We start from the raw sequence: 576,716 nt of genomic DNA, 5'->3' as shown, positions 1-576,716 counted from the left end.
CTTTGCCAGTCGTCAACGCAATTGATCTGACAACTTAGACATGTTGATTGCCTTTGACTCTTCCTCAACAGGGTTTTTATTAAGTTTTGCATCTTGAGAAAATGTTACTTTCTGATTAGGTATAGGGATGGAACCAAATCTTCGGGAAATTAATGAATCCACATAATTTCTCAAAGTGTTTCTCAGGGAAATCTGAGAGGTAACAGAGTGTTGAGGAGAAAGCATGGGTTTCAGTGCTGGGCAAAACTGGCTGCTAATCTTTTCTCGGCCCCTTTCTAGCCGTGTGATTGAGGGTACATTCCTCAGTCTCTCTGAGTCTCTTTCTTCATCTGGAAATCAAGAATCGTCACACCTGCTGGGACTTCCCTGGAGGTCCAGCGGTTAAGACTCTGCAATTCCACTGCAGGGAGCACGGGTTCGATCCCTGGGCAGGGAACTGAGATCCTGTGTACCGCATGGTGTGGCCAAAAAAAAAGAAAAAAAAGGAATCATCACATCTGCCTCCCTGAGATTCTGCCCCTGTGGATGGGATCGCCTGGCATAGAGTGGGTGCTCAGAGAATGTTCTCACTCTCTCTGTTTCTCCTTCCTCTTTCCAAGGGCACGGCCTTGATGATGTCAAGAACATTTTGTAAATATTACAAATAAGATGTGTCACTGTGATTATTACTTATTAAAATCACTTTGCTTCCTGACTTAGGTGATTCATCTCAACCAAAAGAAAGATTTGAGCAAAACAATAACTGCCTCATTTCAGCAGCCTGTTCTGTGTTGGTCATGATGTCAGTCTACACTGGCATCAATTTCAGGTAATTACTGAGTTTTCTGAAGCTTTTTGTTTGCATATTTGTCTGAGGGCAGTTAAAGTGTGACTTAGGTAATATGATTGTATTCTCAGGAATTCACAGAGATCAAAACACAGGTCTGAAAAGGTGCCAGAAGGAATAAGAAGTTCCCAACGTGTAAGAATAGAAAAGCACAAGAAAGTAAAAACAAAGTCGGCATCTTGTATAAATAAGGAACTTAGAAAGCCTCTCTTTTCTGGGCTCTTTTGACCCATCAGATGCTAATGAAACAGGGTATTAATAATCTGTCACAGATTTTGTCTTGCTCCTTTTTTTCCGCATTTTTATCGACATCAAATATTTTTAGTGTACGTAGGTGTTAAATAGTTTTGATGTGATTGTCATTTGGCCAGAAGGTATTTGAGTATCACTCTGTGCTCAGCTTTTTGTCGTTGTTGTTCATGCTCTCCAGCAGTTTGGAATCTAGTATGGAATCTCACAAGGAAGATGACACAGAGCAAGTGTGAGAATGCACACAGAAACTACACTACACATTTGTTTGTGTTTTTCATGCATGCCATGGTTTGACTAAGGTGGAAACATGGGATAATCAGAAAAGGTTTACTAGAGAGGATGCTGGTGCATAGAATCTTGTCCCAATGATGATGGCCACTTTCTGACTCTGTGATCTTGGGCAAGCTGCTTTACTTCCCTGTGCCTCAGTTTCTTCAACCCTGAATAGTGATTGGTGGTGCCTTCTTTAGAGGGTATTTGTAAGGATTAAATGAGTCAGTATCTGTAAAGCACTTGCTGTGGTCCAGAGCTTCCCAACCTGTACGCAGAGTATACAGACTTCAAATGGTTGAGAGACCTATTGGTCCAGGCACCTGGCTATGAGCTTCCCCATCTGTTTCCCCAGTGTGCCTAAAACATTGCATTTTCTATGATGTCCATGAGACAACAAAGCCTGAGGGCACTGTTAGGTCAGGTTCTCTGCCCCTGAGGATGTGGGTGTCCTGGCAGATGAATGCATTGGTGCAGCAAGACAAGGCCACCATTAACAGTCTGTACTTGGTCTATTGACATCAGAGGTTTTTGAACTTTTACTTGATCTGTTGGGAGCAAAAGTATTTGATGCTTGGGAGCACAGCCAAGACCTAAAACAACTGAAGTGATTTGTGCCTCTTCTATTACAAGAGTTGGAATGTGTTTTGAATTGAAAATGTGAAAAATGATTCTTGAGCGTAAACATTTGTACTAGAGGCTAGATTCCTACCCCTTCCTTCCATTTCTCAGATAAATTAAAAGCTGTCACTCCTTAGGAAGTGTGATTTTGTGGAACAGATGACTCCCTGCCGCTGCCCTGACTGTCACATGACCAGTGGCGCTAGGGATGTAGGGCTTTGGATTGGATGAACTCAGTTAAACAAGAAGACAGCCTGGTGCTCCTTGTGGAAGGTGGGTCTGGGCACATATGTTTCCTCAGACTAATCTTGCTGCCTTTGTGTATGTTTGACAATTTCCATAATTAAAAGTTTTAAACGTTTGCTCAGATAAATAAAAAAACTTTATCTAGCATAAAGAATGATATTGAATTATGATTAACTGTGTTATTTATAGACTTAAATTTTCTAAACAACCAGAAAGTCTCTGTTTCTTGTTGTCTGATTTCTCTCCTTTCTGTCATTTTGAGAATAGAGTTCATGAAAAGCAATAGATCATAAGTTAAGGTTCATTGGTACCAATTAATAATTGATAATAATAATAACAGCAGCAGTGAACACATATACTTATACTTATGATAAGATGGGCATGCTTTTAACCACTTGGCATGTATTATAGAGTTCTCACCATAACCCAACGAGGCAGGTATTTTTTTATCCCCATTTTATGGATGAGGAGACTGAGGCACAGAGAGTAACGTGCTCAAGGTCACCCAGCCTGTATGTGGCAGAACCAGGATTCAAACCCAGGTCATCTGGCCCCATAGTTCATGCTCTTTGACTATATAGGGTTGCACCAAAATTTAGCTTTGGCCTCAGTATTTGGCCAAAATCTTCCTTTGACTTTGGTTTTGGAAGGGGAGCCAAATGCTCACTGTAACACTGTTTCTGGCATCCTGGACCTTGTGTGTGTGATTGCAAGGGCTGCCACCATAACTAATCAGCTTAATGTCAGGATTATAAATAAGAAGATAATCAGGATATTGCCTTAGTGTTGATAAATTCCCTTTCAAAATATAGTTAAGTATTTTAGGTGCTCCTTGGAGAAAATATCTCCTACGTGATCTTTATTCCAAAATTCTGCCAGTCAGCTGAAGAATAAATGCATAATTATTATCGCAAGAAAATGCTACAGTAATGGTGATTTTGAGAGATGTTCATTTTATGTGTAAAAACAGTTATTAAGAATATTCAACACAGGACTTCCCTGGTGGCACAGTGGTTAAGAATCCACTTGCCAGTACAGGGGACATGGGTTCAAGCCCTCGTCCGGGAAGATCCCACAGGCCGCGACAACTAAGCCCGTGAGCCACAACTACTGAACCTGCGCTTTAGAGCCTGCAAGCCACAACTACTGAGCCCACATGCCACAACTACTGAAGCCCGCGCACCTAGAGTCTGTGCTCTGCAGCAAGAGAAGTCATTGCAATGAGAGGCCCATGCACTGCAATTAAAAGTAGCCGCTGCTCGCCGCAACTAGAGAAAGCCCGCACACAGCGATGAAGACCCAATGCAGCCAAAAATAAATAAATTAATTAATTAATTTAAAAAAAATTTTTTAATTAAAAAAATTTTTAAATGGTACAAATGACAGACGTAAAAAAAAAAAACTTATTAAAAAAAAAAAATTAAACCCAGTAATTCCACTCCTGGGTATATATTCAAAGAAAACCAAAAACACTAATTTGAAAAGATACTTGCACCCTAATGTTCATAGCAGCATTATTTACAATTACCAAGACATGGAAACAACCTAAGTGTCCATCAACAGATGAATGGATAGAGAAGCTGTGGTATATATATATATATATACAATGAAATACTACTCAGCCATAAAAAAGAATGGAATTTTGCCATTTGCAGCAACATGGATGGACCTGGAGGGTATTATGCTAAGTGAAATAAGTCAGAGAGAAAGACAAATACTGTATGACATGGCTTATATGTGGAATCTAAAAAATCAACAAAGTAGTAACTATAACATAAAAGAAGCAAACTCACAGATATAGAGAACAAACTAGTGGTAACCAGTGGGGAGGGGGGAGGAGCAATAAAAAGGTGGGAGAGTGGGAGGTACAAACTATTAGGTGTAAGATGGGCTCAAGGATGTATTGTATAACATGGGGAATAGAGCCAATATTTTGTAATAACTGTAAATGAAAAGTAACTTTAAAAATTGTATAAAAATTTAAAAAAATTTTTAAAGAATATTCAAAAAGATTAATAAATAGCAACATAGGTTGACATTTAATAAGAATAGTGAGAGTGTGTTTGCTGGATAACTTTAAAAAGAACATTGTGCCAACAAAGGTTTATAGAAATGTAAATAATTGTATAAGGCAGAGTAAAAGAGGTTTGATTATATCATAACTCTAATGGTTGTGGAATTACTTAGTGACTTGCATTCATAACATTAAGCAAAACATTCAAGGGCTCTATTTAATGTATAGTTTAATCCATTTAGGTGATGGGTCTTTTGAGAAAAGCCTCATTTGGAAAGTTTTCATGTTTTGTAGGATAAATTAAAAGCAGAACATCAAAGTTTCACAAAGAGAAAAAGTCTCCAAACTCATGTATAATATATTAATGATAATTGATCATCTATCCGGACATAGTACAGAATATAAAAAGTGTGAATGAGTGGAGAAGATGTTAGAGAAAAGTTTACTCTTCCACTGTTAGATGAAAATGCACACCTATTTAATATTTTAACTGTGCCTACAGGAGAGATATAGCTCACAGAGCTGAGAACATTTTTCCATAGTAGAATGTTAAACCTTTAAAATTTAACAATCTAATTTTAAAAGTTCTAAGTCTTGAATATTTGAAATAAAATTTCAGATATTCTATTATATCGTAGAAGTTTATTTTATAATTATTTATCTTAGGCCAAACATTGGCCTTAATAGTTGAAATTCAATATTTGGCCCAACTCTGCATTCACTGAACCTCTAGTAGCCAAAGTTCTATACAATAGGAATGAAATTAAGTGTTATCTTTAAAATGATAAAATCCAGCAGAGAATTACAAGACAGTAGTTATAGAAGAAAAAGTAGTCATTCAAATATGGGATAGGAAAGCACTTAACTAGATCCAAGAAAGGAAGATAAAGAGCATGGGATCAGGGGTGACCTCAAGCTGAGTGACAGTTGGCATTAAAAACAAGTTTGTTCTCTCTGAACCTTGTAAATCAACTATACTTCAATCAAACTAAAAACAAAAACAGCAACCACTGCACTGGTATGATTTGGAGGGTAAATCCTTCTCTGTGTTTTGCATCCGTCAAACATTTATGAAATGTTATACCCAGCAAGAGCTGACATGACATGTCAGACCCTATACAGGATAGACCCTAAACAAGGTGTAGAATTTATCATAAAAATAAGTTTTTTAGTGATGAGTTAAATATGCTGGAATTGTTTCATCAATAAAACAGTTGATCAAGAGGCATCTTGATTACTTTTTCAGAAATGCGAAGGATTTTTAATGGAAGGATGCAAATATATGTTCTCCATGTCTATGGCTGTCTGAAAAAGAGGAAAGACTTTTAAATAAAATCACACTTCTTAAGGAAGATTTTAAAGATGTGAAGCCTCCATAAACTTATCAATCCAAAGATAGTTAGTGAGGTCAGATTATTTGTCAAGCACTGTATTAGGCGCTGGGGGCAAATGGGCAAGTGGACATAAACCCTGACGACAAGATGGGGAGGACCCTGCCCAGGCCTGGGGCTCGGGCCTCTGTGCTTATCTCAAGCATATTGAAGTATTGGGGGCCTGAAAAATTGTACTGACTACTAAATATAGGAGAAAAAACCCTGAAAGAGAGTAATATTTAAATGTCTCTGAAATGTAACACGATGTCAACCTTGTTGGTTTATAATTCGTAAACATCTTGTCACATTAAAAAGCTATCTGTAGACTACCTATCTTCCCTCTTGCACAAATGTCCAAGTTTGCATGATGATTGCTGAGGAAGTCACAGCTAATCATAAATGAGTTGTTTGGAGCATAATAATTTCAAAAGCAAAATTACAAAATTGTTTCAAATATTTCATGGACAGAAGCCCAGTTAACACAGGGCTCAGGTGCTCTTTACTATGTCTGAGACAATGTGGGGTAGGGTCCCCACCTGTAAGAGTCCCTAGGTCTAAGTCCTGGAACGGACAAGAGACTTGTTTTGTTTCTCTGATTACAGAAGTGCACACTCTTTACATACGTCAAAAGATCCTAGAAGGTACGCAATTGTAAATTTCAGATAATACCCCACTTAGAGACAACCCTTATAACATTTTGATTCAAAATGCCTTCCAATTTTTTCTATGCCTCAATACACATAAATAGATTTTTAAACAGTTTGATTGAGATATAATTAACATGCCAGTTAATTCACCCATTAAAAGTATACAATTCAGTGGTTTCTAGTATATTCAGCGAGTGGTGCAACCATCACCACAATCAATTTTAGACCATTTTTATCATCCCCCAAAGAAACCCTGTACCCATTAACAGTCACACCACATTTCACTCCAAACCACTCCCAGCCTAGCCCTAGGCAACCACTAATCTACTTTCTATTTCTATGGATTTACCTGTTCTGGACATTTCATATAAATGGAATTAGACAACGTGTGCCTGGCTTCTGTGCCTGGCTTCTTTCATGAAGCATAATGCTTTCAAGTTTCATCCACGTTGTAGCATGTACCAGTACTTCATTCTTTTTATGGTAAATAATATTCCACTGTATCTGGATAGACCATATTTTATTTATCCATTCACCAGTTGATGGACATTTGGGTTATTTTCACTTTTTGGATCTTACGAATAATGCTTCTGTGAAATTTGTATACAAGTTTTGGTGTGGACATACATTTTTGTTTTTCTTGGGTGTATACCTAGGAATGGATTTTCTGGGTCAGATAGTGACTCTATGTTTAATCTTTTGAGGAAATGCCAACCCATTTTTCAAAGCAACTGCACCATTTTACATTCCCACCAGCAGAGTCTGAGGAGTCCAATTTCTGCACGTTCTCACCTCACCAACACTTAGCATTTTTGATCACAGCCATCCTAGTGGGTGAGAAGTGGTACATAAGTAGGTTTGTAAGAAGGAAGAGGAGGAAGAGAAAAGAGACGAGATCATTTAATATGCATTTTTATTACTTTTTAAAGTAACATTTAATGGTAGATATCACTCCAAGTCAATAAATAAAATAATTTTAAATACCTGCATGGTATGCCATTGAATGGTAGTCCAATGACTTAATTCAGGGGTCCCCAAGCCCCAGTCTACGGCCTGTTAGGAACCGGGCCACACAGCAGGCGGTGAGCAGCGGGCAAGCGAGTGAAGCTTCACCTGCCGTTCCCCATCGCTCGCATTACTGCCTGAACCACCCCCCCAACTCCACCCCCGCCCCTGGGTGTGGAAAAATTGTCTTCCAAGAAACCGGTCCCTGGTGCCAAAAAGGTTGGGGACCGCTGACTTAATTAGCCCCTCTTGTTGGATATTGTACTTGCTTTCACTTTTTGCTATTATACACAGCCCTGCAGTGGCTAACCTTACACTTCTGTGTGTGTCTTTGTACATTTGTCCTTTTATGGCTCCTTAGGTTAAAACACTGACCTTTCTAAGATCTTTGATAGGTATTGGCAAATATCTTTCTAGAAAGATTCCACCAACATATCCCCCACACATATCTTTATCCATAGTGGTTCCTATATTAAATTTTAAAAAATATAATAGTATAAAAAATCTCATTTTAATTCAAATATCTTTTGTAGTCCATCAGTCATAAAAAAAATTGTCTAGTCATAGTCTATTTTTCTATTGGAGAATTTATCTTTTTTTGTTGATTTGTAAGACCTCTTTATATAATTTAACCTGTGGTGTTTTTGGTTTTTTTTTTTTTGCAGAAAATATGTTTGTCATCAGTCTTTTAACCTTGATTATGGTATTTTTGCATTCAGAAATATAAATATTATGCATTAAAATCTCAGGATTTTGAAAATTATGGTTTCTTGCTCTGGTACAGAATGTTCTCCCTCGTCCCTACAGTACAACAATATTTACTTATGCTTTCATCAAATACTTTAATGTATTTTTTCAACATTAACGTTTTAACCCATTTAAAAATTTATTTTTGTATAAGATGTGAGGTAGGGATCTAGCTTTTTTTTTTTTTCTTTTTCCCAAATCATAAGTCAGTTGTCCCCAAACTGTTAAATAATCTTTTTAAGATGATTTTATATGCCATCTTTTGTCATAGACTCAATCCCACATTGACTTGGGTCTGTTTCTAAATTTACTTTTCTCTTGTCTAAATTTACTTGTCACTTGTTATTTTAGTGACTATAGCTTAATAATGGGTTTAAAATTTTTTAGAGCAAATTGCCCTTTAATACCACTTTTCCAAAAAAAAAAAAAAGTTTTGGCTATTCTTCATACAACTGTCCCAAACAAATTTAATGATCATTTAGTTGAGTTGACTTGTGTTACATTTATAGTTTAACTTGGGGAAGAACTGATCGCGGTATTAGTCCAGATCTCTGCAGGAAACAAGTGGCTCACTCAAATTGGGTAATTTTAGCAAATGTATATACGAAGTCCTGGGATATTTACTGGGGCGAGGAACTGAGACAGGGGTGAGATGTAGGGACCAGGGGCACCCTGAGAAAGGGTGGCCATATGGGGAGGTCACCTGGCAGGAGCTGTGGCCTTTGGTCACTGCCTGCTGCTGGAGCCCCCCACTGACCAAACCCAGGCGAAGCCAGAGGTCAGAGGATCTGAGAGCAGGATGGGGAAGGATGGGGAGTAGGCCTAAGGGGCAAGGGCAAGATGACCAGAAGAGCATCCTCGCCATGTCAGGTCATTTGTACTCAAAGTTGAGATGGGAAAGTTAAACACACACACACACACACACACACACACACACACACAAGACTTAGTCATGGTAAGGGAGATTCCACTCCCAGGGACCCCCCCTCCCCAAATTTTACTAAATGTTCCCAGTTTTTTTTGGGCAGGGGGCCCTTCCTGTGTGAGATCCCTTTTCTCTCCCTAATCATGCCTACCTTCCTCACTCAGGGTTGCCAGATTTTGCAAATAAAAATACAGGACACCCAATTAAGTGTGAACTCAGATAAACTACGTGTCATTTTTTAGGACAAGCATGTCCCTTGCAACCTCTTATGTGGCGGCCCTCCCCCTCCCGGACGGGGCTCACAGGAGCAGGTATCACGTCCCAGACCTAGAACAGAATCCAGCTCCCACGGGGCCCTCAGGTGATGAGAATCACTAACAAAGTTTGAAAGTCGTTCTTGTGGTCACATTTATTTAGAAAGCAGGGGGAGGGAGTATTTTAAATTTATTTTAATGCTGTCTTTAAATTTTTCTTTGGTAGTCCAGGGAGAAGATGGGGAGGGAGGTGGTGTGCGGATGGAAACAATCTCTCCAGGAAGCCTGAAGCCACCTGGGACCTCGCCCTGCTTCCCACAGCCATGGTGACATCCGCCCGGCTGAGCCCCTGCCCGGCTCCCTGCCGTGGCCTTTCTCACGCAGCTTCCATCCCAGAGGCTTCTGCGGCTAAGTGAGGGTTCACAGTGGCCTGGAATTGTCCCAGTTACATTTGCTGAGTTGTTTCAGCAAAAAATCAAGAGGAGAGAGTCAAATGTGTGGATAACTCTGGACATGCCTCTCACCCGTGTTCTTTAAAGACCATAACTGTGGATGATTTTGGTTTCCACTGAAGCCCATGCAGGAAAAGGCTGGATCAAAGAATTCCTGAGAGTTCTTCCTCCTCTGTGATGGTTGAGTCTGTGAAGGGCTCACTAAGCCAGGAATTTTGAGCGTAATGTCTGATGAGCCTCAGTCCAGCCTTCTGTGGCCAAGACAATTTTCTTTCCTCTGGATCCGTGAATAGCCAGCATGTGTCTTCATTTCAAAAGGGAACAGAGAAGAACTTGGGAATTAAGGAGAAAAAGGCATCGCACCTGGACAAACAACTCAAAGCAGATGGTCCATATAACAAAGATCGGTCATGCTATGTTCCTAGAGAAACGCTCACACATTGCTCAGAGACTGATGATGAACAGTTTACCATCTCCCCCGGGAACTGGATGAGAGGAAATTGGTTCAAAATGCAACAGGAAGTTTACATTATAGTAGAAAAAAAAAAAAAAACACCCACAGTAAGTCGTCCTTGATAATATTATTGTGTCTCTAGGAGGATATACGTGTTCTGGTACTTGTTCACTGTACCAGAACAATGATACAGAGATTCTCGCACATACATCTTGTGTGGGCTCAAATCCCAGTGCTTTGAAATTTAAATAGACCAAAACCTCGCTGAAACCTGTGTATAAATTAGCATCTCAGATGAAAACTTAAATGATGACAGATGTCTGAATGTCTGCCTGAGCAAATAGGGCTTCGGCATTCTGCCCATGTTTGGTGTCGCTTCTTGAAAAGGCTACTTTGGCATTTATTACACATGACATCACTTTCTCTTTTATGAGCTGAAATGATGAAATATCAAGAGAAGGAAATAAAGATGTAGGACTGGGGGCTGGGAGACGTTTAGCTACGAGGACCTCCCTTACGACAGTGACATAAGGAGGCTGATGAACCCAGCCCTTGCCTTGTTTGGACAGTGACCAGGCCATGAGAGTTGTTTTTGAAGCAACTAGAAATAGAATCAATTGCTGTTTGCTGTGATATCAAAAACATATGTCTTGGGCTGGGAAAAGAGAGAACGAGGAAGTAGCAAATGATTAGGGAGTATGTTTGAATCTGTGTTGAGCTTTGGAACATTTACAGAAATAAATATATATTCTAAAAGCAATGTCATACTAAAATAATAAACACTGTGTAAGTACTGGGAAAAACAACTGATAATCATAGTAAACATAAACAAAATAAGGTAATACAGGAAAGAAGAATATAAACCAGTCAAGGCAAAGAGAATGCAACAGGATCCTTGAGTGCTAGATTCACTTATACATTGTAAGCAGTGCTTGGCACAGAATAACTACTCAGTATATACTGAGTGGATGTTACCATTAATTGTTTTATATGTTATGCTTTCAATTAGTAGACCAGAAGACAGGTTAAGATTTTGCATGTTTTTTTGGTGATTTCTCTTTTATTTCTAATATTTTCAAATCCCAACACTTAATGTTTTATGTCACAACTCAGAAAAATACCATCATCCTTAGTCATTATTCAGAAAAATGTTAGTTTTAGGTGGCTTTATGTCCCATATTAAGTGTTTTCTTAACATACAACCCTTTGCATAGAAATTGAGATGTTGTTTACATGATAAAGTCCTTTGCTGCTGACTTTTGGGACTCTAATTATCCACAATCAGACAGAGAATGTACTCTCCATCGCTGGAGAGGGACTAAGTTTCTTTATACATTATTTAGATGCTTTTAAGACTCTGGATACATTATAAATAAATGCATTTTCTCTAACAAAAAATAAATAAATAAAAATGTCATACTTTTAAAAATCCTTTCTATGAGAAACATGAAAATACAAAGCCACCCAGAATGGGCCTTTCAGCAGAGCCTCGTAAGTGATCATAAGGGCTGACATTGGGGTGCACCCAACGAGGGACCCCAAACAGCCCTAGGGTCTTGATCTTGTCCTTTTAATCTCACCTATTGTCACTCCAAACATGTGAGATGAGCACGAAAAGTTCTTTTGTTGTAATTGAACAACCTAGAAATAAGGAAAAACCAATTAATTGATTAGGTATCTATTAGTATGTTCCTGCTGCTGTGCATCCAGCCACGAGACAGGATTAGTGCTGGCTTTCAAGGAAATGTGATAAAGCTGGAAGCTAAAACAAATATCCGTGAAAAACATCAGACCCTTCACTTTGATATAAAGCAGAAACTAACACACCATTGTAAAACAATTATACTCCAATAAAGATGTTAAAAAAAAAAAATCAGACCCAAGAGAGCATTCTTGAGTTACAGGAAAGCAGGGCTGCAAATGTCGCTGAATAGAAGGCCCACAGCCTGGGGGCAGTGAGCCCAGACAGAAGGCCCCTGCAGTAATCCTCAGAGAGGTTATGGGAGCTAGAGCCACTGAAGGAGAAGAGGAACAGGAAAGGAAGAAAGAATAAGACGTGGTGACAACTTGGACCAAAGGAAGAAGGTGAGAGAGGAGCTGGAGCCCGGAGCCAATGGCCTTGGGGAAAATAGGGTTGGCTGCAGGGGAGGAGGAGAGATTTGCAGTTGGGGGTATCCACGAGGTGTCCTGGGCCAAGCAATTGTAAATACAGGATTGGCCAGTTGACCAAGCTGGAGATAAGGATTTAGGAGTCATCGTCCTGGAGATGCAAAGTTGAAGTCCGGAGAACGGAGGGGCACAGTCAAGGAGTGAGAGTGTAAAGGAACCCCCGGATTTCCTCCCCTCCCCTTCTTCTCTGTTCTCCTCTTTCTTTCTTTCTTGTCTGTCCCCTTCCCAATTTTTTTTTTATTCTTTTACCTCTCCCTTTCCCACTTGCATCCCTCTCCCTCCCCCTCTTACATATTTCATGGGTGTTATTTGGTTTTTATAAGATCTTGCTATTTGTGTACTGCTATTTCAGTGCATGTATTTCCAGTAACTTTTTATTTTGGAATAATCTAAAATTTCCTGAAAATCTGCAGGAATAGTACAAGGAAATCCTGTATACCCTTTGCCCAGGTTCACTCATTGTTTACACTTTGCTCCGTAGGCTGTGTCATTCTCTCTCTCCCTCCACACACACACAAACACACACGCACACAAACACACACGCGCCCCTAGATGCATATTTTTTCTGAACCGTTTGACAGTAAGGAGGAGGCACTGTGCCTCTACATCCTTGTACACCACCACACCACAGTGACCAAAATCAGGATATTTAACATAAAGAGAAAGCCAGGATGCAATCCACACTCCATATTCGAATTCCATCAGCTGTCCCAGTATTTTCCCTGTAGCTCCTCTCCCGGGTCTGGGGAGCGTTAGTCATCCCTTCTCTTCCGCCCACACCTTGTGCACCTGGGCCTCTTATCTCCCAGGTCTTGGTGAAGAGTCACCCTCGGATGCTTCTCCTGAAGCGGGTCCTGAGCCCTTCCCACGGCACTTTGCTCCCTGGCTTCATCAGGTTATCTCTTGGTCCACATCCTCCTTTATTCTCTCTCCCCTCTGCTAGCGAGGGACGCAGCCTAGGGGGCGGGCGGGCTGGTCTCCTTGGGTGGCCTCCTGGGACTGCGTGGCCTCCTGGGACTGCGTGACCTCAGGCAGCTTAGCCCCAGCTCGTCCATTTGTGAAACAAGGATGGTGACTGCACCCATTTCACTGGGGTTTCTGGGGAACAGACGGGTCCATTATGAGAATTAAGTGAGTCCAAATATGTGATGGTGCCTGGCACACACTAAGTGCTCGGGAAATAGGAGCCGTTCTCCGCCGCCGCCTTCATCATCACCATCCTTGTCACTGTTTAGGAGAGCGCTCGGCACAAAGCAGGTACCCAATAACATATTTGTTGGACTACTGGGTTTAGGCAGAGGTGGTGGCAGGGCGGGGTGGGGGGGAATAGAGGAGGGTGCCAAGAAAGCACGAGGAGATGGACCCATCATTTCATCAAGCCCCTAAGTTCTGCAAACGTCACCATCGGGAGGTGCGTGGGCATCAATGGCGGAAGAATCAATTAAACACGAGGAGATGGCATGCACTTTAAGCGGGCTTTGTGTGTATAAAGGTGTTCGGGTGCAGGTCCCATAGCGGGACTGGTGCAGCAGGGCTGTGTGTCCAAGGCAGCACCTTCTGGGTTGAACCACAGATTATTAGGGACAGATCCATCCTTGTCATCATCATCACAGCTTCGTGAAATGAGCACAAACTAGCTAATGGGCAGGTAGGATTATCCCCACTTTGCAGGTAAGCAGAGATGGGTAATAGATGGGAGACCTACGATTCAGCCAAGGGTCTGGGAAGGTGACAGCAGAGTCTGTAGGGAGGGGAAGTGAGAAAGATCTTCCCCTCAAACTGGGAGCAAAAAGGGAGAAGCAGCAATTCACTGGGGTTACTGGACCATGACTGGGAGACCCCTCTGTGGGGGTTCAACTGCCCTGTCTTATTTGAGTTTTCTGAGATGATGGGGAGGGGTACTGGGGCCGAATAAAAAGCCCCGCCCCCCCCCCCCCCCCCCATCGTAGGAGCTGGGAGGATTTTGTTAGAAAGAAAATTAGAGGTGACTAGGATTGACCTGATGGGACGTTAGGCTCTGTGTCTCCCAAGGGCTTTCTGTGACTTGGGAGCAGGCGGGGGGAGGGCGTGGGGAAGAGCTCGGTGAATAGCAGGGGTCCCTGGTGCTGAGGGGCGAGGTGCCCAGGGAGGTGGTGCAGCCCAGGCTTCGGGGTGGAGAGAGGGTCCGGGTGCCCAGGACGGCCTCCCACGCGCTGAGTCAGCGCCCCTTGTTGACTCAGGAGGGAGTTCATGCCCTCGGTAAACTAGGAGTGGTCATGACCTAGGAGGGAGGGGGGAGGGAGGTCCAAGGCCAGAACCTTTAGACATGTCCACGTGCAGGAGGGAGGGAGAAGAAACGCAGCCAAGTGAAAGCACAGGGAAGATGGGCCCGAGAAGCAGGAGGTGAACCAGAGGCTGCTGTGCTCAGAGCCCCCGAGGGGAGGGGGTCGTCTCCAGGGGGTGATCCCGGGAGGTGGGGGGAGGGGAGGTCAGGGGGCCCTTGGGGACTCCAGATGTTTTGTTTACCCATCTGTTATCAAGGGATGAAGGCCTGACCTGGAGGGAGGAGGTGGTCGGCACTAGTTAACACGTAAAACAAGGGAAAGGCAAGCTGTGTCTGAATCACAACCAGATTTTTCTCTTGAGCCCTCGCCTGCCAGTCACCAGCCCTCACCTCTCACCTGATGACAGAGGAGTGGGCGCGTGGATGGGGCCGCCCCCGCCCCAGGCCTGACTTCACGGGGTGTTGCTGGATTCCGCAGACCGTCCCGCCTAGAAGTTACACTCTGGGTAATCGTGAATGTCACTGGGGCCCCGGAGATGGAATCATCACGTGGACTTCTGAGACTTGACAGTTGTAGCTGATCTGATGTGGGTGAGGGTGAGGAAAAGCCCACACCCACATCTTCTTCCTTTGGCGGGTGTTTGTTTTGATCCCACCTTGGCGGAGACACGGGGAAATGCAGCCTATTTCCTTCTAGCATCCCTTTTTGATTTTGAGATGTCTTAGCTCCTATCAGCACCCACTGGAGATGGGGAGCTAAAAGGCTTTTTATTTTTATTTATTTATTTATTTTTATTTATTTATTTATGGCTGCATTGGGTCTTTGTTGCTGTGCGCGGGCTTCCTCTAGTTGCGGCGAGCGGGGACCACTCCTCGCTGCGGCACGCGGGCCCCTCACCGTGGTGGCCTCTCTAAGTGTAGCTGTATTTCACTTTCTACAGTTACATAGCATATATTTCATGCCAGACTTTTCAAGTTGTGGTACTAGCAGTGTGTCAGAAAACTCTCTAGGCAAAAAATAAACTTGGTGGATTTACTCTCTAGTTAATCATTTAAAGCCTTATTTTTATGTTAAAGTAAATAGGATGCAAAATTTCCTTAAATTATTAATGTAAATCATGAGGCCTCAATCAATGTCATATTTGCTGTGAGCCACTTAGGGCTCTAGTTTGTAGGGAAACTTGAGAAGTACCAAGGCTTGTCTCTGTTTTATGAGCTGAAAGTGAACTTTGGAGAAGCTTGATGACTGAGGACAGAGGGGCCCTAGCTGCACACAGCACCTCTGTTGGGAAGGGTGGGGCTGCACTTGACCTTGAGGGGGACTGGAGGATCTCTGGGGCCAAGTCCTTGGAGAGCTCTCAAGAGCCGGGGTCCGCAGGGCCTGGGAGATGACAGTAATGTTCAGCCAGAGAAGGCGGGGAGAAGGGGTCCCTTCATTTTGTCTCGGATTCTTCGATGAGCGCTGGGAGGAACAGAAGTGCCCTGAGAGTGACTGAGATTGCTGCCTACCTCGCCCCGTAGAGCAGAATGTGGCAGCTTTGGTACCAGATTCACTCCTGCCCCGCCCCAGAGCCCCTGAGAGGAGTCAACAAGGGCGCCCCAAGTTTTAACTGATTTATACTTGAAATGTATAAAAGAATTCTTTTATGATGAAAAATTGCAAACGTACACAAGAATAGACTAGTACTCACCCAACTCAAGGATAATGTTGTTTCAGCTGTAGCCCCCTTTACTTCCTCCTCCTCCGTGATTTTTTTTTTAATAAAGTTATTTATTTTATTTTATTTTTGGCTGCGTTGGGTCTTCGTTGCTGCGCGTGGGCTTTCTCTAGTTGCGGTGAGCGGGGGCTACTCTTTGTTGCAGTGCGCGGGCGCTACTCTTTGTTGCAGTGCGCGGGCTTCTCATTGCGGGGGCTTCTCTTGTTGTGGAGCAGGGGCTCTAGGTGCGCGGGCTTCAGTAGTTGTGGCACGTGGGCTTCAGTAGTTGTGGCACGCGGGCTCAGTAGTTGTGGCCCACGGGCTTAGCTGCTCCACGGCATGTGGGATCTTCCCGGACCAGGGATCGAACCCATGTCCCCTGCACTGGCAGGCAGATTCCCAACCACTGCACCACCAGGGAAGTCCCATATGATTATTTTTTATATATAAACTTTTTAACGAAGTCTGATGTTAAAGAAAAGTGCACAAATCATACGTCTACAGCTCGATGAACTTTTGCACCCTCTCGCATCATTTCTAAGCCACTTCGTCGTATTATTTCATCACCTGTTTCATCCTTAAAGACTTATTATTGTGGGAAAAAGCTCTACCCTGAGATTTACCATCATAATCATTTTTAAGTCGACAGTTCAGTAGTGTTAAGCACATTTGCACCATGCGCAACAGAGCTCAGAGAACTTTTTCACCTTGCAACACTGAAACTCTATTTCAAATCCTTTTTAACAAGCGTCATGGGAGAGCCAAGCTGTCTAATCTGTCTGAAAAAAACGTGTGCATTCTTCTTATGTCACAGTACCTGGCAAGGAAGGCAGGGAAGGGACTCACGGGTTGTGATTTTATATACCTGACACCAGCGAGGCTCTGTAAACAGGAGGCCAGGCGCGTGCGCTGCCCTGGCAGGCATGCTCCCTGGATGCACAATGATTACGGGGTGGACGGCACGTATGAAGGGAGGTGAGGTCAAGGCTCTGCAGCCTGGTGACCGTCACCTTTGCTCCTGGGGGAGTGACTTGTGACTTGGTCTCACGGCAGTCAGCAGCATGCTATGGTCTGCAAAGAATGGAGGGAGAAGTTGATTAATGTGTTTCTAAAGGAAGCAGAGGAGAGCTCAGAGCTTTAGCCGTTTTCCCACTGAACTGAAGGGTCTTTGACTCCCACCCCCCAACCTCATCCGGGCTTAGCGGTGGGAACGGCTACAGCGAGGCAGACTGTAATTCCTCAACCCAATTCTATCATTCTTATTTACATTCGATGTCCCCTCTTTCAAGAATATTTTTTTGACATTTGCCTTCTGGCAAAGCTGGGACCAGTGCGTGGGAGTTGCGGGGAGGTGGACTTGGCTGAAAGCAAGGAAGAGTTTTCTTAGTCAGAGCCGTCCAAAAACGGAACGGCCTGACTCAGAAGGCAGCATGCCCTCAGCCTGGATGAGGTCCCGAAGAAGTCCCTTCAGGAGAGCGCTCCCTCTGCGGTGACAGTCGTGTGCAGAAATCAAGGACAGCCACCCCTCTCTGAGCACCTACAATGTGCCCGGCGCTGCTCTCAGCACGTTTGTGTGCACTTCCTCCTGTCAGCAGCAAACGGCCCTACGAGTCCACCCATTGTACAGATGGGCAAACTGAGGCACACAGAGGCTTAGTGACCTGCCCAAGCTGACGCAGCTGCTAAGTGAGGGAGGTGGGATCAAGAGCCAGGCCGTCTGACCCCATCACCACTCCCGCTTGTAACTCTGTGAACCGTGACCTGGATCTGCTCCTCAGGTGTCCTGGGGGTGAGGGTCCCAGGCCCCAGCTGGGTGACCAGCTGTTGTCTGCTGAAAGGAGCTGAGACGGCAATTGACTCAGCACGCAGCGTCGGGTTAGAAGTCCGAAGGGCTGCCGTATTCCAGAGTCCACAAGTAGCAGGGGCTGGGTTTGCTCAGGACAGCGGGTAAGTGACAGGTGGACTCCAGGGCCCAGGCCTCCCAGTCCGGCCGTCCAGTTAGCAATGCCCTCCTGGACCCCCAAGTCTGTGAGCTAGCTTCTTGCCCCGTTGCTTCAAGTTTATCCTCTGGTTTCAGGAATCCATCCCAGACATTCCCCACCCCCAGGCCGAGTCCTTGCCTTGGTCATCTGCCCAGGACATGATCTCTCTGATAAAGCCTCAGGGGGAGTGGCAAGAAGGCCAGCCTTGGAATCTGGGCATGAAGCCCAATTCCCACCCCCCGGGGTAGTTGCTTACACTTCTAACCCGCATCTTCCTCGGGTGGGAATAAGATGCCTGTTTCATAAGATCTGTGGTGAAGATCACAGTGTGCTCACTCAGGAAGTGGCCGAGAATGTGGCAGCCTCTGTGGACGATGGTCATCTTCACCTTTTCCCTCTACCGACTGAGGGTCCCCTCCTGAGCGCAGCCCTTGGCACTCAGCCCCTAAGGGTGGCTTCTCCAAAAGGACACAGGTCCATAAAGTCTGAGGGAGAAGACTCTTTGGTATGAGTGTGCCCTGTCGTGGGTGTAGGGAGCCTGGCTGCTGAACGAGCTGTAGCTGGGTTGAGCTGAATGGCGCCTTTGAACAATACTTAGAGTCAGAAAACTTGGTGCCTCTTAGCTCCAGGGCCTGCTGCTTGTAAAATGAGAAATAACTACAATATCCCTAAAACTCCTTCTAGCTGTAAAATGTTCTGATTCATGACCAAGGGAAGGAGGAAAATGTGTATGTGATATAAAGTAAAAATGCTTTCTGCAGTGGGCCAAGAAAGAGAACAGAAGTAACTAGCCTCCCAATTCAGCCCCATGCTATTGAAAATTGAGGCTCCTGCGCGATGCACCCCCTCGTTTCCTTCTACTCTGATTTCACTACGGTCCCCCAATGGGACATTTCCTAACGCCCTGACAACAGATTCTGATCAGGTGAATTGGCTGTTACTTTACACCGTGCAGGCTTCCCGGGGGCCTGGCAATCTTAAGCATTTATGAGACAATTAACTACAAGTGAATACTTCTCAAGCATTATCCATGCTTGTGTTTTCCCTGCAGTACTGTAAAGGGGGTTAAGATAATTTTTCTGATTTTGCACTTGGGACAACGGAGGTACAGAAAGGTTTAGTCGTTTTTCCAGAATGTATCAATAGGCAGAGAAACTTTGGTCCTGGAATTGGCTAGATCCTTGCTAGCTTGCAAGCTTTGGGATCTTTACCAATCACATATTTGAAGAGAATAGAGTTTCTTCTTGCTTTCCCTCAGATATTTGCCCCAAACTGCTGCACCTGCTGTACAATTGGAAAAGATTTCCGAGATCTGACGTTAAAAGCTCTGTCTTCTCTCTGCCTTTCAAGACATCTCAGACTTGTGGCCAAACCTTCATGCAGAATAAAGGAGGAATTTCCTTCATTGCTAATTTCACTATCTTAGGAAATAGTTTGGGCCAGAAGGAATAACAGTATGAGTGTTTTTAACCATTTTAAGCATCTGTTGTTATGACACAATCTTTAAAGCCTTTGTTAATTTTTCTGATAACTATCTCCCCCTTACATTCTTTCCCACATGTCTGATCCTTTTCCTGGGCCAGCCCGACAATCCAAAATAACAGGATTTCTGATATCCCAACCATTGACTATCCCAAAAGACAATGAGTTTTAGAACACTGGGCTCTGGCGTGGAACCGGGCAAAGAGCTGCCGCATGCTTACCATGAAGGACAATTCATCAAGGAAGGACACCAGATAGAAAGGTTGGTACCACGATTTCACCCAAACCTTTTTCCAACAATACAAATCAATGCAGCCTTGAGCGTAGGAAATACTTGCTACGAGAGAGAAATCTCACAAGCAAAAACTGCAGGTCCCCCTGTGTTTGCTAACTTTCCCAAATGTTAAAACTTACCAACACATTTAATGAGGTGATAATACTGTTTCTTGGAATCTATGTCCCACTCGAGGGAAAAGTAAAAGTAATTTTAGGGAATTTCAAATTTGAGTCCCTTTTGGGTGGAAAACTGTCACAGATTTGGGCAGAAAAAAGGGACTTGGCTGTCAAATGTGGGTTCTCCACATCTGTTTGGATGAACTAAGCAGCCCAGGAAATCCACTGCCTGGATGCAGTAGGATTGCAGTGTTCTGAAGATCTCCTTGCTGGGAAATTTGACAGTACCTAGGACAAGGAGCATGGTGGGTATTTTCTGGGTTACTTTGGACTTACGTGATGATCTGGAAGGGGAGACTTCAGCCACCAATCTGGAACTTTCTTATATCTTTTCTAAGCATATTTCCGTGGTCTTTTGGAGAATGTTAACCATGAAGGCTCCCGTGGGCACAAACCTCACACGACTCTCTATCAGTAGCCCATGGTGGGCCCTGGGCTCCACACCATGTTGGCTAATTTAGGATATGATGCTAAATTAAGCCTCATGTTTTTAATCCATTTCCCAATAATACAAACATTTTTTTAATTTTATTTTTTTATTAAAGTATAGTTGATTTACAATGTTGTGTTAGCTTCAGGTGTACAGCAAAGTGATTCAGTTGTATGTGTGTGTGTGTATATATATATATATATATATATATATATATATATATATATATATATATATATATATATATATATATATAATTTTTTCAGATTCTTTTCCCTTACAGGTTATTACAAGATAGTGAATATAGCTCCCTGTGCTCTACAGTAGGTCTTTGTTGGTTATCTATTTTATATATGGTAGTGTGTACCTGTTAATCCCAAACTCCTAATTTATCCCTCCCTGCCCTTTCCCCTTTAGTAACCACAAGTTTGTTTTCTATGTCTGTGGGTCTCTTTCTGTCTCAATAATACAAAATTTTTAAAGAGCGAAAATTATGGCACATCGTCACAGAGAGGATTTCAGTAATTTTGTACGTGGCCTTCCTTATTCTACCCTGCCCAACAGCAAAAGGGATGTTTACTAACCTCTCCTTTCACCGTCCACCAAGCCCAGGATCCGAGATGCTGTGCAGTTTCTCATGCACTACGTCTGGATCTTAGAACAGCACTTGCAACATGGATTCTGTTCACGCATCCCGACAGAAAACATGGTTTTCTGTTGCCAATAATTGTAAAAATTTTTTGTTGCCAGGAAACCAGAGGATTCTGTACCTCCCACTCTGGGTTTTCAGAGCAGGAAATGGGCCTTGTCGTGTGCTTGGAACCATGAGATGCCTTTAGATCTAGAAAAGATCTTGAAGATGGCGTTGCCTAATCTCTTTTCACAGGTGGGAAGTCAGGCTTGGGGCAGGCGACACTGGGCCTCTGGCTGTGGTGGCCAAGCCCACAGGCCTACAAAGACCCTGGCAAGTGGGACAAGTGAGCCAGCTCACCCCAGCACCCCACGCGGCTCTGGATGAGAGGGAGCCCTCTTCCTTGTAACACACAAAACACACAAAACTCTAAAATACGGGAAACTGAATGCATTGGCCAGGCCAACCCTTCTAGCCGAGGTGAGATGACACTGGTGGCAGGGATTTACAGCCTGAGGCGGGGCCGCTGCATCCTTTGTGGGGTCCCGGGGCAGAGTGACAATGCAGGACTCCTTGCTCAAAAAGCCAGAGAAAAGCTTTGTCCTTTTTCCCATGGAGTCTCTCTTGACCTCTCGTGGTGTTTTTCATTTGCTATTTGATGGGGTACCTCCTTGGGTCGAGGGTGAGCACAGACCTCTCTGGGCGTACAGACCACCACCCACCAGGTGCCTGGGAACCCTGTGACTCCTCTTGCCTGGGGCCAGGCCCCTCTGGGGGCAGAGGGTATCATCAGTGGTCACCGGACAGGGGCAGAGAAGGGGACCTGTGTCCCCCAGGACACCAGGGACTAGGGCCGCAGGCAGCCAAGGACCCACAGTAAGGGGACCGTATGATCGTGCGTATGGCTCCAAGCCCCAAACACACGCTCTGTCATCCCACTGAACTTCACTTACGAACCATAAGGTCAGGGATAAAATTATTAAGTTCAAGACTGAGATTGCAGAGCATGAAACCCCAAGCGTGGGTCTCCTTTGAGTACAGGATCCCGTGTGTCTGCACCGCCACGTACCCAGGAAGCAGAGTCTGGCCAGAGGTGAGCAGGCTGGGACCTCTGCAGTGGCCCTGGGGTGACAGAGGCCCAGGTCGTGCAGGGATGCAAGCTTGAGCCTTTCTTATCTGTGGCCTTTACCTACAACCTTTCCTGGAAGGGCAGGGGGTGGGGCTCCAGCTCCCGACCAGCATGACACCGGAGATGGAAGATTTGGGGGTGGACTCTATCTCAGCTGGTGTCTGAAAGAATTCTCAGGTTAGCGGGAGAATAATACAGTTTTTCAAAGCCCATTTCGCCCTTAGAAGGAACATTCTTCTGCGAGGTATGGAAACAGGGCTGCCGAGGACCCCTTCCCTATTCATCTGAATCCTCCATTTGAGAAAGACGAGTTTTGCCAATTAAGGTGGCATCTTCTGATGGCACAGATCTTCCCTTCTGAGTCTCACTTGATTCAGACCTCCCTGCTGTTTGCTGGGCGCAGTTGGTGTTAACACTCATTTTATGGAGCCGTGGGCTTTAACCCTCAGCGACCCCAAGGGGCAAGACTCAGGCCCTAGGACGGGGAGCCCCACATCTAAAAGCCGTGCCTGCCACTAAACGCTCCCCAGGAAGGAATCTTGTGTTTATTCATTCATTAAGCATTGTGGAGTGCCAGGCACTGTTGTAGGTACTTTACAAAAATAGGGAGTTATTTTGCCCTGATTACAACCCTGTTATAATTTCTGGTCTTCGGACCCAGAGAGAGAGGTTCAGTGATGCCCAGGGAGGTTAAACAGAGAGCTCAGTGACTGGGGAGCCGGGAGCCAGCCCCACGCTGTCCAGCTCCAGACCCTTAGCCTCTGGCCTCCACTCCACTGCCTGGTATTCACGTCCGGGGGGCTCCAGACCCCCACCACGGAGGCAGGTGGTGCAGGCAGGGCTGTCTCTTTATCACCTTAGTTGCCACATGAACAAAAGCTCGCGGGTCACGGAGCAGAGCCGGATGCAGTGATGATGAGTTTAGGAGATGCTGAGGTACACCAGCTGCAGGAGGTAGAGGGCTACGGTGCCCACCTGCCGCCTTCCGGGCTTCTCGTGGCAAACTGATGTTTGTTTGGTGAGCATCTCAGGGACCCTTCAGAGCCTGTGTTGCACCCCCTTGCCTTTGGTGGATGTGAGGTTCTTACTGGGGACCTTGAGGAATCTGAGTTTCCCTCTTCCGGGTGAGTAACTATGACTTTGTAAATAACACCTGGGGGGTGTCCACTGCTCAGCGTCGCTTTGGGCTATGGGCCTTGGAACAGCGACTACCATAGGCTGGCAGAGGGGATCCTGCCTAAGGATGGAGCGGGGGGGCTGGGGGTTAGAGGAACCCTCTGAGAACCTCTGCCCAGTGAGGCAGGCTGATCCCATCTCGCCACTCATGAGCCCCGTGGCCAGGCGCCCAGAGGTGGGTGGAAGGACCAGGTGGCTCCTCTCTGGAACATCAAAAACCCCTGCAAACCATGTGCTTTGTGTCCAGGGACAATTGCCAAGTTCTTGCCCTTGAAATAATTTTCCAGGTCTTTCTACTAGAAAAAGTTTTAATTTGGAGATTGAGGGAGGGAGGAAACAAGAAGACCAGGAAGGAATCGCCAAGTTAGAATAAAGCTCCAAGGTCTCTGAAAATCAGAGAGGAACTTTGTCACAGGGCCCTGTTCTAAGGACAGAGGCCCCCATTTCCGCAAAAGGAATAATCAGAACCCCAGCTGAATCCACGGAGTTTGGTCTGGCACGTCTGGACAGCTGAGCACTGTCACGTGCGCCCCGTGGACCCCTCGCTCCAGCTCTGAGAAAACAGCATAGTGTTTATGTGGTTGTTCTCCACATGCCCAGTGCCAGGGCGGCCCCCAGACGTGGGGGACACGCCGACTTGGCACCAAACAAGGGCTGCGCTCTCCGCCAACCTCTCCTCTTTAGCTCTGCTCAGGCTCAGTGGCCGAGGGAACTCTGAGTCATCCACCTTCTCAACCACGACATATTTCTGGGAATGTGAAGGGTGCTCAGCGACATGGCATTCCTTAGCTCCTAGTAGGAAGGCAACTCCCCACTTCCTCTCTCATCATTGCATCATCTTTCCCAACAGGACGGGGCAGAGTTACTTGAAACTTACTTGAAACTTACATGCCTTTAGGAAAGAAGGGCAGGAGTCCACATCCGAGCCCCACCCTTCTCTTTATAGTACAGCCCGGTTATCCTGCCCTAGGGGGAGAGTGGGCAAGTGTCATGAGCAACTGTTCTCTTGCCTCTGCAGGGATAAGAAAGACATACGTGTTGTACATTCTGTGCTCATCTCGTCATCATGAAAACACAGTACCGTGACAGTCAAGGCACACGTACACAGCATCCATGACGCATCAGTTCGGGTGATGGGTATCGCAGTTTTTAAAAACTCTATGCACTTGTCATCTCAGAATAAGTCACGGGAAAGGTACATGATCTCTGTGAGCCTTTGGCCTGTGGGTAAACTTTTGTACATTGGAATCCCAAGAGAATGTTATTTATTAACAATGCGGTTAACAAACAAACATTGGGGGTTTGTGGAGGGGAGCTGGGGTGGAGGCGGTGGACACAGAGATGACAAGAAGGGTATCTGCTTCCTGAAGGGCACAGAGTCCTGGTGGGGAATGGACACTCCAGGACGCGCAGTGGAGGACAGTGGGAGGTGCACCAAGGGTGGGGCTCAGGGGAGGAGGTCTTGAATGTCCTGGGGGAGGGCTGAGAGGACCAGCTGCAGGAGGGGTGTTTGAGCCAGGCTGGGAGAACTGCTGGGTTACTGGTGTCCATCCAGGTGGTGGGACCATCACAAACAAGGGTGGGAAAGTGCAGGGGAGACAGACAGGAGGTCAACGCAGAGATGGAGAGGCAGAAACCAGGGTGGGTGGGCGGGTGCAGGTGGAGGAGAGACCAGGCTGGAAACAGACACGGGCCATGAGAACTGTGCAAGGACAATTCAGGTTTTAGTTTGTAGGCGGTCGTGAGCCGTCGAGAGTCTTGAGTGGATGACAAGCTCCAGGCACGCCATGGGAAGACCATGCGGGCAGCACAGTGAAATTTGGCCTGGGAAAGGCTGAAGGTGGGAGGCCGTGTTTGTGCCATAGGTGGGCTGGGACTGCGCTTGACGGATAAGCAAAGGCCAGAGAGCGTGAGACACGACAATAACCGTTAACAGGGCGCATCAAAGCTCGCCCCTTGGAGACGCTCAGCACTTAGTGTCTCCCTTTACCATCAGAACTACGTCCCTAAGTGGTAGGTCTGCTATTCCCCCATCTTACAGATGAAGAAACAGAGGCTCAGAGAAGAGAGGCAACTACTCCTGGGCATGCAGCGTGTAAACAGCAGGGCCAGCATTTCCACTGAGGTCGGTCTGACTCCAGCCATGCCCCGTGTTGTGGAATGACACAATTGCTTGGAACCAGTTAACTGTGGGAGGCGGAGGGAGGTCTTCCGGTGACTCCTGCCTGGGTGCCTCTGAGGACAGATGACAGTGGGTAAGATGGGGCAGGCAGATGGGGAGGAGGAACTTGTAACTAGTCCGACTAGGGATCAAAAGAAAACTTGATACCAGCAAAATACCATGGGTGCTATTAACAGTCTGGGATCAGGGCTATAGGCCCGGGGCTCAGGTAAAAGATGAGACCAGAGGTGTCCACTTGATACAAGGGAAGATGTTTGTTTTTATCACCGGGGTAGGAAAGCAAAGTGCAAGCAGAATTAAAGAAGCCCGGCTTGAGAGCTTGTAATGTGCCAGGCACTGAGCTACACGTTGCCACGCATCCTGACAACCTGTGCCATCCTCTTATTGTCATCTTCAGTTACAGGTGAGAAAAGAGAAGCTTGGAGATATTAAGCAATCACCTGCGGCCACCCTGTCAGTAATGGTAAACCTGGCTCTCAAGCCAAAGTCTGACTCCCAAGGTCATCCACCTAGACAAATATGGGACAAAGTCACCTAACAGGGGTTATCAAGTAGCATACTGGAATCATAGGCTCCCCACATTTCCTGTATTTGCTTGTCTGCATTCTGTCTATAGTTAATATGCACTATTTTTGTAACAGGAAAAAAAAAGTTTTATAAAAGCAAAAAGGTGGATGTGTAATTGGATAGACTTTTTGGAAGACAATTTTCCAACCTCCATCAAAAGCTGAAAATTTGGCATATTCATTGATGTAACAATTCTATTCTTAGAAGATAATCAAACAAGCAAGTAGAGATGTATGTATAAAGCTGTAGATTAGAAACAACTTGGAAATACCTTAAATATCCTCTTTTTAACATTTATTTTATTTTCATTATTTATTTACTTCTGGCTGCGTTAGGTCTTTGTTGCTGTGCGTGGGCTTTCTCTAGTTGTGGCGAACAGGGGCTACTCTTCCTTGCGGTGTGCGGGCTTCTCATTGCGGTGGCTTCTTTTGTTGCGGAGCACAGGCTCTAGGCGCACGGGCTTCAGTAGTTGTGGCACGTGGGCTCAGTAGCTCTGCGGCACGTGGGATCTTCCCGGACCAGGGCTGGAACCCGTGTCCCCTGCTTTGGCAGGAGGATTCTTAACCACTGTGCCACCAGGGAAGTCCCTACCTTAAATATCCTAATAAAGGGTTGAGAAATTTTGGCTCAGCCATACAGCTGAATTCAATACTAGGTAGCATCAGAAAGGATCACATAGATTGAGATGGGTGTGTAAAGATTATCCATGATATATTAACACACGAAGAAAATACACTAAAAAACATTATCTACCAATTGGTTTTATTTTGGTAAAAAATAACATTATATGAATACATTCATTAAACAATTCAGCTTTTTAGAAAAGTAGTGCTGCAAATAATTATTTAGTTCCACCTTTGATAAACGTTCATCAGAAGAGGCTGTACTGAGTGTGTGTGATGGGGAGGAAACCCAGCGAGGTTAGCAGGTAGCCCTTGAAGAGTGAGTAAGAGTTGTAAGGATATCCATCAAAATGCTTTGTGACTTTAATTTTTCTTTTTCTTTTAATTTTTCTTTTAGATTGGAGTGGAGTTGATTTACAATGTTGTGTTAGTTTCAGGTGTCCAGCAAAGTGATTCAGTTATACATCTCCACATAGCTATTCTTTTTCAGATTCTTTTCCCATGTGGGCTATTACAGAATATTGAGTTAATTTTTGTTTTTAATTATCTGTATTTTCTAGTTTTTTTTCCCTACAGGAGAAAAATGGATTACTTGGGGAGAAATATTTACTTTTAAATAATTTTTAAAACGGGAAGGAAAGAAACAGAGGTAGAAGAAGAGATGAAGGATGTGTGGCTTCAGGGACTGATGGAAGAGATGCCTTCCAGAAGGTGGTCAGCAGTAGCAGCTGCCTCTGAAAGGTCCAAGGGGATGAAGACCAAGAGGAGGAAAGGAGGGAGCCACGCATGACCTCCCCCATCTTACGGAAAACGTATATTTATTGTTATTTATCTCCAGCCACCTTCCTCTCTCAGCCCAGACCTACATTTTCCGTTGCCTCCTTATTCCATAGGTGGTTCAAACTTAGCATCAGAACTGCCTACTCCTTCCACCCCTTCACTCCAGCCCCCAGACAGTCAGACAGGCAGAGAGACAGACCCCAGACTCACTCACTTGCACTCTCCTTCTTGGGCTCACCACCATCCACCCAAACTGTCATTCTAGATTCCTCCCTCCCTCTCCCTGCACATTTAAATGATCCTTTAAATATCTCTTTGACTAAGTTCTCCTCTCTAACCTTGAGGGTGCAGCCTTAGTCAAACCTTCCTCATCTCTTGTCTACACTGATTCACCTACCCCTTAATCCATCCTCCTCACCTTCATCAATTCTAAATGCCATCAGACCATTTGACTCATACCTGACACCCTACTCCCATTCTTGCCAGAATAAATCTAACTTCTTTAAAATATTGCAGATAATGAAGCAATAATCATCTGTGTGCATACAACTTGGTTTTTTTCATTCAAATTATTTCCTTGGGATAAATCCCCAGGGTTAAAGGGTTTGGGATGTCATTATGTATCAACACATCTACCCTTCTGAAATTGAGCACTAATGCACCCCACCCCCGGCATTTTTCTCCAACAAAAATGATTTTAGGGTTTGTAGAAAAAAATCTTAATTTTTGCGCCCTGACTCTGCCTGTATTTTTTTTTTCTCTGTTAAGTCAGGTGTTACCTTTTAATTAAAAAAAAATTATTTGCATTTTAAAGCATGATGTACGTAAGCACCTTCCTCCCTCCAGTTTTTTTGTTGATTTTGATTTTGCTTTTACACCCATATTGCTTCAGGTTATAGAAAGTTTTCTCTAACTGGCAGGCATTTCACAAGTTTTGCAATGTGGCAATTTCTCCCCAGTGAACTCTTTTTAAAAAGTAGGGCAGAGGTGGAGGGGAGGCTGGGCTTACTTTCTTCAAGGTGCACCAAGTTAATAGTTTAAAAAAAAATTGGGGGGGCGGTCATCTGTATTCTAGTGGGTAACTGATTCTCACTAGCTTAGTGGGCTGTTTTCTCTTTTTGATAAAGAAAAATGTAGTAGGTGTGGTCCCTGGACCAGGAGACGTGGATGATCTCCTTTGATTTGACTGTAGACTTTTCTGGCAAACTTTAAACTGCTTGGGATTGTCACCAGGATAAAATGACAATTGAATGAGTGACTGGGCCATTCTTTCTCTCCCTCTGTGGAACTATCCAGGAATCCTAAGCAAGGATGTCAGGGCCATGGGTGCTTATACATGCTGGACTGATTTAAATGATTGCTTTGGGGCTAGTGGACAGATTTCAGAACTTGGATCATCAATATAAACTATCAAATAAAACTTACCATCTCTAGGTCAAATATACATTTTTGGTGACATAGCTTTTCTTCAAATCAGGAGTAGTCTGTGAAATGCTGTTTTAAAAATGTCTTTATCACAGAAACAGACTCACAGACACGGTTACCAAGGGGGAAAGGAAGGGGTATAAATTAGGAGTATAGGATTAACAGATACACACCACTATATATAAAATTGATAAACAACAAGGACCCACTGTGTAGCACAGGGAACTATATTCACTATCTTGCAATAACCTGTAATGGAAAAGAATCTGAAAAAGAATTTATATCTATCTATGTATAGATATAGGTATATCTGAATCACTTTGCTGTACACCTGAAACTAACACAATATTGTAAATCAACTATAGTTCAATTAAAAAATAAATACCTTTATCAAACCGTCTCTGCTCTCCAAGCCACTGACCTGCTTTCTCATCCTCACAGACAACCCAGACATCACAAAGGAATGCCTCTCCCTTCTGTGGCAAACAAACCTACCCACGCTTGGACCCATCCTACTTTCCTTGCTCTCTGCTTGATAAAGGTTCCTGGCCCCGAGCCTTTGCACAAGCTATTGACTCTGCCCACATGTTCTCCACCCTCAGCCCACCCCTTCCTTCCGGTGTCAGCTCCTGCAGTGTTTCCTCAAAGCCTCCCTTGACCGCTCTTGGTGAGTCAAAGCCCCTCTTGTATGTCCTCCTGGCACTGTGTTACACCTCTCCTCATAGGTGGCATTTTTGGTGTATTTGTACCATTATTTGTTCATTGTCTGTCTTTCTAATGGGCTTGAGCCTGAGGGAGACAGGGCCAATGTCCATGATCATCTCCCAAAGAGTGAAAAGGCCAAGTTGACTAGCCCAGCCACGAGTGTGATCCGCCAAGTCAAAGACGAGATGCAGCCTTAGAGCTCCCGGGAGGGGTGACATCACACTGATCGCCATAAAGACCCTGTGCTGTGGGCCCTTTATTCCAGAGGAGGTAATGAATAAGTATTAACACCATAGGAGGTGAGGACAGGGAAGCTCTCTAGGGAGAAGCATTTTCAGCAAGACCCATGGGCTACCTACAAAGCAGATCCATCACTTCTTGCCTCTGATGCTGTCACCCTGGCCAAAGCCTCCATCACGTGTTTGGGGGACCACTCAAACATCTTCCCCCCGTGTGACCCGTCTCCACTCCGGCTCTACAAAATCCACGTTCCACACAGCAGCTGGGATAACTGTCCAACAATCTAGATAGAATTACATCACTGGCCTGCTCACAGCTGGACGTGGATTGCAGTCCCATTAGAACAGGTCCCACCCCCCGGTCTGTGCATCCCTATGCCACCTGGCGCTGACCTGGTTCTCCTGTCTCTCTCTCCTCACCCGCTCTGCTCTGACCACTCTGGCTGCTTTGGGGAACCTCAGATACTCCACCCAGAGCTTGTTCTCTCTGCTGGGAAAGCCCCCCATGGCTGCCCCTCTCTCTTCCAGGTCTCCGTTTAATTGTCATCTCCTCGGAGAGGACTTCCCTGCCCTCAGGCACACAATTCTCATCTTGTCTTATTTTATTTTCTTCCCAGCTCTTATCTCTGTCTGAGTTACTGTTGTTTATTTTCTTGTGGATGTGTCTTTTCCTCCTAGCCTCCCCAGTAACCGGAGAGGATCTGGGACCAGGAGGCACTCAGCATAGAGTGGGAGAATGAACACGCTCTGAATTATCACCAACGAAAAAGTCATAGTTAAGGTGGAGGAGGAACACAGCATGTTAGGATGGGGAAGGGTTCTGGAGAGCATCCCTGAGGTAGGCATCCGGACTCTGCCTGACCTCCTGCAGGCACCAAGAGCTAATTCTCGTTCAGGGGACAAAGGGGGATAAACAAAAATAGCCAATGAGATGACGCATTATGTTATTTCCACGAGTTTATTTACTAATCCCACTCTGATTCACCACTTAGCATAACATTTATTAAGCACATACTCAGCGGGGGAGGCAGACATGGAAACAAAATAACCTAAGCCGGTGCCGCAAGTGAGAAGACTTCAGTAGAGCAGGTCTCAGGAGGTCTTTCTTAGCTGTCTCAGTATGCAGGTCTCAGGAGGTCTTTCCTAGCTGTCTCAGTGCGGGGAAAGTACTGTGAAGATGAAAAGATAATGGGTGGGGTGGGGTGGGATGAACTGGGAGATTGGGATTGACATATACACACTATTATGTATAAAATAGATAACTAATGAGAACCTACTGTATAGCACAGGGAACTCTACTCAGTGCTCTGTGGTGACCTAAATGGAACGGAAATCCAAAAAAGAGGGGAGATACGTATACGTAGGGCTGATTCACTTTGCTGTGCAGTAGAAACTAACACAATATTGTAAAGCAACTGTACTCCAATAAAAAAAAAAGATTAAAAGATAATGTAAGAAAATGGCCATATAATGCCTGCCCCATAGTAAGTGCCTAACACATCTTTGCTTGGGTTCTCCCACAGAGCAGACAGATGGCAATTATTGCTACTAGGGCAGGTGATTGTCGGGGGCAGGCACAAGACCACCCTGCTAGAAACACATTTCCCAGCCTCCCTTGCAGCTAGCCATGCCATGTCACCAAGTTCTGGCTGACGTGAGCCCCCGTCAGGTGTGCAACGTCCTGGTAGGGATTTAAAACACCAGGTCACCAGGCTTGACCCCCCATTTCCCTTCCCCGTTTCTGGCCTGACAGGCTTGGCGAGGACGTAGCTTCCACCATAGCAGTTCGTACAAGGCCCGCAACATGACAGGAATGAGAAGGGTGAGCCGCGGGAGAAGGGCCTCCTCGCCAGCCCACACGGACCGGGCTCTCACGGGAGAGGGAAGAGAAGCATCTCTCCCAGTTAAGCCTTTGCATTCGGGGGCCTCTTTGCTACAGCGGCTTTGCCTTCACCTCCCTAACACAAGAATGATGGGGAAGACTTCACTCGAGGCACTAACACTGAACTGGACATCGGAGGATAAATAGGAATTTATCAATGGAGGAGTGGGGTAAAGTGTAAATTCCAGAAAGAGGGAGCCACACTGAATGCAGAGGTCCGGAGGCAAGAAAGTCCTTGGCTGATTCTAGCCCAGTGTTTCTCCATTAGACTCGCCTGCTGGTTGAATACAGATTCCTGGGACTCCCTCCACCCCATCCCGACTCCACCATCAGACCTTTTGAATCAGCATCCACAGGGGATGGGGCCAAGGAGTCTGAATTTCTACCTCTTGCCTTGGGTCCACTCTCGTGACCAGCAAATCTGGGAAAACTGGCCTGAGGCACCGTAACTGGCTTCTGGGATCTTGGACCCCATAAGGAATTTGAACCTTAACACAAAGCCCATTGTTTCTTTTCTTTTGGGGGAGAGGTCACAAATTCTTTTAAAAATGTGATGAAACGTATAAGCCTTTTCCCAGAAAATGCTCCCCTCCCCACCCCAACATTTGAATACCTTTTCAGGGACCCAAGAGTCTGCTTTTTGGAACCCCATGGGAAAACCTTGGGGGCAGTGATTTCAATCAAGAGAGACCTTGGATTGCATCAAGGCAGCTCTCATAGTGGCGTAGAGATGAAGGGTGGGCGAGGGGCCCCAGGCGGGAAGCCCAGCCAACAGGCAAGTGAGGATGGAGGTCTGACCCAGGTGCAGGTCACAGGAACAGAGGAGGTGGATGAGAGAAAGTCAGAATGAGGAGGCCAGGGCGTGTGACCAAGAACTGGGCAAGAGGCTGGAGGGGGCAGAATTCAGAGGGAGGTTTCCCCTTGGAGAGTCCTGCAGAGAGGGGCATGGGGGGGTGGTGCAGGGACCATGACCCAGTTCTTTGGCACGTCCAGTTTTACAGCAAATGGAAGGACTTCGAGGGATCAGGTAGTGGTTTCTGGAAAGCAGTGGACATCCAGGTAGAAGTTTAGAAGGGGGCCCAGGCTAAGATTCAGTGCTCGCTGAGGATGGGTGACAGCTGATGCTGTGAGAGTCCATGGTCTCCTCCAGGGAGAGGCTGTAATGAGACAGGAGGCAAGACCCTGGAGAGACGCACCTATGAGGGCAGGGAGGAGAGGAGCCCAGGAAAGGGGAGAATCAGAGGAGGGAGAGACAGAGACAGACAGAGAGAACAGGGGCAGAAGGGTCAAGCGGATGAATGCCAGGCCATTGGATTGGGCAGCTCAGAGTACACTGGGCATTATTTGGAGATAAGGAGACATGCTGTCTGCAATTTACCTGCAAATGATTTAGAAAAAAAATACATACACATAGAAAGAGAGAGAATGGTAAAGCGAAAGTGCCAAATGTTCCCAAGTGGAAAAGCTGGGCGAAGGTTTTGGGGAGATTTTTTGTGATGTTCTGGCAACTCTAAGTTTGAAATAAAATCCCCTTGTTTTAAAAAGAATACTTTGCGGAGAGTGCGAGACGCTAGCCGGACAGCGGTGGGTTAGCCCGCGCAGACTAAGCTTTGGAGAAGTTTGAGGCTGAAGAAAAGGAAAAGGAGGGCGCTGATCATTTGAAGGGTGGCATTTTTAAACGATGGGGATCTGGGAGGAGGAAAAGGTGCTCGAGAATATTTTAGGGCTGAAACTACAGTCTCAGAGGAGGGAGAGGGGAAGGAGGGGGAGGGGGACACAGGAATGAGGGGGAGGGGCTGAACGGGGTTGAAAAATGTGGGCTCGAGCCAGGGTCAGCCTTGGAGTGGAAGTGGGGGCCCTTTGGAAACTGGGGCCATTTACCCCCGTGGGAGTGAGGTGGGCCCCCCCTCAAGTCGGCCACCGGAAGCGATTGCCCTTTTAAGGCGCGGGCAGCCGGCGGTGAGTCACGCGGGCCCGCCCCGTGGGCGTGCGCCGCCCGCCCCGCCCCCGCCGCCAGCGCGCCCCGCCCCGCCCCCGCTCCCTCCGCCCCCCCCGCCCCGCCCCCACGCCAAAGGGGCCCCGGCGGTCGCGGCGCAGGAAGTGGGCTCCCGGCTCCGCTTCATTCCTTTCCCCTGAGCCAGGCGTCTTCGCGCCTTTATCAAAGTTATTTTTACGCGTTGAGAAATTTTCAAGTGAGCACTTGTGCGGTGGCACCTTCTCCTTGTCGCGGTTGGGCCTTGAAGAAATTCCCCGGCTTATTTATAGCCCGTGTTTATTTTTACTCAAGTCCTGAACTTGAGCCTCTGGAAGTAGTCTGAGCTGAGCGGCGGCAGATCGGGAGGGAATCCTGGCTTTGCGACCACGGATCCAGTAACTGGGTCTGTTCTGTGACCTGGGGGAGCCCCCGCGGGGCCGAGAAGAGGGACAGACCCCAGTTCAGTGCCGGGCTAGGGGCGCTGCCGGAGACCCCGTGCAGGCAAAAAGCGGCCTTGGCCATCCAGCCCCTCCCGCAGTGCACTTTAATCTCAACCCCCCACTCCAGGTGCAAAATCAGACCGCCCTCGTCCGCCCTTACTGGTTGTTCCCTTCTGAGATCGGATCAGTGGCCTCAGACTTTTGAGGAAAGTGATGACTTAGGTTTTGCTTGACCCTGAAGCTCAGACTTACGCACCCTCTTAGTCTCTTGGGGGCTCCATGCGGTGACGTGGAGCCCTTCACAGAAACAGGTAAGTTTCCTAAGCGGTAGGGAGTTACCCCTAGCAGGGTGGGGTGGGGTCCTTGAGGAGCTTTTCCCTCTCCACCCTCATATTTGCTGGGCCTGCTCTCAGCCAAGGAAAGAGCCACTTTAGGAATGGAAACAAGTCGAGGTGTGACATAAAGAATGGGTTTCAAAGCCGCCACACGCGGGCCCCCTCGCATGTATTAACACAGTGAAATTTCCCAGAGGTTGTCCAGAGAGGGTGTGGATTTACAGTCCTGGAAGACAATTTTGACAAAAACTCCGGATTTGGCCTTGAACGTTCGGATTCCCTATGTGACTGGCTTGCTCGAGCCTGATGGAGCCCGCCTTTCAGGGTAATCTTTGGGGCTCATAATTCAGCGCTGAATAGACCCCATCTTGGTTCTTTTACATTCGCCTGGAGCAGTTAGACTTTCCATTATCTCTCATGAGTCAGGGCCTGTTGAATTTATTTTACATTTATTTTAATACAGCCCGGAGTTGGCTGAGGTCATCCTCATTCAGCTCCAGACTGTAAAACGCCATTAGTCCAGCAGTTCAATGTAAAAGAAAGGAACAGAGGATAGTGCTCTTTTGTTTGATTTTGCTTTTACTCTTCCCAGAAAATGGGTCTGTGGGTGGGAGCCCAGGGATAACAGACCCCTGGTCTGAGGCAGCGATTCTGCAGCTCCTAGTGACCGCTGGGGGCCCCTGCTTCCGGACCGGCAGCCTGGGAGCTGCCTGACTGTGTTTTGTTTGCAGGTAGATGGATGGACGTGCAGAGGGCAGGGAAACCATTAAAAGAGAGGGTTGAAGCAGAAGACTTTCTGCCTAAACTGGCCTCCTGGTGGGAGGGCTCCTGCTAAGACCACCCTCAGCCTGGATGCGTTTAAACCCTCGTGGTTCTGAAGCTTCGTAGCCGCCGCTGGCATGTTGTTAGTATTAGGTGTTTCATCTTTTAATTTCTACCCTGTAGGAGGGGAATGCCTACTTCAGTCAGCTGGATGCTGACCAAAAACGTCCACCTTGTCCGGGCACTTGGTCCTGACCTAAGGTGCTGACCCATCCTAAAGCAGGTAGACAAACACCCGTTCTAAAATCTGATTTGAACTTTGGGTTATTGAAAACGGTGCTTTCTTCTCTTGATTTTATTCCTTTATGCTTCATTAGTTTAAAGAGTTGTTTATTGAAAAGTTATGAAAATTATGAAGCTCCTAAGAGCCCAAAGACAAAAAGTCTTTTGAATGTTGCAGTAGGTATAACTCTCTACTTTAGCTCTCCAGTTTTCTGTGATTTCGGCCTGATTTGCTTATGTATGTACCGGCATACTTTTTATTGTCTTGCACGTTATTGTGATTAGCAGGTACTGCGGTTTTTACAAATTGGAGGTTGTGGCAGCCTTGTGTCGAGCACGTCTGTCAGCACCATTTTTCTAGCAGCATTTGCTCACTTCTTGTCTCTGTGTCACATTTTGGTAGTTCTCTCAGTATTTCAAACTTTGTCATTATTATTTTATTTATTATGATGGTCCGTGATCAGTGATCTTTGATGTTACTTATGCAAAAAGATTATAACTCCCTGAAGTCTCAGATGATGGTTAACATTTTTTTTAACAAGAAAGTAATCAAGGTATATACATTGTTTTTTTAGACCTCATGCTATTGCACACTTAATAGATGACAGTAAACATCACTTTATATGCGCTGGGAAGCCAAAAAATTTGTGTGACTTGCTTTATTGGGATTTCACTTTATTGCAGTGGTCTAGAATGAAACCTACAATATCTCTGAGATATGCCTGTGATGAAATTAATTTCATTTTCCTCTTTTTATGCTTCAGGAGATGGGAAGAGTACGTTTAATGTGATTTCAAAAACATTGGGCTTTTGGAAGGAAACATTCTAAATAAGCATTGCTCTTCGTGGTCCTAGACATGAACGAATGCCGGTCTCAGTATCCATTAAAATTCATCAACAACGGGACCGCAGAAGGTGGCCGGATCTGGAGTTGATGCTTTCCGTCCAGAACAGACAAGACTGGCTGTGCAGAGGTGTCATGGGCACCTGGAAGGTCCCCTCTATTCACGGGGGTTCTAAAACCGAGCTTCTCAGGAAACCTAGAAATAAGATATTTTTTCCTCCTAAATGATTTTTAATAATGGCAGTCACATCAACCATAATTTATTTCAACCTCACTAGTTGCAAGTATGTAATAATTTACATACCTGTTGTAAAGGAAGTTTTGCTGAGCAAGAAAGATCAGAGGGAAAACATCTAATTTATGTAACAGAAAAACATGTTTGTCTTGATTTTAGAAGCCCTCATTTGTATATTATTAATTTAATTTTGATTTAAATGATCCTTCTCTGTTCCCTAAATAAATCTGCCAGTGTCTTCAGGGGGCAAGATTCTATTTTCTCTCACTTTGGGTTTCTATAGTTTTGAGGGTAATATAACTAAATTTCTTTTAAAATATTGAAGGGGATCAAAATACGTCATCCAAAAACACACCACTTTGGCATAAGGATTATTTTGAGCTGAAGGCAATTGAGAAAAAGCAGACACAGGAAAGGCAATCTGCCATCCCCGTATCTGCCTAAAAGTAGGTCATAAATTTCTCTGGTGAAGATGTTCTCCCCTCTCTCATACCAGGAAGGGAAGAGCAACCTTTATCACTGGAGATGGAGATGTCACCAGGATGACTCCGCATAAATAAAACCCTGCTTTATCTTCCATTAGTTTCTCCAATATATTTACCTTCCCATGATTTACCACTCCTAGAAACCAAAACCCTTGTCCTCTGTCTTTTCACTTCTCAAAAAATTTTTTCCCTTTGTTAAAATGGTATATAAGCCCCCTGAGTTTAACCACTTCATTTCTTTTCTATGAAGTCCTCCATGTGTGTTAAAATTAAAATATTAACCCATACACATAAAAATTAAAAATATTAACATCAAATAAAATTTGTATGCCTTTTCTCCTGTTAATCTGGCTTTTGTCCGTCTAATTTGCAGATCCCAGCTACAGAACCTAAGAGGGAAGAGGAAAGAGGAAAGAGTTTTTTCTTCCCCAACAGTATTCTCTAATTAGACTAATTAAAATAGGTGATCCTATAATTCAATCTGATCTGTATGATTTTATGATATGGATAATTAGTTTTGAGGAAGAAACATCCAATTTATCACCATAACATGGAACCATTTGAAAATTCTTTCCAGATTTATTTGTGTCCCTCCCAGACACCCCAAGAATATCCATTTCCTGAGTCTGGAGACAAAGCAGATAAGAGATCCTGACTGCAGAGATTTGAAATTTAAAACAACACAAATGTGAATATGCTCTTCTTCCATTTGCCAGGCAATTCACCACCTGGCTGGTCTCACTGGCTGTGCTAATTGGTCATGAGAAGGAAGTGGCTAATGGCTTCCTTGGAATGAGTGTGGGCGTGCTGGAGATGACCCAGAGCCTGAGAAATAAATGCAGTTTAGCTTAGCAGTAAGCCAGGGAGAGCCCTCATTGTCACCTTCGTCATCACCATCACCTCTGTCATCCTCCTTCTCTTCCTCCTCCTCCCCATCATCGTCATCCACTCATCATACCTGCCCCTGTACACAGTGCCCAGCACCAAAGCAAGCACTTCACAAGCATCATCTCACAGTCAGTTCACAAGCATCATCTTCACAAGCATCATCTCACAGTCACGGAGGATCAGAATCTTTCTTGGGATTCCATTCCTATCCAAAACATCATGATGACAGTTCCAGGGACAGACAGTGAGAAGTGTGCATCTTCCTGTCTTGAGCAGCAAACGCAAGCTGGTTACTGGGTCCAAAGAGAAGACAAACCAGTTCAGGACCAGGTTTAGCTTCTTAGAAAGAAGAGTTCCCAGGAATAACTGAATCATTCATTCCACAAAGATCTGGAGTGCCTGTAAAGAACGGGGACTGTGCTAGGTGCTGGGGTTACAGGGATGAACGAGGCAGAGGTGGTCCCGACCTCAGTCTTCCATTCCTAAACAGAACCAGTAGGAACAGAAGAAGCAGGCAGTCAAAGATTCTGATCCTCTCAAACCCAGGACAAGATCAAAGAGAGCAGACGACTGTGACGTCGAAGAGAGAAGAAAGCCTAGCTGCTCCCTGAGACGGGAGAAACCACGTCTTCTGGAGAAGCAGGGCCCAGGAAGGTCTCTGCGAGAGAGATGAGTCACGGGGGTGGGGTACTCCCAGCCAGTGGGAGCGGCCGGGCCGACTGGACCTGGAGATGTTCTGTCTCCCCGGAGCGACCACCCATCCACGTGCCCACCTGCTGCAGTGTCCACCCAGGGGCCACTGGTCCGGGCGGCACCTTCAGGAGACTGTGGGGTCCTGGGCCCGACGCTGGAGGAAGCAGAGGAGGGTTTCCCCAGCTTCCTCCTGCTGACATGAGAACAGTTGAAAGAAGATGAGGGAGATGAGTGATTGCTTATTCGGGTTTTGACTTCCTGGATCTTGCTCATCTTAAGATACCAGGAAAAAGAGGCTCTTAGCTAGAAGTGAGCACACGGGGCAGGGGCAAGAATGTGTTTGCCTGAGGACTGGCTGCATCCCGAGCAAGCTTGGAGCTGAATATTTCGGAGGAGGGAGAAAAACTCCAAGGCATCAATGACTTGGGTTGCTGTGGAGGACGGTGGGGTGACGTAGAAAGAACTGGAGGCACATATATACAATGGAATATTACTCGGCCATGAAAAGAAACGAAATTGAGTTATTTGTAGTGAGGTGGATGGACCTAGAGTCTGTCATACAGAGTGAAGTAAGTCACAAAGAGAAAAACAAATACCGTATGCTAACACATATATATGGAATCTAAAAAAAAAAAAAAAAAAGTTCTGAAGAACCTAGGAGCAGGACGGGAATAAAGACGCAGACATAGAGAATGGACTTGAGGACACGGGGAGGGGGAAGGGTAAGCTGGGACGAAGTGAGAGAGTGGCACTGACATATACACACTACCAAATGTAAAATAGATAGCTAATGGGAAGCAGTCACATAGCACAGGGAGATCAGCTCGGTGCTTTGTGTCCACCTAGAGGGGCGGGATAGGGAGGGTGGGAGGGAGAGAGACGCAAGAGGGAGGAGATATGGGGATATATGTATATGTATGGCTGATTCACTTTGTTTTAAAGCAGAAACTAACACACCATTGTAGAGCAATTATACTCCAATAAAGATGTTTAAAAAAAAAAGAAAAAGAACTGGAGGGCAGGAAGTGCCCAGTGATTCACCTGGGGAACAGTTAGGACAGGCAGAAATAATACTCGTGGCCCAGAAGTAGGATCTCACAGAAGTAGGCTATGCAAGAGTGCACCCCATCCTAAAGGGTGAGACCTGGCCATAAGTCTGAGGGATGCGGGGTGAAGAGAGAGGGAAGGTAAGAGAAGGCCAGAAGGTAGCTGTTGTCATAGCATGTTGTGGGCCACCTGGACCCAGGAGAAATCCCATCCTGGTTCAGACAGAACTCCCCGTGGGCAGAGAGCAGCATCTAGGAGTGACATCTGAAGGAAGCCTCTTTGTGTAAATCAGTTTCTTTTTTTTTAATTTAATTTTTATTTTATATTGGAGTATAGTCGATTTAAAACATTGTGTTAGTTTCAGGTGTACAGCAAAGTGATTCAGTTATACATATACTTATATCCATTCTTTTTCAGATTCTTGTCGCATATAGGTTATTACAGAATATTGAGTAGAGTTCTCTGTGCTATACAGTAGGTCCTTGTTGGTGATCTATTTTATATACAGTAGTGTGTATATGTTAATCCCAAGCTCCGAATTTATCCCTCCCCCTGCCTCATGTTTCCCCTTTGGTAACCATAAGTTTGTTTTTTTGTTTTTTTTTTTAAACATTAGCTTTTTTTTTTTTTTAAACTTTGGGTTTATTTATTTATTTATGGCTGTGTTGGGTCTTCGTTTCTGTGCGAGGGCTTTCTCTAGTTGCGGCGAGCGGGGGCCACTCTTCATCGCGGTGCGCAGGCCTCTCACTGTCGCGGGCTCTCTTGTTGCGGAGCACAGGCTCCAGACGCGCAGGCTCAGTAATTGTGGCTCACGGGCCCAGTTGCTCCGCGGCATGTGGGATCTTCCCAGACCAGGGCTCGAACCCATGTCCCCTGCATTGGCAGGCAGACTCTCAACCACTGCGCCACCAGGGAAGCCCCATAAGTTTGTTTTTGAAGTCTGTGAGTCGTAGATCAGATTCTTTCACAAACCAAAGTTTGTTGAGTATCAGCCATTAGCCAGGTACTGGACAGGTACTTGTTCACACAGTGGTGAACAAGACAGATATCAGAGTCCCTGCCCTCCTGGACCTGACCTCTCAATGGCAGGAAGCAAGCAAAAACCGAAACCAAAATCAACAAATAAACAGACTAGTAAATACAATAATTGCAACTCTGAAGAAATAAGAGCTAAGATGGAGAGTAACTAAGGGGGACCTACAGAGGGAAGGGTAATCAGAGGAAGCCTCCTGGAGGCTGTGAAATTCAACCTGAGACCTATAGGAAGAGAAGAAGCTAGTTAAGCAAAGAGGAGATGAAATAGCAGGTGCAAAGGTCCTGGGGCAGGAAAGAGTTGGATATATTCAAAGGCTGGAAAGAACAGGGTAGGAGTAGTATTGGTTGAGCTTGGTGAGAAGGGAAAGGAGGCTATGGGGATTGCAGTAAAAATGGATTGTGGGGCCTTCTGACAAACTCTTGACTTGCCTTATTAACAATTTCATGTCTCAAAGCAACCACCCCCAGGAATGGCTACCATATGGAGGGGATGTTAGACAAGCAGAAATGATAGAAACCTGGAAGTAAGCAACTGTGTGACCTTAGGGTTCATGATATTCGTGAAGGATAATGTAGTCAGGTGTGTGTTCTGATCTTTAGTGTGGGAGATTTCAAAAGACTTTGAGGAGCCTTATGATTCTAACACGTGCATCTCAAAAGGGGAGATCAGAAAAGTTGGAAACTCTAGCTGTGTAATTAAAAATGACTTTCTTACTAATGAGGGAGAAATCGGCGTGAGGGTAGACATCATTCCACAGCAGAGCTGAGATTTTTAAGGGACAGGTACCTAAAAATGGAAGGTTACCTAATGATGGACAAATACAAGAGACTGATATGGACCTCTAAGAAAAATCTCAGGAATCTAAGCACAATAGAAAGGGAAACTTAAAAACAATGAGGGCAGCCATTTGCAGCAACATGGATGGACCTAGAGATGATCATACTAAATGAAGTAAATCAGAAAGAGAAAGACAAATACCATATGATATCACTTATATGTGGAATCTAAAATATGACACAAATGAACCTATCTACAAAACAGAAACAGACACACAGACATAGAGAACAGACTCGTGGTTGCCAAGGGGAGAAGGGGTGGGAGAGGGATGGAGTGAGAGTTTGGGGTTAGCAGATGCAAACTATTACATACAGAATGGATAAACAACAAGGTCCTACTGTATAGCACAGGGAACTATATTCAATATCCTGTGATAAAGCATAAGGGAAAAGAACATTAAAAAATGTATGTAGATGTATAACTGAATCACTTTGCTGTACAGCAGAAATTACCACAACATTGCAAATCAACTATACTTCAATTAAAAAATAAATAAATAAATAAAAACGATGACGGCAAGATTCCTGGGGGATACAGCTGACAAAAGTGCAACATGTCTGGGAGCCGCAGGGAAGTGGAATTCCTCACCTCCTATATTGTTTCTACATCTATGTCAAGGGGATATCTTCAGCCCAAGAAAGAGGAAAACTACCAGATGAGGAGGGCAGCCAGGATGGAACTCTGGGAGGGCAGGGGTTCCTGCTTGCTTTGCCATCTGCGGTATCCCCTGCAGAGCTGGCTCCAGGTAGGCACTATTCTTATTTGTTGAGTGAATGAATGCATGCATGCAGGCAGGCAGGCAGGCATGAATGAATGACAATGCAGGTGTTATGGTGCTGCAGTGGTCAAGACATATGCAAACGATCCAGGCTGGGGCTCACAGGCTCTCCCCAAAGAGGACTTTGCCCCTTTCTTTGACTTCCCAACACCTATTTGACTACCCCTGCATTGGTGGAGGCCCCTGTATAGGCAGGTGAGGGGATGAGACCTCCTCTCTGGTGCTGGGACACGTATCTGAGATCCGTGCTCGGTCGATCGCACGCTCTCGTGGAAGCAGGGGCTGTTGAGAGAGGTGGCCAGCAGAGGTTCTGTAGGTCGTGGCATCGTTTGCGCACAGTACCTATGGGCAGACGTGGCGTGGGCTCTCTTCCCTGCGGCCAGAGCCCCTACCCTATCCCTGCCTGGTTTGTCTTTCAAACTTTTTGCTTTGAGATAAGTATAGATCCACAGCAAGTTACATGATTTTAGAAAGGTCCTGGGTCTGCTTCTCCCGCTGTGGTTACACCTCCCATCATGACAGCAGGACGCCGGGACCCGGAAGTTGACCTGGTACAGAGTGTGCATAGCCCTGGCTGCTTTAAAGTCCGGTTCTAAGCCTTCCTACTGGTTGCTGCTCCATCCTGTATCCTTTCAATATGTTGTCTTTCTGTCAGTTAAATTAACCAGTCAGTTTTGCCATCTGTAGCTAAGAATCTGACTGGTCCACTACCTCCGAAAGGTTAACACAAGAGTGGTAGTCTGGAGACCGCAGAGCTCGTTGAAGAATGGAAAGGAGGCTGTGTGTCTAGACCCAGGATGCTTGATGGGGCGTCGGGGAGGCTAAGCCAGACAAGGAGCTGGAAAAGGAGCTGGTGAGGAACAGGTCTGGACTTTGTTGTGAGCGGTGGGAGATGGGGGGATGACAAGATCAAAGGGACCTCTGGCTGCAGAGTGGGGGAGGGGAGGGTTTGGAAGGAGTGGAATTGTGAATTGATAATAAATGGTCCAGAGAAGTCAAGGGGGCGGGGCAGTGGAAGGAGGAGAGTTTAAGAACCATTCGGCAGTGGATCTGGCAGGTCTGGAATCTGGTTGGGAGGAGAAGGAAAAGGAGGAGGAGAGGGTGGAGGAGGGAGAAACCAATCAGAAGATGACAAAGCTTTGAGTCACAGCCTAAAACTTTTGCCTTCACTGCAGATTAAGTGAATTGCACAGCTTCAAGGACGGGGAGAGCAGCTCCCTCAGGGACTTCTGGCTCCCGGCTCTGGCTCTCTCTCAGCAGCATCGTGCTGGTTTGGAGGGGTCCTGGTGTGGCTTGCAGCGTGACATGGTGGCTTGCTGATGAAACGCAGTTTTCCCTCCCATGTGACTGTAAAACTTTGCTTTGGATGAGCACCTCCACCGGCTCTGTGTGTGTGTGTCCCTGGGGCCGGGGGTTTGGCGGGGACTGTTGGAGTTTCCCAGGGCTGATAATCATCGCCTTTCCCTTCATCTGAGTTTATCATAATAACGGTGGTGATAGCTAACATTTCTGCAGAACTTCTCCTGTGCCAGGCACTCTTCCAAGTGCTTCACACCTTTTAACTTAATAATGTTCCCTATTCTAGGAGGCAGGCACTGGGATGGTTCCCATTTTTCAGTGTGATTGAGAAATAGGGGAGTCAGGAGATGGGGACCACAGTGTCATTTTATTACTGAACCAAGGGGACATCAGAACACGGCTAGGCCTTGCTGGGTTTCCTGGCCTAGTGGACTTGCCAATTCTCCCCTGAGTTAGAAAGTCGCCAGTACCAAGGAGCAGAGCTCAGCTGGCATGGAGAGGGGCCTCGTCCCTTCTCCCAAACACACTAGTCAGGGGAGCCGTCCCTCTCTTGAGGAGGGGCAAGTGGGGCAGAGAGAGGTCCAGGATCCTCACATGGAGATGCCTCCCCAAACACTTGCCAACATGGCACAAACATGTTGCTGGAAGGAGGGTGTCCCAGGGTCCGAAGCTACAAAGACAACAGGCCTGAGGGTCAAACAAAACCTTCAGAGCAGTTAGGGTGGAGAGTTGGGGACAGAAATGCCAGTTGTTAAAGAAGCCAAATGGATAAGACTTGGTTTGTCTCTTGAGATGTGTGGGCGATGGTGGCCCCTGGGGTCGTTAGGTTGTTTCACTGAGATCCAGGTTATACAAGGAGACACAGACTGGGGAGAGAGGTCATGAGATCAGTTTTGAATAATTAGAGATGTCTGGCCCTGTCAGCCACCAGGGGAGAGACACTGGCTGGAAATGCACATTTGAATAATCAGCATGTTCATTCAGCCAATATTTATCAAGCACCTAATATGTGCCACAAGCTTTCCTAGGTGCTGGGAATGTCATGGGAGAAAGATAACCAGATTCCTCCCTCATGGAGTTTAGAATGGGTTGGGGGAGGGGGGAAGGGAGGACACAGACATATAACAAAAATGTGTATAAGTAAATATGTGATGACAGATTATTCTAGGTGCTATGAGGCAGCAACTGGGGGCTCCGGGCAGTGTCTAGTGGAGAAGCAGGAGAAAACCGTGCTGAGAGGAGGGGAAGAACACACCAGGCGGAGAAGAGGCTCAGACAGCATATGCAAAGTTCCTGTGGCAGAGGGAAGTTGGTCTGCCCAGGGAGCCACAATAAGACCAGAGTGGCAGACAGTTGTGATCACAGAGGAGAGACACAGCAGAGGGTGTTGAAGAGGCAGGGAAGGCAGATCACGTTTGGATTTTATTCTGTGTCCCATGGGAAGTCATCAGAAAGTTTTAGGCAAGGAAGGAAAGGAGGTTCCTGAAATAGCTCAGGTGAGAAAGCCTGGTGTCTTGTACTGGAATGATGGCAGTGGAGACAGAGATGGGAGGCATCTGAGAAATCTTTTGGAGATCGAATCAATAAGCCTTGGTGCTGAGTTGGATCGGGGGTAGGGGGTGAGGGAGAAGGAAGGAAGCAGCAGGACCCCCAGGTTTCTGTCTGAGCAGCTGGGGCAGGTGTGCTGCTCACTGAGAGAGGAGCAGGTGGGAGCGGTGGAGTTTGGGAGGTGGTGGGACATCGAGGGGAGAGGTCAAAGGGCTGATTGAAGATGTGGGTGGACCAGATGTCAGGACCATCGGTATAAGTCTGGAAAACATTAGCTTACTGACCGTAGTTAAGGTTGCGGGGATGAGGAAAGGAAGGGAACTTTTAGGGTGATTAGAGGAGAGAGCCCAGGACCCAGCCCTGGGGACGCCACTATTTTAGAGAGTAGGTGGAGGGGTCTTTGGTCAAGGGCAGCAGGGGTAGTTGAAACAATGAGAGTCTGAGGGTGAGGGCTGGGTGTAGCTGTGGTGGTGGTGATTGTCCTGGAGAAAAGGGTAGGATGCTTCTAAATATTTGAGGAGCGACCACGTGTAAGGGTGTAGACTCATTTTGTCTACACTTGCAGTATGGTCTTTGGCTTAACATAAGGGAAAATTGCCCAAATCCAAAGCTGTGCAGAGATGGCCAAAATGATCTAGAGGGAATTCATCTTCAGATGGGCAGTTGGAGATGATCTTCCAATCTGCATTTTATTATTCTAGTTCTAGCTTACATCTGAAACAAGGGGAAAAAGAACAATTTGCTTTTTTTCAAAGTTAGTCTTTTTATTAAAACGTAAGTCACGGGGGCTTCCCTGGTGGCGCAGTGGTTGAGAATCCGCCTGCCAATGCAGGGGACACGGGTTCGAGCTCTGGTCTGGGAGGATCCCACATGCTGCGGAGCAACTAAGCCCGTGAGCCACAGCTACTGAGCCTGCACGTCTGGAGCCCGTGCTCCGCAACGGGAGAGGCCGCGACAGTGAGAGGCCCGCGCACCGCGATGAAGAGTGGCCCCCGCTCGCCGCAACTAGAGAAAGCCCTTGCACAGAAATGAAGACCCAACACAGCCAAAAATAAATAAATAAATTAAAAAAAAAAAAATAAGTCACTAAATCAGTCATTTGACACATATTTGGTGAGCTCCTGCAGTGTGCTGGACACTGGGACACTGTGGTCAATGCCCAGGCAGAACTGCCCCACCCTCGGGGAGTTTGAGGATGGACACCCTTAGTTCCTTGTATATGAGCATATTTACCTTTTACCCAGAAAGTGCAAGTCAGTGATCATGTCCACATTTTCCTGTTGGTCATTGGAGGGTAGCAAAAGATCATCGTTGAAAAGAGGAATGAATCCATTTTACAACTGATTTAACAACTCTTGACACATTAAGTCAAGAGGTGAAACATAGGGTCTCCAGCATTTAGAAAATTATTAGAAAGTTGAGTTGATGTGTAACTGTTCCAGACCCTCATCAGTAAAACTTCCCCTTTCATCAAAAGAAAAAAACATTCCATAGATTTGCCACTGATATAACCCACAATGGTGAAGGTGGTTAGATCAGACCTTTCAGAACTGAGTCATTTACTGTACAGATGCTTCATTCTTTCCTCCCAGGCGCCTCTTGGAAGCCACATCTGTGCCAAAGGAAGCAGCATAAACAAAACCAAAGGTATATGATGCAAGTAATAGTTCATGTTGTTTGCACCTTTCTTGAAAGGCCTCACTCCTATTCCCTCTTTATGACTTTTCCCCCTTAGAAAGGGCCACACGTTAGTTCTCAGCCTTTGTTATTCCTTCAAATATTTACAGAGGGCTCTGGATGAATGGGGAGTGGGAGAGGGGCTGGAGGAGGGGGACCTCAGAGGGTGGAAAGGGTCAGGCAGGAACAGAAAACCAGCCAGCTAAATTGATCAGAGAGGGAGGTTGGGGGAAGGATGAGGGAAAATCATAAATTGGAAGGAAAAGCTGAACAGGCAGGGGTGGTAGAGAATGGAGGGGGGTGGGCAGGCAGGGATAAGCTGCCAAAAGAGCAGCAGCTAAAGGGTATTCTCTTCAGGGCCCCACCTTTGAAATAGATCTGCTCCAATTGGTTTGTTGTTGTAAATTCTAATGCCACAAGGGTCAAGGGTCAAATTCCAGAGGTGGGGGGAGTCTGATTGGCTGAGCTTTTGCCACACCCTCTGGGAAGGTGGGGCAGGTTGGTGGACACCATATTATGGAGGACAAGTAATCCCTCCAAAGAAAATCAGTTACATTCTAGTGGGGGAGACGTGATGCATTCACGGTAAAGAAGGAAGAGAGGAGCCGTGATAAAGAATAACGCCTGCTTTTAATGGGGAGGTGAGACGTTGGGGACGAAGCTGAGCTTGCAGAGAGATGGGGGGTGGTGTGTCCAGCAGAGAAGGCAGCAAATTCAAAGCCATGAACTGAGACAGAGCAGACCTGAGGGAGGTGGTGGTTGAGCTTCTTTTTATTTCAGTGCATTGAGAAACCATAAAAGAATCTTTAAAAAGAAAGTAACATGATCTGATTTTCACTTGAAAAGAGTGCCCTGGCTGGAGGGTAGAGAATATATTTGAGCATTAGGCATACTTTGTAGGTGTTCAATCAGCACTGCGTTGTGGATGAGAGTGGGGCATGGAACATGTAGGGAAGGGAAAACTTGTCCTCTACCCTCTTAGGTTCTACAACTAGAGTATGTGAATTAAACTGACAAAAGACAGATTCATAGGAAAAAAATTGAAAACCCAAAGAAGTGGCTAGACTTGGGGGCTTATGTACCATTTTAACAAAGGACATTATATTGTGGAGAAGTGTCAAGACAAAGGAACCCTTGTTCTTTCTAGGGACAGAAAATTGTGGGGAGGTAAGTCTATGGGGGGAACTAGTGGCAGATAAAGGTTATTTAGGAAGGTTTGTTTGTGCAGACTCACTTCAGTATACTGTCCTCATCTCTGGTGATAAGTGTTGGCCTAGCATGGGAGAAGGGTGGGGGACACCTTGGCAAGGGGAGTTTATGCCCTGCTTTAGGCAGATAGTGGGGGCACAGAGAACCCTTCCTGTGGCTGCTTTTTCTTAGTTGGCTTCAGCCCAAAATAAACCTTATGCCAGGGTATCTGTTTTGGGGTGGCATATTTTGATCCCCTTTAAAGGTATGGGGCTAGGATCAAAGAGGCTGAGGGGTAGGAGGAGATCAGTTATTATAGGAAGGAGGAAACAAATATTACAGATTCAGGAGGAACAGAGTGGGAGTCTAAGAGTCCTTTGGCAAAAGGAAGAGCAAGCAGATACCATGGAGCCAAGTCCAAGACCCAGGGTGTCCTTGAAGGTGGGAAGGACACCACAGGTACCAGGCACCCAAGTAGGCAGGCCATGGAGGAGGAAGGAGCAGAAGGTACTGTGAATCTAGATAAACAATCAGGTCCAAAGTCTGCAGAGGCTAAAACAGACCAAGAGGAACCAATGGGTCCATGGGAAAACTGCCAGAAGGCTGGCTGTCTGCCCTCTGTGCCCCTGGTTTGTCTTCTTGCCCAGGAGGGAAGTAGATGCAAAGAGCCATGTGTCCTGGAGGGTCTTGATTGAAGCAAATACAGTCTTCCTAGGTCTCCTTCAGTGAAGGGCAGGGTGATTCAGGGAAAGGGTTTTGGGGATTAGACAATGGAGTTCACAACTAGAACTTTTCCTACTTATCCTACAGGCATACCTGCACAAAGGCACAAAGATGTATGTCCAAGGATGTTCATTAAGGCATTATTTGTAATAGCAAACAGACAAATAAACAAATAAGGAAACAGCCTAAATGTATATCAATAGGAAAGTGGTTAAATAAATCAAGGGTATCCATACAACTGAATACTGGGCAGCCATTACAAAGAATGAAGGCAGTCTATGTGTACTGATATAGAATAATGTCCAAGATATTTTATTTGAAAAAAGCAAACTGTAGAACAGTATGTACAATGTAATCTATTTGTGTGAAAACACAGAGACACAGGAATATTTTTGGAAGGAAAGACAAAATCTTAACAATGGTTGTGTCTGAAGAAAAAGGCTAGGGCTGAGAATGGGCATTTCTACTTTTCATCTATTTAATTTCTGTTTCTATGGGTATATCTTACTTCTATAATAAAAATAGTAATTAATAAACACTATTTTTAAAAACTGAGGTAAAGACTCACAGTTCATTGGAAATACAAAGAATCTTCCATAATTGGATTGGGAGTGGGGGGCATTTGTTGAGAACCTATAGCAATTATTACACATATTATATGAGAAACAATGTCAGGCATGAGTCAGCAATGCCCACTGTTACCACCTTCATTCAACCATATGATGGATCCAGATCCTAACCTGTGCACTAAGAACAGAAAAAGAAGTGCAAGGTGGAAGGTGGAAAGAAAAAAAACAAAATTGTCAAAATTCAGAGATAATCTGATCATCTGCATAGAAATCCAAGAGAATTTTGGAGCTAATACTTTGTTTGGAATGAAGAGAGTTTATCTTGATTGCTGGATGTCAGATTAATATATAAAACCCAAGTGTATTCCTATTCACCAGCAACAATATAATTTTTAAACTACCATTTATAGGAGCAAGAAAAATTATATGATCAAGGAATAAATATAACAAAAGATGTGTAACACTCTTATAAAGAAAATTATAATATAAAATGTTAAATTATAAAATGTGAATTTTATAAATTATGCAATTTATAAAATTGTTTAAAATGTATGTATTGAAAGATATAAAAGGAAAGCTATATGCCATCTTCATGGATAGAAATATTCAATACCTCATAAAGATGTTAGTATACCATATTAATATATAAATCCAATACAATACCAGTGAAGCCCCAAAAGGATTTTTGAGAAATTGACAAGCTTATCCTGGAGTTTAGATGGAAGAACAAACAGCCAAAATTATTTAAGATCATTTTGAAGAAACAGGGCAAGGTGGGAATTTTGTGGGTTTGCCCTTCTAAATGTCAGGACTTATTATAAATTTACAGGAATTAAGAAGTGAGGTATTGGCCCAGAAAGAAACAAGCAGACTAAAGGGACAGAGCTCAAAGATAAACCCACAGGCATATGGGTATTTTTCATGTGATAGAAATGGCATTGTCGTGACAGGGTCCAGGACATGCTACTCCAAAATACAGCACCTTGGCATACCGAATATTTTTAAATGAAGGGATTTGAGAAATGACAGGTACACGAAGGACTCTGACCTTCTCCTGAAGCAGGTCATAAGACCCTCATGTGAGAGGTGCCCTCCCATGCCTGGAGGAAAGGAGCATCTTCAGCTTCAAAGATGGAAGGATGCTGAGAGGAATCTGAAAGAATAGGCTTTGCTAAGTTCCCCTCAGTTCACTACGCTGAGTTCATACCCCTTTGCCCTATCATATTTTCCCACAACTTTCCACTGTTCATCAAACCTAGTATAAAAACACTGAGGTTTAACTGTTTCTTCAGGTCTTCCTTTCCTTATGAAGTCTCCTGTGTCTCATGAAACGTGTATTAAATAAATTTTGTATGCTTTTCTCCTGTTAAGCTTTTGTTACAGAGCCCAAGTTGAGAACACAGAAGGATAGAAGGAAAAAGATACTCTTCCTCCCCTACAGTAGATTAGCAATAAAATATTTGATTGTGAATAAAAACAACATTCACAGATAGACAATATGAAAAGACAGAGGACTAGGTTTTAGGATGAAGGAACATGATAAAACCCCAGAAAAATAACTAAATGAAGTGGAGATAGGCAACCTTCCAGAAAAAGAATTCAGAGCAATGATACTGAAGATGATCCAGGACCTTGGAAAAAGAATGGAGGCAAAGATTGAGAAGATGCAAGAAATGTTCAACAAAGACCTAGAAGAATTAAAGAACAAACAGAGATGAACAATACAATAACTGAAACGAAAAATACACTAGAAGGAATCAATAGCAGAATAACTGAGGCAGAAGAACGGATAGTGACCTGGAAGACAGAATGGTGGAAATCACTGCCACAGAATAGAATAAAGAAAAAAGAATGAAAAGAAATGAAGACAGCCTAAGAGACCTCTGGGACAACATTAAACACACCAACATTCACATTATAGGGGTCCCAGAAGGAGAAGAGAGAGAGAAAGGACCAGAGAAAATATTTGAAGAGATTATAGTCGAAAACTTCCCTAACATGGGAAAGGAAATAGCCACCCAAGTCCAGGAAGCGCAGAGAGTCCCATACAGGATAAACCCAAGGAGAAACATGCTGAGACACATAGTAATCAAACTGACAAAAATTAAAGACAAAGAAAAATTATTAAAAGCAACAAGGGAAAAATGACAAATAATACACAAGGGAACTCCCATAAGGTTAACAGCTGATTTCTCAGCAGAAACTCTACAAGCCAGAAGGGAGTGGCATGATATATTTAAAGTGATGAAAGGGAAGAACCTACAACCAGGATTACTCTGCCCGGCAAGGATCTCATTCAGATTCGATGGAGAAATCTAAAGCTGTACAGACAAGCAAAAGTTAAGAAAATTCAGCACCACCAAACCAGCTCTACAACAAATGCTAAAGGAACTTTCTAAGTGGGAAACACAAGAGAAGAAAAGGACCTACAAAAACAAACCCAAAACAATTAAGAAAAGGGTAATAGGAACATACATATCAATAATTACCTTAGATGTGAATGGATTAAATGCTCCAACCAAAAGACATAGGCTGGCTGAATGGATACAAAAACAAGACCCATATATATGCCATCTACAAGAGACACACTTCAGACCTAGGGACACATACAGACTGAAAGTGAGGGGATGGAAAAAATCCATGCAAATGGAAATCAAAAGAAAGCTGGAGTAGCAATACTCATATCAGATAAAATAGACTTTAAAATAAAGAATGTTACAGGAGACAAGGAGGACAATACATAATGATTAAGGGATCAATCCAAGAAGAAGATATAACAATTATAAATATATATGCACCCAACATAGGAGCACCTCAATACGTAAGGCAAATGCTAACAGCTATCAAAGAGGAAATCGACAGTAGCACAATAATAGTGGGGGACTTTAACATCTCACTTACACCAATGGACAGGTCATCCAGAGAGAAAATTAATAAGGAAAAAAAACTTTAAATGACACTATAGACCAGATAGATTTAACTGATATTTATAGGACATTCCATCCAAAAACAGCAGATTACACTTTCTTCTCAAGTGCACACAAAACACTCTCCAGGATAGATCACATTGTGGGTCACAAATCAAGCCTCAGTAAATTTAAGAAAATTGAAATCATATCAAGCATCTTTTCTGACCACAACGCTATGAGATTAGAAATAAATTACAGGGGAAAAAACGTAAAAAACAGAAACACATGGAGGCTAAATAATACATTACTAAATAACCAAGAGACCACTGAAGAAATCAAAGAGGAAATAAAAAAATACCTAGAGACAAATGACAATGAAAACACGATGATCCAAAACCTAAGGGATGCAGCAAAAGCAGTTCTAAGCAGGAAGTTTATAGCAATACAAGCCTACCTCAAGAAACAAGAAAAATCTCAAATAAACAATCTAACCTTACACCTAAAGGAACTAGAGAAAGAAGAACAAACAAAACCCAAAGTTAGCAGAAGGAAAGAAATCATAAAGATCAGAGCAGAAATAAATGAATAGAAACAAAGAAAACAATAGCAAAGATCAATAAAACTAAAAGCTGGTTCTTTGAGAAGATAAACAAAATTGATAAACCATTAGCCAGACTCATCAAGAAAAAGAGGGAGAGGACTCAAATCAATAAAATTAGAAATGAAAAAGGAGAAGTTACAACAGACACCACAGAAATACAAAGCATCCTAAGAGACTGCTATAAGCAACTCTATGCCAATAAAATGGACAACCTGGAAGAAATGGACAAATTCTTAGAAAGGTATAACCTTCCAAGACTGAACCAGGAAGAAATGAAAATGTGAACAGACCAATCACAAGTAATGAAATTGAAACTGTGATTAAAAATCTCCCAACAGGGACTTCTCTGGTGGTGCAGTGGTTAAGAATCCACCTGCCAATGCAGGGGACACATATTCGAGCCCCGGTCCAGGAGGATCCCACAAGCGGCAGAGCAACTAAGCCCATGTGCCACAACTACTGAAGCCCACATGCCTAGAGCCCATGCTCCGCAACAAGAGAAGCCACTGAAATGAGAAACCCGCCCACCGCAACGAAGAGTAGCCCCGACTCGCTGCAACTAGAGAAAGCCCACGTGTAGCAAAAAAGACCCAATGCAGCCAAAAATAAATAAATAAGTAAATGAATTAATTTTTAAAAAAAAAATCTTCCAACAAACAAAAATCCAGGACCAGATGGCTTCACAGGAGAATTCTATCAAACATTTAGAGAAGAGCTAACACCCATCCTTCTCAAACTCTTCCAAAAAATTGCAGAGGAAGGAACACTCCTAAACTCATTCTATGAGGCCACCATCACCCTGATACCAAAACCAGGCAAAGATACTACAAAAAAAGAAAATTACAGACCAATACCACTGATGAATATAGATGCAAAAATCCTCAACAAAATACTGGCAAACAGAATCCAACAACACATTAAAAGGGTCATACACCATGATCAAGTGGGATTTATCCCAGAGATGCAAGGATTCTTCAATATACACAAATCAATCAATGTGATATACCATATTAACAAATGGAAGAATAAAAACCATATGATCATCTCAATAGATGCAGAAAAAGCTTTTGACAAAATTCAACATGCATTTATGATAAAAACCCTCCAGAAAGTGGGCATAGAGGGAACTTACCTCAACATAATAAAGGCTATATATGACAAACCCACAGCAAACATCATTCTCAATGGTGAAAAACTGAAAACATTTCCACTACAATCAGGAACAGGACAAGGATGTCCACTCATTACTATTATTCAACATAGTTTTGGAAGTCCTAGCCACGGCAATCAGAGAAGAAAAAGAAATAAAAGGAATAGAAAATGGAAAAGAAGAAGTAAAACTGTCACTGTTTGCAGATGACATGATACTATACATAGATAATCCTAAAGATGCCACCAGAAAACTACTAGAGCTAATCAATGAATTTGGTAAACTTGCAGGATACAAAATTAATGCACAGAAATCTTTTGCATTCCTATACACTAACAACGAAAGATCAGAAAGAGAAATTAAGGAAACAATCCCATTCACCATTGCAAAAAAAGAATAAAATACCTAGGAATAAACCTACCTAAGGAGGTAAAAGACCTGTACTCAGAAAACTATAAGACACTGATGAAAGAAATCAAAGATGACACAGACAGATGGAGAGATATACCATGTTCTTGGATTGGAAGAATCAATATTGTGAAAATGACTATAGTATTTACAGCAATCTACAGATTCAATTCAATCCGTATCAAATTACCAATGGCATTTTTTACAGAACTAGAACAAAAAAATCTTAATATTAGTATAGAGACACAAAAGACCCTGAATAGCCAAAGCAATCTTGAGGGAAAAAAACGGAGCTGGAGGAATCAGACTCCCTGACTTCAGACTATACTACAAAGCTAAAGTAATCAAGACAATATGGTACTGGTACAAAAACAGAAATATAGATCAATGGAACAGGAGAGAAAGCCCAGAGATAAACCCATGCACCTATGGTCAACTAATCTATGACAAAGGAGGCAAGGATATACAATGGAGAAAAGACAGTCTCTTCAATAAGTGGTGCTGGGAAAACTGGACAGCTACACGTAAAAGAATGAAATTAGAACACTCCCTAACACCATACACAAAAATAAACTCAAAATGGATTAGAGACCTAAACGTAAGACCGGACACTATAAAACTATTAGTGGAAAACATAGGAAGAACACTCATTGACATAAATCACAGCAAGATCTTTGTTGACCTACCTCCTAGAGTAATGGAAATAAAAACAAAAATAAACAAATGGGACCTAATGAAACTTAAAAGCTTTTGCACAGCAAAGGAAACTATAAACAAGACAAAAAGACAACCCTCAGAATGGGAGAAAATATTTGCCAACGAATCAACGGACAAAGGATTAATCTCCAAAATATATAAACAGCTTATGCAGCTCAATATTAAAAAAACAAACAACCCAATCAGAAAATTGGCAGAAGACCTAAATAGACATTTCTCCAAAGAAGACATACAGATGGCCAAGAGGCACATGAAAAGATGCTCAACATCACTAATTCTTACAGAAATGCAAATCAAAACTACAATGAGGTATCACTTCACCCGGTTAGAATGGGCATCATCAGAAAATCTACAAACGACAAATGCTGGAGAGGGTGTGGAGAAAAGGGAACCCTCTTGCACTGTTGGTGGGAATGTAAATTGATACAGCCACTATGGAGAACAGTATGGAGGTTCCTTAAAACACTAAAAATAGAATTACCATATGACCCAGCAATCCCACTACTGGGCATATACCCAGAGAAAACCATAATTCAAAAATACACATGTGGGCTTTCCTGGTGGCTCAGTGGTTAAGAATCTGCCTGCCAATGCAGGGGACATGGGTTCGAGCCCTGGTCCAGGAAGATCCCACATGCCCTGGAGCAACTAAGCCCGTGCACCACAACTACTGAGCCTATGCTCTAGACCCCGTGAGCCACAACTACTGAGCCTGTGTGCCACAACTACTGAAGCCTGCGTGCCTAGAGCCCGTGCTCTGCAGCAAGAGAAGCCACCGTGGTGAGAAGCCTGCGCACCACAACGAAGAGTAGCCCCCACTCGCCACAACTAGAGAAAGCCCGTGTGCATCAATGAAGACCCAATGCAGTCAAAAAAAAAAAAAAAAAAAGACATATACACCCCAATGTTCATTGCAGCACTATTTACAATAGCCAGGTCATGGAAGCAACCTAAATGCCCATCGACAGATGAATGGATAAAGAAGATGTGGTGCATATATATACAATGGAATATTACTCAGCCATAAAAAGGAATGAAACTGGGTGATTTGTAGAGATGTGGATGGACCTAGAGACTGTCATACAGAGTGAAGTAAGTCAGAAAGAGAAAAACAAATATTGTACATTAACGCATATATGTGGAATCTAGAAAAATGGTATAGATGAACCGGTTTGCAGGACAGAAATAGAGACACAGATGTAGAGAACAAATATCTGGACATCAAGGGGGGAAAGCAGCGGGAGTAGGGGGTGGGATGAATTAAGAGATTGGGATTGACATATATACACTAATATGTATAAAATAGATAACTAATAAGAACCTGCTGCATAAAAAAATTAAAAAATATATTTGATTGTATCAATTGTCAGTTATTGGAGCTGAACAACTGATTGTGCATACAGAAAAAGTAAATTAGATCCCCAATTCATACCAAACACAAAAGTAAATTCCATATGACTTAAATATAAAAAGCAAAATTTGGGACTTCCCTGGTGGTGCAGTGGTTAAGACTCCAAGCTCCCAATGCAGGGGACCCAGGTTCTATCCCTAGTCAGGGAACATGCATGCTGCAACTAAGAGTTTGTATGCCACAAGTAAGGAGCCTCTGAGCTGCAACTAAGGAGCTGGCGAGCCTCAACAAAGGAGACTGCTGGCCACAACTAAGGAGCCCACTGGCTGCAACTAAGGAGCACACGTGCCACAACTAAGGAGCCGGGGAGCTGCAACTAAGGAGCCCGCCTGCCACAACTAAGACCCGGCATGACCAAACAAACAAATAAATAAATAAATTTTAAAAAGCAAAATTTGAAACAGAAGATTAGGAAAATAATTACATTAAGAAAGGATTTCTTGGGCTTCCCTAGTGGCTCAGTGGCTAAGAATCCACCTGCCAATTCAGGGGACACGGGTTTGAGCCCTGGTCCGGGAAGATTCCACATGCCGCAGAGCAACTAAGCCCGTGCGCCACAACTGCTGAGCCTGCACTCTAGAGCCCATGAGCCACAACTACTGAAGCCCGTGCACCTAGAGCCTGTGCTCTGCAACAAGAGAAGCCACCACGATGAGAAGCCGGCGCACCACAACGAAGAGTAGCCCCCGCTCACCGCAACTAGAGAAAGCCCGCGCACAGCAACTAAGGCCCAGCGCAGCCAAAAATAAATAAATAAATAAATTTTAAAAAAAAAAAAGAAAAGAAAGGATTTCTTAACCAAGACTCAGAAAAGTACAAACTATAAATTAAAAGATTGATAGTTCATTAAAATTAGAAACTCCTTTCCATCAAACAACAACAGAAAGAAATGGGCAATACAAACCCCAGACCGGGAAAAGATAAATGTAGTCTGTAATCAACAGATGATTACCCTTTGGGATTTACAAAGAACTCCTACAAGTAACGAGGTAAAATAGAACCCAGAAGAGACATGGGTAAAGGCTATGAACAGGGCATTCACAAAGTGGAAACCTAAATGACCAATAAATAAGAAAAAGTGCTCCACTTCAAAATAATAGAGAAATGCAGATTAAAGCCATACTGAGGTATCATTTTATACCCATCAGATGGGAGAAATGAAAAGGTTTGACAATAATTGACATGGAAAGGACACAAACAATCTGGACTTCATAAGTGTGAACTCCATATACAACTACTTCGGAGAAACAGTTGGCAATACACAGTCAAGTGGAAGATGTGCATTCCTTTTAAAAGAGCAGTTCTATGTTCTGGAGATCCTCTCCTGCATGTGCATAAGGAAGATAGCACAACAATATTCAATCCAGCTGCATTTGTATTACCAAGCTTGAAATAATCTAAATCTGCAGCAAATCAGACCATGGACCAAATCTGGTCTGTTGCCTGTTTTTGTAAATAAAGATTTATTAGAACACAGCCATGGTCATTTGCTTTCATATTGTCCAAGGCTGCTTTCTGGCTACAATAGCAGAGGCAAGTAGTTATGACAGAGAATTTGGCCCCCAAAACCTAAAATATTTATAATCTGACTCTCTACAGAAAAAGTTTGCTGACCCCTGATCTAAACACACATCAAGGGAAGATAGATTAATAAATGTGGGTGTATTTTAAAAATAGATACTATAAAGCAGTGAAAATAGTAAACCATAGCTACATGTGTGAACATGACTAAATCTCAAAAAAAATTGTAAAAAGCAAACTACAAAATGGTACATACAGTATGATGCTATGTGTATAAAATTTGCATACATGTACAAAATATGCATGTTCGTGGGTATGTGTGCTTGTAGTAATAGAATTTAAATGCTCATGGAAACACTAAATTCAGTAAAGTAGTTCTCACTGGGGAGAGAGGGACCAGGACCAGGGATCAAGGACAGGGTACACATGGAGCTTCAATAGTGTCTGTAATATTTTATTCTTTAAATGATACAACATGCAAAGATGGTAAGGTGGTTTCAAAGCTGGGTGGTAAGTACATGCATGTTCGTATAATTTTTCCTATGCTTTTCAGTAGGCTGGAACTATTTCATGATGGAAAAAACCAAAGCTCTAATGCCAGGTCTCCCATCTGGCTATGCCACCTTGAACAAGTCACCTCCTCTTTCTAGGTCTCTTTTCTCCTTTTTAAAATTGAGGGGTACCTTAGAGGGTCTTCCGTGTGCCTTCCAGTTCTAAAATTCAATGACTCATCAACTGATGAACAGATAAACCAAGTGTGGTATACCCACACCATGGAATATTATTTGGCAATAAAAGGAATGAAGTACTGACACATGTTACAATGTGGATGAACCTTGAAAACATTTTGCTAAGTGAAAGAGGCCAGAAACAAAGAACCACATACTGTATGATTCAATTTATATGAAATGTCCAGAATAGGCAAATCCATAAAGACAGAAAGTAGATGAACAGTTGCCAAGGGCGGGGGGAGGGGGAGGATCGGAAGGAGATGGCTAAAACATTCAGGTTTCTCTTCAGGGTGATGAAAACCTTCTAAAAATGATTGTGGTGATGGTTGCACAACTCTGTGAATACACTAAAAGCCATAGAATTATACACTAAAAGCCATAGAATTGTACACTTTAAATAGGTGAAGTGTACGGTATGTGAGTTACATCTCAATAAATCTGTAAAAATAAAAAAATAAAAGGTTCCATTTTCCAAAAATCCATCCTCTGAATATCCGCTTTGCAGCTGCAGTGAACCTCTAACCAATGTAATAGCCGACACTAATTTCCAAGCTGAGTTAGCTTTTTAGAAAAGTTAGGGACACCCTATTAATAAACTGGGGTGTTGCTGATAAACTTCTGCCACAGGTGAGACAACCTTTTCAGTTGCACAGATTTGGATATTGGGGAGAGAAGTGGGATTCCAATGTCCCTGGGGCAATGTGATTAGGGGAACGAGGAAGTGGGGGGTCCTACGAGTCGAGTCCAAGTGCACGTCAGCAGCCCTTGACCACCGAAGGTAGAAGAAATAAAACTCTGACTCTGCTGGCTGACATCGCCACCCCAAAAATAAATAAAATGAAAACCCCGGGAGCAAATGGGGTGTTGAGATTTCTCGTGGTTTCAATCTAGTCCTCACACGAGGATACAGTAGCTTTGGTTGCTTCATAACCAAAGTGAGTGAGTTTGTTTCCAACTGTAAAAATGATTTGGTGCCGTATATCAATTTTATGGCCTTTCCCTGGGTGTAAAAACTGGAAAATGCCTGAGGAAAATCTCTGTCTGAAATAGAAGCACTCCCCACACACCTTCCTGCCTCCAGGGGTGAGAGCTGGTGGAGAGCTAGCAAATAATCACATTATTTCTGCAATAAAGCCTGATACATCCATAATAAAAGTTAATGATTATGCACATACTTTCCGATGTTTCCAAAGAGTCTAGACTAAAAACACTAAAAGAAATCTTTGTATGTTCACTCTTGCGAATTCCATGGGAGTAGGATTTTGAATTAGCTTCAATAACAGCCTAAGGCTACTCTAGTATATATATATTTTCTTTTGTCATCCAAACAGCCCTGCTTAGGAAAGCTCTGTTAGGACTCTCAGAATAGGTCTAGGCTGTAAACTGTGTTTCAAAACGTTAAAAAGCTATAGTATTAAAACATAAACGCCAAAGGCAAAACACCTTAAACTGAGAAAAGAACTTTTTTTTCCTTTGCAGGGTTGGAAGCTTTCATCTCTTTCTCTAAACACTATAAATGCATCCTTTTTTATTCCTTCCCCAGTGGGAGGGGAATGAAACAGAAAGTTGGTGGTAAGTAGTTATATTCTGATATAATTGTAGAATTTTAGAATTAGGAAGGCACTCAAGAATTCTCTAGTTTAACTTTTATTTCATAGAGGAGGAAACAAAAGTGCAGAAAGGTCAAATGACTTGGCCAAGTCATCGGCTTCCGGACCCTGGAGAGTTTAATACATCAAGGCTGATGGATGACTTTATGCATTTCAGATTGTGCACTCTCGTAGTTAGAAGATCACTCTGATACGTGTGTATTCATCCAACAAGCACTTACTGAGCACCTACTATGTGCCAGACAGGGGCCTGTAACATGATCCCAGCTCTAACAATAGCTGCCCTCCTAGAGCTGACCTCTTGTGGGAAGAGTAAGGCAGATGGGCAATGGGCAAGCAAGACCATGGAATAAAGAAGATGCCATGCGGGTTCTAAGAAAGGGAGAGAGGGACAAAGGAGCAGAATGGAAAGCAGAGTGAAGGGGGAGGAGGGGAGCAGACCAGGAGATCAGGAGTTTTCTGCAGGCATCCAGGTGAGTCAACAGTGGTCCAGGTGAGGATGGTCATGGTGTGGATGGAGAGCATAGCCCGGATTCAGGCCTCCTCGTGCTCTGTCAGGCTTCTCTGACCAGCAACCAAAGGAGGAGATATATTTGATATCAGGACCGGACTACAGAACAGAAACAAGTATTTTACTAAAATAGTCTTATAGAAGTGCTAGATTCCAGTATTTTCTATTCTGTTCCATCTTGTTTTTTATTTTTTTTTATTTATTTATTTTGGGGGGCCTTGCTCCATGACATGCGGGATCTTAGTTCCCCAAACAGGGATTGAACCCACGCCCTCAGTAGTGAAAGCGAGGGAGTCCTAACCGTTGGACCACCAGGGAATTCTCCTCTTGGTTTTTAAAATGCAGGTAGCAGCCCACTAAATTGGTATAATGGCCCACTATTGGGACACAACTGACAGCTAGAAAAATACTGCCCTCGGCAAATCCATTCGAAGCCCCCAAGCCTCCCTCCCTGCCCATCAGGCTGCAGAGGACCTGTGGGGCCCCAGACCAATGGAGGCCCTTGCTACTCATGTCTAAATATTTAAATGCTATAAATCAATGAACTACAGTAAAGGAAGTAAAGCACGTAGACCTACCCTGGACTTTTGTGGGGCCAGGAAATACAAATGGAGCCTCTGGCCCTGGCCCAGCTCTCTGTGCAGCCTGCCTTGGGCTCCACCCCACACCACCTGAGGCTTCTGGGACCATATGTTCTCTGCTGCAACTACTCAGGTCTGCAGCTGTAGACAATACATAATGACAGGGAGCAGCTATGCTCCAATAAAACTGTATCTACAAATGCAGTCTGCAGGCTGGCTTTGGCCTGCAAGCCATAGTTATCAGTCCTGAACTTGTTGCTTTGGTTTCCCTCACAGAAAAAGTGGGAAGAATATCATTGATCTTATAGGCTGTTCTGAGGACTAGTCACTGAAGCAAATACAACACCTGACCAGTAAGTATTAGGTCCTGTGAACTACTATTACCTTTACAAATATGTTATTTATTTTAGAAAATTGCAGTAAAATAGACATAACAAAAGTTACCACTTTAACCATTTTTAAGTGTGCAGTTTAGTAGCCTTAAGTACATTGACATTGTCATGCAGCCATCACCACCGTGTGGACACCCAGTTTTCCTAGTACCATTCGTTGGAAAGACTGTCTTTTCGTTCATGGACTGGCCTTGGCACCCCGTTGAAAATCACTGGACTGTATATGTGTGGGTTTATTTCTGAACCATCTGTTCTATTCCATTGGTCTATATGTCTTGTCTTTATGATGGTACCATACTATTTTGATTCCTGTAGCTTTGTAGGAAGTTTTGAAATGAGGAAGTGTGAGGCCTCCAACTTTGTTCTTCTTTTTTGAGATTGTTTTGGCTATTCTGAGTCCATTGAGGTTCCATATGAATTTTAAGATGAATTTTCTATTACTGCAAAAAACATTGTTAGGATTTTGATAGAGATTGCATTGAATCTGTAGATGTTACTATTACTTTTTTTAAAGTTTGCCAAATGGGCATATTGAAATGGTATTTTGCTATATTTTAATATGCATTTCTTTTACTGCAAATAAAACTGGCCATTTGCATCTCTCCTTACTGAATTGCCAGCTATCCTTTGCCCACTTTTTCTATTAGAGTTTTACTATCATGTATATAGAGGGTATTAAGAATATCAACACTTCTTTTGTTACATAAAATCATCGAAAATTCACTGGGCACCCCTTTAGATGAGGCCCTGTGTTGGATGTTGGCCTTTGTGGTGAGGTGGGAAAAAAGGCCACAATCCCTGCACCCGTGGGGCAGGAAGGTAAATAGACAGTAGTGAAAGAATTACCCAAATACATAGTTACAAATTGGGATAAGGACCAGAGTGCTACGAAGGGGATCTGATCTAATCTAGGGTTCAGGGAAGTCTTTTCTCAGGAAGTGACATTGTAACTGCAATTCAAAAGATGAGTAGGAAATAGCTAAAGATGGTGTGTGGAGTTGGAGAGCATTCCTGGCAAAGATATTAGCATGTGCAAAGGCCCTGAAGCCAAAGGAGCTGGTGTGTACAAGGACATGAGAGAAGGTGGTTTGAGCTGAAATGTGAAGGATGAGACATCAAGGGAAGTGGGAGTCTGGCCTGAAGACTAGACAGATCCAGGTTAAGGTGAGGCATCGTGACAGTTGGTCAGAAACAATTTCCCCTTTCTAGACTCTGGGTTTATAGCTATGAATGACAGCCACCTGAGGCGTAGGCTCTCAGCTTATGGTTTTCTTCTCCTAAGTTCTGCCATTTTCTTGGATGAATTCACCTTCCATCACCCTGGTGGTTTCCTTGATTGGTTCATCCGTTCATCCATTCATTTATTCCACAAATATTCACTGAGGACCTGTGATGTGCAGGCTAATAAATAAGCCAATCTCAGATACTGATAAATTCTTAGAGGTGAATTAAGAGGGAAGAAAGTGGAGAGTCAACTGGGCAGACCCTGTGGTGCAGCCGGTGTGGCTGGAGCTCTGGGCGGGCACCATGGGGCTGGAAAGAGGGGAGGTGCTGCAGAGCCCCCAAGGTGGAGATGGGAACTTTTTCTTCATTTTCCAGGGCAAAGGGAAGTCACAGATGATTTTCAGCCAGGAAGTGGTTCCATCAGGTTTATGGTTGGGAAAGTTCCCTGGCTTGGCTGGAGACGATGGAGCCAGGGCAGCAGAGTGGACCCCAGAGGTGCTGAGAGGCCATTTCTGTGGTCCAGAGGGTACTTGAGCATGTCCTGAGAAAGAGCGGAGGCAGTGAACACGGAGTGACGTGGATGGATGGCTCCAAGGTGTTCAGGAAGGATGATCCACAGGACCTAGTGAAGGGTGGGTCAGGGGATGGGGTCGGGGGTGGAGGGGAGCCCAGGATGTAGTCCCAGGTCCTGGAGGGTAGATCTGGAGAGGATGCTACTTAATGAGAAATGGAACCCCAGAATGTCCCCGCTGGCAGGGAGGACCTTGAGTTTGGTCTTGGTGAGTTAGTGCTTGGAGGCTCCTGTGCAAATAGCAAGTTGGAGAAGGCGGAGAAGGGGCAGTATGTGGATTTGAGATATTTCCAGCAGGGGAAACAATAAGGTCTTTAGATCCATTGAACACTGGGAGTCAGAGAGGCAGAAGTGACAAGGATGGACCAGGGTCTCCAGCTTTACCACCTGGAAAGATGGTGGTGGCATTTGTGGCAAATATCTTTCCTTGTTTACCTTTGGCTTTTTACTTTTGTTTGGGGTGGGGTTAATTTAGCTCACCGTAGGAGAGTGGTTTGCCTGTACATTTTATGAACGTTAAAGTGAAATGCATGTAGGTCACAGAAATTTGGGGCCACGCTAAACTGATATCCTAAAAATAAAGTCCTCAGTACCTCCAAGAAATAATACAAATCCATGCATTAACCTAAGTTAGTTCTTCTTACATCAGGAGAACGTGAGTTTGCTTATGATAAACTCCCAGACCAACGTCTCCCGAAAATCATTGAATTCCAGGAGCGATTAAGAAAAGTCTCAGATTGTAAATTGACACTGTTACCTGAAAGCTGCACACACCTGCTGAATCACTTTTTAAACGCTCACAAAAATAACAGTTTTTCTTGTTCCCAGTACAGCTTGGAGCCACAAAAATTAATTACATCACCTGCGAAATCAGTCCTGTGTTTTGCATCCAAAGGTCACTGTTCAGACGGAGAAATGGTTTAGTGCTTTCAAACACAGGGCTCAGCACATAAATATTTATCACAGGAGGACAGGAACTCGTTGTACACGCGTGTTTACCTTATCAGGCAGTTACCTGGGGCAACGAGTCGTCTGTCTGCTTCCTGTTCCACTTTCTTTTGCCCAAGACCTTGAGCAATTGTTTATTTGACAGAGTGTTCTCTCCCATTCCCTTTCTTCTGGGAATAAAGGCACAGGATGCTAAACAAATACATCTCCTGGTCCACCAATACCTGACTTCCGGAGAAGAGAGGGTTCTAGGTGTTTGCTAGAAAGATCCAGCAACAGTTATGAAAGAGGAAACCGCGGTTACACCCAGCAGAGAACAGAAAGCATGCATTTCCCGATCCCTGACTTGCTTGTTTTGGTTAGCGTTTCTAATGCTTTCCATGGACTTTATGAAATGTTCAAGCTTTTGATAGTGAGGATGATGTAACAGAAATATGGGCAAACAACAGCCACGGACATGATCTGTGGCAAAAGCAGAGCCTTCTATTTTATTACTGTTTTCTATGTTTATAAGATGAGAATGTTAGAGAAACATTGGCCAAGTTGGCTTGAATCTGGCCACATATTTGTTTTGGCCACTCTGAGCTTTCTCATTTCACAAGTTCTCATACTAACTAGCCCAGGCCATTGTTACGTAAGAAAGCCCAGCTGGGCCGGGTGCCAACAAGTCAACTCAGCATTTTTCCACATCCCCTCGGTGGTCCCGAGGAATGGATTTGTGAAACTTCGGACTTAGACTAAAAAAACTCATATGCAGGGAACCTCTGACAACAAGCTATTTTTCAAGTGTTGATTTTCACAGCCTCCAATACCCTGGTTCTCACTAATCAATCATTAGACACCTGGTGTGGATTTATCAGAATCTATTTCAAGTCTATTCGTCTCTTCTACCTGCTGAGCTACTAATTCTGAAGGTTTATTAGCAAATCTGCATTGTTGTATTTTAATTTGCATTTAATTTTGCATATATATTAATTTCCATTTAATTCAACTGGCCACTGTATCTCTCCTTTCTGAATTGCCTGTGGTCCTTCACCTTTTTCTGTTGGAGTTTTAATATTACCTACATAAAGGATATTAAGCATATCAACACTTCTTTGTTATGTAAAATTAGTAACTATCCATTGGGCACTTCTCTGGTCCTGGGCGCCGTGCATGGATTCTTCTATTTGTTCTAAATGAACTTCCGAGCTTCATGAGCTAATCCTTCCAACTAATTTCCCCTAATTTGGTAAATAAACTCTGTTAATATTTAACGACCGCATGAGGACAGGGATTGATCTATCTTGTGCATTTTTAATTCTAGCACCTAGATGTGCCTGGACCAAGTAGGCATTTCATAAATATTTGCCTAACGGATAGAAAATCCATGGAGAAATTAGTTTTCCCCGAACCATCCTCTTACTAGGCAAAACAAAACGAAGCAAAACAAAAAACCAAAAAACTAACCTTTTTATTCTACCCTCAACATCAGCCTCTCCTTCTTGTGATTATTTTAATGGTTCTTCTTCAAGATATTTTCTTGACATACAATAGTTAAAATGCATATGGCATCCTAGGTGGTACACAAAAGTATGGACATATTTTCAGCTTTGCTTCTAAAATCCTGTCTAATGTATTTTATGGGTTTTTGGCCACAGCAATCTATTGGCCAGTGTCTTCAATGGAAGAGTCCACTGTAACTCCCTGAAAACTGATATAATGGAGCTTATTATCCTATAATTATCATTTGTGTTATGATGCCAAGTTTCCCTGATTCATTAACTTGTACTTGTCCTCCCTGAAATGAGTTTTCAGGGCTACGCAAACCCTAAGTCATAGGCGATGCATCACAACTGTGGAATGAACTGAGGAATTCCGGGAGGGTCCCTCTTGCTCCAGAACCTCTCCCACATCCAGGTTCAACCACCCCTGAGTTCCACCCGTGTTCATCCATTTCCTATTTATTGGGCGCTGACTCTGTGTCAGATATTATGTGAGGCACCAGCAGCAGAGATTTGTGCCTGGGGCTAATGATTTCTGGTCATTCTCTTTTAAAAAGTAGGTTTGACTGGGATAGACATCACATTAAGCATGGATGCCTTGGTGTGAATTGATTTATGAGATCCCTCAAGTTCACCTAGCCCGGAAGGGGTGGAGTTGAGATTCCCACCCAGGCAGTCTGGCTCCATGTATTCCAGAAGTGTCACCCAACCACGTCATCATTTGAGGGAGGATACACATTTACTGTAACGATCCTGTCATTCCCAAACATGTTTGGAATTAACCTCTTGGAATCTGATGAGAAATTGAAGGACTCAGGGGACTTCCCTGGCGGTCCAGTGGTTAAGACTCCGTGCTTCCAGTGCAGAGGGCTTGGGTTCAATCCCTGGTTAGGGAACGAAGATCCTGCATGCTGTGCAGTGAGGAAAGAAAGAAAGAGAGAAAGAGAGAGAGAAAGAAAGAAAGAAAGAGAGAAAGAGAGAGAGAAAGAGAGAAAGAAAGAAAGAAAGAAAGAAAGAAAGAAAGAAAGAAAGAAAGAAAGAAAGAAAGAAAGAAAGAAAGAAAGAAAGAAAGAAAGAAATTAATTGAGGGACTCAGAATCTAATTCCAGCTCTAATAGTAAGCAGCTAAGATATTATAATTGAATCACTTCAATTCTCCAGTCCCTGTTTTCTCATTAGTAAAACGAGGAGATCAGACCTTTCAGCTCTAACAATCTGTGGTCCTATCTCAACCACAGCATCTCCTTTTGTTATGAGCTTGACTTCTGTGCTCTTCTCTGTAAAATGGGGAGATGTAGACTTCCTTGGCCTATCTTGCTGGGTTGTTGGGCAGATGACATGAGATAAAAGCTGTGAAGTCATTGAAAATGATAAAGCACGAACTGGATGTAGGTTACAGTCTTGTGACTGTATGTCCTCCAATTTTCAGGCCACTGATACTTTCTCTAGCCTGCAACTCAATTTGAAGTTCAATGAATAAAAATGTACGGAGCATCAACGCTGGGCCTACACTGTTCCAGGCTCTGGAAAAGGAGCAGGCACATGGATCCAGCGCTCAAGGAGCTTAACTTACATTCAAGGGAGAGGTGGACACAAAGACGAGACAACGGAATACACACATTCATCTAAGATGAGAGAAGCACTGCCAAGGAAGCCGGCTAAAGGCTGAGCCGAAGATGAAAAGGTCACCCAGGAGAGCTTGATCCTTTGGAGGAAGGGCTGTCTAGTCTGAGATCTGAAAGCTGCTACTAGAGATAGAATCGTAAGTCCCCCGCAAGATATGTCAAAGGCCTAACCCCTGGTACCTGTGAATGTGACCTTATTTGGAAATAGGGTTGTGGCAGAAACAGTTAGTTAAGATGAGGTCAAACTGGAGTAGGGTGAGCCCTCACACGGTATGACTGGTGTCCTTAGAAAAGAGACAAACGCAGAGAAAAATGCCATGTGGAGACGGAGGCAGAGGCCAAAGTGATGCAGCTAACAGCCAAGGAATGCTGGCAACACCAGAAGCTGCAACAGACAAGGAAGGAAACTCCTCTTCAGGTTTCTAAAGGAATGCAACTCAATCAACATCTTGATTTTGGACTTCTTGCTTCCAGAACTCCAAGAGAAGAAATTGCTGTTTGAAGTCACTCAGTTTTCAGGCATTTGTTACAGCAGCCCTAGGAAACAAATGCCAATGCAAAGGAGCCAGGCACACAGAGGATGCGGGCAGAGGGTCCCAGGGCTGAGGAAACAGCATCTGCAATGGCTCTGACGAGGCAAAGACCTTGGCAAACGCAAGGAACCGAGACAAAGCTTACGAGGTCCAGCCCCACCAGGAACAAGTTCTACCAGGGCACGTGTCTGGGTGTCTGTGATGGTGATGGGAACTGGTGGGGCGTACTCAGCTGCAGAATGGTAGAACCTGCCTGGTAAAAAGGGATGGAGGGAGCGGGAGCCCGGGACCTCGTCAGGAGGTGGTGGCCCCTGCCCTGGGATGGGGGCAGTGAGAGCATGGCAATGCAAGGTTCTGAAGTAAATGTCAGAGAAAAAGCCGAGTAGACTGGGAGTGCATCAGGTGTGGGTGTGCTGAAAGAAGAGGAAACACAAGTATGTTTACATTCTAGAGAAATGCTTTAACGAAGTTAGGTTTTGGGCTGGGGGATGGTGATGCTCTTCATGAGAAGGTGAACACTGGGGAGGAAAAGGTTTGGGTGCGGTGGAGACACAGCAAGCTTGCTGAGCTGGTGACTTGCCTCAGTCTTTCCTCTTACTCATCAAACTTGACTTCACACGACTTGGCCAATTCCAAAATTCAAGCCCCCTCGTCCTCCTCAAAAGATTTGTAAGGGGCTTCCCTGGTGGCGCAGTGGTTAAGAAGCCACCTGCCAATTCAGGAGACACCGGTTTGAGCCCTGGTTCGGGAAGATCCCACATGCCGCGGAGCAACTAAGCCCGTGCGCCACAACTACTGAGCCTGCATGCCACAATTACTGAAGCCCGCGCACCTGGAGCCCGTGCTCCGCAACAAGAGAAGCCACCGCAATAAGCCCGCAACGAAGAGTAGCCCCCGCTCGCCACAACTAGAGAAAAGCCCGCACGCAGCAACGAAGACCCAATGCAGCCAAAATTAATTAATTAATTAATTAATTAATTAAAGAGTTGTAGGAACCCCTTCTGTAGATTATCAGGAGAACCTCTCATCCCTAAAAGGAGTTTCAATGACGTCCTTTCAAAGGGTGTGATCATTTGACTAATCCTACTGCTTTGAAAAGGAAAACACCCTTGGAATACATAAGTTCTGGTGTGTTTGTAAAAACAGTCAATCTCATTTCTTCGTAGCCTGACCTTGTGAGCCCAGATTTAGAAAAGATCGTGTCAGCGCACGTCGTAAAGATGCCTCACTTCATTATCAAAGGCTGTTTGCTTATAAATAAATAAGAAATGTATTTTCCCATTCCCATTTAATGAGGAACTTTATAAGCTAACCATGAGCTAAGAGTCTTGTGATTGAAACAACCTGTAGCTGGAAATTCATAACCGAGGTGCAGATGGCTGTTTCAGCTCGTGACTCGGTTTTTCTCAGACTTGGGATAATGTTCGTGATCATAGAAAGAGGGACTAGCTTATAGTGGTAGCTATTTTTATAAGAAATGCTTTGTAAGATAAGGCTGGGGGAAATGATTACAAATACAGTGTTTGGGATGGCAATAAAAAGGTAGAGGCAACACAACATTGTAAATCAACTATACTTCAATAAAAAAATAAAAATAAAATAAAATAGATAGACAACAAGGACCTACTGCATAGCACAGAGAACTATACTCAATATTTTGTAATAATCTATAAGGGAAAAGAATCTGAAAAAGAATATATATATATACGTATATATGTGTATATATATATATATATATATATATATATATATATATATATATATATAAAAAACTGAATCACTTTGCTGTACGCCTGAAACTAACACAACATTGTAAATCAACTATACTTTCATTAAAAAAAATAAAAAAAAAAAAAGGTAGGGGCAGCCAGTTCAAAGATAGAACTTTTCTTTTTCTTTTTGTCCGCACTGCGCAGCTTCCGGGATCTCAGTTCCCCGACCAGGGATTGAACACAGGCCACAGCAGTGAAAGCCCGGAATCCTAACCACTAGGCCACCAGGGAATTCCCAATATATTTTAAAACCACACAAACAATCATGTCTGTCCCAGGTCCCCTTTTCTTCTGGCTTTCCTGGGGTGATGTCATCAGCCCTGGGGCTTTACTTATTATCCACATAGCCTGATGACCCCTCAGCTGTCTGGTCAGAGCTTGGTCCTGCTCAGGAGCTTCAGGCTGGGTCCCCCCACTTCCTGTTAGTTCCCTGCAGTCAAGGCTCCGGAATCAGACATGCCTCCACAGAACTCTCAGTTTCCCACGCACACCTCCTCTTCCCGAGTTCCTCCTGAGCAGAAGTGGCACGACCTCCCCACCAGGGCAGCATCAAGCTGCAGTGGCTCTGGTCCTGATCTTCTCACACATGCCCCGTCCCCGTTCCCATCGCCATCCCCATCCTCGTCTCCATCGCCCAGGCTGCCGTCATCTGTCACCTGCCTCGTTGCCAAGTCTCCTGCCTTCCAATCCATTGTCCACACCACAGCCAGGATCATCTTTCAAGAATGCAGATCTATTTATATCACATCCCTTAAAAGAAAGAAAACAGACCTTTGATGTCTCCCCATTTATTACTCCAAAGGTGAAGCCCTTAAATTGACACTCTGGTCTAAGTGAAGTGTCCTCCTCACCCTTCAGGGATACTTCCTCCTCCAGTCTTCCCTGACCTTGGGGCTGAGTTGAGTGGATGTGGTGCCAGGTGACTCTTCTGTAGGAGCACATGTTTTATAATGCATGGAGATTGCTGATTTACGATGTGAAGCTTACCCACGCACACAGGTGCACAGAAACGTCCATTTCCCTATTCCTTTTCAATCAAAGTCCACTCCAAGCCTCTGTCCTGCCAGACAAGCGGGAAAGTCCATGTTGTTCATTCTTGGAGCTCCTGCCCCTCTCTCTGTCCCAGCCTGGTGCCCTAGCCAGATGAAACACTGGCAGCAGTCCCTCCCATCCAAGGGCCACACTTGGTAACTCAGGACACCCTCGCCCAGCCCACTCTGCTCCTGGCCATTCCTGGACATGGGCATCGTGGCCCAGACAGGTGCCCTGGTGCCCAAACTGCCCCCAGGAGTAGGGCACAGGGGCACTCTCCTCATGGAGTTGATCTCCATCCACTTACCAGTCTCAGGGACTCTTCCCAACCAGGGACAGCCAGCTCTGTCTCCCCAAGGATTTTAGGTTTTTCCAGAACACAAGGAGGGGGTGGCTTCCGGATAACTTGTACTCACCTGTCCCTCCCCCCACCCTGGGAGGACTCTTGGGAAGGGAGAGGGGAGAGTACAGTGAACCCAGCACAAATCGGTACCCAGTGATCATCCTGGAGTCCATCTCTTTGCTCAGCAGTGGCTCTAAGATGGGCTGTGTCCCTCTTGTTGAATTGCCTCCCCCAGTGCCTGGTAATCAGAGGCAGACCAGGGATAAAGTGTCAATCCAGACCTACCAGATGTGCAAAAATCAAGAATTCTGATGGGGCCAAGTGTAAGCGAGGACACGGAGAATCAGGAGTGCTGAGACACTGTAGCGGGTTTGTAAACGGGGCAACCACTTCGGGGAACGGATCAGAAAGATCTAGTAAAGTTCAAAAGCCCATTCCAGCCATCATCAAAAAGTCTACCAATAATAAATGCTGGAGAGGATGTGGAGAAAAAGGAACCCTCCTACACTGTTGTTGGGAATGTAAATTGGTGCAGCCACTATGGAAAATAGTATGGAGGTTCCTTAAAAAAACTAAAAATAGAGCTGCCATATGATCCAGCAATCCCACCCCTGGGCATATAACCAGAAAAGATGAAAACTCTAACTTGAAAGGATACATGCACCCCAATGTTCATAGCAGCACTATTTACAATAGCCAAGACATGGAAGCAACCTAAGTGTCCATCGACAGATGGATAAAGAAGATGTGGTGTATATATAGACAATGAAATATTACTCAGCCATAAAAAAGAATGAAATAATGCCATTTGCAGCAACACGGATGGACTTAGAGATGATCATACTAAGTGAAGTAAGTTAGACAGAGAAATACAAATATTATATGACAGCACTTACATGCCAAATCTAAAAAATGATACAAATGAACTTATATACAAAACAGAAATAGACCCACAGACATAGAAAACAAACTTATGGTTACCAAAGGGGAAAGGAGGTGGAGAGGGCTAAATTAGGAGTTTGGGATTAGCAGATACAAACTACTATATATAAAATAGATAAACAACAAGGGCCCACTGTATAGCACAGGGAACTCTACTCAATATCTTGTAATAACCTATAAGGGAAAAGAATCTGAAAAAGAATAGATATATATACATATATATGTAAAACTGAATCACTGTGCTGTACACCTGAAACTAACACAACATTGCAAATCACTCTACTACAAACAAAAAACAAACAAAACCATAAGTTTGTTTTCTATGTCTGTGAGTCTATTTCTATTTTGTGTATAAGTTCATTTGTATCATTTTTTTAGATTCCACATGTAAGTGGTATCATATGATATTTGTCTTTGTCTGACTTAATATGATAATCTCTAGGTCCATCCATGTTGCTGCAAATGGCTTTATTTCATTCTTTAGGGTGCTATAAATACACTTTAAAATTATTTATTTATTTATTTTTGGCTGCGTTGGGTCTTCGTTGCTGCACACGGGCTCTCTCTAGTTGCCGCGAGCAGGGGCTACTCTTCGTTGCGGTGCGCGGGCTTCTCATTGTGGTGGCTTCTCTTGTTGGGAGCACCTGCTCTAGGCGCGAGGACTCAGTAGTTGTGGCACCCTGGCTTAGTTGCTCCGTGACATGTGGGATCTTCCCAGACCAGGGCTCTAACCCGTGTCCCCTGCATTGGCAGGCAGATTCTTAACCACTGCGCCCCCAGGGAAGCCCCTATAAATACACTTTAAAGCACATCTCGGGACTTCCCTGCAGTTCAGTGGTTAAGACTCCGCACTTCCACTGCAGGGGGCCCGGGTTTGATCCCTGGTCTGGGAACAAAGATCCCACATGCTACGCTGCGTGGCCAAAAAACAAAAAAAGTAAGGAGACTAATGACAGTAAAACACACTTCTTCGTTTGAATGTATCTAATGGAATCTAAATGGATTGATTAGATATAGTTAACAATCCACTATAAAAAGAATACATGAAGAAACTCTTGTTTAACAGTCAGACTTTTTCAGTTACTTGGGGTCAATGCAATGAAAGATGCCCACCAAGTCATCACTTTAAATCTCTTCTACCACGTATGTAGTGACTTTCAAAAAGAATCAGATGCTATATCTGAAAAGCTAGGGATAGAAATAATGAAAATGGGAAGGACCCTTGATCTACTAGAGCTGTAAAAGCAATGTGGATATGGTAGCAAACCTTGAATGTTAATCTTTATCAACTGAGAAATGGAAGTAAAACAATTTGGAAAATGAAAAATTATTTAGATGTTTGACTTTAATGAATGATACCATGAAAGAGACCTCAATTCTTTCTTAGCTTTATAAAAAAGAAATGCTTCAGTTAGTAGAGCTGACATTAATGCAATGAATGATAAAGTCATTGAACTCATAAAATGAAAATAAACAATCTATGAAAGAGAAGAGAGAGATATTACAGGAACAAGAAAGTGGTATATAACCATTTGAAAAAAGCTTAACAATTTCAAGATTAGGACTATTAGCCCTTTATTTTTTATTTATTTTTTTAAAGTTTTTTTTTTTTTTTTTTTTTTGTGGACCATTTTTTTTAAGTCTTTATTGAATTTGTTACAATATTGCTACTCCCCGACCAGGGATTGAACCCGCAGCCCCTGCATTGGAAGGCGAAGTCTTAACCACTGAACCACCAATTTATTTATTAACTCTTTAAATAAATTGTATGAAAATGTGTTTGTTATTTGAGGACAAAATGTGAAAACATTTTAAAACTTTTACGTTATTCCAAGTTATCGAATCCTGAAAATTGGCCAAATGAGGTTTCCAGAGTTTGTGGACTGAAGATAATGAAAAAAATTAATTAATTAAGCCAATTAATTAAATATAAGGTGTCAATAAACAATGTTTATGACTTACTTGATAATAAAGATGTTGAATTTTTAAAAAATCTCAGGCAGTATAAAAACAACTAGAAACAAAATTAATGTAATTGCTGTTTTGCTCAGTAGAAACTGAGAGAAGATTCAGCATCTTGACCAATATCACTGATGTTAAGAGAAAAATCTCTAGTTATAGAGATGATAGATAACCTAACAGGTATCCATTTAATGGAGAGGGCCTTGGAAGAATTTGATTTTGTTAAAAAATACTAAAAATCATCTTAAATACTAAATCATCTGTATGAACAGATAATAGATAAACACATGTCAAAAATTTTACTTAACTCATTAATTGACGAAGGAGCCAGTAGGACGTTACAATCAGCTCAAAGGAAAATTCAGAGAACACTCACTGTATAGACAATCAGGAATGCTGAAATAAATAGATGTGCAGATTGACGCAAAGCAGGTCAATATCCCCAGGGCAACAGTTTATTGTATCTCCATTGAGCAATATTTGTTTGCATTTCTATGGACAAAGAACAATTGTGTTACTATTGGTCTCTATAACTTACGCAGCTGTGAACTAGCTCAAAAACAAAGGTGCATCTAAGCCAGAAGGAGTGGGAACATCCACCACTTTTTTTTTTGCCCATTTCAAAATTTCTCACAATTTTTCTTGACAATGTCATTCCCTAATGTCATTCCCACAGCTCAGACGTGCTGGTAGTGATATATAGCTAGTGACACCCATACCCAAAAAACAACCAAAATTATACCCACAATGTCTAAAGATCAACAAATAATTTAGACATTACTAGATCCATTTGATGAATGACATGCTACAACATATCACTTTATAATCAATTTTATAAAAATATGTAATTTCATTTATTTAGAAATTTTAAATGCATATTTAAAATTCTTATATAGTATGTATATTTACATATTTTATAAAATGTCATATTTGTTTTATATTATAATTCTATTTATTTCTATGACTATGACATTATCAAATATTTTAAATATTACTCCTGCCTACACACGCACGGATACACACATTCACACATGTGAGAACTGAATACAGTGCAGAGAAGTGCTGATGAAATCCTCCAGGGATAAGGAACCAATCCATCAAAAAAAACCCCATCAGTTCTACTTTCAAAACATATTCATCTCCCTTCCCTTCTCTCCATCTCTGCTCACTACCCACATGCAGCATTTCTCTCCTGGGCAGCCTTCCTTGCTTTCTCCACTACAGTCCATTCCCTGCACTGCAGCCGGGGTGATCTTTAACAAAGCAAATCAGATGTCATGGTTCCCCTGCATGTATCATTCAGTGGTTCCCTTTACACCTAGGATACAGTCTAAACGCCCACCCTTAGCCAATAAAACTGTACAAACAGTAGGCTGCCTCTGATTTTCCATCCATTTAAAATTATAAACCTTCTCCCCTACCCCTGCACTCCACGCTACCCGCACTTTATTCTTTCCATCTCATGTATCGCGTTATATACTATATTATGCTACATAATATAAGATTTGATCTCTCTATTATTTAAGTAGTTAATTACTTGTCTTTTTTTTTTGGCTGCACCGCACACCTTGCAGAATGTTAGTTCCCCGACCAGGGATTGAACCCGGGCCCAGGGCAGTGAAGGTGCCGAGTCCTAACCACTGGACCACCAAGGAATTCCCCTATTTGACTTTCTTTGCCATAAAGTTTCATGAGGTCAGGGATATTTGACCATTTTATTCAATGCTGTGTGTCCCAAGGCAAAGCCTGGCACATGGTTGGAGAACAATAAATATGTGTGAGTGAATGAATGAATGAAGTCCCCTCACTCACCAGAACTGTGAAGGGTTTGAGATGTTAAGCCTGCCACAGTTTCACGGACGCTGGCAGAGGACACGAGACATGCAGGTCAGAGACAAAGGACTTTGTCACTCACAGCACAGCAGGCAGCAGAGTTTCATGTTTGCCTTGGTCTCTGTTGCTCCTCAAGTCCCAGGCAGACGACACGGAGCAGTCCTGGTGGACATCGCCTGATCAGCGGGTTTGGGGCACGGTTGAGGCACCCTGACTTTAGGGAACCCAGATCTGTTATAATGGGCACAAACACACCTGCTCTATCTCTGCCCCGGGGGTGACATTATCTTTATCATGTTAGACAGTAAACAACCCTGCCCTTTACCCCAAAGGGACACACCATCTCTGTCTTCCAAGGGTGTTGACTAAACAAACATCCTTGCAAAGAGAATCCAGGGCAAAGGCTGCCCCTGTTCCCAAGACATGCAGAAATGCAGGACATCTATGGAAATGGTCTCCCAACTGCACTCATGTCATTATCTGTCATATCATCCTGCGTTGGGTTTTTTTTTTTTGAGGGGGGCGGGCAGGGCGGTCTTTGCAGCACTTGTCACTCTTTACAAAGACCTTGTTCTTTTATGTATTTGTTCATTGCCAATCTACTGCACCAACTCCCCACTAGAGCATAAATTCCTTGAGCGCAGTGACCTTCTCTGTGTTGCGCAGAGTTGGCCCCCTGGCCCCCTGGGAAAGGGCTTGTGGAGTGGGGAAACAGACAACACATATATATATGAGATAATCTACAAGGGAAAAACAAACAAAATACTTTCAGATCAAGATGGCGAGAACTATGACAAAGGGTGTCTGGTGTGGATGGGGGTGAAGATGTTGATAGAAGTTGATGGTCTGAACGGAGGGGAGGACAATGTGGAGAACGGGCTTGCTGAGAAAAGATGGAAGCAGAGACATCAGTTAGGAGGCTATTGTAATGGACAGAGCAAGGAAGAAGGGAGAGATGAACGGAAGATGAATTTCCAGTGTTGGCAGCTGAGAAAGCCAGAGAAACTAGGTCAGGAGGAAAGGCACGGACTTGGAAAGTCTTACAGAAAGTAAATGCAGAATTCCCTGGTGGTCCAGTGGTTAGGACCCCATGCTTTCACTGCCGAGGGGGCGGGTTCGATCCCTGCCTGGTTGGGGAACTAAGATTCCACAAGCCACAAGGCGCGGCCAAATAAATAAATTTTTAAAAACCCAACAAAACAAACCAAAAAAGAAAGTAAATGCACCTGCAGGAAAAGGTAAGGAGTGAGATAGATGCCTGGCCCCACCCAGGCAGGCAGGTCCAGCCCCTCAGAGTGCCTCACACTTCGACTGGTTAGTACCGGGTACTTTACATGCACTAACTCATCCCTTGAGGGAATGAGGAAACTGAGGCTAAGTAGCTTCTCCAGGGCCCCATGCGGTGGATCCAGTGAGTTTCCACCATCTGGCCTGGAGCCTACACTCTTCACCCAGCACACAACACCACAAGTTACGGTGAAGTTCTCTGGACTGGGAATTTACAAGTCCAAACCATAATCCAATAGAACTTGGAAAAGGGTATTCAGCTTGTTTCCAAGAAAACACCTGGTCTCTTCTCCTGCCCATCAGGAGGTCATTTACTGCTTCCAGGGCCATGACTCCAGGATGAGGTACTGAATGTCACACCTGTGAAGAAGGAGAACAGGGCTCTGGCCAGCTAAGCAGGTGCAAGACCCTGGTGGCTTTTGGAATTCCAGTGTCCAAAGGTCAAGGGTTCCGAGGAAGTAGCCACTGCTGTGCATGGTGCCCTGTTCCAGCCAAGCTCTCCATCATCACTGTAAGCTGGTGCCACTGGGAAACAAGACAGGCAGGTGCCACATAGCTCCCTGAAAGGTGACAGAGCACAGGGCACTGGGCCCATGCTGGTATATCTGATCCCCGTTCCTGGGAAGAGGGGGCATCACCTCTGCCCTTGCCCAAGAAGTGGCGGCCAGTAGTCAGTACTGACCACTACTCCACTTTGATTGGGAGAGACCTGGGGCCCTGAGCAACTCAGCTAAAGCCACCTTCTCTGCCCCCTCCAAGCCCAAGAGCCATGTCACCTCTCCCCCACTCATGCAGGAATCCAGGCAGAGAAGCAGGCTCCTGTTCTCTCTGTGTAGAGGGTTTTATACAAGCAACCCCTACTCCCCAATCCATGCCCCTCCAAAAACCGACTCATTTTTATGAGGCCAATTGCAATGTATGCACCTTATTGGAATATCCTGCTTCCGTTGAACCAATGGCCAAATATGAGCTCTGATAATACAGGGAATTCTTGTTAGTTTGGTGGGGGGGGTTGACAATGAGTGTCTTTTTTTTTTTTAGGAATCTTTATCTTTTAGAGATACAGACTGAAAATTTTACTGATGAAATCATATCTGCAATCTGCTTCACAGTAATTATAGGGGATGGGGGAGTATTGTCGAAGCTGCAAGATGGGTATATGGGTTCATGACACTCTTATTTTTATATGTGTTTGTCGTTTTTCATAATAAAAAATTTTAAATCATGTCAACAGATTTTAAAACAAGTTTACAATGCAGTTTCCCCATGTTCGCCCTTAATTTCTATCAGTTTCTCTCGCTGAGCTTGGTCAGCGTGTTTCCCTTCCACGTTCGCCCTTCTGAGGATGGTTTTGCGGGAGTCCGTTGCTATGATCGGCCTTTGCATGCAGCTGTTAACCTGCCAGTAGCTTTTCTTCTTCGGTAAGAATAGTCTTCTCAAATTGCCCCCAACTAATCAGAGAAAAGACAGCGATTTTCCTTTCTGGCCTTCCTTCACTCTTTTTCCAACATGAGAAAGAAGCCAAAAATGAGAAGAATTATAGTGTGTCACCACACAAAATAAGGAAGGTCTGTGTGCTGGCTTTTCTATTCAGAAGGGAGGGATTTTCTCCTCTATTCTTAAAAAGGAAACAGCATGTCTGTCTTCTAACAAATATTATCTGCTGCTGGGCACTGCTTACTATTTACACCCATTGCAGGCACTCTGCTGTTTCCCCTAGAAACTACCTATTATCTCAGATATAAACAAGATTAGAAATCAGTGTCCACTGGACCTCTAAAGAACCATGGATCCTTCTAGCAAAAACCTTTTTTAAAGATTTAAGCAGAAAACTTAGAGTTACTGCCTTTACTAAAATCTCTAAAAAGATACTCATCACAAAAATTAACGTCTTAAAACACTTCCATGACAACTGTTGTAAAATCAGGAACCAAACATGACAGTCGCCACTTGCCTCAGACAAATGTGAATAAGGATCCTGTGGATGACATTTATGTTTCTCTGGGGATGGGGAGCCGTGTGATGTTACGATAATGGCTTCAACATGGATGTGAATTTGTGTTTCCCATTCTCCCTTGAGAACATTTTTTGTTTGTTTCACAGTTTATGAATAGTCTCATTGTGGAGATTAGGAAATGTTTAACATATGATCAGTCATGAAAACTTTGATTATTTCAAGAAGGGGGAAATATTTATAAACTCATAGATTAAACAGTAGAAATTGAAAAATGCAAAGCATATTGACTGCCAGAATCACATAATAGGAGTGAATGTTCCCAAACTCCTAACTGCAAAACTCAGATGAAATACTCAGTGCGGTAGAAACTCTTCTCTTCTGGGGCTATTATTCTTTGCATTCTGATGAAATTAGTTTTCTGGAGGACAACTGGAATAGGAATAAATCTGTCCCTTTCCCTTTTCTCTCATTGAATCTTGCTTCTGGTGGAGTCAGCCTGCTTTCACCACGTTCCCCAGCTCCTCACAGAAGGGGAGATGGGCTGAGCTTCAGAAGCTCGGATCAATGCACCATGGGGACAGCCTGCCATAAAAGTGTCTTCTCTCATTTTCAAGGTAAACAAATGTTATTGCCACCAGGAAATAGACCACATGAAAAGAATTGTCGGGAACCTGGAAGAGCTGCCCAGGCAGTAATTCTTTTCAGTTTCCAAGTTCATTACCCTTGTTAACCCAACTCAGTGGGACAGAACGAAAGGCTTCTCAAAAGCCCCATAAACAGGAGTCAAATGTATTTCAAATCTGTGACTATAAAGTAATGAAGCTGATTTTTCTTCCTGCTCACAACGCATTTCAGTTTTTCTCTTCTGATCAGTTTGCCTTGTAATCGAATCTTTGTATCCTGTGTTACAAAGGACTCTTTATCTTGAACTCATTCATGGTTTGGGGGATGGATGAACGGCCGTAACCCCCAATTCCCCAGTTTAGACAGTAACTGTAGGAGGTAGCAGGTGTCACAGATAACTTGGTGAGAAACATGAGTGTCTGATGGTGGAAGATGAAATCCTGTGAAGGTGCCAGGGTCTGTGAAATTTCTGGGGGTCCGGTGGTCTGGAGTGTGCCAGGACTTGCCCTCCAAAGTGAAGGTGTTACCTAGTCCAAGCTAGTACTGCTTGTTGCACGGCAGGCCAATAAATCAAGAGACAAGGTGTTGGGGCAAGGAATGGTGACTTTATTTGGAAAGCCATCAGACTGAGAAGACGGTGGACTCGTGTCCCAAAGAACAATCTTCCCTGAGTTAGAATTCAGGCTTCTTTTATACTAAAAGGGGAGGGGGGAAAGTCAAACATTTCCTGGTTCCGGTCAGATTCTGGAGGGGATGTGTTAATTTCTTCCTTCCTGGAGCCATTCACAGGTCAGGATGTTCCTGTGAGCTAAACAAATGTATTTTAGCTTAATGCCCATTACATAGGAGGCAGGGTTCTCAGAGATGGACCATTGTGTATAATTTAAGCTTATAAGCAACATCCATTTAGTGATTAACTTGTAGCAAAAGCAATAGAAGAAAAAGGTTAAAGTAAAAGAAACAGATCCAATATGGAGTCAGATTTGTTCTTCCCTATTACAAAGGGACATCAAGTGAGAAAGAGGCACATGTTTTGAAGATCGCTGGGTTTTGGAGACCATGTATGGCACATTTAGACAGCCTGTTCTTGCCAGTTTACTGCATGATCCAAAAAGCCATCAGTTTGGAGAGGGCCAAAGAGCCAGAGAAGGCACTTCAGTTGGGGCAGGCTATGGTGTGGTGGCTCTGACCCTCAGAGCCTATGGCCCAGCCTCACACCATCGGGAGTTGCCGGTCTTACCGTGTACACCAGCCCCCAAAGCACTGGCTTTATAGGATGCTGTGATGGTTAATATTGTGTCAACTTAACTGGGCCACAAGGTGCCCAGATGTTTGGTCAAACAGTAGTCTGGATGTGGCCATGGGGGTGTTTCTGGATGAGATTAACATTGGAATCTGTAGACTGAATACAGTGGATTGCTCTCCCCCATGTGGTGAGCCCATCCAATCAGGTGAAGGCCTGAATAGAACAAAAAGGCTGACCCTCTTATGAGTAAGGGGGGACTCCTCCTGCCTGACTGCCTTGATCTGGGACATCAGTCTTTCTCCTGCCTTTGGACTCAAACTGAAACATTGGCTCTTTCTGGGTCTCAAGCCTGCTAGCATTCAAACTGAAACTATGCCATCAACTCTCTTGTGGTCTCCAACATCCTGACTGTAGATCTAGGGACTTATCAGCCTCCATAATCATGTGACTCAATCCCTTATAATAAATCTCTATGTACATATATATATATATACATTCTACTGGTTCTGTTTCTCTGCAGAATACTGACTAATACAGATCCTGAAATGACCCTCTGAAAGCTCAATTATGGCACCGAGTGGGAGTCAAGAGCTTGTGAAGGTGAGAGCTGTCCAGGAGGTAGGACGTCCGGCCTCCACCCAGAGGTCCATGCTTGGTGCCCTTCTCCCTGTGGCAGAAATACATATGTCTGGGGACCCAGGGGTGGAGGTGAGAGTGATTCAACCCCTCTATTTCTTTCTTTACTTCACAGTTACATATAGCATATGTTTGTGGTGGCTGAATTTACTTTTTAACCTATAGTCTGCATCATATCCACATGGAATTAACCAGAGGAAGAACAGGCTTTCCTCCAGATCCTGAACTTGAAGCCAGATGTATTTGTGTACGAGTTATTGGGTGTTGGATCATAAAGAGGCTCATTTTCATTTGCATATATAATAGTTGTGTTTTATTTCAGGCTGTTCTGGAATTATTTGCAGATAAAGCATAATGCACTGTTGTTGGGCAGAAAGGGGTAGATTGGGATGACTGTCTTGTAACTTTTGCTTGCCTGACACTCATCCTTCTGGCCCCTGATACAGTGTGTCATTATTGGTTGGGAACCTGTCCCTCTCCTGTTGGATGTGATCTTGAGAAAACTGCCCATGAAAATGCTCTTCCCTCCCCTGACAAGGGCTGGGTTTGTGACACCAGTTAGATTGATCAAATATTCTCTCTCTCTGAAATTAGAGTCCTTAGCAGAATGACACAAATATTTCAAACGGCCGGAGCTGGGTTATCCCAGAGGGGACAGCCTGATGAAATTGTTACTTTGTTCTTGTTCCCTTAATCCCTGTTCTTGTTCCTTCTAAGCCTGGTTCTTCACTTCTACTTTGATCCTTTGAGCTACTCCATCTCCTTCTCATCAATTCCATTCTCGCTTAAACTTGCCAGAGCTGTTGTCTTGGCTGGTTGAGCACAGGGCAGCCTATAGGGTCACCCTGGGAGGGTGTGTGGTGAGAAGGGAAAAGAGGACTCGAGGAAGGTGGAGACGGAGGCCAAGGGAGAGATGACGACCAGCGGGAGACTCTGGGGGGACAGCCAGAACCTGCGGGGAGGCCAAGGATGGATAAGTGCCCACTGGGTCTGTGGATGGTTTCACTGTGACCTTGGTGAGAGCTCTTTCAGCCTAGTGGTGGGGAAGCTTGGTTGCACTGGGTTGAGGAGTGAGTGGAAGTGAAGTGAAGGGCAGACAGTGAGCACAGACAATATCTTTTTTTTTTTTTTTGAGAATTAAGTTTTAAGAATTAAGTTCCTCCTTTATTTATTTATTTTTTGAAGTACAGTTGATTTGCAATGCTGTGTTAGTTTCAGGTGTACAGCAGAGTGATTCAGTTATACATATATATATGAATATGTATATCCTTTTTCAGATTCATTTCCTTTATAAGTTAGTACAAAATATTGAGTATAGTTCGCTATGCTATAGGTCCTTCTTCATTATCTATTTTATATGTAGGAGTGTGTATATATGTTAATTCCAAACCCCTAATTTAACCGTCGCCCCACCCTTTCCCCGTTGGTAACCATGAGTTTGTCTTCTATGTCTGTGGGTCTATTTCTGTATTATATACAAGTTCATTTGTATCATTTTTTTTAGATTCCACATCTAAGCAACATCATATGATATCTGTCTTTGTCTGGCTTATTTCACTTAGTATGATAATCTCTAGGTCCATCCATGTTACTGCAAATGGCATTATTTCATTCTTTTTTATGGCTACGTAATATTCCATTGTGTGTGTGTGTGTGTGTGTGTGTATACCACATCTTCTTTATCCATTCATCTGTTGATGGACACTTAGGTGGCTTCCATGTCTTGGCAACAATATCTTAGCTAAGATAGAGGTTGGGCTGCTTTCACAAAGATGACAGCCACTCAGACAGGACGGGAGGTTTATTCCTCATGTCAAAGCCCAGGACCCATCAGGTGGGAGGCTCCGTTCCACAAAGTCATCCAGTGGCTCCTCCTACCACTGTCTCTGTCCCCCCACCACCCTGGCCGTCATCTGTGTCCATCTGATCAAAGGCAGCTCACACCCTCAGGTCCACGGTCCAGTCCTCAGGGAGGGGAATGAGGAGGCAAGAGCCAGCCATTCCTCTGAGACACACATCAGAGCTGCCCATACCACCACGTGCAGACCCCAGGCTGGAGCTCAGTGGCATGGTCACCCCTGCTGGCGAGAGAGAGGCTGGCCATGTAGACACCAGCGTGTGGTCAGCCAAAGCCAAGGGGGATTATTTCCAAAAGAAAAGGGGGGACTGGATGACAGGGAGCCAGTAGCAGTCACTGACCCAGCCACGTGTGCCACGCAGTTGAACTGTGAGGGAAGGAGATGGGAAAGTAGCTGGAGGAGTGCTGGGTCCCAGGGCCAGGAGACGTTGAATACACAAGTAGAGATGGCAATAGAGGGAGATCTTGGAGAGGAAGGGGCTGTAGATCAGTGCACAGATGGAGAACTTGGCCTTGGAGAGGATAAGGGACGGAGGAAAGAGTGGAGGAATGCAAGGAGGTTTGTGGGCGTGGTGGCTGGCAGCCCAGGGCATCTGTTGGCTGCCATTTTCTGCATAAAATAGGAACCCAAGTCTCCTGCTAAAAATCTAGAGGGAAGGAGAGCGGCTTGGTGTTTGACAGAGGGGAGACAAAAATGGTCCTTGTGGGAGGACTGACTAGGCGAGCACAGCGAGATCATCGGCAGGACTCAGAGTGTGGGTGAGGTTGACGACCCACCGTAACCCTGGTCTTGGTGACTGGGAGATTTCACCAAGGGTGCAAAGCAACTTGGCACAGTTTCTGAGAAAGCAGGTAGTTGGGTTCCTCCAGCCAAAGTCCATATGAGAACGAAATGGGGATGACTTTCTTGAATGACGACACAACCACTTCAGTGTGTCTCCCAGAGCAAGGTACAGAAAAAAAAATTTTTTTTTAACCTTTATTTTCTTTTTTTTAATAAATTTATTTACTTATTTATTTTTGTCTGTGTTGGGTCTGCGTTGCTGTGCGCAGGCTTTCTCTAGTTGCGGTGAGCGGGGGCCATTCCTCGTTGCGGTGCACGGGCTTCTCATTGCGGTGGCTTCTCTTGTTGCGGAGCACGGGCTCTATGCGTGTGGGTTTCAGTAGTTGTTGCACATGGGCTCAGTAGTTGTGGCTGTCGAGCTCTAGAGCACAGGCTCGGTAGTTGTGGCACATTGGCTTAGTTGCTCCGCGGCACGTGGGATCTTCCCGGACCAGGGCTCGAGCCCGTGTCACCTGTGTTGGCAGGCGGATTCTTAACCACTGCGCCATGAGGGAAGTCCCTAAGCTTTACTTTCTATGTCAAACTGGAGTTTGTCAGGCAGAGGAGAGAGGAAGGGATTTTCTAACAGAGAGAAAATGTGTGCAAGCCTCTGATCAAGAGAGAGCCAGCCTTAAAAGTCTTAAGCAGGCATGTCACAAAAGAATATATCCAAATGACCAATAAACATGTCATTCCTATAAGGCACACAAGCAGACATAACTAATTTATACTGTTAGAAGTCAGAATAGTGTCACCCATGGGACAGTATCATAAAGGTCCTAAAGGGGGCTCTGAAGTGTTGGTAATGTTGTTCTGTGTCTTGATCTGGATACTGGTTATGAGGGTGTGTTGATTTTGTGAAAAATTCATCAAGCTGTACACTTACAATATATTACACTGTCTTATATTTGGAAAAAAAGGTTTATTTTCTTTGTTTTTTCTAACATAGGTCTGGGGAAGAGTACTGGTGAGAATCATTACTTCCACAAAGTCAAACTTCTATTTTTTTATTACTTATTTCTTTTTTATTACTTTTATTTATTTTTTTATTGAAGTATAGTTGAGTTACAATGTTATGTTAATTTCTGCTGTACAGCAAAGTGACTCTGTTACACATATATGTATTCTTTTTCATCTTCTTTTCCATTACGGTTTATCACAGGATATTGAATATAGTTCCCTGTGCCATACAGTAAGACCTTGTTGTTTACCCATCCTATATATAATAGTTTGCATCTGCTAATCCCACACTCCCAATCCTTCCTCCCACACCCTCCTCCCCATTGGCAACCACAAGTCTGTTCTTTATGTACTTAGACCTTTTAAACAAATGTATGAATTTCCCTGAATAACAGGCATCATTCATTAATGCGTGACAGGAAGAAGTTCTTTGTTACGTTGAGAAAGATGTTGGGACATGAGCAATGACCTCCTGCCTGGGGGAGACGGGGAAGGCTGGCTGCCCCGCTGTGTGGGGCGACAAAGGAAGGATGTGTCGCTGTCCTGGGTCATCAGTAATTGGTGAGCGTCATGGGTAAAGAGTTTTATGGTCCGTAATAGTTTTCTGTAAATGAAAAGCGCTCCTCCTCACTGGGCAATTTAGTTATATCTGAGTTAATCCAGGAAAGTCTTATTCATATGAACTACGACACATATGAGTCAAGGGCTAAGTGGCACCCAGAGACTTAACGAGGCTCTGTTATCCTTTCAGTCCTGGGACAGCCGCCCCCAGGGCTGTTTTGAGGTTGGTGGTGCTCTGTGTTGGCCATTTCTGGATGAAGCTTTTAGGGTCACTGGTGGTAGGACGGGGGTGGGTGAGGGACTTCCATAGGCTTTTCTCCTCTCAGATTTAGCCATGTTTATCAGCTACATGTCAAGTACAGCCAGAAGGCTTTATGAACATCTTGTTTACTCATTGGGTTTCCATGAGGAACCAGGTTCCTGAGAAGTGATCATTACAATAAAAACAACAACAACGACGATGACGACATTTTTCCTCTAAGTGACGCCCCCAGTTAGGTCTTCTGCAATTTTCCACAAGGTGACTAGTAAGGGAGAAGAAAACCTTTCTCCTGCTTTTAAATGGATTCTGGAGTCCACATACGTTCATGAATTTAAGCATGTATTTTGTAGCCTTTTCCCTGAAAGGCTCAGAGCTGCAAAAATTGTTATCTTTTGATAACATGATAGAACATAAATTGTTCAAGGTTAAACCTCATGGGCGAATGATCCTCTGCTGGTCCCAGGGGCAACAGATGCTGCTGGGCATCCCCAAGAGACTTACACAGGCAGTGTCTTTGCTGATTTGCCATTTGCTGATACTAAGAGCACCTTGCATTTATAGAGTAACTTCACATTTCAACACAGGGCCACCACACCGTGGGATATTTGTGTCAGGGGAAGAAAATAACTTTTGCCATTTTATTGTGGATGAAATGACTCCCAGCCATTTATTTCCTGGGGAGAATTAGGCAGATTGCACGAAGTCTCTGAGTAGAGAACAGAAAATGTGTGTTAATATAATGTGGCGTAAGCTGTTTGCTGGACATTATTTATTTCACTGCCTGCATTAATGGTACAAATGAGTCATAAATACTATCGAGATATGTGTAGGTTTTTAAACATTAACCTAGGATCTGAAAGTAAGAATAACCAGGAGTTTAGGATAAACTTACAGGGTAAGAGGTTCTATTTTATTTTATTTTTACATAAAAAATGAAAATTTTATTAGCTGAAAAATACTTTTAAAAGTTAATTGCATATGTTTACATATTCAAGAGATAATACTATGCAAAACAAATTAAAGGGTAAGTGAAGTAAGCCAAGGTGGCCAGTTGAGGGTTGCTCACCACCCCTGGATTCCAGGAAGCAGCAAGGAGGAAATTGAACATTGGTTTCTGGCAGATTTGGAACATGATCTCATTAGAAATGTGAAATGTGTGTTTCTTTTTTTTTTTTTTACCATCTTTATTGGAGTATAATTGCTTTCCAATGGTGTGTTAGTTTCTGCTTTATAACAAAGTGAATCAGCTATACATATACATACATCCCCATATCTCTTCCCTCTTGCGTCTCCCTCCCTCCCACCCTCCCTATCCCACCCTTCTAGGTGGTCACAAAGCACCGAGCTGATCTCCCTGTGCTATGCAGCTGCTTCCCACTAGCTATCAGTTTTACATTTGGTAGTGTATACATGTACATGCCACTAAGAGGTTCTATTTTAAATGTATATAAATGTCACTGAGTCCTCTGTTTAGGTGGGTCTCTAATTATTGTTAAAACGATAAACTCGTTTAGGAGGAAAATAGCATGCTAATAAAAACATAGATCCCATGTTTCAAGAGAAGTTCTCTGTCAAGATAGACTTTCATCCTTTCATTTTATCCTTCATTCATTTATAATCAGGTCTTTGCTGGTAGTCTGAATGTCTCACCCCTGATAGACACACACACAGAAGCGAATACCTACAAGAACAAAGAAAACTGAGTTAAATGTGCCTTATTCCCTGGTCATAATGAAATTTGCAGATCTTCATCCATTATGATAATGGGCCATTCCTATCAAAATAAGGATCCATTATTTTCACTAGATCCACTATTTTGAAGATTTGCACCAAAATACATTTTAAAAAGTACCTACTTGCATCAGACACTTCTGGCCCCCACTTCAAATCCTCTCTTCCTCCCCACTTACTCTAGTTAGTTCTGAGCAGACTCCTATCCGCTTTGCCCAGGGCAGGGGGTAGGGATCGGGGGGAGGACCACACTTGTCTCAAGCCCAGGTGGGGCCCCTCTGGTAACAGGTGTTGCAGGGGGACGAGTCACCATTGACTCCTGCCCAGCCCAGAATTGTGGGGAGATAGAGCCTGGGGTCTACCCTTAACCAACGGTGGAGAGGAGCTGGTGGATATATTCCTCCCCCATCTTCCCTCAGGAGGACAGTCCTGAGAGTGGTTTCATAAGGCTCCTGAGAGGGTCCCACCAAATGGAGCCACCTGGACAACTCAATAATGCATCCTTGAACTGGCTTTCCTCCCTTTTGTGTCTGCCTCTCTGACCCTCACTTCTGCTTCCTGGGCTTACACTCCCAGGTAAACTACCTTCACACAAGCCTTTCTCAGAACCCAGCTTAAGAGCGACTTGAGTTTATTTCAAGAAAAATCCCCCATTTAATGATTACTTATATCAACATTTAAATTTCCTACCCATAGAAATTAAATTTTAATATTTCATGACAGTTTTATCAATGAAGCTTTACTGTCTCATAATGACACCTGCTGGAATTGTGTTGGTGATGATTAAATGGTGTGTCTACCTATGAACCTTAGGGGCAGGGTAGGACAGTGGAAGGGAAATGGACTTTGAGTTTCCAGTCAAGCCCCACTTCTTGCTAAATGTGTGTCCTTGGGCAAATCACTTAACCTCTCTGAGCCTCATTTGTGAAATGACGTTACAATACAACTAGAAATTAATAACAAATAAAAAATGAAAAGACCTTTCACCTAGAAATTTTAAAACTTCTGATATCTCAAGTCAACGAAGAAATGTAAAATGAAATTGCAGAACGCCTTGAAATAACAATGGTGAAAACACATCAAAATGTCTATGATAGCAAGCTAAAATTGTAACATTTAAAACCTGTATCAGTAAAAATAAAGAGATGAAAATGAATGAGTTAAACACCCAACAGAAAATAGAAGACAGACATACAAGAGAGGACAAAAGTTTATCTTTTGAAAATTCAAAGAAAATTGACAACCCTGTGGAAAGCTTGCAAATTCCTACAAAAAAATATAACTTGTCAAAACTGATTGGAGAAGAAATAGAAAACCCAATCTTCCCTAAATTAGTTTATAGCACACTCCCAATGAGAATATTATCATGTTTTTTCCTAGGACTGGACTTGTTAATTATAAAGGCCATTTGGAAGAATAAACAAGCAAAATAGCCAGGAAAATCTGCCCCCCGTCCCCCAAAAGAAGTACAATGATGAAGGGTTGGCTAGCACAAGCAGATATGAAAACACATTCTAAATCTTCTATAATTAAAACATTGTGGTATCACTGCATATATAGACAGACAAACCAATAGAAAATCAGAAATAAACCCAACTGAGTACAGAAATTTTATATAGATTAAGGTGACATCACAAATCAGTAGAAAAATTTAAATATGTGATATTGAGATATCCAGAAGGCATATGAAAAAATATTAAATTGAGCCTATTCTTATACCATACGCCAGAATATATTCCAAAGGGATCACAGATTTAGATGCAAAATGAAGAAAACATGGGGGAATTCTTTCATAAGCTTGGAGTTATAACCAAGAAACTTTCCTAACTATGACAGAAATCCCAGAAGCAGTAAGGAAAAGGACTGACTAATGTGTTTACATAAAAATATAAAATTTGCATAGCCCAACGCACCATAAAGTAAGAAAAAACACAAACAACAAAGTGGGGAAAACATTTACAATTTTTACTGCATAAAAGAGGATTAATATATTAGGTTAAACCATCTGAAATTGCTGGTATTAGACAATTTTTGACCTAACAAAATAGCAATTTCATATGGTTCAGCTTAATAACTAGTATATAAAGAATTTCTAAAAAAAAATAAAATGGGCAATACCTCCATAGAATAATAAACCAGAGATATGAATGCACTATTTGAGAAATAAAAATGCAAGTGGTTTTTGCCATAGGACAAGGTGCTAAAGCACATCAAAAGAATCTATCCCAAAGATACATTGCAAAAATGCCCAAAATATATGTGCAAAGGCAATTTAGTTCAGCACTGTGTGTAATAGCAGAAGACTGGAAACAACCCAAATCTCTTGATATTGAAAGAATAAGTTCTCCAACTTTTATTTCCCGGGATTATCTTGGATATTCTTGGATCTTTGCATTTCTATATACATTTTTGAATCTGTTTTTCAATACACACACACACACACACACAAGTCCTGCTGAGATCTGTGTTGGGATTACATTGAATCTGCAGGTCAGTTTGGCAGAATTGAAATCTTTATTGCGTACTTAATCCGTGAACATTTAGTTAGATCTTTTTAAATTAATCTCAGTAGGGTTTTGTAGTTTTCTGTGTAGAGATCACGAACACCTTTTGTTAGATTTATTCCTGTGCTTTTGATGTTCTTGGAAACAATTATCAGTATATTTAAAATTCTTTTCTACCCAACCAATCATGAGGTCTGTGAATATGATATTCTATTTCCTGCTTTTGAATCTTTATATCTTTTTTTTTTCGATTTACTGAACTGGCTAGGACCTACAATATTTGCTATAAGTTTTTTTACATATCATTTATAATATTAAAGAAGTTTCCTCCTATTACTAATTTGCTGAAAATGTTCATTATGAATGGGTATTAAATTTTATCAAATGATTTTCCTGCATATATTGAGACGATCGTATAAGTTTTCTTATTCTGATAAGGTAGTAAACTTGAATAGCAAGCTAACCCTGCAATTCTGAAATAAGCCCAATCTGATCATGATATACTAATCTGTATATGTAATCACTGAAATTGGTTTTAGTTTAGGATTGTCACTTGGCATTTTATAAAAAATAGTCACAAGAGAGATTTTTCTTTCTTTTAACACCTTTGTCAGGTTGCAGCACTGAGTTCATGTTGACCTCACAGTGAGTTGGGAAATGTTCCTTCTTTTTCTGTTGGTGTTTTATCTTCCCTAAATATTCAAAAGAATTCACTGATAAGCCACCTGGGCCTGGAGTTTTTTTGTGGAAAGATTTAAGATTATGGATCCTATTTCTTTAATAGCCATAGGACTAAATATATTTAAGGTATGTTGCATTTTTCTAGGAATTTTTATCTTAATTTTCAAGTTTATTGGCATAAAGTTATATATTTGATTCATCTTTTTAACTTCTGTAGGAACTGCAGTGATGTTCTGTGCTTCCTTTCTGACGTTGGTTACTTTCTCTCTTTTTTCTCCGTAACTCTTCCCAGGTTCATCTTTTCAAAGAATCAGGTTGAGCTTTGCAGATACTTTCGTTTTCTAGTTCCTTCATGTTTGCCCTTGTATTTATTATTTCTGTCCTTTTACTTTCTTTGGGCTCAAGTTTCCATTCTTTTTCTAATTTTTTTAGTTGAATATTCAGCTCATTGATTTCCAGCCTGTCTTCTTTATGTTTCATGTGAGTGGAGGACCTCTTCGGCATCTCATAAGTTTGGATAGATGGAATTTCCATTTTCATTCAGTTCAAAATATTTTCTGTTTTGCTTCTAAAAAGTTTTCTTCTTTGACTCTATTTAGAAGCATATTATTTAATTTCCAACTTTGGGGAGGAATTTTCTATTTATCTTTTGCTATTAATTTCTAGCTTAATTCCGCTATTTGCGGAGAACGTCCTCTGTACAATTGAATTCTCTGAAATGGGTTGACTTGCCTTAAGGTCCAGCATTTGGTCCATTTTTGTCAGTGCTCCACGTGCACTTAAAAGAGATGTGGATTCTGCAGTGGGAGACAGTCCTAAAAATACCAATTAAATCAAATTTGTTAATTATGTTAATAAAATCTTCTATATCCTTAATGATTGTTTTATCTTCTTGTCTATTAGTTATTGAGACAGGTATGTTAAAATCTCTCACTGTAAAAGTGGATTTATTTATTTCTCCTTGTAATTCTGTCCATTTTTGCCCTATTTTGAGACTGTGGTATTACGCATTTTAGATATAGCGTTCTTTTATCTTCCTGACAGAATGACCTTTTTTTCATTATGAGATGTTCCTCTGTATCTGTAACAATTCTCCTTGACATAAAGTCTACCCTGCCTATTATTAAGATTGGGATATCAGCTTTCCTTGGTTCGTTTTTTTCATGGTATATGTTTTTCCATCCATTTTACTTTCAACTTTTCTATAACATTATATGTAAGGTGTGTCTCTTGTTAGCAGCATATAGTTGAGATTTTTCATCCAGTTTGATAATCTTTTAATTAATGATATTCTCTTAATTGGTATATCTAGTGTCTTTACATTTGACTTGGTTACTAATAGAGTCGGGCTTAATTTTTCCCCCTTTTGTTTCCTTCTTTTGGATTAGATATTTTTTATTATTTCATTTCTTTCCCCAGTGGGGTTGGTTATACATTCTTTTACTGTTCTTTTGTTGGTTACCCTAGTGATTACATCCTGTGACCTTGATTTATTAAAGTCTAGTATAAATTGTACCTTTATCCCTTCTCAGATAGTGCAAGGGGAAAGACTGTCCCCCTTACCCTCCTGGGTTTGATAGCTGAGTCTATGAAATAAAATGACAGCAGGAGAAAAGGTATATACATTTATTGATTTTTAATATTACCTAATATGATTAGGTATACACATATACTAATTTTAATTAACAATTAATTTTATATTAATTCAATATAGTAAACTAATATCATACCCAAACTGAGGTGAGATTTGAGAACTTACATACCATCTTAATAGGGGACAGGGACAGGGGGAGGTAGGCCTCTCAGGTGAGAATGACTGCTTTTCAGGAAAGATGAAGGGGCCCTTAGAAGAACAGATGGGAGGAAGGATAGTTGGTGACAAACTTTGTCTGGGTGTGGCGTCAATTTCTAGCTTCCTCTCCTGTGATGAGTCCATCTTCCTGGTTCATGAAACTCCCGGGGAGGGAAAGGGGGTTTAAGACAGTTGAGTTCCTGGGACTTCCCTGGTGGCTCAGTGGTTAAGAATCCACCTGCCAGTGCAGGGGACATGGGTTCAAGCCTTGGTCTGGGAAGATCCCATATGCCGCAGAACAGTAAGCCTGTGTGCCACAACTACTGAAGCCCACGCACTTAGAGCCCGTGCTCCGCAACAAGAGAAGCCACCGCAATGAGACGCCTGCACACCACAACGAAGAGTAGCCCCCGTTCGCCACAACTAGAGAAAGCCCGCGCGCAGCAACGAAGACCCAATGCAGCCAAAACTAAATTAATTAATTAATAAATTAATTAATTAAAATTAAAAGTAGAGTAGGGACTTCCTGGTTGTCCAGTGGTTAAGATTCTGCGCTCCCAATGCAGGGGGCCTAGGTTCAATCCCTGGTTAAGGAATTAGATTCCGCACGCCTGCCACAACTGAAGATCCTGCACGCAACGAAGATCCAGTATGCCGCAACTAAGACCCAGTGCAGCCAAATAAATAAGTAAATAAATAAATATTGTTTTTTAAAAAAAGACAACTGAGTTCCTTTCGGACGTCTGTGTTTAGACAGATAAGGGGGGTTCAGAGAAGACCTCTCCCTGTATTTACTGTTTTTTAAATGCTTTCAGCTCAAAATAATCAAGATACCAAAGTGGTATATTTGGGGGTGGCATGTCCTGGACTCCTTAACTAAATGATGTACAAGATGGAATTTAATAGAAATTATTATTTTGCATCTAATTTCTTATTCTGAGTTTCTGGAAAGCAGGAGATGGGAGAGATGCTGTGCTGAGGAACCTTCATTTTCTCTTACGATGCTCATTTGTTTGGAGGATCTGTTACTTCGTGGTGCCCCAGAGCTGTCCTCTTCTGTGTCCACGTGTCTCCCCAGATGTCTCCTGCTGTCCCAGGGGAGCCTGTCCCCGTGTGGCTCTGTTGTATCTATCAACGCAGGCCTGGCATCTTAGCCACCTTACATCTGGCGAATTTCATCAGAAGTGTCACTTTATTTGGAATTTTTATAAACTTGTTTTGTTCATAGCTTCCGACTCACCATGTATTCCATCCTCCTCCACAGGGCAAATGGAAATGAAGCCTTTTATGAAGTTTCCCTTTTTTAAAACTGGAAAATTGGCAGCAAATGTGGCTTAGGAGTGAGTCGGAAAGTCTGTCAGGCTGGCAATGTGACCCTTTGGAAGATGAGGGACGTTTACGAGTTTTTTTATAGAAAAGGTCAGGGCCAGGGCTGCGTTTACTTGGCTCTGTGTTGGAATTATGACCCTTTGATCAGATAAAATCTCATCACAGACCATTCTCACTGGTTTTCCTGCAAGGAACAGCACTCAGATGGGAAGGTGTGAAGCTCCATGAGACAAGCCAGCATTCCAGGGGCAAGTGAATTGAATCCCATCATGATTTGGTTACCTTCCTTTCCTCAAAACACTTTACCTCCAAAGTAAATGTTTCCCCGAATGGTCCCTTTCCAGAAGGATCCAGTGTTGGAACATCACAATATTCCTAGGGAGTTTGGGGACAGCTGACAAAGTAGGTAGGATGGATTTGACTCATCTAAGTCCCACACGGTGAAGCTGGAGAGAGAGGGACCGTAAAAGTTGGCCAGAGTGAAGCAAGGATGGAGGGAAAACCCTTTCCTTACTTAGAGCTGGTTTCTTGGTGCCAGGGCAAAAGAGTAAGGGCACTACATGAGTTCAAGCCCGGCTCGTTTGCTCAGTCTATGACAGGCACAGTTCTGGATCTGGGGACATAGAGATGCTCGTGGTCCCCTCCTTAAGTTCAAGGGGCTCCTGGCCCAGGAAGACGGACAGAGCATATGGGAGACCAGCTCTGTGGGGCTGAATAACTGGGCAGAGGGCGGGACCGAAGAGAGGTTCTAAGGGTGAAAGCTGAGCTGAGCAGGGGATGGGCTCCAGGGAGGGGAGAGGGGGCACCTACAAAGACCTGCAAACATCAGTAGTGACCGTGGCGGGGGGGAGTGGTTCTCAAACTGTGTCAGGTGATGCCACCATTTTAAATGTCTATACTTTACAAAGAGGCAAGAATATCTATAATGCCACTTTAAAAATTTTTTTTATTTTTAGTTTTTCGCTGCGTTGGGTCTTCAATGCTGTGTGCAGGCTTTCTCTAGTTGCGGCGAGCAAGGGCTACTGTTCGTTGCGGTGCACAGCCTTCTCACTGCGGTGTCTTCTCTTGTTGCAGAGCACGGGCTCTAGGCGTGCGGGCTTCAGTAGTTGCAGCACACAGGCTCAGTAGTTGTGGCGTGTGGGCTTCAGTAGTTGCAGCACGTGGGCTCAGTAGTTGTGGCTCGCGGGCTCTAGAGAGCAGTCTCAGTAGTTGTGGTGCATGGGCTTAGTTGCTCCGCAGCATGTGGGATCTTCTCGGACCAGGGATCGAACCCGTGTCCCCTGCATTGGCAGGCGGATTCTTAACCACTGCGCCACCAGGGAAGTCCCTATGATGCCACTTTCTGAATGGGTGACGGAGTTCAGAGGTGAGGTGTCCTCCCAAGTATGGTCAGGCGTCCTCCCAAGTATGGTCAGGCATAGTCTCTGATGGTTACATGCCATGATGCTCTCAGGGAGCTGAGACTGACGGGCATTCTGGCCAGGCTGGAAGCAGGAAGGGTCTCCTCCCAGCCTCCTTCACTCACATACCCTGGGCACCCACCCTGCGTGGTCTGGGTTCTGGAACTTTCCTCATAACAACAGCTGGTGGGGTTTGTTTTCTGAATGGGGTGGGGTGGGGTCGTGCTACAATCTCTCCAGCAGAGGCAGCCCAGGGCTCAGCAGGGCCAGCAGCAGACAAAGGGCAGGACGCACTTGGACTTCATTTCCTTCACATTTTTTACCTCATAGGGCAAGACAATGTGATTTTTCAAGTCCTTTGGACTTTAGCTTGCAAGGGAAATTAACCCTTGCACTTCACTGACTCCCCAGAAATGTGACAATGGGAAAGGGGTTGGTATTCAGATGTGGAGCCTCTCTATTTTGCTGGCTTGGACCTTTAAGTTGCCATTTAATCTCATGCAGGGCCTCTGATCAGCCATACTGAAGACATTGCTGGAAATAATTAAGATGGAGAGATAGAAGAAGACGTGTTTTCTCAGCCAAGGATTCAAAGTGCCCTTGGCATTAGCTTCAGATACTCTTTTTACCCATTTCAGCGTCTGCGGAGGCCAAATCGACTGGAGTAGATCTTAGGACTCTATAGCAGTCCTGAGGCCCCCCAACAAGAGCAAAGAATGGTATTTGGGGGTGGGGAGTGGGGTCTTAGGACAGCCCTGCAGGCCAAGGAGCGAGTTCTCTGATGAGTACATTTGGAGAAGGAACAGACGTGCTCAGCTGAGCCCCGCTTTCTCTGGAGCAGTGTGTAACAAATAGCTGATTATTCACATAGTGATCAAAAACTACCAACATGGCGGAAAGCAAGTTCATCTAACTGTCTTCATGACTTGAAGTGTGGTAGAGCTCTGACTCTCTCTTCCCTCTAACGCCCTTTCAGATTTGAAATGAACACTGTGAGCTGGCTAACGGTGGGGACTCAGTACCTACTTACTGATTGAGTCACAAGGAGATCTCTGAACCTTCCAAGAAATGTATCCTAACCATCCAGATTAATGAGATGGTTCCAGGAATAGTTGTTCTCATTATTGATGACTAGACTGATGACAGCCCAGAAGGAGGTCTCCAGTGACATAACGCAGGACTCAGACATCTAAGATCCCTTTAACCCCTCCAAAAATGTATTCTCTTAAAAGTGTGTTATGTTAGGTTTGATAGTCGATAGGTCACAAATAACCCCAAAGCTCAGGGGTCAAACACGACTATGAAAAAATCCAGTGAAGGTGGCTCTCCTCCAATCCTCCACTAGTAACTCAGGGATCTTGTCTGTTCCCATCTCCCATCTCTGCCATCTAGAAGTTCTTTGTTAATAGCCCCTGAGGGGGCTTCCCTGGTGGTGAAGTGGTTAAGAACCTGCCTGCCAATGCAGGGGACACGGGTTCAAGCCCTGGTCCAGGAAGATCTCACATGCCATGGAGCAACTAAGCCCGTGCACCACAGCTACTGAACCTGCACTCTAGAGCCTGCGAGCCACAACTACTGAGCCTATGTGCTGCAACTACTGAAGCCCGCACGGCCTAGGGCCCGTGCTCTGCAACAAGAGAAGTCACCGCAATGAGAAGCCTGCGCACCGCAACGAAGAGTAGCCCCCGCTCACCACAACTAGAGAAAGCCTGCGTGCAGCAACGAAGACCCAATGCAACCAAATATAACTAATAAATTAATTAATTTTAAAAAAATAAAAATAAAAATCTTTACTTTGAAAAAAAAAAAATAACCCCTGAGAATGAGAGAGAAAGGGTGCAGGGAGCTCACACCTGCTCTTAAATGCTTTGAACTGATAGTAACCAATAGCTTCCACTCATATTCCCATTGGCCAGGACTCAGTCACATGACCCCACCCTACCCCAAGGGATGCTGGGAAATATAGTCTTTCTGGGTCCCCAGTAAGAAGAAATGGCGTGGTGAATGTTTTCTAACATTCTCTAGGTCCTGTGTACATTGAAAACAATTGTCTTCATTGTATTTAATTGTATTAAGACCTATCAGGAGACATACAAAACTCCGTAAAATCAACTCACTTTTGACTAAGACAAATAACTTTGCTCAAGATGAAACCTGGATCTTCTGTGGATGAAAGTTTTCCTCTAGCCAGTTCTCTGCTTTTACAATTGCTTATTTCTAAGTCTGACCCAAAGCAAGAGGTTTGGTCCAGCGCAGGTAGAGGCCAATGACTCAAGACTGTTTTTAGATGACCACAAGCAACAAATGGGGCCACTATGATTTGTACATTTGCATGTGTGAACGTCTTGGTGGCTAAAGGATGGGGAACACATGTTTCCAAGGAGTTCTCCAGCACCTGAAAGAAGCAGAATGTTTGCAATAATTAACTGCCTTATAAAAGTTGAAAGCTGTATAAAGCAAAAAAATAAGTTCTTTAAATTTTAATACTCATTTTAAATGTCTAAACAAGTACCCAGCAATTGTAAAACCCCATGCTTAATAAAAACACGCCTCTGCAGGAGAAGCATTTGTTCCTTGGCGGGATTATGCTGATTCAACATTCATAAACTCAGCCCCGGAGAGTGGTTTGCTTCCCTGTGCCCTGGTGCTGCCTGGAGTTGAAGCTGAAGAAGACCAATGATGGAAACCGGGTTGACATAGTAAACAGAGCCCATGCAAGCCTTTAAGAGACGCCTGAGTGTAAGATGTGTATATTCTTTTAAAATCGTTCAATGTGAGCAATGGTGAGATTTCACTGGTCTGCAGAATCATGTGACTCATGCTAAAGGGTAGTCACATTTATGAGATCAGGAAGCTACCATTCTATCTCCAAGCACAGTTCATAGAAGGAAATAGCCAGTGGCAAATGGAGCAAGAGATTTGTGTAAACCAGTAGAAAGATTTTGTAGCAAAATATTTTTCATAACTTATAAAGAGCCAGGAGCTGCAGGTACCCACGCAGGAGAAAATGAGGTTGGAGGTATGACCTGGCCACACCAAAATGGGTGGATGTCATCCTGAGCTCGGAATGCAGAAGTCAATCCGTTGGGATGGTAAGTCTGGTTCTTGTGATTATGCAGATAGAGACCCATCCAGTTTCAGGAGAGGAACCCAGCAGGTATGGTACCCTGTGGCACTCTCAGGGGATGCCCTGGCCCCTCGTGAGAAATCTTCAGGACAATGGTACACAGAGGAGGTAGGCATTGCAAGCACCAAGTGGTATAAATTTCCACAGTTAATTGGGAGAAAACTTTTAAGCAGAGAAGCAGCAAAGCACATAGAACCCTCTGAGCTCTGGGTATGCCCTGGATAGGTGAGCTTAGGGCAGGTATAATAGGACTGGGAGCCTCATGGAAGGGGCTCCGAGACAGGGACCCTGTCCCATTGGCACTCAGATATTCACAGGGAATGGGGTAGGGAAATTAGGAGATTTTGTGACAACGGACCTTTCTGGTTGAAGAAATGACCTTGTAGGGAATTCCCTGGCAGTCCAGTGGTTAGGACTCGGTACTTAAAGTGCCATGGCCCAGGGTTCAATCTCTGGTCGGGGAACTAAGGTCTTACAAGACACACGGTGTGGGAAAAAAAAAAAAAATCTGTTTTATTCCTTCTCTATATTATAATTAGGCCATTATGCTGACTGATTGAAGTTAGTTACTTTACCTGTGAATGTCATCAGGAGAATGAAGGGGCATTGGGTCTGTTTGGGCTGAGAATTTGAGAATCCCTGGTGTCAAGGAACAAACAAGGAGCTCTAGAGGGAGAAGATAATTAGGAGACCTTTTGCTGGGCTTGCTATCTAAAAACCTAGTGATCTTGGGCAAGTTACTTCTTCTCTCCAGACCTGGGTTCCTCGTTTTTGACGTGCTGAGGCTGTACAACATCATCTTGTAGAAACTTCCCATTTGGGACTTTGTGATACACAAGTGGAGTTGTCTGCAATCCCCAAAGCCATTGGCTGTGATTGAAATACAATTAAAAATAGATCTGGGGGCTTCCCTGGTGGCGCAGTGGTTGAGAATCTGCCTGCCAATGCAGGGGACACGGGTTCGAGCCCTGGTCTGGGAAGATCCCACATGCCTCGGAGCGACTAGGCCCGTGAGCCACAATTACTGAGCCTGCGCATCTGGAGCCTGTGCTCCGCAACAAGAGAGGCCGCGATAGTGAGAGGCCCGCGCACCGCGATGAAGAGTGGCCCCCACTTGCCGCAACTAGAGAAAGCCCTGGCACAGAAACGAAGACCCAACACAGCCATAAATAAATAAATAAATAAATAATAGATCTGGAAGTCACTTTTAAAAGCAATTTAAAATCTTAAATATGATATACAAGACCTCTTGAAACATATGACTGAAAACTTTACATTCTCAGTTTTTCAACAAACACCTTGAATGCTGTTTTCCAAGAGAGAATTCTTATAACAAATAAGCAGAGTGTCTGAAGACTGATTACATCTCTAGGATTCCCTGGAGATGCCAATTCCAGTTGTTTCCAAAACAAAGAATCCTCTCTGCTCTCCTGCCCTGAAAGATGACTCCACCCCAGTTCCTCAAAGTGGTTAGCAGAAGTCCTTACGACCTTCAGAAGCCTCTCTCACCAGCCTCTGGAATTTTCTGTGTGGAAAGGAGTCAGCAAATTGCTTTATGAACTTCTCCAGTGATGCTTCTTAGAGGAAGCAACAGGACGTGGCCCAGTTTCACTGGTGAGACTGAAGCAGGAGGTAGATGGGCCCCAGGCTGAGCAGCTGGCGTTTGCCCCTTGTGGACCAGATACTCCAAGATAAAGACAACAGCAGGAGAGAAGAGAAGCTGAGCCCCGCCTGGATAAGAGAGAAAGAGACCACGTACTCCTCATTCTCGGAGTCAAGGAGCCCTTCCCAACTACACATGCGCAGAAAGGCTCCTTGGAGGTCAAAAGGGAGGGGGAACCAGACCACAGTAGGTGATGTCAACCTACCCATAGGGTTCTTTGCTAGAGTCCATCTTGGCTAAGAGATGCGTGCACACACAGGGGAGGACCCTGAGATAAACCAAATACAGACTCAGAACCAGGCAAAGCAAGATGATCTGTCAAAGGAAGAAATGCCCCGTATAAGTGATTCAAACTACCACGAGGGCTCGACTCTCTCTCTAAGCCCACCCATGCGTCTATCCACACGTACCCTTTTTCCTCCTAATAAATACTTTACTTGTTTCATTACTTCCCGTCTCTTTGTGGGAATTCATTTCTACAAAGCTGACAGGCCAGGGGTCTTATCACTGGCCACTGGTCTTATCACTGGTTCCCTGGTGGTCTAGTGGCTAGGATTCAGCGCTCTCACTGCCGCGGCCTGACTTCAGTCTCTGGCCAGGGAACCGAAATGCTGCTTCAAGGCCACTCGAGATCAAGACCGGCAGCAGATACAGTCTTGGCTAGTTTGGGGCTTGAGCTGTCCCAGGCTGAGCGGGGTCATCACCGTCCTCTGGCTGCCCAGAGGCAGACCTCAAGGGTATTGAGTTGGCTGCTTCCACAATGTCGGCCCTCGAGTAAAGAATCTTGAGTAAAGAATCTTGAATCAAGAATTTTACTTGAACGAGACAACTGCTGCTGATCAGGTGCCTCCTGAATGGGTAAGGCTGATCCACTGAGCCTCGTGAAAAAACAAGTTTAATGGAGTAAAAAAAATCTCTTTAAGAACAAGAACAACGTGGGCTGTGTTGAGGCCATAAGCGGAATTTCGCTCAGCAGGGAGCAACCGTTTTCACCAGAGAAAGGATTATGGGGCTCTTGAGGGAGGTTTCCAAGAAACAGAAAAAGAGTCCCAATTCAAGTTGGGTAAATAATGAGGTGTCTGTCTGTTGGCAGCTGAAATGTTGGGCCCAAGTGTAGCTGTAAATATGGGCGGGATGAATGCACTGTAAGAGGTGGATTCATTGAAGGGGAAAGCAAAGCAGTTTAATTGATACCAAGCGACTCACAAACAGGGGGAACATCATGGTGGGAGGGCGGAGTAGAGATTTGTGGAGGTGGGAGGGTCCCAGTGCACCCCAGTTGGTCAAGTTTAAATGAAGACAAAGCCCTTTGCATCCAAACCCTGATTGCGGATACAATGCTACAGCGACTGATGCTCGGAGAGTTGTAACTTCTGTTCCGCTGAGGTTCAAAAGCACCTGACTGATGTTGTTGGGAAAATGAGAAGTCGGGAGACAATACTTTAAATTGTGAAAAAAAAAAAATGAAGAGCCCAAAGTTATCCAGAAATCTTTCAGTTCTACTGCCTTGTAAATTATTGAGGGAGTTCCTTCCTGGACCACAAGAACTATTTAATAGGACCCTTCCAAGCTCGTAATTACTTCAAAGATCTTTCTTTAGTCACAAAACGTCTTGGGACTCGGTTCTAAATCACAGCTCGTTGTTAAAACGTCCCACTGATGCGTGAACACAGTAATCCAAGGGAGGAGACACTGTGCTTCACTCCTCTTCATCACACAGAAAGAACACTGAGTACATGCGCTGGATGTTTTGTTTTAAAGGACTGTGCTGGGTTTTTTGCTCTGGAAACTTATTTTTATTACAAAAGGAGCACATGCTCATTGTAAAACAACCACCCAAAGAGTACTGAAGTGGCTGAATTAAAAGGTTAATGTTGCCTGGTCCACCCCAATACCACTGCCCAAGGGTGTATCGTAGACAGTATTGTAGTTCAGTGTAGATCATTCCAGACCCTTTCTTTGCATATACAAACTCCGGGAACATGTACCTCTTTTTCCTCTAAGTTTCTGGATAGAAAATTAAGAGCAACATTTAAGCATTCCTTTCTCTTGAGCTGTTTTTGACAGCTAAGTGATCGTTTGAACCGTGATCTAAACCAGAAGGCTTTCTCTCAGGAAATCATCCTGCTAAATGCCAGGTGCGAGAGTCAGAGCCACATTTTTTTTGCCTTTTGGGGGAAGTCTAAAAGGAAATATGGGGGAGCAATATCACTTAAAACTAGAAGGACAGAAGGGACGAACCCTAACCCTAACCCTAACCCTAACCCTAACCCTAACCCTAACCCTAACCCTAACCCTAACCATCCAAAACTCACAGGAGCTTGGCTTCTCAACGTATGGTCACAGTTCCATCTGCCCAGAAGCACCAGGATGCTTGTTAAACTTGCCAACCCAGATGTACTGAATCAGAATCTCTGGGGGAACAGTAACAAGCATTTTTAAAAAGCACGCCAATTGGACCCGAGTCACACCAAAGGGTGAAAACTGTTGTCCAGGAGAACAGAAGAAAGAAGAAGAAAAAAGCCCTGTCTCTGTTCCCTGGGGCTTATTTCAGGCCACCCAGTGGCAAAGAAAACATCAAGGCCCAAAGATGGGAACGGGGACCCAAGGGGTCTCATAGCCTTGGCCAGCCAACGTGCAAGCTGAAATCAAATGCAAGGGTGAGGCCTCCTATGCAGAGGAGTTGAGGATTTCCAAAGCTAGAATAAGTACTTTTTGATGTTCTAAATCAATCCCTATCAGTTCACAAGTGGGGAGTGTTGAGAAGCGAAAATGTGCTAAGTATCATGGGGGGCCAACAGACTTATTTAGGGACAAAAGACAAACATAAGTGACACAATATTGAACAGTGTAAGCCACTGTACAATTAGGAGCTAAATAATGTGACCTAGACAAGCAAGTTCAGAGGAGACAGATGAAGGTTAGAGAAGTAAGGCAAAACTTCAGGAATTGGTAGGATTTGAATACATCACTGGGAAAGGCAGTGAACCAGGAAAAGAGCAGCATATATTCACAGACAAGTGTGGGTCCGGGGTTATGGGATCAGATTACATCAGTTGAAGAGGGCAGTGAATCTGATTGGACAGAGGGAAGGTGATGGAGGACCCAGAAAATTAGGCAGAAAGTTTGGGTTTCATGATGTGAGAAATGGCCATAGATACTTTCATTAGATGTTTAGGAAGTGTTAGTCCATCTGTGCTGCAAGGACAGATCATCTTGCACTGATGGACACCCCTGTAGAAGCAACTAATACTTACCTCCCAAATCTCTGTGGGTTCCTAAGTGTGATCTAAGTTTTCCTTGGTGATTCACCAAGCAAGGAGCAGAGCTGGAGAAAAAAATCAAGGATTTTGGTTTTGGACTTGATAAGTTTGAGGTGCCTGTTAGATATCTAAGTGGAGAATTCAAGTGGGCAGTTGGATATAAATGTCTAAAGAATGGGGAGATATCAAAAGGGGGAGAAGATAGGGTAGAGATAGTATTTAACTGGTGATTAGTGCATCAAGGGACCCTCTCAGTTTGCCCTGCTCCACTTCCACTGGTTAGCAGCAGAATGCTACCTGAAAGTATATCTGTTCCCTCGTTCAAAACCCATCTCCAAATACCAAAATCCAAATCTCTGAACATGGCTAAGCCCCAGGTCCCTGTCACTAACTCTCAGCCATATTTTTTTACTTAGTTGTCTTGTCAAAATGTTTAACTCAATGATAATGAAAATATTATGTGTCAGAATTCGTGGGATGCATCTGAAGTCATGCTTAGAGAAATGCTTATATTAGGAGAGGAACAGCCAAAACATCAACAACCTAATTATTAATCTCAAGTTAGTAAACAAATAGCAAATTAAACCCAAAGAAAGTTGAAGGGAGGAAATAATACAGATAAAAGCAAAAATTAATGAATTAGGAAGTAAGCATACGGACTTCCCTGGTGGTGCAGTGGATAAGACTCTGCGCTCCCAATGCAGGGGGCCCGGGTTCAATCCCTGCTCAGGGAACTAGATCCCACATGCATGCCGCAACTAAGAGTTTACATGCCACAACTAAGGAGCCCTCGTGCTGCAACTAAGGAGCCATTGAGCTGCAACTATGGAGCCTGCCTGCTGCAACCTGCCTGTTGCAACTAAGGAGCCCACGAGTCACAACTAAGGAGCCTGCCTCCCACAACTAAGACCCGGTGCAGCCAAATAAATAAATATTAAAACAAAAAAAGAAAGTAAGCATAGAGAGGATCAACAAAGTGGGTTCTTTGAAGAGACTAATTGATAAACCCCTGGCAAGACTAAGAAAAAAGAAAGACTAAATAATTCATATCAGGAACGAAAAATGGGACTGTATTAGTCTGCTGGGGCTGTCACAATGTAGTACCACTGACAAGGTGGCTTAAACAACGGAAATTTATTTTCTCAGTCATGGAGGCTAGAAGTCCAAGATCAAGGTGTCAGCAGGGTTGGTTCCAGGGCAACATCTATTCCAGGCCTCTCCCTTTGGCATGTAGATGGCCATATTCTCCCTGTGTCTTCACATGGTCTTCCTTCTGTGGGTGTCTCTGTTCTAATCTTTTCTTCTTATAAGGAAACCAGTCATATTGGATTAAGGACCACCCATATGACCTCATTTTACCTTAATTACCTCTTTTAAAGGCCCTATCTCTAGAGACAGTCACATTCTGAGATATTAGGGATTAGGACTTCAAAATATGAACTTGGGGAGGGAGGGGGAGACACAATTCAGCCCATAACAGGGACATTACTACAGATCTTATAGACATCAAAAAGGTCATAATAGGATATTATAAACAAACTTGTGCCAAAAAAGTTTTAATTAAGATGAAGTGGACAATTTCCTTGGAAAACACATATTCCCAAACAATCACAAAAAGAAATGGAAAATCCGAATAGCCTACAATTATTAAGAAATTGAATTCACAATTTTAAATTTTTCCACAAAGAAAATTCCAGGCCCAGCTGGCTCACTGGTGAGTTCATCTAAATAGTTAACAAGAATATAATGCCACTATTACCCAAATTCTTCCTGGAAATAGAAAAAAAAAAAGGAGAGAGAAGCACTCTTTAATCCATTTTATGAGGTCAGCATGACATTGAAAGCAAAACCTGATAAGACATTTTTAAAAGGGAAACTTACAGATTAATCTCTCTTAAGCAAAATATTAGCAAGGCAGGGACTTCCCTGGTGGTCTAGTGGTAAAGAATCCATCTTCCAATGCAGGGTACATGGGTTCGATCCCTGGTAGGGGAACTAAGATCCCACATGCTGTGGGGCAACTAAGCCCACATGCCACAACTAGAGCCTGTGTGCCACAACTACAGAGCCCACACGCTCTGGAGCCCATGCACCACAACTAGAAAGAAGCCCATGCACCACAACGAAGAGCCTGCATGCTGCAACTAAGACCTGATGCAGACAAAAATAATAAATAAATAAATAAATATTTTTAAAAAGATCTGTAAGTCCTGTATATCATGAAACATTAATGAGAGAAAGTTTAAAAGACCTAAATAAATGGATATATATATGTATATGTATGTGTGTATATATATATAGGTATATCAAATATTCATAGATTGGATATTGCAAATATTTCAATCCTTCCAGATCAGTCTATCATTTTAAAATCCCAAAGTTTAAAAATCCCAGAGTTTTAAAAATAAATATATATTATGGATATTGAAAGACTGATTCTTAAACATGCACAATAAATGTCCATGAACAGTCAGAAAAATTTTAAGGAAGCACAAAGTTGGAGAACTTACTCTACCAGATGTAGACTTACCATAAAGCTATGTGCACATATAGGCTAATGGACCAATTGAACAGAATACAGTCCAGGAACAGACCCCACATATGGTACTTTATTTGTGCCAAAGATGGCACTGTAGAATAGTAAGGAAAGGACATTCTTCAATAAATGGTGTTCAGTCAAGCAGATATTCATATGAAAAAAATTAAGCTTGGCACTTACCTTATACTAAAAATGAAGTCAATTCTTGATAAATTGTAGGCCTATACACAGAAGGTCAAAAATAAAATTTCTAGACGATAACATAGGAGAATATATTCATAACCTTAGGTAAGGAAAGATTTCTTAAGTTTTCGAAGTCCTAGCCACGGCAATCAGAGAAGAAAAAGGAATAAAAGGAATCCAAATTGGAAAAGAAGAAGTAAAACTGTCACTGTTTGCAGACGACATGATACTATACATAGAAAATCCTAAAGATACCACCAGAAAACCACTAGAGCTAATCAATGAATTTAGTAAAGTTGCAGGATAGAAATTAATACACAGAAATCTCTTGCATTCCTATACACTAACAACAAAGGGTTGGAAAGAGAAATTAAGGAAACAATCCCATTTACCATTGCAACAAAGAATAAAATACCTCAGAATAAACCTACCTATGGAGGCAAAAGACCTGTATGCAGAAAACTATAAGATACTGATGAAAGAAATCAAAGATGACACAAACAGATGGAGAGATATACCACGTTCTTGGATTGGAAGAATCAATATTGTGAAAATGACTATACTACCCAAAACAATCTATAGATTCAATGTAATCCCTATCAAATTACCAATGGCATTTTTCACAGAACTAGAACAAAAAATTGCACAATTTGTATGGAAACACAAAAGACCCTGAATAGCCAAAACAATCTTGAGAAAGAAAAACGGAGCTGGAGGAATCTGGCTCCCTGAGTTCAGACTATATGACAAAGCTACAGTAATCAAGACAGTATGGTACTGGCACAAAAACAGAAATATAGATCAATGGAACAGGATAGAAAGCCCAGAGATAAACCCACACACCTATAGTCACCTAATCTCCTGACAAAGGAGGCAAGAATATACAATGGAGAAAAGACAGTCTCTTCAATAAGTGGTGTTGGGAAAACTGGACAGCTACATGTAAAAGAATGAAATTAGAACACTCTCTAACACCATACACAAAAATAAATTCAAAATGGATTAAAGACCTAAATGTAAGGCCAGACACTATAAAACTCTTAGAGGAAAACATAGGCAGAACACTCTTTGACATAAACCACAGCAAGATCTTTTTTGACTCACATCCTAGAGTAATGAAAACAAAAATAAACAAATGGTCCCTCATGAAACTTAAAAGCTTTTGCACAGCAAAGGAAACCATAAACAAGATGAAAAGACAACCCTCAGAATGGGAGAACATATTTGCAAACAAAACAACTGACAAAGGATTAATCTCCAAAATATACAAACAGCTCATGCAGCGCAAACAACCCAATCAGAAAATGGGCAGAAGACCTAAATAGACATTTCTCCAAAGAAGACATACAGATGGGCAAGAGGCACATGAAAAAATGCTCTACATCACTAATTATTAGAGAATTGTGAATCAAAACAATACAATGAGGTATCACCTCACACTGGTCAGAATGGCCATCATCAAAAAATCTTCAAACAATAAATGCTGGAGAGGGTGTGGAGAAAAGGGAACCCTCTTGCACTGTAGGTGGGAATGTAAATTGATACAGCCACTGTGGGGAACAGTATGGAGGTTCCTTAAAAAACTAAAAATAGAACTACCATACGACCCAGCAATCCCACTACTGGGCATATACCCAGAGAAAACCATAATTTAAAAAGACACATACTCCCCAATGTTCACCGCAGCCCTATTTACAATAGCCAGGACATGGAAGCAACCTAAGTGTCCATCAACAGAGGAATGAATAAAGAAGAAGTGGTACATATATACAATGGAATATTATTCAGCCATAAAAAGGAACGAAACTGGGACATTTGTAGAGACGTGGATGGACCTAGAGACTGTCATACAGAGTGAAGTAAGTCAGAACGAGAAAAACAAATATTGTATATTAACGCATATATGTGGAATCTAGAAAAATGGTATAGATGATCTTATTTGCAAAACAGAAATAGAGACACAGACTTAGAGAACAAAAAACATATGGATAACAAGGGGGAAAGGGGGTAGGATGAACTGGGAGATTGGGATTGACATATACACACTACTATGTATAAAATAGATAACTAATGTGAACCTACTGTATAGCACAGGGAACTCTACTCAGTGCTCTGTGGTGACCTACATGGGAAGGAAATCCAAAAGAAGGGGACATATGTATACATATAGCTGATTCACTTTGTTGTACAGTAGAAACTAACACAACATGGTAAAGCAACTATACTCCAATAAAAATTAATTAAAAAATAAAATAAAAAATAAAATTTCTAGAAGATAACATAGGAGAATATGTTCATAACCTTAGGTAAGGAAAGATTTCTTACATAGGACACCAAAAAAAAAAAGAAAAAAAAAGAAAGAAAGAAAGAAATTGATTATTTGAACATCTTACAGGAAAAACCCAAACGAACTTTTTGGCCAACCCAACACATTAAAATTAAGAATTTGCAAAAGGTTTAAATATAAATACAAAACAAATTCTTATAAATCAGCTTATAACCCAATAGAAATATGGGGGAAAATGTTTGATCAGGTACTTTACAGAGGAGATACTGAGATGACTAATGAACATATGAAGAGATGCTCGGCCTCATTAGTCACAGGGAAATGTAAATTAAAACCACCATTGTACACCAGACGGCTAAAAGTAAAAGACAAACAATACCAAATTGTGCTAAGTATGTAAGCAATACACACTGCCGTTAGGAGTGCACATTTGTACACCTTTTGGAAAACTGTTGAGATTATCTACTAAAGGTCAACATATATTTACCATTTCTGAATATATACCCAAAAGAAATGCATGCATATGTATACCAAAAACATGTAATACCGTGTCCGAGTAGCATTATTATAATAACCCTAAAATAGAAACAGCCCACATGTCTGTCAACAGAAGGATGGATTAATACCTTAGGATGTATCCACACATTACAACGCTGAAAATGAACCAGAGCCACGTGGACAACTTTCAAAATCAAAATGATCAACAACAACAACAACAACAACAAAAACCCAGACACAAAAGAACACATACTTCTGATCTTATTTACACAAAGTTTTTTTTAAAAGGCTGAACTAGGGAATTCCCTGGCGGTCTAGTGGTTAGGACTCGGTGCTCTCATTGCTGGAACCCCAGGTTCGATCCCGCTTCTGAGAACTAAGATCCCGCAAGCCGAGCGTCTCAGCCAAAAACAGAAGAAAAGAAAGAAGAAAAGGCTGAACTAAACCCTAGAATTTAAGGATGCATGTTGCTGTACAGAAGGACTCGGGGTTGCCAGTCTGTAAACAGTGTCCTGCCCAGCAGGAAAGAAGGAGTTTGCACCAGAGTGTCACTAAACCCACTACTTAGTTCAGCTGCCTTTTTCCTTTCTTTTGTAGTAAGACTTTCCAGACGAAGGAAACAGTGCATTGATTTAAATCCTGGTACAAGCCCTGCATCTTGCTGCATACCGTCACTCTGAGTAGCACAGCTGTGTATGTCCTAGGTTCACCAGGGTTCGCTTGTAGCTGTAGTAGATGGTTCCCACCATGCTGACAGTTTCCCACCTCAAGCTGCTGAGATTTCTCCAGCACCTTGAGAGTCTGCATCTCCTCCAAAAGGTGCAGCTACAGTGCAGGGTAGCTAAGACCCTCAGTGGCACCCCTCCACCAGAAGGGACTGGAAGTTGGTAAATAAATGCCTCAGCGATCCATCCTACAGCAGGACAATGATAAAGCTTGTCCCATTTGGCTTCTCAGGGCGCCCCAATATGACTGAGCCCCAGTTGCCCACACTGGTGACCTGGTCATTCATGTGTTTGTTATTAGCTTTTCTCCCTTCCCCATCTTATTCTCCTTACTCCTGCTTCCTGGAATCACCTCCTGCCAGCTTGGGCAGGAGACGGGGGAGCAAACTAAGACGTGGGCATGTCTGTTACACCTATTTTTTTAAATGCCTGAAAGCAATGAACATAAAAGTCAGAAAAGTGGTTACCTCTTGGCAGAGATTGAGCGCAGAAGAGCTTGGTGGTAGAGGCAGCACGAGACGGATTTCTAGGGAGCTGGCAAATATTCTGTCTAGACCTGACTGTGGTTCCACGTATGTGATAAATCATTGAGCTGTTCGTTTTGTTTTTTGCACTTTTCTGTGTTATATTTCGTAATACCGAAGTTTAATAATTCATGGACATGAAGATAAAAGATTAAAATCATTTGAAAACTTAATAGGTCTTAAATGTATTAGTTGTATAAATAATGGTTAAGTGTTAGAAAGTCCCGTTTAGTAGATTCAGAATTTTGACACATAAGTAAAGCACAAAAGCCACTGGAAACTTTCAATATCCCAGTGAGCATAATCCAGGAGTTTCCACTCTCAAGACCTGCCCAAAGGTTGGCTTGCACTTCTCATGAATGTTGGGTGTTCACTGCTCTCTCAGGGGGACAGCAAATCAAAGTGGAGCTTGGCAGACACTGGCCAGCAGCCCAAGCCTGGGGTTCCTGATCACCTGGCGGCTTCGAGAAAGAGGGTCTCAGGCGCCCCCGGGGAGGCTTCTTTCACCAGGGTCCAGGAGCTGTCTCAATAGGGCTGCCAGATGGAGCACATCAAAATACAGGATGCCAAATATTGCCTGGAACGTACTGATACATAAGAATTATTTGATGTTTAACTGAAATTTGAATTTAATTGGGCGTCCTGCATTTTCTCAGGTGACCCTGTGTCCCCGTGAGGCTGTATCCCAGCCCACGGATGAGGAGTCCACAGCCATCCTGGGTGCCACCGCCTTGATTCTAGAACCTGAGTCCAACATCCTTCACCTCTAGCACAGCCTGACATCCAGACACTGGGTTCTTGCTCTGGCTCAGCTCAGATTCTAGCCACAACCCCTTTGTCCCAGCCTTTGGATGGCCCAGAGTCCAGGGTTTGGTGCCATAGGCTCCCTACAAGGAGGGCATATGTTCGGAAATAGTCTGACAGAGTTCCCAGGCCCGTCCATAACATTTCGTTTTACCCCATAACATACCTGTGCAGACACAAGAGTAACCACACAACTTCTACTGATCCCATCCTGTGTAGATCAGATAAATATGTCTGAGTGTCTACCACGTGTTTGGCCCTCTGCCCGCCAAGTTCTGCAGGAGGATGCAAAAGGAGTTGGATTATCCCGCCCTCCTGGAATTTGCAATGCAGACTCTGTGCATGTGTGTATGTGTGTATGTGTGTGTGTGTGAGTGTGTGTAGGGCACGTCAGATCCACAGAAGCTTCCCTGAAGAGTGAAAAGCAGTGCTGACTGAAGGACACCAGGAATCCATTAACTCTGCATAAATGAAGGGACGGCACCTTTCTCTACAACACTTGTGGAAGCACACGCTTTCACCAGCACGCACGTGCACACACACACACACACACACACGCACTCCTGCAGCTCTGGTACTGCCCAGTCCTTCTGAACTGGGAGCCAAAAGGCAGCCTAACGGGCAAACGGTTGATGGATGGGCAGGGGCGGCTGGAGGAGACAGAGGCCGCAGAGAGGCTGAGAAAGGAGGGTGGAGCCCGGGCTGTGAGGTCTCGTGCTGGTTCTGACGATGCTGCCCCCCCCACCCCCCGCCCCAGCCTGACCTGCGGAAAGCAGGCGCTCCACAAACACTCGCTGGGTGAACCTGTGAATGACCCCAAGCCTGACTGCGAACACTGCAGCCCTCACGTGCTGCCGGAGGCTTGGGCCCCAGGGTCGCTCAGTCCTGGGTTCGAGTCCCGGTTCAAGTCCAGCTCCAACCGTGACGCTCACCAAGCCTCAGGCTTCCGGATCCAAAACACATGGCAGGGGTATTGCCCACATCCTAAAGGTAGGATGACTAAATGAGGTTTAAAGTACGTAAAAGCCTTAACACAAGGCCTGGCACAAGATCTGTTATTAAAAATGTTATTCATAAAATTTTAAAAAAAACATGCAGCTGTGCGCTTTGCAGAAAAAGTGTGTTTACAAAGTTAAAAAAAAAAAAAAAAGAATTCAGCCGTAGAACCATGAGTCCTTGCAAGGGCGGAAAATGCTTTAAAAGCACCATCTCTCCTTCCCTTTGTGCCAGAGAAACACTAGACATCCCTCTGGCTCCCCCGCCGGCCCTCCCAGGCGCGGGCCGAGAAGGTGGGGCTCTCCCACCACCTTGTGGACGCTCCGGAATGGCAGGTGACCGCCGCTGCTGCGGGGACTCGCCTGGGGTCACCTCCCACCCTCCCCCTCCCCTTCCCTCTCTAGCATTGGGGTCCCAGCCGTTGCCTGAGCTGTCCCCATCACGCTCAGGGTGCAAAGGAACCGGCGTCCAGTTATTTATCTGTGGCTGATCTGGGCTTTCTCATGAGCCATCACCGACTGCGGGCGTGGAGGGCGTGACGGGGAGGCACAAACTTTGATCAAACCTGATATAAAATTGAGTTCAGTCGGATCCTTTGCACCGTCCCTTTGGGTCTGACTTGGTCTCTTTAAGATAACAGCCTCTGGGGCCTTGGTCCTCCTGTCCCTCTAGGGTGCGGCCGGGGGCAGGGCGGGGCTCGTGTGACCTCCCGGCCACAGGCTGGTCACCGTGTGCACTGCGGGGGCCAAGGGGATTTGGTGGACCCCTGATTTCCAGGTTCTGCTGTGAAGTGGGCGGGACCCCGCCTGGCCCTGTAGAGCCCTCTGCATCTCTCTGCTGGCCCCCAGCCGCCCCCCGCCCCCTGCCCCCCACCGTCCTCACTGCCCTTCCCCACTGAGGTGGAGTGTCGCCCCCTTCAGGTCATCCCCCCCAAGGGGCCATTGCAGCTTTCAGTCCTGAGTAGGACCCACTCCTGCCCTCCCCCAACAGACTGCTACCAGGGTTGGGGGAGGGCTGATTCTTTACCCCCAGGGGTCCTCTCCACGCGGCTCCCCATCGGCTTGGCCCCCTCCCAGCCTACTGCCTCTGCCTTCCTTCCACAGTGCCCAGGGACGGGGGGTGGGCTTCGCTTGTGTTCCCTGCATGCCCTGTCGCCCTCTTTCCACTCTGGACTCCTGTCTAGACCCACTGATAAGACGGGGAATCTCGTCCACAGAGAGGGAGAAACACCGAGGTCCAGTCTGGCCTTGGAGGGTTAAGAAAGGAAACTTCTGACCTTGTAAGGTTAAAAGAGGTGAAAGGAATTTTTTAAGTCCTTTCTTTCTCAACAACACCTCGATTTCAAGCCTTTTCTCGGGCTGCAGAATCCTATTTTGAATATCAGAAAGGAGGTATTAACTTTTGTTTTCTTAGCATCCTCAGCTGTCCCCTCCCTCCCCTCTCCTCCCCTCCTCCAAGCTGATAAACGCTAAACAAGAAGCTGACACAGCACCCCGCACACCCACTTCCTCCAGGTCCTTCAGCCTCCCTTGCGGTTGGGTGTGACTGTGTCACTGAGTCCCGGCCAATGGAATGAGTGGGATGTGGGCCTCTTGCTAGCCTGGCTCAGGCAGAGCCCAGATGGAAGGAGCCTGGGTCCCTGAATGACCGTTTGGAGGTCCCCTGTGCATCAGAAACACCCCTTTGGACTTCACATGAGCCAAAAATAAGCATCCATTGTGTTAAGCTCTTGGGATGTTGAGGTTTATAAGTTACAGCTGTGAGCTCTGAGCTAACAAAATAGCAGGTCATTGTGTGTAAAGGCAAAATAGAAAAACACATTGGTATTTTTTTCAAACTGTTACTCCTGTTTAGAGATATGATAAGATGGAAGCAGTTCTCTGATGGCTCATCCTCCTCCCCCTGACCAGTGACCGAGGAGGCTTCATTCCTCCGTGCTACGTGCTACGTCTCTCCCTGTTGATGTCATTGGCCGCAGTTTGGCATCCTGTGTGCAAGTGATTCTCGAAAGACCGTCTCTGATCTCCAGACCCACCTCCAGGGGCCTCCGTGCCTCAAAGGTCCCTCGAACCCATTCTGTATCAAAGCCACCCTGTGACTCGCCCCAGCACCCCGAATGCTCTCCTCTCCTTTGCCTGGGTGCTCAAGCTGGAAACTTCTCGACACCTCCCTCCCTCCTCCCCGTACCCCCCACCTTCAACCTGTCACCAAGCCCTGTTGGTTTTACCTGCAAACGCCTAGGCAATCCACCACCTCTGTCTCTCCACCATCGCTCACATCCTCTCCCGCCTGGGCAGTTCTCTAAGATCCTCCCTGGTGCGCCCACCTGGGCCCCCTGATCCCTTCCAATCCACTTTTCCACTCTGAGCTACATGATCTTTGCAAAATATGTATATGATTTATGTCACCCACTCCGCTGCACTGGACCCATCTAAGCTTCTCCTTATTCTTAGAAAATGACACAGTCCACGAGGCCCACAGCCTGAGCCCAAGCTGCCTCTCCAGCCCACCTCCACTCACCTCGGCATCCCAGCCCCACTGGCTCACCCTGCCCCCTCCTGTCACAGGAGCTCTGCACATGCTGCCCCCTCTACTCAGCGTTAGCACACGTGTCCAGTGTCATTTCCTCAAGGACCCCTGGCCCTCCCATCAAAGTCACATCCCCTTATTATAAACTTTCCTAGAGCCACACGTCTTCCCCCAGTAGCACTTTGTGCTTTGTAATTTCACTACAGACTGTACTGTATAATTACTTGCTCCATCATTGATTCAATCCAGCTCCTACCCCAGGGCCTTTGCACTTGCTCGTCCCTCTGCCTGGCATGACCTTCCCCCAGACCAGCACAGCTAACGCCCTCACCTCGTCCAAGTCTTTCTTCAAATGTCACCTTCTGGGTGGGGACTCATCAACAACCCTATTCAAACTGCAGTGCCCCCCCAACCCCCAGCCACACACTCCCTAAGCCCCGTCTCTGGGGATGACTGTCTTCTGACTTACCATTTATTTATGTTATTTGTCTTGTTCAATGTGTCTCTCCCTCTCTACAATGTCACGCCACAGGGCCAGGAACTTTTGCCTGTTTGTTCACTGTTGTATCCCCAGTCCCTAGGGTAGAGCTGGGACAGAGTAGCACCTGATACATCGGTTAAGGGAATAAGTGAATGCAGTATAATATTTCTAGACAGGGCCAACTTATTCTGTACAGTGGGCAGTGTCCAGAGCACACAATGCTTTTAGGGATCCTCAAATATGGGTTCATTTCTTTTAAAATCAGAAGGGGGGGGGAAAAAAAAAGAACTCTTAGGCCAAAGGAAATGTTTTAATATACAGTATTAATATATTAATATATTCATCTTTAAACTAACACAGCTGTAAAATAAAATTATATATATAATAATATAAAATTATTATATATAATTATAATATATAATATACAATTTTAATATATATTATATATATTTAATATATATAATTATATATATATATATATTTTTTTTTTTTTTTTTTTTTTTTTTTTTAATGGAGAAAGGGACCCACCAAGGCCAGAACGCCTCAGCCCGCGGAAGTCATAGCGGGCCTGTTTCTGGAGCTTTCCTTGCAGACTCTGCCGGCCTTTAAACTTCGGGAGGATGAGCGGCTGGCGAGGGGTGGGGGCCCTGCGCGGGGTCCAGCGCCTCCGCGGCGGACTGCAGGGCGGTGCCGCTTTAAGGATGCTCTGCGGGTACCGGCCGTAGGCGGCGAGGATGAAGCCTGGCGAGGATGCAGCCTGTGACGTCACGGCCCCGCCCCGCGGGGTGATGCTGCAGGAGCAGCGGCGGGCCGGGGGCGGCCGGGCCGGGACCCGAGCTGCGAACGGGGCAGGCAGGACCCCGGCCTCGGAAAGGGATGCCTCCTGGCTGGACCCACAGGTACCTCCATTTCCTCCTGTGCCCTCCGCACAGCTTCCCGGCTCTGTGCTGGGAGCGTCGCGGCTTAGGCCCCAGGGTAATCAGAGTGCCAGGATTGGGACTGGAGGTTGGCACCGAGACCTTTGTTCCTCTTGGATGTCTAATTAATTGAACTGTCAGTGGAGCCCACGTCTCGCCCCCCGAGTGCAGAACTCTCCCGCCCTGAGAAGGGTAGCAGTTGGGTGACAGATTTATTTCACATTTGCAAGGAAAGAGATCAAACACTGGAATTTGCCCCAGGCTTAAACTCTGCTTATTGGTGCCGGAGGCCTGTTCCCAGGTCACCTGGGCAGGTGTCATCAGCTTCCGGTTCACCTCCCGCCGGAGGCTTAACGAATGCTCTGGATGGCTGGGGCCCTGGTATAATCTCTCTCAGCATCCCAGGATTAAGTTTATGAGGAGCACCAAGGATTTCTGCTTTCTTGTCAAGGGTAATATGCTGAGGCTGAAATGGGAGGGTTATAGCACTTCGGTTCATTCTGTCCTCGACAAGTTGTTTGTGGGGTTATCATAATGTTTTTGTTTTTCAGCTTTTATAGGGAAGTAGAACCAGGTGCTGATGAAAGTTCAATGCGTGCCTCACCAGTGGTTTGGGGATCAATTGGCTGTCATGTAGGGGCCAGATTGCCACAGATCAAAAGTGAGAAGTGGGCGACATACAATTGAGCAACTAGCTGATTAAATACATCCCCTGAAGTCCATAGAGCCCTTTACTGGTCTGGGAAGATTTCCTTAAAGTATTAACTTTGAGAATTGGTAGAAGGAATAGCGGGGAAGGGCTGTGGCCCCATGTCACCCCACAGTTGGAAGCCTGGTTTCACGTAGAGAAATGAGGAAATGATTTGAGGTCAGAGTGGGGTGATTTTAAGCACTCGAATTACATGGACATTGTTTATTTTTATTAATCAATTGCTGCTTAGTCATCCCATAACACAATTTGAGGGATTCATTCCTTGAAACATCCTCTGTATTCTAGAAGCCCAGTGGACCCAGCATATAACCTGTGGGGTCCAGGAATATGTGCACATTTTTGGGGGGCTGAGTAAATGGTAATACAGTGTGATCGAGATGGTCTGATGAATATTTGTATTAGTGTATTAAAATTCTATTTTATTAGTTTACATTTTACTTTCTTTTTTTATAACATTCAAAAGTGAATTTTAAATAGTCCTTAGAATAAACTTTCGTGGACAGCTTTTAATATATGTATTTTTAAATAAAAGTGGTAATCCTGATCCCCCAAACTTGAAGGGGAAGCCTTAGTGAAGACTCTGTTCAAGCCCAGGTTTAATTCCGGTTTAGATGTGTGTCGGGGGGCGTGTAGGATGGGGGCGGTGAGGGTCTCACTCTTGCTAGGACAGGCTGCAGGCTGTGCTTTAAAGCTGGAGGTGGTGGGCAGGTGATGGTGAAGTTGTCACATCACAGGTAGAGACATGGACTCTTTACATAGTCCATTTTAAGTGGGTCAAAAATCCTTCCTTTTCAAAAATATACTTCCGCCTGATGCTGTGTAAGGGTAAAATTCTTCCAAACAGGGCCCGTGGTTCTTCATTCTAAAATGAAAGGGAAGGTTTCTAGCGCGTGTTCACTTAAGTTCACTTTATGGGGGTAAAATGCCAATAGGAAAGAGAGGCGTCGTGTGCCTGAAGGGGCAGGTAGAGAGGCACAGAGGGAGCTAGCTACAGAGGCAGGTGCGGGGCTGTGACCAGACAGGTGAAGTCAGGTTAAGCTCTCTGACACACCTGGGCTAAGGTCTTCCTTCTGACTTCTAAGGAGACAGTCTTATTATGCGGTGTTCCAGCGGGTCCTCTATTTCTATGATCTTAATGAATGAAGCTCCAGGGACAGCTAACAACCACCTGGGTTTTTGAAGGCAAGACCAGCCAATTTTTCTCGAGTATTTACTATGTACAAGGGCCTGAGTGAGACCTGTGAGGAACATAAACAAGATGCTTAGCTTAAAATTTTTTTTTAATTTTTTAAAATCTTGACTTAATCTTCATAAGTGGATTATGTTTTTAATGAAGTATTACTTGTCTGCATAGTTCTTAGGTACCTCTGCTCTTGTTGTAGAGGAGAGCATGGGATTTTTTTAAGGTCATAAGATAAACCTTTTCTAGAAGTGAGAGCAGAATGATTTGCTGGTTTTGTCATTCCCTGTCATCTTGGTGTGAAATCTACCTCTTACCAAGTCTTCCTGGTCAACTAATCCCTTCTTGATGGGTTCATCTCTCATCACCACATCGTCACTGTGCCCAACTGGTGCACAGAGCTCCTTTGCATGGGTGGTTCCCACTGCTTAGCATGTCTTTCCTCCACTGTTTCACCTAACTTGAGGGCAAGAACTATGTCTTTCTTTTATCTCTATAAATTCAGTGTCTTGGTATTCAGTACTCAGCCAAATGGGAGGATGGGTGGGTAGGTGGGCAAGTGGAAGGATGGATGGATGGATGGATGGATGGATGGATGGATGGATGGATATTTGAAAGAGTGGATGGGTAGACAGGTAGGTTGGGTAGATTAGAGGATGGGTGGTGGATATGTATATGGATGGGTGGGTGGGTGGGAAGATGGGTAGATGGATGGATGGATGGATGGATGGATGGATGGATGGATGGATGGGTGGATGGATGGATGGATGGGTGGATGCATGGATGGATGGATGGATTGGTGGATGGATAGCTTGTTGTGTTAACATGATGTTCTGAATCCTGCTGGGACGTCTCTAGAATAAATCATTTCTACCACTGGTGTCTTCTGAAGAGAAGGAAGACAATCCCCGAGTGGGTGGGGTAGTGAGGGAGTTTGGGATGCACATCTGGAGTGATAAGGAATTTCAGAGTGATTCATAAAGAAGTTATCAACTAGCAAGAGTGTGATGGAGGGTGTACAGTAAGTTAGAGTCAGAAATAAGGGCCTCATTTCTAAAGCTTAAAAACTAATTTTGAAAGAAAGCCTCTACTATTTATCTTGGTAAATAACAAGTGTTCTTGTAAGGAAACCTATCAATGTTGGGAATGTCATCTCAGGTTTAGGGCCTACTTCCCAGGTAGGACTCCAAAGGAAACTTAGGCGATTGCTTTTTTGTGATACAGATGGGGTGAGCTGTGTCAGAGAGGTCAAACCCAATGCAGAACTTCCCCTCTCATGTTCTTATCTGTCTCTTTCCCTCTGATCTTAGTAGCTTTCCTCTCCCTGTGCTTAGTAAAATTGACATTGGCTAAAATGCACAGGTCAACATGCTAGAATCTATTCCTTTAATGTTTACAATCTAGATTAATTTCTAAGCAGTGAAAACAGTTGGATGCCCAAGGGCAGGTCTCCGAGTGGCACACATTGTAAACCCCAGGGAGGTGGGGGACGGAGGGGGCGGGAGTGTCTGTGAATTAGCCCACACGCCTGCTAATTCCCTACCCAGGGCGAGGGCATAGCGAAAATTCCTCAAAAAAATAATTTGAGGATGGAGGAAAATCTATTTCTCACCCTTCCGGATTCTTTCTGTCCCTCACTTTTTTTTTTTTTTTTTTTTTTGGTAAACTGTATCCCTATTCAGCGTGCTGCCTATAACAAGCAGGATTCAGAGAGTCGGTTTATTTCTTTAAAGAGAGCATTTCAAACACTATGAAAGTCTCAGTTCTCCTGACTCGACTGAAAATTCATTTGTCCAGCTGATGTAAAAGGAAAAGACTTGCGTTAAACTCATTCAGCTGCTTTTAGGCTTGGCTCCTCTGGCTTAGGGTGGAGAGTAAACCCAGGTATTAGGGAGGGTGTGACTCTCCATCCCGAGAAGGAAGGGCTGTCCCCTCACCACCTGCAAGCGCTCAGGGTGCCCGTGAGTCCTGTCTCCCCCCAGGGTGCCTGGTCTTCCCCCTCTGCTCCCCTGGGGCCTGCAGGGAAGGGCTAAATTAGCCCTGGAAATGGGCCGCAGGTCCTAAGATAGCCCGGCATCCTTTGTGGCCTGAGGGCAGCCACGGGGTGCTTGGTGGCTCCCGCTTCTTGGGGTTCTTTGCTGGACCTTCCCGGCGGAGCCTGCTTGGGGAACCGTCCCCTTGAGTTTCAGCGCAGGGACCTGAAGGACTTGATCCTCTCTCTGGCTCTGGTCTCCTCGGGCAGGTGGGCTGCCCCGATGCGGAAGTGAGGCCCAGGAACACCGTGCATACAGCAGGCTCCACTCCGGGGGCTCTGCGTCGGCTCTAAGGGTGCCCCGAGTGAGCTCACCTTTCCCACGTGGGCGGGTGAGCAGGGCCGCGGGGGATGGAGGGACAGAGCCACCGGGACAAATGAGCTCGCGTGGTGGAGGCCCCGCGGGTGACGGCTGCCCCCGAACGGGCTTTCCCCACAGGACCACCCACCGGCGCCCCCTGTGATGATCCCCCCGGTGAGCAGCGCCCCTCCGGGAGAGGCCCTCTTCCCCTCCTTGACCCCTCAGGACTTCTGGAGGCCCCCGATCGCCGGCTACTCGGGGTCCATGACCCGGCACATCAGCCACCGGGCCAACAACTTCAAACGACACCCCAAGAGGAGGAAGTGCATCCGGCCGTCGCCGCCCCCGCCCCCCAACACCCCGTGTCCAATCGAGCTGGTGGACTTCGGGGACCTGCACCCCCAGAGGTCCTTCCGGGAGCTGCTCTTCAACGGCTGCGTCCTCTTCGGCATCGAGTTCAGCTATGCCATGGAGACGGCGTACGTGACCCCGGTGCTCCTGCAGATGGGCCTTCCCGACCAGCTCTACAGCCTCGTGTGGTTCGTCAGCCCCATCCTCGGTGAGCCCCCGCTCGGCCCGCTGGTGATGGCCTCCGAAACCTCCCCAGAAGCTTCCAGAAACCTCAGTGGAGGCAGCTTGAGGGTCCCCAGGGGACAAGGGAGGGGCCAGAGTAAGTCCCCCAGTGGTGTGGGGCTGTAGCAGAACACAGGTATGGCTGGTCAGACCCCGTATTTTAAGTGACTTTATCTAAACCAGATAAAGGACCAGACTTCAGCGGACCCCAAGGATTCCACCATCCCGTGCCAGGCTGTGTCATCAGAGGAGCTAAGCAGTACAGCTGGGGGTGGTTTGGGTCTGGGAGGTCCTGGCCTTTCTTGGATTCCCAAGAAGGTCATGGCCGCTTCGTGCCTTGTAGGGGCCTAAGTAGAAAATTGAAGGAGAAGCCGGGCGATTCCCAGAGTCTGTTTAGCTTTTGTTTTCTAGCACAGGGCTCTGTTGCTGACTCTGAGTTTCATCATCTTATTCTTTTGACGCCCTGGGGACGTTGGAGTGCAGGTGTTTCAGGAATCTGATGAAGCTGCTTCAGAGCTGGTCCCCAGGTACCATGGGGACCCCAGCAGTGACCACTGACCTGCTCTGTTTCAGGATTCCTACTGCAGCCACTGTTGGGTGCTTGGAGTGACCGATGTACCTCAAGGTTTGGAAGGAGACGCCCTTTCATTCTTGTCCTGGCTATAGGTCTGTTGTTTTGGAATTGAAATAAAACGGAAAAAAAGAAAAAAGGCCCCAGCTGCTTCCTCTTAGGAAAATCTAAAAGAGTGTTGACCAAAACAGTTATCCAGATCGTGTCACTGGTGTGGTGGTGGGGAGCACCCTGTAATCCAGTCTGGGTTAACTGGAAAATATCTCATTTTGATCACTTTTTAAAAATGAGTTAATAAGGGAGTTCCTTGGTGGCCTAGTGGTTAGGATTCCGGGCTTTCACTGCCATGGGCCTGGCTCAATCCCTGGTTGGGGAGCTGAGATCCCGCAAGCTGCATAGCACGGCCAAAAAAAAAAAAAGTTAATAAAGTCTATATCATTCCTGCTATGCTTGATGAAATAAAAACCCTGATATCACCAAGTGCTTAAGGATTGATTAAAAAGGAGTTCTTGGGCCCCTAGAGATGCCAGCCTGAAGTGGTGGCCGCCGGGGCCGGCAGGGCTGCGCTGCCCCAGTGACTTTGTTCTCCATCCCCAGGCGCGTTGCTGGGCCTCTCACTCTTGCTCAACGGCAGGGACATCGGGACGGCGCTGGCTGACACGGCCCACGACCACAAGTGGGGCATCCTCCTCACGGTGTGCGGCGTGGCGCTGATGGACTTCAGCGCGGACTCGGCCGACAGCCCCAGCCATGCGTACATGATGGACGTGTGCAGCCCCGCCGATCAGGACCGGGGCCTGACCATCCACGCCCTCCTGGCAGGTAAGGCTCTGTGCAACGGGGACAAAATTCAAAGACGTGGGCGAGCACAAAAGTGCTTGAAAGTGCGTGTCTCAAACGACATATATCAACAGTACACATATTAGATACTATAATATCTATATTTTAATCTATATTTCTTTTTTTATTGAAGTATAGTTGATGTACAATGCTGTGTTAGTTTCAGGTGTACAACAAAGTGGTTCAGTTATATATATATTCTCTTTCAGATTCTTTTCCCTTATAGGTTACTACAATATATTGAGTATAGTTCCCTGTGCTATACAGTAGGTCCTTGTTGTTTATCTATTTTATATATAGGAGTGTGTACATGTCAATCGAAAACTCCTAATTTAGCCCTCCCCCCTCCTTCCCCTTCAGTAGCCATAAGTTTGTTTTCTATGTCAGTGGGTCTACTTCTGTTTTGTAAATAAGTTTGTTTGTATCATTTTGTTTTTTAAGATTCCACATACAAGCGATATCATATGATATTTGTCTTTGTCTGGCTTACTTCACTTTGTGTGATCATCTCTAGGTCCATCCATGTTGCTGTAAATGGCATTATTTCATTCTTTTTTATGGAAGATATCGTTGATATATATGCATATATGTGTGTATATAGCTCTGTATGTGTGTATATAACCGTGTGTAAATAGTGTTATACATCGTTGATTCTCGTTATTCAGGTAGTTGTGTCGTTCAAAGGCGTCACGAGCTCTGAATTAGCCAACCTCGAATCATGGCCCATGCAGACATACAGGGTTAGGTTCCTGCGAACCTCTGGCCGCATCATTTTTGTCAACGGATCAATACATAACCTTGTTCTATGTGTTTCTGTTTAAAGACATCTTATTTAGCATATATCACGGATTCATTAACATTGAACTCACGGCCAGCAGCACTATGACTCGTGCCCGAACGAAGCTCGTCTAACTCACATATTTTCCCCATAAGACACATTGCGGGCTCCAGGCACTTGGGAACCCTAGACAGCAGTAGCGCTACACTTGCGGGCTGTCAAGTAAACAGCATGTCACCCAAAAAAAGCACAAAAATGCAAATATGTAGCACCCACATAGACTATGAAAAGGATGGTTGTTGACAGTGTGAGAGTTGAAACAAGAAGGCAGAACATCACTGTGGAAAGTCTTAGCCGGGACCATGTGTGTCGGGTGACTCTTTCACTGCTCTGGGAATTCCCTGGTGGTCCAATGGTTAGGACTTGGCGCTTTCACTGCTGTGGCCCGGGTTCAATCCCTGGTCGGGGAACTAAGATCCCACAAGCCGGGCAAAAAAAATTTTTTCACTGCTCTGCACGTATCCGAGAGTGATTGCGTGTTACATATGTATTTATTGGGGTTACATATCAATTTTACTGAGTAGGTAAATTTGAAATATGGAATCCGTGAATAATGACAATTGACTGTGTGTACACACACACACACACACACACACCTGTGCTGTGCTTGATGCCAGACACGAGAAACATTCCCACTGAAGTCAGGAAGGAGGCAGGAATGACCACCAAGGGGAGGGGTGCTGGGGGAGGGCTTGACTGCGAGTGTGGGATTAGCAGATGCAAACTATTATATATAACATGGATAAATGACAAGGCCCTACTGTACAGCACAGGGAACTATATCTTATATCCTGTGATAAACGATGATGGAAAAGAAGATGAAAAAGAATATATGCATAACTGAATCACCTTGCTGTACAGCAGAAATTAACACAACACTGTAAATCAACTACAATAAAATTGAAAGAAAAAAGAAAAAAAATAAAGAGTCTGTGCTTGGACTTCCCTGGTGGCGCAGTGGTTAAGAACCCGCCTGCCAATGCAGGGGACACGGGTTCGAGCCCTGGTCCAGGAAGATCCCACGTGCCGCAGAGCAACTAAGCCTGCGAGCCACAACTACTGAGCCCGCATGCCACAACTACCGAAGCCCATGTGCCTAGAACCCGTGCACTGCAATGAAGAGTAGCGCCCGCTCACCACAACTAGTGAAAGCCCGTGCACAGCAACGAAGACCCAAGGCAGCCAAAAATATAAATAAGTAAATAAATAAATAAATAAAATTTTAAAAAATAAAATAAAAATAAAACAAACAAAATCTTCAAAGGAATCAACTGCAAAACAGTAAGAGAATTCAGTATGATGTTTGCTTATCAAAGTATCATATAAAAATCAATACCTCTAGCGTTTGTATATAAAACACTTATCTTGTTCCAAAATAAAATGGAAGTAAACAATCTCATTTAAAATAACAATGGAAAAGATTTGTAAAAATCCAGGGAAAGATGTCATATGTGTAGGACCTGTATGAAGAGGCCGGGGTGGCCCAGGAGCTGAAATCTGGAATCGGTTTTGTGCTTTTCCTCCTGTTCATGGTGGGACTTTAGGCAACTGCTTGGCCTCTCCAAGCCTCAGTCGCTTCTTCTAGAAAACGTCGTTGTTCATCTCTCTTTACAATCCCATATGCACATGGGTCCAGGGAGCTTCTGCTTGGGTCCAGGCAGGCAGGAGTTTGGAGGGTCGGAAGAAGGAATTAGTTTTTTATCTTATATAGACAGTCCCCAACTTATGATGGTTTGACTTACGATTTTTTTACCTTGACAAAAGCTATACACATTCAGTAGAAACTGTACTTTGAATTTGAAGTTTGCCCTTTCCTGGGCTAGCGATATGCAGTCCGATCCTCTCTTGTGATGCTGGGCGGCGGCTCCCGTTCACCCCCGTGATCTCGAGGGTCAACAACCCTACACTGACAACCGTTCTGTTTTTCACTTTCAGGACAGTCATCAGTCAATTATATGAGACAGTCAACACTTTATTATAAAATAGGCTTTGTGTTAGATGCTTTGGCCCAGCTGTAGGTTAATGGAAGTGATCTGAGCACGTGTAAGGTAGGCGGGGTTAAGCGATGATGTTCAGTAGGTTAGGTGTATTCAGTGCATTTTCTTTTTTTTCCCCTTTTTAAAAAATTGACGTATAGTTGATTTACAATGTTGTGTTAGTTTCTGGTGTACAGCAAAGTGAATCAGTTATACATATATTTATATATACATATATTCTTTTTCAAATTTTTCTCCCTTATAGATTTTTACAAGATATTGAGTATAGTTCCCTGTGCTATACAGTAGGTCCTTGTTGGTTATCTATTTTATATATAAGAATGTGTATTAAATGCATTTTCATCTTATGATATTTTCAACTTACAGTGGGTTTATCAGGGTGTAATTCTGTAGTAAGTACATGAAGATCTGTACTCTTCTGAATTGGTTTTTTTTTTCCTCTTTTAAAATTGTGTTAAAATACACATAACATAAAATTTACCATCTTAGCCATTTTTAAGTGTACAGTTCTGTGATACTTTCACACTGTTGTGTAGCCATCACCGCCATCCATCCCCATAATGCTTTTCATCTTGTAAAACTGAAGCTCTATAACCATTAGATAATAACCCCCCAATCTCCCCTCCCCCAGCCCCTGGCAACCACCATTCTTTCTGTCTCTACAAATTTGACTGCTCTAAGGAACCAATGTGAGCGGAATCAAACAGTATTTGTCTTTGTGGCAGGCTTATTTCACTGAGTATAATGTCCTCAAGGTTCATCCATGTTGTAGCGTATGTTAGAATTCCTTACTCTTTTAAGACTGAATAATATTTCATTGCATTTATACACCACACTGTGCTTATCCATTTATCCTTTGATGGACACTTGGGTTGCTTCCACGTCTTAGCTATTGTGAATAATGCTGCTGTGAACATGGGTGTACAAACATCTCTTCAAGACCCTGCTTTCAGTTCTTTTGGGGCCTCTACCCAGAAGTGGAATTGCTGGGTCAGACGATAATTCTATTTTTAGTTTTTTGGGGAGCCTCCTTATTGTTTTCCACAGCAGCTGCACTATTTTACATCCCCACCAACACTGCACAAGGGTTCCAATTTCTCCACTTCCTCGTCAACTTACTGTTTTCTGGGTTTTTAAAGATTGTTCGATAGTAGCCATCCTAATGGATGTGAGGTTGTATCTCACTGCGGCTCTGATTTGCATTTCCCTAATGATCGGTGATGTTGAGCATTTTTCCACGTGCTTGTTGCCATGCGTCTATCATTGGAGAAATGTTTACTCAAGTCCTTTGCCCACTGTTTGAATCAGGTTGTTTGTTTCTTTGTTGTTGAGTATAGTTCCTCAACTGTGCAAATGTATCGCTTCGATCATTTTAAAAAAAAAATAGTTCATAAAGTTCTCGCAAATCTGACCTTGATTAAGCGTCACCAAACTGCAGCTGTGTCTTCAGAAGGAGTGGGGGAAGCTGATTAGGACCATGAATGTGGAAAGTTAAGAATAATAAAGCCGGCCGGGGGGTGGGGCGGGTGGCGGCTGGATATGAGATTAAGAGGCCCGTAATAAGAGTCTGGAACAAATGAAGTTCTACAGAAAGCCATTAAATAACTAGATTCAGGGTCATGTCCCACCATAGGGACATGTGGAAGGTTGGGCTGAACGTGTCTGAGTCCAGGCCTTTCCACAGGCTATTCTGTTGAAAAGGCCAACTCCTGACATGGCTGGGTCTCCCCAAGTGGAGGGGAGGGAGGGCCCATGCTGGTCGGATGCAGGTTCCCTTGCATCGCCAAGAGTAAGCCAAGAGTTTTATCATCCCAACCAGTAGCCTGGTCAGAATATAGCTGGACTCAAAATAGAAAAGCACCTAAGATGCGTGATGTGGCTGAGAAGGGGCTGGGCGGGCGGAGCCCTGGCGGCCTGGCCTTGCTCTTGCCATTGGAAGCCCAGCGCTGGGCAGGAGGAAACGGCACTTTCTGGAGGTGAGAATGTCTTTTGCCACTGGCCGGGCACCATGTGGCATCACCTGCATTTTCATGTTGTGCTGTGTGAACCATTGGCTGTTTGCTGGGTCCCTGAGGCCGTGGAATCAGTGAGCGGGATCAGAGGAAAGGACCAGATTCCTGCAGCCCTCCTGTTCCCTGATGGCTCCAGGGCCCAGAGAGCTGCCACCAGGGGTGACCCATTAGGGGTGACTTTCTTTTCTTTTTTTTTATAAATTTATTTATTTTATTTTATTTTGGGTCGCGTTGGGTCTTCGTTGCTGCGCGCGGGCTTTTCTCTAGTTGCGGCGAGCGGGGGCTACTCTTCCTTGTGGTGCGCGGGCTTCTCATTGCGGCGGCTTCTCTTGTTGCAGAGCGCAGGCTCTAGGCGCGCAGACATCAATAGTTGTGGCACATGGGCTCAGTAGTTGTGGCTCGCGGGCTGTAGAGTGCAGGCTCAGTAGTTGTGGCGCACGGGCTCAGTAGTTGTGACGCACGGGCTTAGTTGCTCCGCGGCATGTGGGATCTTCCCGGACCAGGGCTCGAACCCGTGTCCCCTGCATTGGCAGGTGGATTCTTAACCACTGCACCACCAGGGAAGCCCAGGGGTGACTTTCTTAATGGTGGTCAGGCCCAAGGACGATGTCGCCAGGTGAGCAAGACAGGGGTGGCCATGTGAATTCCCGCGTGCACACGTGCAGCGGTCTGTGTGCTGGGGACCAGGTCTCCCGTGTTTACACAGCACTGAAGCTGGGGGAGGGGCGGGACTCCAAGGGGACAGGTGACCCAGCGTCGACACTCACTTTCGGTCTTCCTAAGACGCTGTGTGCAGAGGGGACCAGAGTGTGGGCAGGTGGTCATCATGCCCTGGCAGGCGGCCCTCAAGGGCAGGGGACCGGGTCCCCCAGGGTCCCCCTGGAAATCCCATTCTCTTCTCCTTTTCTTTGGGGTGTAGGTGGGACAGATAATACATCTGGGTCCTTGGGGTGGATTTTACAAGTTAAGTAAGGAAGCGAACACCTTCCTCGGGGACTTTCTCCCCCCTGCCCTGCTTCTCTCCCCAGGTCTCGGAGGAGGGTTCGGATATGTGGTCGGGGGGATCCACTGGGATAAAACCGGCTTCGGGAGAGCCCTGGGCGGGCAGCTGCGGGTCATCTACGTCTTCACGGCCGTCATCCTGAGCATCACCACCGTCCTGACCCTGGTCAGCATCCCCGAGAGGCCCCTGCGGCCCCCGGGCGAGAAGAGGCCGGCCATGAAGAGCCCCAGCCTCCCGCTGCCTCCCTCCCCTCCTGTCCTGGGTGAGGAGGGCGCCCCCTGCCCGCCGGCCACCGGCCTCCACGCCAGCCTCTCCAGCCCCATCTCCCCGCTGAGCCCCCTCACGCCCAAGTACGGCAGCTTCATCAGTAGGGACAGCTCCCTGACGGGCATCAACGAGTTCGCCTCGTCCTTCGCCGCGTCCAGCATAGACAGCGTCCTCATCGACTGCTTCACGGGCGGCCACGACGGCCACCTGGCCATCCCTGGCAGCGCCCCAAGGCAGGCCATCAGCGTCAGCTTCCCCCGGGCCCCCGATGGCTTCTGCCACCGGGACCGCGGCCTCGGGGACCGGAGGGACGTCGCCCTGGCCACCGGCCCCGACGGGGACGTGCTGAGGGTGGGCTCCTTGGACACCTCCAAGCCGCGGTCGGCTGGCATCCTAAAGAGACCCCAGACCCTGGCCATCCCGGACGCCGCCGGAGGAGGTGGCCCCGACAGCAGCAGGAGAAGGAACGTGACCTTCAGTCAACAGGTAAAAGCAAACGCCGGGGGGCCGGGGGAGGGGGGAGCCAGGGGTCCCAGGGCTCAGCTAGTCAGGGGTCAGGGCTCAGCCAGCCAGCGGTCGGCACTGTGCGTGGTCCCCCCTCGTCAGATGATCTGGAAGGAGATTCCCGGCCCATGTGGGCCTATCAGTCAGAAAGTACTTGGGTCTAATAGATGGGCCTCAGGGAATCCCCATCCTCACATCCTCATCCTCTTCAGCCTGTCAGGGCCGGGATTCTGGGCCCGACGTGAGCCCACAGATGCATTCAGGGTCTCTGCCAGGGGTCTCACTTTAAGACACTGGCCACGGCAAAGGGGTGGCTCTTTTAAACACCCTTACGTTTGCCCAGGGGTAATCCGGTGAGTTTGTTACAGCATCATGTGTATTGCGGTCATTCCTGGTCTTTTCCCCGCCGCGTCCGGCCCACGTTGGCCGTGTGCACCCAGTGCCAACTGAGCTAAGTCTTCCTGAAGGACAGAAACAAAACATAAACCCTGGCGGCTGTTTCTGGGGCCTCCTTCCCTCCCCAGGTGGGCAACCTTAACCAACCAGCCCAGAGGCTGTCAATACTCTGGATCCCAAAGGGCGCAGGCGTGTTCTGGGAAGGAGAGAACCTTCCGGAAGGCTGTCTGTGTTGTATGTACGTTGGCTGGAAGGCCACAAACTGACATGTGGGATTTTAGCTGCTTTCAGAGTCCGCAATCTTGGAAGAGACTACTTTATATTAAAGAGAGTTATTCTCTCATTTAAAGTAGACGCGAGGGCCTCCCTGCCCTCAGGGGCATCCAGGGGATGGAGTTTCCTGAGCAGAAAGCCTGTGACCCTTGTTCAACCTGCACAGGCCCCCAGGGGGGCAGTTCTGAAGGCGGGTGACCTGGACATGCCCCTTGTGTCGACACGGCTGCCACGTGGCCGTGTCTCCCGTGAAGCAGGCCCCGCTCTGCCGGCCCGACCCTCCGTCAGACATCCCCACCCACGCTCCCGTGCCTGGGAAGACCCCCTGATTTCGTGGGAGGCTGACATTGGGAGATGGCCGCGCATGTTCGCTTCGTTGTTAAATTCTGAAGCTTAACCGCGCCTCCTTTGTGCTACCGCGAGCCGGTCTTAGGGCCACTTCTATCGTGTCTTAAACTCAATGTCACCCCATCTCGGAGGAAGCGCTCTGCACAGGTGGGTGCCAGCCCTGCAGGGAAGAATCCAGGTCCCCGTGGGCAGCATCCACAAGCTCAGATCTGGAAAGCGTTTGAAGAACTGAAAATCACCGGAAGAAATCCTATCATTGGCAAAGGAAAGTCACTTATCTGATTGCTCGAGTCAAGGGCATGTCATCCTCACTCCTGATGACAGCAGAGCAGGTCATCAAGCCTTTTGTCAACACTGGGTCATCCTGTCCTGTCTCCCAAAATTCCACCTGGCTTCTAGATACAGTCCTTAAATTCTGGTTGAAAAATCTCTTTTTAATCCTTTTAAAACTTTCCATTCTCGAATCAGTTTTGGAGGAAAGTAAAGTTCATGAGCTAAATATGAACACATCTGGGCTCAGTGGGGACATAGGTGTCAGTCAAAGTCTTCCTCCGGCAGCTGTGGGTGACAAGCTCTGTTGATGCAGCTGCCCTTGGAACCGGCATCGTGGGCAGTTCCCTTCCTTTTCATTCACCCACCCGGAACGTCCAGGTGCCGACCCAGCACAGGCTCCCGCGTGGACCCAGAGTAAGGCACCTTCTCCTCTCTTGAGATGTCTAGCTCCCAAAGGCATCGGTTCTCCTGGCTGCTGTCTGCACCCCCAGCCCAGGCGGGGCCACGGTGCGGCAAGGCCTTGTCATTCCTGGAGCAGGCGGCAAACTGAGCCAGTGAGCGTATTTGTCGATGGAGTTGCCCTGACAGATGCCGGTGACGTGGAGCTGCCTGCGTGCCCGGCTCCCCGCACGGGCTCTGTTGGCCGCTCTAACCCCTGTGTACGAAGGAGTCCACCTGTCCAGATGCCCAGTCACCTTGGAATCAGTCTTTTACATCCTCTCTTATAGAAAAGATGAAATTTCGTAATGTCTGAATTTCAACTGACCCGTATTTCTTTTCTTTCAAACGTATTCCACGTTTGGCAAGGTCTTAGCTTACTCTCTGTGGCCCAAAGGCAGGCACCGCGAAGGGAAATTCTATTCTCAGCCGCCCCCGTCTCTGAAGAGACGCCTTAAAGTCATTTCTCTCTTTCGGGTGGTGTTTGGTGCCCCGTTCTCACCATCCAGGAAGACAAACCCTCCCAGCCTCTGGGTTTGTGTTTCTGATTCACTTTCTCATCGAAGCAAAACACACGCTTCCGAGAGGTGCCTGGGGTTTGATGCTCTGAGGAGGAACTTTTGGGGGCTTCCCTTGCAGGTGGCCAATATTTTACTGAATGGCGTGAAATACGAGAGCGAGCTGACGGGCCCCAGCGAGCCGGCGGGGCAGCCGCTGTCCATGAGGTACCTCTGCTTCACCATCTGCAACATGCCCAAGGCCCTGCGCCACCTCTGCGTCAACCACTTCCTGGGTGAGCTCGCGGCGAAGCCTCCCGCGTGTCCTGTCCGCCTCGGGTGGCCCTGCGTGAGGGGCGAGGCTCCGGATGCCTGGAGGCCTCTCCCCTCCACTCGGCCTCCCCACGCGTCACCAGGGGCAGGATGAGGTGGGGACGGGCGCGGCGCGGGGGGGGGCCGCGGGGAGGGCTTTTCTCCGGGAAGAGCCGGGTCTCCACGGAGCCCAGATCCTCAGGACCAAAAGCTCTTCGGGCAACTCACAATTAAGTGGGACATCACTCTCCCACTGGTGGGACTTGTGTCTTAAGCCAGTTTGGACCCCTCACGCTTAGAGCTGAGACGTAAACACACACAGACACACACGTCTGGTGCTGGTCTCACGTTCACAGGCTCGGCTTTCGAATGACTACCGAGAAGCCCCAACTTGCGTTCCATTCCCTTCGGTGTCTCTTTGCTGTTGGGTTGTTGACCATCTGAGGATGATGAAGAATCTGAGATAATCTAGGCTCTCAAACATTGTGGGATGTAAATCAGAATGACCTTCTAGAAGGCAATTTGGCAACAGGCAAGAATCTTAAAAATGCCCATCACCTTTATCCCAGAGATCCTACCTATTTGGTGTTCTTGGCAAGGATGTAGTCAGAGGTTTTATCACGAATACATGTGCAAGGTATTTATCACAGCACGACTCATGTTAACCAAAGACTGGGATGGGGGAAAGGGTAAATGTCCAACAATGGGAAGATGGATCCACACTGTGAAATATTTTGCTGCCATTAAGATGGGGCTGTTTAAGAATATTTAATGGCATAGGGAGCATGCATGATAATTACTGGGGTTCAAGAGACCCCATAAATACCACCTCCTTCCTCTATAAAAGAGGAAATGCACGTGGAAATCAGAGGAAGGAGCACTGTGGTTTTCTAGGTGACAGAGCAAATTAGATCTCTATCAGCACTTGCCCTTCCTAATGTATTTCTCCCAGGTAAACGGTGACCCCTGCCCCCGCACTGTGGCTGGAGCCCCACTGGCATTTTCTCGCCTCCCCTGCAGAGGAGGGGGAAACAGGAGGAGCTGAGGGTTAGCTTTCCTCCTGGCAATAACGTTCAGAGAAAGAACAGAATACAAAACCTTCACGTGACAGAGCCTATGTTATAAGAATATATATTTTAAAAAGATGGGTAGGAAACCTACAAAATTTTAACAGCGGTAAAGTCATGTCTGCATGGTGAAGCTATAGGTAATTCCTTCTTTAAGTTTTGAATCGACAAAACTCACGGGCTCCTTCAATCATCGGTCAAAACCACCTGCTGGCGGAGGAGGGGCCACGGGCCAGCGCCTGCCCAGCGGTCACCAGCCCTTCTCCCCTCCCAGGGTGGCTCTCCTTCGAGGGGATGCTGCTCTTCTACACGGACTTCATGGGCGAGGTGGTATTTCAGGGGGACCCCAAGGCCCCGCACGCGTCGGAAGCGTATCAGAAATACAACAGCGGGGTCACCGTGGGCTGCTGGGGGATGTGCATCTACGCCTTCAGCGCTGCCTTCTACTCAGGTACCGGTGGGCTGGGCTCAGCGGAGCGGGGCCTCGGTGGGAGTGATAATGGCCCTCGGCAGGGTGGCTGCTACCCATTCAGTGAAGGAAGGTTGTATCTTTACAGCTGCAGACACAGCATCCCAGTTTGGGGGGAGACAGCGCTGTTCTTTTCTCCGTTGTTCAGCGACCCGTCGTCAGGGGTCAGCTGGGGACGCTGCCTGGTGCTGCGCGGCGGGGCAGGGCCGGGTGGGGACGGGCGTGTGTCTGGCCCTGAGTAAGCAGCTGGCCGGGGGGGTCAGGCCCGTAAGCGAGGGACACGTGGGGGCCCAGGGACAGACCACGAGGTCACCCCCGGGTAGGTGTGCCGTCCACCTGCCACCCCTACCCCATCCTTCCCATGTCGATTCTCGTGGTGGCTGGTCCAGAGGGAGGGAGGGTGCAGGTGAGACCGGGGTGGGGGGCAGGTAGAGTGAGGCTATGGAACACGTGGGGTGGGTGCAAGGAAGCCGAGACGACCCTGAGGTTTGACTCTGGGTGCCCCACGGACCTAGGACGCTGTGCTGAGTGACTGTGGGTGCCGCGGCGTCCCAGTGGTGGCCTAGCTGGCGGTGCACGGCCCCCAAACTTCATCTCAGGGGTCCGGCCTCTTGGCCTTTCTGGCCACAGGCTCCGGTGGGGCGACCCGACGCTGCCCTCGAGGCGTGATGACCACGTGGGGCCGAGTTCCAGTAAAACTTCGCTGATGTTCACGGGGATTCGGATCTTGTATGATTTTCATGTGCCACAAAATATCTGTCTTCTTTGGACTTGTTTTAAACATTTAAAAATGTGAAAACCGTTCTTAGCTCCGGGTGGTACAAAAACAGGCTGCAGCCCAGACTCAAGCTGACGGCTGCAGCCTGTGGACCCCGTTAGCGAGCTCCAGCCCCACAGTCAGGACCATGACTTTTGTAGGAGGTCGAGGGACCATATTAAGAAAGAATTTCTAGGCTCTCACTGGCGGACCCCGGCGGGCCTGGGTGTTTGGTGGCACCAGGACGTGGGGAAGCGGCCCCGGGGTATTTGACTCCGGAAAGGGGCATCATGTGGAGCCCGAGCTGCCAGGCCCCTCAGGGTCCTTAGACACTGGCTGGCCGGGGTGGGGCTCTCGGTGTCCTCGTGTTAGGAAAGCGACCGAAGCACTACGATTTGTGCAAGAACTCAGGGTTCAGCCGCAAACCCTAAACTCTCGAGCCTCTTTGATCTTGCCACGCAAAGACTCCTTCACCTGCTGCAGCACTTGGGGGCCTCCCCTGGGTGTGAACGGGGCCACCCCAGGTCCTGCCGCCCATCCGGACAACCCCATCAGTGGTCCCTTGGCTCCCCGGGGCCCCCGCTTGGGTCTCCCGGTCAGGGGCAAGCCGCCTGCCGGCCTGGTGGGCGGCCTGGGGCCCCGGGCGGGGCGCTGCTCACCTTCCTCTCTGGGTCGCAGCTCTTCTGGAGAAGCTGGAGGAGCGCCTCAGTGTCCGCACGCTGTACTTCATCGCCTACCTGGCCTTCGGCCTGGGGACTGGGCTTGCCACCCTTTCCAGGAACCTCTACGTGGTTCTGTCCCTCTGCATCACCTACGGGATTTTGTTCTCCACGCTGTGCACCCTGCCCTACTCGTTGCTGTGCGATTACTACCAAAGCAAGCAGGTGAGTGCCGGCCTTCTTGCTTCGGGCCCCACGTCCAGGTGACTCTCCACCTGAGCAGGGTCCCGGGACCCGCTGCACAGCTCGGGGCCCCGTTCAAACGGGAAGATTATCAGGATGCGTCGGCAGAGCATAAAGCCCCGCAGGAAGCTGCTCGCATAGGGAATTGGGCTGCGTTGGGAGAGGTGCAAGGAGAGGGCTCTGCGGGGCTTTGGGGTCAGCTGGGAGCATGTGGGCACCAAAAACTCAGCGGTCGAGGTCAATAATACGTGAATGTGGTTTTTCGGAAAATGAGCATCAATGCCACAAATCCACACTGAGCGAGAGATCGGGGACTTAAAGACAGCATAAGGGACGGGGCTGAGCCGAGTCCTGGTGGTGTCTGAGGCTACAGGAAAACTCAGGAAAACGGATCCCGTCTTTATGTCAAATTTTGGTATTTTGTTCAGGGTGGATTTTCCCTTAACAGCTTTATCGAGGCAGAAGTCACCACAATGCCGCACAGTTCACCCATTTCCAGTGTACGATTCAGTGGCTTTTAGTGTATTCACACCATCAGCTCTAGAACATTTTCGTCACCCCCAAAAGAAGCCCCCTTCCCGTTGGCCATCACCCCTGCAGCCCTCCCCTCCCCTGGACGTTTCCCGTCAATGGGGTCACATGATAGGTGGCCTTGTGTGTCTGGCTTCTCCCAACCTCACGTTTCCGGAGGCTCATCCACCCTGTGTATGAGTGGGTCCCTACCGCCTTCCTTGTTGTGGCCGAATAATGCTCCCATCATAGATTTTTGGCAGTGACTTTGAGGCATTACAATACGGCACTAAAAGACCACCTTGACAGCTGCCTTTCCTGCAGCCCCTTTAACTCCAGGCCCCCGGCACCTCCCCCAGGCCTGGCCCCGGGGGCTGACTCTCCCCCTGGGCGGCGCTCAGGCTGTGCACGTGACCTGCGCGCACTGTCCCCCTTGTCACTTCCCGGGAGCCCCCTTCACCGGGGTACGCGGACGTGCTGGTTCTCAGTGGAGGGCGGCCCTGCCCCGCGGGAGGGGACGCAGGGCCTTGGGCCACTCGACCAGGCTTGGGTCAGAGCCGGCTGGAAGGCTCGGGCCCCTGAGGCCCGTCAAGTCTTCTGGACACGCGGTCTCCGCTGGGCTGCGGGTCCAGGGCTCCCCTACGACCTCCCCACCGCGGTGGCCCCCACGGGCTGGGCGGGTGTCCCCAGGACTCACGTGACACCAATTCGCGGATTGCCTTGCCGGTGCTGTGGGAACACAGCCTCGGCGGGGCGGGAGTTGTTCAGCAGCATCCCAGAGGGGAGCACAGCTGCATGTGGGAGGGGGGCCAGGCCGTGCGGGACCCCGGGTGGCACCATGGGGTGCAGGTGGCCTGTGCTGGGGGCAGAGTCACTCCCGCTGCCACTTGGCAGCTCTGCCCAGAGACCACGTGTCACCTCCGTCCCCCAGCGTGGTGCCGGGTGGGGGTGGAGGGAGCCTGACGTCCAAGGTGGAGGCCACAGGCCAGAGGAGCAGTGCTGTAGACCCTGGCGGGATCTCTGAGCGCGACAGGCGTCGTAGCGACAAGGGTTCAGAGCGGGCGGAGCTGGAGCGGAGGGGGCCGGGCCGGCAGGCCCTGCATCTCCTTTAGGGGCGGGAGACCGGGAAGAACCCGCGCCAGCCCCTGCTGGCCGTGGGTTCCTTTTCTTGTCGTCATCTCAGAACACAAATATCATTATAGTCTTGGCCGGGCTCCCTGTGCACGTGGGGCCTGGAGGACGTGAGCTGCTGGGCATGGGTGCTGGGTCCCAGGGCCGCAGGGGGACTGGTCTGGCTGATGCACATCTCTGGTCAGTTTGCAGGGTCCAGCGCCGACGGCACCCGGCGGGGCATGGGCGTGGACATCTCCCTGCTGAGCTGCCAGTACTTCCTGGCCCAGATCCTGGTGTCCCTGGTGCTAGGGCCTCTGACCTCGGCTGTGGGCAGCGCCAACGGGGTGATGTACTTCTCCAGCCTGGTGTCCTTCCTGGGCTGCTTGTACTCCTCCCTGTTTGTCGTCTACGAAATCCCTCCCAGTGATGCTGCCACCGCCGAGGAGCATCAGCCCCTCCTGCTGAACGTCTGACGTCCAGAGCCATGGCTTCGGCCTTGAGCCTGGGCCGGGGTCGGGAGCAGGCCGGCCGGCGGAAACCCACAGGGCCCTGGTGGATGGAGGCGTGACAGGTTTCCTGATGGGATGTAAATATGTGATAAATCAATAAATGGCAGCAGCAAAGCCTACGGTTTCCAGTGTGGCTCCCCGAGGGGTGAGAGGTCACCTGGGGATTGGGCCACTCACCATGGGGACTTGGGGAGGGGGCTGTATCATTTATGCATATATATATATATATATATATATATATATATATATATATATATATATAAAAAACCAGCAGCAGCTTTGCACCCCGCCTCCCACCCCTACCCCCTGCCCCGAAGACACCTGGCAATGTCTGAAGATATTTTGGGTTGTCACAACTTTGCTGCTGTCTGGGAGGCTGTAAACACCCTACAGTGAGCAAGATGACCACACACAGCAAAGAATGATCCGGCCCCAAATGTCCACAGTGCTGTTGTGCAGAGAGCCTGTCTAACTGTACGTTGCTTCCCAGAATAGAGTTAGAGCAGACAATGCTTTTGGGTCAGAAGACCTCACACCCATTCAGTCACTCATTTATTCATTCATTCATTCTCCCATCCATCCATTCATCCACACATCTATCCATCCATCCATCCATCCATCCATCCCTCCACCCATCCATCCACCCATCCATCCATCTATCCATCCATCCATCCATCCACACATTCATCCATCCATCCATCCATCCATCCATCCACCCACCCTACAGATATTCATCAAGTGCCCTGGGAGTGGCAGGCCGTGGTAGGTGCTGGGGACCCAACTGTGAGCAACAAGGCTCTGCCCTCATGGAGCTGATGTGACAGGAGGAGAGACAGACAATACACTGATTTCTAGGCCTGAGAATGATGCCAAGTGCTGGGAAGAACACGAGCAGGGTAGGAGGATGGGTGATCAGGTCGGGAGAGAGCTATTCTAGGGAGAATGGGGTTGGTGTGTTCAAGGGACCAAAGCTCAGATTGTGAAATGCCCCGTAAGGTGGGAACTGCAGAAGGTGGAGCCGATGCCCCTGGTGAACGCCCATCCTGCCCTTGGACTTTACTCGCCCACCCGTGCCCACCATCTTCCAGTGCTCGTTTATGGACCTGGTTGAGCCTCCGACTTCCTGCGGGGGTCGAGATCCTTCGCCACGGGGCTTCTCGCCATCTTCCATCAGTGGACACCGCGAGCCGGCTGGGCCCCTTCCTGGTGCACCCCGGCGGGTCCTTTCCCCGTACTGTGCACGCCGAGCAGGGAGGGGTGTGCCCACTCACCGTCGTACCCCCTGCACTGGGCCCTGGTCACTCATACCCTCACTGCACGGTCCCGATGTTTGGGGGACACACAGGACACACTGACCACAAGGCCCAAACAAGCAACAGGGGTCCTGGCCCCTTGCCAGCCCCTGAGGAGAGTCTGGTTTATGGGCAGCTAACGTGTCCCACCATCTTGTCCTGACCAGTTAGGGAGAGTTGGGTGCAAAAACCACAACCCTCTGCAGGGGACTTTGGCCACCTCCCCACCTGGGCCACAGCTTTCTCACCTCGTCCACGCTTCCCCCAGACCCGCCTCAGCCACTGTCTGCTGCCCTCCTGGAGCTGAGGGGACTCCTGTGGGGTCCCTGGGGTCCAGGCCCTTCCTCCCTGCCCCCTCCCTGGCCCACGAGCTCGTCTCCAGTCTGCCCTCACCGTCCGTCTTCCACCTTGTGCTGGGGGAGCTGTAAACAGGTCTGAGCCCCTCTCCTCCCTCTTAACACCTTCTGTAGCTCCCCAGAGCCTAAGAAACCAGGTCTAAGCTACTCACGCCCAACCTGGGCCCCACCCATCTCCCTGAGGCCACCAGCCTCTGTGCAACTGCAGCCACCCAGCCCTCTTCAACCACAGACAGACTCTCTGCCTGAGCTCATGCTCTTCCCGTGGGTGAAGTCCTTCTACCTCTTTCCCGCCCATCGATTTCTGACTCATCGACTAAGATCCGTCTAAAACTCCACCTCCTCTGAGCAGCCCGCCCTGCTTGAGATCAGTGAGGCCTTTCCCCATGGACTCACTGGGTAAATATCATGTCATTTTACCCTTCGTGGTCACGAGGTAAGTGAGGCAGGTCTCATCATCCCCGCTCTATGTGTAGGTGAAGCACAGAGAGGTTCGGTGACTTTTTAAATTCACACAGCCCCTTTGGGCCTCCTTAAGTCCCATGCTTTCCCTGGGACCCCAGACTCATGCTCCCCACATTTATATTGCTTTAGAAGGCCTTTGGATTTTCTAGAAAACATGGTGTTCAATGGCTGTCCTTGGCCTGGGCTGTTTTTGCCTAGAATTGTCAAATCTGCAAGAAAGATGAGCAATGGGAGGCCCCTTCTCACTCTTGGCTTGCCGAACCCTGGGCGCTCTTCCTAGAACTTTCTAAGTAAACGAAGAACCCTTTCTCACGAGGGAAGGGTTGTCATCAGCCTCTCTTTCCTAAGAATCCACTCTGAGTCAGGCGCTGTTCGGGACCAGTGGGCTGAGCAGAGCATCGGGCTGGCTCCAAACAGCTGCCCTGACCTTCCGGTCTGTCCGCAGCAGGTGGCCGTGGACACAACCCCAGGATCCAAACCAGGAGGCCCGGGACTCGCCACGAGCCACAGCCACTTGATTTCCACATCTCAGAGAACCACTCTCTTGACTTAAAACTCGAGCCGTGATGACGGTGATGAGAGGGACAGCCGCTCGCCCGTGGGGGGCTAAGTACATCTCCTCCCTCCGCTGGGAAGGAGGACCTGGGCCCTGAGACGGGCACTAAGTGCTGGCCTAGCTCCCACAGGGTCATGTGCCTGCCCCACAAGCCTGACCCCCGGCCTGCCTCTGAGCCCCCCGGGCCCTTCCCGTGGCCTTGGCTGCCCACCCTGCTGCCTGGCCGTGGCCTCCTGGGTCTTGCTCCCTGGAAGTCCGCCTCGAGGCAGCGCAGGGTTCCATCCGTGGACAGAGGACAGGGAGGGAGACCTTTGCTCTGTGGTCCCGGGATGAGACTAAAACAAAGACCACTGAAAACAAGACAAGGACCACGCCACGCATCTTGAATCCACACCTGACCTTCCCTTCTGTGAACTTGAAGGTCAACCCTGTTCCTTGAGGCTCCTCAGGAGGGAGCACGCTGGCCCCTGTGCCATGCCATCCATGGCACTGAGAACCCAGGGTGAAACCACAGCCATCATCGTGTTGATTTCTGGCTTCCGAGGCTGTGGACGAGCCCCGGACCATGGGCTGGGATACGGGGTCTGGGTGACGGGGTGTCCCCACACCCATCACACCGGGCCACAGGTTTCTAGGGAACAGAGCTGGCTTCGCTGGGATCTGCCAGAACAGACAGAAGCGCCCCGGCTTCTTCCTGCTCTCAGGTGTGTTTGTGTGCTGTGCCCTCTTCCTGGCTGTGAGGTCGAGGGCACTGAGAAGCCTCCAGCTGGAAGACTTGGAGGAGAGGAGCAAGTGTCCTGTGCTGGGGGCACACTCGGGGCACCCAGGGCAGCAGTAGCTCAGGGGGACTTTTCAGGGCTGGGGGATCGCGGGGCCACAATGCTTGGAAATCATCCGGGCTGAGGGTACGTCGTGGGTCCATCGAAGATTTACCGAGGGCCTGCTGTGTACGAGCTAGCACGGGGGCGAGAGCGTCTGTCCCTGACTGTAACATCCACGCCTGGGCTGTGCCCACCCCACCCCACCCCACCTGCAGCCCCCAGCCCCTTCTCGGCCATCGCTCGCCCCTGCTCCAGCCATGACCTGTTCCAGTTGCCCTTTGCCCAGAACACCCGGCCCCTTCATCTCCAACCCCCCCTGCCCCCCCCCCACCCGGCTCCCTGCCTCCAGGAAACATCAGTTCTTTTGCAAAATACTCGTGGTACCCACACGCCTCTCCCCTGATCGTCTCAGCTGTGGGGTGGGGTCGGGGGCTGGGGGAACCCTGACTGTTCTCTGCAGCCTGAGCTGCAGACGTCGCGGCGGTGGGGGGCGGGGGGCGGGGGGCTGGTGGACACAGAGGGATGGCGCCTGGGCTTTGGAGACACTGCCACCTGGTGGCCAGGACTGGGTATGTCAGTGAGGACCGAGTTTCACATCTGCTCTGGGGCAGGACCTGCAGCAGAGCCCGTGCAACGAATAAGGGGAGTGCAGGGGACCTGGGAGTGACAAGCAGTGGTCAGGTACACAGAAGAAACTGGCCCTAAGACAGTCTGCCGGCCTCAGGGATCCTCCTGGGCCAAAAGGGGCTGCTAAGAAGTGCCTTTATTGAAGTGATTTTTTTTTTTTTTTCTTGGCTGCGGTGGGTCTTCGTTGCTGCGCGCGGGCTTTTCTCTAGTTGCGTCGAGCGGGGGCTACTTTTCGTTGCGGAGCACGGGCTCTAGGCGCGTGGGCTTCAGTAGTTGCAGCACACGGGCTCAGTAGTTGTGGTGCGCGGGCTTAGTTGCTCCGCGGCATGTGTCCCCTGCATTGGCAGGCGGATTCTTAACCACTGCACCACCAGGGACATGCCCTAAAGTGCTATTTTTAATCTCATTCGCGGCACTGGCTGTCCACACCCGAGGGGTTCACCGGAGGTCACTGTCGTAAAGCGGCTGTCCCCTCCTCACCCAAAACTCTTTGCCCAGGACTGGAGCCAGAGGGGCTGTGAGATCCTGGAGCGGGCATAGCTGGGGACTGGGGGTGGGGTCGGGTGGGGTGGGGTGCGGGACTAAGAAAATTGAAGGGGAGGGAGGGGTCACTCCAGGAGCCACAGCAGAGGGGCCAGATCCCCGGATGGGGCTAAAGGCACTTCTAGCTGCTCACCTGCGCCTGTAACTCAGCAGCACACGTGGACAGTGCACCAAGGCCGCTTCCTCTGCGGGGCCTGTTCATTCATCCAGCAAACATGAAAGGAGCACGCGCCCCCCCCCCCCCCACGCTGGAACGTGGTCCAGGAACGAGGTGCCCGGGTAGGGGGGCAGCGGGGTGCCCATGGAAGCACAGAGCTGGGTCGGGGCGATGCAGGGGCAGCTTCTTCAGCCTGGGGGCCCCGAGAGACCAAGAAGAAACAATTACACACGGTGGGGAATCTCGCTGAAGCAGCTGAGAGCCCTGTGAGGACCCGGGGAAAGGACCCCTCGGATACTGAGCCCCCCGAGGGCCCACAGTGCAGGACAGAGAACCCAGTGAGGGCGGGCGAGTCCCAGGGGAAAGGCCGGGCTGCTCCGTCCACAACGGTAACTGTAGCCCCGCCAGGCCCAACCCCGAGCGCCAGGACTCCAGTGACGGCCCACTCGAGCCTGTAGCCGCAACGAGCCCAGCTGGACGGCCACGTGCAGCGGCTGCCTACCCCGCAGGCTCATCTGGCTGACCCTCCCTGGGAGGGGGCAGGGAGGCCGAGGGCCCCCATCCCTCAGTGTCCCCACAGGCCCCTGGGAAGGACCTGCTCAGGGCTCCAGTGCAGGACAGACCCACGCACTGGTCTTGGGGCCCCTTCGCTTGACCCCAGGTGTCTGGGTAACCGGTCCTGTTTTGGTTCCATAGCTCTGAGTTCAGGAACACGCCTGCACCGACCGGGTTAGCCGCGAGAGGCTGAGGGTGGTATCGGGGGTCTGTGTTCGTGCCCTCCCACCGCCCTGGGTCTCGCCGTGTGGGCAGAGCAGGGATCGTAGGGCCTGAGGTTGGCAAAGGGCTCGCGGCTCGGATGCAGGGTCCCCGAGTGTGTCCAGGCAGAAGCACGCGGCCCTGGCCCTCCCTCAGCAGCTGTTTTGTATCCACGATGGCACAGCTGTGCACGCAGCCCTGGAATTTGATGTCTTCTCGGAAGGTCACTGCTGATCTCTCTGCTGTGTATCCTCGCCCTGCAGATAAGTGGCCTTGACTTACCCAGGTGGTGCCTAAGTGACGTGCCCCGTTCACCTGAACTTACCATGGACAAGGACCCACGTGGCAGCTGTGAACCCAGCCCTGCCAAGTGCCACTTTCTGAGTCCACGCCGCAGGGAACCAGAGGGGCTGAGCCACCGTGCCCAGGCCGAGGGTCCGTCCACCCACAGGGCCAAGGGGCAGGAGGGGCACTCGGGGCCAGCTTGTCTGGGAAGCAACAGAGCCGAGACCCTGGCTGGGGGCACAGCTGTGAGACATCAGACCCTTCCTCGCGGGCTCATGAATCCGGCAGGTTCATCCGTTGCAGCGGGCCCTCTGCCTCAGAATGGGTGCACGGCAAGGTGGGGACAATGGCCACAGGTGTCCACACCTGACAAACTACTACAACCTGTGCAGCTCTGATGAGGGTCTTTTCTGAGGCATAAATCTATGTCTCCATTTACAGACAATGATGTCTTATCATTCAACCTTCTTTAAATTTCTACTTTGTAAATCTATACCTACTGAAAACTTCAGCTTCATAAAGAGCATGGTCTACATAAGAGACAGCCCTATACACTACTGATACCATGTATAACATAGATAATAAGGACCTACTGTACAGCTCAGGGAACTCTATTCAGTGCTCTGTGGTGACCTAAATGGGAAGGAAATCCAAATAAGAGGGGAGATATGTATATGCACAGCAGATTCACTTTGCTGTACGGCAGAAACTAACACAACATCGTGAAATTTAAAAAATTAAAAAATTAAAAATTTAAAAATTAAAAAAAAGAAAAAAAGAGACCAGCAGAGGTGGCACCTGGATTCCACCCACTCACCCCGCTGCCCCATCCCACCTTCTCATCCGTGACCCATGACGACAGTCAGGTGTGCCTCCCATGGCGCCTGCAGGGCCCTCACTTTGTTCCCCCAACTACCCAAACTGCCCAGCAGGGCTCCTGCTGTTGGAGGGCACGGAAGTGTCTCTAGGGCCATTGATGGGTATGCCACCTGAGCCCTTCCGGTTGGCAAAGCTTCCTCACGCCCTAAATTAGGTGGTGCGCGACACGTGCCCTTCCCCAGGCCTTCACCACAGGCGGACGGACCCTGCCTGGTTTGAGGGCCGCTTACTAACGATAAGCACTCAGGGTTGCTCATGCTCCGTCATCACGGCCAGATCCCAGATAAAAAGGCGGGCATATAAATTTCCAATGACAGTCTTGAAGCTTCAGGAAATGCCCCGAACCCAACCTGGTGACTGCTGCCCCCTCGTGGCCACACGCACACCCTGCAGGTCACCCGGTGCGCTGTCAGTGGGCAAGATTCCCCCATGGGGCTTGGGGGCATCCTCAACCTGGAGGGCGCCTCCAGCTGCTGAAGGCGGGCTGGGGGTTCCGGCAGGCCTCGGCGAGAGGCAGAGAGGGGACAGGCAGGAGGAGCGGCCAGGAGCAGGAGGCCACTGTCCTGGCTGGTGGCTCAGACCTCTCCTCAGCAGAGGAGCCGCCACAGGCCCACGCGCCTCGGAGGGTGCCCACAAATTAGAGGTGCAGGACGAACGGCAGGGGGAGGAGTGAGGAGGGGGTGTTCTGGTCCCAACGCCATCACCCCCGTCGATGAATGCCCATTCATCAATGCCCACGGATGGGCACTGAATGCCCATTGCCTGGGGAGCCACTGCACATCCTGACTGTCCCGAGTCAGCAGGTTGAAGCCTCCCCCCGAGGGCGGTGTACCCGCCAGAGAGCCCCTTCCCCCCAGACGGTGCAGACGGGCTCTGGAAGCTGTTTCGGAGGGTAAGCAGTGTGCTGGCAACGCGGAGAACCAAACCATCCCCCTGCCCCTCCGCACCCGGGGGGACCCAGGTCGGGACAACGGCCCATACGCCTCCCCCGCCCACCCCAGGGATGAGACGCAGTCCACCGGAGAACACGCAGCTGCTGTAGTGTAGCTTGTTTTTATTTATGTCCACAAATATTTCAAAAAAATTACAAAATACTCAAATGGAGAGAACACAGAAGTCACAATTTCTGGGTGTCTACTCTGTTTACACTGTGTTATCTCATGGCAAACTACTCATATATACATTTAGCTTCAAGATATATATAAACGTAGCAAATCAGAATGTACACTCCGCTCTGCTGCTGCCGCAGCGAAGTGAAGCTCAACCCGACGACAGTGAACAAGATACACATAAAACACGGAAAAGCAAAACAACTCCAAACGAAGGGAGGAAACCCAAAATGAGACCAAGGGGTCAGGCTTCAAAGACACCGTGAAAGTCTGGGGCCTCTGGGGCCTCCGACACACGCTGCAGTTGACCAGGTGAGGGTTTCGGGTTGTGGGTTTTTAAATGGAAGAATCTCAGTGCTTCACCTGGGGACGTGGGGAGAAAACCAAAACCTAAGGAGAAAACGCCTTCAGACAGTTTTCAAGTACAGACTTCCAAGTACTTCAGCTCTCTCTCTTCTTTGGAAATGGACGACGGAGAGAGGAGAGAAAGGAGGGTAACTGAGCGGGAGGCGTCACGTTCCACCGAAAGGGAGGAAAGCAGGCGGGGGCTTCCATGCAGGAGCCGGAAGGAAGGGGCCCGGCGCGGAGGCCGCAGAGCGCGAGCCCGCACTGATGGCACGTCACTAGCCCCGGGGACACAAACGCCCCTGGCCAACGCGGCCACTCAAGCGATGACAAAGTGTTCATCTGAGCTTGCCTCCCCCCAAGGAGCTAAAGTTAAGGCAGAAATGGAATGAGAGAAAACGAAAGAAAAAACCTACAAACATTTTCAACAGACAAAACCATCCTCTATCTGTCCCAACGGAGACCAAACGTGGTTTTAGAGGACACTGGAAATGCCCTTGAGGCAAGTGTGAATCCGGAACCTGAATCTGAGCTATCGCCTGCTGGTTTCTGGGTCAAAGCGCCAGCCTCTCGTCCCGCCCCCTCTGTGGCTCCGGTCCTGGACGCGCTCCACGTCCACTGACCCCCAGGCGGGAACTCCGCGCACCATGGCAGAAAGAGCCCCCGAGAGGCTGAGAGAAGAGGAACAGAAAAGGTCACGTCCTGGCAGAAAGCGTGATCAACAGGTGCAGAACGTCCTCTCAACTTCCCCACCCTCTGCTCTGGAGAAAGTGCAGCACGCCGGCAACTCAGAAAGCCGAGGCGGGCTCTCTGGGCCACCTGCCCCCAGGTGGAGCTGCCTCTCACTCCACGTCCACAGCTGTGACCCCCGTCCTGCTTCCGGGAGGAAGAGCGGGACGCCAAATGTCTTCCTGTCCGACGTGGGTCCCTGTTCCTGGGGTAACACAGAAGCCGCCACCCGCAGCCGGACCAACTCCAGGATCTCCCTCACTCCAAAGCAGCCTCGGGCCGTGGCAAGGATGGCCTGGCCTCACCACAAGAAGATCCAAACGACGACACGCACGAAAAAGCAGATTTCTAACAGATCCCTTTGGCAAGCAAGCATATGTGCTGAATGACTTGGCAGGGAATCGTTTTCTTGGATTTTCTAGAATGTTTATGAAATTGTCCAAGTATTAAGAAAGGCAGTTCATTCAGAACAATCAAATGCGTGTGCAGAGAAATCTATAAGGAAATCTACAATCTGACACACAGACACATGTGCTTTCGATCCCTCAGAGACAGAATGGGGGACATTTAACTCCTGCGCTCCTGGTGCAAGATGAGAGGTTCAAGCTAACAGATGTCTGCACCGCTGGCAAAGCACAAGCTGGGAACAGACAGAAGTGAAAACCAAAGCAGCACAACAAAGAAACTGTTTGTAACACTGTCCCTGCAAACCCCTGGCTGCTCCCTGCTGCGCCCAAACCTAGTCCCAAGCTTTTGCCCGTTTGTAACTAGTAACGCCCATCTGTTCCCTTTAATTAAAGGGATAATTATATATAACTTTTTATTAAAAAATCAACTCTGTATTCTGTCAACAGCTGGTAGGAATTCACAATTAGTGACGTGGCTGGAAAAAATAGATCAGAATAGTAGTTTGTGGGGAAAAAAAAGGCTGTTCTAAAATTATTTATTTACAGACGTAAAAAGCCATGCGCAGAACTTCCTCAAATTATGAAGATTTCCTACAATGTATTAAAATAAAAGATTTTTTAAAAATTACAGCTCTTGGATTCCAAACTCATACGCTGCCTATCTGCAAACCTTGTGGGTTTTGGAACACACGCGACTGAGTGTGTCTGCACGCACAGTGAAGGGTGTGAACTGGATTCTAGCACCTACTGAAGAAATCAAGGAAGGAAAAGAAAACTAAAGCCAAACCCCAAGATTGCAGGGGAGTTTTCTGAATGTTCAGTCCAGTCCAGGCCTCACTAAGTTTCTGGGGGACTGTCATGCAGGGAGACCCAAACCAGTCTCAAGGAATCCTCTCTACAAACGAACACTAGTATGCTGATACGTTTTTAGTTGTGGGGGTTTTTAAATATATAAAGAAATCTTTAGAAGATATTCTTTTTGCTTTTGCAGCTCCTATTGTATGTAAAAAGTCCTGTTTCTCCCCCAAGAATTGGGGTTTCCACAGCCAGCGTTAACAAATAAATAACTTATAACTGCTTGTCACCTTCCTTCTTCAGTCGACTGGAAAGAGGGGAGAAAAAAAAAAAACAAAACGGAAGAAGTAATCAGCGTCAGGCCTGGGTAGGCCTGCAGCTGGAGGGCCCGGATGCCCGGGGCGGCCTCCACACCGCTGACCCCCGCCCTGTCTCCCCTCCTCAAGACGGCTCCACAGGAGGCCCAAGAGGCCGGGGGTCGGGGGGTGGAGCCGAGGGGGAGGAGTCCGGCGCTTGTCAACACGGGGCGGGGGGCAGAGTGTGGGTGCAGCCGGGAGGGGCGGGAGGGGGTCGGGGAGGTGGGAGCCTGGCCTCCCTCCCAGCCCCTCCCGCCTCACCTGTAATAGTCTTCCTGACTTGGGAGGTGGCCACCATGCATGTGCGGGTGTCCGTGCAGCCACTGCTGCTCCATGGCCAGCCTCTGCAGCTCCGCCGACTGGGCGTGCATGGCCTGCAGCTGGTGGGCCGCCGACATGGGGGGTGGGATGGCCCCAGGCAGGTCTCGGGGGTAGGGGGTGCCTGCCAAACACAGAACAGCCTCTGAGACAGAAAAGCCAGGATGAGGCCAGAAGGAGCTCGGGTCAGGAGGGAGCCTCCCAAAGGGACGGGCAAGAGGCCACCTCGCCGGCAGGGAGCACCGGAGCAGAACCCCCGCCCAGCCCCCGCCCGCCCGCAAGAGAGAAGTGCGTCTCCCGGACCCCACCCCGCCCCTGGGCCCCGTCCTCCTCAGCCTGCTGACTGGTCCTCACAGAGGCCTGCCCTCAGCCCTCCTTTGAATTTGGCACCTCTGCTATCTCTTCCCTGCCCACCGTCCTCCCGGCTCCTGATACACGTTTACACCCCTGACCCCCAGCTCCCTGGGGACAGGGGTCTGCCTGCCTCGTTCCCAAGTAGCCTCCCAACACTCAGGAGATATGTGCTGAATACACGAATACATGAACGAACGGGGACGTCGCGCAGACCACCACCCCCGCTCTGCCCTGGACCCCACCCCTTCCCCAGGCGCGCTCTCACCAAAAACTGGATGGCGAAGCATCTCGTGCTCATGTGGGGGCTGTCCAAGCAGAGGACTGGGGAGGGTGCCAGGCGGATAGGGAAAGCGAGCCAGGTGCGGGCCAGCAGTCAGGGGGTCAACCAGCGGGTGAACTGGGCCTGCTGAACCTAGGAAAAGAGGCAGAAGTGCACATGCAGGCGGCGCAGGGCTCTGGGGGGTCTCTCGCCGTTTGCCCTCTTGGCGGCAACTCCCAGAGACCTGCTCCTCTCCACGGCTGGCTTCTGGTCACCAGGGCCACCAGCAACCCCGACCCAAAGTAGCTGTCGCCCTCCGCAGCCTCCCCGCCCCTACAGCGGAGCTCTGGAGAGCCGCAAAGTGAAGAGCTGGCCACGGCTTTCCTCCTCCTCCTCCTCCTCAGCGCGCCCACAGGCAGGGCCTCCCCAACCTCGTTTCGTCCAGTACCCTGGATCAGCAGAGCCCGCCTGGCCGACTGCCCCAGGCCCTCCCGTGCCTTCAGGTCCACAGGAACCCCAGGGCCGCTCCAGCCCTGCCCCAGCCAGCGTCCCTCCTCCCAGCTCGCTGTACTGGCACCCTCCCCAGGGCTGCCTCCCTCCCGGGCCCTTCACCCCCAGGACCCGAAGGCGGCCAGCAGAGCAGGCGCTGCCGGACGGGGGCTCGCTAAGCCCCGCTCTCCGCAGACCTCTCGGCCGCGCCCCCCCGCACATCCTCTGCCCTTGGCTCCCTGGAGCCCCCACCTTGGTGGAGGGGGTCCTGCTGGTGGAGGTGGAGGTGCGAGTGGATGTGCGAGTGCTGGTGGTGGTGCGGGGTCACGTTGAACATCTGCAGCCGCGCCAGGGGGTCGCTGGTCAGCGAGGCCATGCGCTCGGCGTGGATGCGCTCGGCCGCCAGTCTGTCCGGGTAGCTCATTTCGGGCCGCAGCTGGGGGCCCGCCAGGGCCAGTCTCTCCCTCTCCAAGGGGTTCAGGCCAGGGTGGAAAGACGCGAAAGGGTGGGGGCCGGCGGCGGGGGGGATGGTGAGGGCGCCGTGCCTGGCGAAGTGCTCCATGGGGTTGGCGGCCGGGTGCAGGGGGTCCAGCTCCGGGGGCTTCACCTCGAAGCCCGGCTTCATCCGCTCCCGCAGCTCGCGCTCCCGGATCTCGCGCTCCCGGAGCTCCCGCTCGCGGAGCTCCCGCTCGCGGATGGTGGGGTCGACGTTGTAGAGGCCGGGCATGTGGTAGGCCAGCAGCGGGTCGGTGGGGTTGAGGGGCACGTAGAAGGGGTGGTTACGGTTGGTGGGCGACATGACGTGAGGCCGGGCGTACTCGCTCAGAGTCCGGAGGGCCGGCGTGTCGGGCCCGATGTACGGGGGCACGGCCGCGATGGTGGTGGGCGGGGGCTCGAAGGAGGGCCGCATGTGGCCGGGCCCACCGAGCTGGGGGTCGCCGAGGCGGCCTTCGTGCGCCGAGCTGGACGCCTTCTGCTAAAGGAAAAGAGGCCGTGAGGGCTGGGCGCGCCCAGCCGCCGGCCCAGCCAACTGGGTCCCCCCGCGCCCCAGACCCAGACCCAGACCCGGCCCAGCCGCGGTCCGGGCCCTGCAGTGGCGGGGCACCCGGGGCCCGGATGGGTCCGCGTGTCTGGGACACAGAGGTGAGGCGGGCGGCTGCTGAGAGGACGCCAGGCGGTGGCGGCCCACCCCCGGGGCGAGCGCGGGGACCAGCCCTCGGGAGCCCTCCGGGCACGCTGCCCGCCCGACTCACGGCCGCTCGCTCCGCCTCCCGCTCGCGCTCGCGCTCGCGCTCCTTCTCGCGCTCCTTCTCCTTCTCGCGCTCGCGCTCCTCGCGCGCCTTCTGCTCGGCCTCTCGCTTGGCCTTCTCCACGGCCTCCTCCCTCTTCTTGGCCAGCTTGGATCCCGCCAGAGGCATGAAGTACAGGTCTGTCCGCGCACAGGAGTTGTAACCCCGGTCCAGGTGTTTGTAGAACCTGAAAAAGCCCCGTGTCTCGCTGGGGTCCCTGCCGAGGCCCCAGGTGCCCAGCTGTCCCTGCCCCGGACGCGCCCGGTTCCCGGGGACCCATACCTGGCCGACTGGCTGGCGTGGCTGGGGGTGTCCACCACGGTGGGCTCAGGGGACGGGCTGCGAGGCGGGGGAGGGGGGCTCTCGGGCTCCTCAGCTTCGTCCAGGGTCTCTTCCTTGACCTGGACGGTGGGGAGCGGGCAGGCTGCCCCCCCAGCTACGCTGCCTCCCGCAGCGACGGGGGCAGAGCAGGGCGGCTGGGCCGAGGGGCCAGGCCCCGCCGGGGGTGTGGAGGTGGAGGGGCAAGTCGGAGGGGTGATGGGAGGAGGGCCCGCAGGGGCAAAAGGGTGCTGGGCGAAGGGGGGCTGGGAGGGCACCTGGTGGAGGCCCGCGGGGGGGTGGGAGGCAGGGCCCAGGCTCTGGCTCTGGGTCAGCACGGGGGGCTGGGCGGGGGAGGAGGGCAGAGGCTGGCTCTGGGGCATGAGCTGCAGGGGAGGGGGGTGGGCCGAGGGCGGGTGGTGCGTGGACAGGGAGCTCAGGGGCTTCAGGGCCGGAGGGGGCGGGAGGTTGGCGTTCATGGAGAAGGGCGAGGGCCCCGAGAGGTGAGGCGGGTGCTTGTGGGCCTGGGGCGCCGGCAGCTGGGGGATGGGTGTGGTGGGCGGGGGCTTGATGTGGGGCATGGCCAAGGGCGCGGGTGGCAGGGGCTGCTCCCGAGCGGGCTGCGGGGGCTGCAACGCCGACTGAGAGGCGGGCGGCTGCAGGGAGGCGTGAGGGTGGGCCGCCGCCTGGGAGGCCTGCGGAGGGAGGCCGAAGGGCTGCGGGGGGCCTGGGTGCTGCAGCAGCGGCCCGGCCTGGAGGCCGTGAGGGCCGGGCGGGCCCTGACCGTGCAGGGGGGGCTGGGGGTGGGGCGGGCCGGGGGTGGCGCCGGCCGGCCCGGTCAGTGGCTGCAGCGGGGGGTGCGGTGAGGGCAGCCGCTGTGGGTGCAGGGCGGGCGCCTGCTGGACGTGGGCGTGGGGAGTGGGAGCCGAAGGGGCCTGCGGCTGGCTGGGGGGCTGGGAGGTCGACGGGGAGCCCTGCGACGGGGCGGTGGCGGCGGGCGTGGGCCCTGGCGTGGGCGGCTGGGCGGTCCCCGGCGCGGCCGAGGAGGGAGCTGGAGCGGCCCCACCGGGAGCCTGCAAGGCCGGGGGCTGGGCCTGCAGCATCTGCTGCTGGGCCGAGGAGTCGGAGTCGCTCTCGTTGTCCTGGGGGCTGGGGATGCTGGGGGACGTGCTACGATTGTCCTGGTCGATGTCTTTGGGGTCACTGCTGCCCTCATCGTTGACGCTGCGGCTGTCCGAGCTCTCCCCCTCGCCTTCGGACGGCGAGTTGGGCCGGCTGATCTCCTAGGGCCAGAGAGGGGAGGGCGGACGCTCTAGGGGGAGCTGGGGCGCCCTCTGCCCTGCCGCAGAGTGAGGTTTGGCAGATGAGGCAGCACGCGTGGCTCCGGGGACCACGGGTCCTGCCCTGACCCGGCCAGTCTCGGGGGCCGCTCTCTAGGCCCCTCCCTGGGAGACGGGACACGACCTCCGCTCAGGGAGAATCTGGGCTGGGGCTTCTCAGGGGACATTAGCTTCCAGCTGTAGTCAGCGTGGCTCAGCCACAAACCTCACCTGGGTTTTTGTCTTCTTGGAGCTGGTCCTGTCGGCCTCATCTGTATCAGAGGCCACCTTCTCCCGCTGGCGCTTGGTGCTCTTGAGAGGGGACGAGGCTTCCTCCTTCACCTTCTGAGGCGGGAAAGCCCACAAGGAGACTCAGGCTGAGGGACGATGGGCCGGCAGCCTCGGGGGGGGCGGGGGGGGCGGGGGGGGTGACAACTGCTTGCTGACACCTGGCCCCCCGCATGCCACGCTCCATCCCCCAAAACAAGAAAGCTCTGGAAGGGGCCAGTGGGCCCAGGAAGGAACAAGTATCTGGGGATAGGAAACTCAAGGCAGAGGTGGCCCCCAAAGGTCCGTGCTGGGAACCGCATGGACCCCCATGCTCCAGGCCCCAGGCCACGGCACTGCCGGTGCCCAGGAGGCTCCACGAATGACCGAGGGACACGGGGAAGCTGAGCACCGACTCCAGCAGCCGGGGTTTCAAGGGGAGGGTGGGGCCCAGCAGCTGCCACCACTGCCCCAGCACCTCACCTTGGCCGACTTCTTCACCGTCTCTGCTTTACTGTCATTGCTGGAGGTGCTGGCAGCGCTGGGGGAGTTCCGGCCGCTGGAGCGGATGTCTTCATTGATGGGCGAGGTGCGACCATCAGGGCTGGCTGGCTGCTTCTTCCGACCACTGCGCAGTGTAGACATCTGCCCACCCCAACCGGATGCTGGTGAGACTGGGCCCCAGTGCCCACACCAGCCACCTGAGCCCCGCTCCCAGGCAGGAGCCTCCAGAGCAGGTCCACCAACAGCCTCGCGTCAAATCCCAGCCCCTGGCCAACCACGGGGACCCCTGGCTGTCCCTGGCTGCACGGGGGTCACCACGGAGCGAAGGAAGGAGGGGTGACCGGGTGGGTTTACGTGGAAAAGAGAGCAATTCTCAGTTTGCACCCGAAGCGCTCGTCTCCAGGGACTGTCCTGAATGAGGCGAGCCTGGCTGAGGGCAGAAGTCGCAAGGGCGGCCCTACTCTGCGAGTGCCCCCGAGGGACAGTTACACCTAAAGTCAGTTTTAAGTCACCTCACCCTTTCTGTTTGCTCCACGTTAACTGCCCGCTCCTCCTACCAGATCCAAACACACACACTTGCTGATTTCACCCGACAGGACGGAAGTGACCCGAAGAGACGCGCTGTCAGATAACGCAGCTCAGCCCCTAAAACCACCAGGCCGTCGGCATCCTTCTGCAGAGCCACGGGGGCTCGGGGGAGACGGGGGTACAGCAATTCACACTGGTCTACCAGCTCCCCAAGGAAGAGGCAAGGCAGGGAGAGAGCAGAGCGCTCTTCCCAGCCCCACAGGCAAAGCTCATTAGTACCTCGGGCAAATCATTTCACCTTCGGGGGTCTGTTTCTCTACCCAAAACGAAACACACCTCCCATCCTCCTTCTGATGGGCGCAAGCCCCCAGCCTGCTAGGAACCTGGAGAAGCGGTCTGGCTGCCGGGCCACGGGGACTCACCGAGCCACGACTCCGCCGTGTCCTCATGCTATGTTTCCCACTGGGCCCATCGTCTTCCTCTTTCACAGGTTTGAACATAAATGGTGGGGGGTCCACGGGCTTCTCGATGGGGGGAAGCTCGCCGTATTTCTTGAAGTGAATGCGGCAGTCTGTACAGAGCAGGATGTTCTCCCGGCCCCCGTGGTGCCAGTCTTTGGAGGCTGTGAGAGGGAAGAGGGGCGGGGGTGCCAACCTCAACAACCAGCGCCCCTGGGGACAGACGTCGGAGCAGGCAGGCCCTTTTCATGGGCTCAGCTGACCCCGGCATCACAAGAACCATGCAGCGCTGGGCTTGGACAAACACCTGTCACCCAGACCACAGAGGTACTAGTGTCGCCCTGCTCTCCCCCTGGAAGGGAGAGGACTTCAGGACTACCCACCACCCGCACCTCATCTCAGGAGACCCAGGAAGAGCTGGCAGCAGGCTCCCAGGGAACACAGGCCCCGACCTTGAACAAGCCTGTCCTACCCACTGGTCGGCACTCCATCCTGAACGCTAACAGGAGAGTCAAGTAAAACAAAGATCTTCAACTTTCTAAGTAACCCTGAAGACAATGCAAATGTCAAGTCAACGACTGCCCAGACAGGCCCCCAATCCGATCCCCCAAACACGCAGAACCCGAAGTGCCCGAGCCTGGCTGCTCCCGCGAAGGGCCCCTGCGCCCACGCCCCGCTTACCGGTGCTGAAGCAGTGGCGGCAGGCGTAGCCCTTCAGCTCCTGCTCGCTGTCCTCGCTGTCGAAGTCATCCTCACTGGCCGAGCTCAGGTCCACTGGACATGGTGGGCACACAAGGGGTGGGGGGGACACCATCATGCTGGGCCAAGACTGGGACCGCCTGTCCCCTCTGACCGGCCCCAGGCTCTGAGCCAACAGTCAGAGTGGCCCAGCAGGCTGGGTGGGGCACTGTTCACAAAGGACCACTCTGAATTTCTCAGGCCCAGCCACCAGAACGAAGAACTCGTGTATGAGGGGTGGTACCCAAGGGTCTGCCCTGCCACTCCGGGGCGGGGCGGGGGGGGGCTGCTGTCACGCCTCAATCCCGGGGTGGCTGGCACTGATGCCCACAGCTGGTGGACGTGAACAGGGCAAAGTGCACCTGCGATGGCCTCCCTGACATCCTGAGGAATTCCCTCTCCATCAAGCCCTAGCCCCTCCGGCCCTACTGGATTATTTCTTGTTTGCACGAGCAACATAGGCAACCCTCAGGCGGAGTGCCCTGGGCCAGGGCAGAACCACAAGGCGCTACTCTAGCTTTCAGAGGCTAAGAAGGTGTGGGCTTCACTGTCACATCAGACTGCAAGTCACACGGGACCAAGAGGAGCATCCCAATAAAGTAGCAGGAAAAAGAAGAAAACGTTAATCTGATCGTACTGCAACCACAATATAAGTGCAGTACACCATCGGCTAAGGGAAAACGTCTCTGAAGTCATCAATAACGCCTCAGGCCAAGGCCAAGACTTATATTTTTGTAAAAGATGATGTTGAGTTTAAGGTAAATCTAAATGTACGAATAGTTTGTAAAACTCTCCCTACCAAATCCCCCGAGTCAGTGAGACACTTAGGTCAGGTTTTGTACCACACACACACACACACACACACACACACACACGAGCTGTGCCAGGGACGCCCACGAAAGCAGGCCCACCCACAGCTGGGACACGTGGCTGCGTGTGCAAAGCCCCCACTTACAGAATTCACTGGACGGGGGTCTGGAGGGCGTGTTGACGGGCGTGGATGCAGTGCGGGTCTTAATCCTCCTGAACACGGCCTGCCTGCGGTGCCTGCGGTGAGCCCGGGAGCTGGCTGCTTCCGGGGTTTTCTTCCAGTAGTAATAGAAGGTGATCAGTTCTCCCTGCATGAAAGAAGGGCCAGCTGTGAGGGAAGCGCCCTCGCCCCAGCACCGCCTCTCACGCCGGGAGGAGAGGCTGGCTTTACGACAGCTGTCCGGAGGCCTAGGCTCCCTCTAGACACACCTGCAGAGCTGCCAGGCCACCGGGGCCAGCCCCTTGGAGCGTTACCTTCTAGACATCAGGAACTTTCGTTTGCTCAACACGTATCTGCTGGGTGCCTACTATGTGCAGATGCCGCCACTGTTCTGAGCACTGGAGGTGCATTAATAAATCGCTGACAGGAAGGAAGACCCCTGCCCTCCAGCTGTGTGTGTGTGTGTGCGCGTGCGCGTGCATGGGTGCACACACACAGGATGATCTCTTCACAGTGTTTCAGTGAATCCACACAGGGGCGACACGGAAATACCCGGCCAGTTAGACCATTCCAGAAACCAAAGCAAACAACTGAGGTGGCAGGAACTGGGGCCAGGAGGAAGGTCAGGAAGAACAGACCCCAAAGCCAGGCAAACTGCTCTACAGCCGAATGCCCACCCCGGACAAGCCGGCACTGGGTGCTGAAGGCGAGACCGGGGCCTGGCGAAAAAGGTTAAGAGCGGACACAGCACAGTGGCGCTGGGTGGAGATGAAAGGCCACATGTCACCAGGTCAGTGTTTCAGGCCAAAGGAGCTCCTCGTTTCATGTATGGCCCAAAAGAACGGGAGGCAAGACATCTTTCTAAAAAACACAGCAAGTGGACATGAGTCCAAGTGCAACTTGAAAAAAAAAAAAGAGCGTTTTTGGCACTCCCAGCCCCAAGGGGCTCAACGGGCACACCGTACGTGTACACACACGGGGGTGGGGTGGGGGGTGGGGGGTGGGGTGGGGGGGAACGGTCGTATGGTGTGTTCCACTAACCCTGGCTGACAAAAGACCGTTTTCTTAAACACCCCAAGATAAAGTGCCTCTACTTGGAATGTTTAAAAAACAGTTAAAACAGACTTCCCTGGTGGTGCAGTGGTTAAGAATCTGCCTGCCAATGCAGGGGACACGGGTTCGAGCCCTGGTCCAGGAAGATCCCACATGCTGCAGACCAACTAAGTCTGTGCGCCACAACTACTGAGCCTGTGCTCTAGAGCCTGCGAGCCACAACTACTGAGCCCTCACGCCTAGAGCCCACGCTCTGCAACAAGAGAAGCCACTGCAATGAGAAGCCCGCGCACCGCAATGAAGAGTAGCCGCTACTCACCACAACTAGAGAAAGCCTGCGTGCAGCAATGAAGACCCAATGCAGCCAAAAATAAATTAAATAAATAAATTTATTTTAGGAAAAAACAGTTAAAACAGTGAGAGGGCCTCGATCACACTGATCTTCCCTAATTAAATCAATACTGTAGAAAGTCAGTTAACCTGACAGATGGTATCTTGGGACGTGTCCCTGGCAGGGGGGTGGCAGGGGGTGCGTGGTGGTGCATCCCGCATCTGAAGGTGGGAGCTACTAGGCCAAAGCCCACTCTGCCTCACAGAAGGCTCTCTGCCTTGTGAATGGAGGGGCCAAAAAAGAGAAGCGAAGACTCTGTCCTCCAGTGACCTGAGGTCTAGCTGGAAAGACCAGTGTTGAGGAGGCTGAAAGAGACAGAGACGCACAGGTACCACACGATGAACTCCTGGGACTGGTGGAGTGCCCAGTCAGATGAGGTTTCAATGAACACACCCCCAGAAGGAACGGCCTGGGAACCCAACGGCAAGTAAGCTGGGAGAGGAGTGGGCAGATCTGAGGTGGGGAAATGGCTTCCGCAAAGCAGGTGACGCATGTGTGCTGAGTACTCACTACTGAGAGCTGGATTCTTTGTGCATTTTCTTTTTTTTTTTTTCTTTTTGGCTGCATTGGGTCTTTGTTGCTGCGCGTGGGCTTTCTGTAGTTGTGCCGAGCGGAGGCTTGCGGTGCGCGGGCTTCTCATTGCGGTGGCTTCTCTTGTTGCAGAGCATGGGCTCTAGGCACGTGGGCTTCAGTAGTTGTGGCACGTGGGCTCAGTAGTTGTGGCTCGTGGGCTCTAGAGCGCAGGCTCAGGAGTTGTGGCGCATGGGCTTAGCTGCTCGGCGGCACATGGGATCTGCCCGGACCAGGGCTCGAACCCGTGTCCCCTGCATTGGCAGGCAGATTCTTAACCGCTGCACCACCCGGAAAGTCCCATCTCTGTGCACTTTCTAAGACACAAAACCACAGCTGTCATCAGACCCTTAAAGGATCTGTGATTCAAGGACTCCTGACCAGCTCCCACAAGGCTACAGCCTGTATCTCTTGGAGCTGTGGCTGTGCTTTAGTCTTTCCAAGCACCACTGAACGAAACGCTAGGGACTGCCAGTGTTTTAAGAGATGAAACACGACCCCAGGCCAAGGAGGCAAGGAACCAGCCACCAAGGACGCTTCCCACCCCCTTTTCAGTTCCATGAGATGGTAACTGAACAACAAGGGAAAATGTAGGAATTGCCCTTGGATTTCTACCTTGTCTATTACATGTTAGACCACAAATGCAGGCTATATGATGGTCTCCATGGTGAGTGGAGTATCCTGAGCCCCTAAGGTTACGATCTAAGAAACCTCCCGGCTTCTGCCTCTTTACTTCCTCCCTTCCTGACTTAGAAAGTCATTTATCTATACTGATCTTTTGCTGTTGGCGGGCTCAAACTCATAAATCCACTAGGGGATTAAGAGACCTGTGCTGACATAAAAGTGACCTGGCTCTGGTTTTCCTATGAGAAAACACAGAACAGAAGCCAAGGCAGATCACTGTCACCCTTCAAACACTGGGTCAGAGTGGCATGCTTCTTCAGTTCAAAAGGGCAGCTGGTGCAGTAAATCATGGCCCAATCCCAGGGCTGGAAAAAAGAATGAGGAAATCCAAAGTGGTTCCTGTTCCTCCCACTTCCACCTTTAGCTGAAGCTGTTTTAGGGGTCAAGGGTGACAGAGGCCTCGGATGTAAGGGGAAATGTGAAGCTAGAGGAGGTGGAAGGAAACAAAAATGGGCGAGAAACCTGGAGGGGAGGCACGACCACCAGCATCTCTGTCACACCTCGGTCTGACCTAAAGGCTGTGAACAAGAGCCGCCCTGACGTTTCTGCACAGCCCTGGTCCGTGTGCGCTACTGACTCACATGGTTATGAGGTATCCTTTCTATTTCTCACACATGAATGTTCTGAAAGAGTTTCAAATGGTATCAAAAGATGGTATGGGGACTTCCCTGGTGGCACAGTGGTTAAGAATCCGCCTGCCAATGCAGGGGACACGGGTTCGAGCCCTGGTCCGGGAAGATCCCACATGCTGCGGAGCAACTAAGCCCGTGTGCCACAACTACTGAGCCCTCACGCCACAACTACTGAGCCCTCACGCCACAACTACTGAAGCCCGCGCGCCGCAACAAGAAAAGCCACCGCAACGAGAAGCCCGTGCACCGCAACGAAGAGTAGCCCCCGCTCGCCACAACTAGAGAAAGCCTGCGCACAGCAACGAAGACCCAACGCAGCCAAAAATAAAATAAAGTAAAATAAAATAGAAACAGCTTTTAAACAAGGAGCCCGGAACAGGTTCCACCATCTGAGTACCAAGGATCAAAATGACCAAGTCTGAAGGACTGTTGACATTAAAATGAAAGAATATAAATTTCAAAATTCGGGAAGATAGGGGAGTGACGAGAAATCCCATACACTGCTGGTGGAAATGTAAAATGGTCAAACCACTTTGTAAAACTGTTTGGCAGTTCTTAGAATGCCAAATATGTACCATACGACCTAGCAAATGATTCGACTCCTAGGCGTTTATCCCAAAGGAATAAAAACATATGTGCACACGAAGACTTTTATACAAGTGTTCATTAAAACTTTACTCTTCATAGCCAAAAACTGGGAACAAGTGAAACAGCCCCTCAACGGGAAAACGGATAAACATATTATGGTACACCCACTCACAAGAATACCACTTGGCAGTAAAAAGGAACAAACTACTGATGGATACAACCAATGGATGAATCTCAAAGACATCATGTTGAATGAAAGCAGCCAAACGTCAAAGGGTACATACAGACTGTATGATTCCATTCTAGAAAAGACATCTGTAATCACAAAAAGCAAATGAGTGGTTGTCTGGAGTCTGGAGCATGAGGGGTAGGCAACGGAGATCTTTTGGGGTGATGGGGCTGGTTCTATAAATCGACGGTGGTGTTATATGGATGTATACAGTTGTCAAAACTCACTGAACTGGTGCACTTTAAGTGGGTGCATTTTTGTGATCTATATGGTATGCACATGATACATCAATGAGTTGACTAAAAAAGAAAAAGAAAAAAATCCAGACCAGGTTTTATCAGCTGCCTCTCAACCACTGTAATGTCTAGGAAGGGATTAAACATTGGAATGGAGCAAATCTAGGAGGATTAGAAACAGTATATTGGTGACTGCATGGGTGGCTAGGTCGTGAGCACAAACAAAAGAATATGCTGGGGAAAGCTTTCGTTCTACAAATAGGGAGTGAAGCAGCTCGAGGCCTCACCAGGAATGAAGTCAATTGAATTTTAATCAAACATGCATAGCGTGTGCTGTGGAGACCCACTGCACATAAATTCAGGGAACAAAAGCTGTTGCAGAAATCAATAGCTTACTGAAACATTAACACAGGCAATCACTGATCAAAAGGCAGCTCCACAAAGGCAGCCTTGCAAATGAGCTCCTGCTTGCGTTGCAAGCGCACACAGAGGCATAAACGCTGTCGACACGAATGGCCTGTAACGATCATTCTGTCCCCAGTGCTCGAACCTCATCCCGCAACAAGGCCTCACAGTCAACACGCCTCGCGTCTCGGGGGCAGAACTGCACAGGCTCAAGGAACTAAACTGGTTTAGTGCCTGGGCAAAGAAGCAAAGGAAGGGGCTGAAGTCATCTCTCAGAGAAAGCCGGCGCGCAGCAACAAAGACCCAATGCGGCCAAAAATAAACAAACAAACAAACAAATAAAATATATATATTAAAAGAAAGAATGGATAAACAACAAGGTCCTACTGTATAGCACAGGGGCTATATTCACTCTCCTGTGATGAAGCATAATGGAAAAGAATATTAAAAAAAAGAATGTCTGCATGTGTGTAACTGGGACACTATGCTGTACAGCAGAGATGGGCACAACATTGCAAATCAACTATACTTCAATTAAAAAATCAAGATAATTTCTTTTTCTGAAGTAAGATGAGCTACATGTCTTCTCTCTAAGGGACCTTGGGGAAATGAAAGCATAGAAGAGACTGTTGAAGAGGAAGGTGCTGTAGGCACTTCAAGTATCAAAGGTTCGTTGTCAGCGAACACGTCTGTCCCCAGCACCATCACAGAGCAAGCTCCCCACGCCCCAGGTTCTCTCCCCACAGCCCAGCACCAACTCCCCAGACACGGGCCCTCTGGGAGGCTAGTGCGGAGGCAGGAACAGGCAGTCAATTATTTTCATCCCATTACTGAAGCCTAAGGGTACACCCAAGACTGAGTCCAATTTGCTGCAACTGTCACATAATTATTACTGCTACAACCATCCACAGAAGTCTCAACCCTCCAAGGTGGTGGAAGATGAGGTCCAGGGATCCCCGCTCGCACACAGAGTCCAGGGTTGCCATCTACGATCAGGTCCTCTCTTTACAAGCCAAGGGAGGCCTCAGTCTTTTGTCAGTAACCCTGTACACGCACACCCTGCTCTCCATGCAGGGTACACAACAGTGTTCCTTTCTCTTCCATTCTCACAACACCGTTCTGTGAACCGGCAGAAAACAACGATGCCCGCTGGTCTTCCGTTAAGCTGTATTAAGCAAGGCCCTGGAAACCAGTCTCCTGCTTCCGGAACACGCAGGGAGGCAGGTGGGTAATTGAACCCAGTCCCTGCACCGTACTCGGTGCCCGGCACCAGCCTCAGGAGGTACCCAGTGGGGGGCGCCCACAAGTGCCCCTTCTGCTGGTGAGGGGAATGGGACTTCTCCTTTACCAAAGTTTCAACAGGCACCCATCTCTCCCGGCCAAACACTGCCTACACTAAGTGGGGGAGGCCTGGAGCTGCTCATGACGATGGCATTATAAACACAGTTTCTTCTGAAGCTATTTTACAGGCCCTTCAAGGCCACCTACCACAGTCAGCAGACAACGTGGAGGACAGGCCCCACGAAGTGGCAACTGACCTTCACACGCAACTGACACACCCCACTGCAGGGGTTAGAAAGTAAGCATTCAGAAGAAATTACCTTATTTCTCTAAGACATATTATTAACTGTTCAGATGCTAAATGAGTATTTTCACTTGAGTGTGTGGAGCAAGCACCGCTCAGTGGTCCCCACACAACGCCCTACGTCAGCAGGCCGAGGGACAATTAGAATCAGAGTGGTGCTCCTCTGCGAAAACTCCTGTTTGAAGAATATGCCCTTCAGTCGCCAGCTGGCTCCTTCTTCGGTGGTCCAGGTAAAAAGGGAGAAGAAACCCTCCACTATGGAGAGATCTAAAGCTTTAAAAAAAAAAAAAAAAAAAAAAAAGTGTGTTTTTCCAGGGAGAAGGTCCAGGAAGCAATGAGTAGTTATGAAACAAGGCCCCAAACCCAGTGGGGCAGGAGGGAGAAGGAAACATGGCACAGAGTTGCTTCGAGCTGCTTCATTCCCCAACCCAGGGCCCCAGGAAATGACACCGTGGCCACTGGAGCCGGTGCTAGGAAGCCTGCCTGGGACGTGTCTCCTGGGAAGCGCTGCTCTAACCGGAGCCGAGCTCAGGCCCTCTGATTTCCGTGGCCACCTCTGCCTGGGAATTACAGTTGCACTGTTTCTTGGCAAAAACTACTAATTCAAGGGTAGTGAAGCAAGTCAGTTAAATTTCCTGGCACAGACTCCCACGCAAGTCATTCTTTCCCTTCACTCCCCGAGGATTCAAGGGCTGAATCTGACAACTGTTTAGAACATCTGAGGTGAGAAGCTGGGCACTGGGTAGAACCGTCCACTGTCTTTAGGGGCAGCCACCTTTACAGATCTTTTCCCAGCAGGCAACTGGTTGTCTTCCAGCAACGACTCTGGTAATTAAAGCAATGCTGTCCTGGGCTCCTTCTTTTGTTAACCAACCGAATCCCCTAATTGCTAAAGGAGCCCCCAGCCAGCTGGCTCTGCTGCTAATCGTTAAATACCACCTCTGTGGTCTCGGAGTGCATTTGGGAGGACGATGACATGCTTGAAGGCGCACAGCAGAAAACCACAGCCTCCTGACCTAGCAGGCCACACGGGAGGAAGGCCCACGCGAGGGGGCATCCTGCTTCGGGGCAGGCTCCCGACCCTCCTTACCCTCTTTACCCACATCCGGCTCCTTTCCTGGAGAGACGAAGGGAAGGGAGGAAAGGCAAGACTTCGGAAGTCCGGGAAGGCCTCCTGGGTGTTAACTGGTTAAAATGACAAGGCCACGTGAAGACACTCAGAGATATTCCTGAACCAGGCACTCTGCTGCCCCTGTTTAAAATCCCAATTGTGCAGGGTAAAGGAAAGAAAAAATTCTTTTCTTTTCTTTTTAAACAATTACCACCACTACATTTGAACATTGTGAAGGAATGGGAATAGATCTGGGTTTTTTAAACTCAAAATTGTACTGAGATTTCCTAAGCTCTAACTTCTTTAGCTGCTGACCTCGGCCACCTGCAGATCCCACCTCTGGTCCCACACTTTCACGCGGATGTCCAGACCTGCGGTCCTGGACTGGCTTGTCCCCTCCCCCACAGAGACTAGGTCAGTCCTCCCAAAGCACAGCTCTGACCTCGTCAACTTTCCTCTCTGAATCACTGAAGGCTCCTCGAGGCCTACAGAACAAATGCCCAGCTGCTTCGCTGCTTCCTCCAGGCCTTTCCCTCTGTCCCCAGAAAACCTTTTGACTGCATTCCCCACCTCTCATGGTCTCTGGCTTACGCCAAACACGACGGCCAGTTCACTGTTCCTCGGTGCTTTCCTGCTGCTGGCAGGACGCAGCCCCATGAACCGCTCACTACTCTGTCTCCTTGATGTCCGGTCCAAGTCCTCCTCACCACTCAGGGCTCTGGCCATCCCAGATGTCGTCTTCTCCTCGAAGCCCTCCTTCACCCGTCTCCCCAGCCACGAGGCCATGGCAACGCCGTCTCACTCCTCCGTGCTGTACACACAGGCTCTCCCTCGGACTGCAACCATGAACGAGCTTGCCCAGCTCCCCAAGTCTATGCCCACCTCATCCGTGGGACCCACCCCAGAGGTCTAGGGCAACATCTTGAATATAATGAGTATTCAATAAACATCTGACGGAATGCGTATTTCTTGAGAACTAAAATTCACCTGAAACAAACACTAAAAGGGTAAAACTTTTGAGAAATGGAAGCAAGATTGCCAACTTTTTATTTTGCCAAGTAAGGTCACTGAAAATAACTGCCTGATCTCACCGTTATTTCACAAAAGAAATGACATTTTATCTCCAAAAAGCAGAAAAAGATAGACAATCTCCAAATAAGGGTTCCTTAATTTGATACTTAGTGTTATGCAAAATGACTACATTGTTCTTATTTTTCATTTCCCACAGGCCAGTGAAAACTGAATCCTTGCGCGTGCGTGGTCACTTGGAAGCAGCTGCTCTAAAGGTGGGCGTCAGGGCTGGCGGGAGGGTGGGCTTAGGAATCCAATGCCACCACTTCCTCACCAGTAGCTTTATTTACCAACCAACAAACCACCTTTTACTGGGCTATAAAATCTATAATAACAATAGCTAAGCACTATAAATATGCACTTTCCATACTTTAATATATTTAATCTTCATAGTACCCTCATATCTTCATTACCCCTGCTTTACAAATGAAACAACCAAGCCACAGGGAGAAGAGGTCATAGCTTCAGTTGGCAGCCCTGGGGGTCTGGCTCCAGAGTCTTATGTTCTTAACCACTCTGCTATGAAGTAAGCGGAAACAGCAATTTTTTTTTAAAGTCAGAGGCTCAAATTTGGGTTCTCTTTGATCTACAGAGTTCATTTCTATAGTATCTTAATAAACCCGCTAACTGGAGCCTGGACAGTGGTGCCTGAAGAGCACAGAAGACACCGTGCATCCCTGATCACAATGGGCAGCTGGCCTTCCCATCTGAGGGAGAAACCCCCGCTCCGCCACGCCACCCATGAATTACAGAACCGCACCCGCCTGAAGCAACTCTTGGGGGGACCAAGGTCAGACACACATTTGGTAGGCACGAGTGCACAATCAGAATTATGCACAAGCCCAGAGAAACATGTCCTACTTCCCATACCAAGAACAGACACCAGGGACAACACTGGACGGACTCTGGGAGCCCACTGCCACGGGCACCCGCCTGACCTGCTCGCCACGCCTCGGGCCGTCCAGGGGCTCCTGTTACAGAAGCCCTCTGCCCACTTCCCGCTCTAGGCTACAAATGTCACAGACCTGTGCCGAGCAAGGGGCCTTCACACGCCTCTTCACCCCAAAGCAGTGACTCCTCCTTCCCTGAGGAAGCTTGAGAGTTTAGATCCGGTAGAGTCCCTCAAGAAAAGACTTCTGCACATGCTACAGGGCACCCTTCCAAACTACTTCCAGCTAGAGGCAACTAATTAAAGCGGCGACTTCCAACTGTGACTCATGGGCCACTGGGGGGAGCTCCTGAGCCTCCACGCTTGCTGCCTCCTCCCCAAGCGGCTCCATTAAACCACCAACTGAGCGCCGCAGAAGGTTCTGCCCCTTCACCAAACACAACAACAGTAGCAAAACTAAATAACAGATCTGGAAATGACTCATTTGAAGACACAGATCAAGACCATCACGAATTGGGTCTAAAGCCCAGCCTGAACTGAAGGGCTCCCAGCCACGTGCGGGGCCCACATCAGCCTGTGGCACAGCACGTGACCGACTGCCTTCGCTTAACACGGATCCCCGCAGAAGCGCCCACTGGGGGGGGGCCTTTATTTTTGGTTTTACTGGGGTGTTTGTTTAAATACAGACTGTTAACATTTTAAATATATAATAACGTCAACACCAGGAGTCTCGTTTTCTCTGTAGGGCCTCCCAAACCTCAAGAATTCATTCACTGGAATCGGTTTTCTTTCCCACAAGCTGAATACTTCATTATTTCCTGAATTCACTTTATTGGAGTTCAGCAACAGGGCAAGTGGGATTTCACCGCCATTGGGTCTATCACCACATCACCCTTCTTAATGTTTTCTAGTTCCTGTAACAAAACCACAATTCTACCAGCAAAGGGGGAGAAAAGAGAGGGGGAAAAAGAAAGCCATAAAACTGTTAAAACCGCCATTCTCTGTCTCGTAAACATTTTTCTATTTATCGCCCTTTCATTGTGTGTGCAATCTTATTATCCCTGCACAGTATCAAAGTGACATCCGCCAGGGTCACCCTATAAAATATACATTGGCGATGTAACATTTAATGACAGGAATGGGACAAAAGATGAAGGATGGGAGAGGGTGGCATGCTACAGGACGTTTTAAAGGGATCATCAGTTATATCTGTGCATTTCCCGAGGTGATAACTGAATTAACGGGGCTGGAGGGAAAGCCATTTTTGAGCTCAGAAAGGACAGTCAGGAGACAACGTGTTTGTACTGGAAAATCTGTAATGACTGCCAGGGAACGAGAGCAGCTATTGTAGCAACACTGCTTCTTCTATTTTATGCTTTTTAGGGACGCACAGCAAATTATCAAGTACAATCAATTTCTGCAAGTTGAATTTTGAAATAAAGGATAGACTTCCTCATTACAAAGAAAGGAGGGAAAGGGGTATTTAATTTTGTCATTCTATCACATTTGTTTAATAAAAGGAACAGAAGCAAAGACTGCTCTTCCAAGCACAAAAACACAGTTACAGTACAGCATCCCAGATGCGAAACGTGTCATGTCTTTCACTTGAATTTTGGATTTAACCTAAGGCAAAGATCTTGGAAAAATCCAGACAAGCTTGCAAACCAAACCTGTGCTTCTCTGTGCTCCCGTCTCACACACGCGGCCAGCAGTTGCTTCACGGCAGCTTTTAGCACAAAAGAACTCCAGGGAGGAGGCCGAGGGGTCAGCAGCTCTCTACACACAAGCTGTTCCGGCTGAGGTGTGTCACCCCCAATTCCTGTGCCTGTTCCTTCATGGTTAGCTCCTAGGAGAGGAGGTGAGGGGACCTCAAACGCCTCCAGCTGTGAGAAGATCGCCAGCAGGGGAGGCGGAGGACACCAGAGTTTGCTTGGGGGGTAAAGAGAGTGCCAAAGAGGAGCGGCAGTGTGGGAAAGCGGTAAGATAACCGGCCACGCAGGCCCCTACCAGTGGGGGCCACGTCTCCCAGCTGATCCTAGCAGCTCTGGGTAGCAGATTTCCACATGGGTTTCCTCACCACCACTTCACTACGACCCAGGAGAAGCAGCCCAAGTCTGGAACACCTCACAGATGCCTGGGGTGCAGGACACTTAGCTCACCTGGGCGGACGTGGTGGGAAGAAAGGGGACCACAGGATGGACAGACAGCTGCCGACAGAACACGAGGGAAGCACCCGCCCCCCCCGAGGCCCCCCAGGAAACAGCCTGTGCCATCCCCCACGTGGCACTCCCCACGAGGCTGCCATCGGAGGAAGGAAAGGTCACTCAGTCTGCGCTCCCAGGACGCGCAGGTGTGCTGGGCACCGTGGCCACAGCTGCTCCGGGGTCCAGGGGTCTCCAAGCATCGTGCAGGTGGCTCACACAAACGCGCTCGCTGCAGCTCAGAACACTCGCGCAACGCGACCCACCAGGGCTCTGGGCTGTAGTTTATGAAAACAACCTGTGGATCCCTCGCCGCAGCTCGTGGTGTGAGCTTGGAGGGCTCCCCGCGCCCCCGGCCCGCCCAGGTTCCTATCTAGGCCTCCTCAGGGCTCCCCGTCGGGGGCTGGGGGGCTGGCCCCCGCAGGAGGCTGCTGCGGGTGCGGAGCCTGTGAGGGCGCACGGGTGGGTCGGTCCTCTCAGGGGCCCCTTAGGCTCCCTTGGCAGCATCCCCAGCCCGAAGGGGCTCGGGAAGATCACGCTGCCACCGTGGGGCTGACTGCCCAGAGGGGAGCTGGAAGCTTCCTTGGCCATCTAACCCACTGTCTTTAAAACGCTGGATGGAGCTAGATCTCCGAAACAAACTGAATGGTAGGGACGACTCTCTAGGGCTGACTGGGATCTCTTCCCTCTTGGGTGACATGGTGCAAACTTATAATCAGCAAGCCTTATGTGCGCATCAAATCCCGCAATCTCATTCTGGAGACAAATCACCAATGTTGCCATCCTGGGTGGCTGCAGTCACCCCACTCTAGCTACCCCCTCTCCCCTGGACTGATATGGGGTGTGGCAGGAAGAGGGAGGGGTGCTCCCGGGGGATACCTGGACCACTCTTTTTTTTTTTTTTTTTTTTTTTTTTTTTAGCCACGCCTCGCAGCATGTGGGATCTTAGTTCCCCGACCAGGGATCAGACCTGCGTCCCCTGCATTGGAAGCGTGGAGTCTTATCCACTGGACCGCCAGGGAAGTCCCCCAAACCACTCCCGACTTTATGCTGAGACCGGCCCGAGACATGAAGGTGTTCTTGGCCCACTCTTAGGAAATGATTTTTCCCTCGTGCCCCACGTGTTGTTAAAAGGTCACTCTTGGGCACTGGCTTTTTCTAGCAAAAAGTGACACAAAGGGAGGACACTGACAGATGAGCTCTGCATTCTTATTACCTAAACCTGAGTCCCAGAAACGACCGTAAAAAGTCAAGAAACTTTTCATTAATTCAAGAGCTTTAAAATCTTAAAGAGTTTCCAGTTGCAGAAAGCCTCAGAAACGGCCTTTATCCAGTTCTGCTTCACTTCCCCAAAGAAGTCAAAACCCTTTGCAGTGAAGGAGAACAGAAAGGTAGACATTTCTTTGTGAGGCGACTTCGGGCTTGAGCCCATGGCCACAGGGCCCTACTCTGCCGAGAGAGCAGCCAGAGTCGGGGCAGAGAGCAGGACTGCCAAAGAGACATCCCTCAGGCCCTGGTCCCCATTTTAAAAATGGAGAATAGCACCCCACTCATTGAACTGTGACATTAAGAAGAGTTGATGCATACAAAACACTTAGGACAGTGCTTGGCCTATTGTAAAAGATACATTAACTGTTGGTCACGACACTGAAACAAACCAAAAAGTCCCAGGTAGCAGCTACAATGCTTGTTCTTTTGCCTGACTGGAAAATAACTGTATCACAGTCACAAACGAAACACGAAGTCCTAAGAAAGAGAGAGCAAGCAAACTCAGCATTTCTAGAAACAGCAAAAGCATTAAATATTTTTAAAAATTCTGACTCAGAAAAAAAAAAAAAAAAGCAGAATTGAGCTGAACTGGGTAAAGAGTACAATTGTATTCAAGAAGCAACAGGGATCTGAATGGTTCAAATGCTTACACTGGCCTAAGAGATGAACTCGCTGTACTTGTGGGCTGGCCATGCCCATCGCTGGGAGCCACAGGCACACAGTCGAGCCCTGGTAATGCCAGAAACCTCACCAGTGTGACCAAACGAGAACCACATATCCCAGGTCACCACCTTCCGCCACAAATGACCACTTCTCGCCTGCACCCATTAACCTATGTTCAGCACAAACCAAAACAGTACAATGAGCCAGAATCTAACCTCGAAACCAGTAACGCAACACACAGGCTTTAGGAGCCAGCACCCCTAGCGCTGTACTGAGTTCTTCCTAGTCCTCCATGACTAGCTATGTGTCCGTGGGAAGGCTAGTTAACCTCTCTGAAACTCTATTTCCTCATCTGTAAACTAGGGATGGTTCAACGGTAGCTCCCTCCTTTACAAGGCTGTGGTTAGGACTGAAATGCCTAAGAGGGGCCTGACACATATGCTAAATAAATGACAGCCATGATGTTTATTCTCTTCCCATTTGGGAAAAGGACTAGAAACTTAAAACTAGGTTCAACTTAAAGGACTAGTTTAATTAACTGAATTAAAAAAACAATCTTCCAAAGAATGGTTTCTGTAACTGACTTCCTTCTTCTAATACGTTGCCCCCCAAAACGAGACACTTTATATAGTCAAATAAGGGAATGTTAGGCGTAGCGAATGATAATGGTGTTTTGGGCAAGTTCATGGTACGACAGACAGCACAGGTCAAAGGTCAGCATTCTCCCCAAAGCTCCCAAATAGAACCACCAGAACATATACCTACCTAAAAGCCTCATTGAGGCAACTGAAAAAGTCTTGTATCTGCCCAGCCCCAGCTTCCATTCTTAGATAATCATCACGAGAATGAGAACATGTAGTATCACTACACATTTCAGCAGGAATGAACTAAGAGAATGGACCTGCTAATCTGCAGCAGACTACTCTGGGGTTTACCAGTTGTCCCTACACTTCAATGCAGAACTAGCTTTAATAGATAAGTTGGAAAGGTCCAGCTTGGGGGACCTGCAACACCCCATTATTTAACTTCACGACACCGTCACTCCACTCTTAAAAGTGCCAAAGAACATTAATTACAGTGAACTTTGTTAGTGAACTTTAAAAATATTCTCTTATGAAAATGTGGAATATAATAGTGTCCCAAACCCCAGAATGAAAACTGCTGGCTTAGATCACAAACTCTTTAAGCAGAAAGAAAGTTGAAAAGACTCTCCAAGAGTTAAAGCTAGAAAGAATCTATGTTTCTTTCTTTTTCCCCCTCCCCTCCACCCCCAAGAATCTTATGTTTCTGATGCTGAGCTGAGGATGGAAAAGATGTTGTACAACTCGCTGTATCACCCCACAGCATCCCTGGGCCCACTGACTCGGGGGGTCCGGGCTCTACAATCTATTCCACGTTGTGGCTGTCTCTCTGCCACTCCGTGCTGTGTAATCAGGGAATGTGTGAGCTGGGATATCTGTGAAGTTCAGCCTACTCCTGAGTTACGTGTGTCCTCTTCCCACTGTCCAACTTTTTCCCCTCAGGACACCAGGTCAATTCTACAATGCTCTCCCACTAAAGGGACTGTGCTGATATGTCCAGAAAATTAATGTGCTGTTCTAGATGCTTTGGGGGTACTAAAGCACCTACATCCTAACACAGTGTTAATAATTAAAAGTAGGGATCCTCTCCTGGGAACTCAAGCAATCATTTCAACAGTGACTCACATACGGCAGCAAATAAAGAAGCAAGTGTTAGTTACTTAAGACAACAGCAGAGACACAAGGCTATATACTAACCCCAGATAAGAGGAAAACTGGCCTGATTTGCACCACTTAAAAATTCTCGTCACGTATGATCAGAAAAGCTCTGATGTCACAACCAGATGCTTGGAAGACATTTTCTTTTGCTCCCTCTAGTGACAGGAAGCAGCACAGCTCTGTACACTTTCACTCGACTGTTCCAAAAAGGCTGCTAATAAAGTGGTCAAGCTGTATGTTTTTTAGTTCTATGACTTAATTTCTAGTAAGTCCCAACTAAACTTTATGTCTCACTCCCCTGGGCAGGAGAGATAATGGAATGTGGCTATTGCTCCCAGGTAACAGAGGTTAACAACTGGCCATCAACATGCCATGTCATTTCTCAACTGATGAAATGACCACAATCACTTCAACAATACTCTAAAAATGACCCCAAAGCAGCCTCCGACAGGTCTCGCTTGCCCACATTCTCCTCCAGGGCCTGCCTGCCCAACAGCAGCTCCTCAGAGCTACTCCTGCCAGGCGTCAGGATCTGGGGTCCCCCACCTTCCATTCCCAGAATTCCCAGCCAGACTAGGTCAAGTGTGGCCTTGGGGCTCTGATGCACTTCAGAAGAAGCAGAGGGGGAAAATGTAGCTCTCAAATGTTCTAACTGTATTTTAGGATTTAACACATTCATTGTCTGAAATCAAATCAAAAGCAGTTACACACATAAACAGTTGAATGAATAATACCAATACCTGCCACAGTATAATAACTGAGCTGACTTGTCATTAAATGACTTTAATGATGTCCCATGGCCCCTCCTTTCAGAGTCTCTGGCTGCCTGCCTGCCCTCTGCCCAGACAGAGGGTCAGGTCTCCTCAGGAAGCCCCGGGAAAAGCACAGCCCCTGGGAAGTCAAAAAACTATACAAGGAAGGCCTAGACAAATTCCTAAAAATCGAATGGTAGTGGGACACGTTACTGAGAAACGTTAAACCCTGCTTCATGCTAATGCACAAAGGAGATACAGGAATTCCATGGGTGCCAAAAGGACCCTTAAGAATATCAGATAATGTTGTACTTCTAGCTCCTGGTGGCAAAACCACACAACAGAACACAAGACAACACAAACCCATGGACTGAGGAGGCCGGATCAGCTACTTGGTGAGCTTTTATCTCCAGAAGGGAAGATTTCTACCCCCAAAAAATCCTGGTTCAGAGGAGTCAAAAGAAATGCAAAGTAGCAGCAGTTTCCAAGCTTCTAAGCAGGTAAGCAAAGGAATTTTCATGAATTTAATGTGCACTTCTGTCCCAACCGGTCAAAATACCAGCATATTTAAGAAAACGTGTGATACTATAGTTAGCTAATCTCTCCTTAAAAATTATTCGTGAGTTAGAAAGACAATTAAAAAAAAAAAAATTTGCTGTTGTGCCCTGTATAAATCTTAAGGAGAAAATGGAGCCAAGAAAACTTCCCAGGAACCTTTCTAATTACAAGCCAAGATCTACTTCCCACATTTGCGATCACTACTAATAAGAGCGTCCCTGAGCTCCCCTTGGCTCGTGCAGCGCTGTCCCATGAAAGACATTAAAGCCGCACAAGCAAGTCCTCCCCCCCCCCCCACAAGACTTGACTCTGAAACGCAGCCAAGGCAGAATTCCAAAGAGCCAGTTTCCTTTCTGGAGGCAGCAAATTGAGCAGTGGCCCCAAATTCTTAGGGCTAAAATTTCTAGCAAAGTTTACCTCAAAGGCGTAACGTAAAGGACAAAGGTTTTGAAATCTATTCTCTATCCTCTCAAGGGCAGCCTGCAATTTCGGATGCAGGAAAGTGTGAAGAATTATTTCATAACGTGACCAGAAGGGACTGTCAGGAAAGTAGGAAGGGGAGTAAGGAAAGCCCAAAACGCAAACGGATCTAGAGACCCAATTCGACGCAATTTCATTCAAAATGCCAACTGTTTAGGCTGTGGAGCGAAACGAGCTGATTCCAAAAACTTTAAAGAGCAAAGGGCCAATAACCAAGATATTCTTGAAAAAGAAGAGCAAGGTGAGGGACTTGCCACACCAAATGTCAACAATTCTTCTAAAGCCAGACAGTGAGGTGCTGGTACAGAAGCAAAGAGACCAATGGAGCGAAACAGAGCCCAGAAATGGATTCACGCACTTCTAGAAATTTCATTTCTGACATAGCAGGTGATATAAATTAGTGGAGAAAGGCTGGACTTCTCAACAGGTGGTACTGGGACACCTGGTTATACACATTAAAAAAAAATAAGGGACTTCCCTGGTGGCGAAGTGATTAAGAATCCACCTGCCAATGAAGAGGACACAGGTTCAATCCCTGGTCCAAGAAGATCCCACGTGCCACAGATCAACTAAGCCTGTGCGCCACAACTACTGAGCCTGCACTCTAGAGCCCGCGAGCCACAACTACTGAGCCCACGCGCCTAGAGCCCGTGCTCTGCAACCAGAGAAGCCACCGCAATGAGAAGCCCACGCACCGCAATGAAGAGTAGCCCCCGCTCACAACTAGAGAAAGCCCGCGCGCAGCAACGAAGACCCAATGCAGCCAGTAAGTAAATAAATGTTGTCCCCTACCTCATACAATAACCAATTCCAGGGGATTAAAGGACATATATAAACATAAAATTATGAAACTCTTAAAAGACAATAAATATAGGAGGCTGCCTTTACAACCATGAAGAAAGATTCCTTAAATACTACAAACTCAAATCATAAAGACTGATACATTTAATTCCATAAAAATTAAAAACATACTAGTTCTCCCGCAAAGAACGTGAAAAGATAAGCCACAAACTGGAAGTGCATTTGCAACATAGATTTTTTGTTTTTTAAATAAGGATCATCTAGAACTCTTACAAATCAAAAAGAAAAAGAAATTCAATTGAAAAATGAGCAAAAGATTTACACACAGGTCCTTCATGGAAGAGGAAACAAATGACTAATAAATGCATGACAAGATGCCCCATATCAATGGTTATCAGGAAAATACAAGTTAAAACTACTCTGAGATGTTTCAAACTCACAATAGTAGCAAACTTTTAATGCCTGACCCTATCAAAGTGTTGGCAAGGAAGTGAAATTACTGGAACTCATATGCAGCTGGAAATAACTGGCTTTAGTAAATGAGAAGATCGGCATACCAAAACCCAGACACTCTAGTCCTAGGTATCCCTAAAGAATTCCTCTTACACACGTACCAGGAGACACGGACGGCAGAACCGTATGCAAGAGCAAAAAAATCTGGAACAAACTGGAGTGTCCATCAACAGCAGAAAAGTAAAATGTGTTATGTTCATACAATGCTGTGAAACCCTGTAGGACTACAAATGACACAGTGGAATCCCAGGACGAAGGCGAATGGAAAGAGCGAGGTGCACAAGCATATTCTTCCTCCGCGACTCCATTCACACACAGTTCAACAACATGCAAAACTAAACAACATACTGTGCACGGATACAAATATTTGAGGCAAAACCATAAAGAAAAGGAAGGGGAGTAAAACAGACTGTTCAGGATAGTGGTCACCTCTGAGTGGAGAGGAGGGGAACGCTCCCGCAACCGGCAGCTTTGTGGTGGTACACGGGAATTCATACGTTCTTATTTTTATACCAAACACATATTTCATAAAGATTCTTTTCTAACTCCTCAACATTAACCAGAACAAAAGCTGCCCAGAAGACTGTCAAACGTTCCAACTCCGCCATATGAGAAAGGTTTCTCAACTCTACAGAGAGTTTGGAAGTTACACGCAAGTACGTCCTGTCCATCAGATGCAGGGCAAGGGCTCACCCTGCCCCTGCTCGGCGGCTTCTGCTCAGAGCTTTGCCTCCACCTGCTCCCACTTTCCCAGCCCCGAGTGTCCGTCCACACTAGGGGTGCCGTCCAAGCCCCCGCAGCATATCCACTGCGGGGCTGCTCACACTTTGATTTCCTGCATCCGCCTGTGTGCGAGCTCTTCAAAACCAGAGGTGGGCCTCTGGTCTGAGACCTCTCCTTCTCTTATCCACCCCCCAGTGTCAGATCACTGTTTCCCTGAGTGTTGTAATATTTTACGGAAAGTGCAGTGCTTTTATAAAGTGACACTCCTTAGAAACCACGTGTATGCTGGGAAGGACGACATGAAGCCCCTCTCCCCCAGGTTAGTCTTTAAAATGATCCAAATCACCTTAAAATAAGCAGAGCTGTTGTGCTTCTAGATAAGGCCCCAAATGACTACTCTATAGATGTCAACAGTTTCCAAAATTAATCTACAGGACAAGTAGGCTCAAGTGGTGTGAAGAATATGTCTGTGAACTCAAGTCAACCTACTCTTATGTTTGTGCAAAACCTGGAAAACTCAATATGTGCATGGAGAGACAAGGTTCTAAACCCTCACACACAATGTCTGCTGGGTGTGGCATATCACTGTCTTGCTCTTCACCCCCAGCCCTTTGAGAAACCTCCTCGCCATCCCATTCATTTATTTAAAGTGTTGTTGTTGTTCTTTGGCTCAGTGGATACACCTACTTCAGTGAAGCCCAGTGGGGCAGACAAGCACGCAAGAGGCCAGGCTGCTGCCCGGTTTCTCACTGTCCACACTCTTGATCCGCTACAACACATTTTCCATCCTGCATCTTGTAAGTAAGTAAGTAAGCAAATAAGTAAATAAATAAATAAATAAATAGGGGGGGAAAAAAAAAACAACCCCAAATCTAATGTCACTTCCCTGTTTGAAATTCTTTAATGGCTTATCATGTTTCTTAGTATAAAAACATAATGAAGTGTTCAAGAGCTTGGATTCTGAAGCCAGACTGCTTGAGATCAAATCTTGGCTACACCACTTTATAAACGTGGGCAAGTTACACAGTCTATTGTCTATAAGCTCCATGAATCAATGCATGTAAAGGACCAAGGAGAGTGCCTGGCACATCAGAGGCCCTCAGGACATGCTATTATTACTGCCAGAGCCTGCAAGGTCACCGTGATCTGACCCCTCCCCATCACTTCTACTGCTCCCTTCACCGTTCTCCGTACTACCACTACATTTATTTTCTTTTAGCTCCACGTGAGTTCCAAGCTCATCCTATTCCAGGGCTTCTGTACAACTTGGTCCCTTGGCCTGAGGGGGCTCTTCTGATTCAATACTTCCCTCTTCATCCCTGGGGTCCTAATTTAAATGAAACATCTTTAGACATATTTTCACTGAAGTTAGATCCCTCTGTTATATTATACTTCTAGTACTTTTCCTTCATAGTACACATCAGGATTTATAATTATATCTCTATACTTAAAGGATTGTTCACTTAACATGTCTTCTTACAGATTTAAAATTCCATCAATCAGGGAACATATCGTTTTGTTGACTGCTACACTCCTAGCACCTAACACAATGTTCACCATTCTGTAGATCATCAATAAATATTTGCAAAATGAATGGGTATAAGAGAATCTAATACCAACTTGACTGATCTTTTTAGGAAATAACCTAAAAAAAATTTATATGCTCAAAAAGTTACAAGTTAAGCATAATGCTTCATTTTTTTTTTTTGAGATTAAAAAACTCAGAGTGCACTGCAAGAATAGTATTCAGCAAAATATCAAACATGTGAAAAATCAAAAAAGTCTAATCTAACCAATCCTTTATCTTTTTTTAGTCTGGTATTTTCCCTAACCTGGATACTGAATATATGTAACCAGCCTGAGAAAGCACCATTTTTCCTCTCCCCTGGGTCTCATTTTTCATTTCTAGCCTTCTAAAATTCCAGCAAAGATAAAACAATGGTTCTTCCCTATCAACACTCAACACCTGCTCTGAAGACTGTCCACATCACCCCCATCTTTCCTCTTAGCACAGTAGCTGTAATTATGGACCCAGAGTATTCATAACTCACACCAGCAGTGGAGTCCATCTCTAAGGGATGTGGAGACCCTAAGGAGTTAGGGGCAGCACTTGTTAAGCCAGTATGCCAAGAGTAAGGCTGGGATGAAACGTTTTTATCAATTGGGCCGTCCTGTCCGGAAAGTTTCAGCCATTCGTGAAGCAGCTGTCTGACCAATGCAACTGACGTGCACAGACACGGCTGCAAAGAGTGGGACGTGCCATCTCAGTGATCATTTTAAAGGGCCTCTATTTCATAGACAATAATATTAAGAATCCTAAACTATGTAGAGCTTGGTCAAAAACAGTTTGATGTCACCCAGTGAAGATGACGCTACCCACTACCCAGTGAAGATGTACACTAATGAAAGGAATGATGTTTACCACGAAGTGGGAGAAGGAGCATGTGGGTGGCTTGCTGTCATAAGAAGGAAGGGGGAGATGCTCAGACAGGACCTCCACAGGATTAGTCCCCGAAGTGACCACACAGCCCGCCAAGATGATACTGGTTTGCCAGAAACTGTCCTACGCTTTGCTCTACTTTATCTTACCTTTCCAGGCATTTCTGCGAACTTTTTAGTCTTAAGCCTTTTCCTTAATTCACCAACTGTTCTGGAGGGATCCAAACATAACAGTTCTTATCTCTATCCCCATTAAGGGAAAAAAATGCCAAGGAAGATGTGGCGTCCTCTTTGGGGGGGCCTGAGTCACAGCATCTGCATCTTTTGGGCTTTTCCAATCGGAGCCACAGCATGACAGCAAGCAGTGGCCTAGGGGACCTCCTTTCTCTTGCTGACTCAGCCTCAATACCTGCTACATTGCTCTGGCTGAACACTCCTTCTTCATGTCTTATTTAATTCTACTTATGAAATGGGGCTCATTTCTGGCCCTAACAGGTCAAGATACTTTAACAGTAATACAAAATATTCTATATCCTTGGCATATTGGGCCCCTCCCAACAAAGAGACCCAAGCACAAAGACTTTATTTCTGTTATTAACGTCAGCTGAACAGCACAGGTAAGATAAAACAATAACGCTCAACTCTGGTGCATCCAGAGCCGAGCAACCAAATAAACCAGAGATGATTTAATCAATAGGAGTTTAATGGCATCAAATTAATTATGGATTTACTAGTGTCCTGGTAAAAATGGAAACCATACAAACTGAAGTTTAAAATATCTCAAGAAAACATATGAAGATATAAGACTATCTTCTTTAACTCCTTTCATTTTTGTTTGTAGCTTGAAGGGCTATTGGAAGCTTCAGTCAACAGAAACCCAAGGCCCAGTCCTCCAACATGAAGACTGATGCCCCCGCGGGCTCACCTGTGACTTACGCAGCAGTGATCCTCTACAGCACAGCCCAAGGGAAACCCTTGATTCCTCATTCCGAAATTCCACATTTCAATTTCTATTTCGAGCACAGTACTCTAACTGCACAGACAGGACAGAGCCCAGATTCAACACAAATTCACACAATTCATCTTGGGCACACAACACAGCTTTTCCCATTACAAGTTGAGGAGTATAACAGAAATCTTGATTAAAAGTGAGCCCCCCCACAGCCCCGGCCAAAAAAAAAAAAAAAGGTGAGCCAAACATACTGTATACAATTTTGAATTGTACGATTTGAGTAACATTTTTTACTTTTCAGTCTCACAAATTTTAGGTTTGACAACTAGTACAGGTAAGATCATTTTGACCATCAAATATGCAATTAATCCTCACAACTGTGCTAGGATGTAGGTCTTATTATCTCCATTTTATAGATGAGAAAACTAAAACACAAAGTTATCAAGTAACTTGTTCAAGATTGGAGAGAGTGGAAAAAGAATCTACACACATTTGCCAGAAATTTTACGTAAGAAGGAAGAAGAGGTTACAGCAAAGATGACAACCTCAACAGTCAAGCAATCTCACACCAGGAAGAGAAATGTTTACTACCACTTAAGAGGTGGAACAAGCCAAGTAAAAAGTGATGACAAATCACAGGTCTGAGTCCCAACTCGGCCAGTTACCTAACTGCTTCAGGAGATTGTCATTAAGATGAAATAAGATAAAATATGTGAAACTGCCCTGTAAACCATAAAACCATAAAAACAAGTATATTTATTATATCTCCATGTAGCAGTTATCACATGGATCTACACTTGTTTTTCTTAGCAGACTATGAACATTTTAAGAGTAGAAGAAAATATGTTACCCATTTTTATACCCTCAGCATCTCCCTAAAAAAGACTTCCAGACGGGAACTCAAATGTCTTTTGAGTGACTAGCTGACTGAATAAATAAATGTAAATAAAATTTAAAAGAAAATACATTTTAAGAACCAGTCAGAAAGCATTCAACGTGGGAAGTCTGTTAACTTAGTAATAAACCTTTAGATAAGGTGTCCAGTATTTCCCTTAGTAAGATACTGTGTTTTACCCCCTCCTCCCTCCAAAATAAATCAAGTACTAGGAAACTAAAAATAAACTTAGTAATACCAAAGAATGAGCAATTTCCTCTTTGGCCTTGTTTGCATTACTAGGTTAGGGGAAAAAAGGAGCCTCATTTCCTGCTCAGCTGTGCAAGCATCTGAGGACACACTTGGGGCTGAGGAAGAAAAGGTGGAGGGGGGTGCTTGATTTAGAAGAGCAGCATATTTGCTGAAGACCTTGAACAAGGTGCTTTGAGAAAACAATGTCAAACTTGCCTGGATCTTTCTGGAAATAGGTTAATTTCCGAAATTCTTTTGTGGGGGTGTAAGACATCTGTGTTTCTAAAGAGGGGGGAAAAAAAACCCCCCAAAAAACAAACCCAACCTTCAAATGAATGCTTGCAATGCGAGTGCAGCAGGAAGGATTAGAGGTTCAACTGGTTGAGTGAATGAGATGTTTGGATAGCATTAGACAGTGAAAGCCAAAGGAAAACAGGAACACAGAACTGGAGAAGGAAGGCTCCAACCAGCATTTTAGTGCTTACTGTTCTGCTCCGGGGAAACTATCCCTCTCTCTATGCTTCAAGGATGGCCATTCCATTAACTACCCACCTAGAGTGGATTCCAGAGAAAGATCTCCCTTCCAGGGGCGTTATCAAAAGCCTTCAAGCTAGTGCTCAGAGCCTTAATGATTCACGAGAAGGCACAAAACAACTGGGCAGAAGAAAATCTCCTGGCAGCACATAATTTCTTATTCCTGTCCTCAGGGACACATTAACCCCCATCACAGTGTCTGTAGGGAGGCCCAGGGGACAGGGCTGCTGTGGGATCACTTGGGGTCCATTCTGTCCTGATGCTCTCTCTGTGTGGCACAAACTTGAAGCCCAGCTTCTAGACCTGAATTCAACGTGAGGTTTGCTGCCCACGCCCACATTTAAAAGCCGATCAAGTTGAAGAGTGTGACATGAACGTGACTTGAGGCATATGAAAACTCACATTAAAGAGCGTCTGCCCTCTTGGAATCAGTCCCCTATTATCAAATACCTCATACTCTTGGCTAGAGTGATGGAATCTGGAAGGAATGCAAGAGAATTCTAAAGACTGTTCAGCTACAAGCGGGATTTTCCTGTCCTTTTCATCAGCTGTGGATAACAATGAAAGCAGCCAGCAGTCTAATAAATCTACCTCAATTCTAACAGTATAGAGTACTGCCCATTACTCCTCTTCGAAATTACATACTTCCAAAGGTAAAGTCAAACTCAAATTCACTTAAAAAAAATTTTAAGGTGAGACTTGCTTAACATAAAATTAACTACTTTAAAGTATACAATTCCGAGGTATTTAGTACATTCACAATGGGTGCAGGCATCACCTCTACCAAGTTCCAAAACACTCTTATCACCCCCAAAGGAGACCCCGCATCCCTCATGAAGTAGTCCAAATCAAGCTGAAGAAGAAGAAGAAAAACCCTAATGATATCCATTGTGATTATAGCATTCCTTTCTCCACAAAGTGTCCGTTTATTCATTTTCAACAGCATCTTCTCATTTTAGAGGCATGGAGAAATTCAAAAGGTAGTGAGGACTAGTACCTCGAACTATGCTTTCCAACACGTCTTGTGACTTTACACATGCCTGGTAAGACAGCTATGGCGTGTCCTCCCTGGGAGCAAATAGCGGCAGCGTGACACTCACTGAACAGACAGGCGGTGCAGTAGAAACAGCATGACACAGTGGTAAGACTGGCACTCTGCAGCCACAATGTCCAAGTTCAAGTGCTGACTCAGTGTGGACTGTGTGGCAATCTGCCTCGACTTCCTCACAAGTAACATGACGACAGTACCAACTTCAAGAGTACGTACACCTCAGGAGTCGCTCCGGAGATTCGTGGGTGTAAGTGCAGAGAACAGTGCCCGCGCAGAATGAGAGCTCAACTCACGTTACCTGTAATCACTGCTGCCTTCTTTCTACTACAATCCTTGAGGGAGGTTCTAATTGTGCCCTCACTTTACTAGGGGGGGACCTAAATTTTCCAGTGTCTGAAAGACTTACCAAAAGCCCGCAGGGGATGAGTGGCGGAGCTGGGCTATGAACTGGAGCTTAAGGACTAGGCTTTCTACCACAGAACAAAACGCTCCCTGTCACATTTACCAAACTAAGCAAAAGCATGTGTGAGAATGAAAACGTAAAAAAACAACACATCTGAAACTCTGTAAGCAAACGGCAGCAAAACTAACTGCGCCATTCTTCTGTTTAACGCTAGCTCCTCAGTTCTGAGCCATGCGGATTCGTGGTCCTTCGACGTTTATCGCCTCTCTCCCCAACGTGGTCAGTTCCTGGGTCTTCTGGTCTATTTCCATCTTCCCGGAGCGCTACCCACTGGCTTCATTCAACACTCACGTCTCCAGCGCCCACAACCTTCTGTAATTTGTCCTTTCTGATTTCAGACTCTTTGTTCTCCAGTTCACACTGATCTTCAAAACGACTGACTCCACCTTCAACTTTAAGGCAGTATTACGAATATTTCTCTGGGCAACTCTGTGCAAGGCGCTATGACAGAGACAGATACATATGAGCCAGACAGTTCCTGCCTTCGGGAGTTCAGTCCAAAAACGGAGGCTTAAGATGTACTTCTGTAAGACCAAACAGAGCCAGACAAATGCTCTAAGAGAGGCACAAAACTCTATGGGGGTTCAAAGGAGGGAGAGAACATAGGAATTACATCCCCTTTACATCAGGAAAAAGATTGATGAAGGAAATTAAATTGGTAAACATATGGGGTTTTCTACATGGATAAGGGGAGGGGCAGGCATTCTACACAGGAAAGCCCAGGAAGAAGCATAAGACAAGGATGGGAAGCCTGGTATTTGGTTAGGGCTCGAGATGCCATAAGCAGAAACAGCAAGAAAGGAGGCTGAGAAAGCCGATTTGGGCCACAATATAATGGGCCTTGAATACCTAGCCAAAGAGTTAGTATTGAATTCGGCAGATGAATCTCCACACCTCCCCAAGGGCAGCTACAACCTGACCTCCACTGACCATGGATTCCACACAGGCCTGCCTTTGTTCTATCGGCGACACTGTCTTATTTACATCAATACTATACGGTCTTAGTCTAGCTTTACAAGTCTCATGAGGCAAAGCTTATCTCATTTATTCAGAATTTTCTTGCTATTTTTGAACCTTTATTCTCCCTTATAAATCAGTTTGCTAGTTCCATAAGAAACTCTGTTGACATTTTTATTGAAATCATATTGAATTTATAAAGTAATGAGAGCAAAGATATCTTTATAATATTGAGTGTTTTTATTGATCAACACTGCCACTTCATCTCTCCATTTATTCAGGTCTTTTTATTCGTGTGTTTTAACATGTCTTTTTTTTTTTTTCTTTTTAATAAAGGCCTCACACATCAATTGTTATATTTATTGCAAAGAGTCACAATTTCTGTTGCCACTGGGAACAGTATTTTTTTTCTTTCCCCTCTTTTTAAAGATTTTTATTTATTTTAATTGAAGTATAATTGATTTACAATGTTTCAGGTGTACAGCAAAGTGATTCAGTTATACATATATATGTGTGTATATATTCTTTTTCAGATTCTTTTCCATTATAGGTTATTACAAGATACTGAATATAGTTCCCTGTGCTATACAGTAGGTCCTTGTTGGTTATCTGTTTTATATATGGTAGTGTGTATCTTTTAATCCTAAATTCCTAATCTATCCACCCCACCTTCTCCTTAGGTAACCATAAATTTGTTCTCTTTTGTCTGTGAGGCTGTTTCTGTTTTGTAAATAAGTTCATCTGTATCATTTTTTAAAATTCCACATATAAGTGATATCATATGATATTTGTTTTTCTCTGTCTGACTTACTTCAGTTAGTATGATCATCTCTAGGTCCATCCATGTTCCTGTAAATGGCATTATTTCATTCTTTTTTATGGCTGAGTAATATTCCATTGTATATATATACACCACATCTTCTTTATCCATTCATCTGTTGGTGGACATTTAGGTTGCTTCCATATCTTGGCTGTTATAAATAGTGCTGCTGTGAAAACTGGGGTGCATGTATCTTTTCGAGTTACAGTTTTTGACTTTTCTGGAAATATGCCCAGGAGTGGGATTGTTGGATCATATAGTAACTCTATTTTTAGTTTTTTAAGGAACCGCCATGCTGTTTTCCATAGTGGCTGCACCAATTTACATTCCCACCAACAGTGTACGAGAGTTTCCTTTTCTCCACACCCTCACCAGCTTTTACTATTTGTAGACTTTTTGATGATGGCCATTCTGACCAGTGTGAGGTGATATCTCATTGTAGAGTTCTGATTTGCATTTCTCTAATAATTAGCAATGTTAAGCATCTTTTCATGTGCCTGTTGGCCATCTGTATGTCTTCTTTGGAGAAGTGTCTGTTGAGGTCTTCTGCCCATTTTTTGACTGGGTTGGTTTTTTTTGTTGTTGTTGTTTTTCATATTGAGCTTGGTATTTTGATACTGATATTGGTATTTTTAATCTATTACATTTTCTACTTGGCTATTGTTGGTCCACAGGAACAATGATGATTTTTGATCTTTCAACTACAGCAGTTTTCCTCTATTTTCATTTGTTCTATAATTAAGTCTAGTTTTTCTGCAAATCACAACTTTGTCTCTTCCATTCCATTCCTTGTTTCTTGTACGTTTTGTCTGATTACCATTATATAGAAATTTGAGTACACAGTTTAATCTCAGTGATGACAGTAACCATCTTTATTTTAAATTAAGTACTTCTAAAAGTTTCACTTTAAATATGATGTTTAATGTAGGTTTCTGATAGGTACTCCTTTTCAGATTAAGATTTCCTGTACAGTTGGATCCTTGAACAACATGGATTTGAAATGCATGGATCCACTTATATGTGGATTTTTTCATGGTAAATATTACAGTATGACACCACCTGAGGCTGGCTCAATCCGCAGATGTGGAGGAACCATGCACACGCTGGGCCGACTGTAAGTTATATTCAAATATTCAACTCTGCGGAGGGTTATTGCCCCTAACCCCCATGTTGTTCAAGGGTCAACTGTATTCCTAGTTTGCTACGAGTTGTTACTATGAGGAACATTACATTCTACTATGTGCTTTTTAGCTTCTCATGCAACTATTTAGTTGTACCTCCCATCCCACATACTCTTTTTTTTTTAACATCTTTACTGGAGTATAATTGCTTTACAGTGTTGTGTTAGTTTCTGCTGTATAACAAAGTGAATCAGCTATATGCATACGTATGTCCCCATATCTCTTCCCTCTTGCGTCTCCCTCCCACCCTCCTTATCCCACCCCTCTAGGTGGTCCCAAAGCACGGAACTGATCTCCCTGTGCTATGCAGCTGCTTCCCACTAGCCATCTATTTTACATTTGGTAGTGTATATATGTCAGTGCCACTCTCTCACTTCGTCCCAGCTTACCCTTCCTCACACTCCGTGTCCTCAAGTCCATTCTTTATGTCTGTGTCTTTACTCCTGTCCTGCCTCTAGGTTCATCAGAACCATTTTTTTTTTTAGATTCCATATATATGTGTTAGCATATGGTATTTGTTTTTCTCTTTCTGACTTACTTCACTCGGTATGACAGAGTCTAGATCCATCCACCTCACTACAAATAAGTCAATTTCGTTTCTTTTTATGGCTGAGTAATATTCCATTGTATATATGTGCCACATCTTCTTTATCCATTCATCTGTCGATGGACACTTAGGTTGCTTCCATGTCCTGGCTATTGTAAACAGAGCTGCAATGAACATTGTGGTACATGACTCTTTTTGAATTATGGTTTTCTCAGGGTATAATGCCCAGTAGTGGGATTGCTGGGTCATACGGTAGTTCTATTTTTAGTTTTTTAAGGGCCCTCCATACTGTTCTCCATAGTGGCTGTACCAATTTACATTCCCACCAACAGTGTAAGAGAGTTCCCTTTTCTCCACACCCTCTCCAGCCTTTATTGTTTGTAGATTTTTTGATGATGGCCATTCTGACCGGTGTGAGGTGATACCTCACTGTAGTTTTGATTTGCATTTCTCTAATGATTAGTGATGTTGAGCATCTTTTCATGTGTTTGTTGGCAATCTGTATATCTTCTTTGGAGAAATGTCTATTTAGGTCTTCTGCTCATTTTTGGATTGGGTTGTTTTTTTTTGATATTGAGCTGCATGAGCTGCTTGTATATTTTGGAGATTAATCCTTTGTCAGTTGCTTCGTTTGCAAATATTTTCTCCCATTCTGAGGGTTGTCTTTTCGTCTTTTTTATGGTTTCCTTTGCTGTGCAAAAGCTTTTACGTTTCATTAGGTCCCATTTGTTTATTTTGGTTTTTACTTCCATTCCTCTAGGAGGTGGGTCAGAAAGGACCTTGCTGTGATTTATGTCACAGAGTGTTCTGCCTATGTTTTCCTCTAAGAGTTTTATAGTGTCTGGCCCTACATTTAAGTCTTTTATCCATTTTGAGTTTATTTTTGTGTATGGTGTTAGGGAGTGTTCTAATTTCATTCTTTTACATGTAGCTGTCCAGTTTTCCCAGCACCACTTATTAAAGAGGCTGTCTTTTCTCCACTGTATACTCTTGCCTCCTTTACCAAAGGTAAGGTGACCACAGGTGCGTGGGTTTATCTCTGGGCTTTCTATCCTGTTCCACTGATCTATATTTCTGTTTTTGTGCCAGTATCATACTGTCTTGATTACTGTAGCTTTGTAGGATAGTCTGAAGTCTGGGAGCCTAATTCCTCCAGCTCCGTTTTTCTTTCTCAAGATTGTTTTGGCTATTCGGGGTCTTTTGTGTTTCCATACAAATTGTGCAATTTTTTGTTCTAGTTCTGTGAAAAACGCCATTGGTAGTTTGATAGGGATTGCATTGAATCTGTAGATTGCTTTGGGTAGTATAGTCATTTTCACAATGTTGATTCTTCCAATCCAAGAACATGGTATATCTCTCCATCTGTTGGTATCACCTTTAGTTTCTTTCATCAGTGTCTTATAGTTTTCTGCATACAGGACTTTTGTCTCCTTAGGTAGGTTTATTCCTAGGTATCTTATTCTTTTTGTTGCAGTGGTATATGGGAGTATTTCCTTAATTTCTCTTTCAGATTTTTCATCATTAGTGTATAGGAATGCAAGAGATTTCTGTGCATTAATTTTGTATCCTGCTACTCTACCAAATTCACTGATTAGCTCTCGTAGTTTTCTGGTAGCATCTTTAGGATTCTCTATGTATAGTATCATGTCATCTGCAAACAGTGACAGTTTTACTTCTTTCTTTTCCGATGTGGATTCCTCTTATCTCTTTTTCTTCCCTGACTGCTGTGGCTAAAACTTCCAACACCACGTTGAATAATAGTGGTGAGAATGGGCAACCTTGTCTTGTTCCTGATCTTAGAGGAAATGGTTTCGGTTTTTCACCATTGAGAACGATGTTGGCTGTGGGTTTGTCATATATGGCCTTTATTATGTTGAGGTAGGTTCCCTCCATGCCTACTTTCTGGAGAGTTTTTACCATAAATGGGTGCTGAATTCTGTCAAAAGCTTTTTCTGCATGTATTGAGATTATCATATGGTTTTTATCCTTCAATTTGTTAATAGGGTGATTGATTTGTGTATACTGAGGAATCCTTGCATTCCTGGGATAAACCCCACTTGATCATGGTGTATGATCCTTCCACCCACTCTTTTTTAATATGACTTTGTCACTACTCCATCAAAAGATAGTCTGATTTCCCTTCCTTTGAATCTGAGCTGGACTCAGTAACTTGTTTGTAACCAATACAATGTGGTAGAAATGATGACACGACGTCTAAAGCTATGTCAGAGAGGGCCATGTAGCTTCTGCTTAGCTTTCCTGAAGAGCCAGCCAGCACGCTGCGAGAAGCCCAAGCCAAATGTAGCGGCACAGGTACTCCTGCTGACGGTGCCCACCGAGTCCAGCCTCAGACACGACCCTGTCATCACAGCCTGGAGCCAGATGTGTGAGTAAAGAAGATCACAGCTGTTGGTGTCACCCCCAGCCATTCGTGTCTTCCCAGCTGAAGGCTCAGAAACCGCCGAGCAAAGACACATCAGCCTCGTGGTGCCCCATCCAGAACTGCCGAACCATGGGCTCCACGAACATAGTACAATGGCTGTTTTCTACCACCAAGTTCGGGGTGGTACGTCACGCAGCAGTAGGTGACTGGAACACTGATGTGCAACTATCCTTGCATTCCTGGGATAAGACCTGCTTGGTCACCACGTAGTACTTTTTTTTTACACTGCTCTGTTCCGATTGGTAATATTTCACTTAGAACATTTTCTGTTTCTGTTCGTGAAGTAAGAAACTCGCCTACAATTTCTCTTTCCTTTTTTATTATTTATTTTTTTGTTTTTTGACACCAACGTTTACTCACAAATAAATAAATACATTTTAAGCAGAGCCTCCTGCCTGCCTCAAAGTGTCTACCCTATGGGTCCTTCCATCGCAGGAGGGGGAGGGAGGGGAGGGCCGTCAGGGTGGGCACAGGCTCTCACTTTCAGCAATGCCCATGCCAGTATCGCCAGTGCCCTCTTCCAGGAAAGGGAGTCTGGAGAAGGACTGCTTCGGAGGCGCAGAGGCCAAAGAGGCATCAGTGCTCACAGACAGGGCGCCAGTTGTCCATCGTCACTTCAACTACTCAGGCCGGTGGCCACTCCAGGGCGAGGGGGGCATCCAGGTCTCCAGCAGGACGAGTGTGTCATCAGGAAAGAGCGGAGGTGAGGGGCCTGGCTCCATCGCCTGCCCTCCTGGGCACCTCTAGGGGTGCGGGGGCAGGCGGGCAGGGACCACAATTTCCGTTTTTAGATTATCCTTATACGGTTTTGATATCAAGGGTAAACTGACCTTTTAAAATAAGTTGGAGAGCTTTCCTTCTCTTCCTAGTCTATGAAAAAGTTTATATAAGATTTATTTGTTAATTAAATACTTGGTAAAATTCATCTGTAAAACTGTCTAGGGCTGGTGCTGGGAGAGGGGTGCTTAAGCCACTGATTCCATTTCTTTAATGATTATTAATCTGTTCAAAGTTTCTATCTTGAGTCAGTTTTGATAATTCTCTTTTGGTCTCCCTTCTAAAATTTCCTATCATAAAATTTTTACAGTAGTCCTGTTTTTTGTTGTTGTGTTTTAAAAATTCTATCTGGCTATCTGCACTGGCTCCTTTATCTAATATTGTTTACTTGTGCCTTCTCTCTTTTTTTCATGATCAGTCTTGCTTTGTCTATTTTATTGTTATTTTCAAAGATCATCTCATTTTTTTCTCATATTTCACTGATATCTGCTGTTACCTTTGTTATTTCCCTTTAAAAACATCACTTTCTTTAGTAAGTATTCTAGTAAAATTACTTTAAATACATGTATTTAACACTTTAAATCCATTTACCAGTCTTAATCTTTACACAATCATATTTCCATGAACAAGATAGGCCTTTAAACTCAGATTTAAGGAGATGAGAAAAATCAAAGCCTGACCCATTATGCAGAGAGTCCCAGAGATTCTGGCCTGAGATGACTAGTACTGAGCTCCCTCTCTCTACAGGAACTGTGGATTAGGCTACAGTTCACTAATCATGAAAACAAGCAACCCTTGATTAACAGGAGTGGGAGTGAGAAGGGAAGGAGGAAGAGTCCACAGATAACCCAACATCACAGTTAAAACAAACTGGGGGTGGGGTGGGGGGGTGGCGGGGACTTCCCTGGTGGCGCAGTGGTTAAGAATCCGCCTGCCAGTGCAGGGGACACGGGTTCGAGCCCTGGTCCGGGAAGAACCCACGTGCCGCAGAGAAACTAAGCCCATGCGCCACAACTTCTGAGCCCGCAACGTCACTACTGAAGCCCACACGCCCTAGAGCCCGTGCTCCGTGAGAAGAGAAGCCACCGCAATGAGAAGCCCGTGCACCGCAACGAAGAGTAGCCCCCGCTCGCTGCAACTAGAGAAAGCCCGCGCGCAGCAATGCAGACCCAAGGCAGCCAAAAAAACCCAAACCAAACCAAAACAAAACAAAACAAAAAAACCAGGGTTAACAATTCACTCAGTTACTCAGGGCAAGTTGGACGGCAACAGGCTGGTGCTGTGAGGCTGGGAGGAAGGGCTGCTCTAGCAGAGGCCACACGGCAGGTTCAGAGCGCCTGCCCCTACGGCATGACCCTCACTCACCTCACTCTCCTCAAGGATGCCAATCAGCTCTAATCAGACACCAAAATATTGCCAGTGCCGGGGAGAGGAGACGCCCCAGGTCCCTGTACCGTTCATCTGCTTCTGGATAAATCTGCCACTGAGCACATGTCAGATTTTCGGTTTTGTTTTTATTTTTGTTTTGTTTCGGGGAAGGGTTGTTCCAAGTAGCATAAAGCTTTCCCAGAACAAGAAGAGTTGTAGGATAAAACACTGAAAAGAACAACAGCCGAGGGCCAAGAGCTTGTGGGAACCTGGCAGAAGCGTAATAAACTAATTCAATCTCTCTGGAGGACAATTTGGCACTATGTGTTAAAGACCTTAAAAATATAAATAGTGTTTGAAATAAACAGCCTTCACACTTAAGATACACTAGGAATGTATTTTAAGGAGATTAAATGGACCAGACCCCAAAATTAAGCATCAAGGAAAAAAACTGTTAACAGTGGGGAAAAATAAAGAAAAACAAAAAAGCTAGAAACTGGAAATAAATGTTCAAAATTAGAAATTGGTTAATAAAATTATGGTATCTTTAAAAAATACAACCATCAGGGAATTCCCTGGTGGTCCAGTGGTTAGGACTCCACGCTTCCACTGCAAGGGGCACGAGTTTGACCCCTGGTTGGGGAACTAAGATCTGTGAGCCGCATGGTGTAGCCAAAAAAAATAATAATAATAAAATAAAAATATAACCGTCAAAACGATGATATAGATATACATCTAATGTAAAAGATCACAGTTAAGTTTAAAAAGGTTACAGAACAGAATGAGGCTACTCTATTTAAAATATTTACTGATACGTTATGCCTAGAAACAGTCTGAAGAATATGGACTAAAATGTTAACTAGCAGTCATCTCTTGGCGATGAATTACCAGTGATTCTAATTTTCTCCTGTGTTTTCAGGGGGAAAAATGACTAAAAACACACTTACGAAGCATAAACTTACACGTATTAAGATTTTTACTGCTGCAGTAGGGTTCTGGCTGAGCCAACCAGGTAAGTATTTTTTAAAGAGAAGTAGGCAATAATATAGCTTTCACCAAATCCTGAGGGTGCTATAGGGCATTTTTCAGGGAGAAAGGGGCAACAGGTCTGCAACTTACCCTCAAACAGTTCAGGGGGGAAAAAAAAAAACCTACATAGGTTTTAAAAGGGAGAGTTGAAAGCAATGTAATAAAATGTTAACATTTGGGGAATCTGGGTAAAGGATATGTGCGAATTTTTTATATTATCCTTGCAACTTTTCTTTTTAAGTTTGAAATCAATTCAAACTGACAGGTTTTAAAAGAACTGTGCACAGAATAACCGAAACTTTTTAAGACTGCAGTATCACATATATAAATATGTCTGTGTGTCTGCATGTGTGTGTGTGTGAGAGAGAAGAGGAAGAGCTGGGAATAATTAGAACAGTTTGAGACTTCTATTCCACTCAGTCCAAATAGATTCTTTAAAAAATCTAAGAGGTACTGTTTACATGTGTAACATTAGGCCAGATTTTCAGCTCTAGCAAGAATGAGTTCACAGGAGTGTGTGGGAGGAGGAATGAAAAGAACCACAAATGCCCGACACAGCCCTCTACTATCTCCAGAGAGATTTAAACACAAAAACCAAAGCCTCAAAAACTGACTTCATCAAAATGGGGCAAGCGCAACACTGGTCAGAACTGTTAAGTCAGTGGAGAGCTCATGATCCTGAGGGTTCAAGTCTGGACAGCGCTGTCTGCAGTCTGGGGGAGACCAGAGTGAGCGTGGCACGGGCTCGCACTGCAGCCAGCTCTGTCCAATGACTTGTACACGCTCAGCGCAGAAGCTAGAAAAGACGAAGCTGGGCTGGCCGTGACAAAACTCATGACAGGCTCCCAGGACCTAACCCAGAAGGAAGCAGGGCCACTTTTTCCCCAAGAGAAAGAGACTGGGCAGATTCTGGGGCAGCGATCAAAGAGCATTTCTATCGCGGTGCCCCGCGCCAGCGCACCCGAGAGGCCAGACACAAAGGGATCACACGTCCCCACGCTTCATCACTACAGGTTGGCCAAGGAATCCTACCGTGAAAAAAGCATCTCGATGATAATAAAATCTCCCTTTCCTCCTATAAAAAGCAAACATGGCCCCAAAGACAAGCACCCACACCACAGAGGCTCTGCCCGTGGCTCAAGCCCGCTCCCTGCCTGCAAGGCCCCCCCGGGGTTGGTGCACCTCAGTTTCCTCCCTGTGCAACATCGCTGGCGTCCCCGCGGGCGTGGGGGAACCATGAAATAATGTCTGTAAAGTGTTCTCGTTTGTGAGGATGACAAGAGCTATAAATCCAAAGTCACAGGAGTACTAAAGCTGCAACCACGTCTTTCTTCTGAAATGGAGAAACACAAGGAAGATCAAAGGAGCGTCGCTGCTGACTGCTGCTCTGGGAGCCTCCTCCCTCCACCTGCCAGAAACCCCGAAGAGGGAGGTCTACCATGATTTTCAGCTTAACAAAATCCCAAGACAAGTTGAACGATGGTTTCCTGGAACACCCTGAGTAGAAGAAACAGAGCTTGCTTATGTGAAAGCAGGCGTAAAAGGAGAAGGCAGTCTTGGGAGGAAGAAACGCAAACATGGAGGGAAAAAGTTGTTTCCCCCTTGTCTCTTTCTGCCACAAAAGCCTGGCATGGTGACGCTAAGGCTGCAGCAGCTTGCGCAATAAAATGCTTAACCTTGGCTAAGTTAACCTTCTTAGCCATAAAAAAAAGGGAGGCGGGGGGAGGGACAAAATTAAGCTTACGGGAAGTAACCCTAATCAAAGCTGAGCTGTAACCAAGGGCTCCAGAAACATTTCTACTGTATCGCATCCCACAGGCTGGCCAAGAGCCCAGAATTTTCATTACAACCTTTCAAAGAGGGAGAGAAGGAGGAAAAAATATTTCACAAAAGCATTATCAAGGCCCCAACCCAGGATACCAGGCTGTAGAACCAAAATTTGTGAGAGGTCAGCCTTTCAGGGAGTCAAAAACCCAGCATGTGGAAACCGGCAGTCCTTTTATATAGTGGGAGGGGTTCTTAAACCAACTACTGTTTTGCACTGAAGTCTCAGAGCTTCACAGATCATTAAAGGTTTCTGAACCACAGAGAAAGGAGGGCAGAGTTAAGGAAATAAATCAAAAGTTCCTCTGGGATGTACGAATGCCTGCTTGGAACAGGCTTTCAGCACGAATATCCTCCACATTAAACAACACGGAGGACTTCAAAATAAAAGCAGAAAAGAGATTTGTTCTGTTATAAGCAATGCACTTTCTTTCTGGCTTAAAGGTTACGTGTGCTATAAGATGACTCCCGCTGCGAGTGCGGGGGGCTGGGCTGAGGGCAGGGGGGTGGGCAGTGAAAGAAAACAAGAAGTGAACAGAAAGTCAAACTGAGAAACGCTCGGTCTGGGGCACCCCAAACAAGTTACACGGTCCGGTAATATTTTAGGGGTGGGATATGAGGTAGAGGAATTTCTATCACATCTATTCCTGGCCATCCCTGCCTAAGAACTGAAATAATTTTCCCACAGCCAGAGGAAGTTCTCTAGTTTTCCTCGTGCAACATACACAGTTGAAGGCCTGGGGAAAGAGACCATGTCATCTTCAGCAAGGAGCCACATAAATTTCTTAAAGAAGCATCACCAAACCAGCAGAGGGAGTACAGCACCTGAGAACAGGAAATGGTCAACCTGATACCTAAGGATCTGTGTTTATCTAAGACAGCGGTTGTGAAGCTGAGTGACAGACCTTGTGACCTTGCCCTCTTGTTACGCAGCACCGGTAAACAGAACGAAATGCTAGACTTCCTACTCAGACTGGATTAGTTTATTACAACAGGTGAGGCTGCCACCCTTTGGTCAGGGTGCACTCACCATGAACCACACTGCTGGGGTGCTCTCCCTACCAACCTGGAAGGAGGAGGAAGGGGTCTGGGGACGAGAAAGGCTCAGTGAAAGGCAGCAAGTCCAACCTGGAGAACGGACAGCATGCATCAGAGCAATGGTTCACCTTAAAATCCAGGGCCAGCAGTTTAATGCGTGAACAGCCCCTTTCCAGGCTTTTTTCCCTGGAGGGAGGGGAGGAGAACTCCAGCTTTACATTCAACCACTGGTTGGAACAAAAGCAGCAGACAGATAAAGGCATTTATTTGTCTGCTAAAGGACTGCTATCTGATCTCCAGCCGTAGTTTACCAAAACGTGTAGGAATGGGCTTGAGGCGCAGGTTTGGCGCCAAGATGATCAGCGCCAACAGGTTCCTGGGGAGGGTCTGGGGCTGTGACTAAAGCTAATGGTCTTTCCCACAAGAGAGAAGCCTACTGTTTCATGCATGATTATGCTGTGGTTTGTTACTGGAAATCTCTGCTCAGTAAGATTTAAGTGCTTAAGTCCACTCTGGGTGTTCAAATGGCCTCACTGATGGTTAGTCTGAATATGCACTGCTGTACCGGCTAACGTCCTTTACTAAATCCTAACGTTAACACCTTCTCATTGTGGGAAATGAGACCTGGGGTAAAGATGCTAACCTCAAGACGTGCTAAACTCGACAGAACAAACAAAGCCTGCAGTGTGACTTTGTTACTCTAGGAAGCATGCCATGCAATGAGCTCCTGTACCTGCCTGCGGGGTGAGAAGGAGGGGCCCAGGGAGGAGAGGGAGTGGCCCGGGGGAGGAGCCAGGTGAAGAGGGGGAGGGGCTGGGGGAGGAGGGGGCAGCCCCTCTGCTCCCCAAGCTGACCCACCCAAGGTGCGGGGCGGACGTGGGCTTGCACAGCCTGGAGCCAGAAGCCCAGGCAGGGAACGTGCCACCTACCCTGACCTATCTGAGAGCCCTCTGAGAGGGAGGGTCGCAGCAACAATTCTCTCTACCAGGACGACCTACAGAAGGTGAAGTGATTCCAACGCCGGCTCAGTAAAAGGAGGGCATTTCAAACAATGCCACTGTCCAAAACCACCAGGTCACATTTAATGGGTTCACTGTTACCAGGTTCTCAGAAGCAGCAGAGCACATTCTGTACGGATGCTGCAGAGGGACTCAGGTATTTCGAAAATTCCTCAATAGACAAGGATACTTCAAGAACTTTCTCTGGCAAGACATTTCAAACAAGTTTTAACATTTAAAAAACCTATCCTTCAAACAGCTTCCAGCCCTGATCGCACATCTTCCAGGAGGCCCCACTCACGGTCCACACCGCACAGGTTAGCACTTGGGTTCACGCCAACTCACACCGCGGTAACGAAACAGCGGGAGCAACCCCAAGGGAGCGGAGGCCCAACCCTCCCCTTCTCCGGATACGCAGTGAACTGGCAGTGCTGGCTGATCAGCTGGTATATGAGGAATAAACCACAAACTGTTTACGTTCTCGCCGCCTAGATATCAGAAGTCACTGATTTCCAAAACAATTGTATAACAATGTTGAGCATTCACAGACACTTTAGCATTTGGGGAATTAGTGATTAGAACAGAATACAGTACAAAAGAAAACAGTATGCTTTAGTCTGAGTCTAAGACAAATATACTGGACAAATGCATATTCTTAATTTTAAACTTGCACATTTTAACATGAGTACAAGATGACTATATAAGAAGCATTCTGTCCTTTTACTGTATTATTCTGCCTAAACGTCTGGTAGACGTAATATGGTACAGAGAAATACATGGACTTTTCTCCTGAGTCACCTGATAGGGAACTAAGATCCCACAAGCCACGCTGTGCGCCACCCACACCCCCCAAAAAAAGCTTTGTCTTGCTTTTCATCCCACTCTCTGCAGAATGTGTACAGAGTTTACCCAGTTCACTTGCTGCTTGCTTTACTCTGCTGCTGGCCATGTATACAGATTCACTGGGCCGATTTCCTTCTGAACTCAGTTATTCCACAAATCCAGATTCTCCCTCCCAAACTTAAACACCTCCCTCGGCAACTTAAAGCCGCAAACCTCTGACTCATTCAATGTACCTCATTAACACATTTCCCAAGCAGAGCATTTGTGGGAAAATGAACCAGGTTCTGATCTTAGGAGGCGTGTGCCTAAATCAATAATCACCAAATCCCAGAGGCATTTGGTGTTTCCAATGAAACATTTGGTGTTTCTATGCTGTTTCCAGCCCTCTAAAATAATCAAACACATGAAAGTCACCATTTCTTGCCAAACTCAAGAAAAATCCAACTCCTGCACATGGGAACAAAAAGACAACGGCTCAGCTGAAAACACATAATCAAACATTATAGGAAAAACTTTAGCTTAATATTGTTCAGAACATCCCCAGTGGTGTTTCGCTCATACAGCAAAGACACAGAATAAAAATTCCAGACTGTTTTCAAGATAATAAAATAGCATATGATGGTGACTCACTAACTGACTAAAAGGAAAAAAAAAATCCATAAAGAGTCACAGGAACCTTGCAAAGCTGCAAAGGTCTGGCAACACTGAACCTCCCCCACCTCACTTGGCTCTCACCTCCAGCAGACACACACACACACGCGCACACACACACACGCACACACTCTAGTGACCATTTTGAGGCTGCAATTGGCTAATGGCTTACTCTACTGCTTAAGACAATATTTTATTCTTGACTCGCTCAATAAACCTGCTGAGAAAAATAAACAATGGGTTTCAATCTTATAAATAATCTAGAAAACAGAACTGCTGTGCAAACAGTAGAGCTGATTTACTGCCCGTGATGAACAGAACCGGAAAGTCCAACGTGCACAGTGAACCCCGAGTCACAGCCTTACTATCTGGGGACACGAGTTAACAAGGATTCCTGTCCACTACATGGTGTAAGGCCTGGGATGGCCGGGTTTCAACTGGTCCTTTAAAACGTTGAGTTTTAATCTTTTAAGACATATATACACACACAATGTATTTCTATCCCATCATTCACACATGTGTGAATACACACACTTCATTTTTAACAAATATTAAGTCAGGGCCTATTATAGGGCACTAAAGGTGATATAAAGAGGTATTAAAATAAGGTTCCTGCCCAGAACCTCATATATGTATTCCATATACATACACAGATGCATGTAAATGTGCAGAACAGAAATGCATCAAAGAAAAAGGGAAGCAGAGTCTGCAGTCCAAGACTGAAACAAAATATTAATTTTTCAAGGGCAGAACAAATCACAATTCCGCTGTGAGAAGTTGGGCTCTTTGTGTAATGGCCACCAGTCCACAGAGAAAGAGGCTCGCGTGGCTTTCACAGACGCGCACCCCAAGCAGGACCCCTACACCTGAGCTCAGGATAGCCTCAGTGACTGCAACTCAGGCACCTTCCAGGGAAGAACACAAAGCCGCCCGCCCCTTCACTAGACTGTGAGCTGCAGGAGGGTGAGCGCCCTTTCACGCACCCCAGATACCCCAGAGCACAGACCTTGGGTACCAAAGGTTCCCCTAAACAGTTCTCCCCAAACACTGCGAGGACGGTTTGGTCACCTCAAAGGCCAATTCCTGGGAATTATGATGCCACAATTTAGAGGATTCAGAAGAAGGATCTGTGGGGAGGGGGAGGGGTGAGATGTGACAGGGTGAGAGAGTGTCATGGACATATATACACTACCAAATGTAAAATAGATAGCTAGCGGGAAGCAGCCGCATAGCACAGGGAGATCAGCTCGCATAGCACAGGGAGATCAGCTCGGTGCTTTGTGACCACCTAGAGGGGTGGGATAGGGAGGGTGGGAGGGAGGGAGATGCAAGAGGGAAGAGATATGGGAACATATGTATATGTATAACTGATTCACTTGTTATAATGCAGAAGCTAACACACCATTGTAAAGCAACTATACTTCAATAAAGATGTTTAAAAAAAAAAAAAAAAAAAAAAAGAAGAAGAAGGATCTGAACAGAAGAATAATATCTCCCAAGTGGAAAAAATAACAAAGGCCGTTAACATTGAAACTTAATTTAAAAATTAAACATCTCAAAAAGAAAACTGAGCTTAATGGAATTCTGGTGTCCCAAGACAGGTTTCTCTGGCTTGCCTTTCCTATTTCCATAATACAATGAATGGCTTTCAAATTACACACAACAGAAAACATTTTTCATGGGGCGGGGTGTCCTTCCCACCACGGGTGAGCAGCTGTGAATGAGACCGAGGTGAATGCTTTGCTTCATGTTTCAAAACAATACAATTAATTTTTATTCTTAATTTTTCCTAACTATTACTCAAGGGCATAAGTTCAAGTAAGATTAAAATGAACCAATTATTTAAGAATTATGACTTCAGATACATTTTGAAACTTATTTTTCATGTCAGTTTTTAACAGACTAGATTTATTTTTTTTAAACATCAGCAAACTGGATTTTCAAAGTTAGGATGGGTTCACAGATCTCATTAAGGCTAAAAAAAAAATCTACTTACGATATAAAATATGAGCTCCAAGTAAATAAACACACTGACTATAATCACAACTTGTAAGTCTTCTTAAAGACCATTTCAAACCTTCCATTTGCTTCTACTAGCTAATAAAATGAGTGAGTCTATTTAGGCTTAAAAGTCATAAATGTCTCCATCTTAAAAGTCACCAGGTAACGAAGATCCAGCCAAATCATAAGAAATATAGGTTAGCAAATGCCAACAGCAAATAAATAACTGATCCTTACAAGCAGCACTGTGTTCAATAACACTGAAGTCCAAGGTGTTTTTCATTTGAGTGCAGGTTCTACAAGTAATACATCGCATGTAATCAAAGCACACTCATGCCATTCCTACCAGTCCTAATACGTAGGATAAGACCAAGGACAGGCCTAAGATGTTTACACTGAGGAGAGCAAATATCCAAGGCCCTTGGTTTAAAAAGTCATCTAACTCTCTGGAAGTTTCAACATAATTTGTTTAACCTGATGCCACATAAAATTGATTCCAAAAAAGTTAAAAATAATTACTCTTTAAAAATAGATAAATAAAAGTTTAAAAGTCATCTAATTTTTAAAGACCTCCCTTTTCCCCCAACATCAGCAGCAAAAAAGTTTCTCACGTGCAAATTTCTTAACTGCTTTACTTACACAAGGGAATCAGCCACCCTCTCTCTCAGATTACCCTAGTCAAAACTGGACCACTGCCCAGTCAAATATCCATAGTTTAGACTCTCAGAATGAATAGATTCAAGGCTCTGCTCCATTTTAATGGGAAGAACTATAGGATCACAGTACTTGCTGCCAAAATGCAGGGCCTGTTTCTGTGGGTAATCACTTCTGCCTTGAGTGGAAAATCCCAACTCTACCTGCACCTACCCCAGGACAAGTTATTAAGGGAAGAGGTATGGCACATGTCAGTCCTTGTACCCACTTCTTGCCAACCTCTCAAAATATTTACATTTCTTCTTCATGTATAGGGGTTCCAGTGAAAGAAACACTTAAAAACACTGTAGTATTAAATATGCAAACTTCATATTAATAAGCGAAGTTCATCCTTCAAATGAAAAAGGTTTCTATTAGAAACTTCAGTAGGGTCTAGGCTAGCCTAACTCACATATTATGGCTGCATGTCAAAAGATAAAGAGGAAAACAGTTTTTATATTAAGTGAGACATCGGGAATTCCCTGGCAGTCCAGTGGTTAGGCTTCCACGCTTTCACTGCCGTTGGCCCGGGTTCGATCCCTGGTCGGGGAACTAAGATCCCACAAGCTGCATGGTGCGGCCAAAAAAAACAAAAGGAAGTATGACATGAGTTACAATTGTGTTTCTAGGACAAAATGGAAGACGGCAAGAGGGAAGCCATATTGGGAAATTCTATTATTGATCATGAAAATAAGCCCAGATACTTTTCTATATGTTTGAAATACTCTGTAACCGTTTGAAAAGCAAATCAAGCCCTATTTAACAGTGAAACAATTTACAGCTTTAACAGAATGAAAACCACATTATTTTAAGAATGAATGTGACATATAGGATTAAGAATCTGCAAGTCTTCATCATTGTAAACAGCAGGGCTTCCTGAACTTTACTCTGCATTCCAATCACCTGGGGAGCTTATTAAAATGCAGATTCTGCTTCAATAGAAATGGACAGGAGGCTGAGAGGCTGCAATTTTAACAAGCTCCAGGTGATGACGATAATGCTGGTCTGAGGACCACACTGAGAGCGGTGATGATACACAGCATTTGCAGTGGAGGTCTCCAGCTTACAATCAATTATGTTATGTGGCTGTAGCACATTTGTGTCCTCAATAGTATCAACCGATTCAGGAAGTCCACACTTTGTTATGTAACATGAGATTAAGCATTAATGAGGCTAGAAAGTTTGTTTATCTAAGGTTATAACCTGAAGTTAAATAAAGCTTCATGCTGAACGCTAGTATTAAATGCTAGAGTCATTTCTAACCTCTTACTATTAACAGAATCCCAATTACTCAGTCTCTTATTTTTTAAGTATTTTTAAAAATTTATTTAGTTTTTTTTTTGACTGGCAAACATGGCAGGCCTGCAAATGGCTCATCTTCCCTGCTGCAATGCCAGCTCCCTGTGGGGCACAGGTGGCACCTTGCTTCTCCTTATAGACATCCCACCATTACAGTGCTCAGTGGTATACAAAGTTTTCTAAAATTGAACCATATGGCATGTTTAACTAGCTCTGAAAATGGGAATATTTATTTTATTATTCATTGGGTCTTCGTTGTCGCGCATGGGCTTTCTCTGGTTGCGGCGAGCGGGGGCTACTCTTCGTTGCGGTGCGCGGGCTTCTCGTTGTGGTGGTTTCTCTTGTTGCGGAGCACGGGCTCTAGGCGCACAGGCTTCAGTAGTTGTGGCACGTGGGCTCAGTAGTTGTGGCTCGTGGGCTCTAGAGTGCAGGCTCAGTAGTTGTGGCGCACGGGCTTAGTTGCTCCGCGGCATGTGGGATCTTCCTGGCCCAGAGCTTGAACCCGTGTCCCCTACACTGGCAGGCAATCGGATTCTTAACCACCGCGCCACCAGGGAAGTCCCTGATTACTCGGTCTTAAAGCCCCTTCTCAATAGTGGTTATTCTTTGATGGGGGAACATGCTCTCTGCAAAAGATATTTTGCCTGAAGAAACGAACAACTAACATTCAGTAGTTACGCATATACTTAAAAGAATTCGTTCCCAGAAATGTGGCTGAGAAAGGTGGTTGATTTTCATGTTATTTCTCAAAATTTTAAATCTCCAATACTTTTCATCCTATCACCCAAGGTTAAAAAAGCTCAAAACATCAAAAACAGCTGCCCCTTGGTCCCATTCAAAAAAACAAAAACAAACAAACAAAAAAATAGTGACACGTTTTCAATAGAGAAAGTCAAGAAAAAAAGACTTCCATTCCCACAAATCACTTGCGATCCCCACTTTCTGTCCTGCTATAGACTGAGTTATTAAGAACCTCCTCTCTGGTCTCCCTCTCGCTGGCGCTGCTCAAGAATGCTCACCTCCCATGCTCTCACCTCTCTTCTCAAAAGACTTCAATGGGTCCCCAAACGCACTCTTCGGAGACAGTGCAAGGTCCCCCCAAGTCTACCTCCAAGCCATAAGCTTGGCCTAAATCTCACTGCATCAGCTCGTGCAGCCTTCTCTCCGACCGCACTCGTGGACTTGCCGGGCACGTTTTGCAATTTCCTGTCTCCAGGCCTTTGCTCGTGATATTTCCTACAGCTGGAAAGTCGCTTTTCTTCCACCCTCCCAACCATGGCCTGTATCCTTCCTTCCTTCGAAGCTCAGTTCAAACACCACATCCTCCAATTAGCCTTCCAGAAACCCCCAGGCTCTGTGCTCACTCTGTGGGACCCGGACTTCTACCAGGGCCCTAAGCACAAACTGCCAAACATGGCAGGCCTGCAAATGGCTCATCTTCCCTGCTGCAATGCCAGCTCCCTGCGGGGCACGGGTGGCACCTTGCTTCTCTTTATAGACATCCCACCATTACAGCGCTCAGTGGTATACAAAATTTTCTAAAATTGAACCATATGGCATGTTTAACTAGCTCTGAAAATGGATTTCTGGCATAGTAAATATTAATGCACCAGTAACTGGGTTTACAAATAACACGAGCTTCATCTCTGTTGGGCTAGGTATTCAAAAATAAAACTAAGAGATGAGAAAGATGGTCAAGAGTGTGTGCCTGTTCCCCTGCTCCATCCAGGGGCTGATAATCCTCTAGGGGCACCTCTTCTCCCTGTCAAGTCGGGGTGGGTCAAATTGTCTTCTCACTAAGGTTAGTTGCCGCTGAGACAGGTCACGAAGTAAGTGCTCCCTGTCTACGATGCAATGCTGGCTGAATGTGTCCAAGCACCAGCAGACAGAGCTTTACACAACGGCCAGCCAGGATTCAAGGGACAACCACCCCAGTGTCAGACACAGAAAAGTCCTTGGTTCAAACCACAAAGGGATGTTCTCAGCATGAAAGAAGATACTATATGTCACTGTCACCTGAGTAATCATCTCAATGTTTTTGAAGAAAACTACAATGTGTAAAAATCAAATGAAAAATTATTTTCGGAACACCTATGATTTTGTGTTATTTGTAACATGGATTCCCCTCCTGGTAATTAAGATTCAACACTATTAGGTCTCCTGTTTTTTCAGGCATTACCTTAGCATCAAAGGTCATGTGATTCATCAAGCCAAAGATTACGCGGCAGTGCTTAAAGCAGAACCCAAGAAGCCTCGTTCCCCATCATTTTCTCAGAAGCTCAGCTACCGGGCACTCACCGTGAGTTATACAAATGTACTAATACCCAAGATTCTGATGTGGTTTAGGCCAAAGAGTGTCTTGAGAGAGAAGAAGCATACAGCCAAGGGGAACCTGAGATGCTTAGCAAAAATTCTTTACCGTATTTTACTACTAATTATACACCTTATAAGCATATTGCGGGAGGCAAATAGTTCTAGAGGAAGGGAGAACAGGGAGAAAGATAATCAACTACAGGATATTTGCATGACTGTGATACTAAACTATCTGACTTGACGTTATTCTCTTGGGTAACATGAGGTTAACATGTAATACCCACTCAACTAAACCTCTATAAACAGTTGGTTTTCCACAATCACAGCCACTATTCCCACTTCAGTAGGCAGCAGTGTTCAGAGAAAAGCCAGATTTAGCTCCTGAGTAATAAACAGCAGAAACCAAAAGAGCTGGGAGAGCTGTCCACGTCCGTGCCTACCAGGAAGCTCTGAATGTGCATCGGCCCCGAGTGGCCTGGTAAGCGTGGAAGTCTCCTCAACAAAGCTTCAAGACAGAGGAATTCCATCTTTTAGACTAGGCAGTGCCCTCCACCCACTCTGTTTTTCAATTAAATGGGTTTTCTGCAAGACAGATTAATGAAAAACAGGTAATTTCTTTTTATATAGGTTCAATATGTTTACAAGCAGAATATAATTCTGTACTTTTCATAGCATTTAGCTACTTTACATAGTATTTGGGGTAGATAAGAAGAACAATCATTTTCAAGTGTTTTTATGCACTCTTTATATAGAGGGTATCTCATTTAAATTCTCAAAACAATTCTGGGCGGGGGGAGGGAGACCCAAGTGGGAGGGCATATGTGTATACATGTAGCTGATTCACTCTGTTCTACAACAGAAACTAAACACAACATTGTAAAGAATTATACTCCAATAAAAAAAATAAAATTAAATTTAAAAATTAAAAGAAAATTCTAAGGGGTAGAAGGATCACCTCATTGTACAGAGTCAGACATTAAAGGACAGGAGGCTGACTAATCCGCTTAAGGCCCTATGGCAGGTAAGTGGCAGAGGAGAGAAGAACCATCACTTTGGTCTCAGGCACAGCGACAGCCAAAGATGTACAAACATTTTATAAAGATTCTAACACCTATAAAATTCTCATGCAAAGACACACCATTTTAGAGAAAATAATTTCCTAGACCTTGTCAGGATTTGACCTGAACTTCCCAATGAACAGCTCAAAGAAGACTGCCCAGTTAAAAGAGATCATCAAGTACTATAGTTACTGGTAAGGCCAAGAATAGAACACAGGTCTGCTGACCCCGCGCCCATGCCCAATCAGGCTTGTTCTTTTGGATGCTGACACCCTTCTGAAGTTTCAAGTTGGTTGAGAATAGCAAAGAAATGAGTTAATAATTCCGGTAAATAGAAGACAATATGGAAAGTATCTAGGTTAGCGGGATTTGCTATATATATATATGTCTGTGTATATATATATATATGTATATATATATATACACATATACACACACACACACACACACACATATATATATATATATATATATATATATATATGTATGTATTTTTAAAAGGCATGACCATATGAAGATTTCTACCTAGGAAGTTTTGAACCAAGAACACTGGTACCTTCAAATTTTCTCATCTTCTGCAACAAAAATGAAAAATAACCTTTGCCCTCCCCTCTGTATGACTTGTGAATGATTAGCCTGGCCATGTTGATAACTAAGGAAAATATGAGTGCCGCTCCCAGCTGACTAGAATACTTAAGATTTATCCTACTACCAACCTCCTCCAATTCCATGCAAAAGACAGCAGGACACTAGGAATAGTTAGACAATGTTCAGCCCTAATAAATTCTCCAGTGCTGCAAACAACTCTCCCATTAGCTCCAATGACTGTGCCCTGAGGAAGAGGCTGGAAACAGGAAGACTGCTGGGTGCCAGAGGAGATGGGAGGATCGGAGCCACATGACTGGGAAACAGGGACTGCAGAGAAGTGATGGGGAAGCGTCTCAGGAAAGAGGCGCCTGGAAAAGACCAGAGAACCTGCTCAAAAGGTTGCTGTACTGAGAACTTCTGTGTGGCAAAAAAAGAGGCTACTACTGAGTCAGACATCATCAATAAGAATAAGCGACAACCAAGAGCAAGGGGAAAAACAGACGAGAAGACCATTCCCTAGGCTAAAGGTTATTCAGATCCCTTTTCACAGGGGAGATAAAATGCAAAGTGTCTGGCACTTCCAAATGTTAGACACCAGATTTTAGATTCAATGCTTAATCTTGCTATTAAGTTTACTTTTTAAAAGAGAAATATAAAATAATTATAGAGGGATATCTTGTATCAAATTCTTCATGGTTTGCAACTTTTAGCAGAGCACAGGGAGAGAGAAAATTGCGTTGAGAGGTTATAATCTGGCCCCTCACATCAGCTCAAATCTACTCAATCTCTCTCATTTTCACTCCAATTGGGCCAAACCAAAATTCCTATACTCTACAGAGTAAAGCCTTTTTAGTTTTTACTTCAAATAACTGAAATCCTCAGAAAACGTAAAAAGTATTTCTTTCATTGCTCCACATTAAATACCTCTTACCACTCTGTTCTGGAAAGAGCAAAAAGTAACTTGATTATATAGACTGATAACATATTTTAGTTTAATGCCCATAAACAAGCTTTTTTTTTCAACTATCCTCAAAATGACCCATCTCAGCATATTTAGATGTATAATAAATACTGAAAATTTAATCTAATTATGATTGATTAATGCAAACCACCAATTTATACGAGGCTATACTTGAAATCTCAGAACGCTTCTCCCCTATTACGAGGTCTGTTTATAAGGTGCTGTACAGAAAACGTGTCCAGAAACAGTTGGCTTAAAAAAAAAAAAAAAAAAAACCTGAATAAAAGAACCAAAATTGAATAAGAGGAAATCAATAAACAATACCCAATACCCAATTAGAAAACCAAAACCCAAACCAACCCACCAGCTTTTGTCATGGGTATTCTTCATGGATATTCTCCTCCATCCACTCCCAAAAGCTGGGGTGGGGGAAGCAGCACTCAATGTCTAAATATTCGCCTCCCATCCCCAAGTCCTGAAGTGCACTTCTGTAGTACTTGGGCCATAGGCACTGGGAAGTGGCTGGCCTACTCCATCCCCCCTCTCCCCTATTCCTTGGCCTAGCCGCAAGGAGGACTCTCCCCACCCTCCTCCAATACCACCTGTAGGAAACCACAGGCACATTCAGGTAAGACTGAATGAATCTCCTGCTAGCATTCTCTTTACATAACTTCACTTCCAAGCCTCCTTAGCAAACCCGCCTACCCCAAGTTTAGAAAGAGCGCTCATCAGACCTGATTCTCAGCTTTGTGAAATATCAAAGGAATTTTTAAAAGCCTCATTTCAAGCAACTTACAGGGATCCTTGTGTATCTGTCCAATAAAAAGTGCAAACTTTTAGGGCTGGAAAATTAGGTACAACTACTCTTCAAAACATAGCAACATTAAAAAACTAAAAGTCCCCAGAGAATTTAAAGTACATTGAGCTACAAACCTCGTAGCTCTATTGTTTGCTGATGACTTTTGTCAATAACCAAATCCAAACTAACAATAAATGACATTTTCTATTTCAGCCACTGTATTTAAAATTAGTTGTTAACTCCCCAACACCCCAGACTCCCCGCCCCCCCCACCCCCGCCAAACCTCTGTTGCCAAAGACTCTTCTGTTCTGAAATCCACTTTCTTGGTGATAAGCATAACCAGTCACTTTACCATCTAGAATCCTGAGCTAAAACTAAAAGTGAAGGAAGTAAAATGAATAGAATCCTAGAGGCCAGCACAACACAGGGTTAAAGGAAACCATTTCACAAGATCAAGTGCGGAGAAGCAGCAGGAGCGAAGAGGAAAAAATCAAGTTACATAAAGTCCAATTGTACTCACTGTTTCCTTATTGGGAAGCAGCTCCTTTCGAATTCTGAAGAAGTTCTTGCCGTACTGCCTGAGCCCCTTAACGAAGCGTTTCTGTGATAAAAAGAAACAACAAATGGGATGTAAAAGCCAAAAACAACACAGGATGTCAGCAAAGATCTCTGCAATCAGCAGAATAACAACCCCAAAGAAGTCCGAGCTAGGGAACGTCGACACGGCTGGGGGAATATTTCAGCAGCACAGCCGGGACCCCCGCCCAGCCAGCCTCCGTCAGATCCCCAGTCCCGCACTCGGACAGGCTGAGGAAGACGTCCCGTGTCTGAGGCAAGCAGCCGTCTGTGCCTTCGCTGCCTCCGGTCTCTGCATCGGTCCACGGAGGTATAAACAACACATACGCTCCGTGCTTCCATCAATAAAACAGCACAACTGGTCCCCACCTGAGAACGAAGCTTCCCAAAGTGCCGAGCAGAAGGGGGGAACGGGACCAAAGCTGGAGACTTTTCTCCAGAAGGGCACCCTGGAGGCTTCAAAGGCCTTTCGTTAGTCCGGGGAATTCACCAGGACGGCAGCAGCACCGCGGCAGCCCACCGGGCCCGAACCCCGGCCGTCCTGCCTGCCCCGCCACGCCGGCCGCAAGAGCCGCCCGGGGGCACCAGGCACCCAAACACCAGCACCCCTCCTCCTTCCCGGCCCCTCCCCGCCCCCCTTCCCTCGGCAGCCCGGGGACTTTCACTTTGTCCCACTCCTCCCGGGCAGCCCCTCCCCGCCGCAGCAGGGCCACTGCCGACCCCCGGCCCCCACCTCGGCCCGCGAAGCCGGGTCCCGCGCGGCCGACCGCCGGCAGCCACAGGTACGCGGGGCCGCCGCGGGCCGCACTCAGGGTCCGGGCGGCGGGAGGCCGCGCCTGTCACTCGGCTCGCGCTCGGGATCGGGCTCCGGCTCCACAAAGCGCAGGGCGGAGGCGGCCGGGCGGCTCGGCGTGTGACCGCCGCGGGGCCGCGCGGCGCGGGGCGCGGGGCTGGGGCGGCCGCCGCCGCCGCCGCCGCCGGGGGAGGAGGCCGGAGCGGCGCGCCGAGCCCAGCGCGGCCGCGGGCGGCTGTAAAAGGCGGCCTGGATCGCCGCGCCGCCCGCCGGCCCGGCTCCGGCCCCCGCCCCCGCCCCGAGGCTCCGAGCGGGACCCCGGCGCCGGTACCTCGGTTTCCTCCTTCCGAACAGCGGGAGTCGACCCGGGCGGCGGAGTACGGAAACTTCCTCCCCGCCGCGGCGGGCGCGAGCAGAGGGCGCCCGCGGGTCTGGCTCCGGGCTGGGGCCCTCCCCGGGCCGCTCCGTCTCCGGGCCTCCCCCCGGGCGGGCAGAGTCAGCAGCGCACGCCCGCCGCCCCCGGGCTGCGAAGCGGGGTGGGGGGGGGCTGGCCCCGACGACCCCCGAGGTCCCTCCGGCCCGGGATTGTGGGCGGCCGCTCCCGCCCGGCCCAGGCCTCAGCCGGCACCTCGCAGGGCGCCGTTTCACAACTAAATCACCGCGGAAGCTTCCCAGCCAATAAATCACCTGCCCACCGGGAGGGGAGTCCCTCCCACTCCCCGCGGTTGAGACCAGCCGGGCGATTTCAGTGAAGAGCCAGACTTGGCCGGGAAGACCGATCTGCAACCTCCTACTCCATTCCTGGAGGCTCTGCATTTTCAGATTTCACCCCTTTCTAAGATATGACTCATCACTGTCAGTTTTCAACATAATTCGTATAGTTCAAAAGGAAAAATCTGGCAAGGCACAAGAAAGAAGCAAGCTCTGCTCTAGTCTGAAGCAGAGTGACCCTCGTTACCTGAAAAAAGTATCATTTATATGCTCAGCAGGCATTCCGGGCTGCGTGCAGAGCATCTCCGCATCTCCGCATCTCCACCGGGATGTGGAGAGGAACGAGACTGCCCTGCCCTCAAGGAGCAGGCCAGGCCTGGCAAACAGGTAAACAGTTCAATCTCTGGGACCCAGCGAAAAGCAGCAGAGGAACAAAGGGCGGCAGGTGGGGTCAGGAGGAGGAAGCAACTTAACTCTGCTGCCGTCTTAGGGGAGAGACAAGGAGGAGCATGAGCTGCCAGGTGGGCTCCAGCAGGGCTCCAGGCAGAGGGCTCAGCCAGGAAGGGCACACAGATCATCCTGGGAACTTCGAGGAGGACAGGGTGTGCGGAGTGGAGTCCCAGCAGGTAAGACAGAGGAGGGGGGAGAGGGGCAGGTTGCAAAGAGCCTTCCAGGCCAGGCTGAAGAGTTCTGCTCCTAGCTGAAGGCCAGCGGAGAAGTGTAAGCAAGAGCGTTCCATGAAAAGACGGCACAGAGACTGCTCTGGTGGCAGTGTGGCCCTCGGCGTGCATTAGGGACAGACTGGCTGCAATGCAGTTAAAGAGGCTGGAGAGGGAGCCCAGGTGTGAGATGCGGATGACCGGAGCTCAACCTCAGCCTTCAGAATTAATGCTTCTTAATCTACTCTTTAAGAAGTTAAGTATTTAGTGAGCACCTAACACTGGGAGGAATTTTAAAAATAACAACAACAAAAAAGGTAGCCATGGACCTTTATTAAAACGGATTCATTTTTAGCAGGTAAGATAAATGTGTGTGAGGTGATTACAGAACAATCTGAGACTTAGGTCGGCCAAGCAGGAAGCAGTGAAGGGCAGCTCACCAGTGCTGCAAGGGAGCCGAGAAGCGGGATGGACTGTTGTTCAGAAAGCCTTCACGGAGGCAGATGGCGAAGAGCAGACAGCATTTGCAGGTGTGGAGGGGTGGGAAGGCAGGCCCTCCAGCAAAGACAGAGGCAGGGAATAGGAAGTGGTAATCAGACAGGGAGAGCGTACACAAAGCTGAGGTGGGCTCTGGCGTGAGTCAGATGGTGGAATGGCAGGGCCATGCGTGTGTGAGGACACGCAGCAGGTTCACTGGGAGAGGCCGGCCCAGTGAAGGAGCATCTGAGAAAGGCTGAATCTGGAGGAGCAGGGTAATGTGGGAGAGTTCCGCAAACTGAGTTCAGACCCTGATTCTTCCACTTGTTATAATCCTCTGAACAGCACCCATTCAACAAATAGTTATAGGTACCTACTATATGCCAGGAGCCTCAAAGTCCTCACAACCTAGAAGGAAGTACTGCTATTATCTCCATTTTACCGACAAGGAAGCTGAGGCACCGTGGGTTAAGTAACCAGACCAAGGTCACCCAACTCCTCAGCAGTAAAGGCAGAATTCAAACCCGGGCTCCAAAATCCATGCCCTGCAGCACTACTGCCACAGTCTCGGTGAAGTGGGCTACGCGTCTACAGAGGTAAGCAATTTCAGTCATGGTCCCATGATCTGCAACTCTGCCCTTTCCATCTGCCCCACCAAATCAAATAAACTCTTCAGTATTCTTCCTAAGAAAGGTCTTTCAGTGCCTTCCTTTCCCACTCATTCCAGCAGTAGTCCCAGGCCAAACCCTTACCCTTCTTTCCTACTAGCTAGCCTACTAACCCACCTCTCCCATCCAGCCATTTACAAGCCTCTGCTGAGGAATTTTTCAAAACCACGGATTTCATCAGGAGTCCTACACCATCTTGCCCCCAGGCCCTACCTAAGAGTAGCTCTTTGACCTCTTCAGGGTGGTGTTTAACCCTTAGCCCTGCATTCAAGGGGCACAAGGATCCTGTCCTGGCCTACCTTTCCAAACAGGTGTCCAGTAATGCCAACTGGCCCGTGCTCCCACCTCTGTCTGAACGTCCGACTCTGGGGCACCTTCAATACTTCTCTCCAGAGCCTACGTCCAGTTCACCTCAAACTCAAGCTCAAATCCCTCCCACTCCAAAGTGAGACTTCCCTGACCGTCCCCATCCCCATTCACTTCGCATTTATTTATTTGTAAAAGGCCTCATGTACGCATAGTGTCTATGAGCTCTGAAAAGACAGGAATTGTATCTTATACCACCTTGCCTCCCTATAGCATTAGGCAGCTGGAGCTCCCAAGTCTGTGATACACAGATGAAACAAACCATGAGATGACAAGAGCCTGGGCTAGGGTGGTCACAGTGGAAATAAACTGTTAAATGCCAAAGGGTCCATTTTGAACTTTGATAACAAAGTTGATCTTATTGGCTCCATGACACCAAACTCTGCTGATTTTCCTCATATCACCTGGTGGCTTAATTCTCTCCTCAACCTCTGAGTCCCCCAAGGCTTTGTTCTAGGTTTTCTGCTCTCCAAACTCCCTCCCAATATGATTTCCACTGCTCCCATGGCTCTAAATACCATCCAAGATTCTCACTACTATTTCTAAGGCTAACTCTATGGTCCAAGCCCATTGGGAACACTTGTCTCATAGACATTTCAAACTAACTACTTCCAGAAATATGGATTTGACATCTGATGGTGAACACAGACCACTGCTGTCAGTGTATATCAATGACTATGCTATCAAGTGCAAAGCACCACTGGCCCCACTTTTTTAAAAAGAGGAAGTAAAAGCTTCATGTGGCCTGTACTGTTATTTCTCTATGGAAAGCCACAAGGCCTCAAAACTGGCATAACATCTGCTTCTCAGAGGCCAGCCTTTACCTTGTGGTTTACCAGAAATGTAGAGTAGCCTTTAAAATCGAAACAAAGCCAACCCACTCAGAGTGGTCAATGATTAGAATAGGTCAGTATGTTAAATAGGTTACTGAGGCTGTAGTCTCCGTTCCCTCTATTCATTCATCTCTCTGCAAATGAAGACTCTGAAGTTTTTTTAAGACTTTAATTTCATAATTAACACTATCGACTCACAAACAGACAGGTACTGGAAGCTTCTAAACGAAAGTTCACAGACGCGGTCTGTTTCTTAATAGCATTCTAGCAGTTGAGCTGAAATTCAGCATTTCCAGTGCTGAGATTCAAGGCCTCATGAATTATGTCTCTGTCCATTAGCTGTTATGTCCCTGACGGTGTACAGACGTTAGACTGCTAAGATGCCAAGGGTGCAGGAGAAAGAAGACTGCTCATTTCCGAGGCAGGAGCTGTGGCTGGGTCACTGCTCCAAGTGCCAGGCAGCCCTGCTTCTTACGCTCTACAGGCTTGCCGTCTGGCCACTCTCAGATCCACGAGCTGAGGTTCTCCGGGTGTTGGCACTGGTTTCTCTGGTGCTCTTTGTTTTCAATCAACCTGTGTGTTTCTTGGGAGCACAAGACAAGTCCTCTTCTATTTCTCAATCCTCATAGCCAGATGAGACCCAAATATACACACAGATTTATTAATGGCAAGGAGACTGTGCTTTGCTTTGTTTTACAACTTAGTCTGTGATTGCGCTCCAATTTTGATTTTATCTATTGAAATATATTTTGACATACAACATTGTGTTACAAGGTACACAACATGTTAATCTGATACGTTTATACACTGTATTATGATTGCCATTGTAGTGATAATCATGTTACGTAATTACTCCCCAGTTTTTAGACACATTGCTATAGTTTTCTGTTATTGAGCTGAAACTTCATATCACCATCAGAAGTTACCTACCTATAAGTTCCTGGTAGAGAACATTTAATTCTTGGCTTTAAAAAAAGTGAGTTACCTGAACACAGTACTTGCTGTTAAATTTGGGTCTGAGTAGAATCTGGAGAGCTCTATTTCTCATTTTCCGTAGAATGGAAAGAATATGAGATTCAAACGCAGGAGTCCTAGGATCTGGTCTGCTCCTCTGTTCCACAGAGTAATTCTGACATGGCTGTTTAGACACAGCCACTTTTGAAATGGGAGATACGTAATAGGGATAAACATAATTGGGTCAAAATGCGATAACGTTCTCTCTTATGATAAAGTAACAAGTTCAAAAGTTCCGCTCATTATTGCTGAGCCTGCCCCAGCTCAGAGCCTCCCAAGCCCTGTGCCCATGGGCGATGACGGCCTCACTGGCTGCCCAGACACTGTCTCCCACCGGGGGTGGGGGGCAAGGGGTGGACCCGGGCTGGCCTGGGGCAAGCAGCTTCACTGTTACGTGTCAGGATGAGAGAAAGGTAGGGAGACACCACCTATTCAACAATAAAAGCAGCCAGCACTGAGTAGTGCTCCAACGGCAGGCACTCACTTAAGGGCTCTACGCGAACTGACTCACTGAAGCACCGCAATAACCTTACAAGGCAGGGGCTACTAAAATCTCCATTTTACAGATGGGAAAACTAACCACGTGTCACCAAATCCTTGAACAGGGTGGGAGGGTCAAGACTGACAAACGTAAACAGTCGGGGAACTTCAGGGATGGGGTGAAGGCTAAGAATGGAGTTGAGGAGAGTGTGTGGATCGGGGCTATGATGGGCACCTGCTGCCTGCGTTTGCATTTCAAGATTTTTAGTGTTTCCCAAAGGTCTACGAATGGACAAATACAGGCTATATTCTCGAAACTTAATTTATTCTTGTCTCGGTTTGTTCATCTTTTAAACTGGCCATAAAATACCTGCCCTACCTATCTCAAAAAAGATTACTCTTAATATCAAATTGGATTGCACACAGAGGAGTACTGGGTAGATGAGGCCAAAGAATAAGGTGGCGCTTATCTCCCTCGTGCGCATGTGAAACTCCCAACGCGGCTCATCTCAAGTGCTGGATCTGACCTGTGTCTACAGCAGAGGAGAGGAGCCAGGGGAGAGGGGCAATGCTGCAAAAATGGCTAAAAGATAACTCTGCATTAACCCCTGGCTGAGAGCTTTCAAAATTAACTCCCTCTGGTGAATTTTAACTAGTGTATCACAGTCAGAAACTCACCAGGACTTCTGAAAAGCGACTCTTGCTCAGTCCTCTTACGTAACTGTTTGGAAAACACTGTAGGTATTAAAATGAGCCCCACTGTGAAAATGGCTCCTCTGCTCTACCCTGTTTTCCGCACAAAATTTTATGTTAATGACTTGCTGCTTCTCAGGGGACTGAAGAGCAGGCAGATCTGCAAGTAAGCAAACCACAGTTGCCCCCAGTGGAGAGACAACAGTGTAAGCCCACAAGCCAGGCAGAGAGTAAGGGGAGTTGTCCACTGGTCTTCTGAAGGTGTAGGGAAGCAGCAGCAGCAGCAAACTGAAGCCGTTTCCTAAATGTGGGCCCATGTTAATGAGGGGTGGGGAGACAAAAGAGAAGACTGATGCCAAGCAGAAGAAATAAAAGCCTTTCCAAACATCTGTATTCCAGGACGCCTACCTGTTCATTCAACAGTGGCTCTCACTGAGCAACCACCAGATGAGAACCTATTGCATTTCATCCATACAATCCTGTTTGTTACAGATTCCCATCACCCCATATCTAAAACACGCTTCCGGCTGGAGGTACACTATTGATGCTGCTTTGAAAAGTATCATTTGGGTTTTGATTTAAAATATTTAACATATCAACGAAAGGGTGACCCAAGTAAAGCATGACGTTTTCAATAAACAGCAGCAGAAGCAGTGTGTCTGAGAGGAGGCAGGCCAGCAAGCCATGGTGGGCATCTCCGAGATTTCTGGTATGTTGCTCCTAATTTCTTGTTGACTCTACTTTGTAAGTACACGTTGAATTTACTAGCAGTATTCCAGAATAACTAGTTAATAGTTAAGTTCCATTCAACTAGTTATAGTTTAAAAATAGCAAATAGGATCACAATTTAAAATAATAACCACATTTTTACTGATGGTTCTCAAGTCTCTCTGAGACCTGACATTTTCCCTAGCTCAGACCTGTCCTACGCTTTCTATCCAGAGCAACATCTTCCATTGTCTCAGGACATCACAATCTCAACATGGATACTGGTGGGTCCCAGACCTCATCCTCCTCAAGGCCCCTCAATACACTCTCCAACATCGGTGTCACTGGGTCCATGCTACAGGTGGAGAATCTGGAAGTTTACGTAAATTAAATATCCTGCCCCAGTCCATAGCTAATCAGGAAGGGTGGAGAAGTAGAGAGATGAGATTTCGAAATAGGATTAATTGCTTGGAATCTAGGTGCAGAAAACGTTCTCTTGTATCTATATATATCAGAGGAATTAAAGGGTATTATCTGTCTTAAAAAAAAACAAAACAGAAAACCTCTAAAGGAAATTTTATGTATAAACATATACACACTTGCTCTTTGAGGCAAAAGTGCCAGAGATTGTATGCTGTATGTCCACGTTAAAATTTTTCCCACAAAAAAGCTTGGCTTGGAGTGCATGGCTCTGCCACTAAATAACGACACCCTTGTATAGGTCACTAGGCCTCCTCCGGGCTTCCGTGTGCGCGTGTGTAAGAGGAGTGGCGGGCTTTCTCTCATCTATCCGTAAAGCCTCAACAGTGGATGCCTAGTTCTCCATCACTGGGAGCTGCAGTCAGGCAGGAGGACTCTCTCCTACACAGAGACAGGAGGATGGCTAAACTCTTTCCAAAAAGAGACCCTGTTAATGCATGATATGTTTTATCAACTGTCTTACCTGGAAATGCAGAAGATCAGTCTAAGATACCTTTAACATTAAATAAATCCTAGGTTTTGCAAAAAAGACCCGTTTCCCCGCCTCGTCCCAAAAGATTTGATGGTCCTCAGAACAGAAGCCCAAATACAAACCTGTCCATTTCTAAGAGAAGTCCTCTCTAGGGTCAAATACAGCAGATTTCAAATATTCAGCTGTCATGGAGGAATAATACCAAAGAGTTCTTTTTCCTGGTTCCTTTCCTTTCCAATCTTCCAAAGGCCAAAGAGCATGAGAATGAGAATTGGGGGAGGTAGGTCTAATATGATCCTGCCCTGATTCTTCTACCTTCCTCAATTCACGAGCATTGTGACAACAGACAGCTCCTGGTCTCATCACCGTTTTATCCCCCCTGCCTCTGCCCACCCACCCCCCCGAAGATTAGCTACAGAAACAAAAATGGTGACTCAAGTGCCAGGTCCTAAGGTGTTTGAGGCCAGCAAGAAGAGTCCAGCAGTCGTCCTACCCCCAGTTGGCTCTGCTGACGTGCTCCAGAAATGTCTACAAAAGCTAGGCAGTCGTCAGCTCAACACTCACTCCCTGCCATGTCTGTAATAATAGTAGAATCCGAGAATATTAGAGTCAGAAGGAAGCTTTAGAACATCTAAGCTGGTCAAAGCTCTCACTTTACAGGCAAGGATCATACATTATTTAAAACAAAACAAACTGAAACACACATACCCACAAAAGCTTTGTATTTGTGACAGACTCTTATTTCCGTCCCATCCTACATGCTGCTCCTACAGTGTGATGAAGACACTCCACTGAGATGTGGGTCTCTGTTCCCTGCCCTGGAGCCTGGGTGGATCTCTGTAACTATCCTGACCAACAGGGCACAAGTGGCGCTGGTAGCTTGAGGCTGGGGCATGCATAAAAGGTAACGCAGCTTCTGCTTGGCTCTCCCTCTCTGGACATGTGTCTTTGGAGCCCTGAGCCACCACATTAAGAAGTACGGTTATCCAGAAGTCACCATGCTGGGGAGACCACATAGGGAGGCGGAGAGAGAGAGAGAGAGAGGGAGAGATGCCTCAGGAGCTCCAGCTGTGCAGCCCCCCGCAATCTGAGTTTTCCTAGCCTGGACTCGCAAGTGAAGGAGCCTTCAAGACAACTCCAACCCCATCTACCATCTGACTGCAGCCTCATGAAAGCGCCCCAAGTCAGAATGCACAGCTGAGCCATTCCTAAATTCTTGTCCTGCAGAAACAGGATAATAAATGATCATTCTTGTTTTAAGCTGAGGTGATTTTTATTGTTGGGAGTAATTTGTTATGTGGCAGTAGGAAACCAATACAAGATTCATTACAAAAAACCACTAAAACCTTTAACCTCAATGTTAGTCAACTATTAATTAAATCAACCAGTGAACCATCTTCCAGTTAGACTTCCTCAGACAATCCACAGGCCCTATCACTCTCTACAACCTTCCTCTGCTCTATGTTAACACTGAGCCCTTGTTGCCCTGACATGACGTGACATGCTACGTATGGTACTGAGTACAGGAGGGAATCCCCAGCACCTAGAACAGCCCTTAACACACAGAGCAGGTGACCACTATCACTGGCTGAATGAAAAAATGAATGTATCTGGGAGGTGAACTGGCTTGGCCTTCTTACAATGCTGTTTACTTCCCAGCCATCAGCCCTCCAGCGTGACTCAAGGTCTCCTGACCTATGCTCAGTGCTAAGTTTCCGACTCTCTAATTACTACCCACAGAATGATTCAACACCACCTTTCCTGCCCGTTCAAACATACAAGTCTCGCTGGACACCACGCTAGTCCACTCCCTGATGCCGGCTCACCGCCCAGAGTGGAGCCCACAGTTTCCTTTTTCAACACACCTGTGCGTAAAACCCTTCCCAGGTGGTCGCAAATATAAAAAAAAAGTCACTCCGTTTTTCAAAGACCACATGCCCAACAGGAAAATGACCTTATGTTGGATGGTTTACACAGCAACTGTGCCCACTAGCAAAGGCCACTGAGCCATGCTATACATCTCCTGTCTATGTGACCCTCTGAGTCTAGATGATTATGCTGAGCAGCCGAAGTCCTTTCATTACTGCAGGCCTAACACAGCATTGCCGCGGGGTGAATATCGGAGCAGCACGCTTCAATGCACTTTCAAGTCAAATGACAACTGGCTAGTTAAGCAGCAGCATTAACAGACGTAGAAATACCGCCAGCTAAATACCTCTTGCCAATTATGGCTGCCCAGCTACACCCAAATTAAAAATAACCCAACACTAGTAACGAACCCAAACGGACATGAGAGGCGCCTTCTCTCCCTGCGATAGCACCGTAGTCCCCACGTAAATGTCCTTGGTCAAGTGGCTCATAATTAAGTCACTAAAAAGTTCACCTTCTTTAACAAAGTAGATCTTGGCACAGAAGGAAAAGGGAATAAACTGAAAAAGAAATGTGGCTTGTCTATAAGTTGCAAGAGAACAAAGAAGTAGAACTCTTTAGTGGGAGGCCTTTTGCAAAAATTATAATGAAAGGTGTTTAGATCAATGGCTGCCCAATAAAAACTGAATGTGAGCCACAAATGTGAGCCAAGTAGGGAACTTTCATTTTCTAGTAGCCATATTTTAAAAAGAGGTAAAACGAACATTAGTAACACATTAATATATCCAAAATATTATCATTTCGATGTGTAATCAATATAGAAATGATTAATGAACTATTTTACATTCCCTTTTCCTACTCAGTCTGTGAAACTCAGTGTCCGTTTTACACTAAGAGCACACCTCAGCTCGGGCTAGCACATTTCAGGTGCTCAGTGGCCACAGGTGGCCAGTGGTTACCACAGCGGAGAGCACAGGTTTAGGATGATCCCTGCTCCTTTTTGATAAAACATTAAAACATCTAAAGCACTAGAAGTTTTCTAGTAGGGAAGTAAGATAAATACATTGTTAGAATATTGGACAATGATATCATACAGTCCTAAATGAAATAAAATCATATAGGCCTGTTATTTCAAATTAAGTGAAACGTGTCTTCCAGAAGAACTCAGTCTAGAAGTTGTTACGATCCACTCCTGCCCCACTTCCTAAAGAGGGGAAACTGAGGCCCTGTCCAGCTCCAGGGCCATAGAAGCGGCTCCTGGACTGTTTCCCTTTCATGACAACATGACAAGGGCTAGGGCTCCTTATTTAACTTTGGTCACTTTAAATGCTCTCCAAAATGAGAGGAAAATCAAGTATCCCTTTAGGAAACGCAGGGGGCTGGAGGGGGAAGAGAAGTGTATTTCAACTACAAAAGGCAAAACTGGGTCACAAGGCAGATCCTGGTCTAACTGGCGGTCACTATTTTCCTTCTATGACAGGCACCCTTCTGGTCGCATACTACCTCCACGCAGGATGTCTATCACAAGAGAGTCTGTCAAGGGAGGGTCCCACATCAGGGGCTGGTAATGGGCCCCACCTTGAGGCTGCTCTGCTACCTTTTGTTTGGAACAACGGTGCTCCCATGATACCTCATTCTTGCTGAAAATACTGGTATTAAGGGAGCGTGAACACAGCTGTGTGTAAATTACACACACAAACCGATTCGATCTGTATATTTATAAGGAATACAAACATACTAATAGTGCATTTACATACACAGTTGGACACATTGGGCTGCATGCAGAGTGGAGTTTGAGTTCCAAAGTATTTCCTTAAAATCTTACAAAAAGAAATGCTTAGGGAATGCTTAACCTGCTGAGTCAGGCTGAGGCTCTTCTGTGCCCTCCTCCCATGCAGACTGCCCTCATCACACCACACTGCCTCCCCCCGCCCCCGCCCCTGAATAGTCCTCATTTGCAATACTGGAGAAAGTATTTGAGACTCTATGAAGGAGAACCCTCAAAAAGAGCTTTAAAACTCACTTCTATAGCAAAAATTAATCAATGAGATAATTTTCACAGTTAAAAAGTTATAATTATAAATGAGGAGGCGGGGGCAAAGAAGGCAGAAGCATAGGGACTTCCCTGGCGGCGCAGTGGTTAAGGCTCCGCACTCCCAATGCAGGGGGCCCAGGTTCCATCCCTGGTCAGGGAACTAGATCCCACATGCATGCCTCGCATGTCACAGCTAAGGAGCCTGCAAGCCGCAACTAAGGAGCACACCTGCTGCAACTAAGACCCAGCACAACCAAATAAATTAATTAATTAAATAAATATTTTAAAAAAGAAGGCGGCAGAAGCAGGAAGTGGGAAGAATCGGAAAGTTCAGAACTGACTTGTCCTACAATGACAGCTTTCCCTTGCCCACACCAATTCCACACACATATGAAGAGGAAGACCTACTTAAGCATCTGTTAACACAGCAGACAGTAATGCAGGGTCTTTGGAGTTTTCAGCTGATTTTGAAAAACAAGGAGAAGAGCAATCAGCATTTTATGCTTACTGCATTAAATCCAGAATATAGACACAGGCATTAGGAAAGCTGGGCTCTGGTTCTACGCCTGATTCTATCAAGGCTTCACAGATGACCCCTGGCAAGCCATGAACATTCCCTGGGCTGAGTTTCTCATGGTAAGATGACATCCCAAGTATCCTAATTTACCCAAAAAAGCACTAACTTTTAAAACGTTGGGTGTTGCAATAAAATAAAAGAAAGAGAAGGGTAATAATGCAACTAAATAAAAATGTTCTATACACATGTTGATAGACACAGAATAACAAGCTCACTCTAGGCCTTAATTTTATTCTTTAAAAGTTTTACAACAAAACCCTCCAACTGATACCCTTTCTTTTATTTTTTCTTGATATGGTTTGTATAAACTCCTAGCGAAAGAAAGAAAGAAAGGAAAGGAAAGAAAGAAAGAAAAAAAAAAAAAGGTCCATTTCTGAGGCTTGGGTTTACCATGCTTACAGTTCCACCAATAAATCATCTCCCAATCTGGGCTTGGAAAAGCACTGGCCACGGTTTGATTGCTCCAGCCCCAGGTTGCCAGGCAACCAACACAAGGGGGAAGTCTGAGAACTGCTGACAGATAGCCAAGTGACTGAAACAACAGACTTCTCTCTGTCAAAAATGTGTTTCAGAGGGCCACTTCCCCACCTCTGCTCTCTGCTAAACACTACACGATTGTAAAATCAAAATCAAAAGGCCACTGTAATAAAAACACACTTCCTGCTCAATTACTAATTGTTAAAAAGCTGTGGGGAGGCCCAGATCACACAGTGTATGGCAACAGAAATGTGATACTGTAAATGAGATAAAGTCAGCAGCATGCAAGAAACCTGATCTAAATGCAGCTCTGTAGCTTCAAGTCAGGGGACCTGGTGCGTGGAGCAAATAAGCTGCCGAAGAAAGCACAGGGAAGAAAATAATGCATGTTGAGATGTTAAAGAAACAAAGCAAACAATAACTAGGAAGTCACAGGTTCACATTACTTAATAATAAAACCAAGAACATTCTCAATTGTTGTGAAACACAATCTGGACATAATGAAAGTTTTCTCCCTCACATGGATTTCTTACAGCGGAATGGGGCCTGGTGCAGTATTTGCACATAACCTACGCATATCCTCCCCTGTATTTTAAATCATCTCCAGGTTACTTATAATACCTAATACAATGTATCAATAACTGCTATGTAAATAGTTGCCGATATGCAGCAAATTCAAATTTTGCTTTTTGGAACTTTTTGGAATTCTTCCCCTCAATATTTTTTATCTACAGTTGGTTGAATCCACTGTTGCAGAACCTGAAGATGTGGAAAGCTGACTGTACCAGGTCCAAGACTGACAGTCTAATGTAACATGGGAAACATCTATGGGGCATGCCCAAGCCAGTAACAACACACCACAGTCCTACCAAAAGCTCTATGAGGCGTCCTTCCATGAAACCGCTTTATTGAAATTGTCATCTAGGACTCTTTGGAAACTGACTGACTGACTGTGGTATTTGGAAGAGGCCAGCACTCAGAACACAGTTCTTCATCTTTTTTGTGCCATGGAACTTTCTGGCAGTCTGGTAAAGCCTAACCTCTTCTAAAAATGGTTTTTAAATGCCAAAAATAAAGTGAGATTACAAAGGAAACCAGTTATATTGAAATCCAGTCATCAAAACATTAAAAAATGCAAATAAACGTACCTTATTTAATAACATATTAAACAAGCTCTCGTAGAAGATTTTGATTTTTGTCAGATTTTTGGGGGGCGGGGTGTTGTTTTGTTTTGTTTTGTTTTATAATATGAGCTCAGATTATAAACTCCTGGAGGGCAAGGACAGTAATTTATTCATCACTAAATCACCAAACAACGTGTGGCCTCGTTCCCTGCCCAAGGCTGACCAACTGAAGGCTCCCAGGCTAGCCCTCTCCACAAGGCCGGTCCAGATCCTTCGGGGGCCTTTCCCTGCGCTTTCCCAGCGCCCGGAAGTGGGCCTGACAAGCAAGGTTTGTAGGCAGGTCCACAGTCTGCAAAGCAGGGTGTGCAGACACCAAAGACTTTCTTAAGGGTACACGGACTCAAGTAATTTTAAGGGAATTCATTTCCAAACCTTCAACTTTCATATATTTTCTTTCCTAAAATTCATCTGCCTGAGAACACACTCTTGTGAGGCAGGTGCAGTCCTCCTCTTCCACCTCCCCTTTCACAATCTTCCTCCCCTCACTTCACACACAAAGGCATCCCTCTCTCCCATCTGGAATGCTACTAGCACTGCCCTATGCAGAAACTCCAGCCACCAAACAAAGGGTCAATTCAAGACACCGATGTTCCTGTTGACGCAGGGACCAACTCCAAGGTCACAATCGGAAGCCTCATGCAAGTCTCGGGCACTTTCCAGTTCTTTACTTTCAACGAAATTGAAGGAGGATCTTGTGGAGGTGTCATCTGATAGATTACTGAAAATCAAGTCTGATGATAAATTATATTTCTTGATTATGGAAGGAATTCAATAACTGAGTGACAGAGCTATCATTCCTATCTATTTATGTAAACAAGATTTCTGAGCACTTACATCTACAAATAAGTGAAGAGTAAGAATAAAATTGATGCAGAGTATGGCCTCACTCTAACAATAAGTAATATTCATCCAAGAACTAATGTGTTTAAAAAACGGAATCATCTAATTTCCAATAAATATTAAACAAAAAGTAAAATTTTATCAACTTTTATAATATCTTGTTGTTTTGATCAACTGTGCACTAATAATTATTATGATAACAGGGGCTTCCCTGGTGGCGCAGTGGTTAAGAATCCGCCTGCCAATGTAGGGGACACGGGCTCGAGCCCTGGTCTGGGAAGATCCCACATGCCACGGAGCAACTAAGCCCGTGCGCCGCAACTACTGAGCCTGCGCTCTAGAGCCCGCGAGCCACAACTACTGAGCCCACATGCCACAACTACTGAAGCCCACGCACCTAGAGCCCATGCTCCGCAACAAGAGAAGCCACCACAATGAGAAGCCCGCGCACCGCAACGAAGAGTAGCCCCCGCTTGCCACAACTAGAGAAAGCCTGCGCAGCAGTGAAGACCCAACGCAGCCAAAAAAAAAAAAAAAAAGTATCAAAAAAAAAATTATTCTGATAACATAATCAGAGAAGATTTTCTTTTAACACTTAGACTTTTATTGCTAAAGGAAATCACAACACGCACACCTATTTGAAACGCACACTTCTGTCGTAGGGAGTATGAAAGCATGATCTGACAATAGACTCTCAAGCACAAAATGCTTTAACATCAGGAATAAAGTCTACGGGGAAGTAGACTGGAAAATTACTAGTTACATGTTGGGGGGGGGAAAGATAAATTGTACAATATTACTGCTAAAAAGGAGCCCACTCATGTATTTTTAAAGCGGACGATAATGGGTATAAATGACAATGGCAGCCAAAATGCAGCGGATGTATTTAAAAAAGCGATGGGACAGTTTTATTTTCAAATGTCAATATTTATGATACATTAGAAATTACATCCTTATGATGAAAAAAGTGTACGCCAATTTAAACTTGGGAGGGCGTATACGGCTTTCTAAGCAAAGCTTTTTTAGGGGCTCTATGAGGAACATTTTTAACTTTGTACCTAAAAGGAAGACAGGAGCTCCTGGGCGTGCCGAGCATGCTCCACATCTCGGCTAGGTTTATTAGACTCTGGTTTTACCTAACAGAACCAAACTAGGGTTATTAAAAACACTTCCTAGAACCCAGACAGATGGCACCACTGAAGACCCTACACTGTGTTAACTGTTGTTCCACTGAGGTAAAAGCCATTCTTTGAATTCCAAAACTGATTATGGCACTTCTCTGTTCAAGAAGAATGAAGAGTTCAGACTCCGCAGGGTGCAATTAAAGTGCTCAGTGATCTCCGTTCTATCACTCCAGCCTCAGCTCCCACCAGACACAAGCATCTGGATTAGAAGTTGTGTTAAAATGAATTGAGGCTTCATCTCAGCTCAGCGGGAGACAGTGCCGTGTTAAACAATGTCTATGAGAAATGCAAGAAGAAGGAAGGGGGTAGCACCTGGGCTGCATGTCTGCCCCGGCTGCCCTAGATTCAACTGAAGCCAGGCCCCTGCTGTTGCCTGAACATGCCCCGCACTCTCCCACCTCTGCATCTCCTGCCCCGATGTTTTTGATTTTTTTTTTAAATGTTATTCTACTTAATTAATTTATTATTTTCTTTATTTTTTTGCCTTTCTCGGGTCTTAGTTGTGGCACACGAGGGATCTTCGTTGAGGCACGCGGTCTCTTCGTTGCAGTGCGCAGTCTTCTCTCTAGTTGAGGTGCGCGGGGCTTAGTTGCCCCACGGCACGTGGGATCTTATTTCCCTGACCAGGGATCGAAACCACGTCCCCTGCATTGGAAGGCGGATTCTTCACCACTGGACCACCGGGGAAGTCCGCTGCCATGACGTTCTGTCTGGGGACCCTGTGCAACGTCGCCACGGAGCCGCTCTTGGGCTGGACTATCTTGCTTGGATTCCTGGATGTCCTCACTTACCACTGGTGTGACCCTGAACAAGTATGTTCACTATCTCGTGTCCATGTTCTGTCACCGTCCTCTGTCCCTGCATTGTTCTGCGACCCCACCATGGAACTTCCCACAATCTGCCTGGTACCAGGCTCTGGCACCCAAGTCCATCATTGCCATTTCTCTCCGTGAGTGAGGGAGGTCCTGTCTGGGGCCATCTGGCAGACTCCTTTGCACATACAAGACATGCGTTTAAGGAATGTTTCTTCAATGACAAATCCTATTATCAGAACCTGGGCCTTTCAGGGCCAGAAGGAGCCTAATTATTTAGTTAATAGTCGATTTTTAAAAAGAAGATCAATGAATGGCCAAACTATGAAAACTGGTCTCAACCAGAAACAGGTTTACCCACACTTCTGTTTTTTACCACCAAACTTTAATGACGTTACAAGTGGGTGGTTTTCTACAGACAGATGGGGAGTTATCTGAGAATAGTAAAAGTGAAGGGAGGGGGTAGAAAAAAAATAAGGAGGAGAAACTAGAATTTCTTGATTTTGATCAAATCGTGAACCGAAAGAAGAATGGGACACAATGGCAGCGAAAACATGCAGAGGAAATCTCGCCCACCAGCAGTAGGTTTCCTTCCCCCAGTTAATTTGAGGAGAGCTCTGAGACCTCCCCCAGGCTCCAGAAGACCCGGCTGCTCTGACCACAGACAGGCAGGCAGGATTGGTGGGACCTTCTCAACACCGTCTAGGATGGTGAACAGTGGGAAAAAATTCTTGTGGCCTAATAAAGGATGAAAGAAATGTTCTCCATAATGAGGAAATGAATTTTTTACTTATCAAGCTCCTTCATGCCTTTTTTTTTTTTTCTTTTAAGGCCTGTTTGATAAAACACATCACACTGAGGAGCCATCAAGGAAAATGAAACCATAGTGACATCTAAAGGGAACTCCAGGGCCAGACAGAGCCGCCTCTGGGGTTTAGCCACAACTTCACAACTTCTCCCCATTCTCCCTCCTGGCCATAGAGAACATTCATCCAAAGCGACCAGAAGATTATCAGCAAAAGTTTTAACAAGAACCAGACCCTCATCTTCTGGTCTTTCCCCCAATCCAAAAAGTCAGGAAAACGGCTTACAGAATCTTTTCGGCATTTAAAAATATTATGTTTTGCGTCCCCCATACTGGAAAACGCACGTCTATGCATGACAAATGCGTGGATTTCACGTGAAAGACAGCAACATGATTTTACTTCCATAACAAAGTTCCCACTTCACCTTTCAGCCAAATTCAGTCTGTTCTAAGCTCACCAAAAGCTCCTGGGTCCTGAAGGCATTTATCTGGTCTGACAAGGAACAGTTTACAGGCAATTAACACATGACCCCAAAGACCACCAGATGGGGGTGAAGTAAGTTGAATTATTAGAAAGACATCTATCGCTCCTCCTACACGGACTTGAACTATCAGAGGTATGGGCTGCCCAGACTTGCTCAGCAGAAGGTGCTCTGGAATGAGAAGCGCTGTTCCCCTAAGAAGGCAGCCCCGCCCTGCTCAGAGCCCGGGTGCAGCTCATTTATCCTCTTCATGGAATCGACCCGAATTACCTTATTTGTGTTCATTTATTTGTCTTTGTTCCCCAACGGAATGCAGGCACCGGAATGCAGAACTGTGTGTCCACCGTTATTTCTCTCTCTAGAGCTTAGACGGTGCCTAGTTACACAGTTAAATGCCTAATACTTGTTGAGTGACTGAGGAAACAAATAGCACAATATATTCTGGAGCCAACGCTCCAACCTGCGATCTCAAATTCTGAATATTGTTCTACTCCCAAAATCCTCCCTCGTCACCACTTGCCTCCATCTTCAACCTCTACATATCAACTCAACTCAGTTTACCACTGACCGAGCCCCACTGGGAAGGAAGGCGCTCTGAGACGTGCACTGGCCCTCAAGAAGCACGTCATCCAGCAGAGCAGCACCCAGGGGCCAATTCTCAGCCTTCCTAGAACCATCAGCCACAGCACAGACTTCCTGCGCACCCCTTCCCCGTTACTCTCCTCCCGGTCCCTCCGCCTGACTCGGGACAGCTCACCCTAGCAACCCCAACTGGATCCTTATACCCTACAGACCTACTGTCTTCTCCCCGCCCCCTTTTCTCCAAATGCCCTCATACCCAAGGGCCCCCTCCGTCAGCATCCTCACAGAAGACCCACACGACATCCCTCTCCTCTCAAGCCCTCCAGTGACGGGGCCAGCAGCCTCGTTCTGGGCGCATTCCTTCCTGTCTGACCACATCACCTACCACCTCTAGCCACTTTCCTCGTCGGAACATCAACCAGCCAAGCCAGCCTCCCCCCTGCGTCAGCGATCCGACACCGCACTAAAAGGCCCTTTCTCCACCCTACTTTCTGATAGCACTCTCAGGAACGTGAAAAATCTTGCCCAGAGCCCCTCTGATATTGTGTTTGCAGCCACAATTCCTGGTGCCCTCCCTTTATCCCAACCTAGCCATCCACTTATGGCTGGAACTCTGTGAAAACATCTAAGATATAAAACTAGAAACTTTCTCTGGGCGATTGGGATTGACATGTATACACTGATGTGTATAAAATGGATGACTAATAAGAACCTGCAGTATAAACAAACAAACAAAACAACTAATAAAAAAAAATAAAAAAAAATAAAAAAAAATAAAAAAAAAAAGAAACTTTCTTTTATTTACTGCTGCACAGTCACTATGAATCCCACACAATCTCTTCTTCTTGACTGTGATCTCTAGCCCCTCAACTCCTCTGCCATCTCCGTCCTGTTTCCCCAAGTTCCAGATGCGTCCTGGACTACCTGTTATTTCGGCAATGCAATCAACACTGGTAGACATGCCTCAGCATCCTGGCCTTGGACCAATCTTTCAATTAAGTTATGTAAAGGACAGCCCCAGTCCTATCATTGCCCACATTAAAAGATATGTACCTATTCCTCATTTCCTATTAAGTTAAACATAATGTTTAACAAATTAAACAAATCCTTCTCCTGCCTTTTGAGCTAGTCCTTTTCTGACTTCGTGCCAAGTGGCTTCATCACTTTGTCCATCCTTCTGCCCCTCAACATAAAGGTTCCCTACGAGTCTCTCCTCCCGCTGCACTGTTAACCCCTGGCAACCTCATCCGATCCTTGCCCTGCCACTGACTAGTTCTGTGGTCCTCAGTGAGCTAATTAACCTCTTCAAGTCCAGTTTCCTCAACTGTGAGCCCTCTCTGCAAACGAGAAAGCTCTCCTATCTTTAGACCTTCACGTCTAACTGCGACACCCACCTGTATCTTCTACAATCACCTTGAGGTGATTCAACATAAACTCTCCTCCCCTCCCCTAAAGCAAGTACTCCTGATTCACCGTTTTATTAATAGTACCAACAGCCTCCTCCCTTGTACCAAAACACAAAATCTGAACGGCATCTCTCCACCGTTTCCCTGTTTCCCACCCCAATCAGCCAGGCTTCTCCAGAGAGGCCACGCAGTGTAAGTACGTTAAGAGCGGGGCTCTGGAACCACGAGGCCGGGCTGGAAAGCAGGCTCTACCGACCGCTCTGTGACCTCGGGAAAGTTCTCCCTCCCGTCTGTGACCCAGCTTCTTCTTCTGTAGAATGTCAGTAAATGAGTCAACTCACGTCAAGTGCTCAGCACAGCACCTTGGCACATAACAAGGGTCTTATTGTAACTCCACAGGCCTCTTGATTTTAATCCCTCCTCTTGATTCGCACGGCCTCTACCTCAGTTCTTCTCAACCTTGCCTGTACGTAGAACCCCAGCACCCTGGCTATATGCCAGGTGAATTAACTCAGAGTCTCTGGGGTGGGACCCAAGCCTCCACTGTGTGTGTGTTAGTTAAAGTTTCTCGTGTGGTTCCAGTGTACAACCAAGGTTGAGAACCACTGCTATAAACTCGGGGCTCTCCACATCTCTCACTAGGACCAGAGTCCTTATCCCATCCTGTGGTTCTCAGAGCCTGGAACATGGACGCCCGAGTCCCACCTCAGAGATTCTGATTCAGAGCGCAGTCTGGGCACTAGGACGTTTTAAAGTTCTCCAGGTGATTCTAACGTGTAGCCGAGTTTCAGAACCGTGACCCCCTTCTCTACCCACTTTCATCCATCATCCTGTCACTGCCAGACTAATCTTCGATGACGGTCCCAGTCCTATCATTCCCCACATTCAAACACATGTAATTAGTCCTTATTTCCTATTAAAGATAAACTTCTCTTCCCATAAAGAGTAGTTGGCTTTAAATAAGCCGTCTTAAACACTCTTCCACCCATAGCTTCCTTCAAACTGGGTAATCGGCTACTAACCAGCTACCCACATTCTTTCATGCCTTTGTTCTTCCATTAACCTCTATCAACTCTGCCGGTTAAGATCCTGTCCATCCTTCAAGGTTCCACTCAAATAACACCTCCTCCTCGGCGCCCTTCCCCGTCTCCCTATTGGAGAACACAAAGCAGCAAGTTCACCCCTGCGTCTCCCGTGGACCCCAGCACACTGTCAGGAGTAGAAGAGGCACTCGAAGCGGGTTTGCAGTTGTGCGGCTGCTATCTGCTCTCTAGGTGGCCTGTGGCAACAGCATCCAACTCAAGCACTCATTCACACCCACAGGCAAAATCAGTCAAGGGTGCCACACTGCCAGGCAATTATCAAGGTTATGGTGGCTCCTGCAGAGATCTTAGCAGTTAAAGAACAGATGACGTTTATTGTCTAAAGTCACCAAGAAGTTCCTTTCGAATACAATATTGTCTTTAAATTGTTTCTAAAAATCTAAGCTAAATATAAAACATATCACTTGAATAACAGAAGAACAAACAACAATGGGAATGGAAGATTCAACCAGAGGAAGAATGACGACAGTGAACAGTGGATAGAGGGGTCTCACAACACCCAGCAGAGCCTCACACAGAGTGGGTTTGAAAATTCAGTGGAATTCAATTTGATGTAAGGCGAAAAAGAAGCCCCTCGTCTCTCTTATTCCCTGTATAATGTTATCTAAGGCACATCTAAAGTTGGTTACCCAGAAACTGACAATGACATTTGGTTTTGCGCTCTAAGAATCCCTTTTGTCCAGATATTCATCTGAAGGAGAGGGCCTCTCCTATACATGCATATCCTCCTAACAGTGGAACTCTCCACGCCCTAAAGTTATTTCAAAGCAGCAGAGGACAATATGGTGTGATGCTTACTGACTCTAAATGTGTGGGCAACTGAATGATCCCTCTGAAAGTTTGCCTAAAAGCAAGATAATCTAAACGGATCCTTGGCATGTTCGACAGGGGTTTTAAAGAAGGGGGTGGGGAGGGGACAGGAGGAGGGAGGAAGGAAACATGTGAGCTGCTTATAAAGTCAGAGAGTTCTAATGAGGAAAACAAACTACAAGGTCAGACTGTTCTGGGGTGAAAAACTTGGGAAGCTGACAAAGAAGTTGGGCTATCCCAAAGGACAATCTGAAAATAATTTTCTAACTTTAGTTATTGCTAAAGGATTGGAGAATGTCATTTCTGTGGACTTGACTGAGAGGGAAGATTCCAAGTATTCAGGGTCCATCCCACTCTTTAAGCTGCTTCAGGAGCTTGGAACAGCTTTGTCTGATGGAATCAAGAGTCCCAAGTGGTGTTCTGCTGGGGACACAGGAATGGGAACCACAGACACCCGCAGCCCAGTGTTTTCCACAAGCAAAGCTATTTTAGATTTAGATTAATGTTACCTGGGTTTTGGGTCCAGGTCAACTAGCTCCCTTACTAAGACCCTGTTAAATTCCTTTTCTAACACTTTCCTTTCAAAAATGGATAACCAAGCCTGTTTCGTACTGTTACCCTAAAAAAAGCCTAGATAGAAAAGAAAATGACTAATTTAGGCTGACAGTGCCTGTTTGGAAAAGCAGCTTATTAGCAAATGTGACACCTCCACAGACTTCGACAACAGAGGCTCCCAGAGAAGATTCAGGGCTGTTAAGAGGAGGAAAGAGACTGAAGTAACATAAAGCAGAGCCCCTGATGATGGGTCATCCTTTCCTCCCACTCTGCCATAGTACATAATACTCGTTAACGTGCATCTCTGTAGTCCAGAAGGTTCTGTTTTATTACTGCTGATGGGAAAGATTAGGCAAAAAATAAATTTATAATCACAACTTGCTAACTGCCTGCAAGAGAAAACCAACAGCCCTTAGTTAGTACTAAAAGGACCCGTGAGTGTGCAGGTGTCCATGTTTTCAAATTTCTTAACCAGAGATGATTCCACTAGCTTTAGACAAAACATCTGCCAACGTTTTACCTGGGAAGTAAAAGGGTGGGGGGGCAGCAGGCTGAGATTCATCAGGTCCAGATTCGACACACACCTGTCAGGCAACGCAAAGTTCGTCCTTTCCCCCTCTTCCTCCTTTTCTTATTCCTCAGACAAGAAAACTAAGACCCAAGGAGGGGACCCAGTTTCCAGAGAGCAGAGGGGAGCGTAACACCCTGACCTTGCCCTCCCCCAGAGTCCAGGGCCTGCACTTCAGTCGTGCCCTCGGAGAACGCGGGGCAACGGCAACGAAGCAACAGTGACTCCACCGTGTCCCGGGCATTCTCCTATTTCCAGAATAGAGGCCTTCCTGGTGCTGTCAGGGGTCGTGATTTCTGATCATTTAATAAAATGATCTGGAATGACATAGTATACACTTAAAAAAAATAATAAAACAGGCTCTAGACACATTGGACTCTTTAGCCCTCAGGCCATGTGATGTAATTTCAGTCAGTCTGCTCAATTCTCTTACTTTGTGATTCTTTTTTACTTGCAGCTTTCCCTGCCTCCTCCTTTTTAGTTCTTTGGTATGTTTATTTGATAGTTCTTCTGTTTCGTACTGCTCGGATTAACGACGTGGAACCTAGCCCTTTGCAAGGGAAGAAAACATTCCAAAAGTGACCAAATGGTGGGAGCACACTAGAGGTTTAGAGGAAACCTGACAGGAAAAGTAGATTACGCACATCTCACAGTCACAAAAAAGACTGCCCAGGACAACCGGCCAACCGTAAGAAAGAGATGAGCAAACAGGTCATTCTCTTTTGAAAGGGTGATGGGTTTCGAGGGCAGGCGGGTTAGTGGGAGCAGGCAGTCTCACACTGGGCCACCTGCTGAGGCTTCCTCCTTCTCGCTCTCACGGCGGAACACTGCAACCACACGCGTCAGTAAGTATCCAGTGATGCTGGCAAGGAATGGGCTTTTTAAAATTGGAGTCTAGAAAAGAAAACCACAGACAACTGGAAGGGGTTGGTTGCTCCTTCCAAGGGAAGCTACCAAGAAGAAAAGAACAGGGAAATGTCCAGTTAATTCTGCTGGAGTTAGAGCGTGCACTGGCCCCGTGCAGGTTGAAGGAGAAGCTCTCCTTGACTGTATCAGTGCCGGGGCTCAGCCACACGGGCCAACTCCTCTGAAGTGATCTGAGGATCTGGGGGGTTGAGCGTAGAGGTGGGGCGGGGAGAACAGCCTCTACTAGGTTTCCCTTCTATTCAACCCAGTCAAACAGTATTTTCTGATGATCAACTTTGCCCCAAGCCCTGGGCTATGTTCTGGGGATACAAGACTCTAGCACTTAGCTAACACACTAGGTATGTCACTTAGTGCTCTTGCTTTAATCTGTCTTCCCCACTAGAATGTCAGCTCCATGAGGATAAGGATTTGTTTGTTCTGTTCACTGCTGTATCACCAGCACATAAAATGGTGCCTGGCAGAGTGTTGGTGCTCCACAGACGTTTATGAAATAAATGACTTTCAACCAGTAATCTAAAATCAGAACTAAGTATCCTGGTAAACAGCATGAAGGGGTCATCCCATCTTCACGCTCACTTGCCATCTGCCAAGCCCCAACACCAAACTCAACAAATGCAAAGCTGGAGACACAGACCTGGGTCTGAACACTAAGTGGTGAGCAAACTGCAGAGACTGTCTTTCTCCTTTGTGACCACCAAACATATTCTGCTTCCTAGCACCTCAGTACTATGCTGTATAGGTGTGGAAAATGCACTGGAATTTACCCATATAAACATACTTTGGAAAAATGTCCTAAAGCAAGTGCTGAAACATAGTTAAGTATCACTTAGCAGCATGCAGGGTATTAGGAGAAGAAGAATGAAACGCTACTAGGAAATATAAAAAAACAGGCTGGCACTCTAGTGAACAAAGCAATTAGGGGGCTACCAAGGCCATTACTACTTCTACCTAAGAGAGACTTTAGATTTAAGACATAAGTGTGCCAGGAGAGAGGAGAGAGCGCTAAATGAGTTACTTCCTCTCAATGTAGGGTTCCCTTTTTTTTTTTTAATCTCCTGTTTCCTTCCCCCAACCCTGAATTCTAGTTACCAGGCTAATATGGTATGTTTCACCTGTGAAAATATAAGGCTCCAATGTCACTATCCACAGAGCGTTCCATGCATACACATTAAAATTGACTCTAGTTCTGTTGCTAAGGAACCGCAGAAGGAAAGGGTTTTCCATCCTCTTCATTTATAAAATACCCACTTTGTCTATGGGAGAACAAATGCAATCTCTCAAGTCCCCTTGTGCCCTGTTCTCATTTTAAAAATGAACAGAGAAAGATGATGGAGAGCGGCTGAAAGTGTATGCCATCTCCATTTTTTTTTACACGTCCCTGAAAAGGAGATGGAAATCATGGCTTCAATAACCCGCTGCTCTAGGATTTACTAAGCTTCCAAGCTGAAGCTTCTCCCAACACTCCCCCACTTCAAGCAAAAATGAAAAAAAAGTCCCATAAAAATTACTCGTTGACTTTAAAAGATTATCCTGAGCGGTGAGAAATAATTTAGGCTACGCTTATATTCAATGGGGGGTTACTTCCCAGGTCTCTGTTCCATCTGCATCACCCCAAGGCCTGAACACATACACTTGCACGAACATACAAACAGACACATACACACACACGGAACCCAAAAGCATGGCACAATTTATTGTTAGCTTTCTTTAAAAACAGAAGCAAAAAACTAAAATTAGGGCTTGGGATAAGGAACTTAAAAACGTATTGGTTAAAGAAAATGAAAAAACAATGACCTTGTCTAAAAAGAAAAACAGACATACTAACTTTGAGCATAGTATAAAGAGGAAGCCTAGAAAGCAAGAAAGCCAAATATGTGAAAGGCAAGGTCACAGCTGAATTTGTAGATTGAACCCAGAGGCAACTTCTACTGATAAATGCTGAAATAAATTTTTGAAATATCTCTCCCCTTCTAATGCTTGGCCTATTTCATTTACTAAAGGATTCTAAAGTACATTTCTCTTTACAGCTTGTTACACAGTAGAATCTTTCTGCAAACTAAGGGACAAAATTGACTGCCTTACACCAATTTTTCTGCACATATAATTGATTTTTTAAAATAAATTTACTTATTTTATTTATTTTTGGCTGCATTGGGTCTTTGTTGCTGCCTGCGGGCTTTCTCTAGTTGTGGTGAGAGGGGGCTACTCTTCGCTGTGGCTTGCGGGCTCCAGGCGCGCGGGCTCAGCAGTTGTGGCGCACGGGCTTAGTTGCTCTGCGGCATGTGGGATCTTCCTGGACCAGGGCTCGAACCCGTGTCCCCTGCATTAGGAGGCGGATTCCTTTTTTATAAATTTATTTATTTATTTATTTGTTTTTATTTTTGGCTGTGTTGGGTCTTTGTTGCTGCGCGCGGGCTTTCTCTAGTTGCAGCGAGCAGGGGCTACTCTTCATTGCGGTGTGCGGGCTTCTCATTGCGGTGGCTTCTCTTGTTGCGGAGCACGGGCTCTAGGCACGCAGGCTTCAGTAGTTGCGGCACGTGGGCTCAGTAGTTGTGGATCGCGGGCTCTTGAGCACAGGCTCAGTAGTTGTGGCGCACAGGCTTAGCTGCTCCGCGGCATGTGGGATCTTCCCAGACCAGGGCTCGAACCCGTGTCCCCTGCATCGGCAGGCGGATTCTTAACTGCTGCGCCACCAGGGAAGCCCCTTGATTTTTAATTTGATGTCTCATTTCTAAAAGGACTTGACAATAAACTCCACTCTATCCACACTACTGACTTCTTTAAACAAGAGTTTGATTCAAAGGCTGATGGGGTCAATTACAGAAAAAATAGTTCAGTTTCATTAATACCTGAAACATTAGGCAAACTTCACCTGAATCTACATTTTTCTTTTTTAATATTAAGGGACTGATTTTTTACCATGGACCATAATAAGAATACATAACATGAGTGAGTAAAATAGATACATTACGTGTAAGAAATATGTCAACATTTATAATTTTTCTTATTTTTTCTACTCATATCTAATCTAAGAATTAAGCTGTTCATAAGAAACAGTAACCAATTTAGTTTAAAATTAGAGGGAGGGTAATCAGTAGAGAGAAAAAGCTACTTTGATCCAATTTAAAAATTACTAAGTACCTATTATGCACTGCACTAAATACAACATGTCTATATTTTGGGTTCTAAGCAAACTGTAAAAATTTTCAGATTAAGATGACTTTAGAAAGTGAAAACTTTAATGTTATGATTCAATTTATGTAAGTTTACAATTACCTAAAATGACGTATGTACGTGAAACAAAGTGCTCTGAAGAGAGTATGAAACCAGGAGACTGTGAGATGGTGGTGAGGTTTCAACTCCCCTTTAATGTTTTTATCATAATGTTCTAACCAGAAGGAACATTCACATAAAATTTACAAAAGAAGAAGAAAATGAATGGATTCATACTAGATGACCTCCTGTCATCAACATTTTTTGAACGACTTTATAAAATGTTCAACACCTCTGGAAAGTGGACCATTCCCAAAATAAATATAATACAATTAAGCCTTCCTCTATATTGAATATATAACATTTAAAACTAAACACCAAGATTACGGACCTCTTAAAGCTCACGTGCACGTCGGTACCTGTGGGCTGTGGGAAGTTCTCTCCCCCTTGTCACCGTCCCCCTCCCTCTGCTTTCACCTCCACTACCTCCTGCTGCTATAGGACCTTCACTCTGGGTTTCTTGTGAATTCCATTTTCTACAGCTGCTACACAAACAGGAAATAAAATTCATTGTATATTTGCCCCACTAAGCAGCTCTGTCTTCTGGCACATCCAGATGTCTGGCTTGAAAAGAGTGAACAATGAAAACAATGTTTTCTCGAGCAGACATTCCAAAAAGGGCATAACAAAGGCATCTGAAGATGCTGCTGGGGAAAGACACCATGGAAATAGCTGTGTGTATTCTGTGTAATTCCTTGGCCAGCCACACGGGTTCATTGGATTACAGATATTCAGAAAATTAGTTTGCCGTGTCATGTCAATTTTGAAAGAAGGATTTTCATTTATATTTACGATAAACTGAGCTTTAACTTGAAGGATGGTTCAGATGTTTTAAAATTTACGAATTTGCAAATCCATGTACATGGCCAATTAAGGTTTATCGCCACCACAGATTAACTATCTTTGGATAAAAATTTCAGAGCCTGTTTGTATCTAGGCTGTTCACCTCAATGTATTATGTCAAGATTGGTACGAAATAGTTAAAGGGAAGCATATTTCAAGATAGAAGTTAGTTACCCAAGATGAAATGGAAACACACTGTAGGGACATCCTAAGCAACAAAACCTCTCCCTTATGTAACACCTGGAATTTTGCGGAAAGCTAATTCAACACGAAAATAATTTCCAAAACACGGCCAAGTGGATGGGAAGCAAAGGGTGAAATGCACAGCTCAGTGAAGCACCCAATCTTACAACCTTGCAAGTCAGGCCAAACTCCACAAGGAAAATGCAGGCCCTGAATTTTAAAAAGAATTCAATTAGCATCCCCAGTATTTCCATAATCAACAGCTGAATGCTAATTAAGAGCAGAGCATCAAGCAGCAATGGAATCCCAGTGCAATAAGCAACAACACAACAGCGCAAGTGCTACCTTCAGCTTGCATGCATGAATAAACAGAATTAATAACTATCCAAGCATGGAAGGGTGACTTAATGTGTTTCGATTAGGCACAGTTCAGCCTGGGGCCTTTGTGTTGTATTTAAATGTGCTCATCATGTTTAATTAAAAACCTAATAATCTAGGGTTTGGGGTTTGTTTGTTTTTTTTTTTAAAGTTCTGATCTGTACCTTCCTTCTCTTTCTCTTCTCAAGTTCTACTGATCTGGAGGGCTTCCTGAAAAGGAACAATATTTTTAGCATAACGTAAGTGAAACTGGTTAAGCATCAGTGTCACTCTCCAGTGCAGCAAGCAGCAAGCCATTTGCTTTGGCTCCATCTTCGCCCATACCATGGTGTTCAATAAGCTTCATGAATTAAAGCAAAAATGCTTCTCTGATCTGACCTCGTTTATTTAGCCTGAAACGCCGTCATGAGCTAGCTACCAAGGTGTTTCTCACAGTCTCTCCTCTAAAACAGAGTTCATTTGTCATGATCTGGCCTAGAATTGGACAGAAATTGGCACAAATCTGGCTTCAGTTCAACAGAATTTAAAGTATCTCAGCCCCAAGGCAACTTCAATAAGAAATACCATATCTGTAAACACACAAAGTGTCCAAGGAATTACTGAGAGAAAAGTGTGAAATGAAAGGCCTCCTATTATATAATTCTGAGGCCTAAGATGTCAAGGATTAATGATTATCTGAAAGACCTGGGAAGAAGAGGTCGGGTGATATTATTAATCATAATTTGGGAACTTTTCCCGAAAGTAAAGCTTTTAAGGTTAGCAATGGATGCATATAAAAGTTTTTCTCCTTGATGCTGATGCATAATTATTAACAATTACAAGTTTTAAAATGCTGGCTTGAGGACAGTGTCACTTATAGCGAAGAATCTTTAAAAACAATCATCTTGAATAAAGAGTTGTCAGTACTCCTCAAAAGCGCCTCAAAGGCAGAGACATCATTCTCACTGTTAGAAAGTCCTCACTCTTAATATGTCTACAAACTAGAAGGACAATCAACTCAGAAATAAAGACCGTGAGGAACAAAACTGGTGATGGCGGCACAAAGGCTACAGGAGGCGGCAAAGGATGAGCCACCAGTAAAGGATGCAGACAGGAGACGCAGCTCAGCAGAGGGAGTGCTCACCAGGCGACGGGCCGGGGAACACGCCAGGCCTCGAAGGCGGCTAGGGTCCGGGTCTGGGTGGGCAAGGGAGGGGTCTGCTCCCAGAGCAGAGGACCCAGGAGGTGCCCAGGCTGTCCGCTCCCAGCACAGCCGGGGGCTCCCACCGGTAGCTGCTCGTTGCACCAACCCTCGCACACGGGGAGCTTGACTCACGTCAGTGCAAAGGAAGGCAAGTTCATCGACACTGGCGTCAGGTCAGATGTTCGGTAGTTGGGTCAGATTCATATACTGGAGGCGATGAAGTTTAAAAATAACTAGAATGTCCAAGTATATAGAACATTGAGAGGGAAAAAAAAGAGGCAGGCTCATGTATTTATTGGAGTTGGGGCCCATTTATTTTGCTTATTCTTGTGATTCCTGGGGTGAGAAAATGTGGGAAATTCAGCAGAAGGGGCCACACGCACAGAGCAGGTGTTTACTCACAGCCAAAACCAGGCTAAGGTTAAGAGTCGTGTTGGTTTACGTGCCCTGCTGCCACATAAAATGATTCAAAGAAGTGATTTGGACACATTCATCTGAAGCTCCCCTCAGCCTATCAATTATTCAGTCACTCTCTCTCATTCACTTCTGAGGTTTTAGAAAGTGAAGCTTAACTTCCTATGAATAAGGGAACCATTTGATCCTTAGGCTCTGCAACGGCTGGATGACTGCCAAAACATTTCTCAAAACTTACACTAAAACAAGAAGCAAACACGATAAAAATGAGCCCAGACTGACAAGGACTTATGCAGTTAAAGACCGTTATCCGGGACTCGGAGTGGGCAGCGCTCTGGAGTCGTGGTTCATTTTTCAGAATTAAGCTGGGCTTTTCCCCACGCGTCAGATCCCGCCCCCCTTCATCCTACTGTCTGCGAAAAGTCCCAAAGAGGCAGCAGTGGGGACATGGCCCACACTGTGCCTGATATAAGCAAGTGCTGCCGGAGAAGGAAGCCAGATTTCTTTCAAGCAGGAAGAGCTTTCTTTTAAGCTGGAATCTGAAAATTCCAGAGGGAATGAAAGGTCAAGGGAGGAATGAACGGAGGGGGAGAGTCATGGCTAGCGAGGAGCTGGAGAGGCAACAGTGAAAGGGGAGGGACGACGGGGGCGGAAGAAGAGGAGAGACCAGAAGGAGCCGCAGGCCACGTGGAGGAGCGTGAGTCCGAGAAGCAGCCATCACGGCTCGTCAGTCCTGACCAGGACCTAGGATGGGCCACACGGGCCACGTTCGTCCCATCCCCTTGTGTCTGTCTTCCACAAAGGCTTGTTGTAGAATTAAAAATTTTTATCCATCAACTCTCTTATCTCCTTCTCACATAAATAGGTCTACAGTGGAAAACAACATCCATACGACTCTTTTTAAAAGTTGAAGTACAGCTGATTTACAATGTTGTGTTAATTTCTGCTATACAGCAAAGTGATTCGGTTATACATATATAAATATTTTTTTCATATTCTTTTCCATTATGATTTATTACAGGATATTGAACATAGTTCCCTGTGCTACACAGCAGGGCCTTGTTGTTTATCTATTTTATATATAGTAGTTTATATCTATTAATCCCCAAATCCTAATTAATCCCTCCCCCACCCCCTTTCCCCTTTGGTAACCATAAGTTTGTTTTCTATGTCTGTTTCTGTTCTGTAAATAAGTTCATTTGTGTCATATTTTAGATTCCACATATAAGCAATATCGTATGGTATTTGTCTTTCTCTTTCTGACTTACTTCACTTAGAATGATAATCACTAGGCCCATCCATGTTCCTGCAAATGGCATTATTTCATTCTTTTTTTATAGCTGAGTAATATTTCATGTTATACACACACACACACCACATCTTCTTTATCCATTCATCTGTCAACGGACATTTAGGTTGCTTCCATGTCTTGGCTATCGTAAACAGTGCTGCTACGAACACTGGGGTGCACGTATCTTTTCAAATTAGAATTTTCTCTAGATACATATCCAGGAGTGGGACTGCTGGATCATATGGCAACTCTATTTTTAGTTTTTTAATATATGACTTTTCAGAACAACTGAGTTTAACATTTTCACTTCGGCCACTATCTGAATAACAGATATTTAAGATGCTTCCATCTCTCTACTAATCATGTGAAGTTTTAACATTTTAAATTTCAAAACAGCAACATCAGCTTCATCATCAGTCTCATGCCGTGAGGAGTCCAAAGGGACTGCTGAAAAGGCGCTCTATTACTGAGCCTTCAAGGGCCACTTCAGTCCCTCCCTGCTGCCTCCCAGTTCTCTCCCCATTCCATTCCTCTCAGCCCCCAGCCACCCTCATCCGTAGCCATTCCATGAACACACTCCCTTGGCCCTCCACTCAGCAGACATCCAGGATCTCAGCACTTCTCACCGCCACTGCTGCTGTGCTACTCCGTCACCAGTCTCGGGCCTGGACGCTCACAACAGCCCCCAAAGCCCACACTTGCATCAGCAGCCAGAGGCCCACTGGCAGACCGAGCCCCTCCGCTCAGAAGCTGCTCGTGCAGAGCAAACAGCAAGGCCCCGAACACGGGTCCACAGGCCACCCTGACCTGCCCCCCACCTCTCCTACCGTCCTCCCCTCAGATACATTCCTGCCTATTTCTCGAACATGCCAGGCGTGCTTTCACCTTAGGGCCCCCGATATCCAAAAGGCTCGCCTCCTCACTTCTCTAAGGTCTCTGCTCAAATGGTACTCACCAGGCGTTTCCCGAGCCTCCTTACAAAAGACAGCCCCCTACCCAGTTCATCCCCATCCTCGCTGCCCTACTGTTTTCCTCAGGCCACGTCTCACCCCTTGACATACACTGATTTACAGATGGTCTCCCCTCGTGAGGTGGGGCCTTGTGTTCCCCTTGATGGCTCCTAACACAGCACCTGGCACATAATAAGCCTTTGATAGGTACTGTTGGAAAAATGAAAGAGCAGGATCAGGAAAGCCATACAGTTTTAAACAGTCTTCCTTAGCGTAGTTTTACATACAGGCAAGGAATTTACAATCAATCGTTATGCGTATCAGTGCCAGCCCTCATCTTAATCTCGTTCAACCTAAATGGCAAATGTCAAGCGGTGACATTCCTATTGAAGACTCTATTTGCAAAAGCACAAGAAATCTCTCAGTCTTTTATAGCAATTCCTTTCCAAAGTCACGAGATGGGGGATGTAGCTTCATGAGAACTCTTTCTGCTGGGATAAAATCCATGGGTTTGAAAACTCTATACTTGTGGATACATTTCTATCTCCCCACCTTCTTTAATGGGCCATACGAACAGGATGAATATGAAAGATCCACGCTTCCTGCTCTTGACTACTGCCCTTCAGCAGGTTAGGGACCCTGCCAGCCTACACGATAAAAACGGGACAGCAGCCCTACTCTAGGTTGGGTACCAACTGGTTTTAAAATGATTGTGTCTTAATACCGGGAGGTATCAAAAGCTAGCTTGCACCCAAAACAAACCAACCAACCCAAACTAATTTTTTTAAAGAGCAACTATTAATTTTTTTCCCTCTTTCCATGACACCCGGGAAAATCTTTCCCATTATCTACAGAACCAATGCTTACTGAAATCAAGTCTTTCCATACAGTTATGAGGCTTCAAGGCTCCCTCCCTTGACTGACAGATGCCATGGACAGCCTGCATCCACGACTGGACCTTGGGAGAACAGCGAGAGGCAAGTCCCCGACGCCCCAGACCCGAGGCAGACCCCACCCCCTGCCCCCCACCCCCGCACGGCCCCGCCAAGACCTGAGGCAAAGCATCCCTCACCCACCACCCCCGCAAGCTCACCACTTCGTCCTCGGTCCAGCTCTTCTCAATCAGCTTGGGCACAGGCTTCTTTACCAGGCGCTGCAGGGCTTTGCCAGCATCATAACCACTTTCATGGAGCTAAAACAATAACAACAATTTTAGTTTGCTAACTGCACCAAATAACAGAACTGAGAGCAAATCAATAAAGGGGGGGGGGGACCCTGCATTTACTCTAACAGAAGAGTCATGAGACGAGCATACAAGACTCAGAGCCATTTTAGCCAGCATGATAATTCATTCTTATCCAACCACCCCCACCCCCTGCCAAATTCAGCTGTTCTGCGAAAGGGAAACAGGTAAGGCAGAGAACATTCTGGCAGTAATAGAAACAGGATTAAGAGTAACAATGACATTTATTGAACATCTGGCCTGGGCTATTGCTAAGTACATTCCATGAACTCATTACCATTCTTAATCCTATGAGGAAGGTCTTCTCTCACTTAATCTTACGGGGTAGGAACTATCGTCACCCATTTTGCGTATGAGCAGACTGAGGCATGGAAAGGTCAAGTAAAGGTGCTCACCATACTAAGCCAGTAGGTGGTGGAGCTAGACTCAAACCCAGCCAACGTGACCTCTACTCTTGTCCCATTTTCCCCAAAGTGACCTAAAGACATGCTAGATCATGTTCTATCCCATTTGCATTTCTTGTCTTTCAACTGTAGTAATTTCGCGAAGAAAAATTTCAAGTACCTAAATATAAAAGCTTTAAATCTAATTATGTAACAGCATACTAACTTTTCAGTACATACACATGAAGACGCTGGTTTATCTACGTGGTCCTTTTAGGATCAGACTTCTCTCTGGTCAAAGCTATTGAACTTTTTTTTCACTCTATATCCTTTTCAACCCTGGGCAGTGCCTGGCACCCCTGAACCCTCTCTATCTTGCAAAGATATGCCTGCCTGGCTCCTGTGACCCTCTCCACTTCTGGTTCCGAAGTCTCAACGTGCAGACAATGAAGAGAAGAAGCAGGTAGGAAAATCCACTTGCTCAGTCCACCTCCCCGAACTATGGCTGTCCCTCCCAATTTCTCATTGGAAATCTGCCGTTCCTTTACAAATCTCTTTCTCTGACACAAGCATCTGTTTTGGCTAAGACCTGTATCTCCAGTACCTAACACAGTCTGTAGCATAAGGTGATACACAGAAATACTTCTTAAGTTAATAAAGGCCTTCAACTATTGTCCTTAGGTAGACTCAACCCAAATCTAAATCTCAGTGCCTTCTAATTCATTAAGCCTGATGTTGGCTGAGTACCTATTATGTTCCAGGCCACACAGCAGACCCTGGGGATACAGCAGCGAATAAAAATGCCCTCATGCAATGGACATTCTGATCTTTTCACCAGTTCTTCAATCCCTTATTTGAACAATTCACCAGCTTTTGCTGAATCCCCAGTACAAATACAGTACAAACCTTATTAACTGGTAAGTCACAGTTTTTATTTCCAGAAACTCACAAACTAGTGGAGATGTGCTGTGGGGATACAACACATACAAGATAAAAAGTTCTAGCAGGTCACAGCAATCACTATCACGTAGGTGTAGGCCAGGAGCTACAGACTCAACCGAAGGAGGGAGCCCTGTGTTCCCCTCCTTAACAGAAGACTTTCAAGGAGAACCTACAGACTGCCTTCCTGGCAACTGCTGTAGCCCCAGCGCTGGGCATATAGTAAGCCTGTGATAAATATTTGTTTGTTTGTATGGATGGATGGATGAATAAACAAATAAATAAAAGTTTGAGACATACACATCAAGTCTCTCTTCTAACCGTTTAACTGCTATTGGAAGGGATTATCACAAATACCCATTTTCATTGCTCGTTCAGCAAAACAAAAAGTTATTAAAAATTAAAATTTCCCGAGTTAGTCTCCCACTTTACAGGACCCCAGTTTAAGTCCAGACTATCCAAGGAAGTACAAGCTACAAGTTAATTATTAAGTCAACTACCTTAAAACAAAATGAAACACCTATAACAATGATCAATGCTGAATCCTGCTTTTGGTGGTGGTAGAGTGTGGGTGTGGGTGAGTGTTATTTGTGTGGGGTGTATGTAATGCATATGAATGCTAGATACTTACATATTTTTATGACATTCATCATTAGACTATTTTAAAAATAAAATAGTACATATAAATATTATACTAAATAAACAAAATACTACACTAAAATACTAGAATGTGCAAATGTTTGAAAACTGTCCAATCTGGCCTCCTTTCAGAAGTATATAAAATAAAGTTAGCATTTCATACTTCGCCTGATACCCAGAACAAGCAGGTATTTGCCAAGTTCTATAATATAATGAGGATCTGTAATGAGAGCTTAACAGCACGGATCAGAACTGAATAAAAGGAAAAATTATACGGCTATTTAATTTTTTTAAAAAGCACACGTTAGTGACACTTTGAAATCAATTCAAGTTGATCGAATCATAAATTCTTAATAAAAAGCTCATGGCAAATTAACAACATTTTATAAGAGGTCATTATGGTAAATGGGGTAATTATAAGGAGAGTGATGAAAAACTATGAACTCTGGAGCCAGATTATCTGGATTTGAATTCTAGCTCTACTACTTACTAGGTGTGCGACCTTGGGCAAATTACTTATCCTCTTTGGTCCTCAATTTTGTCATCTTTTAAAATGAGTATAATAATAACATCCACCTCTTAGGGCTATTGTGAGGACAACATTAGAAAATACATGTAGGGACTTCCCTGATTGTGCAGTGGTTAAGAATCCGCCTGCCAATGCAGTGAACATGGGTTCGAGTCCTGGTCCGGGAAGATCCCACACGCCATGGAGCAACGAAGCCCGTGCGCCACAACTACTGAGCCTGTGCTCTAGAGCCCGCGAGCCACAACTACTAAAGCCTGTACACCTAGACCCTGTGCTCTGCAACAAGAGAAGCCACTGCAATGAGAAGCCCGCGCACCACAAGGAAGAGTAGCCCCCGCTTGCCGCAACTAGAGAAAGCCCGTGCACAGCAGCGAAGACCCAATGCAGCCAAAAATAAATAAATTAATTAATTAATAAGAAAAAGAAAATTCATGTAAAATTGCTTAGAACGGTACCTGGCACATAGTATGCTAAATGAGTGTTAGCTATTTATTTTTAAAAGAAAAGAGAAAAAAAATGAAGGAAGCAGTCTCTACTCAATTTTCATTAATTTTCTAGATTAGAGAGTAGCCTTTCCAGAGACAGAAAAAAAAATTGTGAAACTATAAACAAAACCACTTACGTTTCACATAATTACTCACGTTAATAATTAATGAAATTTGATTAAAACTCTGGTACAGGACAGAAAAAAAAATTTAAATCTTATATGGCTGATAACAGGAAATTACTCACAAGAACATAAGGCTCATTCCAAAAGTGAACAAGTGAATGAAGTTAAGTCATTAATCCCTATGACATTCCTGCCTTTTGGTGAACCAAGGAGAGCTTTAAATGAACCAGAAGAAATGTTCTGAGTGACTTGCTGAACTTGTGGTCGTTTGGTTTACTGGAGAGGCTAGCTCCTGCTTGCACGATGCCCCCAGTCAAGTTTCTAGTGAGGTGCTTAGTAGAGAAAGATGTTTCCCCAAAACATATCCCAGCATTCACGCTTCCTTTACAAACCTTTATTTCAGATCATACTTTCCCCTGAGAAAGCTGCTGCGATGTATGGGGCAACCTAAAGAACGGGTAATTCCCTCCTCTCATTTGATCCACTGTCAGCCTGTCCTCTTAAAATATTCCTCTTCCTGACCTTTCCGTGCTATGAACTCCATAAATATCCAGAGCGTCTACCTCTCTCACCCCTATACAAAAACACATTTGAAAAGTAAAAGGTGTGGGATTATTTGCCAACAGTGACAAATACTGACTGAACAAACGAAGTTAGGGTGTTACTGTGCTGTTATCGATAATTCATAAAGGCCAGTACAAAGTTCTGCTCTGGCACATCCCCTTGCCAGGAAACCCAAAGGAACCTTTCTAAACAGTTGCCTTCTTAATGGTACAAACACTTACTCCCACTTTCCAGGAATCTTGTCTGAGAAATTCTGAGAGCTTTACATCTTTAAAGAAATACTTCAATCATATTTACTAAAGATATATTCCTAACATATTAATAGTTGTTACAGCCCATATTGCTTCTTTTGTTGATTATCTTTCGAGCACTTTGGGAAAACTACTGGGAGTTCAGGATATCCTTCATTCTTTCCACAAACATTTATTGAGAGCTCAACTGTGCCAGACACTATTCGGGGTGCTAGGGATGAATAGAGCTGGGAGTAACACAGGTAACGTACCTCAGAAACGTTGGCCTGAGAATCACTTCAAAGTACTGTTCTAGTGTGACACATCTATCTAAATGTCGCATCCAAACTCTAGGGTCCTAACGGGTTGAGCTGTTGGGTTCCACCTCCTTCCTCAACATATCATATCATGCACAAGAAAGCACTTCTTAAAAAGGGTTTGTTTTCTAAATGATTATGAAGATTTTCTTTCTTCAGACTGGGGCCAAAATAATGTTTGAGCTAGAGCTTAACTGATTGTTTCAACTGTATTCCTCATGTAAATTAGAGTTGGTAAGTTTACCAAAATACTGGCTATCTCAAATCTCTAAAAATTGTCATTGAAAATATTCCCCTCTAATACCATGTCAAGCTCTGAAGAATTGGGATAATCTCAACCAGTGAAAAACATGTGCGCTTCAAATTTTAAACACCTGATCACAATCACACAGATACATCAATATAGGAAATTCAGTGCAGGCTTCCCAATATTGCTAAGGTAAAAGGTTCTTCATTGTGAATAAGATTTTCTACCATTACCCTAGAGAAGATTTTTCAAAGAAATTGCAATGAAGACCCTCAAATGTCTTACAGCTTCACTTTGTGGTCTTAGAAGAGCAATTAAAGCAAGATAAGTAAACCTTTCTGTCCATTTTGCAGCCAAGCCCGGCTGGGAAAATCTGGGATTAAATGCAATTTTAATGTATAGAGAAATGTACCATTTTGGAGCTACTGGGTAAAGATCACTGCAAAAAGCAGGGACCAAGATATAGCATCTTTACTCAATCAGCTTCCAGTCTTCACAAGCTACTGGTAAGAGGAGAACTTAGATCTTACACTATCACCACTACCTGCCAGCCACTAAAGCAGGAAGTCATTCCGCAGAAACCACCGTTTTCAAATTCATCATCACAGGGCCTGTGTGTGCATGTGCGTGCATGCGTGCATGTGTGTGTGTTTAATCCGATGATCAGGGAAGCATGCACTTGTAAATCTGCCGCTTCCACATCACCGAACTGCAAGTCTGCACTTATGCACAAGTAAAAGCCATCTTCCCCTAAACCACAGGTCAGTATCTGGGGGATCTGATAACAAAATGGCCATTTTTCACCGATCCACTAGCCCTTTAAGTGACTCCACCGTGGAACTACCCCTGCTTTGCTGTCTTCCAGCAGCCCGTCACCTGGTTCCCCACACTTACTCCACAGAATCCTCAGGTTGCGCTCTTCCCTTCGATTTTGGTTTGTTCATTGTGAAGGAGTCCAGGGTGGCTCTTCCCCATTAGGTGTCCACCCTCCTCGGCCACGCCTTCTGGTGCCCTGAGACCCCGTGGGACGTCCCAGCCCGGGAGGCAGGCAGCTCCCACCACATACTCTGCCTTCCTTCCATTCATTCCACAAAGAGTTCCTGAGCAACTCCGAATGCTACACACGGTTCCGCCTAAGTTGGCCCAAGTATACCAGCAGAGTGGACCTGGCTGGGGGGGCCGAGGGGGATGGTTCTGAAAACAACGGCAGCTTCTGTGTAACAAACTCCTAGTTTGGTTCTGCTCAACAAAGGAACTGCAACACTGAATCACGCAGAGCCAAAGACGCCGTGCCCTCTGTAACTGGACACAGCTGGCTGTTGCATAAACATCTCAATGACTCCAAGATTCCAGGTGCTCAGCAGCCCCCTCTGCACGAACCGCTCCACAGTCAAGGCCTTCTGTAGCCTCGAGAACACAGCTCAGAGCCTGCGCCAGGGGACAGATTCCTATTAAGCAGCTTCGTCACAAACCAGCTGAGTTGAGGTTTCCGTCTGTCAAATGGGCCTGACGACACCAGCCCTCAGCTGTGTCAAAGGACCGTGAAAAGCCAGAAATGAGACACTGTGACAAGATACCCCGAAATGCCAAACAACCATAAACAGTCCAGCGGTATCATCACGGGGAGTAATGTTTTAGGGACACGGCTCTTACCCGAGACTCTTCAAACACCCGGACGTTCAAGGTGCCCACCGTGCTGGGGACTATGTAGCCTCAAGTGTCCTGTGACAGCCCCTGACCTCTCTGTGATTAGCAGGAAGAAAGGGTCAGGCCACAAGAAGAAAAACACATTTCTGCAAAATTGCCCAAGTTAAACCTGCTACTCTCACTCAGCCTGACAAATCATCCCCTGCTTATTACTTTCTGTAATTTAATATATATAAGTGCTTTATTGGCAAGCTTCTCGAAAGAATAAATAATACTTAATGACTGCCTACAGTTTAATTAACTCATGATTGAACTTCTCATGCACTGCTATAAACATTAAATTATATCCTTCCTCAAAGCTGCCATGGATGGAATTCTTGTTTCAAGCTTTAACTCTCCTGCCTAAACAATTCTGAAATTTCAGCAAATCTGTATATTGGACAGGGAGGCGAGAGAATCAACCTTAATGCCTGGTTATAAAGTGTGTTATTTTACAGAGCAAGGACGAGGTCTTAATTTAAATAAGATTGAAAACGTGCACATGTCCGAACGCCTCATTTATATTACAGCAATCATTAAACATCGCTGGATCTGGGGCAGTCTCATTAGCATAAACTCCACGTATTACCACAAGGTTTCAAGTTTCTACTCAGGCTTTTCATCTGAGCTGCCATTTTCTGTCTGCGTGATGTTGCAAATAAATTTTCCTCTTGGCACGGCTCAGCTGTCAGGCACCTCTGTTCTATAATGAACCCATGAATTACATCTCCTGCTCTGTCATCCCTGGTCTCACACATCAAAATATTGTTCTTCAATTGTAATTTATAACTTAATTTAAATGTCCCTTTTACTGTGACCTTTTTAGATCAAATGGCATTGCATCTGGCAGCTTCTACTACACTAAAGTATCCTTCTGCAATTACAGCCGTTATAATAACTGTAGAAAAAGCCTACCTGAGTTAGATTGCATTCACGCTAAATATTAAATAATTGCAGTCTATTAAGGATAATATTAGATTTCAAAGTCTTTTGCTCTGCAAAATACACTATTTACAATAAACTGCCAAAATAACCTAGGGGAAAAAAAGTGGAATTTGGAAAAGTTCTTAAAATCCTTCATGTAGTTTTAATTATTTCAATTATTTCTCACTAACATGAGAGAAATCTTACTGAAATCTAAGACACAACTTAAAAATTTTCTCATAATCTGCAATTCACAAATGCCTATATATTTTCAATCATTCCTCCATCACCAATGACCTAGTACCAAGCTCAAAATATGATACACGTATACATTTAAAAACTAGAGTTAAGACTAAAAGCACAATGTTTATTTTTGTTCGGCTACTGTCACTCCAAGTAATGCTATTTAAGCACTGGAGAGGGTAAATTTCTCTAAATACTCCTATGGGCACACATTTAGAGATCACGGCAAAGACAGAATTTAACTGCTGAGAGTGAGGGCTGAGGGAAAGATTCAGTTAATTTTCAGAAGGAAATACATTGTCGCTGGACCAACCCTCCCCCTCCAACGCTCTCTGAATAAGTACAATGTTCCAGGAATTATGCCAGCCCCTGGGGTCACAAAGGAGAAGGGATGGGGGAACCAACATTTCTTGAGTATTGCATGTGCTAGGAACTTACTAGGTCATCATGATTTCATCATCCCTCACACCACTCTTCTGTGGCAAGAGTACTAAAAATGAGGAAACAAAACTGAGAGGTTCAGTGTCTTGCTCGGGGCCACTTCTCTAGAAAGCAGCACGGCGAGGACTCTAACATAAGCCCCATTTCTAGGAAGTCTGAGACTCAGCCCCTGCCCCAAACATCTACACCGGAGCAGCTTAGAACCAGCCATCTGGTGGGAGCAATGGGCTCGGGGGCTCCTCCAGCCACAGGGAGACAGCAAGCTCAAGGGCTTTTCTTAACCTGGGGCAGGGTGGGTAGGCAGGAGGAGGAAACGAGCAGCTCAGAGAAGAGGAAACACACACACATAAACAAAATAATGAAATAAATGTATGATAAAAACACAGAAGTGTCAGTGACTGGGGTGATATTTGCTCTGCTGAAAAACCAAGATGACTCCACAGCGCAGATGTGAAAACAGAGTAGTATGATTAACCTTGCCTACACTTAATGAAGAGCAACAACCAAATTAAAAACACTACTTTAGAAGCAAGTAAAAGTAGGCAGTATTATGTCTAGATAACACTGCACTTTTAAGCGAGTTTCCCATGGCTGATACAGCATGGTATCATTTCTCATTCACAGTTAATTCCCGCACAATATTGTATCCAGAAATGAACAGGTCACCATCTCCCGGCTACAGTGGTTTTGAAGGTATTTTAAACACACAGAACAGGAGCCTCAACCACAAGGCGATGCGAAAGTAAACACCAAATGCTGGCACTTCAGCTGAGGGCAGTGTGTTTTTAAAATACAGAACAAACCAAACTCTGAATGTCTTGGCATTTCTGACCATCTGCCTACTGTCTTTACGAACACAAACACCTGGAAAGGAGAAGCTGAGGGGTTCCTGGGCCAAAGACACAGGTTTGGGAGTTTCGCAGAGGTGAAATCTCAACAGGACAGGGTTCCTGGCTTTGATTCAAACACTTGTTCTGCCACCAGCTGTGTGATAGAAACCAAGTTAAATATTTTTCTAAACCTCAGTTTTCTTGGCTGCAGAAAGGAAGAATACAGAACCTATTTTGAAGGACTGTTTAGGATGAAATAAGGTACGTGGTAATCACTGAGCATGACTCCTGGAGAAGGAAATGTTCCATTAAGGAGAACCGACTAAAAAGGGATGGGACGGGATGACCGTCACGGGAAACAGCACTGGTGGTAAGGAAAGTGAATCAGCTTTAGAGCGCCACAGGAATGAACTTTATTCTACAGTACTTACAAGACAGGATGACAGACAGGATTCAGAAGGGAAACAACAGAGAACCTGGTGACTTGTTGAGAATCTCAGGAGCAAGTTACCAGGCTGCACCGGAGGAGCAGCCGCCTGGGCAAAGGAGCCTGGAGGCCCCTGGATTCTTCATCTGTAACAGAGGGGCTGAAGAAGGTCTTTTTTGGAACTTCCCAGTTTTTAACATTTTTTCTCTTTATAGACGTTTCTTAAAGGTGAAATTCTAAAGAACAGTCTTAAAAAACGAATAAATAAATGGAAAGAATATTATACACTCCTTTAGAAAAATAAACAAACAATATAGCCACTGAACAATACAGCCAAACTGCCTGGGCCAAACACTGACTAGCTGCTGCAGAGGCTTCACTTACACCTTAGGGATTAAGGTTAGTGTTAATTTTCAGGCCTCTGTGAAAGCTGCAATAGTTTATGCCACAGGTCTTTAAATGAAGTTATGCATAATCATCTACCCAGTTAACATGTATATAACCTCGCTTCTCAGAAACAAAATCTTTCCTCCTGCTTTTTGTGTGTGAGTCCAGGCACCGGACATAAAGAACGCTAGGCTGCCGTGGGTCTAAGCTGCCAGCCCAGTGTATCTAAAGGGAGGCTGACTCCTTAGGACTCAGCAGACAAATCCACTAATGACAAGATTCAGCTTAATGATACAGAATGAGTGTAACTCTGGCCACAACGAGAAAACTACTGGCAGATTCAGGAATCATAATTATTTGTCAGTTTAGAAAGACCTGTTTCAGCTCACAAGTAGAAACTGTTCAGGGCCACAGTGGAAATTAAAACTCTTTTTTTCACTTACTCCTAGAATCTTCACAGCCTTGAAAACAGAAAAACAATAAGTAAGGCTCTAACCTAGAGGGTGACAGAACACTGTTCTATTCCTCTCACGCAGGTATTAGCGAACCCATTCATAAATGCTAAACTGAACTAGAAAGTACATGTGAAAGGTCAGCTATGGGTCAATTTTAACCAGATTCCTTCAAACAGTTCATTTTTTTAAAAAATAAATAAACAAAAACAACCTCAAGATCAGTTGCATCAGTATTAAGGGAAAAACATTTACAGAAAGTGCTTTAATACCTACTCAGTAGAATTTAGGTGCAGAAACGACTGCTTCCAATCCACGGGGCTCAACAACCTTAACCTTGGTGATTTTTGACGAGTAATTTTAAGGCTGTGTAAACAATAATACACCTATGCTTTTTTGGTTGCAATGATAAAGTAATGGAACAAAGAAAATCAAAGAGGTATACACCAAAGCATGTGAGATTACTGAGTTGGGAACATTTCTGAGTGACTGCTCTTTTATCTAGAAACCTCAGCCAAGAACAAAGCTAGTGACTAAAAAATAAGCAAAAAGGCTCTGGGCAACCACAGTAGTGCCCTCCAGCAATGGCCCTGGAGAACCTCGAAGCCCTCACCCTGAACCTTAGCTGTCTGGCTTCCTCACAGTTCTGGATTTCCCAGTCAAACAACAGGTCTGAAAGAACAAATGAGAGAGACTGTGTGATTTTAACACAGAGCAGTGGCACAAGAGAGCCTCACTGCGGAAGACTCCAAACCTTGCCAAACTATTGGGTTGGCCAAAAAGTGCCTTTGGTTTCTAAGTACACATAAAAGACACAGTTTTCATTTTCACCAAGAACTTTATTGAACAACGTGTTCACCCTTCTGTTCCACTACCTTCTGCCATTTTTCAGGCAACTTCATAACTCCATCTTCCCAAGACGTTTTATCTTTTTGAGCAAAGAACTGTTCCAGGTGCCTTTTACAGTCTTCCAGGGAACTGAAATTTTTTGTAAAGACCGGAATAAGTGGAAATCTGAAGGTGCAATGTCCGGTGAACATGGCGGATGAATCAGAACTTCCCAGCCAAGGTGTAACAGTTTTTGCCTGGTCATCAAAGAAACACAAGGTCTTGTGTTATCCTGATGGAAGATTATGTGTTTTCTGTTGACTAATTCTGGAAGCTTTTGTCAAGTGCTGCTTTCAGTTGGTCTAACTGGGAGCAAGACTTGTTGGAATTAATCGTTTGGTTTTCCGGAAGGAGCTCATAATAGAGGACTCCCTTCCAATCCCACCATATACACATCACCTTCTCTGGATGAAGACCAGCCTTTGGTGTGGTTGGTGGTGGTGGTTCATTTCGCTTGCCCCACAATCTCTTCCGTTCCACATTATTGCACAGTATCCACTTTTCATTGGCCATCACAATTTGTTTTAAAAACGGAACGTTTTCATTACATTTAGGTAGAGAATGGCATGCAGAAATATGGTCAAGAAGATTTTTCTCGCTTAACTTACGTGGAACCCAAACATCAAAGTGATTAACATAATCAAGCTGGTGCAAATGACATTCAACGCTTGACTTTGAGTATGTTGGCTATCTCCCACGTTGTAAAACATTGATTATTCTCAATTAACGTCTCAATTTGATCGCTATCAACTTCAACTGGTCTACCTGACCACGGGGTATCGTCCAGCGAGAAATCTCCAGCACGAAACTTCGCAAACCCCTTCTGACACGTTCCATCAGTCAGAGCACCTTCTCCACACACTGCACAAATCATTTTTTGCGTTTGGGTTGCGTTTTTTACCTTTCTTGAAATAGTAAAGAATAATATGCCGAAAATGTTGCTTTTTTTCCTTCCATCTTCAATATTAAAATGGCTACACAAAAATTCACCAATTTTGATAAGTCTTTCTTTAAATGCACACTAATATGACAGCTATCACATACGATCTAACAAAATTGTTTTGAATGAAGTTAAAGACAACTAAGTGCTACTAGAGTCATCTTATGGAAAAAACCAAACGAACCTTTTGGCCAACCCAACATTATGCAAACCAAAGATCTGAAACTCTCCACAGTTGCACACGATTTTGTGTGATGGCCACCAATAATGATGACTCAGAGGCATCAAGTAAAGGTAGACTTGATTTGAGACACATGAAAACTTACACCTCATTCGTGACATGGGCGGGAGGGGGGGGGGTGTGGAATGGAGGAAAATTAAGAGCCAACCTTCCCAAAAATCCCTGAATAAGTAGTACTCCAAAGTACTTGAGTAAGCTGGACTACACGACCCAACCAATACTATGGGCAGGGAGAAGGCGGGCCAACCAACAGACAGGGCAGCAAGAAGGGCAACGGCGGGCAGTCGGTGTAGTGATTTAAGAAGCCCAGAAAGTGACCGGCTATGGGGGAATAATCCGTCTCCTGGAGAAGAGAGCTGGTCGGGGCAGCGCTGCAGGACAGGAAATGGAACAGACGGCAGAGACTTAAAAGAGCAATAGCTTCAAAGGTAGCCAGGGCTGACCCCAGGCCACCTCAGAGATCGGGCCTACAAGCAGCACGAGACCATGCCCCCGAGGGGCCCTGAGGGGCAGGTGCCCTCCGACTCAACTGGGGCAGGCTGGGTCCATCTAGGGTGGAGCCAAGGAAGAAATACTCAGCAACCTGACAGGTCAGAATAAATCAGTCAATATGGTGGTTATACCTGACAATTCTGTTATTTAAATAAATGTTCTTCGTACCAAGAAAGCCAAATACACTATACTTTATGCCAATACAAATATGACAGTATTTTATAAATAAAATGTCCTCAAATGTTACAGAAATATCAGTCACTACTAGAATATTTTTATACTCTCAATATTATAAAGTCCACAATCTAAATAAATTGTAACTGATAGAAAAGGAAAGGAAGTAAAAATAAACTATTACAAAAAATTAAAAATAAGTACTATAATTTATTTTAGTAACATTTTGTGTAACAGTAAAATCCAACTGTGGCAGGCTAAAAAATGACCACCAGAAGATATCCGCATCAAATCCCTGGAACATGTGATTGTGACCTTATTTGAAAAAAGGGTCTTTACAAACGTGATGGTGATTAAGGTAAGGATTTTTAAGATGAGGAGACAATTCTAGATTACCCAGGCGGGCCCTATACCCAGTGACCAGCGTCCTTATGCAAGAGAGGCAGTGGGAAACACGGAACAGAGAAGACACAGACACACAGAGAAGATGGCAATGGGAAGACAAGCAGAGAAAGATGTGGCCATAAAGGAGGAGAGCTAGGAGCTACTCAGTGCTGGAAGAGGCAAAGAATGATTCTCCCCCTGTGGAGATGCAGGGAGCATGGCCCCACTGACACGCTGATTTCTAACTTCTGGCCTCCAGAACTAGGAGAGAATAAAATCTCTTGTTTTTAAGTCGCCAAGTTTGTGGTAATTTGTTATAGTAGCCACAGGAAACTAATACACCGACCTTCAAACTTTGGGGGTAAAAAAATTTATCTAGGAGAGCTATAAAAAAAAAAGTATTCCAAAGTATACTTCAAACTAGTATAAGAAACACACATACTAGGACAAATATAAATTTTAATATTCTACAGTACATTTTAGAAGTTATGTTCATATGTGAGCCTTTTCAAAACTCATGGGCCCACTTTGTTCTAAGATTTAAACACTTACTTAGATTTCAACACTTTCAGCAAATGCTCTCCCATTAGGGTTTTGCAAAGAGCAGGGACTCCATCACGTTTATTACTAAACAAATAAATGAATGAATGATTTTATTAAAGCCTCTTCTTCGATGTAAAAAGGCTAAGGGCTTTTATCCTGACTTGCTAAATACTTATTATGTTAATATTAATGCTTAATATAGATTCACAGATGTTAAAATTCCAACTGATTGATGTTAAGTAGACAGTTTTCAAAACACCATGTAAACCTCAAAATATTTTACCAGTATTTAGCTTGGAAAAAAATCTTATGAGAAAGAAATTTCTTAAATTAGCAAAGGAACTTTCTAACTTTTGCCAAACAAAAGTAAAAGCTGAATCACACTCATCCATCCCTGCTGAGAGCCTAGGAGGAAGGATGGAGATACACAGCCAGGCTGCAGCATGAAGGGTTTTTAACTTGCTGAATGGCAAATCCCCCAAACTGCAGATTCAATGGACATTTCAAGAGGACTGTTGTAAGGCACTGGCCTCAATTCTAGACTACCCTCAAGTTTAAATTATTATGTGTATATAAATATGACAGAGTGCGGCTATTAATCTGCAGGTGATAACCGTACTTTTCTCACAGAATTGTTATAAAGATGAAATGAATTCATTCATAAAAAGCACTTAAACTTTTTCCTAACATATAAGCACTCAACCAACAAATACATTTTAATTTTGTTACGATTATTAATATTGTTGTTGTTATTAATGACATCAGGCAACTGACCAACAGCTGATACCTAATAAAATGAAAATAACAGTGATAAATTTAAAGTCCCCTGCCTGGCTGAAAATTCAGTCAAAAAGCTGACAGCGGGAGATAAATGGCTTAGGAAAGGCAAAAATGTGAAGAAAAATGAAACAAAACAGGACAAAGACAAAACACAAGAAAAAAATAAATGTGATGTGCACATTCATGAAGGCTTGGACTGCACTGAGGTGAGCTTTTGGGACAACTGAAGTTAACTCCTTGACACCATATGCTGATCAAATCTGACAAGCGTTGCTTTAGTGCAGGTGTCGCATTTTAAGACATACATACAGACAAAGCTGACCAGAAGGAGAAATAAAATGGTTATACATAAAAATGGTTACACACACACACACACAGACACACACACACACACGTATATAAAAACTACACCATGGATGAAAATTGGAAACATTACCCTCAGTGAAAGAAACCAGTTACAAAAGACCACATATTGCACTTAAATTCCACTTAAATGAAATGTTCACAACAGGGGAATCCATAGACATGGAAGGCAGAATATAATAATAATACAATAATGGCTGCCGGGGTGGGGTGAGGAGAGATGGGAGATGGGGAGTGACTAATGAGCACAGGTTTCCTTGGGGGGCGAAAATGTTCTAAAATTGATTGTGATGGTAGTTAACACAAATCTGAATATACTGAAAGCCATTAAATTGTAGACTTTAAATATGTGAAATATATAGTACATGAATTATATTTCAATAAAACTATTATATTAAAAAGAGATAAAAGAAAGAAATGGCTAAAGAAACTTGCGAGTGGCTCACACTGAAAAGCAAAGTGGGGCCACAACTGTGATGAGCTGACTCGGGAACACCACAGACCAGAAGAACTTACAGCCAGACTTCTGTGTTAAAAAAATTATCAAAAATAAAATCACTACTACAGTAAGTAATGAAGATGCCATTCCCAGAGGTTGATAATGTAAGTGGCCTTTTATCTCCTCACCCACCCCTGAGAACCAAAGGGAACCACACTGGTAAATTTCTAAAACAAAAAATTTTCAGAACAGAAGTTCAAAATATTTCTAATTGGTCAAAGCACAATAAATAAAAACTCAAATTTGTATATTATTATGCTGATAATCAGTTGAAAAGGTCATGGTTACACCGGAAAACTTCACTACATGGTCTCTTTCAGCAATTTCACTTCTACTATCGTTAACAATATAATATGAGGTAGAGTCCAATATCCTGTTACAACATAAATAAAACCCTAGCAAAGGTGCTTGTCAAGACTGATTTAAATAAGGTGTTCTTGTAATTACTGGATTTCCATAAAAAGAAATCATATAGCATTATCAACTATTACTCTTTTCAACCAAAATCCTGAGACAAAAAAACCACCACCCTACAACCAATTAATGGGGACTAATCTAATGGAGAAAGAGTAAAAAGAGAAGAATTTAAGCAAAGGGTGTGAGTGTGGAATGAATTTCAGAAGAACCCTGACCATATACTGTAGGCAAAGCATCATAAAAGGGCCTCCTGGCAATGCCTTATTTGGGAGCTGGAACAGACTCAACATTCATTAAAGTCCGAAGCACTGCAAAGCTAATCCAGGGCCAGATGCTTTAGTGAAGTCCATTTACAAGGAACAAATAGAAGATCTCTGACAGGAATTCTACAGACTTAATTTTTTAGAATGAAAGAGAGGAAGATGAAAATGATTCTTAGAGTAGGCTTATCTGCATACTCTGCTATGCCAACTTTACAACAACAAGTTCTGGGTGATCAAATGTGATTTGGACTTGGACCTGATTTACTTATTCCATCATTCAACAAATATTTAGTGCCTCTCTACCCTGTACCAGGCATCGGGCTATAGCGCAGAAAACAAAGATGATTAATACTCAATGGTTAACAAATAGTGATATTTATAGATCAGAGATAAAAACTAATGATTAAGCTATTGGAGGCCTTTCATCCTTTGTTGAAGGAGATGTGTGTGTGCATAAATACGTAAGCAAACACATACACACTCTCTTGAATATGTAAAAAGCTTAATCCAAACGTCTAACAGCCATCCATATTTCAGGGAATAAAACTGTCCAGGCAAAGGTGAAATCTTTCCTGCATGATTATAAATTTTACTTATACATAGTGAAAATATATATGTTTAGTGTTAGCAAGAGAAGGTAAACATAAGCATGCAAATAAAGTTTCTGAGAAAGAGAAGTCAAAGAATTTGAACTTTACTTAGAAAATGGGAAAGATACTTGAGCTCAAATAATAAAATCCAGTATCAATTTAGGAAAAATAAGTCAGCATGATATTTTCCAGAAAACCCTAGGCTCAAACTAAAGGACTCTGGGGCAGTTTCCAAGCATAAATATAAAGGTCTATTTTATAAAAGGCCAAATAAATGTACGCCTTTAAAGATGGCTGAATTAACTCCATTAGAATAATATGGGCCATTTATATGTTATATAGCAATTATGCTTAAAATTTACATATATGCTAAACGTGTACAATAAGCCTAATTAAAATTTCATTTGGAGAAGCATATACCTGGTACAGCACACACAGAACATTTCTATGTAAGATATTCCAGAGACAGCACCATTGCTTTGTCATATTTTAATATGTTATTTAATATATATATAACATAAAGTTATGAATAAAACAATTTTGCATTCACAGGTATTCACAATTTAAAATAGTAAAATATAATAAAACCTCTTTGCTGATGCACATTAAGGAGTATGCCTGTCGTTACTAATACCCTCCTCTTGCAATAAGAGAGGCCAACACATTTATTACATCTTCTTCCTCTCTATCAGTATAAAACTGTTTTTTATGTAAGAAGTAAAAAGATAAGAAATACATTTTAACATGAATGAGCACACAAAGAACTGTTTACCTAACTAGTCTGCAAGTTCACTGCTGAATCAAAAGTATCATCATGTGGCCATGAAAGTAAGATATTTATATATTAACTACTTCTGTGATTCTCCAATGACAGCTCTGCTATTAAAACTGTATGTGGGGCTTCCCTGGTGGCGCAGTGGTTGGGAGTCTGCCTGCCAATGCGGGGGGCGTGGGTTCGAGCCCTGGTCTGGGAGGATCCCGCGTGCCGCGGAGCGACTGGGCCCGTGAGCCACAGTTGCTGAGCCTGCGCGTCTGGAGCCTGTGCTCCGCAGTGGGAGAGGCCGCGGTGGTGGGAAGCCCGCGCACCGCGATGAAGGGTGGCCCCCGCCTGCCACAACTGGGGAAAGCCCTCGCACAGAAACGAAGACCCAACACAGCCATAAATAAATAAACAACTAAATAAATAAAATTAAAAAAAAAAAAAACTGTATGTGGCTCAAGTTTTACACAACCTGAGAAACATGTGCACTACATTAAAATGGACTAAACACTCCAAACAAAAGGTAGAGCTTGCCAGACCGGATAAAAAAGCAAGAAACAACTGAAAAGCTTAAAGTACACAAGAGAGGTACTTTAAATAAAAGAAAAAATCAGGATTCAAAGTAAGAAGCTGGAAGAAGATATACCACATGCAGACAACAGGCATAAGAAAGCCAGAGTAGCTGTATTAATTTTAGACAAAACTGAGTTCATGACAAAAGAGTACTACTAGACACAAAAAGGGTTACACCAAAAAGGTTAAAGGAGAAAGATAAATATTGTAAACCTTCATGCACCTAATGACACAATTTCCATACATATGAAGCAAAAACTAACAGAACTAAAAGGAGAAATAACCAAATTCACAAGACTTTAATACATCTCTCTGAGTAACTGACAATACAACTAGATAGTAGGACAGAGAAGATCTGAATGATAATATAAACCACCTCAAAGAAACTGACAATTATAAAACAGTACACCTAACAACTGCAGAACATAAGTTCATTACAAGTGTACATGGAACATTCACCAAGGTAAATCACATGCTGAGCCAAGAAACAAGTCTCAGATTTCAAAAGATTGAAATCTTACTGGGTACTCTTTGACCACAGCAGAACTAAATTAGAAATCAATAACATTCCAAAAGGAGGGGGGAGGGGGGGAAGGAGGTGGGGTGGGGAGAGAGCAGGTGGGGAGAGAGGGAGGGCAGGGAGAGAGGGGTGGTGGGGAGAGAGAGGGGGGCAGGGAGGGGGGGCGGGGAGAGAGAAATCCCAAGTCCCTGGTGATTAAACAATTTAATTCCAAACAATCCATGGGTAAAAGAAGAAATCACACATAAAATTTAAAAAAAAATTTTTAACAAAATGGTAACAGAATGTTCCATTCTAATTACAAATTAGAATTTGTGATAAAATCAGTTATCTAAGATCCCATTTTAGGAAGCTAGGGGGAAAAGTAATCAAATTAACCCAAAATAAGTAGAAAAGAAATAATAAGATTGGGAGATCAATGAAATAGAAAGCAGACAGAGAAAAATCAATGAAACCAAATGCTACCTATCTGAAAAGATCAATAATATTGATAACCTTCTATTTAGAATGATTAAGAGGAAACAAATTAGCAATATTAAGAATGAAAAGTCAAAATTACAGATCCCTATAGACATTAAAAAGATATTACAGAAATAATTCGTAATTTTTACCAACAAATTTGATATCCCAGATGAAATAAAACATTTAGAGATCAACAGATTACTACTGACACATAACAAAATATAAAATCTGAATAGGCCTATGTCTATCTGTACTTTTGTAACAGAGAAGAACAAACCTGACTCCATATCAGACCTATACCTTTAGCTCTAACACTTGGGCTCTGTTACCTGTGCTGAGTCACGCTGGCTCTTCACCTTTGTAAAAGAATGTTGCCTACAGCCTGAAATATATATGATAGCCCATTCTCAAAGCTCTGACCTTTAAAGGTATAACATTTTCCCATTCATATAGAGGTAAAAAGTTGCAGAACAGAAAATGACAACTGTATTGTTGGAGGCTTATAAGAACATTGTGACCAGATCTATGTGGACAGCTGCAAGAACAAAGGATTCTGGCACCAGGAAGTCTGCAACAACCAGCCACCCCCACCCCTCCCTTTTGGTATAAAAGAAGCCTGAATTCTAACTCAGGTGAGGTGGTTCTTTGGGACACGAGTCCACATCTTCTTGGTCTGCCAGCTTCTGGAATAAAGTCACTATTCCTCTCTCGATTTATTGGCCTGTTGTGTGGTGAGCAGTACGAACCTGGTTTCAGTAACACTCATTAAGTTTCCATTAAAAAAAATTTAGTCCCAGAGGGCTTCACTGTCAATTCTATCAAACATTTAACAAAGAAAAAAGATCAGTCCTTTACAAACTCTTTAAGAGAAAAACAGAGTAGGAGGAAATGTTTCCCAACTAATTTCTGAAATCAGTATTACTCTGATATCAAAACCAGACAAAGGTATTACAAAGAAAGACTACAGCTCACTATCCCTCATGAACACAAATGTAAAAGTTATTAACAAAATAATAGCAAATTGAATCCAATAGTACAGAATGCCCAAGCAGGATTTAATCTAGGAATGCACAGTTGGTTTAACATTTGAAATGAATCAATATAATTCACCATACTAACAAATAAAGTATATAACAACCATATGATCATTTCATTAGATACAAAAGGAAAAAAAACAGTATCTGATGAAATTCAATGGCCATTCATGGTAAAAACCTCAACAAACTTAGAAATAAAAGGGAACATTCTCAGCTCGATTAAACAACAACAAAAATCCTACATTGTACTTAACACTGAACAACTGAATGTTTTTTCCTTAAGATGAGAAAGAAAGCAAAGATGTCCATTCTCAGCATTTCTATTCAGTACTGTACTGGAGGTTCAAGCAAGTGCAAGAAAGCACAGAAAAGAAATAAAACACATAAATCAGAAAGAGGTAAAGCTATCTTTATTTGCAGATGACATGACCGTGCACACAGAAAATCCTAAGGAACCAACCAGAAAGCTACTAGTGTTGACCGTGTATTCTTTGTATAAAATAATACAAGGTAAACTCATAAAAACTGATTGTATGTCTATCCTATCAATGAACATGTAGACAATGAAATTTAAAAATACTATTTTATTAACAGTAGAATCTTCAAACAATAATTACTTAAGGGATACATTTTACAAAATATGTACAAAACTTGTACAGTGAAAACTGCAAAGTCTTACTCAAAAAAATTAAAGAAACCTTTTTTAAAAAGGGAGAGATACTATATCATGTTCATGGATTCGAAGATTCAAATTGTTAAGATGTCAAGTCTTCCTAAATAGATCCACAGATTCAATGCAATCTCAATCAAAATTCCATCAAAGCCTTTTTTAAAATAGAAACTGACAAGCTGATTCTGAAATTTATATGGAAATGCAAATGACCTAAAAGAGCCAAAGCAACCTTGAAAACAAGTACAAAATAGAAAGACTTATACCACCTGAGTTCCTATAAAGCTATAGTATTCAAAATACTGAAGTACCGGTAAAAAAAATAGATAGAATATTAGATCAGTTAAACATAATAGAATATTAAAAAAAAAACCCCAAACATATACAATCAGTGCTTGTTCAATAAAGGCATCAAGGCAATTCAATGAGAAAAGACTATTTTCAACAAATGTGGCTCCAACAACTGGCATCCGTGTAGGAAAGAACGAACTTTCACCTCTACCTTGCATCACATGCAAAATTAATTTGAAATGAACAACAGGTCTAAATGTAAGAACTAAAACTTCAAGAAGAAAGCACAGAAACAATCTTTGTAATTATGGGATGATCAAAGAAACTTTCATAAAAGGAAAAAGATACATCAGACTTCAGCAAAATTAAGTATTTTACTCTTAGAAATACACCATTATATAAAAAAAAAAAGTCATAGTATGGGAGAAAATATTTACAATACATGTATCAAAGCACTGGTATTGGCAATATAAATTCTTACAAATAAATCATACTAAAGGCCAAATAATTCAATTTTTTAAATTAGGCAAAAGATACTTCAGAAAAGAAGATATACAAATGGGCTTTAAGACATGAAAAGACGCTCAACATCACCAACAGTCAGGAAATTTAAATGAAAACCTCAATGACATATCACTCCACATCCATTAGAATGGCTAAAAATTTTAAAGACTGAAAACATCAAGTCTCGTGGGGGATGTTGAAGAACTGAAATTCTAACACACTACTGATGGGAATGTAAAATGGCACAGCCACTGTGGAAACCTGTTTGACAGTTTCTTAAAAAGCTACCTGCACATATGCATTCCTGCAACTTCACTGCTAGGTATTTACTCAAGAGAAATGAAAATATATGTTCTACAGAAAGGCTTGCGTAACAAGGTTCATAATGGCCAAAAGCTTGGGAAAAAAAAAAATGTCCATCACCAGGTGAATGGATAAAATATTACGAACATCCATACACTGGAATACTACTCAGCAATAAAAAGGAATGCGCTATTGATAATGCAACAGCATAAATCTACTGTAATATTACTATGCTGAAAGAATCCAGACCCCAAGTATTACATACAATATTATTCTCTTCATGCAACATTTTAGAAAATGCAACAACATAAATCTACTGTAATATTACTATGCTGAAAGAATCCAGACCCCAAGTATTACATACAATATTATTCTCTTCATGCAACATTTTAGAAAATGCAACAGCATAAATCTACTGTAATATTACTATGCTGAAAGAATCCAGACCCCAAGTATTACATACAATATTATTCTCTTCATGCAACATTTTAGAAAATGCAACAACATAAATCTACTGTAATATTGCTATGCTGAAAGAATCCAGACCCCAAGTATTACATACAATATTATTCTATTCATGCAACATTTTAGAAAATGCAACAGCATAAATCTACCGTAATATTACTATGCTGAAAGAATCCAGACCCCAAGTATTACATACAATATTATTCTATTCATGCAACATTTTAGAAAATGCAACAACATAAATCTACCGTAATATTACTATGCTGAAAGAATCCAGACCCCAAGTATTACATACAATATTATTCTCTTCATGCAACATTTTAGAAAATGCAACAACATAAATCTACTGTAATATTACTATGCTGAAAGAATCCAGACCCCAAGTATTACATACAATATTATTCTATTCATGCAACATTTTAGAAAATGCAACAACATAAATCTACCGTAATATTACTATGCTGAAAGAATCCAGACCCCAAGTATTACACACAATATTATTCTATTCATGCAACATTTTAGAAAATGCAACAACATAAATCTACCGTAATATTACTATGCTGAAAGAATCCAGACCCCAAGTATTACACACAATATTATTCTATTCATGCAACATTTTAGAAAATGCAACAACATAAATCTACCGTAATATTACTATGCTGAAAGAATCCAGACCCCAAGTATTACATACAATATTATTCTCTTCATGCAACATTTTAGAAAATGCAACAACATAAATCTACCGTAATATTACTATGCTGAAAGAATCCAGACCCCAAGTATTACACACAATATTATTCTCTTCATGCAACATTTTAGAAAATGCAACAACATAAATCTACCGTAATATTACTATGCTGAAAGAATCCAGACCCCAAGTATTACATACAATATTATTCTCTTCATGCAACATTTTAGAAAATGCAACTAATCTATAATGAGAGAAAACATATCAGTGGTTATCTGAGACTGGAAGCAGCAAAAGATTATAAAAGGGCATGAAAAAAAAAAAAAAGGGCATGAGGCAACTTTTGGAGATGCTGGAAATGATTTCTATCTTGAACACTGTAGTAGTTTCACTGGCACACACATCTACAAAAACTCATCAAATTGTATACTTTAAACCAGAGCAATTTATTATACAGAAATTACACCCCAATAAGTTTTTTTAAATACACACTGAAACTCTCTTTTGCGACTAATGAAGAAAAAAGTCAAAACAAGTAATCCTGAAGACCTTATATTTTAAAACAGGTACATAGAGTTGTCAAAAAGAACTAACAGTTTAAAAATGTTTTATTAGTGACTACAGTTTTAAACATTAAACTATTTATTTACATGCATTTTAATTCAAATAGTCCTACTGGGATATTAAACATACTCTAATGTAGCCGTACGGCAGATTCCGTACACTTTAAATTTCTACATTGTACTGGGAAATAGAATAAACCTGTGTCTATTTCCTAAGCTGATAAATGCTTAACCTTGTTTTGACTCTATGCTACACTCTAAGAAACAACAAATACTTCTCACACGACAATGCATTTATCTTTTCATTACTTAACATAGCTCAAAACCCCCTTACTCCAAGGAAGTCAAAATAAACATTAACTTCTCTCAAGATTTTTCCAATCACTCCACTTCCCATTAAAGAAAGTGCCTACAGTTTCTGTGAGCCAGTACAACAATGAAGTTTAAAAATTAAAACAGCCACTAAAAGTTTCTTTTCATCACAAAATGAGCACACAACTTAGTCTTTTGATGGCTAAATGCACTTATATTTCATAACCCAACACCTGAGCCATCTTGGGCTCACCTAGGCAGGAAGATTTTCAAATGATGAGAAGGTACCTTCTCAGAAACAAAAACTCATAAAACCAAAACCCTCTGGCAATGCTTAAGAAAACTTCAGAAGGAACTTGCTACAAAGGATCACAGGCAAAAATAACCCAAATTATTTCTGTACAGAAGTATGTTCTACAGAATCCTTAAAGGGGTTGGAATAAGAGAGAGAATAAATTAGACAAATTCAGGAAAGTGCCAAAAACAGACATTTAATTAAATATGGCAACATCTTTGTTATTCAAAATTCAACTGATCAGCAGAGTCATGAAAGGAGAATTTTTTTCATAAAGCTTTTATACAAAAACCCAACAGAAAACAAACTCATATCGAAGAGTTACTTTAAATATACACACGTTTTTTAGGGTATTTTGAATTCACAGACATACATCTGCCATAGCCACTGTTTGCAGTATCATCAATCTCTGTGTCTCAGTTTTCTCATCTGTAAAAATAATCTCAAAGGCCCCTTCTGGCTCTATCACTATATGTTCAGAATAAGGATTCCTTATAACAACAAAAATTCAAAGTATAAAATAGGTGAGAAAGTAAATGGGAATATGAAAAATCATTCACTTATTTAGAACATGGCAGCAAGATGAATCAACCTCCAACATATGAGACTATTATAACATTATGTGATACTCAAGAAACACAACTAGACCAGGAATAAAAATCAACTATGTCGTTCAGATATCTACATGCTTCCCCGAAAGCAAGAAAGATCCCTAAATTGGGATCTGTTATCAACTTTTTGCATTGCTGGCATTCAAACAAGTTATGTGGTCTTTCTACGCCTCCGATTCTTATCTATTTAGAGATGGGAACAGATGATTTTGAAAGTCCCTTCCAACTACAGTGACCTCTCAAGAAAAAGACAAACAAAAAGGGCGCTCACATTATACTTAGTGAATCATCAGAAGAGTTGCTCAGCCTCATGCTCAATATCCTATGTAAGTATACATAACCCTGCAGACTATTAACAGATCAGAAATCCATAAAAATTCATTATTACTTCAGATCTGATGATTTCACATTAGTAAACACCCAGAAGAAGAATTATTTCAAGGAACTTTAAGATACATTAATTTTCCTGTACAGCCCTGTAGGATATACTCCAAGGTCAAAAAGGAGTGTCCAAAAAAAAAAGTGAACAGGTTTCAGGAATCCTACTGTTTGTAGCCACTCGAGTTTTGTTATCCTGAGCTGCTATGGAGTCAAAGGATTAAAGCAGATGAGTGTCCGTGAAGGACGTCACGCAACCAACTCAGCACCATTACGCTTGTGTGCTATGTTTTACTTTAGATTTTTTTAAGGATTGTTATTTTTTTTTAACTTAATTTTGTTTTATAATCATGTGAAATATTTACATGGTTCCAAAGCCAAATCTATAAAAACCAAATTTGTTCAAAGAAGTCAAGCTTTTTCTCTATTCCCTCCACGCCCTTCCGAATACATTAAGGGGAAAAGCGTGGCCTCTGGATTCACATCTTTAGTGTATGACCTTGGATCGTGACTTAACTGCTCTCAACTTATTTCCTGTGTCCACATGCTGGTAATAATGGAGCCTCCTTCAGAGCGGTGTTGGGAGGATTCAGTAAGATCACTGTGCCTAGTCCTCAGCTTGGTGAGATCTCAGTGAAGATTAACCCCTAGCATGAGGCTCTCAGCAGAGGCTCGCCACAATCCTGAAGCACAGACGCAGATCAGGAGGTGAATCTGGAGGTGCCGCATCGCTGGCCAAGGTCATGGAGCCCTACCACCAGGACCACGACTCAAATCTTTCAATCCCAGCAGCAGACCACAGTACTTACTCCTCAGATGCCAGGCCCCTTCATGTTCCATGATCATCACATATTCCCTACGCCAGCACAGGAGAAAAACGAACTTTCTTCCCACCCAGGGCAACTTCAAAGGACTCACTGTGTTCAGTGCGTTGAGGGTGGTGTCATCCCGCGAGGCCGCAACGCAGCCGTCTTCCGTGGAGCCTCCGTCACACATCCCTGCAAAGGCCGCCATGCTCCTGGGGAGACGGGAAGGGAGAACGGCAGTACAGACATTTCAACCCTCAGTTTCCAGAGCACATCTTCAGCCCAGACCAAATTCCACTACTACATGCATGAGTCCTCAGCCTTGCTTCTGTGCTTGTTTAAAAACAAAAAAAAATTTAAGTTCCTCTGCAGTTCACCCTTCACTCACTGAGAAAAAGGAACGTTATTTTTATTCAGCTCCATTTGTCATTTCTTCCCATGCCTTATCAGTGCTCAGATTTTAGTCTTGGGGGCATGAGTGATCTAAAGCTATCTGCCACAGCAGTCGGCTGGGTTACAATGTTTTGAAAGAAAAGTCTCCAGAAAATATCTAAAATTAAATCCGCTGAAACTTTACTTCATTCCTTTCATACTATATATACATCAACTACCTCTAAGCAAATTGAAAGTGGAAAAGAGGTGAAAAGAACTCTTAGTAGTCACCCCTCCCCTGAAGCCTCCATCCCTACTACAGCCTCCAAGCTGCACTGCTGACCACAGAACAGCCAGAGCTAATATTGCATCACCACCCTGTTTCAGCGTTTCTGTTGCATGTTGTTGATACTACAGTGAGTGAGTCCCAGAAACCCCTGCAGACAAAGGAAGGCTCTGCCTGCACTATGATGTGTCTGGGACAGACTTAAACTTCTCATTTTGCAGTCTCGGCATTTTCAGGTTAGCAAGTACTCATATAGGTAAGCCCCCAAAACATAAAGTTTAGGTTAGGTACCACTGAACAGCCACAGAGTAAAGAAACCTGTAAAGGGATTTTAAGGTAAGCTGAATGAGCCAATTACTCAGCTGTATTAAGAGGTGTTGATAATTGCATGCATGGCTTAAGATGTTTTCCTTCTGAAGACTTCTAAAATCTAACGTGGGGCAAACACCAAGGATAAAAAAGTGATTTTACCATGGTAGGCTATGTTTCTCTGGTAACAAGGATCAGGGCTCTGATTACAGAGAGTATAACAAAACATAAAGTCAGAATGCCCAATATATAAATAGAATTTCAGGGGAAAGGAGAAAGTTTGTTGCCCACTAATCAATTCACAAAGCAGAATGGTGTGGATTCCTTTTACCTTGCTGCCCTCAAGTACATAAGGAGGTCACAGTCATTAACTCCTGGCATCCAGACCAGTTCCTCATGTTGGGTCACAGTGTCACCATCGGGAGAAGGGAATGGCTGCAAATCGGGAAGTTTGGCCTGTAAGACAGGGACGAAGAAGTCACAATCAAGGCACACTTAAAGAGGTGCCTGTGCAGGCAGGCCTTGGGGACAGATGCAGTAGCTTACTAAGCCTCTTTCTTTTGGCAGTGCTGAAATAACAGGAAAATCATGAGTCACTGAAGCTGGCCTATCGCACATTTCAGGATCATTTCACCACAGAAGATTTCACAATGGACTGCTCAATCTCTACTTAAGGAGAAGCAAACAGTGTCAAATTAAACCAGTGCCAGTACGGTCCTCAGAGGGAGAAAGAAATGGGCATGTGTGAATAAAAGAAATGATGAAACAAAAAAATGTTTCAGGAAATAAGAGCTGCTTGATAAAGAAGGGAGAACCACACACATTTCCAATATAATAATATGTTTACAAAGAGATATATACAAATAGTGGAACCTCACCTAAGGACAGGTGCTAAAAAAAGAACTGAACTACCCTACTAAACTAACGCTGCTTTCCAGAGAGTCAGTATCGATGAGTCAGGGTGAACATCCAAAAGAGCCATCACGGTAACATTAAAAACACAGCTGAAGGAACTTCCCTGGTGGTGCAGTGGTTAAGAATCTGCCTGCCAATGCAGGGGACACGAGTTCGAGCCCTGGTCCGGGAAGATCCCACATGCCGCGGAGCAACTAAGCCCATGTGCCACAACTACTGAAGCCCGCGTGCCCTAGAGCCCGGGCTCTGCAACAAGAGAAGCCACTGCAATGAGAAGCCTGCGCACTGCTACGAAGGGTAGCCCCCGCTCGTGTAGTCCCCACAATTAGAGAAAGCCCGTGCACAGCAAGGAAGACCCAACACAGCCATAAATTAATTAATTTATTAATTAATTAATGTATTTATTTAAAAAACCATAGCTGAACTAAAATGATGGTGACGGAAATTAGATGAGCAGTGGTTTCAGGAGGAGAGGACTTCTTGAGAAGGGCAGGAAGGAACTTTCTGGGATGACACATGTTCTGTGCCTTGATATGAATTGTCACAGCAGACTGAAGAGTATACACAAGATATCAACAGGTCACTGTACATAAAGTACACCTCAATTAACAATTTTTTTGAAAGATTTGAACAACAGTGCTCAACAACCAAGATTCTAAGTTAATTCTGCTAGAGATTCAAACACCTCCAGCATTTTCTCATCCTCCACTGCTGGGGCAGAGCAAGTGTAAATGGGCCTACTCAGAGGCCTAAGAAAAGTCAACCATCTGCAAAACACACATGTTCTTATTTTCTCAAATTACGAACAAGGTCACATTAGTCTAATATTTTAAATTAAAAGCTCCAGTGTCCATAGAACCTAGGCAAAAACTGTAAATGAATGAAGCAGGCAGAGTGCACAGCCAATGGAAATAAAACGAGGGCCTCATGTTCCACTTTAAATGTTCTACTGTCCACAGTAAACAGAACACTACATCCCAATTCGGACTAGCCACATTTCAAGTGCTCAAAGCCACATGTGACAGCGGCTCCCGACCTGGGCATGCAGGCATGAGGTACCAAGCAGTGAAGGGCATCAGGGTGAAATGAAGAGAGAGCCTCCCCATCTGGGGAATGCTGCTGTGCAGGAATGAGAACCTCTGTTTGTACATCCTCCAGTTTGTTTCCAAAGTCCAGAAATCTTGACTTCAATGTGAAAGCTCATGGTTTTAAATGTTGGTTATTCAAGTTTTAAAAAAAATTGTGTGGCAAAACACAGTATTAGTAAGCCATGCGGCTGGCAGGCTACGGGTCTGCAATTTCTGCTTCACAGGCTATCTCTGAGGCCTCTCGCTGTGTATCAAGTGCTGACCTCCCCCAAACAACGATGCTCTTCCCTAATTCATTATTGACATGTTTAACATTTAAGTGGGGGCCACAATTAGTTCGCTTAATATACAGTGATGGCATGGGAATAAAATTAAAACACAATAGCTGGTGCTTCCCTGGTGGCGCAGTGGTTGAGAATCTGCCTGCCAATGCAGGGGACACGGGTTCGAGCCCTGGTCTGGGAAGATCCCACATGCCACGGAGCAGCTGGGCCCGTGAGCCACAATTACTGAGCCTGCGCGTCTGGAGCCTGTGCTCCGCAACAAGAGAGGCCGCCATAGTGAGAGGCCCGCACACCGCGATGAAGAGTGGCCCCCGCTTGCCACAACTAGAGAAAGCCCTCACACAGAAACGAAGACCCAACACAGCCATAAATAAATAAATAAAATTAAAAAAAAAAAACACAATAACTATTCATATAAAAAGGTCTTTGACATTTGTACTGAGCTGTTTCCCCTGCACCAAGTTCAGTAGCTGGTGTAGCAGCTCTCCAATAGTTGCTTGTTAAGTTAATTAAAAAATACTATTGCTGGGGCTTCCCTGGTGGTGCAGTGGTTAAGAATCCGCCTGCCAATGCAGGGGACACGGATTCGAGCCCTGGTCGGGGAAGATCCCACATGCCACGGAGCAACTAAGCCCGTGCACCACAACTACTGAGCCTGCGTGCGCTCTAGAGCCTGCGAGCCACAACTACTGAGCCTGTGCTCCACAACTACTGCGCCCATGCGCCTAGAGCCCATGCTCCACAACGAGAAGCCACCGCAATGAAAAGCCTGAGCACTGCAACGAAGAGTAGCCCCCGCTCGCCACAACTAGAGAAAGCCCGTGCACAGCAACAAAGACCCAACACAGCCAGCCAGCCAGCCAGCCATAAATAAATAAATAAATAAATAAATTTATTTTTTAAAAAAAATACTATTGCTGTGGGGAAGGACCAATCCCCTAGAGAAAAAATGGACTAGGAATACACTTAGTTTACAGAAAAGGAAATGCGAGTGGCTCTTACTCATAGGAAAAGATGGTCGACTTTGCTGATAAGAGACATGCCAATTAATGACAGTGAGATACCATTTCCGATCTATCAGATTGACATAAATGCCAAAGTGTGACAATACACAAGGCTGCATGTTTGCACTCATATAAGTCGCTAGTACAAGAAAGCAAAATGGTACAATCTCTATGGAGGGGAACTCTGTAATATCCTAAGAATTACATGTGCCCTCTAAGCCAGCCATCGCCCTTCTGGGGATAATATAATATCCCAAAGATAAGTTGGCAAAATAAAAATCTTTATGCATAAGCTATTCATCGCATTATTACTTGTAACAGCAAATGACTGGAAACAGTGCAAACGCCCAACAATGGGGGCTGGAAGAATAAACTGCTCCACCCACGCAGTGGGGTCCCAGGAAGTGGCAGAAGAAAATGAGAAAGAGCTCTACCTATTGCTATGGAGGGAACACCAGGAGATATTGTCAGAAGGTAAAAGAAAGGTGGTGAAAGTGTTTTTATTATGCTACCACTTATCTAAGAACAGGGGGCTGGGCAAATAAAAATAAGAATGATAGATCGAAACCTTCAATTAAAAACACTAAACAATTATCCATCGGGGGGAGGGAACACGTGGAGGGGACAGGGAAAGAAGGTGAACTTTTTGAACATACTTCATTTGCATGTTTGATTTGGAGCCTTTTATTTTACATAATTATAAAAACAAAATTAAGTTTAAAGAACAACAATCCCTTAAAAACTCTAAAGCAAAATCAAATAAATCCACCTAGCTATGTTTTGTGTTTGTTCCTCTCTAGGAATCATTTCAGGTAACTTTAAAACATACTAATTTGCCTATATAGACTTAGTGGGATATATTCTAAGGCCAAAAAAAAAAAAAAAATCTATAAAGCTGTTTCCAATAATCATATTGTTTGTAGCAGTGCAAGTACTGTTATTCTGAGCCGCTATATATGTATTATGGGATTGAAGCAAATGAATAATTATTTTGGTGTCATTTAAAAATTGGTTTTGAGACATGGGGAAAAGATACAGATATGGATGAAAGAAAATTTCATCTATAGGATTAAATATAAGGCCTGTTCTGAATTTGAATTAGAAGCATCAGAAAGAAACCACGATACGTTTTATCGTTAAAAAAGGAAAAGGGGGGAAAAAGCATATCTCCTAATCTGTTCCCTGAAAAGGCCTGGAAACAGTAACTAACCCAGTAATAATGCCTGGGCAGCAGCCACTCAAAAAATGTCACTTTCCTCTAAAACAATGAGGACTCATTAGAAAAGTTTAGTTCTAGACCTAGGGCAGGGAACGTACATAATGAGACATTAAAATCATGTCATGCTAGATAAAATACTCTACCAAAGATCACAGGGGTCGAGTTAAAAGGACACAAGACAGCAGGAAAAGGCGCCTACTAGCCCACGAATGGATAATTTAATCATCAGTAAGAGTAACAGCAATTGGTTAGCAGATAAGTAATTTTTTTTAAAGGGAGTCTTTAATTTTTTTCTTTAATAAATTTATTTATTTATTTATGGCTGCATTGGGTCTTTGTTGCTGCGTGCAGGCTTTTCTCTAGTTGCGGCGAGCGGGGGCTACTCTTCGTTGCGGTGTGCAGGCTTCTCATTGCTTCTCTTGTTGTGGAGCATGGGCTCTAGGCACACGGGCTTCAGTAGTTGTGGCACACAGGCTCAGTAGTTGTGGCTCCTGGGCTCTAGAGCGCAGGCTCAGCAGCTGTGGCGCACTGGCTTACTTGCTCCGCGGCATGTGGGATCTTCCCGGACCAGGGCTCGAACCCGTGTCCCTTGCACTGGCAGGCGGATTCTTAACCACCATGCCACCAAAGAAGCCCAGATAAGTAATTTTAAATCCACTGATGACTACTGGAAGATGTTGGGGAACCAACCGGTTAAAAGAGGGAAAGATTCAAGCATTTATCCTGCCTTTCCTATGTGTTCAGGGAAACAAAAGTTGACAAGGGGACAGTTGATCAGCTAATAAAAGAAGGAATGATAGGATTAGAGTATCAGCATTTTAAAGGGTAGATCTAAGTAACAGGTCCAATTAGACAGTGAATCTAAGTAACAAGCAATGGCTGCAAACCATCATTAAGAGACACACATGTGCCTGATAGACTATATAGCACCACCAAAAGTATTCTTGCCAGGGGCAGGGTACCGAACTAGAATGTGATTAAATCTCTAGATTTAATCCTGGGTCGGGGGGACGGAGGGAGGGAGGGAGGGAGACAGACACTTAGGGAAATCTGGATATAGTAGACACCTGAATATTAAGAAATTGCTAATTTTCATTAGGTGTGATATACTGTGATTGTGTTTTTTGAAAGAGCACCTATCTTTAGAATATTCACAGGTAAAATGATACATCTGTGATTCGTTTCAGCATAATGGTGGGAGAGGTGTGGGGGAGAGCAAATGAAACAAGCTGGACCACAACCTGGTCTGTGTGAAAACTGCGTAATGAGGATAAGGGAATTTTTCACTGTCTTATTCTTTCTCTACTTTTACATATGTTAATATTTTTATCTAATAAAACATTTTTAAGAAAGCAAATGTTGCCAGTTCACAAAAAGTACTGTTATATTTGGTACTCGAAAACACTGCTTTTTGAAAATAAAGCATAATAAATATATGTAAAATATGACATAAATTAAATATCTGATTTTAAATGAAAGTACACAAAAATCCAAGCATAGGAAATCTGTTCCTTTCCAAGAATTTAAGCTTCTTTTACTTAAGAACCGCTGTTTCTGTTATGGTAGGGGGAAAAAAGTCTAAAATAAAACTCTAGTACAAAGAGCTCAAGACAGGGCATCCCTGGTGGCGCAGTGGTTGAGAATCCGCCTGCCAATGCAGGGGACACGGGTTCAAGCCCTGGTCTGGGAAGATCCCACATGCCGCAGAGCAACTAGGCCCATGAGCCACGGCTACTGAGCCTGCGCGTCTGGAGCCTGTGCTCCGCAACAAGAGAGGCCGCGATAGTGAGAGGCCCGCGCACCGCGATGAAGAGTGGCCCCCGCTTGCCACAACTAGAGAAAGCCCTCACACAGAAACGAAGACCCAACACAGCCAAAAAATAAAAAATAAAATAAATAAATTAAAAAGTCAAAGGTGTTAAAAAAAAAAAAAAAAAAAGAGCTCAAGACACTACAAACACGGAGGAAGAAAACATGGGTGGGAAAACACAGCAGCAAGAGAAAGCAGAGAGGGGGGGGTATAACCAGGTGGCACTGGGGAAGACCTGGATTCCTGATCAAAATGTAACTCCTAGGCCTGAAGGCACAGAAAATACAGTGGAGTTGTGGTAGCCAGACCCACCTAATAGGCCACACCAAGAAAGGGGTGCACTTGAACAGGCAGGTGTTAAGGGGAGTCCTCGTGCAGCTTCCTTCTGCCCGTCTCAGTTGTAACCCTAGTCCTGGGACAAGAAGTGTCTCCTAGAACTTAGATGCCCCTGATGGTTTCTGTGTGGTTTTAATATCCCTTCATTTCTTAATTTCTTTTTCATTACAGAGTTAAAACGGGTTCTTAAAAATATGAATGATGGGCTTCCCTGGTAGCACAGCGGTTAAGAATCTGCCTGCAATACAGGGGACACGGGTTCGAGCCCTGGTCCGGGAAGACCCCACACGCCATGGAGCAACTAAACCCGTGTGCCACAACTACTGAGCCTGCGCTCTAGAGCCCACGAGCCACAACTACTGAAGCCCACATGCCTAGAGCCCGTGCTCCGCAACAAGAGAAGCCACCGCAATGAGAAGCCTGCGCACGGCAACGAAGAGGAGCCCCCGCTCGCCGCAACTAGAGAGAAGACTCGTGTGCAGCAACGAAGACCCAGCGCAGCCAAAAATAAAACAAATAAATTTTAAAAAATATGAATGATATATAAGAAATGCTCAACATTTAGACAGAAAAATTTCTATACCCTTATAAGGAGTCACCCGTGTCTCACGTCTCTAGTATGTGATGGCTATAGTGGCTCAATTCCAACATCCATTTCAACTCAAATGACAGTCCAAGCCAGTCATGCTAATAAAGCCATTTTCCTCAAGTCTAGATATGGACACGTGACCCCATCCATGGCAATGAGACGTGGGGACTAATGGAGACCTTCTGGGAAAATTTTCCTTCTTTCCTTCCATCCCTCTTTTCCTTCCTGGGGAAAAGAGGGATGATCCCTTTCCTCCTCTCAACATCTGCTGTATTTTCATTCACTGTAAGAACCACTATTATTTTATGTGCATTTAGAAAGAAGAAATGCTGCCAATTAAATTATAATCACACCATAGGATATACAATGAAGCCCGACATCAGAGATAAAAAAATGTGAAGGAAAGAAGTGCATCTCAGAATCAGTGAAATTTAGCTCCTGGCCTAAGGAAGAAGGCAGCCCATGGAGACAGCTGAGCACCAAACCAAGAGAACCAGAGAGAAGCAGAGCAGAGCCTTGGTCCTGTCTGACGAAGATGTGATGGTAAGTGAGAATAAACAGCCATGTTCAGCCAGAGTTTTCTGGCCCTGCCTGTCAAAGCATCCTGATACAGAGATCAAACAAAAAAAAGAGAGAGAGATGACAAATACAACAGCAGAGTCTTAGTAAACTGAGTAAAACATGGAAGGGCACAAGTCATGACACAACAAGCTTCCAACTGACAAACATCTTAAACATTTTGACTTTTCTGAAGGATATGGGGTTTTAAAAAAGTTAAAATGAAAGTAGGCAGTGACCAAATGTTCGAGAGATGAACAGACATACATACAATGAATAATTCAGCCTTAAAAGGAAATTAAATTCTGATACGTGCTACAATATGGGAGCACCTTGAAGACATTATGCTAAGAAAATAAGCCAGACACAAAAGGGCAAATACTGGGTCATTCCACTGAGTTGTCAAATTCATGGATACAGAAAGTAGAAGGGAGGCTGCCAGGGAACGAGGGGAGGGGAGAATGAGGAGTTACTGTTTAATGGACATGGTGTTTCAGACTGGGAAGATGAAAAGGTTCTGCAGGTGGATGCTAGTGATGGTTGCACAACAATATGAATGTACTTAAGGGCACTGAACTATTCACTTAAAAATGGTCAGAATGGTTAATTTTATATTACATGTATTTTACCACAATTTTTAAATGTATGTGGTGATCTTAAAAAAATAAATCTCTGCATTCATATAAAATTCCAAACAGCATAACAACAGTTCTAAGCTGCTGCTCAACAGAATAAAGGGCCAGCTGAATAATAAGAAACAAAAACCTGTGAAAGAAGCTACTAAAATTTGCTTTACCTGATGGCTAGGACCAACACGAATTTCTCCCTGGGTACTGTTCAGCCTCCTGTCATGGAAAGAGCAGATCAGGTTAGCATAATACAGTTTTGACATAAACATGCACACATTCTTCAAGGAAAACAACTCACTTGAAGTAAGTGAGGGATAGCTCAGGAAGAATTCGCTTCCCCACCGTTTCTAATGCCGCCCTGTATATGTGCGCTCCCCTAACCCCACACGCATCTCTAAAACCGTTTCTTCTAAAAACCCCTCTACTGTAACTTCCTGTCTTGAGTATCTATACCATCGTTCTTTCACCCTGCAGAGAGACGAACATTCCTACAGTACAATCCCAATACATGTTTCTTCTTTTCAAAATATTTCAGGGTGCCCTAAGATAAACCTTATTAAAATATAGACAAGATAGCTTATGATTCCTAGCACACACACTGGGTCATGCATTCACTCATTCATTCATTCAACAAATATTTATTAAGTACCAACTGCAAGCCAGGAACTGCCCTAGGTGTTGGGGATAAAGCAATGAAAAAAAAAAAAAAAAACAAACCAATATTCCTGCCTTACTGGAACTTTTATTCTAATATGGGTAAAAAAAAAAAAAGAACCAAATAATAGGTCAGATGATGAAAGGGTCAAGGAATTAAAGGGGTGGTAAATGATGAACTTTTACAGTTCTTTATACAGGATAGTCAGAAAAGACCTTATTAATAAAGTGAAATTGAGCACAGATGTAAAGCGTGCGGGGGCATGAGCCCAGCAGGCCTAGGAGGTGAAAGACCCATCTCATTTCTGTGTCATTCTTACTGCACTTGCTATGCTCACTCTCCCTCGCTCCAAATCCAAACCATCCAGGGTCCTTCTAAAAACCACCATTTCACTGAAACCTTTCTTGATTTCCTCCCCATGTCACCTCACACACCCCCAAAAGTGTGGGGTATCTTCTCCCTTTCACTCCTTCAGGAAACATTCATCAAAGGTCTTTGCATCCCGGGCCTTGCACAGGGCATGCAGTGGGTACACAGTGGTGCACAAAGAAACGCAGACCTCGGCCTCCCAGAGCTCAGTGCCCAGAGCTCCCTGTTACCCTCGATGACCATCACGACCATCTGTTGACCCTCTTAGGAAAACGCTTTCCGTGCCCAGTGACAAGGCCTTACTGTGCTGTACAGTCACCTGTGAATTTTCACCAGCGCTGAAGAGTAGGCTTTTCCATGGTGAGAGCTGCTCAATGATTATCTGTCGACCTGGACTGAGCTGAAGCGCATAATAAGGCAGCAAAGACCAAAGAGGAAGCACAGACTCTTATTTTTCTCCCATGGATCTGATACCCCCCACCATTAGCTTTGGAGCTGTTAAAATGAATTCTGGAAAACTATTATTTCCTTCAGGTCCAGCACTTTCTTCTTTTAACCTGACAATTTTTCTCGTGAAGAGTCTTATTTTGGCAAAGTGGGCAGCAGATATGACAAAGGAAGAGAGAAGACTAACAAAAAGAAAATGGTCTAAGCCTTAAGGAGCTTACGGTCCATCTACCTGGGGAGGTAGCAGCCATGTCCCAAACACCAGAACAGGTCCAATCGCTCCACTCATAAGCCCAATACATTTCAAGAGAAACAGAGTAAAAATGCTAAGGGAAGTGATCAAAATTAGGCGGGCTTCAAGAGGAGACAGTCCATGCAGAGGTTAAGTTCCAGAGAGACCCCTGAAGGACATGAGGAGCACAACAGCAGGCAAGAGAGGGCTTCCCCAGTGGGACGAGAACCCCACTAAGGCGGGCAACTGAAAGAGAGGGGCTGTGGTGGGAGAAAAGCTCCCGTGAGGAGCTACCTTTAACTCACAAGCCACCCTGGTCTCGCGCGTAGGGAAATGGGTGGTGAAACGCAGAGCTGACATTCCCGTGAGTTTATGCAGGGATTAGGAGAAGCTGTTTTAGGAGGTATGCAGAGGAGTCACACAGGCCAGGAGGCTATTTTAATCTGAGCACTTCTTTAAAAAAAACAAGCAGTCAGTGTTACCCACTATTTCCCTTCCAGCTCATCCCTTTCTGTTTCGTAACCAGCTATGAGCAAAACATAGCTGCCAAGCCTAGCTCTCTCCTTCATTTCTAAACACTCCCCAAATGCTTGCCTGCCTACAAGGAGGTCTGGCCAAAATGCATCATCTCAGAAAGCTTCAACCACAGCCTGTCCAGCAACGTGCGCCCACAGCTCAACTTTCAGGCTCTTCTAGAAGGTCTTCAAGTGGTTGGTTATGGAAGCATCTCCCCGTCACTGCTACACACACTGCTAAGTCCTTGCTAATTCCAGGACAAACATTCCTGGTTCATTTTTACTTTAATTTTTTTTATTTTTTATTTTTTGCGTGCGTTTTTGTTTTTTTTCTTTTAATATTTTAATAAACCAGTATTATCATATTTAGCTTAAAACTGTACCACAATAAACCCCCCAAACACCTTATTGAATAGAACTGCTTATATGCCACTTATTTGTATAAAAACAGGATACTAGTAATTATTAATACTGCTAATAATTATACAAGAGAGACAAAAAAACGTGCTGGAGTATCTTAACAGCCAAAATTAGAAATCTGTTTCTCTCTTTTATGTCAATGAAGGGTACTTATTAATGAGTAGACTGAAAAGTACAAAATAAAACAAAGAACCTTTTAAAATTAAAAATCAATTTTTACAACAAAAGTATTTATCATATGCAATTTTTAAATATTAGGGTTTCCCAGCAAGAGATACAATGAAGTTAAGTTTCGAGCAGGATTAAGATCCAAGGTAAGCAGGCAATGGCATTAGCCTACCACATCCAGGAACTCCCAAATATAGAATAAATGGCAGAAGTATTTTTTAGGTCTAAGAGAAAAAGAGGTAGATAGCAAATATACACCCTATTAGAGAAAACTGGATGCATCTGACAGAAAACCTGTCAGAATATGAACTAAAGATAAAAAGAAAAAGTAGCCTTCTTCCTGGGAAAGTGCCAGTATCCAGCTATATCTGGAATCCAAGGAACAATCTCAGCGCTCCCTTCTTCTGACAGCAGCCAAACTCTACATTCAAGGGTCCTCACCCGCCGCTTCCCTGCCCGAGTGCTCCTTCTGTGGTTCCCACCTCACGTTAGCGGGTGGCACTCTGCTATGACCAACTTGGACATCTACCTCCACCCACTCTGGGACTGCAGAGTACAGAAACAGAGATTTAATTCACTTTTTAGATCCCCCAGAATCTAATACAGTACCTGTCTGGCATTATTACTCATTCAGGACAAATTGGAAATTCCTTGGTTACATGAACATTTCTAGACTGCTAGGATGCAAAACTTGATAAAAATCACCAAGAATTATTCTTTAAATGCAGTATCAACAGCTTGTAGAAAACACTCTTAATAATGATACGCTGACTACTACATTTTTCCTTTTACTTAACACAGCAAATCTCAAACTTTTTGGTCTAACACCTTTACACTCTATTGAGTATCTCAAGGAAACTATTTTTGAGAGATTTCAAAATGTTTATTTATTTATTTATTTTAAAATAACAATAGGCTCATGACATAATTAACTATACTCTTATGAAAAATAATTGTATTTACACAAAAAACAGTGAAAACAGAGGTAACGTTTTACATTTTTGCAAATCTCCTTAGGATCGGACTTCGTATAAGACAGCTGGATTCTCACATCTGCTTCTCTACACTCAATCTGTTACAGTACATTCTTTTGGTTAAAGTATATGAAAAAAAATTGAACCTCACACAGATATATAACTGGGAAAGGAAAGATTATGCGAATAGTCTTTTTGATAACTATGGATATGCTTTTTGATACTACACCAAAACTCAACATGTGATTGTTTCTTAAAGGTCTTTTGCACAATGTTAATCTAAAATCTTATCAATGATCTTTTGGACTCTTGTACATTAAAATCTGTTGGTCTGTCTTGGCCTTTGAATGGATCTTCCACCCATGATTTTGTCATGCATTGGTTAGATGGAAAATATTCACTCACTAAGTTTTGCAGATCTTCCAAATATTAACACAGTTAACTATACAATTTAAAAAAAAGAATCACATTCATTAATATCACCACACATCTCATAACAAAAGCCTGTGTATGTACAGAAGCTGTCAAACTCAGGGTGGTGGGTACAAGTTTTTCAAAATTCTAATTATTTACTTGAAAGCTCCAGTCTTTCATTGGCAAAATACTATCAGCTGGTTTGCCTTGAAATGGCAGGCTCACCGCGTTCGTTCATTTTCAAGAAAATGTCCACCGATTACCCAAGTGAGTGAACACAGTTTATCAGTTATTCTCTCAAATAAAAATGGTGTTCCATGAAAGAAGCAGCTAGTTAAGCTTCTAACTCCAACAAACAATGCGTGTCCTTTGGTGTGCACCAGAAGTCTTTCATGGTGCGCACCCGAAGTCTTTCATGGTGCGCACCCGAAGTCTTTCATGGTGCTTCCCATTTCATCATAACGAATACTGCAAAGACAGGAACTCAAGGGTCGGGATCTGATAAAATTAATAATGGGGCCCACAAACCAGCTGTGAGAAGCACTGATTATTATACATTATGAACTTCAGAAAATACTGGAGGCTAACTAACTAGGACGATTGACTTGTTTCCTGTTTTGTAATACTTGCTCCCCTGTTCGTTTACACACACTTCTTTCTCACTCCAGCCCATCAATGTGAAACACTATATTTGTGTTGAAGAAACGAGACATTTACGCACGTAACCTGCTTAAGAACTATGATGCTGTTACACAGAGAATTTCACAAGAAGAGAATGGACGCTGATTGCATCCATATTAATGGAAAACAAAGTAAAGTCTGGGGCCGCTTTCTGAAGTCATGGAGACTGGGATTAACTTGGGGGTCACTGTCCAATAAACGGTCACTGGAATAAATTCTAAAAAATACACTGGAGGCTCAAATTCAAAAGGTCCCTAATCTAGAAAATGCCAGGTTAATCCTTCAATTAGTAACAACAGCTAACATGTTAAGTACTTTCTATCTGTTCTGGGTGCTCTTACAGTATTATCTCATTTCTATGTATTAATTCATTTAATTCATATTTCGATATTAATCAGAGCACTAGTAGTGTTATTCACAGAAATTCAGATCTTATTCTATCTTATTATCTATCTTATTCTATCTTATTCTAACTTATTCGTAGTTACTAAGAAGGTTTCTGCTTGACGTATAGCATTGCCTAATTAACACAGCAGGTCTGGGCAAAACCAGGGTAGCCTTCAATTAAAGAAGGAAAATCAAGACCAAGGACAGTGTAAATCCCAGCAAGGTCAGATAAAGGATACTACATATGCAATAAGAAACCAAAGATGGAAGTCATATCCCAGGATAATGCAAGACACATCTATGCACACCTTTATCCTTGCCTCAGGGTTTTTACCTATATTATCTTAAATTTAGGTATCACATACTTGTATGACAAACAGAAGCAAAATAATACTAGTTATCACTTATGAAGCGCTCTCTATACATTATTTCATTATTCCATGACAACTCTGCGAGGCAATATCTCCACTTAACAGATAATAATAACAGGAGTAATTGCAACATCAATAAAGAAGCTAACATGTACGTTGAACACTAACTATGTAGCAGGCATTTCCAGCGAAGCCAACTCCATACACTGTCTTATCTAACCTTAAGGATGACCCTGTAAAGTAGGTGCTATTATTACCTGTACAGATAAGGAAACTGAAGCTAAGAGAGTTTATGAAATTACCCAAGATTACACAGCTAACAGGTTGGAAAAACCAGGATTCAAACTCAAGTTTAGTTAACTCCAAACTCAGAGCTCCCAGCCACATTCCATATGGCAGAGTGATTTTACTGAACCAAAATTACACAACTAATTATAAACAGAACCACTATGAGAAGCCATATCCTTTTCCTTAATTCACTTCTTTGTTCGTTTCAAGCATCAAAGTAAGACAAAATAATCAAAAAGGTTTTTTTTTTAAGTTTGAAAATCATGTTAAAAGAGAAAACCCATCAAAGTTAAAGGTCAACTTATATAACATTGTCAAAATGGCAAAATTATAAAGATGGTTGCCAGGTATTAGGAATGGTGGGGGGAGAAGGGAGGGAGTGGAATCTTTGTGATGATGGAATAGACCTGCAAAGCTACACATGCAATAAAATGTCACAGAGCTATTCACACACTATACTAATGTCCCAAGTCTGGATTCTGATGTTGCACTGGAGTTCTATACCATACCTCCTAGGGGTAGGTGAGTGAGTGAAAGGTACATGGGAACACTCTGTAGCATCTTGCAACTTCCTATGAATCTAAAAAATTACAAGTTGTTTAAAGTCAAAAGAAGAGGTTAATTGAGTGATGTATTACAGATAGACTAGGGGTAAGAAAGAAAACCAGACATGAGAAAAGTTGAATAAATAACAAATAGATTCCCTCAAAATACACTGTAGACAGCTGAATAAGTAGCTGAAGAAAGAATGCCACAGTTAGTAAGCTAGGAGATTCAATGAATTAACTCAAGTCACACATTCCTTTTTTTCTCTCTATTTACTAGGGATCTCTGGAGTGGGATCATCCTTTTTGGGACATCCTTAGCTGTGACGCATACTACCAAAAAACAAACAAAAAAAAAGTCACCATCCTCACAAGCAAGAAGGAAGAATTTCTCTGTGCCCCTAATGTAAATAATATACATATTTCAAAACAGCTGAGTTTAATCCCCATTATTCTACAAATCTTTGCTTGGAATATGAAAAAATAGTCCCAGAAGCCAAATTACAACAATAATGGTAAGCCACTGTGTTTATTCCTTGAGTTTAAAAAAAAATAGAAAGAAATTCATTGTATATGAAATCTAATACAAAAGAAACCAATGTAACAAAGCAGTATCCATGGCAACTACAACTTAATATTTCAGTCCTCTTCAGCTGCAGTGGATTAAATAAAATGACAAGATGTTCCCTTTGAAAAGTAACCCGTTACCATGGAAACGTTTTAGTCTAAGAAGTAAACAGGGAATGGACAGAAAGGAGCAGGGAGCCTGCAAGTGAATATCAGAAAGGGAGCAGCATCTATGCAAAGAAGATGAGGCGGCAGCTGGCCAGAGAAGGAAGCTTCTGGAGAAGAGCGAGCCGGCTGGAGACAGGGGCCGTCCGGCAGAACCACTCCTTCCCCCCAAGACAGGGGGCGGTGTGAGGAAGGCACGGGTCTGTGAATGCTCGCTTAAGACCCCCAAGTATCTTTATGTGATCACGGTGACTGCTTACGACAAGAACCTGCATCTACAGGGAAAGAAGAGGGACAAGGACATGCGGTCCTGGGGAGAAGACACAAGCTGGTAGAACAGAGGCCTTGTACAGGCAGCCGGCGTGGCTACTTCCCATCACAATCCACGCCCAGAACGTAATGGCAGGGTGGCCTCTGGCCCATTCCCCAAAGGCTGGGACCAGTAACTCTCGAGTCAGACCCTGCCCCTGTGGCTGCTGCCATGGATGAATGAAATCACATGCAATCTCCCTTTACCTGTCCTTCAGATCGCAAGGCTCGACGGCAGATCATTCTTATCTTTTCCATAGGGTGACAAGTTGAGCAGGAAGACTGACATAAATTAACATAAAGAAGATTCTAGAAACTCTGTTTACTAGCTCATTCAGAAAGTGACCACAGAAATAACAGACTGGGGGTCCAGAATGAAATACACCAAATTTTAGGAAAATCAAAAGGCAATTTACCAGAATCACTTCTTTTTACAAGGGTGGTGGGCAGGAGTGAAAGTCAGACTGATAACAAGGAAGCCCAGAATGGCAGGCTGGGTTTCTCATATTTCTCCAGCATAGACAGGTATTTCTACAACAGTCTTTTCAATAAGTCTGAAATTTCCTTGAAGTCTGACATAGCTTCTTAAAAATCCATGTAAATTTTGTATTCTACTCCATAACATATTCCCATTCATTTTAAGGTAGAAAAAAATTTCCCTAAATCTGAGTAAAATCACTGTGCTGTGCCTATCTTCAGGACGTCCCATGATTTGGGCACCCCGCCGCCGCCGGGAGCGAGAACTTGTTATACACACCTGAGCCTAGATGCTCAGTTGCCTGGGGGAGAGCACAGACTTCAGAGTCAAAGGAACCTGGATTAAAATGTCAGTACCAAGGTTCTGTCAGCTCTAAGTGTGATCGTGAGGACTCAATTCAATCTCTCTGAGCCCATCTATGAAATCAAGTTCATAATGGCTACTTTGCAAGACGGCTATAAAAATAAAAGATGATCTACGGAAAGAAAGGCACAGTGCCTGTCACACAGCAGTCATCACTATTATCAGCTCTAAGCACTGGCAGGGGCGAGAACAGGAAGTAATTCCTCTGTTACGAGTTCCCAAAACACCACCTACCTCTCCTTCAGCCTCTTGTCACAGGCATGATTTTATATTTAATTTGTGTTATTATTTCTCTCCATGGCTATCCTGACCGAAAGCACCCTGTGGGCAGGAACCAAGTCTGATGTTAGCTCACCACTACTTCCCAGAGCCCCCTGGCACTCACTAAAGATATTTTAAATGAATAAATGACTCTAATATTTTAACTCATCTACCATTTTGCCATAAATAACAACTAAGTGCTTTATTGAAAAGTCAAGTCACCTGTGACAGAAGGCTACCCGCCCCCACCCGCCCCCAAAGCAAATTCATCTGAAACAGGCTTGATAAACTGCCCAGAAGGAACAAAACTCAGGATTCATTCAAAGTAAAAGAGAAAGATAATCAGTCAACATTTGGAAGAGTTAACGTTCCAAATTCATACACAAATGCAAAGGTCAGGACAGGAACTCATTAAAATCCAGAATCATAATATTCTAAATTTTCTCTGATGGAGGGTTCCTTAGAGGCCATCTGATCCCAGCCTTCTAGCTTAATAGAAGAAACCAAGGCCGAGGAGATAAAGGTGCTCTTTCAAGGGGTCACAGTGAGTTAATTATAAAGGATCTCAAGCCTCTCTCCTTTCAGTAGAGTCCCCCTAAATATAATTCAGAGTCCAGAACCAAGAATTCAGGCACTGGCTAAGGAATAAGAAAAATTTCCAGGCTGACAATAGGAGTCAGTAAATATGGCCTCTATACAATAATATGCAGCATCAGAAAAAAACTGGTAAAAAAATTTTTTTAAATAATACATGGGAAACGATCTAGTTTCAAAGCACTACAATGACCTCGTTCCACTGCCTGAAGTTCTTCTTTGCCTGACCTCCCCCACCCCCATTATGTAGTAACATGCAGAACATCTGCCCACGGCACACAACTCCATCCCACCTCAGGCTCCTCATGGGTTTTACTGTCATCACCTGCTGCAAAGAAGAAAACAGTTGTAAGGACCATACCCAACACACACACACACACACACACACACACACACACACACACGACAGTTTAGGAAACAAATTTATTTTAAAAATCCCACCTCAGTTTATAAAGCAGCAGTATTCACAGGTTAAGCCAATTTCCCAACCAAAAATGTTGCTGGCTTTCCATACATGGATATCAAACTTTATAATACACAGGAATGGAGTGTCCCCAGAAAAACGGGGGCTTTGAACCAAGCAAGTATGTCTATGATGCACATCTAAATCTCTTTGTTCCCACTGGGAAGTCTCTGGGAAATGCTATTTTTAAAAAAAGGACCATCACAACAGGATAGAAAGCCCAGAGATAAACCCACCTATGGGTTTATTAGCACCTATAGAATGATTAGCACCTATGGTCAACTAATCTATGACAAAGGAGGCAAGGATACACAACGGAGAAAAGACAGTCTCTTCAATAAGTGGTGCTGGGAAAGCTGGACAGCTACACGTAAAAGAATGAAATTAGAACACTCCCTAACACCATACACAAAAACAAACTCAAAATGGATTAAAGACCTAAATGTAAGGCCAGACACTATAAAACTCTTAGAGGAAAACATAGGCAGAACACCCTATGACATAAATCACAGCAAGATCCTTTTTGACCCACCTCCTAGAGAAATTGAAATAAAACCAAAAATAAACAAGTGGGACCTAATGAAACTTAAAAGTTTTTGCACAGCAAAGGAAACCACAAACAAGATGAAAAGACAACCCTCAGAATGGTAGAAAATATTTGCAAACGAAGCAATTGACAAAGGATTAACTTCCAAAATTTACAAGCAGCTCATGCAGCTCAATATCAAAAAAACAAACAACCCAATCCAAAAATGGGCAGAAGACCTAAACAGACATTTCTCCAAAGAAGATATACAGACTGCCAACAAATACATGAAAGGATGCTCAACATCACTAATCATTAGAGAAATGCAAATCAAAACTATAATGAGGTATCATCTCACACCGGTCATAATGGCCAGCATCAAAAAGTCTACAAACAATAAATGCTGGAGAGGGTGTGGAGAAAAGGGAACACTCTTGCAGTGTTGGTGGGAATGTGAATTGATACAGCCACTATGGAGAACAGTATGGAGGGTTCCTTAAAAAACTAAAAATAGAATTACCATATGACCCAGCAATCCCACTACTGGGCATATACCCAGAGAAAACCATAATTCAAAAAGACACACACACCCCAATGTTCACTGCAGCACTGTTTACAATAGCCAGGTCGTGGAAGCAACCTAAATGCCCATCGACAGACGAATGGATAAAGAAGATGTGGCACATATATACAATGGAATATTACTCAGCCATAAGAAGGAACGACATTGGGTCGTCTGTAGAGACATGGATGGATCTAGAGACTGTCATACAGAGTGAAGTAAGTCAGAAAGAGAAAAACAAATATCGTATGTTAACGCATACATGTGGAACCTAGAAAAATGGTACAGATGAACCAGTTTGCAGGGCAGAAATTGAGACACAGATGTAGAGAACAAACGTATGGACACCAAGGGGGGAAGTGGCGGGGGTTGTGGTGGTGGTGTGATGAACTGGGCGATTGGGATTGACATGTATACACTGATGTGTATAAAACTGATGACTAATAAGAACCTGCTGTATAAATAAGTAAATAAAATTAAATTTTTTAAAAAAAGGGCCATCACCTTATTCCTATTCACTGTAGTGGTGTGAATATGGGGAGGGGGCAGGAAGGGGGGGAGGCAGCAACGGTGGCGGCAGCTGTGGTAGCAACACAAGCATTAACAGACACACACTCGTCCCACCGTATTAGAGAGACTGGCAAGAAAAGAACAACATCTAAGGCTGCATACACCAAATGTTACACGATACGGAAGTAAAGCTTTTTTAAAAACTTTAAGAACTGTAAAGAAAAATATAAACACCCAAAACGCGTAAGAAGAATGCTGGCCAAACATATTGGCCACTAATTCAATGACCGTAATTCCTAACACAGTTCCTAAGATTGTCTTAGATGAACCGGTTGACCAAAAAATACAGATGTTGTTAAGATAACTACACCTACATAAGACTGTAGACTTGGACTTTGAATTCATAACAGTAATACACTGATAAACTATGTGCCAGGCACTTTCATATCGTTCGCTTCCTATCTTTCTAACAACTGTGAGAAATATTCACCCCCATATGACCCATGAGAAAACAGAGGTTCAGAGAAAGGAAGGAACTTATCCAACGTCACAGCTTGTCCAATGTCACTTATTAAGTAGAATTTGAACCATATCATCTAGCTCCAAATCTAGTTTTCTCTCTTACCACAGATGCCACTCATTTAATTCAACATATTTATGCCAGAGGCCCATTGGTCAGACACTCTCCTGGGAACTGAGGACATGGTCTGTGCTCCAGAAGCTTAAAGTCCAATAAGGAAGACAATCAATCAAATAGTCACAAATAAATGCACAGTTCAAAGAACTCTGATAGAAGGTCTAATTATCCCAACTAAATTAAAATGAACTGTTTTAGCTTAGATCCAAAGTATCACAGAGCATACATATAAGAGACTAGATTCGTTTTCTTTCAGATTTGCTTTAAAGAAATGTTCAACAACCTGTCACCTACCCTGTCAGAAACTCCTCAATACAGATGACTGTCAGCTTGGGAGGAGATGCACAAATGCACAAATAATTTCACATCTCCCTTTACCCCGTATTTTCTATTTTCTCTCTCGTTTTGTCAGACAGTTGTTTCACAGCTTTAGAATGAACGTCTTTCTGGTGGAAGGACGACTTAGTTCAGTAATGACCAAAAAATAAAACAAAAAGCGAAAAACGAATTCAGAAGGAAAAAGGATCAGGACCAATGAACAACCGAAGAATCACAGACATGGTGAATATCAGGCTGTAGGTGTATCAGCGTGTTTCAATTAATTCTTAAGCTGACACACCAGACAAGAGTCTAGGAAGAGGTCATAAGCAGGGGTACGTTATGAGCGGATTCCCAGACTCTGCAAAATTTATGTTGACAGAGGAACACACTTTAAATGTAAGGATCAACCTCAGATTCTGATTCAAGATGCTGATGTAATGACAAGAAAAGCTAATAACAGGATAATATTTGGGGGAGCTTTTACTTTTACATTCTTTTGGAAACACACACTGTCTCTCTTCACCAGCATTTCCTGATACTCTGAAGCCCAGCAGGAGGGGAACAAGAAGCCACAATGAAGCTAATCATCCTCTTTCCAATGTCCACGCCACCCGGGCCCTAGACAACATCCCCAAACAAGGGAACAACTTCCTGTACACTGCGCCTTCACCTCTACCACCACCAGACAAGCCTGGAGGCCCCAGAGCAGAAGGCGGCTGGTCAGCGAATAACCTTCCAAAAATATTTTCCTAAAACGGGAAAATGTAGTACAAATGCATGGCACGTAAGATATAGCTCTAGTGACTCACTTTAGCGGATCTGAAACATAGGAACTCGGCTCTTAACAACAAAGGGTCCCCACAGATCCCGGTGGCAACTACAAGTCCTCGCCGTCGAATCAGGTGGCTGCACGCGAGCTCCACAGACCACCAGCCAGCCGAGCGGGAGGACCCGGCCAGAGTTGATTCAGCTACCGGTATAGCCTCCTGTTCACATCTCATTTGCCAAATGTAAAAAAAGTTTAAGAAGAATTAAAGATTCTACAACAGAAAGGCAGTTCCACAACTGTTTTCCTAACAAGTATTCCCGACTCAAACGGTGGGCTTCTGGAACGAGGCAGTAACTTGAGTCCTGCAGGGCTCCCAGCAAGGGCTGCCGTGTCCAGCTCCTCCAGTCTAGAGAAAGGGTGGCTTCACACTCCCAGGAGAGGAGCAGAAAGGAAGAGTAAAGGTGCTTCTAAGTGAAGTGAAAGATGGCAAGTTCCAGAAGCAATGCTACGTGGCATGGGGAAAAGTAAAAGTGGTTATCTGCCCCAAACTCCCAAAGGCAATGTTCAAATAAATGTGATCAAAAGGGGAGGACAGCCCTCACAGAAATGGAAAAGAGAATTAAAAATCGTAGGTAATAAGTGCAATAACCCTAAATTATCCCCGTATAATTCACCTCCTTAATCACAATCCCCAAATCGAACCTGCCAGAAGCCAGATTACACTTCAGTAACATTTTCGGTGGCTATAATGCATCATTAGCCTTCCTAAACTTTCCGCCAAAATCAGGGGCCTCCTCGGACAGGAGTTAATCATGCACAGCTCCGGATTCATGTACAACGAAGGGCTCACATGAAGAATTTCTCCCTCTATCATCAGCGTACAGTAAATTTCTTCCCTATCCTCTGAGAGTTTCTCATGTGCACATTCTTCTATATTGTATGCTTCCTTTCATCCTCACAAAGACACAAAACTTAAGTGTCACTTCAAAATTTTTTCCAACTTCTATCAGAAGAAAAAAGGGGAGAGGAAACAAAAAGGGACAATTAATATAATTCAAAAACTTCACTTAATATCTACTTGGGGAAGAACTCAACTTGTCCTAAATCTGCGTATTATGATTGGCTCCCTAAGTTAACTATGGTGAGAGCCATCTGTCTGAGCCCAGTCTGCAAACAGGACACACAAAAAGCATAACTTCCCCTCACAGAAAAGACTGGTGTCCGGTCCCATCAAGCAGTGGGCACAAAACCTGGCCTTGTAGACGCCTCCACCTTCTCAGGCATCAACTCCTCCTGTCCCTCCTCTCCTACAGAACTCGCAAGTCACACAACAAAATACACATACACAACAAATGGCACCTTTTGCTAAAACAAACAGAACGAACAAAAAAACCTGAAACCTCAACTTCTAACACAAATGTCACGGCAAACAATTTTTTTTTTTTAATTGCCAAGAAATTTTCCATAAGCTCCAAAAGACAGGATGGACTTGGAAGCAATAGAAAATGATGTGACATAACCTTTCATTTCTTAAAAAATCCATTTTAAGGTGATATTGTTGCAACCATAATCCATAACTGTTCCCTGCATAGGTCAAAACGTATGCACTATTTCAGGCTTCAGAAAAAGATCACAAGAATTATAATTTGCTCTGGCAAACAGGCTCTCAATCAAAACAAGTTCCACCCACCTTCAAAGCAACCAATAGCTGCCCACCTACCACCCTTCCTAAATCATCCAAACAGAGCCGCTCGGGGGCCCAGGCGTCCCGACCAGCCCCACGCAGCCCGGCAGCCTACAGGTTTGCTCTGCAGGTGCCTGAAGGCAAATAGGCTCGGCACCCGGCACCCAGAAAGACTCGGGTTGAAACTGCACCCGGAGAAGAAGAGGTGAGGGAAAGGGGAAGAGGACAGGGACCAGAGGGACCACGACGCTCTGCGTTTGCTTAATGCATCTCTGAGTAGACCCCGTTCCGTTCTCAGCTCTGATCTCACGCTTTGCACCACCACCTGCACGGCCAGCCAGGGCTGAATTCAAGGCTCGCAGGAACATGCACTATGAATGATGAAATGATTCATGAACATCCTCAGAAGTGAGAGAGCGCAGCAAAACCATCACACTCTTTCAGTGAGGCCGGAGGAAGACAGCCTACCTGCAGGGGCTGAATGCATGGTCCATGCCTAACAGAGGCCCTGGTGAGTGTAGCTGCGCCCTGCGCCTCCGCTTACGGTGCAAACTCTGCCCTTTCTACTCTAGCAACTCAAAATGGAGGCACATGCGGTCTGAGAGACCTCGCAGAGCTCGCACTGAGCTTGTGCTGTGACCTAAGCCTTCACGCAGGACGCAGAAACTCCCCCTCACACTGACAGGACTGAGCATGTGCTGTGACCCTCCCTCATCCATACACTGTCTCTCAACGCAATCAATCTCAACCCTGCTGTTTCCGTAAATAAAGCCCCCGCATACCAAGCTAGTGTGCAGGGAAGTGGGGCCGCAGAAAGGGGATCCCAGACGGCCAACACCAGGGAACTCGCAGGCCGAGCCACTGAGAGGCTGCAGACAAACGCCCTGCTCTGTCAAGACAACAGCAAGTTCTGTTTTGTCTTTTTAAAAAATAAATAAATAAATTATGGTTTTAAACAGAGAGATCATCAAGAAGGAACAGAATGAAAAAACACAGATATGAATGACTATACATAAGATTAGCAAACAGAAACACTGCAGTCTATTTAAAAACATAGCAGTAGCTACCTAAGGGAAGCAACCCCGCAAATTTCTTTTTGAAAACTTTAAACATTTGGAAAAAGGTCACACGAACAATCCTGGCAAAGTTATGGAGTACTGGGTATCACTGCAGCCACAAACACAGTGTGGATGGTATAGCAAGCAGAGTATCTAAAGAATACTGGATTTTATGCAAAGAGCTTAATCTCCCTTAGATAAGAAGTTCTAAAATCGCTTAAATAATAAATAAAAACATCTCCTAAAGAGATACTAACCCAATCAGAGGTGTATAGCATAAGGAATGTACTCCTAACAATAAAAAGGGCATGAAAGTTCAAATCAAGAGCCCAAAGAACACCCTGCCAACAAATACCCAAGCACCTAAAAAAAAATCTCAGTTTAGGCCTCTTGATTCAGAACTCTAGGCAATTCTCTGTAACACTGCCCATGAAGATAAATTCATTTAAAAATTTAATCGGAAGCAATTTCTAAAGCCACATTAGCAAGACCACACCACCCTAGTCATACTGAGCACTACAAACTATTCATACTGCCCAAGCGCCAGCCAAGACACTTTCTGTGAAAATCCTTCAAAACACATTTCATGCTCTCTCCCCCAACCTCCACCTCCAACAAAAGGCAAGCTGGTCTGTCAGCCATATAAGAAATCCTAGCTCTGGATGTGTATGTGGGCTGAGTTTCCATTTGCAAACCAAGAAATGATTCTGTATAGTTATAATTTAAAAAGAAGAGAAAGACCATGAAACTCCCCCAAATTTACAAAGGACAAGAGAGGGTAGGAAAGAGCAGCGCCAATTCTGTTTCCCACAAATGTAACGGAATGAGAAGAAATTAAAACCTGCTTAAAAGGATACTCAGCGTCCTCAAGATTCCTAAAGTAAACGCAGGACCCATTCCACTTTCTTGGAGCCCGTTTATGCTTTCAGATAAACTAAATTGAGACTATGATTAAATAAAAAACTCTCATTATGCTAAAAAATGTAATTTACACAAGAAATGCCAAATATACTTAAACAAGTTTCCCCTTTGACCCAGCACATGAAGCAAGCATCCACAGGTTGGAATATCATCTTCCCGGCTGGTACGTAAGACAACATGTCCCCAGAAGTGTGTGACTAGAAACAGCCCAGAGAAAAAGACTTTCTAAAAACAAGAGCAACTGAACTAGAACCTAGCAGCAAATAGCATGAATATGACCACCAAACTGTTTCCTTCAAAAGTACATTTAAAAAAAAAAAAAAAAAAAAACCACCAGAAGCGAGATGACGAAGGGAGCGTCATCGTTTGGAAAGCGTTGGAATGAGACACACACGTGTGCCACCGCTGTGGCTCTAAGGCCTACCACCTTCAGAAGTCCACCTGTGGCAAATGTGGCTCCCCTGCCACGCAAAAGAGAAAGTGTAGCGGGAGTGCTAAAGCTGAAAGACGAAGTAGCACCGGGACCAGTCGAATGAGGCACCTAAAAACTGTATACCGCAGACTCAGGCATGGATTCCGTGAAGGAACAACACCTAAACCCAAGAGGGCAGCTGTTGCGACATCCAGCTCCTCTTAAGGATTTCAACCATGAGTCACGCAATAAATGTTCTGGTTTAAAAAAAACAAAACAAAACAAAACAAAACAAAACCACCAAGCCCTTTCACACGTAAATAGCTTACTTGGAGAACTCAGCATAAAATAATAATTTAATAAATTCATCTTTACTCTGAAAAACCACAGTAACTGTTCCATGGAGCACAGCATAAAACTGGTTACTGGGATAGCAAGTCAGCAAATGGGGACTCTAAGCTCAGTCCCACAACATGCCCCGAGTGACACTAAGGGCAAGTTACCAACAGCCTACAGCCTGTTCCCTGTGCTACTGGATCCCAGCTGTGACCCCGGCCTACTGCGACACGCTCTTCATTGTCGCTCCTGACGCTGTCTCCTCACAGCCGTCCTTTACATACCACTTGGACAGACAGCCCTTCTCCCGGGACCCCTCAGCGGCAGCACACCCCAGAGCTCACTGCCAAGACCTCTTCTCTCCCACGTGGAGAACGCGTCCTCTCTACCGCAACTCCAACCAGATCCTCTCTGAGACGCCTCTTTCCTAGCAGCGGCTTGGAAACCTCAGACAACTTTGTTCTCCTCCTGCTGCCCCTCAGCTCGTCACACCCTTCTCTGGGGTGCCTCAACTCTCTTAAGAGATGGTAAGCTCTTTAGGGTCAAGGAGAGTATCAAAATCACCTTTATTGGAACCCCCCAACTCTCTTGTTTTGTACTTCAAAAAAAAATCTGATGCACCAAGAAGAGCATAATATCACTTACACATAATTTATACATAAAAGAATTACATAAGCTAAATCTAATCATGAGGAAACATCAAACAAACCAAACTGAATAATATTTGAAAATATACTCTTCAAAAATGTCAATATCATGGGGAAAAAAAACAAAAAAAGGGTTAGAAACATATTATGAAAACAAAGAGAGGCGAAGGATATGAAAGCGATACAACAACTAAACACCAATGCATGATCATAGGGGGGAATTACTATGAAGGTCAATATTAGAAAAACTGGCAAAACGTGAGTGTGGACTGTATTAGACTACATGGTATTACATCGATGTTAACTCTCCTGATTTTGATAACCATACTATGGTTATGTAAGAGAATGTCCTTGTTCTTGGACATTTAAATATTTAGGAGAGAAGAAGCTTGATATCTGCAATTCATTCCTAAATGGTTCAGGAAAGGAAAATACTATAGAGAGGATAATTAAGCAAAGATGGCAAACACAGAAAATAATGGGCAAAAACAGAGATAATAAAGCAAATCTGTAATAAGGTTTAAAAGATAATACTACTACATAAACTAAAATCAATGCAAATAAAATAACAAAGCAAATACGGCAAAATGTTAACAATTGGTGAAATGGGTGAAAGATACACGAGAGTTCTATGTACTAACCTTACAACTCTTTTCTAAGTTATGTACATGAAATTCCAAACTAAAAATTTTTCAATATATAAAACAAAAAATATTTATACTAGCCTTCAATCATCAATCTTCATGGAATCTGGAGACTAGACACACCAGTGGCAATGAGTGACCTGCCTGCCCACCTGCTTCCATAGTGCTCTAATCCCCAAACTGAACCCACTTAAGACCCAGCTAGCTCTAAATTCAATCCAACCTCAGAATATGCGATCAGCCCTCCTCCTCATCAGAGAAAATCAAGGAGCCCTAAAACCTGAAAATTAAGTGAGCCAGTGTGCCACTTTTAACCATACATTTCAATTCTAGAAACGGGCTCTGTTTCCCCTGACCAATCCTTGTCTTGAGCTGAGGACACCTTGGAACTTTACTCAGTACTTACAAGCCTCCAAGACCCAGGACTTATTTTTTCCACTGGTTGTCTTGAACACTAGATGTTTCCTTACTGAACAACCTGCCTGGACCTCATTCCTGCCACCATATTGCCCTAACTTGTCATCTGGCTGCCGGCAGGGATATGCATGCAACTTGCACGTGGGTTGCCCTAGTGCTTCCTTCTGAGGCCTACTGCTAGGTCTCCCCCGAAGTCCGGTGATCCCGGTATATCTACATTGCCTCTGGATTCTAGACCTCCCTCTCTCCTCCAATTAATTCCCTAGTGAACAACAAGTGAAGGATTAAAACTTCTAAATACATTAAAGGGGAGCTGAGCAGGTGAAATGCATATATTATACTAATAGATTCTTTCTAAAATTATAAAGGTTTATTACATAAAAACCGACTGAATAATCACTCTGCCATTATAATACTTAATGTTTAGTGAGCAGAAAATTTATGTTTATCAAAGGTAAAGTAAGAGCTGCAACATAGAAATTTCCTGGATTTAATTTTGAAGTGTTTTCTACTCTCCAGAAATAGAAAAATGTTTTATTTACTAACAAGAAGTTATAACAGGGCTTCCCTGGTGGCGCAGTGGTTAAGAATCCGTCTGCCAATGCAGGGGACACAGGTTCGAGCCCTGGTCCGGGAAGATCCCACATGCCGCGGAGCAACTAAGCCCATGCACCACAACTACTGAGCCTGTGCTCTACAGCCCGTGTGCCACAACTACTGAGCCTGCGCTCTAGAGCCCGCGAGCCACAACTACTGAAGCATGCGTGCCTAGAGCCCATGCTCCGCAACAAGAGAAGCCACTGCAATAAGAAGCCCGTGCACCGCAATGAAGAGTAGCCCCCGCGCAGCAATGAAGACCCAACGCAGCCAAAAATAAATAAATAAAATAAATAATTTTTTTTAAAAAGTTATAAAACAAAACTAGCAATAAAAAGTTAACATTCAGGAAACTCTAGAGAAAAACACTCACTGGAAAAAAGATATTCTATTTGACTTTTAATTAGTACTAACTTCCCTTCGAGTGAAAAGGTTTCAGAAACAGCTTGTTTAAATTTTATTTTGAAATTGTCCCTGGTGTGTGAAAATGGAACTGAGCTTTATATTTATATTGATCTTATATCCAGCAAGCATGCTGATTTATCTTACCAGTTCTAACCATTTGTTCACATATTTTCTCAGATTTTCTATGGTAAAAATTATTGCACCATCTTTAATAAAGGTTCATTTCTTCATTCCCGATCCTCATATATTTTCATGTCTTAATGGTCATGGGAATCTTTCTATTGTCTCTGATTTTAGAGAGAGTATTTCCAACACTCTGCCTTTAAGTACGGTGTTTGCTGCAGGTGTTCAGTAAGTATTCTGTAAAATAAGGAAGATGCACTCTACAGTTAACTTGCTAAGAAGCCCCCACCCCGCAAGTACTGAATGGATGTTGAATTTTATCAAGTGCTTTTTCTACATCAAGATGACTGTATATACTTTCTTCTTCAATATGTAAAAAAATGGTAAAATATGTTAACAGATAAATTACTATTAAACCATTCATGTATTCTATAAACCCAACTTGAACAAGTATATTTTTAATGCTTCGCCAGATTCCATTTCCCAATATTTTATTTAAACATTTTACATGCATGTTCGTAAGTAAAACTGACCTATAAATCTTACTTTTCAATCTGGTTTTGGAATAAAGGTTTTACTTGCCTCATAAAATAATTTGGGGAACCTATACCTTCTTTCTCTGTTTTCTAGAACGGTGGTAGAATTCACCTGTAAAGCGTCAGTCTGGTTTTTTTCTTTTTGTTCTAATGAGAAGAAAAGGAAATGTCCTGTACAAATTATGAAAACTGCCTTTAAAGGGAGAAGGTATTTTTTTTTACCCACTTCCTCTTTCTTCCAGCCTTCAAACTGGATGTTATGGCTACCATTCCATCACCTCCTTGAGCACAAGGTCACGGCTGAAGTTAAGCGTACAGAGGTGGCCCCTGGTATCTGCAGAGCCCAATACCAGCCTAGGATTGCTTCCTTTGAAACTCTGCTTATATGAGAGAGAAATGAAAGTTCTATTTTGTTCAAGCCTATTATATCGTCTCTTTCTGATAGTTCTAGCACTGAAGTTCTTAAATGTGTATCTTACCATTTATTTTATCTGATTCAAGTTGAAGACACATAGTTTCCTCCAACATTTTGTAATTTTTGACGGTGTGCTCAGCATTCAAAGATATTTTATCTGTATATACCCTACAGGTTCTTGAATGAGGGTGTGTCCTTCCTCCAAAATTGTACATGTTTCTGTCAGCTGTCCAGGGCAGCTCACTGGCACGAGACCACTTTTTATATTATCTTCTCATCCTGGAGTTCTTGTATTTTTCTTTTTTTATATATAATAATTTATTTCTTTGTTTGTTTGCTTGTTTTTGACTGCATCGGGTCTTCGATGCTGCGCGCGGGCTTTCTCTAGTTGTGGCGAGCGGGGGCTACTCTTCATTGCGGTGCTCAGGCTTCTCACTGCGGTGGCTTCTCCGGTTGCGGAGCACGGTCTCTAGGCACATGGGCTTCAGTAGTTGTGGCGCGCAGGCTCAGTAGTTGTGGCGCATGCGCTTAGTTGCTCCGCGGCATGTGGGATCTTCCCAGACCAGGGCTCGAACCTGTGTCCCCTGCATTGGCGGGTGGATTCTTAACCACTGCGCCACCAGGGAAGTACCTCTCGTATTTTTCAAGAGTGCAAATTCAAGCCCCAATTGTCTTGGGGGCAAGGCCCAAAGTTATGAGTTATAAGGGGAGTTCTCCTTCTATTCCTCCTCTTCTTTTTTTGGTCTGGAGTCCCAAACCCAGACAGGTATCCCTGTCATTTTCTTCTAGTTCCAGATATGTTACCTAGTTCACCCTTCCACCAAAAGAATAGGCCTCGATGATCCTAACTTTATACAGGCTCTCAGCTCCAACTCCCTAAACCCTTGAGATCAGGACCCCATCTCCTGTACCTGGTGGGTGTTAAAACCAAAGATGCCGTGTGAAGAAGACGAGCAAATGGCCCGACCCCTCTCACCGCAGGCTGCTGAACTTTTCAGTTTCTCTTAATTCTTGCGAGTTCAGCTCTGCATTTAAAAGATTTGTTGTATTTTATTCAGTATTTTTATATGTTTATTGGCAAATGGTTTTTGGAATTATCAAATCTGGTTTTGGTCCTATTTTACTAAAGTTCTTTCATCTTCAGTCAGCTGTGTTTCCAAATATACACGTACTCTCATCTCAACTGTCTCCAATACTTGCCATCACAGGTAAATGTTCTGAGAGTGCAAATGTGATGACAGAGGAAAAGTGAACAAGAAAATGTTCGTATCCAGCTCTAGCTTCTCGCCCCCAAAAGCTATACAAAGACAATGAGCTGTGAGGAGTAGAAAAGTTGACTTCACTAAAACAGAAGTGAATTTTGAAATGTCTCAAATCCAAATTAACTGAAATAAGGGAGATCTAGATTGTCACTTTACAGCTGAAGTATAAATATCTATGTTGAAAAAAGATGGTCACGATGTTATTTGACCATGTTATTTAAATAATGGAAAACCCATAGATGTTCAATAATATGAGAACAGATAAATTCTGGGACATCCATATGATGGTGTATACAGGGTGCTCATTACAAATGTTTGTAAAACGTTTAATGACATGGTGCTATGTTCAAAACAGAAGAAGATGAACGAGCAGAGGAATGTGTGATTATTTGTACATTATGTATAAACAATATTTTAATTATAATCTTAAAACATACACATATACCTATACAGGTGCACAAGGATGTATATTCAAGGAAAAACACAAATATGGTTATAGAATTATTATAACAGTTTGCTTCTTTAATTTTTGAATTTGTCAAGTTATTTTCTGGTAAGCACGTGTTTTTTTCTTCATTAGAAAGACTAAAAGTTATCTTCTAACACAGCCAGAAGAAAATATGTTGTATATGAATCAATCTACGATGAAATCATAGAAGTTAAGAGCACAAGGTTTTCAGTCAAACAGGGTTGGGATTTCCTGTTTACTAACCTTAGGCAGTTATTTAATATAATATCGATTTTCCTTTTCCTCATTTATAAAATAAAGATAATACCAACCTCAATGAGCTTTTACGGGAATTAAAAAATTAAACAATCTAGGACAGAGTAAGCATTCACTTCATGGTAGTAGTAGCTGTTATCGCATACGTCTTGAACAGATGATGTCACAAATTTGATTCCTTGAGGTGGGCACTAAGAAACATCAACAGATAAACCTACTAAAAATACAGCTTAAGATGTCAAAACCCATCCATGTGTGGGAGAGAGCAGAGTCTGGGATAGGAAATTGGAAGTAAAGATATTAAGGACAATGAGATGAGGTTTTCTACTGTTAAAGGTGAGAATTACAAATAAGGGAAAAGGGAAAAAAACTTGCAGGAACCTTGTATTATTGGATTAGAGTTGGAAAATTTGCTATGAACTCATGGATACACATACACACAGATATGGAAGTAGATGTAAAAGCGTGCATTACCTCCCTTCCCCTCAGCCCCCAAGCTCTGTTCACGCAGAAGGCCTGAGAACAGTGACACAAAGTAATGAGCACACCGAGCACCAGATCTGGGTTCCTAAGTATCATTCTCCAAAATCTGGCACAATCTGACCTCAAAATGGTAGTAACAGATTATAAACAACTGGATAAAATTGGCAGCCATTAGTCCACCCTGCCATAGATACATGAATAATTCGAAGTTTGATGAGGAAGAAGGCATCTACAGGGTCTCAAAGCAACCGCCTACAGAATGGTCATTAAGGGACGTGTGGACACGGGTGGGGGTGGGGCGATGAACTGGGAGACTGGGAGTGGCGTATGTGCACGACCAGGTGTAAAACGGATAGCTGGTGGGAACCTGCCGTATAGCACAGGGAGCTCAGCTCAGTGCTCTGTGGTGACCTAGATGGGGGGGGGGGGGGTGTCCAAGAGGGAGGAGATTCATATATATATATAGCTGATTCACTCTGTTGTACAGCAGAGACTAACACAGCATTGTAAAGCAACCATAACCCGATTTCTAAAAAAAATTATAAAAGGAAAAAGAGAAATTGTACAATTGCAAAGCCTGGCAGACACCACCTTTTTCAATGTATCACAGTGAACATTACCAGCAGTGGGACAAACTAGAATTGTGTAGCACCTAACGGATGTAGGAAAAAGAACACATGACTTTTGTATTGTCCCTGTCAAAGATATACGATATAAATGCAATGATAAGGAAACATCGTAAATGCAAACTGAGGGACAGTCTACAAAATAATTAGCCTATATAATCTTCCAAAGTACCAACGTCATGAAGTGAAGGAAAGACTGAGAAACTTTTCCAGATTGAATAAGACTAAACACACACATGACAACCAAATACATAATGCTGAACTGGATTCCTTTTGCTATAGCTTTTTTTTTTTTTTTAATTTTTATTTATTTATTTATTTATTTTTGGCTGTGTTGGGTCTTCGTTTCCGTGCGAGGGCTTTCTCTAGTTGTGGCAAGCGGGGGTCACTCCTCATCGCGGTGCGCGGGCCTCTCACTATCGCGGCCTCTCTTGTTGCAGAGCACAAGCTCCAGACGCGCAGGCTCAGTAATTGTGGCTCACGGGCCTAGTTGCTCCGCGGCATGTGGGATCTTCCCAGACCAGGGCTCGAACCCGTGTCCCCTGCATTGGCAGGCAGATTCTCAACCACTGCGCCACCGGGGAAGCCCTGCTATAGCCTTTTGTTATAAAACTTGAGTGGGGTCTGAGAATTCCAGGGCAATAATATTTACTTGGTAATTTCCTGATTTTGAAGGCTATATTGTGATTATGCAAGAAAAATGCCCTTGTTCACAGGAAATACACAAAGTATTAGAGGGTGATATAGCCTCATGGTGACAACTTATTTTCAAATGGTTCAGTTAAGCAAAGATCTTCTAGTGTACTTGCAACTGTTCTGTATGGTCAAGACTGTTTCAAAACAAAGTAAAAGAAGATGAATCATACAAGTAAAACACTCAGCACAGTGCCAGGTGCCCAGTGCTCACTAACTATAGCTATTATTAGTAACATTATTGCCACTGTCATGGGGGAGATTATATACATAAATTCTTGCAAGTGCCTCGGTTTATGATTACTTCTAAATAGAAGGATAATAATACTTAAGCCTCAATATTGCTTTAAAAAAAAAAACAACCTGCTTCCTGGAAGAAGAAAAGCGGAGAGGGCACAGGTGAATGCAGGTGATCACAGGTGACCAGGGACATTCTCTCCTGGGTAAGATAGAAGATCACATCTGGGCCCTCAACTTGTTTTCCACCTGATTAACAAGAGAAGGCTCATGTTCAAGAAGCAAAGAACCAAGAATATAATCAGATTTTTCATGCTGCAGACCAAGCCTCTGATGAGACCACTGACGCTTATATAAAACTAGTATTAGAGAGCGGGATTGCTCCGTGACCACCTATACACAAAATACTACATTTTAATTTATTTTATTTATTTTTTTGGCCACGTTGGGTCTTCGTTGCTGCACGCAGGCTTTCTCTAGTTGCGGCGAGCGGGAGCTACTCTTCATTGCAGTGTACGGGTTTCTCATTGCAGTGGCTTCTCTTGTTGTGGAGCACGGGCTCTAGGCGCGCGGGCTTCAGTAGTTGTGGCTTGCGGGCTCAGTAGTTGTGGCCCACGGGCTTGGCTTCTCCACAGCATGTGGGATCTTCCTGGACCAGGGCTCAAGCCCGTGTCCCCTGCCTTGGCAGGCGGATTCTTAACCACTGCGCCCATTAGGGACCCAAGGAACTCTTATTTAGCAAGGGGAAACAAAGGGACTGGTTCCTGGGAAAATTCACTCTTAATAATTTAAAAATAAAGGCACCTCCTCTCAAGTAGCCACTCTGCAAACTTGTTCTTACTGGGACTCCATTCACTATTACTTCCTTCCCCTCCTAACTCACTGGCCTGAGGCAGAAAGGTAAGGAGAACTTTTCTAAGAAATGAAAGGTATAGACTCAGAAAAGGTCAAAGCACAATAAAAAAGGCACTGCCTAATAGGCCGAACCTGCGGAGGTGGAGGGATGGGAAGATGAGGGAAAGGACAACCAAAAACTCAATAAACCCTCCACGCTACAAAGAGGACAAGCTTCTTTGCTATAAAAAGCCCAAACTTTTTTTTCAATTTTGGTTCTCAAATTTTCAATAAAATATTCTGACTGTAGAAATGTATTATTTCCCATCAACACTACTCACGTATTTATTTTAATTGTTGAGCCAGTTTCATCATGGTCAATGAAGAAATTTACCCTACATTTTTAGCAACTGTATACAGTCAAAGAATTTTATAATTAATATTCCAAGCAGAGGCAAGAATCCCCAGTGCTCAGACTTCCACATGTCAGCAAAATCAACCAGATGGTTAATGATCTACCTGGTAGAATCAAGACATCTTGGGAAGTAGTTCATGTTTTGCTTTTGGATTTAACATTTTACAGAGTTTAAAAAAAAAAAAGATACTTCTCAATCTCTTCTTCAAAAGAAAATTTATAATTATTTTTGCAATTCCCGAAAAGCAACAAAAAAGCATGACAGTTTACAAAAGCTACCCTGTTTTTGTTTTCCCCATTTTTATTAAAGAGGAAAACACAGTCCAGGAAGTACAACCTTTACGCATGGACACAAAGATGAAGTGGGAGCACAGAATCAGAACCCAGGCTGCCTGGGTCCACAGGGGGAGATCTTTCCACGCTGTTGGTCTTAACAAAAGGACCAAGCAGTCAGATTAAATGGCCATGAGGTACTAGACAAATAAAAAAGCAACAAGGAGAATAAAAGGATGGATGTAACCGGTCTCTATGCCCAGCTCTTTTTATAAGCTAGAACCAACCTACTTTAATTTATTTATTGTTTTGAACCAACCTACTTTAGTTCAACCAAGGATGCTGGTGTTTTGGTCAAATTCATGTATAAGGACTACTGGCTTTATGTACTAAGACCTCTGAGCTGAAATTTATTGACTTTATTTAAAGTTTCTCACTAGATTTTGGATCACACCCTTCAAAGAAAATGAGAACATGATGACATTATGTTCAGAGTATGCTGACTGCAGAAGTAAATTTGGAGTGAATCTTATTTATTGAGCAGCAGTGAACACTCCCTGAGTGCAGAAATGTCAAAACAAATTCCCAAAGCAGAGCCCAATTACCAAAGGTTCAAAGCCCTCTCTCACCTGCCAGCCCCTGTAGCCTGAATTCTACCTGAAGCTAGAAACATCTGCCCCCACATTTTTTGCCCAAGTTTTGTTCCTTAAATGTCATGGGTAGCAGGAACACAGCGTCACAACCCCTAAGCTAAGATCCTTAGGACCAGAAGATTTTCAGAATTCAGAAATTTTTGGATTTAGAAGGTACTACAGGGAATATACCAGGTAATGCCACAGCAGCGTCTGAGCAATAATCCCTATTCTATCACATCGGTACCTTGGTAGTAAAAGCTGTGCAAATCCACACAGAGTGAACTGAATAAAGAATATAAAAAGTCTCACATCAGTTCAGGTCAAGTTTGACCTCAGGGTCAAATGAATTTCAGCACCCAACTTAGCATAAAAATTTTTTGATCCTCAGAGCTTTCAGATTTCAGAATTGAAAGTAAGAGATTATGAACCTGTATTATTGTGGATGCTTTACTTATATTAATGATCAGTACTCTGAGTAGAAAAAAATAATTAATGAAATATAAATTTATACCTAATAACACCGAAGCAATTCTATGCCGACGGCAAGAAATCCACCTCTCCAAATTTTAAAGGCAATGGACCAAAGAATTCATAAAAGTCTTTTCCCCACTAGCACGCAAGGTAACACCATCAAAACCAAAAAGTCCTGGACAACCAGGTCCCTGATAAGGCACAATATTCAGAAATATAATAACCAAGTAGGTGGGGGGGGGGGGGGGAGGTAGCCAGATATTGGGGTTTTAAAAGGATCTGTGATAAATGTAAGAGGAAAAAAAACCCCAATCATTCAGTGCCAGCTAAGATGCTAAAAAAAATTATGGAAAATTACATAAGTCAACTTTTAACTACTATCAGAAAATTTGCTAAGAGAAATAACTCCATCTTAAACTTCAGTTTTAACTGCTCACTTAGAGTTCACACGTTACTTAAGGGGAGGGGAACAGTCATCCAAGTCTGGAGTCACAGAGTCACCATTAACTTCCAGTGGTCTTACTGATCCACGCGCCATCTCACAGGATTATTAGGACGGTCTGACACTCCTCCCCAGATGACTCCGGGCACTAAGAGTCAGCACACAGCACACAGCACCACACAGCCACAGCTACATGCTAGTCTCACTCATCCAAAGTGAGGGGGACCAGCTCATCACACTGCCCCATCCCCCACAGACCTGCAACAAAGACAGAAACAGAGGTAAGTTCTGCAAGGGCATGCACCCCAAACATTCGAAGGACTGGGCTGTGCATAAGCCAGGTGGAGAAAACACAGTTTTCTATACTCTGTTAAATCACATACACAGTTTTGATAATTTGGGCAGCTATGGGAAGTGTGCACCAAACCCCGAACTTCAGAGGTAGAAAGTAGTGCTCATGGTGAAGCCAGTGAGCTTGGGCCACACTGGCTTTATCACTGCAAATTTTCACACTCACTTTGTGAGAAGTTTGAGACCTGCCACAAACTTATCACTAATAAGTAGACATTCAAATATCTGTTCACTTCAATTCATCCAACAACCCCCAAGCACTTCCACTATGCCAAGCACAAGCTGGACACGGGGAACAGAGCTGCAGAAATGAACAAATGGGACTAAGGTCAAAGCACTAAAGAAGTGCTTCAGGATGCAGATCCTGTAAACACGCTGCTACAGGCATGTCTCTGTGTTGCTTTCTCAGGTAAGATAAATAATAATATAGTCCTCTGTCGCATGCCTAACCCACAGTTTAAAACAAAACCGATGGGAAGTATCACTCTGAATGACTACCAGTAACATACAATAAAAAATGAGACAAGAACCTGTGCGAGTCTCCAGCTTACACAGATAAGTTACATATCACTTTAAATGAACATTCAGCAAAAACAGGTGTATAACCAAAACTAGTGAAAAGTAAATCTGCTTGGCTATTATGAACCCAAGAGCTAAACATTTAAAACTCAAAAGCTATTTGGTCAATTCCCTGAAACAATCTAACTTGTGCAATATGACAGCCATCTATCAAATAGTTAAATAAATACGGCATCACTGAAATAACAGACTACTGTGTATCCAGACAGAAATCCAACTCTGAGTGTCCAACACTTCACTTGGGCAACAGGAAGACATGACCAGGCAGTTAATAAATGCATATGTAATATAAACATTTCACAATATAAGATGCTTTTGAAATATTACTATGCTCTTTATTAATATGCTGTTGATTATTACTAATCAACGAACTTTCCATAACGTCCTAGGTGTTTTCAATAAGGTATGGAAGGCTTGACTGAATGGGCATGAGGGTACAATTCATAGTAAGTTCAAAACACACACCAACTAAACATCTGTCTTTATCTTGCCCTCTCCAAACCCAAATTGTCTTACTTTTCCTTTTCTTAACAACAACAAAAAAAAGAGCAAACAATAAGCTGCTAAAGACACCAAAGACATTAAGTACAACTCCTCCCAAAGAGGCTTACTACAGGACTTTGTGTCTTTTTTTTCATCTTATCAGTATATGCCCAGAAGTGTACACAGACACACCCACGCACGCGCGCGGGCACACACACACTCACACGTGAGAAAAGCCAAAGTTCTCAGGGAGTGGGACCCAGTGACTCACTTACCTCGTCTCAGGGTTGTAGCCTAGTATGTAGAAAAATGAATCCACTCGGGCTTTAAACTCTCTAGCAGCAAATATGTCAGAAAAATGGGAGATGTTACACTTCCCTCTGAAAATAAACGAACAAAAAATGTTAGTAATGTCCTCAACGGCCTTGCAAAACATAATACTACTAGAAAAGCAGAGGTGGTGGAAGATATAACTAAATCCATGGTATTCTAAGAACATGTAGAATATGGCTACAAACTCTTTAATTATCTGTTCAGAAAAACGGGAGTCCCCCCCCCCCCGCAAAATAAAAAAATGTCCAATATTATATTTTTTTGTTTCATGACTGCTTTAACCTACAACTTTACAACTTAACTGCTTTTATCTCAGCCTTTTAGTCTTAGAATAAAATTAATTAAACCACAAAGACAAATTGAGGGCAGGATTGTGATGAAAGGATATTAAACTAGAAATGATGGGGAAAAATTTAAATCACAGTTACATTACTTTACAAAAAAAAAAAATCCATCTAAAGTCTCTGTAAATCATCAAAGCAAAATGGGCCTTTTCTTCCTGCTACCTTACGAAAAGGAGAATGTGTAACTGTTAAATACTTTTCTTCTCTCTGAGCGTGGAAGAAATAAACTGTCTTGGAAATTAAAACCTAGAGAAATTTTAATTTTAAATATATAGATGGGTTCTAATATACAAACACACACTTCCCAAATTTTCAGGTAACATTAACTGACTAAGTTGGAAAACGCTTTCCCATGGAAATACTAGAGCAGTAAGGTTTCCAGGTTCATCTACTAACAAAAGTTAAACCACAGTATAGCTGAAAACTCTACAATACTACACAACTCCTCAAGCAGCGTTTCCACGCACCAAATATAAATGTCATTTACATTATACCATGCAGTAGGACCCACCATCCCACTACACACACCTACGTACATACAGGAGTGCTGAGAGAAATTCCAGGGTTCCAAAGAAGGCAGGGAGGTTTTCAGAATTTCAACTCCCTCAGCAGTTACAGGAAGCAACTTTAACATCAACTGGAAGCCAAAGGCTATGATTGTAGAGTAGATGGAATTGGAGGATCGAAGGCACATCAACAGAACCTGCAAGATGCTTCCAGGGATGTGACCACCCACCGCGTGAGCAGGCATTCCCTTCCCAGAAGGACTCCATGAGTTGGCACGTCAACAACACACACATGTGCCAGTCGCCAAGGTGTTAGTGAAAGAAACTGAGGGATATCAACATGGGGATGGACATTCATTCACTTCCTACCAAATTAAAAAGCAATTAAAAATCCTCCTTTCCCACAGGGCTTAAGTAATCTGTGACCAAAGCCTCAGTGCTGGGCAGAAGATAAGATGAGCTGAGACAATCTCCGTTTTAAAAATTAAACAAAAATACTATTGATTTCTTAAAGTTCCTTTGGATACTACTGATTAGAAGATAATGTAGGGTTATTGAGCACTTAAAATATGGCTGGTATAAGTGAAGAGAAATGAATTTTAAATTTTATTTAATCTCAATTAATGTATATTTAAATAGCCACAGATAGCTAGTGGCTACCATATCAAACAGCACAGATTTATATAACATTTCCATCATCATGGCAAGTTCTGTTGGAAGCACTGATTTGTAGGTAACAAGATACAATTAAAGGAAAAAATGGACTAGGTATCAACTCTCCAGGCCCAGGACCTATCCTTCTAGTATTTAACTGAAACTAAAATGAGCTTCTGGAAAAGGATAGGCAGGTAAGACAACTTTTTAGATGAACAATGCACTCGCTCTGCAACTAATCACCCATCTATCAGAAATGATTCATCCCTGAAGCCTAGAAGAAACAGGTAAGTCCCTTTATCAGGTAACCAGAGATAAGTACATCTATTATACCTATCTCGTAAAAATATTAAGAAGATCAAATGAGAAGTCTATGAAACTTTGTATACTGTTCCGTGCTATGCAAAATAAATTATTTCATCATTGTCCATTACTAAAGGAAAGCTATTCTTCCTTTATTATTCTTGGTTATTACTCAAATTTAAGTTTATCCTTAAACTTGAATAATTAATTAATTAAACATATAGAAACTCCTCTAACCCACAATTCTAAACACAAGCACTGGAAATCAGTTATGTTTAAGACAAGGTTTCCCAGTCTCAGCACTACTGGCATTTTAAAAAGACAGCAATCCTTTGTTGTTGGCAGCTATCCTGTATTTAGCAGCATCCCTGGCCTCTACCGCATAGCACCCACACACATCACTGTGACCATCAAAAACACTGCCAAAATGTTCCCAGGGAAGGGCAACACACCTGGTTTAGGGAAAATCCAAAGCAGTAGGAAGAGAAGGCTATCATATGATAAATGACTATGCAGCTGTAATAAACGGGATTTTATCTATTTGCTTCCCGTTTGATTATATGAAGGGTATTGATCTTTGTATGTTAATTTTATATCCTGCTACTCAACAAAATTTTTTAGCATTTGATAGAGCTTAATCACTGATTCTCTGAGGTCTTCCCGATATGCTAACTTTATTTGCAAATACACATAGTTTCACTTTTTCTTTACCCTTTCTAAAGCCTCTAAGTTGCACCTCTAATACAATGAAAATGTGGAAAGTAGTGGAAATAGAGGACACCCTCACCTTGTTCCTGATCTTAGTGGAAATGCCTCCCAGGTGTTCCCATTAAATAGCTTTAGAATAACCGTATCATAATCATCGCTTTGGAGACAGGTTTCTTCCTTAGACTTATTAACATGGTATTAGATGTTAACAGAGTCTTGAATAGTAAACCTACCTTGCATGCCTGGAATAAATCCCAGTTGGCCATAATGTATTTTTTAATAAAATACTAGAATTTCTTAAAGCATTTGATTAATTAGATCTAATGTTTTTCCTCATTAATTTCTGCTTTTATCATTATTATTTCCTTCACTGTGCTTTTGTTGTTGTTCATAACAGCTTTATTCGTAGTAGCCTAGATACAAACCAAATGTCCATCAACAAAGAAATGGGTAAACAAAGTATTGTATAATTTACAATGAGATTACTACACAACAACACATAGAAGAGAGCTACTGATAAATAGTCCATCATGAAAAATCTCAAAAATTAAATGTTGAGTAAAAGAAGCCAGACACAAAAAAGCTACATACTGTATGATTCCATTTATATGAAGTTCTAGAACAGCAAAAAGGAATTTATGGTAGGAGAAATCAGAATAGTGGTTGTTTCTGGGTGGGAAGTTTAGAGAGAACAGGAGCTGAAGGGAACTTTCTGGGATGATGAGAATATCCCACGCCTTGTTTAGTGTCGAAGAAATTTGCCAAAATTTATGCAGATGTAAACTTAAAATCTGAATTTTTCTGTATATTTAAAAAAAAAAAAAAAAAAGCATTGGGAGAAAATAAAACAACAGTCACTAGCATATAGCTGTGGCTCTTGGAAGTGTCTGTCCCTGCCGGGTAAGGGGCCCGCAGTAGCAAAGCAGAGTGGAAGACAGGGTTGACAGGGGCCGGGAAGCTGACCGTGGTTGGTTCTGAATGGCTGTTATCCATTTTGAAATATTTTTCATATCGCCTCTTGCTGAAGAGTAGTGCTTACATTTTAAAGTAGAAGTGTGTACCTGTGTACCATTTTAAGCACTCAATATTTTTTCTCCAGGGCTCTCTTTTCACCATGCTCTTGCTCAAAACAGTATATTATTTGACAGTGTTTGTGAAATGGAGGCAGAGAGACTGTTAAGAGAAAACTGCCATCACGCCCACCTTGCTGAAACAGCTGCTTTCCCAACTTCCTCAGGTTCTGCATTCCCCATATCTTCACTGTTAACAGAAATAAGACTAAAGACAGGGAAGCACCATGTCTTAGGGTCCTTTTATTCAGCAGTAACAAGGGCTTCCTGGAAAAGACTTGTTCAAGTAGTGCTTTGTTGTGACGCCCCCCAGTTACGCCCTGGGCACTGCACCATCTAGAGGGTCCTGTGCCTGGTGGGAGAAGGCCATCTGAAGGGGATGAAAAAGAGGAGAAAACCTCCTCAGGCAAGCAGAGAAATACAAATGGAAACTGTGGCCCAGAAATTCATTCCCTTAAACTGTATCCGTAATTGAGCAAGTCTTCGTACATCCCCAGACATATGCAAACCTCACAGAAACTCGTGAAGAGGTACACAAGCTCACAAAGACTGCTTACAGTAGCATGTTTGTTTACAGCTATTACTGTCACTCTTACCTGGAAATAAGGGGAAAAAAGATTTTGAGACAGAGTCAGCATCGTGTCTATTGTAAGCCATTTGATTAATGACAGGCATAGTATCTTTTCTTTTTTAAGTTTCTTTTCTATTTCCAGTTCTTCTGTTTCTCTTGCCCTCCTGTGGGTTATCTGAACATTTTTTTAGGATTTCATCTTGATTTATTTATAGTGTTCTGAGTGTTATCACTCCACACAGTTTTCTGGCGATTGCTCTAAGTATAACAATATACAACGTTACTTCCACTGAAGCCCCTCTGCCTCTCCACTTTTTTAATTTTCTTAAATGTTTGAGGAAAATTCTTAAACACTCCTCAAAAGTAAGTACAAACAAATGGGAAAACACCCCCTATTCTTGGATAGGAAAACTCAACATGGCATTTCTCCAAACTTGATCTATAAATTCAAGGCAATCCTAATACAAACACCAGCTAGCTATTTTATGGAATAAAACAAGTTCTACTAATATTCATATGGAAAAATCAAATAACTAAAAAGGGGGGGAGCTAGCCCTATCAGACATGAAAACATACTATAAAGCCTCTGTAATTAAGAGTGTAGTGCTAGCACATATATAGACAATAGGAAACAGAATATCAAGTCCAGAATACATATGGAAAATAATATATGACAAAGGTGGCATCTCAAACCACTGAGGTAAAGACAGTAAATGGTACTGGGGCAGCTGGGTAGAATTTATCTTTAAAAAGTGGTGTAGGGCAAGGCTTTCTAACTATGACTCAAAGTCCTGAGGGAATACTTGCAACAGGCATATTAAGAACTTTTAAAAAGTGAGAGACAAAAAGACAACAACCCAACAGAAAAGACATGAACAGACAATTCACAAAAATATAGACAAAAATATGCTCAAACTCACTCACTGTTAGCAAAATAAAGTAAAACAACACTGAGATACTATTTCTCATCTACCAATCAGATGGAAAAATTTAAAAAAAAATAACACATTCTGCTGGGGAAACAGAAAGTCTCAGACATTGTTGGAGGAAATGCAAATTGGTATATGCGTTCAGAAGGGAAATCACATATACATAAACTTTTCAATTCAGCAACCCCTCTCCTGTAAATCCACCATGAAGATACACATCCAACAATAAGGAAATACATATGCACAAGGATATTGATTTCAGCATCATTTACAATTGAAACATGTTGGAAACAACCTACATGCATATACACAAGACAGCAGGTGAATAAACCACAGTACATCCACAAAACAGAGTACTATACAGCTATGAAGGAGAATGAGCTCTATGAGTTGACATGGAGCAATTTCCAGAACATACTGCTAAGTGAAAAAAGCAAAGCACAAAAGACTATCTATAGTATGCTACCCCTCACATAAGAAAGAAGAAGTTATAAGAAAATAGACATGTATTTGCTCATTTGTGAAAAGGAAATGCAAGAAGGATAAATTAAGAAGTAAAAGGATCAGTCATCTAGAGCAGGTAGGGGGGCTGAAGACTGTTATCTTCTATAGCTCTGACCCTGAGAGCCACAGGAATAGTTCACAAACCCTCCCTTACCCAGAAAATAAACAGACAGTCCAAATCAACCAAGAGGAACCAAAAATAGAATGCAAAGTCTAACAAACGAACCCAGCTATATTACAAATGAATAACACAACCACACCTAAGGAGCTACGAAAAACAGAACTGACCTGAGCAACTTTAGAAAACAGGCTCTTGCCTATACACTATACATAAGACTAAAGACAAAAATGTAGTCAGTAAACGTGCTTCTCACAGGCACATGGGTTACGAATTCTGAAACTAAGTTATGTGTACCGTAGAATTGGATAAAAATAAGCAAATGAAAATATATTTTAAACAATAAGAACTGAGTTTTTCACTGTTGAAGAAAGAAGTTACCAGTAAAGAAAAGGGGAGGGGTACAATGAATCTCGTGGTTCTGCTCTGGGCCACGTGAGGACACAGGGAGAAGCCAGCGGTCTGCACACCAGAAGGGGGCCCTCACCAGAACTCTGGCACCCTGATCTCGGACTTCTGGCCTCCAGAACTCTGAGAAAGAAATTTCTGTTGTTTATAAGCCACCCAGGCTATGGTCTTTTGCTTCCGGCAGCTGTAACAAAGTAAGGCATCCGTGAAATTCAAATAGGGTCTTTAGTTCAATGGTATTGTTCTAATGCTATTTCTTGTTCCTGACAACTGTACCGAAGTTACATAAGATGCTCACACAAATGAAGACTGGGAGATGGATACATGGAAACTCAGTACTTACAACTTTTCTATGTGTCCAAAAGTAGCTCCGAACAAAAGAATTTTTAAAAGACTATGACGTATTCAAGGGCAGAGAGAGTGTGTTACTCAGTTAGGTGTTCCCAGCACCTACACGGCCCTTCCCCTATGACGAGCAGCTCAATAATGTGTTAAATGATGAATGAATAAAGAAATAAGGGACTGACAAGTTATGGTGTCTAATGAAGTACTAAGCATGTATAGACAAAACAATAAAAATGCCGTAGGTCAGAGTTATTTCACATATAAAAAGAACTGCAGACTAAAGCCAGGAAATGAATCTTAAGCTGCAAAACTAAGAGCTCTGAGACTTCATGAAACCCCTTAGGGAACTTGCAGAAACGAAAGGAACTTTGTAAGTTCTAAGGAATGGTTGCGGAATTGTACCAAGACGTAATTAATCTGTTTCAATCACTACACATATGTGAGGCTCGCTAGCTGCCTGTAACAAAGGAAGGAGATAAATTGATTTGGGATGGAAAAAGGGCAATTAGAAGCCCTAAAGACCTAGTTTAGGATTTCTTGGGCCTGGGCTTCCAGAAAATTCACTCTAGAACGTACTCCTATTAATATGAATTCCTAGGTAAAATGATACCTTGTAACCTGACCTACCTTGGGTATTTTTTTTTCCAATAGGAAGCAGATAATCAGAAGGCTGGAAAATAGCCCTCAAGCCGATGAAAGAGTTAGGATCTCCTGTCTGCCCTCCACAGTCAATACTCGAGAATTCACTGTTACAACTGCACAGTAAACCCGAAAATGTTGTCCAGGTCACATGTTCAGAGTCCAATCACAAAGCAATCGCTCTTGATCCTTTGATCATCAATAAAGTATTATCCTTAGGGTAAAAATACTATCATAGCAAACAAATTGCAAGCTACAAACTAATTTGCTCATTCTCAGAGCATCTACAAATGGCTCCCTGAGCTGAACACTTCTCCCCATGCCTAAAGCGCTCTGAGTATCCAAACAATCCATCCTAGAGGCCACAGAGAAATAAAATAAATGGATGCCAAGTAACTGTATCACCAATAACTTAATACAGAATTATATTTAATTTCACTTTTCCTTTTCTTCCTTTTATGCTTTTAAGAAACCAATTCAGATTCATGAGCACTGCTCATACTACTGAGTGTGAGATACTCTCTCTGCAAGAGGCTTTTTCATGCTCTGTACCTTACTGCACATAAAACCAGTTCTGGGTTCTGTCACTTAATCATGTGACTTTAAATAAATTTGTTAAAAAGGTGGCACAAAGGTTAACAAACTTGACCTTGGTCACAAAACTGTGTGGTAAAGCCAGGATTCAAACTGAAGTCTTCCAATTTCAATCTGGAGCTTTTTCTTTTATACCAGTGTCAGCCAAAAATACTTAACCTGGGAACAAGGAGAACTCAAAAATACTCCACTCAAGATACTAACACAGTATTACTATATGGTTACTGATAAACGTAACGAAGAAAAGAAAATAAACAGTTGTAGAAGCTTAGCTTGAAAGGTAGGAATGAGGGACAGCCAAAGCAAGAATTCAAAAACAGCAGCAGAGCAGTAAGTAATGCTGGACCCTCAACACAGATATCTACAACCGTGAAGATTCCACCATCTCTTCTAGGAATAAATTTGGTTTGGGTAGGGAAATGCTACAATCTCAATTTACACAGAGAGGCTGCCGAGGAGTTCTGTTTTCCTTTTGATTCATGATGGCTAAAGGACAAAGCTCTCTCTTCCTTTATAGCCCAACCCTAGCACCAGCTTGAAAGAGAAAGTTATACATCGGTTTCCTCCTGAGTGAATGGAATGGCAAGAGCCCCTCAGAGTGCTGTGAGCCGAAAGAATCCACACCACTGAGCACTTTGATCTTTGAGAAGAATGGTGCTAAGCACTAACACTATCTGTCTTTTCCTTTCTTTTTTGTCCTCCATGTTTTTTTCAGTACATTCATTTGATCCTCTTTCATGTGCCTACGGACTATTTTATTTGTCCTCTTTCACAACTGAATTTATTTTTGGCAGTACGACTTTATATCTGTGGAGAAAGAAAAAAATCCTTTCTTGGATAAATGGTGAAGGAAAAAGTGGGAAGAAAAATGAAAGCCTAACCCCCCACCCTCATACTTTAAAATTAAAGTAATCTAGCTTTAGTGAAGAGGAAAGGAATAAATAGAGATTCCTGGGGGCACTGCTCTTCAACTCTGCTTTTATCAGAGATGATCTTACAGTGAGCACTCTGAGAACCAGGCGAGATTACTAAGCAACAGCAAGAACCCCCCAGATGAGCCCCAGATGCAAGCAAACGTCAACACACCCATAAGGATTACTGAGCAGCTACTAGGCCAGATCACCAGTAACCATGTGGTCACATTCATCTGGTGTCTTTGAAAAAAACCCAACTGTCAAGTCACACAAGAGATGCTCTATTTGAAGCTGACACAGTCAAATTTAAGATGACAGCTTTATAAAATCACTGTGTGACCACTTTAAAGAAAATACCACAGGAGAAAAAGACTAATCAATAAGGGTTCTGGTCACATACACAGCGAAAAGAAGATAAGGAATCACCATTTTAGCACTCCAGCTCTTTGGTGGTCAGTGAAGAGACAGTGACCTGTCCAATTACAGAAGACACCTGACTGTAAACCTAGCGAAAGTAAATTCATCCGGGTCCAGCTAGAATTATCTGGGACAACCCGTTCTAAAAATGCTAAAATAGTATAAAATGACTCTACAAACCTAAACAGTCTCTGATCAGTATTCAAATACATCCACTTTAAGCAAATATATCAAAATCTGTTGAATGACCAGAGTTACATATCTCACATATTTACTTAACTTCAACTCTAAATTGCTTAAAAATCATTCACCTCAATCAATGAAATAAGATGGGGGGCGGGGGAGCATGCAAAGCGGATAAGAAATAATCCCAGGATCAAGTCAATTGTCTTAGCTAACAATTTAATGGTTCCATCAATCTATCCAACCTTCCGTTAACTTGCTTTGTTGAGCATGCAAGTTTAAGATTGGAAAGCCACCGCCAAGAAGACATGAAAAGCTTGGGGGAATTTTGGAAGAAGTTTATAAAACACTACAGGAGTTCTCTAAATGTATCTAAAGTCCTGTAAGAAGCCAAATCTAACCACATACACGCCTTCCCTTACAGCGGGGCTTGGCAGACTACAGTCTGCAAGCCAAATCTGGCCCACCACCTGCTCTTGTACAGCCTGAGAACTAAGAATAGTTTTTCCATTTTTAAATGGCTAAAAAATAAATCAAAAGAAGAGTCATATCTCCTGACGTGTGGAAATTAAATGAAATTCAAATTTCAGTGTCCTCAAGTAAAGTTCTATTGGCACACTGCCACCTCATTTATTTACATGTTGCTTGTGGCTTTTGTACTACAATGGCTGAGCTGAACAGTTGCAACAGAGACCATGAACAATTATCTGACCCAAAAAGTTTGCGAAAACCTGCCCTATATTAAAAGTTGCTAATAATTTGCCGTCAAATGACTGGCTTTAGCTATGTAGCTTTGCACAAGAGACTCCAGAGGGTTTTACTGAATACCATCTGAGCAATATAATAGAGAAATTATTGTATCTCATTGTAGTTAAGCTAAAAGCCAGCAAACCCCTATGACTTTTTTTTTTTCTTTCCCCGCTGCGCTGGGTCTACGTTGCTGCACACAGGCTTTCTCTAGTTGCGGCGAGCAGGGGCTACTCTTCCTTGCAGTGCGCGGGCTTCTCATTGTGGTGGCTTCTCTTGTTGCGGAGCAGGGCTCTAAGGCATGCGGGCTTCAGTAGTTGTGGCACACGGGCTCAGCAGTTGTGGCTCGTGGGCTCTAGAGCGCAGGCTCAGTAGTTGTGGTGCGTGCACGGGCTTAGTTGCTGCATGGCATGTAGGATCTTCCGGGACCAGGGATCGAACCAGTGTCCCCTGCATTGGCAGGCGGATTCTTAACCACTGCGCCACCAGGGAAGTCCCCCCATGACTTTTTTTTAAACCGTGTTCTTTAACAGAGAAAGTGGTTCTTTCACCATTTTGTTATTTCCAGTGGAGAAAAAGGTATAATAAAATCACTTGTCCTTACTTCCTTTACCACCTAAGAAGCCCCAAGTCTTTCCCTCATAAACAAAATATACCAGAGTAAATAGGTATCTTTTTCTTGAAAGGGACAGAAACTACCAGAGGGTGTGAAGCAGAGGCTCACGGTCACTTTTTGGCATCATTACCTAAGACATTAAGGCTAGCGGCAATGTTACCTCAGAATAAAATCTTCTACATGTTTTCCCTACTCCCAAGCTTTTTAGTAGTAAACTCTTCATACACACAGAAGTTTAAAAGTATACAAGGCAATGAAAATTCCTATGAACTCTGCCTAGATTCTCTTACAATTACATGCTGCCATATTTGTTTCATCCATTTTTTTAAATCTATCTTGGCAGTGACTGAATCTTCAGGAAATAATCTGTATAACGCCCCACCCTAAATACTTTAGCAACGAATTTTCAAGGAAATAAAATACAAAACTCTAGAGAGGGTGTAAAAGAAAAAAAGAAAAAAGCAAGAAAAAGAAAAAAGTGGCTTTTCCCTCTCACACAGATTAGTGAAGACAGAGGCAACCTCTGAGACCTCAACAATCCACAAAGCTAACACCGGAGTGTCACCTTGCTGAGACCACAGGGGTAGTGTGATCGATATTACAATTATCAGACGCGATCTAGGCAGCTTAGACTCTCTACCTACAGTGGCCTATGACTTCTCCTTCACAGAAGGACCACACATCTCTGGCGCTTACCTAAGGGCAGCGGCGTGGTAAGTGTCAACGTAATCAGAGATGAAGAGCTCTCGGTTCTTGATAACTGGGTCTGTTATGACAAGTTCTCTTCCAGAGTCTGTCACCAAAAAAAAAAAAAAAAAGTTAATTAGGAGGATATTATAATTGAATTTCCAAAAAGGATTAGGAAAATTTCACAAAATTTTTCTTTCAGGTTCACTTCCCACTATAAAAAGCACAATAAATAACCAGGCCTGTCAGCAAAACAGAGAGGAGGACTAACATACAGCAGGAATAACAGGAGCAAGCGTCCTGTGGGATGTGTTTTTGCCCTTTATTAAGTCCCCCCAGTTTGCTGAAATGCATTAAGCAGAAGATGAAAAAAGAAGGAAAAAGAACACAACTACCACATTTTAGCAACTTGTAAACTACTAAAATTTTCAGTGATCCTGTGCATCTGGTATTTTATTGCTACATATTCCAGGATGGAGTGAAATCACACTGTTTCAAGTTGAAAAGAATAACCAAGTTATTATTTTTAATAAAGAACCATCATTTAACTGTTTTAACAGAAATTTAATAGTTTCAAAAAAGAAAAAACTGGTAAAATATAAAAGAACATTATTCTTCAAAACTGTCTTCACATTACTGCATTCATAGGCCTGACTTCTAATGTGAACTTTATTAATTAAAACAAAAAAAAAAAAAAAAAAGGAAGAAAACTGTTTTTGACTACTGGTTTGTTGACTCAAAACCTGTCACCAAAGGCAGTGTGAAGGAGTGAGACAAGCACAGTCATCCGGACCAGAGAGAGCTGGATCCCTGCCCCGGGGTCTCCACTCAGAAGACGAATAGCCTTGGCAACTCCTTTAGCATCTCTAAGCCTCAATTTCCTGATCTGGAAGTGGGGAGTGACAACCCCGAACTCATAGAGTTAATGGGTAACAAATGTGAATCAGCTAGAATGAGGCCTAGCACCTCAAAAAAACAAAATCAATAAAAAGAAGCTATCAGACATCTGAACAAACATAATATACACTTTATGTACATATCTCACGTGTCAATAAAGTTATTGGGTAGAAACTACAATGCCAGAGGAAGAAAAAAATAAAAGATGCTCTGAACTACCTTCCTATTGTTCTAAAAGTCAATACTCAAGCTAAATTTCAAAATATTCAGGAAAGCTTTGCTTTGAAAACTGAAGTTCACAACCCTGAAGTTCACCAATATAGATTATTAAAAAGAAACAAAATACAATTCTATAGGGTTTTCAGTGTCATTAGTTCAGCATTAGGTGAGAAAAAGGAATAAAAAGATGAAGCTACTTTTATTTCCAAAGAAGATCACTACTCCAAGTTTAAGGGAAAGAAGCTACTAGCACAAGATCAGGTTGTTTCTCTTTTAAGGCAGAAATAGTGAAAGAACGCAGCAAAAAAAAAAAAGAACATTCCGGTAATGTCTTTATTGATAAAAAGCTTTTTCAGTGAAAAATTTTCATAGTGGTTATCTCCATTTAATGAATGTTTTTACAAAGAACTTTGCCCAAAGCTAAGAAAGTGTAAGAATCAAACCAGAAGGACATATTTACCATTTTCATTATGTCGATCCTGAACCAAATGCTGATACACAGAATCTGGAACTTCAGACTGACGGTAGTACCATTTGACGTTCATGAGTAGGTGGTCCCTCTTACTCTGAAAAGGAAAATCTAACAGCATTAGGAACAGGATTTCGGGTGCCCACAGGTGCATACCATACCCATGATCAAAAGCCCCTGGAAACAGGTAGACAGGCAGAGAAGGAGACACACAATTACTACCAGGACCACAAAAATACATTAGTCAATTATGAGGTCAATTTTCATTTTTTGAAAAATCCCAGCCACAACACCTCTCTGACTCTATCCCTCAAAGTTGCTTATTTCAGGAAACAAAGGAAACCAAACTTGAATCTACAAATCTCCCCAGTTTGATTAACTAATTCATTCAATACTATATTTTTTTATTTAGTATTAACTACTCAGTACACTACATGAATACATCCTTCTTCTATCTGAAGCTTTAATTGTTTTGGTAAATATTTAGAAACTGTTTCAGCACACTGTCAAGGCCATTAAGGGCAATGAGTTTTTCCTGCTACTTTACTGCCACTTATGCTCTATGGCAAACTAACACTATGGGTGTTAAAAGCAAACTATGGGTGGTGAGGAAGGTACTATGAGTCCATGGAGCAGGGACCCTGTCTCATTTATCTCTGAATTTCCCAAGAAGAGAACACCTTGGACATGAATATTTATGAATAATAAAGAGTTCTATGATGATCAGGGTCCCATAAATGTTTGTGAGACACTCAACCATCTTATCCCTAAAAGTTAACTTTGTTCCTAGTTCATTCGAAGAATAAAGGATCAAATACTGCCTTTCCATTTGAAGGCTATGGGGCTAGGGCTTGAGGGGACCATCTCTGTGTACCTGGTCATGAAGCATCTCAACGTGGCAGTGCACTAAGGCTTCCCGGGGCCTCAGAGAATACTTTCCGACCCAGCTGAGGGCCATAAGGGACTTCCCCAAGGTGAGTGCAATACCACTCCTCTTAGCAGCTTCTACCTTCTCATCACAAGTCAGTGGGTCAGAAATGCATGAGAGCTAAAATTCGAGAAACGCCTCATGTTTACAAGGGAGATGGCCAAATCCTAAAGTATGTCAAAGGAGCCTTCTCTAATGAAGTAAGAAGCTTGATGCTTACATGAGAGGTTGCACAAAGCCTTCACTGAAAGACCAGGAAGGCTCAAAAATATTTTTGCTAAAATACGTAAGCCATTCAAAGAACCAGAAAGAAAGCAACTGCCAAAAGTCTTGACTGAACTCAAATGAGAAGAAGTGCTATTCCAAAGTAAATACCATACACACTAAGATTCTTACTTTTGCAATTAACTGTGTCAAATATAGGGCATCATTACTGGTTTGAATAAAAGAGATTGCAGACAAAGAATAATCCTACAAAATGGGTACTTTTTAGTTTTTATCCATTTTGCACTTTTATATTCTACACTGTTTATACTGAGGGTGGGAAAATGAGGACAAATCAGTACGCTGCATAAAAAGAATACACTTTATATATAGTATAGGAGTTTACAGGCAGAGCAATTACTTCCAGCAAGGGATTATGGAGGAAGGAACATCTGACCTGGGAAAAAATGGGAAATATTTCAATGAAATTTTTTCTAGGCAAAGGAGGAGACCTGAGAAATACACAGAGATAAAGTACAAGACATATATAAGACACATGCACGTGGTCCATCTGCGTGCAGCACAGGAAAACATTCTGCATGATGGTGAGGGGAACCTGAATCCTAGCTGGAGTTTGGCCTTTAGTGGCTTTTAGCTCTCTGGGACAAATGGGGTCTTCTATCTGCACTGCCGACCAAAGCCACAGGCACTGAGGTGCAAAACCCCAGGCCGTGGGAGAGCAGCTAGAGGGCTACAGCATCTTCCTGAGGCAGGATGGTAAAGAGCAAGACCCGGTTGAGAGCACTCACCAGGGAAAGGAGGAGACACACCAGGGGAGGGGCAGGGCCTATTTGGCAGTCCTCAGGGATAAACCCGGCTAAGTAAATACACTGTCCAATACAAGGCTGCTCAACCTAAAAACTACTGACATGTGGTCCAGATAAGTCTGTTGCGGGGGCCCACCCAGTGCACTGTCAGGTGCGCAGCAGCATCCCTGGCCTTCAACCACTAACTGCCAGCAACGCTCCTCCCTCACTGTGACAACCGAAAATGTCTTCAAATACTGCCAAATGTCCCCTTCGGGTACAACACACTCCCAGTTGAAAACCAATGGTCTAATAGTTTCCTTTTTAAGGAAAGCTAAACCAGAATGGTAAGACTAAACTCTAATTCAAGCACTACTGGGCTGGGCTGGGCTGGTAAGTACAGGAAAGTCGGTCATGGTTCAAATCCCAACTCCATCACCTCCCTGTTACATGACTCTGAGCACATTATTAAGATTCTCTGAGTCTACCCTTTTCTGTAAAACAGGATTATCGAAACCTACCTAAAAGGACTCATGAAAAAACTGAAAAGATGGAAAAGCAGGAACTCAAAAGACTATTGCTTTCTCTCTGTTAGTAGGTGACTCTAACCAGTGCTTCACAGAAAACTTCAAGAACTTTGCTGAGAATTGTAGGAGTGATATCTTCTCCAGAATATGGTTTCTTTCAGGAGACGATAGTGATGTCTAGTCACTGAGCTACTAATGGATGCTTCAACACTCACAGTAATGAATTACTTAATACAGCACAAAGGAATTCAGATCTACTAGCAGTCCTAGCAACAGTGTTCTAAAATTTATACTTTTATGTACTTCTGTAACACATCTAAGATGTAAGAACACCAAATGACCAGACAAAGATACTATGAAAAAAGAAAATTACAGGCTAATATCTTTGATTCATATAGATGCAGAAATTCTCAACGAAATATTAGCCAACCAAATCCAACAACACATAAAAAAGATCATACACCAGGACCAAGCTGGATTCATCCCAAGTTCACAAGGATGGCTCAACATACACAAATCAATCAATGTGATACACCACATTAACAAAAGAAAAGACGAAGACCACGTGATCATCTCAATAGACGCAGAAAAAGCATAAGATGTATGAAAATGTGAAGGGCAACAGAAATAACCTTTAAAGTTACTATAATCACACAATGTCTATTTTTCAGAACCAAGCCAGTGATTCAGGTGACGTTTTGAGGTATAATACCTATGTTATCTTCCGACCCAGGCACACTTAATGATTCCACCCACACAAAATTACCACTCTAGTTTGTTTGTACCTAGATTTACTATTCCTATTATCAGCCTTTACAAAGGGAGTTGAAAGCCTACTGGATTTCCTAATGCAATACTACCCAACAACCAGGGAGTGGCGGCATTGTGTTTAAAAAAAAAAAGTCTCCAGATTCTGAATTCCACACATGGCAAAGGTAGGCAGGCTCAATGTAAACAAAAGTTCTGAACGAATGTAAGTAGCGCTAACGGACACAATCTTCCCAAATAGGCCAGGAATTTAGTTAAAGATTAAACGTCTATAAAGGGAGACACCGTGTTGTTTCAGAGGCACTAGCCTAAAATCAGGTAATCTAGGAGTTTGGTACTGTCCGCGATCACTAGTTAGCTGGGGGTGACCTTAGTGAAGTCACCCAGCCATCTGACAAGTGAGGGACAGAACAAGATGATTTCTATGGTCTGGTTCCATCTTACATGCTTATGTTTAGATTTCTTCCCCAGACTTAACCGAGTAGATAAAATAGGACTGGGAGAGCACCCTCGTGTTTTCTCTGTATCACACAACGGCATTAGCTCACGTTACTGTCCTAAGGAGTTTCAGGAATTAAAACGTCATCTTCCACGGAAGCTGCCTACTACGTGCTGAGGAACAGCAAAAGGGAGCAGAGGGCACCCCCTCTCCCGGTACTCGCTCCCTCAGCCATCCATCATGGGAAATCTTCATCTTCTTTACACTTTTCACGAGGCTAAGGCTTCTGCTCAAAATCACAGAAAATTAAAGGCAGATGTGAACTTAGAGATCATCTGATTCAACCCAAACCACCTGGGTTTGGGGCCAATTACCTCTCCAAGCCTCAATTTTCTCATATATAAAATGAGGCAAAATAATAGTCTATATACCTCATTAGGCCGTGAGGATTAAATAAATGAATACAAGTAGAGTGGACTGGCTCTCAATAAATGCTGGACAGTACTATCACTGTTTTACAGATGAAGAGAGGAGTTAAGCTATATCAAGAGGCTGGTTATAAATTTTGCTTTTCTCAGATCCAAAATTATGCTCATAATAGCAATACAAAAGTAAATCCAGTAGCAAATTAGAGGGAAAGTTTCTTCACTTTCGCAACAATTCAAGAAGCATATCAAGTATTTCTAACAAATATGCCTCATTATTGACTAGTGATATAATTGGACAACTGCATAAAGGTCAAAGCGGTTATAAATGACACATTTTAAACACAATGCTGAATGAAGAAGGAAGCGGTGAAAAGCTTCCCATGTGAAGGCATCCTGGGGTATATTTCTGAACACAGAGAAGAGCCCACTGGGAAGTCAATATTTCCCACCATTTTTTCTTTAAGGAGACAGAGATTGATTTGACTGCTTCCAAGTGGTAGGATGCACCAGCATTAAGAGAAAACCACCAAACCAATCTGCTTACCGTAAGGTTTCACAGGCCCTGTGCAAAAAAGGAGAGGAGCTGATTCTGGGTTGAATTATGGATTTGTCCACATCCCTGGCCCAGATTTCTTGAAATAAGGGATGAATGTAAATTTAGGGAAATAAAGAGTTTAACAGAGGACAAATCCCATCACCGCCTGGGTTTAGAGAAGACGGCTTAGTGGTGGGTGTTCAGCAGCAGAACAGGGAGGATTTGCAGATATTTGCATGTCAGGCAACAGGTTGAGAATTAATGAAGTCAAAGGTCAAAACTGAAATTAAACATTGAGAATAAGATAACTGAGAAAGGCAGACTAGAGGGAAAGGGAGGCAACAGAGACCAGAAAGGAAAACAGGAGGCTGCTGCTGAGGGACAGCGGTTCACTCCGTCAAGAGCGCACACCTCAACCTCCTCAAGTACAAATATACAAGATCCAAGGCCGAGAAGTAAATCTCCCTTCCCAGAGATCTTTCATGATTATTAATATGGTACTTTCATTGATTTTAAATAGCCAATCTGTGTCCTTCCTAGGACCAGTCTTAATTATCTTCTTCTGGGGAAACATTTTTACACAATATAAAAAAATAAAAGAAGTGCAGGGGTGTGGGGGGTGAGGATAGGAGTTCACTAATGACCAAGTAGACAAGTACAGAGATTACCTTTTCAATAGTCTTTATTCCCAACCAGAATGGGAACAACAATAATTGTATACTCAACCTGCATTACAGAAGAAGGACCTTCTTTGCTCCATCAATCACCTACCAGGCCTTGCCAGATTATCAGGGCTCCCAAAGCCCTCCAAACAGGTCATTCTAGTCCCCCCACTGTTATCAAATGTGACAGAAGGATCAGGGCCAAAGACAACCCAACTAGGATATGAAGGTGGATATCATCACATGAACAATTTTGCAAAGTCAAAAATAATCTGCTAGAGATAACACAGAACTTCCTTCAAATTCTTAACTGCTTAGTTCTTGGGAGCACACATTTCAAATAATGGAAGATCTAGATTCAGAGTCAGGTGAAATCAGACCAAAATTCTTGTTTTATAAAGCCAAAATGGCCAGTCAGGTTTTTCCAGAAATTTGGGAAATAGAAGTAGCTAACATTTGCATACGGTATGGCTTAACAAGATTCCCTTTGGAGAAACAAAATGGTGAAAATAAGGTTAAGAGTTACCCTTCCAGTGTGCTGCACGGCTGTTCTGAAGTGGTATTTCAACCCTGCTGAGTCTACCTCCACCCACAGGGTGACTGATGCCTGTTGGGAAGATCACCCTCAAAAAGACCTTGGGGACACAGTCTTAGTGGCTTCAACCATTCCTGACTCTGGGGGAGGGGACTAGGGACAGACAGTGGGGTCTAAGATTACTAATCTTCAAAGGCCAAGTACAACTCCAGGCATATGCACAGGGGAATCAATCTAAAGATAAGCTTTCGGCACTTCCTTGGTGGCGTGGTGGTTAAGAATCTGCCTGCCAATGCAGGGGACACGGGCTCAAGCCCTGGTCCGGGAAGATCCCACATGCCACGGAGCAACTAAGCCCATGTACCACAACTACTGAGCCTGCGCTCTAGAGCCCGCGAGCCACAACTACTGAAGCTCGCGTGCCTAGAGTCCGTGCTCCACAACAAGAGAAGCCACTGCAGTAAGAAGCTCGTGCACCGCAACGAAGAGTAGCCCCTGCTCGCCGCGACTAAAGAAAGCCCGCGCGCAGCAATGAAGACCCAACGCAGCCATAAATACATAGATAGATAGATAGATAGATAGATAGATAGATAGATAGATAGATAGATAGATAGATAGATAAATTAATTAAAAAAATAAAAATAAAGATAAGCTTTCTGTACCCGTCAGAAGATCATCATTACTCAACTATGTGGATGAACATCAGGACTAAGATGAAATCAGGTAGGAAATATCTTGTAATATTATTTCAAACCACTACTCTACTCCTAACATAAGACACTAACCATGTAACATTTTCTATATCTATATATTTATATCTAAATAGCTTTAGAGCCATTACAGCTCAAAAGGCCATCAAAGAGTTATAGGAATACATAAGTGCCATCAGGGCTCAGGCCATCAAGGTCCACCCATCTCAGAGTTCTGCTCTCACACGGGTACCAGGAAGGTTAGGCGAAAGAAAGGCTGCAACACTGACTGCAGAGTCTTGTTCTCAAAGAAGAAAGGGCTTTGAGTATCTCCTACAAATAATCACACTATCATGTACAAATCTCCCTAATATACTGAGACATTAACTAAACATTTTGTTTCCTTTTATTTGAGAGGGTATAGTAAGGGCAAGTATATTTCTTACTGGCATCGACTAAACAAAGTATCCACACTTGTTTTGTCCTAAAATGCCCTTTTCTTCCAACTTTCTCAGATATGTCCACTGCCCAATGGTGACTGAACTGATCTGTGAAAGAACTATGACTGTAGCACATCTCCCTTATGGGAGCCACAACACTTGAGTTTCCAGCACAGAAACTTTTTAGTGGTGTGATCGTTAACTGGATGTGTCAACTTGACTGTGCTAAGGGATGCCCAGACAGCTAGCTGGTAAAACGTTATTTCTGGGTGTGCCCATGTGGGTGTTTCTGGAAGAGGTCAGACTTTGACTCAGTAGACTGAGTAAAGAGATCTGCCCTCCCCAATGTGGGCGAGCATGACCCAATCTCTTGGGGGCCCAAAAGGAACAAAATGAAGAAGGAAGAGCAAATTCCTTCTCTCTTCTCGAGCTCGACATCCATTTTTCCCTGCCATCAGCCATCAGAGCTCCTCTTCTTGGGCCTTCAGACTCTGGGACTTAACACCAGCAGCCCCCCTGGTTCTCAGGCCTTCGACTTGAATTTAATTATATCACATGCTTCCTGATTCTCCAGCTTGCAGACAGCAAGTTATACATATACTAAGGGACTTTCGATCTCCAAAACCTCATGAGACGATTCCTATAGTATATATACATATATCTATCTCTCCTATTGGGTCTGTTTCTCTGGAGAACTCTGACTAATACAAGTGGCTACTTATCATGTACTGATTGGCATTTGCAAATGGACATAACCTGGAACTACACAGGGGTCTACTCAGAACTAGCATAATGAATAAAATAGATAGAAATAGATAAAAGAAACAAACAAACCATATCCATTTGATTAAGGTGCTTACTGCCGTTAGGCCCTAGAATCAAGGTTGTTACAAGCTCATTTTCCAAACCGGTGGCACTCAATCCAAAAGACTGTTTTCAAGAGATTGCATCAGCATCTGGGTCTGTGCAAGAGGATTTAAATCATCTGGAATCAGACGGTGAAAGCAAGAAGGTGGAACTCTGGGAGGGCAGATGACTTTTTACAATGTTTACAACCAAGATGTGCAAATAACTGGTTATATCCAAATCCCCAGAAAGATGATGCTACTAAAAATGTGCTGACACACAGGCTCCAATGATCAGAAATAATTTTCAAAAATCACTGTTTCTTAATGATGTCTTGTTTATTAATGGTAGGACCAAAAAGGTGCACGAAAACAAAATTCTCTCTCAACTGCTAACTAGGGAGTCAAAACTCATTAAGGCAATTTCTATCGGGGATTACATTATGGATGAACAATGAAAATTTCAGACAATGGATTCCTGTATTTGCAGTGGTGAGGCCAAAACTGAGTACAGGGGTAGCCCTGGGAAAATCTGTACTTCTTGGCCTCATAAGATAGGAGACAGGGTCACTAGGTAACCTCTGCTGTCCTTGTCTTCTTAAACTGAATAACAAGTTTATGTCACACACACATAGATAAGCCACATTTAAAGGGGGACTTAGTATATGGGGACATATATAACAAACTAAAAAACATTCCTATATTTTCCCACATGAATCGCGTTGATGTACCCCCGACAAAAATACTAAATGTCAGATTCAGGATTTAAAGGGTCCCAAAATTCAGGTTGAAGGGTAAGCTAGAAAGATGGAATTTCACAGACAGATTAAGTCCCTATACTTGGATCCCAAAAATCTGCAGCCCAAACCCAAAATAAACCCCTTCCTAAAAGCCAGTATTCTTTCCAGCAATCATGATTACACCAGATAAATCTATAACCACAAATTTTCTATTTGGCCCAAAAGATTTCCCCCATAACAGAAGAGAAAATAGCTGTTTATAGGCAGCACCATAAGAAATTGCCAAATTCCTCATAATCCCTACTAAATGTAATTAAACATTCCACTGAATTTCTTTCTTAAAAAATCAAGCCCAAATACTACAAAGTTTAACATGTTTGCAATATGTTGGCTGTTGTTTGGTGATCGTGGTGATGGCAGCAGCGATTTTACTCATTCTGGGGGAGTTAATTACTTCTTGTACATGACATAGTCGGAAAAGCTACAGAACTCTATCACAAATTAATGATGGGGCAGGAGTGAAAAGGAAGTTATAGAAGGGGCGGGCAGAACCTGGGCCGTAGTCTTCCAAAATTCTCTAGAAATTTCACAAATTAAACTATGACATTATTTTAGAAATAAAAATTACTAACTTATGATTGAAGATACATAACACAGATTTTACTATTAAAAATTGATGCTGAAATATCTTGAAAAGATTTCACTGAGTCAACGTGTGCTTTACAGAAGTGGTTCTCAGACTTCTTAGACTCAGGATTCCTTACTCTCATCAAAATTATTGAGGAATTCCAAGAGCTTTTGTTTATGTGGGTCATATCTTAACAATGTTTACTATATTAGAAAATGAAAATAAAGAAAAATTTTAGACATTTTTAGTAACTCACTTAACAATAACCCCATTACATGCTAATGTAAATAATTACAACAAGCAACTATGCTTTTAAAACAAACTAAATTTAGGAAACCAGTAATAATTATGTTCTTACAAATCTCTCGGATACTTGGCTTAAGGAAACAGATTCTCATATCTGACTCTGCTTCAATCCGTTGAGATGTATCACACATCATTTAGCCTTTGTAAAGCCCCACGGTACACTCATGAGAGAATGAAGAGTGAAGAAGGCAAATGACGTCTTGGTATGATCACGAAAGCAGTCTGGCCCCGCAGACGCACGGCCATAGGAGAGAAGAGCTGCTCCACGCGATGGAGTGGACAAACCGCACAAGCAGCACGGACGCCCCCCTCGCAGCCTCTGGGAGCTTAAACAATTTGGCAGCCTCCCCAAACGGAACCATGGCTGGCATGCTAGAGCACACATGTAGTTAGAAGTCAGAAACTATTAAAAAATAGAAGATTTTATTTTTATTTATACAATCAGACATTCTAGTAGCGAGCAGGAAGTTAAACTCCTGAAGAAAACCTAGATAAGAAGCCTCTTGTTTCAATTTAAGATATTTTTCTTTCTAGAATTTGAGCTCGTGATATTGAGAAATATCTTGATTCAAACAAGAATATAAATAGGGCTATACTAAAAAGGTACACTTTAAAACAATGGTGAGGGCTTCCCTGGTGGCGCAGTGGTTGAGAATCCGCCTGCCAATGCAGGGGACACGGGTTCGAGCCCTGGTCTGGGAAGATCCCACATGCCGCGGAGCAACTGGGCCCGTGAGCCACAACTGCTGAGCCTGCGCGTCTGGAGCCTGTGCTCCGCAACAAGAGAGGCCGCGATAGTGAGAGGCCCGCGAACCGCGATGAAGAGTGGCCCCCGCTTGCCACAACTAGAGAAAGCCCTCGCACAGAAACGAGGACCCAACACAGCCAAAAATAAAAATAAAATAATTTAAAAAAAAACAAAAAAAAACAATGGTGAACCTATTAAGCCGAAAGCATGCAAGGAGAAAATAGGTAGTAACCTGGGTAACTTTTATTCAGCAATTTGCAATTCCAGGCAACTTTGTGGCCATTTCAAAAATTGTGCTGCCTCCTACCTAAGAAAACTGACAACATGAAACATCAACTTTTAAGAATAAAACAAACAAACCAAAAAAACCCAACAAAAAAACAAACTTTTAGCTTACCATACTATACTGAATTATCATCTTTTATAAAGATGAACAACCCTATTTTATGTGAATCCAGCATTTCCTCTCTTTGTAGGTGATAACCTTTTTGTATCATTGTTTTCTGAATTAAACTGCAAACATACAGCTAGTAACACCATAAAATACCTTTTAGTAGCACAAAGATTTTTAGAATTGAGTTTCTGCACTTTTAAGGAACACTAATATAGGTTCAGAAATTATTTAAATTTAAATAAAGTCAGCCTACATAGTAAGAATCCAATTACAGCTAACAAACATTTTGAACTTGCCAATAAACAAATTCAAATAGTCTGGTTGAAAAGGGGACAAATCAGTAGGAACCCTAAAAATTCAGGTTTTCCTATTTCACTTTATATAGTCAGTCGTAAGTATCTTATTTATTCTTCTCTCCTTTTGACTTAAACCAAAACGAAGACTGTAACCTTTAATACCTGCTAGTCTATTTATACCTGTTCTATCTACAACCATTTTTTTAAACACAAACATATGCCCTGACAGCTTATCTCAGTCCACATGCCAGACAACAAAGGCCCACGGGCCTGCTGGAGAAGAAACGGAAAGCAGGAAATGAGAAGGCTGAGTTAATCCCAGATAATCAATCAGGGTATTCAGTCAAGTATGAGCCAAGCTGAGGAAATGCTGCTTAAAAGAAAGGAAGAAAATCAAAGAGCATATGACCAGAGCCACAGTTCATTTTAAAATAGGTTAATTTTTGCCAAGAAGATTCCCCATCATGTTCAAGCACTAATACAACTTATATAAATGTTACTAACTTCTGAAGGAAGACCGTTTTCTTTAAAATCCTTCATCCTCTATCCTTTTTCAGAAATGTTTTAATTTGGGGGTTTCGTTTTACTGTTTTGGTTTTGGTTCATCTATTGTTTTCCTAAATCAGCTTTATTTTATACACAATAAAATTGTGTTTGATAAATGTGTTGTATAACCACCACCACAATCAAGATAGGGAATATTTCCATTACCACAAAAAGACTAACTTCCTTTAGAATTGATGAATCTGCTCTGCTGAAAAAGCTTTTGTGCCAGAGAATGCTAGAAAAACATTCTAATCTAAATTCCTTCCCCCATTTTAACACAAAGAGACGTTACTATGAGAAAAACAACTCTTGAGTCAGCTGTGATGCTTCTTTCTACCAACTGATGCTGAAGAAGACCACTACAGACAACAACCCCACGTTCTTCAAAATCAAATAATTTGCTGGATAAGAGTTCTGAGCTTAGACTTCAATGATCTCCTAAAAACCCCAGAATATGATAACAGTTACAGAGACAATAGTTATGAGAGTGAAAAAAATGTTTTCAAATTAGTTTTACAGTATTAATTTCCTCAAATCATGTAATCCATATTTAATGAGCTTCTACCAGGTATCAGACCACTGTTCTGCAGCTACATACTGAGGACTCTGGAGAGGAAAAACACAGATAAAGTCCCAGTCTTGACAGAGCTAACATTCCAATAGAGGGACGGACCCTTTAGCAATCTCTCCACCCTTCCCAAAAAAGGTCAGAGAATGGTTAAGTGCTTTAAAAAAGCCACTGGCAATGAAATCTGCCTTAGTAACCATACAATCCTAGGCAAGTAACATTTTGTATACTGTATTTAATCTCTTCGGGTATTGTTTTCCTTAAAACTAGCTGTCTTTTCAAAAGCACCTGAATTTGGCAGGGAACAGTGTACTGCGCTTCATACAGACAGAGAAGGGGGGTTAGATCACCTTAATAAATCCATACACCAACTTCCCCATCCACAGGGACAACACAGAAATCCAAGTCTCTGTCTCTCACTAAGGCTGAGCTTTGTTCATGAAAACTCCAGGTTTTGTGGGTTTTTTGACCTCTTTTACCTTTTTTTCTTTTATAAAATGTATTATGAAAAATTTCACAGGCATAAAGGTATAAAAATAATATAACTATGGGCCAAACATATTTTAAGAAATAAAACATAACCAAACCTGAAGAAACTGCCTATACACTCCTTCTAGACAGGTCTCTCTTACTTCCCCCCAGAGGTAAACACTATCTTGAATTTACTGTTGCTCATTCCCACGCAGTGCTTTATACTTTTACTCCATATGTACATACAGCTAAAACTATATAAGGTATCGTTTTGCAGTTTTTACACGTTACATAAATGACACTGTACTCTGACTGCCTCTGCAATCTGCTTTGTTTATTCAGCATTATGCTTGCATGATTCATCCATGCCCTAGTCCATTCATTTTAAATGATACATATTACATCTATGTACAATATGGCACAATTTGTTCAAAAATTTCCTGCTGATCAATATTTGGGTCATTTCCAGTTTTTCACTACTACAACCAAGGCTGGTACTATAAGCATTCTTATTCATGTTTGTGCAAATTTGTCTTAGGTTTGTCTTTGAATGTTTGGTGCCATAGCTAAATATTCAAAATTAATAGGTAACATTGTTCATAATGTCCTCTGACATCAAAGCCTGTAGGATCTGCAGTGCTGTCCCAGTTTTATTCTTCGTATTAGTAACTTGCTGCCTTTTTTTCTTTCTCTTCTTTATCATCTGTACAGGAATTTAAGTTTCATTAGTCATTTCAAATGAGCAACTTCTGATATTATTAATTATCTTTAATGTACACTTCCTTATTAATTCATTAATTTGAGCTCTTATGTTCATTATTCCCTTCCTTTCCTTGGTTTAAGTTATTTTTAAATTTCTCAATACAGATACTAAAACCATTGATTTTACTCTACCTTTCTTATTTTCATTTATATTTAAGGCTAAAAATTTACCTCTGAGCATATGTTTAGCTATATCCAATAATTCTGATATGTCATAGTTTCATTAATCATTCACTGCAAAATATTTTCTAATTTCCAGTGTGATTCCTTATTTGGCTCATAGACTATTCAGAAGTGCATCACTTTATTCCAAACATTTCTGGATATTCCAGGTAATCATTTTGTTTTTTTACTTCTAGCTTAATTCCACTCTGGTCAGAGAAGATGTTCTGTATGATTTCAATCCTCTAAAATATGTTAAGACCTGCATTAAAATCCAACATTGCCATTTCTGGTAAATGTCCCATATGTACCTGAAAAGAATGTATATTCTTTGGTTGCTGGGCATAGTATTCTGTATGTATGACATTTAACTCAAATTTTTAAACTGTGCCGTTCAGTATTCTTACTGATTTATAATCTACTTGTTTGCTCAATTACTGAAGGGGATGTTTTAAAATCCTTCTAATTTTCCAAATAGTCACTAACAGTTTAGGATCAATTGCAGTATATCCATACAATGCATTATTACATAGCAATTAAAATGAATTACCGTAACACACAAAAACATGGATGCATCTCACAAACAATATGGTAAGCCAAAGAAACCAGACACAGATAAATATATACCACATGATACCCTTTACATATAAAGTTCAAAGGCAGGCAGAACTGATCTATGATGTCAGAGCTCACAGCAGTAGTTATCGTGGGGCTAGTGGCTAGGAGAGGGCATGAGGGTGGTTTCTGGAGTGCTTACAGCATTTTATTGCATGATATGAGTAAACATTACATAGAACTTACACATATATTATACATACCTATTACTATGTATAGTGGTATACTACATACATAGTATGTATACATGCATACCTTAATGCTATTATGGGTTCACTTCCAGACCACTGCAATGAAGTGACTAGCGGCAATCAAGCAAGTCACATGAATTTTCTGTTTCCCAGCACATAGGCACTTGAGCATCTGAGTATTTGGGTATCCACAGGGGGGTCCTGGACCAATCCCCTGAGGATACTGAGGGACCACTGTATAAACAGTCATACACGTTCTCAACTGCTTGTAGAAGAAAGCCATCTACTCCTTTGCCCTCCATACATGCCATACCATCCTTATTCAGAGACCACCTCACCTCAAAAATGCTCATAGTGTTACTGATATGAAAAGGCATAGAGCCTTTAAATATGAAATCTAGAGAGTCTCTAATTGAATATAAGATGTTCCACTCAATGCTACCTTGTAAAACCAGCCCTGAAATGAACAAAGAGTATGACCGACTCCTCTTCATCTGGTGATAGACCATCAAGGCTGTATACACACTTAAAAAGGGAAGAAGGTGTTATTAATAAGATGTAACTGAAACCGCTCCTGAAAGAAAGCAATGAACACTATTTTCTGTAACACTTTTTGTCTATGTTTGCTATTTCCACAAACTCCTCTTTGATTGCAGATTATGTGTTTCCTAGAAGACTACTTGGCAGCAAGCTGCTGACAAAGTATTGATGGCAGCCCTCCCTACACACAGCCTTATTAGCATTTCTATTGCTGCACTGCACACACTGGCATTATAAATCACACACACTCAGTGTCATACACAATAATCGAACAGTTACCTAACAACTAAGGGTATTACAAATGCACTGAACTAATATTTGAATATATGCTCTAATAATTAAATTCCATTACGGTTTTTACCTTTAAGCCTAAGGCAGCAACACAGAAACCGAGTGCCATCCACAGCACCCTCACATTTGCCATGAAATGTCACTTACATAGTTCACATCCAATTACTGAACACAACCAGCCAGAGCATCTATCACTTACATTAAAACAAGCAGAACCAGGCAGTAGGGCTGTCGGTAGCCATCACGTGGCTTAAATGGATTTCTCACCTTTCAAATATCAAGGGGTCCTCTTTCCCAGAACATCTCACTAAGGGGTTTGGCCTTTTAACAAAGAGAGCTACCCAAGTTGAAAGAAACATTCAAAAGGCAAGACATGTTGCAAAGCCCAGCTCAGAGCTGGAGACATCTGCCCCTTGTATTAAACTACAAAATAGTCAAAGATCCTTTATTTGAAAAGTAAATACACATAAAAAGGAAGCTTTTGTCAAGGCTACTAACAAAGAAGCATAGTCATATTAATACCTACGGAGTCCTTGTTTTTGGCAGTGTCCAACTGAAATTAGGGAGCCCTCCTGGACGGAAGATGTATTAATCTCCTAGTTTTCAAGAACAGAGAAATCTTCCCTGAAGTCCTTACTTGGAGCCCAAATCTAAAGCAGTTACCAAGCTCAAGGCTGTGCTCGTCTGTGTTGCTGTCTGTTATTCATGCACAGTCACCAGGATTAGTGCAAACTAAATTTCACAGATTTATAGAAAGACACATTAGAGCTCTCCACCGATCACCAATGATGACCTTTAAAACAAGGATCATGATTACTCCCCTAATTCTGTTAAGTCCAGAAAAGCTTTTATTGTCAAAAGAAAACATTAATAGCTGACTCTTAGCAATTACTACATAATACAGTCACCACTTTACCTATTAACAATATTACCATATTCTATAATTTGAGGGAGGCAATCGCTATAGAGGGAAATGCACGAAATCCTTTTCTAGCTCTACCAACGTTATGTCAGGTAGGCTAACAAGAGAAAGTGTCAGAGTTCTAATTGGCAGTAAATAATTATTGAGACATAAAATGAAACAATGCCCAAGAAAATTTAATATGATCACACAAAAGAGGAGATAGTGGAATCAACTGCCTGGGGAATTTACAGAGGCTACTGCCTCTTTGCATTTATGGAGAAATCGATACCTGGTAACTACACCTCAAATCAGGCTCTAGAACGATGTATATCTTAACCTTTGCTAGGCCTTCCGTCTCTCAAGAAAATGAGCATGCCGTGCAAACAACTGCAGAAAATGTCTGAACATTCACAGGCTCCCAGTTTAAGAACCACTACACTTGGCACCACACTGTAACGTTTGTTTCTGTACTGTCTGTATCCCCACCCTGCAAATACATATATATGATGTGACTACCCCAAGCAACAAAACATTAAGTTGCCCTGAAGAGATAACTTACAATACAAAACGTGGAAACCTTCCCCTGGCCCTCACTCAGGGAATAATAGGACACTCCTGTGTACCAACTAAAGCCAGCTCCTCACCCTTCCACCCATTTGTTATAATACCTGAATAGGGAGGAAAAGCCTTCTAATGTTATCCTATCAACATGAGGTCCTAACCCTCTAAGCAAATCATCCTAAGGGTAGATTACCCCTAGATAGTCCACTAACAAATGCTGGCTCTAACAAAGCTAGTTTTAAATAAAACAGTAACTAAAAATAAATGATAGCTTCTAAACAGCAGTACTGAATGTTAGGTTTTCCAATTTTGTGCATTATGTGCAAATTTCTCAGTCTATGATATCACAAACTGAGATTTAGCTATTATGTAACAGAGGCAGAGAAATAATGACTACTGTCTTGTATTAAAGCAGAAAATACCATGAATGTCTTCTTGGTCCCCTTTCCCTAAAGTGTCATAAACGGAGTCTAGTGTATTTTTAGTTGATCCAGCCGTGATGTTCCAACATGTAGTTTATACTTCAACATGCCTTTATATCACAGATACGAAATAGCTAGAATTAGGTAAGAAAGGTGAAACACATTTAAAGAAGAAGAATGTACCAAAGAATCAAATTTTTATGAAGGTTCATGAAAATGACATTCAAAGCTCGTCAAAACTGAAGCTTCTTACATAGCAGAAATCCACTGTCTCTTAAAAATCTGGCCACATTTATCCTGCATTTTTCCTGAGGAAGGCAAAATACAGAACAGTTCCTAACTCACAGCATTTCGAAAAAAATAAACACAGCCGTGACATTTTCTTGTAAATATATTTGAATGAACTCTTAAGAAAAATCTTTCCGTGATTTTTTCCACAAAGCAGTCCACAAAAATGTATGCTACATAAAGCATGAACTCAGAGCTTGCCATAAAAATAAAGTCCTCCCAATTAACTCTGGGAAAAACATAATATCTAGGTATAATATTCCCCTTCTTAGAAAAAGGACATATTCATAAAGTGGACTACGTGATAAATACATAAAAATTTAAGAATAAACTGCTCTTCATGCACAATTGAATTTTTATATAAAAAAATCAATAAAGTAGCTAGGATATGAAAAATAAGGCATAGAGGAATTCAAACTAGGTTGTACCTGCAGGAGCCAGCATCTTCCAGAGGCTGACTATAACAAAACAAGATAGAAGAGGCTAGAAACTAACCAAATATAAATAGCAAAATGGAAGGACACGTCAAAAATTACCAAGATGATGTGAAGTAATTTGGCAAGATCTTCTCTTTGAAATTCATCATCCTATCACGGGATGCTCTATAAACAGCCCCTTACAGAGGATAACGGTAGGCAAACTACTAGGAGCGGGTGTTTGATATCCTAAACATCTAGAAAAAAAAATTCATGAAAAATAACCAAGGTGACAAAAAGTTCACAGCATAACCAGACAGCCTTTAGTTATATTTAGCACGTAACTTGGGCCATTTGCTTTGGAATTCACCTCATGCAATACAGTGAAACCAGCTTGACACTGGTGAACAAAACCAAATGTCAAACCTTTGATTTAAGTTTTACTCTCATGTATTGCATAATAAAATTAAAATGCAATGCCAATAAAATTTGGATTAAATCCAAAAACTGCAGTTTTATGAAACAGCACTGTAACATTTACACTTACCAAACTGTATAAAATGTTTTATAATCTGCACTCAATTTTAAAAATTGAAATATAATTTCCATACAGCAAAATGCAGAGACCTTAGGTACACTGTTCAATTAGGTTTTTTTTTAATAATTTTTTTTTTTTGGCTGCATTGGGTCTTCATTGCAGTGCGTGGGCTTCTCACTGCAGTGGCTTCTCTTGTGAAGCACGGACTCTGGGCACACGGGCTTCAGTAGTTGCAGCATGCGGACTCAGTAGTTGTAGCATGCGGGCCCCTAGAGCGCACGGGCTTCAGTAGTTGTGGCTCACAGGCTCAGTGGTTGTGGCGCACGGGCTTAGTTGCTCCGAGGCATGTGGGATCTTCCCCGAGCAGGGATCGAACCCGTGTCCCCTGCATTGGCAGGCAGATTCTTAACCACTGTGCCACCAGGGAAGTCTCTCAATTAGTTTTTATGAAGATGTACATAGACCCCCTTATAACCCAAGTCCAAAATAGTTCTACTCTTCCAGAAGGTTCTCTCAAGCACATTCCCACTCAATCTCTACCCTACCTGTAGAAGCAACCACTAATCTGATTTCTATTATAGAGACCAGGATAGATCTATATATTTAAATTTTAAGAAACTGTCAAAACTGTTTAAGTGGTTGTACCGTTTTCATTCCCACCAGCAAAGTTGGAGAGTTCCTTGCCAGAGAGGCATCCTTGATAATCAGTTATCAGCCTTTTCCATTTAGCCATTCTAGTGGCTGTACTGTGGTATTTACTGTAGTTTTAACTTACATTTTCCTGATGACTAATGATATTGAGCACTTTTTCATGGGCTTATCCTCCAGTCATATATCCTCTTTCTTAAAGTGTCTCTATAGTCAAGTCATTTTTAAAAACTGAGTTGCCTTATTATTAAGTTGTAGCAGTTTTGTTTGCGGTTTTTCATGTATTCTGGATTCATTTCCTTTCTCAGATTTGTGTTGTAAACATTTTCTCACTGTCTGACGCTTCCTCTATGAATATTAACAATGTCTCTTGATGAATTCCCTTTTTTTTTCTTTTATGGTTAATACCTTCCATCTCCTCTTTAAGAAATCTTTGCCTCCATCAAGGTTGTAAAGATACATAATTTTTACCTTATATTTAAGTCAATGATCCATCTCAAATTAACTCTTACGTATGGTGTGAGTTAGGGTTTTGTCTTTTGTTTTTGCCCTCTGGATATTCAACTGTCCCAGCCTATTTGTTGAAAAGACTTTCCTCTTCCCATTGAAAATAGCTGGATAGTATATGTGTAGATTCATTTAAATCTGCATTCAAGAAATAAAAGTTACACCTTAGCCCTTGAGATCACTGGCATCTTAATCTCACTTTGTATGCTATCACCAATATTGGAAAGCATCATTTCCTCTTATTAACATACTTTATATTTACATAAAATCAATAGCAATGTTGACTGATGGTTATACTTTTTGAGGTTTTCCTGTCTGAATTATGCAACTATATTTTATAAATGTATGCTTATTTAATATGTATGCACACAGACTGAATTGTTGTGACACTTGTAATGTCTAATGTTTATGTTTGTGAAACGTGTAAAAAATCTCAGCTATAATTGTGTGCTGATATATTACCTCAGATAAATACGTATAATCCAGAAATAATCATACAAAACATCTCCTCAAATCTGCAACTCCAGTCACTAAACCAGTTGCTCCTTTTGCTCAAAATAAAATTTTTCTGGAAAGTTAGTATGTTTTAAGTCACCTTGTAAGGGGTGAACCAATAGGGGAAACGCAAAGCTCTAACACGTACATGTGGGGCGGGGGGCGGAAGTGGGAGGGGAGCAGCATCTTCTCACCACCAATGGTGAGATTTCACAGGTCGATCTGAGCATCTGTTTACAAAGACAGGACTTCAAGCTTCTCCTGGACTAGAAAAAATTTTAGAAGAAAACTGAGCATCTATGCCTCTGACATGGCCTAGACCACTACGTGGGGAAACTCCATGGGGTTAGGGGACCAAACTCAGCTGGTAATTGATAAACTATTCCTTCTTTCTTGTCTTCTGTACCTGTCCCTCCCCTCAGGGCTTATACAGAAACGGTGGCAGCCATGACAAACAGCAGGTCACACTAAGAATTCACGTGTTTGTGATCCTAGGCTTAGTAGAAAACCATTTCAATAAAAACTAAGATACCAGGAATTCTAGGAGGATGGCAGCGTAGTTTACAGATCTTCCTGACTCACCACCATAAAAAAAGATCAACTAGAGAGTCAAACCAAACTCCCGCTGACAACAAAACAGAATGCGGAAACAAGGTATCTTCACAAATCCCCAAATGTAAGCAGGTGCGGGGCACAGACCACCAGCAACGGAAAGGCCTGTGCTTGTCAGCATTTGTAGGGGAGAAAACTGAAGGAATGCTGTACCTCTCACACCGAAGATCAGGAGGATCTCAAAATCGTTAATAAGCATGGAGGTGGGCCAATGTGCTAACAGCAGCTTGCGACTGCAGGGGTTTTGTCCATGGGGATGCAAGTTAGTACAGGGGGACCAGAAAAGGCTAAGTAGTCTAACCACGGGTGAACTCTAAAAACTCACCACAGCTCCCTTCCAGGAGAACGCCCCATAACAAAGGAGAAACTACAGGGAATGGAGCACAGACTGAGCAGAACAGGAACAAGAGAGTAAAGGAAAAAGAAGGTTCAAATGAAAGTGAACGAAGGGAATAGAGTCAGGAACTCACAAAATGCAAGCACCATATTTTTAACATCACATAACAACGGAAGAGGGGGCTCCGTGAAGTTACAAGAAACTACTCTGAACCACACACACCTCCTTCTAAAAGTTCAAGAAAATCAAATGTGCATAAAAATAAGCAAAAGTACTGAGGTTAAACCTCATACAATGCTACTAATAGCGGGGGGGAAAAAAAGGAATAAGGAGCAGGATAGCATCCCTACCAGGGAAGCACAGCAAAAAAAAAAACACCTGCGTGCACACACACACACACACACACACAACCAAAACTGTAATGCACTGTTTCAAAACAAGCTAAAAGATATTATTAAATAAATGATACAAGACATTAGAAAGCAATACGTATCAGACACAGGAAAACTCAGACGTGAAATGTCAGACAAAAATTATTTTAGAAATGAAGACTAAACCAGAAGGAATACAAGAGTGAATAAACACAGCTAGCAATGCCTTATGAGAAAGAGAAGGTGAAAAGAAGAAAATTTTGAAGTCAAAAAAGAAATAAAAAAACAAAAAGGATTCAGGAGAAAGTGACAAATATTAAAGATAGGCAAGGAACAACTAACATACAGACAGCAGAAGCTCCTGGAAAAGAAAACCAAATCTAAGGATAAGAACAAACACTAAAATCTAAGGGTAAGAACAAACACTGTAATTCAAGAATATTTTCCTGAAATGAAAAGATTTGAAACTTCACACTTCAAGAGCACGCCATAGACTTAAGCACACTAATCCAGAAGATTCAGATTAAGACACATTCTTTCTACTAAAATTACTGGACTTTAAAGGAAAAAAAAATTTCTTCAGGCATCTAGGAAAAAACAATATGTGAATTATAAAACAAAGATAATTAGATTTTCAACAGACTTTGACAGCAGTGCTTTATGCCTGAAGAAAATGTTGTTGCATATTTAAGGCACTCAAGGAAAGAAAACATGTTATGGTGACCATAGTTAGTAATACTGTACTGCGCATTTGAAAGTTGCTGAGAGTAGACCTTAGAAGTTCTCATCACAAGGAAAAAAAAATTCTGTAACTATGTATGGTGACAGCTGTTAACAAGACTTATTGTGGTGATCACTTCACAATATATTCAAATATCGAATCATTATGCTGTACACCTGAGAGTAATATGATGTTGTGTGTCAATTATACCTCAATTTTTTAAAGTAAGAAAGAAAGAAAAGAAAACATTAGCCAGCAAATCTGACCTGCGAGTGTAAGGGCACAAACAACCTGTTATAAGCATTCAAGAAGTCGGGGACTATAGTTCCTCCAGACAACTAAGATGACTAGAGAGACATCTATATAAGCACTAGTGGTAAAGATAAAATATAGAGTTACTTGGAGAACTAAGACCAAATGAGGGTTAAAGAGAAGAGACTATAGTATGTACTAGTTATGAAATCTGAAAATGTAGACATAGTATCGATACTATCATTTAAAACATGGGGGAAGCATAGGGAGAGCACAAACAAAACTTTTTTTTAAATACTCTTCAGTAATCATAATTGGTGAGCGTGGTATTAATACTGTTACTCTGAGACAGCTGTTTGGGTAAGGTGAGATAAAGAAAATAATGACAGGATATTCTAATTTTGTCACTCCTGTGTCCCTGAGAATCAGGAGTCTCTGTGTGAAAGATACAGATGGAATACAGATGACGTAAAAACTCTATAATTCTGAATCTGAATTAGAAATATCAGTATGCAGCAATGAAGACCCAACACAGCCAAAAATAAAATAAATAAAATAAAAATTTTAAAGTCTATGCATTTAAAAAAAAGAAATATCAGTATGATTGATAAAGTATCACTATAATAATGTTTCCCAGCTCTGTCCACTGAAATTTTAGAAATTTTCATGTAATTTATAAAAATCCAAAGATCTAGACATAATGACCAATCCAGTAGAAATGAGACCCAAACAGCCCAGAATGTGCTCTTGAAATATCATTTCTCACTAAAAGAAACCATGGAGTCTAGAAGAAATGGTGATTCCAGGTCTGCTGTGGAAATGCACAAGATGGGGATGGAGCAGCTAGACATACAGATAGCAAGGACATTAGACCACTAGGGTCATATCAAAGGACTTAGAAGCCAACTTGGAGAGGCTCCCAGTAGCCAACGATGGAACAATCTGGGCTTCAATAAGGATTAAGAATTGCAATTATTTGAAACCCATCAATATCTTTAAGGGTACCCAATGCATTATTTGAAAAGTGGGTAAAGAGAAAGAATCAAGCTTTTATTCTGTCTTTCCTAAATAAACAGTATAACTGGATAGGCAAATCGAAGATGACAGGAAGCACCGCCATATGAAATTATTCTAGCTAATAAATGAAAATGAAATGGTAGAATTAGAATCTCATAATTTTGCAACACCCAAGGAATTAATGGATACAGGTAGTAAAATCCAAAAGAGAAAGGAGAAAAAACAAACAAACAACAACAAAAAAACCAGACACGACATGCCTCTGGTAAAAGTTTACTACACCATTTGTAATCTTGCCCAAATGGGTCAGACTCAAGTCTGAACAAGCCTCTGGATCCAGCTATTAATGTGCAGGAAATGCAGTAGACAGAGGCACATCTTTACTGCACTAGCAATCAACAACATCTAGATTGTGGGAGATACTTCAGGTCAAATGGCTTGGCTTTTTCAATAAAGTGTTAAGAAAATAAAGGGATGAATGAAGGGCGGGGGTGGGGTGGGGGGGGTACTACAGATTATAAGATCACAGGCAAAACTAAACTGTAGTATCCAGAGATCCATGCTTGGGAGATAAAACTATAAAAGAACATGAAGAAATCACTACTTTAAAAGTCAGGGCAGTGGTTAATTTTGTAAGGAAGGAGGGGACTGTCATTGCAGAGGAACTGGGAGATGGCTGGCAAAGGCCTATTTCTTCACCTGGGAGGTAGTTACACATTACAATTCATTAAGCTATACATATGCTTTGTGTGGTTGTTTGTATTTGTGATTTACAGTAAGGAGATTTTTTTTTTTTTTTTAAAGAAACAACTAACAGACCTCACCTGCCTTCTGCCTAAGAAACGGCATCAGCTAAAAGCTCTGGTAACCAAATGAGGAAACTCAGGAAAAGGGGAGCACACCTGAAGGACAAGTCTCATCATGATAAAGTAAATGAACTTCATTTCTCAGGCAGATTTCAGCTGGAGACCAGATGCTGCAGATGCACTATGGGCAACAGATAAAAGATGTATTTTACCGATGTTCACAGATTTATACATTTCGTAATTATGTGGTTTCTAGTTAAAATACAAAATAGCAACCAAACCAAAAGAACTAAATTAGAAAATGTATGTAAGGAAATAGAGACAAGATATAAGAAAGCAGCTGGAATTGTCACAGGAATCTACCAAAGGAATGAATAGCTGCTGAGTGCGTTAACAGACAACAGATTGATCAGAACCACATCCCGGGAGTAAGAACACAGGCCAGGAAACTAAAATTTAAAAACAATTTTGAAATATAAACAAGTAAAACAAAACTCAGCATTAAACTATTTTCTCACACTCATAACAAATGCCACAGCTTCTGATGGAACAAATCCCTTTCCCAGTGTTTGGGTCTCATAAACCTTAAAGGATTCCTTACCACCTTCTCTCACACACCCAACAGCTAGTCAATGAGCAGGAAATCCTGGCCATCCTGTCACCCGTGTCTTCCTAATACGTTCTTCTATCTCTAACTCTAATTTTCTTAAAGCGTAATTCTGATCGCGTACTCAACTGGTTAAAAAAAAAAAAAAAAAAAATCCACGGTTCCCCAACAACTAATCCAGTTTCTCAGCGTGACTTTCAAAGCCAGGCATATCTTTCCAGCTCTATCTCTGACCACTCTCTTCACCAAACCAAGCTAGACCCCAACATTCAACAAAAATATTTTGCCTCTATCTTGTGTCCTAAAAAGCTTTTCTGTTTTCCCGTCAAAATCCTTCCAACCCAGGGCTTCCCTGGTGGCGCAGTGGTTAAGAACCCGCCTGCCAATGCAGGGGACACGGATTCGAGCCCTGGTCCGGGAAGACCCCACATGCCGTGGAACAACTAAGCCCGCGCGCCACAACTACTGAGCCTGCGCTCTAGAGCCCGAGAGCCACAAGTACTGAGCCTGCGTGCCACAACTACTGAAGCCCGCGCGCCTGGAGCCCGTGCTCCGCAACAAGAGAAGCCACCGTGATGAGAAGCCCGTGCACCACAACGAAGAGTAGCCCCTGCTCGCTGCAACTAGAGAAAGCCCGCGCCCAGCAACGAAGACCCAATGCAGCCAAAAAAAATAAATAAATACATAAATGTATAAAAAAGAAAGAAAAAAAAATCCTTCCAACCCTTCGAAGCTCAGCTCAAAAGCTACCACTCTGGGGTACCCTTGCCAAGTCCTACCCATGGAAAGCACTCTCGCACTTCTCCGAGCCCCACTCTCTGCAAGTGTGTAGTGATCCCTCCCTATTCCTCTTGAACCACTTGAGCGCAGAGGCCATACTTTATTCACATTTTTACATTCAACAAATATTTATTAAGCTCCTACTATGTGCCAGAAACTGTATGGCCCTGGGTCTATAGCAATAAACAAATAGGCAAGCATCTCCCTCCCTCCCCCAACCCCTTGGAGCTGACCATTCTTGAGGGGGAGACTAATTCATATCTTTTTCCTCCTACACAATGGACTTCCTATTATATACACAGTAATCATTTAATGAATGTTGGCTGAACTGTACAGAAACATTTAAGACAAGAAAGTAACACACTGGGGTAATTTAAAATAAGTCATTAAAAATCCTCATTTCACTTGAGGAAAAAAAAGACCATCCAACCTCCAAATCTGACATATTCCAGTACTTCTCTTTTTCAGAAACATGTCTGCCTCTTTAAAATTTCACCAGAAGTCCTTGTAAGGTACCTGAGCTAGAGAAGTCCCCAGACCCACCCTTCCTATGCCCTCCTCTAAGGGCAGTTGCCCTTTCCAGTCCCTTTAGGTGGCCATGCTTTGTTTTACGTGACTCTGGCCTAGAGCCTACAGCTGACTGCATGAGGTGTGACACCTGATCCAGAAAAACGCCCATCCCTGAGCAACCAGCACATGTGGTCCAGGGTAAAAAGATAATCTGTGCCAGGTTCCCTCAGCAACATGAATTGGCAACTAAGCAACATCAGTTAAAGTAGAGCTCAAGATGCACAGATGCCGTAAGGTAGAGATGGGCCTTTTATTTCTCTTTTCCAAACAAAACCTTTATAAACTGAAATCCAAATCATCCTTCAAGTAGAAACAGGGGCCCAGAGCTTCTCTCATGGAGCCTCCCTTTGACCATCTTCCCTGGTAACCACCAAATGCACCACCTCAGAACGCAGCTTAAGAAACCACAGCCCCAGGTAAAAACCAAATCGAGTTGGCTAAATTGCAAAATATTTATTAACATTTTCATTCGTTCACTCATTCATTCAGTGACTATGTACTGAATGCCTGAGTGCTAGATCCTGTAACAGTCACAGAATAAGACAAATGAGGTTTTTGTCCTCAAAGAGGACAACCTTTTGTTCCATTGGGGAAGGGAAAACAAGCAAACTATTGAGGAAATTCTAGTGTTCTATTGGGGAAAGGAAAAAAAAATACAGTCATACCTCGTTTCACTGCACTTCTCTTTGCTGTACTTCGCAGATAATTGCATTTTGTTTTTACAAATTAAGGCTGTGATAAACCTGCATCAAGCAAGTCTATCGGTGTCATTTTTCCAATAGCATTTGCTCATTTCACGTCTCAGTGTCACATTTTGGTAATTCTTGCAATATTTCAGACCTTTTCATTATTATTCTATTTGTTATGGTGATCTGTGATCTTTTATATTTACTACTGTAAAAAGATTATGACTCCCTGAAGGCTCGAGTGATGGTTAGCATTTTTTAACAATAAAGTATTTTTAAATTAAAGTATGTATTTTTTTTAGACATAATGCTATTGCACACTTATTAGACCACAGTATATTGTAAACATAACTTTTATATGCACTGGGAAACCAAAAAATTGGTGTGACTCTATTGTGATATTTGCTTTACTGCAGTGATCTGGAAACAAACCCACAGTATCACCGAGGTCTGCCTGTCAACCAACAAGGTAATCTTGGGTGATGATCAGTGTCATACAAACAATAAAGATATTAAGACTGGGCAACATCTTAGAGAATGACTAAGTAGGAAAGAGGCTGAAGCCATGGATAAGGTAGTCAGAAAAATCGTCTGGAGTAGGCAACACTTGAGCTGAGACCTGAAAGATGAGGAGCCAGTAACTCAAAGGCAGAGAACAAATCCATCAAATCAATGAACAGCCTACAATCCACAGCGAACAGTACTAGGGACCACAGAGAATATCAGGAATGTTTAAAACACAGTTCGTTCCCTCAAGAAGTTTCATATCCATTCAGCGAGGTAAATGAACTCATGAAACAAGTTTCATGAAACTGTACAGACTGAAGCAAAAAGCCAGAGGAGCCCTGAGGACAGCGGGAAAGGTGAACTGCTTTGAAGCCTGCAGGTCAGTCACTCTAAGGCCAAGCTAGTCGATTTGGAATTCTGATTCTGCTGCTGCTGCAAAAAGTACATAAACCATGCCTTTAAGCTTTCCAAAGTAAAAGCTGAAACTTTTCTCATCTTAATTAGTTCACACTTAGAAGGAAATATGAAGGCAATGCTTCCAGGCAGCAGGGTAAACACACTGTTAATTCGCTAGTCTGGAAAACCTAGTCCTCAAATTGCATTTCCTCCACTTAACTAAGTCACTAAGGTTCCTTGACTTCCCGCACCTGCCGTCTCCTCAGCCATGCTAGTTCACAGTTGCGGCTTCCCTCCCACTGACCACATGCTCACCCAGAATCCTCCAGCAGTTTCTTTTTCTGGAACAGTTGAAGAACTGCTGAGTAGAAAGAGTTGCCAACCAATTAGTCTCCAAACCATCCCGACTCAACTGTATTGTTCTGTCAGTGTCCGGAGCAACTGAAAGCTATTCAGCTATTTCAGATGTTAGGAACTGAGCAGAGTTTCCCAAATGTTTGTTCACTATAAAGGAGAAAGCCAGTTGGACCTCTTCCAACCGAGACTCTGAAGAGAGGGCTGCAAGAGTCCCGTGGTGCTGCCATCAGATCCACTACGTCTTGTCCCGACTTCCACAGGGCCGCAAGAAAGTAAAGATCAAGCCACCTGTGCCGGCAGGCAGTTAAGGCAAGTTTTTCTCTGTGAATAACTTGGTGGTGTGAAGAGGCTTTTCTGGGATAAAACAAGAGGAAAAGGTACATATGCTTCAAACGGAATGGAATGGTCAAAAAAAACCAGATGGTCTTAAAAGCAAGAAAAGCCCTGACCCTCCCGGCAGCCACTGACCATCTGCGACCAAGATACGTTTTCCCACTGACAGTGAATGGCAAACCACCATCAGCACTATCTTCACTGATTAAAGGAGAAACAAAAATGCCAACTAGTACCTTTGGATGAAAAGCCAAGCACAATCATCTATTTTCAATGCAAAACTGTCTGTACAAGTCAATTAAAGGGCCTTGCCTATCATCATCCCACATCCGAATCCAGCCACTGTGACTAAAAAGTATCCATATGATGAGAACTACTCTAAACCAACAATTAGTGGTAAGAGTTTCTCCACCTAGAGCCCACTTTCTTCTCCCTCCCACCACACCTATCTGTAAAAGCCAACCCCAAATTCACCAGTTCGTTAGGACACCTCCTCTTTAACCTTCCCGATGAACAGGTTCCATCATTTTGAGCCTTCTCAGCAATGCACACATACCATGGCAACTACACTGCTTTTTAGCTACTTTAAAGACATTTACTTATGCCCTGCACCTCTCACAAACATTTGCAGGTAAGAACTCTGATTTTCTCTTAAAGATGCAGCTATCATTCTTTTTTAAATCTCTTCCTCATGCTTAGTATCAAATGCTACACAATAAGAGGGTTTAATACACAAGGGCTTAATTCACTGGAAGGAAACACAGACTTTTATAATAGGAAAAAATATTGCAATGCCAATGTAAAGTATTACACTCATAGTGAAGACATTTTACCATACTTCCTCTTCTCAATGAAAGAGAACAATGAAATTAAAACTGGAAAACACAAACAAAATTCAGCTAAATAACAAGCCACTTCATTCTAATAAACTTGTCTTTTATTTATATTTATTTTTTTATTTATGGCTGTGTTGGGTCTTCGTTTCTGTGCGAGGGCTTTCTCTAGTTGTGGCAAGCGGGGGCCACTCTTCATCGCGGTGCGCGGGCCTCTCACTATCGCGGCCTCTCTTATTGCGGAGCACAGGCTCCAGACGCGCAGGCTCAGTAGTTGTGGCTCACGGGCCCAGTTGCTCCGTGGCATGTGGGATCTTCCCAGACCAGGGCTCGAACCCGTGTCCCCTACATTGGCAGGCAGATTCTCAACCACTGCGCCACCAGGGAAGCCCTAAACTTGTCTCTTAAAACCCTCCCTACAGCTTCCACCCTGTATGCATTTGCATTTACAAACACACATACTGGTATGCACTATAACATACAAAAGAGGATCATGCCAATTCCAAACCAATAAAAAGGTATCTTTTAAAAGTCATCTCTGTAAAGAGTCCTACTTCTACATCTTACCCTAGGAGAATCAAACAACGATATTTGCAAGAAGATAATTCATGTTGGTTTAAGACGAGGAACTGTAACTAAACATAACTGAATTCACAAATTTAGTTCTAAGTTATGAAAATATAAGGAAATTTAAAATCTGTTGAAAATGTTCTTTTCTACAAATGACAACCATATAATCTCTTACATCATTATACACTGCTTTTAGCATTCTCAATATGTTTTTCCATCTGAGATATGCAGTAAGTCTCCTAATGCCAGAAATGGCTGCAGTGCCTTGGGTCACTACTACTCAGGAACTGGGTGCATTTGTGGATCTGATTCTGTGCTGAACTGTACTACAGTTTCAGACACGTCCAACTGTGGCAGAGATTGCTGGTTGCCTAACTCAACCTCCACTCTCCCCACTTTCCTTAATAATAGAACCCCTATATTACTGGAACACAGCCAAAACCAACTCCCAGCTCCCCTGAAGATCTACCTAAACTGAAGTTGCTGGGTAGGGGTACCAGAAAAGCTCTGGAATGGGTCCTCCTCTTTCAGCTGCCTGGCTAGAGTGGAGAACCAGTTTCTCCCAATCCACTGCAGAGTAATACTTTTATAAAAAAACACAAATAAAATGGTGTGGCCATGTCAAATGGTTATAAAAGTTTCTAAACGGTTACTTTCTGTACTCAATACGTGGTGGCCTAGTAACAGACAGTTCAGTCCACGGACTACAATTCAGGTAACACTGGCCTAGAACATGAATCTGACCACTGTGGCTGCAATGGCCATCTGTGACCATGAGGAAACCCTGAGAATGGAAACCATGCACTAACGACAATGGTGCAGACTGTAGGAAACTAGATACCTGACGATCATGGGCACTCTCTCAACTCTGGATGGCACACCTTGGAAAACACCTTGTTTTATATGAGAATACAGACTTTTTAGTACTGTGATTTGGGTTTTATTATATACAGCCAATCGACATAACAGACACTCCTACATTTGTAGACCACTGCGAAATTTCCAAAGTGCTATATTACCTCTTTTTATTCTCACATGAGAATAACCCCACTGTGAAGGAAGCAAGACAAAGTATTATCTCGATTTGACAGACAGATGGAAACTAGCATTCTAAAACATGAAATAGCTTGCCTGAAGTAACACCTAGGAAGCACAGATAGCAGAACTGAAAACAGAAGCCAGCTGCCTGCTCTTTCCATAAGAGCAATCTACCTCTCAGTGAAGTGAAATTACTTAATCATGATCACAAGCAAAATAAAATAAATGAGCAGGGGTGTGTACTTGCAACAAATTACGTAAAGTGTGTATGCCACTGGGTAGTAAGATACAACAAAAACACCATGGTCAACTAGTGAAGACAAAAACCAGATTTAACGGCTGTGGTGTACTACTTCATTTGTAACAAAGCATGTGTGAAAAGGAGCTGGAGGGGCAGAAATCACAATTTTATAATAATTTAGCCAGAAATGTAGCAACTGAACTAAGAGCAAATAATACATAGCACATTAGTTTAGGTTATGACATAAACCTTCAAACCCTGGTCTCAAATGAAATTTGAAACCCTAATATTCTATCTGGATATGAACAGAATCTGTCAATAAGTAATAATGTTTCTTAAAAACAGTTTGCATAATTATAGAAGGACAGTAATAACAATACTGAACTTTAATATAAACCAGACTTCTGAGATCCACTGTCAATCAAATGAGTTTCCGTACTCTTCCTTCCATGGTGAAGAAAGGCTGGCAGAGCCATCCCCCTCACTTCCCAGGATGTCTTGTGAGCAAAAGCATATTAAAAAGCATATTTAAAAGCTGAAGGGCTTCCCTGGTGACACAGTGGTTAAGAATCCACCTGCCAACGCAGGGGACACGGGTTTGGGCCCTGGTCCGGGAGGATCCCACGTGCCGCGGAGGAGCTGGGCCCGTGAGCCACAACTACCAAGCCTGCGCTCTAGAGCCCGTGAGCCACAATTGCTGAGGCCCACGCACCTAGAGCCCGTGCCCCGCAACAGGAGAGGCCACCACAGTGAGAAGCCCGTGCACTGCAACGAAGACCCAACGCAGCCAAAAATAAATTAATTAATTTAATTAAATTTTTTTTTAATTCTAAATAAAAAGCTAAATAAAAGCTGATGGTTAGGATCAGACATGCCATCTGTGACTGTGGACTAATTTTTATCTGGGTAAGTTTTCTTTGCCTACGTGGCTATCAAACGTTTTATTTCATCAGCAACAAACACTAAAGTATTTGTCCATATCAATATTTATCTGTTAAATACTAAATCAAACAGAAGCCATACTTTTCAGTAAACAGAGATAAAAAGGTTCTTCTGCTGTCTTAAATATTTTGTTGCAATATTTTTTAATTTAAAAAACAAACAAAAGAAGACCCACAAGAAAAATTAGGACATGAATTTCAATGTATTTTATTATGCACATTTACCCTTTCAAAATTTCTCTACAGATATAAGCTAATTACCAAAGAAAAAAACAAGCTGAGAAAAACATTTAATTGCTCTTGGTATGTAAACATATTATAAAAATCCTCCAGGATCATTAGTGAGAATGAGTTCTTTCAAGGAATACCTATCTATCAGTGCACTATACAAAAACTATTAAGGTCAGGATGGGGGCGGGGGAGGGAGTTATGGAGAGAGATTAATAAACTATTCACCCCCTCAAAATAACACAGGAAAGAAAAAAGGAACTGCCCACTAACTCTGCAAACCACACGCCCCTTACAGAATCATGAAGCCACAGTGAAGAAGGAGAGAAAGCTTTGGAGTGACTCCTTCAGGGGAATAATCCTCAAGAGTTTATACTAGCTCAGGGGTCAGCAAACTACCTGCCTACAGGCTACTTCCCAGCCCACCTATTTCTGTAAACAAAGTTTTACCAGAACACAACAACGCTGTCACATACTGTCTGTGACCAACATGAGTAGCAGCCACAGAGAAGACAAAACTGAAAACATTTCCTATCTAGAGTTTTACAGAAAAAGCTTGCACCCTATCAGCTACCTGAGCCATAACACAAAATAAGATGCACTTCTCTGGGAACTGATAAGAATGAGCCTCTTTTTCATAAACACCTTTGTGTATATATACATAGTTTTAGTTCATGAGATGTAAAATTTGCCTACAAAAAAGCTGACCCAAGCACAAACTGTCTCCAACCAGTATCCCAGACACAAAATAGCCTGTAACTTAGAAATCTAGTGAACTGCACTGTATTTTATCTCCCTTATAGAGAAAACCCAATATGAATAAGAAAACAAATTTCTCTCTCCTGAATTAACCTTCAGAGATTTATAATTTGGTGTGATGTATCTTTGGAAACAATGATGACACAGAGTATGTGACAGTGCTTAAGTACCTCCCCCACCAAAGACCTGGAGAAATTTCAAGTTCAGTTACCCCCAGAAGTCAAAAGCATTATTAAACTCGACAGATGCCCAGGGCGTGCACCAGCAGAAAGAGAAAGTTAACCAAGTTTGACCCCTCACTGCTTCCATGGCAAGTTAAAATAGCAAGCACTAATCATTTAATTTGTACTGATGCTAATTTTTTAAACAGGCATTTGAATTTTCAAAGAAATTCATGTTGCTTCTTGTTAAACCAGATCTCTAAAATGATAACCCAAACAATAAGCCAATGAGCAGAAAAAAATACATAGAACTAGAAAACTGGGTAGAATAATAACCAGTGTGTTAAAATTCCAGATACAAAGGCATTTTTCCCTGCAATCTCACTGGTACAAGGTTACTGTCAAAGGAAAGGAGTAAGGCCTGCAGCACAGAGTTTCTCAGTCAGATTCAGAGCAGAGCTATATATCAAAGTACACAGTCAGGAGACCTGATGAGGACAATAATCAGGTCTGTAAAGCAAGGGAGTTTCACTGGAATTCTGTAAATTAACACTTCAGTGCATTTTTTTTTTTTTTAATGATCAATCCTGTTTTGTTTTGTTTTGTTTTCTAATGATCAATCCTGTTGATAGTTTTCTAGTCCCTCTTCTGAAAGAACCCATTCCTCTGGCTCAACTCACTGCCTGATACTCAGCAATCACTGTTAGGATAATTACATTTCCTCAAGAAACAGCAGAACGGCATCATTTCATACAAGCAAGAAATAAGACCAGAGGCTGTCTAGGTCTCAGCCCTTCTGCCTTTCTCCCCAAAATATAAAAGGGCAATGTGTCTCTTTCTTCCAGAGAAAGCGATATGCTCAGAACAATTCCAACTGCACTCAAGATAGCTTAATAAAAACAAGCTGAAAACGTAAGACTGTGTTCTCGAGATCACCGTGACAGGACACAAGTGTGTATTCTGAAGGCTTCCTCACTGGGGTCATACAGTGTACGGTGAATCAGCCACGCCACCTCTCTTTCGCTCTTGGACAGGCTACCACCCATGTCCTGTACTTACTCATTCAACCAGAATGAACTGGACAGAAGCAGGAGCTGTGAATCTGGTCGGGAAACATGAAACAAACAATTCAAAAAAGCAGCACAACAAAAGATGAGGCCGGGAGGAAAGATGGAACAGAAGAGAAAATAATTAACTATCTGTAGGAGAATGGCTGCCTACAGCGAGTGGCAGGTGGCACCTGGAGGGCACTCCAGCCCTGCAGCACATGCACTGTGGAGCTGGGAGGGGGTGGGCTGCAATTGTTCAGAAGCAGCATCTCTCTCCCCAGGGAGTCTTGCACCCAGGAGCCGGCCCGAGTCTGCTGGGCCCTGGGGAGCTTTCCCGAGGCAGAGCCTCTCTAGGGCAGCTGTGTGCCCACCGGGGCGGGGTGCCACGCACAGAAGCCACTTCCCATGCCCTGTCACTGAGGTCAGCCATGCTTTCAAAGACCTCTCTCTCTTTCCAGCCTTTCTTCATTAGCTTCCCTTCCCTCCCAACCCTCTCCCCTCCACACAAGATAAAGGGATTTTTTTTAATCGGATCAGTTTTCCAGGGAAGCAGAAATGTGACTGTACACGGTTCTTTAGCCTCACCTCACGATTCCGCAACAGGGACTAACATCTCTCAACACGGCTTTGTCCAGCTGACCAGGCTCCTTCTGCAGCTGAATAAAAAAATCTTTAGAAACGGTTCTGTCTCCACCAAAATAATACAAATACCTCACACCACCAATTCTGCAATACTGAAGCAGAGTCTTATCTCCCTTCAGACAGAATGTAGAAGGGCAGAAGGCTTCAAACTTCAACCAGAAGATTCCAACTCTACGAGTCCCACGGACAAGTCCCCTTGTGCTTCCACACAACGATGCCCCTGCGGAAGTCCGCCTAGCCTGCTGGACAGCGGCAAAGGACTACTCACAAAAGCTCTTCCTTCTCTTCATTCCCTAGCCTTTGTACTATACTGGGACCAGTGACACCACCAGCACTGAAAAGAGAACGAGTGCTAGTTTCTTTTTTCTCTCCCTGAAGCTCACAAGATGGGGATGCTTTCTTTTTCAGCTGGTTGGTGGGTGTCAGCCACCTAACTAATTAATACCCCCCTTCTCATTAAAAGCTACCCCTAAAAAGCAAGTTGATCTCTTATATAATTTTCTTCATAAGGAAAGAAGACAAAACTCAGTGTACATTAATCAATGTGTGAGGCTGACGTAATAAGCCAGATGCATTTGATGTTTGCTAAGGGTATCACTAAAATAATCTGTTAGCCACCCGCCCACAGCTACAAAAGAGAAAAACAAAACAAAACAAACAAGGTTTTTTAAAAAATGTATATATGTGCCCAACACTTTGTTTAATAACTCCAAAAGATACAAAACCACTTAGGCAAAAGTAAGCCACAAATCTATTCAAGAGCATTGTAAAATGGAAGGGAATTATCCAAAGGGCTGCACCGCCGACTGAATAATTTTAATACAAAATGCCCAGCAAATCTCCCTATATGCTGCCAACAGATCACCAGCAGAGGCAAATCCAGATAATGAAACATTGTAAGAAGGGCCCTTTTTAATAATTTAGCCCATCAAGGGATGAGTATTGATTCTTGTGTTCAGCAGAAGGAGAGAGTGTTATCTTCAGCTTACAGCTCAGGGACGGCCTCAGGGGATTTAATCACAGCCCTTTCCTGCCATGCGATCCTTCAGCTGTCACTGTGCATTCTTTGTCATTCTTCATCCATTTCTAGAGAACGCCTGGTCTCCAAGATGTGTCTTCCCTACTTAACCCACAGAAGCCATAGCAGCATTTCAAGTTTTATATATTAAGCCTATCTGTCTGTCCATTATCATTTGCCAACTGTTCTTCTAAATAATTTTAACAATGCATCAGATATCTTTGTGAACTTCCGTCTTGTTTGTTAACAAATCTACTAAATATCTTAAGATCAGATTGATATTCCATCATAATGGTAAGTGTGCCGATCGATCTATGGACATGTGCAAACATTTTAATACAACCAAGAAGACGCTACTAAGAGAAGGAAAAACCAGGCGGAAGCAGTATAGGTATCAACCACTCTTTCCCCATTCCAACATGGAAGGATATAAAGTCCCTAAACTTTGAGGAAAAATTAACCAAAACAATCAATTTAGTGGTAATACTAAATTTAAGGGTATTCCTGCATCTTTGTATATTGGAAAAATATTCAAAACCAAAAAAATTTTTAGACTGTAAACAAGCCAGCGATTTCTGATTCAGGTATAAATCAAACTGCTCTCATCCCTGACAGAATGTTCTGCACTCCAGTTACACTATCCTACTACTCCACTAACGTCACTCAACTTCACTTCTGTTGCCGTGGACAACTAGCCCCACCTTCCGCTGAGTGTGTGAGACCGGGAGCTGGAGGCAGCCATCTCTGCTGCTCATTTGTCTTCGGATGTGACTCCAAAGCGTCCCTCCACGATCCTGTGGATCAAGGTACTGTAATCCTGAGCGCTCAGCACTCCAAGGTCACCACACACATCTTCTATTACGGGACACCAAAGGGATTGTCCAGCTGCCTTTCTAGGTCCTTCTGCTTTTCCATCCAGACTATAAATTGTTACAAGGCCCTGGGGCAGTGCAGCAGCGGGCTCCATTCCATCCAGGCCTCAAGGAGCGTCAGCGCTGTCAGGAGGCTGCAGCCAAGGGCAGCGGCCTCACCAATGACAACACCTCCCTCTCTGTGGCCCATGAGCCACTCTCCTGTTGTAAGATCACAGCAAGTCCCCCTCTAACAAAGACTCAAAGAGCCAAAAACCATCAAATTAAAACAAAAATACAGGGCTTCCCTGGTGGCACAGTGGTTAAGAATCCGCCTGCCAGTGCAGGGGACACGGGTTCGAGCCCTGGTCCGGGAAGATCCCACATGCCGCAGAGCAACTAAGCCCGTGCACCACAACTACTGAGCCTGCGCTCTAGAGCCCACAAGCCTCAACTACTGAGCCCGTGTGCCACAACTACTGAAGCCCACGTGCCTAGAGCCCGTGCTCCGCAACAAGAGAAGCCACCGCAACGAAGAGTAGCCCCCGCTCGCCGCAACTAGAAAAAGCCCACGTGCAGCAACGAAGACCCAACACAGCCAAAAAATAAACAAATAAAAATATTTTTTTAAAAAACATAATAAAACAGCCTCATGCTATGTTAGCTGAAAAACTGATATGCACGTGTGTACAAGGTGTATGCTGTATGCATTCCACAAGCCCACGAGAATTAGAGCAGGTGAGGAGAAAAGTTAAACTTGAGCCATATATTGATATCTAATCGCTAAAACCATAACCAGGAATACTCTCCTGGTTCCACAACTCTCTCATTTTCAGGAGAAGCAGTAGGCAAAGTGGAAAGACACCCAACAGTCACTTCCTTCTAAAAAACACAAGCATGCATCCTCTGTTTCCCTGCCTAGCACTGGCCAATGTTTCTCTTGACTGTATTAAATGCTACACTTCGTGTTAATGGTCCATTCAGTGGCATTTAATGTATCCCTTTTTAAAACGTCCCTCTTTATCTGATTAAAAAACAGTAATAATGTGCTTTTTCCCTATTTTGTAAATGAAGCAAACTATTAATTCAATGGTTAAGAAGCTACTTCTTGGAGCCAAGAACTGCTCTGAGCACTGCAAACAAAAAGATGAGTGAAACACAGCCCCTTGATTTTCTTTTTTTTTTTTTTCTTTTTTTTGGGGGGGGCTGGGGGGCGGTGCCGCACCGCTTGGCTTGCGGGATCTTAGTTCCCCGACCAGGGAATGAACCGTGCTCTCGGCAGTGAAAGCACTGAGTTCTACCAACTGGACCGCCAGGGAAGTCCCAACAGCCCCTCGATTTAACATTGCCAAAACGACAGATTATGCAGTTGACTCTTGAACACGGGTGTGAACTGCATTGAACTGTGTGGATCCACTTATATGTGGGGCTTTTTCAATACATACACAGTCAGCCCTCTGTGTCTGAAGATGTGGAATCCGTGGATACGGAGGGCTGGCTACGGGACATGAGCATCCACGGATGTTGGCGTCTGAGGCAGGTCCTGGAACCAGTCCCCCACAGATACCAAGGGGCAATGTATGTACAAAGCAGCCATGCATGATGTCAGGGATGCTGGCTAACTGTCTCTCTCAGAGAGGAGCAAGAGATGGGGAGGTGGGAGCAGGAGAGGGCTAACTTTTATTTTCATTTCAATGCATATCTTAAATTTTTTAACAGACTCATTTTCTGGATTACCTATTTTATAACTTCATTAAGAGTTTCAGCTACATGATTTTGACTCTGAATGTTTACATACAATCAAAAACTAAGTAGTACTACTATAATTATCACAAGCTAGTACATAAACAAGATAAACCCAATATGCCACGGTGGTGCCAGGTAAGGGCAAAGTCACAACATGGTAGCTACACTTAGAGAGGTTTCTCAGTGATAATAACAAAAATGAAATCGAGAGAAGAACTGAGTCACCACAAGGAACCCAGTAATCTAAACACATTATACACCAGCCCCTGGCCCCCAATAATCTGGGCCATAAGCAATCAGTAACAAATTTACGTCACAAGTGACTATTTCATTTCATCAAAACATCATCACCCACTCTATCAAATTAATATTGGTAGTTAGAGTTTTATTGGTTTTGTAGTTTGGTTTGAATTTATTTATAAATTGTCTCTGAATGCTATATTAGGGATTTAAACATGCAGAGTATACCTAATTTGTGTGTTGGGGAAGGTAGGAAATTAAGTAAAATGGGAGAACCACAAAAACAAATTTTGTAAGGGCATAAAATACTGAGGTTTAAGAAACATAAGAGGTCCTGGAACTGCACTAAAAGAACTCTACATCCTGCAAAGGACAGGATCGGATCTGCAACTATAACACAGTCACTGGTGGCAGACTTCCATGTGCTAAAGCTGGCTGCCCATAAGATATCCCGGGGAGTGCTTGGAAAAACTGTGGATTCCTGGGCTTCACTCCAGAACTACTGAAGTAATATTCTGCCTTTAAAAGTGAGGAAACTGAGGTGCAGAGAGATGAAGTAACTTGATCACTAGTAAATGGTGCCAACATGAATCAAACCAACACCATTATTTCAGCAGTAAAAATGTGTATTTTTTTTAACCACGTCCATGATCTATTACTTCTAAGCAGCTTTTCTCTCCTCTGGAGCGTAAAAATGGAACAAAACACCATTACAGGTTTTTCCTCTTTCTACAAAAATAATGAAAAGTCATTAAGTCCTTGTTTTGCTAAAAATGAAAAACACCCCGAGGGCTCAAATGTTCTGAGGGCTTCCTCCTCACCCGCCTCTCTCTCCCTCCCTCCCTCCCTGCCTCCCTCCTTCCTTCCCTTCCTTCTTTCCCTCCCTCCCTCCCTCCCTCCCTTCCTTCTCTTCCTCCCCCCCTCCCTCCCTCTCTCCCTTTCTTTCTTCCACTTGACTCAAAAATCCCACCTTCGAGTTAATGGTAGGTGAATTCTGATCTATTTCTCAAAGACAGAGTTTGAGGGGAAAAAGAAAAAGAAGTGCATTCCACAATCACCACAGTGATTCAGGCAAAAAATAAAATAGGTGCTAATATTAGTGGGTGAAAATTTGATGACAAACAGGATATTTACATGTCCTCAAAGTTTCCCCCTACCAATTACTTATTAATTACAAAGGGAAAGTTAGTAACTTATCCAAGTGATCCAAGTTGCTGTCACCAACAATGGGACAAATTGGTATCCCGTGTCCTCTAATGTAAGGCACTTAGGACACAATACCACTAATATAACAGCCCTGCCTAAAATGCATAACCTTCAGCTAATAACTAGGAAGCAGCAAACTACAAAAAAACTGAACTGCACTCTTCCAAAACATGTCAATGTCGTGAAAGACAAAGAAAGGCTAAGGAACGGTTCCAGATTAAAGGAGACCAAAGGGACATGGTAAATAGATGTGTGATGCTGGTTTGGATATTAGGCCAGAAAAACAAATTGCTACAGAGGGCATTATTGGGATATGTGACAAAATGTGGATGTCTATAGATTCGATTAGTATTGTAGTGCTGTTAAACCTCCTGATTTTGATAACTATATAATGGCTATACAAATGAATGTCCTTGTTCTTACAAAATACACACCTAAGTATTTAGGAGTAAACAGTCAAAATGTCTGCATTTTACATTCAGTTCAGAGCAATGGAATAGATTAGCAAGCCCAGAAACAGACCCACATAAATAGAGTCAACTGACAAAGGAGCAAAGGCAATGCAATAGAGAAAAGATAATTTTTTCAACAAATGGTGCTGAACAACTGGATACCCACACGCCCTCCACCCGTCCACAAAAAAAAAAAGAACCTAGACACAAAAATCAACTCAAAATGGATCACAGACCTAAATGTAAAATGCAAAACTATAAAACCCTGGAAGAAGATAACACAGAATGAAATCTGAATGGCCTTGGGTTTGGAGATCACTTTTCAGATTCAATACTAAAAGGCACAATCCACGAAGGAACGAACTGATAAGCTGGATTCACTAAAATGAAAAACCTCTGCTCTGTAAAAGACACTGTTAAGAAAAGGAAAGGACAAACCACAGACTAGGAGCAAATATTTGCAAAAGACACATCTGATAAAGAACTGTCATGCAAAATACACAAAGAGCTCTTAACGCTCAACATTAAGAAAATGAACAGCCTGATTTTAAAATGGGCCAGAGACCCTAACAAAAGATACTCCACATCGTATGTCATCAGGAAAATGCAAATTCAAACAACAGTGAAATACCACTAACGAGCCTAACAGGATGGCCAAAATCCAGAACACGGACAACACCAAATGTTGGTGAGGATGTGGAGCAACAGGAACTTTTCATTCATTGCTGGTGGGAACGCAGCAGACTGGTACGGCTAACTTTGGGAAACACTTTGGTTGTTTCTTAGAAAATTAAACACACTCTTACCGTACAATCCTGCAATGAGGCTCCCGAAGGAGTTAAAAACTTACGTCCACGCAATAACCTGTTATAATGGATGTTACAGCAGCTTTATTCATAATTGCTAAAACCTGGAGGAACAAAGGTAGCTTTCAGTGGGTGAAAGGATAAACAAACTGTGGTACATCCAAACGATGGAATATTATTCAGCGTGAAATATTATTCAACTGTTACGCCATTAAAAGACATGGAGAAATCTTAAGTGCATACTACTAAGTGAAAGAAGCCAATCTGAAAAGGTTACATATTGTATGATTCAAACTATATGACATTCTGCAAAAGGCAAAACTATGGAGAGAGCAAAGAGATCAGTGGTTGCCAGGGGTCAGGAGGAAGGGAGGGGTGAATAGGCAAAGCACAGAGGATTTTTAGGGCAGTGAAACTACTCGGTATGGAGCTCTAATCGTGGATACATGGCATTAGAAACTTGTCCAAACCCAAAAAATGTACAACACACTGAAAGTGAACCCTAATGTAAACTATGCACTTTGGATGATAAGGATGTGATAATGACCTGTAGATTTATCAACGGTAATATATGTACCACTCTGGTTTTGCTAATGGCAGAGGCTATTCATGTATAGGGGTAGGAGGTATATGAGAAATCTCTGTGCCTTCCACTCAATTTTTGCTGTGATCCTAAAACTGCTCTAAAAAATAAAGTCTATTTACAAAGAAAAGAAAGGGAAAAAATGACAAGTACCTGACATTCGATCTAACTGTATAACAGGAGATCAAAGATAAAAACGGAAAATGCCAACTTCCAGGCATTAGGCATAACAATTTCTAGACTCTGGAAAGGATCGATTAACCTTAGGTATATTACTTAATCTTGACCCCAGCCCCTTAGAAAAATTGAAGGCCTTGATAGTAATAAGAGATATTGTCACTAAAAATACTATGAGGTCCTAAAAGGAGGTATAACACACAAAGTTTAAGCTAAACAAAACTGCAAGCTCTACACCTCCATGTGCTGAAATTTCTTTGGCAATTTATATTAATAAAACTGATTCTGGAGAACTTGTAAAGCCTGGGAACTCCATATATTTGCCTAGGTATTTTTCAAACAGTACGAAACAGCCCTAAAAAGGCAAAGTTGAAGGGCCTAACAGTGCCTGTAAGTAATGAGGGGTGATGCATTATCCCTGAAAGAAGGGAAAGCTCAATAAAACCTAAACGTAATCATTATGTTTCATACAGATCTACGGTAACAAAAAGACTGCTTAAAACAGTAGGCAGTTTTTTAAAATTATAAGGTTATTCAAATCTATGTTCTGAAAAATGTGGTTTGATGTGCCTTCTGTAAAAAAAAAAAAAAGGAGCAGATGAATATAATGGAAGATAGCCTTAAGAACAAATTAGCTGACATCCAGCTTCTAAGGGAGAGCAGACTGTGAAAACAACTTCTCCAAAGGAGAGGAATTCACCTGGAAGTAGGTTATATGCTCGCTAATACTAATACTGGTCAATTGGGTGTTTTAAGAATTTTTTAAACTTGCTACATTAAAATTCAACAGCTATTAATTATCTTTCATTTAGGGTAGATGGATTAATCCCTAAATTAATATAGCACCTGTATTGGCAATTTTTCTGAAAATCAGTGGTTTTAACATCTTTCACTACAATCAAATATAAAAGACAATGGTTATTTTTGGCATACTTAGTGGCAGTTGAGGAAGCTACAGTAAACTCTGAAAAAAGCAGGATATCCTCAAAACCTCCTGCATAGCTAAAGAAGCAACAAGATGACAGTTCTTTATAAGCACCAAGCAGGTAAGAAATATAATTAACTTTACTTTTAAGACAGCATTTTATAATAAATGTTCACTTTTAATTATTAAATGGTACCTAAAGTCCCAAGTATGAGAAGTACCAATGTTAGAAATGATACTTTAAAATGATAAATGCCTTAGGTAAGCAAAAAATAATACTGTTTTAACAGTGGCTTGAGATTCAGTCAAAAAGTTTAAACTAGATTATTAGGCAAAGTATTCTTAGCTTCTAAAGAAGTAAATGGTGTTATCGCATGGCCTGGCTCTAAGGACACCCAATGGTCAAGGAAGGCAGCAAGCAGCAATGGCAAGAACACTAACCAGAGACCCAAGAGACCTGGGCCTAAGCAGCGCCGCATGAAGCAGGGGTTTGGGGTGAGCCACTGGACCCCGGCTTCCTGCTCTGTGTTGGTGAAGTAGGTCTGTCTAGATCAGGGGACTGGATTTATTCCAAGGGAGATGCAAAGCCCAATTTCTCACACGCACAGTTTTTTCTGAAACAAATGCAGACTAACACACACACAGACTGCAAGGGTCATTTTTCAAATGTACACAGATGCTGTTGAGTGAAAAGGGAGCTCATCGTTGGGGTCTGCTGGTCAGGCATTTTTTTAAACAAAAGGACAGTAAAGATAGGACCACCACAAGTGCTAACAGGAAAACAAAACTCACCAATGCTAAAAGGGTTCCCACACCATGCTGTTAACACCACCGTCCATCTATCCAGGGGAAAGGCCAGCCTGTAAAACTCTCAGTGGCAGAAGCCTTCTACTCTTCCAAGTGAATGAGCAGCAAGCACGTCAGCTGAGGAACTCACTAGTAAAGTGAAGGCAAAGGGGCATCGAGGCAGGGGTCACCCAGGCAGTACAAAGTCAGCCAGGGGCACAACCAAGATCACACACGGCCAGGTGAGTTCCTGAGTTAAACCTCAGTCCTGCCAGATTTTTATACAAAGGCAAGATTTTATACGAACGCAAACCTCAAGTTTTCTCACGTACAAAATGAAATAAATATCACAGATTGTTGTGGAGATCAAACGGGTTAAGCTACGTGAAAACAGTAGCAGTGTGCCTAGGCACAAAGTAAATGTTCCACGTTAGCTTACTTCCTTAACAGCTAGCTGATTTGAGGGGTGTGCGTTTGTTTTTTCAGGGTTTTAATTATAGCCTTTACTTGGAAAATAGCCTCAATTAAAGAAATTTTTAAAATATTTATATAATTTTAATGGTTACTTTCCTGATTTGAGGTTTTAAGTGACCCACCTCAAGAGGCTTTAGAGAATAGCAGTTTTTAAACTTAATTTTTAAATTTTTTTCAACATTTTAGGAATCTACTGATTATCATCCATGATTGAAAAGTATATATTCTCTCCAGGAAAATGCACGTACGTATAAGACTTTGCAAGCGATTTCAGAAGGTTCATAGACACTCTTAAACTCAAGGAGACCACCTAGGGGCCTATGGGCTTCAGATTAAGAATGTCCAGAAAACTAATAAATTATTTAAACCTGAGTCTGTACAACAAAACCCACTGTGATAAGAGATAATGCTTAAGGAATGCTTATTACATGCCTGCATCATGCTAAGCGATCTAATGAATTACTTCATTCACCTTTGTAACAACCTTTTGAGGTGAACAGTAGTAGTGTGCCCATTTCAGAGGTGAGAAAACTAAGGGTTAGAAAGGTTGATTAACGCATCCTATGTTACACAGCAACTCATCAAGAGAAAAAATTGTTCTCTAAAGGATAATGCCCCAAAAACAAAACCAGTCGTTAAAAAAATAATGACTTGGTTCAATCATCCACCAAATAACATTTGGGCTCTTTCCAGTATTTTTCTATTGTGAATAAAGCCGCTATGAACATTCTTTTTTAATGACTTAAATAAAATAGCTCGACCCACTACTGCAATGTTGTCTTATTTATATATGTTAGCCACTCCACAGAGGTCTTAAACACACAAAAAGATACGACTGAAAAATAAAAATGCTAAATAACTAAATACCCAAGTGAGGAGTACTGATTTTTTAGTGAGGAGAGGATGGGTGCACCCAACAAGCATTCCAGCCCGCAGAGCCACACTCATGACAGTGGAAATGAATGTGCATTTTAAATCTCCTTTAAATGGCTGCACCTTCTCTGCTTTGGACAGAGCCTCTGTCACGCCAGTTAAACCCCCTGATACTGGGAACAGCTGGGGGTGCGGGATGATCTCTGTCCAGTCTGGGGAGGGTCTGGGCAATGTTTTCTTTGCCTTCTCACCTCCCTCCCACCAACTACCAGTAAATCAGTAATTTTTGCTAGAAGACATCGAAGCTAACAGATTCTCGGGAACAAGTAAAAATGTTGCCCTTCTAGCACAAATACTTTTAAAATGAACAGATAAAAAATTAATAAAATTAAATCTTATGAGTTGATGCCATCATTTGTATAGAAGCAGAGATCACATATACCTGAATATGCAAAGAAAGCTGATTGAATTATGATGCAATCAATGCTATCCTATAAAAACTAAATTAACAAAAACAGTCTATTAGGGAAGACATCTGGTGTATCACGGCAGGAAACATTAATGATATTGTCTGCAACCCTGTAATCAATTTTTTCTCCCGGTAGCTCTCTCATTACACTGTATTAGATGTGTGTGCCTGCAGGATTTATGAGAGCTCCACACATGGAGGGGAGCTTTGCCAACTGGATCCAATTCAGATCCAGCTCAAATGACTTTGGCAGCATGAAGCGTTGTTAAAGAACAATCAATACGTTAGCTTTATGCAGCATCATCCTGACTGAAAGAAGATTTATCATCGTACTACAGAATCTTCTCCAACCTACATATGATGGTATGTAGGTTGGAGAACCTATCATTAACTTATTTAAACCCATCATGAACTTACTTAAATCCTAGTGGACACAATATTTTTACTGCTAAAAAAAATAAATACTAGTCATCACTAATGCTAATATAAAAAGTTTACTACATATCAATTATGGGCAAAACTTTAAATCCATTCAGCAAATCCTGGTTAGTGGGTATTGCAGTAAATGAAACAGTCTAACAATGACATTGACACTGATTAGAGAATAAAGATAATATTGGCCTGAAAGATAAAAACCATTTCTCTCTCTCTCTCTCTCTCTCTCTCACACACACACACGATGGTAACTGGTAACGGCTGAAGCTTTTTTTGAAGTATGCAGTCCAGTTGGGACTCTGCTAATTTGTCCCTTAAGATGTCAACATCTCTCCAGGGATTAAAATTAGATTTTTATCCACTACGTTGGGTTTTATCTTCCATTGCGAATGGCTATTATATCAAGACTTCCAAGGCTTCCATAATGTGAACCTTTTTCTCTGGTCTAATTCTTGATAAATTACAGTGGCAACTATCTAAACATGAAAATGTTGTGACACTTATTCTTGATTTTATTACAATTATTAATGTCCCATCTCCATTGTCTTGGTCCTCTTCATTTTATGCATGGATGACAGTCCTAGCCACCTGATTGGAACTTTTACAGTCTTTCCCCACTCCACACTCTACCCAATGAATCTTCTTAAGCAGTGATCTGCAGATCGGCCTGCCTGGAATAAAAAAGCCTGCAAAGGCTCTCTTCGGCCTAGAACACAAAATATCGGCTTGTCTAACCTTTCAGACCCTCTATGATCCGGCCCCATTTTGTATCCCCACCTCTGCCTCCCAGGACCCACTAACCTGTGCTCTTCTTTGACGTCCTGCGGCGTCTTCTCACAACTCCCAGCTTCACCAGGCTCACTGCCTACGCTGCTCACAGGGACATGCTGACACGTACACCTGGAGAGCTCCCCCACTCTGCCTGCCCACGTGTTACTGGTGTACCCAAAACACACCCAGCTCCTCAATACCGAGCTACCTCCCTGAAACGTTCCCAAGCGCTGCTCCAGGCCATCGGGAGCTCTCTCTTTTCCTAGTCTCAAGATACTAATATTCTACACGGCAAGTGAACAAGTCGTTACATATATTGCCAGTACCTTGATCTGTGCATGCATGTGCGACGGCTATTCTCTTGTGTTATTTCCTAATCAAGCATGAGTTTGAGCCCCAGGGTCAGATTAGGTAAAACAAGGGAAAGACAGGTCTTAACCTTCTTTAGTGACTAACAGCGGTCAATCAGAACAATAAACACCTGTCTTTCAGAAAACTTTAGCATTAAATCCTCATGAAGGAAGGAAAATGAAGACAGGTGTGTACACCGAGCTTCCAGAAAAGGTGAGGCACAGGGCACAAAAGTAACCCTCGTGGATCACTAACACCAGGCCCTGTGCTCCAGGGGACAAAGCGCTAAAGACACTGCATCCTGCTTCACCTCACGTAACGCCCCACATCATCACCAGGTAACAGAGGATTTGCCGGGGTACAGCTGAGAGCACTCCATCTACTCCCCCAACCCAAGCCTTTCAAAACGTTTATTCTGTATCCGGCCCTGCAGAAAAGCCCAGCTACCTCTGAGCAATACTCTACCGAAGGTCACCCGAGAGGGCAGCACCCCAAACAGTTTAGACTCACGGGCCACAAGTCCCGGTGATCCTGGGGAAAGGCGTATTCCACACGCGGACTCAGACTTACCCCCTTTTTCCCCCATTTCAGTCGCCAACATCCATACTCGCTGCTGATTGCCAGCTCCTGCTCCTTGCAGCGGCCCAGCATGCTCTCTGCTGGTGCCAACATCCCCTCCACCACCAAGCCCCCTAACTTCTGGAACCGTCCTAGAGGGGTAAGGCAAGTCCCGTATTTTGCTTCCTCTGTGCGTGTACTTGTTACTCCTTTAAGAACACATACGATACAGCACATTTTTAAAGGGGCTCTGGGGAGGGAGGTGATATTCCTATTTTATACCCTGTGGGATATAAAATATTGATAGCTTTTAAAAACGGGATTCTCCTTACCCCTACAGGCCCTCTCCCGGCTTCAGAAAGATGCTGTGGCGGCTGTGCTGCCACCGGCAGAGAGCATGCTGGGGGGTCGCACAAAGCAGGAGGTGGAGATCTGCAACAGGCCTGGGAGTTGTGGACCTAAAAGAGAAAAAAGTTTTAAGTTAACAGGCCCAATGTCCTCTCATACCCTGGTTACTAGGGGCACTCAGCACACAAGCAGGCAGCTGCACAAATCCTTTAGCAGGTGGCCTCTGAAGTCTCAGCGAATCTGTTCTGCCACTAAAGTTAAACTCCGCACATCAGTCAGAGCTGCTTCCTTTCTCCAGCGTGAACATACGACCCTCTGGCTCCACACTCTCAGTGTGGGCCTGTCATAAAGCAGTATGGTGTGTGCCCCTCAAAATAACCAAGTTAAGATGTGACACAGTGTCAAAGCACCGTGACAGTGGCATGCTTTGCTTATAATAAAAACAAAAATGCAATGGTGTCAGATAAACACGACTGTAGAATAAACCACCAGTGGACAAACTGAGCTTTCAGAAGAGTTTCTAAGGAGAGATGCCAGAGGCATAGGGCATGTACTTCAGAAGGAAATGCTCAAGGTACTGGGGGCAGGGGGCCTCAAAGAAAGATCCTACCATTTTCTCAAAGTCCTAGTTTAATTTTGTAAAGCTAAAGATAAGGTAAAATACAAAGGCTTAACACCAGAGGAAAAAGAAGACACCATTCAAACAAGCTTTAATTTACTCACAAGGTAAATATAATGAACAGGCTGGAGCATAAAGTTCAAGAAGGACATTATTTCTTTTAGGGGTAAAACCGGTTTGGTATGTACCGTATGTCTTTTTTTTTTTTAAGAAACTTTTAAAACATTTAAAACCAGCAAAAGATTAGAGAGCAACTTCTGAAAGCCAGCACAGTCCTGATAAGTATCAAAAAAGATACTTCAGATGATCGTCTGAATACGTCCCTTTTCAAAAACTCTAGGGAGGAGTACGTAACATTTCCAAAAACCTAACCAATCCAATTTCATGTTGTTTTTAATGAACTAAAAACCCCATAAAATCCAAATACTTATGTGAATTTCTGTTCTTAAGATGGTTTTTAAACTACAGATAAGCAAACTTTTCATATTAAATCATTTTTAGGGAGTCCTGATACATATAATTCATTTCTAAAAGCTAAGAATCACTCTCTAACAGCTTCCTATGGTCCAAGATTTTAATATGCGCCATCAACTACTTTTTTCTTTATGTCTCTTTGAAAACAAAAAAGACAAATCCCAAGAAAAAGAGCTAATCTTGGGCATGTCTTTATCATGATGCTTTTCTTTTCTGATCTTTTCTTTCTCTACAGATGACCCTCTAGAGCATCCCGGGCTCCCACACGATATATGCTTTCTGTGCGGCCAGTCTCTCACTCCCACTGCCCCCACGGACAGTAAATATACATGACCTGCATGGACAGCAAGTGTTAGTAGCCATAGCCTTCTCCACCACACACCTCCCACCTCCCCATACCAGCACTGCAAATTTCTGATCAAAGATTCAACTGTGCACTAGAATGTACAGTATACTCAAGATCTTTTAATATAAGCATCAAATAAAAATGAACCTGTGGTTAATCTCTTGCACTAGGAGTTAATCAGACCACTCAAATCCTTATTCATTCAAATCAAAGGTTTTAAACAGAAAGACACTTGGCGAAGCATTTCTAAGCACGTTGGCATTACTTAATGTGCAAAAGTTCAAGTAATTATTAAAACATTTTAAACATGAAAAAAAGGCATCAAATGAAAGCATTTCGCTGTTCTTACTTATGAATCAGAAAACGCTGACAGTATTTCAGTTGCCCTAATTTTCTTTCGTTTCTTCTAATGGATTTTTTCTTCTATAATTTTGAGTTGGTCCTTAACACAAACAACCACATATACACAAATTACAAATTTCCAGTTCTAAGAAATAGAGTTGGAATGACAAGATTTTACCAGTATTCTTGCACAGTAGCTCTCTGCAAATATCAGATTGTCTCAAACTTTAAGTTCCTTTTTTAAAAAATCAGAATACCTAGAGTTTTCTGCATTGAAAAAATTTTACATACAGAGAACAGGTTTACTATTAAAATAACATTTTTAGATAAATAGTTTATGGAAGTAAATATAATTAAACTTTTTAAGTGATTTCTTAGAGTCCTAAAATCCAAATAAATTAGGAGAAAATGAATTACCCAACTTCACAGTAATCGTGAACCATTAAAACTTTAAATACCACGTGGCGTACGATGACTGTCAGTCATGAGTGAAAAGACCACTGAGAAGCTAAGTAAATGGAACCAATGAGATGTTCTGAGATTACTTATTCTCAAAGCCTCGCTTTGATTTTCACTTGTGTCACCACGTCCTTCCACTTATAAATTGACACTCGTATCATGCGAAGAGGCTGTGGTGATTCAAAATAACTTTCAACATGATTGTCCTATAATTGGGGTGGAGGTGGGAGGCAGGCACAGCAGATACCCAACAACACGGCATCTGACTATGCCCATCAAACTCAGGGCTAAGCGACAGCATCCCACTCTTAAAATTATAAACTTCAAATTCCAACATGAAAAGGACATTTAATCCTTGCACATATATGTATTATTGGTGGGTTACTCCAAACACAGCATGGAGGAAGCTCAATACCCCGTTATAGTTTATCACAATGCTTATCGATAGCAACTAAGCAACCATGACCTTTATTTTAAACAAAGAAGGCGGGGGTAGGGGAAGGCGTGGCCTTTAGAAGAATACTCTAGCACCAAATCAGTAATTCAAACCTTTTCCCTTTTTTTTTTTACTTTTTTTTTTAAATTGCAGTATATACAACGTACAATATTATATAAGATATGGGTATACAATATAGTGATTCACAGTTTTTAAAGATTATAGTCCATTTACAGTTATTATAGAATATTCAGTATATTCCGTGTTGTACAGTATATCCTTGTACCTTATTTTACACATAAGAGTTGGTACCTCTTAATCCCCCACCCCTATCTTGCCCCTCCCCTCTTCCCTCTCCCCACTGATACACTAATTTGTTCTCTGTATCTGTAAGTCTGTTTCTTTTTTTTAAATTATAGTCACTAGTTTGTTGTATTTTTTAGATTCCTCACTAAAGTGATATCATACAGTGCTTGTCTTTCTCTGTCTGACTTACTTCACTTAGCAAAGTACCCTCCAAGTCCATTCATGTTGTTGCAAATGGCAAAATTTCCTTCTTTTTTCCAACTTTTTCTTGACCTAGAAATCACTGTATAAGAGCACCGTCCCACGGATGCACCCACTGCTGACAGATGAGAACAATTAAACTAACAAAAAGGAACAACTCTTTTTAAAGAACTGTCTCTGCTGTACTTTCCACTAAGTAAGATGTAACTCCTCACTCTATAAACTGAAAACACTTGATAACAAACTTCAAAGGCTTCACTTCATTATCCAACACTACACTCAAGTCACAAAGCTGTAACCAAGTGGTACTGACCTTTTTACAGGGAATGAACAAAGAGGGTAAAGAGAAAAAGAAACTACAAATAGACTCAATTCTGCAGGCCTAACTTGAGGGACTATAAAAAACCAAAAGAGAAAACAACTACTGTTTCACACAGAAACAAATCATCACATCCTATGGCATTTTTCGTATCAGCTGGCCTTCTCTGGATGTTTACATATAGACTAAGCCCTCATTTATCTTTGCTAAAAGTCAGTGATGTAGAAAATTCGAAACAGAATAATGCCTAAAAAATGTTATGACTTTGGCTACACTCACATAAACTTCCTGAAGAAAATTAAAACTGAGATTTAAAGTATTTTTAGAATTTTATTATTTAAATATATAAAATACTACACATTGCAGGCTAACTAAAGGTAAAGAAGCAGATCTCTTTGGCCTGTTTAATAAACGGAAGGTTAATTTGTAGTTAATGCATGGACTGTATCAAACTACTACTAAAGATTTTTGAAAACGTTATCCAGTCAATTTTTTCCACTGAAATGTAACTTCATTCAATATTCAGTAAATATTTAGTATGGATCTTATATGGGCAATGTATACATCAATGAATAAAAGAGACGTGGTGGTATCTGTCCTTACAAAAGCTTAAACCTAGAGCACCAACTAAATGTCAACGTCACGATCATCCCATGGCCCAGGCACTGCACTGTCCACTTTGTAGGCTTGATCTTTTAATCTAAAAACAACCCATCTGCAAGGCAGGGGTGCTTATATCCCAACTTCATAGGTAAGTACAGCAAGGTTAGGAGGGTTTAGTGTCTTGCCCAAGGTCATGGAAGATAGCAACTGATGGAACAGACCAGCTGATGTCAAAGTCCAGCTCCCAACCCATGCACTCTACCATCCCCCAACTCAGTCCCAGAATCACATCTAAAATTCTGAATTAGCCATGTTCAAATTAATGCAGATTTCCTGCCCCCCACCCCCAAAAGTTTTCAACACAAGGCTGACCTAATATTAAAATGATGCCCATTTCCTGAATGCCCATACACCATACATTCTGTGCTGAGTGGTCACATCAACCAAGCTGGGATTAAATAACTGTGGTGTATAATACATAAATGATAATTAACTCATTGTGTGTACACACGTATGTACACAAGAGTGCATGTTAAGGAAACCTCCCTTATCTCCCAGCACTATCTATGTAAAGGTCTCTAACAAAAAAAATGAGAAGATATGATTACTTATTCTCAGTAAGTTTTCATTTTAAAGAAGGAAAAGCAGCTTCTTGCTTTTAATACACTTCTGAGAAACTCAATTTGGTGGAGAGAGGGCAATTTCAACGGTAAGTGGAACCTAAGCTGAAGCCCCTGATTGCTGCACTGTGGTGACCAGCCTTTGCGTAGGGTTACAGGTACAGACCAGGAACTGGAAGGAAACTCCAAATGTTCCTCCCCCAGCTGCTCACATTCGACTGTGAAACGAAGAGGTGTACACGGCGCTGCACCTTACAGAGCTCGGCCCCCCCACTCACAGCAGCAATGGAGATGTGCCTTCACCAAGGTAACAAGTGGCAGGCGCCCTTCACTACTCCACGTTCAAAGTCAGCACTAAGAACGTATGCTGTTAGGGACAGAAACGACACAAGAGCACATGCATCCGTGCAGGGCAGTGACAACACACTGAGCCCTAAAGAGTCAACTGGAAATAGCCTAACATCACCAAAGACACATCCCCAACTCTAAGGAATCTCAGGTTTAATTTGAAAGACAATTACATTTTAATAGGCCGAACAGTAGCAAAAATGAATCAATGGTATCTGCTCAAAATAATATTTGTAATAATTTACCTATCCGACCTGAAAATTCATTTCATGTAACAGCTAAAGAATTGATAATTATACAACTCAAGGAAACAAACATTTTTTCTATTTAACAAACAATAGAAACTCATTAGGAATCCACACAGAATTCCCATGCAGAGTATTAGAGGAATGGCTTCAACTACTTATCTGTGAATGAAGAATTAGGTACGAAGCACCACTATTAGAGCCAGACAAGGAACAAGGATCCTTGGTGTTATGCTGAATGGAAACCACTAATCTCAATCATCTCCTTGTTAAGCATTCTCAGAATCCATGATTATTTCTAGATAGCAAATTAATTCTATTATGCTAAGGCCTGGACTTCCATAAAAATGGAAGCTTACTGTTTTTTAGTAAAAGTAAGGAATCTTTCTCTTAGGACATTACGTGAATGGCTTCCTCCACATCAGTCCTATTCAGTGTTCCCCAAAGAGGGCTGACATCCAGTAACACCACAGCCACTGTCTGTCCAATCACAAACTAAGCTCACTGAGGGAAGGAACTGTATCTTAGATTCTTCAGTCCCCCTTATGGTGCTGCGCTCAACAAAGAACACAAAGTAGGCTGTCAACAAATGCCTGTCGAAGGCACTGGTGACAACCCAAAACGCTCCTAACTGCACTCTGGGATATACTGCTCCGTGATGACAGTGACTCATTCGGGAACAAAACCCTCAAAGCAAACACAGTGACCTAGAAAAGCTACGGGAGCACAGCACATGCAGATGTGATAGCAGGCTCTTTCCGTTATGGTTACTAGAGATCTGCTCAAGCTGGCCCAAGAAAAGAGCCCTCTACTCAGAAGAGACAATAAGGATAATCTAAGAATCCAACGGGAAGAAGCACCAATACAGCAGGACTCAGGGAGAGCGCTCGTGCGCTCTCTCTCTCTCTCTCTCTCTCTCTGCACAGCTGCTCCAATCCTCTGCTTCTCCCAGCTTCCTGCCCTACAAAGGGCGTTCACCCAGTGCCTCTGACAGTCCCCAAACACATCTTGTTCTCCAAATTCACCATGCTAAAAGGACTGATTCTAATTTATGGTATAAACAAAGAAATCCATCTCTCAGTTAAACCTCAAACCATAAAAAGATAAAATACATAATTAATCAACAACATGTCAAAGCTACTGGGTTTTTGTTTTCCACTGTTCCACTTGCCATGCATGGTATTTGCTGTGGGCAAAACCAACTACAATTTCTTCTTTTTGAAATCTTGCAAAGAAACAAAGAACGTTTCCTTCTGTTCATCTTTTCCCCTTATAGGTTAAGCTGAAGGAAAAGACGTCTATGATTATTCTTATCTATTAGGTTATCTTTTTATCAGTAGTATTGAGAAACAAGGAAAGAAAGTGGGTATCCAGACAATAAACACATTCCTTCCAGGAGCAAATATTTCTTCAACATCCCTGTTATTCTTACACAAAAACTGTGAATACGTGCTGAATACAGAACTCAAACAAAAACATCTGACATAGCAATATGTGACTTAGAAAAAGGCACCTAAACCTATAGCACCCCACTTCCCATGCCATTTCTGCAGACAGCTTTAATGTGCTGTACTAGACCAATCCTGATGACAGACGTTTCAGCTTTTATTGCTGTTAATACCCTGAGCAATTACTGTGGCTCAGCAGGAACCTCTGCCCAGAACAGCAACTATCACATTGTAATCAGCATTTCATAAGAGACGCCATTCAAACACGAAGGCACCTGCTAACGTGGAAAAACTGTACAAAAGGGGCTCAGACGCTAATAGGTACAAGAAAAATCTCTGCAGTTTTCTTTCACAGCTGTATCTTTTCCATGGCGCAGTGGTACTACATCTGGTAAAGACCCCACACAAAGACAATGAGCAGGGAAAGAGCAACAGCAGCACCACTAGCAAAAGGAAACTCTCCGGGAAACAAGGCCACCGCCCAGAGCTGCAGATGTCAGTGCAGCAACTGTGAAAAAAAATCTTTGGAAGGCAACATATAATAAATAGCAAAGACCTCTAAAACATGGTAAAACCTCATGTTGACATAAAATCTGAGCAGAAAGCATGTGCTTTACAAGATTAAACCGCAAGGCCACCTTGTAAAACTAGAAGGTAAAAGCAGCCTACCAAGAATAAAGAAATCTTAGCAGTAAATGGCCCATTTTACTTTCTTTTAAAGTAGCAAAAAGCATGTTATTACTTACATGATAATTTTTGAACAAAGAAAAATAAATGGCATGCAACTTTTTAACTAACTCAATCGCATATACTAATTGGACATTTGGAGTCATTTAAAATGCATTAAAAAAAAAACTAAGGAGATGCAGAGTTCAGACTTCATTACTTTTCTTTAGGCTGAAATATCACATACAATGTATGTCAGAGCACAAGTATTATCAAAAGTTACAAAGCATTTTGGAAATAATGGCTTTCACAGATACTGACACGTATCTCTACAAAGCTAAAGAATTAGGATTTCTCCAGACCTAAGAATGTACACAGTGGTTCATAACCTTCAAGTACAGAAAGTCCCCTACATACGAACCTTCAAGTTGCGACCTTTCAAAGATGCAAACGTGCATTCGCATGTGCAATCACGTAAGTTAGTGCATGTGTCCGGCGTACATCGTCACGTGCGCGCATCCTCTACAAGTGGTTGTGCTTTTGTGTACTTTACTGTACAGTACAGTATACAGTAGTACAGTATCTTTATTTCAAGCCCAGGATGTCTGCAAGCAAGCGTAAAAGCAGCGGTATATAGCCAATTGTGTTAGTTGGGTACCTAGGCTAACTCTGTTGGACTTAGGAACACACTCTCAGAACAGAACTCGTTCGTATGTAGGCGACTTACTGTACAGGATCCTTTCTTAACATCTAAATGTTTCAAAAGATTCCCCAAATGACACTACTTCGATAGCACTTCACATAACAACTGCTTGAGGAAAATACATAATAAAGTGATTCTTAACTATGTACTGTCATTAAATAAGTTAATTTTAAAAATCACAGCAGCATATTAATACATTTGAAAAGCAGTTGTACAGACATGTGTGAAGTATATTTATTTTATTTATTTAAGACTGAGAATGCTTATTTACAGACCTCTGCAAAATCTCTACGGATATCAGGGGATCCAAAGCCCCAAGTGTGAGAACCAGTGGTCTAAAAACAAGAGATCTCATACTGGGCAATACTGGCACTTAGGTACCTGTGAAAGGTTTTTAATGAGAAAGTACTGTAGCTATATCATCCCCAAGCCAAACTTCCTTCCCCGACTTCCACCACAGGAGACCCCAGAAAAGGTTCAAGATACACTCCATATTTGCTTAAAATACCTAAGTAAATTACAATCGCCACAGAAAATAATCATCTCTGGCCCATTTATATTCTCTTTTTTCCCCCCCAACTCATCATCAAATCCAAAATTTATTTTACGTCAGGTTCTTCACAATGGCTGAGAAAAAATGAACTACTACAGGAGCTCAAGGGAATCTCTGAAATTGTTGTCAGAACACAGCTACTAAATGAATAAAAACTTCAGAAACATTTATTTACACTTAGTGTTATAAAGCTGATTACTGCCTTATTTGAGTGCTGCAGTCACCAGGCAGTCAGCACTCAGAGGTGAACTGGTTACCAAGTCAATACGATAGAGATGCAATCAAAAGAGACAGCCAGTGGAACTGGGAAAAGAGAAGGTACAGAGTAGAATCAACAGCACATGAAAAGATGCTTACCAGTTTGAAGTCTTGGATGCTACAGATGAAATACGGCGTGTTTGGCCTCCGACTCTCGATATACACACAGTCTTTAAAAGAAAAAGAAAATTTAAAACAATGGCATTTACCTTTAATGGATCAAAGACAGGGCCCATAAAGCCACTGCATAAATAAATAAATGACAAAGCACATGCCTTTTATAGAAAATAAATTTTTAAAGGTGATATTAAATGACAAATAATTTTAATCTAAAGGAAAACAGCTCTTGGGTTCTTTTTGACCACTTTCTGATAATTTAAATAACTTGATAAAGCCTCAATTATTGTTTCCAGCATCCCTGAAGAAGGGGGAGTGGGAATCCCATGGGATTATCCATAGTCAGATGGAGAAACTTCGATAAAGGGAATTACTTGCTCAAGGTTACACACCAAGACAAAATCCTGAATATCTTACTCAGATAGATGCTCCCCATCTTCACAAAGAGAAACAGCTTTGCCAAGTGCTGCTTTATTTTTAATAAATATTTTGTGAGGAAATAAGTGAAATATGTAAAGAAGACTAGCTTGAACATGCTATTACAACGACCTTTTCACCCACATGAAGAAAAGGAAAACCAATCTAGTATCTTATGGATAACTTTCTATTAAATTTTAACCTGAACATATTTTCTAATAGTAAAGAAAACCAAGGCAGCCAATCAGAGATGGAATGAAGTAAACCAAATTAGATTTTCCTCAGGGAAGAAGAGCACTTTCTTAAATTACATTTGACATGGCGGTGGCTGGGTAATTATTTTTGATGCTCTCAACAGCTGGAGTCTAAAGGTTATTTTTTAAAATGACCAGTTAAGACACATTTTTTTTTTTAAAGAAGCAATGATTTTAAGGGAAGCAGTGACTATAAAGGAAAGTAAAAACTCTCCACACTACAACCGAAGATCATCATAAAGCTCAGGACAGGAAAATCTATGCATTATTTACTCAGAAGTAAAGGCATCTGCAGTCAATCAAATTTTCTAGGGAGAGTGACCATAATGCCCACGTTTAAAATGCCATGTGTTTTATCCTTCCTCATGACCCTTCCCAACAAACGTGTCTTAGAATAACTCCAGATGCTTGAGAACACAGGCAGGTTCCTCTACTTCTTCATTTCACGCATGTTAACAACACCCTCCCCGGCAAAAAGCAAAGGAGCAGAGGTTTGGAGCCCTCGATCCAGTGGAAATTCTAGTCCCACCACAGGGGCTAGCAGACCCACTAAGAGGCAGAACAGGAAGAAAGACACGAAGAAGACTAAAGGCCGCTTCTTTCCAAGAAACTTTCTGAAAGACATCAGGATTCTTGTAGCCCAAGGTCATTACAGAAAAAGAAGAAATCTGAAAGCCAATCATTTAGGCATCCAGAATTTCCCAACAGATTTCTCTACTCAGATGTGGGCTCAACAACAGCAATCCGATCTCTGAATCCATACAAATCAGCAGCTCAGGAATGAAATGCTGACTGAGCTTTCTATCTTGTTCCAAAGTCCAGGATGCTGGGAAAAAAACTCTGTTCAACATTCAGGCAACATCCACTTACCATGCTAATCACCTTAAGGGACAAAGAAGAGATCTCTTCCCACTGTGGTAGAGAATTCTCTACCTAAGCCTAACCTGCTATTCAAGTAAAAACTGAAGAAACGCATTCCCTAAATAAACACTGTAGTTCCGACTTGCACAGTGTGGGGACAACCCAAGGTTCTTAATTTCTGTGTTCCAATCCTTGTTGTACCCACTACCAGCATTTCACATCTCTAGATATCCACTGTTTGCTCATCTCGCCTGAACACAAATCACAGCCCATATGCTCTCTTCTTCCTTCCTATCACCTCCTACAGAAGGAAGTATTTTCTGTATCTCATAATGTGACACTGTCATACCTAGCTACTATTCACTGACTTCAAAACTAACAGGTCCCTTCCTAACTAATCATCTCCACTTTCTTAAAGCTCACGTGACAAAAAAAACTTGCTGTATTCGATGGTCTGATCCCACATTACATCTCGCTCTCCCCTAGGCTGCACTGCCTTAAAGAAACACCAACTCCCATACCCCATCCATACCAAACCTTCTTTATTCCTTTATTCTTACAAGCACCTGCAACCTTATAATGAGTTGCCTCCAGGGGCAGTAAATTCTCACGACTCCTCTGTAAAGAAACAACAACATCTCCTCTCCTTGATGTAAAATTTCCTTTCCTTTATATAAAGTTGACAACTTACATCTCCTGTGTGGTCAGTTATTTGGCAGTCAGATGGTCTGCACTGTCTACTTTACTATCAATTTTGAGCTCAAAGAAACCAAACTTACTCATTTCTGCATTCACCCCCCAAGGACTAATGTCTGACACTGGTGTTGGTAAGACTAGACAGAACTGAAATCAATGACAGATGGTTAGATAGTGAGGATTATGAATAACTTTATTCTTTTTACACAAAGAAAAGCTTTATATTCTTTTTTCATAATCAACAGAATCATTATTACTATAAACTCTCTTACATAAAGTAAAAACATAAAGTAGCTATTAACTTATATATTAAAAAGCTTTCCAGAATAGGAGAGAGAATCTATATTCGTTCATTTCTCAACTACAAATTTACATTCAGGAAAATGATTATCTCTAAATATACCTGAACGTATATCTGTTAGAGAAGAAAGGAAAGGAATATGCTGGGATGTCAAGGACAACTACTGATATCCCTTTGCCTAAACACTTCTCCGTGGTCTTACTGGAGGCTGCCCTGCAGCCCTGGCCTGAGGAACGCTGCCATGAGGGATAAGGTAGTGGAAGAGAGCAGATCCACAAACCTAACATATGGAATTACCACGTTTACTTATCAATGCCTTATTACTAGATAAAAAGTCACCTCTTTCTGTTTAAAAAGTTATCGTGGCAACCCAAATTGATCCAAAGCTATAAATCCAGATATGAGATTCCAATGTACAAGGCTAGTAATATGTAAAGCAGGTCACTGCATCAAGTGATCTCTATCAGTATTTTGAAACTTATATGTGAAACGGTCTGACTGAACTTATCTTCAAAATTATCTTCAAAATTAAGTGACAACACTTAGAGTTTATTTTACATAAATATGGTCATAAAACACACAATGACCAAGATCAGAGGTTATTAAAATTCTTGACATGAATTAAAATTTTTCACATGTCAAACTTGCCATAGGAATAGGGAAAAATACATTGTTTTGATTTGATTTTTCTAAATCATTTTAAAAAATGAAAGCATGAAAAATTATTGTAGAGTCAAACTTTTCTTTTTAACCCTCCCATAAAAAATAGGGGGATCTAACTAAAAGAGAATACATCCTAAAAACAATTTGGAATTTAAGTCTCACACACACACAAAAGTCTACTTATTATTGCTCTTAATGATTTTCAAAACAAGGTTAAATAAGGCCATATAACTCAGAAATATTTCCCTCGTCTTATTAATTAAGCAGCTATTTAAGAAAATAACTTTACATAGATGTTTACAGTTAGCACAAAAATAAAGTGTTTTATCTGGGAAGGGAATGATGAAAACATAAGTCAATATAAAAAGGAACAAAACTGGGTCATTTGTGGAGATGCGGATGGACCTAGGGTCTGTCATACAGAGTGAAGTAAGTCAGAAAGAGAAAAACAAATAACGTATATTAACGCATATATGTGGGATCCAGAAAAATGGTACAGGTGAACCTATCTGCAGGGCAGGAATAGAGACGCAGACATAGAGGACGGACGTGTGGACAGGACGCGGGGGCGGGGGCGAATGGGGAGATTAGGGTTAACATATATACACTACCATGTGTCAAACAGAGAGCTGGCCCGAACCTGGGAGCTCAGCTCGGTGCTCTGTGGTGACCTAGATGGGGGGGATGGGGGGGGGGAGGGGGGGAGGGAGGTCCAAGAGGGAGAGGACATATGTATACATACAGCTGATTCACTTTGTTGTACAGCACAAACAAATACAACACTATAAAGCAACTATACCCCAATTTTTTAAAAAATCATTTAAAAAAAAAAAAACTCACTTGGGATATACGCCCAGCAATCTTTTAAAGCCAAAATGATTTGCCAACAATTTTTCACGCAATTTATTGGAGCACGGATTGTCTGAAGCTGGCTATAAAATTGGTTTCAGTCAGTTGGATATTGATCCTCAACCTGAAAATTCCCCATGGCCAACACAAGTACTGCAGATACCTTTTTTTGAAAAAAAGAAAAAGAGCCTTTCAAACAGAAAGCAAGCTAGCAGTTCTGAAAGAACTGAGCAAAGCCGATGCGACCCATTAAGTGCATAATGCGCATTTTCAAAATTACCCATATGAAAATGCATATTTACCAGATTGAGCTAACGGCTGCTGCAGGGCAAATATATATTTTTTAAATCTTAAAATCAGCAAGCCCGAAATGGGCCAGAAAAAATGAGTGAGGCTACTACCATCAATATCAATTATTCCAAACAACACAGGATAACAAATTTTTTTCTTTACCAGGGGTGTCTGCAAATGAAACCATGGGTCTAGGTTAAGATTTATTTCCTAACATGTAGCCTCTGCCTGGAAATGGATCACACGATTAAGTGACCTCAAATCCTGTGTTCACGATGTGGGCAATGATATTGAACAGGGCGATTCTGGCTGTCTCTCACAACCTCAACATAGCTTTGTGTCCAAGAATCTCTTGTGCCATCTGCAAACAACAGAGCATTTGCTACGCTAGAGAAGGAAGTCAGACAAAACGCAAAGGCAGATTCTGGAGGCAAAGAAAGCCCTCTCTGCTTTTTCAGCCCTCAGCAAATCAGCAGCCTTATGTAAACAGAGCAAGAGCAGGGTCCTCTCAAGGGTAAAAACCACAGCCTGAAGCATCAGGCAGTCTGTCATCCTGAAATACCAAGAGCCTGTCAGCATCCTTCCTGATAGCCTCCTCACAAGCACAGTGGACCCTGACTCTGCCCACTAACCAAGCAAGTGGCGGACGATGCTCAGCCACGGGCTCTGTCCCGGGAAAGAATTTCTTTCTCCGTGAACGTATTTCTGCCTATTAATCTTTGAAATACTGGGTTGACCAAAAAGTTTGTTCGCGTTTTTCGTAACATCTTACTTTACTTTTTGGCCAACCCAATACCTTCTCGCCCCTCTGCAAAGCATGACAGTGCCACTCTAACATAATTTCCAATAGAAAACCTTTCCTTATGAAGAGCATGCGTGAACAAAGCCTTTCTCACAAACAAACTCCCCAGAGATCCAGCTGGGTGTCACAGCAGTGGCCACGGAGGGTGACCCTCGGGACTGCTCTGCTCCCCGGCTTTCCCGTCCTCTTACACAGGGTTCCTCCACCGTCGACACTCTGAACTACTCCATCAGCTAACAGCAGCTGGTCTAACACTGCAGAATAAAGTCCACGAGCATCTTGCTAGTTAATATGGATGCTTCCACATTTCCAACACACAAAAGGGTGTGTGTGCGTGAGCACGCATGCACACGCTAGCAACTACTCTGAAATCCCGATACCCGAATCCCAAGCCCCCGTGCGCCACCTGGCCTCTATCAGAGCCTCTCATCTTGCTTCCTGCTCTCTACAAGAGCCACACCTGTCACCACGCCTCACCTCTGTAAACGATATACTACTACCTTCCGCACGGTAGACACTCAAAAACCACACGAGGAACAAATGAATTGAATGAAAATATTAAAACAGAAAAGAAGTTACACAAGATCCTAGCAAGAAGGCTATGCTCTAGCAATATCAACATAAAAGATTCAGCTTTCTAATAAATACTTCTTTAAGAAATATGACTTCCCTGGTGGTCCATCCAGTGGTTAAGACTCTGCGCTTCCACTGCAGGGGGCACGGGTTCGATCCCTGGTCGGGGAAGTTCCGCGTGCCATGCAGTGCGGCCAAAAAAAAAAAAAAAAGAAAGAAAAAAGAAATAACTCAATTGCAGGATGACCTACTTTTAGTTTTCTGCTAGATTCTTTTGTGGGGAAGGGATACTTGCATTGTCTGGGAATAGTGGAGAACTTAAAAGGGAAAAGGAAACAAAAATTGGGAAAACAGCACCTCTGTAAGTGAAATCTTGTTAGTCCTTACCCTTTTCCTGTGTTTTGACCCTGAAAACTGTCACCCAAATTGGCTTGATAACATCTTCTTAAAGATTCTAATATCTCAGGTGACATATATCCTTGGTTCCTTCCTTTTCGACCTTCATGAAAATTAAACTCCATGTATTCATGTCTACAGATTCCCAAGAGTACTACAAAATTTACACAGGTTTTTGTCTAAAAACAACACTATATACATTTAGCAAACATTTACCTTCCTTTATCCTCATTGCTAACAGGGAATTATTATGCCAATAGGGAATTAAATTATGAGAAAAATCAAGTTGGCTGGTGGAAGGGGGTAGAGAAGCAGGTCATAACAAACTAAAAGAAAATTTGTTTAAATTCCCCATTTTTCCCTCTTCTCCTCTAGGAGTTAGAAAATTTTCTAGTGCATCAAAAGCTTGAAGACTGATTCAAGACAATTATCTTGCTAACATTAAGAAGTGATGCTGTTTTGGAATAACTACTGCTGCAAGACCTCCCCCCCATTCCCAAATCAATCCTATGCTACATGGACTTGAAAACTCTGTAAAACAAGAAAAAAGAAAGATCATTCTGCCAGCAGCAGCGTCTTACTAGTTACACTGACACGCTAAATACGAGCTGCTGTTTGACACTTGTATTTACTCAAGCCAAGAACATTCTGGGCACTCTCATCACCACATTTTATTCTGAAAATGTTCCTTAAAAAGCCCTCCTTGTGACCCATATTGAACCCCTACTATGAAAAAGGTTCTAGCCAGCTTAACATCCAAACTCCAGTAAAGTGATGTGAATCTCTCTACTGCCGTCTGTATAGAGCTACGTGCCATAAGAGAACACAAGGAATCTAGGAGAAGGGAAAGGGCGCGCGGGGTGGGGGCAGGGAGGAAGGCGGCGTGTCTATTTTCAAAATCAGTGATGGCCATCTGCCCTATGAAGCAAGGTGTCTCAGGGCATTAGAGACGTGAGGGAAGGGAATTTCGAGACCACTCTCACTCTTGCTGCCCTACTGTACCTACCTTTCTAATGCTTGAGAAGGCAGGTAACAACTCTATTCATTCCAATCAGTGAATCCTATCAAAAATAAATTCGGCTATAAAATCCATATTAAGTAGAGGATGACTGCTAGTGGAAATGTCTTTAACACAAAGATCACAACTAAAATGTAGTTGAAATATGTACATGTATGAAACCAACCCAGAGAGAGTTCAAACACTTCCAGGAATTCCCAGTATTCACAGGAAAAAATAACCAGTGACAGGTAGGCTGCAGTGAGGATTCTTCTCTTCCCACATGGCCGACAAACAAACAAAATGCTAGTCTGATCTTCTGGTGTCACATCCTGCAGAGCAGATTTCAAGCAACACTGCCTGCTCCTTTTCAGAAAACAATGCACTAGGGGCCTCGGCTTTATAATAAATGGTTCAACCAATTTGCAGTGCTCACTGGAAATACACAGGAGAATTCACAATGCCTGGCTATAATTCTTATTTGGCAAATGATTTTATTATAAACTGGTATCATAGTGAATCCATTTTCTTTACGGGTTTTCTGCTAATGTTTAATGGACTGTCAGTATAATTTAGATTTCATCTATTTAAACTCATTCAAGCCTGGCTCCTGATTGTACAGTAAATGGAACATATTTCTACTCAACGAAATTAATGACAGTTAATTGTAGTCTGCAGTTCTCAATTTTGTAAAAGCAACTGTTCCACAGTTCAAGCATCAAGCTACAAAATTCCCCAAACCAATTATCTTTTTGTACTTTATAGGCATCTACATCATATAAGCCTTCCTTGTAAGACTAATGTATGTACGTATTCTTTTAATATTTCTTCCCAAATATTTACTACCAACTTGCCAGAAAGAGTTAGGACTTAAATTATAACTAAAGGCTGGGGAAATGAAAGTTTGTCAGTCTGAACAGAGAGGTGCTCAATTATTTCCGATTTTTTTAAGCTAGCAAAACTGAAGATTAAAATTTTCTACCTTATATATTTCTCTGCATACTATTGGACGGTTTTCTTATACATTTCGAATCAGTCACAATGTCAACATTAAGTGAAATTTATTAAAAGTAGGCTAGGGACTTCCCTGGCAGTCCAGTGGTTAAGACTTCGCCTTCCAATGCAGGGGGTGCGGGTTCGATCCCTGGTCAGGGAGCTAAGATCCCACATGCCTCGGGGCCAGAAAATCACAAAACATAAAACAGAAGCAATATTGTAACAAATTCAATAAAGACTTTTAAAATGGTCCACATAACAAAAAAAAAAAATCTTTAAAAAAAAAAGTGGGCTAAACTTACCATATGGATTTAGACATACAAACAGGGCACACAGCACATATTAATAAATACTGTACTGAATTACTTTTGAGTTTGATACTCTGTTTAACAGAAATTTACTTCTGAGTTTTATTTACCAGACAACAATCCCATGAGTGATTTTTCTTATTGAGTGATTGGTCTTTCACCTAAGCATCCACACAGCTGTGCAAGAGATGCTTAAAGGAGAAAAAAAGTGTGCAAAAAAAGCACCTTCAGAGAAACTTATCAAATCAAGACCCACACAGATACAGCAAGCATCCAGAATTTGCTGCCCCAAAACTATAACCACCAGGGTCACAGACCATCAGACTGCAATTCACACAAAAATAAGAGAAGCAAAGGAAAACCACAAGCTATCATTTTCAGTCCTTTTTTCAGCTTGATAGTTTACATCTGCTCAGCTGGTTACTGATTCTCCTATAACCACATTCCAATCATGCCCCATTCTCATGCTGTTGCCCGTATTAGAGATGCTCTACCTCTACTTGGTCCTACTGCAATTCTATCCAACCTCCAAGACCCAAATCAAGATTCCCACGGTCCTTCATGTCTTCCCCAACGCCACCAACTTACAGTCTGTTCAATTCAGTTGGTATTGCCCACTCACTGCCTGTTACTGACAAATAACGTTACTTGAATGAGTGTAATTTCTCCCCATAAAATGAAGGATCAGGGACTAGAATCCTGTCTACTTTTGTGTCTTGCCTTATCTCACCTCCACAACACCTTGCACAAAGCTACAGACAAAGAAGAGTGTGCTCTTCTGTTATCAGCTGATTAATAAAACACTCCTAATACCACAGCTGACATCTAACAAACCCCAGGAAATTCTACTAGCTTACCCAAAGCCTATTACAGTTTCAGTGGGCCTCAAATTTAATCATTTGCTTTAATTTATATAAACTCCTAAGGGCAAATGAAGCCTGTTCCCTGACTCTCTTTACCCATACCTCTTCCTTTTCTCCCTTAAACCATTACTGTTTTCATTTGGGGTTTTGTTGTAGTTACTATTGCTTGGTCATGTGTTTCTTTTAAAATAAAGTCGAAGACTAAAGATATTTTAAGAATAATTTAAAACATCAAGTCACTTTCCTGTGACTGAAATGTTGAGACCTCAGATTTTCATTAAAGATCTTTAGCCCACTGTGAATTATAAATATCATTTTACAAGTATTCAACAGGTATCTGGAAAAAAATAGTTCCACCTATACGACAATTTGCAATTATCTATCTCCTTAGGATTCTGCATGTAATAATTTTGCTTTCTAACAATATACATCATTCTCAGGCTAAAAAGTATTGGGGGGAGGGCGCTGGCGGGATCTTGTCTGGTAATCTGCCATCTACCTGTCACTTTTATAATCAAAATTAGCAAAGATCTGAGCAAGGTAGCAGGATTTAAAATATCTAAACTCCTCTTGAATCCTGAAACAAGATGAGAGACTTCATTTATTGTTCAGGCCATGAAGAAGCTCTGGATGCTCTACATGAAACTACTCAACACACTTCAACAAATGAGTGCAGCTGCTCTGGGCCAATGTAACACTTAACGAGAGTTTTACTTTTTGTAATTTGTACCTTGAAAAAAATCATGTTCTGAACATCTGCTGAGACAAAATAAATCAGAACACTGACCGGAGAAGGGGGGACAAGACCTCTCCATTTCAACCAAAGCGGTAACAGGCAAATCTTGTCAAGATTACATTAAAGCTAAGGAAAGAAGATAAATATATTCTAAAGGAACAGAATCATAAACTCATAAAACATTCACTCATAGACTTATGGGCACCACCAGCTAAGCACTAGAAATACTGAAGTGAATAAAAATACTGCCCTTCCCTTGACATGTTCACCATCTAATATTAGAGACAGACATGAAAACAAATAACTATGTCTTCAATAATTTTAATTGTACTTGTTTTTTACCCCCTGTAACAGAGACTGCTAGCTGAGCATAATTTCATTCTTGCCTTCCTCCTTAAGAAAAGAACAGCTGAGGTTTAGAAGGTGTCCGGCCTCTCAGAAAAAAGTTGACATTTGCCAGCCTCCCTCATAGCTGCTTTGGTCACATGACTAGGCTCTGGTCATGGGATACAGTGTTTCAACTTCTGGAAACTGAATCCTGAAAAGAGGAGCCCCTTCTCCCCTTAGCCTTCCTGTTAGCCTGAAGACAAATGTATAGTCTGAAGACGGAGCACGGGATGGATCACAGGATGACATGGGAACAGCGGCCACACAGAACGGAGTAACCAAATCTTTGACTGTGGCTAAAGAACCAGACCAAGAATTTACTGGTTCACAATTCAGCACTAACAGCCATTGTACACAAATATCTCTAAATTATTTTGAAATGTGGCAAAATATTTAAAATACATTCATGGGAAATTCCCTGGCGGTCCAGTGGTTAGGACTCCATGCTTTCACTGAGGTGGCCCGGGTTCAATCCCTGGTCGGGGAACCAAGAGCCCACAAGCCGCATGACATGGCCAAAAACAAAACAAAAATTAATAAATAAAATAAAGGACTGTCCAAATAAATAAATAAAATACATTCATGAGCAGAGTGACATCCAAAACAATGATTTAGGGAAAATATTCTAATTCTTTTAATAGGGAAAACTAGGAAGGAGCAGATGACCCTAGCAAGTGTATAAAAACATAGCACACAGAGCTCTTGGCAGAATGACTAAAATAGTTTGATTGGACAGCATAAACCATTACCTTCCAGTGGGATTAAGAATCAAGTCCTAGAGGCAGATGACGTAAGTCAGAACAACGTCCACAGCTGCCGCCCTGAAGAGACTTCACAGCCAAGGCAAGTTCCTAGCATGACGCTACCCCAAGGTGTCACAAGTAGGAAGAAAAGATCATAACTTCTGCAAATTGACTGGCATTTTGTGTGGAGGGCAGATTGATGGTGTCTAATGGCACCACTCAGGCTCCCCCCTTTCTTTTCCACTTCTGTGTGGGTTTGATTTTAGGACTTCTTTAGCGAGGCTATGTGGCTGCTCCTCAACAAAAATACAGGGGCCACTGATAATCAAATTTTCTGGAACACTATATAATTTATAAAGGTAAAGCTAACCAGAATTCATACTATACTAAGTTCTCAGAATACACTCCATATTTTACTTCATACCAGAAAGATGATACAATGTCACAGCTTTACCTCCTCCTTTCCACGCCATTAACTGTGGATAAAAAACAGAGCGCAAATGTGTCTGATCCATTCTCTGAGGTGAAGATTTACTACCTAAAGATGAGGTAAAGTCTCCTGCTCTGCCTAGAGAACATTTCTCCAGTTTCAAACCCACAAACTGAGTCACTTGCAGAGGCCAAAGTCCTACAGTACACCAGGATTAGCTAGAAAGAACTGTAATGGCAATTCATTAAAAATCTTTAGAAGTCCAGACATACCCTTTAACTCAGCAATTCCACTTATAAGGAAAGTGAGCAGAATTGAATAGATAACTATTCACCACTGTTGTTTATAATGGAGAATATTTGGGAAGAACCTAAAATCCAACTATATATAGCTAGTTACATTATGGTATCTATCGACTAATGTGGGCATGTCTAATTTTTTGTGTCATGGATGCCTTTAGCAATCTCTACACCCAATCTCCACCCAAAAAAAAGGTTTTAAATTCACAAAAACATGTATTGAAATACTTGTCACAATATGAGAAAAAAACTGCAATGTAATATATGTGCTTCTTTATCGATTCGTTAAATAAGAAGATTTACTAGGCTACTCCCCCAGTAACCTCCTATGTGATGAACATAAACATTATTTTCAAACGGTTTTCTCTACATGATGTCATATAAGAATATCTGTGATTTATATTGGTGTCACAGTTACTGCCAATATTACTATGGTTTATTACCTACCTTCAGAATTGAAATGAATGCTAAATGTCATTTAAAATGTAATAAATTAGTGAAAATAAAGATGCCATTTTTTACCCACCCAAGTTCACAGTTTCCTGAATTCTATTCACAGTCACCTAGGTTGACCATGGACCCAAGGTTAAGAATTCCAGTTTTAATGGCATACTAAGCAGCAGTAATGACTCTGATAATTCCTGGCATGGCAATAAATTCAAGACATGTTAAGTTAAAAAGCATTATTACAAAACAGCGAATAGCATAATCCTACACCTGTTTACTAAGGCAAGTGACCATACAACAAAATATTAACAGTAATTTAGTGACTTTAATTTTTAACTTTTGCTTATCTGAATATTTCAATTTTCTTCCTTGAAAATGTATTATTTGTTCATCAAAAACAAAAAGAAAAAAAATGCAGGAAGGAAAATATGGGGGAGAAATAAAAAGAAAGGCCTATAACCAAATATTATAAATGTGCTCATAGGACAAAGGCAAAAAGCAGCAGGTAAACTCTGGGGAGAAAACAAAATGGAGCACCTCTAATCATTACAGAAGTTGGGTAACAGCAATAATGCTGAAAAGGGAGTTGGAAATCCATATGTCAGTGTATCAGATGCCACAGCACTGAGAATCCTAGCAGCTGGGGGATAATAGAAGTAAAACATATAACAAAACTGATGGTCTCTACAACAACTAGCCTCCACCAATCATGATCTGAATGCCAGGTGCAATTTTTAAAAAAGACTGCTCTCAAACACAACTTCAGACTTGCAAAAAAAACCAGTGAAGGGACCCAACTACCATAATGAATGCTGCATAGTAAGAAAACCACAAGAAGGTTATACGTTTGGCTGTCTAATATTCTTGGATTTGATATGAACCAACACACAGTCCTTGTTGTCATTGACAGAACCCCAGTTTGTATGTACATTATTTACATTCCTCTGTTGTGTTTGGGGGAAAAAAAAGACTTTTTAGCCTTTTTTAAGGTTTTATTTAATTTCATGTTATTTGGTTGCATGAAGTTGCCCTTAACCACTAAGGATTATCCAGATTTTTGCACAAGCTTATACAAGTCTAGGATCCTTTATCAAGGCAGTTATGTTCATCACTCTCCTGCCTTTACTCCACCATCACCACTCAGTTAAATATAAATTAGCATTTTTTAAAATGACCACTCAACATCATGCTTAAGGGATTTCCTCTCTGTGACAGAACCCAGGAACCAATTCCTAGATACATAATGTTGGCATATTGAAGATGAACTTAAAATTGTTCTTCAGTTTTGAGGTCATGTGTAAAGTTTAATCATATTGTAAAATATCTATCCCGTATTAGAAATAGCTAGTTGACAGCTTACACTTCTCAAAACTCAGGTTGTTAACGCACACAAACTCAGTTTCTATATGTGAAGTTAGTGAGTCTTTTGTGTTACTCCAAAATAAAGGCAATGATTTATTTTTTCCCAATCTCAATACAATTTGAGCTAATCACTCAAGCTGGATACCTTACATTTTAAAGCTGGAATCAGCAGTAGCCCTATGGGAAGTAAGACAAAGCACTGACTTTTAAATATAGACATTTAAAATGATCTGTTGTTTTCTTTTGGAAGTAGAATTAGAATAGTTAATACTCATCCACAAACCATTATTATGTGTACAATATTGCTGCAATTGTGATCACAGAAAATTTTATTTATTTTTATGTCAGCTTATACTGTGAGAACACATATTGTCAGTTTGGGTTTTATCAATCCTGTTATCCTTGTCCTTGGAACATCTTTCACGTATTTGAGGTTTGCAGTTGAAATGTTTACTGTAAAAAAAAATCAAAAACAAAAAAAGTATTGTTTTTACAGAATAAATTTATTGGAATGTATACTGGGAGTAAGGTTTGAGGTTGTAAACAACTAAGTTAGTGTAATTTGGCTTCATATATGTAACGTGAGGTATTAATGTAATTCATATATTAAAGAAAAAATTGTTAACAGCAAAATAAATAAATAAATAAATAAAAAGACTGCTCTCCATGATGCCAAATATCTATTTTTTGGATAGTTGCTGCAGATTTCGAAAGCATTCTCATTTATGAGCCTGAAAGATAGCCCAGGGTTTTTCTCCCTCAAAATGCCTTCTAGCCAGTACAGAGAGCAAACCGGAAATCACGTCTCCATTGTCTAATTGGAAATGTGAGGTATAAAATCCCTTGTAAGGAAGAAGCATAATTTCCCCAAGTCTAAGTGCTGCTAGGGTTAATTCTCAAACACAAACTTGAAAACTTTAGGTGTGAATAGTGCTAATTAAACACTGCTTTTCAGTTAAACTGTTCTTGACAATATAAAAATACAAGATATCAGGTGAGACTTTTTTGTGACATTTTCTTTCCCTCTACTAAAGAGAAAAAATTATAATTATACAAAGAATTAACATTCCCTCAATCAATTTGGTAATTGTACAGTACCTATGTTCTATAATACCAGCACCAATGGGATGTTCAGGACAAGTAAAGTCTAAGAGCTAAACACCAGCTAATAATAATAATGCCCGGCTTCAGAGCGAACAGTTATGCATAGCTTTACAAATTAAAATATTAATAATGAGAATAATGAAAAGCAACATACTGAAATAATATTAAAAATTATATTATAAACTCAATCCATTCCTCCTTTTTAAAAGGAATTTACAGCCACAACCAAATGCCCCCCAAAACTGTATTTTTATTACATCTCTACTGATCAGTCTAAAGTGAGACTAGCACACCATCTGTCAAGCATCAACATCCACCCAGCACACAAAGAAAGCCAGAACAATGTCTACAGCTTTCAGAGAGAACATAAAACAACCCTATCTTTGCCTTTTACAGTTCAGTTTACACATTTTACACATTACACTGATTATCACACTGGACATCACTGAAAAGGCATTCCTTGCAAAGGCAGATGAAGAAGGAAATTTAGGGATATGTGAGAAAATAAATTTAGAGGTTAAATGAGTGAACAAATATGTAATATCTTTCATATGTAACACACATATGCTGCCTAATTGGCTTGAGTATGTATTTAATAGTGAAATAATGAAAAAGATTTAAAGGTACTGGATATTTAATGCAAACATAATGATAAAGAGTCACTGTGTATGAACTTAATAGACTGGTAAAGTGAAAGTTTATCCATTTCCACGCATTTTAAGCACTAACCTAAAAGAACCAGGTGGGACTTCCCTGGTGGCACAGTGGTTAAGAATCCACCTGCCAACGCAGGGGACACGGGTTCAATCCCTGGTCCAGGAAGATCCCAAATGCCGCCGAGCAACTAAGCCCGTATGCCACAGGTACTGAGCCTGCGCTCTGGGGCCTGCAAGCCACAACTACTGAAGCCCATGCACCCCAGAGCCCATCCACGAGAAGCCACTGCGATGAGAAGCCCGCGCACCGCAACAAAGACCCAACACAGCCAATAAAATGAATGGATGAATGAATGAATGAACCAGGTAACTTCCTGATCTTCCCCCATCTATTTTATGGTACTTAAAATCCATTACGGGGGCTTCCCTGGTGGCGCAGTGGTTAAGAATCCGCCTGCCAATGCAGAGGACACAGGTTCGAGCCCTGGTCTAGAAGATCCCACATGCCACGGAGCAACTAAGCCCGTGCGCCACAACTACTGAAGCCCACGTGCCTAGAGCCCGTGCTCCACAACAAGAGAAGCCACCGCAATGAGAAGCCCACGCACTGCAACAAAGAGTAGCTCCGGCTCGCCGCAACTAAAAAAAGCCTGTGCACAGCAACGAAGACCCAACGTAGCCAAAAATTAAATAAATAAATAAATAAATTTTTCTTTAAAAAAAATCCATTACGAAGTGTATACTAACACAAGCGTATGAAGGAGTAGAAAAGCCTGTATTTTTACGTTTTCTAGTATTTAGGGTATTCAGTTATCCCCAAATCAAAACTCAGGCACACAGGTATCCTGCGGTATTTAAACGTTTTGAAAAAGGAAAAGAAATCACTCTTATGCACATACATTTTAAAGTAATTCACCAAACAATATATTGCCCCATCTTTAAATCCACAGACATTATTTTTAATTGTGGAAAGTCTGGTTTTCTCAGCTGGTGAAGCTGTCAGAATAAATAGAAGGCAATATCTGGAAAGATGACAAACACATGGGTCAAAGTCAAATACAAGCCAATCTCTGTCAAGAACAGAGCCAAATTCCTGCATTTCAATTTAAACGATGTTATCCAACCCAAATACCACCATGCCACTTCAAATCAAAATTGTTTCCTTTTAAAAAGAGCGTTTTACAAAACTGATAGAGTATAACAGATTAAACAACTCTTTCAGCAATTTCCTCAGCTACTACAAAGCAAGGCTTCAATATATAATTATAATAAAGGGAACATTTAACAATTAATGGAGCCAGCAAAACCTAAACCTCCAGAGCTTAAGAGTTCAAACACTTGCTCACTAAGCAAAAGGGCAGAGGATTTTAACATAACTGCAGGAATTATCAGTCCAATTAGACTCCAGGTAAATATAAACCTTGTTCCACTGTGATTGGGACTCCCTTCATCCCAGTCCACTGGGCTGATTTTAGTATCCAGCTTGGAGATTCAAACAAAAGAACCCCCGCCTCCCCCTGATCTCTCCCCACGCTGCTGTGTTATCCAGTTGCTCTAGTTCCATAGGAACAGAAGTCTCCGGAAGGCTGTTAGCTTGCTTTACAACCGACCAATGACCAAGACTCCCCAAGACGTATCACACAGCTGTTGGGTAATAACACCTCTGAAGATAGTCATGATTTGTGCTAGTTTATAATGATGACATCTTAACTAATTCACATTCTTTTCTCATTCAGTTTCTATTCAGATTCTTTATAGAGGATACGTACATACACTCTTTCAAAAAGAAAACAGAAATAAACAGAGTTTCAAAGTGTCACCATCCCAGCAAATACCTTATTTATAAGGTATCATTCTATACCTCGTAGAGCTTGATAGGAAGCAGAAAAAGTTAAAATTTAATACCTAAATGGTTTCAACAATATAGACAAGTAAAAAATATGTTTTAATTTAACTGGATAAATCAAAGTAACAAAATTTTTAATGCAGCATAAAATAGTACGTGATGAAAGAATTTTAAGGATTATAGAAACAGGCAGAACTAGAAGTTGAGGCAGGAAACCCACAGAGCAAAGATCGGCACTATGGCCTATAGGTCAAATCTGACCCATGACCTGTTTTTGTAAGGCCCACAAGTACAGAATGGTTTTTACATTTTTTTAATGGTTGGAGGAAAAAAAGAATATTTTTTGACATGTGAAAATTATATGAAATTCAAATTTCACTGTCCATAAGTAAAGTTTTATTGGAACACAGCCACCTCACTCACTTATATCTTATCTGTCACTGCTTTCATGCCACAAGGGCAGAGCTGTGCAGTTTCAACAGAGACTGTATGGCCTACAGCGAAGCTGAAAATATTTACTCTCTGGCCCTTTACAGAAAGAGTTTGCTGATCACTGCTCTAGAAATGCTAAGTAAGTCAAGTAGCTCAGCTGAAAATGTGAAATTACACCATAGAAGACTACCTCGTAAAAGGGTTTTTATTCATTAATGACACATATGCTCAGAAACCTTCTGCTATGAAATGCTCAAGAATTTTTCCAGTGGTTAATATCAAGCATACTGAGCTGAGGATTACAAAATACACCTTTCAGCCAATGCCTACGAGGATAACAAAGTGCCTCTAATACTGCATCTCCAAGTTCCTTGTCACATTCTCCATTTGGGCTGAAAACTCAACTCATTTTATGAATCTAGATCAAGGATGGAAATATTCCCACATCTGCACCCAAGAACAACACTGTCAGCTGATCCGAGCACTCCTTCCAAACGAACTACATTCAGCCTCGTTCACCTGTAAGAGGAGATGAAACCCACCTGCCATCTAATGTCGAGGTGATCTCTTCTACTCTTCTCACCTAGTTTGGACTTCTTTACCATTCATTTTTTATCATTTTTCTTGTACCTTTTCTTGTGTGAAAACCATGCTGGGAACTCGACATAGAGGACAACAGTGAACTCAAAGTGGAACAGGTATGCTTGCTCTCTGCAACCTGTGAACAAGGCATTAACAGGCCAAGTGACATATCATCAGTTAAAAAAAAAAGAAAAGAAAAGAAAACTGGGCTTTTAAGTCTCTTTATCAAAATAGTGATAAGGGGTTCTTGATAAATCCTGCTCCCTTTTTCAACTTCATATAATGCTTTCAATGAACTAGAAAGATGCAGGTTCTACTGAGACCAAAAAAACGGGGGGGGGGGTGGGGGAAGGGGGGTGCGCATTGTGTTTACCATGATACTCAGAGAGGGTCTTAAGGAGCAATAACTAAAGTTGGTAACCAATTCCACCAAAAGGAAAGCTCTCTATCAACTATGGCAAACTGAAACCAACAGCTAGAGGCAAGTCCAATTCAGACTCAGACACACAAATATACAGAACTGGGACCGCATCGTGACTGACCCCCCCGAATGGAGTCCTGAACGGCCAGAACTCATGTTCAGCAGTAGCTACATTAACATCAGAGCACAGGTCGTTGAGAGCAGAGCAATGTCCCCTCTCAAAATAACCTTCGCCAGGAATTCCGTGTGGTTTCCACGCTTCATTGAGATATTTTTTTGAGCATTTGAACAGGCAAAGCAGCTTCCTAGGAGAAGTTTTTGCCTGAGCCCACTCCTGCGTCACAGGATAAGTTCATGAGCTGTTGTCATCACTAGGCAGGCAAACATTCCACTGAACATTTCAAATACCCATAAGGGTTACATAGTCCTGAGAAAATAGAACACGAGATCCTAAGAGGGTCAAAGCCCTTCATCTTCGGAGAGGAAGCACGTGTATCTTAGGGTCCCATTGTGTTCAACAGCCTTTCCAGCCAAAAGTGAAACTTTTTTAATTTAAAAAAAAACCAAAAAACAGGCAGCCAACCATAAAAGAGTTGCAGACTTTTACGAATAGTCAAAGAATTAGATAATGTGAGGTCAGAAGCCATCTCTCTTTAGAGTTCTGAAGATGGAGGCTTAGTGACTATAAATATCTCCCATTAGTAGATACATAGCTTTTCAACCTAGGAGGATTAAAAATTAAGTAACCCCAATTTGGTGGTAATTACCTCCTTAAATTGACACATCTTCTATCCCTGAGAGCATTCAGAATTAAAGACTTGAGAGAATCAAAAGTGTATTAACATTTTTGGGGTTAATAAGAAATCAGGATTTGATATTTTTATTCTTTTTATAGTTAAAAGAATGTGGCTTACAACAAATATCCCGTAATTCCAATTTTTCAAAGTAACACTACCTAGGAGCATACTATATGCCTGGCCTCTCTAAAGAAGCCCTGTGTGTATGCGTGTGTACTCGTGTAAAGCCCCTGGGGCGGGTACTCTGATCCCCATTTCACTAGTGAAGAAACAAAGGCACAGAGGTTGTCCCTCGCAACTACCCACCTCCCCCGTGTGTGAAACTGATTCAGACGGGCGGTCAAGACTGAAACCTAAGTGAGCTTACGCACAGCACTGAAATATTTAAGGCACTTCATTCATAGGTTCACTTCATTCATAGGTATGATTTACTTCATTTATGAGAAGCATTAAGTACTTTGAGAAGGTTTGTGTTAAAAGATCTCTTAACAATAGAAACCACATATTAAATTTATTTTACTTAATAAGCAAGCCTAAATGTTGAAGATATTACTTTAAAAACAAGACCAATCACAATTCAAAAATCCCTTAAAAGTGATTGTTAAAATTTATTTAATTTATAAAGGTATAAGATTTGTAAGCTGAACGTTTAAGAAGTAGTGCCATGTATTCTAATTTATAACTTTAACAAACTGAACACCAATTTTTTAAACCAAAGTAAACCTTCTGGATAGTCTTTTCTACATACAAATTTCAGCCTGAGGACCCTTCTCAAGGAAGTCCTTACATCAGCCACTCTGTACATGTGTTTACTGCCCAACTCCTAAAGGCAGCACAGCTGAGACAATGCTATTCAAGAGAGGCCGCCCAAGAAACACAGGGTGAACACTCAAGTGTGGAGTCACCACCTCTGCTTATGCTGATAAACATCTGCGGAAAAAATAACAAAGTGCCTAGAATGTCCTGACACTTTTCTAGGTAACTGGGGTACATCAGTGAGCTAAAAGGAAAAAGATCCCTGTCCTTCTGGAGTGGAACGGCAAGGAAAAGACACAAGAGAAATGGGAATGGCGGCATTGAAACCCGGTGTGAAACGTCAAGGGGTAAAGGGACTGTGAGAAGGGGTGAGACCACAGATCGGAGGTCCTTGGGGGCTGCGGGGTGTCCAGAGGATTTCTGGATGCAGGCTAAAAGTGGGATCCAGGAAACAGGTGAATAGATTACCAGAAAGCTAGATCTCTGAGTTTGAGGATTAATTGTTCATAAAAATGCCTTCAAAGGATTACTATTTATCCATAACATATACCTGCCATTATCAAGGGTGATTTTCAAATGGCCGCATATAGAACATTTCTGTTTCTTTTGGAATATATAGGTTAAGAATACATTGTGGTTCACTGTTTCTCACGTAGACACTTCTGCTGTAACACAATATATATGTTGTTGGGAAAACCTCATGTTCTGCAAATAATGTTTACTAAAAATAAAATACAGGGTAAGGGGTAGCTTACCTAAAACTACTGCAACTCTAAAATCAGATTACCGGTTTTTTTTTAATATAAATTTATTTATCTATTTATTTGGCTGCGTTGGGTCTTCGTTTCTGTGCGGGCCTTCTCTAGTTGCGGCGAGCGGGGGCTACTCTCGGTTGCGGTGCGCGGGCTTCTCATTGCGGTGGCTTCTCTTGCTGTGGAGCACGGGCTCTAGGTGTGCAGGCTTCAGTAGTTGTGGCATGCGGGCTCTAGAGCGCAGGCTCAGTAGTTGTGGCACACGGGCTCTAGAGCACAGGCTCAGTAGTTGTGGTGCACGGGCTTAGTTGCTCTGCGGCATGTGGGATCTTCCCGGACCAGGGCTCGAACCCATGTCCCCTGCGTTGGCAGGCGGATTCTTAACCACTGCGCCACTAGGAAAGTCCCCCCCCCCTTTTTTTTTAAAATCAGTAAGTACAACCTCAAGAAATAACACAGCCTAGCCCAAGCAGGCACACAGAGGTGCTGAAGGCTGCCTTAGGGAATATTTAAAATACATAAAAACAGCAGATGCTGACTCGAAGGTACCGAAACAGTGCAGATTAACACGGGGCTTCTGTAAAGGCGAGCAACAGCAGGCACGTAAGGTGGGGTGCACCTCTCTGGAGAAGGAGCCCCAGGACAGGTGCTCATGTTTTCATTTCACTTTAAAGAGAGATGAAAGGGCTCTCGTTGGTGCAACAGCCAAATTGAAGGTTTAAATTCTCATCTACTTTTTCCTTTTCTGCTAAACTATAAGCCTATATTATACCATATAATTGCACACTATAATTCCACTTCCTCAATTCACACACCTTTTGCCTAGAAAAGCTGCATATGAACCAGCACAAGTCGCACGTTCCACTGACATCGTTCCTCTATTTACCTAGCACATGCATAGCAAAACAAACTATTTATAAATATCCATATGTCGTTAGAAGTTCTCCTTGAATCTGGTGACACAGTGAGAGTCTCCTGATAAAGTGGTACACAGGGAACACATGCCGTTCTCCTGGCCATCTCTCATCTACTTCCCCCACCAAACAGCTCCCGAATTCCACTGAGGGGAATTACTGTAGCTCCACCATGTGCAGTTTTAGGGGGAGCAATAAATCAAGATCTGTCTTTTTTGATCCAAGACACAGACATGCAATTCAAGCTTCACCAACCAAATTTACTCTTCTGAGACTGTGAATGGAGCTGAGTGACAGCAAGACAGGAAAATGCTGAAGGACGCCTATTCCAGTGGTAGCACCCAGATGGAATGGTCAGTAGTTTCTGCTGACCCAGAATCGGAACTTCCCTTGATCAGGCAGGTTTCCACCCATTCTGTGTGTTATTCTACCAACAAATTATTTTTGTGTGTGACGTGGCCGATGTTCCCCAGCTTGCATTAAAAAAACTTGAATGAATACAATATGCTCACATTTATTAGTCACATAAACCATGTATCTTCCCTTTCAGTTGCTGGGGTAAGGTTTCAACAGTAGCCTAAATATTCTGCAACAGAATATTTACCTCGCCCCACTCAGCATACTTCCCGTAATTGTTATGCATTTACCTTTTTAACAATTCTTTATATGTGTCTAGCAAGTGAGAGATAAACAATTTTCACAAGCAGGCAAGATGTAACTAGGAGTAGGAGAAAGAAAAAGAGCCAAGTAATTATTTCATTTGCATTTTCTAAGAAATGGGCCTATCCCTTCTTTATCTTTCACCATAAGTGTGTTTATTATTTTTATTATCTTCGGTAGTTTTTGCAAATGTCCATCCATTCTTGGCTTTAACCAATTCTCCCAGGCCCGTGCGGTCTTACAAACTAGCTGTGTGGCCTCTCTGTCCCCATACGTACTACAGGGAAACAATGACTGATTTGTGTAGAGACTTTGGGGACTAGAAACAACACGTGTAAAGCAAGCCCAGTACCGGAAACGAGCAGGTGTTTTAAAAACGGTTAGTTATCATCCATGATTACAGCTCCCTCTCTCCCTCACATCTGTCTGTTTGCACCCAAGTTCACAGTTCCTTTTGCAATCAGGCACTTTAGAAGGTCCAAATCTTTCGCAGTTGACTGGTCACAATTTAATTCTACAGCCACCTCTATTCCTCCTGAACTACATATGCTGCATTTTACATCAAAATCTCAAGCCATGGGGGATTCCCTGGTGGCGCAGGGGTTAAGAATCCGCCTGCCAACACAGGAGACACGGGTTCGAGCCCTGGTCCGGGAAGATCCCACATGCTGCGGAGCAACTAGGTCCATGTGCCACGACTGAGCCTGTGCTCTAGAGCCTGTGCTCTGCAACAAGAGAAGCCACCGCAATGAGAAGCCCGCGCACCGCAACCGAGAGTAGTCCCCGCTCGCCGCAACTAGAGAAAGCCCGCGCACAGCAACAAAGACCCAACACAGCCATAAATAAATAAATAAAATTAAAAAAAAAAACCACACACAGCAACTCTAGCCATGAAAGAGTATCTTCCTTTTCTCCCTTTTTTGGATCTGCCTAAATTCCACTCTGCTGTAAATAAGTGACAGGTATGCTGGGATGCTGGTCCTCTCAACCCTCAAGGCAATGCGCTCATTTTATATTTGTGCATTAACTTGAAAAAGACCGGGAAGCGCTGGTCTACATTAGTGATTCTCAAATTTTAATGTGTATTTAAATTACCTTTTGAAAACAAAAATTCTGACTCAGTAGGTCTGGGGTGGAACCTGAGACTGTGCATTTCTAACCAACTCTCATGGGGCGCCCACCTGTGGCCAACCCCAGGCACTCTGGCAAGCGTCTAGAGGACATATCTCACTGTGCTTAAGGACCCTTTCCTTATGAAATAGAAGAAGATATGGTTAACTAGTCTCAAAACTCTACCACCTTCCATTCTTTTGGTTAGAATAATTTTAGAAGTTCCTCTTGTTTCTTCTACCCTCATAAAGTAGTAACTTTTTATGTGCTAAAATTTTTTCTTTTACATATATTTAAAATTTGAATAATTTCCTAATGAACACTTAAAAGGCAATCATTTCTTGAGGCTTGGGAAAAGCTGAAATAAAATTTCAAAAGAAACAGAAAAAATAAAAATTAATGCAATCCACAACTAAAAGTACACATTATAGTGATTAAAAATAAGAAATACATTTTCACAACTATTCCAAGGACACACAACTAAGAGAGCTGAAGTGGTCATTAAACCTTGGGTCACTCAAACCTGAGTCCACGTAGCAACAAAGCTCTTCCTGCCTGTTACGGGTTGAACTGCATCTCCCCAAAATTCATACATTCAAGTCCTAACCCTCAGTGCCTCAAAATGTGTCCTTCCTTGGAAAACCAATCACTGCAGACGTAACTAGTTAGAATGAGGTAGGGCCCTACTCCAATGACTGATGTCTGTATAAAAAGGAGAAATCTGGTGAGACACAAAAACAGGCACACAAAGAGAATGCCATGTGAAGTCTGCAGTTATGCTAGCACAAGTCCAGGAACTATCAGAAGCTAGGAGAGGCCTGGAATAGACAGATTCTTCCCTTGCACCTTCAGCAGGAGCATGACCCTACCGAGGCCTTGATCTCGAACTTGTAGCCTACAAAACTGTGAGACAACAGATTTCTGTTGTTTAAGCTACTCAGTTTGTGGTACTTCATTATGACAGCCCTTGCAAACTCATGCACTGCCTCACTGTGCTTCTTCCCAGATTGAGAAAAATCTAAAGATGACTGTGGAGATAGGCAATCATATCACAGTCTGGTGTGCCATGTGAAGATTTTGGACTTTGTCCTACTAGCAAATGGGATCCACTGAAAGGCTCTAAGGAGGTTAATATTAGGTTTATGAAGTGCAAACGAACTTGTAAACAAGTCAAACCACTATCATCCCTAAAGGTTCCTTTATGCCAGAATTCATGTTTCTTGTTACACAAAAAATATTCTCACAATCATCAGAAAAAAACTCATGCCCCCTCCCAAATAAGAATGCCTCAAGAAGACACCTTCACTTTCATGTCACGTCTACCTAAAATTCTTCTACGTATAAAAGACATGGATAGAAAGCTGCAGATCAAATGAGCTTTTACTTTCTCCTAAAATGTATGTCCTGGAACACCAAATGCCAGAGTTTTGTTCACCTTTATTTTAGAAAGGAAATATTTATCTGTGTGATTTCAGTAGATAAGCTTTCAATTATTCAGAAAATCAAGACTCTGAAACCAAATTCAGCCTCTTAACTGGTCAAAGACCAACCCCTCAGTGAAGAATCAGCAGCTAAATGTTAGGACAGACCATTTGTTAAAATGCTGGTAACTCCCTTCCCTCCTTAAATAGAAACTTGAACCAAAGGGAGACTATACAGTTTTTAAAGTTTCACGTTTTAACTTTCCTTTTTCTTTTTAAGTAAATTTTTCATTGAAGTATAACACACATACAGCAAAGTGCAAAGCATGATAAATTCTCACAAAGTGAACAAATCCATGTAACCAGCACTATCACCACAAAACAGAACATGACCAGACCCGAAAGTCCCCTTCAAGCTCTGTTCCAGACACCAGCGCCCCATCAGTGTAACTGCTATCCTGACTTCAAAACACCAAAGAATAGTTTTACCTGTTTTTTAACTTTATATAAAAGGAATCATACAGTATTATACTCTTTTGTGTCCACTCAATATTATGCTTTGATTAATAGTCTCCTTTTAACTTCAATAGTCCATGGGTGTGTGTGTGTGTGTGTGTGTGTAATTTTAATTCAAACTAGATCTCCAGGTTTCATTTTGTTTAGATTTTTCCAGCTTAGATTCCATTTGCATCAAAAGGAATTAACATCTCAATGTTCAATATAAAATCAATTCTAGTTTCTAGGTCCTTTATCAGTTCAAGTCCCCAGTTCCAAACAATAAGGAAAATTTGCAAATAAAAGGGGGAAATGTTTTATTTCACCTAAGATTTCATAAACCACAAACTTAAAAGTTCTTAGTCTTTTATAAGTAAAGTTTATCTTCATGAAAAATTTCACTCTTTGTTTATGAAAGCAGAAGAACCAGAGATATAACAAACTTGAAAATTCTGAGTCTTGGATTTTTTTCCTCCTCTTGTGTATGTGACGGAGATTTCTTTTATTCTACAAATACGTCTAGGGTAAATGGGAGAATCAAAAATTATCAGCTGAAATGACAGAATACAAAAACCAGAGAACCAGCTTAATATGCACATTTTAAAGAACACTTTCCTTATCGAAATAGCAAGCAAAAGTGACCTGGCAAAGTGAAATAATATCTCCCAATGATTTGAATTTAATTTTTTGACTCTTTTACCTGATCAAGAATAAAGGAATCACAGTATCTAACTGAAAATAGTGAATATCCTATTGGTGGGAATGTAAATTGGAAAGCAGCATGGGAGTTTCTCCAAAAATTAAAAATATGACTACCATTTGATCCAGCAATTCCACCTCTGGGTATATATCTGAAGGAAATAAAATTGCTATCTGAAAGAGATATCGGTACCCCTAGGTTCACTGCAGCATTATTTACAATAGCCAAGACCCAGAAGCAATCTAAGGGTCCACTGATGGATGAAGGAATAAAGAAAATGATAGGTATACAACAGAACATTATTCAGCCACTAAAAAAAAAGAAGGAAATCCTGCCGTTTGCAACAACATGGATGAACCCTGAGGGTATCATGCTAAGTGAAAAAGTCAGACAGAGAAATACTGTATGATCTCACTTAGATGTGGGATCTAAGAAAACCAAACTCAGAAACAGAGAACAGATTAGTGGTTGCCACAGGTGTGGAGGTGGGGGATAGGGGTAGGGGAAATGGGTGAAGGCAGTCAAAGGGTACAAACTTCCAGTTATAAGATGAATAAGTTCTGGGGATGTAATGTACAGCACGGTGATTATAGTCAAGAATACTGCCGTGTATATTTGAAAGTTGCTAAGAGAACAGATTTTAAAAGTTCACACCACCCACACCCACACACACACAAAACTGTAATTATGGGTCGTAATGGATGTATTAATTAACCTCATTGTGGTATAATCATTTTGTATTATATACATATATAAAATAACTATGTTATACATCTTAAGTTTAATGTCATGTGTCAATTATATCTCAATAAAGCTAGGGAAAAGAAGAAAAAAGCAGAAAGAAATTTATATGCCACCCACAGCAAACTTTAGAAATCAATACTCTATGCTAAAGAGGCCCATAAGGGAAATCTGGCCGCACACAGCTGTGTAATGAATCAATTTGTTACCGTGACAGTCATGTCAAAAGTAGAGTAACAGTTGATAGACAACAAAGAAGTCAGATTAGACACAGATGCAAGATATAAACAGAGCTCCAAAAGGTTTTTGTTTTGGTTTTTATTTTATAACAAGTCTGTTAAATCATCCATTGGGAAATAAATGATTCAAGATGGACTTCCAGAAGCATTATTCTAACTTTGACATCATTTATCAGTCAATATATTTTTGAAAAAAATTTTCAGAAACTTATTTATTCAACAAATACTGGGAGTTCCCTGGTGGTCCAGTGGTTAGGACTTGGCACTTTCACTGCCGTGGGCCCGGGTTCAATCCCTGGTCGGGGAACTAAGATCCCGCAAGGCAAGCGGCGAGGCCAAAAACAAAACTAACAAACAAACAAACGCAAACAAATATTACGGAATACACACTATGTGTACACTATTGTAGATTCCAGGAATTCAGTGATAAGCAAAAACAGAGTTGCTGCCTTTATGGAAGAGAGAGACAGCTATTAATCCTAAAATAGTAACAGAAATAAATAGAAAATTATTACTGTTATAAGTGCTAGAAGAAAAGATACATAATGCCAGGACAGTATCTATTAAGGAAATCTGGAAAACGTGGGAGGGGAAAGGCAATGACACTGGAATGGGAGACATGAAGAAAGGATAGCAGTTAAGTTAAGTATGTCTGTGTGTGTGTTGGGGATGGGGGGGTGGTCACTAACCTGAGGCAACAGCAGGTGCAAAGACCCCGAGGCAGGAGGTAACACGGGCACTGCAACTAAAAGTCCATTATGCTGAGCTTCTAAGGACAAAATAAAGGTAACTCCAGAGATGATGAGCAGGAACAAAAGAGAACTGGTTGTAACCAGGCATGAGGTTAAACCTTAGCTAGTGACAAATTCTAAATACCCGATTTCTCAGTAAAACCTCATTCTTCTCAGACCAAATAATCTGAACATAGGCCTGTCCCCCTAGGACAAGGAAGTATAGTTATATAATAGTCTATTTTTATCCTCACGGTATCACTCACTGCTAGGCTCGTTCTTAATGACATTTTGGGGGGTATTTATAATTTATACTTAATTTGAGTATTAAAACCAATTCAGAAAAGGAAAAAGAAAAAAATTAATTTGTGATCCACATCCTAAAGAAACAAATGAGAATAATAATAATACACTGAAGAAATCCCTTATGATGCCCCATAAAGTCCCTACTGAAACACTTAAGATACAACTAACCACAGAGAATCTCTGCAACTGGGTGAGGATAATGGTTTTTCATCACTACCAGAAGATGTTACTGTAGTACTTTGCACCAAGAAAGAGAAAGACCAAAAAGAAAGATGAAGGAAAGAAAAGAATCAAGTCCCAGCTGGGATTCTAACCACAGTACCCTACTTCTGATTCTTCAGTTTAGATAAACCTTAAGAAGAGGCACTATTTTAAAAGCCTCCATTGAGAAAGAAGCTATTTGGAGAAGTCATTTAGCTTCGAATGCATAACCGCAAAAGAAATGAAACCACTGAGGTGGTCAGAAACAGTCTCCTTACCATAGAGTAAGACTCTTACTTACTCCTACTTACTCTTACAGACTGGCAGGACCTGGCAGGATGCAAACCCCAGGCCACAGCTGTCAGCCACCCAAGCACAAGGCGCACCTCACAGGAAGTAGTTATGCTCTGAGCGCCAAAGAAAACTTTCATAGCCATTTTTGGTTGTCGTACATCCTTTATAACATATTTAGCTTCCAGAGAGGCTGTATCTTTTTCACATTTCACAAAGGTCCTCAGATTTACTGAAACAATGTCTGCCTCCCTGAGTACACAGTTCTTCCCAAAAACAAGAACCTGCTGTTTTGAAAATAAGCCATTAGCAACCTTCCTCCACAGAGTCTTCTAAACACCAAGCAGGAAGGATTTCCTTTCATCCTGTAGAATATGCAATATGAATGGGCAACAGTTCTCAAACCAGTTTTCTCAAAACTGGTTTTTCTTAGGGAGATACTCAGCAGAAACAGGATGCCACAGGCCCATATATGGGAAAAACGGCAGATTTTTTTTTTTTCAACGCTAAAGAGGTTTCCTTAACTGCAGGACTTCTCAGAGTAATTAATTATGACTCTCTCACATGAGGGACAGTACGTGCAGCATTTCCCACATGCTCTGACTACAAATATTTTGAGGAAGCATACCCACTGACACAGTAGTAACATTCCACTGAGAAAGGCTGGCATTTAGTACTGCACAAGGCAGCCAGACTTTTGACAGTGATCCAAAAGATCATAGTATAGTACCACACTGAATTGTTATGTATCAAGAGAAAAGGCTAACAAATAAGATCTTTCCTTATTTTTAAGTTATCATCTTGTACTCTATATCTAAAGGAGTTAACCTATTCTGTTCCTTTCTCATGATCTAGAACTACACAGGTTCATAGCAAGCAATCTGTGGTAAGTCTTCAGTGGCTAAGAAAATCTGACTATCCAACATCTAAGTCTGAATCAAAGATCCTGATAGTACTGTAACCTACACATCACCAAATCTCTATAGCAGAGCTCCAACTTCCCCCAAACCTCAACTTTGATAATTTTACATCGCAAAAATATCTTCTCAGTTAATCATCAACCAAAACATAGTCGCGAATACAAGCTTATCTGTGTAATTTCTAATATTGATTATTTTTTGACATTCAAAACTAATTCCTTTGTGGGGAAAAAATCCGATACTTCATGTGAAGTTGAGCCCAGTTACAGTACTCCTCAGCAAAACAACTGTACCAGGTTAATGACATAATCTCTTTAATCTCCTGTTCCTGGGAAAATATCAAACTGAGAGGCTTTTCATCTGTTAATTACATCTCATGAAATTCACATCATTCCTCAGCACTGTAAGTAATTCAAACAAAATGATTTTAGCTAGTTTTACTGACTTCTGTGAGAAAAGGACCTTAATACACACAATACGTCATATGGAAAAGGAAGGCCCTGCTGGTGTTCAACAGGTTCTGAATCACCTGTTTCCCTGAATCTCATCTGAAAGCTGGGTCTGTCTCTCTCTCTCTCTCTCTCTCTCTCTCTCTCTCTCTGAACAACTGCTATAAATAACCTCAATATACTGAACACAGTACCTTTCCTGGAAAACAGAGCAGGTTAGTTGGCTTCATCTATTATCACTGATTAGAGACCCTGAAGATCAATACTTTGGAAAAGGAGGTCATCAGGAGGAATAAACCTTAGTCTGAAGGCCATTAAAAACACCTTCCAGTTTCTGGTCACTCCTGTAGCCAACGTAAAATGTCCTGTTCCCAAGAATTTGAAGGTTTACTTGTCCCACTGTGTACTCCATTCTGCAGGGTCTCAACACACCCTAATCTGTGTTGAAGACAAAAGGCAAGGAGGAAGTGGAAAGAGGAAAGCGACTGGGCAGGTGGTGAAGTGCGAGAAAGAGCAGCACGAGGAGACAAAGAAAGAGCGACGGGCACACCGGCCGGGACGGGAGGCGAGCGCAGGCGGGCACAGTGAAGGACGAGCAGGCCCAGCTGACCGAAGCTGGCAGCTGTTTACTACCTGGAGTTTTCCTGCCCCAAACCACTACCCACTCTTCTGGGTTCCACGCCTGCCTGCATCCACGTGCTGACATGGTTTCTCTACCACAAACACTGTAAAGACCCAAAGGCGCCTCACCTCCTGGTCTGTAGACGACATCGTCCTCCGTGATGTAAGACGTTATCTCCCCAGTGTCTGTCCTTTCGTAACGAGATTTCTTTTTCGGGGGCTTCTTCTTGCTCTTCTTCGTGGACTCCTCCGTGGTGGCACTATTGTTGTCATTGTCCTCATCTTCGCTGTGATCGCTCTCAGCGTAATTTTTGGCTCCTCCTTCCAAGGTACAGCTCCTGCGTGGCCTTGAATTCTCACTCTCTCTCGCCTTGTCTCTCTTCTCTCTCTCTCGGTCCCGATCTCGGTCCCGGTCCTTCTCTTTCTCTTTGTCTTTGTCTTTATCAGCTGTCATGATTCGCCACGTGCCTTCTTCTGTCCTCTCACGGCTGGGCCTCCGTGAAAGGTAGACAGTAAGCCTGGGCTTCAGTCTTCTGAATTTCTCACTCAATTCCAGGGAAAATCCGACCACTCCAACAACCCCAACGTTTCAAAAATGCTAGGAGAGGAAAGAGAGAGCGAAATTGATTTTCCGTTAACATTTTCTCATATTTCCTTCCTAAAATAACGTTTTGTTAAATGACTCACTTACTCATGCTTTAGCAACTAAAACTTCTCACCGGCAATAGGAAAAAAGGTAGGACAAGTGATATCAAATTTAAATATAAACAGTTTTTGGCCTCAATTAGCATATGGTTTGGGATTTTCGATCACACCAATAATGAAAAATGTCTGAATGCGTAAGGGTAAACTATGCTTTCTGTATACAAATTGTTTTCTCTAACTTTTAAAGGAAAAAGTAAAGTGTACCCTAGTAAACATATAATGGGTACAAGTATACAAAAGGGGCTTCATAACCCATAACATTAATTTAAAAGGGAAAGAACCTATAGTTAAAATTATTTCCACCTGCAAAATAAAAAGTAATTTGGATAGCCTTGGAAAATGTCTCAGGATGTCTCACAGTGCATTATCTTCTGAAGACTCTTTCTAGCCACTTCTCCAAATTTCCAGAGCTCCTCTCAAGAATAAACATAAGAGCTGACTCAAATAAAAGTGACAACCTCAAAGCAAGATTCCCTTGCCTTCAATTACAATTTTTTACATCTTCCAACTCTACTTACTATTCTAGTTATTTTCCAGGAAAAATGGTTTCTCGAAAGATATATTATCTCTGTCTTAAGGAAATATAACAGCTTCCAAAAACAACCTTCCATCTTTAGGGAATATTAGGTGGTTTATACATTCTTCCAAATTTCCACTGTTAATGGTTTCCCTAATAAATTTCTCCCCAGAACTAAACCCCAAAAGGAAAGTCTGAAGGTTTTAAGAATGTATAATGAGAAGAGTAAACCCCAAGCTCCAACCCAACACAATTCTTATAAAAAATTTTAAATAAAATTTTTATTTTATTTACATGTCAGTTTTGGAACAGTCATAATAATAACCAGTAATTTATCTTTTGCAATCTTTTATCATCCTTCCCAATATCTCATTTTTTCAACAATCTGTACCAAACATTATCTATGTGCCAGGGGTTCAGAACTAAAGACACCATGAGGGAACACCTCGTGGTCCTTGCCCGCAATGCTCTAATGCAAAAAGAGGAGACAACTGATCAATAGGAGAACCATCTCTTCTCATGCTACATGGGCCAGATAGGAAACAACACATGCAAAGAAACGAAAAATTGGTCCTCTTTACTCAGACAACAACAAACAAGTCAGTTTGTAATTACATGCCTCAGATGCAGAGAAAATTCTCTTTGGTCATGCCAAAACCATAAAAATTATCATATACTCTCTCCAAAGCTCTTAGGTCAAACTTGATACCAGAAAAGACCGCCACATAAGCACTTCGAATATCCTTAGGCATTCAGGAAAATTTTAAAAATGTTAACAACTACTTTTGGGTGAGAGAACAATGAAGGAGCAATAATGCCAACAATCTAGAAGCAAAGTCAGAAGGATGAAAGCATGTAGCACAAACCTAAATTGCTTCCTTTTACATAGGAAATACACTTTCAGATAGGATTTCAATTTTCTAAACATATTTCCAGAAAATGAAAAATTATTCTAGTGCCTGCAAAAGTTCTGCTTCGATGAATCATCTGCTAAACAGACAGTAATAAACTCCCAAGTCCCTGTAGGCCACTAGTGTTAGCAATTGAAAATACACAAAGAGACATATTACTTTCTCCATCTGGCTTAAGTTTAGAGCCTGAACAAGCCAATCATACAAGAAAGAAAACCATCAGCTAATACAGTTGTTAAAACATTCCTCTTTGACACTGAAAACATACCAAGGCCTCCTGGGAATCTAAAAAGAACAAGAAGCTTAGGCTGAAAGCCTCTCAGATGCAGTTCAGGACAGACATACTTCAGATAAGTTCAAGAAAAAAACTCATTTTCCCTAGGGTTAACAAGATAACTGCTCCAGAAAATTGTGTAAAAATATTATTCCAGCACTTAAAAGAAAAAAAACAGTAAGGCCAAATTGTACATTCAACATTACACCCTACAAAATCATATACTGTATTTCTATTTACAAAAAAATTTGAGTTGTTTCTGCCAAGAGTTAGCAAGAAAAATTCAATAATCAACAGAGAAAGCATCCACAAAATGAAATCCTCTACGTGTGTGTGTGTGCGCGTGTGTGTGTGTGTGCGTGTATCCAACCTTCAGATAACCAAGAATATTAATAATCCAAAGCAAAAGTTAATCCAACTACCATTTACATTTGGCTATAAAATAAAGCTCAGTGGGGATATATTCTTTTCCTCTGTACTTACCACACTAATCATAATTTTTTGAGCCTCATTATAAAACGACCAACATGCAACAATAATACAACATTTGAGGAAAGGGACCCAGAGAGGAACCAGGTGGCACCGAGAAGGGTAGCTGTCGCTTCAGTACGCTAGAAATGATCTACACAGTAGACGATACAACAGCATCTTTATAAGAGCAAGGGGTTTACAAAGCAGGTCCCTGCCATGATCTCATTAGACTCTCTCTGTCTACAACTCAGTGATGTGAACCAGACAGAAGTCACCACTCCCACTTTTCAGGCTACAGGAGGAGAACTAAGAAGAGATCATCTGCCAGTGAGTCTAAAGCAGGTCTCCCAAAGGCGAACCCCATCTGACCTGATTCCAACCTGCTGCTCAGGTTATAATCTGTATCTTCACAGGTGCCAACCTTTCCTACATGTATCCTTGCTGATAATTTGCAGACAGTTTTAGGAAACACACTCACTTTAACCTCTCCCCCCAAAACAAGAGGTACTTTTCTCCAGTAAGACAGACAAGAATATTGAAAATATCTTGTCAATCGACTACTCAACCCAGTTAAACAGGAAACACGGCAAAAGATACTTTAATAATTAATTAAAGGAATAATCGAATCTAAAACATTTCAGATTCAAAACAATCTTCATCTATTCATCGAACAAACGTCTACTGAATGCCCACAATGTGCGGTGTGCTAGTTACTGCCCTAGGTATGGGGAACACAGCAGAGAACCACATACAAACATCCCTGCCCTCATGGAACTGATGTTCCAGGAAGTGGAGAAAGATATATATATATACATATACACACACACACACACACACACACACACACACTATATTAAAAGATCTTACATGGGGAGTCCAATGGGGACAAGGGAGTATAAGAGGATTGCAATTTTAAATGATGGTGAGGGAAGGCCTCACTGAGGTGGCTTTGTCCCAAGTAAGAGTGAGTACAGAGGAAACACTGAGACCATTCCAGCAGAGGGGAAAGTAGGTGCAAATGTCCAGAGGCAGCAGTGATTCAGTTACATTCAAGACATGGGAGGCCAGAGGGGCTGGAGTGACACGAGGAAGAGGACTGATTTTTTTAAAAAACGTACGTATAGTCCTCTCACTAGTTTCCAGAGTCATCAGATTGCACTTCATCGTTTTATCTTGATAAAATTTGGTAGGCTAGCTTCGTTTCGTTGTGATCTAATCAGGGTCAAAGGCATTTAACAGAGTCGAGGATACAGAACTATTCTTTATTACTTCAGGTTACTTAACCCTCTACACAAACACTGTCTGCCTCTTCAAAGTGAAGCCAACAACCACCTACAAACACCTTACACTACTTAACAGAACTGATTTGGATAAAGTACTAAAATTTCGGTCATGCTCAGGGTCCACACCTCATTTAAGGCCACCATTTCTTGTCACTATTTAAGCAGTCCCAGGAGGTTTGGGCCCTTCATAGAACCGCAAGAAGACTGGGTTCAGAAGCCAAGATCCAAGTTCTTGGCACTGCCAGGGCTAGTGCCTTAGGCAGATCACTCTACCTCTGTGAGTCAGTTTCAATGCTGTAAAACAGGGATAATAACTAGCTACTTCACAGAGCTGCTGTGAGAACTAAGTATATGTACACATGTAAATGCACTTACAGATTGCAAAGTGCTTTATAAATGTAAACTATCAATAATATATACTTAGATCAGTCACAACTACATTATCTGCTATAGCAGATAATGCCCAATAGTGTATTGTGCTACGCAAGATATAAACGTAGCCAAACATCATCCTTACCCTCAAGAATTTATTACCTTCTAGGGAGGAGGGGGAATCCTATTACACGAGTAAGAAATAAATCATGGAAAACTGACTACAAATGAAGTAAAAATTTTAAAATATCTCCTCTTGGATCGTGTAAAACCCACTTATTAATGAAAACTTGCTCCTCCCTCCTGAGTTCCCAATCCCTGAGTTCTGTTCATTTCAGTTGCTCAAGCCAGATTCTGGAGGACGCTTGACTCTCACACCAAATGCAGTTAGTGAAGTCCAATGAATTCTTCCTCATTCAACCACAACAAGAAATGCTTACGTTTGTCAAATACCAATCACACACGAGGCATTTTGCTCAGCTCTCAGGGTCTACCAATCACCTCCTGAATAACTCTATAATTTGTCCACTGCTCCAACTCAAGCAGAAAGTGCCTATTTCAAGCCATCACCATCTTTCACACAGATTAACACAACTGCCTTCTAACTGGTCTCTGTGACTATAAAATTTTGTTTTTGCTTTCCTTCCAATTCGTCCTCCAACACAGCCAGCCAAGCATCTGACCCTCCACCACTTCTTTTTTTTTTTTTTACAGCTTGAGATAAAATTCACACACCATACAATTCACCACGTACAGTACAATTCATTGTCCACCATTCCTTTTCAAAGATTACAGAGACCTTCCTGTCCTGACTGCCCCTTCACCACTCCAGCCCCACCTCCACCCTTCCTGTGTGTCCAGCTGTCCCCTCCCCTTTGTCAGGCTAACCTCTACTTACCCTTAGGGCCCTCAGGCATTTCTGCTGCCCAACTCCAGGAAGGCTCCCAGACCCACCCAAAGTCCAGCCCCTCACTGTTCCCCATCCTGCCTGTAAAGTGGCCCTCATTGATCTGTTGTTAACTTGTGTAACTTCTCCACTAACCAACAAGGACCATGACTACAGTATAACATTCACTAGAACAACTCCTACTGACGCAATTTCCTCTCTGTATCAAATCCACTAGAGGTTTTGTCCTCATTATCATTTGACCATTCAGCACCCTCTGACAGGGCTGACCACACACCCTCCTTCTGGAAAGGCTCTTTTCCTTTGGCCTTCCTGGCACTGTCATCTCCTGGGTCTATTTAACTGTTCCTCCACCTCTAGTACTAGACCAGCTAATGGGGGAGCTCTTCAGGCGCTATCCGGAGCCATCCTTCCTCATCCTCGTCGATCTCCTATGTGTCCGTCAGGCCCCAGGTACCACGTCCACACAGGCGATCCACAAATGCACGTGTCTACCAAACTTCTCCTGCAGAGCCAGATGCCTCTGAAAACTGCCCCCACCTGAAGTCTCCTCTCGGGTGTCTCAAAGGTACCTCAACATATCAAAACAAGGGCACACTCTGGCCCCAAATGGCCTCTCTCATGACTGGTGCCACTGCCCATCCTGTTATGCAAACTGGACACCTAAGCCACATGTTTAGCGCCTCCTCTCTTTCATCCCATCATCAACAAACCATGTCACCGTTACCTTATAAAGTTCTCTCAAACACACCTACTTGAGAACACGTCCAACACCACAACCTTAGTTAAAAGCTACTAGTGTGGCTTTCCTGGACCACTTCAATTGGCTTCTCTCCAAATCCACTCCTCTGAATCCTCATAATTCTCTTTATAGACTGCAGCCAGGGCTCTCCTTTCAAAAGGCTAATGTGATTATGTCAATCCTTACCTTAAAATACTCAGTGACCTGTCACTTCTGTTAACTAAAAACCCAAATCCTAACCATGATCTACAACGCCCTTATCTTTCCATCTGGCCTCATCCCCCGCCTCCCTCCCACACTCTGTGCCCAACCACACTGCCCTTCCCTCTGTCCCTTGAACACACGCCCTCCTACCTGGAGTAAGACTGAGCTCGTGTTTTCCCTTCCGTTGTGATGCTCATCTCCTCTCCTGGCCTAGGTATCTCCTATTCTTCCTTCCGGTCACAGCTCAACAGTAACTTCCTCAAGATGTCCTTGCTTGTCCAAAAGGACTAGGTTAAATCTCTTTGTAATGCTCTCTACAACCGTAACTTCACATTTATTTGTGTGATTTGATTAACATCTGTCTCCACCTCTAAGCTAGAAGCTCCGTGAGGGGCTGACCCTGACTCTTTTTGCCCTGTGTTGTATTCTCAGATCCTAACTCACTGCCTGGCACATAAAGACGAGCAATAAATTACTTTTCCCTGCCCTCCCTCTCACACATAAGCTGGATCAATCAAGAGGGTATTATGATGAGACTTTTATTTGGGAAAGAAAATATTTCATGAGTAAATAACTGAGGGGCTGCTTGAGCTGGCTTATAAACCATGAACAGGATGAGGAGGAGCAAAAAGAAGGAGAAAACATTCCAGGTGCAAGGAAGTTCAGTAAAAACAGTGATTGATTAAATCCTTGTCCTTGATGGCAGATACAGAGTAAAACTAGTAGGAAGCAAACTTAAGTAGAGGGGGGAACGGATAATGGAAGCTCCTAAAATAATAAAGCAGCTAATACTCACTGAGCACTTAACATGCGCTAAGCATTTTACACGTTAATTCATTTAATCTTCACTATAATGAGAGCGAGAATATAATTTATCGTCCAAACTGGGACACATCTGAGAGCAAAAACATGAAACAAGGTCACATGATCATCCTAACTGTAACTCTATTCAGTAGATGCTGTTGCTATGTACAGTTTCCCCGCAAAAGCAAGCACTGAGAGGCTGAGCAAGTAGACCAAAACTCACACAGTGTGTATTTCGGTAGACCCAAATCACACAGCTCTGTGTTAGACCCAGGGCGCTGACTCAGAGCCTATACTCTTAACCACAAGGCTATACTGCCTTCAATCACACAGCCTTAAAAGCCAAGTTAGCCAATACAGTTGCTAAGCAAACGATGTTACTGCAGGCTCTTAAGATGAAAGTAGGATTTGGGGAAACATTCATCCCGTCTGGCAAGAGATATTTTCCAACAAGAGTCGTTAGTGCCATTCCCAACAAGCTTGCTTTCAAATCCACTATCTCTGAAAGCCTAAATCAGGAACCAAGGTCCTCAAGAACTTCTGCCTTTGCCATTTCTACATTTATTATGTCTCAATAAATGCTTTAGCCTTCTCCCTTTGGAACAAAATGGGATAGTCCAAGAGTGGAAGACCTCAGTGAGCTAGCCACTGCGCTGGGCCCCGCCTGCAAGACAAGCAGCTGCAGCCAGGCAGGCAACAGAACAGCCAGGAAGCATGCGACAGCTGAGCGACTTGCTTTCTCAGTAAAATCAATGTTCTCTTCCTGTTCCCTTTCATACCAACAGCCTGGGAATGAAAATGTACTGACTTTTGCTCTGGAAAGGGAAATGTCACTCCAACACTTGTTACTCCCAGATAAGAACTCATAAACAGCAACCTGCTGCAGAGAACACCTCAAAACAGGCTGGAGAATCACTGACAGAGATGCGCGGTAACTCTGAAACACGGGGTCAGCGGATCTAGGAACCCGTGTAGAGGTCAGAGCGCTTTATCTGAAACGGATGTGATACTGAGAGCAGTTCTCCCACATTAAAAAAAAACAGGTGTCAAGTTCTCCCACCTGAACAAATCCAACCATTTATAAGCAAACGGTTACACATGTACCTCCAAAGATTCTCTGCATTTGGGGTTAATAAATATTTAAACTCAATCAGTTTAAATAGTCAATGTTTAAATACTCATTCCTGGAACACATGTCTTATTGAGACAACCTAAATAACCGAGATGGGACCCATTAGTCAAATTCAGAGAGCAGCCTCTGTGGTATCGACACAGGAGGAGGCAAAGAATGAACGCACCTTAACCACAAGTGGGTGTAATGCTTAGAGCAGCACCTCCTCAACTGCTTGAGAAGCTTTGGGAAAAAACAGAGAACTAAGATTGGCGGACTCTGACAAACACCTTAATTTCTTCCAAAAAGACATAATAACAACAAAACATACTACCTGCAAAAGGTGGGGAAAGTACCCAGGATAGCAAAACTCCAGGTTACAATCAACAGCGCAATTAAAATTAAATAACAAACAACACATAACCTTTTTATTTGGAGTAAGAGTAAGGAATTCCCAAAGATGAGATGCCCAAGGAGGTTCCCCCACACCCCCCAAAATCAAAAATCCTCCTTTTCTTTAAAGAACACACAAATCCACTGACACAAGCAATTGATTTTCTATACTGTTAAAATGTGAAGATTTTTGCAATTACATACGAAATTTTTTTGCCTTGCAAGTTGCCTATAGTTGTGTCTCTTCTACTAAGTAGTTAAGAAAAATTCACTGCTCACTTTAAACCAGGGCTTCTCAACTGCGGCACAATTAACATTTTCAGCCAGATCTGGGTGGGGGGGTTGGGGCGAGAGGCCTGTCCTGTGCATTATCCCTGGTCTCTACTCACATAGATTCTAGTAGCACAACCCACTGCTCCAATGGCGACAACAAAAAAGTATCTCCAGGTCTTCCCTGGTGGCGCAGTGGTTAAGAATCCGCCTGCCAATGCACAGGACACGGGTTTGAGCCTTGATCCGGGAGGATCCCACATGCCGCGGAGCAACTAAGCCCGTGCACCACAACTACTGAGTCTGCGCTCTAGAGCCCGCGAGCCACAACTACTGAGCCCTCGCGCCACAACTACTGAAGCCCACACGCCTAGAGCCCGTGCTCCACAACAAGAGAAGCCACCGCAATGAGAAGCCCGCGCACCGCAATGAAGAGTAGCCCCCACTCACCGCAGCACGCAGCAACGAAGACCCAATGCAGCCAAAAATAAATAAATTAAATTAAATAAATAAAACATTTTTAAAAAAATCTCCAAATACTGCCACATAGCCTCTGGAGAGCAAAGTTGTTCACAGTTGAGAACCACTGCTTTAAACGAATAAAACTGCTCGTCTATCACAGAGATTTCAAAGGATTAAGCAATCTGTGTTGCTTTATTCAAAATTATGCTTGACCAGTATGGAATCCATAAAGCTAACACCATTACGAAAACTATATAATGTGGCATGTTCTTCATTCTCTGAAATATATTGGACTAACTCAAAACATTATCTGAAACAGTAATTACACAGATGTGTGAAGCTGAATTAGGAAAACAGAAGTAAATATTCTGAAAATCTTGATGTTTCCTGGCAAGCTCTGAAGGTGATCAGGAGTAATGTTACTCAGTGGTAACCTGCTCTGGTCCTGGAGCCAAGTGGATGCTTCTGTTATCACACGACTAACTGAGAAAACCCGGTGTCCACAATGCCAAGAACAAGGGAAACCAAATGCCTACAAGACCAAAACCCTGGTGTGAAAGGGGAAAGAATTCCTGAACTCACTCTCCCAAAGCATGGCCACAGATAGAAAACCAAATGCAGAAAAGGTAAATATAAAACTCAAGCACGTATGGACACCAAGGCGGGGAAAGGGGCAGGGGCGGCGGGGGGTGGGGGGGGTGTAAAAAAAAAAAAAACAAACAACTCAAGCAGACAGATAAGTAAAATATGGTATACCCATAAAATAGAACATTATTCAACAGTAACAAGAAATGAAATACTGATACATGTTACAACATGGATAAGCCTGGGAAGCATTATCTTACGTGAAAAATGCCAGTCACAAAAGACCACATACTGTATGATCCCATTTATATTAAATGCCCAGAAAAGACAAACCCATAGAGACAGAAAGCAGATTGGTGGTTGCCTGGGGGTGGGGGGTGCTGGGGTGCTATAGTTATGCGTTTCATTTGGCCATGATATAAATGTTCTAGAATTGATTATGGTGATGCTTGCATATATCTGTGAAAATATTAAAAGTCATTAAATTGTACACTTTAAATGGGTAAATTATGTGATATGCAAATTATATTTCAATAAAGCTGTTAAAGCACAAACACACACAAACAGCAACATTACAAACTAATAAGAAAAAGCTCAAGCTTTGCTACAGTTAAAAAAAAAAAATGCATCTGGCTATAAAATTCACAGGGACGAGCTCTACCTCCACAATTCTGAAAAACCACCTCTTAAAGTTGTAAAAGCATAGTTAATTAAACACACAGGAGAAGTTTTATTTCATGTAACATTAAGAATGAAAGAGAACCTTCCTCGGACCACAGTAATCTTTAATATGCAGGAATACTTGGTCAGGCTTACTACCTCTGCACAACATGTTCCAAAGCAGATAAGTTGGACAGGGTTTCTTTCAGTCTGCAGAGATCCAAGATTCAAAGTTAATTTGCAACCATGGCACGTGAGGTCTCAACAGCTGATGAAAGGAAATGACAGGGTGGATTTTATACTTAACACAGTTACACTTCACACATATATGAAAAACCAAAAGCATTCATAATACACTTCTAATCCATGGGTACAAATTATATCAAGGGAAAAAAACCCGTAAAACTCACCAGAGCAGTCCTTCTAAAAACACTTAGAATCTGAGTCTTAGATGAAAAGGAAAAGTAGCTCTGACAAAAAGCATAAATCTAAGCCAAAACTCAATTTGCCATTTTCTTTGACCTATTCTAACTGGGTATGATGCTCTCTAGGTTGACCAGATGTATTACACTGCCATCTTTGTTAACCTGACGTCATTCAAAGAGAAAAGCAAAAGAGCCACTAGAATTATTCAATTCAAGATGCCAAGAACTAGCAAGTGACCAGGGAGGTGGGAGTACAGGGAGTCCCACAGCCTGGACCACAACACTGAAATGCTGTAGTTGTGACACTGATCATCAAATAAACACCAATGTCCTGAGCAAAGTCGCTGTCAATTCCTCCATTAATTCAGCAAATATTTATTTAGCACCTATTAGGTGCCAAGCACTGCCCTAGGAGCTACAGATACATGCGCGACCAGAATACACACAATCTCTAACTTCAGAGAGCTTACAGTATAGTAGGGGAGGGAGCAGACAACAAACAAACAAGAAAATATATAGTATATTAGCTGGTGGTGAGTGCTATGGAGAAAAAATTAAGGTGGGCAAAAGGGAATGGGGCGGGGCGGGGCGGGGTAATTTATTTAAGGTAATCACTGATAAGGGGTCTGACCTAAACCCCTAATAAGGGGTTTGACCTAAAGGAAGTAAAGCAGCAAGTTGTGTGGTTATCTGGGGGAAAGTATTCCAGGCAGAGAGAAAAGCAAGTACAGAGGCCTGAGACAGAGGCAGTTTTGGCACATCCAAACAGCAGCAAAAGGCCAAGTGGCTGAATCGGTGACAGCAAAGAAGTCAGAGATGAAGAGGGAAGGGGGGCAGGCGGGGGCGGTGTGCATGCTGCATCTACTGAAATAAGAGAAAAGCTTTTGTAGGGTTTTGGCACAGAGAAGTAATGATCTGAGTTACGTTTTAACAGACTCCCTCCAGCTGCTGCAGGGTTACGAGACTGTGGATTCAGGCCAGGTGTCGGTAGTGCAGGTGCAAGGAGAGGTCAGACTGTGGGCAGGTTCTGCTAGTAGGGCCCTCAGAATCTGTTGTCAGACTGGATGTGATTTGAGACAAAGAGGAAAGTCAAAGAAGGGGCCGCAATTTGGGCCTGAGCAACTGGAAGAGCAGAGCTTCATTTACTGATGGGCAAGAGAAGGAAAACTGGAATTCTGTTTGGAACATGTTAAGTTTGAGACGCCTAGTAAATATCCAAGCAGAAGTATGGGTACAGCTTGAGAGGTCAGAAAGTTCTGGGCTGGAGATTTAAATCTGGGAGTCCTCACCATACAAACCCTACACCAACAACCATGAGACTGGATGACTGGGTGGCGTGGAAACAAACTACAGGCGATGAAACATTCAAAGTAGCGAGAGAATACTCTGAAGCAAATAAAAGGTATTACGGACAGGCCAACTAAACTTGTAAACTGCAGGTGAAGTTTCAGTGATAGGATGATGGAAAGACTGTCTCAGACCATGTTCTGAAAATGCTGAGGTGAAAACAATACCCTTTTTTATTCACAGAGAAGCCCTCTACATATGTAACAGTTGCCTAAAGACAAATTACATATTAATGATGTCACCAAATGCTGCATTTAATAAAACCCAGGTTGCTACAGTCTTGGTTGGCTTCTACTTTACGAAGTGATGTAAGATAGGAACATCCACTCCACTCCCCGCCCCCGTTTCAAAGGGAAATACAGCAGCTATTCAAATGAAGACTTGGGGGGTGGAGGAGAGACTGTTTTCACCTTGCAAATTAATAAAGGAGAGTTACTAGATTTTAAAAATAGTTTTCTTAAGTAACATTTTTGAGGCCCTAAATTGAATACTGTACAATCCACACGAAGAAAAAAAAAAAAAAAGAAAACGTAGTAACTAAGTATATGAATTCAAAACAAAAGCTCAATTTCAGAAAAAAATGAGATTTAATAGGCTCATTAGTGATGCTTACTTGGTGTCATAATTTGAACCCTAAAGAACTGGTGAGTCAAGTAGGAGGAAAAAAGCATATTGGTTTTTTTTATATATATAAATTTTATTTTATTTTATTTATTATTTTTGGCTGCATTGGGTCTTCGTTGCCACACACGGGCTTTCTCTAGTTGCAGCGAGCGGGGGCTACTCTTCGTTGCTGTGCGCGGGCTTCTCATTGCGGTGGCTTCTCTTGCTGCGGAGCACGGGCTCTAGGCGTGTTGGCTTCAGTAGTTGTGGCATGAGGGCTCAGTAGTTGTGGCATGAGGGCTCAGTAGTTGTGGCGCACGGGCTTAGTTGCTCCGCGGCATGTGGGATCTTCCCAGACCAGGGCTCGAACCTGTGTCCCTTGCATTGGCAGGCAGATTCTTAACCACTGTGCCACCAGGGAAGCCTGCGTATTGTTTTTAAATACTTGATACGAAAAGGTTTAACTGGACTCAAAATACACGTGCATTATCAAGAAAATTATGACTATATTTGTCAATGAAAGAATGGGGGAAAATACGTAATGAATTTTTCACAAAGTCCTATACAGACACTCCCAAAATATCTCCAGTTTACCCAGTACACTCTACAAATATCATCTTTTATGTACGTGGAACAGTAGGAAGCGTGAACTCCAGGTAATCTTGAGAGTGCAAGCATGTTCTTCTATAGTTGACTGTTTTAGATTCCCCATACTTTTTGGCACCGAATGACTGATCACATTAACATTCAGAGTAGGAAGAGCCAGAAAAGGAGGGGAGGGGTCATTGCCTAGTAAGAGAGTCCAGATTTCTAAATAAGGATTCTTACATATAATTATCTAGCTGCTATCATTCATCAGCAATGAAGGCAGCACTGCCAGCTTTTTCTCAGCACGAACGTCTCTCCATGACCAGGAATGGTACCCAAGACTGCCAAGAGCAGTCAAGTGACATATGACACATACAGCAAAAAGCACAGCAGTCAAATCTGTGGGCGCTAAGAAGCTGAACGGACACTTTCCATTCTGGAACTTGAAAGTGAGGAAACTACAAGTAGAAAGAAGGAAACTATGAAAGGAAGTATAGGACAGTACAGACCCATAGAATGTCACCTAAAGTTCCCACTGCAGGCATCAGCAGTAACCTCTCTGGATATTCAGCTTGAGATACACCTGGCTTCTGGCCCCAATAAGTTAACTCCATTGTAAATTCACAGTTTCCAAAGAGTACCCTCACAAAATAAAAATAACTCTTAAGAATATGCCAGCACCCTTCTATCTGTTGCTCAGGGAAAAATACCAAGTTTATCTACCAAAAAAAAACAAACAAACAAACAAAAAACTTGAATATACATAATCAGCAATAAATCGAATAAATTCATATGGAGGGTAGAATGTTTTTCTCATTTTCACCCTCCTGATAAGAGGAACAGCCATACACTCAAGAATAAAAGTCCCTATTATTATGTATAGCTTCATTTGTTTACTACACAAGCTTTAGAGGATGATACAATGGCCCTACATCACAGATAATATACCCCAGTCCAGCTAAGTATGTAACAGATTCTCTAATAAAAAACTCATTTACCTCTAGGACCAGGCCCTCCTGGGAATGAGAAGAGAATGCCATCAGGTCTACATCGGGTTTCCAATACAGACAGACACCTCTCTAAAGCAAGTGTCTGCCAAGATCTTGGAAAGAAGGTCATTACTGAGAAACCCACTGATTTGTGAAACAAATAAAAGGCTCCAAAGATAAGTGTCAAAATAAGAAAAGTTGAAAATCATGTTTCTTTAAAGAATGGGGTACAAGAGCTTAATGCTATAGTTCATATTAAAACATACCCAAATTACATCTATTGCATTATAATTTAAAACACAAACTGTTATTAAATAATATGTACAAAAGTTGCAGCTTTTCCTATAGACCAATGGCCTAAGAGAGGGCTCATCCTGACATTTATAAATTATTAACACTGCCCCATAACCGTCACTAGACTAAAAGAGAACCTTTTGATTTATAGACCTGAACATTATCATCAGTAGGAGAGTAATACAGGGAGGGGGGAAAAAAAGAAAAGCTATGTCTTCAGAGCTCTTCAAACTAAGTTTTTATAAGTGTGAAAGCAACTGACTAGGTCACACCTAAGGGCAGCAACTGTGGTAACACTGAGCAGGACTGAAGGAGGCAGAAACTGCGTTTCTTCCAGAAGCAAGTCCATCTGCTAACAAGACTTGTATTGGCCACGCGTTGGCAGGGTTAATCAATACCACACAGGTATTTTTTTCTAAGCTTTCATCTCATATAGTGTAAGATAAAGACAGTAGAGCAACTGAATTGCCTGATTAAATAAGGTCTGTATCCTAACTGCTCAAAGTCAAGTTCCCCTGACAAATTTCCTCAATTTTGTAGTCAAGGAAAAATTAAACCTACAAGCAAAATATTCATTCCATACTCCACAGCCACAAAAACATCAGAAGCTCAGTTTACTGCCCAATGTAAACGTATATTGAAGAGCTCTAGTCTCTAGTGACCTTTAAGAACACCCGGAAAATGCAAGCAAGGCAATATTCAACATGAGAGAACATAAATTTCAAAAGCAACTGACGAATGCAACCTGGAAGGCTGAAATGTAAATGGAGCATAGGCTTACAACAGCATTCTCAAAAGAAATCTTCTTTCTCACTTCAGAAAACAGAGAAATTTATTCTCAAATGCTTTCAATGGAAAAACTGCCACTTCTGATTAAAGTTAATTTTATCAAATCTATGGGACCTTGGGGAAATGCACAGATCCCTTTCTTTATTCTCCTGCCTGCTTTATCCTGCAACTTGCAAATTGACTTAACAGTATGTCTAACTACCTAGAGACATATATGCCATTTTCAGCAATTGGTAATTTACAGTTACGTTTTGGATTTTTTTTTTTTAAGCAGCTGGATATGATGTGTTGCTTCTTCCCTAAAGGTCTGTCACTTTTGATATTTTTTTAAACAAATGATATGATACAAACAGGTAAGAAGCATTTTTTAGAATATTACAGAGTTTCAGAATATGTAGAAAAAGCAGTGACATAAAAGGCAGCTCTTCATACCAATGAAAAATCCACAGAGATTCCCAATAATACAGAAGAGATTTTTAAGCATCCCGAGAGCCCCATCACCACATCCACAATTAAGCCATTCTTACTCTCCACCAGGATCAAAACAGGAGGATGATACTATTAATGATTCCAATGGATTTTAGGCTTGGTAATCAACCAGTTGGGAATCAAAGACAGAGAACTGAAGATGATGTAAGGGCTTCCATCCTTAGTTTGGACAACAAGGGGATGGGGACGGGGGCAGGGGGAATGATGCATGTGACTAAATGGAGAAGAGATTTCAATTTTGCAAAGTGTTGGGTTTCGGCTGCTAATACAGAGCCGTCCAGACTAAGGCATCTACTAGGCAGCTGAAAAAACAACTTGATGCTCCGGAGAGAAGAAACCAAGGCAAGGCCCTGGGAATCAAAGTCATATAGTATCTATGAATACTAAATGAGATGACCTGGGAAGAGCATTAGATGGAGAGTATAGGGCTACACAAAGACACCATAAGCATTTGCCAAAACAAATCCCCCCCAAAAAGAATCTGGAGACCCTATGACAGACAGCCCCAACGAGAGCAACAATAAAATCTTCTGTGTAAAGTTAAGTGTGGGATGCATTGCTTACAAATACTCTTACAGTTTACAGTGTATTTGTCGTACTAAAGAGTCCAAGAAGCCTGTGCGTAAGAAAACTGTTCAGTAAGTTGGTTATCAACAGAATCAAATATCCAGAGCATATTGCCCAGTGTAATTCATCTCCACATTACAAAACATATAAACGATCAATGTAAACTCTCATTCTTCCTTAGAACAGTGTGAGTTGTGGACAAGAGTAATAGAAATTCTACAACTTAACCGCACTTAACTAATATCAGGAGTTCTTGATAGGAATCTGATTCCCCAAATACCTGCCACATCAGCATGAGCCTTAACCACTGATCAGGTTTTAGAAAATAATCCAAACTATTCAACTGGTCGTTCTATTCACATGTTAGAGACCAACATCAACTCGAACTACAGAACCATATAAAGAATGATTCACTCCACAAAACCTTCTTAGATGGCAAGCTAAAGAACTAAATAAAGCAAATCAGGTATTTTTTACCAAAAGAGGAAAGAGAAGAATCTGCCACTCAGCAGCAAGGGAAAGGAATCAACTCCCTTAAGTGGAACATTAAATTAAAACAGAAGGGGGATTGCAAGAACTCAAGAAAAAAGAGACTAGATGCCTAAAACCACCTTATGGTGCCAAGGCAGTGAGAGTATCTCTGGCCTCGGTGCACCCTAACCACAACCCAGGCTCCAAGCCAGGGTGAAAGGTGGACCTCCCCGTAGTCACCAGAGATGACCAACAAATCAAACTGATGAGCACCACATAACAGGCTGGAGATAATGGCAAGAAAGTGGCCACTACCTTGAATCACATGTATCTGGAGGAAAACATCTGGGAAAATACCGTCAATCTTTTTCTCCATTCCCAGTGCCCTCATTTACCTTGGACCTCAATTCTCTCTATAAACACAAATGACACCTACCTTTTATCTCAATTTTGTAATATCCTCATTCAAGAACATTCAAGAATGTGTTAAGTGGGTCAAAGGTACAACCCTCCAGTTACAAAATAAATAAGTCATGGGATGTAACGTACAGCATGGTGACTATATTACTAATACCGTATGGTACACAGTCATCCCTTGGTATCCAAGAGGGCCTGGTTCCAGGAGCCCCCACCACTACCGAATTCTATGGATGTTCAAGTCCTTTACATAAAATGGCTAAAACAATGAATAGAGTTGGCCCACCATATCCCCAGGTTTTGCATCCTTGGAGTCAATCAACGGTGGATGGAAAACCCACGGACACAGACGGCTGACTGTATTTGAAAGTTGTTAAAAGAGTAGATCTTAAAAGTCCTCATCACAAGAAAAAAAAACATTTGTAACTATATGTAGTGAGGGAACTGTTAATTAGACTTAGTGTGGTGATCATTTTGCATTATATACAAATATCAAATCATTACGCTGTACATCTGAAACTAATATAATGTTTTATGTCACTTGTATCCTAATTAAAAAAAAAAAACAACTTGCCAGGGAAGACTACATGAGGTTCAATTTCCTCCTTCAGGAAACCACCTCTCTGGTCCTCAGTTCATAACCCTGCTCCCCGACAAATCTCCAATAAAAAGCCTTCTACATGTACCCCTCCTTGGTCTTCTCACTCTCTCACCTTTGCTCACACTGTCTTTACTGCCAGCTCAATAAACATTTGTTGAATAACTGTGTATTATTCAAGTCCACTCCAAGCCCTACACTGTCTGAGAAGGAATCCATGATGCCTCCAAACTGTGCCGTGCCATTCTTGCCCCTCTTGAATTAATTCCTTCTGCAAGCATAGTCTGTATTTTACACTTAGCATTTTAACATATTACAAATGCAAAATACCTTATTATTTACCAGCTCGTATGTTTCATACATTGTCTCCTCTCATCTTCTCTATAAGGCCCTGCTGACAGAAACACACCCTGGTCCTTGCTAGCTTTATAACCATGAGCAGTTGATTTCTCTGTCTAAACTTTGGTTTCTTCATCTATAAAGAAAATAATACGGCATACCCCATAGAGGAGTTGTGCGGAATAAATAAGATAACCCGTGTAAGGCACTAACCTGCACAGTACCTAGCAGATCAAAGAGATCAGTTAACAGACAGCCCATGTTCTACACGTCTAAGAACCCCATAACACAGAAGAACTCAATGCAGAAGACGCTGTGTCAGAATACATCTAGCTGGTCCGAGGAACGCTGTTTTAGTTTGTATTGTTCAACAGAAAGAGCTATCAGTTCTCAAAGAAGCTAGCTCCGAATCCGCGAGCCTCTCTAAAGGGCTCTCACAGCCCCCTGGGAACTTTTCCCCACTCCAACCTTACTCTGGCTATACAAGCACGGTATCCTGGTTTCTGCTCAGATTCCTGAGAGCAGGAATTTGTGCCATGTTAACTTTGAAAGCAATCAAATATTTGATGAATGAACAAAATCCATTTATTAATTAGACTTCATCTTTCATTACCCACTAACAAGCTTTCCTCTTATAATCAAAGGGCACAGATTCTTAAAGCAGAATAATATGGTTCTCGTTAATATTTTTCTTAAATAGATTAAAACAGGCTACCTTTGGGGGTTTTGTTTTAAAAATTAACTTGTAATTCTCCATGTCACACACCAATAGTACCTTTATACTCCCCCTTTCATTCCAACTTTCTCTAAAAAATAAATAAATAAAAGCATACGTCCTCAGAACTATAACATGTCTGTACATGAGAGAATGCCCTTCAATGTTATTCACTGACAGCCATGTGAATCACTTAAGAGCTTTAATCTGGGGCTGTGCTGTCCAGTAATGGTAGCCACTAGCCACATGTGGCTATTTTAATAAATTAAAATTAAATAAAATAAAAAATTCAGTTCCTCAGTCCACTAGTGGCATTTCAAGTGCTCACCAGTCGTGTGTGGCTAGTATTGACGGTACCATGGTGGACAGCACAGATATAGAACGTTACCAACCTCGTAGAGAATTCTATCAGCGCTGATCTAGATCTAAATGTGTATAAATAAAAATATTAAGACTCCCATTTCATCAATAAACCACTCCCTTTTAATCAATTCTAACTGCTTTAAGTACAAGAATATGCATAAACATGAACCCAGTGGCTTTTACCCTTAACAGATTATGATTCTTAGAAAAGACAGAGGGAGAGAATCCCATAGCAATCTAAGGCTTTGGTCTTCCATTCTTTCAGCAATTTACACAACCTGACCTGAGGGGAAAAGGAGCAAGAAAGCATTTTTCTCCACTGTGTTGCAGCTTTTCTCCAACACGGTCACATCTGCCAAGTTTGAGAACCACAGGTTCCATTATCTTACACTGTCGGCACTCCTCCTTTGTAAACTCCCTTTCCAAACTGATTTCCTCTGATTCGCTCCACACATTCTGCCTTCACTCTCAGTTCAGGGCCTAGAGTCTCTGGCAGACAGGCCATACGTAATGACAGTCTGGATAAAACCGTAAGTCTGTCTGCTCTTGGAGGATTTTTCCAATGCTATGCAACTGCTGTGAGGGTGTGTGGGAGGCTGCACATTTTTCTTCATAATAAAAACGAAGCCCCAATTTCTGCAAAGCTGGTAAGTTACCTCTGTATTTATAACACAAGATGACAGGCAGAGTTGTTTTTCTACAAAACTAGAGCTCTTAGGAGCATATGTTTTTAACCACTTATTTCTCAGTAATGACTGAAATATCTCAAAGCATTCGCTGAGTGCTTCGCTAGTTTTATCTGCCACCTGCGTGGATTACCACAGGCTGCTTTTACATAGGAAAAGAGGCAAAGCGGAGAAAAACTCACGACCTTGGGCAGGGATATTTTAATAAAATTCTCCTCTAAAATTAGAACCGTAAACGTCTTTCCATAATGCAATACTACAGTACTAACTTTAAAGCAATAATCAGGGGACACCTGTTTTCTGAGTGAGTTGGTTGAAGGGAGTGTTATAACAAGGGTGTGGCAATGGATTTAATGTTGGAAACACCCTTTTCCTAGAGACTTGGTGGGGGGAAAGTAGGGAAAGCCAGATAAACTGGTTCAGTGATGACCATTCTAGTTTTTGGTTATTATTTCATTACAAAAACAAAGAAGAAAAAAAGAAACCTTGAGTCTATGTATGAGCTGCATTCCTCTAGGGCACTTCCTTCCATCCTGCAAGTCCCAGGTACCAATGATCTCTGAGGGGAAAGGTCAGCTATCTGCCATGAGAGGAGGCCAAAATGCGAGCAACTATTCCTTTCCACTGAAAGAGTTTCGGAATCTGAGAGAGCAAACAAAAGTAGGGTTGTGGAGGACTTCTGGCTGGAACGCAAAGGCTTCCATAGGAGATGTTTCCAGAAGGACTCTGACAACGTGAGGAGCAATTCTGGAACGAGGACATAGAGTCACGTGGACAGGAGGAAAGCGGAGGGGGGGGGGGGGCGGGGGCAGAAAGGGTGGAGGAGGAGTCTGAAAACCTTAGATCTTGAGACATGAGAATCAGCATTGTGGACTTCAAGGTAAAAAGCAAAAAAAGACTGTGAAATATAACATCTATGCTTAAATGGATCCTTGGGAGAAAAAGCCCTCAGCCAGGATAAAAGGAAAAGAATTATACCACCCTCAGTTCCCCACTTGGGTGTGAAAAACCTTAGCAATTTAGAAGTGAGAGAATACCCTTTCTTGTTCACATCCAGCTCAGATCAGGATTGTAAACACCTTAACACAGGAAAAGGACACAGGTAAATAAAAGAACAAAATTGCTTCCTACTAATATGGGTCAACTTTGCAGGAATACAGTCAAGAAAACATTACCGTGTGTCTTCTACAAATGGTAAATATAGGACAAAATGTCCAATAGCTCAACCACCTGAGTGGAGGGTCAGAGAAAGGAAATAGGAAAGCATGCAGAACAAAAGAGAAAATGGAAATTTGAAAATTTATCATAAAATAATTATAAGTACAGAGAGAAATGCTAAAAACGGGGAGGGGAGGTCTCTAGAAACAAATTTCCTGGGCTTTTAAAACTATCTGTCATTGCTAACCTACAAAAAAGCAAACAGAAACCATCCGGGAATAAAACCAAAGAGGGGAGGAGGAGGGGGAGGAGGAGCAAGAAGAGAGAGAACCGACAATAAGCTACACTCCTCTCACCAGCTCTTAGAATGTGCAAGCACTTCCAAACCAGACCAGATACGGATTTTACATACAAGGAATAAATCACAAGAATCTCAGATTCACTGTTCATATACTAAATTATTTATGGTAACCAGGGAGTCTTTTTCTTAATATTTTTGTCAGGTGCTTTGAAAATGAAGTTTTGCAAACCACATCTTACCTATCTTAAAAGGTAAAATAGCTGGTTCTTTAGCTAAGCTTTAATTTCTATAGCAAATATTTGACTTTAGAACGTCTAACACTGTGGCAAAGTACAAATATTTACATAGCTTAATCATTCTCTATACATTATTCTACTTCCCCTGTAAATATAATATGTGAGATGAAACCTAAAATCATTAATACCTAAATTCAGCCACAGATTAAAATGTGCTACTAAACAAAATTTGAGATTGGGTAACACTTAAGGTTCTGTATCACAGACCTTCTATTAAATCAAGAAAATAAAATGGAACTTATCTATACTATAAGACCAGCACAGACAGAAATTACCTGAAATATATCTTCACAGACCCCAGGAAAAATAAAGACATACAGTCACAGTTGAAATTTTCAGGGTAGCATTAAGGAAGTAAGACAGGAATGGAAGGAGAAACTGAGACTGATTATTTCACATCCCAATATTCATACTGAGAGATGTGGGCAAATACAGTAACTCAACTTGGTTCTAGGTTTGAAAAGTAGGCACTTAGGTACAATAAACTGCACACCAGAAACATTTTTGTACACTACACTCTCATTTCAGCACAATCATGCAGAGCCCTAACGAGACTTAAGGCTTACTTTGATCACAAATCTCACTGACTCTGAATCCTAGCCTATTTTGGCTAAGTGACAAAGATTTCTACCTTGCTCACCCCCAGGCTGTTCCTTGTACTGTGGCTCGTTCATATCAGGAGATTAAGTCTGTTTATTCATGTGTGAAATGGGGACTTGTTCCTTTCCTTACACTACAGGCTGTCTATAAGAGTCAGGCTCTATATTCTTCGTTATTTCACGACTAATAATTGTAAGTAAATTACATCTCACTTCCTTTATGTCATTTATGGAATATGATACAATAAATTCTTCACATTTCAATACAAATTTTGCTATCAAAAGCACAGCCTTTGACCTGGCTCCTTAAGCTATACAACCAGTTTCTGTTGGGGCACTATGAAAATTTTATGTGGGGACCTCCCTGGTGGTCCAGTGGTTAAGAATCTGCCTTCCAGTGCAGGGGACGCGGGTTCGATCCCTGTTTGGGGAACTAAGACCCCACATGCCGCAGGGCAACTAAGCCCGCGCGCCCCAACTACTGAGCCTGCGCGCCACAACTAAAGAGGCTGCATGCTGCAACGAAAGATCCCTCATGCCGCAAAGAAGTTCCTGCGTGCCGCACCTAAGACCCGACACAGCCCGATAAATAATAATTATTTTTTTTAAAGAAAGAAAATTTTATGTGGTTTCTTGGGGGGGGGATGTACATTTTTGTTGTGGTACTGACTTTAATAATCTGTCCAACTGAGTATAACCCGTCATAAACTCTCTCAAAATGATTGTGACCATGTCTTGTTTTACGAATATATTTCCTGGTTTCTTTGAGGTCAAAATGTTGACTATTTATTGACAATAAGCCTTCCAATGTACAGATGATGAAAATTAATGTTATCTACAAAACAAAGAAAACAGTATACTAACTCACTAACGTCTCTATATCCAGGAATGTGAAACATGCAAGTAATTATTTAAGAAAAATGCCAGCTCTAATAATAACCTAGAATAAAAATTATAGAGGCAAGTAGTGATGTATGTTTCACAGGTACACCAGCCTCAATCAAGTTTTGTTCACCAAACCTTTACTAGAATGACAAGGGATTCTTTCACATGCCTTAACTCAATCCAAAGAGCAATCAAGAATCTGAGTCTCAGGAAGATAACAGATTCAAAAGTGGGAAATAAAACTACCCAATACTATGATGTGGTAGAATGAGCACTGGTGAAGTCCAAAGACGCCAATCAGAAGTTAGGCTGTATTATGTACCAACTCTGTACCTCACTTCTTATACCTTAAAATTCTTCATCTTAAAAAACAAAAAATGAATAGGACTCTAAAATTCTATTAGAAAGATTCAACAAACTTCAACTGAATGACCTGGTAAACTAAATGTAAGAGATGTTACAAATTATTAATATTTTAGGTACCAAATACCCGTAGGAGTAAGAACACCAAAGCTTCAACATTCGAACAGACGGAGATATGGGGGCCTGATGAGGCCAAGTGGCAACCCCCCACCACACCCATTTCCCAGGTATTTTACAACTCAACACCCCACATATGCACCTCTGCCCCCGTGTTGCCCCTTTTTATACCATGTCTCTCTCCAGGCTTGTTCTTCACTTTTTCCCTAATTCTCTCCTTGAGAGTGGCACCAAAGGGCACTACTTAGATCTAATGATTCTACATAAGGACTAGAGAAATTAAACTGCTGAACCCTGCTAAAAAGAAAAAAAGGGGGGGGTGGGGAAATACCTTTCCACAAACCTCTTCAGTAACTCACAGAAACTCTACAAACTGTGTGCTGTTGACTGCCTCAGGGAAAACCATTCCCCAGAGTTACTGGAGCTGCTTTTGACAGAATACCAATAAACGTATTTATAAAGGTATAAGACAGAAAATATTCATTTATGGCAGAAAATAAAAACAAAATATATCTACCTATCTGATTTTTTTCCATCACAACTATAACTCTATGGGGTTATTCAACTTAATCTTAAGCAAAAAACAAACAAGATTACTCCACAGGCCCTCCTTCAAAGCTAGGTTAACAATACTATTTAACAGGTTTAAAATACTAGTTTTTTAGTTTTTTACGATTGTCCTTAGAGGATCTTAGTAATAAAAGACAGACTAAATAAAATGTTCATTTAGAGACATGCTAAAGAACTTAAATTTTTTCATGCTTCAAAGTGTGCCAAAAGCCTTTATTTTAAAAGCATGCTTCAGGGACTTCCCCGGTGGCACAGTGCTTAAGAATCTGCCTGCCAATGCAGGGGACATGGGTTCGAGCCCTGGTCTGGGAAGATCCCACATGCTGCGGAGCAACTAAGCCCGTGCGCCACAACTACTGGGCCTGTGCTCTAGAGCCCGCGAGCCACAACTACTGAGACCGCGAGCCACAACTACTGAAGCCCGCATGCCTAGAGCCCGTGCTCCACCACAAGAGAAGCCACTGCAATGAGAAGCCCACGCACCACAACGAAGAGTAGCCCCCACTCGCTGCAACTAGACAAAAGCCCACGCGCAGCAACAACGACCCAACACAGCCAATAAATAAATAAATAAATTTAAAAGCATACTTCAGTGACCAAGTGCATTTTCAATGACTCAGTCCACCAAATAATACATTAGGCATATTAAATCTTGATCCTCTTTAATTATAGACAAGTTTGCTAGAAAAGCCAGTAGCAGCAAGGCAGTGTCATTAAACAAGAAATCATTTCTCACTTTAAAAATGTCCTGGGCAGGAACTTCCCTGGTGGTCCAGTGGGTAAGACTCTGCGCTCCCAATGCAGGGGGCCTGGATTCGATCCCTGGTTGGGGAACTAGATCTCGCGTGCATGCCACAACTAAGAAGCCCTCATGCCATAACTAGAAAGATCCCACATGCCGCAACTAAAAGATCCCGCGTGCCACAGCTAAGACCCGGCGTGGTCAAAATAAATAAATAAACAAACTTTTTTTTTTAATGTCCTGGACATAAACAAAAAACCTTTCCTTCCTTTCACATGGCAGAATTAATGCTGAAACGCACAAGCTTATGAAATCATTCTGTCAAATTGTTATATTAGGGACCTCCCTGGTGGTCCAGTGGTTAAGACTCCGCACTTCCATCGCAGGTGGCGAGGGTTCGATCCCTGGTCAGGGAACTAAGATCTTGCATGCTGTGCAGCCAAAAAAAAAAAAACAAATACGTTTACAGCATTGTAAATCAACTATACTCCAATGAAAAAAATCTTTTTAATTGTTATATTAGCACTAAGCGTCAGACTTACAACAATAACAAAACACTATTTCCACAAGGGATTTAAAAGAACAACCAAGAATGATGAATTAAGCAATAATCAAGTTCAAAAGTACTTGGTTAAATAATCACTGTGTCTCCTACAGAAGACAATCAAGATCAAGCACAATCTATGCCCTCCAGCCTCACCCCCCGCCCCCCGCCATCATGACAAGGTCTGTACATCCCACTTTCCCTCCTGCAACGCCAGTGAACACAGAAGACAAACTGGATAAGTAGCAAAGTTGGATTAGAAACCTCTTTACTAGTCCAGATACTTAGAGCTAACCTCCTGAGCTGCAGTACAGAATTCACAGACGTGTTCAATTCAAGCGATCAGTTTTTGATTAAACCCCATTTTTTAACTAATCCTCTTCGGATCCCAACTGATAAATCTAACAAATTCAGCTTTTAACTTCTGAGTACATTTTTACCTGCTGTTTCTATAGCTATGAAAACCAGAAAAACTTTTCCGTCAATTTTTTTTTTTCAAATGAGCATTACAGAAGTTAAAGGAAATTGAACTTAATTAATTATAAGAGTACCTGAATACTACACGTCAACATATTAAGATTTGATTTTAATCTTAGAAGAGAAGGCATTGAAGATAAAGGCGGGGGACCTATACGATCAAGCCAGGACATCTACTAACAGTGAAAACAAGTTGGCTTCTTTTTCTCTGTTTTCAGATTTGGCACAATTCTTATGAATTTATGTAATAATCTGTAATCTGTCCTCAGTTAAGTTCATCTACCAAGAACCTGAAAATGGTTTATTTATCAAGGAAACATTAATTTCAACAAGTAAAATTAATCCTAGCACCGTCACTAGGCTAAGCTTTTGCTTCCTGTGTTTTAGCGTTAAATGCTAGAATTGACTTTTAAAAAGCAGACACTGAACACAAACACTATCCCTGGCCCCTTTATTTTAAGACTCAATCCCTGGTATACCAAATTGAGGATCTCCTGGGAAAATGAAAAACTGAAATCAGATTAACGCTTTCATTCTAAAGATAAATTATTGGAAAAAGTCCAGTGAAATCACCTTGCCTCTCCAGACAATTCTCTAATACGACCATACACAAGGTAGAAGTAGACATATTTACATATGACCAAAACCCGTCTCTTAAGGATTCTCTCTAGGGTCAAGTCATCTACCTAAATCAACCACATCCAAAGTTATGTATAAGCTTCCTTTCTCTCCCTCTCCGCCTCTACACACTGAAGCACATTCGGTCTATAGAAATCTTCCTCCCAGTGGTCCATTTTTGCTGTGTCTTTCTCATCTATCCCAGCAAGTCTGGAGGCTGTGATGTAGTGGAAATAACATCAGACATGGAAATCAAACCAAGTACTGAGGGGCAGTGAGTAAGGTGACTTGACCTCTCAGCTATTTTCTCCTCTGTTAAATGGGAATTATAGTCCTACCTCAATTACGCTGAGGATTAAGTTTAGAGTATTTTAGTGTCACACAGAAAGGAAAGGTAGTATTATCAGACTTGTAAACCAAGGATTCTTTCTCTATCTTTACAGCTCATCACAGACCTACCACACACTAACCTTTTCGCAAATGACTATTAAAAACAGATCCCGCATCAATGCACTGGACCCATAAAGGAAACTCCATTCATTTAAAAGTAAAAACTTCAGGCAAATTCCTCCTCCTTTTCCCATCTATCAAATACCAACCAAATTTTTCACTGATCAGCTGGGTTGTCTTGGCATAGTCTGATCACAGTGTGATTCTCTTTACGACACCACTGCACTAAAGTAGGCTAAACAGGATTGTTCTGCTGGCTTACTGGTTCCAAAAAAAGAAAAAACATTGTTGCAAGTTCCTTGGATCTCTATCGTCTAGGGAGAGGTAACACTAAAGCAAATATGTATGTATATTAAACAAATCACTAGTAATTTTTCCACCTACCAAGTCTGCTTACACCGCCCGAGCACTGTCCTGTAAACTATCAACATACATTAATCTACAAGGATAAGAGTCTTTGAAAGAGTTTCATGGGCAAGAAATCTAATGATTTGCTGGTAGACAGTAAATGTAATTGCCAACTTAAGTCCAATTGGAAGAAAGCTACCTCAATATTTCATGCTGTAAGACCGGATCAGCATTTAAAGAAGAGACGCCATTAACTCCATGTCTCGCTAAAACAAGTTTCAAGTTTGGATCTTAAGAGGACTGATCTGATTCTCCCAGAGAGGAACTTTTAAGTACACATTTCCTGATTCAATAGTTTACCCACTACACTTAGGAAAGCTTTCTAAAAAGTATTTTATATTTGCTAAGTAGATGGCAATTATAAATCCAAGTTTTGATAACAAATATTCTTACTTTACTTTGAAAGCTAAAACCATATTTCCAAGTGTCAAACATCAAAAAACTAACTAATGGTTCTATGGAATCTACAGTAAAAAAGTTATTAAAGTAAATTAAATGATGGACATTGACTTCTTTTCATTTGTACATCACTGTTTAGATTTTTTTTCAATGTTCAAAAAAATGTAACTGCTTTAAAAGTGCCAGATGCAACTACACAACCCAAGATTGCCCCAGTCCACCTCTGGCGTTCCGGGTGGTACAATTTATACACCAAAGAAAAGAGGTGACAAGGAAATCCTACCAACTGAAGAAGTTAAAATACAAAAACCCCACAGCTATGTGGGGCGTAGGGGGAAAACATCAGAAGTTCCATTTGGGTGTGCTAAGTTTTAGATGCTAATCAGACATCGAAGTGGACATGTGAAGAAGGTAGCTGAGTTAAGACCTGGACGAGACATAAAATTTTAGTTATATTCATTTAGATAATTTTTAAAGCTGTGAGTCCCAGGGCACGGCGTGGATAATTTATCAGACATCTATTGTGTGTCAGTTACTGTTCCACATGCTGGGGATAAATCAGTGAACTGCACAGTTAAAAATCCCTGCCCTTCAGGACTTTACATTCTAGTGGGAGGAACAAGGCAATAAGTAATGAAAATAAATACACATATAGTATGTGAAAAGAGGATACTCTAGGGAAAAAGACAGAGCAGGGCAAGGGAAACCAGGAGCAAAGACCAAGGGTCAAGGCAGGCCTCACTGAGACTTGAAAGTGAGGACACACAGGTATATGGGGAGATAGATTCCAGGAGAGGGAACCGGCAGTGCAGAGGACGTGGTAATCTTCACCACAGCAGTTTCCCTGGAATGATGGGTGATGGATTTAAGAGAGGAGAGGAGAGCTGGAGACCTTAAGTACAGAAAACTCTTGTTGAGATGTTTTGCTGCAAAGCAGAGCAGAGAAATAAGCAACAGTGGGCAGAGGAAGCAGAGTCAAAAGAGGGAGATTTTGTTTTTGTATTTGTCTTAAGATGGAAAAAAGCAGAAAAACTGTATGCTGTTGAGAATGATCCAGTAGAGCCCAAAACATTAATGATAGGAGAGACAGGAAATGACTACTGAGAGGGCAGGACCGGCAGGACCGGCTGGACCGGCTGGACCGGCTGGACCGGCCGGACCGGCCTTGCAGGGTGAGAGCTCCGTTGCTCCACCTCCAGGCAGTGGGAAGGCGGAGTCTGTGCTGCAAGCTGGGCCCACAGGGAGGTGAGTATGGGCGGAAGTTCTCTGCGGACTGCTTTGGTTTTTCTCACTGAAGCAGGAAACCCAGCATGAAGACAGGGAGGAAGTATGAAATAGTCATCTAGGAAACCGGGCAAGTGAATGGACTAGGAGGGGGAAAAAGTATGATTGCTCAGCAGCCTTAAGGGCCCACTTGAATCTTATGAACTAACTGGGAACCAACACTAGGAAATTCCCCTAGTATAAGACATACCCGGCTATCAGCCTTTCTACTAACAAATGAAACATTCTTTAACACAAACTGCTAGAAATGGCAAATGTCTAAACATATTTTGAGCACATCAGATATAAAAACAATGCCCTGGGAAAGTTGCAATTTCTCCAGATAATATCCTGAAAGAGACTACAACCCTTTTCATATCATATTCATAATTGCTTTATCATCCCTTGAAGGGAGTCATCAGTCACTGAAGGATGTAATAACCTTGGTCTGAAGTTAACTCCCTTATGTCAGACCACTGTAAACAAAAGATGGGTTTGAATGCCTTCAACCAATTATATACTGTAATAGTAAAGCATACAGATAAGTTATATTCTTATTCATAGAAGTACAAATTTACACATAAAACATTATCTAGGAGCATTCAATTAATCACCAGAAACTGCCATATAAAATCTATTCCTAACTATATTGTGGTGATGATGGCAGAACTCTGTGAATATACTGAAAACCATCGATTTGTACACTTCTTTAATAGATGAATTCTCTCTTAAGGGAGTTTTACCTCAATAAAGTTTTTTTTTTAATCTATTCCAAGTTTTTGATCTCAAATGAATCATTTTATCATCAGGAAGTAAAATTTTGATATTTTTTTTAAGTTTGTTAAAATTTAATGGGAAATGGAGCAAATACAGTATGTTCTGATGGCTCATAAATATTAACCTTGTAGGGATCCAGAACTCATTCGGAATGAAGGGCAGAGTTTGGCTGCAGGTTTGAAGTTGGAGTTTTTTTAACTTGTAGGTTCTAGCCCTCCTGTTTCATCCCTTTGATCAAGACATACTCACAGCACCTTGACCAAAATGAATAGCAATCTTTTGACCATGGAGAGCTCCAAAAAACTCCTACATCTTCGAAACTCATCAGCAAGACTGAATGGCAAACCAATATGCGGACCAAAATAAAAGAAAAAAATGTCATAAGTACCAATTCAGGTAGTATCACATTTCTCAGGCTTATGTCACTTCACAGAAATTTTATACTTCAAATCTAACCAACAGGCCAAAGAACTCATAAATTCTATTTTTCTCCCTGAGACAGTAAAGATAAATAAACTCAACAATGTCACCATTGATGTTTCAACCATGAAAATAATATTCCTATAAAGACTACAAGTGAAGATTATATTCTCCTAAGCAAAAGAATTATAAGACTGAACTGACAATATTAAGGTGTTCATGGAAGGATCAATGGATATAGAAGTCAGAAAACACAGCTACTAAAGAGGCTCAGCCAGTTCCAAAATGGAAACTGTGGACGTGGACAACTCCACTGACTTCTCCCGACCTGGCTCTCTCACTCCGTAACCCGAGGAGCCAGCATCTGTGCTGCCTCCTTCAGAAGGTAGCTGTGAGGACCAACCAGAGGTCAGGGAAGGCTATCCAGTAGGGGTAAAGCCTTCTGCAAACAGAAGCGGCATCCCCCTTTCACTCTTGAAAAGCTGTCTCTGTGATAAGCTATCGCTCGCCTTCTGCTCTGCACGTATGAAATTTACTCTCCGTATTAGTCTGCTCAGGTGCTGTATCAGAGTACCGCAGACTGGGTAGCTGAAAGAAAAGACATTTATTTCCCACAGTTCTGGGGGCTGGGAAGTCCAAAATCAAGGTCCTGGCCAATCCGGTTCATTCAGTTCCCCGCCCGCTCTTTGCGGCGTTCTCTTTGTGTCCTCGCGCGGCAGAGCGAGAGGCCACACTTGGGTCTCTTTCTCTTCATATAAGGACACCATTCTCATCATGGGGCTCCACCCTCAAGAACTCATCTAAACCTAATTACCTCCCCAAAGACTTCACCTCCAAATACCAAAATACTCGGGGTTAAGACGAGCATATGAAATTTGGGGGAACACAATTCAGCCCCTTAGCACTCCCCTACATAATACTGGGTTGGCCAAAAGTTCGTTCGGGTTTTTCCGTAACAAAACCCGAACGAACTTTTTGGCCAACCCAACATATTTAATGACTGTCTTCAGGCAGAAATTAAACCTCTGCATAAAAAAACAAACAGGGGGCAGGGGAGATTTAAAGAATGGCTTACTTTTAAAAGAGCTTACTTAAGGCAGCTTACTGATACTCATACAATATAAAATAAAATTTTAAACAGATGAGGGAACTGGACTGACAACGACAGCTAAGATTCGCTCAGCATTTGCCTGTGCCGGTTACTGCTCTAAGAGCTCTCCATTTCACCCACACAGTAGCCACACAAAGTAGGAACGATTTACAGAAGAGGACCCTGAGCACACAGCGGTGAAAAAGGCTCCCTCAGGCCACATGGCAGGTCTCACAGGTCGTACAGGCTACAGAGCCTGTGCTCTAACTATATACTACTATACTGCTTCTCTTTTTCTTGGGAAAAAGGAAAATTGTAGGGGGAGAGAGGGGATTGAGAAAATGGAACCATGAAATAGGTGTTCAGGTTCATTGTATACCATTTGTTAGATGTAGCCAACATCTTATAAGCAAATACCTCAGAAGAAATTTGATCAGTCACAGGATTCTAAATCCATAAGGTAGAAGCAAATCACATGCTCAGGAGGTCAGTCCCTTCTGGAACTAAGAGCTGAGAAAAGTCTCTCCTGTGGGTCCGCCCAGAGACAGCAATCTGCCATGGCCAGCAGCCTCGGGTACCCCTGGATAAGCCATTCAGGGCACACAAACAGCGAGCTCCACAGGCTCCATACCGGTCAATGGTCTCACACCACACTATTCGAGTAAAGCAAATCTGCCAAAAGTAAGAAATACAAAGGATTCCTAGTAATTCAAACAGAGATTTAAGGCTCACCAGAACAGGAGTTCTTAAATGAGAGGTCCATGGATGGGCTGCAAGAGTTCCATAAACTACCTGCAACTGTGTATTGTGGACATGTAGGCAAATGTTCACAACTCTGCTCTGGGGGAAAAACCACAGCTTACACCAATACTCAATGGAGTCTCTGATAAAAATAAAGTTAAGAACCCTTGACAAAGGAATTAATGAACTGCATAACCCCCAGGAGAACCTATCCAAATCATCTTCACAACCAAGGCTGTGGGTAGGTATAGAACACAATTAGGTTGATGTTAAATTCCAATAAGTAACTGGATAAATGCAAAGTCAAAAATATTCTAAATAAGCATAGCTGGGAAGTAATTCTAACCTCGTTTCAGAACTGCGTGGTATCCACCCTATAGTAAACCCTCCGATATTCACTGCTGCAATTTATAACCCCCAAGGGCAGGATCAAATGGTCCTCATCTCTGAGTGTCCTGACCATCCGATAAATGGTCTTACAATAAAGAAATTAATATAAATCTTTATTTACATTTAAAAGTATCTAGCGGATAAGGACCTTTGGCCAGAATTAGCTTATTTCAAAAAAATTCAAAGTATCCCTTTCCCTTCATAAAATGAAATCCTTTGCCAAATGAGGAACACAGGTAACCAAGAGGAAATAAAGCTTACATGGAACCACTAAGAAATTAGTACTACTACATTTTACATGAACCATAACCTAACATCATTATATCAGCATTATGCCCATTCTTTTTAAAGTGTAACAGATTGTATTCCCAAATTTATACCTTTATGCCTTTCCCCTACAGGATGGAGAATGAGACATATGCAATATACTTATGGTCCTCATTTCTCCCTCTCTATGGCAAATAGCAGAGAAAATCAAAACTGCAACATAACTGACACCAGAAAATAAGTAGATACTTTTAATTTTTTCAAATAAATAAAAAGGGCTAAAATCCAAAATAATGACAACACCAAATGCTAGCAATGATGTGGAACAAGAGGAACTCTCATTCACTGCTGTTGGGAATGCAAAAGGGTACAGAAACTTTGGAAGACAGTACAGCAGTTTCTTACAAAGCCCAACATACTCTTACCATAGATCAGAAATCATACTCCTTGGTATTTATCCACATGAGTTGAAAACTTATCTCCACACAAAACTTGCACACAAATGTTTACAGTGGCTTTATCTGTAACTGCCAAAACTTGGAAGAAGGAAGATGTACTTCAACAGGTAACTGGATAAATAAATTGTAGTACATCTAAACAATGAGATATTATTAGTGATAAAAAGGAAGCTAGCAAGCCACAAAACGACATGCAGACTGCTTAAATGCATACTGCTAAGTGAAAGAAGCCAATTTGAAAAGGCTCCATACTCTGTGATTCCATCTCCATGACATCTAGAAAAGGCAAAATTATGAAGACAGTAAAAAGATCAGTGGTTGCAAGGGGCTAAGGGGAAGGGAAGGAGGGACGAACAGGTGGAGCACTGGGTGTATTTAGAACAGTGAACCTATTCAGTGTGTACTGTAATGGTGGATGCATGCTATTAAACATTTGTCAAAACCCATAGAACGTACAACACAAACACTGAACCACAACTGCGCCACAACTACTGAGCCCATGCACTCTGGAGCCTGTGCACCACAACTAAAGAGAGAGAAGCCCGCGTGCCGCAACAAAAGATCCCGCATGCCGCAACTAAGATCTCATGTGCTGCAACTAAGACCTGATGCAGCCAAATAAATAAATGAATAAATAAATGTTTTTAATTATTTTTTTTTTATTTTTTTGGCTGTGTTGGGTCTTCGTTTCTGTGCAAGGGCTTCCTCTAGCTGCGGCAAGCGGGGGCCACTCTTCATCGCGGTGCGCGGGCCTCTCACTATCGTGGCCTCTCTTGTTGCGGAGCACAGGCTCCAGACGCGCAGGCTCAGTAGTTGTGGCTCACGGGCCTAGTTGCTCTGCGGCATGTGGGATCTTCCCAGACCAGGGCGCGAACCCGTGTTCCCTGCATTGGCAGGCGGATTCTCAACCACTGCGCCACCAGGGAAGCCAAATAAATATTTTTAAAAATAATAAAATAAAACTGCTCTGTAGAATAGCCTATTAATTTATTAAATAGTGGTTTCATTTTTTAATGCTTTTGTGTATCACATAAATAAAATATTACTTATCCAATAATAAATGTTTATGCAGTCAATTTAAGCCCGTTCAAAAACTGAAGAAAACTTTCCCCAAAAAAGCCAGACTGCTTTAGACATTACTTTTTTCCAGCATGTTTTGTTCTTTCTTTCCATTCAAAGATCAAAACTTACCCCGCATCTGCCGCCAGCACGCTTCAGAATGAATACTAATTGCTCTACTTCCTTCCCTGCACATCTAACATGTTTTTAAAAAGGTGAACATTCCGTTACTGAACATTTCCCCTTACCTATTCAATGTGAGAATTACGCCCTGTGGAAAGAGCAGAGCCTATGAAAGAGAGACTGCCTAGATAGGTAGTCAAAGAATATACAAACAGGTAAAAAGTTTTCTACATAATTTTTCTCATTATAAAATATCCACACACACAAAAAAAGACAACAGTAAGCGCTAAATACCTAAAACCAAAAGGAGAAAACAACTGTTCAAACGCTTCGATCTTGATAATGTTTTTCTATATAATCTTGGTCGATTAATAAAGAATGTGCATGTCTTTCTTACCATCCCCCCTCACATATTTAAAATTCCTAGGTAATGTTTCAAACTATTTTCCTATGTTTCACATCTAACTTATGAAAACTGTTTGTTTTGCTAAGCAAACAAACAGTAGTACGTGTGTCCAAAAAAATTAAGATTTAGTAATTTGAGTTCTTCCAAAATGACTTTTATTAAATCCTTGTAAAAGAAAAGGCATTTATATTGGGAGGTAGATGCAAGTATTAAAGAGTTTTTCTCTTGTTTTTTGTTGGGTGGTAATATCAAAAAATACAGAAAGCTCACCATATGTGTAAAATATCAACTGCCTATATTAATATATTAAAAATGTTTGAAAAAATAAAAGGTGATTAGTAAAACAACAAAAACTTCTTATAAAGATAATCAAGAGCCGTTCTCCAATCTCACTCCTGAGACCACATAAAAAGAACCTGGTCATCTGCACCTGTACATAAGCACTACGGTTGTTTGTGCAAAGCATAAATTGGCCCAGTAAGAAATCCTGAAAACAATGCAAAAGGAAGGAATATCAACTGGCATTTTACTAAATGCATACAAGTCAAGTCACTACTGCTGCTGACGTTCAAAACCAGTAGAAATTTGACTATACCACTGTTTCTAACCAGCTATTTTTAAATTATTAGAAGATAATCTTGTGAGCTTGAGGTAAATACAGCTGTGAACTCAGCAGCACGCACCATCTGGAGGCATTTGACTTAAGCAATTTTTCAAATGCATAGTATATTCAACTCTATATTGTTCCTTTGAAGCTGAACAGTCACATACAAGCTGACCTTTTTTTTTAAACTGCAACTACAAAAGCTCATTCACTTTGTAGAAACAAGACATGAGAAACAGGATCTAATTGTTCATGTTTAGAACCAAGTGATTATTTCTACTCTTTACCGGCAAAAATATTTTAGCTTTATAAAAGGATCCCCCATACTTACCTACCATATTCTTAAAACTTCACAAGTAATTTCTGATTAATCCTCTAAAATTAAAATGTTTTCTTCTTTCTAAAGTGATTCACATCCATTACTACCTCATTTTATCACAAAAACCTGAGTACAACTGTCATATGAATCATCATAAAATCCTACGTACAGAACACAACTGCCATTAACCTCTTAATGCATCAACCAGCTAATGCCATTAACCTGCAGCCTCTTCCAGCTTCCATCATTCCTTCTCTCGCTACCAAACTTCTCAACATTTCCTTACCAACTGCAAACTAGCTTCCACCATCACTGGCCATCCTCCACCTCCTGGGCTGCTCTGCTCAACAAATTCTCAGGGGTTCCATTGACTCCTGATTAAGTCAATGGCACTTTTTCATAGTGTTTTCTCAGTTCTCATTCTCTAGTCCAAAACCTAGAACATGTGATTCTACTGTCACCCCCTTACTTTGAAGCACCCTCTACCCTGTATTCTCTTTGTACTGCTTTACCTTTCAGACCGCTTTCTCTCAAATCATTCTTCCATTTCCTCCTCTTGCCATAATACTGGCTGTTCTTTCCCAATAACTTGATGCTCAGCATTACCTCAGCACTGGCTCCTCCTATGTGAGATTCAGTGAGGGCCCTTTGGTGGCATAAACAAATCTCAAAGCTGGCTGGGCCACGGGTGTGTGGAGGAAGGCCAGGGGAAGCCCTTTCACAAAGGTCACCTCTAATAGGATGAGGCGGGGGGGGGTCAAGGAAAGAACAGAGGTCAGGCTCTGGCTTGGAATCCTGGCCTCCCCACTCACCACCCGTGGGGCTTGGTCAAGTTGCTTAACTCCTCTAAGTCTTGGGTTTCCTCACTGGCACCTCAGAGGCATTTAGACCTGCAAGGATTAAATAATTCACGCAAAGACAGAACAATATTAAGGAAATGAAGTCTTCCATAATCCCATCATCCAGAGATTAGCGCTATTAACATTTGGTATATTTCTTTCTAATCTTTTCCCTTAGCCTCTGTGAGTAAATGTGGGTGTGCACATAATTGGAATCATACTGCATAAACAGTTTGGCATCTACAGTTTTTTTTCCCACTGAGCTTTACATTATATTTTTATATCATGATGATTTTTAGTGGTTGCATAATATTTCCTTTTATGGATGGACCATGATTTAACATTTCCCTTCTACTGCTGGGTGCTTAAACTGACAAATCACTATGTTTAATTTCTTTTTTGTTCCATTTTTTTTTTCCTTTCCCAGAAAAAAGTCTCTTCCTCCCTCTCTATTCCACCTGTGAGCCAAAAATTGTTAACAATGGCTAATAAATCATCAAATAGTGTGAGAAACACATTTTCATCAAGGAAGAAGAAAATAATGACTTAGAGAGTAAACATCCCATATTAAACTAAAATTCACTGGCATGCCCTGAAGTTATCTTTGGAAGTTTTGTGAATCATCATGTTCTTTTAAATTTGTCTGGTCTTCCTTCATTGGGATGTAAGTGCTGTGAGGACAGGGACTTCATCTTTTTTATATCTTCAGCAACTGAAACAGTATCTAGAGCACAACTACTGCTCGCTATATTAAGTACTAGCTGCCATCATCTGCCAGGCGCTTTCCTAAGCATTTTGCACACCCTCTGAGGCAGATTCATCATTTTTCCCACAAAGAGGCTAATAAATAACTTACCCCAGGTCTCACAGTGAGTGAGTGGTAGAACTAAGAATAGAATACAGTCTAGCTATTTACCACCAACTTATAATGAATAAATTGATTACTTATACCAGCAGAGCCTCCACGTGATAGCATTAAAAACTGAACATGCTTTATTTTCCTGCTAATTAAATTTTAACATTTTGTTTTACTATTTTTCATTACAAACAGATATGTCAACTAAATCGAGAATTAAAAAGATTGTGGAGGGCAAGGCTACGACCCTAATCACCATCAATATATGGAATTTAAAAATATGGTCCTATAAATAAAAAAGAAATACATACTAATGAACTTTTGAAATAACCTGTTTGGATCTAGGATACTTACTATACTTCTTTCTATTTTTCTGTAGATTCAGCATTCTCTGCTGCCAATCTAAATGACCTGATTTCTTTTAATTAAAGAAAACATTTTATACATGTTACATTGAAATTATTACATTTTCTAGAAAATGTTGCACTCTCTTTCCTCATTCCAGGTTATCTTAAGAAGGACCCATTTCTCCAATGAGTTAAAAAGTATCTCAACCTGCAGCCGCTTCCCTTGTCCCTCTAAACACCCCCCCACCCCGTCCCTAACACCAGCCCCACAAGTCCCTCCAACAACACACACCCACGTTCTTCCATCAGTAAACTGGGCCTGTGAACGGGCTTCACATTAGCTTTATATATAAACAGATCTGTCAATCTTGTCTTTTGACTTTTGCTCCTTTTTTAAAAAATGTAGTGGACAGTCTTAGAAAACATGGTGGTAGGCAGCTTCTCAAGACAAAGGCATACAGTAAGGAGACCAAACCATTAAGAAAATGTGTCATTCACATCACAATCTATTTTACAGCCTGAAAAGTCTGACTTTGTCGTGGACCTATACTCAAAGACTCAAAGCTACTCAATCTTACAGTAAATACTTTCCAATAACTTGGAGCCAAAAGCACATTTTAAAATTTAAAGGTAGCCACACATACCCTTGAACAGAGACATTTCTAAATCCTTGTATTAATCATCTAGCCCATGGCCAGACTGCTGTAAATCAATGGTTCTCTCAGTCCCTTTGGTACAGTGTAACAAGAGGGAAGAGACAGAAGGAAACATCTTAGCCATGTTATCTCCATTGGGCTAACATTTATTTGAGTTTTACAAACTAATCCTAGAATAGCAAACAAAGACCCAGTTTAAAAAACAAAAAAAAAGGGGGCTTCCTATGTCATTATAAAATGGATGGTTCCATTGGCTACTCAGACTAACATAATAGCAAGCAAAACCTTTGACCTTGGAAAAGCATAGTAAATGTTAATACCTACTGCTAAATTACATGGTTTATCAATTTCCTCAAAACCAAAAATAAATCTCCCATGAGTAAACTATTACATGAGTAAACAAAAGCTTGTCTTGTTCTATCATTTGCTTAAAAGCAAGCACAAGGGCGGTGGGAGAGGTATTAAGAAACACAGCCAGACAAGTCCATAAAACCTCCAGTGTAAAATAAAACTACCCTGCAGGAGCAGCCAATGCAGTCTGACCTAACAGCTGTACACAGTTGCACTAATTAAAATGAAGAGCTAGTCTGCATGACACACAGGCCATTCGCTGAACCTTCCTGAGGAGTTGACGGGGTTCCCCATGACACTCCACACCCGCACCCCACCCCACCACCAGACCTACAAGCTAAAAAATAAACCAGCATATGGCTCAGGGTACCCACATTTGAAGATACATACACATTCAAGCATTTCAGAAGTAATCACAACCATGTAGACTGGAACATATCCTACAGGCTATAAAAACCCATTCACACACAAAGGAAGTAGTACAGCTACATTACGTCAGCTCTCGCCTCAATTCATAAATGCAAAACCACAAAACAAGACAAAAACCTACATGGCCTTTTGCTGGAAACCTTCTCAGAGTGAATGAATGTAGGTTAAGTCTTCAAATATGTTACTGAACAGCACTCGTTGATGCATCACTTTCAACAGCCAGGGGGAAGGAAGAAGTGTCATCTTAGTCCATTCTCTCATGCAACCAGATCAAATAACATTTCAAGCACAGCCTGCCAAGCACCAGGGCCTGCCAGAGTACAATGAGCACTCAAGTGCTCTGGACTGAAAACCACCTTTCACTGGTCCCAGAGATCTTTATAAAATACTTTAAACACTACTAAATTACAGAGTTGAAAAAAACAAACACAGGCTTCTAACTGCTGCTCCCATACTATTGTGAAGTTGCTGTTAAATGTTAAGCCTCTAAAATGTCTGCCTTGTGTTATTAACTAGGCAATGTAGATTTTCAGAAAGGCAATTGCCTCTCAGAGCCCAAATCTAACACAGGCATAAAAATGTGGAGTTTGGTTGTGCATCTGGAAATAATTGCCCACAGATCAACAGGCTTACATGGGATATTGTTCCCGTCTGTAGGGTTTCAAATCATGTCTACTTTAAATTTGGAGTTCTTAGGAAGAAAAAAAAGAAAGAAAAAAGAAGAAGAAAGTAAGAATGACCAGAATATAGTAATTTTGGCATGTAATTTAAAGGACTTTCTCAACTCTGTTCTCAACTTTCACTCAGTGTCTCAATCGTAAAGCACACAGACACACATATCAAAGAGAAAAATTAATCTCTCTACTGACCTCAGTGTTCATTCACATACCATTTTTTTAAATTTCCATATGGCTGAGAGGAGGCCTCCAGCCAAACAATGCCCCAAGGAGAATAGTGGCACATGTGGGCCAGGAAGGCGAATGGCTGGGAGTAAAACAAAGTAACCCATGACAAGAGTTTCTTTTTCAGCAAACAGAAAGTGGTCAAGCAGGTCTCCATACAGCTTCAACCAGAGTACAAGATTTGAGTAAACAGGTGGAAGGGGCAGGGAAGCCATCACCTCAAACAAAAAATAAAAAAATAAAAAATCACAATTTAAACTTAGAGCAATCTTCTTCAAAACTATCCTTGCGTTTTAGCTAACCTGGCAAAATAACAGTATTGTGATCCAAGAAACAAATTATATTTGTCACTTAAACAGCCCCAAATTACTTTATAACCAAGTCCATCCAATTCACTTTATTTTTAAACTTAAATTTACTCCACAGTAAGCAGTAAAGCTCCTGATCAAACAGCGGCTTTTGGATTATACATTCCTCATCTTCAGCTTTCCTTTTAAAGAACACACACACACCCCTTTAAAAAAAATAGCGTTTTCTCTGCCCTAAACATGTTTCTTACTTGGTTTATTTAATTGGGATTTCTAGAGTTTTGACAATTTAAAACAAACAAACAAACAAAAACCCAAAAACTAGTAAGCCCAACAGAAATGCAATGGGACACAGCAAACACCTATTCCTGATTCCTGGAAAACCACCATCATTCTTAATAATACCCGAGTTGTTCATCTCTCTGGGGTCATCGACCTCACTCCCATACACCCACCTCCGAGAGCCCCTGCGCCCACAGTTATCCAACTTCCTGGCCCAAGACCCGCGTCCCCCTCGCAGCAAGAGGGGCCAGCCACTTGCCTGCGGCCGGTCGCAGCAGGAGCTGAGCCCTCGGGCCTCCTCTCCTCCTCCTCCTCGTCCTCCGGTGCAGGGCCCCCTCGCAAACTCAGGCCCGTGGGCACCGGAGGGACGGGCGGGGGCTCGGGGCGTGAAATGCACTTGCTAAACAAAAGGAGGCCCGGGCGGCCGCAGGGCAGCAAGGCGCGGGCGCATGTCCCCGCGGCTCAGCGGCTCCGGGAGGCGGTGGCCGCGCCGGGCCCCGCCCGCAGCTAGGGGAAGCGGCCGCCGCGGCTCACTCTCCTTCAGCCCAGGCGGCCGGGCCAACACTGCCACATGCCAGTGACCCAGACGCTGGGAGAGAAAGAGCAGCCTCCCCGCTGGCGGCGGCGGCGGCGGCGGCGGCCGACAAAACCCGGGCTGGAGCCTGGCCCGCTCCGCGCGCACCTCTGCCCGCGGGGACGCGCGCACACAAAGCCTGTGCCGCTGCAACTGTACCTCCTGCCCAGCTCGGCCAGCCTCCCCTCTTCCCCAGTCCCCCCTCCCCTCCCGACAGCCGGAACTGGGAGGCTGTGTGATTGATGGCAGCTCTTAATAGCGTGGTCAGCTAGAAAATGCATCTGCAAGCAAGATATTAAAGAGGCAGCGCATCCCCGTGAGTGATCAGCAGTTCACATATCCTAGAGCTGCCTCTGCTTCTGCCAGGAATATTAATGCCAACCACCTCTGACGTCTAACAAATGCAGATGAAATAACCAACAATCACAGACATGATGAACGTTTGTTTCAAAGATGCACAGGAGAAAGAAGCATTGTTTGGTGTCAAACAACATTTCTGACCCCAATTTTCCTTACAGTTTAAGAATTCTCTGTAAGTCATTTGTTTAAAAGTCTTCTCCCCGATCTTTTTTCCCCAAGAAAACAAAGGTCCATCTGCTAGACAAGGCATAGCTTAAACTGGGCTTGATTGAAATCCATCTAATAAGGAAGCAAAATAAATACACATTCCTTGCCATGTAGCCTTAAATAAACATAAAACCCACCAGCTACCAGATTCCAGACCCGTCATTAATTCCCCTGTTATGTGCATCGAAACAGAATTACCGAAAGTAAATTTCAAATTAGTTTCTTCCCCACCCCCAAACTGGTAAACATCTATCAACTTGCTCAAATTTACCAAAATTAAACTACATTTATACTATGTATTCCCTAGTAGTAACAGCCACAATCATTGTGTCCTATTAAACAAGACACTCTATAGCAAATTTTTAAAAATACGTTCCTATGGAATATAAATTCAAATTATTAAATTCACTCAGTATCAACCCAAATTTGAAAGTTACAAGCTCAAAATTTAAATGATCACTTTTGGTATCTTTAATATTACACTTTTTAGCCTTCCAGGCAAGTTTCATGGAACTCTCAAATAGCTTTATACATGTTATTGGACCTTCCAAGGTCCAATAGGCAAACATTTAGATTAAGTGATTTGCCCAAAGTTTCTCAACAAGGGAGTGGGGGGCCGGGTGTGGAGGAGAAGCACAGTGTACCCAGGGATCCTGCCTCTCTGGCACAGATAACCTAACTGACATGCACATTTGCTATTTAAACATCACTCTGCTAAGTTCTTTCAAAGAAAACTCAAGTTAGTCTACAGGAGATAGAAATCTCTCTCTAAAACTGCTAACACAGCACTTGTACTGAGAGCAAGAGCTGATGAAGCATAATGCCTTTGCCACCCTGAAAGGTGGCTGTGACCAACACAAATCAGAGGCGGTCCCCACGCAAGTGCAGCTCTGCCATAAGCTCCCCGTACCACCATTCCTCAATAAGACCATCCTGAGGGGACTGAAGCCTTGAAAGTCTACTCAGGACCAAGTGGTTCTGAGATCACTCCATCCATGTCGGAGATGAAACTGACCCTAAAGCCTAGCTACAAAAGCCACTCCTGTACTGGGGCACACTTCCATTTACCCACCAGCTCTATCTAGATACATGGCAGGGCCAGAAGCAACAGGGGGGTTTTTTTGTCTGCAGCACTTTAAAAAGTGCTGGTTTATCACAAGTTGGAAAGGGCTGGTGAGAACAACCAAACTGCTTTATTCTAAATTCATACTGTACCTAGTCTCCTGGGATTCCAAATGCTTTGACAGCACTTTATAACACTTATATTCTTTTGTCCTTATCTTGCACCCTCTGCTAATCCATCCACACCCAGCCCCCCACTTTCTAGTTACACCAGTCTTTCAATCTCTCCAAGGTATCAGGATTCCTACCAAAGGCCATGGCCGCTTCTTCCCACTAGAACAGAACTCTCTCCCTGCCACCCCGAGCCCCCAACCTCCCCGGCACACAGTTTAAAGCCTACTCCTTCAGACCTCAGGTCAAATATCACTTTGTCAGAGAAGCTTCCCCTGCAGCCCCGTTCCAGGTCAAGTTCCTTTGTTATAATAAGCTCTCAGTGAACTGTGTTCCTTTCCTTGAGAGCATTTATCTCAGTTTGTAATTCATTGGTGTGACTTTCTGATTAATGTTCATAGCCCCCTCTAGAGAGCAAGTTCCATCAGAGAAAGTTCTGTATGTTTGCTCATCATCAAATACCCAGTTATCAAGCACACATATCTTTGAAATGAATAACTAAATTATTCATTAATAATAATACTCATACTGTTCTACTCATTTTGTATATTCTCCACACAGTTGTTGGCACAAAAGAAGCCCCTCTCAAATAAGTGGCACCTACGCAAATAAATTAAAAAATTAAAAGTCTAGTAAAATGAACATTTTTATCCCCACTTTATAGAGATGTAAATAATTGTGCCTGGGGTAACTTACAAAAACATTGAGACCCAAACCAGGGTCCTATCTGCAAGCTATACTTTTTTTTTTTTTTTTAAGAGCCAATGAAGTACAGATGCCATCATTAATACATTCAAGATAAGTTCTTCCTAGTGATGTGGCATTTAAGCAAGAAGCAAACAGCAGCAGGTAAACTGGACAGACTACGAAATCCTGTATGCACACAGAGAGCAACATAAACAGAATATAAAATTTTGAAAGCACATTATTATACACTGGTTTGTCTTCAACATTTCTCTGAATGAAAAAGTACTACCAAATTCTCCTGTAAGTGGGGGAAGGGGTATAATCCTCACCTCTCTTTTACACTGAACTTTTTCTTTATTTTCAGTTATTTCCTCTCTAAAAGACTTCTACTTCCCTGACACGGAAGCCTTTATAAGAATTCTTTTGACCTGAGGACTCCTAGTCGTTGGTGACAGACATTCCAAAACTGCCCTCCCCGACTCCTCAAAGTGAAGAATTCATTTTAAGCACCATTAATGGGAGCCTGTAAATTAAGGGATCTGTAGATAAGAAAGGGGAGTTCTTACAACAAGAGCAACAATTTCTCAGATGTCCTGCACAAGAGCACAAGAAAAAGCGAAAGAGAAAGCATGAGATGAATGAAAAAATATTAGATATTCCCCATCCTCACTCCCAAATTATTCCCCACTGTTATTTTCAGCATTTCACATGGCACTGCTTGGTTCCCATATGAGTTCACCCTGGCCTTGTCTATGTCATATGTCCTGCTTCCTTTTGTCCTAAGTCCACTCCACGTAAATTCCAGCTCCAGGTTTTATAACACTCTTCATTTATCAAAACAACCCTGTCAAGTTGAGTACCATTAACAGATAATGAGGGGAGACAAAGCACTCCATATTCTACAGGCCTCAGCATGCAGCCAAGTGAGCTGACATCTGACTTTACCCTAACATTTATAATTAAATACAAAGTCTAGTTAAACTAACATTAAAGCTATGATCGGGAACAGTACACAGGGGAAATGTGAAGTATAAACTTAGCACTAGTTGAATAGGGCTCAGGTTATTCCAGAACCTTAACCTTGAACAACTACCCTGCGTTTCCTCTCTCTGCCACCCTGCTTCTATCACAGCCATAAGACTCTTGGCCACATCTTCTAAAGATAGCAGCTTTGGACCACTCTCCAAGACCATCAAAGGGGAAGGAGACTGCAATTTTACATGAAAGTTTAAAAATAACATTCATCTAACAATAACTAGTGAGGTCTGCCAAAACCATTAACTATCAAGTTGAGACAACAACATGCCTTCCTATCGCATTATCTAGTAAAATCACTCAAATCAAGAAACTTAGCTCACCTGAGTGTCAACGTGTCAAAAGATTAGCAAAGTCAATCAAGCAAACAATGACCAAACCAAGGGTTGTGTTAGTACTAGCTAGCAATGTTTGCACACTATCCTAGGATAGGGAGGTTTTGTTTTGTATGACTATGCGGAATACGGATATATAATTTTAAGCTAACCATCTACTTCTTTCCCTTTTCCAATTCACAAAATGGCACCACACAACAAAACTTCTAGAGTTTTCAAAAGAAAAAAAGAAAAATATATAGTTCTTTCTGAAGCCCTTTTGGATTTTTTTAGTTATTATATGTTCCTACAGAAAACCCAAACAATCCCATTCAACACGCTGAAGTGTATCTCTCCGGACTGTCTTCTAGAACATATGTACACAAACTTCCACAAATATTTAAGAACATATATATTCATTCGTCTAGGGGCTCATTCTACTGATTTTTATTTCATGATAATAAAATTCTACTATTTATGCTATATGGCAACTTGCTTCCCTCACTTTACAGCAGACCATTAACATCCAATTCCTCTTTAGAGCTGAACAAAATTCTATAGTGTGGGAGTACCATAATTAACAAATCCTTAACTGCTACAACCCACTCCTTTGTGCATCACTGTGCATACGTGTGAGCATCTCTATACTGGAAACTCTAGGTCAATGAATATGCTCTTTTTAGTCAAAAAGATTGAGTCAAACTGCTCTCCAAAAAAAGTGGACCAATGTATAGCACTCTTCCCAACAGTAGGCCCCGTTCCCATACTTGCATTCTGGTGGTTTGTCTGAGTTTTGCATTACACACTCTTCTCCTGGATCTCCTACTGCCCTGGCCATTCTCTATTTCTTTCCGTGACTGCTCCTAAATATAGGTAGTCAACGTCTGGCCTCTTCTTATCACACTCTGGTATCTGTCATGAGTGAGAAGATTTAATCTCAAACTGCCTCTATGTTACTACTGATCACAAGAGTTTCTTCTTCTAACCCTCAGCTAGCTTCTTAGCAACAGATTCATGTTTTCAAATGCCCTCTGAGTTCCGCCACAATGGTATTCCACAGACACTCTCAAATCATCCTAAACAAAATCCAAATATTCTCCCCGACATGTCCTGGCTTCCCCAACCCAGTCTCAGGAACTCCTGTTACCCTGGTATAAGAATTAACAGCATGCCCTTCCTTTTTAAGAGAAATCATGACTTACACCCTAAAATGTATGTGAAATCAGAATTAGCACATTAAACATAATATACTTCTCAGCCTTTAGCACTACTGAATGACATATTGTTTAATAATGGCTAACAACCATCTAATCCATACTTTGCAAGTCTTAAGTGCAAATCAAGGTTTACTAATATGAATTTTTAAAATACCTTTCCTACCTAATTACATTCATTTATCACATCACTTTCCAGTCAGCCATAGTTTTTTTGTAGGTAAAGGTGCTGAAAAACAGAAATATGAAAACTTAAATCAACTAGGACAGTGATGATAATTATACCTACAGAAAAAGACTCACACAGAAAACCACTGACATATATGATGCAATAATTAGGCAAATATTACAAATTACTGAGGATAAGTGAGTTTTTATGTCCTCTAATGCCAGAATCTTAATATTTACTCTTTTATATTTAAGAAAAAAATTGAGTTAATTTCAACCTAGATACTGTTGGAATCTACTTAATATACTCTTTCAAAATAATGAGAAATAAATCAGATTCTAAAAATCAAGGAGGTTAACCTTTAGTAAAACTATGAACAGCACATACTCCAAATTAAATACAGAGATACGACATTAAGATTAGACATTAATTACAACTTCTGTTTTATACTTCCCAACACAGACCGAAGTATATATTTGAGTGAAAAACTGCTAATAAGTATTTAAGGTGTTATTTCATGAAGTACAAAATTACTGACATTATTAAAATATATTCCTGGAAAGAAAGGGGAAAAAAAACCCCAGCTTGCAGCACGCCAAATCCCTTTTCTAAGAACGGAGAGCAGAAACGCTGGCTCCGGTGTGCACTCAGCAGAAACTCTCTGACACAGTAAGTCAGTCAAAGGTCAGACCTGGAGATTCTAGTTTTTGGAAGTGTGTGGCCCTCTCATGGATGTAGGATATGAAACAAGCCTTAGAGCAACCTGAGAGAAAACGGAACTCTAAGATAGCATATGCTTTAAACATTTTTAAGGACCTTTTCATCTCTATTTTTTTTTAATTTTTTTTACTTCATTTTTTTACTTTTGGCTGCACTGGGTCTTTGTTGCCGTGCACGGGTTTTCTCTAGTTGCCGCGAGAGGGGGCTACTCTTCATTGCGGTGGCTTCTCTTGTTGCGGAGCACAGGCTCTAGGCGCGTGGGCTTCAGTAGTTGTGGCTCGCGAGCTTTAGACTGCAGGCTCAGTAGTTGTGGCGCACGGGCTTAGTTGCTCCGCTGCACGTGGGATCTTCCCGGACCAGGGCTCGAACCCGTGGCCCCCTACATTGGCAGGCGGATTCTTAACCACTGCGCCACCAGGGAAGCCCTTTTCACCTCTATTTTAAAAACTCTCTAGAGATCTCAGATTGTACAGATGAAATTACAATGTTCCCTTAGAGTGGTACTTTGAGACGGCAAAAATACAGTTAAGAAGAGAAATCTCTCGTTTGGAAAAGTGTTACCAATAAAAAAAGAGTTTTGTGAAAGAAACAGCTCAGAATCTCAGGACCCTGACAGGATGTTTAGAATGGGGCCTGACAATATGTGATAAAATCAGTGTGGACATCCAGCCAAGTTTATTGGAAGTAATCTTAAGACATCTAAAAACCCTAATTGGAATCACTTTACCAAGAATTTAAAATATCAACCAGATAATGCTTACAAATCCAAAACATAACTTCGCCCTTTTTCTAAAAAAAATTTCTGCCATATGTTTTTCTCTTGTAATATGCCTCCAATAAACTAAACTCTTTTCAAATAAAATCACCAACGTCTATTTTAGGAAAAGTATAAATGTAAATGTTTCAAAACATTAAATAAGTACCATTTGCCAGATTCAACATTGCAGGTAGTGTTAAAGATCCAGTACTTTTCTGCTTAAAAACCGATCACTTCTCTCTAAAAAAATGTCAGAAGACTCTAGTTCAATAAATCCACTCAAACGTGCAATACATCAACTAAAACAAAAATAAAAAGCCAGAGTCTCAAGAATGTTTGCCCTAAACAATACAGGATGATTTCTTTTCTTTTCTTTGGAGGAGGGAGACAAACTTGGAATATCCATTTGAGTTTAATTTTAACTGACTAGAAAAAGCAAATATTTGGGCTGCAGGAAACACAACTTAGTACAAAGGAAGACATGGGCTAACTTCTAACATTTACTTCATTTGATTAATTCTAACAATAAAACCTAAACAATGATCATCCCCTCTAATCTTCAGAGCAAGTTAACTCTACAGTGAAAAATATGAGCGCCCTATCAGCAGACTCTGGTATGTTTAAACGATTATAATGTAAAGCATGTTCATTCTCACCAGTGAAAGGAAACGACTGCCAAATGCTTCCTTTACAAACTCTCCAGAATAGGGCAGGTCCCTTTAATGTGAGATTTTCCTGACACTCCAATTGTAGCAGACCTTGAACAAACAGAGGCGCATTAAAAGCTGACCTGGTTCTATTATCTTTTACTGAAGGCCTAGCAAAGATCAGACATGAGTCCAGTGCTATTTACATTTTTTTGGTGCATTAATCACTTTTATACTCAAGGGCTTTAGAAAAATTCAATAGATTTTTTTTTTTAATGGTAATAACCACAGGATGTAACCGTAGAAGTATTGGTCTTTTTCTCAGGAAGGTCAGAAAAGCTTTAAAAACAGGAAGTCTTGCTATAAGGTTGAGAAATGTTTGTTTTAACCGTCTAAGGCTTTATGGTTGCAGTTTGCAGTCAGGTGTTATGGAGGACTAGAGTTTGTTCTTTCCAGCCAAGGATTAACATCCCTGGGGAAAAAGCCAAAAAGGTGCCCAAACACTAGAAAAGCATATTATCCTAAAATAAGACTTGTTATAGAATCTGAACTACAAATCTTCCTAGCTATCCCTTTCAACATTACATGGGAGCTAATTTAGTAAGTCTAGGAGGAGGAACAATTTATCTTTTGTGGTAATTTATAAAGGCTAGAGGAAAACCATAGTAACCAATGCTAAGGCAGCCACCAAGCAACAATTAGCAGTTGGGTTAAGAATTGATACTTGCCATTTTATAGGTGTTTTCTATTGACTACCTCATTTTTTTATCATACTAAATTAATTACTGTAATCAAATATAAGAATGACTATCTTTCTTAAATGCAAATTCTTGCTAAAAAACCAAATCAGTGCAGATTAACTAAAAAAACTTTTTATCCCCCAACAAAATGGCTGGTGTCTGCTTTTAAAGACACTGGTTTGTTTGTTTATTCAATTCTACTAGATTGCAAAAGAAATTCCTAACAGATCCAACATCAAAGATATTTTATTTCAAAAAAATCCAATTTCATGATTCTATTCTTTATTTAGCCTTTGTGTACACAGACAATAAAAAAGAATGGCTTTATCAACACAATAAGCTGCACATATTAAAGTAAAAAAAAAAGAACGGCTTTGTCATTTGTGGACTCTCATAATGGAATTAAATTTTTTTTATTGGATTATAGTTGATTCAAAATGTTGCCAGTTTCTGCTGTACAGCAAGGTAAATCAGTTACACATATACATATATCCACTATTTTTAAAATTCTTTTCCCATATAGGTCATTACAGAGTATTGAGAAGAGTTCCCTGTGAAATACAGTAAGTCCTTATTAGTTATCTGTTTTATATATAGTAGTGTGTATGTGTCAATCCCAACCTTCCAATTTATCTCTCTCCCCCCACCCTGGAATTAAATGTTATATTATGAAAACTTTAAGGCAAAAATCCAAATATTATTATATGTATCTTGTCAATTTAAAATCCATTTGGCTTCTACAAGGCGCTGCTTGGAAAATCATAATATCAAGATAAAGTGCTTTAAAATATGAACATAAAGGGCTATTAACACAAAAGTTTGTCATTTACCCTGAGGTGTGTCAAGAAGGGAAATAAACCAAAGTGATTTTCTACTTGACAGTTATAGCTACCTTAACATTTTTAATGTTTACCTCCACAATATTCCTACAGGGGATTGAACTACCTTCATTTAACGTATGGGACTAAAATGACATTCCTTCAACCAACTAGATGTCCTCCTTATCTTTCAAAAGACATTGCTTTAATAACAACTAACCCTAAAAGAGTCCTGCTGGTTTTCAGTTTAATGTACACTGTATAATGATCAGGCTTTTTTCCTGAAAATTAGAAGACAATAAAGCAATGCCTTCAAAGTTTTGAGGAAAAACAGTATCCAACCTAAAATTCTATATCCAGCCAAACTATGAATCAAGTATGAGTATAAAATAAAGACATTTTCAGACATACACAGCCTCAAAACATTTACTTCCCATGCACTGTTTCTTAGGAAGTTATTCCACAAATGAAAAGGAACCAAAGAAAACCCTGCAAAAACTGACCTCTAATATGATGTCCAGAGTGACACAAAAGGGAAGACCCCTTCCACCAGCTAGGTGGCAGGTCTAGACATTAAATCAAGAGGAGGGGTTCCAGAAGGGATACCACCAAGAGTGATTTATAGATTTCCTAATATTTTCCACTATATTGAGAGGAGTTTTATACAGTTCTGTTGGAAACTATGAGGCTGATTTCAAGATAAGAAGATACAAAACTAAGCAAAGGAACAAACAAAGGGGCGGGAGGGGTGGGGAGCTGAGTTAGAAATGAATTATTAACTCTAGGAAAGAAAATGAAGAAGTTGTACAAGAAGGGAAATTAAATCATAATACAATATGTGCTTCAGCTATAACAATATATACATTGTCACAGTAACAGAAATATTCTATATTGATTTAATCACAAACTGTGATATAACTACATTAGGAAGATGGAGGAGGAGAAAGTAGGTGATATAAAAAGGATAAATCCTCATCTCTCATTGGGCAAAGTCAGCAAATAATGTCTACAATATAAAATAAAAACATAAGTATGCTCTTTATCAACACTGAGGTAACAAAAGAAATGGTTCAAAAAGTTAAAATGGGTTCTCTGGGGAGTGAGACCCAAGGATGGAAGAGGAAACTATTAAAAAATAAATAAATAAACCTTGTAACACATTTGATTCATTAAGTCCACGTACATATATTACCTAAATTTAAAGTAAATATTAACAAAGATGTTGCTGAAAAGACCTTAGCTACTTGTTTAAGAAATTCACTGACACATACCATTAGCATTTTACAGTATGCTCTGGTCACCTGGCGAACTGAGGGAGGGAGGGAAAGAAATCTAGCCAAAGAAGCTAGAAGCTAGATTTTAAGACACAGGGACCAGAACTGAAATTTATTTTTCTTCATACAGAAAGTTGCACTACATTTTGCCACCTGCTGGCAAGATTCTTGAAATCTAGCCACTCCATTTAAAAAACAACTCAGTTTTGTCTTCTTTTTTCAAAAAAAGAAAAAACACAAACAATCCCAAGAAATGGAAAAAGAAATGATATAACAACCAAATTCAATCACTATAATTTTAGTATACATAAATGAGAAACATATTACTAACTATAGTATCAGCTTTTAAAAGATAAATGCTATAAAAGCAAAAGTACAAAAACATTATCTAGCCTCAAAGAATTTAACATAATTTTCTAAACAATGTTTTAGCATTTTACCCATTTGTTTATTCAAAGATATGTTCCAAAATCAGTTAAAAGTTTTTTAAAAAGAGAATAAGATTGATAAAATAAAGGAAAATAGAGGATGTTTTCAAATACTAGTTAGAGGTAAAATTGCAAGCTTATCAGTATCTCCCAAACGCCATGCTTTATCTTTTATTAAGAATAGTGCTGAATTTTAATGCCATTGTTTTGTCAATAAAAAGTGTTCACATACACTTCACAAGTTCATTAATAAACCTCTAAGAAGACCTAAATTAAAGCTTGGCAAGCAGTTTCTCATGAAACAAAATTTGCTTCTGGTTTCTTAGAACTAAATGTGCCAAGAGGCAAATTAAGATGTGGGAACACACTTTAAAGGTTATGCTTTGGAAGTATTCAATGACTCACACAGAGGTATCATTAGGCAGCAGCAAAACAAATACTAGGATACCTATTTCATTTGCAATCTGTTAAGTTTCAGATGAATAACTTTACGATGACCACCAAGAGCCATTAGGATAAACTTTAAAAGGAGACTGACATACACTCCCTAGATTTCCATTAGAGAACTGGAGGGAAACCAGAATGGATCCCACTTTCAGCATTAAAAGCGAGAGAGGCCAGTAATTCACAGAGAACCTGCCATTGTGCCGACTATACTGTGTGTGTTTAGCGTCCGTGGGAATGCTGACATGTGCACTGCAAGTGTGTGATTGAAGAGTCAATTAAGTAGTGGGAAAGGGCTTGCAGCAAAAACTTAAACTAAAAATAAACCATTTACAGGAGAGCAGTACAAAAGTAAAGCTGGTTAAACTATAATCAAATCCGTATTTCCAGTTTCAATACAGTTGTTAAGAGTAGTTAACACACAAGACCATAAGCACATCCAATTTCAAGTATGAAACATCTGTTTTACTAATACTATCATTGCTATATCCTCCATTTCTTTGCTCGGAGAGAGAGAACGTGCGAATAAGAACAAGAGCAGGTATGACACATGAAAGAAAACGAAGTGAGTTTACTTTAGGGAATACTGGGTCTTTCACATAAATTCCTAAAATAATAAATTCTAAAGCTATTAGATTTCTACAACTTTACTGATTTTCTTAAGAAATAAGGTCAGATGAGAATGCAGTTCCTCCCTCTGCTGCTTTTTAGTCCCCACCAGCTGAGGCAGTGCCTGTTTCCACACTGAAGAGTGGCAAAATTCCGAAAATCAAGCAAACGAGACAGGCAAAAGCAGAAACGTATTATAGTTCATGAGAAAAAAGCAACGGTGGAAGCCAATGACCTCTGACCTCCAGCAAGGCACTAAGTCAGCTGAAATTTTTTTAGTTCTGGGACTAAAACCGTTGTTTCATTTCACCAACGGTGAGGTGTAATTCTGTGTATTTTTCCAGATGATTTTAGCGGTAAGTGATGCTCTCATCTGCTCCTCTGAAAGCAGGAAACAATGTTTCATCCCCAGCTCTTGACGGAGCTTCCCAGTCTTTGGGAAATTTAGTCTAATGGTGAAAGGCGCCAGCTCTGGAGCCAGATGACCAGCAGCATCCCTGCTCTATGATTTACTCACAGGGTATTCTTGGGCAAGTAGCCATATACTCATTTATAAAATATGATTAATAACAGTACCTACTGCATAAGGTTATCACGACGATGAATGAAATGATTCAAGTAAAGCCCTGAGCAGAGCGCTGGGCCCACAAGAAATGGTCTAATGAACACTAGGTACTATTAGCATTGTGATCATGGACTCACCTTAAGAAATCGATTAAAACAATCAGCCTGGGCCTAAATCGCCCCATCAGTGAGGTCAGCAATTCACTATTTGTTTACAAAGAACATTACTCGGTAAAAGCCAGGAGTGGGAGGCAGGAAAATCAGCATTTCTTTTCATTCTTGTTACCGCCACTGCTACGTTATTTATTTGAGCAGAGGAGGAGTGTCTGGACAGACGCTCAGCTGGGTCCTGCAAGCAAAGCATCTATGACAACAAGCAGGGCCTATCTCAGGGCAAGCCCATTCCCTGCCTCCTCCCTCCCTTCACCACTCGTCCCCATAGACCGAGGCCAGTGGCAGTACAATGTCAAAATGCTACTGTCTAAGCATCCGGCCATAGGTTTTGATGAAATTAAGTGATCTGACTATTTTTGTTCCCAATTTATGTCCTTAAGGTATTATTAAATATCCAAAGAAGCCCAAGGTGTATTACAGACAAAGGCGGGGAAGGGGGGGGAGGATAGATACATTTCCAATAGGCACTCTTCTACATATTTACCAAAGCAGAACTAATGAAATTATTAAAATAACAGCAATTTACATAACATAACACAGAGGAACAAATGATGAAGATGTGCCATTTGCTTTAAGCTAGAGAAAAGACATGTGCCTATCAAAGAAAGGGTTTCTATAGAGTCACAAGCACTGTATTCAAATAATTTTGTATTTCCTCTGGACCAGTAAAAGCAGGCCTATCTACAGTTAATGGATTAAAAACTCAAATTTTTTTTAAACACTTAAAATAACTTATTTAAATGTTTATCCTTTTTGGGGGGGGGGGAGGGCACATTTAACTGGCCATAGAGCAAGTTTTGTTTTTTTTTTAAGAAATGAGATCAGTGTATTTCCAGTAAGCAATTTCCACCCCTATATATTCTCATAAAGAGATGTTACTCTTTTTCTATTTACAGTGCTAGGTACACAGTGAGTTTTTAACAAATAAATACTTACGGACTGATCAGTTGCTTGAAGGTAACCCAGACTAAGATTTGCCCAAGGCACGGAAAGTACAGAGTGAGGTAGGGGGAAAGGAACTAACGGTTGGCGAATGTGTGTGGAAAAGCACTTTCCTTTGTGGTTAATACATTGCCCGAGAAAAAATATGCATTTGAAAATTTTCTATCAGATCTTTCTCCAAGAGCAGCCTATTATTAATCTCATTCTTTAAAAACAAAAACAAATACCGTATGCTAACACATATACATGGAATTAAAAAACAAAAACGGTTCTGAAGAACCCAGGGGCAGGACAGGAATAAAGACGCAGACATAGAGAATGGACTTGAGGACACTGGGAGGGGAAGGGTAAGCTGGGATGAAGTGAAAGAGTGGCACGGACATATATACACTACCAAATGTAAAATAGATGGCTAGTGGGAAGCAGCCGCATAGCACAGGGAGATCAGCTCGGTGCTTTGTGACCACCTAGAGGGGTGGGATGGGGAAGGTGGGAGGGAGACGCAAGAGGGAGGGGATATGGGGATGTATGTATACAAATAGCTGATTCACTTTGTTATACAGCAGAAACTAACACACCACTGTAAAGCAATTATACTCCAAAAAAGATGTTAAGAAAAAAACAAATAAAAAATAAAACAGTAATCTTGATTTTATAAATGTTCCTCCTCATTTCAAAGCCCATCCTACATACATGTTTGATAAACAAGTTCCAGGTTTATGACGGTTCCTACATGTTAAGGCTTTTACATTTAGACTCATCCCTTTCAGAGGCATTGATTTTGAAGTGCCTCCACCCCCAGAGAGTTAATCACAACTTAATGCCACCTCTCTACCCACCACATAATTCTACTGCTACAATTCTCACAGGTTTAAAATTATTTTCTTATACATTGGTCTCCACTGCTACCTGGAACTACTTCAAGGCGCAGAGCACGTTTTATTCATTTTTGTATTTCCAATTTTCCTAAATAATTTATTCATTCATTAAAAGAAAACTACTGAGCCTACTATGTGTCAGATGCTTTAGTCATTCAAAAATGTATTGAACTGGTGCTGCTCTAATAAGCATTTGGAACACATCTGTGAACAAAGCAGAAAGAGAGTACTGGCCTCATGGATCTCACATTCTGCAGGGGGAAACACAATAACCAACAGATATAATACAGTATATCCAAAGTGCTAAGGAAAAAGAAAGAGTAGAGCAAGATAAGGAGGATCAAGAGTGTACAAGGGGTCGGGCACCAGCCCTACTTGGGGGGGGGGGGCGGGGGGGGGGGCGCGGACGACTAGTAATGAGGTCAGAGAGGACCTCATATGCCATTATAGGAGTGGGGGGTTTTGTTTGTTTGTTTTGGCCGCACTGTAGGGCCTGTGGGATCTTAGTTCGCCGACCAGGGTTGACCAGGGATCACACCTGTGCCCCCTGCAGTACAAGCATGGAGTCCTAACCACTGGACCACCGGGGAAGTCCCAGTGTTATTCACACATCCCAAAATATATTTGTACATGAAATGTATCTAGGCACCACTAAAATTTTCAAACAAGACTTGTGGCGTTTCTCCTCACCCCAGTGGACCATCCCGCACATCTTGCTCCTTGGAGAAGCAGTCCCCCCACTCTGAAGACCACTACCCTAGGTTATCGCAGCTCAGACAGTTAACACTGTATTCTCATAACTGGGAGCAGTGCTTTCCTAAGCCCCTCAACACAGCCTGCAACTTCTCTGTAGGCCTTACAGAAAATCCCAGGTTGTCGGAGGGTTGAACTGGAACGGTTTTGCGGTTTTGTTTTTGTTTTTGTTTCCCTATCCAAGAGTTGCTTAAAACCTCTTCTCCCGGGTAGGAAAGAGGCACCTGACCTGGGCCAGTGAGATTTGGCAACTTGCTCCCACACCTGCTTTCCTTCTGCTGGAAGAGTTGCTGGCCTCTATTAGAAACTTTAATCACATTCTGGCAAATATGCTGTCCTTTCTGTTATTTAAACATGTGAAATGGGTCTCTCAGTGCTAGTTAATATCAAAACTCAAAACTAAACCATCTTATTAATGCAAAATCCTCCTCTCTGTCTCAATAGCCATGACATGGAGCTGGTGAGTCACCTACTACTAAATGATCTTAAACAGCTCTGTATCTCACATTGAGGAGTCTACTTTTATAAATACATTCTTATAAATGCATTTTTAAAGTTTGTTTTGTTTCTATTGTATTTATTTTTATAGTCACCTTCTCTTTATGGCAAGCAATGCAGGCTTTTTAATTTTAGTAGTGACATAAAACTTCATTTTAAAGCAAATGCATTTTCAAAACTAAACTCAAAATGCATTAAAGACCTAAATGTACAACCAGACACTATAAAACTCTTAGAGGAAAAGATAGGAAGAACACTCTTTGACATAAATCACAGCAAGATCTTTTTTGATCCACCTCCTAGAATAATGGAAATAAAAACAAAAATAAATAGGACCTAATGAAACTTAAACGCTTTTGCACAGCAAAGGAAACTATAAACAAGACGAAAAGACAACCCTCAGAATGGGAGAAAATATTTGCAAACAAATCAATGGACAAATGATTAATCTCCAAAATATATAAACAGCTCATGCAGCTCAATATTTAAAAAACAAACAACTGAATCCAAATGTGGGCAGAAAACCTAAATAGACATTTCTCCAAAGACATACCGATGGCCAAGAAGCACATGAAAAGATGCTCAACATCACTAATTCTTAGAGAAATGCAAATCAAAACTACAATGAGGTATCACTTCACCGGGTTAGAATGGGCATCATCAGAAAATCTACAAACGACAAATGCTGGAGAGAGAGGGTGTGGAGAAAAGGGAACCCTCTTGCACTGTTGGTGGGAATGTAAATTGATACAGCCACTATGGAGAACAGTATGGAGGTTCCTTAAAAAACTAAAATTAAAATTACCATATGACCCAGCAATCCACTACTGGGCATATACCCAGAGAAAACCATAATTCAAAAAGACACAGGCACACCAATGTTCACTGCAGCACTATTTACAATAGCCAGGACATGGAAGCAACCTAAATGCCCATCGACAGACAAATGGATAAAGAAGCTGTGGTACATATACATGATGGAATATTATTCAGCCATAAAAAGGAAAGAAATTGGGTCATTTGTAGAGACTGTCATACAGAGTGAAGTAAGTCAGAAAGAGAAAAACAAATATCGTATATTAACGCATATATGTGGAATCTAGAAAAATGGTACAGATGAACTGGTTTGCAAGGCAGAAAAAGAGACACAGATGTAGAGAACAAACGTATGGACACCAAGGGGGGAAAGCGGGGGGGGGGGGGATGAATTGGGAGACTGGGACTGACATATACACACTAATATGTATAAAACAGATAACTAATAATAAGAACCTGCTGTATAAAATAAATAAATAAAATAAAATTCAAAATTCAGAAAAATAAATAAATAAAGCAAATGTGTTTTAAGTGTACAAGTTAGAACTTTTAAAATATTAAATGACAGAGCCAGTGGTGTGTAGAGAACTAACAGAAATCACGAAGAGGTACAGAGTGAACGACAGACACTGAGGGAAACACTGCGGCACAAAGCACTGAAGTGTGGGCGTCACGAGACCAAAGCTGTGTGCCCTCCTCATTCCCCGTCTACGTTCCCAGCACGGTGCCTGGCACAGTACTCTGTAAGTAGTTGCTGAATAAACGAAAGTGGTGAAGCCAGAATTTGAACCTGTATCTCTCTGGCTCTCAAGTTCACTTCCTACCCTTTTCACTACCAATCAGTCTCAATCTTGGCTGCCACGAGCTGTGGAGTGTTTTTAAAATTTAGAAAACTCCTCAGGTGATTCTAATGTGCACCAATGGGTGCCATACCACTGTCCCATACAGCACTGCCTTCTTAATTAAACAAACAACCAGAGTCCGGAGTGATCAGTGTTATTCTGGGGCAAGTACAGTACCTAGAGCCAGGCAACCTAACCTATTCTGAAAGCCCTTGGAACAATTAACTGAGACTTGAAAGAATGAGAAGAAATTAGCCAAAGTGTACATTCTAGTCAGAGGGAATAGCAGGTGCAAAGGCCCGGAGTTAAGAAAATACATGATAAATTTTAAAATTCACATTCTTTATGAAAAAGAATATATATGTGTATGTATAACTGAATCACTTTGCTGTACAGCAGAAACTAACATGACATAGGAAATACACTTTTTATAAAATTCACATTCTTCCTTTCTCTCCCACCTAGGGTGACCAACTGTCCCAGGACTGAGAGGGTCTCAGGACATAGGACCTCCCATTTTATTTTTATTTATTTATTCATTCATTCATTCATTTACGGCTAGGTCTTCGTTGCTGTGCATGGGCTTTCTCTAGTTTTCTAGTTGCAGTGAGCAGGGGTTACTCTTTGTTGCGGTGCGCGGGCTTCTCATTGCGGTGGCTTCTCTTGTTGCGGAGCACAGGCTCTAGGTGCGTGGGCTCAGTAGTTGCGGCACGTGGGCTCAGTAGTTGTGGCACGTGGGCTCAGTAGTTGTGTCTCGCGGGCTCTAGAGCGCAGGCTCAGTAGTTGTGGCACATGGGCTTAGTTGCTCTGCAGCATGTGGGAACTTCTGGGACCAGGGCTCGAACCCGTGTCCCTTGCATTGGCAGGCGGATTCTTAACCACTGTGCCACCAGGGAAGCCCCAGATTTTCCATTTTAAAACCAGAAAAGCCCCAGGGACAAACTGGTCATCCCACCATTCTACTCTGACCAGGGAAAAAAGAACTGCTAATGTGATCAGTCAGATTCTAGGACCCTGATGACACCGAATTTACTAATGGGTGGGATGATCATTACATATTAAGAGGGGCTCATTCTCTTTGGCACATACTATTTTTATAAAGCAGCATTCCTAAGGCATGACATGCTAAGGTTGTTGCCATCTTGCATTCTACCCCATCCCTACTGGGTGCTGTGAAAGCCGTCAAAAGGCTTTAAGCAAGGGAGTGAAAATTAGATTTGATACTATCAGATATGATAAGATTTCAGGATCAACAGGAGTAGATGATGATTAAATGGGGCGGGGATCAGAGAAAGAAGTAAAAACATGACTACGTTTCATATGTGACATAAAACACAGGCTGTTTTCAATTTATAACCTCAGTATGATCCACGAGTTCACCTGTGGGTTCATAAATTAAATTTCACATTTCCAAAGAAACAATTTTATAAATTACAGTTATATTTCTAGGCTAGGTCACTAACCTACTAAATCCCTTAAGAAGTTGACATATATTTTTCCAATAAAAAGTTTTAGAAAACAATGCTGCCGAATACCTATAAAAGTCTTGAAGTAAATTAAGAATCATTTTCTATTTATTTTGAATGTTGGCATTTGAGGCAAAAACATATTTAATTGACAAAGAAGGAGATACCTGCAGAGAGTTTAAATAAGTCTTCTGGGTATTTTCAAGGGCTGTGAAGAAGTTCTTTCTGACATTGGCTTTTACTTACTTACTTACTATTTAAGGCTGGGCTGGGTCTTTGTCGCTGCGCAGGCTTTCTCTAGTTGCGGCAAGCGGGGGCTACTCTTCGTTGCGGTGCGCAGGCTTCTCATTGAGGTGGCTTCCCTTGCTGCGGAGCACGGGCTCTAGGCGTGCGGGCTTCAGTAGTTGTGGCACGTGGGCTCAGCAGTCGTGGCTCACGGGCTCTAGAGCGCAGGCTCAGTAGTCATGGCTCACGGGCTCAGTTGTTCCGCGGCATGTGGGATCTTCCTGGACCAGCCAGGGATCGAACCCGTGTTCCCTGCACTGGCAGGCACATTCTCAACCACTGCGCCACGAGGGAAACCCTGCCTTTTACTTTTTAAATGTACAGCTTTTCTCTTCCTTAGCGCAGATATTACTAGTTCCACTTTCTATACTTAACCTGCCATAATCAGGGTCAGTTTTTGGAAAGAAATATTTTCCTGGGATAACCAAGGAAAAATTAAAAGAGACAGCAGAAAGGATGGACACTAAATACCGCCTGAGGTAGAATAAAATGGGTAAGAAAAGACTGAGGAAAAGGGAGGTGGTAAGACAATGTGTGCCAAGCCCAGTAGGGGTCAAAGAAAAGGAGCAGGGGAAGAGAGCTCCCCCTGGGAGCTCTCTCTGGGACACAGCTAGAGGACAGAAATGACAGAAGGACCATGCTGAAAGACATCACTACTCAACTGTGTGCAGCTAAGAGGGAAAGAAGAAGGGGCCAACAAATTCTAAGCCCCTTACTTAAGTCTCAACAATCTTTATTTTCTGAGGTCCACCCCCTCCTCAGGACAGTTTCCCACTTACTCTAAGGGAGAGCCAACTTGATAGGGGTCGTTCAGCTACTGCCGTCAAATGCTCTCTAATGGCCTCAGGTAATTCCATATCCAGCACATTCAGTTGTCTCACCTTCTTATCTTTCTGTGGTATTTTAGTCAGGTTTCTGCCTGACTAAAATCCACCCACATGTTATGATCTTAAGGCTATCATAATATTTCGTGCAAATGCCTACAGAAAAAGAGAAGAATTCTAGAGTGAGAAAGGGACTCGAATTATACAGAGCAGATCCAGCCCTCTGGACATTCATATCGAAATAAGTCCGTTCCAAAGCGCTTTTGTGTATTTTAACTTAATTGACTAAATGAACCGTATGATAATAGACAATCTCACAGTTCAAATGCAAATCAAAAAAATTCTTTTGAGGTACAACTTTCTCATCCACTCTTCTTGAAAGTGACTGAAAGGAAACGGATTCCACAATTCAGTATGGAAATCATCAACTCTCTCAAAAGGGGTATTTCACACTTCCCATCTTCAGGGAGTTGGTACTGCCAAAAATGCAAATGGCAAGGATCTGCATATATCTGACCATTATTTGGTACACTGTAGTCTTTCTTACAATTGAGCTATTTAAAGCAAAACAAAACCAAAAAAACCTCCTATAAATGTAGGGAGTACTCTACTAAATAAGAAAGTTTAGCAAACGGAAAACGCTAAAATTTACTCTTTTTCCCCTCCTTCTTAAAAAGGTGGGCCACAGAACTTAACCACCTGGCTTGTCCCTCAACCACTGCATACTTCTTAAACACCCCCTTAGACACTGCAGAATGGAATAAAACCTTGGGGCAAGGGATAGTCTGAGTCAGTCTTTGGTTTGACTAAGAAGCCACAGTGCTCAACATAGCCCCAAGACAAGTAGAGTCCCCGGCCCCCCCTTCTCTGTGCCTTCTAGGTAATGACTAGACTGCCATCAGGCAAGACACAAAGACCTAGGCTCTGGCCCATCAATCGGCGGTCCAGGAGACTAGCTACTACTGGTCTAGTACTGGAAACTCCTGATTACAGGTCACAGCCATAGTCCCTGGTCTGGGAATTTGGTTAGCTTTGGGTACAAAGGCATTGATGTATCAAATTTGAATGGATTTAGCCAACTTCATCCAAATGAACTACTTTTAGAGTCATCCTATCCTGCCTGGGAGACTCCATTAACATCCAGATCATGACAAGATGTTAGCATGAGCTTGCCTCGCTAAATGACACAGATGCAGCAGTCACAGAACTGGCTAATTGGGAAACTTTTCCCTCAGGAAATCTTCAAAGCCCATCCTTAATTAAGCCAAGAGTGCCACACAATGGCAGAGATGAAGGTATTTCTGTTAAAGGAGGCCTTGCCAAAAAAGGCAACTGATAAAATTCTCCATTAAAACAATACTTCCTTAACATGATTTAAAAACTACATTTCAAGCCAATATTCAACATCATTATGAATGTGAAATATTAGAGGAATTCTGAATAAATCAAGGATGTATACTATTGCCATCTTTATTTAACATTATTTTTGGAAGTTCCAGTTAACTGAAGTAAGACAAGAAAAAGAAATAAAGAGGTTAAAAAAAAAAAAAACAAGAGACAATTATTATTTGTAGACAATATGACTGCCTATCTGGGAACAATCTAAGATAATAAACTAGAAAAGTATCAGAACTAATAAGAGTTTAGTAATGTTATTATGCAATAAATAAAAATCAGCACATCTATTAGAAATTGGGGAGAGGGGTTCACAATACAAACAGTATTCTTAGGAATAAATTTAACAGGAAACACATAGGATGTTATAAACAAAACTATTGTATTTGCCTTATAAAAATTTTATGTGTGTGTATACACACACACACAATTCATTGAGGGCTTGAATAAATAGAGAAATACAATGTTTCTACAAGAAAAAGTCTTCTGCCTTACTCCTCAAATTAATTAAAACTACTTCCATCAAAATCTCAATATATTTTGATTTCATTTGTTCATTTTTGGAAGTTGAGGGGGCTGGCGTAGAAAACTGAAAAAATGGTTTTAAGTCTTAGTTCAGCCTTTGGCTTCAAGCATTAGTTATGCCCAGTAAGAGACGCCCTTGGTCCATGTAACTTTTTGACAGCACTTTCCCTGCATGCCCATCTTTCCTGCCATCGTCTTGGCTTTCCATGAGAACTCCAGCCCACTGATCTGTTCCTTCTGTCCCAAACGACCACTTCTGACACAGAACTGAACATTCCATTCTTATTCCAAGGCTCTTTCTAGCATCCTCATCCTTCAGCTTCCTTTGTTCCTGCCTCATATCTACCCAGAAAATCTGCAACCTTGAATTTGGGTTAGGAGGCATCCTGGTGCAGTAATTAAGAATTCAGGCTCAGGAGGAGTCAGCCCACCTAGATTTAAATTCTGGCTCTACTGCCTACTCACTGTGTAATCTGAGGCAAGTAACTTAATTTTTCCAAGTCTCGGTTTCCACATCTGTAAGAATAATAATACCTGGCTTAGAGATATAATGAGGGTTAAATAAGCTAATGCATATAAAATCTTGGCACAAGGATTAACACTTAATAAGCACTAAAAATATTAGCTCCTCTATATGGGCTGCTGAGCACTGTGCCAAAACCACCTAAACCCGCAGATTGGAAATGCTACTGACGTACTTCCTCCCGTTTTAGCACCATCCTGTTGCATGTCTCTGGTCAGCTCCTTTTTCTGTTCCACAACTGCCCCTCTTTTGCCTGCCACTTTTAAATCTGAGTGTTCCTCAGAGGACCTCTCTACAGGCTTGTCTTCACAGACTTACTATACACTCTAAGCAATTTCCCCCCCAATGTTCTCAACACCTGCTTACATAAATGATAATTACCATATCTCTAGATCCAATCTCCCTCCTGAGCTTCACATACAGAATCATCCAACTGCCTACCTTTGGCCCCTCCCTGAAGGCCCTACGTGCACCTCTAACTCAACCTGTTCTTCATACCTTCTCTTCCTCACGTATTTTCAGTGTCAGTTAATGGCACCATCATCCACTCAAGTAAAACAATCTCTTACTTCTCCCGCCTCATCACAGCCTATCAGGATTACTAACCAGGATTATCGGTTCTGCACTTCAAACGCCTCGTCTCCTTCTCCTCAGCACCAGCACCACTGCCTCAGTTCAGAATCTCACCATCTCCCTAGCTGGCTGTATTAGTTTCCTAGGGCTCCACTAACAAAGTACCACCAGCTGAGGAGCTGGAACAATAGAAAGTTACCGTCTCATAGTCCTGAAGACTCTGAGTCAGACATCAAGGTGTCCATAGGGTTGGTTCCTTCTGAGAACTGTGAAGGAAGGATCTGTCCCAGTCCCCTGGCTTGTGGATGGCCTGTGTCTCTTCACATCATTTTTCTTGTGTGTGTCTATCTCTGTGTCTAAATTTCCCCTCTCAATAAGGGCACCAGGCATGTGGCATTAGGGCTCACCCTAACGACCTCTTCTTAACTAATTACACTGCAATGACCCTATTTCCAAATAAGATCACAGTCTGAGGAATGGGGTTAGGACTCCAACATATGAATTTGGAAAGGACACAACTCAACCCGTAACACTGGTCTTCCTGCCTCTACCTTTGCTCACCTGGCTCTCCACTTCCCCTCAACTATGAAAGCAATCTTTCCAAAATTCAATTCTGATAATGTCCTTTTCCTGCTTAAAATTCACATTAGCTGTTTTCATCCAAACTGTGAATAATGATGATGATGACGATAATACAAATATTTACTGAGTACTAACTACGTGCCCAGTATTATTCTAAGTACTTTACATATATGACAGTATTCCTAATGGATAGGTACTATTATTCTCTCCATTTTATAAATGAACAAACATAGCAAGAAACGTATTAAATGACATCTGTTCAATAAAGCCATGCGGTTAGTACGTTTCAGAACCAGGATTTAAACTCAGGCTCTGCACCACAAAATAAAAAGCTATCTGACAGGGAAATTCAATTTATTAGTCAATATAGGTTTCCCCTTTTGACCTTTAGCTACCTCTCACAAACTACCCACAGTACAATCCAATTAGAACTTTCATTAGAGGAAAAAGGATGCTTAGAAGGAAATGCTGATCCACACTTACACAGCTATCAAATCCTGAATACCCCATGAACATCAAATCAGCCAACTATTACCAAACTAAAGGAGGTGGGGGAGGAATTAGGGGTGAGGAGGCAGAGAAGGCTAAAGCGAAGAAAATCTACATACTCATCCAGAATATACCCTCAGGTTAGAAATAAGGATGAATAAACAAAGTGTCTTTCAGTGTCTGAAAGGGCTTTTACTAAAAAGAGATTAGTAATTAGATTGAATGGCTATGGTCCAATATAAAAAATACAAACATAGGGTTTTTTCCTCTAAATAGAACATAGGGGCAACCCCAGAAATTATTCAAGAGGGTTTTAAAAAGGAAAAATATAAACTCTGAAACAAAGAATATTTTTAGGTGTTAACCATTTTTTCCCTTGAATCTCTTTTAAAATACTATCTGACAAGGTCTTTGAAGGGTTCACTGTTGATTAAACCATTTTCATGGCCTAATGAGTTTGAGCCCTATTAATTCAGACTGTGCTGTGTACACTGATTTTTGTCATAGCAAGGATCAACAGAATAACAGTTCTTCAAATTAACCAACTGCTCACAATGTTAAGTAGCAAAAATGTTTGCTGTGAAATATATAGTGCCCAAGCACTATTCAGTGCCAACAAAAGCTAACAAACAGGCTGTATTTTTAAGTCTAAGCAGGAGGAGGAAAGCAATCCCTACCTGTAAAGACAGTTTGGCTCTTACTTCAGATTTAATTTTAAAAAACAAAACAAAACAAAACTGTAAAGCTAAGAAAGGATAAAAATTAGAGACAACCTACTTTCCAGCTCTGAATTACCATCATTAGATTGCACAAATCATCAGGTAGGGACAGAACACACCAAAATCGAAATCACAAGCTAAAACAGCCTTGAAGGCAGTTCTTTCCCTTAAATGAAGCCTTCATATCAAACAAATCTATACAGTTCCTATGTATTCTAGTCTTTTGACAATGTGTAAATCAAAGATTTTGTTCCACAGGCCTTAACAATTTTCCACATTTAATATGTGAAGGAGAAAACCAACTTTAATCTTCCATACGACTAAACCCAAACTTTGAAGTTACCATTAAAAATGACATCATTGGGCTCCCCTGTTGGTGCAGTGGTTAAGAATTCGCCTGCCAATGCAGGGGATACGGGTTCGAGCCCTGGTCCGGGAAGATCCCACATGCCACAGAGCAACTAAGCCCGTGCGCCACAACTACTGAGCCTGCGCTCTAGAGCCCACAAGCCACACCTACTGAGCCTGTGTGCTGCAACTAATGAAGCCCACACTCCTAGAGCCCATGCTCCGCAACAAGAGAAGCCACCGCAATGAGAAGCCCGCACACCGCAACAAAGAGTAGCCCCCGCTCACCGCAACTAGAGAAAGCCCACGTGCAGCAACGAAGACCCAACGCAGCCAAAAATAAAATTAATTAAATAAAATTTAAATTAAAAAATGACATCATTTATATCTTCTCTCATATTAAGAAATACATTTATTTTATTTTTGATAGTAACAAAAGCAACCCTGGGTATTTGCACGAATTGAAGTTGTCAATAAGGAACCAGTTCTATGTGCCTCCTTCTTTGCATTCTTTGCTTCTCAGGGAGTCAGCAAAATATGGGCCAAGAGTCAAACAGCGCAATGCCTGCTTCTCTATGGCCCATAAATGAAAGAATGGTTTTGGGGGAAAACAAATCAAAAGAATAATAATATTCCATAACACATGAAAATTATGTAAAATCCAATTTTAGTGTCCATAAATAAAGTTTTATTGGAAACAGTCACATCCATTCAGTTATATATTATCTTTCGCTGCTTTTGGGCTACAAAGGCAAGGCTGAATAGTTGCAACAGGACTACATGGCCCACAAAGCGCAAAATATTTATAATCTGGCCCTCTTCATAAAAAGCTTGCCCACTCCTGTTCTAGCTCCTGCCAGAGACTCACAGAACATGTTATTAAGGAGCAATGGACAGCAACATGGCCAGAAGGGGTGTGGTTTTTCAAAGAAAATATACTGTGATGGGCAGATCTGGAGCTGGAAAGTAAATTCCTGCTGGCATTGACCAGCTGACATCTCTATTTCATGAAATATCCCAGATCTGAAGTTGCCATATAACCATAACTTGTGATTCTCTTACATAATAACCAAAGGTGTGTATCCATATAAAACAAAACATTTAGACAGACAATTCAAGACATTTTATAATCAGACTTGAGAAATTTTTTCTCTTGAGCAAAAGGAGCCACTGCCATCAAAGAGAACAAAAACAAAATCAACAAAATGGAGAACGAAACAGGTAAACTGGAGAAATGGGTAAATTGGGGAAACTGAAACAGTGGGTTGGGGGAAGTTGGGGGAAAACAGTAACTAAAAATTTATTCCAAAGGATGGGGGTGAGGTACTGTACATAGGGAAGTTTTCAAAAGTGTGAGTAATAAATTGAATGTATATATTGAATAGAATACATAAACTGAATAGAATAAACTTAAACAGTATTTAAATCTTAGGTTAAGGAAAATTTCTCATATATATTTCAAACTACCAGGAGACTTTGACAAATTAAAATTTTTTTTAAAAACTGAGTAATACTATCTACACCAAAGTAAATGGTCTGTGAATTTGCTAGACTAAAACAAACAAAAAAGGGGACTCCCCTGGTGGCACAGCGGTTAAGAATCCGCCTGCCAATGCAGGGGACACGGGTTCGAGCCCTGATCCGGGAAGATCCCACATGCCGCAGAGCAACTAAGCCCGTGCACTGCAACTACTTAGCCTGTGCTCTAGAGTCCGCGAGACACAACTACTGAGCCCACGTGCCACAACTACTGAAGCCCGCGTGCCTAGAGTCTGTGCTCCGCAACAAGAGAAGCCACCGCAATGACAAGCCCGCGCACCGCAACGAAGAGTAGCCCCCGTTCGCCGCAACTAGAGAAAGCCCGCACGCAGCAAAGAAGACCCAATGCAGCCAAAAATAAATAAATAAAATAGATAAATTTATTTAAAAAGAAAAAGTTACCTTCTATTTCTAGATACAGTGTAAACAAATAACCTCAAACCTTCTCCAAAGAACACTCTCTGTTACTAACTTCATTTAAAAAAAAAAAAAAAAAGCTCTTTTGTTTACCTACATACCATACCAATTCTTATAAATTTTTTAAAATACACAATTTCAGGTGAAAGCTCTGATGTGTTACATATTTTATACACATGAATAGTACTTTATATTATTTTATGTGATTAAAATAAAAAAAGATGAGTATTCAGGTGATACAAGAGGTGAAGCTAATACCCAATGCCAGTAATCAAAGCTAATACACAATACTTACACCTGTTTCCCAAAAGTATTTCAGTCTTAATTAACATTATTAAAAATGTGGGGAATACTATTGTTCAAATAATTTCTGATCTATTTCTTTCCAGAGAACTAGGTCAAAATAACGATTTTACCCAACCTGAAGTAGAGAGCAATGGGGAGATAAATAACTAGACAAGACAAGACAATTAACAAAAAGAAGATTCTTTGGTTGACATCTATAAACCAAAGTGAACAAACCCTAGGAAAAGAATCCCCATAATGATATGTTTCTTAAATTTGCAGTATTTGCACTTACATAAGGCCTTTCATCCAAGAATTTCAAAGTGCTCTACCAAACGCATTCATTTTAACCATGAATGGAAAACTTTACTTACCCTAGATCAGATAAAGAAAATGAAAACCTTAAAAAAAAGTACATTTTTAAGGTCATTCTAATAGGTCAAAATTTAAATGAAAAGCTCAAAATCCCAGATGTACATCTGTCGCACTTAACCGCTGGACATACTAATTTCCACAGCATAATAACACCAGGAAACGCGATCACAAAATCAGTTTCCTACGTTTACAGTTAATAGTTTAAAATCTCAAATCTAAAATTCTAGGAGATTCATTAGTTTGTCCTTTGTGATTCCCAGTTTTTGCTTTTAAGGGAGAAAAAATTTTAATGACCCAAAAGCTCCTTAGACTTCAAAACAGTTTTTTTCCAAACCACATTTGATGACTCACATGTAAATGAGTCAAAAAAATAGATTTCCCCCAAATATATGGAAGTTTAAAAATTAGAAGGAAAAAAATGATTGGCCTTTGGATCTTGCTAAATGCATACATTTGAAAAGTTGAACACTGATTCAGACATTTGCCAATCAAGCATCCGGCTGCAACCTTCCACTTTCAAGAGATGTTTTAAAATGTGTCAGAATAAGTCAAACTCTTCTCACTTGTCTGAACTCTCTAATAGAGGGTACATTACTTCCTACCCAAAAAATATTTGAAAACACAACATATACCATTCCTTTTGCTTAATGTTCCACAAATGCCTGAAAAGCAAACTCAATTCAATTTAGTTGAATCAATAAGAGAATTCCGGGTTTTCTAAGCCAGTATGTTTTAAACCAAGCATAGATATTCTCTAGGGCCAATAATTATGATATATTATCTAAGTACCCTCTCTAAGCCAAACCAGAGCACTTCTTTCCAAAACTCACATTCTACCAAATTGGAACACGGTGTAGTGGGGAAAGAGTTCAGAACACATAGATTATTTTTCCAAAGCTAAACTTAAGGTCAGAAATACGAACATGCTGAGTTACACTGCCCTCTAGAGTCTCCTTGTGATATTCTTTTTAGCCCATAATAATTAAATTCTAATCATAAGACCCTTCTAATTAATAAGCAAGCTTCCAGTATTCTAATACTGTAGACTGACCTTTTTTAAATGGATTGGTAGCAGTCATTACTAAAACTTATTTCAATTACCCACCATTATTAAAGGTCAGAAATACTTCCCCAAAGGACAGAAAATCACCCAAAACAGAATTTTATAATCTGCATTTTAAAATTTTTTTAAATTAATTTAAATTGCAGAGATCTCTAAAACAAAGATGACTTGTACCATATATAAACTAACCCAGTTAGCGAGGAGTTCTCTCTAGCAAAACTTCAAGTTCACACCTTTGACATAACATACAAACCTTGGCCCCAAATAGCCAGTGTTCCCTAGGGCTACTTCTCAGCTTGCATTTGTCCTTTCAGCTCCTAGCAATTCCTGCCCTTTCTCTAGCCAGGCAACCAGAGCCCTAAAGGGATCTTAAGGAGCTAATGAGAAGCTATGGCAACCAAGACCTGTGTTAGCTGCAGAGCACAAACACCAATATCCACATTTTCTAAGCATGCAAGAAGCAACCTACCAAGGCCTCAAAGTAAATTAAAACCATCCCTCTAACCTAATAACTCCATAGGCACCTATAACACACCATAACTTGAGATTTTCTATTATTCTTTATCTTTAAGAACTTATTAAAAGACATGTTTTACCATGCACCACTGGCAGTATAGACTGTCTTAGCTGTTATAGTAAATAACCAGGTTTGGGGTTTTTTTTCTCCCTTGTTTTAATCTAGAGTCACACAGGACCATAAGGTCTCAACCCTGCTCAAAACTTGTTTAAAGAAAAAAAAAAAATCTATATCTCTTCAACACCAAAAATGCAGGTCTTAAGAAACCAAAACTAAGATGCAATGTTCCACAACAAAATACCTACTGTATTACTTTTGAAAGCAATCTAACAAAAATGATCCAGAGGCCCAAATCCGGTAAATAAAAACAGCATCCTTTGGGACATAAAAGTGAAAACAGGATTTCTAGAAGTTCTAGAACATGGGCTAGCAGCTTGTTTTTGTAAATAAAGTTTTACTGGAACACAGACACGTCCGTTCGCTTACATACTGCATGAGGTTGGCTGCTTTCTCTCTACAAGAACAGAGTTGAGTAGCTGCAACAAAGATCACATGACCTGCAAAGGCTAAAATATTACCTATCTGGCCCTTTACAGAAAAAGTCTGCCAGGTCCTGCTCTAGAACAAACAGTCCGAGGCTTCCCCAGACAGAGATTAAGAAGCATGTCATATATACACTACCAAATGTAAAATAGATAACTAGTGGGAAGCAGCCGCATAGCACAGGGAGATCAGCTCGGTGCTTTGTGACCACCTAGAGGGGTGGGATAGGGAGGGTGGGAGGGAGGGAGATGCAAGAGGGAAGAGATATGGCAACATATGTATATGTGTAACTGATTCACTTTGTTGTAAAGCAGAAGCTAGCACACCATTGTAAAGCAATTATACTTCAATAAAGATATTTAAAAAAAAAAAAAAAAAAAAAGAAGCATGTCAGGTGCACAAGCACAGGAGAGGGGCTGGTTTGGAGAAAAGAGGATTACAGCTGCTATCCACTCCATACCAAAAGTTAAGGAAATAAAATTATGGGAATGTATGGGAAAGAAGAAGTGACAGATGCAGCTGATTCATGCCACATAAATGGTTCACATTAGGCTTTCCGAAAGACTGAATGAAGAACTCCAGGGTTTTCTTTTAGACACTATTTTACTCATAGCCGGGCTACGTTAAGGGCTCACTTCTGAGGTGGTCTGAGATTGATATCAAAGGGAACATTAGCTTGGAAATCACTACTCCCATCTTCACGACAAGAAAAAAGCTAAAAAACTGAGATCAATTACTTTTCTTAGATCCATCAGAGAACTAAAATCACACCACCTCCAAAATCTGGAGAGACTGGAAAATATTGAAAGCCACAGCCAAGATCAGCTGACCTGAAGCAAAGCTACAAGAGCCAGTTAACTGGTAGGAATGCTTAAATGGTAATTTTGACAAATTTCCAAACTCTGAGTAAGCACTAGCTTGAGAGTTAAAAACTCCTGGAGGTCCAGATTCAGGGACACCCACCAGGTTCTCACATGAAGATCAGAGAAAAATCCCCTAGTAGTTTGGGCAGGGGGAGGGGAGAATAACCATTTTGAAATAGCTCAGCTCATTCTCCATAACAAAGCCCTGTTCTCTAAGGGAAACTACTTTGCCAGAGCAAAGGCAATTAGTCAACTCCAGCCCCCTCTCACCTTCCTGTCTTAACATTAAGAGGAGGGGGAAAAAGGCTAAGAAACTTCTGAAGGTCACAGCCCATGGACTTTGGACCCACTAAAAAACTGAGATTTAATGTAAGATTATAGAATGTTTCCCCTCCCCAGTGCCTTACCACCAAATCAACAGGGCTCCAGTATAAATAACAGTGGCTTACAACTGAGAGAGCTGCAAGACAAGACTCTATTTAAGAAGGAATTCTTAGGGAAACCCAAAGACAACAGAGGAGGAAAAAAATCAAGAAAACTACCAGAAGCTGAAATATCTGGCACCTTCACCTACAGGAAACACTAAAAACAGCATGGCTATTTTTTACATAGCTAAACACAGTCTTACCATACAATCCCACAACTGCACTTCTGGGTATTTATCCAACTGACCTGAAAACTTATGTTCACATAAAAATCTGCACACAGATGTTTACAGCTGCTTTATTCATAATCACCAAAAACAGAAAAGCAACCAAGATGTCCTTCAACTGGTGAATGTATAAGCAAACTGTGGTATATCCATACAATGGAATGTTATTCAGCAATAAAAGGAAACGAGTTCTCAGTATACACACATACATACACACACATACACGCACACCCCAAAACACGGAGGAAGCTTAAATGCATATTGCCAAGTAAAAGAAGCCAGTCTGAAAGGTTATATACTGCATGATTCCAACTATAGGACATTCTGGAAGAGGCTAAACTACAGAATGTAAAAAGACCACTGGTTGCCAGGTGTTCAAGGGAGGAAAAGAGAGAGATGAATAGGTGAAGCACACGGGAGTTTTAGGGCAGTGAAACTGTTCTGCTTGATAACATAATGGTGGATACGTGGCATTACACATTTGTCAAAACCTACAGAACTATACAACACTAAGTGTGGATCAATGTAAACTATGGGCTTTAGTTAATAATAGTGTTATCAATATTGGTTGATTAATTGTAACCACACTAATACCACCACACTAATGCAAGATATTGGAAAACTTATGTGTGTGCATGTGTGCGCAGACGTGCTATATAGGAACTCTCTTGTACTATCAACTCAAATTTTCTATAAATCTAATAAAACTGTTCTAAAATATAAAATCTTTTTTTTTTTTAATTGTTGGGCATCACTCTAAGTCTTTATTCATCAGGTCAGATTTCACACTTTTAAGAGGCTCCCAAGTGATGCTGATGGTCTAGCTCCGCACTTTGAAACCACCAGGATAGGGCTCCTTCAAGTTCTAATTGTTTTTTTTTTTAATTGATGTATAGTTGGTATACAATATTATATGTTTCAGGTGTACAACAGTGATTCACAACTTTTAAAGGTTATATTTCATTTATAGTTATTATAAAATACTGGCTATATTCCCTGTGTTGTACTATATATCCTTGTAGCTTATTAATTTTATACATAGTAGCTTGTACCTCTTAACCTCCTACTCCTATCATGCCCCTCCCCCCACCCTCTCCCCACTGGTAACCACTAGTTTGTTCTCTATTATCTGTAAGTCTGTTTCTGTTTTGTTATATTCAGTAGTTTATTTTTTAGATTCCACACATAAGTATTTGTCTTTCTCTGACTTATTTCACTTAGCATAATACCCTCCAAGTCCATCTATATTGCTGCAAATGGCAAAAATTTGCTCTTTTTTATGGCTGAGTAGTATTTGTGTGTGTGTGTGTGTGTATGATTGTGTGTGTGTGTGTATCACAGCTTCTTTATCCATTCGTCTGCTGATGGAAACTTAGGTTGCTTCCATAATTTGGCAATTGTAAATAATGCTGCTATGAACACTGGGGTACATGTATCTTTTCGAACTAGTGTTTTTGTTTTTTTCAGACAAATACCCAGGAGTGGAATTGCTGGGTCATATGGTAGTTTTAGTTTTAATTTTTTGAGGAACCTCCATACTGTTTTCCACAGTGGCTGCACATTCCCACCAACAGTGTACCAGGGTTCCCTTTCCTCCACATCCTCACAAACAATTGCTATCTGTGGTATTTTTGATGATAGCCATTCTGACAGGTGTTATCTCCTTGAGGTTTTAACTTGCAATTCTCTGAGGGATAACGACGTTGAGCAGGTTTTCATCTACCTGATCAAGTTCTAACTTTCTTATTCCGTAATGTTTTCATGGGAACTATGGTAGCCAATTTCCTAAATGGCTCCCACTGATCCCTGCCTCCTGGTGTTCAAACCCTTGTATGATGTCATCCCACAGTTGAACAGGGCTGACCTAAATAATCAATACAATATTGGAGAAATGACTATGTCTAGGCTAGGTCATAAAAAACATTGTAGCTTCTTCTTTCTTAGATACCTACCTCTGGAAAGCCAGCTGCAATGTCATGAAGACACTCAAGCAGCCCTAGGAAGAGATTTCATATGGCAAGGAACTAAGGCTTCTGCCAAAAGCCAGCACAAACTTGCCAGCTAGGTGAGTGAGCGACCTTGAAACTGGATCCTCCAGCTCCAGTCAAGCCTTCCAATGACTGCAACCTCAGAAGAGACCGCAAGCCAGAACCACCCAGGTAAGCCACTCCTGATTCCTGACCCCAAAATAGTGTGTGAGATAATAACGCTGAATCCTGTTTTAAGCTGCTGTTTTGGGGTAATTTGTTATACAACAATTGATAATATAGGAGCTTAATCCAAAATATGTACATAATAGGATGAGCTATTTTTCATCCATATCTTTATTCTGATACAGTCAGAGAAGTCCTAAAACTGTCTCCACATTAACAAAGTGAAGATCGGTTTAAAGAGCTCCTTCAGTTTTCTCAAAGTATTACAATTCACTGCGCAATTTCTTCAGAACATAAAGGATATGGATGGAAGGAGAAGGGAAGGAAAAGAGGAGCAAAACTTTTGTCATCTCCCCTAAGCCAGTACTGTTCATCCTCGGGTACAAATCTGAGAGTTTTACTTTATTGCTTAAAACTATCCTTCAATAGTGTCCCAAAGTCTATGAGAGTGAATTCAGTCACTGTTCAAGGTCTGCCCTATTCCTAGCTACTAGACTCATGGGCAGAATGAATAATGGGTACACACAGACATGGTCTTACTACTTTATATGATCTTGGACAAATAACTTTACCTCCCTGCCTCAGTCTCCTCATCAGTAAAATCAGGTTAATTATAGTACCGATATCATAGTCACTATAGGGATTTAATTAATTAAAACATAAAAAGCATTTAGAGCAGTACCTTACCTAAGTGCTCGATAAATGTTAGCTATCATCACCATCTGCCATTTCCCCTCTCATAACCTAGACTGGTTCAAGCCATTATGAACTATTAGTTTTCAAACTCACTCACATTGTTTCTTACTTTTGTATAAGGAGAACTCCACATGCCTGGAATGGCCTTCCTTAATTTATCTTGCTCTCTCACACTTTAAACTTTTCAAAGTTCCTTTTTTTATATAGCCTTTACTGATTTCCCCTTTACTTACTATGTCCCCACAGAAACACCCATATAAAATAGTTAAATTTATTATTTGCCTTTCCCATAAAACTGTACACTTCTTGATAGTAATACCTAATATTGATATTTATTGATCGTCAAGCACTGTGTGCCAGACACTGTGCTTATATTAGGTACTTTACACGGACAACCTAAGTTAAACCTCTTCATAACTCTATAACAATTATTACTATCTTTATTTTATTGACAGTAGAATTTATACCACATGTAAACAACAGAGCAGGAATTCAAGCTTGAGCTGTCTGGCTGCAATTTTTGTTTGTTACCACCTAAAATCTAACATCTTGACATCCTGGAAATATGTGAGGGAGGCACATAAAATTCCTAACAGTTAATATAAGCAGGCAACAGTTTTTTATATAGATATACATATACACAAAACTGTAGGAGGCTGTCAGACACACACCCATTTTTATTAGCTTCTTGTTTAAGCTTTCTGGAGATATTCCATTCATATACACATACAAGTATAAATACCTTTTTTTCTTATACAAATAAATAGTAATATACTTCATATATCCTTCTGCAACCTTTTTTTGTTTACTTCATTTATCTTGGAGATTGTTTCAAGTCAGTGCGCACAAAGTACCTCATTCTTTTTAACTGCTGCACAGAATTCCATTGTATGGGTATACCATGTTCATTTAACTATTAGCCTGTATGTTTGCAACTTTTGCTATAATGCTGCGATGATAATCCTTCAACACAAATAAAGGTATGGATAGAAGATATATGATTATATAGTACATTAATATAGTAAATGCACATCATACAGTAAATACAGTTGCCCCTTGGTATCCTCAAGAACTTAACCAAGTCCCTTCTATAAAATGGTATTGTATTTGTATACAACCTACACACATCCTCCTGTGTACTTTAAATTACCTCTAGATTACTTATTAATAACTAATACAATGTAAATCCTACGTAAATAACTGCTGGGTGAGCAGAAAATTCAAGTTTTACTTTTTGGAACTTTATGGAATTTTTTTCCAAATATTTTCAAACATCTCCACAGTTGGTTGAATCTGCAGATGCAGAAACCACAGATACAGAAAGCTAACCATACAGTAAAATGTATGATTCTACACATTCAGCTTCTATATTTCAGCTATCAAATTTATACTTGTTCTTAAAGTGAGTATATTTTTCTTTCAACTTTTCAATAAATCACCAATATGAAATATTTTATCAACCTTTAAAACCAAAAAATTCCAAAAATATAATAATCTGGAAATTGCTCTTGCCCTTGCAAAAGAGGTAATTAACAGAAGAATAACACTTCAACTTCTGTTATTTTATACAAGGCATAGTCAAGCAAAGCAAAATTGCCCCAAGAGTCTTTTCTTTGGTCTCTCAACGCTCTTTTACATAAACACTTGGTTTTCACCAAAAACAAAATTCCCTATAAGTCTCTGCTACATCTAAGTGAAGCAAGGGGAAAACAAAAACAAAAATCTTCAAAGGGTCACAGTTTGACATTTTTCCTTCTTAGCTTCCTTCCTGTATAATTCCCAAAAGTCCTAGCCAATAAAGAACGGTTTAACTTTTCTTTCTGTGGGGGCGGGGGGAGAAGTAGCCAATGATGATTCTTCTAATCTTTCTTTAGAGAATATGTTCACCCTTCCTCTGAAGATTCAGAAGCAGAACTTTCTTTTTATTTATTTATTTATTTAGGTTGCACCAGGTCTTAGCTGTGGCAGAAGGGCTCCTTAGTTGCAGCTCACCAGCTCCTTAGTTGTGGCATGCAAACTCTTAGTTGTGGCATGCATGTGGGATCTAGCTCCCTGACCAGGGATCAAACCTGGGCCCCCTGCATTGGGAGCTCAGAGTCTTACCCACTGCGCCACCAGGGAAGTCCCAAAAGCAGAACTTTCAAGAGAATTTCTGGATCAGAGAGTGCCATTCCAGCCAAGCAACATCCTCATCCCAGATCTTATCATAACAAAATCAAAGGAATGTTTGTTGGCTGGTTTTTGCTTTTTGACTTAAGGGTCTTCAGTGAAAGCATTACAACAGACTTATCTCAGGACAGCGCTTTGGTAGGACCAAATGTTCACAAACTTTGGGGGAGGACTTCTTCTTTTCCTCCAAGGAATCAAAAATTAATCACACTGTTATTTCCTAAATCTCCAAAAATGTAAGTTCTTGAAAGAACAGTCATATAATTTTGAGGAGTTTACATTTCTTCAGTTGTTGAAATTTTCAAAAAGAATTGCAGATTAAAGAGAACCCATGTGAAATGTAAACTGCTGTGAGCTTTATCAATGTCCAGGAATCAGGCAAAATTATTCAACCCTGAGAGTAAAATCCAATGAAGTGGCACTAGCTGAAGTATTCCAACTTCCCTTCCAGAACACTTCAGCTTAGAACACTCAAAGCTCATAGTCAATGAAAGCCTATGCAAAATGTTGACACCAAACAAAAGTTTTAGATTGTTGTTAACTAGCAATAGTTCAGCAGAAATAATAAAAAGAGATGAGCAATAAATCTAGAAACAAGGGTGAAATACACTATGGAAAATAGGGATGTGGACTAAACACCTCTTCTGAGGGTGTATGTCCGTCCTTGTTGTCATCGCACCTCAACTCCACAGGCCAGCGATGACCCTGCTGTGGGACTGTACGCACCATCAAGCACACTCCTTCCTCCACTACCAATGCTGTGTTCTGTTCAGAGCCACCATCCCCCCGGGGGGCAAAACTGCACCCCTCCAACATCCAACTCAGCCCTTACCTCCTCTGGGACTCCGCATCAGAATCCCTCTGGCACCTTATTCAGGCCTTTACCTGACACCTACCACGCACTATATTATATTAATAAGCCTCTTCCCCCTCCCCACGCCCTCAGGGTGGAGCCTGCAGTCCTGGTCATCTTTCCCTCCCTGTCACCCACCACAGTGCCCAGCGTGCCAACAATACCACAGCCACATTCACCAAGGGCTTGTGTGCCAGACACTGTGCTCGGTGCTTTATATACATTACCTCGTCTCACCCTCACTACAACCCTAGGAATAATACATTATGAACAACATACCATTCCAGCACTGGGAAGAGTACATTATTTCATCTACATACAGATGAGGGAGTAGGGGCACAGAGGGCTTAATAAATTACCTAAGCCCTCATAGCTAGTAACTGGTGGAACTGGCATTCTCACCCAAGCAGTTAAGGCTCCAGAACCCACACTCTTAATTTCTATGCTAATAGGGACCAAGACACTTGGTAAATTTAATTGAATGGAATTTCCAGTGACCCTTTCTAAATAAACAAGCAAATATTTTTAAGGTTGCATATGCTTTTTGCTAGTTTCGCTACTTGTGGACAATTTCCATTCCTTCTATTATTTGACCTTTCAGTAATATTCAACACTGATGACTACCCACTTCTTCACTGATGCCTTATTCTCCTATTTTTGTGGCCAATCTCCCTCAGGCTCCTTAATAGGCTCTTCTACATCTGAACATGCCTCAGGACAGTGATCTACAGGACTCTATCGTGGGCCCTACTTTCATCTCTTTCCTCACACACTCCCTGAACAATCTCCAAACCCAAGTCTTCTGTCCAGAGCTCACAAACCCATATGTATCACCAGCTCTTGGATATCTCTGCCTACGAGTCCTGTACTCAAAATTTAGCATGTCTCAAACCAGGTTCACTGTCTGTCCCACTCCCCAAATAAGTTCTTCCTCTGGGATCATACCAGAGCACTGTATCAGCCTGAATCCAATCAAGAGAGAGAAACCACACAGTAATTTGAACAAGAAAAGTTTTTAAGATAAAGAATAATTAACTACAAGAGGGGACTGAAGTAATAAGGAATTGGCTAGCAAGAAGTAAAAAGAACTCTAAAGAATAAAGGCAGGGCCTTCCCTGGTGGCGCAGTGGTGAAGAATCCGCCTGCCAATGCAGGAGACACGGGTTCGAGCCCTGGTCCGGGAAGATCCCACATGCCGCGGAGCAACTAAGCCCGTGGGCCACAACTACTGAGCCTGTGCTCTAGAGCCCAAGAGCCACAGCTACTGAGCCCACGTGCCACAACTACTGAAGCCTGTGCGCCTAGAGCCCGTGCTCCGCAACAAGAGAAGCCACCGCAATGAAGAGTAGCCCGGGCTCACCGCAACTAGAGAAAAGTCCGCATGCAGAAACGAAGACCCAATGCAGCCAAAAATAAATAAATTTATTTAAAAAAAAAAAAGAATAAAGGCATAGATGACACAAAATACAACAGCATAATATATGTAGCATAATAAATCATCGCCACTACCTTTGGGGCTGAGACAGAGCACCCAAAAAAGAGGTTCCCCAGTTCTAGGGCTGAGATCCAGACCTTGTTGGAGAGGGCTCATATCCAGCAGAATTTCTGGAAATCTGCCCTCTAAACCTTGCCAGAAATCTGTCCTCTTGAATGACAAAGAAAGTTGTTTGTGGGGAAGCATCTCACTGGAGGCACTCTGCTACCAAACTGCCCAAGGGAGGGGGTGGGAGTGGGGGGAAGCGGCCGGCCACTAAGAGCTGCAGGAGCCCAGACACAGAAGAAGCCCCACATGCCACAGGAGCCTGCCAGGCAAGACACTGGAGCCAGCAAGTAAAACTCTTTCCTCCTTCAGTCTCTCTCTTAACATCCTGCCAGCTGGCAAGGAAAAGTATTTAAAGGGTCCACATTCATTTTCACAGAATAGGCAGTACAGGGCAAACTTAGAGGTGAGAGGCAATAAATCAATGATTGACCTAAGTACCATCATCATCATCATCATTCTGGCCCAAGCCAGAAACCTAGCAGCATCCTTGATTCTTCCTTCAATCAAGTCCTATAGGTTCTACTTTCTAAGTATTTCTTGAATCCATCCACTTCTCTCCATTCCCACTGTTAATGCCCTCGTCCTGGCTCACAGCATATCTTACAAGTACTGCCATCATAGCCATAAGCCTCCTACCATAGATATGTCCTCTCTCTTTCCTGCAACTGCAACCACTGTGATCTCTGTAAATGGCAAATCCAATTCTGTCAATCCACTGCTTAAAACCTCTCAGGCATTTATCAAATGTCAACAGGATGGGATCCAAAATTAGTAATGGTTTTGAAAATTCCCTGCATCTTCCCTCCTCAAAATCTATGCTCCAGACATTAGGAACTTACACTGTTTGCCATGGGAGGAGATAGCCGTTTTGCCTGCTTGCTTTTTGTTGCTTTGTTTTGCCTCTGGGCTGCTCCACAGGCGTTTCCTCTCCCTGGAACAGCCTTCCTTTGTCCCCATGTTGCCGCACCCACTTTTCAGTTAGTTGAGTATTTGTCATTCTTCAGGTCTCAGCTTAGATGCCTCCTGCTCCAGGTTAGGTGCCCCTGCTAAGTACACCCAATAGAACCTTCTTCTTCCACATTTAGAACACAAAGTACACATTATTGTAACTGTTTACTATCGTCCATACTTTTACTTCTATGAGGGCAAAAAAAATGTCTTCCTTACCAGTGAATCACAAAGAGGTGTCCAGAACAAAGTAGGCACTCAATGAATATCAGTTCAGTTAATGAATCCTGAATGAAGAAGGAGGATGACTTTATGAAGTAAATAACAGCTTAAAAGGAAAAGATTTTGGTTTTGACATTATACCTGACATGTTGATCAGTGTAGATACAATAAGATTATCCATATATCATTCTAAGGATAAGAAAACGCCTTTGTTACATGCTTAACAACTAAGTAAAATATAAAGTCTATTTCTTAGGGGGAAAAAAAAGAAACTAATTCTACCAGCTGGTAATATAAATTGGTATGATTATATTGTATAAAATAAGGGAAAAGACTGTTCTCAAAGTGAACAGTGCAATTCCAATGTAGTGTGTATATCAAAGGATTCAGTTTATTTACACCCAATAATGAAAATCAAATATTACAACATGACATTCCTAGCACATCAAGCTTCCACAGTAGAAAATCAATACATCATATTCATTTTCAGTAACTTGTTTTCCCAACCACAGTTCTAGGATCATTATGCAATGTAAACAGTCTTCCCAAGCACTTTGAACCCATCTGAAATCAAAACTAGGCCTTCTCTGACACCTACTCCAAAAGGGAATCTCTCTGATGACTCTCCAAAAACTTGAACAGGGCTGCAAGGAGCAAAAGCTACAGAGCTGAATCAGCACGTCGAGCTATTCTGCAAATGTGAAGGGTATTTAGGGTTGCGGGTCCAGCATTGCTCCCATTCAGCCATGCTGGTTTATTTTACTCTATCGGTACAGACAACAGTCTGGCCAATCTGAGCAGAACATTATGTCTTGTACTTTTCTATCCCCCCAATACTCAGTACAGTGTTACTCTAATAGCAGAAGCATAATAAACACAGGCTTGACTGCTGGACTCAAATGACCAATCAAAACTTCCTCTGGAAGAAATGCCTCAATATAATTACCAAGGCTGCCTTGGTAAAACCTTCATACACACGCAGCATGGGACACGCATGCCCACACACTCCACACATATTTTTAATACTAGTCCAAAATCACAAAAAGGATTCAAGTACCTAATACATTCATGTCATTATTTTTCTTTAACTGTTTTTATTCCAACTGATGTATATCATTTTCTATAAAGTTTCTTCATACATACATCCTCAGCCTAATCAAGGAAAGCTAATCAATAAGATGAAACACAAAAAAGACCTCAGAGCTATTCTCTCCAGCAAGAATGATCTTTCCTCAGACATCTGCATGACTCACTTCTTTGCTCAAATGTCCCCTTCCCCAACCACTCTTCAAACCCACCATTACTACGCCCTCAGCCAAATCCTGGCCCTCCCTCTCCCCCTTTCCAGCCCCTTTTTTTCTCCACAGCACTTATTACCATCAATAACATGTCTGTACTCCTTTGTTTATTGTCTGTTTTCTCCCACCAAAATGTTTCTCCAGGAATAAAAGAATGTTTTCGATTGTTTTATTCAATGCTGCTTCCTCAGCTCTTAGGACTATGTGTGAAACACGGTAGGTACTGAACAGATATTGGTTGAATGAATGAAAACAGAGTCCCAGAAACCTATCTTAATACTGAGGCTGTGAAATGAAAAGAGGAAAGGACATATATTTAAGAGGTGATTCTCTTTAACTTAACTTAAAGCCCAAAGGACTTTACAAATTAAACTGTTACTCAAGCTGCACCCAAAGATCACTAAGGCTGCTGCCCCTTAGTAACTGCTCAAGTACATTTTAACAAAAGGCAACAAATTCTATGCCCTGCTTTAGCACTAGAGAAAACCCTGCTGTGGAAAACGTAAATTCTACAAGTTCTATATGTGGCTAGTTAGGAATTTTATATCACACGTCTCATAACATTATAAGGTCTAGACTAACTATACAGAGAATTCTGTTTTACATTTGTTTGTAACAGAATTTTCTCCAGATATAATTCCACTGATACTACAAACGTTTCACAAACACTACAGTAAGTCATGGTAACTGCATTCTTAAATACTCTCATTACCTAAAAGTCCTGTACATAGTATTATTAATGGGTAAATTCTGAATCAAGTAACTCTGATGGAGAAAATTATACTATCAGGTGTGCCATTTGGCCATTAAAACAAAATAGGGGGAATTCCCTGGCAGTCTGTGGTTAGAACTCTCCGCTTTTAACGCAGTGGCCCGGGTTCAATCCCTCGTCAGGGAACTAAGAACCCGCAAGCCTCGCGGGCGGCCAAAAAAAACAAAAATAGGGAGTATGACTGATCAAACAGCTCACAATATTTATTTAGTCAAGAAGAGATCACCTTCAGATTTTAGTGGCGCAACAAAATAAAGAAACATAGAAGTAGAGGTGTAGTTAACAAATACATATTCAATATTTAAGTAAGCCAAACGCACAATTCTATACTGAGTTTTGTGGTCAAGAGACAAAAGAAATAAAACATATGGTCTCCATACTAAAAGACTTTTAAAATCTAGCTGAGACAAAATAAATAGGAACTGCAGCATCATGGAGAAAAATGTACCTAGTCTAAAATGGAAATTTTTTTAAATCACCTAGATCCAAGACAACAGACACCACATATTAGAACAACTTGATTTTTATTTTTAAAATCAATGGCACTGTTGATGCTTCACCCCAGGCTATTATAATTATTTCCACGGTTACATTTCCCCATCTGTTGATACCTGGCATGTTCAGCTATTATTAAGTATTTTCATTTCTATCTCCCCAATGTTTTCCAACTTGTCCCCTTCTATACCACACTATCTCTGGCCTGGTTCAGCCCTCTTGATCATCTGGCTAAACCACTGCAAACAGAAGTCTGCTGAAATTACTCCTCTGCCTAAAAACTTCTACTGGATTCCACTCCCCACTGAGACTGAAGTCTGAACTCCTTGGCACTCTAATTTTAAGGATTAAACTTCTGGTCTCAGCCCTTACTTCTCCATGTTCCAATCGCCACATCTTGGCATACACACTTTCCCTCCACGTAAAGCACATTCTTTTTCTATTTTTCAACATCTCTCTTAATTTTGAAAGGCCCAGTTTAAACATCATCTCTGTGACGATTCCTTTGAGCCTCACACTCAGGATTATCTGGTGCTTCCGGAGCATTATGGAAGTATTTTGTTTGTACCTCTGTTAAAACAGATTGTATCTATGTTCATGTTAAATAACAGTCTGATGATAGTTTTTGTTTGTCTACCCTCCTCCCGCCCCTTTCTAAGAAAAGAATCCCTTTCTCTTGCGGGGACTTGATAATATGCGGTTTGGGTGGATCCAGAGCTGCCCAATCAGTGTGCTAAATCCCCCTGGCCACCACAATTGGTTCAAGAATGGGCCCATGTCCCAAGCACAGCCAGTTGGAACCCTTCCTAGAACTTTTACTAGAACCACGAGAAAAAATAATCTCTTTTGCTGGGTCCCCTAGCTAGAGGGCTGAGGCCTAGAGCTGCAGACAGTCATCTCTGCTACAACGTGAGGAAAGCCTGATAAGAATGAAGCTAACACAAAGGGAAACAAAGGAATAAGATGGGGGAAAAGAGAGATTCTCACTGTTTCTCTGAACCTCTGGATCCACCCAGGTTCACCCACCAAGCTTCCAGATTATACAAGCTTAACATCCTTTTTTGTTTGAGCTGGATTTCTGCCACTTGTCAACTGACGCAGTACTAATACAAGTTGAAATCATGATCTGAGATATATTATAATTAATAGTGCTCAGGGCAGAAGGAAGAGATAGCAAGAAAGCCAGTGTGGGGAGTGAGTGAGCAAGCACGGAGGGGTGGGGACGGCGGGTAAGGGCTGGACGGCATTGTAAGGATTCTGGTTCTTCCTGAGTTACATGTCAGGCTACTGCAAAGTCTCATGCAAAGGAGGGACAGGATCTGACTTAGGTTTTTAAAAGATCACTGCCTGCAGTGTTGTGAAAACACGGTATGTATTGGGTGAGGTGGGGTGGGGGAGGGGAAGTTGTCTTAGGAGCACAAGACCTGTTAAGAGACTGGCTCAGGCCAGAATCTGCTTGTCTTTTTAAAAATTCATTTTTTGGTTACCAATTACAACTTTGGAAAGAAAGATAAATCAACACATGGCATTCGTGTCTGATTTCCTGAGTATCTACGATACGTAAGACACTTTTCTTAATTATCACCTCCTGGCCAGATCTAGCTATCTAGCCCCAGACCTCTTACCTAAACTCATGGCCCATACACAGCCAACAGGAATCCCCTAACTAGATGTCCCATACACATTTTACCCCCAAAACCTTCTCCTCCCCAATCTGATTGTCTCATTAATATTATTCCCAATCCTATTTGCTAGTAAAGATAATAAGAAGGTATATTTACTAATCACTTTCACTATTACTACATAAATTACTACACACTAAATATAATCTCACTTATATTTAAGCGTCTTATAATCTCAAGACAATTCTGTAAGACAAACACCATTAGTTACCTCCCCCATTTTACAGGCAATGCAACTGAGCTCAGAAAAATGAAGTAAATTGCCAAAGTTCACTCTGCTGGGAAGTGGTGGAGCTGAGACTCAAACCTGCACTCCTAATTCACCCAATCACGGAAGTCAGAAACCTGGGGATCATCTAAGGTTCTCTCTCAGACCCGTTCCTCACAGATCAGGAATGACCAGCCTCGTGCCCCTCTCGATTCATCCTCACACCTTCACCACCCTTGCTCAGAGCTTCCTCGTATCTGCCCTTGGTCACCACAACAGCCTCGCAGGTCATGCTGCCTCTTCTTGTGCTGTCCTCCTTCCATCCCTCCTCCTTGCTATCATCAGACACTCTCTTCGTTTCTAAACACGAGCTCTGTGCTCCAACCCAAGCACAGCACTGGGAACCCTATGGATTAGTGGAACAGAGCTCAAAGTTCAAAAGCTGCAGGCTACAGCTTTCTACATCAGTATGGATGTGTTCATTCTAGCACCAGCAACTTACCAAGCAGTCTTCCACAGCATCACCACCTCAAGATTCTTGTTAATGTTGCCAAGTAGGAGAACCCTGGTGTTTGCGCAACTTTCCCTTTCAGCCTTATCTTCCCAGTCCCGAAAGCTGGGACATTAAGCATTTCAAGGACTTCACCCCACCTAGTCCCACTTTCCTAAATTATTCTTGTCTCCTCTTATCCAATCAAACCTGCCATTCCTGGAAAGCCCAAATAGGCACTGATTTGATTAAAGTATTTCATAATGAGGGATCAGGGCATATATATTTTAAAACAGAAACTAATTAAACGAATGAGTCTCTAACCTGACCCATGACAGATGCAAAAGACAGTGATGGTAATAATAATAATGGCTAACATTTATCAAGATCTAGAAAGCTGTGTGCCAGGTACTGTTTTACTTGCTTTACAAGTATTTAATCATCTACTCTTTTAATCATCACAACAACCCCATGAAATGAGTATAATAATTATTATTATTTATCACAATCTTTGGATATGGAATTTGAAATCTGGAGGAGTTAAGGAGCATGTCACACATGTCCAAGGTCACAGAGTTAGTAAATGGTGTCAGGATGAAAAACCCAGACCCAGTGCTCCCAACCAGCTCATTGCTAAAACTCCACTCCAGTAGCTGATTCTAACAGAGATATGCGGAGGAGATCACTGTACGCTTACTCATTTTCAAAACATTTCTTGAGAGCTTACTGTGCTCTGAGAACTATTCCTGGTACTGGGAATTCAATCCTAGATGATCTTTTATCGAACTTACAATTAGGGGAGGGGGTCAAAAATATATAAGTAAATAAGCAAACAACATAATTTCAGACAATAAATGATCTGAAAATAAGAAGACAGGATAAGGTGCTGTAGCACGATGGGCTACTTTAGACTGGGGGCCAGGGGAGGCCTCTCTGAAGGAGTAATACTGAAGGAGGACCTAAATTATACGATAGAGCAAACAAAGCAAAAACCTGATGTAAGAGCATTCCCGACAGGGGTTACGATAAACACAATATATCGATACCTAGAGTGAGGGTCAACCTGCCGGTTCCTCAAACGACAGACCAGACAGGAGGCCAACGTGACTGAAGCTAACAGAGCAGGAGCAAAGCAGACAGGGTTCAGAGGTTACGTCACAGACTTGGAAGAGCTGGCAGACGGCCATGGCCACAAGAAGAAATCTAGATTTTACGCCTAGTGGGATAAGGAATACCTAAAGGGTTTTAAGTAGGAGAATGATGTGATCTATATTTCTGAAAAAATCACTCCCATTGCATTAAGGATGGGTTTCAGAGGGACAAAAGTGGAAGACTGGAGGGGAACAAGGAGGCTATCACTCCTAGAGCTGTGCCTGGCACACGGTCAGCAGTCAGTAAAGATTCGTTGAATGAATGAATGCTGCAAGTCTAGCAAAAGATGAGGACACAGACTAGGGTGCCACAGTGCTGCACGTGTGCAAACAGTGCTGCCTCTATACAACACCTGGGGAGAGCCAGAAACCTAGTGGTCTTTCAAGAACCAACAGGCATTCTCTTACTGAGCAGTGTCCAGGCTCTTTCAGAGGTTTCTTGCCCATTCAGGTGGAGGTTAAGGGCTTGGACTCTGGACATCAAACTGCCTGGACTCAGGTCTTGGTTCCATCCTTTACCAGCGAGTTACTTTGAGCATCATCGTCACCATCAGCTGTTGTCCTACTGACATCTCCTCGCTCCTCTCCCCTCTCGGCCTTTGCAACATTCTACCACTGCAGTTTTCTTCCTCTAGCTATTGAACGCCACTGATATCCAAAAGAGAACTTAAGAACTGTGAACAATCAATTCACTCCGGTAAGTTTGCAACATCCCTTTACACAACTGTTAACTTCTGCAAAGAACTTAACTAAAGCAGCTCATTCTTACACACACTACCCGTTTCTTTAGCCTTAGTATTTGATCTTCTGTAACTTTTCTATGGCAGTTGATTGATAAAAATTAGTCTGCCGATGCCTAAGATTTCTTATCAGGGAAGGTACAATGTTGAATTTTCTCCAGAATAATACTGACTGACAAATTTAAAAAAAAAAAAAAAGACAACACAACTTAAGTTTCCACACTAACCAACTTCAGTCCCTTTTAGAACTACTAAATAGTCCAATTAAACTAGAAAATGTTACATTATTTTGTGACTTCAAAATATCTCCTCTCAAAATAAGATTCCCTCCTCACAAAAGCCAAGGGCTAAAAAAAAAACTTTCCTATCAGGCATCATAATAAGAAAAACACACGTTCATTGAGGTTGCAGCAGTCATCTACAAATAGTCATGGTGCCCTAGCAGGCTCTGCCTCTGGTTTGTGTAATTCTACATTCTTTTTCCCTTTTTTGCCATAAAACTTTTTAACTTTAGTCACCAAATATAATCATACTCTTGCCACTAACTAGCTCACATTAAATATCACAGACTTTATTTTTTACTTTATTTTCTTTTTAATATTTGGAGCTTTTTATCAGTCATTTTTCTACAGTTATCATGGTTTATTTTATTTTATTTATTTATTTTTGGCTGTGTTGGGTCTTCGTTGCTGCGGCTGCGCTTTCTCTAGTTGTGGCGAGCGGGGGCTACTCTTCGTTGCGGTGCGTGGGCTTCTCATTGCCGTGGCTTCTGTTGTTGCTAAGCATGGGCTCTAGGGCACCTGGGCTTCAGTAGTTGTAACACGCGGGCTCTAGAGCGCAGGCTCAGCAGTTGTGGTGCACGGGCTCAGTCACTCCGTGGCACGTGGGTTCCTCCCGGACCAGGACTCAAACCCGTGTCCTCTGCACTGGCAGGCAGATTCCCAACAACTGCGCCACCAGGGAAGTCCCCACAGACTTTTTAATACTATATCAATGCTGCCTCTAAAAGTAGAGTTGGAACAAAGATATATTGTACCTATTGCTGGAATCACATAATTTCTTTATATCAAATGCCTTAAGTTGCTACAAATAAGTACTGTGGTTAGGGACAGAATCTTAGAATACTGTTTTCCTCTCCCATGACAGCTGAAACTATGTAGGTACCAAATAGAAAGAAATGTAACAAATATTCCTTTGAATAAACTGCCAAGAAAGAGTAGAGAAATGCTTCAAGCTGGGGACATGGTGATGGGTACCGAACGCTCCAGGCTTGTGCTGCAGCTCACTCTAGCACACAGGTTAGTATAACTGCACAACCAGGATCCATTAGTCAGTCACCACAGGGAATTTCCTGGGAGGACTGGATTCTGTGGACATCTTCTATAACTGTCAAAATCTACACATAATAGAAAGACAAAAATACTAAGAAAATGTCATGTCAATTACCAACAAGGTTTTCCCACTGTAGGGACTGGGGGAAGAAGGTAATTATTTAATCAGTATTTTTTCAAAACTGAATTAAAGTGCTTCTGATTAATACACACATACATTATTGAAGGATAGTGGAGTTAAGAGAGAAGAAAGGAGAAAAAGACAGCAGTTAAGGAAGGAAAAAACTAAACATTTAAAATGGGAGTAGGACCTGCAAATTGGATTGTAGAAAAGATATACTCAGTCTGTCTTTTTAATATAATTCCTCCTATACACCTTTTCTATATTATCTGCCAACATTTGTGATCCTCCATGCTTTCAGAATTAATGGCTACATTAAACAGGAAATATCTCAGAGATTTTCATTGTTAAAGAAGAATCTTACTAAATGCTTTAGAATTATGAATAATTAGGATTTTAAGGTCTCATTTAATTTTGGGAGTTTCTTTTTAAATAACACCTGTATTTTTTAATGGAAAAAAAAGTCACAAATAGTAGCTCTGATATTAACACAGCCTAAGAAAGCTTGCTTATAAACCCCCGTTTTAAAACTAATTTAAAAAATAATTTTTAAGTATCTAATAGTAAGAATCAAGACATATTTTACAAAATTGCTTTTGTTAAAAAGGTATTTTCTCACTTATCTGTAATACTGAGAAATATCTGCTATTTTAAGGTTTCTGGCAAAAGCAAGCTTTAAATATTATTTAACTGGAGACTGGAAAACTGATGCTGTCACCACGTAAAAATCATTCTTCTTTCATATTCTGAATCCCTTTCTCTTGATGTGATTTTACACATTCTATATGCAAAATCTATCTGCTTTTTTTTCTATTTCCTCTGAAATTAATCTTTATTATTTATCAACTATGGAAAGCTCCCAAGTAAATAAGACTGTCAGTCACAGTGTGTCTTTCATAACTTCAAACTACTATAATACTGAACATATCATTTCAAAAGCAATTATCAACATCGTCTCTCTGCTATGAGCTGCTCCAAAGTGCCTAAAATACCTGAGCACAATTCCTGAACGAGGAGTCCTTCTGGTGCCCGTCACGACGATCTCCCATTAACTCTGAGAAATACATTCAACCAGTCCCTGTTTACAAACACCCACCAATCCCACCTCCGCCCACGCTCTGGCTGCAAAAACAAAACAAAACAAACAACAACAAAAAAACACCTAAGATGTGCCCGGAATTATACCAAGCACTTTGTATCAATTCTGTCACTTGCTTTTACTATACCTTAAGAGTAGGTTTACTGTTATGCCCATTTTAGAGATAAGGAAGCTGTGGTTGGAAGAGGTTAAATACCTTGCTCAAAATTATACAAAGTTTATAAATCCAACTTTGTCTAGAATTGCTACCTTAACCAGATATTTAGAATATGAAGGAAAGAAATTAGGACAAGCAGGTAAATTGTGAAAAAACTTATTTCAGGCAACACTGACCAGCCTGAAGATAAAGAGGTGCAGAGAAAGCAAAAAACCTCTGCACCCTTCTTCGCACCCCTCCCCACACACACATTTAACATACACACGGCTGTCACCTCGACAACTGTAACTGTACCAATCGGAAATCCATGCACATTGACAGAGAGGTAGCTCAGCACAGTGATGCAGCACTTGGTCTGTGGATCCTGGCTGCCACGGTCTGAACCCCTGCTCTACCATCTACTACCTGTATAACCTTATTTAAATTACTACTCTCTCTGCCTTGGTTTCCTCATCTGTAAAATGAAGAAATAATATTGGGCTGGCCAAAAAGTTCCTTCGGTTTTTAAGTAAAAATAAAAGACACATTTTTCATTTTCACCAAGAACTTTATTGAACGTGTTCACCCTTTTGTTCCACTACCTTCTGCCATTTTTCAGGCAACTTTGTAATTCCATCTTCCCAAAACTTTTTATCTTTTTGAGCAAAGAACTGTTCCAGGTGCCTTTTACAGTCTTCCAGGGAATTGAAATTTTTTCCATTAAGAGAATTTTGTAAAGACCGAAACAAATGGAAATCCGAAGTTTCAATGTCTGGTGAATATGGCGGATGAATCAGAATTTCCCAGCCCAGGTGTAACAGTTTTCGCCTGGTCATCAAAGAAACACGTGGTCTTGCGTTATCCTGATGGAAGATTATGCGTTTTCTGTTGACTAATTCCAGACGCTTTTCATCAAGTGCTGCTTTCAGGTGGTCTAATTGGGAGCAGTACTTGTTGGAATTAATCATTTGGTTTTCTGGAAGGAGCTCAAGATAAAGGACTCCCTTCCAATCCCATCACCTTCTTTAGACGAAGACTGGCCATTAGTGTGGTTGGTCGTGGTTCATTTTGTTTGCCCCCTGATCTCTTCTGTTCCACATTACTATACAGTATCTATTTTTCATTGCCCATCAGAATTTGTTTCAAAAACAAAACGTTTTCATTACATTTAAGTAGAGAATCACATGCGGAAATACGGTCAAGAAGGTTTTTTTCTCTTAACTTACTTGGAACCCAAACATCAAAGCAATGAACACAACCAAGCTGGTACAAATGATTTTCAACGCTTGATTTGGATATTTTGAGTATGTCTGCTATCTCCCGCATGGTATAACGTTGATTGTTCTCAATTAATGTCTTGATTTGATCGCTATCAACTTCAACTGGTCTACCCGACAGTGGAGCATTATCCAGCGAGAAATCTCCAGCACGAAACTTCACAAAGCACTTTTGACACGTTCCATCAGTCACAGCACCTTCTCCACACACTGCACAAATCTTTTTTTTGCATTTCAGTTGCATTTTTACCTTTCTTGAAACAATAAAGCATAATATGCCAAAAGTGTTGTTTTTCTTCCATCTTCAGTATTAAAATGGCTACACAAAAATTCACCATTTCTGATAAGTTTCTTTTTAAATGCACGCTGATATGACAGCTGTCACAATACAATCTGACAAAATTGTTTCGAACGAAGTTGAAGACAACTAAGAGCTACTAGAGCCATCTTATGGAAAAAACGTAACGAACCTTTTGGCCAACCCGATATCTCCTTCACAGTATTGTTACAATGGTAAATGTCCCTAACACACCGTCAGGAAGCTCGGGACAGTGCCTGGCACATAGTAGGTATGCAATGAAGGCTGTCTGTTCTTTATTTATACCTTCTTTTAACGTGAATAATTCTGGGGGTTACAGGCAAGACATCTGAATGTGTAACAGTTCAACCAGATGGCTGAGAGCAGCAACACCGAGCACTCAAGCCTGGTCTCCAGAAGCTGAGGTGCCACATGGAGCGCCTGAGAGCTAGGCGGGTGCAGGGCAATAAGCTGCCAGCATCACAGGAGGGGGAGAGAGGGTGGCTTTGGGCTGGTGGGGGAAGTAAGAAGGTCCCATAAAAGGAAAACAAACTCTGTCCATTTCTTAACTATACCTAAGGTCAGCACTATTCCAGAGGAGAAAAAACTATTCTCCATAATATTTCTTCAGACAAAAGGTCATCAGACAATCAGACAAGGGGTGTGTGTGTGGGGGGCGGGGGGTGTGCATGTGCAGGGCAGGGGGGCCTAGGAGAGCATTAATAAAATACTATGAATTCAACTAGAATTACATTCTTTTATTTTCCTGTAATATCCACTCCTTCAGCCACTATGAAGAGGTAAAACGTAAGAACAAATAATTCTCCTACCCTACAGTATCTAGGGAAACCACACACCCTTGCTGATCTTGGTTCTCAATGTGCAGCCCCTGCCAGGGTCAACACAAATTAGCAGCCCAGTATTTCAGGAGCAATCAGCCTTGACCACATGTAATTTACTGTGGGTTTCTTGTTTTTTTTTTTTAATTAAAAAACAATGGAGTCATTTTACCTCCAAATAAATAGCACCGTATGGCAATGAAGGCACTGTTCTGACTGGAAGCATGTTTTCGTTACTTGACACCTACCTGCAAACCTCTCTGACACAGAATTTAAAGGGCAGGGTAGAGATGGGCAAATTCCACATTTCTGGCCAGGATTCCTGAACTGTAACAAAGTTAAAATTATGCTAACCTGGTTAGTTTTGCTCTGCTGATCCTTTCCTATCAGGGATAAAAAACCTATCAGGCAAAAGGACACGTAGAATATGCATTCTGAAGATCCCACTGTGCTTATTCCTATAGCAACCAGCAAGCTAAACAGTCCGCATGTTAACTCCATAGACTACCTCAGAGAAGCCCTTCCTTGCAGTTATACATTCTTATACTAAATCTTTAGCTTAGGGTCCCTTTCATTAAAGGAAAAAAAAAAGTAACTCTATTATCAGTATCATCATCTAGTGATGCACAACGCACTAAAGAGGTAAAATAAAAGGCAAAGCTGGAAAAAAGAACTTGATTCCCGGAAGATACAATAGAATTTCCTTTATTCCACTGTACTATAAGAACATTCCCCAAATAACTTTTCTTTAGCCATTGCAAAAAAAAGTAAAAAAGACAAAATCAAAATAAATAATATAATAATAGCTAAAACTTACATAGCTCTCTGGAGTAACCCATTTAATCCTCACAACAGCCGTTGAAGGACCACTAATCTGCATTTTCAGACAACAAAAAGAAACAGAGGCCGAATAATATGCCCATGTGTCACACAGCTGGTAAGTGGTAGAGACAGCAGTTGAATCCGGACCGACTGCCTCCTAAGTCTGTGCTCTTATGCATGACATTGTGCCATTTTTCAAAAAAAAAAATGTTTTTGGCTGTCACCCAGAATATTGTCATCTGATGCTGAATTTTGACTTTGTTTTATATTTCTAACCCTACTACCTAAGAGAAGCACTACCTTTTCAGTTTTATGTTCTTGTACTAAATCTTTCAGCTTAGGGACACTTTCATTTTAAAAAAAGAAAAAAAGGAAGCAACACTATCAGTATCATCCTCCAGTTCTATTAGACTGGAAGGCATTAAACCACACGATTCCTATGACCGCTGTTCACAGAAGAGTCTTCAAAATAATACACAACTGCAAAGTGGTAATTCAGAAAATTTCAAGGTAACAACACATATATTATCTCACTGAGGGACATATTTAAAAGTAAGAACACTGACTACTGACAGATAATGTGACCTGCCTTCAGTCATAAGGGTGAAAGTAAACCAAGGTTTTTTGAAACCTAGCCAGTCCCTTTCCTAAGCTACAGTCAATGTTTTAATTAATAAATCCATTTCCTTTGTAGGAAACTGATGTGATCACAAGAAATAAAGAAAAATAAATGAAACTTACTAGAGAGAGTTTATGTTGAAAATAATTTAAAGCACCAAACTTTAAACCATATCATAATTTTTAAATTTCACTTTCATGGCTATTACTTTAGAAAAATATTTTCCAAAAACATTTTAATCAAAGTCCTATTTAAAGAAACTTCTAATTAGAAATTATTAAACTGTGTATGTACTGGTAAAAATAGTAGTAATAACCTGTCCTATTAGAAAGAGATGTATAGCATGCTATTTTAATAGGTCTAAATGAGGAAGGATCAATATTATTTTAATTTTTAAAGGTCTGTTTATGAAATGCAATCATCCTTCATTAAAAATGCAAGCTGTGCTTCAGCAAGAGGTTAGTGTAAATGATTCATAGAGAGATCTCTCTCTCCAGTATAATCTTCCTCTCCTGGGAGTTTCCTTTGGCTGCTTTATCAAACCACTCAAGCTATTATTAAAAATGCTTCCCTGCGATAAGAGAGAGAGGAAAAAAATTTTTCCCATTCCCATTCACCACTGCCTCTTCCATTTGAGTGATTTATATCTTTTCCAGTCAAAAGTAAAATTAATTCTTCATACTCCACACATTTTTGTAATTTTTCATAAGCATTTAAGATTATTTTTTAATATTCGAAACATAGAATTCTGTATTTTTAAAAGTCAGAGGCTTTAATTCACTTACCTATCCAGATATTTCAGTGTGAATGTTGGTGTTTCATTGAAATTAAAGGAAATCTACCCTTTGTTTGATGGATTTTAAAATGTTAACTCGTCAAAGCCAAGGTACTCCAAATTTAAATTCGATTTAAAAATGTTAATGCTAATGAAAAGGGCTGTTTCAGTGCAGCAGCATCTGGCTCATTATAACATGCAGTTTTAACTAATAAATCCTTAATTATTAAACTCTGGTGTTCAATTTCTTTCACATGGATAAGCCAAACACATATTGCTACAATTATAAATACCTGGGATAAATTAGTTACAACAACATATCATAGAAGAGCCTTCCTCTTGCTTCTCTGGCTGTTAAATAAGACCCCAAGTATGTCATAAGGAACATACATTTGAGAGACCACCTTTAAACATTTGGACTCTGGTGTGCGTAGCTGCTGCATTTATTGTCTAGCAAATATTTAACTCTGCTGGTTACTCAACGTTAATGCATAGAGCAATTTGTCTGCTTGTGCAAATGGACCAGGTTTTTTCCAAGTGCCTTTTCAGATAAACGTGTCAAAACTGACTGCAATCATATGCCCTCATTCTGGCTTTACAAAGCTGACTCTGCCTCCCCCCAGCTTGATGTTTTTATTAAGGTGCTCCTGGATACGCTCAAGCAAGGTATTATTGCACATCATGATGTCTAGTAAAGGCTGAAATCCCTGAGAGAATATGTTTGGTTTTAAGCCTTAATATGTGTTAGGGAGTTTATCATTTTTCTCTCCCACCCCCAATTCTTTTCTGATTTTTTTCCCTTTTTTAATCAGCAACATCGACAGGACTGACTGAATATTTTACAATGGAGTCACAGAGTGCGTGTGTTCAATCGTTTGGCTTCCCAGAAGATTCATTACAGTTACATTAGAAAGTCAAATCAGGCAATTCTGCAGTCTGGTGAAAGCTAGCATATGAAAGGAGGTTAATACAAAGGAATTTCATTTTAAATAGAGGACATTTAGGACCTTAAAAAGCAACATTATGATAAAAATTCCAAGATATTTGTTCTGGCGTTAGAACAGGCTTTACAGGTCTAATTTCAGAGATGTCTAACTGCTTTTCTAGGAAAGAGTGAGAGAGCATGTATGGGAGGAAACTGTATGATCTACAAGGTCTGCCATCTTAATAATCCTCACGCAAAGAACACTGCAGATGTATGTTTTACCCTCACTCACGAGAAAAGAATCCATGCATTCTCTGATTACGCTGATGAAATAGGAATCAAGTAAAAGTCAAGGTGTATTCATTTAAATCCTTATAAAGGTTATGAGTGATTTTAACACATGTCTGAGTGTAAATAAAACTAAGGATTTTCAGATCTTAATACATATTTATATGACAAAATCTGTAAGTTAATTGTTTTTTCCGTGATTAGTAGCAGGTACAGAAAAATCTTCTCAGGCATACACGTGTTTGTTACTTGTGTATAAATGGCTTCCCTCTCATTAGACTTCAGGCCTCAATAAACTCCTCACCAATCTTATTTATTTGATTTGTTTCCACTGGTTCATGGATAAGCAAAAATTTAAAATGACTACCTACCGGAATGAAAAGAGAAATGCAAGCCACTTCATTCAGTAGAGCAGGTTTACAGAATATAAATTTCAAATACAAAGACTCACCTTTTGCAAGAGCAATTCGAAAGCCTAAATATCATGGCAAGAGGGGAAGAGCAGCTAGCAGTGGTAACAGGCAGGAGAGGCTCTGTCTTCAGTGCTACCTTTGGCAGCAGTACAGATGGACTTTAGAGGCCACTGGCTATGCTTAATTTAATATGAAGCTAAATACAGCCAAAACATCTGGTGCACTACTGATGGTTATCATGATAAATTAAATCTGACATCACACACGAACCCATTCAAATATTCTGTTCGTATTCTTTTTAAGCTAACAATCTACACTTACTTTTGTTTTTCATCTCTTCTAACAGTCTTCTATTTTAGAAAAGGCGGGTTTTCTGGGATCTAATGTTTATATAATTGCAGGGACTTCTTTAAGAAAAAGACTACAAAATTTTGTCTCTAAAATGCCAAGGGGATCATGCAAGTGAGGGTCCCTTTGGTTTAAGCTTCATTAGCTCCACGGACAATCCACCTCTGGGGAGGGTTGAAAGGCAGTGCAAGGTAAAGACTAAATGGTATACCAAGTGGCACATGGAATTGGTACAAAGAATTTAAAAATCTAAAAAGCAGGGAACTCCCCTGGTGGCACACTGGTTAAGAATCCGCTTGTCAATGCAGGGGACACGGGTTCGATCCCTAGCCTGGGAAGATCCCATATGCTGTGGAGCAACTAAGCCCACAACTACTGAGCCCGCATGTCGCAACTACTGAAGCCCACACGCCTTGACCCCTGCTCCACAACAAGAGAAGCCACCGCAATGAGAAGCCTGGGCACCACAACAAAGAGTAGCCCCCGCTCGCTGCTACTAGAGAAAGCCGGAGTGCAGCAACAAAGACCCAATGCAGCCAAAATTTTTTTTTTTTAAATCTAAAAAGCAGACCATTTAACTGACAACCTGCAGAGGAGCAAAAAAGGACTTCTAGGCAGGCACATCAGCAAAAATAAGCTACCTTCTTAGAATGCACTTATAACATATTCATAAAATGGAGAACCCCAAAAATCTGTGGCAGACCACTGGAACAAAATACTATATTATAAAGGAAAAAAGTTAATAAAAGAACTTACCAATCTTATAATAGCTATAAGACAAGGAACAAGTAATTTTTTAAAATTTATTTTAAATTTAAGCTTATTTAAGCTGTGTTGGGTCTTCGTTGCGGTGTGCAGGCTTCTCATCGTGGTGGCTTCTCCTGTTGCGGAGCACGGGCTCTAGGCGTGTGGGCTTCAGTAGTTGTGGCTCACGGGCTCTAGAGTGCAGGCTCAGTAGTTGTGGCACACGGGTTTCGTTGCTCCGCGGCATGTGGGATCTTCCTGGAACAGGGATTGAACCCGTGTCCCCTGCACTGGCAGGAGGATTCTTAACCACTGCGCCACCAGGGAGGTCCGAGGAACAAGTATTTTTATGAGCAACTATTTCATAAAACAGAATTAGATCACCTCTAACAATTTGCTATTTTAAAAGGCAGAAGACCACTTGTAACTGAAATAACTACTGCCTAGACTGCTATATTCAAATTACTGCAGTTTTTATTGCATTGCTTTGAATGATTCAGTGAAAAGAATTTTTAATTCCACTGCTATAGAAAATTAGCCTCACTCACCCACACTCTTTTAAACAAAAAGGAACTAAACCCCAATTCTGCATCTGAAGGGAGAATAGCGTTTTATATAATAATTCAGTACAATCAAAATGAGAACCATACTTCTGTTTAACTTTTCTCATCTTGACTCAAGAGCTAAGGGGGAAAAAATTATTAAAATTAATGCATCAAACTATCATAATTCTGTCCTTTTTATTACTGGTAATATTATTTCTAAAATATTAGTCTGCTTTGCTGAACTACTGTATCTTTTTGAAAGTTCTCTTTGACGATCAGGATCACTTTAACATTAGGAGAAAAATGTGCAATTATATTAATTTGGCACAAAAATAATCTCTTTAGTTTTAGTGGGTTTGAAATTTTGAAAATAATCCCCTCATTAGAAAGTCACTTATTTTTCTTCACTGCTTCCAGTGGTGAAAGATAATGAAGCTACTTGCTGCTCAACGTAAAACACAGGCACACAAAAACAAAATGTCAAGAAATGGCAAGTGTCACAAAGTAAACATTTTCCTACTGCTATTAAATGAAATTTAGCTCTAATAACCACTATCCTGTATAATCTTTCCCTAGATTAGCAAATTATTTGCTCCATCATTTCTTCAGTAAACAATCAATTTTTTCTAAAATTAACACCAAGGAAACACCACTGGAAACTCTCATCCTCTACCCACAACTAAGTGAATGAACTACATAGACTGACAAAATCAAACTCTCTTTAGCATCACTAATGTAATACTTAATGTGATGCTCTAAGAAAAGGGACCAAGAGTTTACAGATTCCCCATAATATTATCAGAGGAGCAAATACAAAATAATGAGAAGAAAAAAGCATAAGCTCATTGTTGCTGTTTTTATTTTTCTGTTCTTCTTAATTCTCCCAACAGCTGATCAAACTTTGTAGCTGGATTAAGAGAACTAGTACAAAATACTGGTAACTTGTTATTTAGTTGGACTTCACCCTTTTTTTTCCATTCCCAAGTATTAGTTCAACCAAAATACTAAATATTCTATTTACCAAACACACCCATCTTCCCCATCATAAAGATGTTGAATATTTAATACTCATATAAGGACTTTAATGAGATTATTCTCCCACCTCAACAGAAGGTACAATCTAAGAAGATATTTAGTACAGATTATCAGAGAAAACAAAGTACTTAAATCACTGAAAGGTTATCATTTTTCCTCAGAAAAATTAAAAATTAATACTTTACTGTTAATTATTACCTCTTCCTGAGGTAATAATTAAATGTAGAATCTTTATTTCTTTTTTTAGTATTTATTTGTTTGTTTGTTTATCTGGCTGCCTCTGGTCTTAGTTGCAGCAAGCGGGCTCCAGAGCACACAGGCTCAATAGTTGCGGTGTGCAGGCTTAACTTCCCCGCGGCATATGGGATCTTAATTCCCCAACCAGGGATTGAACCTGCAGTTCCCCGCTTTGGACCACCAGGAAGTCCCTAAATGTAGAGCAGGCCCCACATCTCAGAATTTACTAGATGTAACATGGAAAGGAACACCATCCTTTCAACAGGCAAGGATGAAAAATATATTCAACAACTGGAAAGGAAAAAACTAAAAGTACACAACTAAAACAGAGGCACCTTAGGCCTTTGTTGGTATAGGCTCAAATTATAGGTATTTTTTTTTAAAAAGGGTGAAAAGATTTCTGCAATTACTTTACAAGAGTTAAATTTTTTTCAAATCAAGATCTTTGTAAGGTAAGGAAAAACAGAAGGGGAAGTAGAAAATTCTTTATCCTCTCCTTTAGGGAATATGGTTTAGTACAGTTTTTTGTTTTGCTTTGTTTTGTTTTGTTTTAAATCAAAACCAAGAGACATGGCTTCCAATTCTATCCCAAAAACTAAGTTATACTGCTGTTTTGACTGCAGCTTGTGTCCAACTATACACCTACCAGGCTCAATAGCAAAAGAGCCATAAAGAACTTAGAGCATTACCAAATTCAATATTAAAAAAAAAAAACCTACAAAATTCAAATATGAGGGATGAGCTTTCTGCCAACACATGGATGATAATTCTTAATTCTTATTATATATCTAATATATTTATTGATGATCAGTACACTGTTACACTTGATCTAATTGATCAAGGCCAACTTCCCATATGGGAAAAAGATTTACCTGAGAAATGATTCCAAATAAATTCCCCACAAGTAAGTAGATTTAGGCCTATCATTTATACTTCATTGGACAAACAATTATACAGCAATTATAATCACTTATATCAATCACCACAGTCCAGAAAAGTCAGCCTGGGATTAGGATGCCAAACAAAATCCGAGTCAAATGAAAAGTAAAGGTCCTGGGCCACTAGGATAGCTTTGTTAGTATGAATCTGGAGAGTATTTGGTAGTGGTTTAAGACAGATAACTTGGGGCTTCCCTGGTGGCGCAGTGGTTAAGAATCCGCCTGCCAATGTGGGGGACACGGGTTCAAGCCCTGGTCCGGGAATATCCCACATGCCGCGGAACAACTAAGCCTGTGCGCCACAACTACTGAGCCTGCGCTCTAGAGACCGCAAGACACAATTACTGAGCCCGCATGCCACAACTACTGAAGCCCGCGTGCCTAGATCCTGTGCTCTGCAACAAGAGAAGCCACCGCAATGAGAAGCCTGCGCACCGCAATGAAGAGTAGCCCCCATTCGCCACAACTAGAGAAAGCCCGTGCGCAGCAACGAAGACCCAACACAGGCAAAAATAAATAAACTTAAATCTTAGGGAAAAAAAAAGAATCCCAGAAAGAAATAAAAGCTCAAAGAAGCGTCCGAGTTCTTTAAACACTACCCTCTCTTCTGGAGCACTCCTGCCCTAAAACTGGAGGATTTTTGGGTTTGCCATGTGACATTCTTAGTAAAGACACACTTGATGCTAAATCCTTTGGCAATTTCATTCCATCTCAAGGCTTCAATCCCCCACTCTCAATAACTCTTATCTTCAGCCTTGACTTCTTCCCAGGTCTACTTAAATATTTCCACGGGCCTAACAACAAAAATCACCCAGCTTCTCATAAAAAGTTATATTTATTATTCTCTTCCTTTCAAATCATCTTCTCCTCCTGTGTTCCCAAATTTTAATGGCATTGCCCTACCGCTAAGTATCAATGCTTAAAAGCCCCAATTAGCACCACACCTGGCTCCAACAACTGCCAAATCCAATCGATCCTACGTGTCTCTCACAACTGTTGCACCTCTGCACTTCTACTACCACTTAGAAAGGTCAGCTCTGCATTAGTTTTCTCCCAGTCTCCACTCTCTATCTTTGATCACATCCCAGAAATAGTTTTCTTAAAGCACAACTCTAACCATGTAACTCTCACGCCAGAAAACCTTCCCCAAAAAGCTCATTTTCCACCAAACAACTTCACTTCAATATTCAGATTAAATGCCTCCCTCTCCATGCAATCTTGTCTAACTCCCTTCCCTTACGAGAGAGGTCACTGCTTCCTCCTCCGCACTTCATAGCATTTGACCTCCTATCGCAAGTATCTGTATTTCCAATACATACATGTGCCACCTCCCCACCAAAGGACAAGCCCCACAGTAGCAGGGTCAACATCTAATTTGTCTGAGTCTCCCACAGATTCTGATGAGAAAACAGCACACACGGTAGGTACCCAAATATCTGATAAATGAACAGAAAATTCTAAATCACCTTTCAGGCTGTAACAGATGTTTTTTAGCAAACAGACTTGTGTCCATTTACTCAATTTTTAAAAAACATACATACAAATCTGTGAAAAATAAACATTATTTCCATTGAACCAGCTCTTTAAAATGTTTTACTTGGTTCCTAGATTAGTCAGGGACAGAAAAAAGCATGAGTCGGCTAGGTAAAGCAATATCTAATCCTACTATTCACTGAGACCAAGAGCCATGGCTTCATGACGCCTCAGTTTTGGCACTACTGGGTGAAGCCTCAAGAGGATTGCCTTCCGGCAATGCTCTAACCGCTCTGAGATGACTACTCTAAAACACCCGCCTCATTTCCCCAAAACTTCTCTTTCAAACATTTAGATGTTTCTGCCATAAGGTCAAGTCCCCTTTTTTTCCCCTGTATGACAAAGCCCTAATGGTATGGTTTATGGAGAAACTAAACCATCTAAATAAAGATTAGGAGTTTAAAATGCCTAAAAAACCTAGACCATGAAAAAAATTAATATTTTGCCCTCCACAGTGAAGTTACACCCTTGGGCAAGGAACAAAATTTAAAACATTATCATGACCGGCAATCAGCAAAAATCTAGGCATGAAAGAGCCAAAGAAGTCAGAGCTTAGTAAACTGAGAAAAGGAAACATCTATCCTGTGAAATTTCTTATCTGCAAACTACAGCACTTTTAGAGGACAAAAATGAAAAGGGAACACTATTTCTAGATATTCTGATGGAGAATAATAGTATTTACCTCAGTAAAGTCACAACCACAGAAACAAATCCAAATTGTCTTGTTTTATACAACCGAATAAAAGCATCAGGGTGTAATGCACTTTTTCAGTTCAGAAATAAGAGATCCTTCTTGAAAACTAAAAGGAAAAAACTCTATCCCCATTATGACATTTTCCCTACAGTATTAAAAATGAATGTCTGGGGACTTCCCTAGTGGCGCAGTGGTTAAAAAAAAATCCACCTGCCATTGCAGGGGACATGGGTTCAAGCCCTGGTCCAGGAAGATCCCACATGCCGTGGAGAAACTAAGCCCGCGCGCCACAACTACTGAGCCTGCGTTCTAGAGCCCAAGAGCCACAACTACTGAGCCCGAGTGCCACAACTACTGAGACCGAGTGCTGCAACTACTGAAGCCCACGTGCCTAGAGCCCATGCTCCGCAGCAAGAGAAGCCACCGCAATGAGAAGCCCTCGCAACAAAGAGTAGCCCCCACTCACCACAACTAGAGAAAGCCAGCGTGCAGCAACAAAGACCCAACACAGCCAAAAATAAATAAATTCATTAAAAAAAAAAAAAAAGAATGTCAGACCTATAATTCAAGAACTAAAAGCAGGGAATTCTCTGGTGGTCCAGTGGTTAGGACTCTGTGCTCTCACTGCCAGGGCCTCGGTTCAATCCCTGGTCGGGGAACTAAGATCCCTCAAGCCCCACAGCACAGCCAAAAAAATGATAATAATAAGATAAAAGACCATTAAAAAAAAAATTTAAAAAGAACTAAAGGCAGAACCAGGGCCTAGTTGACTGAATATATTTATTCCTATGCAAAAAGATCACTCAAGGTCAGACCTCTGCCATCTAATGCACTGTCAGTCCTAGAAAGCAGTTACTCAGAGCACCTGGCTTCTAATGAACTCTGTGGTCCCCATTCTTCATCTTCCCTTTCCATTATCTCTGCCTACTCCAGATCAAAGAGCACCCACCTACCCTGGCTCCCCCAGCCCCTGCCCCGGGGCAGGCAGGCAGCAGCCACTGTGAAGCAGAGAGCACAAAGGTTTCACCTGGCCTCTGGCTATGCAGAGGAACAGCCATGCATCACGGCCTTCTGTATGATCTTACCCTCGTGTCACCTGTAAAAGCATGAAGGGAAACAAAGCATACACAAAAATTATGCAATACTGATTCCAAGGTAAAAAAATTTTTTAGAGAGGGCAGAGAGCAGAAGCAAGAAGAACTACAATCCCGCAGCCTGTGGAACAAAAACCACATTCACAGAAAGACAGACAAGATGAAAAGGCAGAGGGCTATGTACCAGATGAAGGAACAAGATAAAACCCCAGATAAACAATTAAATGAAGTGGAGATAGGCAACCTTCCAGAAAAAGAATTCAGAATAATGACAGTGAAGATGATCCAGGACCTCGGAAAAAGAATGGAGGCAAAGATGGAGAAGATGCAAGAAATGTTTAACAAAGACCTATAAGAATTAAAGAACAAACAAACAAATGAACAATACAATAACTGAAAAGAAAACTACACTAGAAGGAATCAATAGCAGAATAACTGAGGCAGAAGAACGGATAAGTGACCTGGAAGACGGAATGCTGGAATTCACTGCTGCGGAACAGAATAAAGAAAAAAGAATGAAAAGAAATGAAGACAGCCTAAGAGACCTCTGGGACAACGTTAAACGCAACAACATTCGCATTATAGGGGTCCCAGAAGGAGAAGAGAGAGAGAAAGGACCAGAGAAAATATGTTTAGAGATTATAGTCAAAAACTTCCCTAACATGGGAAAGGAAATAGCCACCCAAGTCCAGGAAGCGCAGAGAGTCCCATACAGGATAAACCCAAGGAGGAAAAAGCCGAGACACATAGTAATCAAATTGGCAAAAATCAAAGACAAAGAAAAATTATTAAAAGCAGCAAGGGAAAAACGACAAATAACATAAAAGGGAACTCCCATAAGGTTAACAGCTGATTTCTCAGCACAAACTCTACAAGCCAGAAGGGAGTGGCATGATATACTTAAAGTGATGAAAGGGAAGAACCTACAACCAAGATTACTCTACCCGGCAAAGATCTCATTCAGATTCGATGGAAAAATCAAAAGCTTTACAGACAAGCAAAAGCTAAGAGAATTCAGCACCACCAAACCAGCTCTACAACAAATGCTAAAGGAACTTCTCTAAGTGGGAAACACAAGAGAAAAAAAGGACCTAGAAAAAAACCCCCAAACAATTAAGAAAATGGTCATAGGAACATACATATCGATAATTACCTTAAACGTGAATGGACTAAATGTTCCAACCAAAAGACACAGGCTCTGGATACAAAAACAAGACCCATATATATGCTGTCTACAAGAGACCCACTTCAGACCTAAGGACACATTCAGACTGAAAGTGAGGGGATGGAAAAAGATATTCCATGCAAATGGAAATCAAAAGAAAGCTGGGGTAGTAATACTCATATCAGATAAAATAGACTTTAAAATAAAGAGTCTTACAAGAGACAAGGAAGCAAACTACATAATGATCAGGGGATCAATCCAAGAAGAAAATATAACAATTATAAATATATATGCACCCAACATAGGAGCACCTCAATATATAAGGCAACTGCTAACAGTTATAAAAGAGGAAATTGACAGTAACACCATAATAGTGGGGGACTTTAACACCTCACTTACGCCAATGGACAGATCATCCAAAATGAAAATAAATAAGGAAACAGAAGCTTTAAATGACACAATAGACCAGATAGATTTAATTGATATTTATGAGACATTCCATTCAAAAACAGTAGATTACACTTTCTTCTCAAGTGCACACGGAACATTCTTCAGGATAGATCACATCTTGGGTCACAAATCAAGCCTCAGTAAATTTACGAAAATAGAAATCACATCCAGCATCTTTTCTGACCACAATGCTATGAGATTAGAAATCAATTACAGGAAAAAAAAACATAAAAAACACAAACACATGGAGGCTAAACAATACGTTACTAAATAACCAAGAGATCACTGACGAAATAAAGGAGGAAATCAAAATATACCTAGAGACAAATGACAATGAAAACACGACGATCCAAAACCTACAGGATGCAGCAAAAGCAGTTCTAAGACAGAAGTTTATAGCTATACAAGCCTACCTCAAGAAAAAAGAAAAATCTCAAATAAACATTCTAACCTTACACCTGAAAGAACTAGAGAAAGAAGAACAAACAAAACCCAAAGTTAGCAGAAGGAAAGAAATCAAAAAGATCAGAGCAGAAATAAATGAAATAGAAACAAAGAAAACAATAACAAAGATGAATAAAACTAAAAGCTGGCTTTTTTTCTTTTTTTTTAAATAAATTTATTTATTTATTTATTTATTTTTGGCTCTCTTGGGTCTTCGTTTCTGTGCGAGGGCTTTCTCCAGTTGCAGCGAGCGGGGGCCACTCTTCATCGCAGTGTGCGGGCCTCTCACTGTCACGGCCTCTCCCATTGCGGAGCACAGGCTCCAGACGCGCAGGCTCAGTAGTTGTGGCTCACAGGCTTAGTTGCTCCGCGGCATGTGGGATCCTCCCAGACCAGGGCTCGAACCCGTGTCCCCTGCATTGGCAGGCAGATTCTTAACCACTGCGCCACCAGGGAAGCCCAAAGCTGGCTCTTTGAGAAGATAAACAAAATCGATAAACCATTAGCCAGACTCATCAAGAAAAAGAGGGAGAGGACTCAAATCAATAAAATCAGAAATAAAAAAGGAAATGTTACAACAGACACCGCAGAAATACAAAGCATCCTAAGAGACTACTACAAGCAACTCTATGCCAATAAAATGGACAACCTGGAAGAAATGGACAAATTCTTAGAAAGGTATAACCTTCCAAGACTGAACCAGGAAGAAATAGAAAAGATGAACAGACCAATCACAAGGAATGAAATTGAAACTGTGATTAAAAATCTTCCAACAAACAAAAGTCCAGGACCAGATGGCTTCACAGGTGAATTCTATCAAACATTTAGAGAAGAGCTAACACCCATCCTTCTCAAACTCTTACAAAAAATGGCAGTGGAAAGAACACTCCCAAACTCATTCTATGAGGCCACCATCACCCTGATACCAAAACCAGACAAAGATACTACAAAAAAAGAAAATTACACACCAATATCACAGATGAATATAGATGCAAAAATCCTCAACAAAATACTAGCAAACAGAATCCAACAACACATTAAAAGGATCATACACCATGATCAAGTGGGAATTATCCCAGGGATGCAAGGATTCTTCAATATATGCAAATCAATCAACGTGATACACCATATTAACAAATTGAAGAATAAAAACCATATGATCATCTCAATAGATGCAGAAAAAGCTTCTGACAAAATTCAACACCCATTTATAAGAAAAACTCTCCAGAAAGTGGGCACAGAGGGAACCTACCTCAACATAATAAAGGCCATATACGACAAATCCACAGCAAACATCATTCTCAATGGTGAAAAACTGAAAGCATTTCCTCTAAGATCAGGAACAAGACAAGGATGTCCACTCTCACCACTATTATTCAACATAGTTTTGGAAGTCCTAGTCACGGCAATCAGAGAAGAAAAAGAAATAAAAGGAATACAGATTGGAAAAGAAGAAATAAAACTGTCACTTTTTTCAGATGACATGATACTATACATAGAGAATCCTAAAGATGCCACCAGAAAACTACTAGATCTAATCAATGAATTTGGTATAGCTGCAGGATACAAAATTAATGCACAGAAATCTCTTGCATTCCTATACACTAATGATGAAAAATCTGAAAGAGAAATTAAGGAAACACTCCCATCTACCCTTGCAACAAAAAGAATAAAATACCTAGGAATAAACCTACCTAGGGAGACAAAAGACCTGTATGCAGAAAACTATAACACACTGATGAAAGAAATTAAAGATGATACCAACAGATGGAGAGATATACCATGTTCTTGGATTGGAAGAATCAACATTGTGAAGATGACTATACTACCCAAAGCAATCTACAGATTCAATGCAATCCCTATCAAATTACCAATGGCATTTTTTACAGAACTAGAACAAAAAATCTTAAAATTTGTATGGAGATACAAAAGACCCCGAATAGCCAAAGCGGTCTTGAGGGAAAAAAACCGAGCTGGAGGAATCAGACTCCCTGACTTCAGACTATACTACAAAGCTACAGTAATCAAGACAATATGGTACTGGCACAGAAACAGAAACGTAGATCAATGGAACAAGATAGAAAGCCCAGAGATAAACCCATGCACCTATGGTCAACTAATCTATGACAAAGGAGGCAAGGACACACAATGGAGAAAAGACAGCCGCTTCAATAAGTGGTGCTGGGAAAACTGGACAGCTACATGTAAAAGAATGAAATTAGAACACTCCCTAACACCATACACAAAAATAAACTCAAAATGGATTAGAGACCTAAATGTAAGACTGGACACTATAAAACTCTTAGAGGAAAACATAGGAAGAACAACACTCTTTGACATAAATCACAGCAAGATCTTTTTTGATCCACCTCCTAGAGTAATGGAAATAAAAACAAGAATAAATAAATGGGACCTAATGAAACTTAAAAGCTTTTACACAGCAAAGGAAACCATAAACAAGACGAAAAGACAACCCTCAGAATGGTAGAAAATATTTGCAAACGAATCAATGGACAAAGGATTAATCTCCAAAATATATAAACAGTTCATGCAGCTCAATATTAAAAAAACAAACACCCCAATTCAATAATGGGCAGAAGACCTAAATAGACATTTCTCCAAAGAAGACGTACAGATGGCCAAGAAGCACATGAAAAGCTGCTCAACATCACTAATTATTAGAGAAATGCAAATCAAAACTACAGTGAGGTATCACCTCACACCAGTTAGAATGGGCATCATCAGAAAACCTACAGACAACAAATGCTGGAGAGGGTGTGGAGAAAAGGGAACCCTCTTGCACTGTTGGTGGGAATATAAATTGATACAGCCACTGTAGAGAACAGTATGGAGGTTCCTTAAAAAACTAAAAATAGAATTTCCATATGATCCAGCAATCCCACTACTGGGCATATACCCAGAGGAAACCATAATTCAAAAAGACACATGCACCCCAATGTTCACTGCAGCACTATTTACAATAGTCAGGTCATGGAAGCAACCTAAATGCCCATCGACAGACGAATGGATAAAGAAATTGTGGTACATATATACAATGGAATATTACTCAGCCATAAAAAGGAACGAAATTGGGTCATTTGTTGAGACGTGGATGGATCTAGAGACTGTCATACAAAGTGAAGTAAGTCAGAAAGAGAAAAACAAATATCGTATGTTAACGCATATATGTGGAACCTAGAAAAATGGTACAGATGAACCGGTTTGCAGGGCAGAAATTGAGACACAGATGTAGAGAAAAAACATATGGACACCAAGCGGGGAAAGTGGTGGGGGGGGTGCGGTTGGTGGTGTGATGACTTGGGCGATTGGTATTGACATGTATACAATGATGTGTATAAAATTGATGACTAGTAAGAACCTGCTGTATAAAAAAATAAAATAAAATTCAAAAATTTTTAAAAAAAATTTTTTTTTTAAACTTTAAATTTTTTATTTTTTTTAAAACCAGACTCATCCATATATTCAGTCCTTCAGCCAACCACGTGCCAGGCACAATCCCTGCTGACTGAGGGAACTGCCTGGTTGGGAAAGGAAGTAGAGATAAACAGTCACAACATGGTGGGTTGAATGCTAATAATGGGGGTCAGGAAAGTCTTCCTGAAGGAAATTACATCTAAACTGAAGCCTGAAAAGTTAAGTAAGAGCTGAAAAGTCAAAGAAAAAGGGAAGACTAAAGGGAAGACTGTTTGCCACCAGAGACAGGGCTTTACCCAGGTAATTAATACCAGTCACATTTGTATTTTTAAAAGATCAAAAAGCCCCAAAGAAGACAGCAAAGGGCCAATAAGTAAAAGAAAAGATGCTAAACACCATTAGGGAAACGCAAATCAAAACTAAGATCAGTTCACACCCTCCAGAATGGCTACAATTTAAAAAAAAACAAAAAACTGGTAACAATAAGTGTTATCAAGGATGTGGAGAAATTAGAACATTCATACACTGCTGGTGGGATTGTAACATGGTATAGACACTTTGGGAAACTATTTGGCTCAAAATGTTAAACATAAAGGAACTATATGACCCAACAATTTCACTCCTAAGTGTATACCCAAGAGAAATCAAAAAACATATCCACATAAAAATTTGTACATCAATGTTTACAGAAGCACTTTTTAACAGCCAAAAAGCAAATGTACATCGATGAATGAATGGATAAATAAAATGTTGTATATCCATACAATGGACGGTTATTTGACAATAAAAAGGAATGAGGGCTTCCCTGGTGGCGCAGTAGTTAAGAATCCGCCTGCCAATGCAGGGGACACGGGTTTGAGCCCTGGTCCAGGAAGATCCCACATGCCACAGAGCAACTAAGCCCATGCACCACAACTACTGAGCCTGCTCTCTAGAGCCTGTGCGCCACAACTACTGAGCCCACGTGCCACAACTACTGAATCCCTCACACCTAGAGCCCGGGCTGCGCAAGAAGAGAAGCCACCGCAATGAGAAGCCCACGCACAACAACGAAGAGCAGACCCTGCTCACCGCAACTAGAGAAAGCCCAGTGCAGCCAATAATAAATTAATTAAATAAATAAATTTTTTTTAAAAAAGCAATGAAGTGCGGACATATGTTACAACATGGATGAACCTTGAAAACATTATGCTAAGTCCAAGACGCCAGTCACAAAAGACTGTATAATTCCATTTATGTGAAATGTCCAGAACAGGCAAATCCATAGAGATAGAAAGCGGTTGCTTACGGCTGAGGGGTGGGTGGGGAAGAAATGGGGAGTGACTACTAATGAATACAGGGTTTCTTCTGGGGGTGATTAAACGTTCTAAATTGACTGTGGTGATGGTTGCACAACTCTGTGAACATACTAAAAATAAATGAATTGCATGCTTTAAATGGGTAAACAGTTTGGTATAGGAATTAAATCTCAATAGGGCTGTTATAAAACAAAACAAAAAGATCAAAAGGACTACAGTGGTGAAGAATACATTGGAAGGGGACAGGATTTGAACAAGCAGACTGGTTTCCAAGTTGTAAAGTAACTCAGGAGACAGTGGCCTGAACTAGAGAAACAGGAGTGGGAAGAGACAGAGGATAAAGAAACAAGGCTTGGTTTACAGTGGGGAGGAAAGAGGGAGTCTACACTATGCAGGGTTTCTGGCTTAGACAAATGAGCAGCGTTTCTTGAAACAGGAAAACAAGGAAAGACATGTTTGGGTTAAAGGAAATTCACTGTATTTTTAAGTTTAACTATTTTTATAAAAGTTGTATAAGTACTTGGAGAAGGTTTTGTTTCAAGACGTTATAAGCTTTCCCAGTCAGGCATTTGTTTATTCAATTTTTAAATGTAATTTAATGTTAGCTATGTTCATAAATGGAACTGGATGTTTAAAGGGAATTAAGTCTGTTCAAATTGAATTAATCAACATACATCAAAAGCTATCTTGAAAGTTATTTTTCTTATATTTTTATATAAAATGTACTGAATACATGAATAGACTAATGAGATTTATAAATTAAATTTGGGGCTTAAGGAAAGCTGGGTTTTACATTTTTTAGCTTTAATAAATTGACTATTAATTTTGAACACCAGTAACTGTAAGTAGTTAGGTACGTAGCATTAGTGGGTGACATGTAGCATTAGTGGCTGGAAATTGAGAGGTTCCAATCTGATGGCTTCTATTTTCTCTGTGAAATAGGAAGTGAGGTCATCTATTCAAAAGGTGGAAAGCAAGGATGAGAGAAAGAGGAACAGAAACCCCAGGTCTAATGAAGTTGAAATAAAAGTGATGGGCAAGGGGGATTGGGGGGAGGGGGGACAGAAGGACCACCTGGCATTGTCACTGGCCTAGTTTGGATGTGGAGACCATGACCTCACAGAGGCATCCATCAGCTGAATGATGCCTTTTTCTTTACAACTGCTTAGTTAACATGACCTTCTTCCAAATAATGTTACATGCACTTGGTTACTCTGAGGTATAAACATAACATGCTTCCAAACTTTTGATTTTCAACTATACAGAAATAAATAAAAGGAAAATCTGTTCATATATTGTACAAAAAGAGGAGTACTTCTGCATTCTAATCCTGACCATGCAAAAAATTCTTTCCAGTAAAGAAATATAAAACACAGTATCTCTTCTAGAAAATAAAAAAAATATCATTTACTCATTATGCTTTAATAACATTTCCATGCCTTTTTTCCTCTAACTCCTAAGTCAGGATTCTAGACCAGTGTTGTTCAACAGAACTTTCAGCAGTGATAAAAATATTCTGTATCGGGCTTCCCTGGTGGTGCAGTGGTTGAGAATCTGCCTGCTAATGCGGGGGACGCGGGTTCGAGCCCTGGCCTGGGAAGATCCCGCATGCCGCGGAGCGGCTAGGCCCGTGAGCCACAACTGCTGAGCCTGCGCGTCTGGAGCCTGTGCTCCGCAACAAGAGAGGCCGCGCTAGTGAGAGGCCCGCGCACCGCGATGAAGAGTGGCCCCCGCGTGCCGCAACTAGAGAAAGCCCTCGCACAGAAACGAAGACCCAACACAGCCAAAAAAAAAAAAAAAAAAATATTCTGTATCTGTACTGTCCAATACAGCAGTTACTGGTCACATGTAACTGCTGAGCATTTGAAATGTGGCTAATATGAAGAACTTAATTTTTACGTTAATTTTTAAGTTAATTTTAATTAATTTAAATTTAGGTAGCCAACGAGGCTAGTGGCTACCAAATGGGACAGCACAATAGACTTTTCTATTAACGAAAATGAAGAAATTTATGGGCCAGCTAGATGCCCAAGAGTCCTAAGTTTATAGTACAAAAGATAAAACAGACACATGAATTCACTCATCCACTCATTTATGAATACATGTAACAACTGTGATTCTTGCCCATGAAGAGTCTTTGGTTCAATTCTCATATACCACAGTTCTGAAGCCTCAAAAATGTGGGTGCGGACTAGGAGGACAAAGGAAACCTATTTGACACCCCAAGTTTCAATGGAATACAGTATACTTAAGAGAAGGAGCCATCATCCTTAGAGTGAACGTATTTATCAGGCATCTTTTAAAGGCTAGGTAAGGGTGGACAAATCTGGTCTGAAACCTGTTTTTGTAAATAAAGTGTTACACACACAAAAAAAGCTGGGGACTTCCTTGGTGGTCCAGTGGTTAAGAATGCGTCTTCCAAAGCAGGGGACTCGGGTTCGATCCTTAGTCGGAGAGCTAAGATCCCACATGCCACAGGGCAACTAAGCCCGCGGACCTCAACTAAAGAGCCTGCGCACTGCAACTACAGAGCCTGCGCACCGCAACTACTAAGCCCACACGCTCTGGAGCCCACGCGCCACAACTGGAGAGAAGCCCACACGCCGCAATGAAAGATCCCACGTGACGCAACTAAGACCGGACGTAGCCGAGAATAAATAAATAATTTTTTTTAATGCCCATTTGTTTACATATTATCCATGGCGGTTTTGGGGTACAAGGGCAGAGTTTAATAGTTGTGACCAACACCAGCCAGCCCATAAAGCCTAAAACATTTACTATCTAGGCCTTAACAAAAAAAGTAGGCTGACCCCTGCTCTAGGCTAAGGGCTGCAAAAGCTGTTTGCACGAGGTAAGAGAAAAGAAGGCTCGATAGGCTACAATCACTAAATGAAGAATTCCTGATATCTAAACCACTTATATTATAAGAAAAATTAAACCTAAAACATATTTTTAAAAATCATAAAACACTGGGACTTCCCTGGTGGTGCAGTGGTTAAGAATCAGCAACGAAGACCCAAAGCAGCCAAAAATAAATAAAATTTAAAAAAATAATAATTTTGTTGACTGAATTACCAAAAAAAGTTTAAAAATGTTTAACTCCAAAAATTTCACTACTACTTCACATCTTAAAGATCTGTAAGTCAAACATCTGTCTAAACCGAGATGTCTAAGAAATACTGCATTCTTCGAAATGGTATAGCTATAATGTGAAATTACATTAAATCATATCCAGATGCTATGTCTTCCATAACAAGTCTCATCCAAAGAATGTAGTTAATGAATATAAGTTGTCATTTTTTTGCAACTCACTACTAATTGGAGGCAAAAGAAAGAATATAGTCACTACATAAAAGTACAAGCACAACATCATTTCCAGAATTTATAACACACCAAATAATGTTCTCATTCACATTTTACTACTATGAATAGTTTTTTATATCTTTAAATCTTTTCATGAAATATTTACAATGTACAGACTTAGAGAATACAAGGGACACCATGTGTACTCACTACCCAGATTTAACAAATGTTAACATTTTGCCAGATATGCTTCAGATCTCTTTGCCCTTAAAGCTCTTAATGTTACAGCTATAGTTAGATGCTCTCCACCCCTTTCTGTTTGTTTTTTTTTTTTTAATATTCAAAAAGGAGGGACTAGATGTGACCAAACTTCAGGGTTCCTGGATATTTTTTTTTTCTTTTTTGCCGCAACACATGGCTTGCGGGATTCTTAGTTCCGAGACCAGGGATTGAACCCGGGTCCTCGGCAGTGAGAGTGCAAAGACCTAACCACTGCACCACCAGGGAATTGCCCCTAGATTTTTTTTAAATCCATAATAACACATTTTTATTATCCTATTTAAACCCTTCACCAATTCAATGTCCAGTCTGAAGCAAAAAGTTACTACAGGGGCTTCCCTGGTGGCGCAGTGGTTAAGAATCCACCTGCCAATGCAGGGGACACGGGTTCAAGCCCTGGTCCAAGAAGATCCCACATGTCACAGAGCAACTAAGCCCGTGCGCCACAACTACTGAGCCTGCTTTCTGCAGCCCGTGAGCCACAACTACTGAACCCACGTGCCACAACTACTGAAGACCATGTGCCTAGAGCCCGTGCTCCGCAACAGGAGAAGCCACCACAATGAGAAGCCCGCGCACCGCAACAAAGAGTAGCCCCCGCTCGCTGCAACTAGATAGAGCCCGCGCGCAGCAACGAAAACCCAATGCAGCCAAAACTAAAATTAATTAATTTTTAAAAAAGTTACTATAGTTACACAAACCTATTTGCACCAAATAATCTTTAAAAAAAAAAAACTATTGGGGAGTTCCCTGGCAGTCCAGAGGTTAGGACTCGGTGCTCTCACTGCGGAGGGCCTGGGTTCAATCCCTAGTCGGGGAACTAAGATCCTGTAGGCATGTGGTGTAGCCCCAAAAAAAACAAAAAAGAAAACTATTAAAGCCATCCTCAGAAAGACTATAAAATGGATATCTTTGCCATCACCTATATTATTAGCATTTTGGTTCACAGTTTTGTTTTTAAATGATTCCTTAGATCTGCACTGTCCTATACAGCAGACACAGCCATATGCGGCTACTGCGCACCTGCAATGTGCTAATCCAAACTGAGATATAAGTGTAAAATGCACACTGGATTTCAAATACTTAGTATGGAAAAAAAAAAGAAAAAAGAATGTAAACAACTTCACTAATAATTTTATATTATTTATATGTTGAAATAATATTTTGGACACAATGGTTTACAAAAAGTATATTGCTAAAGTTAATTTCATGCCTTTTTTTTAAGTGGCTACTAGAAAATGTTAAATTACATAAGTAGCTCACAGTTAATGCTCTCATTATAATGTCTGTAGTGCTATCCTAGATACTTCAAATTAGCACCAGAATAAGAACTAAAATTTCAGAACAAGACAAAGATGTCCACTCTCACCACTTCTGTTCAACATAGCACTGGAGTCCTAGCCACAGCAATCAGACAAGAAAAAGAAATAAAAGGCATCCAAATTGGAAGGGAAGAGGTAAAACTGTCATTATATGCAGATGACATGATACTATATATAGAAAACCCTAGACTCCCTACAAAAACTATTGGAATTGATAAACGAATTCAGCAAGATAGCAGGATACAAGATTAACATACAGAAATCGATTGCATTTCTTTACACTAACAATGAAATGTCAGAAAGAGAAAGTAAAAAAAAAATCTCTTTTAAAGTCACATCAAGAGGACTCCCCTGGTGGTGCAGTGGTTAAGAATCCACCTGCCAATGCAGGGGACACGGGTTTGAGCCCTGGTCCAGGAAGATCCCACATGCTGCGGAGCAACTAAGCCCATGCGCCACAACTACTGAGCCCACACTCTAGTGTCGGTGAGCCACAACTACTGAAGCCCATGCGCCTAGAGCCCCTGCTCTGCAACAAGAGAAGCCACCTCAATGAGAAGCCCGCGCACTGCAACGAAGAGTAGCCCCCGTGCGCTGCAACTAGAGAAAGCCCGCACACAGCAACAAAGACCCAATGCAGCCAAAAATTAATTAATTAATTAATTAATTAGTAAAAATCTCATCAAGAAAAAATAAAATACTTAGGAATAAACCTGACCAAGGAGGTGAAAGATTTATACGCTGAGAACTATAAAACACTGATAAAGGAAACTGAAGATGATTCAAAAATATGCAAAGATATCCCATGTTCTTGGGATTGGAAGAATTAATACTGTTAAAATGGCCATACTACCCAAAGCAATCTACAGACTTAATGTGATCCCTATCAAAGTACCCATGACAGTTTTCACAGAACTAGAACAAATAATCCTAAAATTTACATGGAACCACAAAAGACCCAGAATTGTCAAAGCAATCCTGAGGGAAAAGAACAAAGCTAGGAGGCATAACCCTCACAGACTTCAGACAATACTACAAAGCTACAGTAATCAAAACAGCGTGATACTGGCACAAAAATACACATAAGGATCAGTGGAACAGAACAGAGAGTCCAGAAATAAACCCACACACCTACGGTCAATTAATCTTCAACAAAGGAGGCAAGAATATACAATGGAGAAAAGACAATCTCTTCAGCAAGTGGTGCTGGGAAAGCTGGACGGCCGCATGCAAATCAGTGAAGTTAGAACATACACTCACACCATACACAAAAATAAACTCAAAAATGTTTAAAGACTTAAATATAAGATAGGACACCATAAAACTCCTAGAAGAGATCATAGGCAAAACATTCTCTGACATAAATCATAGCAATGTTTCCTTAGGTCAGTCTCCCAAGGCAACAGAAATAAAAGCAAAAATAAACAAATGGGACCTAATCAAACTTATCAGCTTTTGCACGGCAAAGGAAACCATAAACAATACAAAAAGACAACCTACAGGAATGGGAAAAAATATTTGCAAACAATGTGACCAACAAACGCTTTATTTCCAAAATATACAAACAGCTCATACAACTCAATAACAAAAAAACAAACAACCCAATCAAAAAACGGGCAGAAGACCTAAACAGACATTTCTCCAAAGAAGACACACAGATGACCAATAGGCACATGAAAAGATGCTCAACATCACTAATTATTAGACAAATGCAAATCAAAACTACAATGAGGGATCACCTCACACCAGTCAGGATGACCATCATCAAAAAGTTTTACAAATAATAAATGCTGGAGGGACCTCCCTGGTGGCACAGTGGTTAAAACTCCGCACTCCCAATGCAGGGGGCCTGGTTTCAATCCCTAGTCAGGGAACTAGATCCCACATGCATGCCACAACTAAGAGTTCACATGCCACAACTACGGAGCCCATGGGCTGCAACTAAGGAGCCCACCTGCTCCATAGTTGTATGTAAATTGGTAGTCACTTTGGGAAACAGTATGGAAGTTCCTTAAGAAACTAAAAATAGAATTACCATATGATCCTGCAATCGCACTCCTGGGCATATATCCAGAAAAAACTCTAATTCAAAAAGATATATGCACCTCAATATTCATAGCAGCACTACATACAATTGCCAAGACATGGAAGCAAGCTAAATGTCCATCGACAAATGAATGGATAAAGATGTGGCATACGTATACAATGGAATATTACTCAGCCATAAAAAGGAATGAAATAATGCCAGTTGTAACAACATGGATGGACCCAGAGATTATCATACTAAGTGAAGTAAGACAGTGAAAGACAAACATCATATCACTTACATGTGGAATCTAAAAAAATGATACAAATGAACTTATTTACAAAACAGAAACAGACTCACAGACATAGAAAACAAACTTACAGTTACTAAAGGGGAAAGGCAAGGGGGGGGGGATAAATTAGGAGTTATGGATTAGTTGATACAAACTACTATATATAAAATAAGCAACAAGGTCGTACTGTATAGCACAGGGAACTTCATTTATTAACTTGTAATTAGCTATAATGAAAAAAATCAGAAAAAGAATGAAAAAACAAATATATATATATACACACACACACATATATATACCTGAATCACTCCTCTGCTGTACACCTGAAAGTAACACAACATTGTTAACTATACTTCAATTTAAAAAAAAAAAAAAAAAAAACACAAGTTCAGAATCAATAGTTAGAAAAACATGCAATGGTTGAGATGGTCAAAATGGTAGAGTTGTGGTTGTTATCTAGGCAAGTTAGAGGGAAGAATACTATTTACAGAAAAGCAGGACTCCCAGATTATCCTTCTACATCACCAGAACACCGCAGAAAAACACTCTTTGCTTCATTTCATTTTACTCATGTGTATCTGGAAAATTACTCTCTTTTCAGAAGTTAATTCTTTAGCAACTTACATGGATTAAAAACAGATCTAATACAATTCATTCATCCATTTTACAATTTTTATTAATTGGGACTGGGGATACAGTGGTAAATTTACAACTGTGACTTGTTTTCTGGTGTGCGGGGGGGCAGTGATGTGCAAACAATGAACAAGTTAACAAATAAGTAAAAGACTCACTTCAGAAAAGTGCTTTGAAGAAGTTATATGAAAAAAGTCAGTAGTCATTCTTTCCAGTTCAATCCTATCTTTAGAATCAGCTTTTACGGGGCTTCCTTGGTGGCGCAGTGGTTTGAGAATCCGCCTGTCGATGCAGGGTACACGGGTTCAAGCCCTGGTCCAGGAAAATCCCACATGCCGCGGAGCAACTAAGTCTGTGGGCCACAGCTACTGAGCCTGTGCTCTAGAGTCCAAGAGCCACAACTACTGAGCCCGAGTGCCACAACTACTGAAGCCCCTGCACCTAGAGCCCGTGCTCGGCAACAAGAGGAGCCATCGCAATGAGAAGCCCATGCACTGCAATGAAAAGTAGCCCCCCTCGCCACAACTAGAGAAAGCCTGTGCACAGCAACGAAGACCCAACACAGCCAAAAACAAATTAAGAATCAGCTTTCAGGAGTCCTTGGATGCTGTAGACACTGAGATTTATTTTAGGGCGTGATAAATTAGTTATTTCAATGTGTTCATACTACAAGCTCATTTTCTGTGTAAATATTTTCAATCAAAGCTTTCTGCAAAACACGTGTACTGTTCCCAAGGACATCACACAAGAAAATGCAAGGCAATTTATGTCATTGTCATAATTCTCATAATACTTAAATGCCCAATTTTGCTTTTAATGCTTAATTAAGGGGAAAAAGTCAGTGATTATTTACCCTTTTTCACTGAAGAAAGGCAAATAAATATCTTGCTGTTAACATGGCAAAATAAATTCCTAATTGTTAAACACCCAACATTCTTCAGTATAAGTCTTCTGGGTCCAGGAAATGGCACAAAGACCAAGGCTGGCATGGTCAACTTCCTCTCATTAAAAAAAAAAAAAAAAAAAAAAAAACTCCAAAAATCCTGGGAGTTCATACTCAGAGAAAACATTTATGTGTGTGGCCATAACTATGAAACTGAATTGGCCTCCATAAATGACATGTCAGTCAGGTCAGGGGTTAAAAGCAATCCTTCACTACTGTCAACTCTCAGTGTACCCACACATCAAAACACTATGCAACCATTATAAACCATATTAAAGATACAATACACAATTGGGTGAGGAAAATAGCAGATGTTAGAAATGTTCGATAATAATTGGATTCAGTCAGTAAATTATGGCAAAGATACTAGAAAATCCTGAAAGTAAATTTATTGACACTGAATGACATGGAAACATTCATATTTTACTGAGTAAACAGTAACTGCAAAAATATATCTAACATGATACTATTTTTTAAATGTATTAATACTGCCTATGTAGGAAAAAAATCTGGAAGAACATATCACAAATAGCTAACATTAGTTGTCTAGGATCCTTTTAAGTTTCTTTTTAACCCTACTTTCTAACTTTTATACAATTAACTTCTACTACCACTTTATAAAGCAAGGAAAATGCAAAAATACATTTAAAATAAGTTCAAAAATAGTACAAACATATGATACCAATGATATTCAAACACAATGAAATAAAGAGAAAAGGAAATTACACAAAAGAAATGTCACGGAGTGGTAATAGAACCATCTCTGGGAGACTGGTTCAAGATGGCGGAGTAGAAGGACGTGCGCTCATTCCCTCTCGCAAGAGCACCGGAATCACAACTAACGGCTGAACAATCATTGACAGGAAGACACTGAAACTCACCAAAAAAGATACCCCACATCCAAAGACAAAGGAGAAGCCACAATGAGACAGTAGGAGGGGCGCAATCACAGTAAGATCAAATCCCATAACTGCTGGGTGGGTGACTCACAAACTGGAGAACACTTACACCACAGAAGTCCACCCACTGGAGTGAAGGTTCCGAGCCCCACGTCAGGCTTCCCAACCTGAGGGTCCGGCAACGGGAGGAGGAATTCCTAGAGAATCAGACTTTGAAGGCTAGCGGGATTTGATTGCAGGATTTCAACAGGACTGGGGGAAACAGAGACTCCACTCTTGGAGGACACACACAAAGTAGTGTGTGCATCAGGACCCAGGGAAAGGAACAGTGACCTCAAAGGAGACTGAACCAGACCTACGTGCTAGTGTTGGAGGGTCTCCTGCAGAGGCGGGGGGTGGCTGTGGCTCACCATGGGGACAAGAACACTGGCAGCAGAAGTTCCAGGAAGTACTCCTTGGCGTGAGCCCTCCCAGAGTCCGCCATTAGCCCCACCAAAGAACCAGGTAGGCTCCAGTGCCGGGTCGCCTCAGGCCACACAACCAATAGGGAGGGAACCCAGCCCCACCCATCATCAGCAGACAAGCAGATTAAAGTTTTACTGAGCTCTGCACACCAGAGCAACACCCAGCTCTACCCACAACCAGTCCCTCCCATCAAGAAACTTGCACAAGCCTCTTAAACAGCCTCATCCACCAGAGAGCAGACAGCAGAAGCAAGAAGAACTACAATTCTGCAACCTGTGGAAGGAAAACCACATTCACAGAAACACAGACAAAATGAAAAGGCAGAGAACTTTGTACCAGATGAAGGAACAAGATAAAACCCCAGAAAAACAACTAAATGAAGTGGAGATAGGCAACCTTCCAGAAAAAGAATTCAGGATAATGATAGTGAAGATGATCCAGGACCTCGGAAAAAGAATGGAGGCAAAAATCGAGAAGATGCAAGAAATGTTTAACAAAGACCTAGAAGAATTAAAGAACAAACAAACAGAGATGAACAATACAATAACTGAAATGAAAAATACACCAGAAGGAATCAATAGCAGAATAACTGAGACAGAAGAAAGGATAAGTGACCTGAAAAACAGAATGCTGGAATTCACTGCCACGGAACAGAATAGAGAAAAAAGAATGAAAAGAAATGAAGACAGCCTAAGAGACCTCTGGGACAACATTAAACTCAACAACATTCACATTATAGGTGGCCCAAAAGGAGAAGAGAGAGAGAAAGGACCAGAGAAAATATTTGAAAAGATTATACTCAAAAACTTCCCTAACCTGGGAAAGGAAATAGTCACCCAAGTCCAGGAAGCGCAGAGGGTCTCAGGCAGGATAAACCCAAGGAGAAACACGCTGAGACACATAGTAATCAAACTGACAAAAATTAAAGACAAAGAAAAATTACTGAAAGCAACAAGGGAAAAATGACAAATAACGTAAAAGGGAACTCCCATAAGGTTAACAGCTGATTTCTCAGCACACACTCTACAAGCCAGAAGGGAGTGGCACAATATATCTAAAGTGATGAAAGGGAAGAATCTACAACCAAGATTACTCTACTCGGCAAGGATCTCATTCAGATTTGACAGAGAAATCAAAAGCTTTACAGACAACCAAAAGCTAACAGAACTCAGCACCACCAAAACAGCTCTACAGCAAATGCTAAAGCAACTTCTATAAGTGGGAAACACAAGAGAAAAAAAGGACCTATAAAAACAACCCATAACAATTAAGAAAATGGTAATAGGAACATACATATCGATAATTACCTTAAACGTGAATGGATTAAATGCTCCAACCAAAAGACACAGGCTCGCTAAGTGGATACAAAAACAAGACCCATATATATATGCTGTCTACAAGAGACCCACCTCAGACCTACGGACACATACAGACTGAAAGTGAGGGGATGGAAAAAGATATTCCATGCAAATGGAAATCAAAAGAAAGCTGGGGTAGTAATACTCATATCAGATAAAATAGACTTTAGAATAAAGGATGTTACAGGAGACAAGGAAGGACACCACATAACGATCAAGGAATCAATCCAAGAAGATATAACAATTATAAATATATATGCACCCAACATAGGAGCACCTCAATACATAGGCAACTGCTAACAGCTATAAAAGAGGAAATCGACAGTAACACAATAGTAGTGGGGGACTTTAACACCTCACTTACATCAATGGACAGATCATCCAGACAGAAAATTAATAAAGAAACACAAGCTTTCAATGACACAATAAAGCAGATAGATTTAATTGATATTTATAGGATATTCCATCCAAAAACAGCAGATTACACTTTCTTCTCAACTGCACACGGAACACTCTCCAGGACAGATCACGTCTTGGGTCACAAATCAAGCCTCGGTAAATTTAAGAAAATTGAAATCATATCAACATCTTTTCCGACCACAACGCTATGAGATCAGAAATCAATTACAGGGGTAAAAAAACGTAAAAAACACAAACACATGGAAGCTAAACAATACGTTACTAAATAACCAAGACATCACTGAAGAAATCAAAGAGGAAATAAAAAAATACCTAGAGGCAAATTACAATGAAAACACAATCCAAAACCTATGCAGCAAAAGCAGTTCTAAGAAGGAAGTTTATAGCAATACAAGCCTACCTCAAGAAACAAGAAAAATCTCAAACAATCTAAACTTACACCTAAAGGAACTAGAGAAAGAAGAAAAAACAAAACCCGAAGTTAGTAGAAGGAAAGAAATCATAAAGATAAGAGCAGAAATAAATGAAATAGAAACAAAGAAAACAAGAGCAAAGATCAATAAAACTAAAAGCTGGTTCTTTGAGAACATAAACAAAATTGATAAACCTATAGCCAGACTCATTAAGAAAAACAGGGAGAGGACTCAAATCAATAAAACTAGAAATGCAAAAGGAGAAGTTACAACAGACACCGCAGAAATACAAAAAGCATCCTAAGAGACAAGCAACTCTATGCCAATAAAATGGACAACCTGGAAGAAATGGACAAATTCTTAGAAAGGTATAACCTTCCAAAACTGAACCAGGAAGAAACAGAAAATATGAACAGACCAATCACAAGGAATGAAATTGAAACTGTGATTAAAAATCTTCCAACAAACAGAAGTCCAGGACCAAATGGCTTCACAGGTAAATTCTATCAAACATTTAGAGAAGAGCTAACATCCTTCCTTCTCAAACTCTTCCAAAAAATTGCAGAGGAAGGAACACTCCTAAACTCATTCTATGAGGCCACCATCACCCTGATACCAAAACCAGACAAAGACACTACAAAAAAAAGAAAATTACAGACTGATATCACTGATAAATATAGATGCAAAAATCCTCAACAAAATACTAGCAAACAGAATCCAACAACACATTAAAAGGATCATACACCATGATCAAGTGGGACTTATCCCAGGGATGCAAGGATTCTTCAATACACACAAACCAACCAGTGTGACACACCATATTAACAAATTGAAGAATAAAAACCATATGATCATCTCAATAGATGCAGAAAAAGCTTTTGACAAAATTCAACACCCATTTATGAGAAAAACTCTCCAGAAAGTGGGCATAGAGGGAAACTACCTCAACATAATAAGGGCCATATATGACAAACCCACAGCAAACATCATTCTCAATGGTGAAAAACTGAAAGCATTTCCTCTAAGATCAGGAACGAGACAAGGATGTCCACACTCATCACTATTATTCAACATAGTTTTGGAAGTCCTAGCCATGGCAATCAGAGAAGAAAAAGAAATAAAAGGAATAAAAAATGGAAAAGAAGTAAAACTGTCACTGTTTGCAGATGACATGATACTATACATAGATAATCCTAAAGATGCCATCAGAAAACTACTAGAGCTAATCAATGAATTTGGTAAAGCTGCAGGATACAAAATTAATGCACAGAAATCTCTTGCATTCCTATATGCTAACAATGAAAGATCAGAAAGAGAAATTAAGGAAACAATCCCATTCATCACTGCAAAAAAAGAATAAAATACCTAGGAATAAACCTACCTAAGGAGGTAAAAGACCTGTACTCAGGAAACAATAAGACACTGATGAAAGAAATCAAAGATGACACAAACAGATGGAAAGATATACCACGTTCTTGGATTGGAAGAATCAACATTGTGAAGATGACTATACTACCCAAAGCAATCTATAGATTCAATGCCATCCCTATCAAATTACCAGTGGCATTTTTTACAGAATTAGAACAAAAAAATCTTAAAATTCATATGGAGACACAGAAGACCTCGAATAGCCAAAGCAGTCTTGAGGGAAAAAAATGGAGCTGGAGGAATCAGACTCCCTGACTTCAGACTATATTACAAAGCTACAGTAATGAAGACAATATGGTACTGGCACAAAAACAGAAATATAGATCAATGGAACAGGAGAGAAAGCCCAGAGATAAACCCACACACCTATGGTCAACTAATCTAGGACAAAGGAGGCAAGGATATACAATGGAGAAAAGACAGTATCTTCAATAAGTGGTGCTGGGAAAACTGGACAGCTACATGTAAAAGAATGAAATTAGAACGCTCCCTAACACCATACACAGAAATAAACTCAAAATGGATTAGAGACCTAAATGGAAGACCCAGCAGTATAAAACTCTTAGAGGAAAACATAGGAAGAACACCACTCTTTGACATAAATCACAGCAAGATCTTTTTTGATCCACCTCCTAGAGTAATGGAAATGAAAACAAAAATAAACAAATGGGACCTAATGAAACTTAAAAGCTTTTGCAAAGCAAGAAAACTACAAACAAGACGAAAAGACAACCCTCAGAACGGGAGAAAATATTTGCAAACGAATCAACGGGCAAAGGATTAATCTCCAAAATATATAAACAGCTCATGCAGCTCAATATTAAAAAAACAAACAACCCAACCAGAAAATGGGCAGAAGTCCTAAATAGACATTTCTCCAAAGAAGACGTACAGATGGCCACGAGGCACATGAAAAGCTGCTCAACATCACCAATCATTAGAGAAATGCAAATCAAAACTACAATGAGGTATCACCTCACACCAGTTAGAATGGGCATCATCAGAAAATCTACAAACAACAAATGCTGGTGAGGGTGTGGAGAAAAGGAAACCCTCTTGCACTGTTGGTGGGAATGTAAATTGATACAGCCACTATGGAGAACAGTATGGAGGTTCCTTAAAAAACTAAAAATAGAATTACCATATGACCCAGCAATCCCACTACTGGGCATATACCCAGAGAAAACCATAATTCAAAAACACACATGCACCTCAGTATTCACTGCAGCACTATTTACAACAGCCAGGTCACGGAAGCTACCTAAATGCCCACTGACAGACGAATGGACAAAGAAGATGTGGTACATATATATAATGGAATATTACTCAGCCATAAAAAGGAATGAAGTTGGGTCATTTGTAGAGACGTGGATGGATCTAGAGACTGTCATACAGAGTGAAGTAAGTCAGAAAGAGAAAAACAAATATCGTATATTAACGCATATATGTGGAATCTAGAAAAAGGGTACAGATGAACTGGTCTGCAGGGCAGAAATAGAGACACAGATGTAGAGAACAAATGTATGGACACCAAGGGGGGGAAAGTGGCGGGGGGGGGGATGCGGGGGTGCATGAGATGAATTGGGAGATTGGGATTGAGATATATACACTAACATGTATAAAATAGATAACTAATAAAAACCTGCTGTATTAAAAAATAAAATAAAATTTAAATGATAAAAAAAGGAGAGAGAGGAATCCAAAAAAAACAAAAAAAAAAAGAACCATCTCTGCGTGGTCTTTCCCCCCATTTACAGAAGTCTTTGACATCTGTTCACAGTCTTCCTTCTCACCTGAGTCCTACCATAATCAAGGTGATGGCAACAAGAGGATACCCAAGCCAGGTGCTTGGTCCTCAACTCCAGTGACCTCCCCCTTCACTCCATAAAGCCATCCACTTACACAGCCACAACCTGCTCCGTGTCTGAAACCATCAAATTCAAGGCATTCCATTCAGACCACTGCCCCCAGCAATCCTGAATAATCAGATAGATTTGTCCATCAGAACCTTTCCTCCTTTGATCCTGTTTTCTTCCTGCCAATATCGTTCAGAGTTCACTCATACTTACTCTGGTTTACTCTCCCTGCTTCTAGGAATTTCATATCTCCCCCTTCATTTGGTAAACTATTTAAAAACTACACCCAACTTACTTCAATGACTTAAAAAAAGAATCAAAATGGATTATTATTCTATTACATAGACGAGAATCATACTTTACCTCATCCTCTCAAGGAGAGAATCATAAAACTGCTCAAGTACTGGCGTTTTCATTTTAACTCATGGATGGTCCAACCCTCATCTCCTGCTTTTCCTCAAAATTATTTCATTATTCCAGCAGAGCAAAATTCAATCATGTAAACTATCTTATCCTCATACCTCCTCTCATAATCTATTCTCTCAATTCTTTTTAAATCTTTCCCACATCTGTATTTCCCAGCACTTAACATCAAATACACATGGTAGACATTCAATAAACACTGGAATGCTTGACTGCTTTCATCACTTATGCTTTGTATATATTAACTCATCTAATTCTTTCTAAATTTTTTCACTCACAGGAAGTTATTAGGTACTTTCTTCCCCAAAAAACTGTCTCATTCTATTTTGAGTATGTAATGCACAATTTTCCAGATTTTAAAAATAAATTTTTCTCTTTCCAATTCCTCTAAATACCATCAATATTTGACCTTCCCCTTAAATATGTTCTCTTTTACTGAATGTTAAAATAACATCAAAGCCAAAAATTAGAACTACTTATTCTGAGTGAAGCCAATAAGCACTTAAACCTTTGAAGGAATTCTAAATGGAGCAAGAAAGCCATCAATATTTTATCTGCTAACATTTACACTGCAACCTACTTAAAACAGTAAGTTATATGGCTGTTTCCATTTCTGGAAGGTATCGGCTTATCTAAGAAATCCAGATTTCCTCTCTGCCCTCCTAGAAAAAAACATACTGTCAAGTGTCACTGAATATGTTTCTTATGTTTTACACCATTAAAATTTAATAATGGAACTAACTGTGAAAGGAAAAACACAAAGAAGAAGGATCTAACTTAGGTTCAATTTTTAGAACTTCTTAAAGCAAAATATCAATAAAATGGGAAAATAAAACAGAAGGGAATATTTTATTTTCTAAACGAAATTAGAGAAAAACACAGAGTTCTGGGATTCCCCGGCGGTCCAGTGGTTAGGACTCGGCACTTCCGCTGCCGTGGCCCGGGTTCAACCACTGGTCAGGGAGCTGAGATCCCTTATGTTTTTTTGGCACAGCCAAAACAAACATACAGTTTCAGACAGGTCATTCTACAACAAAATGTGTCTTAATTTTAAGGAAAAGTGTAGGACATAGTAGAAAAGGCTTCAGCTACCCAGACCTCAGTTTGAACCCGAAATCTGATATCACTACTAGACCTCTCTGAAGAAGAAATGGGTTATTAGAAGTAATGAGAGAATGCAGCAACTAGAATAATTCCCCGTGCTCCAACGCTATCTTATATTCGCCATACGAAGCTAACAGCAGAGCACCTCAAGTATCAGCCGTTACATAAAGCTTCTCTAATGTATATATTTACTATTAGACTAAGTATCAAAACAACTCACTGTGGTCACCTACACAGACTCTGCTGTCTTCAAGTCCCTCTACTCTACTCAGCTATCGGAAGCTGTTCTTGATGTGTAGTCTGAACAGATCAACTACCTTTTTTCCAGCTGAGGTTTGGTTATACCTTTTTGAAAGGAATATTTCTTTGTTAGGCACACTTCAAGTGCAAGTTCAAACTGGGCATCTCAGAGCAGACTGGATCATGTCGAATGCCATGTACCCAAGTCATCCAGTTTTATTAAAGATGCTGCCAAGTCCTTAAGAGAATTTGTAGAAATGAAAGCAGGATGGTGCAAGGCATGGAAAATTACTAGTCACCTTTACAACCTAAAATTTAACCTTAATATAGATCTTAACAGTTAAATTTACAATAAACTGACTGAAAAATTTTTCAACCATGCCAAAAAATCATGACATTAATACATTTTAGCTGATTAGTGGAAAAAAGCAATTAACCAAGTTCTTCAATTATCAAAAATTGATACTTAAAACATTTCCTTTTAGAGGTCCCTATTCATTTTAATTTTTGATAGTACTTATATGTAAGGGGCAAACAAATCAAAGAAAACAGTGTAGAAAACTTCAGTTTTTTACACAGAATTTAAAAGAAACTTTGTTCGAATGTTTAGATATGCTGCTACTGAATAGTTTTATTTGTAATATCAAAACTCGCTTATACTCTATCTAGGGAAATAATTATAAATATGAGAAGACACATCTTGTTATAAATACAAGCTCCATGAGAGCTGAGGGTTTTTTTCTATTTCTCTTTATTCATTATCCTATCCTCAGTGCCTGAAACAGTGACACTAGATATTTACTGAATTTTTTAAAAGATCCACACAGTGTTACTCACAATAGTAAAAAACTGAAAACACGTATGAAACAGTATACATTCATTGTAATGATGAAGACTATATAATTGCACAGAAGTACTTATACTTTTTAAAATAACTTTTTTGGGCTTCCCTGGTGGTGCAGTGGTTAAGAATCCGCCTGCCAATGCAGGGGACATGGGTTCGAGCCCTGGTCCGGGAAGATCCCACATGCCACAGAGCAACTAAGCCCGTGAGCCACAACTACTGAGCCTGTGCTCTAGAGCCCGTGAGCCACAACTACTGAGCCCATGCGCCTACAGCCCGTGCTCTGCAACAAGAGAAGCCACCACAATGAGAAGCCCAAGGACGGCAACAAAGAGCAGCCCCCTCTTGCCACAACTAGAGAAAGCCCACGCACAGCAACGAAGACCCAATGCAGCCAAAAATAAAAATAAAAAAATAAATCTTTAAAAAAATTTAAAAATAAATAAATAATAAAATAAAATAACTTTTTTTTTTTTTTTTTTTTTGGTCCATACACACAGCTTGCGGGATCTTAGTTCCCCGACCAGCGGTTGAACCCGGGCCATGGCAGTGAAAATGCCGAGTCCTAACCACTGGACCACCAGGGAATTCCCAAAACAACATTTTTTAAAGTATTAACTTAGACATTAAGAAAACTGGGTTCCCATATCAACTCGGTCACTAATTTGACTTGTGCTCTGGGGTAAATGACATTCTATATGGGTTCCAGTACCTTCATGTGAACTACTTCCCCTACTTCTTGGCCTCTGCTGGTCCATTCTCAAGTAGAAATTACAGGAAAAAGAACACACCTGAGTTACCTCAGAAAGCAAAGATTGACCACATGGTAGAGAAAAGGGGTAAGCAACCTGTATCAAATCAAATGCAATCTGCCCTATCCAACCAGACTGAGAATTTCTTAGTGATATGCTCTTCAAGCCACACTGACTCAGGATCATCCATTTTCACTCTAGGGTCCCAAAGGCATACTTGAACCAACCACTCTACAATAAACAGAGGCAGTAACTTAGGTCATCTGATCCAAGAGAACAATGCCATCCAGGGTACACCAAAATATCAAGCCCTACTGTCAAAGGAACCAGAAAATAAAGCACAGGTGGAAAGGGAGCAATTTCACCTGCTGGAAATAGAGAACAGAGATCTCTGTGCCAGCCAACGACTCTCGTAGAAAGGAATAGGCTGCTCACCAATCTGTTGGAAGAAAAGCAGCTGTTCTCAAATCCTTGGAATAAAAACTATTATAATTTTACTATATTCATTACACATCACCTGGGACAAATCCACAAGAACACTTTCTATTTTACAGACTCTTTCTGATGAAACTCTCAAAGACCTTCCAAAAGCATCATTTGCCCTTCAACACCTCCCTCCATCCCACTTCCCTCACCCCACAGCCAAACACCATTAGCAGCCACTACAGAACTACCAGAGGAAGCACAGCGCTGTAGTTAGGAGCACAGACCCTGGAGCCAGACTGCCTAGATTCAAAACTTGGCTCTGCCCCTTCCTAGCTGGGTGACTTTGGGCAAGTTACTGAAACTTTCTGTGCCTCCACTTAGGGAAAATAAAATAACATATAGGATTATTATAAAGGTTAAACTCACATAGAACAGTGCCTGGGTAAGTACTAAGTGTAAAATTATAATTTTTTAATGTAAGTAAATGATTTGCACTAAGGTCCACTCCTTATAAGGAAAACTGACGACACTTAGGAATTCTCATTCCCTGTGGTCTAATTACCAAACCATGCAAACTATTAACACAAAAGAGAAATCTCAAGGGAGAAAGTACGTTGGTGCCCCATGGTTTTACTGGCAAGCCATAGGCTAGGAATTCCTAAACTGCAGGTTCATGGACGGATTCAGGCAACCCATTAATCCCCTGAAAATGCACAAAATTTTGAGACACTAAGATACTTCTATACTATTATTTCTCCTATCTTAAAAAAAATTTTTTCTCTTCTCTTCACTAAATTTCTACTACCTTCAACTATTCTCCCCAAAGGTGCTATATTCACTCTCTCAAATTCTCCTTTCATTCTCTCTTAAACCCACTCCAATAAGGCTCTTGACTCCACTGAAACCAGTCTTGTGAAGATCACTTCTGACCTCCACATTGCAAAATCCAATGATCAATTCTCAGTCCTAATCTGACCTGGTTTAGCAGGGTTTTTTTCCCCAGTTCATCTCCCCCTCTTGCTTGATATATTTTTCGTGCTCAGCTTCCAGGGTGCCATCTACTATCAGCTACAGTCTCTTGGTTTTCCATTTTTGCTGATCTCTTCTCAGAAATTTCTGTTGCCGATTGTTCTCACCTCAGTCTTCTCATTTTCCTTCCTGACACCACCATCCTTCCAGCTGCTCAGTCCCAAAACCTTGCAATCATTCTGGACTCTTCTCTTTCACCACGACCCTACATCAAAATTCATCAGAAAATATTGTTGCTCTACCTTCAAAAGACATCCAGAAGCCAAACACTTCTCACTCCCTCACTGCTACTACCGTGGTCTGAGCCACCATCATTTCTCATATTGATTATTACAATAGCCTCCTACCTGTCTCCTTATTTCCACCCTTTTGCCCCAGTCTGTTGTTAATACAGCAGTCAGAGTGATCCTTTAAAAATACAAATCATATGTCACTCTCTGCTCAAAACCTTCCAAGGCCTTCCCATTTCAATTTATGCCAAGGTCCTTTAATAGGACCCCAGGGGCACCAGAGATCTACTTGCCCCTACTCCCTTACCAGTACATACTACACTTTATCTTAGGAGTCAATACAGATGAATGGTGGTCCCCCAAAGTTAAGTCCAAGTCCTAAACCCCCAGTTCCTGTGAATTTGGTCTGATTTGGAAAAATAGTCTTTGCAGATGTAATCAAGTTAAGGATGTCAAGATGAGATCATCCTGGATTTAGGGTGGGTCCCAAAACTGATGACAGGCAGAGGGAAATGAGAGAGAGAAGAAGTGAAGACAGAAGCAGAGATTGGAGTGATGAGTCTACAAGCCAAGGGATGCTGGCAGCCACCAGAAGCTAGGAAAGAAGCATGGAATGAATACTACCTCAGAGCCTCCAGAAGGAGCCAACTCTGCCAACAACTTGATTTCAGACTTCTGGCCCCCAGAACTATGAGAGAATAAATTTCAGTTGTTTTAAGTCACCCAGTCTGTGGTACTTTGCTACAGCAGCCCCGGAAACTAACACACCACCCTTCCCCTCTATTGTCCCGCTCCAACTGTGCTGTCTTCCTTGCTCCCACCTCTGTGCTGGCTTTTCCTCTCTTCCTGGAATGCTCAAACCCCAGAACTCCAAATGGCTAACTTGAGCACCACCTTTAACCTTTTGCTCAAATACCACCCTATCAGGCCTATCCTGATTCCCCTATTTAAATCCCTGGTGGCGCAGTGGTTAAGAATCCGCCTGCCAATGCAGGGGACACAGGTTCGAGCCCTGGTCCGGGAGGATCCCACATGCCACGGAGCAACTAAGCCTATGAGCCACAACTACTGAAGCTCGCGCGCCTAGAGCCCATGCTCCGCAACAAGAGAAGCCACCGCAATGAGAAGCCCGCACACTGCAGCGGAGAGTAGCCCCCGCTCACCGCAACTAGAGAAAGCCCGTGCGCAGCAACGAGGACCCAACGCAGACAAAAATAAATAAATTTATTTTTAAAAAAAGACCCCAGCCCTTAAAAAAAGCAAACAAAATCCATTAAACACTCAACACCATGACTTAACATCTTGCATCTTGCAAACAGCAGATATCATGAGTTTAAATTCCCTACTCCAAAAACCAAATTTTGTTTTAAAAAAAAAAAAAAGACAATCCACTTCAATTTAGTGGCTTAAGAAGTAACTTCACCCACTTTTCACAGGACCTTCTACACTAAAGGGTGTCCCTGGCCTAAGCTATTGTCTCTCTATAGCTACAGTAATAAAGAGGAGCGGCCATCAGTGTGAAGCATTCACATAAGTAAGTCAATGTAGTTTCACAAACCTCAAGAACACTGTCAAATACTTTTCTCTACCTAGCTAAAATCCTGTGCAGAACAGAGGAGTAGAACCAAAGCAAACCATAACTGTCTAGTATCTATCTTTACTATGGAGTAAACAAATGTTTACTCAAAATACAACATCATTGTTTATAAGGCCTTGAGAAACTGTTGTAGAATGAATGTCATTTACATCTACAGCTTAGCATGAACCATAAAGTGTAACAACAGGGAGCAGTCAAGCACAGCAAACTTGTTAACGGACTCTGATAACGGCAGAAAGGCACCCACTGCATTCCTTATTATTGCTGCAGCGTATTTCACACTTAATCCTAAATGGGTCTACTTGAACACAATCCTACTAATAAGCACCAGAATTCAGTATATAATTTACCCAAGTATATACTCTTCAGACATACTTTTTATATTACATAAAGGACCATTACAGAAGAAAATCTGCACATCTGCTGTTACGGAATTTTTCTTGTTCCATCAGCAAACGGATTAACAATACAATTCCCAGCCCTCACCTTTACTGGGTTTTTTCCCCACTTCACCAGTTTAGCAATTCCAAGACTACAAAATCTACCAAATACCCTGAAGAAAAAGGCATTTTGAACACTACTAACTCATATTCAACAAGAGGTGGTTTGCCTTAACTAGTGGTAATACTTCCATCTCTCAGGACACAGCATCTCACCAAATCCCAAACCTGTCCACTCTCATCACCCGCGGCCCAACCCTACCAAGCCCCGGCCCTGCCTCTCCTGCAGGCCGCCAACAGCCTCCTCCCCAGTCTCCCCGCTTCCACTCTGAAGGGCAACAGTCGTTTTACTCAACAGCCAGAGGGATCTTCTTAAAAGAGAAATCAGATCTTGTCACACCCCTGAACAAAACCTTCTGCTGGTGTCCCATTACACTTAGAGTAAAAGCCAGAGGCCTTACCGTGGTCTACGGGGACCTGTAAGATACACACACACCCCCCACCGCACCTCCTCCCACACCTCCTAAGCTCTCCAGAGCCAGTCCACTGTTCCTTAACCACACCAGCAGGCTCCCACCTCAGGACTTCTGCACCTGGTGTTCCCTCTGCCTGGAATGCTCTATTGCCAATTCTCTGGACAGTTCCTTAACCTGTTCAAGTCCTGCTTAAATGTCACCTCTATAGAGAAGCTCTCCCTGCATACCCTACTTCACAGCATCCCCCATACACCCCATCAGTCTCTCTCCCCTGTCTAAGCAACACAGTTGCTTCATTTTATAATTTGTTTAATTTCAATAAGAATAAAGGTATATTTTCCTTGTTCAAAATGAAATCTGGGACTTCCCTGGTGGCGCAGTGGTTAGGAATCCAACTGCCAATGCAGGGGACATGGGTTCGAGCCCTGGTCTGGGAAGATCCCACATGCCGCGGAGCAACTAAGCCCGTGCGCCACAACTACTGAGCCTGCGCTCTAGAGCCCGCAAGCCACAACTACTGAGCCCGCGTGCCGCAACTACTGAGCTCACGCGCCTAGAGCCCGTGCTCCGCAACAAGAGAAGCCACCGCAATGAGAAGCCCACGCACCGCAACGAAGAGTAGCCCCTGCTCGCCGCAACTAGAGAAAGCCCGCAGCAACGGAGACCCAACGCAGATAAATAAATAAAATAATTTTTTAAAATGAAATCTGAGCAAAAAAATGCAATTTTTATAGACTACTCCCTATGAAGTTAGACACAATATAGAAATAAATACACACACGTCTTTTTAAAAATAATTCTGTGCTTTGTGTATGGTTTTTCTTTATTTTATATTTAGAAGCATTGGAAAGAAGTGCTGTACGTACAAGAAAGTTATGTTAGTAGTACTAGACATAGTAGGAAAAAAGAACAATGGATATAACCTAAATGCCCAATACATATATATATATATATATATATATATATATGAAGAAATACGTACATTAAAAAACATAAGACAACCATAATAAATAATAATAATGAGAAAAGTGTTCAGGAGACATTAAGTTTTTTTTTTTTTTTAATTAATGACAACGAAAAATAAGTCCAACCTTTACACTGCTCAAACATTTGCTAAGCACTTGTCTTGTGCCTGGCCCGCCCTGACACACTAGGACTGGGCCGGAGCTCTGGGCTCCCAGGTGGCAGGGGCTGAGCAGGCACTTATGACCCAGGATGTCCCAGGCAGGACAGGTGCCGCAGGAGAGTGAAGCTGGAGACAGCCCTGACTGAGGAAAGGCTGTCAGATGAAATGATGCCTAAACTGAGACCTGAAGAAGAAACAGGAGGGAGCATTAAAAAAAGGGGGCGGGGAGGGCGGATGAAAGAGGTATGAAGCAGAGTGGGTGTCTGGGGTGAGAGGCAAAAGAACAGATGAACCGGAATCATACATAATCTATAATTTACGCTTTTTTTTAGAAAACTAAAATAACTACTGCATTTGGTGGCAGGATCTTTGGTAAAAAATTTTTATGAGATATGACACTCAATAAAAGCCAACAGTGATTCTTCACCAACCACTTAGACTTCTAAGAGCCTGTTTTGTCCTGTGGCTATTTCTCTTTCCTCCAGTCTACCCTGCCATCTGACCAAATACAAGCAGGGACAGGAAGCAGTTCTAACACGGCACACCAGCACATACACGTCTTTCCCAGGACTGGCCAGGGCACCTCCTATCGCCACATTACAAATCTGGGGCCAAAAGTACTCCATCCTCCACAGTCGCTGGCCACCTTGCTACTTTACTCACCCCCCGCTTCCCGTCAGGTGTCAACAGGAATTCTGTGCTGAGCATTCCAAGCCTCTCTCATTTGGTCCACCTAACTTATCCCACCCCATTCCTCCCCACAGATTTGTTACTCCAACCAGGCTCTCTTTACTTAACCCTGGACACACCATCCTCATTCCTGCCTCAGGCTGACCCTGCTAGGACTGCCCTAACCTGCTCTCCCAGTTCCTAGTCAAATAGCACCCATTCTTCAAGGCCCCCCTCTTAGCTTCTCAATGGATTCTTAGTTAACTTCTTTAACCCACAATAACCTCTAGTTAGCCTGAATGTGAACTATATTTGTTATGCTATACAATAAGTAGTTCCACTTTTTTTTTTTTTATGTACTTTCAACACAGCGCTTCATCCCTAAGAGACATGCACAAAAATATCGATTCTACCATTGTGGAAGCGCAAAGTCGGGAAAAGAACAATCAACCATACACACATTAATTGCCCATCACTAGGGAAAGAGTAAATAAATTGTAGCAAAATTAGTCTCTGGAATGCCATGCTGTAGTTAAAATTAATACATTGGGGAGGGGGTGGTGGGATGAATTGGGAGATTGGGACTGACATATATACACTAATATGCATAAAATAGATAACCAATAAGAACCTGCTGCATAATAAATAAATAAATAAGTAAAATTAATATATTAGATCTCTATGTGTCAGCATGGATTAATCTCAAAACCGTAATTCTGAACCACAACAAAAAAGTAATCTGCAGAAGGAGACATGCAGTGTGACCGCACTTACGTACATTTTTTTTTAAATTAATTAATTTATTTATTTATTTATTTTTGGCTGTGTTGGGTCTTCGTTTCTGTGCGAGGGCTTTCTCCAGTTGCGGCAAGCGGGGGCCACTCTTCATCGCGGTGCGCGGGCCTCTCACTGTCGCGGCCTCTCCTGTTGCGGAGCACAGGCTCCAGACGCGCAGGCTCAGTAGTTGTGGCTCACGGGCTTAGTTGCTCCGTGGCATGTGGGATCTTCCCAGACCAGGGCTCGAACCCGTGTCCCCTGCATTGGCAGGCAGATTCTTAACCACTGCGCCACCAGGGAAGCCCTTGTACATTTTTTGAACATGGAAAAATACTATGTATTCTCTTGGGGTATAGGCACGTATAGGATAACCAGAGAAACATGAGTGGTAATGAGAAATACTGAGATCTGCAGTGTGGCCATCTCTTTGGGGGAGTGGGGGAAAGAGTTGCAATCAGAAAGGGCATCTGAGAGAGATTCGATTATATTTGTCTTATTTATGATGCATGCTGCAGAGTGGACATATGATATCTGCTTTAGCATCTTCTGTATTTTTCATATGTCTGATATATTACATAAGAAAAAAGAGAACATCTAAGAAGCTATAATCATTGCTCTGTGTGTGTGTGTGTGTGCGTGTGCGCGCACGCACACACACACTGATTTTTCAGCATCAGATCGCTTTTTTTTTTTCAGATGACTATAATCATTTTCAGGTCTGCAAAAAGGCTTTGCCCAAAAGCAATGTTCATTTTAAGTGCAATATCTCATCGAGATTTTGGGGGGCACATAAGCAATGGGACGAAGTACTCTTGGTCCACAGGGCAAAAGCTGGACCAGTGAAACCGTTTCCTAATGTATTTGAGTAGTTCCACTTTTGTTCTAGAAAACTCAAAATGTTGCATTTTTGCAAGGCTTGCCTCCTAAACTGTAAGGCCAAAGTTTATATCCCACTTTCATCAGTATTAAACTTGGAAGCACATCCAGTACCTGCTGGCTGGCTGACAGAGCCTGTGTGGAAGGTTCAGCCGGGCAGAATTCAGTGCCAGCTTGTTCTCTGCAACTACAAGTTCAAACACCATGATTAGGATTGAATTTACATGCCCCTCTAGCACAGGAAACAGATTTACTTCTTTATTAATTCATTCATTCACTCACTCATTCATTCCTAATGTAGGCAAACATCGCCATAGTGCAAGTCTCCCCAGCACCTTCCACATTATCTAGCAAATAAGAAATAATAATACAAATAAATAATAAATCTATTTGGTGAATGAATAGATTTAATGCCAGTAAAAGAAATATGGAAGTAATAGGCATGACTAACAGCTTGGAGTTTAATTAATAAAGCCCCAAGGTGATCCTTGTTGTCATTTTTTTTTAATGCAATATATTTATTTTTAAACAATGCTTCATATCCTCCATACAGAGTTATCTTAATTTTTCTAAAAACTAAGTAAGTCATTTTCCAGGAAGAAAAAAGGGTCAGGCTTTACTTATTTAGGGAGGAAGGAGAGAATGAATTGAAAAACTAAGTACTGTGTCCCCCACCACGCCAAGAGGAAAACATGCAATCAGATCAGCACCTAATTCACTCATAGCATGTGTCCACAAAAAAAGTATGCAAGCTCCCAAGGCAGAGAAGATCAAGGGGCAATGCTAAGTCCTTCTGCTATAGGACTCCTCTTTCTTTATTTGAAAATCGTTTTTTCCCCAAAGAAGGGGCTCAGGAAGAATGAACAAAATTATTTTCACATCAGCTCTGAGAGAATGTTCTTAAAAGTAAACAAAACATATAGAAAGGTATTTGGTGTTAATACCGGGTTAGGATGCCCAACCTCTCCCAAGAAGAGATGTACCTTCTACTGCCTGGAAACTGTCAGTGACAAGGAAAACCTCATCCCAGTTACACCAGGCCACACATCCACAATAAACGTAGCTGCCTGAAGCGGGGCTGAAGGACCAATTTGTTGACAAACAAGATGTCTTGTGTTGTAACTCCGTTAAGTGCTACATAAATGTCCAGGGTGTATGTACGCTTCTCACTCTGGGCTGTCGGAGCATGATATTTCTTCTACTACAGTTCCTTTCATACTGTATTTTAGTGATTTTTATTCATATCTGCTCCCTCCTTTTGCTCATGAACTCTGTTGAGAGCAGGGACACGTCTTACTCATCTTTGAGCTCCCACGGCCTAGTACAGCGCCCTGCAAGAGACACTAAAAATTACTGTCGACATGCCCAATGTATCACTCAGATGCTCCCTTACCAAACGCCAACTGCCCAGAGAAAAGGAGACTTAGCTGACAGCAGCCTCCTAGAAAGTACAGCCTTAAATTACAGATCATTTCTATAATAATCATTATGTTTCACTTACTAATCACCTTATCTATCCTTTCGGAAAAACAAGATTGAGCTTTCCTTTTCATGATTAGTAAGGTACGTGGAAAGTATGATCACTCTGAAATCTTTTTTTCAAATTAAACACATCCATGGGAATCATAGGGTAAGAAAAGGGAACACACTGTATTTAAGAAAAAGACATTAGTTACAAACCAATAATTCTCTAAAAATCAAGCAAAACAAAGTATGAAGGGAAAAAACCTTTGTCAGAAACCATTTAAGGATAAGTAAAGTACATCATCACTATAAACTTAGAACAATTCTCTCCCAGAATTTATCACCAACAGAAAAGGTGAAGCTTCACAGAAAAAGATAAATCAGAAGGGCGCCTTCTTCACGTAGTGAAATTCAGGTTATATCTTTTCATAACCCATTAAGTTTATAATTGAAAAAGTACCAAGTTGTACAACTTTTCGACACATCTAAAAACAAACGTCAGGTCAGGAATTCACAGAAACCAGCAGAAACCAGGTAGTCACAACTGGTTTACCTCATCTCTGAAATATACTTTTAACTATGTGTTTGGCTAATTTCATAGCCATCTGTTATTCTTATAGACCTTTCTCTTATAATATCCACTAAAACAGAAAAATTCAAATACTGACCTCTAATTCAACGTAATACAAACAACAGGTCTCCTGTCCAGAATTACATCAAAAGGCCACAGTTCCTTTTTCAGTAACACCATAAGCAGGAGGCTAAAGCCCTCCACAGAGCATCTCTATAAGTGGTCCTGCAGTGACCGTGCCACAGTGCACATACAGTTACCCCTAGACAATTACCTCCTAAAAGAAGACAGACAATTGTCACTGTGTCTAAAGTGAAACCGAAGTTTTCTAAACTAAACAGGTGTAGCAGATGAGCTCAAAACAGGGCCACCTCTTCCCTTCTTGGTGCTTTAGCAACATTCAATTCTCTTTTTTTTTAATTAATTGATTGATTTTTGGCTGCGTTGGGTCTTCGTTGCTTGCTGCATGCGGGCTTTCCCTAGTTGCGGTGAGCGGGGGCTACTCTTTGTTGTGGTGCGTGGGCTTCTCATTGTGGTGGCTTCTCTTGTTGCGGAGCACAGGCTCTAGGCGTGTGGGCTTCACTAGTTGGGGCATGTGGGCTTCAGTAGTTGTGGCTCGCAGGCTCAGAAGTTGTGGCACACGGGCTTAGTTTCTCCGCGGCATGTGGAATCTTCCCAGACCAGGGCTCGAACCCGTGTCCCCTGCACTGGCAGGCGGATTCTTAACCACTGCACCACCAGGGAAGTCCAACATTCAATTCTCTTAACACTCCCCCCAGAGGTTGGATTCTTTTTAGTGATGTCTTACACCCAGTATTTTCTCTCAATTTTAAGAGGGTTTAAAGATGCTGTGAAGGGGCAGGGGAGGGGTACCTCAGAGAAGCAGGGGTCCATTTTTATATTGGGAGCTAAAAGTGAATCATTTCTAAGCAATGTGCAGAGGGGGCTGAGGCCCACCTTGATGACAACAGTATCAAAGGCGTAAATTTCCGAGGGTCACGAATCACTACAGCAAGCGTACCTGCAGAGTGTGCTACTCCGCAAGCGCTTTGCAACCTAAACATTTCCATCCTCTACGGTCCTTCAACAGCCTCAAAGGACGCCTTGGATATCAAAGCCAGCCCCACATCCGCAAGCCTGGCAATCAGCATTCTAGAAAACTGCAAGAAGGCAGGCAAAATCCAAGCAAAATGGACTTTGGGAATGCAAGGAATTTGACGGCACCTGTATTCTTCTCCGGGAGTGATAAAAATATGACCAGTTCCCACAGAATTTGATTTTTAAGGGGAGAAATTACCCCAAATATCCAAACCAAATGAGAAAACAAATTATCTGAACACCTCATGGGAAAAGTAAGCACTTAACCAGACAACTCTCCCCTGACACAGGACCATTTTTTAAAAGTGGGGGGGTGGGGGGGGGAAGACCCATACTAACTGTTTTAATTACAAATTAATCTTTGACTCCCAGAAAGTAAAAAAGCTTCAAAGCTTGCTTCCTGAGTGGTTAGACTGGAATAACCAACTTAAACAGCCTCTTAAATCATTTCAGGGGCCACATGCTAACATCAGCTCTCTCTAGATCTTAACATTAAAAGTTCACAGGCCTGTGATTGAGGTGGCAGGAAAAACTGCTACCTGCTCCTATCCCCTAAGTCAAACAACCTATTGATGCCATCCTCATTATATTTTTCCACCAAAAAATATATTTACAGATCTCTGAAATTTTTAAATTGCTGCGTTTATTTAAAAAGAAGAAAAAAGCAATGCATTATCACTCTCATAAAATGCATTTTTGATGTCTCTTGTCATAAAATGAAAACAAAAATTTTATTTTAGGACAAGACATCTAAGTTCTCTACTACAGCTGAACACTAACTGAGCACTTTGTAGTAACTGCATAAAAACATCTAAAACAAATACACTTGCATGTAGTGTTCGTATAAGAAATACATCAAGAAAACAGTGGATTTCTCCAGAGGTAACATTACAGAGGATAAATACTGCTAGATTAAGTAAGGGTTGTGAGCTGCAATAGCCTAGGCTCCTGAGAAAGAAAACGATAACTAAAGTACTTCAGATTTGTAGAGGTTTTTTTTAAATAAATTTATTTATTTATTTATTTTATTTATTTATTTTATTTATTTATTTTTGACTGTGTTGAGCTTCATCGCTGCGCACGGGTTTTCTCTAGTTGCGGAGAGTGGGGTCTACTCTTCGTTGCAGTGTGTGGGCTCTAGGCGCGCGGCCTTCAGTAGTTGTGGCTTGCGGGCTCAGTAGTTGTGGCTCTTGGGCTCTAGAGCGCAGGCTCAGTAGTCGTGGCGCACGGGCTTAGTTGCTCCACAGCATGTGGAATCTTCCGGGACCAGGGCTCGAACCCGTGTCCCCTGCACTGGCAGGCAGATTCTTAACCACTGCGCCAACACGGAAGCCCCCCAGATTTGTAGAGTTTATTTTTTCAATTTATTTCCACATCAATTTTTTCATTTCAGTTGATGTACTACAGTCCCCATTCGACAGCTGAGGAAGTAGGGCACTTCATCACCCTTCGAACCCACGGTACAAGTGGATTCAGACTCCAGGTCCTCTCACGTTAACTAATCAAGCTTATTTATAATGCTCATTGGTTGTCATGGTTCAGGACATTTTGGTGAAGCAAGAAAGAACATGAATTACACAGCACGTACAGTGTGTTTAAAAGACCCAATTATTCTCTCCTATCAAATCAACATCACATAGCAGCAAAACATTATTTCTAGGGTTATAGACACTGTTTCCCCAAAGGTCACCCAGTTCTCGTATCTCACCTTGACCCAAATGCACACAGCACACAAGAATTTTATTTGGGTATTTTTTTAGGACAGTGCTTCTAAGCCAAGAAACTGCCCTCAAGTATAAATGGAAAATCCATAAATTAAGATAATTCAAGCCACTCAGTGTTCACACTAGTCTCACCCTAAGTAATCATGCCACTGACCCAAGTGTCAGTCAGCGCCATCTTCAATCTCCCTATGAAGAGCTAAAGGAAAAGAAAATCTAATTAAAACCCCAAGAAAAAAATCCACTTTAATCAAAACTACAAGCCAAAGGCCAAGGGACTTTATGGTAGGAAAAACCCTAAAACTTGAAAAAACTGCTAACAAGAAAAGAGATGTCAAGGGAGAAAAAGAGGAGACACTTTAATTTAAAGGACTAAAACCAAACCAGTCAAAAACAACTTTCCAAACAGAAGAAGCATAAAAATATGGAGAAATAATAGAAGATGAGGGGATTAAAATGCAAAAGAATCACAGCTTTAAGGACATTTTACTAAGAAGAATAGGAAACTAAATGTTTAAAGCATTACTTTATAAAAATCAAAGAATAACTGAGTTCTATCAAAATCAATAGAAAATCACTATGAGCCTCCGTCAACATCTTTCCCCAAGTGGAACAACCATATAGATGAGGGTCCCAGATATGCCCAGTAATAAGAGCTACTATTCTGTAATAGTCCTTGGACAGGAGCTACCTGGGACTCTACCAGATGGGAGTCAATGCTAAGGGACAGAGATTTTATTCAAAAAATCAGTCTGACAGTTGCCAGTATGCTTTTCTCCACAAGAAAATATCTGTGAAACATAACAGAAACACACACAAGCCAGATCACCACTGTTCTTAAAGTGAAGCAATGTAATCATCTTATCACACACACACTCACACACACACACTTTAGTATATATTAAGAAATCTCTGAAATAAAAAATGACCATAGTAATTACAAAGGAGTTGACTCACCCATGTAAAAAAACTGACTTACTAATTTTAAACACTTACCATATTTTTTAAATCTTTTTACCTCAGAAGCTTTTACACTTCAGATTTCGTATTTTTTTTTTAATTTCAGAAAAAGTCGAAAAGTTTGTGTCACCTTTAGCAGTTGGAAATCAGTTTCAACTACAAGTTATTTAAAAGAAATCACTCCCCATCCAGTACCAAAGCACTGAGATTCCAAAGCAGTTGTCATGCATAATTCCATTTCGGAACCCAGCTAGCCCAACTGCACTCTCAGGTAAGAGAGGCCTATAGACTGGGAAAATAACAAGTTGTATTTCCCATTTCCTATTGAGCCTAATATGCTGATGAGCTTGGAAAGAAAGAGAGGACCTCAAGTCCAGCTTGATAGTTATTTACTACAAATAATAAAGCAATGGTTGGCACTCAATTTTAAAACAAATGAGTAAAACCCACAAATTGTATACTTTAAAAGGGTAAATTTTATAGTATGTGAATTATATCTCAGTAAAGTTATTTTTTAAATAAACAAATAAATGGTACTTGGAAAGAAGTAATCCATATAACATAAACCACCCAGCTCTACTACTGAGACAACAAAAATGTGTATTTTAAAATTCTGATATATAAAAAGATCATTACCTTCATTTATGGTCTAAGATGCAAATTAAAATAAAATACTGTACATTTTTCACCTATCAGATTACCAAAGATCAAGAACTTTCATAATGTCCAGGGTTGGTGATAAGATAAGGAAATCTAAACCTTAAAACACTCTGTGTACACTGGCACATCTTGGAGGGCAACTTATTCACAGCTCTGAAAATTAAAAATGCACACACCTATTGCTGCAGCAATTCCACTTCTAAGAATTTACCCTACAGATACACCTATGCAATTGTACAGGTACAAGGATTAAAAAAAAAAGCCAGGGGCTTCCCCGGTGGCGCAGTGGTTGAGAATCTGCCTGCCAATGCAGGGGACACGGGTTCAATCCCTGGTCCGGGAAGATCCCACATGCCGCAGAGCAACTAAACTCGTGTGCCACAACTACTGAGCCTGTGCTCTAGAGCCCGTGAGCCAAAACTACTGAGCCCACGTGCCGCAACTACTGAAGCCCACACGTCTAGAGCCCGTGCTCCAGAATGAGAGAAGCCACTGCAATGAGAAGCCCCCGCTCACAGCAACTAGAGAAAGTCCGCATGCAGCAACGAAGACCCAACACAGCCAAAAATAAAAATAAATAAATAAAATAAATTAAAAAAAAAAAAAGCCAGAATCAATCTAAGTGTCCATCAACAGGAAATTAAAGTATGCATCCACACAATGCCCCACTATGCAGATTTTCTTTAAAAAAAGAAACACGAGGTATAATTACAATTGACTTGAAAAATGTGTGATTGGAGTATTAAGTAACAAGCAAAATTCAAGATAGTATGTATAGCATATACACATGTGCTTATATATGCATAGGAAATGTCTAGAAGAATATTGGGGGAGTGGGCACTACTCTTTCTGAACTGTATGAATCGATTATAATGAGTATACATTAATTTTATAATTACAACTTATATTTAATTACAATGTATCAGGCTCTCAAATAGTCTCACCCTGGTGTTAAGTCTCCCCATGCAATGACCCCGGTCTTTCCAGTGCTCTACTGTTCCAGCAGAACGAGTCTGTTCTTCCTTAGAGAAATCAGCCCAAAGGACTCCTCTTCAAAATGCTCTTGCAATCTGGTTGGAACTGCTACCAGCAACAGCTTCAAACATAAATTACCTGAGTTGAAAGAACTACGTCTGCCTGCACCTGCTACAGAACATTTTTAAAGACTTTTTTTAAAAAAAAGGAAATTGAAACACAATTTAATAATCCTCATCATAGAAGCAGCAAATGTACCATTCCCCATGTTTTCCAGCCTTTGTGCCTTTGCTCCATGAAATTTCCTGCCTGAAATCGTCTTAGCTACTTATCACATGTCCAAATCCTGGCAATCCTTCAAAACACAGGTTAAACACCTTCTCCTACACCACATCTTCCCTAAGGCCTCCAGCCAGAGCTAATTCTCTTTCTTAAACCACAGCACCAACACCTTGAGGTACTTTCCTCTACCTAGTACTCCACTGTGTACATGGCTTATTCTCATTGATGAGAAAGTTCTTCAAAGGCACACAACTGGTGTATAAGTCATTGTGTATACCCCAGTTCATACATAAATTAACCTGATGTGTTACTATAGCATCTAATAACAAAAGCATGGCAAGAATCTAAAAATAAAAAGCACAGCTTTTTCTTATGTATTTACGTAATATTTACACATGACAAACAGTAGGAGTATGAAAAGGTAAGGCTCCCTTCTCTCTCCATCCCCCTCCCCAGTGCCCTACTATGCCTCCTTAAAGGGCAATCACTATGATCAATTTCTTAATACAGGGTTTTAAGAAGTTCTTGGACACTATAACTTTATAACACATTCATAACTTTGGGTCTAAGTTGACAGAAGTAACTGGTATGTCAATTACACAACTGCACACTGTGTACATGTATGCTGTGGCAAAGAAAATACGACAACCAACAGATGGAAAGAGAAACTGTGTCCTACGACGTACAAAACTAAATTTCTCCCTAGCTGTGAGAAGAAAAGTCATTGTTCGTTATCAAGAAACTTATAGACTGTTTCAAGCATACCTATAAACCAAGTTATTAGAGTTTTTTCATAATGTAAAAACTGCTTAAGGATTCCATAAAGACTCTAAAATTCCCACTAAGCTATGAAAAAGGTGCTAAGCCATTACAGATAAAATACTAAAAAAAAATGTAGATGTTTTATAAAGCTAAATATCTTAAAGAATATTAATAAACTGTTTATAAAAGCATTTCTCAATATCATATTAATAGCGACAAGATGTCTGCACAGTTTTCTAATTTATAAATGATAAGAATTAAATGTTTGGGCTTCCCTGGTGACGCAGTGGTTAAGAATCTGCCTGCCAATGCAGGGGATACGGGTTCGAGCCCTGGTCTGGGAAGATCCCACATGCTGCGGAGCCACTAAGCCCGTGCACCACAACTACTGAGCCTGTGCTCTGGAGCCCACGAGCCACAACTACTGAAGCCCGCACACCTAGAGCCCGTGCTCCGCAACAAGAGAAGCCACCGCGATGAGAAGCCTGTGCACCACTACAAAGAGTAGCCCCCGCTCGCCACAACTAGAGAAAGCTCGCGCACAGCAACGAAGACCCAACACAGCCAAAAATAAATAAATTTATTTTTTTTTAAATGTCATTATCAAGAATTTGTCCAAAAATCAGCTTCCTGAATATGTCTTGGGGCTAAGAGATTAAGCCAAATCTCCTTTATCATCAACATCAATAATATTACACAATAAAATTATTCATTCAGTCATTCAACAAGTGAGTGAACACCTACGGTGTTCCTCACATGCTAGATGCAAGGAACACTGAGCTCTGCCCTCCTGGAGTTTACCTGAACAATGTACCTGAGGTTGCAAAATCTGAAGGCAACACTCCAGGTGCCTCTTTTCTAGCCTCCAAGTTAATCATCCCCCATCTGTCGTCATAATCTTGTTTTAGACTGAGCATAATATGATTAGGCTTCAGTTCTGCTCTGTTAACATAATCATATATAATCATATTCCTCAAAGATTACACTCCCGTTACCAAAATTAAAGTCAGCACATTACCGAAATGCCACAGTAGCTATCATTAATGGTGGGCCACTTTTCCAAATGGCAAATCTTATTTATCACATGACATTTCTCGTTAATTTCATCTCAAAGAGTAACCTTATCCTTAAATTTGAAAAATACTTTGCACCTCCCCCCAGGCCCCAGGGGCGGACCTAAAAAAAGTCAGAATGTAGGGCTGCTAGACCGATAGCCAACCGTTTTTGGTTATTTCTCACAGGCCATTAAACCAAGCTCACTAGAGAGCTGAAGGTGGACCAACAAGACGCGCCTCTCTCTCTCCATATCCTACCTTCTTGAACCTCTCTAAGAGGAGGGAATATTAATCTGATGGGGTCACAGTTCAAAACGCTGACTGGACTTGTTTATAAGTTCGAATATTAATTACAGATTAAAAGTTACACACATATATACTCAAGGGATGGCTGTCTTGCTCTTGCTCGTTTCTCTCACACACGCTCTAGAAGACTAACGTTTGGGTCTTTGGTAAAGTGGCCAGCCAGAGGAGTAAGTCGGTGAGATTTAGGAGGAAGGGAGGTCCCTTGCCTAGGCTTTAAGTTTAAGCAATACACACCCCAACCCAGTTTACTAGACAGCTCTGTATTGGTATTTTGGCCAAAAGCCCAATTAATAATAAAATAATACTTTGAATTTCCCACTTGCCATTATTCTACTTACATAAATCTCCTTTAGGAACATCACAAGGAAGAGGGACAGCTAAGTTATGACATCTGATTATTCATTAACACCCCAAACCTCACCAATACTTTCTGATCTATGTCATTCACTTTATATTTAATCATGTAGTGTTCTGTAGCATTTCCTATATTCAAGGAATAGTAAAAACTTTATGTTGCTGACTTAGAACTTATTTGAACCCTCTAGAGTTGACCCATTGCTCCTACATATCTCGTAGTTGTTGAGTGTTGCAGATAAAGAAACGGAACATAGTGGAAAGCTAGATCTATGGATGACAATGATAACAGGAATAATTTTTAAAATTAGGCTAACATTGAGCACTTATTATTTACCAGAGACATTTTAAGCACTTTATGTGTATTAATTACACTGGTCCTCACAACAAATTTATGAGTACTATTATTACCCCTACATTGCAGATGAGGAAACTGAGCCACAGAAAGGTAAGTAACTTGCCTAAAGTCAGAGTTAATAAGCAGAAAGCTGGGAATTGAGTCTACAGCTCTTAACTACTTTGCTACAATAGTATAATAGTTATGGGTGGACAAATACAGATTGGTAAATTTTGAGGCTCAGTGCCCAGAAGACATCTGAGGAGACAGAGGGCAACATGGGTCCAGACCTCAGAAGAGAGATCAGGGCTGTATTTATAAACTTGCAGGTTGGAAGCACTAGGTGGAATGAGGTCACTCTGGAAGACAGCGCTGAGGGAGGAGTTAAAAGACAGAACCATGAGGAACACCAATATTTAAAATAAATTTGACATTTTAAGTCAAACTGATGATGCAGTAAGCTGGTATTTTTGTATTATATACATATAAAACACAGTACATTATAAATCAAAATATGTAATAGGTATACCTACTCTGGGAACTAGAACTACAACGACGATGGGTTATGGTAGCACCTGCTTTCAATGCACTGTTGGACGTAGCACGTTAGACGGGACACCACCCACAACACTGTTTCAACGGGAGGGAATAATCTGCTCTAAGATCTACCTTCAGAAATGACCTCCAAGGAATACACAGTTGTGAAAAGAAAGATGGCCTGAATAGATGGCCAAATTTCAATGATTCTAAGGTGTACGATGTTTTACATTTTTAAGTCATGAGAACTGGGACAGGTCTTACATAGTTTAATTGGCAGCATTTTATTTCTTAGTGGTACATAAAATATGGTGCATCTTACTACTGATGGCATCTTAAGACACAATGAAATGTGTCTTTTAGAATACATCCCATTCTACATGTGAGCATACATACTGGTATAATTACAGGAAAGCTTTCTGCTTTCAAGGGGTTTACAATCTAATGGAAAGAACATGATTAACAATAAGATATAAACGCAAAGAATAAACATTAATACAAGATATGAAGTGATAAAATGAGTGGAAAGGTTAAAGAACTGAAGGTACTTAATTGCTAGGAAATATGAGTAGCCAAACCAAAACAACTTAAGGCAGTGTGTCCTAAGCACAGTTTTAACTGAAATAGATGAAAACTGATGGAAGAACAACAGAAAGAAGGTAGGAAATAAATGATATCTCAACAAAGGCAGAGGGAGAAGATGAATAATGTGAGGTTATGGTCACATCCCTCTCCTCTTAGAACCAGCAACTACCTGCTAGTTAAAGTAAAGCACTGCTTGAAGATAACTAATCAAAGGGAAAAGCTTTTTTTAATCTTCTATATCTCTCTCCTTTGAATCCCTGTGATAGCTTTTTTTTTTTAATCTATTTATTTTATTTATTTATTTTTGGCCACATTGTGTCTTCGTTGCTGCATGTGGGCTTTCTCTAGTTGCGGTGAGCGGGGGCTACTCTTCGGTGCAGTGCATGGGCTTCTCATTGCGGTGGCTTCTCTTGTTGTGGAGCACAGGCTCTAGGCACAAGGGCTTCAGTATTTGTGGTGTGCGGGCTTCAGTAGTTGTGGCGCACAGGCTTAGTTGCTCCGCGGCATGTGGGATCTTCCCAGACCAGGGCTCAAACCCGTGTCCCCTGCATTGGCAGGCGTATTCTTAACCACTGCGCCACCAGGGAAGCCCCCCCTGTAGTAGTTTTAAAATCTACAAATTCTTTGATACTCCTCCCTTCAAGAGCTGCATCTTAATTCCCTTCTCTTTGCCTGTGGGCTGGACTTAGTGACTTGATTCTAACTAATAGAATATGATGGAAGTGACAGTGTGTGAATTCTGAGACGAGGCCATAAAAAACTTCCTCTTCGCTTTCTCTCTTTCCCCTCCCTCCTCTCATTCTGGGGGAAGCCAAATGCCATGTAATGAGGTCATACAGGTAACCATATGGAAAGGTCTATGTGGCAAGCAACCAAGGCTTCTTGCAGAGGCCTTTCTTCCCACAGCCAGGTGAGTGAGTCACCTGGAAGCAGAGCCTCTAGCCCCGATCAAGCCTTCAGATGATGGCAGCTCCAGCTGCATCCTAACTGCAACCTCAGGAGAGACCTCTGAGCCAGAACCACTCAACTAGGCCACTCCCAGACTACTGACCACAGAAACTGTGAGATAATAAATTTTACTGTGCTGTCACCAAGTTTTGAGGTAATTTGTTATGCTGCAATACATAACTAATACAACCCCAGAATATTTTGTCTCTCTAAAATACTTATCTTTTTTTAAATTTTATTGAAGTATGGTTGATTTACAATGTTGTGTTAATTTCTGCTGTACAGCAAAGTGATTCCATTATACATTTATATATATTCTTTTTCACATTCTTTTCGATTATGGCTTATCACAGGATACTGAATATAGTTCCCTGTGCTATACAGTAGAACCTTGTTGTTTATCCCCTTAAACACTTATCTTTATCTTCTAACAACTTAAGTGTACACCAATGGCCAGTATAGAGAAAATTTCTAGAAGGCTGCTCTCTTCATCTTTACATGCCTATAAGGCTTACTTCAGTGAACTGCATAGTTAAGTACCTGTTTTTGTTTATTATTTGTTAAAAGACCAGTGCTTATACAATTGACTGCAGTTATCCAAAAATGAAGTGATTATATCTTGAATAAGAATATAGCTACTGGAGCAGGGTAAAAAAGAAAAATATTGATTTGACCTGATTACAAGATGGAATGAGGGATAACAGATGCAACAATCAAAAGTTAACTCCAGAATGACATATGTATAAGGTGGAAATAGTAGTTATGTTGTACCCTTGGAAAGACTAGAGTGGAAAACTTGCTTGAAGAAAAACAGTACAGAGCAGCAAAGCATTATAACAGTAACACCCAGAACTTACTTCTTCATCATTAAGGAAAAAAGGACAAGCCGCTTGATTAAGAAAGGATTAGCTTCACATGTGTTTCTCAAACTGTTCTACAGAATAGTGGTTCTCATTAAAACATCACAGGCATTCTTTGGGGAAGGGAAAAACAAACAAAAACCCTCTACATACCATAGTCCTAAGTTTTTAAGGCTTTAGGGTGCTAATATGCATTATAAATTTATTTGACCTTAGGACACTTAAAACACCTGCAGCATTTTAGTATGCCATGAATATAGTTTGGGAAACACCAAATTGGGTAAGCAGGTAGGTAGACAAGTAGATGAGGAGATTCATAGGAAATAAAACAAGACAAATGTAATAAAATGATCTCACCTAAAAAAGAGAGCTGACTACCACTGATGATTATGTACAGTTTCTTAAAGGAAAATAAACTTAGATAAGCTATCAAAAGCAACAACAGCTGCACCAGATGTCAGGGAAAATGAAGATGGAAAAAACGTGATAGGATAGAAAAGAAGAAAAAAAATTCCCTTTCCATAGGCCATGGCTCAGAATGCCTTCCATCCCCTCAGCTCCTAATGTGCACCTCATGAGAGCTGGTGTGAGCAACCCGCCATCTAGAAGGTAGGCAGGTAGCTTAAGAGGCGGTCTGATCCCAAACCCTTTACCAACAGTGATGATAACTAACAACCTATCAGATCTTCTTTCTTGGGAAATGTTAATTAAATATATTAAGAGTCCTTAGTGGAAGTGGAAGCAGAGGGACAAAGACACGAAGAAACCAGAGATTAAACAGCTGAGTGAAGAGTAGAGGATTAGGTGGGCAAGCTCTGGCTGTTTAGTGCCTTGTGCAGGAAAAGAACACCTTTCGTCAATAAAAAATTTAAGTTAGTATATTATTGTTCAACCTGAACAACCTTATGTGATGGCCCTGCCAGAGACAGCAGGACCTCTCCCAGGTGATGCCCCTTCAGTCACATTCAATGACCCACCCAGAAAGAAGGGAGAGGGAAGGGAAAGAGGAGTGAATGGGCAGGAGGAACACAGGCTCTGCCTTTAATAAGGAGCATCTAGTTTAAATTCACCTGAGTGATGTTTTCATATATCAAATATGTTTTTAAATCAGTGGCCAGAGTCTACCCACCCCGTGAGGAATCAAGCCAAGCTGTTCTAGCGTGGACATACTTCCCCAGGGTAGCCAGGTTCTGCCCAGGGAGGGAGAGGTTTCCAGAGCCTCCCAGGCAGCGTCTCCAAATTCATACATGCAGACACATGCCCACACTCCAGCTGGCTCACACTCCCCCTAAATTGTATTCACCCCACACACATTAAGTGCCACCACCACTCTGCCCACCTCCTGCTCCCCACCCCGCAAAGAAGTAAGGGGGTCAGGAATCAGACCTCTGGGAGCCAGTGGACACCTGTAGGTGTCTCTGCTGAGCGTGGCTGTGGCCATGGGTGCTGGAATGGGTCTCTGCAGGAGGGGCTCTCCCGTGCTGCTCCAACACTCTGCCTAGAGATGTTGCACGGTCATGCTTGCTCACGAGTTCTCCTTCAGGTTAGTCCAGGCCCACAGCGCAAACACTGTGCCCTTATGAGCCGTGTCCTTATGCTACACACAGTCTGGACATCCATACACTGCCCTGGCACTAGGGTATACGGTCAACAAACTCTTCCCACTGAGGAGGCAACGTGGTAATCAGGTCACTAAAGCTGGGCAGCATCCATACCCCTAACAGCATTCTAGCATCCACAAGACCCGTCTGAACCTGTGGTGCTTCTGTGAGGCCTCTCGAAGTTTAAATTTCTGTTCCACTTTTTCCCAATATGTGAGAATGACTTGGAAGACTTTCTGTTCCTCGTACAAAACCCTCACAAATCACACGTATATAACTAGTTTAAAATCAGGATATGACCCATAGCTTCAACTTCTGTTGCAAAAGCCCAAGACAAATAGGCTGTAAGAATTCCTCAAATACCAAGTGATCTATGAATTAGAGATCTTATCATTTTGTAACGTAACCACATAAAGAAATAGTCCACAGTTAAGTATGTTGCTGACATACTGGCAAATTTTACCAAATAAAAACAACAATTTTACACTGGCACAAACAGGTCACCTTACCAAAAAACCTCATACAGTATTAGCAGTCCTATTGACCTCGCTACCTAATGTACAGACACATATTACCTCTTGCATTGCTTGCCAAACCAACAAGTTATACAAATCACAATTCCAAACAAAATCCAATCTAGTAAATAGATTTCGTATTTCAGCATGTTTGAGTTATTTGTGGTCAAATGTTCACTAAAATGACTTAAGCAATCTTAACCATTTTCTCCTCATTATTTAAAAAACACTAGAACTCTCTTAGACAAGAAACTAAGCACAAGCCAAAAGGCTCACCAAAATCACACTTAGGACAAGTAGAGCTACAAATATGGAATAATTACCAAGATATTAATTATTAACAATCACTTAACAATGATTCAAGAGAAATTCCTGGTTGTTGAAAAACCCTACAACGGACTAGAGCACATTATCAGAAACTGATTATCTCAGACAATAGTGTATTGTTTCAGGGTGTGTGGGTGTGTGTGCGTGTGTGTGTATGTGTGTGTGTATGTGTGGGTGTGGGTGTGTGTGTAATGAGGTTCACAGCTGTGTTACACTAATGACTCAAACACCTGAATTTTCTGCTATCTTAACCTTTAAATCAACTACAAAAGAAGCTGCCAAAAAAGGAGAAGAGCACAAAATTCCCCAAAGAACTTGGTATATACAACTTATTTTACTACGTAAATTTTCATTACTGAGATTTGAACAAGATGTTAGAGTCAAAACTAATTTTAAAAGCAAGGGGTGCTTACTAAATCCATAATAATATTCAACATACACTGGTTTTTAGAAGGGGGCACAAGCCATATTCGTGTGTGTGTGTTTACAGCACCTGGCATATTTCTGTTCAATATTACATATAATTGCTGCAGGACCTGACAATGATTTTTGTCTCACTTTTTAAAAACTTTATGACTAACCATTAAGTCAAAGTTGAAAAAGTAACTGGTGCATTTATTTCTTGATTTGGGTTACCTTCTTGTAGTGAACTGGTTCTCAGTTATTCTAGTTACCTTGTAACAAAACATTGGCAGAGGCTATACGGGATTGAAATTACCTGACTCTATTCTTGCTGAATAAATAATACATTTGACCTGTTCACATTTCATTGTAAAAGATCCACAGCTTTAGAGATTACACTCTAAGCTTTGAAAGCAAAGTGAATCAGAAATCACATTCCTAAGAGCAGCCAGTCTGGAACAGAAGATGTTTATTCTACACTGAATCCCCCTTGCCACTGCAAACCTCTCTAACAGTTCATTACATTTAAAACAGTTGAGATGGGTAGGACATGTGATAGTAAGAATTCTTCAAGGTATTTATCAAGCAGATTATTTCTGAAACTACACCTTGGTTTAGAAGCCTTTGAGCAGGAATTTGGCCTTCTATGTTAATCTGTACATACTCATTTCGCATCTTCTCTTGACTCTTATTATTTTTTTTTTTTTTACTCTAATCCATAGAACAAGTTATCCTATCAGACTTAATTTTATTTGTTTATATGACTCTTGGAAACACTACTGCAGTGCAGCACTATTACATATGCAAAACTGCTGATTTCAGTGAGCTCCTCTCCTACCCCTCCATCCCCCACCCCTCCCACCCCCATTAAATCTTGGGGGAAAGCCTCTGGGTCCAGTGCTGGGATTTTTCTTTTCTATAGGGTAGGTCTACTTGACTTTTTACTAATGATACTGAAAACTTTTTAAAGGCTGCTAGTGTGGGGCTTCCCTGGTGGTCCACTGGCTAAGACTCCCGAGTTCCCAGTGCTGTGGGCCCGGGTTCAATCCCTGGTCAGGGAACTAGATCCCACATGCTACAACTAAAGATCCTGCATGCCACAACTAAGATCCGGCGCAGCCAAATAAATAAATAAAAAGACTGCTAGAGTATGTAGAGTTTCAGACACCAAGAACACAAATAAGCCCCCTTACTTTTTTTAATATTTCAAGGCAAACTGTATTTCTCATAAAAGACAGAGAGTCCTTGGAAGTCACAATGTATAAATACTTCTAATGATAGAACAAATTAATGTCAAGACAGCCAATAATGTAAAAAGCCTCAATGCAGCCGTGCCTGTCAAAGAGCATCTGTATTAGCAGCTCAGGGAAGTGGCATTTGCAGGAAAGCACTACAACTGTGTTCAAAAGAAAATCATTAGGCCTCAGAGGTTAATCCCCTCCCCCATCCTCTTCATCTGGATCCTTCAAGGCAATTAACCAGTAGAAGGCGCTACTCTGCAACCCACAATATTCACACCAACCTGCATCCTTGGCCCAGAGCTGGGTCTAACCCAGGTGTACTCTTCTCAGCCTACTCCCGGCCCAGCGTTCCAGGAAGCCTCTACATTAGCCCCAAAAGCAGAAAACCAGATCTTTTCTTATAACCCCGATTTTTAAAACAATACAAAACAAAACACAGAGAGCTCAACAGCCAGTATACCTGCCTCATCAAACCCTCAGACCACCACCAATATGTCAAAACATAAACACACACACTTTGCTAACTATTAACCTCAAATACAATCTTTATTATCTTAACTGAGACAATCTACTACCTAGGAAAGACGATCCCGGTCACATTCACTACAGTAACAGTCAACTAAACAAATCACTGTCTCCAACAAAGTCAGGGGCAGTGAGGAATACGAAAGCTGACTATAAGGCCACGACATATAATGAGGGATTTTATCTTTACATGCACAAAAAAGAAAGAGCAGTAGAAACCAGGGCTGCAAAGGCAAGAAAGGGTGATGGAAAAGAGGAGTCTCTGAACATGTTTTCGAGTGTCCTTTAGTTTCCGACGTACTCTTCTGCCTCTTACAAGGTTGCAAAAAAAGGCCAGACAGAAGATGGGTGAAAGAAAACTGAAGAAGAAAAGCACCCACCCTTCCTCCATCTCCTCTCCCCTCTCCCAAAAAGAGCTGTGAGCTGTGTTTGTCTGTGCAAACCTAGTCCCAAATATGGGAGAGAATGAATGTGTGTATGGAAGAACAATGAGCCCTCTGCCTGGGGGTGTGTGTGTGTGTGCGCGCGTGTGTGTGCGTGTGTGTGTGTGTGTGTGTGTGTGTGTGTGTGTGTGTCTGCCTCTGCAGGGAGAGCTGGAAGCCAGCTTCCCATCCAGCCTAGGCCATCGAAATCCAAACTGGTTCATAATTACGGTGGAATTAACTCAGCAAGCAAATCGAGGAGAGGAAATCGCTACCCAAAGATGATTTTACTATTGTAGAGATCCATCCTCTCTCCCCTCCCCCAACAGACTGAGACTACAGAAAGCAGTGTACACCAGACAAAAAGGTCTCTTTAAATGGAAAGCAATTATGGAAACTGTTTCAAATCTAAACATAGGACGTGTTAGTTTGTGTTACATTAAAATGTTTGTTGTGCAATTCACCGAGTTACCCTTTTACTAGTTATCTTTTTTGTGTTTAAAAAATTGCTTTGGAGAAAACTATTTCAGGATTCATACAAAACTACTTTCTAAATGTACCTTAAAATAGCAACACATACTGAAACATTTAAAGCCCCATTTTCTCAAGGACACATTTTGCTTATATCAATGTTTGAAGTCTGTAATCCAGAAAAAACTGTAAGCAAACCTTGGAAAAGAGGCAGAGAAAAATGACAATTCAACAATGAATCATTTTGTTTTCCTTTCAACAACTTCTCAAGCAACCAGTTTCAAAGGAAACCTGCAATACTTTCTCCCTCCCAACACACGATCTACGTAAAACTACTTTTTCTTCTTTCCAAAACCTTAAAAAATATAATAATACTAATAAAAATAAAAGCCACTCTCCTTCAGAGAGCTGAACTAAAACATGATAGTAAGAATCCTCTTCTGCCGCAAGTAATTTTTGGTTTTAAAATTCAAGAACCACACAGAGCAAAGGACTAGAGATTTCGAACACAAAGAGAGAATCTTCCCCTAATGTGAAAATGAGACTTTAAGAAAAGTCCTCCCCCAAGACCCCCAAATCCACAAACATTCAAGAAATTCACAGTTTCGGTCCCGGACTTCCTCCCTCCCCGCCTCCCCGCCCCCCAGTTCAGCCCATGATTTAGTCACATGAAACAGTTTAACCTCAGACAAGTCAAACCAGAGCAGGACTAAGCAGCAAAGAAAGAGCAGGGGTCAGCGGGCGAGAGGGACAGCTACCTGGCCCGCACAGGGCCAAGCGGCCCCCGGCCCTTTATTCCCGCCCGCCCCGGCCGTGCGCGGCCCCCACCCGGGACCCGGGCTTCCATGCCGAGCCCTCGGCCCGCCCCACGCCCGCGCCCAGGACGAGGGGCCACAACAGCTGGCAGACGCCGCGCGCGGGCAACTTGGAGACTTACCTCCCCCGGACGCGCTACACCATCAACGGAGGTGTGTTCGGCCGGCTCCTGGGAAAGTGGGGGGACGGGGCGGGAGGCCCGCGGGGCTGGGGCCGCCGGGCTCGGGCCGAGGGCGGGCCGGCCGCGGGGACAGAGCCGGGGGCTGCGGGGGCTTCCCTCCCGTGACCTTTCGTGCGGGCTCCACCAGGCTCCGCGCTCGGCCAGTCCTTCAGGAACGGGAGCCCAGGCTCATGTCTGGTTTTGTTTTACTGAGGGCGAGGGGGCTCCCGGAGGATGATGGTGTATTTTTTTTTTCCCCTCAAGTAGGAGAGAAAACGAGGCAGAGACAATGTGGGAGGCGAGCGAGGGGAGAGAAGCGCGGAGGCGGGGGCGAGACCCGAGCCGGGCGAGCGTCTCGGGCGTGCGGGAGGAAGAGCAGGTTAGGAGCGCGGGGGGCGGCTCGCGAGCGTCTGTAGGAGCGGCGGCGCCTCGGCTATGGTGGCCGAGCCGCGGCGGGGCTGCTATACCGACCCACCGCCCACTTCGCGCTCGGGCCCGGCCCACCTCGCAGTATCGCGCCTCGCCATTGGCGCGGCCCGGCGTGACGCATGTGGAGGCCGGGCCAATGGGAGACGGAGGGCGGGCGAAGGGGCAGGACTTCTTTGAGACCAAGCTCGCTCGCTCTCTCTCTTTCTCTCTCTCTCTCTCTCTCTCTCTCTCGCTCTCCCGATCTCGCTCTCGCTCTCTCTTTTTTTTTTTTTTTCCTCTTTCTAATAAAATGAGCAGAAAAGAAGGAGGGGAGCGGTAGAGCTCTGGCTACGCGGCGGCCAGGCTTGAGCGCGCGCTCCAGGAGGCGGCCTGGCGGTGGGCTGGGCTCCCCGCCGGCCGTGTCTTTGTGCGGGTCCCGGGCCGCGGCGCGCAGCGGGCTGGTCCCAGGGGCGGGATTGGCCGGAGTCCAGTGCTCCTGTTATTACCAGGGTCACGGTTTGCCTTTTCAGCCACTTAAGACGCGGATTCATATCCCTGGGGGGACCTGGAGTGGGTTCGAACGATTCGCTCAAAGAGTCGAAATTCTGATGCATATTAACGTCTTCAAAATAAGTCTATGGAAAAGATTAATTAGAAGAGAAAAAAGAAATTGGTAGGGGCTTCCCTGGTGGCGCGGTGGTTAAGAATCCGCCTGCCAATGCAAGGGGACGTGGGTTATAGCCCTGGTCTAGGCAGATCCCACATGCCGCGAAACAGCTAAGCCTGTGTGCCACAACTACTGAGCCTGCGCTCCAGAGCCCGCAGGCCACAACTACTGAGCCCACGTGCCACAGCTACTGAAGCCCAAGTGCCTAGAGCCCATGCTCCTCAACAAGAGAAGCCACGGCAATGAGAAGCCCTCGCACCGCAATAAAGAGTAGCCCCCGCTCACCATAACTAGAGAAAGCCTGCGGGCAGCAATGAAAATCTGACTCAGCCAAAAATAAATAAATAAAATAAATAAATTTAAAGAAAAAAAAGGAATTGGTAGATTGCACTGCTTATTTGAAAAAAAGTATAAAGATGAAAAGCCTGAAAATTCTCATCAAGGAATAAAGAAGGAACACAGACACAGGGGATTTCGGAAAGAGAGGAGTGTACACAACTCTATGCCGTAAATTTGAAAAAAAAACCTAAAAAAAATCCAAGTATCACCTTTTCTGTGAAAAACATTGTATTGTGTCCCACTTTCCCAAAAACTGATAATCACAGGGTCTACAATGCTATAAGGGGAGTGAGGGGCAGGCCAAATGCTCATATTCTATTTAACATAATTTATAGGATTGAAGGGTTTGGAATTTTTAATTATGATTAGTAGTTTTTGAAATGCATATCATGCTTATTGGGTTCTTTCACAGACCCTGGCATGAATCCAGGGTGAATCATCAACCTATTGTTAGTTTGTTAATACACTGTAAATGCTTATTGGAGTCCTTGTATCATACACTCGTCCTGAAGGAGTTCAGATCTGTATATAATAGAATAATTAAGGGATAGAACGTAGTGCAAAATAATTCACTCATCTATTTCAAATAAAGTGATAATTTTCTCTTTGCACTATCTATTCAGATTGCAGTTTCCCACATCCAACAGTTTAAAAAATGATAGGGGGCTTCCCTGGTGGCACAGTGGTTAAGAATCCACCTGCCAATGCAGGGGACATGGGTTCGAGCCCTGGCCCGGGAAGATCCCACATGCCACGGAGCAACTAAGCCCGTGTGCCACAACTACTGAGCCTGCGCTCTAGAGCCTGTGAGCCACAACTACTGAGCCTGCGTGTCACAACTACTGAAGCCCACACGCCTAGAGCCCGTGCTCGGCAACAAGAGAAACTACCGCAATGAGAAACCCGCGCACCGCATTGAAGAGTAGCCCCTGCCTGCCACAACTAGAGAAAGCCTGAGCGCAGCAACGAAGACCCAAGGCAGCCAAAACTAAATTAATTAATTAATTTTTTAAAAATGATAGGACTAGTAGATATTATTGGACTGTGACCCAAGGGATCTAAAATCAAATGGGTCTTTGCCATTACCTTTCTGAGTAACTTTCAGCAGGAAAAATCCTTTCTGCTGCAATTCCTTCAGCTATGAAATGGGAAAACTAGTTAGTACCGCCTTATCTATCTAATATGTGAGAACTGAATTTTACAGCATAATAAGTTCTGTAAACGGTTCTCAGATGGAGCTATTCCACATCAGTTTGGAAATAATGAAGGGTAAAGTGCATTAGTTAGATGGCTTCAGTTTCCATCAAAATCTGCATTTACAGGAGTACTATTTCTAAGAAAGGTTCAGCTCCATGGTGGAGGAATGGACAACGGTTCCAAGGTGATGCCCGTGGATCCTGCAGTGCCATTCAGCAGGGAAGAGAGAGGTTCTCAAGATCAGGAAACTATATTTACCATAGTATTAGGGACTGACATCGTTTTCATTTAGTTTTTTTTAATGTAGATTTAGAAGTCTCAAAATTCCACATCGTTATAAAGCATAATATTATGGTATTGGGCCAAAAATTAGCAAACTAGACCTTTTTAACTATAACAATCCCATGCAAGAATTGTAGTCCAACCATAAAGCCAGAGAATACAGGCTTTCTTCCAAGGAACTAAGAGACTGATAAGGTAATAACAATACACTGTAATAAGAACAACGATTAAACCATTGATTGAAAGGTTATTATGTTCCAAGCACCAGGCAAAGCATGTTGCTTTCTTAGCCCACTTAGTCCTGACAGCAGCCCATGAACTGTATTATTATTATCTCCATTTTAAAGGTCAAGAAACTGGGGCATAGAGAAGTTAAACAACTTGCTCAAGGTGAAAGAGTTCAAATATCCCGTGGGGTTTTTTCCCATTATGAAATTAGAGAAAGTTTCATTATTTTCTTTTTAGCAAGCTTTAGAATATGGAGAACACTTATCTGAATCTGAAAACATCAAGAAGGACTTTCGTTAGTTTTATATATCTTACTACAGGTAGAAGCAATTTAATTTGTATATAGAAGTCACATCAGAGATGTAATACCATTATTTAAAAGAAGCCAGGAGAAAAAAAAAAAAAGGATTATTTAATAAATGATGTTGGGTAATCAGATAGCTATATGGGAAAACAAAAGCAACACAGAAAAACAAAAAATTTTTAACTAGATTCCTATTATTCCTAATTACCTTCTCCCAAATTATAAATGGATTTTTTTAATGCAAAAATTGAAGCCACTGAACCATTATTTCTTAGGTTGAGTTTAGTGGTTATTTTATTATTGACCTCTATAACCCACATATAGGATATGTTTATTCTTTTGTATATGTCGGCTATTTTATTATTTTTTAAAAATGAAACAATAAAAGTATTAGAGGAATACTAAAACTTTTTCAAATCATGGGTTGAGGAAGTTTTTTCTAAGCATGACAGGAAGCCCAGAGGTCATAAAGGAAGAATACCAATAAATTTTGCTGCATAAATATTTTATATCACTATAAAGCATAAAAAACACCATAGCGGGCTTCCCTGGTGGCGCAGTGGTTAAGAATCCACCTGCCAATGCAGGGGACACAGGTTCGAGCCCTGGTCCGGGAAGATCCCACATGCCGCGGAACAACTAAGCCCGTGCGCCACAACTACTGAGCCTGAGCTCTAGACCCTGCGAGCCCCAACTACTGAAGCCTGTGTGCCACAACTATTGAAGCCCGCATGCCTAGAGCCTGCGCTCTGCAACAAGAGAAGCCACCGCAATGAGAAGCCTGCGCACTGCAACAAAGAGTAGCCCCCGCTCTCAGCAACTAGAGAAAACCTGGGTGCAAGCAAAGACACAATGCAGCCAAAAAAAAAAAAATTAGATAAAATGAATAAATAAATTAAAAAAAAAAAAACACCATAGCAGTGCAAGAAACAAGCAAACGGAGGGAAAATATTTTCAACACCTATAATAAAGGGCTGACTTCCTTAATACAAAGGCTCCCACAAATCTGTTGGGAAAAAAATCAATGGAAAAACAGACACATACATGAACAAAAGAGTCTCAGAAAAAAATGTGTTCAATAAACATATACTCATAATGAAATAAATGCAAATTAAAATCACCTCAGGAGGCTTCCCTGGTGGCGCAGTGGTTGGGAGTCTGCCTGCTAATGCAGGGGACACGGGTTCGAGCCCTGGTCCAGGAGGATCCCGCGTGCCGCGGAGCGGCTGGGCCCGTGTGCCACAACTACTGAGCCTGTGCGTCTGGAGCCTGTGCTCCGCAACGGGAGAGGCCGCGATGGTGGGAGGCCCGCGCACAGCGATGAAGAGTGGCCCCCACTTGCCGCAGCTGTAGAGAGCCCTCGCACAGAAACGAAGACCCAACACAGCCATAAATAAATAAATAAATAAATAAAATTAAAAAAAAAAAAAAATCACCTCAGGAATTTTTTTTTTACTTCAAAAGTATTGATGAGGATATGGGAAAACAGGCACTCTGCTGCACTGTTGGTAAAAATGTAATCGTTCCGTTTTTTAGAACACAATTTGGCACGATCTGTGAAAATGTTAAATACCCATACCCTCTGACCCAGCGACTCTGCTTCTAGAAAGCCGTTCTACAAATAATCTTGCACAAGTGTACAAAGATATATACAAAAAGGCTTGCAAGAAAAAAAAAAAAAAGGCTTGCAACATGATTTATTATAGTGAAAACCCGGAAAAAGCCAAATATCCATCAACAAAAAATGTTTAAATAAACTATGGTACAAACATACAATGGAATACCTTACAAGTTTCAAGAAGAATGCAGTAAATCTGAATTGATAATGAATGGTAGCCGGGATTCAGAGTTAAATGAAAAAAGCCAGTCACAGAACAATTATGTAAAGTATAATTCCATTTGTTTTTTTTTTTTTATAAATTTATTTATTTATTTATTTATTGACTGCATTGGGTCTTCATTGCTGTGCGCGGGCTTTCTCTAGTTGCATTGAGCGGGGGCTACTCTTTGTTGCGGTGCGCTGGCTTCTCATTGCAGTGGCTTCTCTTGTTGTGGAGCACAGGCTCTAGGCGTGCGGGCTTCAGTAGTTGTGGCACGTGGGCTCAGTAGTTGTGGCTCGCAGGCTCTAGAGCGCAGGCTCAGTAGTTGTGGCACACGGGCTTAGTTGCTCCGTGGCATGTGGGATCTTCCCGGACCAGGGCTTGAACCCGTGTCCCCTGCACTGGCAGGCAGATTCTTAACCACTGCACCACCAGGGAAGTCCCCATTTGTATTTTTAAAAAGGACAAATTTGTATCTGCTTCGAAATGTCTAGAAACATATCCACCAGGCGTGGAACAGAAAGCAAGGAGGGAACAGGAGACTGACTTTTGACTTCATTCAACTCTGTTCTTTTTAATTTTTTTTCTGTTCGTATCAAGCATGTATAATTTTTATCATTAAAAAAAAAATTCAAATTATTTGAACGTATGGCCGGTAACTAGCCTTCATAATTCATCAGAAGTACTCAAGCTTTAGAACAAGTAAATTATTTTCCCCTGAAATGCCTTAAGCAAAACTACGGTACTTTATCAAGCTTGGTAACACACGGAAGCTTGTTTCTAGGCATTTTCTTTGAATTTGCCTTCCAAGTTTATGTAGTGCAAATACCAGCCAATAATGAGCTTCACCCCACCCACCACTGCACCTTTCGGTCCAGCCACCAGCAGTGCTGGCTACTTACTCCCCACAGCAGCCCCTCTTTCTGCAGGCGCTCAGCACTCACATACCCACAGTGGGTTTATACTTAGCCTTCTTCCTCAGGCCAAATAAGTAAGCCGTGGTAGCCTTTGAAAGTCCCTGCACTGAATTGGAATGGAGCAGTGGGTGAGTATTGGGGGCTTACTGCAAATTGCAGAAGGCAGATGTCATGCATGCAAACACGTGCAAAAGGGAAACAGCCTTTCCCCCACCCCAAAAAAAGGATCAAAATCGGAAACCTTCTTCCTTTGTTTGGACATGACTAATTGTGGACAGCAATTAAGGTTCTCAATTCAACTCCAGACTCGATGAATTTTCTTTCAGCCAGAGTAGAAGCGGGTCTGTTGACCAGTGGAGCGTGCTCTTCTCTGAGTCACACTTAGCCAGCCAATGTCACAGTGTGCTGTCCGAGGGCACAAGGGTGCCTTCTGGATGAGATCTAAACCCCAAATCTGACTTCTGACCACGTGCGGTGATTGAAAAGTCGCACAGGGCTTTGTGAAAGAATGAAGGGGAGGAGATGCTGATTTTCATTGTCTTGGCCTAATTCCAAGTTTGATCATTAGCTGTCTCCTCCTTTGTCTCCCTGCCATCTCAGTGAGACGTGCCATTCCACACTTCCTGCCATAAACAGCTGTCCACTGTTAACTGAGCGAGCGAAAGAGCCAGCAAATTCCACCCTGGGGAAAACTGAATTTCGAGATTAACATATCATCTGCATCTATTGGTAAATTACTTAGGTTTACCTTGGAGGGAAGGTGTAGTTTTCTAGGGAGAATAAGGGCATAATAATGGGGAGTTGAAAATTATCCACAAACCCTATTTTGTCTAAATGGTGAACAAAGAAGGCTGGCATGGATCACAAAGGGGCCCTCGGAAGGAAGAGTCCAAAGAAAATATATTTTAGATTCTACTGTATTATTTGGGGGACCCAGAATTCAGTCTTACAACATTGATGTGGCAGGTGCTATATGCCACCAAAATTCATTTTTTCAACCCAAGGCATATACACACACAGAGAAAACAGGCAAGTAACTCATAACTCAGAAGAAACAGCAAACTTCACCCTCTGTCATCCAGCTTTGGTGTCTAAGTTGGACATGTCTGGGGCAATCATTTTAATGCCTCTCTCCCTTCAACACTTAAGGCATCTATATTTCAAAATATCTACATTCCTGGCCCTCTCAACCCCAATTGCCTCCTTCTAATACTCCAACTTCCAGAATAAATTCTTCTATGTTTACTTTTTCCATCTTAAATAGAGCATTTTAACTTGGAAGCATTCAGGATGTCCTTCAATAAGCGAATGAATAAACGGGTACATCCATTCAATGGAATATTATTCAGCAGTAAAAAGAAATAAGCTTTCAAGCTACAAAAAGGCATGGGGGAACCTTAAAGGCATTACTAAGTGAAAGAAACCAATCTCAAAAAAGGCTACATACACACTGTTTAATTCCAACCATATGACATTCTGCAAAAGGCAAAAACTATGCTGAAAAAGAGGTTCTGGAAAAGGAAGTAGAAAGATCAGTGGTTGCCAGGGATGGAGGAGGGAGGGATGGATCTGTGGAATACAGGGGACTTTTAGGACAGTAAAAACTATTCTGTAAAATACTATAAGGGTGGATACACACCCACAGAATATGCAACACAGAGTGAACTCAATTGTAAACTATGAACTGAAGTTAATAATGTATCAATAGTGGTTCATCATTGTAACAAATGGACCACACTAATGCAAGATGTTAATAACGTGGGAAACTGGGGTGGGAGTGAAAGGGTATATAGGAGCTCTGTACTTTCTGCTCAATTTTGCTGTGAACCTAAACCTGCTCTAAAAAATAAAGTCTATTAATTTTTTTAAAAAGAGCGTTTTAGTTCTGTTCTTTGTGTTGCAAAGAATGGAGACTCACTCAGCATCTCAAGGAACAGGGGATTTACGTGCAGATGTTCCCATACGGAAGCCCGGGCAAAGCTGAGCCATGTGACATCAGGAAAAGGAGGAACTAGAAGTAGGGCCACAGGAAGGTCAGGACCCCCAGCTCTCTCCACCATTAGCATCACTGGCCCACTATTCTCATCTTTCCCGCCAGCTGACCTCCTCACCCTCTACGGTTTAGCTTTTCTTCACTTCAAAGAGTCTGCTCTCCCTCGTAATTGCTGCTTCCATGGGGCCTCTCCCAGATTCTCTGGTTTTTCTGGAGCTTATGACTTATCAGCTACAGCTGCTTCTGCCGGCTGCCTCACGACTTTAGTATTTCCTACTTAAAATTCCTGAGAGTGAAAAACCTAATTGGTCCAGTTCATCATTTTAGACCTGGTCCTGTCCTGGTCCCTGGCCCCCTGTGGGGTGCAAGTAGCAGCAGAGGGGTGAACAGGGGTGAAGGGTGTCCCGCAGTGAAAACCCCAGGAACTTTGGTAGAGCAGCTTCCCTGATGAGCCTAACATCCAGAGCATGCTTTTGGAATGGCTTGTGCCAATCAATCAATCAATCAATAAAAAGAAGAAGAGTAAAATTGAACCTTAGCAACTAAGTAATTCAACTTTTTTTTTTTTTTTTTTTTTGGCTGTGTTAGGTCTTCGTTCCTGCGCGCGGGCTTTCTCTGGTTGCGGCAAGCGGGGGCTACTCTTCGTTGCGGTGCGCGTGCTTCTCATTGTGGTGGCTTCTCTTGTTGCGGAGCACGGGCTCTAGGCGCACGAGCTTCAGTAGTTGTGGCACGCGGGCTCAGTAGTTGTGGCTCGTGGGCTCTAGAGCGCAGGCCCAGTAGTTGTGTTGCATGGGCTTAGTTGCTCTGCGGCATGTGGGATCTTCCCGGACAGGGCTCGAACCCATGTCCCCTGCATTGGCAGGCAGATTCTTAACCACTGAGCCACCTGGGAAGCCCTCAACACATTTTTTAACAGTAACTTTTACAAGGGACCTTTGGCCTTTCTGATAGAGAAAACCCAAAAGGAGCAGACACAAGTGACAGAATGTTCACATTCTCTTGAACGATAAAAATTTCATAAGAGTTATCCCAGAGCACATCCCCCCCCCAAAGGCCTTCTAGCCAACCTGCAAAAGAGCCCCATTACCTTCAAACTAACAGCAAATTCTTACTACACTCAAGGAGAGGAAAGAGAAAGCCAAGAAAAACGAAGACGGATCTTTACACTGAAGCACCGTCTACCCCATCTGACCTAGTAATATGTGATTAATTTTCATCCCAGGGTAAAAGAAAGAGTCTAGGGTTAATAAGCCAGGGAGAGGTGACAAAATGACTTTCTCCCAAGACATAAAAACTTTGGGTAAGTTGATTACCACAAATACAAGAAAGGAATTTAAGCCCCAATAATTAAGAATAAAATCGAGGAAAAAGAAACTAATGAAAGCAACAGGCTCATAGATCATAGCCAGCAGAGGTAAAGACATACAAACTGGGACTTCCCTGGCGGTCCAGTGTTTAGGACTCCGCGTCTCCACTGCAGGGGGCCTGGGTTCAGTCCCTGGTCAGGGAACTCTGATCCACATGCTAAGATTTGCATGCTGCGTGGCGTGGCCAAAAAAAAAAAAAAGACATACAACAAACTAACACACCACAAAGGGAGATACTGTGATAGAGAAAACCAAGGTTGATAGTTACCCAGTTGTGTTTTACAAAATCTTACAAGTCAGTTATACCTCAATTTTAAAACTTAAAATATATTTAAAATAATTTTTTAATCTTTCAGATGTTTTTAAACTTCTTTTAGGAGCCTGTGATAATATACTAATGAAAAGGCACTCCCAAATCCAATATAGACATCAAATAGTGTGGTTTAAAAACTCAAATGTGAAATGCAAAATTAAGAAATTTTAGAGTCAAATATGTGAGAAGTTTTTGAACAAGACCCAAAAAGGACAAAGTGTTCAAAGACACATTTGACTAAAATAATATCAAGGACTGTTTACATTCCACGGTCAATCTGTGCACCTTCTCCCTTGCATATACCCCCAGCAACATCTCCCCTCTAGCTTCCTAATGTTTCCTGGACAAACCCACAGCCGTGGTGATAATTCCATCTTGCACCTGCACCTGTCCAGCCGAATGAGGCTGGCATCACACTGCCTGCTTTCATTTTAAATTCATGACCACAAACCTCAAGTGGCTTCTTAAATGCCCTTGGCAATCATACAATACTAACCCAGGTTAATTTCTCTCCTAATTTTCTTGCCTGTGATTTCACATCCTCTCCTCAAACCTCCAACACCTCCTTCCTTCTTTCCAGGTTCATCTTGGGTATTGATGCAATTAGCAGAGAAACACCGCAGACTGCCCCCTCCCATCCATCTATTCATCTCGAAGCCCCCCACATTCTGGCTTCCTGGCTGCTATTACAGATGAATCATCTGTGGTCCTGTCAAAGCCCAACCCTCTGCTCGTGCCCTCAATCCCATCCCCTCTCATCACTCGAGGATATCACTCAGCAACTTGCCCCTCTCTCTGCTACATCCATTTCTTGCTGTCTGCTAGATCATCCTCATTAGAATACAAGTAAGACAGTTTTTCTTCCACCTTTGGCCTTCTGTTGACCACACTTTACATGTTATATACTCCCCCATTTCTTTGCTCCCTTTTGAAGCAAAACACTTTCAAAAGAATTGTCTATACTTGCTATCTCCAATTCCCTTTCTCCCATTCTCTCTTTTTAAAAAAATATTTATTTATTTAGGCTGCGTTGGGTCTTAGTTGTGGCACACAGGATCTTCGTTGCAGCATGCAGGATCTTTTAGTTGCAGCACGTGGATTCCTAGTTGTAGCATGCGGGAGCTAGTTCCCCAACCAGGGATCGAACCTGGGCCCCTGCATTGGGACCCCGGAGTCTTACCCACTGGACCACCAGGGAAGTCTCTCTCCCATTCTCTTTTAAATCCACTCCAATCTCACATTGACTCAACCTCTCCACAAAAACTTTTCCTCTCCAAGTCACCATGAACTCCATGTTACTAGAAAGAAGAGTCAATTCTCTGTCCTCCACTTTCTTGATCCAGCAGCAGTATCTGAGACAACTGACCACCACCTCTTTCCTGGGGAACTAAGATCCCACAAGCTGCATGGCCGAAAAAAAAGAAAAACCTGAAGCAAATATGAAAAAAAGAACATTTTCAAAATCTATCTATCTATTATCTCCTGTACTCAAGGAAAAGTTTTGTTGTGTTTTGCTTGTTTGTTTGTTTTTTGTTGTTGTTTTGGCTGCCCTGCATGGGATGTGGGATCTTAGTTCCCCAACCAGGGATTGAACCCGTGCTCCCTGCAGGGTAGGCATGGAGTCTTAACCACTGGACCACCAGGGAAGTCCTCAAGGAAAAGTTTTAAAAAATATTCAAGGAATCACTTTGCTGTACACCTGAAACTAACACAATATTGTAAATCAACTATAGTTCAATTTTTAAAAATTCAAGGAAAACAATTACTAGTCACAGAATCCTCATACTATTACAAAAAGCCACTTTCTCTTTCTCCTCCGTATTTTTAAAGACAAATCCCAGCACTCAGTTTACAAAGACCTTTTCACCAGTAGAGATAAGCTCAGCAACAGATAAGAGAAGTGACAAGTGCCCTTCCCAGTAAACAACACTTCCATTTGCTTTGCATAGGATCTCAAAGCTGAACTTAATGGGATTTAGGATCCAGTTTAGGAAACAGCTATTTGAAATGTATCCCCGTTCAGTACGGAGAAATTTTCATCTGGCTTCAATCCCCATGAAAAGGCTTTGGTATCAGTGCTTCTAATCACCCTGGGTGCACCATTGACAGCTAATACCTTCAGTTTATATCACTTTTTTTAAACTGATATTTTGATCTTTGAGGGTAAGTATAAACATCATCTATAAATCAATAAAATGGTACTCGTGGAAGTAAACACAAATGACACAGCAATGGTCTCATTTTGTCATGGCTGTCATGTTGGCACTGATCTAGATCCTCAGGATGGTGTAAACATACAAATATCATTAAACTCAAGGTGAGAAAAGTACACCGTTAACAGGAGCCAAGTACTTCAAATCCATTAAAATTTATCTTAGAATCTCATAATGTTTCATGACAGTAGAACCCTCACAATCACCTAGTCAGACTCTTTGGTTTCAGAATCTTAAATATTATTGGTGACTGTTTTGGGTTGAATTGTGTCCCTCAGAAAAGATATTGAAATCCTAACCCCTGCTACCTCAGAATGTGACCCTGTTTGGAAGAAAGGTCATTGCAGAGGTAACTAGTTAAGTGAGGTCATACTGGAAGATACTGCTTTGGGAAAGATCTCTGGTGTTCTCCTTCCTTGCTGTAAGTACTAATAAATCCTTCCTTGGGAAAAAAAAAAAAAAAAGATGAGGTCATACTGGAGTGGGATGGGTACCTAATACAATATGACTGATGTCCTCATAAGAAGATGGGGCCACGTGAAGACACAGACACTCAGGGAGAATGCCATGGGAAGATGGAAGCAGAGATCTCATGATGTGCCTACAAGCCAAGGATCACAGGGGTTGCTGGCCATCACCAGAGCTAGAGAGAAGCATGGAACAGAGACCTATCACAGCCCTCAAAAGGAACCAACCTTGCCAACACCTTAATATTGGACTTCTAGCCTCCAGAGCTGCAAGAAAATAAATTTCTGTTGTTTTAAGCCACCCAGTTTGTGGCACTTTGTTGCAGCAGCCCTAGGAAACTAATAGAATGACCCCAAGAGCTTTTGTTTAGGTGGGTTTTTACCCTCTGATATTTATTGCATAGAATAAATGCAGAGCAATGGCGTCCTCACAGGTCACGTAGCCTCTGGAAAACTCCACTGTACACTCGTGGCAGGCGTCGTCACAGGTCACGTAGCCTCTGGAAAACTCCACTGTACACTCGTGGCAGGGAGGGAGTGAAAAAGGCAAATTACATCTTATTTTGTTGCAGAAA

At 42.6% G+C, this 576,716-nt stretch overlaps 2 protein-coding genes, 1 long non-coding RNA gene, 1 other non-coding gene and 1 pseudogene across 14 annotated transcripts; 4 read left to right on the top strand and 1 right to left on the bottom strand.

The window, feature by feature from the left end:
* The first annotated feature begins 33,986 nt into the window (after positions 1 to 33,986).
* LOC133088974 (uncharacterized) lies at positions 33,987 to 37,536 on the top strand. Its single transcript, XR_009700565.1, has 3 exons — positions 33,987 to 34,627; positions 35,597 to 35,696; positions 36,460 to 37,536. It is a non-coding gene; the product is annotated as an uncharacterized LOC133088974 (long non-coding RNA).
* Positions 37,537 to 116,411: 78,875 nt separating this feature from the next.
* SLC45A1 (solute carrier family 45 member 1) lies at positions 116,412 to 137,198 on the top strand. Of its 4 annotated transcripts, XM_061187125.1 has the most exons (9): positions 116,412 to 116,522; positions 120,904 to 121,324; positions 121,912 to 122,004; positions 122,507 to 122,731; positions 128,625 to 129,352; positions 131,738 to 131,891; positions 133,249 to 133,425; positions 134,879 to 135,084; positions 136,929 to 137,198. In XM_061187125.1, exons 1-9 carry the CDS (start codon positions 116,412 to 116,414, stop codon positions 137,196 to 137,198), a joined length of 2,385 nt encoding a protein of 794 aa, XP_061043108.1. The 4 variants fall into 4 exon arrangements, with proteins under 4 accessions (XP_061043108.1, XP_061043109.1, XP_061043111.1 ...); XM_061187126.1 differs by lacking the exon at positions 116,412 to 116,522 and having other exon boundaries at positions 120,928 to 121,324; positions 131,738 to 131,918; XM_061187128.1 differs by lacking the exons at positions 116,412 to 116,522; positions 121,912 to 122,004 and having other exon boundaries at positions 120,928 to 121,324.
* Positions 137,199 to 145,017: 7,819 nt separating this feature from the next.
* Positions 145,018 to 564,087, bottom strand: RERE (arginine-glutamic acid dipeptide repeats). 8 transcript variants are annotated; one of them, XM_061185024.1, is made up of 23 exons: positions 563,588 to 564,087; positions 405,987 to 406,455; positions 375,024 to 375,094; positions 365,963 to 366,088; positions 318,244 to 318,349; positions 316,677 to 316,773; positions 305,353 to 305,457; positions 275,551 to 275,599; positions 267,283 to 267,407; positions 266,097 to 266,196; positions 240,175 to 240,273; positions 205,941 to 206,021; positions 155,509 to 155,671; positions 154,497 to 154,589; positions 153,780 to 153,979; positions 152,809 to 152,970; positions 152,290 to 152,403; positions 150,704 to 152,022; positions 150,386 to 150,608; positions 149,385 to 150,108; positions 148,650 to 148,796; positions 147,974 to 148,154; positions 145,018 to 147,663 (listed from the first exon to the last, which is right to left on the bottom strand). In XM_061185024.1, exons 2-23 carry the CDS (start codon positions 406,309 to 406,311, stop codon positions 147,630 to 147,632), a joined length of 4,644 nt encoding a protein of 1,547 aa, XP_061041007.1. In that variant the 5' UTR covers positions 406,312 to 406,455; positions 563,588 to 564,087; the 3' UTR covers positions 145,018 to 147,629. The 8 variants fall into 8 exon arrangements, with proteins under 8 accessions (XP_061041007.1, XP_061041010.1, XP_061041009.1 ...); XM_061185027.1 differs by having other exon boundaries at positions 149,385 to 150,105; XM_061185026.1 differs by lacking the exon at positions 563,588 to 564,087 and adding an exon at positions 537,588 to 537,605.
* On the top strand, positions 292,382 to 292,674 carry LOC133088972 (large ribosomal subunit protein eL37-like; annotated as a pseudogene).
* TRNAE-UUC (transfer RNA glutamic acid (anticodon UUC)) lies at positions 402,573 to 402,645 on the top strand. The gene has a single exon. It is a non-coding gene; the product is annotated as a tRNA-Glu (tRNA).
* Positions 564,088 to 576,716: the final 12,629 nt, after the last annotated feature.

The sequence above is a fragment of the Eubalaena glacialis genome, chromosome 3 (assembly GCF_028564815.1).
Source record: "Eubalaena glacialis isolate mEubGla1 chromosome 3, mEubGla1.1.hap2.+ XY, whole genome shotgun sequence".
In the NCBI taxonomy this organism is placed as follows: domain Eukaryota; kingdom Metazoa; phylum Chordata; class Mammalia; order Artiodactyla; family Balaenidae; genus Eubalaena; species Eubalaena glacialis.
The sequence above is the reverse complement of the archived record's forward strand: the minus strand, read 5'-3'. Positions and strand labels throughout refer to the sequence as shown.

Bases quoted from the DNA above. Each gene is read 5' to 3' on its own strand.
- SLC45A1 (XM_061187125.1), top strand. From the start codon at position 116,412: ATGCTGCAGGAGCAGCGGCGGGCCGGGGGCGGCCGGGCCGGGACCCGA. The intron at 129,353-131,737 runs GTAAAAGCAAAC...CTTCCCTTGCAG, and splicing joins ACGTGACCTTCAGTCAACAG to GTGGCCAATATTTTACTGAA. The intron at 135,085-136,928 runs GTGAGTGCCGGC...ATCTCTGGTCAG, and splicing joins ATTACTACCAAAGCAAGCAG to TTTGCAGGGTCCAGCGCCGA.
- RERE (XM_061185024.1), bottom strand. From the start codon at position 406,311: ATGACAGCTGATAAAGACAAAGACAAAGAGAAAGAGAAGGACCGGGAC. The intron at 375,095-405,986 runs GTGAGGCGCCTT...TTTCTTTTAAAG, and splicing joins TGTCGTCTACAGACCAGGAG to ACTGTGTGTATATCGAGAGT. The intron at 316,774-318,243 runs GTAAATATGTCC...TTTTGGTGACAG, and splicing joins GGATCGACATAATGAAAATG to ACTCTGGAAGAGAACTTGTC.